Source organism: Armigeres subalbatus, chromosome 2 (genome assembly GCF_024139115.2).
Source record: "Armigeres subalbatus isolate Guangzhou_Male chromosome 2, GZ_Asu_2, whole genome shotgun sequence".
Lineage (NCBI taxonomy): Eukaryota > Metazoa > Arthropoda > Insecta > Diptera > Culicidae > Armigeres > Armigeres subalbatus.
The window spans coordinates 253,303,158-253,864,711 of record NC_085140.1 but is presented as its reverse complement, the minus strand read 5'-3'; the positions used below and the strand labels follow the sequence as shown (position 1 = coordinate 253,864,711).

At 39.5% G+C, this 561,554-nt stretch overlaps 4 protein-coding genes across 4 annotated transcripts; 1 reads left to right on the top strand and 3 right to left on the bottom strand.

The window, feature by feature from the left end:
• Positions 1-22,676: 22,676 nt before the first annotated feature.
• Positions 22,677-39,360, top strand: LOC134212086 (serine/threonine-protein kinase ATM). Its single transcript, XM_062689603.1, has 8 exons — positions 22,677-24,227; positions 24,403-24,492; positions 24,549-24,670; positions 24,730-26,059; positions 35,945-36,489; positions 36,559-36,833; positions 38,064-38,793; positions 38,852-39,360. The coding sequence occupies exons 1-8, from the start codon at positions 22,743-22,745 to the stop codon at positions 39,198-39,200; spliced, it is 4,926 nt and encodes a 1,641-aa protein (XP_062545587.1). The 5' UTR covers positions 22,677-22,742; the 3' UTR covers positions 39,201-39,360.
• Positions 39,361-47,011: 7,651 nt separating this feature from the next.
• On the bottom strand, positions 47,012-48,352 carry LOC134216187 (estradiol 17-beta-dehydrogenase 8). Its single transcript, XM_062695142.1, has 4 exons — positions 48,255-48,352; positions 48,086-48,140; positions 47,296-47,913; positions 47,012-47,236 (listed from the first exon to the last, which is right to left on the bottom strand). Exons 2-4 carry the CDS (start codon positions 48,123-48,125, stop codon positions 47,154-47,156), a joined length of 741 nt encoding a protein of 246 aa, XP_062551126.1. The 5' UTR covers positions 48,126-48,140; positions 48,255-48,352; the 3' UTR covers positions 47,012-47,153.
• Positions 48,353-74,658: 26,306 nt separating this feature from the next.
• On the bottom strand, positions 74,659-446,543 carry LOC134212083 (rho GTPase-activating protein conundrum). The gene is made up of 12 exons (XM_062689596.1): positions 446,122-446,543; positions 445,125-446,037; positions 211,903-211,926; positions 143,462-144,083; positions 92,722-92,789; positions 77,808-78,267; positions 77,652-77,742; positions 77,018-77,594; positions 76,787-76,964; positions 76,544-76,727; positions 75,577-75,736; positions 74,659-75,497 (listed from the first exon to the last, which is right to left on the bottom strand). Exons 4-12 carry the CDS (start codon positions 143,616-143,618, stop codon positions 75,402-75,404), a joined length of 1,971 nt encoding a protein of 656 aa, XP_062545580.1. The 5' UTR covers positions 143,619-144,083; positions 211,903-211,926; positions 445,125-446,037; positions 446,122-446,543; the 3' UTR covers positions 74,659-75,401.
• On the bottom strand, positions 248,523-298,517 carry LOC134209695 (sericin-2-like; the record flags this gene model as incomplete). The annotated part of the gene is made up of 2 exons (XM_062685706.1): positions 298,251-298,517; positions 248,523-249,101 (listed from the first exon to the last, which is right to left on the bottom strand). Coding segments are annotated over exons 1-2 (846 nt in total), but the record flags the coding sequence as incomplete, so codon positions are not given.
• Positions 446,544-561,554: the final 115,011 nt, after the last annotated feature.

Sequence of the window (561,554 nt, the reverse complement as noted above, 5' to 3'; positions counted from 1 at the left end):
CTAGAAGTTACGCATTGCTCAAGTAACTAAGTTACATTACATGAGCTCTTAACCGATAAGCTTTATAATTCAGACAGAGCTGTTTTATGACATATGAAAGCTGCATAAACGATAAAAGATGAAATATATTCGGACAAACTGACTAGCTGATAGATATTTGTGTAATAGTCGAGTTGAGTTTAGGGAATTATTTGCAGAGGCTTTTCTTTTATTCAACTACGCTTTATTATATTATACAGTCAAAGGCTGAAGTTAACTTTAGAACCATTGTTAGTTAGGTGTGCATTACATTGGCTTGGTTAAAACTGCCAATACCAAGCCGGGCTAAACCGCGAGTCAATAAATTTACAGAGAAATCGTGTTCTGTACACCTATCGCAGTCAAAACATATATTCTATCCACAAATTTGCAAACAAAGTAAACAAATCGTTTACCTCCGCATTGACGTGAACTGTCGGATGAATTTTGACAGGTAAATGAACTTAATTTCAACCTTTATAATACAAGATTATTATTAGTGCTGTCAATGAGCAGTTGAAGTAATAGCTTCCCTCCTGCTCATGCCCATTTGTTGACAAAAAGAACGAGCAGGACGGAATAACTTCGAGCTACTTGAGCTGCTTATTGACAGACTATTATTAGTTGCAAAACATTATTATGCGACGCAAATTACAAGTACTTAATTTGTTGATTTAACTGTAACTTCACTATATTATTAGTCTGATTACAGGGCCCGTCTGTGATGACTATTAGAGAACGAGGCAGCTCAAATAGTATGGATTCTTCTTCTTCTTATTGCTTTTATGGCTGACGCTCAAACAATGTATTCAAAAGCACTTCTACAAGTTAAGTGAGCTGATGCCAAGCAAATGCATAAATTGGTTATTGATATTGTGTGGTAAAATCGGATGATACTGCCGGAGAAGAAAACTTTTAGCTGGAGAGATACCTCGCCGTTTAATTATGCTGTAGCTAGCCAATAACGCTATCTTAAGTCTCTGAATAGTGACTCTAGAAGTAAACTGAAATGGGATAATTTAAGATGTCGCGAGTTCTGGTATACTGAGGTATGTGATAATGACTTTAACCGCATTATAAGAATATTTGTTGCGCTGTGAATCGGATATTCTGCGTTTTATGTAGGTTGCTAGTTGAAAGTTAAGATTTATGCAAAATTCATAATAAGTTTGTGCTTCTTTTCCACCATTTTGCACCGACTAACATTATTGGGGAGAAAGCGATGGCGCAATGATGGTGGCCACATCTGTTGGCACATCTTATTCGACTCCTGCTGCGTCACTACCAATCGGAAGAAGTTCAACAGCTCCCGAACGTGTTGCGATTTCATCGCAACAGCTGACAGAGAAAGCCAACGCTTTGTACTGGTCATGGGAGGTAAAACTGGAAGCAAGTTGAGTCTGGTTAAGATAATTTTTTATAATATTTTTTATGAAGTTACCGTTCGTCTGGTAGAAGCAAATGCACCAGATCGCGCTAGGATTGAGGTAGTTCTCGCAACCATCACTTCAGCAGTGCACTGAGATCGTGTTACACCAGCCTTCTTGAACAAGGGTTACTCTCTGGTTTGTAGTAAAGTTATGTTCAATTTCGTTGTAGAGGTTTCGGTCTGGAGGAAAGAAATAATTAGCGGATAATCGACATATAGAGGTGGTGTTCTTTGTTTATGTCCACTCGCAGGATACCTTCCTCTTTAGCACCAACTTAGCTCGGATAAGATCGCTTGCAATATCAGAGGTACGAGGGTTTATCTTCTCCGGTTATCTGTTGGTCGCGTCTCACCGAGCATTTAGTGACACTCAAAGAGTTGCCTTCCTCCTTTCGTTTTCGTTTGAACGTTTCCGCTTGTCCAGGGCGACGGATTTTGTCGAACAGGGAGGCCAGCCCAGCCACATAATGGTTGCAAACGTTTGATGTCTCCTTCAGACACTTTGTCTATGTCAGCAAGACTCACGATTATCCTCTGCAGCTGCCAGGAGCTTCTGCGATGACTCATGGGGCGACGAGTCTGTTTGATTGCTGCTCGAAACGACGGGTTCGGTAGGACGAGCGCAGGAGAGTTCTCGACCGAACAAAGCAGACTGTTGCGAGGTGGGAACTCGGGGACTCTGCCCGATGAGACGTTACCCGAGCTCATTACTTCTGATTGTCATTGTAAGGTTCGTATGGCTGCGGGTTCCGGAAATATGTTGACCGCCATGCGTTCTACACGAAAAAGATTTATTAGTCCTGATCTATCGAAAAGATATCTAACTCTTACCCAATGGTACAGGAAGGATCCGAACCCGATCGAATACGTGGTATGTGTATAGTTCCCAATCTTGAGTTCAGTAACTCTATGCCCTCGGCTTGAAAAAAGAAATGAAATGATGTTAAACATTAGATCTAATCGACAGTCAGTAGCTCACCATTATGAAAGGAATATCATAGCGAACATGTGAACCGGAAACACGCTCTGAGCCACGGAGCGGTGCACTGGGTGTCTCCGCAAATTTGTTTGCTGCGATCGGATCGGTCGCACCACCGGCCCATTGCTTCCATCGAAGACGGGAGACAAAGCTCGGGATGTGAGGTGATGATGGTGGTGGTGATTATTGTTGAGCTGCTACTGTTCCAACCGTCATCGCTCGTAATGAATCCAGAGAGTCTGGTGTGGCATCTAGAACGTGTTCCTGTGCTGGATGAATCCCATCACTGGAATACATCGCGGATGTCCGGTTTTTCTGCCCCTGTTCCGTGTCCTACCGTGACCGCATGGTTGAGTGCTTTACGCGATGCTTGACGGCATCCGCGGGCTGCGGAAAGCCCCTCGATAACTGGACAAGTTCGATGTGGAAGTTCACGGCCTGAAACAAAATTCGGACAAACTTAAGAAGGTTCAAGCAAAAGTGGGTTTTATTATATATTGCTTCCGACTAGTCTCCAAGTAGTACATTAAAGTGTTCGTCTTGAAGACATACAAGGTAAGACCAGATCAGGGCAAAAAGTGCGATCATGTCAAGCGCGTCAAAAATGTTCATAATTTTTTTATTCTACCTTTTTGCTCATAAGCTTGACTGATGACGAGGCAGCAATGGATCTCAATAGCACAACAATGTACATCGTGGTGTTTTAGGGTGAGATGAACATTGGTTGCCTTTGCTAGCAGTCAAGCTCGTTTTCACGGGTTATGGCTAGATCGTAAAATGATGTATAATTTGGAAATCGGAAAGAATAAATTTTGGCTGTTATGCCCTTTTTAAATTGTAGGCTGTTTCGAAAGCATTTGAAGAAATTTTTAATTTTTCCTTATGGAAAATATCCGAACTCTTCAACCTACTACAAAATGACGCGAAGGCTTCGTTCTTTCGTAGAGAGGTGAGAGACCTGTGGCTTCCGTGAATAACGAATCATGGTATCCCAACAGGATACATGTAGAGTAGGATCTGCTCGCTTGACTGTGGATATACAACAGTGAAGCACATGTGAAGATTGGACAAATCATGCATTCGAAAGATATTCAATTTGCAAAAAAAGAGCTAACCGCGGTGAGGTTGGTACTCCACTTTTAAGTGTCTTGTTGTGTAGGGGTTATCACGGTTGAGGGTTCGAGTCCCTCCAAGACACGTGGATTCTTTTCGCAAATTTCATATCATTGTCAATTCTTGAAACATGTGCTGTGCATATCACAGCCAAGATATTTAACAAAAAAGCATATAATGTTTTGTTCAAGGCGACCGTCATACGTTCTAATGTTCATGGAACAGGTAACCTTTTAAGTCAGAAGTAGGAAATTAATGTCTTGGCAATTAATTATTAGTGCAAATAATTCACTCAGTAAATTTTTAAACAAAGTTTCGTAATATTTCCAATGATTTCAAATCTAAACATCTAAAGAAACAAAATATTTATGTGGCAGATCAAGTTAACGCCATATTATGTACAGTCAAATGAGCTAAATGTGTGTTCCGACACCACATTCCATCACATGAAAGCTTTTGCCAGTCGTACGATCCATAATGAAGAACCAACAGCAGCTGCTGAGTCAAATTTAAAGTTTGCGCCATGACAAATGATTTGAAATAATTTCCTTCTTGGTATGCTCACTCGTTCTCCGCGCGCAGAGAACCAGCTGAGTTGCCAGCTTTCGTTCCTCATATCATCCTCTTTCGCAAGCAACGCACGTTAGATGCAAGTTCTCATGCGCGCAGCAGGAGTCAACCGTTCGACGCGCTGCGAGAACAATCAACGAGCGATGCTACTGGCGATTCGATCGTAGTGTCGGCTGTCTTGCCGAAAGGCGCACCGCACGCTTTCGTTCATACTTCGATGATTGGAAACAGTTTGCAATGAATATGCAATGCATCAGATCAATATTAAACTAATGTTTGCGTTTTTCAAAAGAGAGACATTAAATAATGCTTTTTACGAATACTCAAAATCAATCAACATAGAGAAAAGGTATAGTTTTCACTAAATTTGAAGAATTAAATAACTGGAACACATTTCAACTTCTAAATGTGACTCATTGTCACAATCTGGGGTCGCATCAAATAATAATTGTATAATTTATAAATGTTGCGAATACTCATGCATGAATATGACGTTCAGTACGCCAGACTATTCATATGATTTTTCAACATTTAAATATCCAAGTCGGTGGTTAATCCCGAAATAGGCAATTAGTTTGATTGAACTGAATATATTGAATAATTATATACTACTAGATTGACCCGGCAGTTGTCCTGCAGTAGGCGAGAATGTGCGTTCCTGAACCCATGCAAAGTTCGCAAGAATCCAATTTAGTTTTTCACGATTTGCTCAACTTTCTTGTAATTTTGCATTAGGAAATATCATATAAACCCGTCGGAAACTATTACGAATGTTTCTGCTGAAGAAATGAAAAATATCCATCCAGCCGTTTTTGAGTTATGCGGATACGAACACAGACCATTTCATTTTTATATATAAGATTAAATAATGGTTAATAACATTTCTTCCATAGCAACAAAATATGTGAGAGTTTAAATATTAGTGGCGATGGCGTGTACCCCGAATGGTGGAATGAGTCCGATTTGAAAGATCTCTATTCTGAGCAATATGAGTTATTGCCAACTGTTATCAAGTTAGATTTCAGAAGATTTGCGAGAGTTTAGAATTTCGCATCTAAATTTAAAACATTTTTTGTATAAAAGAGATTAATAAGCATTTATTGTTTTTAAATCCTTTCTATTTAAATTGTTTTTTTCTAATGTTGTACTATAGTTGTCAAGAAAGGTTGTAATATTAGATTAAATGCACAACTTTCATTGAAACCACTCACTGATGAATATTTTATCAGCATGGTAGAACAGGTGTAGCAAAGTCACGAGACGCCCTGGTTTTATTTGGTTCAACCAATAAATCAAACCTTCAGGCTAATGACAGTTGAATGCTTTCCCTGCTTATAACCTAAGGAGTTTTGATTAAAACTGTTTTCATTTTTGTATACATTATATTCTATAATAAACTCAACCCTGTTTTTACGGCCCTTCTTTATACGTCACTTCGTTTTACGTCCTTCTTTTTACAGCACGTGACGTAAAATCTATTATATACAAAAGATCTATTTGACCCTGGAGTATAGGCCTCGCATGGTTACGCATGTAGACCAAATTTGATACGCTTTCAATAACTGTTTCGTCCTAAACAAAAAAGAAGACAATTTTGTAGCTAACTTTTCATTCCGTTATTTTACATTCTGTCTAGAGCAAATTTCGGTTTATGCTATGTAGTTTCTACTTTCGGAAATATTCGAGAATCTAGCGCTGATTACAAAAATAGCCACGTATTCTCGGAAATATATGTCCATACAAGCCAAATAATTCTTGTCATATTGTCTCAGGTTCTGACAAAGGCTTGTTGCAAGAATGCAAGTTGGGTTTGTCAGTAACAAACTCTGTTGATGACAAAGTGCGAGAAGTGGTAGGCACTGCACTGAGGCGACCCAGGACGGGTTGGTTCGATGTGGAGTGCCAGGTATCAGAACGTCGGCTCCAGGGGCACGTTCACCTCAATTTGGAGATTTTGCCATCGTTCACAGCCTTTTATCACACACCTGACGGAAAAGGAAGTGAACAAAAGGAAAGGAATGGATGGAGAACAAGGGAAGTTTGAAAGGGCCCTTGAAGATAGTGTTACCAGATTCGAACTTGACTAAAAAGAGTACATTTACAAAATGAAAATAGAGTACAAAAGAGTACAACCCGATTTTCTTCAATTCACAATTCAAATTTAATATTGACTGTTTTAACTCAAATCCGAACATGACATGAAATCATTTCATATAATGTCCACATTTCTTGGAGATATCATTAGTTATGCTGATAATGGAAATAATACGATTTTTAATCAATTGAATCTGCTAAGCGAATGCTTTGGCAGAAAATGGGCATTTTGCCGACGCCAGAACCACGCCATTTGTGTGGATGAAATTTATCGCTGAAAGTGTGACTTCAATATAATTATTCTCAACAGGAAGTCGAGTCAAGTGACGAGACACTGAAGACTATTATTGAGGTCGAAAGGTATCTGTTAAGATACAATTAAGGGTGAATTAAGTGGATTGTACAAACTCGTTTTATGACAAGCATTCTCAACATTTTATTTGTTATGAAAATTACAATAATAACACATAATATTTGACAATTTTCTCCTAAATATGAGTAAAGTAAAAGCATACATAGAATAATAATAGATTAAACCTAATGCACCTATCTAATATTTTAAAATTTATTAGCAAATTAGAAAAAGGATTTTGAAACCGGCTGATATCTGAGGATTAGTTGAAAACCTGAATGGATGCAGTCTGGGATATACGAACGAACGATTTAAATAATATTCAATTCCATGCATAATGCATGATGCGTAGTTAGACAATTTTCGGTCCATCTTGAATTTGTAATTAGGTTTTGTAGTTTGTGACATATTTGGTGCGTGACAAGTTGGTTTTCAAATTTTGAAAACTTAAAAACGTAAGAAAAAACTTGGCGATCTATCATGAATTCTGAGCGTGTAGGAATAGAACAAATTAAATATCATGAATAATAAATTCGTTCAATTCAAAGAGTGACAGACACATACTTTAGCGTACTTTATTTGTACAAACTACAAAATGAGTTCACTTTTGTCGTATCACATTGAAAATCAAGGTACTACAATATTTAAAAAGAGTACATATACCTTTTCTCCGAAAAGAAGAGTACGTCATTTTTCTGCCTCAAAGAGTACATGTACTCTTAAAAAGAGTACGTCTGGTAACACTACTTTGAAGAGGGCATACAACGCATAAGCGTACAAGAGCTTATAGCTCCTACAACGGGTTATGAACAACAAAATACTCTGAAGGTTCAGGTTTCAAGTCAATTTCACTAAGTAAATGTTATACAAATATTTGGAAGCGCAACACAGGCTGGGCGTTACATATTAGATGATAAGAAGATAATCGGATTCACAACTATCAAAACAGATGATTCAACGCGTTGAATATTTGCCATGTGATAGTTCATGGCAAAGACCTGTCAAGGCTTGACTAAGACCTGCAATTGCTTAGACAGATTAGCTAAATATTGCTGCTACCGAGATCATTCGGATGTAATAATTTGTTTGATGACATGAATCCAGACTCCAATGCCATTTGTAGCTGAGTGATAGCACAAGAGTTGATCAAAGCTTCACCCAACACTGGATATTGGAATAGCTGGCCTGACCAATAAAGTCATGCGATGCTCATTACGAGCTAACCCATCAGCCAATTCGTTTCAGCTATGAAAGAATGGCCAGGTACCCATATAAGGTGTAGATTAACTGTATTCAGTTCCTCAATTTGAATTGACATGCGATTACTAACTTCGACCTGAGTTGGCGAGGCGAGAGCTTTAATAGCTGCGGCTATCTGAACAGAAGTATATTACTTTGCCCATAATGCGTTGCTGCAGTGCAGATTGCTCTCCCACATGATGGCAAATATTTCCGCTTGAAAGACAGTGCGATTCCAGTGAGTGGATCGTTCCAATCTCAGTTCACGCGAATAGACGCTCACCTGATCTACCTTCGAAAAGGAGCCGTCATTGTAACAAACAATGCTGTCCGACATACTTCTCTTCAAATAGAGATGTCCACTATCCCATGAGGGAATTGAAAATGTCTTATAAGGAAAACTACTAACGTGTGAGATCACTTGGAGCAAGGGAAATTTTGTTCCAATTAACCATAAGCGGTAACAACGAAGGTGTGTAGAACTGCGTTTACAGGATTCTTCCATAAAACCGAGTACCATAGTCACAAGAAAAGCTTTTTTGAGATGTATGTGTGAGGCCACGTCGAAAGAGAACTTCGAGAGCAGCCGGATTTGAAGAGAACACCAGTTTCTTGCCATTAGGCACATCTCAAGATGGCCTAATTTAGACTGAATTGTCCTCACTTCACTCTTTTGCCACCACACAAGACATCCATAAGCCAAAATTGGTCGTCAACTGTATGTAAATCCATTTGATATATTTGGGTTTAATGCCCGTTTACTCATAAGGTTCGTCGTTTTACGTTTTGATTCTGAACTCAATGTAGGAGTCCAGGAAAGCTGAATCCAAAATTGGACCCACATACTTTACCTGATCAGTTACATTGATTTCAGAACAAAAGATGTAATGGACGAATACATTACGATTACGTTTTTCCGTGAAAAGAACAATAGATGTTTTATTCGGATTGACTTGAGGCATATTGGCGACACCAACTTCAACTACCTGAAGAGCATTTTCATCAGGTCGATAAGGTGAATGCACAAACCCTATCAATGTTAGATAGTCGCGGCAAATCCATAGGTAGGAAACCGCCATATTGAGAACCTCAATAGCGCATCTGCAACGAGATTCTCAAAAGTGGAGATAATATTCCTCTGAGGGCATCCGCAGACACTTAGTTCCTAATCGTTGCTTGACGAATGTCGAGTAGAGATGTTGGTTTTAAGCATCTGGTGAATCGAGGTAATAATATTTGTAGCCCATGACAACTCGGTTCCAATATTGCATCGAGACACGTTGTCAAGCACCTTCATTATCTAAGAAAGCACCCAAGCACGATTGCTTTTGAGCGAATGCTTTCGATATCGTCACAAACCTGTGTAGAAGAGTCACGGTAGACTTTCCAGATTGGTAGATGTTGATTAACATGAAGAGGCATGTTTGTTAAACAGTCATCACGAATGTGATGATCGATAATAGTTCTAGCATTTCAGAAGAAAATTAGACTGATGGGTCTAAAACTTTGCTTCTTCATACGAAGCCATCCTCCTTTGGGATAAACTTACAGTGACTTCCCGCCAGGATATGGGAATATACCCAGTAGCAAATGCGATACAAAAGCTTTGCTCAAAACTCTCTGAGTAGAACGGATAAATCCCATCCTCCTCTGAGATTTGTAGAGCAAAACTGTTATGCCCATTGAATGATTCAGAGTTATGATTCTACGTTGTTCCCAAGACCCATAGCTACATGAAAAGACACTGGATCATCCGAGGATGTTATATCGACATCCAGGGAAGGCGTATCAAATAAGTGCTCTAACGATTCTTCATCAGAAGAAGTTAGTCCCCATTTGGCTTATGAATTTCGCAACTGGAAATCCTGGACTCGCAAGAATTTTATTCAATCGACTGGTTTCACTCAAATTGGAAACATTGTACAAAGGTTTTTCCAGCCGGATCGTTCAGCAGATCGTAGAGCTTCTTGTAAGCTTTATGAGCCAACTTGAAAACTGAAGCGTTCTCAGAATGCTTTCTTCGAAGTTTTCCACGATGTGCGCAACGTTGTAGTATCAACTGCATCATTCAAGTCGGTAGGAGTTTCATAGAAGGAGATATCCATGAAATTTGAGAGAGCATCCGTAAAGATCCCAGTTTTTGAACGAGATTTCTAAAACGGAAGGTCTCGAAGTAACATTCAAATGATCAAAGTAGATGTAGTGATGGTCAGATATCGATTCCTCATCTGACACATCAATTCGTCAACTCGGACTGATTCTATTGGAGCAAAGGTTGGTCTAACACTTCTGCTCTATTAGATACCACAAAGGTTGGGCGATTGCCTATGTTAAGTAAACTGCGTACTACTTAGTATTCCATCAAGCTGGTCTCAGACTGATATCCGAGCTACCCCAGATGATGTGATGAGCATGCATCACTGCCGACAATTAGGGAAGGCCTTTTAAGAATATGACAACTCGTTTGGAAAGCATCCGTAGGGATGGTTCATCATGGTAAATAAACGAACAATAGACGTATTTCCTAACGGGGTTCCAAGTTGCATCAATTGTGAACACATACATCTCTGGTTGTTAGTTCAGAGATAAGTGTAGCAACAATAGCATTGTTAACAAGCACACATGCACGCGGCATTGATCGGAGTTTGCCATTTCTGAAAGCAGCAAAACCGGTTTCACTAGGTTACCTAGGTAGAAGCTACCCTTCGGAAATAGGGTTCCTGCACCAAAGCCACTTGGGATTTGCCATTTTGCATAAGTTCAAGATTAATCGTTGCTGTTCTTTTATGCTGAAGATTATTTGATTTTTAACTGAACCATTGCAAATTAAGATAATGCATCCACAACTTCAGCATTAATATGAACAGCAACGATGAAAGAAATCAAAGACGAAACACTAAGTCCAATGTATAACGCAAAAGCGAATCCATATAGGTGACAATTTGTTGAAAAACAAATAAAAACATGCCTCATAATCCCACCTTATTTAACCTCAAGATTGAATAAGAGTAGCGATTATTTCGGAGAAGCAAAAGTCAACTACGCCATAGCTGAGGTTAGCGCAGCAAGGGCTAGATACGTGAAAGGTCCTGTGTCACAGGCCTGTTTGGGTTAGGTTCTTTAGACCCCTTAACCATTCATTTCGTAAGCATAAAGCCGCATCACACCAAGAATTTGTCACCTATAGGTATACTTCTACACGACAGAATCGTAGCGTTATTCGCCAGATAACTGGCTACCGACATACCCCGACACCATTATAGCCATCTTGGCTGTTCGGGAGAGAAGTTGACATTGACTTTCGTCAACTCTCATGTGGTCGAACAGCCCAAAACAGAAAGTGAGAGACGAAGAACGCTCTGAAGCCGGATGAGGGTCGGTACCGATCGAATAGAATCGGTAAAAGGAAGCAAGAGCAGCCGAAAACGAACCCAACGCAGGAAGAAAAAGAGTACGAAGAAAAAGTTATTAGTGAGGCGCAGGAAAAATGGGCAGAACGATTTGCGGAGGTTTTATGAGTCTGTCAATGGCGTGGAGAAAGAAACGCCATCCCCGTCATGTGCAACGACCAACAAGGAATTTGCTGACAGATAAAACGAAGGGTGCCAGGTGGACCTCCGTCGTCCACGCAGCTTAGCGGTACTGAAGTGTAGGGACGTTCCGATACAAAATATCGATATTTGATTCGATACGATAATTGAATCAAGATCGATATCACCGATATATTGAAGAAAAATATCGATATATCGGAAAATCATGATATTTCGGAAATGGTATTTTTGAATATATGGTTATTCAACTACAATCGTATTACCGTAGTACTTCTTAACAATTATTGGAAATGACCTCTCTTTTCATTACTTAATCCTGCTTAATCTCTCTAGAGTGCGTTTGTCCAATAATCATCGCAGCGGCGTAGGTTTAACCGGTGGCGGCGTCGTTTTTGAAATGATACTGGCCTCACTAGTTTCCGTTTACTGAAAAAATCAACTGATTGATCAGAAATTGCTGAAATTCCACTGACAATTTTTTGTATATCTCCTCGGTTATTATGATTCTTGACAACCAAAAATTCTCTTTTCCGAATCTCCACGTAAATTTTGGTTGATTTAATTTTTCAAAAGAAATTTCAAATTTTCAGAAAATCCATTAAAATATGCTTAACTAAAAGGAAATTCTCTTAAACTTTCACAGAAATTATCGTTTTGTTTCATGAAACTCCCTTTGAATTACGCAGGAAATTGTCTTCGATTTTTACAGGCACTCTTTAAAATTAACGCAAAAGTTCCATCAGAAAAAAAATCAAAACTTTCGGAACCCCGTAGAAATATTTTAAAATTCTCTTTAACTCCTAGGGCATTATTTTGAAGGAAATTTCGTATGTTTTCCAATTCTTCTAAATTTCCATTTCCACAAATACCTTCCTTAATGCCTTGTTAATTTATCTAATTTATCATATGATTAGTCCCATAGAACACGTCAAATATATAATTGAATAATTGGCATTAGGATTCAAGGTCATGGCATGACAGATGTGCACAACACGCCAAGTGTCGAGTTGCCAAAACTATTTGTGACGGCAGCGCACACCTCACACCATCTATCGAGAAAAATCCTCTAAACCATTAAAATGCTGATTTCGGATTTTTCTAAGCATTTTCTTTCACAAAATATGTTATTTTTGTTACTTTGTTCTGATTCAATATATCGATATCGAAAGCAAAAATATCGTATATGACTGATATTGAAGAAAATATCGATACAAAAATATCGGATATCGAAAAAAATATCGATATTGTATATCGGAAGTATCGAACGTCCCTACTGAAGTGTGTGTAGAGCGAACAATATTAAAATACTCATCCTACTTGGTTGACATGTACAAAAATACATTTGAGAGAGTTAGTTCTGAAAATGTATTGCGAGAGATCGGCTGGTACCTGGTGCTGGGAATTTGGTTTCATCAGTACCCGCTAAGCTGCGGTGGACGACGGAGGTCCTTCGTAGCAGTAGGAAAGCACCTGTCAACGAACTGGGTCGGGATCAAACCACCGAAGAGGCGGTTACCCTCAATACCTTTTCCGAACTAAATCTATCATAGTTGTACATATGCATAATCAAGTTTCAGACATAGTTATTAAAAAAGCTGTTAAGAGCTGAAAACAATAAGGTCGGGAAGGATCAGCCCAAGCTGAAATTCTCAAACATGGCATGAGCAGCTTTATGAAGTTCTGCACCATATTGGAAAATATGGGAGACGAGGAAATGCCTGCTAGCTGTTGAGACGCCTATTTGCCCTCTCTTTAGAGAAAGGAGTGCGCCAATTACGAGGAATAACCTCCTTAATTCGCGCACAATTTTGTTCCTATTCTTCAACAGATTGAGACCGCATGAAGAGTCCTTCTCGGCGAATACCAATCAGGTTTTCGTGAGGGCCGATCAGACGACATCAAATGTTTCCCTGAGACAAATCCTTGATAAATTCCGGAGTACAATTGTAGACACATCATCTGTTTAATGATTTCAGGCGACGTACGATTCAGTGAAAGGAATGAATTATGGCAAATTATGCTGAACATGATTTTCGCGAAACTGACTGATTCGTATAACGTTTAGATCGACATCAAGGTAAGGGTTGCGGATGAAATATAGTCATTTGTTACCTTAGATGGATTAAACCCTGCAAAATGCACTCTCGAATCTCTGTTCAATATAGCGCTCGAGGGAGCATTAGAGAGCTGGTGTGCAAAGAAGCGGTACCATTATAACAAGATCGCATATGTCCTGGATTTGCGGACGATATCGACGTGACGTGCGATGATGTTACGCGAGGTGAAAAGGCGATTGCAGCTCGCAAATAGGGCTTATTACGGACTTCGTAACCAGCTAAGTCCCGTAGTCTGCAAACGAAAACAAAACTCGCGCTGTATACTACTCTGATTCTCTGGTGGTTTATACGGCCATGAAACATGGACATTAAAGGAGGCTGATCGACAGGTGTATAAAGGTTGGATATTAAGCTTATACAACACGGCAGACTACGTGGGCTGTTCATGCTTGTTCGCATGCCGGAAGCATCAGAAGATAATATTTAGTAGAGAACCCGGAAGGCTGCGTACACGATGGCTTTTTGCAGTTGAAGAGGACTTGAGGCGCTCAATGTTCAGGCTACTTGAAGCGATTGGCCTGGATCGAGTCCAGTGGAGAAGGATACCAGCTTAGCCCATCTAGTATCAAGTAAGTATTCTTCCGAGGATTCTTTTAATACTTGTGAAATTCCTTCAATATTGGTTATTTTTTTTAATCCTGGCATGGCACTGATTTCAAAATGTAAGTAGAATCCAAGTGGTTTATGTGCTAATGTGTTTAAATATTTGATGGTTTAAAAATAAACACAAGGCAAGGTGGTTTAAAAATAAACACAAAGCGCGTCTGAAAGACCGCTGCAAAAGGACTTGTGGTTTGAAAAATCATAAATCGTGTCTAGAAGACCGCTGAAAAGTGGATTGTAGTTTGGACTACTAAAATTCATTTATTTGCAGATTTTTGTTATTTACATTATTTTTAAAATCCCTTCATCTTTGTTTGGTTTTTATTTTAATGAATATAGTATAAAAAGGAAATTTGAAAAGTTTGTCTAGTCTATCATCAGACATTGGTTGAATTTTGCAAATTTGATAACCTAACTACTACGTACAGTAATATTTACAATGACAATATAAATTTGGTAACCTAAATTGGAACCAACGCCCCCCTAATCGCTTGTTGTTCTGAAGCTAAGCAACGTGCCCTGAACCGATCTTTACACTCACCAGTTTGACCTTAGCAGTTCGTGTCCTGGGATCATCCGCAGGAGCTTGTTTTGTACTCGTTGGTGCTTCAGATGATGCGTTTTAGCGCAGTTTTTCCAGACCGGTTGACCTCTTCGCCGCGTTGATACAGATCTTGCAGCTGGTGAGGTACTCTGTCAGGGCATCCAGGCCTCGTTGGAGTTTTGCCACTAGCGCTCTGATCACTCTGCAGTTGTAGACGATGGAGGTACACGTGTCATCTGCGAACAGAGACAGAATGCCGCCTTCTGGAGGTTCTGGCATGTCGGAGGTGAAGAGATTGAAAAGCAGAATACTACCCTGAGGAACGCCTGCGACGATGTTGTGCGCATTGGAACTCGCTTCGCTGATTGAGACCCGGAATGTCCTTACCGACAGATAATTGTTGATGATTTTCCCCAGGTAGCTGGGAAGATAGTAGCGTTGTAGTTTGTACACCAGGCCATCATCCCATACATTGTCGAATGCCTTCTCGAGTAAGGCCATTGCGGATTTTTTGAGACAAACTTGTTCCATCTGAGGACGTTGGTAACTCGAGTCAGTTGGTGTACGGTTGATGTTGTGGTGTTCGGCTGACTCAAGTAACCGGCTGTAAATTGCCTTTTCAAATGGATAACCCTATTAGAAGGCTGATGGGACGATAACTTGTCGGAAAGGAAGGATCCTTCCCAGGCTTTCGGATGGGGATTACTTTGGTTGACTTCCAGGATGATGGGAAGTAGCTGAGAACTGATTAAAGATCAGCGAAAGGTGCACTCATATGTTTGAGTTCGAAGCATGGGGCCTTCATGTTTTTAGATGATTTGATATGATGGGCCGCCGATTTGCCACCTGAGATCTCCAACTCCCCCGAGAAGTCGTTAGGAATAAGATGGATGTTGTTAGCATGCTCGTTAACAGCTGCTTCGTGTGAACTGATAATGTTCTGCCCAAGATTGTGCGAGCTGACAAAGTGACGAACTATTTCGGCGACCTTCTCCGCAGAAGTTATCAAGCGATCATTAGAGCCATTGCTGTCTAATGGGATAAAAGGTGGAATGGGTCGAGGCTTGGATTTTAGAATTTTGGTCAACTTCCAGAACGGTTTAGCACAATCTGGGAGAGTGCGGATCTTAAAGTGACCTTCCTCCATGTCTTTGCTCCAGATGCAGGCCTTGGAAAATTCGTTCAAAAACTAATGAATGCTTCGTTTTTAGCCCACAGCGAGGTTTTAATATCGGTGCACCGATTGATGTTCGCTTGATGACGTGCTGCTTGCTGCACGAACAAGGGAAGAGGCAAATACAAAGCATTCGTTTTATACATTGAAAGTGGGGAGTTTTGAACATATGGCATCTTCACAAACCGGGTAGTGCCGAGGAGGCATCGTTCAGTAGGGCAGCGTGAAATGAGGATGCTGCCTTCGTTCATCGGCAGTGTTTCAGATGTAATGTGACCAAACGTCCCGCGTTTCGCGAGACAGTCCCGCCTTTTCACTATCTGTCCCGCGATGAAAAGCGTCCCGCAGAAACGTCCGCATTCAAATTATTTCTAGATAATGCCCCGCGAAATACAGAAAAATAGAAGACATTCTTAGCTAATACTTAGTTTTTTAAACGACATTATTAGATTTCGAAAAAAAAAAATTGACTTAGACTAACGTTTTGGATCATAGAAATCAAGATTAAAATGTTCTCCTACGACTCAGACTAAATTATCTCTATACAGTGAACGTTCGCTAATTGGGTTTTTTTAGTTGGGGGTTCGCTAATTGGGGCGAAACCCAATTAAAAAGCAGCTAAACGTCAGAATGTGATGTCAAAAACGCGTTGACATTTTGTTTCCGTGTTTGGCGGGATCGATATAGACCTGTGCAGGAGTTCATCAAATTCACTCACCTGATGGATTTTGACATTTGAGCGGGTCGTCTTCTCGAACAAAAGTTCATTTTGCGTTCATTATGCGACCCGCTCAAACGTCATAATTTCTTGGGGGAGTTCATTTTGCGTTAGTCTATTTTCTGGCGCGTAAAATTTTCCTTTGTTCAATGTAAAAAGTAAACAATATTGACGCTTGTCAAAACGCCCCAATTAGCGAACGGCATTCGCTAGTTGGGGGGAGGTCGTGCCTCAATTAACGAACGATCCCTGTAGTCTGTTTTATCCAAGCCTTATTATCCTGGGAATCTTGTAAGCAGATTTTGTTTCCATGTATTTCCTGCTGCGTAATTGCTTGGATTTCGACACGGAACGTCAAAAATTCCACTCCATTTAATCTTGCGGAAAATCTACCCCAGTTAGAAGACGACCTTTACTGTGCTGATATTGGATATCGATAGCATTGTTGGGAAAAACTCAAAATCTTAAATCTTTTCCAAAATTTAAATCAAGCGTGAGTCAAACACTACCTGAATCATGGCACAGAGAATCGTTCATGATTCGACTCGCGGTTTGCATCATTGCTTGATTTCTGCGTGTTATTCTCCGTCGAATTAATCGAATTTACTTTCTTTGCTTAAAACAATGGAAAATAAATCTATAGGTAACATAAAATACGCTTTACTGGGATTTAGTGCTTTTGAAGCGAAATCTGTTTTGGCTAATAAGCGGAACGATGCGATTCTGCATGCAAAACTAAAGCACGATGCTCTCCCTGCAGAATCGCAAGCGATCTGAAATAGGACGGAGGTTTTGAATTTCTGAGCAGATATCTATCCAGTATCAGCTGTTTGGAAATAAATTGGACCGTGGACCATATTCCTGAAGGTGAAAGCTTCAACCAGAAAAGACTTTTAGAAAAATATGATCTAATTAATTCATAATCACAGTATCTACTTTTGATAGGTATTTTAAAAAGAGTTATTTAGGTTATTCGGAAGACAATTTTCCAGGTTCAATACCTATCATTGCTTCTATCGTTACATACAAACATATTTTCTAACAAAATTCTATACACAAGACGATCAACAGCTGAAAGTCATTCAACTGCAATTCGATAGTTGCAACAGTCTTGCAGATATTGGTCAGAGAACCGCTGAATTTCAAAACTATACGAAACTCCATGGCAGCTACATTCAGCAGCACATTCAACGTTTGAAAAAAGCTTTGACTTCTAAAATGAGTTGTCGTTAATCGAAAAGTTAGCAAACTAAGCATTGTTAACAAATTAAAAGTTGAAAGATTTTATTTAAGCGTTATTACTAAAACATATTAAACTATGAAGTTTTTTGTCCCGCGCTCACGCAAAATTTATCTGGTCACATTATTCAGATGTGAGTGAGTGTTGTGTAAATACAAAACCATATTAGCGAGAAAGAGAAAGCCTGCATTATATACTTCTCTTTCACATATTCATTCCAATAGAATTGCGCAACTCAGTATAAGTGAGGCAGGAGAGTTAAATATTCTCTGCACTAGCGGGTGCTTGGTTTGACTCTCCAACTGTTTCGTACAATAGTGCCATATGGAGCAAGGAAGTATTTTTCACTAAGCACTTTGAAACTGTTCTCTCATGAAGCTACCTTCCTCAGGAGTATATCTGGTGCTGAAGCATCGGTCATCATCTTGCTTCATTCATCCAAGCCCTGTCCAGATGGCATAATCTCGAGTGCCGCGACTGTTGCCCCAGGCTTGATGCTTTGCGTTCATGTCACCGGCAATGATGTACTGACTTTCCCGCCCCGTAATCTTGACAATGTCCATCCGAAGGGCGGTCGATGTACCATCAATCTCCTGGGCTCGAGTTGGGGAGTAGGCCACGATAAGGGTTATTACTCCGACGGAAGTGGTGACTTCTACCCCAACGGCCTCGATGATCTTAAGCTTTAGACTTGGCAGCAAGCGATAATTGACGTTGTTTCTCAGTGCTCAGTGCGATAGCTACACCTACCCTGGAGTTGGACCGATCGAGTCTCACCACACGGAAGTCCGGAATATGTACACTCACCTCGGTCTTCAGGTGCGTTTCTGTGATGAAGGCCACGTCGATCTCTCTCTCTCTTGGAGGAAACCAGCCAGCTCAATGATTTTGCTCTTAAGTGAGCAAGCGTTTCAGTTGACCAGATCCATCCTAGCAGCCCTTTTCAATGACGAACATGCCCAGGTGGTGGATGGAGCATATGGTCAATAATGTTTGGTGTGGTGTTGGAGCTTGAATCGATGCTGCAGCACCGCCAGCCGTTGCAAAGGTGGTTACAAAGGTGGAAGTATTTGTATCGCTCGTCGGGGAGCCGGGATGGCCAGAAAGTTCGCCTCGTTGAGAGCAGCAACACGGTTCTTCTTCGGCAGGGTTCTGGTGGAGGCCTTCTTCCGGATTTCCAAAAACGCCGCCCGCTTTGGACAGTCCTTGGTTGTAGCCTCCATCTTGTCGCACTCTTCGTTTGGATGGGATTCACCACACTTGTTGCAGCGTGCCTTCATGCGGCAGTTCCTGGTGCCGTGCCCGAAGTTAAAGCAGCGTGACGGCGCGGTGCACTGGCCGACATCGCTCCCAGTCAACGACGGTGTAATTTATAACGCTGTACAGCTTCATGTACTTCCACGTGGTGGAGCCGTGCTTCAGGTGGACCAGGAAAAGCTGGTCGTGATATCTTCTCGTCCTATGTTGACGAGGGATTTTGTGCACGGCCACTAGCTTCAGGCCACACATCTCGAGTTCCGCAATGAGATCTTCTTCCTTCATGTCGTGGATCCCTCGCACCAAAGCCTTGAGCGGCTTCGTATCGCGGTGGTCATGAGTGTAGTACTCATACTTGTGGACCTCGAGGAACTCCACGACGGACTGAAGATGGTCTTTGTTTGCAGGCATCAATTTCACCCCCTCGCTGCAGAGCTGAAAAATACATTTCATCCCCTTAGCGATCAGCTGGCGAATTTTCGGGCGTAAATCCGGCGGATCCTTGGGCGGATCGCACTTTACAAGTACGGGCGGGAACTTCTCCTTCCGCTCCAATTGCACCTGCGATAGCTGCAATTGCTGCTTCTTTCGTTTCTTCGGCGGATTGCCGGTATCGTCGATTTGCAATAACGAATATAAGTTGCTCTGCAAAAGCTGCTTGAAGAAGTTACCCGCACCTCCAAGAGCAGTGCGCTTCGGCACCTTTCCTGCTTCCGAATTGGCCACCGAGTCTCCCATGACGGGTTCGGGAAAAAATAACGCTAACGCGACGAAGTAAAAACGTAAACACAGCGAACGAACAAAAAAAAACACTTCGTAAAAAGCGCGAGCAAAAAGAACATTCGTGGAAAATCACTAGAGATCTTCGGGCAATGCATAATGGTCTCAGAACCGAATCTAGAAAGAAACATATTTGCGCCCAAACTAGTAGTTTTCGATATATCGTGTCTTTGAGAGAAAAACCCGTATTTCCTGACAATTTTTTTTCGTGTAGTGAGATTAGAAATATTTTTTTAAACATTCATTTGTCGCAAAAACTTTGTTCCGAGCACTTCAAAAAAGCGCCATTGTCAATTCCGACGTTCTATCCAGCGGTAATGGCCGCTAGCTTGCCTGTGGGTTAGTCTCTGATTTGACGTCTGTGAAGGTCAACTGCACCCAATATGATCTTAGAACATATTGAACTGCACCCACCGTTCCTGACCTATGTGGTACATAAGAAAGTCGAAAAACCATGCGCTCTCGATCAGCTTACTTTGATCGACCTAACTGGATACGATATTTACGCGTCACAAGATAGCAGATATTGTGTTCTTCACTAACATCATGAACCAGAACGAGACTAATGTACGACAACGGAGAGTATCTAACCCCCACTATGCAATCGTAACCACCTGATGCACGAGCCAGCGATTAGATTTATGAGGGAGTTTGTAAACGGTCAAACGTCATTTCTTTAGATATAGCGTCCTAGATGATAAAGAGTATTCATTTCATTTATTTAGTTAACATCTAAACAGATAACACTGAATCAACAATTTGACGCCACAATGCACGGTTCGAGGCCGCATCTCTCCATCCTCGGATACGCTCCACGCTCGCCAAGTCGTTCTGCACCTGGTCTGCCCATCTCGCTCGCTGCGCTCCACGCCGTCTCGTACCTGCCGGATCGGAAGCGAACACCATCTTTGCAGGGTTGCTGTCCGGCATTCTTGCAACATGTCCTGCCCATCGTACCCTTCCGGCTTTAGCTACCTTCTGGATACTGGGTTCGCCGTAGAGTTGGGCGAGCTCATGGTTCATTCTTCGCCGCCACACACCGTCTTCTTGCACACCGCCAAAGATGGTCCTAAGCACCCGTCTCTCGAATACTCCGAGTGCTTGCAAGTCCTCCTCGAGCATTGTCCATGTTTCATGTCCGTAGAGGACAACCGGTCTTATAAGCGTCTTGTACGTGGCACATTTGGTGCGGTGGCGAATCTTTTTCGACCGCAGTTTCTTCTGGAGCCCGTAGTAGGCCCGACTTCCACAGATGATGCGCCTTCGTATTTCACGACTAACGTTGTTGTCAGCCGTTAGCAAGGATCCGAGGTAGACGAATTCCTCGACCACCTCGAAGGTATCCCCGTCTATCGTAACACTGCTTCCCAGGCGGGCCCTGTCGCGCTCGGTTCCGCCCACAAGCATGTACTTTGTCTTTGACGCATTCACCACCAGTCCAACTTTTGTTGCTTCACGTTTCAGGCGGGTGTACAGTTCTGCCACCTTTGCAAATGTTCGGCCGACAATGTCCGCGAAGCAAATAAATTGACTGGATCTGTTGAAAATCGTACCCCGGCTGTTACACCCGGCTCTCCGCATGACACCTTCTAGCGCAATGTTGAACAACAGGCACGAAAGTCCATCACCTTGTCTTAGTCCCCGGCGCGATTCGAACGAACTGGAGTGTTCGCCCGAAATCTTCACACAGTTTTGCACACCATCCACCGTTGCTTTGATCAGTCTGGTAAGCTTCCCAGGGAAGCTGTTCTCGTCCATAATTTTCCATAGCTCTACGCGGTCTATACTGTCGTATGCCGCCTTGAAATCAACGAACAGATGGTGCGTTGGGACCTGGTATTCACGGCATTTTTGAAGGATTTGCCGTACAGTAAAGATCTGGTCCGTTGTCGAGCGGCCGTCAACGAAGCCGGCTTGATAACTTCCCACGAACTCGTTCACTAATGGTGGAAGATGATCTGGGATATCACTTTGTAGGCGGCATTAAGGATGGTGATCGCTCGAAAGTTCTCACACTCCAGTTTGTCGCCTTTCTTGTAGATGGGGCATATAACCCCTTCCTTCCACTCCTCCGGTAGCTGTTCGTTTTCCCAGATTCTGACTATCAGTTTGTGCAGGCAAGTGGCCAGCTTTTCCGGGCCCATCTTGATGAGCTCAGCTCCGATAAAGAGTATAGGTTAGACTATATTACCGTGGTCAGTTGCAATGATTCATGTTATATCGATATTATAGATTTTGAGATAGACTTGGTTAAGCGTGGACAAACATACATTCCAATAAATAAATAAAATAAAATAAGGTTTTTTGATCAGGGAAATTGATTTTATTATCATTATATATTTTTTTATTATTATATATTTTTTTATTATAAATTTTTATATATTAATTTTTGGGGAATACTTTGTTTGGGTATTTTATAGAACATTCAATGGCACACCTGTAAACCCATGGACCTATCTCGTTTATTTAAAAGTTATAGCCGTTTTTCGATGAAAACTATCTATCAATCAATCAAATAAAACGCTTTAAACAAAAAACACTAGTTCACATTTAATTGCATTTTGCATTAGTGTCGAGTCGATTCCAAATCCGAACCTCGTTGACAAGTTTAAAGTTTTCAACCCATCCTTATCCTACCCCATGGCATTCAAGTGGTGTACAAAGATTTTTTTGCCATTACCCTCTCTATTATCGGGCTTGGATTGACTGCGCTCTCATTGTCCCATCAAATGTTGCAATATGAAAATGAAATGAAAATATGTCAGTAATCTAAAATCCGCTGCCCATAAGTCTCATTGTATTGCACAGATTTTACGATTCTTCAAACTTATGGTATCATTAGTTTCCTCGATTGCCTTTTCCTCCTTTCAAAACTATTCAAAATCTGTAATCCTTCTTTCATTCCAGGCAATATCTGTCAGATGCTTTGCCTTCCTTATACCGAAGCTGGCCGGGTGCGATAACATGCCCGCCTCGTACCATCAAGTTGCGACCCGAATGCATCCGATCATCAACAATGAAATGGATTTGAAGCAATTAAATTTTCAGAATCCCTCCGGATTATATCTGATGCTAAAGACTGTCGAGCACTTACAGGACGAAGCTTTAATGGGAGAACTTTTCGGTCGTCAGATTCTCATTACAGAAGCCAAGTGCATTTTGGATAGCACAAACTATGAAAAATGTTTGGCCCATCTTAAATCGTTGATCAGTACAACTTCCAAACAACCGTTGTTCACATTTTTGTGCAGCAAACACCCGGCAATCATCGAGCAACTTCTAATGAATCTCAAATCAAAGATCTATCAATCCGATGTTGTAGAGCAGAACATGATCGTGTTCTTCCAGTATTCAATGGTGATCGATCATTTGGTAGATTACTTTTGTCAGCATCGAACAACAGAGTTGAAAGAATTCTTAGCAAGAGATATATGCTGCTTCCTAAGCAACACAATGGTGTGGTCGAAATCGTTACAATTACCGGTGTTGAACTGTCTGTTGAATTTTCTGATAAAAGTAGTGCCGACATGTGCCGAATACATAAGACCGCACCTGAACATCCTGACGTCTTCCTTGATTGCTGTGTATGATCAACATCCCTGTGCACGAGTGATTACTAAACTGCTCAAGGTATTGGAGCTTATTGTACTGGAACATCAATTATTGTTCGGTGATGCCATCAAAAAACTTAACTACTTTCCTGAACATGATGACTTTAAGGAGCTACGTGAATCATTGGAAAAGTTGAAGGAATCGCAGTTTCAGCTGAGTCTAGCTGAGGATATCAATCGTATAATCCAGCTTCCACAACTTAAATACGGAGAATTGGTCACATTGCAGAATTTGTTATCTTCCAAGAAGACCGAACTGCATGACATATGCGAAGAGCTTGAATCGTCGAATGGATTCTCAGAGAGCTGTGCAAATAACGCCATTCTACTACTGATCAACTCATTGTTAAATGAGATTCGAAATAGTTCTAACGAAAAGCACACAATAGCCGCCTTGCGATGTCTTGGCGAAATAGGGCCGGTTGATTTGTCGACCATGTTGCTCAAATCGGATGCTCAGACAGAAATGTACACCAATTTTAAGGATACGGAACATGCAGTTGAACAGTTTATTCGGGTGATTCTGTTGCAGTTGAATGATTTAGTCGTAGCGAAGGATCAGAATGTTGTACAGAAGGCAACTCAGGTGTGTTATCATCTGTTGCAAAATCGTGAATACCGTAGCATGGCTTCCAATTTAAGAACGCTGTTTCCGTACATGACGCTTGCCGAAAACAATAGTCCAATTTTTGTACGCCCCGCGGAAAATTTCAAATTGGGATCATTGGCAGGAATATGCGACGGATCATTGAACTATGCTTCATTCGTACTGGCTTTATCAACCACTTTGCTGGAAACTCTACAGGACACTGTGATCAAGGAGTTGACTAAAGTTGAGGTAATTTTTTTATGTTGGGTATAATGCAAAGTCCGAAAAACTTGTTGGAATTTTCAGTTAAATTAACTTAAACTTTTTAAGATCGAATACTCAATTGAAGATTACTGACATGAAGGATATTAATACTACTAATCGATTAGTTTTGGTGTATTTTATCGTAGATTTTATTTTCCAGATCACCTTCGCGGCAAAGATGATACCTGGGTTGATGCAAATTATTTTAAGCTTCAAAGATAATGGTTTGAATGGTGGCATTGAAAATTTCGTAAGAAATTAAGAGTGCTACACAATATTCAATGCTAATACTACGTATTATTTCAGGTGAATAATTTCTTTTCAAAGTTTTCCGACAAGTCGACACCTTCTAATTGTATAAGTAAAACTTTGGAGGCAATCCATCTTATGTTGGCAATTGTGGAATGTATTCGAATGAATAATCAAAAGTACTGATCAGGTTTTCTATATTTTGTGCCACTGAACTAACGAATGCTTAATTTTCCAGTAATTCCAACCACAGCATTAACCTGAATTGGCTGCAGATAGCATCAGCCAGTCTCCATTGTCAATCTTATTTCAAAGCTATCCTGTACGGTGAACTATGGTGCATGAGTAAACGAGATGAAGGTGCGGAAAGCGAAGCTATTAGTCGAAATAAGCAGTTGATGGACATTATGAAATTGGCTCATTTGTCGGTTGGAATTGAGGATGCAGCAAAAGCTTTCCTTGATCCGATATCGTCTCGAAGTGAGTATTACCAGTTGGAACGAAGATTCAATCAAAGCTTGCTGTACTACGATGTGATCAGCTCCAGCAAGGACCAGTCCGAGCGGTCAGCTTACGTACAGGCGCTGAAGACGTCGTGCTTCCATGGTCTGGCAAAAACTGTTGCGAATATTGACAATACGATAGATTACGAATGTGCATGGAGACTGGCGGATTGGAATGTAGCCATCGATGACAAAGCAAATCAGCTTGAGCAAAATATGGACTGGCAACACATATTCCAGAAACAACATTATAAAGCACTCAAATGTTTGGAACTGAAGGATGAGATTGCAACGGATAGTGCTGTGCTTGAAGCACGAAAAGCTGTCGCAGAAATGTTAAAAGTGGTCAGCATGGAGTCAACACAGAACATTTATCCATATTTGAGCAAACTGCGACAGTTACAGCAAATCGAAGATTTCATGAACATCCAATTTTATCGCGTTATTGATGGAGAGACCGAGTTGTTACAAAAGTGGAATTTGCAGGACAATTTGTCTTACAGTGGCTTCTCCTTCATGGAGGCAATCCTAGCCCAACGGGTTATAGTCCTCAAAACGGCACGTGTTCGCGCCATGCGTAAATGGGTACCCGATGCACTCAATCAGGCGCTGTTTCATTTGATACACGAGGCTCGCATTAGTGGACATTTTGACGTGGCTGCAGCAAACATTTGTGCCATGTCGCAGCAGACTTTGTCAGAGAATGTGAAGGCCTTGCTGATGTTGGAAGACGCCCAGCTAAATTGGGCTAATGGCGATAAGTTTCTATCGAAGAAGCTGGTCAACGATATTGTTGCCGCTGGTAAGTGCAAAGACCTGATGGTAAATGCGGCCGCTTATCGAATTTATGGAACATTTTTGGCGGAGACACACGCTGAGGATGTTCACAACCTGTACAAAAAGTTTTTCAAACATTCGCAAACTCTAGTGGAGGAGGGATTGAAGCACGCCAGTCAACACGACAAAAGCAGTACAATTGACTATCAGAGCAAGTGCCTGAACAATGATAGAAATTTTGTTATTTTGAATACGGTTGCAAAGTATGCTGACAGAGAATTTGTACGGGTGAGTATATTCATGAGGCTATTTTGTATCAGGATTTTCTTTCTTACGTCAAGGAACAGGGATAGGTACTGTTTGACTCAAATTTCGAACACTCGCTTTTAAATGGCCATTTTGGATTTATTCGTATAAATTTTTCCATGAGATCTCGAATTCATTTCTCGCGCTTAGTTTCATATGTGCGTAACTCGCGTAACTGTATAGATCGATTTCTCTTCGTCGATGTTTTCTTTTTATTATTGTACCCAATTGCGCTAGTTTGTCGATGATTTAACTTTTTGGTGTGGTAAAGGATGATTGTGTCTAGCACCAGAATCAATAATCACGGTTGTATATTGTGTGTATATTGTTGTAAAAATCGTGAGCGTTGGATAGTTCGGTCCATAACAGTGTTCTGAATCACCAGAATGCCTCCAAGGCATCTATGATTCAGATAAGATGTGACTATAACAGTTCCCAGGGTGGCCACTCACCCGGGAATCCGGGAAAACCGAAAAAAAACGGGAATTTGAAATCACCGGGAAAAAGCCCGGAAAACCCTGCGAATTTGATGAAGTCACCGGGATTTTTTTTTTTAATTTATATAAAGTTTATAATCCAAAAGTATATGTATGTTAATTTCATAATATAGCAGATCTGATTATAACTTTTAAACACTTGAATTCGAGGCTGTATATTTGAAATGAATTATGAGAATTACTCGAAAAAAGCATCTACAAACCAGGACTGATTTGCGATTTGGGCGTAACTTATTTTATAAAAAAAAGGAAGGCAAACAGTGTTGTCCTACATTTGTGCAAAAAGTTCTGCTCTCTGCACACTGGGACACAGCCGCAGCTTAGTGTTCATTAAGCACTTCCACAGTTATTAACTGCGGGGTTTCTAAGCCAGGTTACCATTTTTTCATTCGTATATCATGAGGCTAGCACGATGATAATTTTATGCCCAGGGAAGTCGAGACAATTTCCTACCGCTTCTGCCTTATAAGCAGGAGGTCGTGGGTTCGTCCCTTTCCTACTTTGTATTTCTATCTTAGTTCTTTCTGTGTGTCACGTTGTACCAAAACGATTCCTACTGTTATAACCTTCCACGCAATCCCAAAAACCTCCCGTGGCACCTATGAGAGGTCGTAGAGTTCTCTGCATCTTTCTCAAGTAGGTGTCCAACAAACCATCCTTCCCCCTCCTCAGCATTCGCAAGGACGTGGCCAGGACAGATCTCGACTATTGGAGAGTGCATTGCTTGCATCTAAGAGGTAGTGACTAGTCCCAAATCAATATCTGTGGTAACGGATGAAAGTAATGCTACTCTCATACAATAGTCTTGGCTTGTACCACCTACGAATTTGTGCGAATTGCTCAATGCTAATGCTAAAGGGAAGTAGAGATAATTTCCAATCCGAAAATTGCCTAGACCGGTACCGGGAATCGAACCCAGCCACCCTCAGCATGGTCTTGCTTTGCATCCGCGCGTCTTACCTCACGGCTAAGGAGGGCCCCATCTAAACGATTATATATTCTTAATTGATCGTTAGTTTCAATGCGAGAAATTAGAGAGAAAATTAGACATTATGAACATTCTCTAGGTAAATTTTTTTTAATGGCTCATCAATAAACCATTTTGTAATTTTTTAAATATTTATTCCCTATATCAACGGTTTCGTGCAATACAGGCCAGGGATTGAATCCTAAAGAGAATGAACAAGTCTCTCGCTTATCATCTCTGTATACCAGAGGCGCATCCACGTTCCGAGTCGTGGGTAGGACAAATAGGAAATGCCGATTTGGGCAACAGTTTCACTGATCACTGGAAGCAAAGCACTCTTCAACAGTCGAGATCTGTCCTGGCCCCGTTCTTGTGAATGCTGAAGGGAAAAGAATGGTTAGTTGGGACACCTATATTTTATAAAGGAGCAGAGAACTCTACGTCCTCCCATCAGTGCCACGGGAGGTTTTGGAACTGTTAGTGTGAAAGCTATATCGGTAGGAATCGTTTTGGTAGAACGTGAAACACAGAAAGAACTAAGGCATACAGAATAGGAAGAGGCGAGCCTGTGATCGAACCCATGATGTCCTGCTCATAGGCAGAAATGATAGCCGCTAGATCACCGATCATGTCTCCGATTTGAGCAACAGTTCTGGTATTGAGAAATCGGTGAAAATTTTACGTATACTGCCGCTGAAAGCATAACTGTACCATGTTGATATGAAATTCATTTCAAAATGGAAAAGTTATTCTTGCAATATAATCAATTCTAAAAATAATCAGAACTTGAAAGTTCTTGGGGCCTGAATATTGATATAATTTGATAAAATTTCTACGATTTTTAGGACAAATATTGCTTTTCCATTATCGATTATCGAATATATTTACAAGCTTCTAGAAAAAGTCACCAGTCACAGAAATAAAAAAAATCAATTATTTCTAACTGCTAGGATTTCATATTACCTCCAGGACTTAGCGATCCAAACAAACTACCAAACACATCGCATGATTGTAAAAGAATCTGTTTTCGGAGCTCAGAACCCTTTAAGAGCGGTCTTCGGTATTTTTCTGGTTCCTCAGATTTCAATAGATCTTTTGAGGTTTGAAGAAGACTTTTTCCGTAGGCTTTTAATAATGCATTCAATCGTGCTTTATCATAACATCTAAAATATTTAATTAATCGCATTTGCAGATTTCAACAACTTCTATTTCACCTCTGTAAAACCTAGACATCTTTGAGCGCTTTAGGGATTTTAAAGTGCCTGAAGTCCTAAACAACAATCAGTAGTCTATTGCTTTAGGATCCCAAAACATCTATGATTATTGTTTGGACTCTGATTAACTTTAAAATCATCTTCTGCTAACACACAAATTCTTGCCATCCAATGACTTCATATGTCATTGCCCCACCCAGGAAAATTCATGCGTAGGACATGTCCTACCTGTCCCACCCACTCCAGGCGCCACTGCTGTATACATAAACGATATGTAGCATACCGCAAGCTGTCATGATAGAGAACTGATTCGGGAGGCTATACCCCATGATAAATTTCTTTTAGAAAGCTCCAAATGCGATGAGCACTGGCTCTGATGATGCATTTCAACTTGTTCTACACAGATGTGCAGTATCCAACACGAAATGAGCGAAAACAAAGCGAGAATCACCATTTTTCTGCGGGGGCTGCCTATCCGATTCTGTTTTTTCGCACTTGTATACAAGTTTGATAAATTTGTTATCATGGCTTGTTATGATTCGGAACAGTTTTTGCCTCAAAAACCCTGATACAGGCACAACTCGAAATCTAAGAATGTTCAGAAACAACGTTAAAAAATTGCAATAAAAAAACCTTTAATGTTTTTGTAAATATTTCGAATTCCATGGATAATTTTGCATGTATTGATACATCAGAATTACTTTTATGTGTTTCGATATAAAAAACTTGAAAAAATCTATAAATTCGAGGTATACAAATTTTTCGAAAAATCGTCAAATTTATAAATAAGCATAACTTTTAATGCATTGTGAATTTCGACCTGAGTCTTTGTCAAGTGTTACTTTATACTGTTTTCTGTGCTTTGCAATCAATATGTCAAAAACGAAGTATTTTGAGTTGTGCCAGTATTGCACGAAACCGTCGATATGTGCGCTTTTCTGACTAAACAGCAGTTAGAACTTGAAGTCTTTTACAGCGAGTCATGAATCTGTTAGAATGTTAGAATTCAATGCTTATTATCAAATAACTGAAAAATTGAATATAATGTTGTACATTTTATATATGTATCAAGAAACTATTCTCTCTATTCTCTTTAATTGTTGTTTTACATAATCAAAACCCTCTCAGGAACTTTTAAAAATTTCCGGGAAAATTTTGAAATCCTACCGGGAAAACCGGGAAAAACCCAGGAATTTATTTTGTCGACTGGAGTGGTCACCCTGAGTTCCAGAAATACCCAAGCCACTGGTCACTCCGTCGAGGATGCGAATCCACACTCTAAAAAATCATCACGTCATATTCACGTGAAAAATCACGTAACTGATTTGTCTTGAACAAACGAAGATTGTTACGTGACGTTAGTAATGCTCACCAGAAATTCACGTAACTTTTACTAAAAATCTTGGTGAATATGACTGTATATCCACGTAAACAATTCAAGTGAGATTGTGTTAGTGTGATTGCAGCTTCGGCATTTATTGCGGAAGACCTGCATTGTAAACAAGAATTAATAATACATTAATAATACATAACCTAAACATGATGATACTTCGCGGGCGGAGGTAAGTGATATTTCAGGTGCATCTAGACGGATATTTTCCGTGCCTGCATTTCTCCTCTTTGAAAAAAAAAGCAACGGAGGTTGGATAAAATTTATTAGATTCGTTGAAAAATTATGTGAAAAAGAAAAGGAAGCTGCATGGAAGTCTAGAGCTACAGTTTTCCGGTCGCGTAAATATAAAGTTTATAGCCTAGGTTCCACTACTTTTTGGTTAATTAACAGCGGCAATATTAGCAATTTTCGAGCAAGCAACTAGTTTCAAATTTTCAGCGATTCTCATTGACATAATTTCTCAACAAATCTGATAAATTTAATTCAACATCCGCCGATTACATTGTTTTTCTTCAACAGTATTTCTGTGAAACTCCAAAGCGCAATGACAAAATGACGGCATTCCCTGTCAATAACGCGAAAAAGCTTCCCTTTTATGGGCAGTCCCTGTTTAGTTCATTTTTGCATTCATTCCAAAATCACTATATTGCAATACATTTTAAAACATGTAGTGGTTACCTGCTGTCTTGTAGATTTCACTAAAATTTCACGTAACCAGTACGCACAAATCACGTCAGGTTCACCTGATAAAACACGTAACTACTTTCATGCTTCACGTCATAAGTACTGGAAGATCCAGTCAGAGTCACCGGATAAATCACGTAACTCAAGGAAACTAAATTTTGTTCAGGTTACTTGTCATTCAGGTCACTCTTACGTGAAAAGTAGGGTGGATGAGAACCACATTTGTTTTCAGGTAAATATGACGTGAAGATTTTTTAGAGTGCAGTGAGTGCAAAACGTCAAGAGAAAAGTCACTCAGATCTCTCGCAGATAAAGAACAGTTCCAAAGGTCAGTCGACGTTTTGAAACAAGGTGAAGTTCAGTTTTTCACATATATGCTTCCCGAAGACACTCCGGTAAAGATAATTCTGTCGGGTTTATCATTGTATGAATTGGATGAATTGAGAAGCGAACTAAACTTCTATGATGTACAACCCGTTGAAATTAAAGTGTTCTCCGTGAAGAAAAACGCTGTGGAAGATGACGTTTTGTATCTGCTACACTTCAAAAAAGTGAGTAAGTTGCCTGTGAAAGCAAACCTCCAGGACACTGATCGAGTAGACCGATCTCGGATCAAATGAGCTAACTGTAGCGGCAACCATACGGCGAATTTCCGTGGCTGCCCCATGAGGAAGTACTATTTGAAGCAGATTGAAGAACGTGCGGTGAGGAGTAGAACCTATAATACGGGCAAGCTACGTCGGTGCGATACAAACCTGACCGGTGGACATAATCAGCAGTTTCCAGGGCATCTCGAGTGGGTAACAGGTCCGGTCACTTACCAAATCGTCCACTCTACGCAGACGTCGTTTGCACTCAAAGTCAATCAACCCCAGATTACAACAATCCAGAGTCTACGTTATTCTCTCTATCAGAATTCCTTAGCCTAGCACGTGATTTGTTCCAACGACTTCGAGAGTGCAGGAACAAGGAGGGCCAATTTCAAGCTCTAACGGAGATAATGATCAAGTACATTTACAATGTCTGATCACGCCACCATAAAAAATACTAAATTGGAATGGTAGATCTGTCCCTCCAAAACAACTTGAGTACTTCGAATTTCTGAACCGACATAATATCGATATTGCTGCTGCGACAGAAACATGGCTGAGACCTACAAATTTCTTTCACCATCCGGATTATCATTGTCTTCGAATGGATAGAAACCGTGAAGGTGCGGAAAGAGGTGGAGGAGTCTTGCTGTCAGTGAGAAAGGGTTTAGCATTTCAACAAATAAACGTCTGCACGAAACTTATCGAGTCGGTTGGAACTAATGTGATCAGCAATGGTTTTCTCATCAAGATTGTTGCGGCTTATTTCCGTGGCTCAAAACGAAGAAGAGATTGGCAATGTTATCGCAACGATCTACGACTTCTCATGCAGGACGATATCCCAACGTTCCTGGTGGGTGATTTTAATGCACGCAGCCAGCAGTGGAATTGCTACAAAAGCAACAAGGCCGGAACTCAACTCATCCAAGCTATCACTGCCAATAACTTTTTCGTTCACGCACCGGCCGCTCCAACATTCCATCCAACTGGCAGAGGACGAGCTTCAACCCTAGATCTCGTTTTATCCAACAACCTCATCGACATGTCTATGCCAGTGGTGGCCAACGAATTGTCCTCCGATCACCTACCTGTCACTTTTGAAATTACTGCCAGACCAAATCCTATTCCTCTTGTCAATACGGTATACAAATATCATCGAGCAGACTGGCTCAAATTCCAACGAGTTATGAACGATTGTGTAGACCTCTCTGCTCCGATTATCACGCAACTGGACGACTAAGCTGCGATTGATGCTGCCATACAATTCTTCTCCGACTCACTTCTTAGAGCGGAAGACCTTGCAGTTCCTAAAACGCCTATTCCAGCATATGATGTACCAGAAATCTCTCATAATACCAAAAATCTGATTACTCTTCGGAACCAACGTAGACGGCAGTGGATGCGAACAAGAGATCCCCTCTTCAAAAATATTGTGGTGTCCCTGAATGCTCGTATCCGTCAAGAATGTGCTCAGACTAGATTTCAAAAAATCGGCGGTGTTATCAACAGAATGGCGACCGGAGAGAACAACATGTGGAGAATAACAAGAGCACTTCGCAAAAACTGTAAATATAGCCCACCTCTACATAACGATGGGCTTATTGTGTCATCCCCTCAAATGAAGGCAAACCTACTAGCAGAAAGTTTTGCGAACGCTCATGACAACACCCTTGAATCCGATGCTGAGACGACAGCGGCGGTTGCAAACTCGATAGCTTTGATCAACGAAGCGCCTAACATGTCTGACTCGTTCCTGGTCAGACCAAAAGAAGTTCATCGTCTGATAAAGAAACTTAAAACAAAAAATCTCCGGGATTCGACAAAATCGGCAACCGGTCGGTAATAGTGTTAGCCCGGATATATTCTGCATGCCTACGTATCTATTATTTCCCTGAATATTGGAAACATGCGCTCATCACTGCCATTCCAAAGCCTGGGAAAGACACATCGAATCCAGTAAACTATAGGCCTATTAGTTTGCTGCCGACAATGAGCAAACTTTTCGAGCGCATTATCCTCATCCGGCTGGAACGGCACCTCCAGTCAACTCAGATAATTCCAATTCAACAATTCGGATTTAAACAAGGACATTCGACAAATCACCAGCTTGTTCGTCTTGTTAAAGTGATTAAGAATGGGTTTGAAATGAAGAAATCATCCGGAATGGTATCGCTGGATGTTGAGAAGTCATATGATTCCATTTGGCAAGATGCGATTCTCCATAAAATGGCTCAGACAGGTTTCCCAATTCATCTAATTAAAATAGTGCAATCCTTCCTGAAACATCGTAGCTTCCAGGTTTACATTAATCAGACCCTTTCTGAGAAGAAAAGCATCCCATATGAAGTTCCACAGGGATCTGTATTGTGCCCAACACTCTATAACATCTTCATAGCTGACATTGTGATGATCGACGGAGTGCACTATTCCTTGTTTGCAGATGACACAGTTTTTATAGCTACCGACGCGGACCCAGAAGTAGTCGTAACGCACTTGCAAGCTGCTCAGAATGCGCTGGAAAGGTATCACCAGGAATGGAAAATAAAAATAAACCCGAACAAAACCCAAGCAATTTTCTTCACTAACCGGAGGAGTGCCAGACACCTACCAAGGCGTAAAGTTCTTGCTCGTGAGCACGAAGTAGAGTGGTCTGAAGACGTGAAATATTTAGGACTAACTATGGACCGTAAACTCAAATTCAGCGCACACATACAAAATTCGCTTCAGAGATGCGATAAGCTCGTGAGGTCCTTGTATTCAATGATCTGTCGGCGATCCCGTCTTAGCATTACGAACAAACTACTGCTATATAAAGCCATCATACGACCTACTATCACTTATGGCTTTCCAGCGTGGTGCAATTGTGCCAGAACACATCGCAAGAAGCTGCAAACTAAGCAGAACCGTATACTGAAAATGATGATGGACCTCGACACCTTCTATCCTACAGATGATCTTCACAGAATTGCTGGAGTTGACCTCATTGATGACTGGTTTCAACGGCTAATGCCCAAATTTCGGAATAGTTGTTCCTTGAATCCCATATTGCAAAATATGTTTTAGTTTGTTCTGTGATATTAAATTAAGTGTATCTTTTCTATTTATCTAATGGTAAAGGTTTTTTTTGTGATTTTTCCTTTAATGTTTATAAAATTGTTTAAAATTCCAAAATATTTCTAACCATAGAATATTGTTAAACTACTGCTGAAAGGATCACCAAACCTCAGTCAAAGAAATCAAATCAAACTAAGTGTATAAAAACTAAATAAAACTAAAATATATATTAGACTGGCCCAGATTACTATGGGGATAAAAAAATGTTGTCGAAACCCACGGGGCACCCCCCAGGATTGTGTCTTTGGGTGAGAAAATCAATCTCTGAAAATTTCAGCTCAATCGCTTGTTGCATAAGCTGGCGCATTTGATTTGAAGTTTGTATGGGGATTTCAGCCAAAATGTATAGGAAAATACACCTCCGTCACTCATTCGATCTGGAAATTGGTTCTGATTGCTCGATTGTCCTCAGAATTGCAAAAACGGCAGTTGGTATGCTACAGAACAATTTCACAGTACATTGCATGATGATTAAATGAACTTTTATATAATTTTCGGCTGATTTATTAGGAGCTGATTTGTGTATTTTTGGGTTTTTTGATCGAATCGCATCAGCCGAAACCTGTATAAAAGCTCATTTAATCATCATACAATGTTCTGTGAAATTGTTCTGTAGCATACCAACTGCCGTTTTTGCAATTCTGAGGTCAATCGAGCAATCAGAACCAATTTTCAGATCGAATGAGTGACGGAGGTGTATTTTCCTATACATTTTGGCTGAAATCCCCATACAAACTTCAAATCAAATGCGCCAGCTTATGCAACAAGCGATTGAGCTGAAATTTTCAGAGATTGATTTTCTCACCCAAAGACACAATCCTGGGGGGTGCCCCATGGAATTAGACAACTTTTTGTTTCCTGGGCCAGTCTAATATATATATATATATATATATATATATATATATATATATATATATATATATATATATATATATATATATATATATGTATAGAATCGATTAAGAGAAATCGATCAATACAGTTACGCCCTTATAAAACTAAGCGCGAGATTTGTATTATTGATCCTCAGAACTAAAAACCTATAGAATTTTTAGTTTTAGGTCGCTAAAACGCCAGTGTTCGGAATATAAGTCATAATCGGGATTTGGGTCAAAACGTTACTCAAGATGAAATTCAGGATGTTCACGCGTGAATTGAATATCGTATTAGAGAGGTTGAACTGTAGAAAATTGGTAGCAGCCAATCAGCTTCCTTATGACAATCGTCGACATAACTGAGCAATGAGATATGCGTATGTGTACTTTGCGCGCTAAAATATTGTATAGTGTTATCATCCAATTGTTACAAATTATCGAAGTTATTGTTTTCAAATGATTCAATGGAATCCCTTCATATATATTTGAATAGAACGCCCTAAGAAAGAGCTCCTATTTTTTATGCATTACAGCTGAAAAAACACTTCACATCAACGGAATTCAAGCTGAAGAAACAAAACCTAGAACATCTGAAAGCGGAGCTGATTATGCTGGAAGCAGAGGTGGCGAAGCTCAAAGATTCGGACAAAGAAAAAATCATGAATCTACGCCGGGCCAAGGTTTCAACGAAGCAAAACGCGTTGCGCGACGAGGAATCCATCAACACAATGATGTCCAACATGGAAGACTACCTGAAGCTGGCGCTGTTCTACTATTCTGCGTACACTCGCAAGACGAGCATTGAAAGCGATCTAGCGGTTTTCCGTATCGTGGCACTTTGGTTGGGAAATTACAGCGAGAAAATTGCCGATACGATTAAAGAAACTTTGAAGGTTATTCCAACATACAAATTCGTGCCTGTACTACCGCAACTTGCTCCTCGATTGGACAACCAGAAGGAGGGCATAGGTCGACTGGTTTGGGAAACGTTGGAACGATGTGCGATCGACCATCCGCATCATACGCTGCCGCACATTTTGGCTCAGGTGCACGCCTTCGCTGATGTTGAACGGAAAGAGTATGTTGGGAAATATGACGGGTTTCCCACTAGATGTAGGTTATAATAACCCTTCTATTTTATTCGCAGTGTTCCGAAGAATGACGAACGACTTCTGGGAGCGCAATCGTTGTACAATAGACTGCAAAAGAATCAAAAAATCTCTGGAATTATCGATCAAACCACCGACATGAGCTTGGCCTTCATAGAAATGGCGAATAAAATGCTTGGATCCGCAAAGGGATTCAGTGACTACAAGATGACGACAAAAGATGCACTACGAAGATGTCAGGAACTGGACAAAGTCCACTGTTCAACAGTAGAATTGAAAGTTCAAGAGAGTGGTGTTTATAATGAAATCATTGGTGAGTACCTATCCGAATACTTCAATTCATTAAAGCCGAGAATTATTTAGAAATGCATCTATTGACGGATCTAAGTCTAGATCTTGGCAATCCTTTCTTTTCACTCCCTACATACCCACTAGAGTGGGGCGTCATGGTCATTTTTTCAAATCAATGGTTTTTCGAAGCCATTCTGGGTCCTGAACAACTGTGCAGAATTTGGGAGCGATTGGTTGCTTCCTCGCTTTCCGCATCGTGTTTGAAGTTTGTATGGAAATTAGTAAAGGAGAACGTATATTTTTGCATTTCTACTACTAGAGGTTTCAGTTCATCGTAAACCAAGTGGCACATTGCGTTAAAGTATAACCCAAAGGACGCCGAAAAACTTTGCTGAAGAAGGCACGTTGCTGGAACGTCCACGAAAAAAAGTTATAACGCTTCGAACATTGAGTGTTCAAACCATATGCAAAAAATCGTTTATTCTGCCAGCACTGCCGTACTACGTAGACCAATAATTTAACTGAGTGTTATTTCAAAATAATTGATCTTATAGGGAAGGAAGGAAGATGGGTTTTGCTTTTCGATAACCATAGGTTGTCCGGTAGTGCTGGCAGAAACATTGATTTCTTGCATATGGTTTAAACAATCAATTTTCGAAACGTAATAACATTTTTTGTAGGCCTTCCAGCTACGTACCTTCTTCAGCAAAGTCTTTCAGCATCTTCCAGACTATATGCTAACGTATTGAGTCACGTGATTGATGATAAATTGAAGCCGCTTCTAGCAAAAATGTGAAAAAGTACGTTTTCCCATACTAATCTCCATGTAAATTTAAAACGCGATGCGGCATGCGAGGTTGCAACCAATCGAGCCCATATTTTGCACAGTTGATTGGGGTGCCAAAACGATTCAGAAAAACCTTGATCTCACTTGATCGGACGAAGTTTGCGTTTTTCCATACAACTGCGCCCCACTCTAATACCCACGGACTTAGAATTAAAGCTCTGAAAATCTAAATTTCCTTGATTCCTTCCTCTATTTCTCCCACTACTGGCACATTACGCCTTGCAGATTAGTTTTTATTTCATTAAGCATTTCTAGTTACTAAGCTTTCAAAGCCATGTAACCATTATTGCATTCTGATTCTTATATCATGAAGCTAATTTCCAAGCCGACAATTTTCTAGATCGTGCGTATTAGGGCTAGGGCTTTGACTCTCTCTTTAACAATAGTTTTCGTTTTTGTTTCCAGGCATACACAGATGGGACGATCAGATTCACGGAGTCGGTGGAATCAACGCACCGAAGAAATTGGTTTGTCATTGCATGGATGGACAGAAACGTATACAGCTATTGAAGGGTCGAGATGACATGCGACAGGACGCCGTTATGCAGCAAGTATTCGGTATCCTGAACGTGCTGCTTCGGAATGATAAAGAGGCCGGAAAGCGAAAACTTACGACCCGGATTTACAAAGTTGTCCCATTGTCGAGACAGAGCGGGGTCCTTGAATGGTGCTCGAATACTATCCCTATTGGGTCGTGGCTAATTCCTGCACATTCACGCTACCGACCCAAGGACATGAGCGCGTTTGATGCACGAAAGGCGTTCGCAGATCTTGCCAAGTCGTCAGTTAGGACGAAGCAGGAGAAATTCCTCAAAATTTGTCGACAGCTAAGTCCGGTATTCCACCATTTCTTTCTCGAGAGATTTGTGACGTCGGGAATGTGGTTCGAGCGTCGACTTGCATATATAAAAAGTGTGGCGGTTTCGTCGATGATTGGCTACATTTTGGGCATTGGTGACCGCCACGTGCAGAACGTGCTGGTTGACGAGAACACTGCCGAGGTAATCCATATAGACTTCGGCATCGCATTTGAGCTGGGTAAAAACTTACCTACCCCGGAAACGATTCCCTTTCGACTTACTAGAGATATTGTGGCAGGCATGGGAATCAGCGGCATTGAGGGTGTTTTCAGAAAGTAAGTGATAAGTAGATGTGAATCAATTAGTTAAAATTTAATCAATATGTCTTTATAGATCATGCGAGAAAACTTTGGAAATTCTACGTAATAATCATGCACCGATCATGACAATCTTGGAAGTGCTCTTATACGATCCTCTCTACACGTGGAACGTGCTGGCCAACAAAAAGGCTGCTCGGAAACAGATGTCGGAGCTGTACGGTGGGGAAGGAGGCCATGATGCACGCAGTGAGACGGTAAATATAAGTGCCGAACGTGCCTTGCTACGAGTCAGTGATAAACTCAATGGTAAGGAAGATGAAAAGTTTACCTCAGTAGAGGGTCAAGTGGAAAGGCTGATTTTTTCTGCTTCGAGCAATCTTAACCTGTGCCAACTTTTCCACGGGTGGCAACCGTACCTGTAGATTAATTGTTCTGTGAGCGTTGAGTTAGCTCTAGTTGAATTTATGTTTTGCGTCTTAAGTATTTTACGAAACTATTTATTTGATGAACTTAAAAGAAATTCATTGTCAACGTTAAGGTGTTCTTTTAGACATAATTGATTAAAATAATGATTCTCATAAATTTCTCTTTGTTATTTAACATAGCTAGCCATTGTAGATACATTATTTGCTCGATTTTCTCGAAAAAAAACAAAGATAATCATAATTATTTTAGGGCCATTTGGCTTAACGACCGTTTGGCATTAAAAGAATTACATATAAAATCTCTAGGAATATGCCCTCCCCTGGATATGTTACCTTGCCGCGGTGGGTGGGCTTACGCCATTAGCACTGATATAGCAACCAAAGATATATCCTGTCGTGGTGGTATCACATGTTGACTATTTTTTGTTTAATGCCGCGTCATAATCTGGCATTGACGCACTGATCTTACGGATGTGATGGAGCCTTGAATGGTAGTGCAGGCAGGCAGATCTTTTCAATACTTTTCTGAAGCATTCCCTGATTATGATGAGTCGTAGTCGCGCTTAATTCTAGCTATAGATAGGTACTTATTTTTATTGAGTGTGATCAATTTTATCGACGGTAATAGGAAATTGACTGTTGGATTCACTGAGTTTTATCAAAACTAGGAACGTGGCGCCTTTTTTTTGTTATGGCTCACTTTGAAGAACCATAATTAAAAATACCACAAATTATAACGATGGTATGCAAACAATCTTATAATGGCTTCATTCTCGATAATTGTTACTAATAGATAGGGAATAGACGTGATGAAGCCTTACTTTGCCACCGAAAAGTGAATCTATAGCTCTGACCACGACCCACACAATTATAGTTACGCTTGCTTTTAAGGCTTTAGAACAATTATACAACTTAGGGACCATTTCTTCATCTTCGCATAACGCTTAAACTAGGTTTTTCGTCTAAGCAAAGCTGACCTTTTGTGATAAACAAATGGAGACAATTTACTGACAGCTAATACGCAACATAATCTAAAACTAGCATAGATTTAAACTGAATAACGTAAAAATAACGGAAACATGTAATAACTAAGACAGACAAAATGATAGTAGAATTAAACAATGTAAGACGATATGACATCATTCCACGTCGAGCAACCGTGCGAGACGGTCGTTTTCTCCACGGACAGTCGATTTTTCCTCGGGTTTTCCTGGACAGTCAGGTTTTTGCTGTAGGTTTTTTCAACCGAATAATCGAAGTGGTATTTCAGTTGAAATGCAGTAAGGTATTTCCGTCAATTACGCAAAAAAGTTATTGCGTTATAGTGCATATTTCATTGCCCCACGCCGTCAGTACCACGTAGTGAGCGGCGATCATCCAGTGCAAAGCGAACGTTTGTTTGTTTGAACCATCATCTCCGATCGAGCGTCCCAACCAACACAGTCGTCGGCGTCTCGCCTCCCCGCGGCGTCCAACAGTCCAGCTGCAGTGCTGGGCGAGTGACCGTCCGTCCAGTCCAGTGTGAGCCGCAACAACCGGTGTTGGTGTGGTGGTGAGATAAGTATAAAAAGTTTCTTTTGTTGTTTTCCCCTCCCCTCAATCTTTTCGATTAGTTAAACCAGTTATTTTATTCTCTTGTCTTTCCCATGTGTTTCAAATCATTATTTTTGTGTTAGTTTTTTTTTTCTAATTTTGTAATAGTAATAAGTGTCAATTTTAAATAGTGTGTGCCTCGCTCTCGCGGGTCACTTCGTGTCCGCAATGAGCGATGGCGAGGATGGCGGGGGTAAATTGTACTCCCAGTTTGATACTATGTTGCATTCTGGTCTCCCGGAAAAAAGAGAGTAGACACTAGCAACGCTGTTTCCCCTACGATTCCCCGCCACAAGGCCTACCCACCCAACTCTAGTGGGCCATACGTTGTTTTTTTCCGATCCAAAGGTAAACGATTGAATATCAGTCAGATCAGTAAAGATCTGGAAAAGCGATTCTCGTCAGTCAGTTGGGCCTAGTAAGCTGCGCGTCACTTGTTCTGATCGCAAACAGGCCAACGAGATTACCACCTTTGAGCTCTTCACTCTAGAATACAAGGTTTATCTTCCATCAGCAGTGTGTGAGATCGGAGGAGTGATCACAGAGGGGAGCATGACTTGCGATGATTTGAAACAAGGTTGCGGCCGTTTCAAAAATGCTTCTCTGCCGCCTGTTAAGATACTGGACTGCAAACAAATGTATTCAGTGTCGCAGGAGGCGGAGAATCGAGTTTATTCGCCTTCAGACTCCTTCTGTGTGACCTTCTCTGGGTCCGCACTGCCTGATTATGTGGTGATTGAAAACTTCGTGTTCCTGTATGGTTGTATGTACCGAAGGTGATGAATTGTGTTAATTGCAAGCAGCTGGGCCACACCGCTCAGTACTGCTGCAATAAACCTCGCTGTGCATCGTGCGGAGAAAAGAATGTGGATGGTGCGTGCAAGACGGCGCCGAAATGTGTCTATTGCAACGAAGGCCCTCCGCATGCTCTCGAAGCTTGAACGACGTACATACAGCGGCGAATTCACCAGAAACGGTCTCTTCAGCAGCGGTCTCGACGAAGCTACGCCGAGATGCTGAGGAAGGCCGCTTCTCCACTCGTTTCTGACACCATCTACTCGTCCCTTCCTCTGGACGATCAAGGCAGCTCTGACTCTGAAGTTGGAAATGGGGTTCCCTTTGTTTTCAAAGGCTCAACGAGGAAAAGAGTAAAACAGAGCCAGTGACCCTCGAAAAAGCCTAGGAAACAGCCTCAAAGTGAGTCCCATTCCAACATGGTCAAATCGCAAGCGGCAGGAAATGCTCAGAAACGTTTAACTTTTGTGGGTTCACATGAACGAGAGTTTCCTCCGCTTCAGGGAACATCAAAAATCCCTGATGTCCCAAGTTTTCCACATTTTCCGCCAGCAATAGAGCATAGAGAGCGAACGGGACAACAGCCGAGCGCTCCAATGTTCACGCTTTCTGGCATCGTGGAGCTCATCTTCAACTTCTTTAATGCTTCCGACCCCGTGAAGAACATGGTCAAAGCCGTTCTTCCTATTCTGACTCCTCTCCTGAAGCAGCTGGCTTCAAAAATGCCCCTCTTCGAGTCAGTCGTATTCTTCGATGGCTAATTTAGTCAATAAGGGTAACATGATTTCGATTCTACAGTGGAACTGTCGAAGTATTCTTCCAAAATTAGATATTTTCAATTTTTTAGTTAACAAATTACAATGCGACGTTTTCGCTTTGTGTGAAACTTGGCTAACACCCGATGTGAACCTTCATTTTCCTGATTTCAACATAGAGGGGTGTTGTTAGGGATCAAAAAACAACACTCGTTCTATAGAGTCGATCTTGCTCCGATGTCAGGCACCGAAGCTGTCGCATGTCAGGTGATTATTCGAGGAAAAGACATCAGTATCGCCTCGATATATCTTCCTCCAAACACCGCGATATCTCGTAGAGATCTTTCGCACATCTGCTCGGTTATGCCCGAGCCACGGTTGCGCTTGGGAGATTTTAACTCCAACGGAACAGGCTGGGGGGAAATGTACGACGACAACCGTTCAACGATGATATACGACCTCTGCGGCGACTTTAATATGTCAATTTTGAATACAGGAGAAGTTACACGAGTGGCTCCTCCAGCAAGAGATACCCGTCTAGATCTTTCCATTTGTTCGAGCTCATTATCGTTGGACTGTACTTGGAAGGTGGTCCAAGATCCCCATGGTAGTGATCATTTGCCGATCGAAGTCTCGATTTCCAATGGATGTAATCAATCTGTTTCTACCGACCTCTCATATGACCCAACGAAGCACATCGATTGGGGAAAATCATTGATGGCGTACAGTCGATAGATTCACTTCCCCGCGACAAGAGTACGAGTTTCTATCCCAGTTGATCCTTGACAGCGCTCTTCAGGCACAACGCTGACCAGTGTTAGGAGCTTCGGTTCGTAGGAAACCACACAGTCCGTGGTGGGGAGTGTACACAACTTTACCGCAAAAAATCCGCCGCGTTCAAATAATTTCGGAAACATGGTTCGATCGTACTTCACAAACGATACATCGCGCTTAAGATCCAGTTCAAGAAACCGGTCAAAGTGAAGAAACGCGGATATTGGCGCACTTTTGTTGAAGGTTTATCGCGCGAGACCTCAATTAAAACTCTGTGGACGGTCGTGACGACGAAGATCGTGAAAGCTCGTAGCAGGTGGATACTCGACTTCGCAAAGAAAGTTTGTCCGGATTCGGTGCCGGTGAAGCAAGGGTCATGTGATACTTCTTGTGCAGAGATGATATGGATCGCCCCTTTTCGATGATTGGGTTCTCACTCGCTCTCCTTTCATGTAACAATTTCGCTCCTGGAATGGATAGAATCAAGTTCAATTTACTCAAAAACCTCCCAGACGTCGCGAAGAGGCGCTTATTGAGCTTGTTCAATCAGTTACTGGAGTGTAACATTGTTCCGGATGATTGGAGGGAAGTGAGGGTGATAGCCATCCAAAAACCCGGAAAACCCGCGTCGGATTGTAACTCGTATCGCTCCATCGCGATGCTGTCCTGTCTTCGGAAGCTGTTGGAGAAGATGATTCTCGGCTAGACAAATGGGTTGAACCGAATAGTTTGTTCTCAGATACACAATTTGGTTTCCGCAGGGGCAAGGGAACGAACGACTGTCTTGCGTTGCTTTCTTCAGAAATTCAGATTACTTTCGCTAAAAAAAGCAAATGGGCTCAGTGTTTTTGGACATTAAGGGGGCTTTTGATTCAGTTTGCGTTGATGTCTTATCCAACAAACTCCACTCGTGTGGACTTTCACCAATTTTGAACAACTATTTGTACAATTTGTTGTCAGAGAAGCGTATTAGTTTTTCTCATGGAGACTCGGCAACTTCACGAATAAGCTACATGGGTCTCCTCCATGGTTCATGTTTGAGCCCCCTTCTTTACAATTTTTACGTCAGAGACATTGATGAATGTCTCATGCCGAATTGTTCGTTAAGACAGCTTGCGGATGACTGCGTTGTTTCCGATTCGGGGCCAACCGCAGTTGATCTGCATGGACCACTGCAAGATACTTTGCACAACTTGTCTACTTGGGCTACGAAGCTGGGTATCGAATTCTCTCCGGAGAAAACTGAGATGGTTGTATTTTCAAAAAAACATAAGCCGGCATAATTTCCGCTCCAACTGATGGGTAAGGCAATCACTCATAGCATCCATTGTACTTGCACAATATACATACTATATACATACTCATGCAATGGCGGGCATAGAAAAGCTTTCAATTAATAACTGAGGAAATGCTAATAGAATACTAAGTTGAAAAGCAGGCCAAGTTCCAGTTGGAATGTGGAGCCATTAAAGAAGCGCGCGCTCGCTCCGGTCCACTTTGTTGCTCTGCCGTGTTCATTCGGCCTTTTGTGATTCAAATAGGTACTTAAGGTGATTATACAATAAAGCCAGAAATCGGCCATTTTGTAAACCACGTGCTTTTCCAATATTTTTTTCAAGAGCACGAGATGAAAGAACCATAACGCGTATGTTGCTGAAATATTTGTAGATCGTTTGCTTAGTTATGCTGAACAATCATAATTTGAGTTTCGGCACTGTACGAAAACTATTACGCCAGATTTGGGCTTTTGGAAATGTATGTAGATAAACGTGTGGTGAATTTGGAATTCACCACGGGCTTCATTCTATAATCTTCTTCTTCTTATTGGCATTACATCTCAACACTGGGACAGAGCCACCTCGCAGCTTAGTGTTCATTAAGCACTTCCACAGTTATTAACTGCGAGGTTTCTAAGCCAAGTGACAATTTTTGCATTCGTATATCATGAGGCTAACACGATGATACTTTTATGCCCAGGGAAGTCGAGACAATTTCCAATCCGAAAATAGTCTAGACCGGCATCGGGAATCGAATCCAGCCACCCTCAGCATGGTCTTGCTTTGTAGCCGCGCGTCTTCCCGCACGGCTAAGGAGGGCCCCTATAATCACCGTAATATAATTTAGAATATTCGGATTATTTTGTGATTTCTTGCCGAGAGTCAGTTTCTCTTATTTAAATTAGGATTCAAGAGAAAATGAAATACAAATGGGAACACCGACTTATCATGAATTATTAAGCTTCTACCTAAGAACATAATAATTGGAAAAGTTGGATTTTGTATATCTTTTGATGTCGCAATTAGATCGTGAGTATTGCGCATCATTGACACAGCCATGCGTCATGAAGCGCACCACTCATACATTGATGCAAATCGGCAAATCGGTTCTATGAGCCATGAATCCGGTGAAATTCAACTCGGGTTCTTGCATCAGATTTCAGAATTTGACTTTTCCTAATACTAATGATGATGATTATTAGTTTACTACATCAGCAAAGGAAGAAACAACCCAAGAAACAATTGTTGTTTGAAGAAATGTCTCTTACAGCTACGATATTCAGCTGTATGTTTAATTATGATTGATTTATTGTATTTGATACTACTATACCAACCTTGTTCGCCCAAAAATGGAGAATTTATTCAACAACAGTAGTTCTATAAGCATGTTGAAATAAATGTTCAAGCAATCACCTTGCCTCGATTGTTCAACTGCTAAAACAATAAAAGAGCTACAACAACATTAATTCAACGCGTGTTGCTATAAAGCCTATTACCCGCTTTATTAGCGTTTGTTCAATGTTTTATAAATAAGGCTGCTTGACATACTGTTGTTTGTGTGACATATAAGATTGCAGGAAACTATTATTCAACAATAATTTGAGAAATAACGTTTTTTTGGTGGCTATACTACATCTCAATTGTTGTAAGGAATATCTCAAATAAAGCTTATTACAAGTTTCCACAATATTTCAGCAACATACGCGTTATGGTTCTTTCATCTCGTGCTCTTGAAAAAAATATTGGAAAAGCACGTGGTTTACAAATTGCCGATTTCTGGCGTTATTGTATAATCACCTTAAGTACCTATTTGAATCACAAAAGGCCGAATGAACACGGCATAGTAACAAAGTCGATCGGAGCGAACGCGCGCTCGCTCCGGTCCACTTTGTTGCTCTGCCGCGTTCATTCGGCCTTTTGTGGTTTCGGCCTTTTGTGATTCGGCCTTTCGTGATTCGGCCTTTTGTAATTTCGGCCTTTTGTGGTTTTGACCTTTTGTGCATTCAGCCTTTTTTGCTTTCGGCCTTTTGTAATTCGGCCTTTCGTGATTCGGCCTTTCGTAGTAGACCCGATAATTCTAATAGGGAATCCATCGGAGAGTTCGGACATGTATTTAAGTTCTTCAGTAAGAAACTTATTCCGTAATTTAAGCCCGTTACTGCTTCCATCCTCAGCATCACCAATTGCCCAAGGCTTCCATAACGATCTCCCCATGCCGGGAAGCCCCATGTCGGAGAGCCAGCAATGCACTAGGGTAAGTCGCCAAATGTTGAACGGCTAATTTCTTCGCCTATACCTTGATGTAATCGAAAAAATCCCTATTCATAAGTAGTGAATATTGATTTTGATGTTGGTTTTTGAAAACGAAGTAAATAATCAGTTTTGTATCAGTTTATATTATTTAGAAATCCAGCAAACTGAAATAAGCCCTCCTTATGATGTCAGACTTGGCTCGAGTCAGCATCACCCATCATTTGAAAGTTGCGACAACCTTTGTGCTAACTTGATTGAGGGAAAAGCGCCCAGACAAAAGCTCAATTTTCTAATTCAGCAGTCTTGGTTAATGAGTGCAAAGGAAATGGATTTGTAAATTTAAAGAGTATAAGTCAACTCGTAATTTGATACAAAACAACAAAAAAACCTGTATTTCCACTGTATAGTAAATGCTCAAGGATCATTTGATAACTAGATTTATCAAATGCTTTGATTTGTTTAAATTCAACCTGAATAGTGCAACACCGATGTCTATTGCAATGTTATCCTCCAGTAACTTCAACCGACGTGCCATTCATATAACTGCTCTTGTCTGATGCTAAGAAAGCAATCACTTCAGCGATTTCTGTGAAAATACGCGTTAATAAGCATACTCAATATCATACATGATTAATGACATCTTACCATCAGGCTTTCCAAAACGCCGTAATGCACACTGCATGACGACCATATCCTTAATCTTCTGGGGCAAAGAATCGGTCATGGGCGTTTCGATGAACCCGGGTACCACAGCGTTCACTCTGATGTTGTATCGTCCGAACTCCTTGGCCACAACTTTAGTCATCGCTTCGACGCCGGCCTTGCTTGGGGAATAGTTGGACTGTCCAATGTTTCCGCTACGAGCCACAATTGAAGATACATTCACCATCGACCCGCTGACTTGAGCATCCACCATCGCTTTGCCGAACTGTTTCAACATCAGCCAAGTTCCCTTCAGGTTGACGTCGATGACGGCTTCAAAGTCCGACTCGGACATTTTCAGCATGAAGTTATCCCTGGTGATGCCCGCGGAGTTGACCACAATCGTCGGTGGACGTTTGTACTTCTCGAGGGTAGCATCTAGCACCTTGGACACACTGTCGCTGGAAGACACATCTATTTCAAAGGCACTGTTTTCGCTCTGATTATTCAAAGCTTGGATAGTCTCTTCTGCGGCTTTACCATTGCGGTCGACGGCAATGACGATGGCACCATCCCGGGATAAGAGTTTGCTCGTTACTCGTCCTATGCCAGACCCGGCACCTGAAGCAGAGATAAGAAAGAACTGTTTATTTGTAGCACTATGTAGTGCAATCAGCATTCATTCATTGTACTCATTCAATTTAGGCTAATTCGATAGCGCTGTGGGATGTTATCTACATAGCGCAGTATTTTACATAACTTCATACTTTGATTTGAACGACCTTGAACTTACCTGTGACTAATGCCAGTCGTCCTGCCAAAGGCCCGCTCATTCTGATTATGATTTCCTGTAAAATTATTATTCATTCAATTACAGTTTAATTTAGTCTTGCCTGAATATCATTTCGATTAATTATCGATAAATGATTTCAAATGAACTACATAGTTAGATGCACACCAACCTGATACTCAAACCAGCTAAACGAGACTACTTCTCTTTTACGTTCATCATAAAGTTTCACGGTAGTCGCCTCATTCGATGTGGGATAGAATACATATAGAAATCACAGCTGGTGTGCTGAAACAGATGGTCATACTATTACAATATAAGATAAGCATGTGCTTCTTTCAGACTCAAACTTAAGGCGTTCATGAATGAATACTCGCATACAATGCATACATGATTCCAATTTCTTCTAAGCAGATTGTATGCAACATTTGCAAAACGGTGTAGGGTAACGGGAGGTAATGTTAATCTTGGATGAAACGTTGGTCCATCACGCAAATTAATCAATAATTCAGCGATAATACATCGTTTTGTGGAGAGATATTTATCACTGTTTCTTTAAAAAAATATATCAAGCATACCTATTTCAGTTACATTACGCTAGAGTCATGCTCTTCTTCAACTGATAAACGCAATAAAATTACGTGAATAATGCACCAACCTTTCATGGGCTGAAGAAGCATTCATACCATAACTAAGATTAAGAAATTTCCAGCTCGTTTCGCTCGAAACTTTTGATAACTTTGTTCACGCTCTTTTACGCTAATAGTAGGGCTAGTTTTGCAATTTTTTGCTACATTTTCACTTCACTTATTTAATAAGAGATTTGTGCACAATTATTGTTGTTTTCCACGTAATAACCAAAAGTAAGCAAGCCGGTCGGTTGCATAATTTGAGCTTCGATGTATGAAGATTTACAACGATATATGTGCTCAACCACAGTATAAAGGGTAAGGTTTGAGTCATATTTGCCATGGTCGTAGAGTTATATTAAACAAAATTGCATACACGTTTTCTCCCAACATTAAATAAAAGTAGGAAAAGAATCTGTCATGAAAATGACTAAAATAACGTATAGGTATATATTGAAACACTTAATATATTTTAACCAAATTTGAAACATCTTGTTTTTGAACCGTTGTCAGGCAATCAAGTGAGAGTTCACGGTCATTTAAAATTACGAAAAAATATAATAATAGGAGTGCATCGTAGATGTTGACCATATTTGGCAGAACGAATCTTCAGTTAAAGATTCATAACCAATAACATTTGGCTGAACATAGGGAAACTGTTTCGTTTTCCATCTCACTAAACATATATTCATCTCATCGCAAAACAAAGAAATACAGCGCCAATTTCGTCGCTTCTTTATGCTAAAAAATCACAAAACTGAGAAACAAATCAAATTCCTTTTTATTGCTTGGCTTTTCATGGAAGGGACATATTTAGCAGCTATGAGATAAAATTCAGGAGCGGTAATCATTTGTTGATCTATTAATATAAGCGCCGTAGTGTGGGGTTGGTAAGTCGGGTTGACCCCCGCCTAGGATAAAAAAGTCAAGAATCACGCTATGAGAAATAGAACATTTTTATTGGAGTCTATAAATATAAAATCCAAGTTCTATTGTATGTAGTAGAGACATGTTGAGTAATCTAGAGCTAGGAAAACATAGGGAGCGGGACCATTTCGGCAGCACCCCCTATTCCCATCCACAACGTTAATAACTCGACCGCGTTTCAACCAAACGGCTTGATTGTTTGTACATCACTAGATATGGACAGAAACTAACCATGTACTAAAAAAACATGTAATTCGGTTGTAATACGCTCGAGTAATGAACGTTGCTGACAAGAATTGGGGGTGCTGCCCAAATGGTTCTCTACCCTATGTCTTTATTTTCACATCAGCATATTATGGATTGGCATGGCAAATGCTGGATAACGCGTAGGAATAAAATAAACCTCATTTCGCGATCCTTAGCCTCTTACCTCACCTATTCTCCCCGTGGTGCTGGCCGGGGTACAAGTGAAGGTCGGGTAACCAACCCCGGTAGGAACTTTGGTCGTACACTGACAAGGAAGGGAGGGAGGTTTGCTCTTCTCCATGTTAGCGGCGGCTGATCATCGTTCGAATGCCAGCGAGGGTATTGTTGAAGTCGAACTGAAGGCTTCGTATGTGATTGGCAAAATCGAGGTCGTTGTAGTGCATAACCGCCATGGGTTGCATCAAGCGAGGATAAGAGTAGGGACAGACCGCATCGTGCTTTTGTGCTGTGCGGTTCTTTTCTCTCTTTGCTGAAGGAAGTTTTCAATTTCTACCCGAAGCTATTTTATTTTCAACAGTGCTTCTCAGCGCTATTTGTACCTACTGATCCCGTTACGATTTTTGCTTGGACCCGAGCCTTCGTTTTACGTTGGACCCGTTTGAGGAAGTACAATTCCGACAAGCGGTGGTAATCCTGCAGGGACACCGTTCTGGAAAAAAAACCTCTTAGAAGGTCACGTCTCCATGCTAAGCAATGAGCATTAATAAAAACAAGAGGAAGGGCGAGTCTCTGAATTCTCCACTTCCTTCTAAGAAACAAGGTTTCAATACCGTCCTGCCAAAGCGGGGAAAAAATAGAAGGAAGCTGGAGTCTTTAGTTATTCATTCTAACTCTATCATTCAAAATAATTCTTCTCCTATCGAACTGAGCAATCAGTTCGATTTGATTCATGATGAAGTTGAGCAAATCGAATCTATCAGCCCAGGTGATTCGATCCATGCGAAAAAGCAAAGGATTCCGCCAATTGTGGTATCTGTTGCCGAGTTTTCTAGCTTTAGGAATGAGATTTTAAGTAACCTTCAGGGGATCAAGGTTTCATTTCAGATAGCCAGGAAGGGTGACTGCCGCGTTTTGCCGAGATCCTTTGACGATCGCAAGCGCCTTCTTCAGTATTTAACTAAGAAGCGGCATAAATTCTTCACGTACGACGACAAAACTGAGCGATTGTTCAAAGTCGTCGTGAAAGTTCTACCCAGTGATGATAAATCACTGGATGAGATTAAAATTGAAATTTCTCAATTACTTGGAAGTAATTAAGATGAAAAAGAAATCTCGCACTGGTACTTCCTAGATAGGTATTTCTTAAGAATTTTATTTAGTTCACTTTACCAAAAATTTGGAAAAGGCCTGCTTTATTTTGTCCCATGTCCGTGTTACATGGGAACATTTCCGCAGGTCTGGGGGAAATTTCCAAACCCAACTCAGTGCCGTAAGTGCCAAAAGTGGGGTCACGGAACTAAACATTGCCACATGGATACTAAAAGCATGATTTGTGGTGGAACCTCGCACGCCAAGATTCCAATAAATTTAAATGTGCTAATTGTAGATGCAATCATAAATCCAATTTCTGGGAATGCCCTTCACGCAAAAAAGTTTTGACATGGGTAAACATATTTCAAACGCTCAAACCCGCAATCATTTGCCTGTCGAGCAATTCATACCCACCACAATTTCCCATACCACAAATTCCTTCATTGACATTTAGATCCCCTATCATCGCCAGCAAAACATGTTCCGTACAGCGACGACAGCGACAATCTTTATCTGGTAACTAAAATATCTTTTGAGCTGATCTTCAAATTCTAACTCGCAACAAATCCAAATTTTTCATAATTGGTGACTTCAATGCCAAACACCGTTCATGGAATAATACTCAAAGCAATTCCAATGATAAAATTTTATTCGAAGATTGTTCTGCGGGATATTATACTATGCAATATCCCAATGGACCAACTTGTTTTTCTTCCAGTCGAAATTCTTCTACAATTGATTTAGTTTTAACGGATTCAAGTCAGCTGTGTGGCCAATTGGTAACTCATGCTGACTTTGACTCTGATCACCTTCCTGTGACGTTTGAAATCTCATAAGAAGCCATTAACAATCCAATCAGTTCTACTTTTAATTATCATAGAGCTGATTGAGATTTTTATGAAACGTATATCGATAGGAATTTCGGTGTAGATATTTCTCTCGATACTAAAAGTGATATTGATAATGCTCTCGTATCTTTGACAAATTTAATTGTTAAAGCCAGAGGCATTGCAATTCCTAAATGTGAAATTAAATTCAACTCCATTATTATTGACGACGATCTTCAGCTACTGATACGTCTTAAAAATGTGAGGCGAAGGCAATACCAAAGAACTCGCGATCCCGCGTTGAAAGTTATTTGGCGAGATTTGCAAAATGAAATTAAAAACGTTTTGCTATTCTGAGATATACCAACTTTGAGAATAATGTCTCGAAGTTGGAGCCCAGTTCGAAACCCTTTTGGAAATTACCGAAAAATCTTTAAAAAAAACCTCAAAAGCCAATTCAAGCGCTTAAAGAGGGAAATAAAATGTTATTAACAAATGGCGAAAAGGCTCAAAAACTTACTCAGCAGTTCGAGAGTGCCCATAATTTTAGTCTAAGTCTCACTAGTCCAATTGAGGATCAGGTTACACGGAGCTTCGAAGACATGCTCAACCAAGGGAATGTTTTTGACCCTTCGTTGGGGACTAATTTGGATGAAGTGAGATCTATTACTAGAAAATTAAAAAATATGCAAGCCCCAGGTGATGCTGATATTTTCTACATACTTATCAAAAAACTTCCTGAGAGCTCTTTATCCTTTTTGGTTAATTTATTTAACAAATATTTTCAATTGGCATACTTCCCAGATAAATGGAAAAACGCCAAAGTTGTTCCAATTTTGAAGCCGGATAAAAATCTAGCTGAGGCTTCTAGTTATCGCCCAGTCAGTTTGTTTTCTTCAATAAGCAAACTGTTTGAAAAGTAAATAGAATGATGGTTCATATTAATGACAATTCTATTTTTGCTGATGAGCAATTTGGTTTACGCCATGAGTTATTAAGAGTTACGAATTTAATTTGACTCAACAATTCTGAAGGATATTCGACTGGAGTTGCTCTTCTTGATATAGAGAAAGCATTTGACAGTGTTTGGCATGAAGGCCCCGGGCCCCCACAATTCTTATGTACCAAAACCAACCTTTTTGCCTTTCTCGTACAACAAAGTTGTACCGAAAGGCTATCATTTCACTCCAAAATCGAACTTTTTATAGAAGTCTCGGAGACCCATGATGTTATATACCAATCGACTCAGCTCGTCGAGCTGAACAAATGTCTGTCTGTCCGTGTGTATGTGTGTGTGTGTGCACACGAAAACCGAAAAACATTAGCCACTTTTTCATATAGTAATTCTTAACCGATTTTCTCGCAACAAGTTGCATTCGACAGGGGACAAAGCCTTGTTGATCACTATTGAATTTGATAACGATCGACCATTGCGTTTGAAAGTTATTAGGAAAATAGAATCGAACTATATAAGCGCCATATAAGGTTTGTGTCTTGGCTAAATGCGAGAAAGGCAGTATCACCACTCGGTGAATTTTTTTTGTACATTCTGGGCCCCCACAAGCTGTCGGCCCCGGGCCCCCTTCATGTTAAATCCGGCCCTGGGCGTACCAGCATGGGCCGTAGCACTAAATGCCAAGTACAACGTGATGAAACTAATCAGAGAACATCGGCAGATGTGTCTACAAGTCGCAAGCGCATATCGTACCATATCATATAAGGCAGTGTGCGTTATAGCTGACAGGGTGGCCACCGAACCGGGAAAAACGGGAAAAGCGGGAAAAATACGGGAAATTGAAGTCACCGGGAAAAAAAGCGGGAAAAACCGGGAATTCAGAACATTAACCGGGAAAAAAATAATTCTTGACAACTTACATTCAAAATTCTTCAAAGTTTTTAATGAGCTTGATATAAAAGGGAAATATTTTCACTTTTTATATTCATTATTCAATTGCATTCTAACTGAGTTATTTGATTTTAGTACAGAATGTTTGACTTATAAAACATAAGTACCCCTTCATACGGGAGCTTGGCAGAGAAAGGTCGTGCGATCCCAAGTAACATTTTAAGATTTATCATGCTCTATAAGAGGTTTTCATGACCAGTTGCTAATAAAATTTATAACTCCATCAGAACCTCTTCATGACATCATTAAGATAGCCTTCCGACCTAATGGACCAACCTAGAAGAAGTTATTAAAACCGTATTAAGAGTAGCAATAAAACTGCAATAAAACATTGTATTGAATTTGTTGATACTCAATAAGAGGTTGTATTGACCATCATAAGAGTAGCAATAAAACTGTTTCAATTTCATATTATGGATTTTATTTATTGTCATTCGATTGCCTTTGTTTTTATTTTCAATAGATAACAATGTCCCCTATGTAAATCTGATGTGTGGAAAATAATGTTTCTGATTTGATGTTGAAAATGTAGCATTATTTAAGTAGTTCATACAACAGAATGACATGCGCAACCAAATTTATCGTAAATATTGAGTTTGTAGAAGCTTAAAATCAACGCGCTTCGAAATTATCGAATAATCACATCAAAACAGGAAATAAAATAATTTTCCAAACTACTCAAAATATTTCAATTTCAAATAGTTGGTAATAAAGTAATCATGCTTCTATCAAAAAACCTCAGAAATAATTTAATTCCACTATAAAATAGTCTATTTGATCGAAATTGATGATTTTTTTTCAATCACCGATATGACGTTGATCATTATTTCAACATGGCGACATTCCTTTTTATGAAAACAAAAATCTGGCGATAAATAGCTCAATGGCTTTTGTGATAACCTCAATAATTCTCATTGGTTACTTCATGACCATTTTAAACATGCTATAAAACTTTGTCACGATTACACTTCCCTACAACAGATGGCCTTTGGTTCGATAACATGCAGCCTAGTGGCTGAGGCGGGAAGCACTTTTTCATCCTACGGGCAACGATGCCAAATTTGTGGAAATTAAAGCTCTCGGTGGATTTGCGGATCCGTATAAGAAATCCACGAATGCTAGTAATTTCCTGAAATTAGTGAATCTACGAATATATGGAATATTACTCATTCGTATTTTCTTTCTTTTTTAGAAACCGGAAAATCTAAATCATCGGAATTAAAATGATTCTTCATCGTATCGGCTTTTCATGAAAAGCCGCAATCCAATTAAGTGCATATATTTAACAGCATTTCATATGTATGTGTCTCATTTCTCAATCAATATCAAAACATAAGAGTTACAGTTGAATAATTTTCAAATAACCCTGCATATAGAACATAAATAATATTGGCAGAAATCGAATTGTTTTTGACAAACCTTTATTGGTATTATTGGATAACACCGGAGATTAGGACCAGGTGATTTTTTACCTGTCGCTTTTTAGTTATTTGTTTTTTAAATTTGGGAAATTAGAAGCATCTTAAGTTTATCAGAAACACATGTCACTCACATTTTGTAGGTAAAAATATGCTTATCTCATTATGCGTGTTATTGCATGATTCAGGTATAAGTTATACAGCAACACTGCTTTCCAAATTCAACATGGCGAATAGATCGAGTTACGTTGAGTTGTTTTAAAGCAGTGACCTAAACTGGTTTTATGACGCACTTGAAAGCAATAATAAAACTATTATCAAAACTTCAAAGCTAGCAAAAAGTTTAGTTTTAAAACATGGTTTATAAGAGTTTTATGGATATCTCAAGAGTGATATAAAACCTTTGTTCGATAGCATTGTTTATGACCACCATAAAACAATGGGCTTTAATTATTCCCACAATAAAACCTTATTAAAATTCATATAAAACCCAACGGTCACAGAATTGTTACTTGGGATATGTGCCATCACAAATATTGCCCTCCGCTCGCTTTCAAATCGACTTCTATAAAAACATTCTTCATGCCTGCCGTATCCTAACGGAACTATCAATTCTATACTTTCGCCTCTAATGCTATCATGAACATGTACGTCCAAGTTTGGAAGATGATATTAGCATTTCCATATCATTGTAAAACATAGTAGTTTTTTTCTAGATCAAATTTTCTCTTCATCATTATGATTCTAATTTATTGTAATTTCGAGTAAGCGGTTTTTTGACTGACGTGTGATATTGTACCGCTCATAAAAAAAATCTACTCCTCCGCTTATTTATAATCGCAACGAAATATGAGCGCCAGATAGTCGCCTAAGAGAAACAAACATCCAGAAAAAAAGCTACTTTGATATTTTTGAAAATTCTGCCGTCACGTGGTGGATTGAGGCGATGAATGCTTTGATAGCACGTGATGTTTGTACTGCGGATACATTTTCCACATCTATGAGAGCCTTGAAAAATGATGACGAGAGTTGACATTTTGTTGCAAGGAACAATATTTTGTACGTAAAAAAAACGGAAATTATTTCAAATCAATTCATGCGTACATATGTTGTAGGATATCCTCAGTTATGGGGTTGAGGGATATCCTACAGTATAGGACCTATACTATTTGTGATCAATTAAATCTGTTAAACAAAAACTAGGGCAAAAATATGAGTTTTTTTTTTGGCGCTTGGTGTGATTTGGTAGAACCCCGGCCATATATAATAAATATTATATTATAAGGCATAAAAGCATAGAATCGAATATCGAAATAATCATTCTTTCGAATCTAATGTCCAAGTATGTCTTTGTACTTCTGTTATTTGTATGTAATTTCCAATTACACACAATTCGCAAAAAAACTGAATATAGTAAAAATATATATTTTAACACATGTTCAAGAGTTGTTTGGAATTATATTTGAAAATTCTTCAAATAATTGAAAATGGTTACTTCGTGAATATATCTGTCATATTCTGAAGAATAAAATATCTTTAGTTTAGTATTTTTCCACAACTAACCTAATACTATAGAAGGTTATGATGGTGAAAAAGATACTTTAAGATAGTTTTCTAATTTGTTACACGGAGAATAATGAATAGGTTCCAAAGCTTAGAACATTTCAATATACAAATATTGAATGGGGCCTTCAATAAAAATCCAAGATTTACTTTCAAGACATTACTTCTAGAAATTAAAAAAAGTTAAGTTGAATAAATTACGAATCGAATGTTTTGATTGCCTAAAATATGTTTGAGAAAACTGAATAACTGAATAATAACAAAGATTATCTTCGGGTTAAATTTGTGTTCAAATAAGTAGTTTTGTAGATTTTTAGAAAAGTGATGCCAATCACTATAATGAGGTTATACAGTGCTTTACTTATTTCATTGCTAAGTTCCTAAGTTTAACACTGTAATTGAATTTAATTTACTTTATAAGAAAGAATTGTGTCTTTCCTCACATAATTTTGCGATAATTTAAAAAGCTCCATCAGTTACTCAGGAAGGTATTCTTTGAAATAGTCTGATTAAGATCAAACCGAGCCCTCCTTAGCTGTGCGGTAAGATGCGTGGCTACAAATCAAGACCATGTTGAGGGTGGCTGGGTTCGATTCAGTGCCACTCTAGACAATTTCGGATTGGAAATTGTCTCGACTTCCTGGGCATAAAAGTATCATCGTGTTAGCCTCATGATATGCAGAAATGGTAACTTGGCTTAGAAACCTTGCAGTTAATAACTGTGGAAGTGCTTAATGAACACTAAGCTGCGAGGCGGCTCTGTCCCAGTGAGGGATGTAAGGCCAACAAAGAAGAAGAAGAAGAAGAAAATGAAACCGAAAGCTAAACATTAAAAAGATGTCGGCTACACACTTAAATAAATCGCCGAATTCGGTAAAATTTTACCGAAATCTCAACAGCAGAACTGTTCGGTAAATAATTTTACTGATTTTCGGTGATTTTGACAGTTGAACAGTGGAAAAAATTACAAAAAATCTGTAAAATAATTACCGAACTGTTCTGCTGTTGAGATTTCGGTGAAATTTACCGAATACTGTGAAATGAGTTAAGTGTGTATACTATAACTATAACTTTATTGCTTTCTGTGAACATTATGCTCTATGAAGGAAGAACCCTACTAGACTGGCATGCAATTTCCATTGGCACTGTCAGAAACTAACAAAAGTTGTGCATCCCAGAAAAAAATACGAATGTTTTGCAAAGTTACAAGTTCTAAGAAAAGAATCAAATCATTGTAATTAGGTGCCAATGTAGAATTACAATTCGATATTGATTAAATGCCGGTTAACATTCACTACATGGTAACGAAGCGCCCAATTTCAGTATGCCTTTTTTTAAACATTTTTCGTAAACACGTAGCTGGGTATTCCCTGTATCTATCTTAAAGGTTCGTTACAAATTATCAGTTCCTTCGATATAAAACTAACCTCCAGTTTGGTCAGAAAATAAAATATCTAGTTAAAGTATAAAAACTCTTACCATAATTTGTTTCAAGTCAAATTAAAACCGGGAAAATTTGACAAAAATTACCGGGAAAAGCGGGAAAAAACCGGGAATTTGAAAATCGAATTTCAGTGGCCACCCTGAGCTGAGATGATGCCGATTGACATACTCCTAGAGTAAGATGTGGAGTGCTTTAACGAAAAGGACTCGGTGCAAGTGCCACGTGTCAAGAGAGCAACCTCGTTGCTCAAGTGGCAGAGAGGGACACCACAGTCAAAGGTCGTTGGACCCACAGGCTAATTCCGGGTGTGTCAAATTGGGTTAGTAGGAAGCAGGTCACCTCCACCTATCACAGGTGTTGTCTGAACATGGCTGCTTTAAAAAAATCCTGCATAGGTTCGGGTTCGCTGATTCTGCGGAGTGCCCGGAATGCGTAGGTGAGGTAGAATCGGCAGAGCATGTGATGTTTGCATGCCCGCGATTCGATGTTGAACGCAATGCCCTGCTGCTTGTAAGCGGCCATGCTGTAAGCGGCATGGATACAATTCCGGAAAACCTCGTTAAGAGGATGTGTCGGGAAGAGGTTATATTGGATGCGGTGAACACAGCGTCTCAACAGATTATGTTGAAACTACAGCGCTGATGGCGTCTTGAACAAAACCAGCACCTGCAGTAGAAACTACTGTGAACACCATCCTCACCCCAACTACAAAAACGTCGCGGGTGGGCTGCGGAGCCCTCCGTATGTAGTTATAGAGGTCATTGCGGTTCATGCGCGTTGGTTATTGTCGGAGTGCCTGTCTCCTACCCCTACGTGAGTTTATGATACAAACCGATAGGTTACTATCATAGCTTGCGATCGACGGGTGTTGAGGTTAGCACCCATGAAGTCTATGTTGTGTGTATTTAATAACGTGGAGTGCGTTAGCATAGGCTTGAGTGTTCTCCCTGATGTATTGTTAATTGCGGGTCGGGGTTAGCCCATCCTACCATTAACCTCCTCAGAAGTCTGTTTGCAGATTTCCGTTTACCCTTGTTCAAGGAAAAACACACATGGAGATCACCACTGCAGACAGGATCACAAATCGATAACGTTCTGATTGATGGACAGCGATTTTCAGACATTATCATTGGCCATCAGTGTTGTCTCCCAAGTAACACAATTTGTTGAATGAGAGTAAAAATTTCATCTTTCAAACATATAGGTTGTTTATGTTTTGGTATATAAGCTTGTTTCATTACCTTCACACGACCGAAACAGCGCAAAAAATGCATTCTCTCAACATGATATGATATGTCAAATTGAATACAAAAGAAGTTGTTGACAAATGTTTCATGCCAAAATAATATTTACAAGATTGGATGAAAAAATGCATGCATAAATTTAGCTATGAATTCCATTTTGATAAAATAATATATAATAAACATAGGTACATAGCATTTGAAATTCGTGGCGATGCTTCATATGCCACTCACGACTCATCGTGAAACTTTTTATTTTACTTCTCCTAAATTCATGCGCCATTGATTTTAGAAAAATACGCACTATATCAAAAACATAAAATTTAGAAATTCATCTGTAAACACATGCTCCAATCTGCAGAACAGCAATATGGCGAGTTCTCGACAGACGATAGAGTCGATAAAAAATATCCATTGCATAGACCTGAAGAGATGTTGAAATAAAGTTCAAAACACCGATTTCAGCTGAGCCCGCATCATAACTATACATCTTCTAACTAAACAAATGTCAAAAAATAAACATGTTAATTTTAAGTTCTTGAAATCATCCTGGCGACCGAGCTGGCGACATGTTTTATGTCTTGAGAGTGTAAAATAAAACATCTTGAAAACCAGAACAAATGTCAAAAAATGACATGTTATCAGCAAGTCGTGAGTGTAATACAAAACATCTTCTATGATCAAAAAGCAGTATGTTTAACAAAAACCTTTTCACAACTTACATCGAACATGTTATGTTTAGTATTTCATTTTTTTAACCGTTATACAACAAGTATCCTAAACCTTCACAAAAAAGGATGTTTTCGGTGTAACTTAGGCTTACTTCTTCTTCTTCTTCTTATTGGCATTACATCCCCACACTGGGACAGAGCCGCCTCGCAGCTTAGTGTTCATTAAGCACTTCCACAGTTATTAACTGCGAGGTTTCTAAGCCAAATTACCATTTTTGCATTTGTATATCACGAAGCTAACACGATGATACTTTTATGCCCGGGGAAGTCGAGACAATTTCCAATCCGAAAATTGCCTAGACCAGCACCGGGAATCGAACCCAGCCACCCTCAGCATGGTATTGCTTTGTAGCCGCGCGTCTTAGCGCACGGCTAAGGAGGGCCCCTAAGGGTGTTGTGTTACACTCAGTGCAAAAAAATCTGCTCTTTGATTTTACTCCATCTTAACGATTTTATAATTCTAATTCTACTTCCAGTCGCTGGAAAAAAATCCAACTTCGGTATAAAAAGCGTTCTAACTTTTTTTGTGTCTTTATTGCGGAGACTTTCAGCCCTAGGCTGGCTCGTCTCCGATTCTAACTTTGTTCCGGATAGACAATACCATAAAGCAAACTATGACAACATAAGACAAGCTAAGTAGATTCAACTGGAAGCAAATTTAAGAGAATGATGATGACTTCTATAACATCATTTTTGATATTATTATTGACGAAGTTCCAAAAAGAAGAAAACGAAGGAGCGGAAATTCAAAATATCCAATTCGGTACAATAGGCAGATAAAAAATTTAAAGAATTGCAACCAAATATTTAATTAAATTTACAAGCTAGACAATACGAATGAAAATTTAGAAAAATATTTAGACATCTGTGATCAATTAAAACTAGCAATTGATGTAGCATTTGAAGAGCACAACACGAAAACAGAAAACGAAATAAAGTCATGCCCAAAGAACTTCTTCAATTACGTAAAATCAAAATTAAAATAAGACAATTTTCCGTCATCCATGTATTTAGATGAACGCGTCGGTATATTTATGAAGAGTCTGGCTAAAGAGCTCACGGCACCTTTGTTCGGAAATTTTCCCAGGATATGGGAAATCAGGCAAATTCAAATCAGGCAAAAAATCTGACATTCGTAATTACAGTGGAATAGCCATTATCTCTTGCATTCCCAAACTTTTTGAATCTATTATTTATGAAAAATTATTTACACAACTTAAAAACAGAAATTACGAATAAGCAGCATGGATTTTTCAAAGGGCGCTATACCGCTACAAATTTAATAGAATTTAATTATGTATTCTCTTTTTGCGATAGATAATGGTAACTACGTGGAAACGGCGTGAAACGCCGCCAACAAATAATAAAATTTAACGGAAAGAAATCCAATCCCATTCAAGTCACTTCAGGAGCTCCACAATGATTTCATCTTGGCCCTCTTTAATTTATATTACTACCAGACCCGACGAACTTCGTTTCGTATAAAATTGGTTTATTCTCTGACTAGTTCTCGGGTTATGCAGTAATTTCTGGTTCATTTGTATGGAAGCCCCCCTTTCCAGAAGGGGAGGGGTTTTTAAACCACCACAGAAACATGTCTTCCCTTCCAAAACCTCCACATGCCAGATTTGGTCCCATTTGGTTGATTAATTCTCGAGTTATGAGGAAATTGGTGTTTCATTTGTATAGGAGCCCCTCTTTCCAAAGAGGGGAGGTGTCTCGAATCATCTTAAGAACCTTTCCCGGCCCCAAAAACCTCTGCATACAAATTTTCACGCCGATGGGTTAAGAAATTTCCGAGTCTATAAGGGACAGACAGACAGAAATTCATTTTTATGTATATAGAAGAAGAAGATATGTAAATGACATTATCTTTATTCTCAAAAATATTTATTTTATTTTATTGAAAACGAATTTCCAATTTTCTACCATACACGGAATACATGCAACCAATCAAGGATGTTATCGATCATTTAAGATGAATTTCAAAATGCGTTGTATGGTGGACTTCTAGAGTGATGGTTTTTCTACAACTCTGCCTAATGGTTCGTTGTTTGAATTCCACTAGTGACGGAGTTATATCTATAGTTTCAGTAATTTAGACTAAATGATAACAAAATTCCAATGCGGGCAGCAGGGACTATGTCCAAGGGCTTGACGATCCTTCCCCAGGCCATCTGCGAGTTGTGGGGCTTGCCTAGGATGTGGTGGGGTTTGACAGTGGGCCCTGTTAAATTCCTATAAAAAGCTACATGTATCCGCAAGTAGGCTCCACCAAAGCAACCGTGTGCTGCTCAAAGCGCACAAGCCCAAGTCCTGGTGTTAGGTGGGACGCTAAACAGCCCTGACACGACGGCCCTCCGACGAGACAGGAGGTTTGCGCAGGCCCAATAAGCCGCCTGGAAAACCAATCATTACGAACAATATAAGAGATAATGCGACTCGATATAATCGGCAAAGACTTAGGCGACGAATAAAGGATCACGATTGGAAGCTTGGAACATGGAACTACAAGTTGCTAGGTTTCGCAGGTTGCGACAGGATGATCTATGATAAATTACATCCCCGCAACTTAGACGTCGTGGCGCTGCAGAAGATTTGCTGGACAGGACAGAAAGTGTGGAAAAGCGGGCATTAAGCGGCTACCTTCTGCCAAAGCTGTGGCACCACCAACGAGCTGGGAATAGGCTTCATAGTGCTGGGTAAGATGCGCCGTCGCGTGATTGGGTGGCAGCCAATCAACGCAAGGATGTGCATGCTGAGGATTAAAGGCCGTTTCTTCAACTATAGCATCATCAACGTGCACTGCCCACACGAAGGGAGACCCGACGACGAGAAAGAAGCGTTCTAAAGCTATGTCCATTTAGAATCCGAAATCATTTATTGTATTGCAGCGGCACGGAAAGTGACCGTTGAAAGAATTCTTTTACAGCGGTTTGTCTACCTAGGTGCCCACTTGCTGTGGTATAAATTTCACGAAGTTTTGAGCAGCGTGTCAAAAATTATTCCAGATGGAAGCCGAAAGGAGTGAAAAAAGTCTGCACACCCACGTTGATAATCCTGCTCATCGAAGATGGAACCTACGTCAAAATATATTTCGGACAGCTTCCTAGCCAAAAAATCTACATGGTGACGGCACGAGGAGTAGTTCCTGCGAAGTTTAAGTTTGATTTTTGGACAAACTTGCAAAAAAAACGGATGATTTTGGCAAGGGATATGCAACTCTGGGGCAAAGATCTAAGGGTTTGTGACGAATAAGACGGTGGACTCGAAGCTGTACAACGAGGAATGTCTCAAAAACCGCGGTCTACCTTCCATAAAGCCCATAAAGGTCCCGTGAAGTTTTGGCCAGATTTGGCGAGTTGCCACTACAGCCGGGAAGTCATCCAGTGGTGCCGCGATAATAACGAAGTTTTCATCGATAAAAACATAAATCCACGCAACTGCCCAGAGCTCCGGCCCATCGAGACATTTTGGGCAGTAGAGTAGAGTGGGGCAAGAGTACGCACTTAGTTTTCAATCGATCATGTGGTTCTTATGAAGCAAGCTTCTGCATATCAAATCAGTGTCGATGATTCATATACTCTTCTTTTATGTTACCCAGTGGAAAAAATATTGAAATTATTGAGATTCGTTTTAGTAGAACCCTTATTGCAAAACAAGTGAAAAACGCACTCTTACCCCACCGGTGGGGTAAAAGTGCGCATCGGGTGGGGTAAGAGTACGCATTTATCCAATCATGTTCTTTAAGTATATATTAACACAAATAAGAGTTAATAACATTTAATTGGTGTTTAATGAGTATATATTAGAGAATGTTTAAAGATTTCGTAACTCTTAAGGTGGCACGGGAAGCACTAACAATCATCAAATCGTCATCATTTTCATCATTGAATGCTTAACTTTTTTTCTATAACAAATATGACTTTGAAAAAGTATCATCGGCGCGTGCTTACTCGCAATCTACATGCTGATACTTTTACGGTTACATCAAACAACTGAAAACCGAAATACGCCGCTCCAAAGTTGCGAGGTGATCATGCTAGAAAGAGACGAAAGATAGGAGAAATAACACGGTGTTTAGTGCCTCCCCGAGTCACCTTAAAGGGGAAGGGGTCCTAAAAATGTGCACTTTCATACGAAAAACCATTGTTTTTTAAATATACAAAAAACTACAGAGGTAAAAATATATATCAGGTTTCGCGTGGCGTATACAAAGGCATTTTCCTTAAAGAAAGTCCACCAATCACGTAACGTAAAATTTGGCTTTTTCATCACCCCTTACCGATCACCCCCTATCTTACACTATTTGTATGAATCCTCTAAAAATTATATGGATCGTCACACATCTCACAACCCCTCCCAGCTAAACGTTGCGTAATTTATGAATGTTTCTTTTGATTAAATGAAATTATCATTTAGATGAAATTGTGTTTTCGTACTATGTTTAAATGTACAACAAGTCCTAATACAATTTCATTATTTCGCTTCAGTGCTTTGTTCGCTAAGTCCTTTCCAACACCGAATTACTTCAACTTATCCTAAAAACTTGTGAAAATTTCAAATTCTGTCCCTTTTTTCTTAGTTATGGATCTTTACGCTTTGGAAGCAGTCTTATTTCGGCCGGAGATGCGGGTTTGACATCAGAATTTGAAGATTCACATGCGTACTTTTGCCCCACCCGTTCCTGCGTACTTTTTCCCCATAGTTCCAAAATTTATTCGAGTAAAGGTTTTGACCTCTTGGAAAACCAATCGGATTGGTGTTCTGCACCATAAAGTACTCTATACAATAGGTTATCGAAATGGTATAATGTTCACCTGATTGAACGTATATATGGTAATGAAATGCTAGTTGCGGAAATCCAATTATTTTAAGCAAAATGACCAAAAAGTTATCTAACTCCATATCTCCCTTGTTGTTTATTCAAATCGTTTACAATTACACATGATAATAGTTGGCCAGTATACCTGTCAAACTGATGCAGTGCTGCTAGTTTATCTTTTTTTATTACTTCAAAAAATCGAAAACGTACTCTTACCCCACGCGCACTCTTGCCCCACTCTACTCTAATGAAGCGGAAGCTGAAGAAAAGTGGAAAAAGTGGAAAAACAGCTCGGGTCGCGACTCAGATGACCAAAATGTGGAACAAATGTGCCAAGGAAGTTGACTCCGGAGGTGTGCAACTTTTGATGAGAGGAATAAAGAATAAGGTGCAAATTTTCACTAGAAACAAGAAGAAATAATTTGTATCAATAATTTTCCCTTAAAGTACAGTGAATTACCCTTGCTTTGATGTATTAACTTTCCTTGTACGTCAATCTGTTACCGAGATACAGATGATTTTATTATTCCAGATTCTAAATGGACATAGCTTTTCGCACAGCTGGAGCAGACTAGGTATCCTATATTAAGAGATTATAATAGATTTTTTTAGTTCAGTTTAGTGGTTATTTACTTTATGGAATTAATACAATAAGAAAGAGTTTGATAATTTTTGGTGAGACTTCGCTTCGATCGTACCAACGCATGTTTTTTAATTACCCTTAAAAAATTATAATATTTTACCGCATAGGGTAAAGCACTAAACCACTACATGACTACTAAATAAGCTGCAGTGCACCAGAACTCCTATCAAATACGTCTGTCTGTCTTACTGCTTCTTCTTATATCTCCATTGACTTTCGTATAAATTAAACAGATGAAATAATATGAAGGACATATTTATCAAGCAATAATCGTTGACGGAAGGTTATTCCAACAAAATTCATTCTTGTTATTTGCTGTCATAAATCACAACAATTCAGTTGAATTCAATTGACTTGCCAAAAGCTGGACTTGTCCAACTTTCTTTTCGTTCAAGTGAGTTGAATGAAGGCGCTTAGACGTACAATTCAAGCGACTTGTTCTTCACTTCACTTGCCTCGTCTAAATATAGCATTAGTCTTATATATTCGCACAGCACACACTTGCTACATTCGACGACTTGGAATTACGCGCATTTCGCTGTTTCCCAGCTCGTTTATTTGTTTCCGTTTCCATCGTTGTCGCTCTCGAATTGTTTGCCGATACGAAACAGAAACGCGCATACATTCACATACACGCTCAAGCTACCGCTAAGCACCCAACGCGCCGTGGACCACGCCGATATTCTGTAACACATCGACTGCATGCTCGCATTCCACTCTCTTTTTTCGTGTGAACCTATTTCTGTTGGTTCGTTCGTTCAAAGAACCATTTCTTCAGCACAGTCAGATCTGCACTGTGTAAAAAGCGCGCTCCCGCTCCACGCTCTTTTGTTTGGTTCGTTCGTTCTAAAAACCCTTCCCTCGGCTCAGTCAGACTACGCTGGGTAAGTAGCTCTTTTTGCGCTCCCGCTCCACGCTCATTCATTCGTTCGTTAGTTTGGCGCAATCAATAAACTACCAGCAGTAAGCAGTTTAAAGCGTTTGTGTGGAAAGAGCGAAAGAACTACCGTTCGTTCAAAAGGAGCGACCGCTTTCTCAGTCGCGTAGAAGAACTAGTTCTTTTGAACCGTTCACAAGCGGGCTGTCCACCTCTAGTATAGACCGGTCATCGGACCGGATAGTCTGCACACCGTATCGAATGACAACGGTCAACGATGCATAAACTTCGCAGCCTCCCGCGGAATGATAGTCCGAAGCAACTTTTTTCCCCGCAAAAATATCCACAAGGCCACATGGAGATCACCTAACCAAGAAACGGAAAACCAAATCGACCACGTTCTAATCGACGGTAAATTCTTCTGCGACGGCACGAACGTCCGCACTTACCGCAGTACGAATATTGAATTCGACCACTACCTTGTTGCTCAAAACTCTCGACGGTGTACAATACGCGTCGAAGTCGGACGCCGCGGCTTAACATTGGGCGGCTCCAAGACGGTAGACTAGCCCAAGAATACGCGCAGCAGCTGGAAGTGGCACTCCCAACGGAAGAGCAGCTAGGCGCAGCGTCTCTTGAAGATGGCTGGAGAGATATTCGATCCGCCATTGGTAGCACCGCAACCGCTGCATTTGGCACGGTGCCCCCGGATCAGAGAAACGACTGGTATGACGGCGAATGTTAGCAGTTAGTAGAAGAGAAGAATGCAGCATGGGCGAGATTGCTGCAACACCGCACTAGGGTGAACGAGGCACGATATAAACAGGAGCGGAACAGACAAAACTCGATTTTCCGGAAGAAAAAGCTCCAGCAGGAAGATCGAGACCGTGAAGAGACGGTGCAACTGTACCGCGCTAATAACACACGAAAGTTCTATGGGAAGTTGAACCGTTCACATAAGGGCCACGTGCCACAGCCTGATATGTGTAAGGACATAAACGGGAACCTTCTTACGAACGAGCGTGAGGTGATCCAAAGGTGGCGGCAGAACTACGAAGAGCACCTGAATGGCGATATGGCAGACAACGGTGGCGGTATGGTAATGAACCTAGGAGCACGCGCGCAGGACATGCGACTTCCGACTCCGAATCTCCAGGAAATCCAGGAGGAGATTGGCCGGCTGAAGAACAATGAAGCCCCTGGGGTTGACCAACTACCAGGAGAGCTATTTAAGGACATAGTTGGAAGAGTACCACGATGGCCGCCAATATGGCACCGGACCTTCCACGGGCCAACCCCACACCTCCCGCACTCCTCTCCCACCAACATTCGAATGCATCGAACAGCAGCGAACAAAAGTTTAATATTCAAATTACTAACCTGCTCACATCATATTTATCCACTTCCCGTGACAATGAACATGTTTATCCAAAGAGTCTTATGCATTTCGGCTCGAATAATATCATAAATCAGCAGTTTCGTGCCAATTTATTAGCCGTTCGCGATTTGATGGGCTTATCACTGCACTTCACTTCTTCTCAAAGGGCACTGAAAAAATCAAGTTTTCACTCACTTCTCCGCACATGAGGAACCCGAAATGTTGATGGAATGCAAATTAAACATCACTTTTCGAAATCAGTCACTTGTTTAAACCGAAAACTTAATATAAACTGCTAATTTTGCCCGAAAAAAACGATTAAAAACTGATCGCGGAGCGAATGTAAACAACGGCACCGGCAGCAGCAGACTAATAATTAGGGTGGCTCAAAAAATAATTTTGCTCAGCCACGCTCAGTCGATTGTGATTTATAATTTGGGTGTCATCCGATGGCTTGGGCTGGTTTGAATAGAGGCTTACCGTGCACAAGTCGTTTCAGGTTTGTATGACAGTTTATATGGCGAGGTTGAATTTAACATTATTCTGATTGTGGTGTTTCGTCATTGGACCCTGGCGAGGGGGGAGACCATATGACTGGATGAAATATTCAAGAGCTTCAACTCCATAGACAATCCATATTGAATGGTCGTTCCATTAGTTGCGAATCGATTTTAATCGAGGTTGCGAATCTTTAGCATGATAATTAGGCTTCTCAGAAGGCATCAGTGAAACGTGCAATTCAACAAAATACCCAGAATTTGTCTTTGATATATATCGCACCAGGAGCAGATACTGCTAGTCTAGTCTGTCTACACTATCGCACCAGGGGCAGATGCTTCATACAAAAAGTGTGGCATGGGGGTGAGTGGGGTATAAAATGCTATTTTTGCGTTACGTAATCAATGGATGGGGCCCTCCTTAGCCGTGCGGTAAGACGCGCGGCTACAAAGCAAGACCATGCTGAGGGTGGCTGGGTTCGATTCCCGGTGCCGGTCTAGGCAATTTTCGGATTGGAAATTGTCTCGACTTCCCTGGGCATAAAAGTATCATCGTGCTAGCCTCATGATATACGAATGCAAAAATGGTAACCTGGCTTAGAAACCTCGCAGTTAATAACTGTGGAAGTGCTTAATGAACACTAAGCTGCGAGGCGGCTCTGTCCCAGTGTGGGGATGTAATGCCAATAAGAAGAATCAATGGATCTTTCCTGCGGTGTGGTTTTCTTTCAGTGAAGTCCCTGGAATGTTGCTTTCAGCTATGTGGGTTCTCTTTTCGCCAGCGTATGGAGGGGAGGCACTGTAGCCAGTGTAATAAAAGGTTTAGTTTCCATACAAACTTGAACCGGCATGCGCTCAACCACTTTTTGTTCAAATCGGTTTTTGGAGAACACTCGGAGCATGGGACGGAATTGAGTGAGTGTGGTGGTGCTGGGTCGCTTTTTGAACCACCCTACTAATATTCTTTGTTTGTTTTTTAATACGACACCAATACTACTACAGTATATGACAGTTTTTATTGTACAAATACTTTCAAAGCTTTGTTTTGGTACTCAACCCACCTTCACCTTAAACACGGTGGTGAGGCACTGGCTAGAGCGCTGCACTGGGTCATTACCAAGGTTTGGAAGGAGGAAGTTTTGCCGCAGGAGTGGATGGAAGGTGTCGTGTGTCCCATCTATAAAAGGGCGATAAGCTGGATTGTAGGAACTATCGCGCAATCACATTGCTGAACGCCGCCTACAAGGTACTCTCCCAAATTTTATGCCGTCGATTAGCACCAATTGCAAAGGAGTTCGTGGGGCAGTATCAGGCGGGTTTTATGGGCGAACGCTCCACCACGGACCAGGTGTTCGAAATTCGCCAAGTACTGCAGACATGCCGCGAATACAACGTGTCCACACATCATCTATTCATCGACTTCAAAGCCGCATATGATACAATCGATCGGGACCAGCTATGGCAGTTAATGCACGAACACGGATTTCCGGATAAACTGAAACGGTTGATCAAAGCGACGATGGATCGGGTGATGTGCGTAGTTCGGGTTTCAGGGGCATTCTCGAGTCCCTTTGAAACCCGCAGAGGGTTACGGCAAGGTGATGGTCTTTCGTGCCTGCTATTCAACATCGCTTTGGAAGAGGTAATACGATGAGCAGGGATCAACACGAGTGGTACAATTTTCAATAAGTCCGTCCAGCTATTTGGCTTCGCCGACGACATAGATATTATGGCACGTAACTTTGAGAAGATGGAGGAAGCCTACATCAGACTGAAGAAGGAAGCCAAGCGGATCGGACTAGTCATCAACACGTCGAAGACGAAGTACATGATAGGAAGAGGTTCAAGAGAAGACAATGTGAGCCACCCACCGCGAGTTTGCATCGGTGGTGACGAAATCGAGGTGGTAGAAGAATTTGTGTACTTGGGCTTACTGGTGACTGCCGAAAATGATACCAGCAGAGAAATTCGGAGACGCATAGTGGCTGGAAATCGTACATACTTTGGACTCCGCAAGACGCTCCGATCGAATAGAGTTCGCCGCCGTACCAAACTGACAATCTACAAAACGCTCATTAGACCGGTAGTCCTCTACGGACACGAGATCTGGACGATGCTCGTGGAGGACCAACGCGCACTTGGAATTTTCGAAAGGAAAGTGCTGCGTACCATCTATGGTGGGGTGCAGATGGCGGACGGTACGTGGAGGAGGCGAATGAACCACGAGTTGCATCAGCTGTTGGGAGAACCATCCATCGTTCACACCGCGAAAATCGGACGACTGCGGTGGGCCGGGCACGTAGCCAGAATGTCGGACAGTAACCCGGTGAAAATGGTTCTCGACAACGATCCGACGGGCAGAAGAAGGCGAGGTGCGCAGCGAGCAAGGTGGATCGATCAGGTGAAAGATGACTTGCGGACCCTCCGTAGACTGCGTGGTTGGCGACGTGTAGCCATGGACCGAGCCGAATGGAGAAGACTCTTATATACCGCACAGACCACTTCGGCCTTAGTCTGAATAAATAATAATAATAATTCCAATCATTTAGTTTAAGTTACTGCAACTAGCGCTATAACTCCGTTACTAGTAGAATTCAAACAACGAACCATTAGGCAGAGTTGTAGAAAAACCTTCGTACTAGAAGTCCACCATACAACACATTCTGAAATTCAGCTTCTGGAATGAGTTATTGACAAACTACTAAATGATCAAACGCAAATTACTAAATGATCGATAACATCCTTGCAACCAATTAGAATCCACGGTCAATAAGATGTTTTGATTTTCACCATTTGTTTTCATGCTGCTGGCCTTGTAGCGGGTCACTTTTTAGTGACTCACTTTTTAGTGACTAACACTTTTTTAGGTCAGTCACTGAAAAAGTCTCTTTTTTCGAGCTCAAGTCACTAAAGTTACTTTTTCTCTGACAATGATATGGAAATGCTAATATCATCTTCCAAACTTGGACGTACATGTTCATGATAGCATTAGAGGCGAAAGTATAGAATTGATAGTTCCGTTAGGATACGGCAGGCATGAAGAATGTTTTTATAGAAGTCGATTTGAAAGCGAGCGGAGGGCAATATTTGTGATGGCACATATCACACGACCTTCCTTCTGCCAAGCTCCCGTATGAAGGGGGAGGGAAGAATATCAGTGTGGAAGCTGATATATCTCCACTGGCAAAAGGAAGGTGGTTTGACTTGCTCATATGCCATCGCGTGCGGAAGGATTTGCTATCGACGAGTACTGTCTCCAAATTTCTAATATGACATCAGCATTTAGTCGAATAGGATTTTTATTGCACAGTTCTGTTTTCTCATTGCGTCCGTCTCGTCGCAACCAACTTGGCTGCCTCGGAGAGAACAAAGCAGAGAAAGGCACTGCTGCTGTACCGTCGACCAATAACAGCTGAATTGATGGATGCCCCCACCAAGGGTAGTACACTAAATTAATGATTTCGTGTGTGTTACTTCTACGTGAAGTTAAACGATTTACTCTAATGCTATCATGAACATATACGTCCAAGTTTGGAAGATGATATTAGCATTTCCATATCATTGTAAATCGTTTAACTTCACGTAGAAGTAACACACACGAAATCATTAATTTAGTGTACTTTTTCTCGTAAAAAGATACTATTTCCAACTATTTTGATCCTAAATCCAGGAAATTGTTATGGACATCATCGTAGAAAGGAAAATACATATTAAATAAAATAAAACTTTTAGTATCAGTCGAATAATATTTTGCCCAAAGCAAACAGCAAATCTGGGAAAACGAAAGCTTGGATAGCCTAAAAGTTGCTCTTAACGTCTTCGTGGCTCCAAAGTTCAACGACAACGGTGTTCATACGGTGGCAAGTTTGATGAGTCACGCCAACTGAGGAAACGAAGAGCGTATCTAACGAACTTTCTTTGAACGGCTTCAATTCTGGCAATCCAAGTTGGTTGAAAAGGGCACCATATGATCGCGTCCGATTCCAGTATAGGACGCACAAGGGAGCAGTAAATTTTTTTTGAATACCGTATATTTATTTGGTAGGCACTCTGTGTTCTTAACCGCTACTGTGCCGTGATCTACTGTGGTACTCTGCTCTACAGAATTCACACAGAATCTATTTTAAGATGTCCATAATTCGTCATCGTTGTCGTTGCCAGTCCGTATCATCGTGTGTCCATTGTTTTTCATTTGTCCATGTGGTGAATCCAGTGATCGTTGCTTTGTTCGGTTGCCATAAATCGAAGTACGTTGGAGGAGTGCCTCCGAGAAGAACAGTTTTGTCAGTCGTCATTAAGCAATCGTATCGGTGATGCGCGTTCCCCAAAACGCCACCGTACGGACTGCGCTTCTGACGACTGACTAAGGTTTGGTGGAGGGGCTGGGAATCGAACCCATGACCATTAGGGCAGTTCATATTTCAAAAATGTTCGAAAATTCCAACTCGCATATGTTTATTAGCATCATTTTGATAATATAGGAGTCCTGGCAAAATTTCAGGCAATTCGGTGGCCATTTAGGGGTGGCGCGAAGTCAATTTATGTTTATATGGAAATTTGTATGGGAAAAACTTAAAATTTATTCAAGTCTCCCTACAACTGTCAAATCGTGATGAATTCAAATAAACATCCCCAACCTCCCTTCTTGGAATCTATATAAATGAGACCTCCGGATAATACATCAGTTATGAGTGGATTGAACGGTTCTATTGACAGTGTGAATATGAGATAAATGGCTAAAATGGTGTAATTAGCCTTAACGTAGCAGTGGAAATAAAAATCAAAATTAATGAGTTACCCACTGGTTGAGCTCAAATAGAATCCAAAAATGGAGGTTGGTGATGTTTATTTGAATTCATCACGATTTGAGAGTTGTAGGATGATTTGAATATATTTTAAGTTTTTCCCATACAAATTTCCATACAAACATAAATTGACTTCGCGCCACCCCTAATTGGCAACCGAATTGCCTGAAATTTTGCCAGGACTCCTATATTATCAAAATGATGCTAATAGACATTTGGGAGTTGGAATTTTCGAACGAAATTATATGGCATTTTTTTATGCTTAGACTCCTCAAGTTCTTAATACACCAGTCAGCAAAAATGTTCAGCAATTTCTGCAAATCCCAACAGTCCGACAGAGTTTTCACAATTTTGAAGATTTTTGTATCATCGGCTTAGAAGAGACGGCAACCGCAGGGAAACATCATTCAAAAATAGTAGCGGACCCAGATTGCTGCCTTGTGGAACACCAGAGTTATTCGAAAATACATCCGATTCAGTCGTTCCTATTTCAACCAGAACAGAATGGTTCGGCAGATACGATCTGAACCAAGCGACACTAGTTGTAGAGACGCCGAGTTTCATCAGTTTAGCAAGCAATATTTCGGGGTCCACAGTGTCGAAAGCGGCCTTATTATCCTTGTATAGTACATTGTATAAAGCGTCAACCCGGAATCCATAGCATGAACCCTGAAGTTGCAGAGATAAACATATCCATGGTCATTGTAGATTCCACTACAATTAGGCGGACCTCAACACACCTGGCCACGTCCTTACAAGTGTTTTTATTTTATAATAGTCCTATCTCTGCTTAAGAAAGCGCTCGGAACCAAAACAGCTTTCACAGACGTAGGAGGTGATAAAATGGCGGGCATAAATAATGAATATGTGTAATAGATATAAATATATATTAGGAAAAATGAAAATATGGTTTGATTTCACCCGAACTGCAACACGGATTAAAACTAGCGCGGTTGATGACAACGGTATGCGTCCGCTGATTACTCGTCCACGCGTACGGTTAACTTGATAGGCACGAACAGTTGGATCCCTGGACTGTGTAGACCGAATGGTATGTTGAAATATTTGATGCATGACACTGTCCACTCCGATCTTAGTTTGAATACATGTAGAGGACAGCGAACTGGACTGGTCGAATTGGACATCCAAACGCCAACCGTGCAATCAATCCTATGAATGCGTCAACATGGAATCCATGCATCGAAAACAGCTATATTAAAGTTTCATTGTAGCTAGTTTTGTTTGGGTAGTTAGCATTCGTTTTTTGAATGTGACTATTGCAGCCGTCAGAAAAAGCCAAGGATAATACATGGATGTGAGATTACTATTCAAACTGTTTTAAGAACATCATGGTACATATTAATTTTATTGTTTCTTGCACACTTCTATATATACAAAAATTGCCATTCGAATATATACAATCTTTGACTATAACACCGTAATAAATACAGATTACAATGACTATCATCATCAATTGACGTGAGTTACGTATGATCCAGTTTCTCTTGTTAATTTGAGAGTAAGTACATAATACTATATTACGAGTCTATCCTATAGTAGAGCAGCGTGCCACACAAACAGCACTTCACATTCCTGACTATATGGCTGCCGGAATAGCGCCCAATCTAAATGTACTAATGCAGTTGAGGTTAAATTCGTCGGGTGATATCCATTTTATTCTAATTTTAGTATCTGCTCCAACAGCAATCGGTAAATATAGAACATACGCGTATTTCCTCTTCTGTTTATGGGATATAATTATCGTTTTAAAGCAATAATCGGTAAGCGCTTGTAAAGCAAAACACACCAGAAACACTCACACTTGGTAAAACACACCATTCGATATATTTAGATAATCAGCGAAAGTAGGCCTACACGATTAATTCTAATCCGTAACCTGTCAGAATGCATTACGATGTTCGAAGATGTTGATAATGTGATTCAGCCACAGGTATTTAGATAGATTGGATGTGGCCCGTTGATTATGAAGCTACATCGACCGACAACACGGTTGTCGGAAAGAAGCTCAGCTTAAGATTAGATCCTGATTGCTTAATAGCACCTTAGTCTAAACGCAAAAGTAGCCGCCCTCAGATAACCAGTCTGTGGATGTGGTTGGTATCGATGACAAACTCGCCGCTGTTTGAAGTGGGATTTTTGGCTTTGCGGGTGAGTTGGCGTTTGGGCTGGAAAGGGTGAAATGAGAAATTGTTTGGGACGTTCTAACCGAGCGTTTTGACGATCGGTGGATGCAGTGAATGTTACCTGTCCATTTTTGTTGATCATTTTACTTTGGTCAATGAGCCGGGTTGGCACTCGCCACAGTTCGTCGGCGATTTTAATGAGAACGTTCGTTAGATGGCAACACTGCGCTGCCATGCGGACTTGGGCTCCGATATTATTCTTGTCTGGAGGATGGATGAATCTGTGGGTGGACGAACATATAGTTAGGCTTTAATGCAAAATAGGTACAATACATAGATGAACTGTGAACTGTGGAGAATGCTTAAACATGGCCATCCATTCGAACTGATTAGACTGATTAGTGCAATACTGAATGGATCACACATAGATCAAAATCAGACATCATATTAGACATATTGCAGCATCTTGAAGCTCTCTAATCTTATGTTAAGCATAGCTTTCGAAGATTCGGGTTTTTGAACACAAGTGCTATCATTAATGTCTTTTGAACGATTGAGGCCCGGTCTGTGATGACTATTAGAGAACGAGGCAACTCAAATAGTATTGATTCTTCTTCTTATTATTATTGCTTTTAGCAATTACTTATGGCTGTAATGTAATAAACGCACTTTTACAGTTATTAAATGTGAGCTTCCGATGCCAACCAAATGCATAAATTGGTTATTGGTATATTGTGTGGCAGAAACTGTGATGATACTCTCTGCCAAGAGAAGAAAACTTTCAGCTTGAGAGATCACCTCGCCTGTTTAATAATGCTGTAGCTTAGTCGATAACGCTATCTGAAGTCTCTGAATAGTGATCATTTAGAAGTAAACTGAAATGGGATACAATTTAAGATGCTTCGCGAGTTCTTGGTATACTCGAGGTATGTGATAATGACTTTAGCCGCATTATAAGAATATTTGTTGCTGCTGCGAATCGGATATTCTGCGTTTTATGTAGGTTGCTAGTTAAAAGTTAAGATTTATGCAAAATTCATAATAAGTTTGTGCTTTCTTTCCACTCATTTTGCACCGACTAACATTACCTTGGGGGGAACAGCGATGGTGCAATGATGGTGGCCACATTCTGTTGGCACATCTTATTCGACTCCTGCTGCGTCACCACCAACCGGAAGAAGTTCAACAGCTCCCGCAACGTGTTGCGATTCTCATGCGGCAACAGCTGACAGAGAACGGCCAACGCTTTGTACTGGTCATGGGGAGGTAAAACTGGAAGCAAGTTGAGTCTGGTTAAGATAATTTTTATAATTATTTTTTTATGAAGTTACCGTTCGTCTGGTAGAATAAATGCACCAGATCGTTTGCTAGCAGAGGTTGAGGTAGTTCTCGCAACCATCGCTTCAGCAGTGCACTGAGATCGTGTACACCAGCCTTCTTGAACAAGGGTTGCACTTTCTCTGGTTTGTAGTAAAAGTTATGTTCAATTTCGTTGTAGAGTGTTTCGGTCTGGAGGAAAGAAATAATTAGCGGATAATCGACATATAGAGGTGGGTAAGTACCTTTTGTTTATGTCCTGGCACTCGCAGGATGCCTTCCTCTTTAGCACCGCGTAACCTTAGCTCGGATAAGATCGCTTGCAATATCAGAGGTACGAGGGTTGTATCTTCTCCGGTTATCTGTTGGTCGCGTCTCACCAGAGCATTTAGTGACACTCCAAAGACGTTGCCTTCCTCCTTTCGTTTTCGTTTGAACGGTTTCCGCTTGTCCAGGGCGACGTGATTTTTGTCGAACAGGGAGGCCAGCTCCAGCCACAATAATGGTTGCAAACGTTTGATGTCTCCTTCAGACACTTTGTCTATGTCGCAGCAAGACTCACGATTATCCTGCTGCAGCTGCCAGAGCTTCTGCGATGACTCATGGGGCGACGAGGTCTGTTTGATCATGCTCTCGAAACTGACGGGTTCGTAGGACGAGCGCAGGGGAGAGTTCTCGACCGAACAAAGCAGACTGTTGCGAGGTGGTGAACTCGGGGGACTCTGCTCCGATGACGAGTTACCCGAGTCTTCATTACTTTGATTGTCATTGTATAGGTTCGTATGGCTGCGGGTTCCGGAAATATGTTGACCGCCATGCGTTCTACGCGAAAAGATTTATATTAGTCCTGATCTATCGAAAAAGATATCTAACTCTTACCCAATGGTACAGGAAGGATCCGAACCCGATCGAATACGTGGTATGTGTATAGTTCCCAATCTTTGGAAGTTCAGTAACTCTATGCCCTCGGCTTGAAAAAAGAAATGAAATGATGTTAAACATTAGATCTAATCTCGACAGTCAGTCGTAGCTCACCATTATGAAAGGGAATATCACAGCGAACATGTGAACCGCGAAACAGCTCTGCTGAGCCACGGAGCGGTGCACTGGGTGTCCGTCGCAAATGTTGTTTGCTGCGGATCGGTGTCGGTCGCACCACCGGCCCATTGCTTCCATCGAAGACGGAGACAAAGCTCGGGATGTGAGGGTGATGATGGTGGTGGTGGTTATTGTTGGAGCTACTACTGTTCCAACCGTCATCGCCCGGTAATGAATCCAGAGAGTCTGGCGTGGCACTTCTAGAACGTGTTCCTGTGCTGGATGAATCTACATCACGGAATACATCGCGGATGTCCGGTTTTTTGCTGCCCCTGTTCCGTGTCCTACCGCGGACCGTACGGTTGAGTGCTTTTACGCGATGCTTGACGGCATCCGCGTGGGCTGCGGAAAGCCCCTCGATAACTGGCACAAGTTCGGATGTGGAAAGTTCACGGCCCTGAAACAAAATTCGGACAAAACGTGAGTAAGGTTCAACAAAAGTGGGTTTTATTATATATTGCTTCCGACTAGTCTCTAAGTAGCTACTTTAAAGTGCGTCGTCTTGAAGACATACAAGGTAAGACCAAGATCATGGGCAAAAAGTTTGCGATCATGTCAAGCGCGTCAAAAATGTTCATAATTTTTATTTTACCCTTGTGCTCATAAGCTTGACTGATTTTAAAGTGAATTAGAGAGTGATGACGAGGCAGCAATGGACCTAAATGGCACAACAATGTACATCGTGGTGTTTTAGGGTGAGATGAACGTCGGTTACCTTTACTAGCAGTCAAGCTCGTTTTTACGGATTATGGCTAGATCGTAAAATTATGTATAATTGGGTTCTATACCTAGAATAAAGTTATAACTGAAGAGAAGGCAATATGTCTGTTAGAGGATTTGAACAATTCTAGATCAAAATTTATTCTTTCTGATTCCTAGTCTACAATCTACATACATAGCTATGTATGTAGACGAGAAATCGGAAAGAACAAATTTTGGCTGGTACGCCCTTTTTAAATGTTGGTCTAGAATTGTAAGCTGTTTCGAAAGCATTTGAAGACTTTTATTTTTGCTTATGGAAAATAACAAAAGTCGAGTCAAGTACGAGACACTGAAGACGACCACACAGTTGCGGTCGAAATACGTATCTGCAAAGATAACGAAAATTAACTGGTGGAATTAAATGGGCAGTACTTAATTCGTCTTAGACGGTTGAATACATTCCACTAAAAGAGCTTTATATATTTTTCTGAAAATTCTTAAACCGACTTCAAAACAACGCGAACAGGCTTGTTAATCGATAAATTATCGTCGTTAATTTAACGCCAACTTCGATAACGATACCACGCCGTCCAGAAACCACGTGGTCATATGTGGGGGGGGGGGGGGTTGGAAAATGACCGCGATAAGCCACATGGGGGGAGGGGGTGTTGCTCTCGAACCACGTGTTTTTTTTTTACACGAAAAACTTTTGGTGAATAACAATAACGGTTTAAAAAATACAAAGCATTAAAATTTAATGATTTAATCATGAAACGCAAAACCAGGGTTTCGACTTTTCGTTTCAATGAGACCAAAGCAAGCGTTTTTCGGGCCAAGAGAAGATCTTATTTCGTTGTTTATGTTGAGGATCATCTTTTACCCATCAATCTTTTCTCTAGAATTAGCATTGGAAGATGAACGAAAATCTTGCCTATTAGATAAAATCCTTTTCGTTTCATTACTTTCACCTCTCACTCACTTTTCGCGAGAATTATCGCAGAACAATTACAAAATTGTATGGCTGCGCCGGGATTCGAACCCAGAGTAGTAACAACAATAGCTGTGGGGATGCGCTTACTTCAGCCACACCACCACGCTATCTGTATGAAAGCGTTAAGTTATTTGTTCCACATAAGCTACTACAATTTGCATTTATGATGCCACGAAAAGACTCGAATATGAAAGAAAAGAGCAAACCAACGTTTAGCAGTAATCAAAGTGAGCGAAAAATTGTTATCACTCTTCAAGCTGTTTTTATTTCCCGAAAAGCGATTTCTCCCGAAAGCTTTTGTGAGGGAAAATCATGTCCTCCTGAGATTGAGTGACCATTATGAACCCTGCATCTTAGAGGTGATGCCCACGTAGCGTCTTTTCAACTCAGCGTTAAAAAGACGTACATAGGTGTGCATCGGGAAAAACCGGTAACGCAGCGTCGGTCGCAACGCCGATGCATATTTGCGTTATTTGACCATCTTAGCCTTTGATCCAATTCCCATAAAAAAATTAACAAAAAAACAGGTTGCGATTCAGTCTTAATTTCCATAAAAAAAATAGAAAGGAAAAATGGAAAAATATTTTAAAAAAATTTCGCCGCGCCACGCCACAGCCGCAGATCGTTTCTGGCATCACGCCGCCGACCCTTTTGCATCAGCTGACTGCAACTACAATTTTGAAAATTGTTCATGTTTTTACAAAATGTACAATGAGAGTCCATGTTTTTACGAAACGTAGGCAATGAACTGTGTATAACAAGTTTTCAACAGTTCCTGACGATATTCAATTTTTCAATAGTTTAGCGCCTTTATTTAATTGTTTCTAATGATTGTGCAAAATCTTGCAAAAACAAACAGTGTGCAAAAACAGTTTGTCGATCGATTGATAAAAAAATCATCAAAATCGGCTGAGTTATTAGTTCATACTTCCTGACCACTTTTCGTGACGGTCTTAAATTTGATTCTGCAGAATGACCAACCCCCCCCCCCTATATTTTCCCGTAAGACGTATTCTACGTCAAAAAAATTCATTGGAAATTTAGAAGAATTTCCTTTGTAGAATCATTAATGTTGCCCAGGATTTTGAAAATAAATTTCTGTATTTCTGAGATTCTGTAAAAAAGATAGCTGGATATTTTTTCTAATTTATACTGGGAATTTTTCGGAATTTGATGTTTATTGGAAATTATATCGTAAATATGCATTTCGGATCCTTCTACGGATTCTTCTGCCGAACATTTTTCAGAACTCTTCTACAGAATTTCGGAAAAAATGTCGTTGAAATTCTAAAGATTTTTCCGTGGAGACTCCGAAGAATTTCTTGTCAATATTCCGAAGGGTTTCCCTTGCAACTCCAGAATAATTATTCTTGAAAATTCAGAAGATCTTGGAATTTAAAATTAATCTAACAACAAATGTAGGCAATAATTTAGGCTTAAGAAGCCCAGTTTTTATGATATTGAACAATTAGGATAATTGATCCAAAAATTCAATAATGCGCCTAAATGTTCTAAATGCACAAAATTCTAGTAGCGCGTATGAAAAAGGTTATGACATAGAGAAGCTTGCATTTAAAAAATCAACATGAAATTCTAATTAATACTAATGCTTTCTACATTCATAAAAGGGTTTTAGAACTAAGGATATTCCTGCGATATAAAAAAAAAAATGTGTTCCAGAAAAAACACTCCAATCCCTAAAACAATCTAGGTTAAATAATAGTCAAATAATAACGATTAAAATTGAATTCCAAAACAAATCTCAACCCTTTCAAGACGGATGGGTCAATATGCCCAGCGTTTTAGATTGTCTATAAAATCACAAAGAGACTTGTCATAAGACGAGTTTGTACAATCCCATTGAATTCCACCTCTTAATTGTATCTTGACAGATACGTATTTCGACCTCAACAGTAAGGCCGTCTTCAGTGTCTCGTACTTGACTCGACTAGTACGTCGTAACTCTCGTCGAGTCAAGTATGAGACACTGAAGACGGCCTTACTGTTGAGGTCGAAATACGTATCTGTCAATATACAATTAAGTGGTGGAATTCAATGGGATTGTACAAACTCGTCTTATGACATTACACTAAAAAGCTCAAAATAATTTTCTTCACAAAATAGAGCTAGGCCACCATTTTCTTCAGCAAAATTGTTCATCTAGACATTAGGCTTTACACAAAAAATATGGGAGCTCAAATTTGACTGACCCTGAAAACTCAGATATCCGAGACCTTGGGAAGATTTCGATTCTAAGAGCATGCAAAAGAAGTTGAAATGTTTGAATCGTAAACCACATTGTTTCATCATTCTGAATACTCAGATAAGATGGGTCATCCTGAACGTTAAGCCAGTGATTAATATTCAGGAATACGAGATGCTCAAGGTACTCCAAAACGTTCTCAAGTTTAGCCCACGATATCTACCAGATCAATCAAGACATTTGCAATGTCTTCATCATCGGTATATACCCAATCCGATGCAATAAGCATATGATCCTAATTTCCATTAACATGAGATCCAAGAGACAAGGTACCCAAAATTATCTTGAGCCAACATCAAGTTGCACAATGACAATGAGGTTTGTTCGCAAACTTTTTTTTATAGGGCCTTAGAAGCACTGGGTTCACGGACTTGAATGATTAAGTAGTTCAAATTACGACTTCCAGGACGTTTTGTATAACCTAAAAAGTCTGTAGTAGCTTGTATAAATAATAATTGAAGTCATATCAACCCAATGGACCTACTGGGATATTATATCATACATCATTCATATGTTGGTTAATTGGATAAATCGAATGATCCGAACTCCAAAATAATAATTGGTCTATAATACAATCATTACTCTATGAGTCGCTTATGAAAGGACCATTGACTGAAGCATATTCGATATGTGGAATAGAAGTTCCTTGGAAAATTATTCGAAAGAACCATCAGAGTAACTGAGAAAATATGTTTATTATGACATCATTGGCTTCCACGAGTCGATATTAAAATAAAATTTCAATGGAGAATTAGAAATTTTGAGAGATGAGCCAGCTCTGGACTGAAAATCTATTTAATAAAGAAAAAATAGAAATTTTACATAATAAAATAAATTTACAATAAAGAAATCAGGGCATGAGTATTAAATAAATATAGAATTTCTATGCAAAACAGTAAACATTTGGTGGGCTTTCGGTCACCGTAAAACTTTATATTTTCTGATTTGTTGATTTTTATCGGTAATAAAAATCAACAAATCAGAAAATATAAAACAATAAACAGTTGAAAATTTTCCACAAAACAATAATAAATTAACACTTGTAAAAGCAAAAATTGCAATTATGAAAAAAAGAATTTTTCATATAGAAATCAAAATGTTCCACGAAAAAAATAGCAAAATTTTCATGAATAAATCAATATGTATTAGCAATAAACAATTACAAATGTTTCCAAAAGAAAAAATCCTTTCCAAAAAAATATTTTTTTCCACAAGATATCTATATAATAAAAATGAGTTGAGATTTTCTTCCTTACGATTTAACTCGCGATCAGGTTGACCGATATGCGATTCGTTTTGGGATCCGCAAGGTTTGTACATACAAAAAGTTAGTGAATTTAACGGGGAAATGTAAAAAGTCAATAAAATACAATTTTGGCTTTTCGGAGACGAGCCAGCCTCGGGCTGAAAGTCTCTTTAATAAAGACACAAAAAAAAAAAAATTTTGGGTCAGCTGTTGAGGAAAACAAAACAAACGCAAACAAACGGAAATTGATCTAGAGTGCGGTGCTGCAAATAGTTCATTGTGACATTTGCAACACCTGGCTGGGTTTCTTTCACATCAATAAAGAGCAATGAAAAAATAAGAAAATTTACATTGAGAAAATACTATGGAAAAATGCTCAATTTATATATAATATTCTATATATTATATTCTTTAATGGAAAATTTCCTTTTTTTTTAATGCTCTTCATTGATTTTCTCGTGGAAAGGTTTTAATTTTTGGTAAAAAATATTTATTTTGTGGAAAATTTTGTAATTATTTATTGCTAATACTGATTTATTTATGGAACGTTTGTATTTTTTTCCGTGAAACATTTCGATTTCTTTATGGAAAATTCTTCTTTGATAATTGCAATTTTTGGTTAAAAAATGTTAATTTATTTTTGTTTTGTGGAAAATTCTTAATTGTTTAAGAAAATTTTGCATTATTTGTATAAAATTTAATATTTTTTTATTGTTCATACCATGTTTCTTTATTGGAAATTTCCTAATCGTTATGGAAAATTTTAATAAATTTTTAAGCAGGGTTTCTACTTCAGACGATATCGTATCTAGAACATCGACTCATGGAAGGTCTATTGTAGCTTGTGAAATTAATAAATGAAATCGCATCGGCTCAATGGACCTGCTTGGATGCTTAGCGATGTACGGATACATCGTTCAGAACTTAGTTGATCGGGACGTTTCAAAACTCCGTAATATCATGTCTCATGATTACATATATATTTGTGGATATATTCTCAGCTCAGGACATTTTGTTTCTTGGTATGATTTTGGATACTTTCGAGGATATGTACTTCAGAGCAGTTTGGCCTATGGCACCCGAAAAAAAATACGACTTTTCAGTTCTTTCTATACTAGTTTTGGCAAGATCGAGTGGAAAACCCTAAATATGAACGTTAAATCCATGTAAAAAAACATCCTGAAAGGGTTAAATAATCAAATATAACAATAAATTCTAGAATACCAAAAGGAACCCAAAGATATTAAAGACTGTAGATTTAAAATGAAAACTAGCATTTTATGCCAAAAAATTAAAAATATAGGGATAATTTGGAAAGTTTCTAAGCCATTACAATTTTTTCTAGAAATTTTTATAACATATTCGCGAGTCCACATTTTTCTGTATCCTGATGCATCGAAGGTGTGCGAGTTCTAGTTCTAGTCCTAATACCTGATACAGATTACAACATGATAACATCATCAAAATGTTAGAATTCATGAAAATTTTGATTTTGATTTTGAACCAGTTGAAATTTCTGTTTTTGTCCATCCTCAAAATTGATCGGGTTAACCATATGTTTTAGTTATATAAGCTATTTTTTTTTGTTTTTGAAAAAACCACGTGGTCATAGGGGGGGAGGGGGGTTGAAAATCTTCAAAAATATGACCACGTGGTTTCTGGACGGCCCCTCAAGGAGGTCACCGAATTGACCAAAACAAATTTCTTACAGAGTCGCAATTTCTTACAGAGAATCTGAGAGCATTTTTAATGTCTATACTTAATGTTTAATCTAGCATGATTACCAAAACTTCTATTTGAAGATCCAAAGCACCCAATTATATGATTATTTTATGACTCACAGTGTAAACCAATCTCCTTAGCCTTACCGAATCATATTGAATAGGTGACAAGGATAATCCATCAATATATTGCGAGTATATTTACTCGGTACTGTTCCTTAAAGCCTGGAATGCATCACTACAGATCGGTGAATCAAATAAATTTATAGTACTTGGATCGCAATATATTGCCGAGGGATTCCGATTCCAGCTGAATATTCTTGACAAAGGAAAGTCATTAGGTGCTCTCAGTAAATCCGCCTGGGTCGTGCAAATTTCCGCTATCTTTTTATCGGAACACCTATGCCGCATAGTGGAAAAAAATCACTTAACCACCAACAGAACACCTCCTTTCTCTTCGTTTCATAAAGTAGCAAACATTAAGTTCCTAGAGTGCCCCGCTTCAATTAACTCTGGTCAACTAGCTGGTCACAATTTTATACCAACTTTATTCGCGTAATCTAGTAACCCCATTATCGCAAAATTATCGAGTTAACTTACGTTAACTTATCGAACTCCGAGAAGAACTGAATAATTATTCAGTTGATTCGTCGTTATCGTAGCAATCGATAACGTTGACCACAATCAACTTTGTCGGCGATAACGATAAATCAACGATTAACAATCCTGGACGCGAAGGCTTCGTTCCTTCGTGGAGAGACGAGAGACCTGTGGCTTCTGTGAATAACGAATCAATGTACCCCAACATTTAATCATGTAAAAGTATAGTGTAGGATCTGATAAATAATGTTTAACTTGTTAAGAACTTGTTAGACTTCGAAATCTACAGGAAGCCCACCAACACCATGAGAGTCATCCCATACACATCAAATCATTCGTATCAGCATAAAATGGCAGCTTTTCATCACATGATTCACAGGATGCAGACGATCCCCCTGAGCGAAGAAGGAAAAACGAAGGAGCTACAACACATCATGGAAACAGCGAAGATCAACGGCTCCAAACGCTGGCGAAAAGAAAACCCATATATGGGCCGTACAATAATAACGTAAGCACTTGTGGGGAGGGGTCGGGCAATATTTTATGCTCCATATAAATAAAAAACGTACAATAGGTAAAGTTTTTAACATAACCGCGAGTAGACGTAGGACTTGTATAAATGTAACGTATTTACATTTAACTTCTAACTTTTGAATCTATGGAGTTTGATCATAGGTATTGATATTGGAAACGCCAACTTCCATGCTGTGTAGAAATATTAGCAATTTGTTTATTCAAAACATCTGGAAATAAAACTAATAATTAAGTACATAATTAGAAGTGCTTTGTTTCTAACTATCAAGCCCTTATTTACTAAAGAAATGTAGGGCATTTATAGATTTCTTATTGATGATAGTATTTGAAGTTTAAGAATTCTATTTATAAAATTTTCAGACTTGGGCAAAATGTGCTATTTTAAAAAAAACTGTTCCGTTTTCCAAACAAAGAAATACAGCACCAATTTCGTTGCTTCTTTTTGCTAACATGCGTGCTTACCGCTGAAAAAAATCACAACAATAAGAAACAAGTCAAGGAGCAATAACCCTACTAAAATGAAGGAGGTACTGCTAATACGTCAACGTAAAATTATTTACAGTTTTGATTCCAAATTCTGAGTCTACGTCAAGTTTAACAATACAATTTCTCAGAAAATGAAAAACAAAGAATATAATAAAGTTTAGTGAAATATTCTTCTGGAAATTATTTTTGCGGACTTTTTTTTAACATTTACATGTAATACAGTGACATTTTCTAATATAAAATGGATATTATCACTATTGCTGATTATGCATCTTTAATTGTTAATGCGTTTTGCAAATAAACGAAAGTAATTATTTTAATCAAATTTTTATTTCCATCAGCGTAGTTGATTTTTTTTTACTGGGAATCAGAACTGTTATAGTATAACCATGTTTTAATGTACGTGTCGTTTGGTACCAAGCACAACTTAACATATAGTCAGTCATATACCATGACTCGTACTCATCCCGGTATCATGTGGATTATGAAACCAATCACTTTCCGTGGATGAGCAGACCAAATCTCTTTGGGCTAATTTTATTCTTTTTCACCCACAACCGCTGCCATCATCGACCTCTAGCCGTGAACTCCGAGCAATGCGATGAGCAATTGCATTCATCGCAATCGATACTACTGCATCCGACCATCATCAAGCACAGAATGACAAAAATGCGCCCACTTCTTTCATGCATATTCGCAGACCCACCGGCAGTTCTACCACTGGTGACTGCATGCTGTCGCTGAGTAGGTACCTAAACACAGCGAACGAACGAACGAAACGAAAAATGCGCGAGCAAAAAGCACGTCAGTACGCACTGCTGTCACAAATTGTAATGACTCGCACACGGCAGGCACTGCTTCTTTTATACACAAAGAAAATCTTTCGGTAGACCCGAAAGCCCGTGAAATACCGCATTCTGATGTCCGTGTTAGGCCTTGGGCTGAAAGTCTCCTTAATAAAGACAAAAAAAAAAAAAAAAAAAAATGTCCGTGTTAGGAATGCACGGGATTGGTTACATATGAAATTTTTACTAGCTTTGACAAGAATTGAAATTTTCGATAGCTTATCGTTAATAATCTTAAGTTTCAATAAAATAGGCAAAATGGTGGTCGATTGATATATAAATCTGAAAAATCCATCGAAAGATAAAGGCACTAGTAACGTTCAAAATCTTCCCTTCCAGCGTAACGCTCTCGATTTCCAAAAATCTAAATGACACCCAGTATAGTAAAGAAAGACGTAAGTCCTACGTCAAAATCATTTGTATGAAAAAAAAATCTTACATTGGGGGAGGGGGGGTTGAAAACCCAGAAAAATTGCTTACCTAATAAGTGTACGCCCCCATAGCTGAATGTAAACCGCACCTTGGGAAAGATCATTTGATTACGTAACGCGAAAATAGCATTTTATACCCCGCCCACTCCCGTGTCACACTTTTTGTATGAAGTATCTGCTCCTGGTGCGATAGATATCACAGACAAATTCTGGCTATTTTGTTGAATTACACGTTTCACTGATGCTTTCTGAGAAACATAATTATCATGCTAAGGATTCGCAACCTCGATTAGAATCGACTCCCATTTATCCCCTCGGTCTCCCCCCTCGCCAGGACTCAATGACGTAGCGCCACAATCAGAATAATGTAAAATTCAACCTCGCCATGTCAACTCTCATACAAACCTGAAACGACATGTGCACGGTAAGCCCCTATTCAAACCAGCCCAAACCATCGGACGACACCCAGAATATGAAACATATTCGACTGAGCGTGGCGGAGCAAAATCATTTTTGAGCCACCCTAAATATTAGTTTGCTGCTGCCGGTGTTTACATTCGCTCCGCGATCCGTTTTTAGTGGTTTTTTTTCGGTCAAAAATAGCAGTTTTTATTAAGTTTTCGCTTCAAACAAGTGACTGATTTCAAAAAGTGATGTTTAATTGGCATTCCATCAACATTTCGGGCTGCTCATGTGCGGAGAAGTGTGTGAAAACTTGATTTTTTCAATGCCCTTTGAGAAGAAGTGAAGTGCAGTGATAAACCCACCAAATCGCGAACGACTATTAAATTGGCACGAAACTGCTGATTTATGCTATAATTCGTGCCGAAATGCATAGGACTTTTTGAAGAAACATGTTCATTATCACGGGAAGTTAATAAATATGCTGTGAGCAGGTTAGTAATTTGAATATCAAACTTTTGTTCGGTGCTGTTCGATGCATTTGAATGTTGGTGGGAGAGGAATGCGGGAGGTGTGGTATTGACCCGTGGAAGGTCCGGTGCCATATTGACTGCCATCTTGTTACTCTTCCAACTATGTCCTTAATAACCCATCCAAACTCCAACTCCAGATACCTGAAGGTCGCGTGAGTTCTCTCTCTCTTCTTAAGTAGGTGTCTAATCAACACTTCCCACCTAAATCCCCACTGATCTCAAGGACCTGGCCAGGTGTTGAACAAAGGGATCGTTGAATGAAAAACATGCCAAGCCCCAGGCTGTTTTTCTGGCGCATCTAACGTCCCTATCGACAGCCAACCCAGGATAGTGTGCGGTCAGATATGCTATGCTATATTAAAAGGAGATCTTTAAAAGATATTCCTCTAAAAATGCGGAAATTTCATGAGTATTTTTGCAATATTTTCGGATAACTCCAATGATTCACAGGAATACACACAGAAAAATGACGAAAACTCCTAAGAACTTTTGACAAGGATTCTATGAAGAATTTAATAAATAAATCTCTGATTTCTGCAGCATTTAGAATCCGTTAAATTATAAAAAAAATTGGGGGAATTTCTGCGTAAATTCTTGAAGCGCTGACCGCAGCAATTACTGTAAAAAAGGTTGCAGTAATGTTGCCTTGAATTTACGAAAGAATTCTTGGAATGTTGTTCACCGGCATTCACCAAAGGAAGTCTTCAGAAATTTCCAAACTGATTTCCACAGGAATTCATGAAGGAGAAACTCCGAATGTACTTCCGGAAGATTTTTTTCCCAGATTCCCAGAGAAATTTCCGCAAGAATTCACGTTGCGATTTTCTCAAACATTTTGTTAGCGGTAATCACAGGAATATCTGTAAAAAAAAACCTTACAAATTGCGCCTCGAATTTGACGAAAGGTTTCTCGGAAGTTTTTACGCATCAAGTCACCCGCAGTCTATTTCTGCATGAATTTCTAAACCATTTTCCACAGGAATTAATGAAGGGATGTCCGCATGTAGTATCTAAAGATTTTCCGCAGATTGTTGAATAATTTACTTGAAGTTTCATCAAATTATTATATTCAATTTATAACAAAATTCCAGAATGAATTTCCGCATAAGTTCCCTGGGGTACTTTTGCAGGAATACCAGGATGAATTTCGACAGATATTCTAGGGAATATTCGAAGCTCTACGCAATTTTATAATTATACAACAAAGTTGCATAATTTATTACTTCAGAAGAAATTGCCGTTTTCGGCAGATTTTTTATTATTTGCCAAGTTCATCTATTCATCAATTATGATTTGCATCTTTGTGCCGAATTCCACTGACAATAACGGAACAAAAAATGTCAAAATCATCATCTCATTTAAAAAGCGGTACGTATTGAAATAGTTTTGGCTTCAGTATTTCTAGTGGTGAAAACTTAGATGGTCGGTGGGGGTTAACATTAACTGCGATTTTCTTAGTCCTATTTTCAATTTGGTACAAATAAGTGCGAAATTGAAGCTTTTAATCATATTTAAAATCAGGAATATTAAAAAATGACCTCGAAGACAAGACGTTTAGTAAATTGTGGAAACCAAAATTGATATGTCACGTGTAGTTGCTTAAAATTTAGTTCTGGGTCGCGCGGATTTGACGCGAAATGGATTTCATGTCGCGCGGAAATGGCGCGGATTTGATTTGAGTCAGCGCGAATTTGGCGCGGTAAATATATCAGGATATCCGTAACAACCCTGTAATTCTTGTTTTAAAATGTATTTTTTTCAGGAAATCCTTGACAAGTCCAAATTATTTTCGGAAATACCTTGCAAAATTTGTCCGAAAATTGAAAATTTCCTCGGAAATGCTTTTAGAGATTCCTTCAAGAATTTCTTGCAAATTCTTTTAAAATTTTTATCCGAAATTCTTTTAGAACTATTTTCTACGGAAATTTATTCAGAAATTTTTGTAAGAACACAAACGAAAAATATTTCCAAAGAATTCCTGGAATGTTGAAGACATTTTCCGGAGATGTTTCAAGAAAAATATTTCAATAACTTCCAGAAGTATTTCCTAGTAAATAAATTTACCGTTTCCAGACGATAAAATACAATTAAAAGTTCTTAATGTTTGAAACTGACTAAAATGAGCCAATAATGAATTTAAGCTTTTAACCCTTTATAAGGCAGTGGCAACTATATTGCGACCAACAACTTATATGTTTTTCTATTTATTAACAAGAGCTCTACTTATTATTTCCCATGTAGTGGCTTTATTTGCTTCCTAGTAACACCCCAGATGAATTTGAGCCATAAAAAATTTGAAATGCCAATTTGAGAACAGTTTTTTTTACCAAAAGATCGTAAGTTTCGAGTGGAAGAAGGATTTTCAGTTATAATTCGTTAAAAAATCGACAAAGATATATCTTTTCCCGTTGGTATTATTTATTTTGAATCTCCTGTGTTAGATTATTACGTGATTAGCGTTAAAATAGCTTTGCCTTTCAGTATATTTGGTTTTTGGATTTTTGGCGAAATTTTTTATAATCCTGTAAATTTAACGAAACTCCTGGAAAAAATCAGGGAATTGTTATTTTAAAAATGAGTCGCCACCCTGTTTCAGGAAAAAATCTTCCTACAAAATTTCTGCAGCAATTTCAAAATGAATTTTGTTTGATTTTACTAAAAGCAAGGAATATCCGGATGAATTTTGTAGTTAACTAAGTAGTTTTCTAAATTATTGCTGGAGGGACTTCCTGGAGGGGAAAGCATTTCTGAAGGATTTTCGAAAGAAATTACTGGAGAAATGAAACAAATTCTCAAAGCAAAACCTTAAGGATTTTGCAGAAAAAAATCTAAAGGAATGGATAAAATTATTTCCGAAGGAATTCTTACAGGAATTGACGAATGAATTCCAATAGAATTTTCGAAGAAATACCTATCAGAATTTCCAAAGAAATTCCAAGATTTATCCAAAAATTCTTTCTTAAATAACCATCAGAAATTCTAGGAAAATCAGTTTTTTTTTTCATAGCATTTTTGGCATATAAACATAATAACAGCTTAGCTCTGCCAGTGTATGCAGCACAAAGTCTGCTAGGTTAACTAGTGTTCAAAAAATTTCTAAAAGGATCCAATAGGTCTTTCGTTACGCGTATCGACCTTAAGGCCTGTATTCCAGCTCTTGGAATTCTTGGATTACCTGTAATGAAACATATGTTGGAGGCATGTCCAATTTGATTAAATAATCGCTAAGAATTTTGATGTGTGAACCGCTGTGTTTCATATCAAAAAGGCCTTAACTCCAGGAAATTTTTCAAGAAGATATTCAATTTGGGTTTTATTATGTGTCGTATGTAAAAGTGTCCAAAGATCGATGAATCAATAAAAAACTAGTAATTTATGCAAACATTATTTTTACGTCCCCCTAATAAGTGACGTATAAAGAGTCAATACAAAAGGCGTCGTCTCGGCTAAGTGGTCCAATCTAGTTTTTCATGATTAAAAAATAAACAAAACCTGTAATTCAAGCAATTGCGTTGTGCCGAGCGCGTTTCTACAATTGGTGTTTAAAATTAGCAATCCCCTTCAAGGCGAGATTGATTTGAATCCCCACTTCAACCTCGTTATCTTTTACACCACATGGTTTTATTATTCCATTCTATCTATGGAGTGTGTTTTATCTCCCCTTCGGACATCCGTCTAATTGCCGTTTCCATCTTTGATTAAATGAGAAAATCAACACTTCAGTTGTAATCATCGCCGCTGGTAAAGGCATCCAGATTACATACGAAGGCAGGATTGGAATGGGGTGACGATGTGCCAATTGGTACTCAATCGCAACACGTGAGCCAATTTGCATTTGACAGCTAGCGATGTTCAATTCAGCGTAGAGTAATCAATCAGTTTGCGAGATGCGGAGAAAAATGACATCTTATTGAGACAAAACAATGACAAGCTCTGATAGTTGATTTAACTGATTTAACATCAACACATTAGAACCTTCCTTTCTGGGCATTCATCGACGAACAACGGTTCCTAGTTGGCAGTTTTGCATAAATGATGCCGATGGTCTTTTAATTGAGATGCCATTTTTTTTATCGAGATGTGTGTATGTTGCTTACCTCTTCGAAGGCTCTGGTCAGCTGAGGAAATCCGGCTGCGTTCAACCATTCTGCTTCGAGTTCTCCATCTGGAAGAGACAAGAAAAAAATATGCATGTCTGCAATTAGTGTACTGTTTGGCGGATGATGCCTTATCGTGAAGCATTATACGACGACAATGTGGTTTGATGTTGGGGTTTCTGATGGGACCATATATGTAGATAATTATATATATTTATTTTCTTAGTTTGGTTGATATCGATGGGTGATGCACACATTGTCCAACAAGCTGCCAAGACATGCACTCCGCAGTAATTTGTAGAGCACGTCAAGATCTACACTTGAACCCCAAAATCACACGCTCAAAAGAGATATCAGATCGTTCGTAATGATCCAATCTTTTGAATACAGTAATAGAACTTAAGGTTGGAGCGATAACCAACCTTTAGAACGCTGTCTACATAAAACGGTCTGAACGTGTAGTATGTGCTGAAAACGACTTTCCTTGAGTACCTATGTATAGGAAAATTGGTCGGTAGATAGAAGACGGAATAATACATGCGAAGCGTGGTGTAGTTGGAGGAGGACCACCGCCTCCCATCCCCAAAGCTGACCTAGTTTAGATTATAGTTGGAGACTGGAGGACTTGGGGGGAGGGACTTACAAACCTGAATAAACCAGGGAGGCCCACGCACCTTTTGTTGGGGGTCTTACAGACCATGTTTTTAAAGTTAGGACACCCATGATAGTAGCATCGATTAATTGAGGCGTTATAAGCCTCCATGCTTAAAGAAAAAGATAAGGGTTGCGAGGATGCCCGGATCGTCCCAGGATGCCCAGTACGCTATCAGGGAGATAATCTGTTAGTCCTTAAAGTTAGGTTTTATGTTGTGGAAGCCCTCCACTCTCCATGTTTTCACAGCTGACGTAACAACCCTCGCACTGTCGCATGGATTTGGGATGATTCAAGGACAAACAACTCAAATTTAAAACATTTGTACCCATAAACACTCGAATTACGTTTGAATCATGCAAAATATCGATTTTACATCGGTTGAATTACTCCAGTAGACATGTAGTAAGTCAAAATCGGCACCTATAAAATCATGGACAGTTGAGCTGCGAACCTAATGTTCACAGACAACCTTCTCAATCCATGGATTTGTGTCTACCAGGGGGGCAGTTGTCTCGAAACGTCGGCTTTTGTATCCGACAGCCAGATGTCACTGTCTGAATAGGTGAGGACCATAAGCGGCTTCCGTGGCTGCGATAAAATCCGCGGCAGCTCCGGCAGAGCAGATATTGCAAATGCTGGGAAGTCTGTTGCAAGTACCTCCTCTTTTTTTGTTGGGGCGTAGAACAACTACGTCCATTGAGTTGAACTTTTGTGGTATATGTGGTAGTGCCTCCTCTTAGAAGCGTTATTATGGGGCAACTACCCAGCAAACACAAGATCGTATATCATAGCGAATAACTGTACAAATTGGAGGCCATATAGATACATTTAGCATGCAGTCAAATGGAGGCATGCGCCTATATCGCCTCCACCATGTATACTTATTCGCTAGCATATGCGACTTTGTGTTGGCTGGGTATGGTGGCTGCAGTGTCCAGCTCCTCGCTCGATGTCAGAGGACTTGAGTCACTAAGGCACCGAAAGTCTAAGCTTTCTTTGCCGTTAGATCATGGCGTTCTATCATAAATTACAAACGGTGCAGAAATTTCCAAAATCGTTGCGGAGGAGCACTAACTATGATAGCCTGTCCTATCCGCAGGCCGAGCTCCCTATTGTTGGTTTTGTGGGACTTGGGCATGGCTCGAACCAAATAAACCCTTGTTTTCCACGGAAGTTGAGAAGGAAGTTTAGCATCCAGTTGATAGAGACACCAACCAAACATGTTAACGATTTTGTCTTTGGGGATAGGGAGGTCCCCCAAGTTGATACTCGGTCCAGACAATTAGTGTCTTCTACGGACGCACTTGCTGGCAGGCATGGAGAACCTTGGCCCAACAGGAGACGGCGCTAATTGCGGACTGTGCATTAATTAGAGTCGATGTATGATGTGACAGATGTGACAATCAAAATGATCGTCGGCGTATATAAAAATGTAGGTTTTGGGTGGTAGGAATTGAAACACGCCGTTCGTGTCGACCAGGAAAAGTGTGACCACCATGACCTACGCTTGGGGCACACCTGTTTCCTTCTGGTCATCGAAGACATATTGCAGCGAGATAGACTGGTATATGGAAGCATCCCGGGGGAGATGCTGTTCTTATGAATAGGAATGACGCGACGTGACTGAGCTGCTACTCATCGGGAAAGGTTTGGTGGCAGCAGACTTAATTGGACAAATTAAAGGAATAAGATATTCAACATCGGGTAACCTAATCCGTCTGGACAAGAAGACTTCCTGCTACTTCTGTAAAGTGCGAAAGACAGCTCAGCAAATAAAAAGGATGGTTGATTAGGGAACTCAACGAGCCCGACAGGACCCGAAAGTGTAGTATCGCTAAGGGTCTAGTGCCTTTCGCTATCGGCGGGATAGCCGCTTACCGACACGAGCGATGCAAAATATTACCTAAGGGCGTTTGCAACGTCCGGTGGATTGGAAATCTTATGGTCTTTTTGGTCGAGATGTTTGGGGGAAAATCTACGCGTTTCACTAACCGCATTGACTTTCCCCCACAGTTCGGTGGCGGATTGCACCAGACCGACCGAGTTTAGGAAGTCCTCCCACTGCTTCCTCTTGGCATGTTAAATGACATTTGTTGTGTTTTTGTTTATAACGTTCCCATGATGACCAGGATGTAGCCACTACCAGTACTGTAAAAGGTCGTGATCGTCATAAGACAGAGAGCAAAGCGCCCTTTTCTATTTCAGGCGACCAAATGAAAGAATCGTGGGTTCTTTGATCATTTTCGCATTAAAGGCAGTCATGAAAGGATGTTGTGCTTTATTTTATAATTAAAATTTCTTAATTATGTTTATGCGAAATATATTGCGAAGAATGGTGACTAGTCGATAAATTAATCATATTTCTTTAATTCATCGAGTCGAAAGTGATAATAAACACAAAAATAAAGCAGATATTGCACACTTTCAGTCTTGTCACGGAACAAATATTTTTTGAGATTTTTGTAGCATGCCATTTATGCTTCGCGTGTCTATAGATATTCAACGGGGCAGATATGTAAACATCAGGTGACATCTCTCATTGAAAATGGCTAACGGCTAACGAAGGTACTCCCAGGGGTACACACGGAAGAAAAAAAGTACCCAAAATTGAGTATTTTTAAACTTACTTTTGAGTTATTTTTTATCTTCTCTTTCATCCACTCTTTCTTTTGTTGTCAAAAACAAAAGAGCCAAACAATCCAACGACGCCAGTTCAATACGGGAAGCCAATTTTGAGTTTTATTACCTGAGGTCGAAATTGAGTGAATTAAACTTACATTTGGGTAAATAAATTTTCCGTTGGGTACTTTTTTAACATGGGAGTAAAGGCAAACTACTTCGACCCCACTTACTCAATTTTGGCTTCCCGTACGGATGTTCGAGGTTGGGTGAATTAAACTCACTATTGGGTAGTTTATTTCTTCCGTGCATGTATCCCAGGTTGAGAACCTCTGTTCTAGAAGAACACAATAACTAAAGAAACCTTCTAATGGTTCCTGGAAGACCTCTTACTATTGGAGAAACTTGATTTTGTTATTTTAACCGTTAAAATGAACAACATGATATCAAACTGAGTAATCAAAACAAATTTTCGATTTGATCTTAACCCGTTTCGGCCCGGGCTACGATTTCAAATTGTAAAATCCACCGTTCTCTTGTTTTTTGACCGATTTGCATGAAATTTGGAGGAAAGATGCATTAAACCCTATATTTTTGTGTAGATGTATTGATTTGGTGATTGGGTCCTTGGGTACGGTTTTATCGAGGGGGTCCCCTGGGTCAAATGGGGTCCAAAATAGGTCAACTTCCTTTTAATTGTAGATAACTAGTAGTAAATGCTCTCAATGATGCAATCGTTATTATTCATCATTTTGCAATAGTGGGAATGGAAACTGCACGTTTGGACCTCCAAAATCCGGTTACAGATGTTCCGGGAACCTGGTTCCCCCAGGGAAGTGGTCACTTTTGGAGTGGTTCTGAAACCCAGCTTGCGACACATCAAACTTCATGATTTTGTAACACAAATATAATATAAGCAGAGCATCTGTGCACATTAGCCACTTCCGGAGGTTCCTTGGGAACCTGATGCCCCAAGGGAAGTGGTCACATTTTGAGTGGTTCTGAACCCCAGTTTGCGACACATCAAACTTCATGATTTTGCAACACAAATTCAATAGGAGACATTGGCAGAGCATCGGGCACATTGGCCACTTCTGGAGGTTCCCTGAGAACCTGATGCCCGAAGGGAAGTGGACACTTTTTGAGTTGTTCTGAAAACCAGCTTGCGACACACCAAACTTCATGATTTCGCAACACAAATACAATAGGAGGCAATTGCAGAACATCTGAGCACATTGGCCACTTTCGGGGGTTCCCTGGGAACCTGATGCCCCAAGGAAAGTGATCACTTTTTGAATGGTTCTGAAACCCAGCTTACGACACATCAAACTTCATGATTTTGCAACACAAATAAAATAAAAAACATTTGCAGAACTTCTGAGCGCATTGGCCACTTCCGGAGGTTCCTTGGGAACCTGGTGCCCTCAGGGAAGTGGTCACTTTGTAAGTGGTTCTGAAACCCAGCTTGCGACACATCAAACTTCATGATTTTGCAACAAAAATACAATGGAGGACATTTGCAGAACTTCTGAGCGCATTGGCCACTTTCGGGGGTTCCCTGGGAACCTGATGCCCCAAGGAAAGTGGTCACTTTTTGAGTGGTTCTGAAACCCAGCTTGCGACACATCAAACTTCATGATTTTGCAACACAAATAAAATAAAAAACATTTGCAGAACTTCTGAGCGCATTGGCATTTCCGGAGGTTCCATGGGATCCTGGTGCCCTCAGGGAAGCGCTCACTTTGTAAGTGGATCTGAAAAACAGCTTGCGACACATCGAACTTCATGATTTCGCAACACAAATACAATAGGAGGCAATTGCAGAACATCTGGGCACATTGGCCACTTTCGGGGGTTCCCTGGGAACCTGATGCCCCAAGGAAAGTGATCACTTTTTGAGTGGTTCTGAAACCCAGCTTACGACACATCGAACTTCATGATTTTGCAACACAAATACAATAAGAGATATTTGCAGAACATCTAGGCACATTAGCCACTTCCAAAGGTTTCCTGGGAACCTGGGGCTCCCAGGAAAGTGGTCTCTTTGTAAATGGTTTTTGAAACCCACCCTACGACACATCAAATTTCATGATTTTGCAACACAAATACAATGGAGGACATTTGCAGAACTTCTAACCGCATTGGCCACTTCCGGAGGTTCCCTGGGAACCTGATGCCCCAAGGGAAGTGGTCACTCTTTGAGTGGTTCTGGAAATCAGCTTGCGACACATCAAACTTTATGATTTTGCAACGCAAATACAATAGAAGACATTTGCAGAATATCTGGGCACATTGGCCAATTTCGGGGGTTTCCTGGGAACCTGATGCCCCGAGGGAAGTGGTCACTTTTTGATTGATTCTGAAACCCAGCTTGCGACACATCGAACTTCATGATTTTGCAACGCAAATACAATAGGAGACATTTGCAGAACATATAAGCGCATTGGCCACTTCCGGAGGTTCCCTGGGAAGCTGGAGCTTTCAGGGAGGTGGTCGCTTTTTGAATGTTTCTGAAACCCAGCTCACAACACATCAAATTTTCTGATTTTGTAATACAAATACAATAGAAGACATTGGCAGAGTATCTGGGCACAAAGACCTATTGCGGAGGTTTCCTGTAAACATACTCCATTTCACAACCTTGAGTGGTTATGAAACCCAGCTTGCGACACATCGAACTTGATGATTTTTTAACATAAATAAGTTGAAGGCATTTGCAGAGCATCTGGGGACATTGAGGTCATTCGCTGGAAACCTCGCCAAACACCCCCCCTCCCCAAGGGAAGCGGTCACTGTTTGACAGGTCCTGAAACCCAGCTTGCTATATATCATGGCATCACTACATGATTTTGCAACATGAATACAATAGACAACATAAGCAGAACAGCAAGACCAATTGAATAAAAAAAATTTGGTAGGGTTCGAAAATAAATTTTCTTCTAAAAATTTTATCTCTAGGGGAAGGGCGGTATGTCCAAACTCCCCTACGTGGCTACGGTAAGTGGACATTGTTAGGTGGTTTTGAAAGCTATATAGCAATACATCAAATATCATGGTTTTGTAACACAGATTCAATGAAAGACACTTACGCAGCATCTAGCTACATTGGTCATTAATTTTTCCCGGTAAATATGCTATATGATATTTTGGGGCCTTCTTAGCCGTGCGATAAAATGCGCGGCTAAAAAGCAAGATCATGCTGAACAAGGCTGGATAAGATTCCCAGTTCGGTGCAGGAAAGAATGCTCTGGAACACACAGTAGATTATTAGGACAAAACAAAATCTTTCAGTTCAGTGTCGCAAGCTGTTTTTCAGAACCAATTAAAAAGGCCGCTTCCTTGGGGCACAAGGTTCCCAGGGAACCCCCAGAAGTGGCCGATGTGCTCAGATGCTGAGCAAATGCCTACGATTGTATTTGTGTTGCAAAATCATGAAGTTTGATGTGTCGCAAGTTGGGTTTCAGAACCACTCAAAAAGTGATCACTTCCCTTGGGTCATCAGGTTCCCAGGGAACCTCCGGAAGTGGCCAATGCGCTCAGAAGTTTTGCAAATGTTTCCTATTGTATTTGCGTTGCAAAATCATGAAGTTCGATGTGTCGCAAGCTGGGTTTCAGAATCAATCGAAAAGTGACCACTTCCCTGAGGGCTCCAGGTTCTCAGGGACCCTCTGGCTAATATGCACAGGTGCTCTGCGAATGTTTTCTGCCTTGCAAAATCATGAAGTTTGATGTGTCGCAAGCTGGGTTTCAGAACCACTCAAAAAGTGACCACTTTCCTTGGGGCATCAGGTTCCCAGGGAACCTTCGGAAGTGGCTAATGAGCACAGATGCTCTGCAAATGTCTTCTATTATATTTGCGTTGCAAAATCATGAAGTTCGATGTGCCGCAAGCTGGGTTTCAGAACCACTTACAAAGTGACCGCTTCCCTGAGGGAACCAGGTTCCCAGGGAACCTCCGGAAGTGGCTAATGTGCACAGATGCTCTGCAAATGTCTCCTATTGCATTTGTGTTGCGAAATCATGAAGTTTGATGTGTCGAAAGCTGGGTTTTAGAACCACTCAAAAAGTGACCACTTCCCTTGGGGCATCAGGTTTCCAGGGAACCTCCGGAAGTTGCCAACGTGGTCTGATGTTCTGCAAATATCTTCTATTGTACTTGCTTTGCAAAATCATGAAGTTTGATGTGTCGCAAGCTGGGTTTCAGAATCAATCAAAAAGTGACCACTTCCCTTGAGGCATCAGGTTCCCAGGGAACCTCCGGAATTGGCCAATGTGTCCAGATGCTCTGCAAATGTCCTATATTGGATTTGTGTTGCAAAATAATTAAGTTTGATGTGTCGCAAGCTGGGTTTCAGAACCACTCAAAATGTGACCACTTCCCTGGGGGAACCAGGTTCCCGGTATATCTGTAACCGGATTTTTTCCATTCCCTGTATTGCAAAATGATCGATTGCATCATTACTGAGAGCATTTACGACTAGTTATCTACTATTTAAAGGAAGTTGACCTATTTTGGACCCCATTTGACCCAGGGGACCCCCTCGATAAAACCGTACCCAAGGGCCCAATCACCAAATCAATACATCTACACAAAAATGTAGGGTTTAATGCATCTTTTCTCCAAATTTCATGCAAATCGGTCGAAAAACAAGAGAACGGTGGATTTTACAATTTGAAATCGTAGCCCGGGCCGAAACGGGTTCAGCTTTGCTCGGGGTGCCTCTTGAAATAATGCTCCCGAGCCTGTTGAAAGGAGGCTTTGGAATCTTTTGAAAGGAGCCTAACAAGCTGCGAGGCTTCCTAGATGCTTATAAGGAGGCTTTCAAGCCTCTTGCAACGAAGCTACTGAGCTTTTCAGAAAAAGCTTTCATGCCTCTAAAATGGAGCCTTCCCAAACTTAAGATTCTAGATTTTAGTCACTCGATGTTTTTCCTTTTGATCTTTTGTCCCACAGCCCCTCATACACTGTGCTGGTTATGGCGGGCAGGATTCAATAGGATTTGATTTACCCATCGCCATGCATATTATGTACAATACATTTAAAAACAAAAAACTACAACCATCAAAACTTTATCAATAAGTTTATATTTGAATTGTAATACATCCGCCATTACGCATTTTTGTCCGAGGGTAAACGCTTTATATGGCTCAAAATAAGGATGTAGAACCAGATAGGGACTCAAAAAGTAGCGCGCGTTCTACGTTAAAAGGGGTGTCTATGAAAAACTCCGAGAAGAGCGCTGGACCATGGCTCTGCGTAAAGGGTTATGGTGTGGGTGAGATGCACCATTAAAAAATCCAATCTCTCAATTATATTATTTTTTGGAGGTTACTATCAATCTCATGCATGTAGACATATAAAAGCATGTCTTCAGCATGTAAACACTTTTGCTTAGAGGAGTGATAGAGTACGAAAAAGAATCGGTCTTCTTTTTAGGCTATGTGAGATTTCAAATAGCTATTTTACTGCAATCATCATTGCAAATTTATTTAGGATGAATCATACTTAAAATTGGAATTATTTCAAGAATCTGAACAGATATTTCGCTTCGACAACTGACAGTAACAAATAACTTCCGGCTACGAAGACGACTATTCTCTAACAACCAACTATCTATCTATGCAGAAAAGCCTTGTAAATGTCACAATTGCACTTTCCACTGGGGGCATTCATATCAGCAAAATTATGACATTTATCACCGTGACACACGCCATCACGCCCCTCGAGGGACCGTTTGACCACCCGGCATGAGTCCCACTTTCGCGCTTGGTTTGACCATGGACACAATGCGATGATGGGCTATAAAATGAAGTATTTACATCTACCCACTATAGGTAGGGGAGAACATTGCATAACGCACCCACGGGGCCAAATGGCCTCACTCATACAATTTGTTGTAGGAAATTTATGAAAGAACATTATCATAACAATTCAATATTATTCGTTAATGAGCTACAATGGAAAAATGAGCAAAATCCCATCATATCCGCTCAAATTTAACGATTTTCAATTCTTCCACCTTACCCGTAAGATTGTCGTTCAATCCATAAAGAAAAAACAAACAACCATGCGTTTACCATTATTTAACATGCAATTGAGCCATTTTACACCACTATTCAGAAGTTTTTCCCGAGGTCCATTTTTAAAACATTTTTAAATGCCTTAGAAAGCCATGAAAACCCTGTTGCTTTGAATAGGAGATCAATGCCAATTGGCGAAAACATCGAAAAAGCTTAAGGGGTGCATTTTGGACTGTTATCCCCTATTGCATACACTCCTCCCAGCTCAAACCATTATTGTGGATTGCAAGCCATGTGATTTCAGACCGAAAGAAATCGAGTGGCGACCTGGATGCCACACTTTTGCATGCACTTCACTTGGTGCACATAGGAACAGAAGGGACACTGACTGACTGACTGGCATTATTCATCAAAAGGGAATAGAGTATGCAGAAACAAAAGCATTCCTCAAAGCTTATCTGGTAGGATACAAGCATTTCTCATCAAGCTTCCGGAGGGTGTCGACGTTGCTGGTGTTTATCTGAGATCTGAGCCGTGTTTCATTTCAGCAAAGTTATTTGTTAATGACAGCGCTAAAAAGTAAGCGCATTCCTAAGCGTTTGCGCATAACCATAAAGACTGCAGCATAGTGTATATTTTTGGATACAACTTAAGTTTCATCAATGGTCTGATGTTCTGCTGAAAAATGTTGAACCAAATACACGCGTATAGGTGGAAGTGCCTTACCGCACCTATCTTAATCACCGACTCGCAAATAAGAACATGTCTGCGAGAAGTTGTTCTAAAAATAATGACTGACTATTTATCTTTATAGCAGATCTCCTACAAGCAGACATGCATGGGCGAGATGCGATACACGGCTATTTTCCAGACGACTCGTAGTCCTGTTGAAACACCGCAATTGCTATGTAAATAAGTGGGTCCATGGCATAAGTCACGTCTGCCTCTGCAAGTGAATGCTCCATTGAGAAGTGCTTTTGTTTGGATTAGCTGTTTCGGGTGAGAATGTAGAATGTAAATATGGGTTCAGAATGGGCACATATCTGTTTGTACCAATTGATGTACTCCTGTAGGGCCACTGTGGAAGATTTGTGTTGATCTATATTGAACAAACAAAGTTGTACCGAAAAGCTATCATTTAACTCCCAATAATTAAAAAAATTAAGGCAATTTAACTTACGAAGGGGCCTTCCTTAGCCGTGCGGTAAGATGCGCGGCCACAAAGCAAGACCATGCTTAAGGTAGTCAGGTTCGATTCCCGGTCAGGTATAGGAAATTTTCGAATTGGAAATTTTATCAACTTCCCTGGACATAAAAGTATCATCGTGTTAACCTCATGATATACGAATGCAAAAATAGTAACTTGGCTTAGAAACCTCACAGTTAATAACTGTGGAAGAACTAAGCTGCGAAGCGGCATTGTCCCAGTGGGGGATGTAATGCCAATGAGAAGAAAAAGAACTCACGAACGGATGAACCGATTTGCAAAACTTTCTCACTAATCGATTTATCTTGGGGTCGGCTGTGTTTATCTGTATGAAAAAAAAATGGAAAAAATTTCGCTGGGAAAGTTGAACAAATGAACGAATTGAAATCGATCCAGAGTGCGACGCCGCAATCAACTAAACGATTGACAGGTCGAAAAAAAGCAACCCGAGCAAGATCGGTCAGGTTCGACTAGTCAATACTAGAATTTCGATCATAATAGTAAACTGTTTTAATTTTTTTGAGTGGTATGTATGTCTTAAATTTTAAATGGAATGATTTTATTTATATTTTCCTCAAAGTGTTTTTTGATACTAATGAATATTCTTTAGAATCACTTATTTTTTCAACATTCCAATAGTTAGAGTTGAAGGAAGAAACATTCAAAATCAAAACTTAAACAAAAAAGTTTTTAAAATTCATTGAAATTCCATGTTTTACCTTTCTCGTACAACAAAGTTGACCGAAGGGCTATCATTTCACTCTGAAAGCGATCTTTTTTATAGAAGGCTCGTAGGCCCATAGTGTTGTATACCAATCGACTCAGCTCGACGAACTGAGCAAATGTCGGTGCATTCGAAAATATTGTTGATCGCTATTGAATTTAAAAACGAACAGTCATTGCTTTCAAAAGTCATAAAGAAAATGGTAAACCAGACTGTAATATGATAAATATGGACCAAAATGGGTCATTTTGTTGTTGCAGAAAACAATCAGATTCCAGGTTATCGTGCCACATTGCGTAGTTCGACAAACCATGAATTTACTATATAATAAAAAATCAGAAAATTAATACTTAAACAAAAGTATGAAACGCTAAAGACGGCCTCACAGTTGAGCTTGAGCTTGATTGACTGCTCGTAGTTGCTACTCCATTATGACCAGATCAGCTGTTCTTGCACAGGGAACCAACAAATGTTTGCTTGGGACTAGCACACATCTTCAATGTTCAAGTACTGGTGATCTCATTTGTTAGGTCGTACTGGCGCCTGCCACGTCAGAACGCAAGTCAATGTAGGGAAGGGGGAGGAAATGATGATGCAATCACTCGCCCACTGCAAGCCGAATATACCTCTGCACTTGCCACGAGTTCATGTGGAATTTGTTGGAAGTTTTGGGTTAGGTTCGAGAGGCAGAGGTCCGTCTTGGTTTAACGAGCTGCCAATGTGATAGATAGGAGAAAGCAATTGATGGAATTTCTAATTGGATGTAGGAAACGAGCTGTTCATTTCTAATTCTAGCAGATTACTGTTAGAATACCCAAGTTGAAGGTATAGGAATAGTAATGGAAACGGTATGGAAGCCCATTTCCAGTTCTAGCGATTGCTAGAACATGAGAAATATAGGAGAAAGATACAAAGTAGGAGAATGGAACGGACCTGGGATTGAACCCACGACCTCCTGCGTATGAGGCAGAAGCAGTAGCCATATGACTACCAAGCCCGCTGAGACGACCTCACAGTTGAGGTCGAAATATGTATCTGTAAAGATTACTAAACATGGTAGAATTAAATGGAATTAAACTAAGCTCGTCTTATGACAGGTGAAGGAAGACATTCCACTGAAAGAGATTAAATAATTTTCTCATGAAGTGATAGATGAACATGCCTTTGCCTATTTCATTACACGATGAAGAGAATACACTATTTTATCACTCGCCCTAGCTAATTGAGTGATATGAAGTCATGTAGCTACTGTTCTAATGTTGGTTTTTCATTATGGCACACAAATTAGTGTTGTAATAGAATTTATGTAACTCTTTTGGGTTACATAATTGTCAATAAAACACCTATTTTGAATTTGTTGGAATTTTTGGGTTAGGTTCGAGGGGCAGAGGTCCGTCTTGGTTTAACGAGCTGCCAATGTGATAGATAGGAGAAAGCAATTGATGGAATTTCTAATTGGATGTAGGAAACGAGCTGTTCATTTCTAATTCTAGCAGATTACTGTTAGAATACCCAAGTTGAAGGTATAGGAATAGTAATGGAAACGGTATGGAAGTCCATTTCCAGTTCTAGCGATTGCTACAACATGAGAAATATAGAGAAAGATACAAAGTAGGAGAATGGAACGGACCTGGGATTGAACCCACGACCTCCTGCGTATGAGGCAGAAGCAGTAGCCATATGACTTCCAAGCCCGCTGAGACGGCCTCACAGTTGAGGTCGAAATATGTATCTGTAAAGATTACTAAACATGGTAGAATTAAATGGAATTAAACTAAGCTCGTCTTATGACAGGTGAAGGAAGACATTCCACTGAAAGAGATTAAATAATTTTCTCATGAAGTGATAGATGAACATGCCTTTGCCTATTTCATTACACGATGAAGAGAATACACTATTTTATCACTCGCCCTAGCTAATTGAGTGATATGAAGTCATGTAGCTACTGTTCTAATGTTGGTTTTTCATTATGGCACACAAATTAGTGTTGTAATAGAATTTATGTAACTCTTTTGGGTTACATAATTGTCAATAAAACACCTATTTTGAATTATTTAGAAAATGACCATCCCGTAGGTCCCCGGATTGTGGCCGGAATGGATCCGAGTGAGCCAGGAACCCTAAAATATCATTCTCATCATTGCTTTGTAAAATCATGAAGTTTGAGGTGTCGCACGACCTATTTTGAATCAATTTAGAAAATGGCCATTCCGTTGGTCCCCGGATTGTGAACGATGTGGACGGATTGAATCTGAGTGGGTCAGGAACCCCAAAAACACCATTCCCATCATTGCTTTGTGAAATCATGAAGTTTGAGGTGTCGCACGACCTATTTTGAATCAATTTAGGAAATAGCCATTCCGTTGGTTTCCGGATTGTGACCGATGTAACCAGATTGAATCCGAGTGGGTCAGGAGCCCCAAAAACACCATTCCCATCATTGCTTTGTGAAATCATGAAGTTTGAGGTGTCGCAGGACCTATTTTGAATCAATTTTGAAAATGGCCATTCCGTTGGTCCCCAGATTGTGACCGATGTGGCCAGATTGAGTCCGAGTGGGCCAGGAACCCTAAAAATATCATTCGCATCATTGCTTTGTGAAATCATGAAATTTGAGGTGTCGCACGACCTGTTTTGACTTAAAATTGTAAAAGGCCACTTATTCCGGGGACAACTGACCCCAACGGAATCTGGAATAATTCTGGAACCGTATTGTGAATAGCCTGAATAGTATAAATCGAAAATTGGGATCCATCCGGATGGAATGCAACTTGTTGCGACAGAATCGGTCAAGAAATGCGATTTTTACAGCAGTTTAGATTTTTGAAAGCCCTTAAAAACAGACGTTGGGGACGGAAAGGTTAAGGAAGGACCAAAATCTCACCGTAGATGGATTAATCTGTTTTTTTTTTAATTAAATAGTTCCTGAAATGTATAGTCTTCCGATGCAAAAGCATGGTGATGGTGGCTAGATCGCTTTCCGGTCTCAACCTCCCTAGATAAGCATAAAAGTTTCATCGTGTTGGCCTCATGAAATATGAATTCTAAAGTACTACTTTGTAACTTCGCAGTTAGAAACCGTAGAAGTGCTTAGGAACCTTGGGATTTTATTTGAGAAATTGAAATTTTAATTCAAATCAATTGCATATTATTCAGCACATCGGCCGCATGAACAATCATTTTTGTTCAACATTCTGACTGTGCATATGCACAGCTCATGTTTCTGAAAGGGACAAATTTATATTATTTCGAGTAAAAAATGCACGTGTCATGGTGGGACCCTAATCCACTACATCCTCCTTCTCGATAATACACAATGTAAACTGTTGCTGATTGCTGTTGATATTCAACAGTAAAGAAGCCTATATATTTAATAAAAATGAAGCTATAATACTGCGTTGTTAATTCTGGGCTTTCCATTGCTCGGCGGGAAAATGTATTGCTACAAAGTAGATCAGGTTGAAGCCTGAAGGTGACTCGGTTTAGTTCGGGATAGTCATTTTTTATGTCTATTGTCTGTATATTGATCAGCGTTCTAGTGGTTTGTGGACAATCGCGCTTACTTCGACAGAAATGACGCGCACTACAACTACATGATCCATCAAGCAGTACTTAATTATTCAACTTCACTATCTCGCAACTAGAGAAAAACACCTGACATTTTGTGCTAATGGTTTGTTCTGAAATATTGTTTCAAACCAAAAAATATATTTTTTACTGACTTAGACTATTATCAGTATCTATACCCGGGCAGAAGCCATGAACAGAATAACAAAACATGATTTTGATTTGATTGATATAAGAGAAAAAAGAACAGGCAACAATATCAAAATTTTGAACCAAAATATCATTTAAATATCAATTTATGCTATGGATAAGAACAAACTAATGGCACATGATATTGATCACTTCTTACAAATAGCATAACTTGATCTCCGTATGATATTTTAGTGCAAAATATTGATATTGTCGTCTGATCTTTTATCTCTTATATCAATCATGTCAATATCTTATTTTGCTATCTTATCAACATTTGATATTATCGAGCTATTTTCGTCTACTCGGGTATACCATTGGTTCATGTATTCTTGGCCGATGCACTGTCGTTGGCAACCATAAACGAGGTAGGGCTTTAGGATCCAATTACTTGCTGAAGTCTTAAATAACACTCAGAAGGCTATTAGTTTAGGATCCCAGAAACCTCTATGATTATTATTCAAGCTCTAACTAACTGCGATATCCCATTTAGCTAACATACAGATCTTGCCAGACAACGACTTCAAACAAAACTACATATGTTAAACTGCCTAATATTTGATAATATTTTTGTACACTTAGTAATCAGACCCATCAGACAATAAGGTAAAATAATTACCTAGATGATATATGGACATATGTACAACAGATCACGGGTAGGACAATTCCTTGGCTGTCCCATCGAGGAACATTCATGCGTAGGACATGTCCTATCCACTACCGGCGCCACTGATATCGATTACTTATTGTTATTTACTAATCGATTTGGCTTCAGTTTTTTTTTAACTTTATTTATGTGTTTTTGCCTTTCTCGTACAATAAAGTGGTACCGAATGGCTATAGGCTGTATGTGGACAAATTTTGTAGATACATTTTTTGGAACTTAGCATTACCCGATTTACTCGCTATTATTGTTTGCTATTGAAAATTGGCCCGATCGGGCATTGCATGTCGGAATTATTGAAAAATCATTGTAAAAAAAATTCAAAACCGATTTTTTCAGTAATGGTGGCAAATGATAGAAAACATGCAATCTATTCCCCTAAAGTGCTTTGTTTGATTATAAGGTGCAATATTTTGAAAACTATAATTTTCACTTCTAAAATTCTTTGTTCTTAGTCCAAATTCGGCGTTTATGATTTTGACCCTAGGCTTTATATTCTAATCTAACTATTTAAAAACCACAAGTGTGCTCAACAAAATATATAGATTCCATTCTATCCGGTAGTAACGTCTGAACGGAGTGAACGGAATAAGCTGAATAAAGAAATTATTAGGAATTTCAAAGTCAAATACAATTACGGCTATTTGTAGGAAGAACCTAAAAATAGTAGGTATTTTTTTGCAATTATAGTACAACATCCGCCATTACGCATTTTTGTCTCAGGGATCGTCAAAGGTACCCCCAGGCCCAGGGATATATGTACCATAGGTTGAGAACCGCTATACTATAGGATAACACGGTGGTATCCGCTTCGACAACTAAATATTATTTCCAGATCGAGAAAGGAATCAGGCGTTGTATGAATAATAGAACAACTATGCTGTGATTCTGTCATGACATTCTAAACTAATTAACAGTAATACTTATACATGCCTCTGTCGATTATAGGATTAATGAAAACAGTTATTTAGCTAGTCAATGTTTTCAATATCATCTTCACAGTCTTGTTAAACCTCAATTTATTCACGATAAAAAAATCAAAGCTGCCTGTCGTCTGTCATTTCAGATTCAATAATAGCAGCTTTCTGCCCAACTGACCCAACGACCATGACTCATAAGTTGCTCGACTCTCTTTTGGTCCTTCAAGCCTCACGACTTCAGAGCGACCATCTCTTAACCATCAATTTGTGTAAAGCCGATGACACCGAACAAATCATATTGCACCATCAAAAAGATGGTACGTTGATTGCGGATCGAACATTTTTGCAACCTCCTCAAGTCCAAGTCGATAATTTGGCAGTCAATCAACCGGGCACGGGGACATGTCATTCGTCAACAGAATACGGCGTATATTTTCCGTTATATCAAACCTTCAAAACTGATTGAATGTCTGTTGGTCTGCTATAAAATTACTATTTATTTTCCCACACGTAACTTGCTAACAACCAGTGTGCATGCATCGGGCATGTTGAACTGCTTTGGCCTTGATTCTCCGCATAATGAAGACCCATCCCTCCGAGACGACAACAGACCACCGAAAAAGCACAAACAATGTGCTACGCTCGCCGTCCATAACAAGTCCACTCGTGGAAGACTCGGAGGCGTATCGCATTATGATATTTATTTAATTGTTATGTCATACCTATATCTGCTGTGGACGTTCGATGGGCATAGCCAAAGAGAACCTCGCGAAGAAAAAATGCAGCAGCATCAATGCGTCCAACCAAAGATAGCCTCGCCGCCGGGCATGCCATGTTGATGATACTTCAGCTCGATCTTGGTTGTGCTGTTCGGTTAGGCAGTTACGTTATCGCGTTGGAGTGATTTACGGTGATCGTCACCGTCCGAGGCCAAAGGAGGTCACCGCGATATTTTTGGGGTTCCAAGATGTTCCAAATTTGGGACACGAGATGTCAACGAGAGTTGTGATCAGGTGCTACCTACCGTATTGTTTGATTTGAGGATGAATGGCGATGTAATGTATCAAAGTATTTTTTTCAGAATTCTAAATTGAATCCCCCGCTATTTAAAAGATTAATGGAGATGAACTATTTGACTTTTTTACAGCTCATAATATGCATATTGTCATGAAACATATCTTATGCCTGCACTCCACATCGCTAAAGATCCTTATTATTTGATATATTTATCGACGGCTCTTGTAGTGAGCCTAATAAAACACCAAACTTTTTCTTCGTTAAAACCAAAATTAGGAGAATCGAAAAGAACGCCTACATAGATAAAAGGTACATATATTCATGTCGGCTCCAAGAAACCCAAAACTCTACTTCACATTTCATTTCATTTCATAAGCGCACAATAAATGTTTTCCGAAGAGCTAAAATTAAATTCTTCCATTATAGGGGAACTGTTCCGATCTCCATCTCACTGTACATATATCCATCTCATCGCTAAACAAAGAAATACGGGACCAAATTCGTCGCTTCTTTTTGTCAACATGCGTGCTCACTGCTGAAAAAAATCATAAAAATAATAAACAAACCAAATTCATTTCCATTGCTTTGTTTTTTATGGGGTGGATATTGGAGCTATGAGATGAAGTGGCAAACCGTTCCCCTATGTAATAATGGGAAGAGAAAATTGAAAATCTGTACAATACGGACATTTTGGAATTTCCATTTTATTTTATCTTATTTTACCGTCAATCAAATGTATATTTGCCAGCTACTATAACACTTAACCCTTTATAAGGCAGTGGCAACTATAACAAGAGCACTACTTATTATTTCCCATGTAATGGCTATATTTGCTACCTAGTAACACCCCAGTTGAATATGAGATATAAAAAAATGTGAACTGTCAATTTGAGAACAGTTTTTTTACGAACAGTAAGTAGGAGTAAAAGAAGGATTATTAGTTGTAATTCATTAAAAAAAATATATATATATATATTTTCCCCATTGGCATTAATTATATTGAATCTCTTGTGTTAGATTATGGCGTGATTAGCGTGAATAATGCCTTTCTTGTATAGAGTAGAGTGGGGCAAGAGTGTGAACATTATACCATTTCGAAAACCTATTGTATAGAGTACTTTATGGTGCAGAACATCAATCCGATTGGTTTTCCAAGAAGTCAAAACTATTACTCGAATAAATTTTGGAACTATGGAGTAAAAGTACGCAGGAACGGGTGGGGCAAAAGTACGCATGTGAATCTTCAAATTCTGATGTCAAACCCGTATCTCCGGCCGAAATAAGACTACTTCCAAAGCTTAAAGATCCACAACTAAGGAAAAAGAGACAGAAATCGAAAATTATCACAAGTTTTAAGGATAAGTTGAAGTAATTTGGTGTTATAAAGGACTTAGCGAACAAAGCACTGAAGCGAAATAATGAAATTGTATTGGGACTTGTTGCTAAACATAGTACGAAAACACAATTTCATTTAAATGATAATTTCATTTAATCAAAGAAACATTAATACATTACGCAACACTTAGCAGGGAGGGGTTTCGAGATGTATGACGATCCATAAATGTTTTAAAGGATCCATACAAAAAGTGTAGAATAGGGGGAGGGGTGATGAAATAAAAATTCGCGTTTTCCGACTAGGACTCTTCACTAAAAAATGTAACATGTCTTGTTTTGATTTGTAAAACAAAAGATAATTTAAAAAAATCTTTTATTATTTTTTGTTGCCGAAATTACGCCTGCAAGGCAGTTTAATGTATAACAAACATACATTTGAGTTTACTTCCATGTAAACAATGTGTCTTATTGTTGTTTTTGTTAATTTATTGTTTAGTTATATAGGGTAACCGGCGGTAATGTTGGCCCTGGATGTAACATTGGCTCATCACGAAAATAAATCAATATTTCAGCGATAATACGTCGATTTGTACGGAGATGTTAACCACTGCTTCTTTAGAAAAGTATATCAAACATATATCTGCTTCATAACTCTAGATTTATACACCTCTTAAACTATTAAAAGCAATTATCTTGCGTGAAAAATCAATTTGACCTTTTTTTTAGCAGCCATGTTTCGTTGACTTATGCAGGCTGGCTGTGCTAGAGTTTTTCATTTGCCAAATAAAAGAGTTTTTTGAAGGAACATACCTGCTTTCGCACATCAGATGAATGGATAACAACCACACTATGCCAGCTATCATTTTTATTTCACATTTTCCATTAGTATAGCGACATAATTAACCAAAACTTTTTTGGACAATACTGGGGGCAGCCGTAGATAAATGGTGGCATGCGCTTTCGATTTATAGCACTACGTTGGGAGAAAATAACCGAAAGCTGCAGATAGAATATCCGATACTTACACGATACACGATACACGATATAGGTTGCTGAGAATTTTTGTAAAAACAGGTTAATCCACTCAACCGTTAAGTTTCTTTCGCAAATTACATAACGCTAAACTATTGTCAACCCACACCCAGCCCCTAGTAACGCTTCATGTATGGTAGAGTTCTAAAATTTATAAAGTCCTTAACGCTCAGACAAGTACCGTCCTTCTTCTTCTTCTTACTGGCATTACATCCCCACACTGGGACAGAGCCGCCTCGCAGCTTAGTGTTCATTGAGCACTTCCACAGTTATTAACTGCGAGGTTTCTAAGCCAAGTTACCATTTTTGCATTCGTATATCATGAGGCTAACACGATGACACTTTTATGCCCAGGGAAGTCGAGACAATTTCCAACCCGAAAATTGCCTAGACCGGCACCGGGAATCGAACCCAGCCACCCTCAGCATGGTCTTGCTTTGTAGCCGCGCGTCTTACCGCACGGCTAAGGAGGGCCCGTCCTACAACCTAAAACATCATGTAGTTTGTGAATGGGCCCTCATGATGCTTTTCTAGAATCACGATATAATCGCTTTAATTCGAAGAACATACCAAAAATAATTGACTACCTTACGGCTTCCAAACACGATTCAAGCAAAAGCGATTCAAGCTTCAACCTTTCGAGGTTCGATACACCATTTTCTTCATAATTATCGCAAATAAATGACTCAATTAGTGTTTGAATATTTAGTTCTATCATTTTTCGCACGTATCCTACAAACATTTTCTCACTTAATAATGGAAAGATACAATGGATCGTATGTTTCATTAGATAAACTTTCAACGTCATTTCATGTGAATAATTTCAAGTCATATTACTTGACAAATACCTTCATCATAATTTAGATGTATTATTGCTTGCAAAAAGTATTTTGATCTGTTAAATGATATCGAAAAAGTATTCTTTCAACTCGGGAAGTTGAAACACGTGAGAAATTTGAGAGGATTCACAACAGCTGATCGATATAGATCGATCAAACGCACGTACCAATCATGAAACTTCAATGCAGGCAGAGTTAAAATATCCATCCAATAATTGTATTTATGAATAATTGTGTAATAATATCAGGTAGTTGGCACAGTTATAACTGTTTATGCACAGTACAAAGGAAGGAATTGCCTAGAATAAGTTTTACAATTGGCTTTCTTCAGTAGTGCGTTATGCATCATCCCCACCTAAAGCATTGTTTACGTTTTGGAAAAAAGTTTCTTTGAGAGTATCGCGAGAGTGAGAGCAACAGTTGTTGGCACCCTCAAACATATTTGCATTTTCCAACAAACATACACTATTTTTGAACATAATTTTGATGCAATCACACAATTTCAAGTCTAAGCTTTCATTTCAATAAGTTGTTTGTGTAAAAGTAGCAAGATTTGATGTGTTAATCACCGAAACAAATTTGCACCTACGAAATCCTTGCCATTATTGCATTGCCAAAGAAAGCAGCGCACGAAAAGCAAACTGTTACTTACTTTTTTGGATCGCCTGTTTCTCCTCTTAATTGCGTATGACACGACAAATTAAGTACGTAAACTACTTTTTACACTTTATCACCACAAAGAGCACTGCAAATTTAAGCATTATTTGCTCTATGTTTCACTAAATAAAATCGGGACTGTTCGTTTTCTTTGACAGCAGCACACTTCGGAATCCAGCTTTCCACGCTCGGTAATGGCGGCTTGTCGGTGTGTAAAAATCAATCAGTTGCTGTACTGTTTGACACTAGTTGGAGGAAAACTCACTGTCAAAAAGGCCTTTTGTCCCTACCCTCACCCAGAAACGCCAGTGGGCTTTCCTCCAGCTAGTGTCAAACAGTACAGTGACCAATTGATTTTTGCACACCGATAAGCCGCCATTACCGAGCGTGGAAAGCTGGATAGAGCAAGAGAATGTGTTTGTGAGCATATCAAACACACGCTAAGGAGATACCACGCACAATTCTATGTGAGTTGATTTTAGCAAAAATACGAACAAAATATCCAGCGATGGCATTTATTTAAAAAAAAGTGTTAAAATACAAATGCTTCATATTTTTTACGCAGACCATGCATTATATCAAAAGTGATAGTAACACCGTAGTATTTTAACCCTTATGTGGCTGACAGGACCGTTTTCCTTTTGCAACTTCAATACTTTCCAAGCTCATCAAAAAATCATAACCATTCCCGTTCCTACATAGCGCATTTCAACCATAAATAATTGCCTACTTTTAGGGTATTATCTATTATTCAACTGTGAAACGTAGTGTAAGAATGGGGTGGCTCCAGCGGCTGGATAGGACAGTGCTGCCCATTATTCAACATATGAAGACTTACGAGGTGGAATATATTGTTAATATACTATACTACCAGAACCAACGAGCTTCGTTTCACCTAAAATTGATTATTTATATATTTTTTACATTATTTAAAAGAAGTATTCGAAATTTGCAAATTTAGTTTCTATTTTTTAGATTAATTTTCGATTAAAGCAGAAATTTGTACTTTATTTGTATGGGAGTCCCCCTTCCAGAAGAGGAGGGGTCTAATACTATCATAATAATCTTTATCGTTCCCAAAAACCTCTACATAAAAATGTTCATGCCGTTTCCTAATCTATAAGGGCAGACAGACAAAAATTAATTCTTATGTGTATAGATTTGGTTTTAAGTAGTTTACGTCGAGCGGTCGTGTCTTGTACACAACCACCATGATTTTTTTTTTGATGAAACAAACATATCACGTAAGGACCGCAAAGAGCAAGTTGTATATTTGAAACAGGTTGATAGACTTTTGCTTACGCGTGTAGACTCTAAGGCATTACAAAAGACAAAAGATGTAAATTTTGGCAGCGGACAAAAAGCATATAAGTTCCCTTCTCCAAAATGGTCAACATTATTCAAATAGGTTGAAAATGGTAAAAGTTATGAAAATGTCAATATCTGAATACACTAGTACCCTATCTGCCATTCACGTCTGTTTTTTGTTGGCCGCATAAGGGTTAAATTTGTTTTACAATGTGTTTAAATGCTTTTGCCTATCTGTCTACATGAGATAAAATTGATGCCAAGGCTGAAAATTCAAGTTTTGTTTTAAGCCAGTTTTGATAAATAATAAAGTTTGTTCCAAAATTGAGTGAAGCGAGATGAGCGTGCGGCCGATAAATATGAATGAATTTTACTACTGGAGGATATAAACAACCAGCATTTGGCACCAATACATTACCAGTTTTCTACTTCCATGTCTAGTTGCTAAAGGGAGTAAACTCATTGCTGATAATAGAAATTGCTATGCCAATAGAATAAACGTTGACCTGTTACTTTATATTAAACTAGCAGACCCGACGAACTTCGTTTCGCCTAAAATTGATTTATTTACTGATTAGATCTCGAGTTATGAAGAAATTGATGTTTCATTTGTATGGGAGCCCCCCTTTCAAAAGCGGGGAGGGGTCTCGAACCATCTTAAGAACCTTCCCCGGCCCCAAAAACCTCTACATACAAATTTTCACGTCGATCGGTTCAGTAGTTTCCGAGTCTATAAGGCACAGACAGACAGAAATTCATTTTTATGTATATAGATTTACTGAGTTTGTGGTAAAAGCTGCTATATTTAGTGAATACCAATCATAAAAGAAAGAGCATACAAATGTATACCAGTTAAACTGTACCTGTGTTTTAGTGTAATTATTCATTATTTTTATCATTCAATTTGGCGAATGTCTTAGACTGCCAAGAATAGGTATTTTCCCCTAAATATTTGGGAAATAAATGATACATATAATAGTATTTTCGTTAGCATGTCGTTGGTAATCGTGCTATTGGGGGAATCTAAAACGCACTCTCACAATCAGTGTGGTAGTATTTTACATGCAACCAATTAGAATTTACGCTCAATAAGATGATTTGATTTTCTCTATTCGTTTGCATGCTACCTTTATTTAACGCAAGCAAAATGACTGGTACTATAAACAGCAACCCATCTTTATCTTTCGTATGTTCGAAATCAACAATCACTCGTCCCAAGTGGGCTGAAAAATTATCCACATGATAGGGACAAGGATGCCGACCTTTTGTCCATTTCTCTCGAGACTTTCGCTGGTTTAAATGAGATATTGCGGACATTCATCGTCGTTTTTTGCTATTTGGCATCAAAACCAAATGTAAGCAAGCCGGCTGGTGGAATAATTCTGGTTGGAAATGCAACATATGAAGATTTATAGCGATAAATGTGCTCAGCCGTAGCATAATGGGCCAAGGTTTGAGCCGTTACCCCTATAAGTTATTGTTTAGATTCGTCTGCCTTAAAAAGGGTTTAAAAAACAGTGCGTAAGTGGTCCATTAAAAATTACCAAGATCACGTAGATCACTTCATTTACTTATTAAATTACAAATTCACAAACTAAATTAAAATCAAGTGTTCAACATACACTAGTCCTTCTGAGTATTGATCCTACAGTCTGTCTCACATTGATAGGTATATCCTATTTTTCAGGATATTTTTTGTTGCATCGATCATCACCAAATTTATGTTGTGGATTCAAGGGTTAAATTAACAGTGTTTAGCACATTCCTCATTAGTCGGGATCTCGCTAATTTGGAATTTTCCGGATTAAAAAGTATCAACTTCCATTTAAACACATGATGCTGTCCGTTTTTATATTTATGCTTTTCAGGCAGAACGCAGAACATCTGAGAAATCCGAGTTTGTGCTTGTGCTTTGTGCGGTCAAGTAGTAAAGGCTAGTTTGTGCGTGTTTTTTAGAAGTAGGGGAAGAGGCCCCAAAACGCCCCCCCGATGCAAAACGCCTTTTGTGGTTTCCCTCATATTTACCGTCATTAATATGTCCCTAACAAAACTAGATCTAAAATTATGTAGGATAGGCAAAGAAAGTTTCAAAATAGTGCATGGGAAGGTCGGAAAAACCGATAATTTCCACATTTTGAAGAAACATCTAACATTTTGGCGAGGCAAAACGCCCTAGTGGCAATAACCTACAAAGTACTTGCGTCTCCACGGACTATCCATACTAGAATGCTGATTCGCCGACGCGTGGTACTTTGTTCCCTAGGAGCCGCCAGCTGAAAGGCGTTTTGCCTCATGAGTTTTCCGGCAACAAAATATCACCACTTTTTATAAATGTGAATATTATCAATATGATTGAGATTTTGAAAATTTTGAATGGCATCAACTAGCTATCTTGTTTAACTGATGCATAATGTAAAAATACCCATGAATAGCGTTACAAATAAGACAATAGAGCAGTGTTTGCTTAGCTAGGGCATATTGCCCCCCTTCCCCTACATATACAGAACGGACGCGCTATAATCTAAAATTGTTTTGCGTTGTGCGGTCGGTAAATTAATAAATCAGTGCTTGTTTGTGCGTGTTTTCTAAAAGTACGCAGAACGATCGCGCGATCATCCGTTACAATTTGTTCTGCTTTGTGCGGCCGCTAAATAAATTAAATTGTGCGCGTTTGGATGTATTTGAGGTTAGCACGCTGGTTCGATAGAAAGGAAAGTGAGTAGAATATTTCAAATGTGCTTAATTATATCCCATCCTTTAGATTGCATAGCTTACCGAAGTGAATCCAGATAAATTATCCTTTGTAACTAACACAATATCCTATCCCAAGACAATCATGGAGATGCAGAGCTACACGTGGTCTCTAGTAGCAACGAGAGTCGGACTAACCATTTTTTTCCTTCCTATATGATCGTAAGGACGTGGCCTGCGCCGTTATTGACTGAAAATGCTTGAGCGAAACGTGTACATTGAGAATGGATAGCTAGCCCCAAGCTCCATTCATTTGGTTCTCTGTACAATTTCGCAAGTTCTAGGCAATCACGAAGTAGCAACTACGAATTATATGGTCATAATGCTTATGCTCATTATGCTGTGTTTTTGTGTTGGTGCATTTATATGGATTTAACAGTCGGATTGGCCATGTGTACCGAATTTAACGGGATAGTACCGTTTTTCAGACCTCGTTGTACTGTCCCGTTGTAATCTAAAAAAATCCTCAATTTGTCCCATTTTTTCATTGATTCTCAACATTTCAGACAGAGAACCAAAAAAATACAACGAAAGTGGATAAAACCACCAAAAAGGAAGAGATATTCCAAACTGGATTATGTTATTTATAACATCCTAAAAATAATGCTCTTTGTGCTGTATATTTTCCATTGGTCGTTTTTTCTCCAGGTTTCTAACAGTTAATGACAACAAGTGGTTATAAACTCCTCAGGCAGATTTTTTCACTCTCAGCTTTATTTCAAGTGATTTTTTCTGCTTATTCAGGAGGCAATAAATTTTGACTCATCAGTGGACTGAACGGAATCGCTAGCTTGGTAGACAAACGGTTCCTGAAAATGAAGACGTGACTGCCTCAACGTAAATAAAATGAAGCGGAGGGACAGACATTTTTGTTTTCAAATTTGACTTATTTTCGATTATTCTAATGGTTCTAATTCTATTTTTTAAACTCGCTTTATCACTTTTTTTTAATTATTTGATTCTAGGTATTCAAAATCTTACGAATCTTTCAAAGTCTTTCTGAACAATTATAAATAAACCCAAGTCTTTTCTTACACGTTTTTTTTTGCGAGGTTTTTTTAACACGGATTTTCAAATCAACACGGTTTTTTTTACACGGATTTTCGAATTAACGCGGTACCCAGCTGAAAATTTTCTAAGGGCCAATTTCTTCACCTTCGCTTAACTCTTAAGCGGTGCTTACCCATACGTTTAAACCTGGTTTAAGGCCTAAGCGGAGGTGAAGAAATCGGCCCTAAGTCTTTTTGAATGGAAAACAGGATAATTTTATGGATGTGGGAACGAATGTTTTACAGAGTATAAAACTGCATGCAATATGGGTATTCCTGGAATGAGCTCGACGAGTAGAAGCCGGAAATCGATGTTTGGCGCCATTTTGGAATTCAAGATGGCCGACTTCCGGTTTGATAAAAGGACCGGAAACCCATGCAATATGGGTATTGCGGGAATGAGCTCGACGAGTAGAAGCCAGAAATCAATGTTTGGCGTCATTTTGGAATTCAAGATGGCCGACGATTAACGACTGGAGGAATTCCTCCGGATGTTCCTTCAGGAATTCCTCCGGATGTTCCTTCAGGAATTCCTCCGGAAGTTCCTTCAGGAATTTCTTCGGAATTTCCTTCAGGAATTCCTCCGGAAGTTCCTCCAGGAATTCCTCCGGAAGTTTCTCCAGGAATTCATCCGGAAGTTCCTCCAGGAATTTCTCCGGAAGTTCCTCCAGGAATTTCTCCGGAAGTTCCTCCAGGAATTTCTCCGGAAGTTCCTCCAGGAATTTCTCCGGAAGTTCCTCCAGGAATTTCTCCGGAAGTTCCTCCAGGAATTCCTCCGGAAGTTCCTCCAGGAATTCCTCCGGAAGTTCCTCCAGGAATTCCTCCGGAAGTTCCTCCAGGAATTCCTCCGGAAGTTCCTCCAGGAATTCCTCCGGAAGTTCCTCCAGGAATTCCTCCGAAGTTCCTCCAGGAATTCCTCCGGAAGTTCCTCCAGGAATTCCTCCGGAAATTCCTCCAAGCACTCCTCCAAAAGTTCCTCCAGGAATTCTTCCGGAAGTACCTCCAGGAATTCCTCCGGAAGTTCTTCCGGAATTCTTCCGGAAGTTCTTTCGGGAATTCCTCCGGAAGTTTCTTCGGGAATTCCTCATGAAGTTCCTTGAGGAATTCCTCCGGAAGTTCTTCCAGGAATTCCTCAGGAAGTTCTTCCGGGAATTCTTCGGAAGTTCTTTCGAATTCCTCCGGAAGTTCCTTCGGGAATTCCTCATGAAGTTCCTCCAGGAATCCCTCCGGCAGTTCCACCAGGAATTCCTCCGAAAGTTTCACCAGAAATTCCTCCAAAAGTTCTTCCAGGAAATCATCCAGAAATTCTTCTTGAAATTTCTTCATAAGTTCCTCCAGGAATTCCTCCATAAGTTCCTCCAAGAACTCCTTCGGAAATTCATCTAGAAATTTCTCCGAGAATTCCTCCTGAAATTTCACCGGGAGTTCCTCCAGAATTTCCTCCAAGAGTTGCTCCGAGTGTTCACCAAAGAAAATTACTCCAGACGTTTCTCGAAGAAATTTCTTCGGAAGTTCCTCAGAGAACTTCCTCCGGAAATTGCTAGAAGGAATTCCTCCGGAAGCTCCTCAAAGGAATTCCTCCTGAAGGTCTACAAAGGAATTCCTCCGGAAGTTCCTTCAGGAATTCCTCCAGAAGTTCCTTAAAGGAATTCCCCTGAAAGATCCTCAGAGGAATTCCTCCCGAAGTTCCTCAAAGCAATTCTGCCAGAAGTTCCTCAAAGGAATTCCGCCGGAAGTTCCTCAAAGGAATTCCTCCGAAAGATCTTCAAAAGAATTCTTCCGGCAAGGGTTCCCGTAGTGTAGTTGGCTACACGTTCGCCTTATAAGCGAATGAACATGGGCTCGATTCCCATCCCCTCCACCAAATCCTCATCAGTCACCGGCAGCGCAGTCCTTACGGTGTCGTTTGGGGTCACGCCTCACGGACACGTCTGCCTTACAACAACTGATAAAACTGATCTCGAAGGCATTCCTCCAACGTACTTCGATAAATGGCAACCGAACAAAGCAACGATCATTGGATTCACCGTATGGACAAATGGACACAAGTACTCACGATGATATCGGCAACGACAACAATATCGAACTACGGGTATCCATAGATTCTGTACAGCAGAATACTACAGTAGATCACGGTTCAGTAGCGCTTAAGAACACGGAGTGCCTATTAAATAAACATATAAATGAAAAAATCCTCCAGCGTCAGACGGCGGTGCCAAGATCAACATAGGCGCACGGATCAAGAAAGCAAGGGCTGCCTTTTCGAGTTTAAGTAATATCTGGAAGGACAGGCAGATATAACGCATCAAAATCCGAATTTTCAACTCTTACGTGAAATCTGTACTGTGATACGGTTGTTTATCAACAGATGCCTTACATAATTTGTGCCTGGTGGCCTCACAACTGGATCTCAAACAATGAGCTCCATCGTCCAATAGTAAGGCCGAGGCCGATAGTAACGGAAACTCGGGATCGAAAGTGGGGCTAGGTCAGCCACACTTCACGAAGGGGCGGAAATATGCAAACAAGCATTAGACTGGAACCCAGCGGGACATCGCAGCAGAGGCTCATGACGGCTCATAGAAGAAGTCGATCGAAATCTAACCTGGCAACAGGTTAAGGCGACAGCTGGACGTCGCTCAGGATGGTGATCTTTCAAGTCAATACCCTTCAATCTATTTCTTTAATAGTTCTTCAATATCCATCGACATGGTAGAAAATATTCGGTGGCGGGGTAAATTTTCATACAGCGACGCGGCGACGGCATAAGAAAATCACAGGTCTAACAGGAACTCGGGTGTCTTGAATTCTAAAATGGCGCCGAACACTGATTGCCGGCTTCTACTCATCGAGCCCGGCAATACCTATATTGCATGAGTTTCTAGTCATTTTAGCAAACCGGAATTCGGCCATCCTTAATTTCATAATAACGCCAAACACCAATTTCCGGCTTCCGCTCATCGAGCCCGGTCCGGCAATACCCAGTTTCTAAGTTTTTGTTAATCAAATAGACTGATAAACTTTGCACTTATCAATTATTTCAATAAAAGACTTTTTCAATGAAAAGGACTTAGAAAATTTTTCGATGCTATTTTTTTACACGGATTTTCGAATTAACGCGGTTTTTTTTTGCGAGGTACGTATCCCCCTCGTAAAAAAAACCTGGGTGTATTTTGAAATCATTAACTATAAAGAGCGACAACATGAAAAAATATCTATAAAAATTGATAAATAAACTGAACAAAATCGAGTTTAAATGCTTCAAACCTCGGGCATTTTTTATCGGATTTTTTTAAATTACAAATTAGGTTTGAATCCCTGTTTTTTATAGTTTAGATGAATTTCTTGATGATGCAATTTTAAAGGAATTCTTCAAAAAAATCTGGTAAAATTTTATGAGAAATTCTAGAAGTAGAAACAAATTTATAAAAATTTCAGAAAAAAAAACCTGGTAGGAATTTATTAAGGTGTTCTATAAGTAATTCCTTAAATTCCTGAAAAACAATTTCCACATTTTTTGGAAACTGGCCGTTGTACAGCGAAAGAATAAGTAAGTGGTCAGACTGGTCGTACAAAGACATTTTCAAACGTCGTTTTTCAGTCATACAATTTGTGCAGTACCAACGTATTTGGAAGTTTAATGCTACAAGCACGCTCGTTAGATTGCATATCTGTTTGATTTTTATTCTCAACAATAATGTAGCTTGTGAAGCAGTACCTTTTTCAATTGAAATCAATTTGATGTTGGATATGTTTTACAGCATTGCTGTTCAATATATTGGGTGAAATGACGCGACACTTGAGAGACTCCGATGCACGTAAAGCAAGAAACTGTTAATTCAGTGTTCATAGATTACCAGTTTCGAAGTGTCGTGTAACCAGCTCGATTACTATATCATATTTCATAAGTTTGACCTAAGTCATATAATATGTAGTTCAGATGGTTACAAGGTATCTTTTATTCATTTCGTACAACATTTTACGCTAAACGAACATTTTTAAATTATGACGACATGCATTCAAAAGAAAGCTCATCTCTGCCTTGAGAAGACACTCCTTCAAAACGTGTTCGTACCGCTTATATGTAGGCGTTACGCAACTGCTGCACTCGCGGATTGGCGAGCTACTACGACATTGCTGATGAATAATTTCGCAGAGATTAACAAAACAATGAAGAAAGAAAATCACCGCAAGTGTTCGATATTTATCATGTACCATCATCGCATCGGTCGGCAATATACAACATGAATGAGGGCGACAATCATCGAAGGTTTACAAACAAACTCGTACAAGCGAGTGGTTCGAATTCCTGTCTCATGTTTTGAGCTTGTTTTTCTTCTACTTGCATTGACTTGGTACGATTCGTACTCATTTCTTGCATAAATAATTGTGCGCACGAGTGCAGTTGTTCAACATGTGTTTTAATCGAGTATGACTTTTCCTCGCTATTTAGCGGAGATTATTTAGCTTCAAGCGATGGAAGACAATCGACCTACACCGCAGCTGCGCCACCCCACACTCTGTGCCGTTCAAGCCTCCAACGACCGAAGACAGACAGACAGACAGCTATGGCAAGCAGACCGGTTGGCCCTGTTTAACTTTTAACGATTGAAACGAAACGAAATCAACGGTCAAGTGCAGGGGAAGAAGGGTCGCTGGTTGCCCCAGACGGGTAAAATCGAAGAAGACGTATATGTTAAACAATGCGCTTTTTCATTATACATTTAGGTGTACGAGAACGAACCGTTGCTATTCGGTGCAAAATTTATGCTTAAAAATTATGACACCATTCATGTCGGGACAAATAGCTGCGTGAGCAATGAATAATAAGAGGTTTATTGCAAACAGAAATGAACGAATCAAACAATAATTGTTATTGCTTACAACATGTTGTATAGAATCAAATATTAACAGTTTCTTTTTTAATTGATTCATTTGCAAGTAACGTGCATTCGGAGTGTTTGCAGAGCATCATCAGAGCGTGTTAAGGGTGTTAAGTACTTAAGTCCGCCACGCGAATGACTTGATATAGTTAAAAACATGCTTAAAGTGATGCTTCGAGAAGATTGACTATTATAACTAATCTAACCAAGCCCAAGTAACATTTTGATTTTATGCCGGTTTTAAAAAAGTCATGTAATGGTTTTCAAGACCGTAATAAAACTAAAAATGTTACTTGGAAAGTTGAATCTAATATTATTGAATCCTAGTTGCAAGTCATAAGTTTTACTCGCATGCTTCAAATCGTCTTGCAAAATAATGTTAAAGACTTTCACTTTCTGGCTTCAACAGCTTTGCCCTAATTTATCCTGTTTATCTAGAGTTCAATCATATGTATGTAACTATTCCAAAGAGCATAGTTTGTTTTCGGAAACCAAATTAGCGTAAACAACACTGGGGTATTCAACTGATTCAATTACCTTCGTCTTCGCATTTCTTCCGATAATTTATCCATTTGGCTTATTACCAGCCCATTATCTCCGAAAACTCCGCGGGTTCCGAGCAAACGAGAGTGAAACCGAACCATAAAAAGATTGCTGCAATTATTACCCCGTTCAACCGAAAATCTAGGAAAGTAAACAAAGGTAGCGAAACGGGGCGTGCAAAATGAAAATGTCACTTTTTATTTCCTCTCCCGCGATTATTTCATCGCGGTCAATTACTCATAATAATGTAGCTTTTTATGCGTTTTTCCTTTGCTGTGCTTTCGCACACGATGGCGGTGGAGTTGTAGTCTATATATTTTGTTCCACTGCCAGTCGGACGGGACGGGGGCTCCAGCAGCCTACCAGATCTAGTGGTGGGAGATTTCGCCGATTTGTTATGACCAATTTAAGCCATCCATCTCCAGCCGGCAATTGAGTCGAAGCTAACCATCCCCGGCGTGCTGCCATCATCGTACAGGAATGGGCACTAGTTTGGTTTTCTACGCTTGTTTCACCTTAAGTACGCAGTACAAACCCACTTCTACGGCCCTCGCAAGCACATTGAAAGTGAATTGAATTGAGTACATTTGTGCAATTTGCTACCGTAGCGAGACAATGAGATCATAAATAATAATGGCAATTGACACAATCTTTTATTGGATTGGCTTTGGAAGGAAGGAAGGAAGGAAGTGTGGCGCAACGAAAGGAGTATTGTTATGAAGTATTGTAGGAATGGCCAGCGAAACCGGAATAGCTTAGAAATGAGTTGTGTTTGTGGTTATGTGGTATTGTAGAATAGCGTACCGTCAGTCGGGGTTTCTTTTGGATAAGAAGAAGCCTTCTTCTCTTTACATGTTAATAAAGTGAACCAATCTCATGAAAAATCAAAATACCAAATGAATTGAATTCGCTTTTGGAGATTACATTAACAATATAGAAGAATTTATAAATCTTGATGTACATAATTTGAATATATTATAGTTGATATAAACCCTTTGTCTGTGCTCTGGGGTCAATATGACCCCAGGCTATTTTGAAAGGCTGCCATTTTTTAGTTTTCAACCGATTCTCCTAATTCTTGGTAGTTTGGTTAAATTCGGCGAGATCTGTTCCCTAGCTTGAACAATCTTGAAAATAAGCGCAACAAAAAACGAGCTATGGGTAATGTTTTCAACATAACCGCGAGTAGACGTAGGACTTTTATAAACGTAACGTATTTACATTTAACTTCTAACTTCTGGATCTATGGAGTTTGATTATAATATTTATTTATGAAACGACAACTTCCATGCTGTGTACAATTATTAGCAATTTGTTTATTCAAAACTTCTGGAAATAAAACTAGTAGGGGAACAGACGGCTTTGGCAGGTTTTGTTCTATTATTGGCAGGGGGGTTTTTGTCGACCGAATTTTATGAAATTTGGCCACAATATTCTTTGATATGCAAAGAATGTTTGGGCCAAATTTGAGCATAATCAGTCATAAAAAAACCTCCTGCCAATAATAGAACAAAACCTGCCAAAGCCGTCATTACCCCTAATTGCTCTAGAATTGCTTTGTTTCTAACTATTAAGCCCTTATTTACTCAAGCAAATGTAGGGTATTTATATTATTGATGATATTGTTTGAAGTTTAAAAATTTTATTTATAAAATTTTCAAAATTGGGCAAAATGTGCTATTTTAGGGGAACTGTCCAGTTTTCCAAACAAATAAATGCAGCACCAATTTCGTTGCTTACTGATGAAAAAAATCACAACAATAGGAAACAAGTCAAGGAGCAGTAACCCTACTAAAATAGAGAAGGTACTGCTAATACCCTAACAAACAATTTAAGCCGAATAAGCTAGTTTTTAGCTGAAGAATACAATTTTTGGCTGTATAAGCGCTTTACCTGTCTCCAATGTTTGTTGGGACATCGACGAAAAATTATTTAATGTTTTGATTCCAAATTCCGAGTCTACGTCAAGTTTAATAATACAATTTCTCAGAAAATTAGAACTATTATAGTTTAACCATGTTTTAATGTACGTGTCGTTTAGTACCAAGCACAACTTAACATATGGTCAGTCATATGACATGACTCGTACCCATCCCGGGATCATGTAGATCATGAAACCAATCACCTGGATGAGCAGACCAAATCTCTCTAATTTTATTCTTCTCTATTCCACCACCGCTGTCCTCGCTGCCTCAGTCATCATCGGCCTCTAGTCGTTAACTCCGAGCGATGCGATCCATCGCAACCGACACCACTGCATCCGACCATTATCAAGCACAGAATGACAAAAAAATCCGCCCACTTCTTTCACGCATATTCGCAGACACACCGGCAGTTCTACCGCTGGTGAATGCATGCTGTCGCTGTGTAGGTAAACAGCAAACAAACGATCGAAACGAAAAATGCGCGAGCAAAAAGCACGTCAGTACGCGCTGCTGTCACAAATCGAAATGACTCGAACACGGCAGGCACTGCTTCTTTTATACACAAAGAAAATCTTCCGGTAGACCCGAAGACCCGTGACATACCGCATTCTGATGTCCGTGTTAGGAATGCACGGGATTGATTACATATGAAATTTTTACTGGCTTTGACAAGAATTGAAATTTTCAATAGCTTATCGTTAATAATCTTAAGTTTCAATGAAATAGGCAAAATGGTGGAGAGTGTCCGAGTCGATTGATATATAAATCTTAAAAATCCATCGAAAGATAAAGGCGCTAGTAACGTTCAAAATCTTCCCTTCCAGCGTAACGCTCTCGATTTCCAAAAATCTAAATGACACCCAGTATAGTAAAGAAAGATGTAAGTCCTACGTCAAAAACGTACGTTGTCTGTGCTCTGGGGTCATTTTGGCCCCAAATTGAAATTGTTATAACTTCTTTAATGTTTGGCTAATTTCGGATTTTTTTAGCTGTTTTGTTCGCAGAATATGATCTTGATCATCCAGTAAATCCCTGGAGATAAGGCCTGTGGGTCTACACGCTTAATAATAAATCAACCTGTTTCTGTTATCTGTTTCTGTTATCTGTTTCAAATGTGGTACATGCTCTAAGTGATACGAAGTTCACAATAAATGTTCTTGGTTATTTAAAAAAAAACTGGAGTTAAAGCCTTTGAGTCTACGCTGTAACCAAATATCAGCCAGTATGTTTCGTATATGGTGCATGCTCGCATTTCAATCTTGGAATCATTAAGAGCATGTATCATATCTGAACAATGTTGACTGCTCTTTGGTGACCCGTGACGACCAAACAAGGATGTTATCGATCATTTAGTAATTTGCGTTCGATCATTTAGTAGTTTGTCAATAACTCATTCCAGAAGCTGAATTTCAAAATGTGTTGTATGGTGGAATCCTAGTGCGAAGGTTTTTCTATAAATCTGCACATACGCAGTTAATGCCATCTGAACTTTGTATCGCTAGAACCATGTGAAAATTTCAAAGAATTTCTCCAAGCATTCCACCGGAATTTTATACAGAAATTATACCGAAGGAATTCCTAGATTAATTCGCAATGAAATCCTGAAAGAATTCCGGTAGAAACTTCAAGATTTGCACTGGTAGATCCTCCAGGAGTTTCTCTGAAAATTCCTCCTGGAATGCCACCGGCATTTCGACCAAGAATTTATCTAGGATTTCCTTCGAGAATAATTCCGGTAGTTCTATCGGCAGGTACTCTGAAAATTCTTCCGGGAATTTCGGCAAAATTGAAATTTATTAATTTCAATTTTTTATAAATTTTCCACCAGAAGCTCCTTCGAGAATTTCTCTGCGAGCTCCTCAGGGAATTTTTCCGGGATGTCCTCTGATGATGATGATGGTCCAGCTACAAACCCCAACAAAGGTTTCAGCTAGACGAGATTTGTCTATCAGATGAATTCTCTTGTTTCCGAGAATGCTTCTGGTAGTTTCCCCGGGGTTCCTTTGAAAATTCTCCCGGGAGTTTCTTCAGAAATTCTTCCAGAAAATTCCTTCGAGAGTTCCTTCAGAATTCCACCAGCAATTCATCCGGAGTTTCTCCGGAAATTCCTCCGGAGTTCCACCAGAAGGAATAGCTTAGGAATAGGAAATTATTCAGGCTTTTTTTCAGGAAATCATTTAGGATTTCTTTAGAAATTAAGCTGGAAATTCCTCCCGAAGTTCTTCCGATAGTTTCTCTGGGAGCTCATCCGGGAGGTCCTCTAGGAATTCTTCCAGGAGTTCCTCCTGAGATTCCTCCGGGAGTTCTTACGGGAGATCTTACGGGAGCTCCTCCAGCAGTTCCTTCGGGAATTCCTCCGGGAGATCCACCAGCAGTTTCTACGAGAATCCCTCCGGGAGTTTCACCGGCAGTTTCTCCGGGTGTTTCTCTGAAAAGGAACTCCCGGAGGAACTCCCAGAGTAATTTCCGGAGGAACTCCCGGGGGATTTTCTATAGGAATTTCCAGAAAATTATCAGAGGAATTCTCGGAGGAACTGCCGGTGGAATTTCTGGAGGAATTTATTGAAGAACTACAGGAAGAATTTCCGGAGGAAATCCTGGAGGAACTCTCATAAGAATTCTAGGATGAACTCCCAAAGGAACTTCCGTAAGAATTCCAGAAGGAACTCCTTGAAGAATTCTTAAAAGAACCTCCCTGAGGAATTCCCGTAAGAACTCCCAGAGAAATTCTCCGAGGAACTTCTGGAGGAATTTGATAAAGATAAAGGCCTAAAGAAATGCTAAATGAATTCCTGGAAGAAATCCTGATTGAATTCTCGAAGGAACTACTGGTGGAACTTCAGAGGAACAGCCGGTGGAATACCCTAGAGGAAGAGAAACAGAAGTTCTGAACGAACTTCCGAAATCCCATTTCCCGTGAAATTCCTGCCAAACATCGTCCAGAAATTCCCTGTAAAGTTCCTGGAGGTGTTACCGGAGAATTTCTTTGAAAAACTCCTGGAAGAACTCCCGAAGGAACTCCCACAAGCGCTTCCGGAGGAATTCCCACATGGAAGTACTGAAATAATCCTTAGAGAAGTTCCTAGAGGAATTTCCGAAAAAAAAAAATCTGAAGGAATTCCCAGAAAAATACCAGGAGGAATTAATGCAGAAATTCCAGATGAAATCCTGAAAGTATTTTCAGATGAATGGCCGAAGAAAATCCCTGCGGATTGTTCCGAAGAAATTTCTGGAAGAACTCTTGGCAGATATCCGAGTAAATTCCGAGTGAAATCCGGAAGGAACTCTAGTACACTTCCGCGGAAAATCTCCCGGAGAAATTCCTGAAAGAATTCCTGGAGAAGTACCTGAAGAAACTCCCGAAAAAATACCTGTGAGAATTTCTGGGGAAATACTTGGACGAATTCCAGGAGAAATTCATGAAGATATTTCTAGAGGATTTCTTGAAGGATATTCTGAAGTAATTGCGAAAAGAATTCCAGATTGGAATGCTAGATGATTTCGCTATTGAATGTTTGGAGGTATTCGGAAAATTTTCTGGAAGTAATCCCGGAGGAATTAAAAGAAGAGTTCCGAGAGGAAAGCCCGGAGAAGTTCCTAGAAGAATTTCTGAAGGAATTTCTTATAGATTTACAAGTGAAATTATGGAGCTATATCGGAGGATTTCCGTCATAAATTTTTGAAGAAACTTCTGGTAGATTTTTGGGAAGAAATTCCGTATGTATTCTTGACGGAACTCTCGAATGCATGCCTGAAGGAAATGCCGGATTCTTCCTGAAGAAAGAATAGCCGAAGAAATATCTAGAAGGAAATCTCAAAGAGAAGAAAAGAAATCTTCAAGGAATTTCCTCGTGAATTTCCTAAAAAAAAATTAGTGGGGGGTTTCTAGATAAGGAGGAATTACAATTACATTAGAAGGATTTTCGAACGATTTTCAGAGGAATTTGTGGATAACTTCCGGAGGAATTTAGAAGTTCCCAGGGGAGCTTCTAGAAGGGTTTCAAGGAAGGAGCGTGAAATGTTTCGAGTTGTTTTGAACTTTCATATATTATGGATCCTGGATGCCCTAATAAGTTTTGGAAATCTTTTAAATTTCAACCACCTATTTCTGTATATGATTGGATTGTAAAGTGCACGTGTTTGAGGGAATTCATTTCAGTACCCGTTCAATCTTTCCACAATTTCCTTTCGTCCTTTCGTGTTAGTTTCTGCAAAGCTGTGTAGAACAAGTTGAAATGCATCATCAGAGCCAGTACTCCCCGCATTTGGAGCTTTTTAAAAGAAATTTATCATGGGGTATAGCATCCCGAATCAGTTCTCTATCATGACAGCTTGCGAAAAAAGTCTTTTGCGGTATGCTACATATCGTATATGTATACAGGGATGATAAGCGAGAGACTTGTTCTTTCTCTTTAGGATTCAATCCCTGATCGATCATGATGAATAGTTTGACCAAGCATATCGAATGCGAAATCTATGGTCTAATGCAGCGGTTCTCAACCTTTTTCTTGGGAGGTACCCCTTCAAACTTTCGCATTAATTGAGGTACCCCCTCATGAAGTAGGCTTCCAAGCCATTTGAAAGTACAATTCAAAGCCTCTTGCATGGAGCTTCTGAATCTATTGAAAGAAGGCCTCTGTACCTCTTGATAATAGGCTTCTGAGCATCTTGTAGAGAGACTTTCGATCCTCCCGAAAGGAGGCTTTCGAACCACTTAAAATGTTAAAATAAGGCCTCTTTAGCATCTTGAAAGGACGCTTCTGAACCGCTTGAACGTAGAATTCCGAGCTTTTTGAAGGAAGGCTTCCGAGCCTCTTGAAAGGAGGCTTCCGAGCCTCTTGAAAGGAGGCTCCCAACCTTCTTGAAAAGTGGCTCCCAACCTTCTTGTAAGGAGGCTTTCAACCTTCTTTAAGATGGCTTCCAACCTTCTTGTAAGGAGGCTTCCGAGCCTCTTGTAAGGAGGCTTCCGAGCCTCTTGTAAGGAGGCTTCCAACCTTCTTGTAAGGAGGATTCCAACCTTCTTTAAAGGAAGCTTCCAACCTTCTTGAAAGGAGGCTTCCAACCTTCTTGAAAGGAGGCTTCCGAACCTCTCGAAAGGAGGCTTCCAAGCCTCTCGAAAGGAGGCTTCCAAGCCTCTCGAAAGGAGGCTTCCAAGCCTCTCGAAAGGAGGCTTCCAAGCCTCTCGAAAGGAGGCTTCCAAGCCTCTCAAAAGGAGGCTTCCGAGCCTCTCGAAAGAAGGCTTCCGAGCCTCTCAAAGGAGCCTTCCGAGCCTCTCGAAAGGAGGCTTCCGAGCCTCTCGAAAGGAGGATTCCAAGCCTCTTGAAAGGAGGCTTCTGAGCCTCTTGAAAGGAGGCTTCCAAGCTTCTTGAAAGAAGGCTTCCAAGCCTCTTGATAGGAGACTTCCAAGCCTCTTGAAAGGAGGCTTCCAAGCCTCTTGAAAGGAGGCTTCCAAGCCTCTTGAAAGGAGCTTTCCGAGCCTTTTGAAAAGAACCTTCCGAGCCTTTTGAAAAGAACTTTTCCGAACCTTTTGAAAGAAGGCTTCTTGAAAGGAGGCCTTCGAGCTTCTTGGAAGACGGCTTCCGAGAAGCGTAGAAGGATGCTTCTAATCCTCTTACAACGAAGCAACCGTGCTTTTCTTAAACGCCTTCATGTATCTCAAACGGAGACTTCCGAACTTTTAGATTTCAGTTCAAAAGCATATTCCTAACATATTATTCAATAAAATTTTGTTTAGATCAGGTAGATTGCATTGAAGATTTTCCAAACTTGCTCATTTGACGTTTTGTCCGTTTGATTTTTATTCTGCAGCCCTTCATACGCTGTGCTGGTTGAGGAGGGCAGGATTCAATTGGCTTTGATTTACCGTTCGCCATGTATATTATGTACAAGACAAAGTTTTGAAATAAAAATACAGAATTATCAAAACTTAAACAATAAGTTTCAATTGGAAATTAATACGTCCGTCATTACGCATTTTTGTCCGAGGTACCCCCTAGGGCCAGCGAAGGTACCCCCAGGGGTACATGTACCCCAGGTTGAGAACCGCTGGTCTAATATCTATTATTTTTGCACTCATATGGGTGCCTCTGCAAAACATCTTGTTTACAAAAACATGATATCGATTATGGAGATAAAATGTTTCTTTCTATGGGTTAGAGCTTTAATTAATTCGAGAAAACTTTTAATTAATAACGGTGGAAATGCTAATAATAAGTTGAACAGCAGGTCAAGTTCCAGTTGGAATGCAATGCCATAGAAGAAAAAGAAGAAGAAGAAGAAGAATTTATTCAAGCTATATCGAGTATTATAAAAAATAAATAATATATCGAGATTTATAAATATATCTGTTTTTAATGCAATCGCCAAAAGAGAATTCAATTCCATTGATGTATTGTTTTTTCAAGAGATTAGATAGGGAGTAGGATGCAAGAGAAAATAGATCTTGAGCAATGCTACGTAGAGATTTAAGGGTGTTTAAGTAGCTGGTGCCTCTTTCGGAATTTCATCTACGAGTTTCCCCAGAAAATCCTCCGAAAATAACTTCGGAGATATATCTAGAAATTCCTTTGGAAATTCAAAGAAAGAATTCCAAGACAATTTCGAAAATTTCTTCGGAAAATCCTTTACAAAAACTCTTAGGAATTTATTCAGAAATTCTTTAGGACTCTTTTTTTTTGGTAATTCCTTTGAAAATTTCTTCGGAAATACCTAAGGAAGATCCCTCGAATATTCCTTAAGAAATATCTACAGAAATTGTTTTAAAGATACCTTCGGAAATTTCTTCAAGAGAAATCCGTCGGAAATTTCTTTGGAAATTCTTTTAGGAATTTGTTCGAAAATTTATTTAGGTTTTGATTTTAGTAAATCTTTTAGAAATTATTTTAAGAACTTCTCCAGGAATAATAAAGAAAATTATGCCAGAAATTCCTTTTGACATTCGTTCAAGAATTCCTCCTGAAAATTCTCTAGAAAGGCCTTTGAAAATTTCTTCCAGGAAATCCTTTTACTAAAGCCACACGGAATTTCTTTCGAAATTTCTGCAGTAATTCCGGGAATTTTGTTGGAAGAATTTTATTTCCGTAGAATTTCTAGATCCATTTTCTAAAGAAATTTCTGAAGGAGTTCTCCAAAAGGAATTTTGGAAGGTTTCCTTGATGTAATTTCCGTAGATATTGCCGAAGAATTTCCCGAAGGAATTCCGACCAAGGAATTCTTTAAATAATTCGTTAAGGATATTTCGAAGAAGTTGTCAAGACGGAAGTATTTCTTAAGGATTTTATTTAAGGTTTTCCTAAAGGATTTTTTGAAGGAATGTCCTAATGCAGTTTCAAAAGAATTTCTGGATCTATCTCCTAAGTAATTCCCTGAGAATTTGACGGACGAATCCCTGGAGGAAACTCCGAAGACATTCTTGGAGAAATGTACAGAGAACTTCAAGAATTTCTAAAATTTCTCAACAAATTCGTTCGGAAATTCCTGAAAGAAATTCCGGCAGGAGTCGAGAGAATGGACCAACTGAATGAATTTCTGAATTTCTGAAGGAAATATTTCTAGATTTTTTTGAGATAGATTTTTGAAGAAATTTCTTGATAAGTTTAGGAACGAATCACTGGAAGAAATTTCGATACATTACTTAGAGAAATTTACGATGGAACTCCTGGAGGAATTTTTGAAGGTATGCCTGAAAGAACTTCTGGATGACTGACCGAATTGATTAAAAATATAATATTTTTACGAAAAAATGCGTGGAGGACTTTCCGAACGAACTTTTGGATAAATTCATGAAATATCATCTTTCCGAAGCAACTCCTGAAGGAATTATTGAGAATATCAGAAGAAGTATGATGATAGATCGGTACCCTAGGGTATATGGCTCAAAACTTAGCCTATTTTGCTGTGGTTGAGCACATTTATCGATTTTAATATTCATATATTGAAGATCCAGCCGAAATTATGCTGCTAAAATAGAGTGATTGTTATCCGTTCATCTAATGTGCGAAAATAGGTAAGTCCATTCCAAAAACTACTTTATTGGGCAAAAGAAAAATCTCTGGCACTGCCTGCCTACTTAAGTAGTTGTTAACAAACCGACTCAAAGCAATTTTTCACGCAGATTTATTGCTATTATCAGTTGAAGAATTGCATGAATCTTGCGTAATATAAATAAAGTCGGCTTGACACACTTTTGACGTAAACTACGTCTAAGGGGAAGACTCGGAAGACAGGGTGCAAAATGAAAATTTCAAAATTGGGGACCGTCACGAAATCATGTAAGATTTGTAACATTAATAGGTCCTTTATCTTTCAAAGGATTTTAAGGATTTATATATCAATCGACTCGCAAACTCTCCACCAATTTGCCAGTGCTATTGAAACTTTTGAGTATCGTCACTAAACTATTGAACATTTCAGTTCTTTCATACATCATGCATCTCCTATGCAGCGCGTTCCAATTCTTGGTAATTGCCTACTTTTAGGGTATTATCAATTGTTGAACTGGGCTGTATGAATGAATACACATTATATAAAGAGTTGGCCTTAGTCTTTAAACTTAGATTAATGAATAATAGTATATGGTCCGTAGTCCGCCGTGCGGAATAGCTTAATCTTACAGGTATCACATAACCGTTGGACGGCGGCCATTTCCGGATGCTGCTTCTGACCCTATTGATGAGTTGCTTCGTGTCTATGACCTTCCAATCACCTTTGAATTCCATGGAGCGCGGATTTCTGAAAATTCCTAACAGTTTTCGAAACATTTTCACGTTCAAAATTGTGTACAATGCGGCGCATTCCTTCCTATTTTGACGGCATGTTTGAAACAACTGAACATGTTGGAGTAAAAGTGTGTGGGGACAATTTTCTGAATATTCCAAGGATGTAAATATAAGGAAATATTTCTCTGAAAGCACTAATGTTCTCATAGAAAAGTATTGAAGTATTGAATATTCTATTTTTCAGGACCACCCGTTATATTTGGTTTTGCGTAGTTTACGTCGAGCGGTCGTGTTTTGTATACAACCCTATTTTTTTTTTTTCAAAAAAGCATTAATAAATATCTCTCTACAAAACGATGTATTATTGATGAATCCAGGCCTAACATTACCTCCCGAAAAAAAAGTCCTAAAAGAATTTGTAAAGGAATTTCGGAATGACTTTTGAAAATTTCTTATGATTTAATGGAATCCTACAATTTATTTTCGGAATTCCATTTTTTTTTCAATTTTTCTTCGAAAATACCCTTCGAAATACACTCATAAATTCTTTTGGAAATTCTTCTAGGGATTCCTTCGAGAATTCATTTACAAATTCTTTTAGGAATTACTTCGGCAATTCTTTTGTAAATTCCATTGGAAATTTGTTTGGAATTCCAACGGGAAACCTTTCAGGAGAATTCCTTTTCCTGTGGAAATCCTGCCTCAGCAATTATTTAAGGTTTTTGTCAAACAAATTCTTCCAGTAATTCCTCAAGAAATCCCTTCCGAAACTCTAGGAAGACATTTTTGGGATTCCTTTGAAATTTCACTTAGGAATTCGTAGATTGGACACTAGTGATACTCATGTTTTTCTTTTGAAATCCTTATTCAGATTGCTATCAGAAATCAAGGTGGGTGTGGTCCTTGATTTCAAACTAGGACAAAAATTACCAAAGCATGATCATTACTACTCCTGGCTACGCCCATATTCATTGTAACTTGGGAGAAGAAAGAAGTGTTGATGTAGTACTTACTTAATGAGAGGCCCCCGACTCAGCGACACCCTCATAAGTACCACGGAGTTGGATGTTGGGGAAGGTATTCATTGGGTCAGGATTTGCCTGCAGCTGACAATGTGACCGTGGTAGATCTTACACCGTAACACACCACGCAAAGGTGTCTGCCCAGCGTTATGGGGGGCAGCATACCATAATAACTTAGGCCACATTCTTCAAATCTATTTTTTTATTTATAATAACATGAACTATCTGTGCAATTCAACATCGCACTTATGAATCACCCATCATGTTTACATTGCTTGCACTCGCGACTCACCTCGTGATGAAAGAGGAATTGACTGACTGCGAATGTGTCTCTTGCATGCTACGATCTGTCATGTGACTGAAGTACAGTATATCAGACTTGTTCATGTTTATAGACCTGTTCAACGCCACGCATTTCCCCTCTTCTCTAAAAAAAATAACGGCTGGCATCTATTTAAAAAAAAAACTAACTTTACCGACATATTATTAATGATGGGGTTACTCTCTCACAATGATAAAAGGCATCTTGAACCAAACGATCACTTCCGACGCAGCGTAATCGAAAAACACTATGAATAAACCATCATTATGGTTGCCCAACCTATATGGAAAATCATTCTCAAGACATTCCCGTGCAGGGGTAACTCGCAACGGAAACACCATTTTTAATAACCCTTTTTTGCTTCTAGTAAATATCATCAGTACTATTACTACCTTTACTTTCTTTGAGCACACGTGTGTAATTATAAATATCAAACAACCAGCAACAAAAAATCGAAACCGAATCGGAATAGTATCGATAAACTGTTCTTGACTTATTAACTGAATGCGGGCGTCCCACCACGCTGAATTGTGATCATTCCGATCCGCAATAACACTATTATTCTAGCTTCGCCGTTCCAACCTCTTTTCGGCTTCCCGTGAAGTTCGTTCAAAACTGCTAAGCACACATCTATACACAACATGATGGGTGATTCCACAAGCAACGCCAGCACACACTCCTGGCAGGATCGCCAAATGTGCAATTCAACATCGCACATATGAATCACCCATCATGTTTACATTGCTTGCACTCGCGACTCACCTCGTGAGGAAGGAGGAATTGACTGACAGCGAATGTGTCTCTTGCATGCGATGGCTGCTACGATCTGTCATGTGACTGAAGAACAGTATATTAGACTTGTTCATGATTATAGGCCTGTCCAACGCCACACACTATCGTAAAACATTACACGTATACCAATTGGCGTTTATTAGAAATTTTTTAAAGTTTCTGAGCCAAAATAGAAAAAAATCGAGCTGTGAAAAATTTTGACATCCGTCGCGCGCGGCACACTACGATTCGTCTTCACGTAATTACCATTTTGAATAATCATGCGATATTTGTCAAAATTCGGACCGAAGTTGCTTTATGAAGATGAATATTTTAAGCTCTGCTTAGAATATCTTGACGAATTCCTGGAAGAATATCTAATTTCAAGTACTTGTTCAGATATACCACCAGGAAATCCTTCGTATATTCCTCCAGGAGCTTCTCCGGACATTTCTATAGGAAGTTCACTGGACATTTCTCCAGGTATTCCTCTAGATATGAATAAATGAATTCCTTCTGATGCTCTCCCTGGAATTCCTCTGTATATTACTCCAGAAATTTCTCTTGATATTCCTCCAAGAATTTCTCCGAATATTCCTCCAGGAGTTCCTCCGGATATTCCTCCAGGAATTCGTCAAGATATTCTTCTGAATATTCCTTCAGGAATTCTTCCAGATATTCTTCCAAGAACTCCTTCGAATATTCCTCCGGATATTCCTTCGAATATTTCACCAGGAACTTCTCCGGATTTTCCACCAGGAATTCCTCGGTATATTCCTTCAGGAGCTCCTCCGGATATTTCTCTATGAAGTTCACTGGATATTTCTAAACGATGTCTTCTAGATATTCCTTCAGGAATTCCTTCTAATATCCTCCCTGGAATCTCTCCCAATATTCCTCCAGAAATTCCTCTTGATATTCCTAAGGATATTCCTCCGGATATTCTTCCGCGTATCCAGGAGTTCCTTCGGATATTTCTCCAGGAATTCGTCCGGTTATTCCCCCAGGAATTCGTCAAGATATTTTTTTGAATATTGCTTCAGGAATTCCTTCAGATATTCTTCCAAGAACTCCTTCGAATATTTCTCCGGATATTCCTTCGAATATTTCTCCGAATATTCCTTCGAATATTTCTCCAGGAACTTCTTCGGAATTCCTACGGAAATTCATTCTGAAAGTCTTCCGGATATTCCTCACGATATTCCTACGGGTATTCCTCCAGGAATTCGTCCGGATATTTCGCCAGGAGTGCCTCAAGATATTCCTCTAGATATCCGGAAAGTCCTCCAGGATTTCGTTCGAGTATTCGTCCTAGAATTCCTTCGGATAATAGTACAGGAATGTCTCGGGACATTCCTCCAGGAATTCTTCGGATATTCTTCGAGGAATTTCAATGGATTTTTTTTCAGGAATTCATCCGAATATTCCTACAGGAATTCCTCTGAATATTCCTCCGGATATTCGTCCAAGAATTCTGTATTTCCGTTAGAAATCCTTCCGAAAATTCCTCTAGAATTGCCTTTTTCATTTTTAAATAAATTTCAGTAAAAAAATCTATTAACAAAATTTCCTGAATAATTCCTACATGATTTTTGTATGGTTTTACTAAAAACAAAATTCCAGATGAATTTCTAGATGAAATAACAAAGGTCTTTCCAGAGAAGAGAGTCGCTGGAGGAAACTCAAAAGGAATTATTGGAGAAATTTTCTAAATTATTTCTGGAGGGCAGTCCTGGAGTGGAAAACAATTCTGAAGGAAATTTAGAAGAAATTTTTTAATAAATTCCTGGGGAAATTTCAGAATGAATTCTCGAAGAAATTTCCAGAGGGAAGCCTGATGAATTTACGGATAGATTTGGCAAAGGAATTCTTACAGGAGTTCACGATGGGATTCCCAATAGAATTTCCGGAGAAATACCGATTGAATTTCGCAAGAAGTTCCTAGAATTTCTTTTAAAATTCTCTCGAAAACAACTTCAAGAATTAGTTCGGAAATTTATGGAAATTATATGGAATTATATGGAAATTTGTATGGGAAAAACGTAAAATTTATTCAAGTCTCCCTACAGCTGTCAAATCGTGATGAATTCAAATAAACATCCACAACCTCCCTTTTTGAAATCTATATAAATGAGACCTCCGGATAACACATTAGTTATGAGTGGATTGAACGGTTCTATTGACAGTGTGAATATGGGATAAATGGCTAAAATGGTGCTAAAATGGTCAACGTAGCAGTGGAAATATAAATCAAAATTAATGAGTTACCCACTGGTTGAGCTCAAATAGATTCCAAAAATGGAGGTTTGGGGTATTTATTTGAATTCATCACGATTTAAGAGTTGCAGGGGGGTTTGAATAAATTTTAAGTTTTTCCCATACAAATTTCCATATAAACATAAATTGACTTCGCGCCACCCCTAAATGACCACCGAATTGCCTGAAATTTCGCCAGGACTCCTATATTATCAAAATGATGCTAATAAACATATGGGAGTTGGAATTTTCGAACATTTTTGAAATGTGAACTGCCATACTGTGGCATACAATACGTACCACAAATTATTTCTACAGATGGATTGAAATGTGTCGGTTACTAATACCTATGTCTTTATAGTAAATAGTGTTTACTTTCTCTCAGCTCGTAATTATATAAAAAATATTCTAGAAACATTTATTATCCTAAAATCTCAATAACATAAGCTATGATTGTATGCCACTATCATATATCAACGAAATCAGTATATCGAACGCCATTCCCACAGATAAGCTCTACATTTAGCCAATTAACCAAAACTCGTATAACTTTTACCATGTAACCTGAAACACGCGATGCGAAATGCACGGTATCCAAAAGTGGGTGCCATATACCGCCGGCTTTGCATGCCGACTAATCTACAGCTTTCCCAAGCAATATATTAGCAGCAGTACTTTGTGTGCACTTCCATAGAGGATATAAGTAATTGGTGATCTACTCAATGTTGGCAGTGCAGTGCAGTTAGTTATGGAATTATGAAGTTCAAAAATTTCTTCTTCGGTTTTCTTAAGATGCACGCTCTGCTGGCGGCTTCAAAGAAAAACAGCATTTTCTCACATCAGTCTGACGTTTATAATCGGGCATTATGCCACAAACGGTTTGGTGCAACCACGAGGAAGAAAGCCTTGTCGCGCTAGGCTAATTGTTGCTGGAGCGTGTGTGTTGCTTATGGTTTGTCATTCACATCTTCATTGGGCTTTGCAATTTTGACACTAATTAGCAAATAATAATGAACTATGGTTGAAAATGCTCATTTCATTTTGGGATTTCAGCTTTTGGCATTGCTTTCGCTTATCTTAAAGTTAGTGCTATCCCATTTAATTCCACCGCTTGATTATTTTTTATTGTCCATGTAAATTTGTAGGAATGTTACGAACACATTACCAGTAGACAATAAAGAAAAGAAGTTTTGATTATGTATTCAGAGTTGTGAAGGGTTAATTAGAGAACGATAAAAAATGTCTATTAAAACGCGTTGAAACGGAAATCCACTTAGATACTTATTAAAGGTACAAAATACCATGCAGCGCTACGCACGTTAAAGTGAGTATCATTCGGCAATAAACATAAGTAAATTTGTTTTGACGCCAACTGATTTAAAGAATCGAAGAGCAAATAAAAATATATCCTACACACGCATAAATACTTGACCGGGGTGCTTTATATCACTTAGCGGCAGTATAGAAGATAGTCAACCCACGGAAAAAACACATTTGCCTCGAACTGGTTCTATTGAGAGGTTGTTTTATTATATGATCTGCCTTCTACCTACTCTGTCATGCAGTCGTCGCCATCGAGCTCACTTCCGTTTACACAACTGATTATTGGATGGAGGCCACAAGTGCGATCCCATTCATTCAAAGGACTGATCCATCACTCAATTGATAAAGGTAACAATCCCCAATGTAGTTACATCGGGGTTTAATTGAAATCTGTTTATTTATCGCGCACGAGTACACGTAGATTTTTTTTTGTAGATTTAGCTTTCTAATCAACTCTACTTTAAAGTGGCTCTCGAAATGATTGGGGAATCAATCGATCGGTTTGAATTTTTAGTACACAGATGAGTCATAGTGTGGTACAAATTACGCATTGTGAAGGCATTTATCTCCATGTTCAAAAAAATGTTATTCAAATGTTCAATATTGAAAAGATAACAACTTTACCCTCGCGTTAAGCTTTGCTGTTTTAAAACTGTCAACCCGTACCAATCTTTAGAGCCACTGGTGGCTATTCGATTTTTCAATAAAATGCTTGTCATAAGAAAAGCTTGGATTTGATTTTTTAACCCTTTGTGAAGTATTAGGAAATGTCTTCGCATTCGAAGAGATACATCCATAACTCCAAATTTGACATGAAAAGTTAGTTAACCCTTAAAGGCGCAAGGCAATGTTTTTAGAAATCGTCGGAAATATTTTTAACGTTTTCGGTTTGTTGTTTTAAAAAAACATTGCATATTTAGGGGTTAATTCAAACGATGTTCTGGAACATGGAACTGACACATGACTCTTTTTAATATAGATACTGACTAACTATGTTTTCAAATGACGAAATTGTAGCCCATGTTTATCTTGTCAGTTTATACTGCAGCTACTTCATACTACGACAGTGGAAATCAATCAATGAATTTCGTAGAAGTACATTTTGGGTATAAATACCTTGAAATTCCATTCGTGTTTAATCTTATCTGGTCACTACCAGCGGGCCAAATACAATCGGCTGCCCACGCTAAACCCCGTAATCTGAAACCGTAACCGCGGGCACGCACGCGACCGAACATGGCTCGTTTCGCAAGTACCACCCATCCGATAATATGATTACCTCGACAATTTTATTGCTCAGTTGACCATCGTTTTCGTGATGGAAGAGCCCCTGCGGCCAATAATTACATCTGCTACCTAAGTGCGTACCTATGCATTTGGTTAGGGTAACGTCGTTCGTATTGGATTGATCTGTGAAGGTTACATGACGAATGGAAACTTCAGGGATGCAAGTTGAAAATAAAAAAAATGTTGCCCACTGATATTAGTTATGAAACATTTAAAGACTGTCATTCTTTCAATCATTTTTCTCTAAGCTTCTTGTATCATTATTTTTAACGAAACGATATTTGCAAGCACTGGCACTACTACCCTTCGGTAATATGGACACTGATGAATAGTGGGCAGTCCACATGGGAGCAGTAATAATCTGCTCTGCTGCTGCTATTTGTTTGTCACTGATTGTGCAGCATTTCATTATTACTGTCAAGTATAAGTCAGGTTCGGTTTTGGAAGACCGCTTTGACGTAAGTAAGTACCAGTTTCCTATTGATTAATGCTGCATATGATGTCGTCCACCGAGACATACCTAAAGGAAAAAAAACTGCATGCCAAGCGAGACGAGCTGCTAATGATACACAGTTATAGGAAGCGAAGGGCTTCTCTTTGGTTAGTGACCATGGCGAACTGAACAGTGTTTGTTCACTGACGTTCGTTGATATGTTGGTTTAAAAATACGCGCAGGGTAATAACTTAATAGGCGTAATATGTTATCATGAAATATTTAGAAGTATCTCATATTTAAGTGTTTATTTTAGAAATGTTTTTGAACTACTTTTGTCTCGCACTACTTGACTTTCATTTATTTAAAACCAATTTTCAATTTAATAGGATTATGCTGAATCGATCGGTATAAAACATTGGATCTACGAGCCTCATATAAAAAAATGCAATTTTAGAGTAAAATGATAGCCTTTCGGTACAACTTTGTTGTACAAGAAAGGCAAAAAGATAAGGCAAAGTGATGTTTGTGTACAAAATGTTCCAAGTAATTCCACAACTAAATATTTGTCCGATTGGTCATCCATGTTTTGCGCGGCAAGTAATGGTTTCATCTTATCGCCCCGCATGACTAAGTGTACCTTCATTCAAATTAAGTGACCAATAAGTGTATTATACGGCACTACTGGGGTTCGCAAAACTCACCTGCGTAGTGACTGATCGGCTCGAGGGGTCCCTGCAGTTTGTACTCCGACAGATACTCGTCCAGTTCCGCCTCCAGGTCTTTGTGATTCATCGGTGAGCCAACCGAGGAGGAGGAGGAAAGCTGCGAGGACGATGCGTGATGACGCTGGTGCAACATTGACCGACAATTTGCTTTTTTGTTTTCGGCAAGCGTCCGGTAACCGGGTGAGGGAACAAAAGGTTGAAAGAAATGCGCGCTGCCGTTGCTGTCGTGAATTGGTCAGATGCAGTTGGTTTTCTGTCTCTAAAGGTGCTGTCCGGGGGAGGTTAATGGGTCGGAGCGCTCGCACGGTTAGTCACTGCTCCCGAGGTGATGATGCATCGTGGATGGTTTCGAAATGTGGTTTTGAATAGAGACGATTCCAGCGTGCGACTTGTTTTTAAGGTGCTTTATATTGCTGTGCTCTTTTGTTATTTTATCATATTTCAATATAGCAATTTCATTTTCTTCTGTCTTTGGTTTCTTTTTAATTTGCTCTTATTGAAATTTGTATTGGCAGAGAAGTGTTATCATATTAAGCTGGATCTCGGGAAACGATGATTCTTCGATCGTATAAGACGGGTACTATTCAACCGAATCAATCTGGAATGATAGACAAAAAAACTCGATTAATTTATCAGTAAAATGATAATATTTTTTATTAATAATTTTATACCTCAAGATCACAATGTTACTATTTCTAGAATAAAATATTACTTAGATACACCTAACCAGCGGATGGCAGATTTTAATACAGTTCTGCATATGAACCTTACAGAAACTGTATGAAATTTCGGCATATACAAATTCGGTAGATTCTAATACAACCATTGTATTGAAATCTAACAATTTAGTATTATTTCAATGCAGTATCTGTATAAAAAGCTTACATTCATTGTATCAAAATCTTGCAGAATTATATATGCCCATCAGAGCTTATACAATTATTGTGAGATTTGTTTTTCAGTGTACAGAAAGTTCAAGTAAACTAAACGCTAGTTTATCAAGTGTTATTGATAGAAACCTTACACCCAACCTGTGGATGGCAGATTTCAATACAGTTCTGCATAAGAACCTTACAGAAACTGTATAATAATTTTGAATATACAATTTTTGGCATATTTTAATACAAATGTTGTATTGAAGTCTTACAGATTTGTGTTATTTCAATACAATATCTGTATAAAAAGCTTACAGAATTGTATATGCCAAGATTTTATACAATAATTGTCAGATTAGTTTTTTGGGTGTATCAGTGCACCCAAACCAAAAATTGCTTGCTAGCTCTGCAAGGGTCTATATTATACAACCTCTGCCGATTCAAATAATTCGAAACTTGCGAAGGTAGCCCCTGTGTTTCTGACTGTGCTTCCATGTCGATCCCAATTTTGCAATCTGATGATATCAGACTGTCGAGATATTGAAATACTCCGCTCGCCCGGTTAGTGCAAAGATTGAAGGACTGTTCCCGTTGACACTCAACAACCTGGTCCTGCTTTGATGGTGAAACCCGCTGTAAAGAAGCATACGGTCAGCTCTTTGAACCTGCTCCGCATAAAAGAGCGCCACGCAGTACTAACAGAAATCTCCTCCATAGTAAATGAATAGCAAATAATGGGGAACTGTCAACTTGTTGACCTGCTCTAGAATGATGCGGAGCGGAGCTAAATATTGCATAATAATTGCTACAACATTCGCACAGACAGCATAGGGTCTGTCCTGAACACCTCCGCCTACAGCCGATTGACCTTGGGGACCTCTTCGAAAGGCTGCTTTTTGAAGAACACTGGCTAAAACTTGAAGAAGCTGTTCAAAGTGATCGAACCAACATTTCAGCTGCCCAAATAATAACCAGTAAGCACTCCAATTCACTATATGTCCTATCTGCAGCAGTGTTCGAGTCCTACTTACGTAAATGCAAATCGTGGACGGGAATCGTACTTTACTCCTCTGATTCTTCCGGCTCCGCTGCCGAATCTTTCATCGGGTTAATCCATTCTTTTCGCCAAGTGCGCAGCTTACCCAAGTTGTTTTTGAAGGTTTCGATAAAATCATTCTTCTGCGACCACTTCTCTTCTACGCTTCCACATTCCGGAATATCCACTACCCGAGTTTTGGATCTTCTAGTCAATCTATGTTGAATCGTCACCCGAGCGTCTCCCCCACCGCTGAATCTGAGAAATGCGTAGTTGGATCTCACCAATTGGAAGATCATAGTCAAACGCGATATCAGCGCTGCGTTTATTACGGACTTAAGAAGGCTCCATCTCCATTTCAGCTGATCCATTTCAGAGCAGCTAAATACTAGTCCTGCCAACTGAAAGCGGCTCTAGAGAAGTAAGTCAAACGCTGCTGGTTGCAGCCGGGAGAGACGGGTGCGAGTTGACTCCCCGAACGACGATGGGAGGAAGGCCACAACAACCGGCGATATTCGCTCCTCTACGATATTTAATTTTCACGATGCCTGACTTGGGCCCAAGTCAAGGATGGAGATCTTTTACTTTGGCCCTATGTGCCCCTAAGGTTACTCAGAGCACAAGAGTGAGTGTACGAGAATTGGCTACCATCTTAATGAATGCCACATGTGCATTGTACATGGGTGCTGAGAAGAAAGCCAATCCAGGAGCCTTATAGTCTATGTATTGTGTAACTTTGATTATCTACTTTTACAAGGTTCTTCTTCTTCATCTTATTGGCATTACATCCTTCACTCAGACATTGCCGCCTCGCTGCTTAGTGTTCATTCAGCACTTCCACAGTTATTAGCCGCGAGGTTTCTAAGCCAAGTGAGATACCATTATTGATAACACGATGATACTTTTATGTCCAGGGAAGTCAATACAACTTCTATACCGAAAATTGCCTGGACCGACACCGGGAATCGAACCCAACCACCCTTAGCATGGTCTTGCATTATAGCCGCGCATCTTACCGCTAGGCTAAGGAGAGAGTGAGTTATAGAGATTTATTTATTTATATATATATATATATATCAGATCGTGTGGGGGTTGGGATGCGCCCAGGCAGCAACCACCGTACATGAGCCGAAATGACCTCCGTACGACTATACAGAAACCCCCGTACCTCATCTGCGCATGTTTCCTGCATAGGTGAGTTTAGCGTTCTACGGCTTTGTCCGAGGTCGTGACTTTGCCGCTAAAAGGTAGCATGGCATTCAAATAATTTTTAGGAACTTCATGAAACAGCCATGTTCAGAAAACACATCTGGGATTTCAAAAGCACATCTGACCATTGCCTCTATCGATTCAACCAGTTTGAGTTCCATACTTGACTTTAAAGCCTAGAGAAAGTGAAAAATTTGTATCGCGTCCAGTCGTATTTTTTCTAGTAAGGTGAACGATCGGCCGGTCATCAGAATTTTGTTCTGCTTTGTGTGGATGAGTTAATTAATCAGAAAGTAAAAATTTGTGTCGAGCCCGGTCAAGTTTTTTTTTAGAAAGGTGAACGATCAGGTCATCAGAATTTTATTCTACTGTGCGGGTGAGTAAATTATTCAAAAAGTGAAAATTTGTATCGCGTCCAGTCGTGTTTTCTTCAGTAAGCAGAACGATCGGCCGGTCATCGAAATGTTTTCTCCTTTGTGCGGGTGAGTAAATTAATCAGAAAGTAAAAATTTGTATCGAGAGTAGCCATCGGGAAAGTAAAAACAGTGCCTGTGTTATTCGTCGAGAGCGACTGAAAATTTTGTTTATTTGAAAATCGGTTGATCATGCGCTTGTATTTGCGCATTGCTACGCTTGAGATACGTGCGATCTTCTGTATTCTATAGCTTGCAGTAGCCATCGGGAAAGTAAGAATAGAATGCTGCGCGTCGGTTCGATCGTCCGAAACGCGATTCTCCACATTTTGTATATGCCATCGGGCATGTATGGTGACTGGTGAGTAGTGTCCATGCTCGGTCAATAGACACGTTGAACGATCTGGAATCGTTGTACTTTGTGCGGTCGAGAAGTAAATCAATTGATATGCGTTTGATCGTGTTCTTGCTTGGTGTGCAGGTAGTTAGTTTGATCTGGTTTGTGCGGCGGAATCATGGTTAGTTAAAATCGTTGTGTAACAAGAATGGCACGGTCGTATCGCTTATCAGAGTGAATCCAGATCCAACGATACTCATTGACTAACTGATAATCGTTCCTGTGGTTTTTGTGGAGACGCAGAGGTAAACACAGTCTACAAATAGCAAAAATCACCAACTATGTTTTATTCAATTCAACCAGAGGAAACATCCTAACTGCCAAAGGCAATTGAAATGTATTAATAATAACTAAAAATGTACCATAGCAAATAAGGATGATAGTGTTAAGAAAACACGTAACACCTAGTCTAAGAGATGAATGCATGTATTAGGTAATTAGCAAAAAAAAATACTTAAAAAAAACCGTATTCCATCCCTCTTCCTAATTGACTACAAGGACGTGGCTGGCGCCGTTATTGAATATTTGATTTGATTTGTCACTGAAGTCACTGAAACTTGCACACTGAGAATGCTTGAACAATCCCAGTCAATCATTCAGTTGATTCTTTGGGCAATTTCACTGATTCTGGTCAATCGCGGAGCAGCAGTCATAGATATGTGTAGTCAGTCAAAGCTAAGCTAAGCTAAGCATATTCGTTTAGAGTCCATCGGCAAAAACAGCACTTTTCCAAAACCAAAAACAAAAATTTCTACGGAAATAAATTTCAGAATTTTGTTAATTATATAAAGTTTGTGCTAATTTAACTACTAGATTAATATGTTATAAATATTCATATTCTTTGCTTTCGCTAAACATGCTTTGCTATCATTTTCCATTAAAATTTTAAGTTTTCCATTTGCATTTGGGACTCTTTTTGGTTTTCATGTTATTTTTTAACCTCCCCCCTTAACATGCTCAACCGCGAATGGAGCCTGGGGTGCACCAGGGCGAACACCCCAGTAAGCAGCCCTTACTGCACTACGGCGGGGCACTGGTGCAGCGGACATTTATTCCCCTAGCTACTCGTGGGACCAAAAATGAGTACAAATTTTACAAACAACCCTCAAGGTGACGACTGTCTCTCTCAGTCGTGTGAGAGCGAAGTGGAGAATACTCTGAGTCAGCTTGGCCTTACCGAAGACCAGCTACTCAGTAGTTCGCAGGAGAAGATGGAAATATCCTGCCCCTCAACGCCTATCTCCCGGAGCAGCACATGTTTCGACAAAGCTGATCCAGATCTACAACCCCCCTCATCGACCGACTCCAACCTGCTGGACATGGAAGATAACGAAGATGATGGTATAAGGATCGTCATCAACCCCCAAAAATCTTTAGCAAGTAGCAAAGGATCCGAAGATAACAAGGGTTCTACGGAAGCCAAGGGTGCTCCGAGCAAGCAAGCAAGCTTAGAACTCTCCGGGAGAAGGGAAAAGACCGGAATGAGGCCTTGTCCATAATCCTGAATAAGGAGAGCGAGCCCACTTCCTCAAAACGCTCGAGAAACGACCTAGACAAATCCGCCACAGAGGACCCCAAACAAAAAAGGGTGAAGCACCATCTGGATCCGAGAGAGCGCGCCCAACAGTCCTCAAACCGCGCGCCTCAGAAAAACGTGTCTGGACAACAAAACCCACCCATGAGGAAAACAGCTGGTATCAGCTACAGTGATATGGCCAAAAGCGTGAAGGTCGGGATAATACCCAAAGACTTTCCCACCGTCCAACTCACTACAGCCCAGCTAGACCTTCTACAAGAAGCACTCCTGCTCAGAGTAGTTCAACAGCGAAACGAGCCAATAAAACCCAAATTCAACAACCTCATTTACAAGTCCGGTTACATGGTTCTAATCTGTAAGGATCAAGAGACTGCTGAGTGGTTAAAGAGAATATCCTCATCCATGAAATCCTGGGAAGGTGCAGAGCTGATGGCAATGGACGAAATGGCGATTCCACGTCCAGAGATGATCCGAGCATTCTTCCCACAAAGCTCCAGCTATGATGACGACCGAATAAAGGCTCTCATAGAAAGCCAAAATGACATCACAACAACTAATTGGCGTATTGTGAAACGATCCATTCTGAAAGATATTCATGTTGAATGGATCTTCACAGTAGAGGGTGCGTCGATGGAAAAGTTGAAGAAGTCCAAATACATCCTCAACTACCGATTTGGTGAAATCCAACTAAGGAAGATTACAGATCAACCGACTGCCGCTACCGCCAATCCGACTGGAAGGCCGACCCAAGAGCAATCTGAGGAGGCCTCCTGTTCGGGCGAGGTTCGGCTAACTGGAAGGCCGACCCAAGAGAAATCTGAGGAAGCCTCCGGTTCGGGCGAGGTTAGTAAATCTCACCCCAAAAGCACCATAAAGGCTAGTCTGTCCGCCTCTAAAGGAAAAGCTCGAAGCTTACATGCGACCCCCTGCTCTAGTGGTACCAAACCAAAGGTATCTAAACAGGGCAAAGGGGTGCAAAAAGCGACAGTTTGACCACAGAGGCGAAACTGGCGGGCCAGGTTGCTACAGGGAAGAGAGAAAACCCAAACTGTAACATCAAACGACATCCTGATGATCCGCAACATCCAAAGCCGGACAGTCGTCGTCCGGAAAAAAAGCGGGAACCCCGGAAATGGCGACTAAAGTTCTGCAAGTGAACCTCCACCATGCTGAGAGCGCCACGGGTGTGCTCTGTCGGAGGTTCACCAAAGAGAATTTAACCGTGGCCCTCATTCAAGAGCCATGGGTCAATAAATCCAGAATACAAGGTATTCCACAACACTCATGTAAGTTGGTATATGATGACAGCCAGCTTTAACCTAGAGCGGCTATTTTATTACATAACAACTGTAAATACTTTCCAATTTCAGAATTCATAAAAAGGGACATCGTAGCGGTCAGGACGTACCTTCCGCCAGAGGGAGTAGAGAGATCTTGGTGGTCTCGGCATACTTCCCAGGTGACGTGGACGAAATCCCTCCTCCAGAAATAGCTGCGCTCGTAGCCTACAGCCACCGACCCAACATCCCCTTCGTCATAGGGTGCGACGCAAATGCACATCACACCGTATGGGGAAGTACCAATATAAACACCAGAGGTGAGTACCTGTTACAGTTTCTCTCTTCCAAGAACATTGACATTTGTAATGTTGGTGACAAGCCCACGTTTGAAAACTCCATTCGTCAGGAAGTTTTGGACTTGACTCTATGTAGTCGGTCTATCTCTGATAAAATAAAAAACTGGCATGTTTCTGAAGAAATATCAATGTCAGACCATAAACACATCATCTTCGAATGGGAAGGGGTCTAACGATGGAAAAAACGTTTAAAGATCCTAAGAAAACTGATTGGGAATCCTACTCAGCTATCCTATGATCCGAAGAGTACATCATAGAAAGTCACATCAAGTCCATAACACAATTGGAAGATGCGTCCAAATCCATTAAAAACAAAATCCTTAACGCCTACCAAGAGAGCTGTCCAACTAAATCAACTAGTTCGAGTAGAGACGTTCCATGGTGGAATAAAACTCTTGAGAAGCTTAGGAAAACTGCGCGTAGGGAGTTCAACCGTGCTAAGCGAACCGGCGATTGGAGCCTATACAGAAAGGCCCTGACGAACTACAACAAAGAAATAAGGTCAGCCAAACGGAAATCGTGGATTCTAATGTGTGAAAGCATAGAGAATACACCCGTAGTGGCCAGACTCCAAAAAAACTCTTTCAAAAGACCACTCCAATGGTGTGGGTAGCCTCCGAAAGACGGATGGTTCGCTCACTGTAGAGCCTAGCGATACACTGAGCGAATTGTTAAAGATCCACTTCCCTGATTCAATCCCTGAGTCAAGCATCGGCGACCAAGGCACTGGAATTGCTGTCTCAGATCCACAAGAGATCCAATCATGGGTTTCTGGATCTAAAAAAGACGCAATAAAGGTTGCAAAGGAAGCTTTCACTCGGGCCAGGGTTGAGAGGGCTGTGAGATCTTTCGAGCCATTTAAGTCTCCTGGCATGGATGGAATATTCCCAGCGTTGATCCAAAAAGAGGAGAAAACACTGGTTCCACCCTTGGTTGAGATTTTTAAGGCGAGTCCGATTTTAAGGCACATACCTAACGATTGGCGTCAAATCCGGGCTGTCTTCATTCCGAAGGCAGGCAAGAGAGATAAAACCAGCTCCAAAGCATTCAGGCCGATAAGTTTATCCTCTGTAATGCTCAAAATTATGGAAAAGGTACTATGCGAGTACATAAATCACAAATTTATGAAAGCAATGCCTTTGTCAAAAAACCAATTCGCTTATCAAAGTGGAAAATCTACGATCTCGGCACTACATACGGTAGTTCAAAAATCGAAAAAACACTTAATTTCTTTTGCAATTGCTCTTGTAGCATTTCTTGATATTGAGGGCGCATTCGATAACGCTTCTTATTCGTCTATAGGGTCAGCAATGTTGAGGAGAAAATTCGACCCATGCATTGTTACCTGGGTACATGCTATGCTAGCTAATCGGAAAATCTCCTCTGAGCTTAGCGGTTCATACATCACTGTTAAAGCAACAAGGGGTGTCCGCAAGGCGGAGTGCTTTCTCCTTTGTTGTGGTCACTGGTGGTGGATGAGCTTCTAGACAACTTAGAGAGAAGAGGCTTCGAAGTGGTTGGATATGCTGATGACGTTGTCATTATTGTACGAGGCAAATTCGAAAGTGTTATCGTGGAAAGAATGCAATCTGCCCTAAATCACACTTTTTCCTGGTGTCAAAAGGATCAACTAGGCATAAATCCTACAAAAACTTCCATTATCCCTTTCACCAAACGGAGAAAGGTACAACTGAAACCCCTTTTCTTGAATCAAACACAATTAGTTTATTCAAGTGAAGTAAAATATCTAGGTGTCATACTCGACGCAAAGCTTAATTGGAACTCTCATCTCCAATCAGTTGTGCAGAAAGGTCTCAATACACTTTGGGTTTGTTCAAAAACATTTGGTAAAAGATGGGCCTAAAACTAATGAGGCTGCTGCAAGGGCTAAGCTCAACAAAATCTAACGCACCGCTTGCATAGCCATCACTGGTGCAGTTCGTAGTACACCCACTTTGGCCCTAGACGCAATGCTTCACCTGCCCCGGTTAGATCAATTCATAAAGCTGGAAGCGGAAAAAAGTGCTCTAAGGTTAAAGAGAACAAAAACACTGCTGTCGGGAGACCTTACGGGTCACCTCAGCATATTAAATGAATTTGCCATAAATCCCGCAATAGGAATTTGTAGTGATTGGATGGAAAAGGTAGTCAATTATGACTTACCTTACGATGTGTTCATTCCTTCCCGCCAGGAGTGGGACGGAGGTGGACCCAGCGTTCCAACAGGCTCTATAAATTTCTTCACAGATGGTTCGAAAATGAATAATCTGACAGGATCCGGAATCTATGGCCCTACAACAAAAAAATCTGTCCACTTAGGACAGTGGCCCACAGTATTTCAGGCGGAAATATATGCAATATTAGAATGCGTGTTATTATGCCTGAGGAGAAAGTATAGATTTGCAAAATATGTATTTTCTCTGACAGCCAAGCAACATAAGTCGCTTAATAACTACATTTGTAACTCAAAGCTAGTGTGGGAATGCATTCTGGCTTTGAAAAACTTATCCATACGCAATCGAGTCTACCTATATTTAATCCCAGGACATACGGGTCTAGAGGGAAACGAGATTGCTGTAAAAATGGAACTGAACATATTGCAGTGCACTCACCCAACGTAGGTTCAAAGTTCTCAGCAAGCCCTTTTTAGGGCCTGCTGACATATGGATCTTATCCCCCAAGGACGTGGTTGGCTTCATAAAGCTAGTCTCGCCAGAATGGGGGAGTCACATACTGTAACTCAGGATCTCTATTCATCAATAATAGATGGTCTTGAGTTCAGTCGATACCAAGGTATCTCAGTGACAAACATGTTACTGAGATAACTTGCGTATTTCACAGCAAAAGGGTATATCACAATAGTCCTAAAATCTGGACGCAGTGGTCTTCACTCGACAAACGAAAAAAAAAAAACCTCCCCCCCCCCCTCGTGGCATGACAATTACAAGAAACTTTGTCGAAGACACAAAATTCTCTGGTACCCTCTTTAAGTTAATATTTTCGCAATAACTTTTTCATATTAATTTTTACATTTTTCCCATGTTCTACAAAATGGTGTTTCAAAAAAAATATTTTGTTGTAAAAGAGTGCAAATCGCTATCTCTTCATTTGAAGAAGCTATATCAGCTTCAGTGTTGTCCTACACTCAGGGCAAAAAAATCTAGTCTTTGATTTTACTCCATTTAAACGATTTTTTGATCTTAACTAAGTAAGTGCAACTAACAGATGGATAGGCTAGATGTACCAGTCGTGGCAATAGGACCAGTTGTCGCACTAGTGCTTTATATGCGAAATGGCCCATCAAATCACCACAAAATAAGATCAATAAAGCATATTCATATGATACGATAACACCTTTGATCTTCTCCAAAACAAGCAAAGCATAATTGAACCGTTTGTTTGAGAAACTGCACATGTAACATTTTTGGCCAAAATGAGATTTTTATATATTCTGAATCCTTGGCCAAAAATACGTATTCTGGCAAAAAATACGAAAAAAAAAATTGTTCAGGAATGTATGAATTTTTTTTCGTTTGTTAGAGAAACCACAAATGTCCTCGCACGTTGAAGAGCAAATGTGAAAAAAATGGGATTTGCTAAATAAGGAACCAAAATTAAGAATAGTGCCACAACTGGTGCATGCGTTCCTATTATGGATTTATCAATTTTGAGGATTATAACAAATTTTATTGTGGTTTTCACAGCTGTTCTAAGGAGCAGGAAGTAAAACCTTTCGCTTGATATATAAAGTCGACCCGCATGCCTTTTACTTATTAAAAAAAACAGTTGTTCTTATGTATGGCGACGATTGGTACACCCACCCTATTTAAATTTTCTAAATGTCATGTCAAAGTGTACAAAAATGCACGCTAGAACAACAGGAGCGCGCGCACGCGCGCTGAAAACACACTCCAGCGTATTTTTAGTGCGCGCGCTCCTGTGCAAACTTGAATTGTGAAACTTCATATGTGAATGAATAGGTTAAACTAGTGTCACAAAATAATTCAAAACGATTGATCATGTTAAAAACTAATTTACCATAAGGCCTTCCTTAGCCGTACAGTAAGCTATGCGGCCACAATGCAACACTGAGCTAAGTGGTCATAAAATGGCATGCTACGTATAAAAAATATAAACACATTTGATTTTGTCGTAGAGATTATATCACTGTGATGCGTAGTGATGAGGTGATGAGAATGAGTGATTCAACCAAACAAGCAAATTAATTTTTCTATAAATATTGTGGCTCTTTCAAACAGCAGCTTAGTCTTCATCCCATTTCTTATAACAAATACTAAGAGCATTTCCACGGGAGTCCTCCACAATATTTCTATTGAAATTTTATTTTCTAATATCACACTTAAAACACACGATTATCCTCACCCGAAATTCACCAGCAAAATCGTGCTAAAGGAATGAATCCAGTGAAAACAAAATGGTCTAACAAAAAGGTATTTTAGTTACCAGATAAAGATTGTCGCTTCGGTTCCCTTTGTTCTGCTGTTCGAAACATGTGTGGTACCTAACTGTCAAATCGTTTTGTCTAACAGTTCAGAATAGTTAACCAATAAACGAAAATCAAACTCCTGTCATATGCTTCAAATTCATTAACAAAACTTATTTTCATGACTCTTGTATTGGTACAACCCTCAGACTTTTAAGTGACCGATGAGCTTCACTTCATCTATCCATGAGAAATAGTCTAGATAAACAATGATCCGCTAATATTTGTCTAAACTGCATATAAAGACTGTAACGTTAATTATTAGTACATCTTTGAGGCTCTGACTTGTTTTGACAGTTGTTGAGTTTCAATGTGTTACTAGACTTGTGAACAAACAAGTAGTATAAAATCAAGTGCAACAATGCGTGGGCTGACGGAAGAAAAGCGTTTGTGACCAAGTACTGTACCGAACAAGGGTTATCGCTAAGAAAATTGGCGAAATAAGAAGGAGTTAGTGTTTGTGCGGTCCAAAATGCCATCAAACGGTTTGGGTAGGTTTGGTATGCATAACACATTGAAGGACTTACCCGGCCGTGGACGCAAAGAAGGTGCATCTATCCCAAAGTTGGACAAGAAAATTTGCAAAGTGTTCGAAGGAAAGAAGGAGGTGTCAATAAGAGATTGTGCAAAAAAAAAGTGTGGAACATAGATCGGAATGGTTCAACGTGCTAAGAAACGTTTTCCTAAAAAACCTACCGAAAGCAAAAGTGCCCGAAACGCAGCCAAATTCAGGCAGATTCTTTGAGAACTCGAGCTCGGAAGCTATACGCCGACGCTTTGAGCATAAATGACATGTGCATCATCACGAAACGTACTTCGCTTCTGCTGGGCTACAAGGTACTTCCGGGGGCACACGTTTACACTGTTAAGCTTGGAACGGATGTCCCGAATTCAGAGAAGTCAATTTTTTGTGAGAAATTTGGTAAAAAGGTAATGGTTTGGCAAGCGATTTGCCAATGTGGTATGAAATCGTCGCCTTTTTTCACGACCGCGAATATGAACGCCGAAATGTACCAGAAGAAATGTCTTAATAAACGAATTCTGCGACTTATCGGAAGCATAAAGGTCCGACACTGTGTTGGCCTGATTTGGCATTATGCCATTATGCGCGTACTACCATAGAATGGTATAAAAAACAACGTGTGATTTGTGTGATATGAATACTCCGAATTGCCCACAAATAAGGCCTATTGAACAATGTTGGGCTTTGATGAGGGGAAAATTGCGGAAGAAGGACAGAGGACGGATGAGATCAACAAATTAATTGGGTCAACGTAAGCAAAATCAACGATATTACGGTTGTGCAAAACCTTATGAAGAATATCAAGAAGAAGATGCGAGAACTGACCAGATCAAAAAAAAAAACTTTTTTTGTTAGTTTTAGGCTTTTTGCTTTTCTCGTACAACTAAGTTGTACCGAAAGGCTATCATTTCACTCCGAAAACGAACTTTTTATAGAAGCCTCTGAGATCCATAGTATCATATACCAATCGACTCAGCTCGACGAGCTGAGCACATGTCTGTCTGTCCGTGTGTATGTATGTGTGAATGTGTGTGCGTATGTGTATGCACAAAAGCTATAAAAAACATTAGACAACTTTTCGTATAGTAATCCTTAACCGATTTTCTCGCAACAAGTTTCATTCGACGGGGGACAGCGCCTTGTAGATCACTATTAAATTTTATAACGATCGGTCATTGCGTTTAAAAGTTATCAAGAAAATGGTACATTTGACCATATAAACCCCATATAAGGTTGGTGTCTTAACTAAATGCGAGAAAGGCACCACCAACGCTAGGGGGATTAATCTGTGTTTTTGATCGTCTATATAATATAATTGAATTTCTAATGTTGAACAAATAAAACATATTCCAAAAACAAGGTTTTTAAGTGTACCGTAGTCCGTGGGAAAATTAATCAAATTTTTAATTGTTTTGTAAATATTTCCTCCGTAAAATCACGGCTTTTTTCATATATTTAAAACGAGTACTGCCACATGTAGAACGCATAAGACTGTTATTCTTGATTATTTGGCTTGTAATAAAAGTATTTTTTGTTGAATTTTTTTATTTTTAAATTTGGGGTAACTTTGATCAATCATTTATCTATAGAGAAAGCGTTTGCAAATGTCTTAAGGTAGACAATTATAGTTCGAATCTCTTACGCTGAGGCGATGTGCATCGATTGTTCCGAGTAAGGCATCATCACCGCTAGTGGAATTATATGGTTTTTCGACAATTTTCAAAATTTTGAAACAAAAAATATGGACCACCAAGAAAATAAGATTACTTACCACATAACTATAGGTACGACCTTATTTTTTGTTATTATACTTGTTTTGAGTGCTTTTTGGCAGCTTACTGTGACTTCAAAAATTATTGTTGATCTTATTGTTCAAATTTTGGCGAAACATAAATGCAAAATCATTCAAAGGTTATATCATTCAAAAGCAAATTTAGTCAATATTAAGACACCTAACTCACAATAAGTACTCATAATAACGGAAAATAATAATTTATATATTTCTTGAAAATGGTTAAACGCGGCTACGCCTATCTGCTATTTCGTCGAAAGTGCCACCTTCAGCTGCTACGCATAGTCTTTGGTTAGTCTATCGTCTTGTTGCCGGCCAATGTTAAGCCGCGGCGTCTGACGTGTTGGTAAAATCTAAAATTCTCAAATCTCATGGGCGATTCAAATCAAGCGCGAGTCAAATCCCATCAGACTCATGACCCAGAGAATTGCGAATTGCATCATTGCATGCTTTTTACGTGTTTTTTATTATTGAATACATTGAATTAACTTTTTTTTCGCAAAGCATACGCCTCGATTGCGTTTTGAAGGTATTTTGAGCGAAATCATTTTTCGGCGAATGAGGAAGCGATGCAATTCTGTCCGAGAAACTCATGCACGATGCTCTCCCTACAGAATTGCAATGAGCTTTAGCTCGTGCATGAAGATTCGATGATTGAGATTTGAGTATGATTCTACCAATACTGGTTGTATGTTAAAACTATGTCCATGGCTATGAGTCTCAAAGCTTTTTTTAACAAAAAAAAATGAGAAAAACAATCTGGCTTCTTTCACAAGTCATAAACCTAGAAAAATAATTGAAACATAAATATTGAAATAGCGAATGAAAACAATTTTTTTTCCGTGCTAAACTTAATTTCTTAACACCCTATGCATTGTTATTTACAATTCTACGAATCCTTGATACCCAACAGCAATCTATAAGTTTGATGTAAGTCTATGAGAAATTCATGGTAATCCTGAATTGAAATTGTGTAGATATTGTATTGATACTATGTTACCGCCATCATAAATCAATGGAGACGCATGATAGTTTAGTTTCATATGGGCATAGCTCAAAAACTCAAAATCTGATAATTTCAAAAATATACATATACACCCCGAAAACGAAAAAAATATGCTTCTCTAATGTTTTGATATGTTGTTTTAAAAAGTTTAATTTTTCAGGAAAAAATATAAAATCGTATAGCGCCCTCTAGTCAGACACAATGAAAATCGCAAAATACAAATACAATCAATGTTTTTCAATACATAACTCCAATTTATCAATGAATGAGAAAAATATGATAGTTTTTCTACTGAAGTAGGTTTAATTACCTTTCATTTGAAATAACAATTTCTAAAATCGGTCTAGTAGTGCAAAAGATATGAGTTTAAAAAAAGTATATTTCGGAAAAATCGAAAAAAAGATCAATTTTAGGAATCGCATTGTCATAGAAAAGGCCACTTTATATCGGTATTCCATGGACTGGCTGTAGGGGAGAACGGTCCAAAATGCACCCCTTAAGCTTTTTCGATGTTTTCGCCCATATAAACAAAAATACCCAACGATTTCAACATATAGGTGCAAAATTTACAAACCCAGCTACATTTCACAATGATCTCCTATTCAAAACAATAAGGTTTTCATGACTTTCTAACGCATTTAAAAATTGTTTTAAAAATAGGCCTGGGGCAAAATGCCCGAATGGTGGCTCAAAATGACTCAATTGCATGTAAAATAATGGTGAACGCATGGTTGTTTGTTTTTTCTTAATGCATTGAACGAAAATCTTACGGATGTGGTGGAAGAATAGCAAATCGTTAAATTTGAGTGAATATGAAGGGATTTTGCTTAATTTTTCCAATGGAGCTCAATGATGGATAACTAATTATGAATTGTAATGATAATATTTGTTCATAAATGTACTACAACATATTATATGAGTGATTTTATGAGTGAGGCCATTTTGCCCCAGGGGTGCATTTTGGACCATTCTCCCCTATATAAAGATTCTTAAGGATAATTTGCTTAAAAACTGAAAAAAGTTTTGCTTTTTTATTTTAACTATTTACTTCTTCATCATAACACTCATGTGAAACATTTGATCATTCCGCTTAAATAACTTGAGCTCAGGCTCAGGGTGCCTAGATTTTGTATTTGCTAGTTAGCATCTGCTTATAGTTTTCTACTTTGGTATAAGAGAACGACTTATATCCACTTCGCGTTGAAAACGATTTATATCCACTTGGATTAAATTTAGACTTGTGAGAATGTGTCATGTCATGCAAGAACCGAAGAGTGATGTCAAGAGTAAAATACACAATCCAATTCATACAAATATTTTTTCGTTGAGTGGGATTGACCGGCACCGCGAGTCACTTCCAGAATGAATACAATAATACGTCCAGAAAAATATTTCTGATGATACATTCGGACTATTCGTTTAAATCTCAAGCGCAACTGACCTACAGTGTGCGCTGTTATGAGAAAGAGATGTTTAGAATGCTCGATGTAGCACTTGAAATAGTTTTACGATACAGTAACACACAGTCAATGATGTTGACATAAAAGTTTGCGGCGTATGCTGCAAAAGACGTAAAAACAGGCTCGTGTTTTATCTGTACCTACTTTTAAATCGTATCACGAATCCAGGATCAATAAAACGAAGCCCTAACAACCTTGAACAAAAACCTTCATCAAATAAATTGTATACGTAGCGAGTAAATACGCTATCAGTCTTGTACACATGGGAAAACACTCATTCTGAGAAAACAAACTTCAAGTGGCATCGTGGGCTTCAAGCTGTAGCGCAGAATCATTCTCCGAGTCACGATCTCGTGGACTGTACATTAATAATGATGCCCACCATTATTATATCGATCGGCAACCCTCAAAAGCATAATTATCATCCTGTCGAGTGCCAACGGATAGGAGTAGTACAGGAATTATTGCCAGAAGGGAGCGAAAATCCTCTCAACTGTTTACTTCCCGGTCAGGAGATGATTGATTAAGTATGTTCACTTGGTGGAGTGCTTTAGCACCACACAACATATTAAATACTTACGTGGACCCTAGAGGAGAAGCATGCGGACTGTGGAGAGTATAAAGCTTACTCACAAAGCGGCGTCCACAGAAACAAGTCAATCTTGATAAATGGGAACTATCTCAAGTATTCCGTTAATGAATTGGGGGCTGTCCGTATTGATGTGGAACAGTTCTTGCGATTCATTAGCAATTTATTTGCTAGATAATAATTTCAACATTTCTAACTACATTCGTTTCTTTTTTTTTGCATTTCTCAGTAGGACAGCTGCAGGAAAATGGGTCAATGAAAAACTTTGTATCCATGTTTCCGTTGTACATAGTGCTTTTGTGGTAAAACATACATTAAATGATGTTGGGGGTGGTCCGTACTGGATTCTTATATGAGTCCCCACTTATTTTTTTGAAATATAAGATTGAGAGAGTTCTTTGTAGGATTAGTCACCGTAGTCTATTTTTAATGGAGCACACCATAACGCTACGCGTATCAATCGTAATCTTTTCTTCATCGCGTAGGTCGTTGCCGATTGCATTGAAACGTATTATTGCTTATGTTGTTCGTAATTATTCGTTTTATGGGCGGCTTATTGGGTCTACGCAAAACCACTAGTCTCATCAGAAGGCCGTTGTTGTATCAGGTCTGTCTGGCGAACGAAAGTAAAAAAACTAAACAGATACCACACAAAATATTACAACAAACTAGTTACGATTGGTCATCCAAACTGTCATTGAGCTCAGAACTTGCGAACTTGCTAAACTAGCATTCTTTTGTCATTCAAAATCTCAAAATATATTCAATCCTGTTTATCACATCTCTTGGAAGGTAAAAGCACGCTAGATAGTTCTGGGATGTTCTAGGTCATCCAAACTGCTGAAGAATCGGAACCAGATATCTTGAGTTCGGGACTTGCAATCAACAGTTGTGATAGTAGCTGTTTTTCTAAAGAATTTTGACACGTTTTCAACTATTACCATTACATCTCCTGAAAGATTAACAGACATCGCAAGATATGTTAGGAATATTTTGAGACATTTAAAATGTCTTTGAGACTTGAGAGCTGTTTACATTTCTAAAAATTCAGAAGATAATTTGACATTGGAAATTTGGATGTCCCAGAATATCTTAATACTATCTAACGATGTCAGGACAGAAAGTGTAGAAAAGCGGACATCGAGTGGCTACTTTCTACCAAAGCTATGGCACCACCAATCGCCCTCATAGTGCTGGGCAAGATGCGCCAACGTTTGATTGGGTGCCAGCTAATAAGCGCAAGGATGTGCAAGCCGAGGATAAAAGGCCGTCCCTTCAACAATATAATCATGAACGTAAACTGCTCACACGAATGATGACCCGACGACGAGAAAGTAGCGTTCTATGCGCTGCTGGAACGTACATACGAATAATATCGGCCAACGATGCAAACTTTGCAACCTCTCGTGGAAAGTTAGTCCGAACCATTTTTGTTCAATGCAATATATACCACAGTGCGAATATGTAATCCGACCACTAACTCATTGCTGTATGCCTGCGCTCAAAACTCTCGACGGTATACAACACGCGTCGAAGTCGAACGCCGCAGCTTAACATTGGGCGGCTATAAGACGGTAGACTAACACAAGACTACGCGCTGCAGCTGAAAGTGCCATTTTCAACGGAAAAACAGCTATGCGCAGCTTCTCTTGGTAGTCTTTTATGCCTGGTATTAAACATCGCTTTGGAAGGAGTAATACGAAGGGCAGGGACGGAGAGGACAATGCAAGCCACCCACCACGAGTTTGTATCGATATCGATACTTCTACTTCGTCACAGTGGTTGAAGAGTTCGTGTACTTGGGCGCAGTTGTGACCTCTGATAATAATACCAGCAGAGAAATTCGGAGACTCATCATGGCAGGAAGTCAAACATACTTTGAACTCCACAAAACGCTCCGATCGCATAGAGTTCACCACCGTAGTAAACTGACTATCTACAAAACGCTCAATAAACCGGAAGTCATCTACGGACGAGTGCTGGATACCATATGTGGTCAGATGCAGATGTCGGTCGGTACGTTGGGAATGAATTACGAGTTGCATCAGCTGTTGGACTATTTCCAAGGGCTTGACGATACCACCCCAGACCAACTGCGAGTTGTGGTTCCAGCCTAGGATGTTGTGGGACAGTGGGCTCCACTTAACTTCTATAGTGTAAGTGTGTGTTACGAATTGCGTGTGCGCTTTGTTTTACGCTGTTGAGATTTCGATCAAAATCACGATTAAAAATTCACGTTATTACCTACAACAGAACACTCGAAACTAAATTCAGTGCTGATTCTAAAGATACTGAATACGATTGCCTTACATCGCTGGTAAAAGCTAAAAACTCGAAACAATATCCTATTGCTGCTACACAATGAATCTTGGTTGCAGTGAGTGTGCTCTTCACATTGGCAATTTAGAAGAGCGAGTTGTTTGTGATGGATGCTATAAAAAGTATCATTTGAGTTGCGTGAAGATGAATCCCTGCCTGTTACGAGTTTGTTTAGAATTCGACAACGTACTCTGGCTATGCAATACATGCCTGTCTTCGTCCCGCAAGCAACAATCTGCATCATCAAAAACTGATCTAATTGTGCAAGGAAAAGTAAATGACAACAAAACGAATGATAGCGAAATCGATCTCGTTGTGCAAGAACTTCAGGCGGAAATTTCAAGCATTAAAGAGAGCTTCGATAAACTGCAGCGGACGTTTAACAGTGGTTGCCAATGGATAAGTGATAACACCGTTCTGCCATCTACATCCACACCACAAGGAAACATTAATCGAAATAATTCGTTCAACGTTCAACATCTCAGATGGTGGGATCAAACGCAGTTTCCACTGGTCCCCAAACGTTTTGGATTTTTTTACGAGAGTGGCAAAACACGTTTCCAGTGATACTATGCGACAAATGGTATCTAATTCGTTGCAATTAGAAGATCAACCTCAAATTGTTAGACTAGTACCGCATTGGATTAACAACGAAAGTCTACGATACGTTTCCTACAAGATTGGAGTGAATTGGAAATACAGGGAATACAGAAATGCCGGGCACGTAGCTAGAATGTCCAACAGTAACCGGGTGAAATTTATTCTCGATAACATCCGACAGATACAAGAAGGCGAGGTGCGCAGCGATTGGATTGAATAGGTGCAAAATGATTTGCGGACCATGGCCGACGACGTGCAGCCATGTGTATGTATGTACTGCAAAGGCCACTCCGGCCTTAGTCTGAGTAAATGAATATGAATATATTTTGAAGCTTTGAGTAATGGAAAAGACTACTTTCGCAGCTGTAGAAAATCAATTTTGAACTCAAGAATAGTTTGGATGACCCAAAACATCCCATAATTGTTTTTCTTTATTGGTTGGCCTTCCAGAATATTTTGTTTATTCACTATATATGTACATTGTACAATGTACATATACATGGGGTCTCCAGTTAGCCTTGCGAGCTAATTCATACAATTACAGGCATAGAAAAGCTTTCAATTAACAACTGTGGACATGAAAGCAGTCCAAGTTCCAATTGGAATGTAGAGCCAGAAGAAGGCATTCATATATATCGAAAATTTAATAATGATGATGCTATAGGAGCTTTAGATTGCCAGTTATAAGCTTGAATACAGTTCGAATAATGGACAAAGACCCTGGGGTTGACCAGGAGAGCTATTTAAACACGGTGGTGAGGCACTGGCTAGAGCGCTGCACTGGGTCATTACCAAGATTTTGGAGGAGGTAGTTTTGCCACAGGAGTGGATGGAAGGTGTCGTGTGTCCCATCTACAAAAAGGGCGATAAGCTGGATTGTAGTAACTACCGCACAATCACATTGCTGAACGCCGCCTACAAGGTACTCTCCCAAATTTTATGCCGTCGATTAGCACCAATTGCAAAGGAGTTCGTGGGGCAGTATCAGGCGGGTTTTATGGGCGAACGCTCCACCACGGACCAGGTGTTCGCCATTCGCCAAGTACTGCAGACATGCCGCGAATACAACGTGTCCACACATCATCTATTCATCGACTTCAAAGCCGCATATGATACAATCGATCGGGACCAGCTATGACAGCTAATGCACGAACACGGATTTCCGGATAAACTGACACGGTTGATCAAAGCGACGATGGATCGGGTGTTGTGCGTAGTTCGAGTTTCAGGGGAATTCTCGAGTCCCTTCGAAACGCGGAGAGGGTTACGGCAAGGTGATGGTCTTTCGTGTCTGCTATTCAACATCGCTTTGGAAGAGGTAATACGAAGAGCAGGGATTAACACGAGTGGTACAATTTTCAATGAGTCCGTCCAGCTGTTTGGCTTCACCGGCGACATAGATATTATGGCGCGTAACTTCGATAAGATGGAGGAAGCCTACATCAGACTGAAGAACCTAGAGTTTGCATCGGTGCTGACGAAATCAAGGTGGTAGAAGAATTTGTGTACTTGGGCTCACTGGTGACTGCCGAAAATGATACCAGCAGAGAAATTCGGAGACGCATAGTGGCTGGAAATCGTACGTACTTTGGACTCCGCAAGATCGCTTCGATCGAATAGAGTTAGCCGCCGTACCAAATTGACAATCTACAAAACAAATCTTTTTTTTTCGAAGAAAGGCTATATAAAACAATGTTTATTAGCGAAAAAAATGTTGAACTAAGTGGTAAAACTAGCAAATTATCCTCGTTTCATGATTTAGTCCAACGCAAGTCCTTAACCCTTTCAGGACGACTTTTTTTTACATTGTTTTAACGTACAGATTTTGGTTTTTCCGCTCGATCCTGCCAAAACTAGTATAGAAAGAACTAAAAAACAAACTGTTCTGGAGTACATATCCTCGAAAATATGAGAAAATATCTCTAGAAACAAAATATCCAAAGCTGAGAATATGTCCAAAAATATCAATGTAACCATAAGACATGAAACTTTCGAGTTCTGAACTAACGTAACCTATTTCATGGTCTCTAAAACGGCCTGGAGCCCTGAACGATGTATTTATGCTTCGTTAAACATCCCTGCATATCCATTGAGCCGATAATATTTCACTCATTATGTTTACTAGCTACTACAGACCTTTTTGGTTCTCTAAAACGCCCGGGAGTTCTAAAGATACGATCTACTCGATCAACCAAGTCCTGAATGATGTATTCGTGCATCGTTAAACATCCCAGCAGGTCCATTGAGCGGATAGGATTTCACCCATTACTTAAAAAAAAAATAGTTCAGGCCTTTCTGGATCTCAAAACCGTCCTGGAGTTCAAAAGATGCGATCTACCCGATCAATCAAGTCCTGAAAGATGTATCCGTGCATTCATAAACATCCTAGCAGGTTCATTGAGCCGAAAGAATTTCACTCATTATGTTTACTAGCTACTACAGACCTTTTAGGTTCTCCAAAACGCCAGGGAGATCAAAAGATGCGATCTAACCAAGTCCTGAACGATGTATACGTGCATCGCTAAACATCCCAGCAGGTCCATTGAGCCGATAGAATTTCACTCATTATGGTTATTAGGTACTAAAGACCTTTTCGGTTTTCCAAAATGCCCGGGAGTTCAAAAGATGCGATCTACCCGATCAACCAAGTCCAGAAAGATGCATCGCTAAAAATCCCAGCAAGTCCATTGATCCGAAAGGACTTCACTCAACACTTTTACAAGCTAATACAGGGCTTTATGGTTCTTCAAACCGGCCTGGGGCTCAAAACATGCGATCTACCCGATCAACCAAGTCCTGAACTATGTATCCGTTTAAAGCTGAACATCACATTGAGCCAATACGATTTCATTCATTATTTTTACAAGCTACAATAGGCCCTCCGTGATTTTATTTTCTTCAACTCGATATGGACTCGTGGAAGCAATTGTGATTGAGCACCTTGACTCAAGATTGGGGATATACCGACGATGAGGACATTGCAAAAGCCTTCATTGATTTGTTAGATACCGTGGGCTGAACTCCAGAACATTTTGGAGTATCTTGAGCATATTGTATTTAAGAAAATTGGGTTTGCATGATGCGTATATGCTTATTGGGTGAATACCGACGATGAGATCATTGCAAAAGCCTTGATTGATTTTACACAGCCAATCTAAAATGCTGGGCACCTATCCGTCCTGAAAGGGTTAACGTGTTCATTTTACCACCTATTCTCCTAGATAGCAGCACGGAAAAAAATCCGCTTATGAGAACATAGTACACTTATTACGTATAGCCTTTTTCTGGGGTTTTCAACCTCCTCTTTCTCTCTCTTCAACCTCTTTTCAACCCCCCAGTTTTTTACATACACCCAGGTTTTTTTTTACACGGTTTGGTTTTAGTCGTTTAAGACCTTCAGCATCAATGAAACAATGAGTTAACCCCACGAAAAAATTCACAAAAAATCAAAGAAAATTCAGAGGGTATTTGAAAAGCTGTGAAAATTCAAGTTACCCGAGAAATTAATGAATTCCAACCGTGTAAAAAAAAACCTGGGTGTATTTTTTTTTCCAAATTATGTGGATGGTAATAAAATTGAAAACCTCCAGGCGTGCAAGTTTATTCGTGTTATGTCGCGCGATTATCGAATCCAGCTCTGCGGTGCGGGCAAGTAAAATGAGAAAGTGCAGGTTTGTTCGTGGTTTGTATTGGACGTAGAACGATCGGAGATCGCGTTCAGACATTTTTTTCCAATGAGCAGAACGATCGGCCGGTCACCGACATTTTGTTCTGCTTTGTGCGGCCTTCAATTAAAGTTATTAGTTCTGTTTTCTTCGATCAAACTACGCGCTCTACACGGCTTCGGCTTCTATCAAAGTGAGTATTATGCCAACATTCCTACCCATTCCTTAATCGACCTGAATTCGGATACGGCCGGCGCTGGTATTGCTTATTTTTAGGTCACCAGTTCTTATACATTGAAGATGATGCTAGTTTCAAACTTCTATTGTTGGTTCTCTGTGTAATTACAGTTGGGCTTGGTAGTCATATGGCTACTGCTTCTGCCTCATACGCAGGAGGTCGTGGATTCAATACCAGGTCCCTTCCATTCTCCTACTTTGTATCTTTCTCTATATTTTTCATGTACTAGCAGTCGCTAGAACTGGAAATGGACTTCCATACCGTTTCCATTACTATTCCTATATCTTCAACTTGAGTATTCTAACGGTATCCGCCAAAAATTGGAAATGAACTTTAAAGCTGGTTTCCTACACCCAATTAGAAATTCCATCAGTTGCCTTTTTCCTATCTAATCTAATATCCTATTCCTATCTATTATCACGCAAAACAAAAAGTTGTGACATTCTTTGCATTAATCATTTTGTATCAAATCTCGCATGCAAACCACTCACAGAATGTTATACTTGTTACGTCAACTCATTGCATTAAATCGGTTTATTTGGTTTCGACCAACACATCTAAATGACTCTCTTTAGCTCCTCCAGCAACAAATATATGCATCGTGTACAGCAGCATAGCTTCGACTCACACAATCTTCCCGACTCCGTTCAACTTGATGGTGGACAAGGACGCAGAGCCAATTCCATTTTCATCGCCCTTTGCTATCTCTATTACCCTTCTACTTCATTCACATAGTATAGAACGAGGATTATAATAGTCTTCTATCACTGCTTCTCTCAGCTAGTGTATAGCCCAGATGGCAAGCGCGTCAGCCGAATAGCGCTAGGCTTGGTGGACGGCACAGGTTCAATTCTCGTTTTCGGTCAAATTTTTTTGTAAGCAAATAAGGTTGGCGAAGTATGTGTAAAGAATTCGTTCCTCGACGGAAGTTTAAAAATAGATTCTATGTAGACACAAACACAAACCTAGTTCCTTTTCTCGTGACCAGATACCTAATGCAATTGCTTGCTATATTGACTTAATGCAATCTGTGCATGGGCCTCAGCCTTATGCAATCTGTGCATGGAATTCATGCACGATTGTCATAAAATCATGCATTCTCTGGTTGGGTGTATAACATTGGCAGCTCGTTAACCAAGACGGACCTCTGCCTCTCGAACCTAACCCAAAAAATTCCAACAAATTCCGCATGAACTCGTGGCAAGTGCAGAGGTATATTCGGCTTGCAGTGGGCGAGTGATTGCATCATCATTCCCTACCCCTTCCCTACATTGATTTGAACTCTGACGTGGCAGGCGCCAGGATGACCTAACAAATGAGATCGCCAGTACTTGTACATTGAAGATGTGTGCTAGTCCCAAGCAAACATCTGTTGGTTCCGTGTGCAAGAACAGTTGATCTGGTCATAATGGAGTAGCAACTACGAGCAGTCAATCATGCTCAATGCTCAATGCTCATGCTCTCTGTGTAATTACAGTTGACAATAGCGGAGTAACAACTGTCGGCGGTCAATCATGCTCATGCTCATGCATGCTCATGAATGATAAGAAAATTATAAATCTGCTTCCCCTCATAAGTGCTTACGTAATTAGTGTACAACCTACCTGGTTGGCTACAGCGTCGATACGCCTGTGCCTGGCGTATTGTTGTTTGTTTGTTAGAGACACTTAACACCACCAGGGATGCATTCGTGTCAGACTTGGCATATTATTGAGCTTCATAATCGCGATGTTTCCCCTAGCAGCGCACATGTTCCACTTAGGTTACTGCAACTCGTATGTGACCAGATTTAGTCACAAACAAGTTGCAGCAACAGATTTTGCCTGACTTGTGCTGCTCGGGCCTGTAGTTTCCCCGAACATTCGTGGCCATCGAGGAAAGTCGGCGGCATCTAACAGATTCTCTGTTGAGTTTTGTTTTTGCTATTCTTTCCTCTAACATTTGCACTAAGTGCCCAGCCAGTGACCAGTAAACACCTTACACAAATCCCAGAACATTCCAACCGGAACTTGGCCTGCTTTTCAACTTAGTATTCTATTAGCAATTCTTTAGTTATTGATTGAAAGCTTTTCTATGCCCGCCGTTGCATGAGTATGTATCTTGTGTGGCAAGGAAAATTGATACACATACAGGGAGTCTAGAATGTTTCCATCCTATAAACATCCTAGACCAGACCGAGAATTGAACTTGCCATCTCCGGATTGGAAATACTACGCCTTTGCTTACGAGACTAACTGGAGACCCAGTCGTCTTCTTTACACCATATTCTTTGTAATATTGAACCCGGACGGGTATAAATATGTTCAGATCTACGAGCAATAAAGGGTCCTGATTTTGAAGCTTGACCTTGCTAGTTGACTCTAGTTAAGCATTCGACATCTTTGTGGCCTTGCTGGAAACTTTAGTCAAGCATTCGCACAAATATATTGTATGTACCGTAATCCGGGGGAACATTGATCAGCGGGGTAACATTGATCAGTTGAACCATTTTCAAAAGATGAATAAAGTATTACTTTCTGTTATTACGATTACTTATTATGAGTTAGGTATTTTAATCTTGACTAAATTTGCTACCGAATAATATAATCTCCACTAGAATTTGCATTTAATTTTTGCCATAGTTTGAAAAATAAAATCAACATCATTTTGTTAACTCACAGTAAGCTGCCAAAAAAGCACTCAAAACAAGCATAATAACAAAAAAAATTGAGATCGTACCTACAATTGGGTGATAAGTAATCTTATTTTCTTTGTTTATCCATATTTTTTGTTTCAAAATTTTGATTTTTATTGTTGAAAAACCAGATAATTCACCTAGCGGTCATGATGCCTTACTCGAAACAATCAATACGCTTCGCCTCAGTATAAGGATTTCAAAAGTAATTGCCTACCTTAAGGCGTTTACAAACGCTTGCTTTATAGACGTAACAAAGTGAAATGATTGATGATCAAAGTTACCCCAAATTGGAAATTCGAAAACTAGACAAAACAGATTTTAAAACAATTTTATAATTATCAAATAATCAAGAACAATAGCCTCAAACGTTCTACACGTAGCAGTACTCGTTTTAAAAATATGAAAAAAGCAATCATTTAATTTACGGAGGAAATATTTACAAAACATTGAAAAAATTGATCAATGATACCCCGGATTACGGTATCAATAATGTCTCGCGATCGTAATAAGTGTTGTCGATTCGGAAATTGACTGGGTGAATTGGTAAAATAGTGAAACCTCTAGACCAGAAATAGTAAATCATGTGTGCAATTGATATTGGTACATGTTATGAACTTAAGGAGCAGTAATCTCATATGTTTGCATGGAAAGATTTAATTATTTCAATTTGCAAATATGGGGGCGGAGGCTAGAGTAATGGGATGCCAGAGAAAAAACTTTGTTTCTAGAAAACGCAAAGCTTTCCAATACTTTTTGTTAAAATAAAATTTCATGGAATTAGAAAAATTATTGAATACGAATTATTATAATGATTCTGATTTATTTATATAAATTAAACTTACACCTCATTGTTTTAAATCAAAACATGGTTTACAATGTTTTATGTTTTGATTAAAATAATTATAGTCATGCAAATTACAGAGTACAGAAAAAAAATGTTTTTTTTGTTTTTGATGCAAATATTCATGCGAAATTGACATAATTAGGCCCATAGACAATGCTAAAACCATCCTAAAGTAGATGCAAATAATGTAGGTATTAAGCCACAATATGTACATGTGGTTCCTGGAAATAATGTAAAATAATTTGAATTCATTGTTCTCTTACGTGGGCAGTGATCTCAAATGTTTGCACTCTGAATTTTCTCTGCCTCAGCCAACCATAGCCGTAACTAAAATGATTCCGCGTTTGCAAAAATTCTAGAACCAACAATCAACATCAATTTCACACTAGTTTGCTACAAAAACATGGTCTCAGTTCTTCCGTCTCGCGAATTGTTCAACCGCTTCACTCTGAAATTAAACGCGAGCGAGAGCACCGCGACAATTGCGCATTCTTCAGCTCCTTGCTGCCTTCGTCTATACGGGCACATTGCATTGTCAGGGTAAATGCGTTAAAGTATCACTGCCCAAGCATGCCGTCATGTCAGACGATCTACCGAGAAACGTTAAGAACACGATACCTTCGGGTATTGAAGTGAGGAACGCGTAATGGTTCCATTGTTTGCTCGCCGTCACCGTAGCGCATCGTCTAGCCGCAACTACCAAGGTGTCAGGTTTAATGTTCTGTGTAAGGAGAGTGGGAACAAAACGACACCATTCCTCTGTTTTTAGAAACTTCTTCCTTATTACCATAAATACGTCGATTTTTTTGCTTTATTGTTTGTATCATTTATGCATCGAGAAATCTCTCCGTATTGCTTCAATTTCTCATTAATGTAAAAGAAAAATCTATACAGAGCAGTTTCCATAATTTGTGAAATATTTAGCATGTACAACCACCCGGCGATTGTTAGATTTGTTTACCATTCTGAATAAAAATGTAGCACTTTCGCATAAGTCCAGTTCTTACACAGAATTGTAAGAAAATTTAACAAACGCTGTTCGGGTATACATTATGAAAATAGTTTTCACTATCTGACATGCTGATTTTCATTCTTCATTAGATGTTATGATTCTTAAGTAAACTTGAATTCCGATTAGGATAATCAAATCAAATCATTTTCGAAAGGATCTCTTTTTCGCCCCGTTTTTCCCTATCGAACAACATATGTACGAGCTGTGCAGTGACTCCCTATGTGACCGGGGGAGAACATTACTTATGTTCGGTAATTGTTTCCTTTTCGCGGTAGGACGTTCTTCGGGTGAACATGTGTATGGTTAAACATTACTCCGTGTCCGGGGCACAATTCGTAGTAATGTTCTTTTCAATTTAATGCCTTAACACGCGTTCTGCCATAGGATTATTGTGTCCTCTTCTTGACGCATCTCATGCTTGGCGGAGTGTGTTCAAACGTAGTTAGGTACTTACATCATGAACTGACAACCAACGACGAATGTACACTTCATTATGCACGACGCGCTTCGGTACGGTCAAAAGGTGAGACCGCGTGAGTTTGCGAAAATTGTTTGCGGTGATAAAAAGTAATGAGTGACGAGACGTGTACATTGTAGGGATTACGAAATAAATGATTTTCAGCAAGTGCGAGATAATATCACCAAAATGGTTTCTTAGTAGAAACGTTGGAATTGCAGCATTGCGCATAAAACAATTGTACACATATTGTTGAAAAATATGAAGCAGGAAAGATGCCTTTCTCGGGATTCTCCATCCGTACAAAGTGTAAGAAATTACGTCTAATACTTAGTAAGTGTAAGGCTCCAAGGGTAATCAAAACCCAAAAGTTATATAAAGTAAATCACTTTCAATGAAGTTGAAGGTTTCTGAGCCCCGAGAAGCTATGGATACAGTCATAACGACTAACTTCCACATCGAGATATCTCACATTGACAGTTGCATAGTACCGTTTTGACTCAAATCCCGAACATGAACTAAAACTAAAACTTTCATCGGTTTTCCGTACTGAAAATCAAGATTACAAATGAATTCGAGTTCCTAGCATAGCATAGCATAGCATATCTGACCGCACACTATCCTGGGTTGGCTGTCGATAGGGACGTTAGATGCGCCAGAAAAACAGCCTGGGGCATGGCATGTTTTTCGTTCAACGATTCCTTTGTTCAACACCTGGCCAGGTCCTTACGATCAGTGGGGATTTGGGTGGAAAGTGTTGATTAGATACCTACTTAAGAAGATGCGGAGAACTCGCGCGACCTTCATAGGTATCTGGAGTTGGAATTTGGATGGGTTATTAAGGGGTGCTTTTCTTGGCGAAAAAGCTTGAATATTATATTTTTATTGGTATTGATATTGTAAAATGTGATGTTTTGTTCTTGAGTGTAATATGAATGAATGGATTTTGGCAAAACAATTCCATTGATTTTGCATTCTGCAACATATTTCTGGAATAATAAATTGTAGTAATATTAGAGTGTGATGTAGTGTGATGCGTCTTCAGAATCTACGTCAGCACCCAATGTTTCTGAAAGTGAAGATTATTGTCATTTGGTTAGGTAAATAGTTTATGACAAAATGATTGTTTATAAATGTTTATGCGAAATTATTTAAAATATATAGAGCTCCATGGTAATTTGAGAAAATGTATGGGAATATTAAGAATAAGTGTATTAAAAAACGTTAAAATTTATGAAAATCAAAGGAGAGCAAATTGATCCTTGGTGTGAAACAAACTTCACCAGCAACACTTGTTTCAGCTTAAAAGGAAATACAAATACTTAGATCGGGATTATTTGAAAAATAGTTTACAGTGTCCCTGACCGAAGGACCTCAGCTACAAGAAATCAGCGTCACTAGATCACCGTGTGTCAAAAATTATAAAAATACAAATGGTAAAAATTATCAAAAATTATAAAAATACAAATGGTAAAAATTATTAAAATAAATATGTTTCTTCTATTGTATTGTATCTATAGATATTCCTTTGTATCTTGTCAGCTCCTCCCGTTTTTCTAAAGTATCCCGTATTTTTTTAGTTAATTTTTAATAAATATTTTAATGAAAATGTGGAAAAATAGATATTAGAAAAAAATGACAATATGAAGGGATTAAAAAATGTATATATGAAAATATGAGAATATGAAAATATTGAAAAAATAATAATAAAAAGAACATTTGAAAATATAAATAATAATGAATATGATAGTAAATAAAAATATCAAAATATAACAATATGGATATATGAAAATATAAATCATGAATATATGGAAATATGTTACATAACTGAAATATGAAATATAAGGAGTAAACATTGAAACAAGCAAAATTATGAGAATATAACACATGAAAGCATAAGAATAAGAAAGTGTGAAATATGAAAATAACTTCACACTTTCGCACTTGGGGCCGTCCAGAAACCACGTGGTCATATAGGGGGGGAGGGGGGGGTTTGGAAAATGACCACGATAAGCCACATGGGGGGAGGGGGGGTGTTGCTCTCGAACCACGTGGTTTTTTTTAACACGAAAATTTTTGGTAAATAGCAATAGCTGTGTAAAAAATACAAATCATCAAATTTAATGATTTAATCATTAAACGCAAAGCGCATCTTAGAACCGATGCCCACGTAGCGTCTTTTCAACTCAGTGTTAAAAAGAATTTAGCATTAAAAGCATCGAGAAAACCCGGTAACGCAGCGTCGGTCGCAACGCCGATGCATATCTGAGTTATTTGGCCAACTTAGCTTTAGATCCTATTTCCATAAAAAATAAATAAACGAAAAAGCAGGTTGCGTTTCAGTCTCAATTTTTACCAAAAAAATTGGGAAAGAAAAATGAAAAAAATTTGTTTTTAAGTTCCGCCGCAGATGGTTTTTGGCATCATGCCGCCGACACTTTTGCATCAGCGGACTACAGCTACAATTTTGAAAACCGTTCATGTTTTTACAATAATTCAAGAAAATCTTCGAAAGAATGTCTTGTGGATATTCAGAAAAATCCAGTAAAAAATTTCCTGTAAAAACTTTGACCTTACTTCATACAATCCTGATAAAGTGCTAGCATTCAGAATGTTTTTGAACAATTCTCTCTGGAAAATTTTGCTACAAATTGGTCATGAAAAAAAACAAAACATCGCCAGTGTAAATGCCGAAAAAAATTCCATGTGAATTCTGTCTGAAAATTCAAAACAGTCTCGTGGGAAATACATATAATTTTCGGTGGAAAAAAATGTTCATATTTTCATATTTTTTTTACATTCTAATGAATTTCTTCGACAAGTTCTTCCGAATCTTCACCAGAAATTCTATTTCATTTCCAAAATAAGTTTTTTGAACATTTTAGGGAGTGCACTTCAAAATGTTCAGTCTCCAGTTAGCCTTACGAGCAAAGGCATAGGATTGCCAATCCGGAGATGACGAGTTCGATTCTCGTTCCTGTCTAGGATGTTTTCGGGTGTCAAAGATTGTCGACCCCCTAGGTATAATGTATCCTTCGTACTTGCTACACAAGATATATAATCGTACAATTGCTGGCATTTGAAACTTTCTATTTATAACTGAGGAAATGCTAATAGAATAAACTAAGTTGAAAAGCAGACCAACTTCCAGTTGGAATATGGAGCCATAGAAGAAAAAGAAAACTTCTAAATTTTTCAAGAAAAAATCTTCTGAATTTTCATGAGAAATTAAATAGCCAATGGCACATGAAACACTTTGATATTACCGTTGATTTTTTGTTTTCAAATTTGGAATTTTGAAATGAAATTTTTTACGCTCTTTGTGAATTCTATCACATTTTTTAAATTTTCCAAATATTTTTTTTATTCGAGGCATTATTTAGAATTTCCACGGAAGAGTCTATGGATTATCTTCAAAAAATACTTTGGATTTTCAAAGAATAAATCTTTAGAATTCTCAAGGTTCGTGTTTTTTTTTTTAATTTGCACCATAAATTCTTCCAAAATTTCATGGGAAATTCATTCTTCTTCGGAAAGTCCTTTTGATTTCTTTGTAGGTTCAGCTAAACATTGCTTTAAATCTTTACCATGCAAAGAAGCACAAGAAATGATTTAAAAATTTTAAGGAATTTTCACATCAGAAAATCTTTAAAATTTTGATTTAATTTTCTAAGGAATTCCTTTTGGAATTGCTTTAAAGTACAACCTTCACAAGTACTACAAAAGTGCAATTTTTTTTTCGTTATTTCCACTTGTAAAAATATCGAAATATCCTCAGAAATTCATTATTGGTGTTTTAGATGAACTTTTTCGATTTTCTACTGGAAAATCTTAGGAATGTCTATCGTAAAGATTTTGGTATACTCCAAATAATTTCTTTTGGAAATTAAAAAAAGTGCTGAAAATTTCTAAGATTTTTTTGAAAAACGAAAAAAATTTCCATTGGAAATTTAGAATAATTCATTAAATTTGCCCAGGATTTTGAAAAAAATCTTTAGAGATTCTGTAAAAAAAGTAAGCTGGATTTTTTTTTCTAATTTATACCGGAAGTTCTTCGGAATTTGATGTTTATTGGAATTTTCATCGTAAATATGCATTTAGGATTCTTTACGGATTCTTCTAGTTCTTCAAAATTTCTACCGAACCTTTTTTAGGAACTCTTCCACAGAATTTCGAAAAAAAAATCGTTGAAATACTGAAGATTTTTCCGTGGAGACTCCGAAGAATTTCTTCTAACTATTCTGAAGGGTTTCCCTTGCAACTCCAGAATAATTATTCTTGAAAATTAGGAAGATCTTGGAATTTAAAATCCATCCAAGCAATAAATGTAGGCAATTATTTAGGATTAAGAAGCCTAGTTCTTATGATATTGAATAATTAGGCTAATTGATCGAAAAATTTTATAATGCACCTAATTATAACATTTAGGTGCATTTTTAAATTTTTCGATCAATAATGCACAAAATTCTAGTAGTGCGTATGAAAAAGGCATAGAGAAGTTTGCATTTAAAAAATCAACATGAAATTCTAAATAAAATGCTTTTTAAATTCATAAAAGGGTCTTAGAACTATGAAGAGTCCGGCGATATGAAAAAAAGTGGCAGTGTTCCAGAAAAAAACACTCCAATTCCTAAAACAATCTAGGGTAATAAATAGTGTTATAATAACGATTGAAATTGAATTCCAAAACAAATCTCAACCCTTTCAAGACGGATGGGTCATATATGCCCATGCCCAGCGTTTTAGATTGTCTATTAAATCACAAAAGAGAGCTAGACCACCATTTTCTTCAGTAAAATTGTTCATCTAGATATTGGTTTTACAGAAAAAATATGGGAGCTCAAATTTGACTGACCCTGAAAACTCAGTTATCCGAAACTTTGGGAAGATTTCGATTCTAAGAGCATGCAAATGAAGTTGAAATGTTTGAATCATTCTGAACACTCAGATAAGATGGGTCATCCTGAACGTTAAGCCAGTGATTGCTCTCAAGTTCAGCCCACGACTTCTCGGGTGATCAATCATGACATTTGTAATGTCCTCATCATCGGTATGTACCCAATCCGATGAAATAAGCATATGATCCTAATTTCCATTAACATGAGATCTAAGAGACAAGGTACCCAAAATTATCTTGAGTCAACATCAAGCTGCACAATGAGGTTTGTTTGCCAACTGTTTTTGTAGGGCCTTAGAAGCACTGGGTTCACGGACTTGAATGATTAAGTAGTTCAAACATTACGACTTCCAGGACGTTTTTTAAAACCTAAAAGTTTTGTATAACCTAAGTCGAGTCAAGTACGAAACACTGAAGACGACCTTACTGTTGAGGTCGAAATACGTATCTCTCAAGGTACAATCAAGTGGTGGAATTAAATGGGAAGGTACAAATTCGTCTTATGACAAGTAAAGACATTCCATTGAAAAGCTCAACATAATTTTTTTAACTAAAAAGTCTGTAGTAGCTTGTACAAATAACAATTGTCATATCAACCCAATGGACCTAATGGGATATTATATCATACACCATTCATAATTTGGTTAATTGGATAAATCCAATGATCCGAACTCCAAAATGATAATTGATCTATAATATATTCATTCTTCTATGAGTCGCTTATGAAAAGACCATTGACTGAAGCATATTCGAGATATGGAATAGAAGTTCCTTGGGAAATTATTCGAAAGACATCAGAGTGACCGAGAAAATATGTTTAGTATGGCATCATTGGATTCCACGAGTCAATATCAAAATAAAATTTCAATGAAGAATTAGAAATTTTGAGAGATGAGCCAGCTCTAGATTATTTATTAGAGAAAAAATAGAAATTTTCCATAATAGAATTGAAAATTGCCAATAAAGAAATCAGGGTATGAGTATTAAATAAATATAGAATTACTGCAAATAATGCAAAATTTCCATAAACAGTTGAAAATTTTCCACAAAACAATAATAAATTAGCACTTGTAAAAGCAAAAATTGCAATTATGTATTTAAAAAAATCACCAATAAAGAAATTAAAAAATATAGGGATATTTTGGAAAATTTCTAAACCATTACAAATTTTTCTCGAAATTTTTATAACATATTCGCGAGTCCGCATTTTTTGGTATCCTCCTGATGCATCGAAGGTATGCGAGTTCTAGATAACCCAATACCTGATACACATTACAACATGATAACATCATAAAAATCTTCGAAATAATGAAAATTTATAATTTCCATGCTGGGTTTTAGTTTGATTTTGAATCAGTTGAAATTGTTCATCTTCAAAATTGATCGGATTAACCATATGTTTTAGTTACATAGGGTTTTTTTCTTAATTTTTGTACTTGAAAAAAAAAACCACGTGGTCAAAGGGGGGGGGGGAGGGGGGTCTGCCAAATGACCACGATAGACCACATGGGGGGAGGGGGGGGGGTGAAAATCTTCAAAAATATGACCACGTGGTTTCTGGATGGCCCCACTATTACATTCACATGCTATAAAAATGAAAATATGAGAAAACGAAAGTATGAAAATATAAATGTATATGAAAAAAATAATACATGAAAATAAAAATATGTATATGAAAATAAAGATATATGAAAATATAAATAAATGAAAACATAAACATATAAAGAAAAAAAAAACATAAACACGAAGAAACGAAAATATTAAAACAAGATAAAATGGAAATATAAAAATTTGAACATAGGAAAATATGAATAAATGATAAAAATGAGAACGTGATAGTATGAATACATTAGGGTGGCTCAAATTAGTATGGGAAAAACTTTTTTCAATTTTTTTGATGGGCCGCCCCCACACTCAGCTCCATTTGACGCCCCGACGCTCCGGACAAAATTTCAGCCAAATCGGTCAACGTCTGGGCGGTGCCAAAATCGCTGGAAGTCTACATGCAAAAATGTATACAGAAACATCCAAAAACAGTGAATTGCAATTGGACGGCACAACCTACGATGAAGAACCATGATACTCATTCAGATCCTGAAGAATTCAATACAGAATGTTATGCAGAAAACCGCGAGAAGATTGGAGTTTGCCCGGCTAAGTCATTAGCATTTCTCTGAAGTGGGGTTTGAGCAAATTTCCTTTCTTTTACCCTTGAAAAGAAATAAATTCGCCCCTACAACACTCCAGTAAAATGCCAATATCTCTGCCTAACAAACTCCAATCTTCTCGCGGTCTTCAGCATAACATCCCGTATCCAACTCCACAAGATCCGAATGAGTATAATGGTTCTTGCTCGCAAATTGTGCCGTCCAACCGCAAATCACTGTTTCCGGATGCCTCTGCATACATTTTCCCATACAAACCCCCAACGAGTCTAGCACCGCCCAAACGTTGACCAATTTGGCCGAAATCCCGTCCAGAGCATCAGGGCACCAAACAGAACCGAACAAAAGGGCGGCCCATCCAAAATTTTGAAAAAGTGTTTTTTGAGCCACCCTAGAATACATATTTGAAAAATATATAAATAGAAATGGACTTGCAAGCACTCGGAGTATTCGAGAGACGGGTGCTTAGGACCATCTTTGGCGGTGTGCAAGAAGACGGTGTGTGGCGGCGAAGAATGAACCATGAGCTCGCCCAACTCTACGGCGAACCTAGTATCCAGAAGGTAGCTAAAGCCGGAAGGGTACGATGGGCAGGACATGTTGCAAGAATGCCGGACAGCAATCCTGCAAAGATGGTGTTCGCTTCTGATCCGGCAGGTACGAGACGGCGTGGAGCGCAGCGAGCGAGATGGGCAGACCAGGTGCAAAACGACTTGGCGAGCGTGGGGCGTATCCGAGAATGGAGAGATGCGGCCTCGAACCGTGTATTGTGGCGTCAAATTGTTGATTCAGTGTTATCTGTTTAGATGTAAACTAAATAAATGAATGAAAAATGAAAATAAATAGAAATATGAAAATATATAAGTCGAAAATATAGTTCCTTATCAGCAGTGTATGGCAGCATAAAAATACAACATAATGAAATTATGAAAGCATAAAAAAATAAATAAAAATATGGAGATAAAAAATAACAAAATTTGAAAATATGGGAGTATAAATTAATTAAATATAGAAAATATAAATATGGAAAATTGAGGAAATAAATATACGAAAATAAGAAATTATTCAAATTCTAAATTAATGAAAAAATGAAAGTGGAGTAAAACTCAAGTTTCTTTTGAAATTACTGTCTAGATTGCTATCAGAAATCAAGGTAGGTGTAGTCCTTGATGTCAATTTAAGACAAAAATTACGAAAGCATGAGGATTACTACTCCGTACTACGCCCATCTGTACCGCAACTAGGGGAGGGAAAGGAAATGTTGATGTGATACTTAAAGAGAGGCTCTTCCCTCAGCGACACCCTCATAAGTACCACGGAGTTGGATATTGGGAAGGTATTCGTTAGGTCAGGATTTGCCTGTAGCTGGCAATGTGACCGTGGTAGATCTTACCCCGTAACACACCACTTTAAGGTGTCTACCCAGCGTTACGGGTTATTACAAATGAATTCGAGTTCCTGTGGAGAAAATTAAAAGAATTATGCCAAAATGGCCGTTTAAAAGCGAATGTTCGGAATATGAGTCATGTTCGGAATTCGAGAAAAAAACGGCACTGTTCCTAACTAAACTGGCACCTTTGGACCTCTGTGAGCAGTATTTCTTTCGGTAGAACAAATTTCAAAAACCTGGTCGAGGTCTAGTTGATCATGTATGTTCGTGTACTCATTGAGATAGGGGTAATGATGGCTTTGGCAGGTTTTGTTCTATTATTGGCAGGGGTTTATTTATGACTGATTATGCTCAAATTTTGGCCAAACATTCTTTGCATATCAATGAATATTGTGGCCAAATTTCATGAAATTCGGTCGACAAAAACCCCCCTGCCAATAATAGAACAAAACCTGCCAAATCCGTCTGTTCTCCTATTAGAATAGATCGTTTTAAGTTTTTTATTTTTTTTGTTTATTAAAGAGGCTTGCAGCCCAAAGCTGGCTCACCTCTAATCGTTTTAAGTGATTTTTCCTTAAATATAAGTTCATCATTAAATAGACCTGACCTGACAGTTTATTTATTAATTTGTTGTATTGTACGTTGATTTCCCTATTGGACCCGACCGTTCGAAATAGTCGCTCCTTGAACGGTCGTTGAAATCGCCGTTTTCACCTTCACACCCGTCTTCATAGTAAAATCTGTCAAAACTGACAAGTCTGCCACGTGCTTTTTGCTGTTTCCCTCGGACTTCTATTTCTTTTTCCGATGTTTTGACATCTGTTTTGATAGACAAGGAGCAAAAAACAAGGAAATCTACCAAACATTTATTGAGTTTGGCAAACCTTGCTGGAAAAGGGAACGTTTGAAACAGCCAAGTGAACCGACCTTCGAATCCATTGGTCAAGTAAATCCACAATATTTTTTTTTTAAATAGAAATCGAAGTAGGGTAACGGTACCAATAGTGGAGGTATTAATAGATCCACAAAAGAAAATATTTTTTTAAAATTGATAAATATGGGAAATGCACTGCTTTAATATCTTAGTCAATAGATAAAATTATAAATTTGCTAACAAAAATGAGATAGATGTCATTTAACATCCACAATTACCAAATATTGCTTGCACCACTATGGGTACACTGTTCCTTTAGTGGCGGTAAAAATTAATTTTGGTTCCTATAGTGGTGCTATATATTGGTTTCTTATGAGACTCGTCACTATTGGTACAGTTGCACCACTATAGCTGCAAGGGAGTCAATTTTGTTGTGGAAAATAATTGTTTTCAATAGTTTTTCAAGCGAAATCTTAAGATAAGTTGCATTTAAATATCATTAAAGCACGACTCATCAACTGAAACCATCGTAAACTATATAATTATGATAAATCTCATTAAAGCCCCACTACCTTCACTATTGATGCTACCTGCACTAAGGGTACGGCTACCCTAGTCGTTTACGATTTTATTGCTTCTGCATGTAATGCAGAGGCATTCGATAACAAATTTCACTGTAATCGGAGTCTGAGAGGCGAAAACGCATTTCATCGAGCTTTGAAACAATACCCTGAACCTGTCATGAGACGAGTTTACTACTATTCCATTTCATTCCACTAAGTAACCCTCAAGTAGCGTCAAGTTTGAGACACTGAAGTCGGCCGTAGTGGAATTAAATGTTTAGTACCTACTAACTCGTTTCATGACAGGTGAAGATATTCGTAAAATAGTCAATATAGCTGGTTGTACTAAGGGCAAATATCAAACAACATCAATTTTTGTATTTATTTAAAAAGTATAATATAGGCTGACCAGATCATTTTGTTGAAAAAACCTTGTGACAAAATTTAAGAGCTGTGAAATTTTTTAAATTTGCAGGCTTAATTTTTATTTTCCGTGTAAGAAGTTAGAGAAAACATTCAGAGTGAATCATTCTTCTATTCTCTATTGTATTAAGTTAGTTGTGAAAAAATACTAAACTACACATATTTCACGCGGACCAAAACTCAAAAGAAACAAAAAATTGCGCTTTTTTTCAAAATATTTAAATATTCTTATTTTGATCCACTCTTACACATGCATTGAGGATTTTATTACTGATTAATAAAAAGAACTTTTCCAAATCTGAACAAATAACAAAAAAAATAGTCAAAGTACCCTGCCTAAAGGCTGGTTTGCAGTTCGGGATACATGGCACGAGATTTGGTCCCCCATGTATTTTCAAAAGGCCGAGAATCTCGTTTTCCGTGCCCAAATCCTGTAAATCCCGCCCTTTAATAATGGGCCAAATCCCGTGACACGTTTTCCGCACTGTAAATCAGCCTTAAAGCCGGTCTAGGCATTAGGGAGTTATGAAGAAATAATTTTAAGAAAACATAAAAAGACAAATGCAAAAAGAGCAATAGTGAGGGAAAATCTGCGGGTAAGAAAAACAAGAATCTTAAATGTCTTTTTGATCGAAATTCATTTCAATGGCGCTAAAAGTAGCATCACACCTCGGGAATCCTTTCCATCGTATTTATTCCCATGTGCTTCCAAAAAGGTGGGACTCATGCAATTTCGTCGCGAAAATTAAAACAAATCCTGACTAATTTATAGGCTAGTTTACAGCTCTGATTTGCACAGGATTGTATTTTAAATCGGGCCGAAATTCTATTTTTTTTACAACAGAATCCCATAAATTCCGCCCCCACATATGGAAGCGAAATTTGCAGACAAGCTCCTGATCTGTAAACTAGCCTTAAAGTACGTGAGGACCGAATCCGAACAATTTTTTCCTCGGTTTGAAACTGCCATAAACTCGATTTTGTTCAACTGACTTAGTTACTTTTTAACGTGATTTCGAAATATTCAGAATTATACAGAAAGGTTTTGAATGATTCTTAATGTTTCGAAAATAATAAAACAGTTGAAAAATATGTGGTAAAGCAGATTTGAAAAAAAATAGAATTCTCTACTTTGCAAGAAAACTAAATCGAACTTAATATGGAAATTACAATGTCTGTCCCTGCACTTCATTTTATTGACGTTGAGACGTGACCTGACTTTCAGGATATACTTGCCTACCAAGTTACCGGTTCCGTTCAATCCACTGATGAAATTGGTCAAATTTTAATGCCTTCGGAATAAGCAGAAAAAAGTAACTTGTTGTCATCACCTGTTGAAAACCCTAAGAAAAGTCGATCCATTCTTTTAAAAGCAACACCAATAACATAACATCTCACACTTTTTTATGGGTTTTGTCCACTTTCTTTGTATGTGGTTTTGGATTCCTGCTCAAAATATTGAATTTGTTTGAATATTATTTAGGATCACTTTGGAAGAATTACTGAAAAAACGGAACAAATTTTCTAGATTACGACGGGACAACACAATAAGGTCTAAAAAACGGGACTGTCCCGTTAAATACGGTACGTATGGTCAGCTTATGTAAAAATGAGTATTGTGTTGTCCTGTTTGTACCTGGTTTATTTTACAGATAATAATTCAACAGATTTTTTACTTGTCGTGCATATACTGACGGAAATAGGTGATATCGCCTAAGTACTTCTTCTTCTTCTTCTTATTGGGATTACATCCCCCACTTAGTGTTAATTCAGCACTTCCACAGTTGTTAACCGCGAGGTTTCTAAGCCAAGTTACCATTTTTGCATTCGTACATCATGCGGCTGTAACACGATGATACTGTTATGCCCAGGGAAGTCGATACAATTTCCAAACCAAAAATTGTCTAGACCGGCACCGGGAATCGAACCCAGCCACCCTCGGCATGGTCTTGCTTTATAGGCACGCATCTAACCGCTAGGCTAAGGAGGGCCCCCTCGCCTAAGTACTACTTCACTCTATACCACATCAATTGAAAATTTGGGTTTTCATTTATATTAAGAAATATTTTTCCGTGATGTTACAACGCAAACTTTCCCGACTAGGAAGGCAAAACAAGATTATAACATGATTGTAACAGCATCAGTTATTTGTAACAAACGTTGATATAATCGAGTTATGATAAATTATCATCACATTTTTCTTAACAAAATTATAACATAATTAGTTATGTTTCATTGTTTTGTTAGAAAATTTATTTATTTTAACAACATCCTGAGCCAAGTTTATAACAGCCTGTGTTAGAAAAACTGTTGAACTCAGTAACACAATAGAATAGGATATAAATTTGTTATTCTCTCCTGATTGGGTACCTAGGTGAAACTCAGGGTATTTACCTTCGATTTTCTGTCTATTTCCACCAAAATAAAGCCTTTTTGATTACAAAAAGCATACGAAATTTTTTGTGACAGATTTTACCTTTTCCAGATTCAGATTTTTTACAATTTTAAATCAAATTTAGGGCACTGATTCTAATCTTTTTCATCTTTGAATAGCTGAGAACAGAGTACAAATTAATGCATCAGAACCTAAATTACAGTTAATTTGATAACTGAACTTGTTACTGAGCTTTTTACGCAAATTTCATCTCATCCGTTTTATTAAATAAATGAACAAATGTGCAAGCATTTGTATGGAGCTTGTATGTATTATGGTAAACTTGATCCTAATTGCATGTTGAGACCTACATGTCGAATCATGATTTCAAACAGCAGGTTCCCGGGCATATTCTAAGCGATTTTCACATTTTTACACGGTTATAATATAAAATAAGACCACCTCATTTAGATTCCTGTAGTTTACTAGTTTGTTATGTTTCTAGGGACCCTTTTTTTGCTAGATCAGATGGAGTCGAATATCGATCTACCAAATTCAATATGAGTAAAATTTACCGATTAAGACAAACTTCACAACGAAATACAACCGAGCATGTCCCTGCAAGACCCTAAAGTCGTTACGTTTTTTGTGCGGTCCAAATTAGTTTGATGCAGATGTTCTAGCTGCTCCAAATTGTTGTGGAGTTCCTACAAGGTCAACTACGCCTGATATTAAACCAAAATCAACCCAACATGTCCATTAGGGTGGCTCAAATTAGTATGGAAAAAACTTTTTTCAATTTTTTTGATGGGCCGCCATCCTAATCGGTTCTATTTAATGCCCTGATGCTCTGGACAAAATTTTAGCCAAATTGGTCAACGTTTGGGCGGTGCTAAACTCGTTTGAAGTTTATATAGAAAATGTATGCAGAAACATCCAAAATCAGTGATTTGCAGTTGGACGGCACCACTTACGATGAATAACTATAATACTCATTCAGCTCTAGAAGAATAAAATACAGAATGCTATGCTGAAAATCGCAAAAAGATGAGCGTTTTCCCGGTAAAGTTATTAGCATTTCTCTGAAGTGGGGTTTGAGCAAATTTCGTTTCTTTTACCTTTTTTTGGAAAAGATGTTTAATTTTGATACACATAGTTAAGTTTGCCATCTTAGGGTGTTTTTAAGAGATATTGCGAAAAAAGATTCGGCTGCCGGTGGGACTTGAACCCACACTATTCCATTTAGTACACGGACGTATTGCCAATTATACAACAGCTGCCCTTGCGAGAAGTTGGCAAACTTAACTACCGTGGATAATCAAAATTCGGACACACTTAAACTTCGGACGCTACAATTCGTATGGGAAATTTTCTGAAATATTTCATCGAAATGTTTCGTCAAGCTAGATCGGAAAGACTAATAGTTTTCACTTGTTTTAGTATAGTTACATTTTAATAAGACATGTTAAAACAATGCGACGAAATGATTAAAAGACAGTCTGAACTGTGCAGTGAAAATTGTTTTCAATTATTCTTCCCGGCACTGTGTAATCGGGTGTCCGAAGTTTGAATCTTTGTGTCCGAAATATGAATCCAACCTGGCCGGTGTCCGAGGTTTGAATCAAACCGAAGTCGGACATTTTCATAAATTGCAAACATTCTTCGCAAAATCTTGCAGATATTAAATACGTAGCTCAACAATGAATACTGTACTTAGTGATTGCAATGGTGATTTAAACGGTGTGATTTAAAAAGTGAATTAACAGGATGATTGTATTTCAGAAAGTGCTTAAGCGTCCGAAGTTTGAGTTTGCACGGTATGTGTATCAAAATTAAACATCTTTTCCAAAAATAATAGCAAAAATCTGACTTCCCTCAATCAAGAAAAAGAGAAACGATGCTACCCTGCAGTATCACACACCGCAGCTGGTTGGACACTCGGTGGCAAGCGAGCCTCTATTGTCGTTGCAGAAGCAAACCCGCCTCAATACGACAAATAGAAGCACATGTTTGTGATTCAAACACAACCGACTGTTGTTCAATTCTGATACACATAGTTGGGTAGAGAGAACAGGGTGTGAAATGTTGCCAAAGCAGATTCGATAGATACGGGGAATTGACTGACGTACCATCGTTATTAACTGGTTATGGGACAACTTCTCGCAAGGGCAGCTTTTGTATAATTGGTAATACGTCCGTGCACTCAATGGAATAGTGTGGGTACAAGTCCCACCGGCAGCCGAATCTATTTTCGCAATATCTCTTAAAAACACCCTAAGATGGCAAACTTAACTATGTGTATCAAAATTAAACATCTTTTCCAAAAAAAAGAAAAAATCTGACTTCCCTCACAAGTCATCAATCAAGAAAAAGTTTCTTTCACCTTTGAAAAGAAATACATTCACCCATACAACACTCCAGTAAAATGCTGATATCTTTGCGTTAGGAGCTCTAATCTTCTCGCGGTTTTCAGCATAACATTTTGTATTTGATTCTACAATAACTGAATGAGTATCATAGTTCTTCATCGCAAATTGTGGCGTCCAAGTTCAAAACACCGTTTATCGATTTTTCTGCATACATTTCTCTATATAAACTTCCAACGAGTTTAGCACCGCCCAAACGTCGACCGATTTAGTTGAAATTTTGTCCAGAGCATCAGGGCATCAAATAGAATCGAATAAGAGGGCGGCTCATAAAAAAATTGAAAAAGTGTTTTTTGAGCCACCCTAATGTCCATACATGCCTTTTATGCCTTTGCATATCATATGCAGTTCAAATTAGTTTGATGCAAATGTTTTAGGCTCTTCAAATTGTTCTGGAGTTCAAATCAATTGGTCCAGCAGGTAAACTACGCACGGTATCTATCCGGAATCAACCCAGCATATCCATACATGTCCCTAGAGCCCTTGCGTATCGTGTGCAGTTCAAATTAGTTTGATGCAGATGTTCTAGGTCTATATTCTTAAAATTGTTCTGGAACTCAGATCATTTTAAGTAACTAGAAACATTTTAAATTTTATAACGCGCTTAAAGTCTATAATGTTACTAGGATGTTTGTTAGGCATGCTGGGTTGCTTTCGGTTGGATACCAGAAGGTGTTGACTTTGTAGACTAATTGATATGAATTCCAGAACAATATGGAAAACCTCGAACGTCTGGATTAAAGTAACTAAAGGTAGTTAAACAGGCGAATCAATTGATCAGAACTCCAGAACAATTGTTGGAACCTAGAACATCTGCATGAATCTAATTTGGTTTGGGAAGTAATAGGGAAGAGTTGTAGGGACTTATATAGACATTCAGGGTTGATTTCGATTGTATACCAGGCGTAGTTTTCGTTGCAGACCATTTGATCTGAAGTCCAGAACAATTTGAAGAGTCTAGAACATCTGCAATAAACTAATTTGGACTGCACATAACACGCAAGGGCTCTAGGAACTTGTTTGAATATGCTAGGTTGATTTTGGTTTGATATGAGGCGTAGTTGACCTTGTAGACAAGTTGATCTAAATTCCAGAACATTTTGGAGAGCCTAGAACATCTGCATCAAACATAATTCGCCAGGACTCCAGGGACTTGTATGGACATGCTGAGTTGATTCCGATTGGATACCAGGCGTAGTTGACATGCTACCCGACTAGGAAGGCAAAACAAGATTATAACATGATTGTAACAACATCAGTTATTTATTACAACCGTTGATATAATCGAGTTATGATAGATTATCATCACATTTTTTCTTAACAAAATTACAACAGAATTAGTTATGTTTCATTGTTTTGTAGAAAATTTATTTATTTTAACAACATCCTGAGCCAAGTTTATAACAGCCTATGTTAGAAAGACTGTTGAACTCAGTAACACAATATGATATAAATTTGTTATTCTCTCCTGATTGGGTAGCCAAATTATCTGAAGTCCAGAATAATTTGGAGAACCTAGAACATCTGCATCAAACTAATTTGGACTGCACAAAAAACGCAACGGCTTTAGGGTCTAGCAGGGAAAAGCTGGGTCCTATTTCGTTGTAAAGTTCGGTAAATCGATATTTTATACATTTTAAATGACAGCATCCGTACTCCAGCTTACCTAGAAAAAATATTAGGGTCCCTAGAAACATAACAAACTAGTAAACTACAGAGAAATAGATGCGGTGGATAAGACAACCGTGGAAAAAAAATGTTAAAATCGCTTAAAAAACTTCCGGGAGCTTGCTGTTTGAAATCATGATTCGACATGTTAACCAAGAACATGTAAGTCCCACACTTGTTCATTTATTTAATAAAACGAATGAGATGAAATTTGCGTAAAAGTTTAGTCACAAGATGAGTCATGGTACCATGCGTCTCCATATGCTTGCTGAACACTGCTGAAAAACACTCATGGGGTCATTAAAATATCGTAACAACTTAGATTATCGTAATAACTTAGTATTTTTACTTATCTGAACATGCAATATCGCAAATACAATTTTTTTTTCTGATTCTGCCGTCCAGTGTTATCATTCATTAAACTTATTGTTATTTTTTGCCAAATTATTATCATATCAAAGTTTCATAATTTTCTTGAGAATTATAAACGATAATTTACTCAATTTTAAAAATTAACATTCTCGTAATTTTTGCAATGAATGCTACCTCATATGAGCCCTTTCAGAGGCCACCTTAAAAAAAATATCGAATCAACTTTTTGAGGTATCAGCATTTTAAAGCTGCATAGTTTTTTGATCAAAATTGCAAAACTTTGAAATGACAAGATTTATAAATATGTTCTGTTCAACAAAAACATGCATCATTGCGTGACCAAAATTCTTTTGAAGTCCACAATACCGTCAAGTTGAAAACGAAAAAGTAAGAATAGTTTCCGCTCAACTTCTGAGACGAGCAAACATGTTTTCGATTACGCTCTCCAAAAATCAAGCGATTTATTCCGGTGATTTATCTTTCATCTGTCCGTGCCGCGTCGCGCGCTTTAGTGTTTCGCGATGATGCGAGAAAACACTTTCCGAATAGACTATTCGCGCTTTCCAGTGAAGCCGTCTTTCGAGAAGGTGCATGGCTTTTGCCGCACAGTTCTAGGACGGCAGAAAGACGATGTAGTGAGATTTCAGTGCCACCGCGGTGAACAATGTGCGTTCGTCAAGGTGAAAGACCTGACGCTCGCACAAAAAATCGTGGACGAACACGACGAAAAGCATGAGGTGGATATTGCGGGAAGAAGCACAAGCTCCGTAATTTAGACTGGCCCAGCTTAGTATGGGGAGAAAAAAATGTTGTCGAATTCCACGGGGCACCCCCCAGAATTGTGTCTTTGGGTGAGAAAATCAATCTCTGAAAATTTCAGCTCAATCGCTTGATGCATAAGCTGGCGCATTTGATTTGAAGTTTGTATGGGGATTTCAGCCAAAATGTATAGGAAAATACACCTCCGTCACTCATTCGATCTGGAAATTGGTTCTGATTGCTCGATTGACCTCAGAATTGCAAAAACGGCAGTTGGTATGCTACAGAACAATTTCACAGAACATTGCATGATGATTAAATGAACTTAATTTTCGGCTGATTTATTAGGAGCTGATTTGTGTATTTTTGGGTTTTTTGATCGAATCGCATCAGCCGAAACCTATATAAAAGTTCGGAATTTTATTGGAATCTTGGGGCAGAGGTTCGTCTTGGTTAACGGGTTGCCAATGTGATAGTTATGAAAGGGTGGTGTAGTATTCTAATTGGATGCCGAAATGAACTTTTTTCGCTCATTCCGAATTCTAACAGTAACCTGCTAGAACTAATCAAGTTGTAGGTATAGGGATAGGAGATGGAAACGGTATGAAAGCTCATTTCCAGTTCTAGCGATTGCTAGAACATGAGAAATATATGCAAAGATACAAAGTGGAGAAATGGAACGGGCCTGGGATTGAACCCACGACCTCCTGCGTATGAGGCAGAAGCGGTAGCCATATGACCACCAAGCCCGTTAATTTAATGAGCTAAAATGATGTGCTGGATAAATGGTGCCTTTGGCAAAGTTCCCGAAGTAAAGTTTTCTACAAGTTTGCTACAGAGTTTATCAACATAAAATTTTCAATAAAAACGTATTATTCCAGATTTTTACTTAAATGGGTACCACACTGATCAACATTTTACCAAAAAAAAACATCATTTCATTACAAACAACTTATCTGAAGACACCGAGTCTCTAAAACGTTTGAGAACAGAGTTTTTCCTGCTAGAATGCAGAGTTGGACCATTGTGCATTGTGATGACTATTTATCATTTTTTCATTCTTCATCAAACGATTTTTGCTTACTCCCGGTAATTTCGGATCACTGGAGTTTTCCAGATGTTTTAGACTGGACGGACACTCTGGTCTCAAGCCCCAGGGTGTTATAATTTTTGGGGTACCGAATATTATCTAGCATCGTACATTTTATGAAAAGACAGAATCACCGTCTTCGACCAGAGGTCGCACAGACCGAACACTTAACATCTAGCATGAGACAACGGACAGGACATTTACACAACACCCAGTGGACCAGTGGAGAACTTTTCGCTTTAAAGTTTTCTCCTTACCGGGGCGGGAATCGAACCCATACTCCACAGCACATTCGTCTAGACGATTGACATCGCCAACCGGCCAGAATTATGAAATATTTTGTCATTAAAACATTTAAACCACACATTACATGTTAAATTATTCATAATCACTTCGAATAAATATAAACATCTTCTATGAAATGATCATTTAATTTTAAAGATTACTTAGGCACTTATGGGTGCAGATTGGTCATATTTCCCCTATATATAAATGTACTATTTTACAAGCTCACAAAAACGCCTCTGTTTGTTGGATAACAGAGACCACGATTAACGCTCCCTAGATGACCCGTGAAAGTATGCCGTCATCGAACTGTCGAATTATTTGGCAATCACATCGCCATCCATTCTCCCTTGTCCCACGCACGCAAACCTCGCCTCTCTGACAATGATAAAGCTCTTTAAGCAAAATGACGTCATCCCCCAAGCAATTGGATGTATTAAGAGTACGATCGTTGCGCGTTTCGTCAACTCACTTTCTTTTCGTGTAGCATAATAATCGATACATCGTCATTGCGCTACAGTCGGTGCTTGTGAAACGTTTCCAAGCCAACCCTTCGCTTCGGTCAGAAGTGTGGTGTACGATCATTAACAGCATTCCTTGAGTGACCTCCAGAGCCTGCGCTTGATCCAATCCTGCTGTGTGGCAGTCGGCTGGCTTCGGCAATGGAGAGGACATATTTACCCATGCCTTCAGTTCTGCACCGCACCAGACAAGGTGCTTTCCGATGGTCTGCCCGGAGGGCAACGAGTGATCACATCATACTGACTGGAGTCGACACGTAAGAGAAGCAGGATAGAGGACATAGTTGCCAAAAAGTATGGTAAAATTATTTAATCTACAGTAATGTGGGACAACGAAAATTTTACAAGTGACGAACATTTTTCAATTGGTAGATTTTATACCAAAAGCCTTTTTATCACATTGTTTATATTATAGACCTAATATGATTCTTTTCAACATGAACTCAAAATTTTCCAACATGAATTTGAAATTTTTCCTCGACCAACTAAACTGAACGAAACTTCAATAGGATGTTTACAATTCGAAGTGGTAGGTATGTAGTGCAACATCGCAGAGTAATTATGCTCGTACTGCCTTAATGATTGCAAATTACAAAGTGTAAGCACTGCAGTAAACGTATTTATTAAAAACGAATAAACTTGTTCCGTCCGTTGCAGGTTGATGCATGAGCATCATAAACGCACTGGCAGATCATTGATGTTGGCATTTATATTTATTATTTATAAAGTTGGCTTGAGATTTATCTTTGGGCTTTCCATGAATTTCATTCGTACATGTCCATTCATCGACAAATTTACCCTATAGTACTCTGCTTATTTTCTCGCATAGTGGGGTCTATTCGAAATGAATGCGATTAATTGGTTTCGAAAGATAAATGAATCACCGAAGTGACCTCATGGTCCCTTCAGGTATCGGTATAGCAAGTCCTCGCAGCGGGTGCATTTGCTAGTTGACTCTGCTGTATTATCTTACAATGTTTACAGAAAAAGTATTCGTTCACACCATATTTTTTTAAAGATATTTTTAGGTATTGAGGTACTTGTTGTCCAGAGGTTTAAACGAATCACTATAATGCCAATTAATGGAATATTCTGCAAAGCAAGTAAAGCATCATCAGCTCTAGATGGATTAATTGGGATTTTATCTTTTACAAGGAGTGCCTCAACACCGGAAGAACAATCCTCTAGGTCGTAGAAAAAAAGGGGTTTGCTTTTTCATATCACGTAGCATAAAGATCAGAGGTTGCCATTTCTTTTGTTCTGTCCGATGGCATTGATGGCCACAGCCACAGGTAAATTCCTCCACAACTGACACGGAATTTGCGCTGTGGTCAACACGGAAGCATCTCGGGCCTCGTATGGTTGATTGCTTATGAAAGCGCTAACTCATCAGCCACCGTGCACCGACCGCCGCCACCTCAGTTATGTTTATCGTCTTAATTAGGGTGGAAGTCTGCCAATCGGTAATGAGGGATTTTCCTTATCCCTCGGTTGCAGTGGTATGGCGCTTGGAATTTAAAAGCGGATCGGCATGAAGGCAGCAATAATTCGCTGGAACTGAGTTTGTTAGCGCGACGATCAAGATCAATGTAAAATGTTTCCTTTATGGGCGGTCAACATTGGTCGGCACCTGGAACGCTGCACATTTGTATAATCTACGGTTTGTCGCACGGATTGGTGATTTGCACTGGCATGCAAGTAGAAGAATAACCAAATGAGTCATTCAAGATAGGGAAAATTAACCAATAGTGAGACGGAATAGTTTTTCTTTAATACATTTTTCTACTTCGTACACCTTTATTCGCCACGTTTTCAATAAAACCGGTCCTTTTTCATAAGTTTGTTTCGATTAATTACAAATTCCATATTAAGCTTTTTGGCATATATTTGTATATATGACCAGGATGGTTAAACGGACTCCAGATTGACGCTTCTAACCCGCTATAATAACTCGGTAGATACTCCTTACTAACTGTTTCTTCCAACTCTGTATCAACTAGTCTCCCCTATACGGCATTTGAAGGCGTCGTGGGACCACCGAAGAAGAATGGTCAACAGTTTACTGTACCAAAAATAAAGCTGCCTATCGTTAGACAGTGTGGAAGTCAGTCGAAGTTTTTTATGCTTCCGCTTCAGCACGAATTCGCCAGTCAGTGGCTTCAATGGAGGGAATACCAACTGATGATTTCTCGCTTAACTTTTCAAAAGGACCTAAGTAACATTTTTTTCATGAATTAATTTGAATAGCGCAATCAACAGAAAAACATGAAAGATTTTGATTGCAGTACTCAAATTATTTCATAAAAAAAATGTTACTTAGGTCCTTTTGGAAAGTTAAGCGAGATTTGTTGTTGGCGGATTGAGATGCTCTTTTGGGTTAATTCATGCTACTGCACTGCAGAAACTGGCGTGATGAAGATTACGATGTGGCGGTGATTCAACTGGTTGATGATAGGTAATTTGTTCGATTCAAGTGCTTTTTTTTTGTATGGGCAATTTTGCCTCAAGTAATATGGCCCATTTGATGGACAGCTAGTGAGAATTCAATTTTTATTACATATTTAAAAGTGTAAATAATTCCATGAAAAACGACCGCCTCAGCGTACCGGGTTTTTGAAAATCGGATGAATATTGATTCTTGTTACATTCATGACTTTACTATAACATAAATTTACTCACTAGCGCCAAAATAGCCAAAAACGTGGTCCTGTGCAAATAGAAACACAAACATACCTAAAATTACATCCGTACATGGGCGACCTAATATCCAACCAAAATCATTATAATGGGCCTTAAATTCGCCTTATAGCTTTTGCGCAAAAGCCACTCGACGAATATACCGATATAGTCCATTCTGACTGATTTGAAGAGATAACCCAGTAGCGGCGCGGTGTCATAAAAGGCAAGCAATGTAGTGAAGAGAAATTCCCAAGGACGTTTAAACGTATAATTCAATACGCAGTATAGCATGTCGAAATAATGTGTATGATAGAAATCATCCCATGACCCCATGATATCTGAGTTTGGAAAAATTTGAAAAATGTTATTCAAATTGTCAAAAAATGTAAAATGTGTAATATTCGCAATTATCACACCCCTTTGCTATCGTTTTCAGGCGCTAGTCACTTTTTGTGACTCAAGATGGTTTGAATGTGCTGTCACGAAGTGGACTATATTTTCTAAATACTATATTTGGGAGTCAAAGGGGATCTTGTTTCTGACCCAGAGGCAAAAAGATGGTAAGTGGAAAAACCAGACATAAAAATCAGTGACAATAGTTTTAAAGAATTGAATATATTTAGCATTAGTTTCGAAATTGTTGTTTACACAACTATTATGCCAAACGACAATTATGCCAAACGACCATTATGTCAAACGAAATTATGCCAAATGATCATTATGCCAAACGACCATTATGCCAAAAAACTTTATGCCAATCGGCATTATGCCAAACGACTTTATGCCAAACGGGGTACAATCAATATTTGCACTCGGCTAACCAGTGCCGGTCTCCCCTAGTTTAACAAATACGTTTTTCGACCTCAAGAATAAGGCCACTTTCAGCATATCATACTTTACTCTTCAAATTTTTCCAATCAAGCCCGTTGTGTACAAGGTTGTAGAACCCAAATAACATTTTTAGTTTTATAACGCTCTTGAAGACCATAATTTACTTTACAAGTTCACGTGTTTAGGTCCCTTTTTCAGGTTCAACCAGTTTGACAAAGGGGTGGCTTAAAAAAGTTGGGTATAAAAAAGGGACCATACCTGCACGAAGGATTATGTCGGCTATGGCTATGTCGCGTTTAACAACACAAAAAAATGATTTAGGGGGAAATATTCAAGATATCTATGAAATTTTTCATACTTATGTCAAGTAAATTCTTGGATAGGGATTAAAACTCGTTTCTTACACTTCAAACAAACCGATAATGTAACAAATAGTCTGTAATCGCGCTTCACTAATCTTAAATTGTATGTTTCTCCGAAAGCTTATTTTTGTAAATCGCGCCGAATTATTAATTTTTGATTGTGATATATGTACTCGAAATGTGAAATGGCGATCTAGTCTCATCAGTTTCCTAAATGTTCGAACACATATACTATTCTGTTCAATAGCTTTCAATTTCCAATTCGATATTGGATACAAGCACCAAGCCCTCTTTATTATGAAGACTATTGAGTTCTCCAAAGCCAGAATCACCAAACCCTAATGTTACTGTGTGAGATATCTCTCTATATATAAAATTAAGTTTACATTCCCTTTGAGGCAATATAACTCACGAACGGATTGACCGATTTGTACGGATTTGTCAATCGATTCGTCTTGGATTCTGTTGTATTAATATATTCAAAAAGTTGGTGCATTTGACGGGGAAAGTTGGAAAATTGTCAAAATACAACGTTTTCATGAGTTCTGCAGAAAGTCATCAGCTCGAATTTAAATCGACCAACATTTTTTTTATTTATTTTTTCTTTATTTTGAAGCAGGGAAAAAAAGGAACCATGGAATCTTTCTCAAATGGGCGCAAAACCTCCTAATCTTTTCATATCATCAGAAATACAATTATTCACAATGATGCCTAGTTTGACTTAAATTACTTAATATTATAGAATATATCCTGATGGCCTATGCTAATGTGTGATACTGTTGGAAGCGACGAATGTTGTAAACCGTTTCCGAAGAACACCCAGTGAAAGATGAAAATGAAATGCGAAAAAAAGATTACAGCGGATTCATGCACACTTTTATTCATTTGGAGAACTCTATTATTGGTTTAAGTGGGTCAAATTTTGAAAAATCCTTCAGATTTTTTTTTCATTGTAGTTTCAAGTTTCTTCAACTGGTGAAGAGAATCCTATAAAACATTCAAATACGATGCGATTATTGTTTTCATTGTCATTGCTTCATAACTTTCGCACAGTTGATCAAAGTGGTGATATTTGCATACCAATGGAAGCCTATTTGTATAAGTTTATAACTGGTAAAGAAATTTGATTTATTTTATTTTTCTAAAAATTGAAAAAAATTGTTGGGTGTTGATTTTATGCCGTTTCAGTGAGTCACTTTTTGTGACTCAAGATGGTTTGAATGTGCTGTCACGAAGTGGACTATATTTTCTAAATACTATATTTGGGAGTCGAATGAGATCTTGTTTCTGACCCAGAGGTAGAAAGATGGTAAGTGGAAAACCCAGACATAAAAATCAGTGACATTATTTATAAAGATTTGAACTTATTTTGCATAAGTTTCGTAATTGTTGATAACACAATTATTTTGCCAAACGACCATTATGTCAAACGAAATTATGCCAAATGATCATTATGCCAAAAGACCATTATGCCAAAAAACTTTATGCCAATCGGCATTATGCCAAACGACTTTATGCCAAACGGGGTACAATCAATATTTGCACTCGGCTAACCAGTGCCGGTCTCCCCTAGTTTAACAAATACGTTTTTAGACCTCAAGAATAAGGCCACTTTCAGCATTTTACTTTACTTTTCAATTTTTTTCAATCAAGCTCGTTGTGTACAAGGTTGCAGAACCCAAATAACATTTTTAGTTTTATAACGCTCTTGAAGACCATAATTTGCTCTACAAGTTCACGTGTTTAGGTCCCTTTTTCAGGTTCAACCAGTTTGACAAAGGGGTGGCTTAAAAAAGTTATGTGTTGGGTAGATATTTTAAAAAAGCGACCATACCTGCACGAAGGATTATGTCGGCTATGGCTATGTCGAGTTTAACAACACAAAAAAATGATTTAGGGGGAAATATTCAAGATATCTATGAAATTTTCCATACTTATGTCAAGCAAATTCTTGGATAGGGATCAAAACTCGTTTTTTACACTTCAAACAAATCGATCGTATAACAAATAGTCTGTAATCGCGCTTCACTAATCTTAAATTGTATGTTTCTCTGAAAGCTTGTTTTTGTAAATCGCGCCGAATTATTAATTTTTGATTGTGATATATGTACTCGAAATGTGAAATGGCGATCCAGTCTCATCAGTTTCCTAAATGTTCGAACACATATACTATTCTGTTCAATAGCCTTTATTTTCACATTCGATATTGGATACAAGCACCAAGCCCTCTTTATTATGAAGACTATTGAATTCTCCAAAGCTAGAATCACCAAATCCTAATTTCACTGTTTAGGATATCTCTCTATATAAAAATGAGTTTACATTCCCTTTGAGGCAATATAACTCACAAACGGATTGACCAATTCGCATGATTTTCTCATTAATCGATTCGTCTTGGGCTCTGCTGTGTTTATATACACAAAAATTTGGTGCATTTGACGGGGAAAGTTGGGAAATTGTCAGATTTTCAGATTTTTATTTTTCATTGTAGTTGCAAGACTCTTCAACTGGTGAAGAGAATCGTATAAAACATTCAAATACGATGCGATTATTGTTTTCATTGTTTTAATAGGGAAAGGTGATCGGTTATCGTCACCCTTTTGTCATTGCTTTAATTTCATGAATTCTGGAGAAAGTCATCAGCTCGAATTGAAATCGATCTAGAGTGCGACGATGCAATCAAACAAACTGTATTTTCAGTTCAATCAAAGGTAATTGCCTATTTCCGGGGATTAAACCACCCGACTTGGACGTTAATTCACAATGTTATGAAAACTCATATGTGAATATGTACGTTATGTGGAAGATATTGATTTGGAAAATGTATTGGAGGTAACCACTTTCCCTTCGATGGGACTCGAACCCATGATCCTACAGTATTTTACTACAAACTGTATTTTATTTATTTATTTATTTGTTCTTTATTTTGGAGCAGGGAAAAGCCCATTTGAGTAGAACCATGGAATCTTTCTCAAATGGGCGCAAACCCTCCTCATCTTTTCATATCAACAGAAATACAATAATTCCAAATGATACCTTGTTAGACTTAAATTACTTAATATTATAGAATATATCCTGATGGCCTATGCTCATGTGTGGTACTGTTGGAAGCTGAGACGAGTGTTGCAAACCGTTTCCGAAGAACACTCCGTGAAAGGTGAAAATCAAATGGGAATCAAAAGATTACAGCGGCTTCAGGCTTCATGACATGTCATTCAGAATGGCTGCCTTGCGGCTTACCAACACAGTCAAACAATCACTCACCCCACCCACCCCGATATGCACAGATAAATTTAATTGATATATTGCCTACATACCTGACCATCTTCTCACTAAAAAGTAAATCTGGACTTAGTTCTAAGTTCAATCTATGCGGCGATATGATGATCTTATCACATAACGCTAATTTAGGGAAGATATATAACAAGTGAACAAAGTGAAAAAATTCCCCCCAGTAGCGCACTATGCCAACGACGTCGCCGGTTTCAACACTTTGCACGTCGTCGGTAGCGTCGTATGCAAGCAATCATTGATCAGCAGCAAACAGTGATGTCGATATGAACTATTGTGAAATCATAGCGGAAACATGTAAAATATCGATTTAATTAGTCATTCTTTTCCTAACGCATTATGTATTGATGCAATAATAATACCTTATTGATTTTGTTTTAGGGTGCATTGTTAAAAATTGAAAAATCGGGGCGAAAAAATGATTTTGTTATCGATGCGTTTGAGCAGCTGGCAACAACAGTTGAGGATGTAAACATAAACAGCCAGCATCGTGAAAACATAATTCATAAATATTCACCTAAACCAAAGAAAACTGATGCTTTTCTGACAAATTCCATCAGTTAATCCCATGCTTAGACTGTATTGATTAATACTGCTTCTAAGTTGGGCTGAATTCTTCCGAATGCGTGCAATGTTTACTGTTGTTGGATGTTAACAAAAAATGAATCCCACGTGTATGCTTGCTGAATTGGTATTGGAAGTGTCCACCACTACAAATCCGTGGTTGATGATTTTTATGACACAATCACATTGCAATTTGAGTGTCACAACGCTTCACCTTCACGTACACTTTTATTCATTTGGAGAACTCTATTATTGGTTTATGTGGGTCATATTTAGATACAGGGTGTTCAATAAGTTCGAATACAAATGCTTGATCCTTGTGTTTGTAAGCCCATTGTACATATTCTGTATTAGTATTGGTGTCAGTGTTAGCGGTATTTATACGCTATAGGATGTGTGTGGTGTTGACATTCTGTCACTTGTTGTTTGTTTATTACGTGCGTTGAAAACGGATTGGGCATCATAAATAGTCATTTTTGAATTTCAAAATCATTGCGGCGTACTACAAAACTGAGATTTTGGGGACGATTGATGCCCCCTGTGGCCCGGTGCTTAGACGGAGATGAGCCCTACGTGTTCCAATAGGACGATAACCCTTTATACGCGGAAATTGATATTTTAGCCTAATATGAGGACAATTTCATCGACTTTTTGGACAAAACTTTGCGACCTCACAGTTTCCCGGATTTGAACCCTCTTAACTTTTTTGTGTGGTCCTTTATTATGTTAAAGCTGTACGAATACAAGGTCAGTAACTTGGACCAGTTCAAGACGTAATTCTCAAAATCTGGAACGAAGTGCCCATGCAGACCGTGCGTGCCGCTTGCGATGGGTTTTAGAAACGTTTGAAGCTCGTGAAGAAGTACAAAATAGAGGTCATTCCAAAAGAAATGTTACAAACGTTGCTTATAAACAATATTTCCAATGAAATGCAACCGGGAAAAGAAATAATTTAATCTAAATTTTTAAACATTTTTTGAAAGTGTATTCGAACTTATTGAACACCCTGTACAAGAAAGATTCCTTCAGAATTTTTTCATTGTAGTTGCAAGACTCTTCAACTGGTGAAGAGAATCGTATAAAACATTCAAATACGATGCGATTATTGTTTTCATTGTTTTAATAACTTTCGCCTAGTTGATCAAAGTGGTGATATTTGCATACCAATGGAAGCCTATTTGTATAAGTTTATAACTGGTAAAGAAATTTGATTTATTTTATCATTCTTAGGGTCTGTCTCATTTGGAGAATTAAACTTAAGTAACAGTTCGAAAATTGGCAAATAACCCGGTCATAAGAATGGCTGGTGCTACCCAGCAATTCCAATAAGTTATCGATGCAAAAGTAATGTTGCTCTGCCAGCAGGGTTATTCGATAATTATTGTCACTTTAAAGTTTAATTTCAGTTTAACTCTCCAAATGAAACAGACCCTAAAAATTGAAAAAAATTGTTGGGTGTTGATTTTATGCCGTTTATAAAAAGGTGGTCGGTTGTCGGCACCCCAAAAAAACGATTGTAAACGAAAAAATATGAACTGTTGGCGAGTCGAAAACCAAAATTAGCAATCAATTAGAAAAGTGAAAATAAAGTATTAGTTGCGAACGCTACTAATTTTGAAAATTCGTAATAAAATTAACTTTTCGATCCTTTTACTTCGTTTTGTAACACTAAGCAAACGGCCGAAAAAAAACTTCTGGCTAGGTTTTATTTATTTTTTGATATACGCATGATATACGCTAAAATGTCCATTTCTGTTATCTGCCAAAAGTTACGTCACGGGGCCGACACCCAATCAGTTCATTTTCATTGGTATACTTGAAGCATGATGATACTTTTATGCCCTGGGAAGAAAATTACCTATGCAAAAAATCCTAGTTTGAATTGAATGTTTAAGCTTTTAACCATTATGATTTTTAAATTTTTGAATAATTTTTTTTTAAATCTTTATTTTAAACTAGCAGACCCGACGAACCTCGTTTCGCCTAAAATGGATTTATTCTCTGATTAATTCTCGAGTTATGAAGAAATTGATGTTTCATTTGTATGAATGCCCCCCTGTGCAAAGCGGAGAGGGGTCGTGAACCATCTTAAGAATTTTCCCCGGCCCTAAAAACCTCTGCATACAAATTTTCACGCCAATCGGTTTAATAGTTTCGGAGTCTATAAGGTTCAGACAGACAGAAATTAATTTTTATGTATAAAGATTAGGTTGTTAAAATTTTGAAAGGTCTAATTTAAGAATTTTTAAATCTCTGTGTGTTATTTTTTTTAAATCTCAAATTACTGAGCGCCTAAATTTTTAATGTTAAGAATTTTAAAATATTTGAATTTTTCTAGAAACATTCTAGTTTATAAAAAATATGAATTTTGAAACTAATGGATTTATAAACCGCAACTTCTTGAATTGTAATTTTTTTAATATACTTATATCAAATTTAAAAAGAAATGTTAATTTGTTGATTTTTTCAATTCTTTTAAATATTAGAATTTTGAAATTTTCGAAGTTTCACACTGTTTTTTTTTAAATATTTATATCTTTGAGTTTTTAAATTAAAAATGATTGAATTTCTAGATTTTCAATTTTTTGAATAACTGAATTTTTGAATTTTGATTTTGAATCTAAGAATTTTTAAAATACTTAAATTTATGAAATGTAAATTTTTCAAATTTTAAAATTTTATAATTTTTTAATATTTGAGTTTTTTATATTGAATTGCTATATTATTTAATATTATTATTTAATTAATTTATATATCTTTTTTACCGAAGTGAATCCAGATAAAATACCCTATGCAACTAACACAATTCCACATCCCTTGACAATCGTGGAGATGCAGAGGTGATCTCGGTCTCTAGTAGCAACGAGAGTCGATTTAACAATCCTTCCTTTCCTATAAGATCGTAAGGACGTGGCCTGCGCCGATATTGACTTTCAATACGTGAGCTTCTGAAACGTGTACATTGATAAAGGATAGCATATCCCATGCTCCATTCACATGGTTCTCTGTGCAATTTCACAAGTTCCAGTCAATCACGGAGTAGCAACTACGAATTGTACGGTCATAATGCTCATGCCCTAAGATTTTTAAAGACCTTTTCTTTAATTTTGAAAACAATGTATTTTAATCTAAAAAAAATCTGAATTTTTGTAATAGTTGGTATTGTAAATATTGTAAATAGTACGTATTTATAAATTTTAGAATATTTTAAACTTTTATTTTTTGAATTTTGAAATTTTCAAATTTTTGAATATGTAAGTTTTAAAAAAAATCAAATTTCAATGATATGGAAATGCTTAAATCATCTTCCAAACTTAGACGTACATGTTCATGATAGAATTAGAGGCGAAAGTATAGAATTGATAGTTCCGTTAGGATACGGCAGGCATGAAGAATGTTCTTATAGAAGTCGATTTGAAAGCGAGCGGAGGGCAATATTTGTGATGGCACATATCGCACGACCTTCTTTCTGCCAAACTCCCGTATGAAGGGGGAGGGAAGAATATCAGTGTGGAAGCTGATATATCTCCACTAGTAACTGGTCTAAGTTTGGATATTGATATTAGCATATCATTGTAAATCGTTCAACTTCACGTAGAAGTAATACACTCAAATCATGAATTAGTTCCAAATTTCAATTTTTTTTTTGTGTCAGTCAAAAAATTAGGATTTTTTAAAAATGTTTTTGAAGTTTAAAATTTGGAATTGTTAATTTCTTGAGTTTTGAAATGTTTTTTATTTATTTTAAAAGCTTTGAATTTTGTTAATTTAAAAAACTTTCGAAACCCTTGAAAATTCATTTTTTTGAATTTTAGAATTCTCAAATTTAAATTTTTAATTGTTGATATCCTACTTTCGAAACTTCAAATGTATTTGTGAATTTCGAAATCTTAGTGTTAAAGTGGTAAAATCGTAATATTTTTGAATTCTTTTATTTTTAATTATTGTTGAGAATTTTAAAATCTTTGAATTTTTCAAAATTCATTTTCTTATTTTTAAGTTATTAAATTTTGATTTTAAATTTTTTAATTAAAAAAAACTTTTTTTTTTATTTACTAACTTTGAATTTTTTTTTTATTTTCAAAATTATAAAATTTAAATTTTTAATTTCTAAAATAGGGGTAATGACGGCTTTGGCAGGTTTTGTTCTATTATTGGCAGGGGGGTTTTTTATGTCTGATTATGCTCAAATTTGGCCCAAACATTCTTTGCATATCAAAGAATATTGTGGCCAAATTTCATAAAATTCGGTCGACAAAAACCCCCTGCCAATAATAGAACAAAACCTGCCAAAGCCGTCTGTTCCCCTATTTAAATTTTTAAAAATTTTTATTCCGAATATTTTTATTTGTTTAATAGTTTTAATCATCAAATTTATAATTTATATTTTTTGAATTTTTAGTTTTATTATTTCCAAAATTTTGAAAATTTTGAATTTATGATTTATTGTTCTTTTCAATTTAAATTCTCGAGTTTAAAAAATATGAATTTTAGGACTTTTTAAACTTTAAATTAATTATTTGTTAATTTCAATCAATAAATTTGTTAATTTTTATATTATTCATTTTTACAACATTGAACTTTTTTAAATAGTTTTTGAAATTTTAAATTCACATATTTTAGATTATTTCTTTTTTGTACACCATTTATTTATTTATCATCAGACTAAGGCCGGAGTGGCCTGTGCTGCACATAAAAGACTTCTCCATTCAGCTCGGTTCAAGGCTGCACTTCGCCAACCACGCAGTCTGCGGAGGGTCCGCAAGTCGTCCTCCACCTGATCGATCCACCTTGCCCGCTGTGCACCTCGCCTTCTTGATCCCGTCGGATCGTTGTCGAGAACCATTTTCACCGGATTACTGTCCGACATTCTGGCTACGTGCCCGGCCCACCGCAGTCTTCCGATTTTCGCGGTGTGAACGATGGATGGTTCTCCCAACAGCTGATGCAATTCGTGGTTCATTCGCCTCCTCCACGTACCGTCCGCCATCTGCACCCCACCATAGATGGTACGCAACACTTTCCTTTCGAAAACTCCCAGTGCGCGTTGGTCCTCCACGAGCATCGTCCAGGTCTCGTGTTCGTAGAGAACTACCGGTCTTATAAGCGTTTTGTAGATAGTCAGTTTGGTACGGCGGCGAACTCTATTCGATCGGAGCGTCTTGCGGAGTCCAAAGTACGTACGATTTCCAGCCACTATGCGTCTCCGAATTTCTCTGCTGGTATCGTTATCGGCGGTCACCAGTGAGCCCAAGTACACGAATTCTTCAACCTCCTCGATTTCGTCACCACCGATAGAAACTCGTGGTGGGTGGCTCACATTGACCTCTCTTGAGCCTCTTCCTATCATGTACTTCGTCTTCGACGTGTTGATGACTAGTCCAATCCGTTTAGCTTCGCTTTTCAGTCTGATGTAGGCTTCCTCCATCCTCTCAAAGTTACGTGCCATGATATCAATGTCGTCGGTGAAACCAAATAACTGGACGGACTTCGTGAAAATCCCCCCCTCCAAAGCGATGTTGAATAGCAGACACGAGAGACCATCACCTTGCCGTAACCCTCTACGCGTTTCGAAGGGACTCGAGAATGCCCCTGAAACTCGAACTACGCACATCACCCGATCCATCGTCGCCTTGATCAACCGTATCAGTTTATCCGGAAATCCGTTTTCGTGCATTAGCTGCCATAGCTGGTCCCGATCGATTGTATCATATGCGGCTTTGAAGTCGATAAATAGATGATGTGTGGGCACGTTGTATTCGCGGCATTTCTGCAATACCTGACGTATGGCGAACACCTGGTCTGTGGTAGAGCGTTCACCCATAAATCCCGCCTGGTACTGGTATCCCACGAACTCTATTGCAATTGGTGTTAGTCGACGGCATAAAATTTGGGAGAGTACCTTGTAGGCGGCGTTCAGCAATGTGATTGAGCGGTAGTTGCTACAATCCAGCTTATCGCCACTTCCATCCACTCCTGCGGCAGAACCTCATCCTCCCAAACCTTGGTAATCACCCAGTGCAGCGCTCTAGCCAGTGCTTCACCACCGTGTTTAAACAGCTCTCCTGGTAGTTTGTCAGCTCCAGGGGCTTTGTTGTTTTTCAGCCGACCGATCTCCTCCTGGATTTCCTGGAGATTCGGAGCCGGAAGTCGCATGTCCTGCGCGCGTGCTCCTAGGTTCATTACCATACCGCCACCGTTGTCTGCCTTATCGCCATTCAGGTGCTCTTCGTAGTGCTGCCGCCACCTTTGGATCACCTCACGCTCGTTCGTAAGAAGGTTCCCGTTTATGTCCTTACACATATCGGGCTGTGGCACGTGGCCCTTACGTGAACGGTTCAACTTCTCATAGAACTTTCGTGCGTTATTAGCGTGGTACAGTTCCTCCGTCTCTTCACGGTCTCGATCTTCTTGCTGGCGCTTTTTCCTCCGGAAAATCGAGTTTTGTCTGTTCCGCGCCCGTTTGTATCGTGCCTCGTTCGCCCTCGTGCGGTGTTGCAGCAATCTCGCCCATGCTGCATTCTTCTCCTCAACTAACTGCTCACATTCGCCGTCATACCAGTCGTTTCTCTGATCCGGAGCCACCGTGCCTAGTGCAGCGGTTGCGGTGCTTCCAATGGCGGATCGAATATCTCCCCAGCCATCTTCAAGAGATGCTGCGCCTAGCTGCTCTTCCGTTGGGAGTGCCACTTCCAGCTGCTGTGCGTAGTCTTGGGCTAGTCTACCGTCTTGTAGCCGCCCAATGTTTAGCCGCGGCGGACGACTCCGACGCGTGTTGATCACCGTCGAAAGTTTTGAGCGCAGACATACTGCGACGAGGTAGTGGTCGGATTCAATATTCGCACTGCGGTAAGTGCGTACGTTCGTGATGTCGGAGAAGAATTTCCGTTACTTGATTAGGTGATTTCCATGTGGCCTTTTTGTACACCAAGGTGTAATGAAAAGGCTTAAATGCTCACTCCAAAAACGATTCTTTTATAGAAGGCCCGGAGACTCATAGTGTTATATTTCAATCTACTCAGATCGACAAATTTAAATTATATCTGTGTGTATGTATGTGCGCAAAAAAATCACTGATCTTCATGACACTCATCTTCAACCGATTTACTCGCAACAAGTTGCAATCGACGAAGAGTCCTGTCTCATCGTTTCCTATTAAAAATTAGCGAGATCGGAATATGGGCTCGAAAGTTATAGCCAAAATATTTCTTTTTATAACGCACGATAAAGGCACTTTTACCGCAAGGTGGATTTGCTAGGGGTTTTAATTCGGTGAAATTTTGAGTTTTGTTACCCTTAACATTTTTAGCTTTGTATTTTTGCATTAGACCCGTAACGCTGGGGAGACACACCTTTGCGTGGTGTGTGATGGTGTAAGATCTACCACGGTCACATTGTCAGATACAGGCAAATCCTGACCCAACGAATACCTTCCCCAATATCCAACTCTGTGGTTCTTATGAGGCTGTCGCTGGATTCGGGGGCCTCTCGTTAAGTAAGTACAACATCAACACTTCCTTCCCCTCCCAAGTTACGGTGAAGATGGGCGTGACCAGGAGTAGTAATCCTCATGCTTTTTTAATTTTTATCATAGATTGAAATCAAGGAGCACACCCACTTCTATTTTTGATAGCAATCTGAATAAGGATTTCAAAAGAAAAAACATAAGTATTACTATTGTCCAATCTACGAAGTACACCGTAACTATGCTATACTATTCTTAAATTTTTTAACTTTGTATTTTTTCATTAATTTAAATATTTTATTTTTCAATATTATGACATCGAGTATCGCCCTGAAAATACAAATGATTGGAAGAAGTGTGCATTATATATATTTCTTTTTAAATTATTTTTGTAACGTGTTAGTACGCGTTAAATTCGTAACAAACGATAACAAGCAGAGCTGGTAAAAATTCAAAATCTCAAAACTCATGGATGATTCAAATCAAGCGTGAGTTGAAACGCACCCAACTCAGCATCTAAAAACTCACGGATCAGTTGAATCATCCAATTGAATCATCGTAAGTTTTCATTTGTTCTACTTCGTTAAAATCAGTGAATTGACGTTCGTCTCATTAAATAATAAATAAAATAATAATAAAAGCATAAATGGCTGCGACGGATTCAAATTTTTGTTAAAGCGACGAGCGCCCAGTTAGATTACTAATTCTACAAGCAGCCAGTGGCGTCTGGTCGGCCTGTTCAACCTGTTCATTGCACAGGTAGGCAAACTAATAAAGATTATATTTTGATCTTGTGTTAAAAAACATAGTTGCACTGGTTGAAAGAAAACAGAGCTGTTGCAAAAGCTTCGTTCGATTTTGTTTATGAACCAGTCCACACATTTAAAACATAGGCAAATAGGTAGCTTTCCTTTTTGTATTCAGGCGTTTGGTTGTTTCAAAAATACACTCCTGCTCAGAACACGTGCTTTTTGTCTCTGCCCGCCTACATGTAGAACACGAAGCGATGCAACAAACCTTGCAACGAAACAGCGTCGCAGTTCGTTCAAGTTAACGACGTGAATGAAGAAGAAAATATGAGAGAGAATTTTGAGGGAAATTTTCTCTCTGTTCGTTTGTTTGGGAACGAAGCGCTGCAACACGCTGCAAGCATAATATCGACGCCTTCTCACATTTCGTTGCAACTCGTTCAACTTCAAATTTGAACGAGCAAAAGACATACCTATTCTTCTGTCGTTTCAACTAATATGGAATGCGCGGAATACAAAACTACACAAGATACGGATGTCAGTAGTAACAACAGTACATATTTGACTTAGTTCGTGGGGAGCAGCTTGGTTCAGCATAGTTATTTGAACGTAGTTCATTGTCACTAGTACTGCTCTTCTATTTCAATATTGTTTGTTCAAGTTCATACATTTTGAGGATGTCTCTGCATGTGGATGTCACATATGTGGCTCAAATATAGCTGTAATGATCAGCATAACCTCACTTTTTCAATGAAAACTTATTCGTTATCAATGATGGATGATGGATGGATGATGCTTTTTCCTTTCCTTGCTAAGAGCCGACAACGATAAGTGAGATTTATAAAGATATTTTTCCGATGGTCACTGGTGGCGCCAATCATAGTTATTTGGTGGGGCACCACTTATTGCAAGAATGTTGCCTCCCAAGTAACATTTCAAGTTTTATTCCGCTCTAGGAAAGGTTTTCAAGATCAATTTATAAGATCTAACAATAAAACCGAATAATACACGCCAACCTTCTGATGACCACTATAAGACTAATATATTGCAAAGGGGCCCACTCCAGATAACACTATAAACCTATTATAAGAGCATTTAGACACCATTTTGAAACCACCCGCAAAAAAGGAAATTGTCAAAATGTTGCTTTGAAAAAAGAGAAACAAAACTTTGCAGAAAAATAATAACAAAATGGATTTTGATGATGACGACAACAAAAGAATATTTGCTTTCAGGTTTGTTTTTCGATTTACTGCCATTGAAAATGAGGTGCGCGTCCGATTTCACGGTCAAAGCTAGTGAAAAAATAAGGTTGAACATCACGCGCCGGCAATATAACGTACCTCAGGGAAATATATTGAAAATATTTATTACCACATTATCTAAGATGTCTGCTAAATTGATTAGTACTTTTACCGAAATTATTAATAAGTAAAATTTGTTGTCAGAAAAGGCATGATACGCGGTGAAAATTACGTTTAATCGTAAATTTCAGTGATATTTTTCACTGACTTAACAAGCATTGAAGCTTTTTTCAGCAGATTTATGAGTGGTTTATTGATAGCGATAAGAGCGCCAATAAAACTGAGCAATTAGCTTGGTGGTTGCTGTCATAAGTCTGCAATAAGAATTAGATAAATCCAAGAAGCATGGAAATTGTTACTTGGGCTTTGAACTTAGCGTGCTAGCGACGAGTGGCGCCCCACCTCTTAAACCACTAGTGTACAACACTAACGAAAAATCCTCATACGAGCGAGCCTGCACGGGCGTTTCAGGACCGCGCACGTGCTGAAGGGTTAAAAAGAATGTTATTTGATTATTGAACATTTTTGAACAGGTTCTCAATTATTCCACGCGACGCCCCTGCAAGCAGCGATTTGGTACCAATTGATTTTTTGTGTTCTTGAACTACCATAAAGATCTTCATGCCACATGTATGAAATGCGTCATTCACTTCGTAGAATCCGTTTCGTGACTTGTGACCTCCAAATTGAGAAACTTTTGCTCAACGTGATTGCAAATCGGTAAGAATTGGTAGCTATTGGATAAATAAACTTCAGTCCAAGTGATCACTTCAGCAGATACTCAGGTTTGCATAGTAAACAGCACAAAAGCTACAAGTGGTGGCAGATCTAGTTCAAACTGTGAACTAGGCATTCAGCACGCGCTGTTGATTATTTCGGCGATCTTGATCGTGCCATGAACCGCTATAGAAGTGTTTAAAAATCAGACTCTGATCATTGGGGGCTAATTGGTTACAATCGACCCTACAAACTATAGAAATGACAACAACGAGGCTGTGTAAAAACTAGTTGAATCAATCTTTTTTCCAGATTCCAATTAGCAAATGGAATTCCGCGCGATCGACTATCATAAATTAACAAATCGCGCATAAACGACTTCGACCGAATAAAACTGATCTAATCAGCGGGGGACCTGTTTAGATTGCAATTCGATGCTTCTGTAACCTCGCCATCATCGGCGTCGTTTATGCTAACGAGCACAGATCTGGCGCGAATTTGACCGACTGAAAGCGATACGGAATGGACGGCCGCCGCACAGCGCTCGGGGGCAGCAAAGATAGATGAAATTGAATCTGAAACCTGAATACTTCTTCACATCATACGCACCGGTACACACCAGTGGTCCACAGGTTGTCTGACTATAGGGGCCGTTTTTAGCAGTTTATAGAACACTTTTTATCGTTTCTATTTGATTTTTATATTTTCCGTAAGAGGAGAAATTAATCCATGGAAGCACTTCAGCTTGAACTGTTTCTTCTTCTTTGATCTGGAATTACATCTCCCTCTATGCCAGCTTACTGCACAAACTTTTAATTGTAAGCCATCCAAAGCTTTTATTGTAAGGCTTTGAAGTTTGTGAAATTTTGCATTCGTACACGCACTATTCTGTACTGCAGAAAACAGCTCAGAACTCCGTGGAATATTCGTGAACCTCACAATAGCCTATCGAAGCTGTATGCGGACCGCGTGTTGAAGTTTGGCGATCACGGCTATAAACGAATATTTGGTGCCCCCAGGGTATGATACAAGCTGAACGATGTCTGACTTCTTTGCAGGTAGATTACATTTTTTCAGCAATATAGGAGCATGCCGGCCGCTTGGCTGTCGAACTGGAATTTTTCGCGGATCAACACGCGTATCGGCTTTCGATTGATTTAACCTTGCCTATTTTAATACCCAAATAAAAGTTGCCAAATCGGTGCTGGTCTGCAGTGGAAGCATACGTCGTTCGTTGTTGCTGCGGCAAAAAACAATCAGAAGTCTGTATCGATCGGGTGCTCGGAGCCCATTTTTTCACCCTTGGTGTGGTTGCCGAATGGTTAGCCATTAACATTAATCGGGCGGTGGACTGGACACCTGTTGGCTGACCCCAGTTGGAGTGCGAGGATTTGGTCTAGTTCTGCGGCCGTGTTAGGCCACATTGTTCCGTAACAAATTGGCCTGTTTTTACACAACGTTGCCAGATAGGATTGAAAAAAGCTTGACCCAAATAATTAGGGTATAACGTTTCAGGTTAGGTTAGCGTAACAAGTTCATTAGCGGAGCTGCAGACTAGCGCAGCAGTTGAGCTAAAATCCTGTCCCACTAATGTTATGGTAGGGAAAATTGCATAGGAATGATATTAAATCACATTTTCCTTCAAATATTTGAAGGAATTCTCTTGAATCTTCGGGCCACATAAAAATACAAATACATATGTAGGTAGTAAACGGTAATTTGGGCATAGTAACAAAATAGCTATGTTATGAAATACAATCCCAATCATAAGAAAAAAAGCAATAATGCAAAGCTCAGGGAGCAACATTTTAGGTTTTTTGTTTTTTAAATTATTATTTAAATATACGGTAGATACATACCCATCATTGCTTGGTATCCTTCATCTGTAAATAACCAAAAATAAAGAAGCATTATTCATGAGTGTATTTGGACAACACATTTTATTATGTTTCAACAGTATGACAAAATTAATATTCAATATTATAAAAAGGTAAGAACTAAATATAGAGGCAGTTTCAGAGAAAAAGAGTTTCAGCAAAAAAGTTCTGATTTTTTTTCATCTAGTTGTTGAAGCGTGGAAGGCTGTGCAGGCATGTAACTGGCTTACAGGATTTTGTAGAAACTCTATCGTCTACTGAAAAATTTGGATAATATGGAAAAGTAGTTTCTTTCTAACAAGCTTTACATCGTTTAATAAAAATGTTATATGAGTTGGCGATGTTATTTTACAGTAGTATCAATTTTAATATAATTTTTATTTTGGTTTATCTAATAAGCCTCAAAATGAATAAAATATTATGACAATGTCCCTATTTAGACTCTTCCCTTCGACCTCTTCATGGAAAAAAATATTTGAAAAATAAACAGTGCGTTGAATTTGATATGCATAAAGTAACGCCTTAAGGTGGTTATACAACCTTAAGGTGGTTATACAACAAAGCCACAAATCGGCCATCTTGGAAACCACGTGCTTTTTCTAGTGATTTTTCAAGAGCACGAATTGAGAGAACCACAACGCCCATGGGGATGAAACATCCGTAGATCGTTTGTTTACTCATGCTAAACAATGAACTTTTGATAATAGGAGTAGAAAACCGTGTGGTGAATTTGAAATTCACCACATGGCTTGATTGTATAATCACCTTAAACTGAAAAGGCCATCTTTCTAACTAGTGTGCTTCAAACTTGCATGCAATATTTACAATTCACCTCAAATATTGCGTATTTTTAGGATTCATTTAGTGACAAGTTGCGCTGATTATAGCGTTCCATTCATGTTTATGGGGGTGGTTGGTTCAAAAAATCTCAAAAAGATGATGTCATATTTTACTTGTCATAAGACGAGTTTGAACAATCCTATTTAATTCCACAACTTAATTGTACCTTGATAGGTACGTATTTCGACTTCAACAGTAAGGTCGTCTTCAGTGTCTCGTACTTGACTCGAAAATGCTTTCTAACGAAAAAGCGGTGAAAGATTTTAGCTTTTATCAATTCAGGTTTTTTATTTTTCTTTTTCTTTTGGGATTTTGCTGATAAATTTTGGTAGTTCTTACCTGCCCTGCCCTAAGAGGACTAGCAGGGTACGGTAACTTGCCACGACCTTTCACATTGCAGGTTTGCTGTACTGGCGCTTAAGCGGAAGGTTATTCAAAAGGGTAGTTCGTCGATGATTTTGCCGGTTTTGCGGACATAGTATTGAATATTCGGCCGTAAAAACATCTATGGTTTAGTTGATTTACCCTCCGTCAAGGGCGTAGCCAGAGGGGGGAAGGGGGGCCGTCGCCCCCCCCCTCCTAAATGGTGGTAAGATTGAACGGGGACTGGAATGAATTCCCTTAACATGTGCACTTTACAATCCAATCATATTCAGAAATAGGTGGTTGAAATTCAAAAGATTCCCAAAAACTTATTAGGGTATCCAGGATCCATAATACATATGAAAGTTCAAAATAACTCGAAACATTTCGGGGTCATAAATTCTCCTTAAAATCCTTCTAGAAGCTCCCCTGGGAACTTCTTAATTCCTCCGGGAAGTTATCCACAAATTCCTTTTGAAAATCGTTCGAAAATCCTTCTCATGTAATTGTAACTCCTCACTAAACTTTTTTAAGAAATTCATGAGGGAATTCTTTGAAGATTTTTACTTCTTTCTAAGTTTTACTTCTAGACATTTCTTCGGCTATTCTTCCAGCAAAATCTCCGGCATTTCTTCTAGAATGTATTCGAGAGTTCCTTCAAGAATACATACGGAATTTCCTCCCGAAATTCCACCAGAAGTTTCTTCAAAAATTTATGACAGAAATTCTCCGATTCATCTGGGAATACTTTCAGGATTTCATCTGGGAATTTCGGTATTGATTCCTCCTGGTATTTTATCCGGGAATTACTGCTGATATTTCTCCGGAAATTACTTCAGGAACTGGAAATTCCTCCGGAAGTGCTTGTGGGAGTACCTCCGGGAGCTCCTCCAGGAGTTGTACCAAGAGTTCCTCCGGGAATCCCTCCAGGAACTTCACAGGGAATTCCTGGATTCGAGGTGAGCCAGCCTTGGACTGAAAACTTCCCAAATAAAGATAATAATAATATTTGTGGTTATGGCTTTCAGTCTTCTTATGTTTTACGTTTTTATCCGACGTTTCGGTTACATATATTGTACCTTTATCAAGGAGTTAACTAAGTCCGGTTTTATTGTTACATTGTCTTAGCATTTCCTAATAAAACGGGACTTAATTAACTTAGAGATTTGAAATCCCTCTGATAATACTACGGGAATTCCTCCGGATGTTCCTCCGGAAATTACTCTGGGAATTCCTCTTCTGAGGTGTATCTCCCGGAGGAGTTCCCGAAGGAACTGCCGGAGGAGCTCCCGTAAGAACTCTCGAGAGAATTTCTGGAGGAACTCTTCGAAGAATTCTTAGAGGACCTCCCAGAGGAACTCCCACAGAAACTATCGGAAGAGCTTCAGGAGGAATTTCCATTTAACTTTCTGAAGAAAGCCTAAATGATTTCCTGAAAAAAGCCTGAATAAGTTCCTGGATGAGCTACTGGTGGAATTCTGAAGGAGCTCTCGGGGAATTCTCGTAGGAACTTCCGGAGGAATTTCTGAAGAAACTCCGGGAGAATTTTCAAAGGAACCCCGGAGGAAATGCCAGTGAAACTATCAGGAGAATCCTCGAAAAAAATCGTAGACAAATCTCGTCTCTTATAGACAAATCTCGTCTAGCTGAAACCTTTGTAGGGGTATATAGCTGGACCATCGTCATCGTCAGAGGACATCCCGGAGAATTCCCGGAGGAGCTCCCATAGAAATTCTCGGAGGAGCTTCTGGGTGAATTTCTATATAAATTCCTGAAGAAAACTAAATTAATTCCAGAAAGAGAGCCTAAATGAATTCCCAGAGGAAATTCTGGAGAATTTCTCGGAAGAGTTTTCAGAGGAACCTCCGTAGGAATTGCCGATAGAACTACTGGAATAATTCTTGGATAAAATCCTGGAGGAACTCTTGGAGGAACTGCCGGTGGAACTCCTGGAAGAATTCCTGGAGCAGTATTTGGAGAAACTCCTGGAGGATCTCCCAGTGGAAATCTGTTTTCACCGGAATTCTTGTTTGGTGGAATGTGTTTGGTGGAATTCCAGGAGAAATTCTTTGAAATTTTCATAAGAAATTATTTGAAACTTGCAGGGAAAATTTTATGGAATTTACACAAGAAATTCGAAGATTTTTTGCGAAATTCTCAGGAATGTTTACTAGCAGTTCTGCGGAATTTCCACGGAATATTCTTAGGAACTTCACGATTTTTTTATGAGAAACAGCACGAAGAATTATCGGAAGAATTCCCTGCAGAACTTATAAAGGAGCTCGTGGAAGATTTCTTGGAGTAAATAATGGTGAAATTTTTGAATTAATTCCCGGCGAAATTAATGGTGAAATTCCTGAAGACATTGCCGAAGAAGTTGCTGGAGGCATTCTTAAAGAATTCCTGATAGAACTTAAAGAATTCCTGATAGAAGTTTTAGTACAAAACGCTGACTTCAACGCCCAGCGCAACGTGCTATTGTGATCCAGCCTTTACTGTTGGTTGTGGATTTCGTTTCAAAGTTTTTGGAACTTGGAAGGAAATAGTGCCAAGCACTAATATTCATGTGTTTTCATAAAACCACTATAAAACTACGAATTAGAAGACCCAAAAAGTTGCCCCACCTGCTCGAAATCCTGGCTACGCCCATGCCCTCCGTTTGTACTATTTCCGCCCCTGCAAACTACCAACTGTTACAAGTTTCCTTCATCCAGGCAACGTTGGAGGCAGCTCCTGAACATATCTGGAGTGGAAAGAATCGCGTGCTTAAGGACCAGGTTAGGAATACAATCCGGCCCTGTTTCCTTATTTAGCTTAAGTTTTCTTGCAAGGGCGGGCCAATTCGATGAGTCATGCTTCGGGAACAAACCTTCAACGATCCTGGCTAACATCTCCGGAGATTTCTCAGGAGGTATGCTGTTGATCCTAGCCATCACTATCCTGTATGCATCCCCCAAAGGGTATTATTGGCCATCCTACAAAGTTCTCTTAGTATATTTGATTTCGTAGTTCAGAGCTCTGTTCGCTGTTTTGAACACCCAGCGTCTTTCAAACCTGTCCGCTTCGGTTCTAGCACGTCGCAACCTTCTTTCAGTTCTAAGACAGGTTCTGCGAAGATCAGTTATTGTGCTCGTCCACCAGTGCACCGGTTTGCGGTTGCCGGTTGGCATAGTCCTCCTGGGCATTGTCACGTCACATACTCGTGTTAGTACTCGTCTAGGACTAATGCCTAGAGCCTGATTTTCCCACCGTAGTGATTCTTCCAGCAGTTCTGGGTCGAACTGTGGTACGCCATCCTAGATCAGCGCCTTGTGGTTCTGTTGGGGGTATAGCTGACCATAAAACGTATTTTCTGATGGTCACTAGCAGTATACCCTTCGTGAACCCTCAATTCAGGCTCCACCGTCCATCCCGCGCTGCAGAAGGCCACATCGATGCATGACTCGCCATTCGGTCCTCTGAACGTTGACGCTTGTCCCTCGTTCAGCAGGACTACGTTCAGTACCACTAGAGACTCTAGCGTAAACTCCGTTTACCTTAACAAAACAAATATATATACAGGTATGTTCCGTTTTTATCAACACGGTCTGTTAGTTTCAGTTGATAAAATTGGAACAGTGACAAAATCGGAATAATTTTCTTAGACGATTTTTTTAAGCTAAAATTTTAGTATAAATGATTTATTGCTGGTAAAATGTGAGATTTTCAGGTTCCAACATTTTTAAATGCTGAAGGAATGTCCATAAACCACGTGAACATGCTAGTGGGTGGCAAGGGTTAGTGAAAAGACATGGGAAATATATATTTATCATTTATGGTGACTGGTTGAGGTTTCTGAAAAATTAACCATTGTCAATCCCTCCTCAATTCATTGTCCCACTTTTTGTATGAAATTTCATATAGGGTAAAGTGCCCAATAGTGGACCCCCAACCAATAGTGGACCCTCCAGCCATTTTTGCATGATTACAGCACAATGTAAACATTTTGCTATGAAATTCAATCGGAAGTACCTACCTTACAATCCTATGATTTGGTTACATGCATTGGAAATGTTATGGAAAGTAAAATTAGATGATTTTTTACAATTCTCTAGACTATAACTCTAGACTATAACTATAACAAAACCCTCATCATCGGGAGATGACACTATCTCCTGGATGGGGTACCTCCCGCAAGTCCAGATGGTCACTATTCCGGACTTATCCGCAACCCAACTGCTATGTTTAGTAGGGATGCGGATCGGACAGCAAGGCAACATCAGTCTTATTTTCGTGTACCTGACTGTTGTAGCTGCGCTTGCACCTCTTCTGCCAACTTTTTATACGCGGAACTCTCCCGCGCAGCGTCCCGCTTCAGAACGAGGATCATCTCGCCCTTCTACGTTCTGCGGATGCAGTTGACATCATCCCAAGTAGCACACGCAACATCTTCCAAAATGTTAGCAACAGCTTGAGACAATAGCGAGTTCCAGTGCCGGACTTTAAGGAGAATCCGCAAGGGTGTTCCTAGACCACTCTGTATCCAGCTATGTACAACTAGAATTTCAAACAACACCTAAGCCTTTGATATAGTCGTATTTCCTAATAAAAACAAATACAAAGCTTAAACTTAGAACCCAACCCATTCGATAATAATTATAAATTATTGTTAAATCAGAGCTTCTCTTTTGCTATAAAAAAAACTGTCAATTTAAATGTATATGAAGTCTTCTAAAATCAGATTGAGATTCTAGACCAACATTTGAAAAGGGCGTAACAGCCAAAATTCATTCCTTCTGATTCTTCGTCCACTTATAAAGCTATATATGTAGACGAAGAATCAGAAGGAATAAATTTTGGTTGTTACGCCCTTTTCAAATGTTGGTCTAGAATTATTGATCGTCAATGTTGGTAGCTTGGACTGTAAACGAAAAGAGGATAAGAGAGAGAGAGGATCAAATAGAGAGTGAGAGAGAGAAAAGGAAGAGAGTGTGGAGAGGACGGTTTGGAAGGATGGGAAGAGGGAGATTTCGAGGAGAATGATTTGGAAAGCCAACTTGGATGGATGGTAAAATCGGTGGTGAAGGAAAAAGAAAAAACCCAGATCAATCCACCTAGCGGTGATGATGCATTTCTCGCTCTTTATAAAATGTGTCGAGAAAAATTCTTTAGAGAGGTCAAATAGAACAAATATAAAGCAATTAATGGTTTTGACTCGTGGAGAAACCATATCAAAACCGTCATAAAATCGGTTGTAGATGAAATCAGGGGCAGAAAAATTTTAACATGTTAAAATCGAGTCATCGCTGTATCTTGTACATATTCATTCATGGGATGATGCTATGGCAGTTTCATTGCAAAGAAGAAAATAGTAGTTTGGGCAACTAGTTGCAAAACATATTTTTTTCAGCACGAGTATGATATATCTGTACCAAAATGGTACAATTTTATTTACTTCACATGATCAATCTCGCCAAAAATCGTGTTGCTGCAGAAAACAAATAGATTCCATGTTATCGTGCCACATTAGGTGCTCGACAGACCATAGAGCGATAAATAAACCTGCCTTTGGAGAATTTGATGTCATGCTCACCAAATTATTTTATTTATTACGTGACACAGAGAATACACTGTTTGAACACCCACCCAAGCCAATTGAGCCAAATGTGGCCATGTAACTATTGTTCTAATGCTGGTTTTCCATTATAGCACCCAAATGAGTGCTATTTGGAAAACCAGCCTTTGCTATATGTAATGGAAAATAATGGATTTTATGCAACCCATTTGAGTTGCATAATGTTCATTAAAGCACCCATACATGTCATTGGTATGGAAAAGTAGTCCGTTTCATCACTCAAATGCTAACTGTAAACCAGGTATTATGATCAGAAATTGCAAAATATTTTTTACTAGCTTTATGTACCCGGCCTTGCTCGGAGTTGCCAGTTTAATTCGCAGTTTTTTTCACCATCGGAATTGGAATAGGTCAAAAGGATAATTGTGTTTTCTTATTGATATTTCATCATTTGATTAAAAGAAGGTAGATTACATTTGAAAACATTGACTGATTTTGAAAATGGGATCAAACCCAAAATCGCTTTATTCCGGGCAAACGTCTATTTCTAAAGAAGGAAAAACATACACCGATGCCTTATTCCGGAAAAACGTCTATTTTTAAAGAAATGATCACATTTACCGTCCAGAAGGAAACACTTTAATCATTGCTTTTCTCTGGGCAAACCATGATTTCGATGAAGTGTTGAGTTGATCGATCCCTGTCATCTTCGCCTTCTTAAGAAAAAGAATGTTTGTTCCAAATTTGGTTGAAATCGGGCAAGGGTACAGAAGTTATGCTGGAACATTGGATCATTGCATACCTTGCTTTTATTTATTAATCTTGAATCATTATCATATAATTATCATACCTTTTAAAATTTGGAATAAAGGTTACTCGATTATGGATCACTATGCAATTTGATCATTCATAATCATCAATCATTAATCATATCGATCGTTAATCATTAACCATACACATAGTGTGTCAACATTTAATCACGATCGGTAATCGTTAATCATAATCCAACGGTTTTTTTCATCTATTATTCATAATCGTTAATTATTGTCAAAAATGAATTTAATCATTAATCATTATCAGTCATCATTTTCAAAAAATTATAATTCATTAATCATAATCTTTAATCATAGAGTTGAATGATTTAATCATTTAATCTGCTTAGAATTGGTCCTGGGGGTCAGGAGTTACACTGAATTGCCCGTTTTCTAAAGACAACCGCTTTCCCTTTACCCTTCCTCTTTTCTCAACGGCCATTTCACCCCCTTTGTTATCTTCTCCTAGGGATAGAAAATGTGTACCAAATTTGGTTGAAATCGGTACAGGGGTTCAGAAGTTACACTAAATTGCCCGTTTTCTGAACAATACCCTCCCTTCAGACCCCTACCCCTTATCCAAATTTCCCTCCCGTACGATCGGCTCCTCATAGTGAATATGGGTACAAAATTTGATTGACATCGGTCCTGGGGGTGGGGCGGTACACTGCGTTGCTCGTTTTCCATAGACAACACCTCCCCTATACCCTCCCCTTTTTCCAATGACCATCCCATCCCTTTGTTATCTTTTCCTTATGATGTAGAATGTGTACCAAATTTGGTTGAAATCGGTACAGGGGTTCATGATTTACTTTGAATTGCCCGTTTTCTAAACAAAACCCTCCCTCCAGACCCTCCCCTTTCCCAAATCCCTCCCATATGATTACCTCCTCGTAGTGAATATGTGTACAAAATTTGGTTGAAATCGGTCCTGGGAGTTGAAAGTTACACAGAATTGTTCGTTTTCTGAACAAAACCCTCCCACCACCCTCCCCTTTTCTACATGACCATCCCACCCTTTGTTAACTTCCTCTGAGGATAGAGAATGTCTGTACCAAATTTGGTTGAAATCGGTCCTGGGAGTTGAAAGTTACACAGAATTGTTCGTTTTCTGAACAAAACCCTCCCACCACCCTCCCCTTTTCTACATGACCATCCCACCCCTTTGTTAACTTCCTCTGAGGATAGAGAATGTCTGTACCAAATTTGGTTGAAATCGGTCCTGGGAGTTGAAAGTTACACAGAATTGTTCGTTTTCTGAACAAAACCCTCCCACCACCCTCCCCCTTTTCTACATGACCATCCCACCCCTTTGTTAACTTCCTCTGAGGATAGAGAATGTCTGTACCAAATTTGGTTGAAATCGGCCAAGTGGTTCAGAAGTAGTTAGCGAACATACATACATAGATTGGTTTTTATATATTTTTTATGAAGTTAAATTGTAAACAAATAATCAATCAAAAGGCTGAATGCGTCCATTTTTGAAAGAATTAAAAACAAAAATAGAGAACTATTCAAATTACACATGTTCCAAGATCTGAAAAAAAATCGTATCTTCGAAATATTGAGAATGTAGCTAAAACCATTTTGAGAGCCTATTCCGACTACAAGCTTTATCAGGATAAAGCTATTATAAGGAGGCTCTTGATGTCAAAGTTGTCGTGTAACATCTCGTAATCTACCCAAACTATAAGCGTCACCTTTAGAAAACCAAGAATGTTCAAACTTATGTAGCAAGGATTTTTGACAAACTACATCCTATTTACATTATTATTAGGACGTACCTTATCATTATCGGATAATAGTAAAAGAGTAAAAAATTGATTACCTGATAACTTTCCTCAAAACCACAAACGCCCGTTAATAATGAAATTTATTTGTTTAACGATAATTCAAACTACGGACAAAATTAGCTCAAATCCTATTCTCGGTTGCGCATGAAATGCTTGTGGTAGATAGAAGTGAGTTACGCCGGAAACTAACTGGAAGACTTGATACTTTGAATTTCCCTGATTAAAGCAGAATTCGCCATCTCCTAACTCACAAACCTATTGAGCAGCTTACTCCGATATATGTGTAATTAGTCGTACAAAGGGTTTCAAGATTCCATCAACCGAGCTAGCGATTTTGGATTTCAAGTTCTTAATTATATTCACGGTAATCAAATAGAACATGAGTTATGAGTATTAATCGAATAATTTAAGATAAACGCAATTGAAAAACGCTCATTTCTATGAACATTGAAGTTACTCCCCCTCTCTTTATGGAATATTTCTGTTCCAAAAAAGCGTGACTTGAGACAATTTTTAATCTGTATTTGTCGATGCCAATTCAATAGCTACGAAGTCACATACATTTTTTAATGTTCATATAAAACAAACCTGACAGCAGAATAGAACTGCTATCGACTACGCGGCTTTTTCTACTCAGATCTCTCTTTGAACGTGCTCGAAAAGTAAGTTAGTTTTTAATACCTAATATTCTGGCTAAATTTTTTATGGTCAATTTAATACAAAACAATGGGCAGAAACTTGATGAAAACATGAAACAGGATTCGCCGTCCTATACAACTTGTTGTGAGTAAACAAATTAAGACCAAGTGTCCCAAAACTAAGTGAATTTTTTAAATGCATTTTACGAATAAAAAATTAGTTCTTGGGCTTCTTTAAAAAAAGTTTATTTTTTATTTTTTTACTTTGTATAGGAGAAAGGCAAAAAATATATTGGCTAAAACTTTCGAGCCCAGAGTCCCAATTTTCATTGGAAAACAATCGGACAGGATTCCCCGTCGAACACAATTTGTTGCGCGCAAATCGGTTGATGAAAACTGATTGAAAAGTTGGCCTGACTTTCCAAGCCTTTTTTGCTTAAAAATGTATTTTGACCATAGTTTCTGATCCCGTCTGCCCAGTTCTCAATAGAAAGCAATGGGACGGGATCCCCTGTCGAACGATACTTTTGCGAAATAATCGGTAAAGGATAAGTGCCTGAAAAATGGGCTAGACTTTTCCACTCGTTGTTGTCTAAAAAAAAGTATTTTGACCATAACTTCTGAGCCCATAGTCCGATCCTGCCAATTTTCAATAGGAAACAATGGGACAGCATTCTGCGTCGAATGCAACTTGCGAGTAAATCGGTTAAGGGTAAGTGCCTGAAAAATGGGCTAGACTTTTCCACTCGTTGTTGTCTAAAAAAAAGTATTTTGACCATAACTCCTGAGTAGCACACTTGTTACATATCAGTCACTGTGACTCATATGTGACCAAATCCAGTCACATTGGAGTTGCTACAACCAAATCGATCTGAACTGTGCTACTTGGGCTTCTGAGCCCATAGTCCGATATGGCCAATTTTCAATAGGAAACAACGGGTCAGGATTCTGCGTCGAATGCAACTTGTTGCGAGCAAATCGGTTGAGGATAAGTGCCCGAAAAATGAGTGACATTTTTTACGCGATTTTTCCGTAGGATTTTGTATTTTGGCCATAACTTTCGATCCCATAGTTCGATCTGGCCAATTTCAAATAGGAAACAATGGGACAGGATTCTGCGTCGAATGCAATTTGTTGCGAGCAAATCGGTTAAGGATAAGTGCCCGAAAAATGAGTGACATTTTTCACGCGATTTTTTCGTATGATTTTGTGTTTTGGCCATAACTTTTGATCCCATAGTCCGATCTGGCCAATTTCAAATAGGAAACAATGGGACAGGATTCTGCGTTGAATGCAACTTGTTGCGAGCAAATCGGTTGAGAATAAGTGCCCGAAAAATGAGTGACATTTTTTACGCGATTTTTTCGTAGGATTTTGTATTTTGGCCATAACTTTCGATCCCATAGTTCGATCTGGCCAATTTCAAATAGGAAACAATGGGACAGGATTCTGCGTCGAATGCAATTTGTTGCGAGCAAATCGGTTAAGGATAAGTGCCTGAAAAATGATTTGTTTTTGTTCAATTTGTATTTTGGCCATAACTTTTGATCCCATAGTCCGATCTGGCCAATTTCAAATAGGAAACAATGGGACAGGATTCTGCGTCGAATGCAACTTGTTGCAAGCAAATCGGTTGAGAATAAGTGCCCGAAAAATGAGTGACATTTTTTACGCGATTTTTTCGTAGGATTTTGTATTTTGGCCATAACTTTTGATCCCATAGTCCGATCTGGCCAATTTCAAATAGGAAACAATGGGACAGGATTCTGCGTCGAATGCAACTTGTTGCGAGCAAATCGGTTGAGGATAAGTGCCCGAAAAATGAGTGACATTTTTTGAGTAGTTTTGCGCACACACACACATACACACACATACACACACACACACACACACACACACACAGACATCACCTCAATTCGTCGAACTGAGTCGATTGGTATATAACACTATGGGTCTCCGGGCCTTCTATAAAAAGTTTGTTTTTGGAGCGATCATATAGCCTTTACCGTATACTTAGTATACGAGAAAGGCAAAAAGTGGATCTGCTGGAAAAAAGAAAGGAACGGTTTTGGAGGCAAGTTTCGAATCGTCGAAAAGTGTGGCCGAGGAGTATTCCGGCCAATCTGGTGGTTATTTGGACGGGCCAAAAGTGATCGGAGAGACGACGCCTGATTGTTCCCCGTGCAGCGAGATTGGACCACGTGACATCCCCGACAAAACCTTGCTACTCTGAGCGGACACGTTGTTAGACGAGCCTGTTGGAACTGAGGTGTCCCTAACGAGTGTGATACGTCGTTTGACAAGTTTCGGCGAGTCCCGTGCTGGTGGTCGTTGAGCCGGACGCAATTGCCACGCCACACGCCACGGAAAGCGGTGACCGAAGTCTTGGAGGTGAGGGTCTAGTGAGGTCCGGCGGGCTTGCCCCCGCTTGCTAGCACCCAAAATCCGATGAGTCACCGCGCCGTGAGCGAGCACGTGGAACGTCGAACAAAGCCAAGTTTCGGAGAAAGTCAACCTGTGAACGCTTCAGCGATAATCGACGTGGCATCCAGCCAAGGTAAACCACCACTACTCCAACCTCTATCTCTCTTATTGCATGCATGCCAGGCCATGGGCCTCAACGGATCCGGATCGGCCGCAACGAAACCCCTGCCCCTTTCAATCTATGTATAAGAAAAGATAAATAAATAGATGTTTAAGCTTATTCTTTGTGTCTGTAAAAAAAATCTTTCTGGAAGAGGGTCCTTTTCTTCTCGTATTGGTTCGCTTGCGTTTTTCAGTTGTTTGGTCTGTAGTGTGTCCTCTCTAAGCAAGTGAGTGCCGACCCTGAGGTTAGATTCGCCCGAGCTAGCCAATAGATTTATTTACAAAAAATTTTCTATTCAGTTTCATCAAAGGCATTGGAAAAACATCAAAGCACGAAAAGTTGCATCAAGATGTCAAAAACGTTCGAGTTGTGATTAGGGTAACGGTACCAATAGTGGAGGTATTAGTAGATTCACAAAACAAAATATTTTTTAAAAATTGATAATTATGGGAAATTTAAAGCTTTAATATCTTATTCAATAGAAAAACTAATAAATTTGCTAACAAAAATGAGATAGATGTCATTTAACATCAACAATTACCAAATATTGCTTGCACTACTATGGGTACACTGTTCCTTTAGTGGCGGTAAAAAATAATTTTGGTTCCCATAGTGGTGCTGTCCATTGGTTTCTTATGAGACTCGCCACTATTGGTACAGTTGCACCACTATAGGTGCAAGGGAGTCAATTTTGTTAAGGAAAATCATTGTTTTCAATAGTTTTTAAAGCGAAATCTTAAGATAAGTTGCATTTAACAGGATATTTAAAGCACGACGCATCAACTGAAACCATCGTAACGTGTATAAATATGATAAATCTCATTAAAATCCCACTACCTCCACTATTGGTGCTACCTCCACTAAGGGTACGGTTATCCTAGTAGTGCTGTCCAATGAGCAGCTCGAAGTAGCTCGAAGTTGTTTCCGTTCTGCTCGTTCCTTTTTGTCAACAAATAGGCATGAGCAGGACAGGGAGAAACTTCGAGCTACTTCAAGCTCTCATTGGACTGCACTAATGTTTCATTAACATTGCAATGCAGTACGTGTTTGACATTTGGGAAAAAAACAACCAAAGAATATTGCACTTTATGTGGCAAACACGAAACAAAATCATCAAGTTGCATATTTTGTTCCATGTAACTTCAATGCATCTTTCAAAATTTATTTGTTTGTTTAAATTAAGTTGCAGATAAGTTGAGTGTGTCTTCATGTTTAATTTAGCATCAACGTTTTGACAACTCACATTTTTCCGGTGATGGTGCAATCATCACCGGAAACCCCAGTACAAAACTTCATAATTGTATGCACTGGCGGAGACACCTATTGTTATTTGGTGGGGCACCACTTGGCGCAAGAACAATAGCCTATGAAAATAATAGTGTGATTGCATTGTGTGGTGCCCCACCTCTGTCTCTGCCAGTGATTGTATGGTTTTTATGGTGAGTCAACATGCACCCTTCGAAGTGTTTTATGGTGCTGTGGTAGAGTAAAGGACTATCAATCACAAAACTCATAAATCGAATCCAGTTTTATATTTTTATTTTTCCGCTGTAGTATTTTGCCACATTATTCCAATTTTACTGCAATCGAATGATGTTTCCGTAGGCTCCACCTCTTGCGCTTTTTAGATTACAAGAGAGTTATATTTGATGGCACATACGCAAAGATTGTTTCTTTCCGAATAGTTGCAACGCAGTGAAATGTTCAGTAGTGAAACAAATTGTGCTGCTTGGGATCCCCTAGGCCAGTGAGCTGTTTATCGCCCCGCAAAGCCTTTAGGACGTCAGCATAGCTCTTACCATCAGCCTTGACGATAATTTCTTCGCCTCTGTCCTTCCTGCTATGACCATAGGAAGTTGTGCCCTTTCCTCTACGGGCACTCCCCTTCTTAGCCAATGGCGCCTTCGCCTCCTCTACCGCTTTTCGCTCCTTCTTCGGCTTTTTGGAATTCACAACTTCCCTCCAGGGCAGGCCTTCCTCCCGGCGAACTTCGGTAGTCCTCGTAGAAGGAGGAACTGGTTTCCGTCGTTCCTTAGGGCCGGCAGAAGTGGTAACTTCGATACCCATAGCTTCGATTACCCTCAGCTAGAAGCTTGGCAACAGGCGACAGTTGATGTTTTAGTGAAGAGCGATGACTACACCACCTCCCTGGTTGGCCGGTCGAGTCTCACGATGTGAAAGTTCGGAATGTGTGTAATACTTCTTCTTTCGTTCTGGTTGTACCAGCGACAGCTCAGTTGCTACCTACGACGAGAACACGTTGCTTGTCAGAAGATGCTTAGAGGGGTTTCCCTCGCCCCCATTTGTGGTGTGCTGGGGCACCTTGCAAGTGACCGGGTCGCCCACCGAATTTCTCATATTTCTTATACCGGGTTTTTCTCAAGGTTTTCTTATACCGGGTTTTTCTCAAGGTTTCATTCTGGAAAATATCTCTCCAAAACTGATCTTTGTTTGAGAAAAATTAAGACTTATATAGCTACAACTGGATAGTTTAATTCATATTAATGCTGGTGACGTATTGCTTATGACCTAATTTCACAATAATTGCAGCCCAAACCCAAAACGATGAGGGTGATAGTTGCGTTCATAATCACTCATAAGCTTCGGGATAAATAGAATAGCTATTCCGTTTTTCATCCCACGCTCTATTTTATTTTCTAATAAGGCCGATTATTATTATTTATTCAGACTAAGGCCGAAGTGGCCTGTGCGGTATATAAGAGTCTTCTCCATTCGGCTCGGTCCATGGCTACACGTCGCCAACCACGCAGTCTACGGAGGGTCCGCAAGTCATCTTCCACCTGATCGATCCACCTTGCCCGCTGCGCACCTCGCCTTCTTGTGCCCGTCGGATCGTTGTCGAGAACCATTTTCACCGGGTTACTGTCCGACATTCTGGCTACGTGCCCGGCCCATCGCAGTCGTCCGATTTTCGCGGTGTGAACGATGGATGGTTCTCCCAACAGCTGATGCAATTCGTGGTTCATTCGCCTCCTCCACGTACCGTCCGCCATCTGCACCCCACCATAGATGGTACGCAGCACTTTCCTTTCGAAAACTCCAAGTGCGCGTTGGTCCTCCACGAGCATCGTCCAGGTCTCGTATCCGTAGAGGACTACCGGTCTAATTAGCGTTTTGTAGATAGTCAGTTTGCTACGGCGGCGAACTCTATTCGATCGGAGCGTCTTGCGGAGTCCAAAGTACGTACGATTTCCAGCCACTATGCGTCTCCGAATTTCTCTGCTGGTGTCATTTTCGGCAGTCACCAGTGAGCCCAAGTACACAAATTCTTCTACCACCTCGATGCAAACCACCGATGCAAACTCGCGGTGGGTGGCTCACATTGTCTTCTCTTGAACCTCTGCCTATCATGTACTTCGTCTTCGACGTGTTGATGACTAGTCCGATCCGCTTAGCTTCCCTCTTCAGTCTGATGTAGGCTTCCTCCATCTTCTCAAAGTTACGTGCCATAATATCTATGTCGTCGGCGAAACCAAATAGCTGGACGGACTTATTGAAAATTGTACCACTCGTGTTAATCCCTGCTCTTCGTATTACCCTTCCAAAGCGATGTTGAATAGCAAACACGAAAGACCATCACCTTGCCGTAACCCTCTGCGGGTTTCGAAGGGACTCGAGAATGCCCCTGAAACTCGAACTACGCACATCACCCGATCCATCGTCGCTTTGATCAATCGTGTCAGTTTATCCGGAAAACCGTGTTCGTGCATTAGCTGCCATAGCTGGTCCCGATCGATTGTATCATATGCGGCTTTGAAGTCGATGAATAGATGATGTGTGGGCACGTTGTATTTGCGGCATTGCTGCAGTACTTGACGAATGGCGAACACCTGGTCCGTGGTGGAGCGTTCGTCCATAAAACCCGCCTGGTACTGCCCCACGAACTCCCTTGCAGTTGGTGCTAGTCGACGGCATAAAATTTGGGAGAGTACCTTGTAGGCGGCGTTCAGCAATGTGATTGCGCGGTAGTTGCTACAATCCAGCTTATCGCCCTTTTTGTAGATGGGACACACGACACCTTCCATCCACTCCTGCGGCAAAACTTCCTCGTCCCAAATCTTGGTAATGACCCAGTGCAGCGCTCTAACCGTGTTTAAATAGCTCTCCTGGTAGTTGGTCAACCCCAGGGGCTTTGTTGTTCTTCAGCCGGCCAATCTCCTCCTGGATTTCCTGGAGATCCGGAGCCGGTAGAATTATGTCCTGCGCGCGTTCTCCCAGGTCCATCACCATACCGCCATCTTCGTCTGCCACATCGCCATTCAGGTGCTCTTCGTAGTGCTGCCGCCACCTTTGGATCACCTCACGCTCGTTCGTAAGAAGATTCCCGTTTATGTCCTTACACATATCAGGCTGTGGCACGTGGCCCTTACGTGAACGGTTTAACTTCTCATAGAACTTTCGTGTGTTATTAGCGCGGTACAGTTGCTCCGTTTCTTCACGGTCTCGATCTTCCTGCTGGCGCTTTTTCCTCCGGAAAATCGAGTTTTCTCTGTTCCGCGCCTGTTTATATCGTGCCTCGTTCGCCCTCGTGCGGTGTTGCAGCAATCTCGCCCATGCTGCATTCTTCTCTTCCACTAACTGCTCACATTCGCCGTCATACCAGTCGTTTCTCTGATCCGGGGGCACCGTGCCTAGTGCAGCGGTTGCGGTGCTACCAATGGCGGATCGAATATCTCTCCAGCCATCTTCAAGAGACGCTGCGCCTAGCTGCTCTTCCGTTGGAAGTGCCACTTCCAGCTGCTGCGCGTATTCTTGGGCTAGTCTACCGTCTTGTAGCCGCCCAATGTTAAGCCGCGGCGTCCGACTTCGACGCGTGTTGTACACCGTCGAGAGTTTTGAGCGCAGGCATACTGCAACGAGGTAGTGGTCGGATTCAATATTCGCACTGCGGTAAGTGCGGACATTCGTGATGTCGGAGAAGAATTTACCGTCGATTAGAACGTGATCGATTTGGTTTTCCGTTTCTTGGTTAGGTGATCTCCATGTGGCCTTGTGGATATTTTTGCGGGGAAAGAAGGTGCTTCGGACTACCATTCCGCGGGAGGCTGCGAAGTTTATGCATCGTTGGCCGTTGTCATTCGATACGGTGTGCAGACTATCCAGTCCGATGACCGGTCTATACATTTCCTCCCTTCCTACCTGTGCGTTCATGTCACCGATGACGATTTTAACGTCCCGCAGTGGGCATCCATCGTATGTCTGCTCCAGCTGTGCATAGAACGCTTCTTTCTCGTCGTCGGGTCTCCCTTCGTGTGGGCAGTGCACGTTGATGATGCTATAGTTGAAGAAACGGCCTTTAATCCTCAGCTTGCACATCCTTGCGTTGATTGGCTGCCACCCAATCACGCGTTGGCGCATCTTACCCAGCACTATGAAGCCGGTTCCCAGCTCGTTGGTGGTGCCACAGCTTTGGTAGAAGGTAGCCGCTCGATGCCCGCTTTTCCACACTTTCTGTCCTGTCCAGCAAATCTCCTGCAGCGCCACGACGTCGAAGTTGCGGGGATGTAATTCATCGTAGATCATCCTGTCGCAACCTGCGAAACCTAGCGACTTGCAATTCCATGTTCCAAGCTTCCAATCGTGATCCTGTATTCGTCGCCTAGGTCTTTGCCGATTATATCGAGTCGCATTATCTCTTATATTGTTCGTAATGATTGGTTTTCTAGGCGGCTTATTGGGCCTGCGCAAACCTCCTGTCTCGTCGGAGGGCCGTCGTGTCAGGGCTGTTTAGCGTCCCACCTAACACCAGGACTTGGGCTTGTGCGCTTTGAGCGGCACACAGTCGCTTTGGTGGGGCCTACTTGCGGATACATGCAGCTTTTTATAGAGGTTTAACAGGGCCCACTGTCAAACCCCACCACATCCTAGGCAAGCCCCACAACTCGCAGATGGCCTGGGGAGGGATCGTCAAGCCCTTGGACATAGTCCCTGCTGCCCAAATAAGGCCGATACAAATATTTAAAAACAATTATATCTTCCCCCTACCTCTGATATTTTTGCCCAAAAATAATATTTTGAGGCGGCAACAAAATAAAATTCGAATAATTTTGAGAATTTTCAAAACATTCTTTAACAAATCTGAAGATTTTTTTTTTGATTTTTTGTCATTTTAATATTTATTTTTTATTATCCCCCCTTGACTTTCCGGAGACCAATAGGACAAAATGTTAATTAAATATTTGTAACGGCCTAATAGAGATAATTGATCCTTCTTGAAATAAAATAGTAAATGTATGGTTCTTTTGACGGTCTCAAAAAGTACCATTGCATTGTGCATAGAGGATTCATGGCGTTATATTTATGGGCTTTACCGAATCGACTGGTTCAGTGAAGTCTGACAAGCTGATTCCGGTTTCGTCATAAACGCGCAACATATAGGATTGCTTCCTGAGCAGCATGTGTTCAATTTGGTTTGCTTACTAATAGGGCATTGATGAACGGAATTACAAATGTGTGGTCTGGCCACTAACCAGTTAGTCGAGCGATACAAAATGCCGCACCGCGCTGCGTTAGAGCATCGTACAACGATGAATAATGATCGGGAAAGAGCACTCTGGCGGCAGACTCTTTGGGTCTGTAGGTCTTATGGCCCCAGTGAGTGAAGCATGCCAAGTTAAGTAGAGTGCAATGTAAAACAACTAACCAAATTTAGGTGAAAGCGCCTGCGGCTTCATGCTGACAGGAAGGGGAGTTCAATCTTTGGATACGAGTTACCTGTGAGGCGCGAGTGTTTCGTTGTATGCGGATGTTCGGTGGGAGATGAGAGGTGCTATTTAAATAAAAGGTTGTTATATGTGAAGCAAATTGCTATGTTATGTAATTGTGCTTCCTAATTTAGTATTGAACGATTCAATGGCTGCAGTGCAACATTATTTAGGGAAACTGGATCTCTTAGCAAAAGCCTAATTTTAGAATAATAAACTGTTGCGCATGATTCACCAAAAAACTAATGTAGGTCATTCGTATAGCAGAATTTATGAAATCATAAAAATTTCTCATTATCGAACAACTTTTTAGGAAAATCTGTGCAGATACAATCAAGCGTGTATGAATGACAGAGAATATAAGTATGAACTTTATTTTTCAAATGGTGTAACTTATATTGACCTTGAGTGACAGAATTACGATTGTGCTCTATAATCAAATGATTTTGGTTATCCGATTGAACAAATAGAAAGAATAGATGTTAATCGCCAGTCACGTCAGTTGAACGAAGTAGATTCGGCATTGAGTTCAGTGTTGTAAAATGTCCTATACTTACCCGACTAGAAGGTCATATCAAAATTATATCATACTATGTTATTATGTTATACTAAATTTTTATAACAAAATTTGTTAGAAACATGGTGCAGGATGTTGTTAAAATAACTAAATTTCTATCAAAAACTGCACTACTGGAAACTAAAAACTATCAAATTTTGTTACAATTTTATCATAAAAATAACATATTCTGTTAGAAATTTATAACAGAATCAGATACAAAATATATTGTTTCTGTGCAGTTGGAATTTATACAGGTCGTGATTGGTCTCCAGATTGTGATCAACAATCATATTTTTTGTTTGTTTTTGTCTGAATAAGAATATTTTTCGAGAACATGAAATTAAATACACATAACAAATAAGGCAACCTTCTCAAATTATATCAGCGTTGTGATACCTATGGCTGGGAGACTTTGCTTCATCTATTTTAATTGCCTACTGTTGGGCAATTCGGTGTTAAGCATTTTTCAAATCATATTATGATATAATCCTGTTACAACATTTGAAAGATAATGGCTACTGAGAACAAAATTGTATCAAAATAAGTTATAAATATCGCAATATGTTAAAATTGTGTTCAATTTTTGTTATGCTCTTCTAGTCGGGTAGTTTTTATATATAGGGGAACGGTTCGGCACTTCATCCCATAGCTTATATTGCCTTCCCATCAAAAACAAAGCAATGAAAAGGAATTTGGTTTGTTTCTTATTTTGTGATTTTTTTCACCAGTGAGCACGCGTGATAGCAAGAAGAAGCGACGAGATTGGTGCTGCATTTCATTGTTTTGCGATTAGATGAATCGAGAGATGAATATATGTTTAGTGAGATGGAAAACGGAACAGTTTCCCTACAATTTTTTTTTATACGCTAGATATCAATTCATGTATAACGAACTTGTGGACTTTAAATGTGCCCATAGTTTTGTCTAACAGTAAACTTTGTAAATCTCAAATATGAGGTATGAGAGTTGACATGTCGTACTAATGACTATTAAGGTATTATACGTTTATTTCGAAATAAATAAAGGGAAGTTAAAAGTGATTAAAAATATTACAAATTTCACAACAAATTCTTTCGAAAATTCAACGTTAGTTAGTCAAACGTTTGTGGATATTATCATTCTACTGGCTTGTATTTTTTAATAAACATCATAAACATTCAATGGAACCCAATTATTTGTCATGACACCTAATGTATATTCCGAAAAAGTTAACAATCAAATGCCAATTAGTGTATTTAAAGTGAAATTGAGACATCCTATTGGACAGATGCATCTTCCAAACAACTCATGAATCAATTCAGATTTTCTCTCAGATTAATTTTCACATCATCATCAACGCCACCCATATCGTGCCCACAAAGACACACAATATCTCAGACATCATGCCAGCAGTGTACACCACCATCCGTCACGAAGTTCCCGGCTGCCGGCGAAATTACTAAACAGAAGACGAAAAAACAAATCACGCAATGATGCATGAAGATGATGACTAAATCACGTGAAAATCTGTTAGCCCACACCCGATGGCGTTGGAATGGTGCCGCTGCTTTCAGTAGAAGATTTGCACAAAATTTCTTGCCCTCAGCAACCACGCCGTTATGTTGCTGCTGATGGGGTGAGGCGGTGGGCACGATATGCATACCGCGCACGGAGGGAAAAAGAAGAAAGGGTTAATGAACGAGCATTCAGAGCATGCAACAGCTCGCGCGGTGTCTCCGTGCCATCGCAACACTTCTATCACACTACTGTCTAGCTTTAAATGCTGGCAATCTCGATGGATAAAGGCACATAAATTGCACACGAAGAACGCACCAGAATTAATAACTAACCCAACTATAGCTAAACAGCAGGTACTAAGTGCCGTTGTCTCTTCAGTTTTCCGCTTAAAAGTGTTTGCATGTTTTGAATACTCTAACAAACATCAAATCTCGAGATGCGGATATAGCTTTTGACTTGCGAATGAGGAGCGGGACATCATTGGGCGGAGATCGCACTAACGTTAAAGAGGCAAGAGTTCTAACTAACCCTTGGTTTCGAACGAATGGAGTTTGGGATGGTCAAGTTGATTAATTTGAGAAGTATCCATAAACTGCGCATCGATTTTTGAATGATATTGTGTACTGACTGGGTATAGACTTGATCTTCTTTCCTCATTTCAGATGTATTGTTTGTTTTTGATACACAATCGATTTTTTGGAGTGCTGTCAAAAATCTAATTTCAAAATGTTCGGCGGGAATTGAAGAAAACTTGGATTGATAACAGTAGAATGGTGCAATCTGACTTTTAAAATATTTTTCATTCAATTTATCATCATCTCATCTCATCTTATTGGCATTACATCCCCCACTCGTTGAAATTTTGAAAAGCTCTCCCTTAAAACAAACCTGATGTGATAATTCCGGAGGATTTCCCGTGAAAATCTGAGGAAAAATCTATTTGAAATAGAAATTTTGAACGGAGAAGGGTCGTTTGGCAGAAATTCGTTTGGCCGAATATGTCGTTTCTTCGAATAAGCTATTGGCCGAAGCCCACCTGGCCTCAAGTTATTTGCCCGTAAATGTCATTTGGTCGAACAGTTCGGTGAAAAACAAAAAAAAAAACGGTTGGCGAACAGCCCAATTTGCCAAAAATGCCCTTTGGCAAAAATGTCGGTTGCCAGAAAGGGACATTTGGCTGAAAGTGTCGTTCAGCTGAATGGATAATTTAACCAAACAAGTCGATAAGCCGAATAGGTCATTTGGCAGAAAATGTCGTTTGGCCGAAATGGTTGTTTTATAGAAAGGACAATCTGAAGCCAAATGGCTCTTTCTGCTAAACGACCATTTCGGCCAAAGACCATTTTCGGAAAATTGAGCTATTCGCCAACCAAATAAAAATATCATAGGCTCTTTGATCAATTTTGCATGTAAAGCACTCATAAAATGATGTTGTACTTTGTTTTAAAATTGAAATGTTTACATTAATTTAATAGGTATATATACATATATGCAAAGAACAATAACTAGTCGACAAATTTATCATATTGCATCAATCCACCGAGCTATTAACGGTAATAAATAGAATATAATAATAAAGCAGATATTTTACACTTTCATGCACTGTCACGATAAAAAAATTGGTGAGATTTGACCGGTTAGGGCAAATAACTTTTTCGGCCGAATGTTTTTTTCGGCTGTTTGTCGTTTTTGGCCAAATGACTTTTTCGATCAAACCATTGAGAAAGTGAAAGTTTGTCTCGTGACCAGTAGTGTTTCTCCAGTAAGCGGATCGGCCGGTCGTCGGATCGGCCGGATCGGCCGTCGTCTTTGGGCAGAAAGCACAACGATCGGCTGGTCGCCGTAACTTTGTTCTGCTTTGTGCGACCGAATCATGGTTAGTTAAAATCACTGTGTTAAAGGAATGGCACGGGTATCGCTTATCAGAGTGAATCCAACGATTCCTACCGACGAACTAACAATCCTTCCTGTGATTTTTGTGGAGACGCAGAGGTAAACACAGTCTTCGAATAGCAAAAATCACCTACTAATATTCCTTCCAACTTCCTAACTGACTACAAGGACGTGGCCAGCGCCGTTATTGATCTTTGAATATTCGAGTCACTGAAACTTGCACACTGAGAATGCTTGAACAATCCCAGTCTATCATTCAGTTGATTATTTGTGCAATTTCACTGATTCTGGTCAGTCACGGAGTAGCAACCATAGATATGTGTAGTCAGTCAAAGCTAAGCTAAGCAAACCATTTTCGGCCTAGAAACCGTTTCGGGCAAAATTGCAATTCGGCCAAATGGAATTAATGGCTTTCGGCTGAATGTGTTATTTGTCCAAGTGGCATCGAACAAATTGGTTTTCGCTGAATTACTTGTGGCCAAATGACGGGTAGGACCATTTGGCCGAACAAACCAGGTCAAAACTCATTTGGCAGTAAATATCATTTAGCCGAAATGGACATACGAGTGAAAATGTCGTTCGGTCGAACTGGTTATTTGCCTGAAACAGTCATTTGACCAATAATTAGGCAACCTTTTAAATTATATGAGGGATGTGATGTATCAGATACTTGTATACAAAACAGACCTGACAAGACGGCCCTCCGACGAGACAGGAGGTTTGCGCAGGCTCAGTAAGTCGCCTGGAAAACCAATAATTACGAACAATATAAGAGATAATGCGACTCGATATAATCGGCAAAGACCTAGGCGACAAATAAAGGAACACGATTGGAAGCTTGGAACATGGAACTGCAAGTCGCTAGGTTTCGCAGGTTGCGACAGGATGATCTACGATGAATTACATCCCCGCAACTTCGACGTCGAGGCGCTGCAGGAGATTTGCTGGACAGGACAGAAAGTGTGGAAAAGCGGGCATCGAGCGACTACCTTCTACCAAAGCTGTGGCTCCACCATCGAGCTGGGAACCGGCTTCGTAGTGCTGGGTAGGATACGCCAACGTGTGATTGGGTGGCTGCCAATCAACGCAAGGATGTGCAAGCTGAGGATAAATGGCCGTTTCTTCAACCATAGCATCATCAACGTGCACTGCCCACATGAAGGGAGACCCAACGATGAGAAAGAAGCGTTCTACGCACAGCTGGAGAAGACATACGATGGATGCCCACTGCGGGACGTCAAAATCGTCATCGGCGATATGAACGCACAGGTTGGCAGAGAGGAAATGTATAGACCGGTCATCGAACCGTATAGTCTGCACACCGTATCGAATGACAACGACCAACGAAGCATACACTTTGCATTCTCCCGCGGAAGCACCTTCTTTCCCCGCAAAAATATCCACAAGGCCACATGGAGATCACCTAATCAAGAAACGAAAAACCAAATCTACCACGTTCTAATCGACGGTAAATTCTTCTCCGACATCTCAAACGTCCGCACTTACCGCAGTGCGAATATTGAATCCGACCGCTACCTCGTTGCAGTATGCCTGCGCTCAAAACTCTCTACGGTGTACAACACGCGTCGAAGTCGGACGCCGCAGCTAAACATTGGGCGGCTACAATACGGTAGACTAGCCTAAGGATACGCGCAGCAGCTGGAAGTGGCACTCCCAACGGAAGAGCAGCTAGGCGCAGCGTCTCTTGATGATGGCTGGAGAGATATTCGATCCGCCATTGGTAGCACCGCAACCGCTGCTCTTGGCATGGTGCCCCCGGATCAGCGAAACGACTGGTATGACGGCGAATGTGAGCAGTTAGTGACAGCAGTTAGCAGTTAGTGCAGCATGAGCGAGATTGCTGCAACACCACACGAGGCACAATAAAAACGGGCGCGGAACAGACAAAACTCGATTTTCTGGAGGAAAAAACGTCAGCAGGAAGTTCGAGACCGTGACAAGACGGAGCAACTGTACCGCGCTAATGACACACAAAAGTTCTATGACAAGTTGAAACGTTCACGTAAGGGCCACGTGCCACAGCCGGATATGTGTAAAGACATAAACGGGAACCTTCTTACGAACGAGCGTGAGGTGATCCAAAGGTGGTGGCAGCACTACGAAGAACACCTGAATGGCGATGTGGCAGACGAAGATGGCGGTATGGTGATGGACCTGAGAGTACGCGCGCAGGACATATTTTTTGTCAAACGACCGTTGAACGAAATTTCGTAACCTCTCTTTTTTAATCAATACTGGTCTTTAAGCCAAAAGTCATCTAACCAAATCCCATTAAGCCGAATTGAATGTTTTTCCGGAACTGTTGAAAATGGTTTGACCAAAAATGTAGTTTGACCGAAAGCGACATCAGCCGGAATGGACATTCAGCCAAACTAGTAGTTTGGTCGAAAAAAATCGTTAACCGAATGCCGTTTGGTAGGAATGCTCATTTGACCCGAAATAAAGGTCCTTTCTGCAAAACAACCCTTTCGGCCAAACGGCATTTTCTGTCAAATGACCTATTCGGCTAAAGGTATTTCGGCAAAATGATCAATTCAGCCGAACGACACTTTTCAAAGAAGGTTGCAGAAAGGACATTTTTGGGTCAATTGGCTCTTTCTGCCAAATGACAATTTTTACCAAACGGCATTTTTTGTCAAATGATGGTCAAACGACTTTTTCAGTAGAACGTCATTTTCAGCAAAACGACCTATTAAGGCATACAACTTTTTACAAGTTAGGCCATCGCTTTCGGCTGTACATCGCTCTCGGCCAAAGTACATTTTCGGTCAAACCAGTTTTGACCTGATAACAGTTTCCATTAAACTTTTAGTTTTTTCAAATGGTATTTGGCAAGATGTCTTCTGGCTAATAGAGAGGCTACGGAGTTTTGTTCAATGGTCAATTGACAAAAAGGCCATTTCGCTAAACGAGTGGCCATTTTTGGCCATATTATCCGTTCAGTCCGAGGTTCAGTCATTGACATTTGGCCGTAGACCCGTTGGACCAAATCACATTTTCGGCCAAATGGCCCATTTTGTCAAAAAATCATTTCGGCTAAACGGCATTTTTGGCCGAACGACCTGTTAGGGCAAACGGCTTTTTCGGCCAAATTATCAGTTCGGCCGGCTGTCGCTTTCGGTCAATGGAATTTCCGAGGGAATTACCCAAAAATTTCTTATCGAAAAAAGAAAGATTTGTTTTTGTCTTTCTTGAAGAAAATTTCAGCCCTAGGCTGGCTCATCTCTAAATAGAATGAATTTTCTGAAGAAATCCAAAAAAATCCTCAAAAAATCCAAGCATTTTTTCCGTTGTTTTAAAGTTGACTATGCCAGTCCAGTGATGAACTTCTCCCTGCGAAGAAATCACTCTAATAAAGGGTAAAAAACGTCCTAAATAATCTAGATTGAGGAAGTCAACGTTAAAGCATCCTTTCACAATTTTCTATGTAAATTTCAAAGAATACTCAACAGAAACTCAATAGGAACTTTCCGTGGATATTCCGAATATTTTCCTGCGAAATTTGGAACACCTTCCCGTGAAAGCTCTGAAGAGATTCTTATGTAAATTCCATTCTTTGGTAAATCCAAAGAGCTCCTCTTGGTAATTTCAATGGGTTCTCGAAACTTGAAAGTAGTTATAAAATAATTTCCAAATTATTATTTTGGAAAAACTTGAAGAATTTTCTGGGGAAGTTTATCAATTTTTTGAAGCTATCGTCTTGAAAATATCCAAAATGACCAGTTTAGCCGAACGACACTTTCGAACGAATGCCCATTTTGGTCAAATAGCCTTTCGACCAAACAAATATTTCCACCTCAGGGCATATTCGGCTATTAAGCTATTCGGCCAACCGATTTTTTCAGCCAAAGGAACTGTTCGACCAAATGACATTCTCGGCCAAATAACTTTAGGCTAGATACCCTAGCAAAGTCTGAAAACATAATGAGAGCATATAGAAAACATATTTTGATTTTGACATCAAATTGATCCATAATTTGTTTTCAAATATGAATCATCATGATTGAATACAATACCAAATTTTCAAAACGACTTATCTGCTTTTGTAAACAAAGATTCAAACGTCGATTTGTCGAAACTGAATGAACTCCCACGCAAACAAACACCACCAACAGGTAGCCGAAGCCTTCACTGATGTATTATACATATTTTAATCTCATTTTGCTGTAGATTACTAAATTGAATGATATCACATCAAACTGTGCACTTATTTTGTTATCGGAAACCAATATCAAATTAGTTTTCGATCGACAACAGGAATAGTTTTTGATTTGATGTCACAGTAAGATTTTTCTGTTATACGCTTTGTTATTTTAACCGTTGAAACGACCAAAAAGAAATCTAATTAAGTAAACATATCACTCTCAAGCTTTGCTCGGGAAGGCGTCTACCAAATAGTCTTTCCGTTTAAACGACATATTCGGCCTTGTGGTTTTCAGCCAAATGGCTTTCTTCCAAACAGTTCAAAAATCAAATTTTGATTACATCTTTTTTATTTCGACGGGAAATCCTTCGCAATTTTCACACGTAGTTAACAAGAGATAGTATGGAATTTTCATGGAAATCATTGGTGTTTTCAAGAAAACTTCTCTGGAGTTTCAACGTGATGTTGTAGAGATCTATCAGGAAATTCCACTGAATCTTCGGAATTTCCACTGAAAATTTTGCGGACTTCTTCAAACTTGAGTAGGCGTGGAAAATTATAGATCAGCGGCGTGACAAAATCAAAACGGTGGCGCACCGATGCAAAAATGTCGGCGGCGGCGGCGCCTCTAAAACTGTCGGCGGTGGCGGCGCACACCTCTAGCTGCACGTGGGAACCGACCTGAAAAACTCACCCGATGTTCGTTTAACATCGAGCAAATGTTAGGCCAATCTTGAAAAACAGCACTTTTTTATTTGATGTTTTTAATTTGAAAAACACGCATTTACAAAAAAAAAATGATGGGTAAGGTCAATTGCTGGACCCTGTCTTCGTTTAGTAATTGACATTTGGCTATATGAACCGTAGGCCCAAATGATATTTTCGGCCAAATGACCCTTTCTGTCAAACGACAGACGGAAAGTTCATCAGGTTTTCCGGCGAAATACAAAAAAAAATCCCCGTAATGCCTAAATTCCGAAAAATGTAGAAAAAAATCTTCAAGAAACAAACGTAAAAGAATATTGCCACGCCGATTCACGCTGGTTAAAATTGCTTTCGGCGTGACACCGAAAACGCCGCCGCCGATTTTTGGATCGACGCACACCTCTATCAACAACCAAAAAATAAAATATCCTAAAATTGTGAAGGAATGTTGACATTTTTGTCAGTACAATCATTTTGTATATGAAATATGTATGGCTTTGTACTGTGATAAAATTATAGCAGTTATTAAATTGCATGTTTTGTTATTTATTTCTGCTGCATAAAAAATATTTATATTAGCGTAACGGTACCAATAGTGGTGGTATTAGTTGATCGACAAAAGATTTTTTTTAATTGATTGTAATGGGAAATATACTGCTTTAATATCTTAGCATTTCAGCATTAGCATTGTTACGGTGTAATTCGTAGATTGGACACTAGTGATACTCATGTTTTACTTTTGATATTCTTATCTAGAATGCTATCAGAAATCAAGAGAGGGAGTGGTCCTTGATCCCAGTCTTAAACAAAAATAACCAAAGCATGAGGATTACTACTCCTGGCCACGTCCATCTTCACCGTAACTAGGGAGAGGAAGGAAGTGTTGATGTAGTACTTACTTAACGAGAGGCTACCAACTTGGCAACACCCTCATAAGTACCACGGAGTTGGATAATGAGGAAGGTAATCGTTGGGTCAGGATTTGCCTGTAGCTGGCAATGTAACCGTGGTAGATCTTACCCCGTAACACACCACGTAAAGGTGTCTACCCAGCATTACGGGTCGACTGCTTTAATATCTTAGCCAATAGATAAACTAATAAATTTGCTAACAAAAATGAGATTGATGTTGTTTAACAGCAACAACTACCAAATATTCCTTTACCACTAATTGGTACACTGTTCCTATTGGTACAGTTGCACCACTATAGGTTTATTAAGGATAATAATTGTTTTCAATAATTTTTCAAGCGAAATCTTAGAATAAGTTGCATTAAACAAGATACAATTTGAAGCACGACGTATCAACCGAAACCATCGTAAAACTATCTTCATACCAAGATTCAAAGTAGGAAACTAAATACAAAGGCAAACCAAACACACAATATTGAGCATCCCAACGTAGCGCACTAGTATTGCCTAGTCAGGCAGCGCTTTTAGCTTGATTGATGTACGATACCACGATAGTTCTATGCGTGCGTGAGACTATGCCATGTCAACCGCGAACTAAAGAAGTGCCGCGAGTGTTGCCACACGGACCAAGAACGCCGAGAAGAATGCCAACCAACTAACTAATAGTTTTTAACATGCGATTGATGGGTTCGCTTCTTTTGAAGGATCATTATTTCTTCTCGAACAGTTGGTGGATTCCCTCCTGAACTGAAATGTAGAATTTAAATTAGTTGTATGTACTTCAATAAACGCAATGGTCGGATACACTAAACCTCATGAGCCGTAAAATGGTATGAAACAACGTGGGATTATCTTCGTGTTCGGACGAGGTAATATTATTATTTTATATAAAAATTCTTTTTGGATTAGTAAACTTACAAAGGCCTCCGCTTTTTTTAGGAAACGCCAGGCGTACAGCAACCACTGGAAAACTTGTGCCGAAGGTGATTCTGGATGACTGGCAAATTAGATTGCTAGTGCTACCGCATTGACGCTCATCGTACGGATACCTTATCACCAGATTGAAATCGAAGAACGTTAATGTTATTGGCGTTGATCCCATAAAGAACGCTTTTACGGGGGGCCTCCATTAAATTGATGATCGCCAATTGAGTCTAGAAAATTGCCCGATCGCTATCCTCAGATAATGCGACGTACATAGGTATAAAGAAGCGCGATGTTGGCAATTATGCGGCTCATTGCATTGCGCAATACATCAAAGGGATAGCTTCCAATCTGGTTGGTGCGGCTACTAATGGTGACCTGAGGGAATGTATAATACCAAATACACAGTTTAAATGCAATCGAGTACCTACAAGGTACGAAACGCGAAGCGATACGACAATGATGCTACTGTTCGATTTGTAAAAAAATGAATATGTACTCCTCCTGGGTTTAGCTTCATATATACATGTTAACCAACTGAAAGCAAAGAAAAGAAGCGCGAAACATGTTTCGTTTGCTACTTTTGGGATGTTTTATTCAGTAGAGAACTAGCATAATGCAAATAGTCAGAATAGTAAGAATGAAAATTCCCCTAGTACATGAGCATGTAATTAATTACAGAGCATATGCCTCATACGTGTTATCAAATATTGGTAGATATCAATTACCAACAGTTAAATCATTGACTTCAAAATAAAATATAAAAATTGTGAATATTATCAAGATGAAGACAAAATAATATGAGATTTTTTGGAAAAAGACAATAATGCCAATTTTTAATCTAAAATTGCAACGGAAACAGCATGAATTTCATAATAAAAGCAACATTTTCCATTATTTTTGCTCAGACAAACCAAAAGTAGCAAATTGTAAAATGAATGTTTTTCCACAAGCAAAAACTCCCACAATATCTGCGGCAATAGCAGCAAACGGTGCCCTGAGCGTATTTAGTTTTTGAACATATTAGTTCTGAAGTATAAATCAAGTAGAAGAAAATAACTGGAACTTGCTCACCGATGATTGTACTGTCACAGTACATTATGTCACAGTGGGCATTATGTTATGTCACTTCCACGGTGTGCCTGTGACGGTTATTAACGAAAAAAAATGTCCATCCATTCTGAACTCGCCTTTCGAAAGATATAATATCCAGGCGTCTGCTATGAAAATTTCAAAATATTTCATCTAGGGAATCAAAAGTTATAGCAGTTACAAATTTAATGATTTTTGCGTTCGATATTTCACTAATATGCAACCATATATACCGTGAATTTCCTCCTGATTACATCCAAATAAATTATCATCAAATATGCAATTTGCAACCTCAATCAACTATAACCTAAAACCTATTCTTTGAATAATAGAAAAAAAATAAATAACAAAGGATGTTAGAGATAATATTGTTCTAATATTAATGACAAAATAGACAATACAACCACAATACAGTCATCAAATTATAGAATTATTGCACTTCAATCGCCTAATCATACCAAAGTGTGAATATTGTCTATGACAAACAAGTAACTACACTCTGTATGATGATTCTGCTTTTATTAAATATGATAATAATAGTTGGTAACATAGAATACCGCTCTGGAACAATTTTGTCTTTCATGGGTACTAGGTAGTTAGTAAGACTAGTAACCAACATTTAAACAACAATGTGCATCATTTGTTTTCAGTTATACAACCATCACCCAGTTCGATTCAAGCAGTGGTACGAAAACTAGCTTGATGTGGAAAATAAATGGGAAAGGCTAGATCACACGAGGAAAACCGCCTTTTGGTTATAGAACGATGAACAAATTGCATTTATGATAATTTATTTGATGTAATCAACAATTTAACTGACTTGTTGAACTACGAGTGAAATATCGAACGCAAAAATGCATTTACTACATAAAATAACTAACATTCAGATGAAATATTTTGAAATTTATCATAGTTCAGACAAGCCTGGATATTATATCTTTCGAAAGGCGAGTTCAGAATGGATGGACATTTTTTCGTTAATAACCGTCACAGGCACACCGTGACTTCGTTTGGCGTGTGTAGTTTGCTAGATCTACTTTTGTACATAATGATGTGGTACTTGATCTCATGTAGAAGAACTTCTCACTTGGCGATCTTTTCAGTAGTCGCTAAGTTGCGAAGGCCGACGGAGGTTCTTCGTAGCTTAGTTGGTTAAAAGCACAAGTCTAGCGTACCGAGGGTCATCGGTTCGGGTCCCATCGAGGGAAAGGGTTTACATATAATACATTTTTCAAATCAAATTCTAACACTTAATGTAAATATGTATCCATATCGAAGTTTTCCAGAACATTGTAAATTAATGTTCATTGTAGTTTATAATTTTATTGTGATTTGGCATCGAGTCAAATCTTAAAATTTTTGCCTTTCTCGTATACCAAGTATACGTACAGGGGATGTTCAAAATAATTGGGATAGGCAAATTTTGGGGATAATTGAATGTGTTGTGACTATGTCAATTGTCATGCGGTTTTGACCATTCAGGGGATGCCTGAACCAGAAATTCAATGTTATTTCAATTCAAGGTATGCTCATGGAACCGACTATGGCCATCGGATTCTGGAGATATTCCGGGGTTTTCGAAGGTATGTTCATATTAAAAACCACGATTAAAGTATGTCTCTTTCTGATTTGAACCTCATATTAGGAATTGAAATCGGACTAGGACCGAGTAAGATATGGCCATTTCTTTATTCGATTCCGATAGTTTTAAAAGGGGTCAGGCTGCAAATTCTCTTGAATCAAGCTTTTTCACAGATATGACTTGATTTCAGAAATATATCAAGAAGGAAAAATCAATCGAGAAGACGGATTTTGGAGTTCGTGTGGTGCCCCCGGAAACCTCTAGAGGTCATTCGATGGTTCGTTTTTTCATGATTTTCGATCAGGAAGCGAAATATGAATATAAAATGGACCATTGACTCCTCTGTCCGTTTCCAGAACCTTCGTATTGTCCCAGAGATACCTGTGGAAGGGAAAAGGATCATTTCAATTGTGTGATCAAACAATGCACATATCCAATTAATCCCAAAACTGCCTATTCCAGTTCTTTTGGGCATACCCTGTGAAGGCTATATGTTTGCATAGCATTAGCATTAACATTAGCATTGTTACAGTGTAATTCGTAGATTGGAAACTAGTGATACTCAACTCATGTTTTACTTTTGAGATCCTTGTCTAGAATGCTATCAGAAATCAAGAAGGGGAGTGGTCCTTGATTCCAGTATTAGAGAAAAATAACAAAAGCATGAGGATTACTACTCCTGGCCACGCCCATATTCACCGTAACTAGAGAGAGGAAGGAAATGTTGATGTGGTATTTACTTAACGAGAGGCCACCAACTTAGCGACAACCTCATAAGTACCACGGAGTTGAATAATGAGGAAGGTATTCGTTGGGTCAGGATTTGCCTGTAGCTGGCAATGTAACCGTGGTAGATCTTACCCCGTAACACACCACGTAAAGGTGTCTACCCAGCGTTACGGGTTCCTGTAAAGGCTATATGTTCGCACCCAAAAAACAAACTTTTTATAGGAGGCCCGGAGACCGATAGTGTTATATACCAATCAACCCAGCTCGACGAATTGAGGTAATGTCAAAAAATGTCACACATTTTTAAAGCAGTTATCCTCAGCCGAATAACTCGCAACAAGTTGCATTCGACGAAGAATCTTGTCCATTATTTCCTATTCAAAATTGGACAGATCGAACTATGGGCTCGGAAGTTCATCCTATCTGAAATACGGTATTACAGACGACTGGAAATAATTTTTGTTTAGAGATTTCGGCTATTTCAGTCTTATAAAACCATTAAAAGATTAGCGTTTTACTCTGCCCGAAGTTTCGACCATTGGATGTGGTCTTTTTCAAGGGAAAAAATTGGTCAAGCGAAAGGGACGAAAACGATTGACCATTTTTTCCCTTGAAAAAGACCACATCCAATGGTTGAAACTTCGGGCAGAGTAAAACGCTAATCGTTTAATGGTTTACAAGACTTAGATGTCGAAATCTCTACATATCGGAAATACATATTTTTAGTCAAGTACATATTACATGCATCTGCTTCAAAGTAAGCAGATTTTTTTAGATGGCGACCTACCCATAATTGTAACTTGCATTGAGCTAATTTGGCTGGGAAACATACAAATATTTTTTCTAAAGCTGCGTCTCATTTCCCGAGTTAAACGAAAAATAAATTTCAAAGTGGCACTTGAACAGCTCCCGAATAACGTGGCACACTGTAGCGGTATTCTGAATTATGTTTCTCTCTCCTCTTTTACCTGCAGGAAAGTGCGCCACCAGAGTTATCGTTCACTTACTTGGCACGATAAGTTACGATCCCACGAAATATATGCTTGACATCGTTGGGAAACTTCTAGGGAAATGGAAGTTTCTTGGAGAAGCGTCCGGAAGAATTCCTGGAGAGGAATTCCTGAAGAAATTTCCGAAAAACATATTTACAAACTTCCTGAAGGATTACTGAAGGAATGTCAATAGAACTTTCGTAGGAACCCCAGGAATAATTCTTGGAGGAACTTCTGGAGGAATTCCTGGAAGATCTCCAAGAGGAATTCCTGGAGGAACTTCCGGAGGAATTCCTGGAGGAACTTCCGGAGGAATTCCTGGAGGAACTTCCGGAGGAATTCCGGGAGGAATTTCCGGAGGAATTCAGGAGGAACTTCGGAGGAATTCCTGGAGAAACTTCGGAGGAATTCCTGGAGGAACTTCCGGAGGAATTCCTGGAGGAACTTCCGGAGGAATTCCTGGAGGAACTTCCGGAGGAATTCCTGGAGGAACTTCCGGAGGAATTCCTGGAGGAACTTCCGGAGGAATTCCTGGAGGAACTTCCGGAGGAATTCCTGGAGGAACTTCGGAGGAATTCCTGGAGGAACTTCCGGAGGAATTCCTGGAGGAACTTCCGGAGGAATTCCTGGAGGAACTTCCGGAGGAATTCCTGGAGGAACTTCCGGAGGAATTCCTGGAGGAACTTCCGGAGGAATTCCTGGAGGAACTTCCGGAGGAATTCCTGGAGGAACTTCGGAGGAATTCCTGGAGGAACTTCCGGAGGAATTCCTGGAGGAACTTCCGGAGGAATTCCTGGAGGAACTTCCGGAGGAATTCCTGGAGGAACTTCCGGAGGAATTCCTGGAGGAACTTCGGAGGAATTCCTGGAGGAACTTCCGGAGGAATTCCTGGAGGAACTTCGGAGGAATTCCTGGAGGAACTTCCGGAGGAATTCCTGGAGGAACTTCCGGAGGAATTCCTGGAGGAACTTCCGGAGGAATTCCTGGAGGAACTTCCGGAGGAATTCTGGAGGAACTTCCGGAGGAATTCCTGGAGGAACTTTGGAGGAATTCGTGGAGGAACTTTGGAGAAATTCCTGGAGGAATTTCCGGAGTAATTCGTGGAGGAACTTCCGGAGGAATACCTGGAAGAACTTCCGGAGGAATTCCTGGAAGAACTTCCGGAGGAAATCCTGGAGGAACTTCCGGAGGAATTCCTGGAGGAACTTCCGGAGGGATTCCTGGAGGAACTTCGTTAGGAATTCCTGGAGGAACTTCCGGAAGGATTCCTGGAGAAACTTTCGGAGGAATTCCTGGAGGAACGTGCGGAGGAATTCCTGGAAGAACTTTCGGAGGAATTCCTGGAGGAACTTCCGGAGGAATTCCTGGAGGAACTTCCGGAGGAATTCCTGGAGGAACTTCCGGAGGAATTCCTGGAGGAACTTCCGGAGGAATTCCTGGAGGAACTTCCGGAGGAATTCCTGGAGGAACTTCCGGAGGAATTTCTGGAGGAATTTTCGGAGGAATTCCTGGAGGAACTTTCGGAGGAATTCCTGAAGGAACTTTCGGATGAATTCCTGAAGGAATTTCCGGAGGAATTTCTGAAGGAACGTGCGGAGGAATTCCTGAAGGAACTTCTGGAGGAATTCCTGGAGGAACTTCCGGAGGAATTCCTGGAGGAACTTCCGGAGGAATTCCTGGAGGAACTTCCGGAGGAATTCCTGAAAGAACTTTCGGAGGAATTCCTGAAGGAACTTCCGGAGGAATTCCTGGAGGAACTTCCGGAGGAATTCCTGGAGGAACTTCCGGAGGAATTCCTGGAGGAACTTCCGGAGGAATTCCTGGAGGAACTTCCGGAGGAATTCCTGGAGGAACTTCCGGAGGAATTCCTGGAGGAACTCTCGGTGGACGCCCTGGAGGAACTTCCGGAGGAATTCCTGGAGGAACTTCAGGAGGAATTCCTGGAGGAACTTCCGGAGGAATTCCTGGAGGAACTTCCGGAGGAATTCCTGGAGGAACTTCCGGAGGAATTCCTGGAGGAACTTCCGGAGGAATTCCTGGAGGAACTTCCGGAGGAATTCCTGGAGGAACTTCCGGGGGAATTCCTGGGGGAACTTCCGGAGGAAGTCCTGGAGGAACTTCCGGAGGAATTCCTGGAGGAACTTCCGGAGGAATTCCTGGGGGAACTTCCGGAGGAATTCCTGGAGGAACTCCGGAGGAATTCCTGGAGGAACTTCCGGAGGAATTCCTGGAGGAACTTCCGGAGGAATTCCTGGAGGAACTTCCGGAGGAATTCCTGGAGGAACTTCCGGAGGAATTCCTGGAAGAACTGCCGGAGGTATTCCTGGAGGAACTTCCGGAGGAATTCCTGGAGGAACTTTCGGAGGAATTCCTGAAGGAACTTCCGGAGGAATTCCTGGAGGAACTTCCGGAGGAATTCCTGGAGGAACTTCCGGAGGAATTCCTGGAGGAACTTCCGGAGGAATTCCTGGAGGAACTTCCGGAGGAATTCCTGGAGGAACTTCCGGAGGAATTCCTGGAGGAACTTCCGAAGGAATTCCTGGAGGAACTTCCGGAGGAATTCCTGGAGGAACTTCCGGAGGAATTCCTGGAGGAACTTCCGGAGGAACTTCCGGAGGAATTCCTGGAGGAGCTTCCGGAGGAATTCCTGGAGGAACTTCCGGAGGAATTCCTGGAGGAACTTCCGGAGGAATTCCTGGAGGAACTTCCGGAGGAATTCCTGGAGGAACTTCCGGAGGAATTCCTGGAGGAACTTCCGGAGGAATTCCTGGAGGAACTTCCGGAGGAATTCCTGGAGGAACTTCCGGAGGAATTCCTGGAGGAACTTCCGGAGGAATACCTGGAGGAACTTCCGGAGGAATTCTTGGAGGAACTTCCGGAGGAATTCCTGGAGGAACTTCCGAAGGAATTCCTGGAGGAAGTTCGGAGCAATTCCTCGAGGAGCCGCCGGAGGAATTCCTGGAGGAACTTCCGGAGGAATTCCTGGAGGAACTTCCGGAGGAATTCCTGGAGGAACTTCCGGAGGAATTCCTGGAGGAACTTCCGGAGGAATTCCTGGAGGAACTTCGGAGGAATTCCTGGAGGAACTTCCGGAGGAATTCCTGGAGGAACTTCCGGAGGAATTCCTGGAGGAACTTCCGGAGGAATTCCTGGAGGAACTTCCGGAGGAATTCCTGGAGGAACTTCCGGAGGAATTCCTGGAGGAACTTCCGGAGGAATTCCTGGAGGAACTTCCGGAGGAATTCCTGGAGGAACTTCGGAGGAATTCCTGGAGGAACTTCCGGAGGAATTCCTGGAGGAACTTCCGGAGGAATTCCTGGAGGAACTTCGGAGGAATTCCTGGAGGAACTTCCGGAGGAATTCCTGGAGGAACTTCCGGAGGAATTCCTGGAGGAACTTCCGGAGGAATTCCTGGAGGAACTTCCGGAGGAATTCCTGGAGGAACTTCCGGAGGAATTCCTGGAGGAACTTCCGGAGGAATTCCTGGAGGAACTTCCGGAGGAATTCCTGGAAGAACTGCCGGAGGTATTCCTGGAGGAACTTCCGGAGGAATTCCTGGAGGAACTTCCGGAGGAATTCCTGGAGGAACTTCCGGAGGAATTCCTGGAGGAACTTCCGGAGGAATTCCTGGAAGAACTGCCGGAGGAATTCCTGGAGGAACTTCCGGAGGAATTCCTGGAGGAACTTCCGGAGGAATTCCTGGAGGAACTTCCGGAGGAATTCCTGGAGGAACTTCCGGAGGAATTCCTGGAGGAACTTCCGGAGGAATTCCTGGAGGAACTTCCGGAGGAATTCCTGGAGGAACTTCGGAGGAATTCCTGGAGGAACTTCGGAGGAATTCCTGGAGGAACTTCCGGAGGAATTCCTGGAGGAACTTCCGGAGGAATTCCTAGAGGAACTTCCGGAGGAATTCCTGGAGGAACTTCCGGAGGAATTCCTGGAGGAACTTCCAGAGGAATTCCTGGAGGAACTTCCGGAGGAATTCCTGGAGGAACTTCCGGAGGAATTCCTGGAGGAACTTCCGGAGAAATTCCTGGAGGAACTTCCGGAGGAATTCCTGGAGGAACTTCCGGAGGAATTCCTGGAGGAACTTCCGGAGGAATTCCTGGAGGAACTTCCGGAGGAATTCCTGGAGGAACTTCCGGAGGAATTCCTGGAGGAACTTCTGGATGAATTCCTGGAGGAACTTCCGGAGGAATTCCTGGAGGAACTTCCGGAGGAATTCCTGGAGGATCTACCGGAGGAATTCCTGGAGGAACTTCCGGAGGAATTCATGGAGGAACTTCCGGAGGAATTCCTGGAGGAACTTCCGGAGGAATTCGTGGAGGAACTTCCGGAGGAATTCCTGGAGGAACTTCCGGAGGAATTCCTGGAGGGAGTTCCGGAGGAATTCCTGGAGGAACTTCAGGAAGAATTCCTGGAAGAACTTCCGGAGGAATTCCTGAAGGAACTTCCGGAGGAACTCCCGAAGGAACTTCCGGAGGAATTCCTGGAAGAACTTCCGGAGGAATTCCTGAAGGAACTTCTGTATGAATTCCTGGAAGAACTTCGGAGGAATTCCTGGAGGAACTTTCAGAGGAATTCCGTCAGGCTGCAAATTCTCTTGAATCAAGCTTTTTCACAGATATGACTTGATTTCAGAAATATGTCAAGAAGCAAAAATCAATCGAAAAAACGGATTTTGAAGTTGGTGCGGTGTTTCCGGGGAACATCTTGAGGTCATTCGACAGTTCTTTTTCATGATTTTCGATCAGAAAGCGATGTATGAATATATAATGAACCATTAACGCCTCTGTCCGCTTCCAGAACCTTCGTATTGCCCCAGGGAAACCTGTAGAAGACGTCATTTCAATTGTGTGACCAAACAATCAATGTAAACATCCAATTAATCCCAAAATTGACTGGTCCAGTTATTTTGGCCATCCCCTTTAAAGGCTATATGTTTGCATAGCATTAGCATTAACATTAGCATTGTTTCGGTGTAATTCGTATATTGGAAACTAGTGATACTCATGTTTTACTTTTGAGATCCCTTCTAGAATGCTATCAGAAATCAATAAAGGGAGTGGTCCTTGATTCCAGTATTAGAAAAAAATAACAAAAGCATGAGGATTACTACTCCTGGATACGCCCATCTTCACTGTAACTAGGGAGATGAAGAAAATGTTGATGTGGTATTTACTTAACGAGAGGCCACCAACTTAGCGACAACCTCATAAGTACCACGGAGTTGAATAATGAGGAAGGTATTCGTTGGGTCAGGATTTGCCTGTAGCTGGCAATGTAACCGTGGTAGATCTTACCCCGTAACACACCACGTAAAGGTGTCTACCCAGCGTTACGGGTTCCTGTAAAGGCTATATGTTCGCACCCTAAAAACAAACTTTTTATACGAGGCCCGGAGACCGATAGTGTTATATACCAATCAACCCAGCTCGACAAATTGAGGTAATGTCAAAAAATGTCACACATTTTTAAAGCAGTTATCCTCAACCGAATAACTTGCAACAAGTTGCATTCGGCGCAGAATCTTGTCTATTATTTCCTATTCAAAATTAGCCAGATCGAACTATGGACTCGGAAGTTCATCCTATCGGAAATACGGTATTGCAGACGACTGGAAAAAGTTTTTATTTCAGTCTTATAAATAAAACCATTAAACGATTAGAGTTTTACTCTGCCCGACGTTTCGACCATTGGATGTGGCCTTTTTCAAGGGAAAAAATTGGTCAAGCGAAAGGGACGAAAACGATTGACAATTTTTTCCCTTGAAAAAGACCACATCCAATGGTTGAAACGTCAGGTAGAGTAAAACGCTAATCGTTTAATGGATTTACAAGACTTAGATGTCGAAATCTCGATCGGAAATACATATTTTCGGAAATACATATTTTCAGTCAAGTACATATTACATGCATCTGCTTCAAAGTAAGCAGATTTTTTTAGATGGCGACCTACCCATAATTGTAACTTGCATTGAGCTAATTTGGCTGGGAAACATACAAATATTTTTTCTAAAGCTGCGTCTCATTTCCCGAGTTAAACGAAAAATAAATTTCAAAGTGGCACTTGAACAGCTCCCGAATAACGTGGCACACTGTAGCGGTATTCTGAATTATGTTTCTCTCCTCTCCTCTTTTACCTGCTGGAAAGTGCGCCACCAGAGTTATCGTTCACTTACTTGGCACGATAAGTTACGATCCTACGGAATATGCGCTTGGCATCGTTGGGAAACTTCTTCAAGGTACTTCAAGAGGAATTCTTGGCGGTTTCTTGGAGAAGCGTCCAGTAGAATTCCTGGAGAGGGATTCCTGAAGAAATTTCCGAAGAACATCTTTTACAAACTTCCTGAAAGATTACTGAAGGAATGTCAATAGAATTTTCGTAGGAACCCCAAGAATAACTCTTGGAGGAACTTCTGGATGAATTCCTGGAAGAACTCCCGGAGGAATTCTTGGAAGAACTTCCGGAGGAATTCCTGGAGGAACTTCCGGAGGAATTCCTGGAAGAACTTCCGGAGGAATTCCTGGAAGAACTTCCGGAGGAATTCCTGAAAGAACTTCCGGAGGAATTCCTGAAGGAACTTCCGGAGGAACTCCAGAAGAAACTTCCGGAGGAATTCCTGGAGGAACTTCCGGAGGTATGCCTGGAAGAACTTCCGGAGGAATTCTTGGAGGACATTTCAGACGAATTCTTGGAGGAACTTTCGGAGGAATTCCTGGAGGAACTTCGGGAGGAATTCCTGGAGGAACTTCCGGAGGAATTCCTGGAGAAACTTCCGGAGGAATTCCTGGAGAAACTTCCGGAGGAATTCCTGAAGGAACTTCCGGAGGAATTCCTGGAGGAACTTCCGGAGGAACTTCCGGAGGAATTCCTGGAGGAACTTCCGGAGGAATTCCTGGAGGAACTTCCGGAGAAATTCCTGAAGGAACTTCCGGAGAAATTCCTGAAGGAACTTCCGGAGGAATTCCTGGAGGAACTTCCGGAGGAATTCCTGGAGGAACTTCCGGAGGAACTTCCGGAGGAATTCCTGGAGGAACTTCCGGAGGAATTCCTGGAGGAACTTCCGGAGGAATTCCTGGAGGAACTTCCGGAGGAATTCCTGGAGGAACTTCCGGAGGAATTCCTGGAGGAACTTCCGGAGGAATTCCTGGAGGAACTTCTGGAGGAATTCCTGGAGGAACTTCCGGAGAAATTCCTGGAGGAACTTCCGGAGGAATTCCTGGAGGAACTTCGAAGGAATTCCTGAAGGAACTTCCGCAGGAATCCCTGGAGGAACTTCCGGAGGAATTCCTGGAGGAACTTCCGGAGGAATTCCTGGAGGAACTTCCGCAGGAATCCCTGGAGGATCTTTCGGAGGAATTCCTGGAGGAACTTCCGGAGGAATTCCTGGAGGAACTTCCGGAGGAATTCCTGGAGGAACTTCCGGAGGAATTCCTGGAGGAACTTCCGGAGGAATTCCTGGAGGAACTTCCGGAGGAACTTCCGGAGGAATTCCTGGAGGAGCTTCCGGAGGAATTCCTGGAGGAGCTTCCGGAGGAATTCCTGGAGGAACTTCCGGAGGAATTCCTGGAGGAACTTCCGGAGGAATTCCTGGAGGAACTTCCGGAGGAATTCCTGGAGGAACTTCCGGAGGAATTCCTGGAGGAACTTCCGGAGGAATTCCTGGAGGAACTTCCGGAGGAATTCTTGGAGGAACTTCCGGAGGAATTCCTGGAGGAACTTCCGGAGGAATTCCTGGAGGAACTTCCGGAGGAATTCCTGGAGGAACTTCCGGAGGAATTCCTGGAGGAACTTCCGGAGGAATTCCTGGAGGAACTTCCGGAGGAATTCCTGGAGGAACTTCGGAGGAATTCCTGGAGGAACTTCCGGAGGAATTCCTGGAGGAACTTCGGAGGAATTCCTGGAGGAACTTCGGAGGAATTCCTGGAGGAACTTCCGGAGGAATTCCTGGAGGAACTTCCGGAGGAATTCCTGGAGGAACTTCCGGAGGAATTCCTGGAGGAACTTCCGGAGGAATTCCTGGAGGAACTTCCGGAGGAATTCCTGGAGGAACTTCCGGAGGAATTCCTGGAGGAACTTCCGGAGGAATTCCTGGAGGAACTTCCGGAGGAATTCCTGGAGGAACTTCCGGAGGAATTCCTGGAGGAACTTCGGAGGAATTCCTGGAGGAACTTCGGAGGAATTCCTGGAGGAACTTCCGGAGGAATTCCTGGAGGAACTTCCGGAGGAATTCCTGGAGGAACTTCCGGAGGAATTCCTGGAGGAACTTCCGGAGGAATTCCTGGAGGAACTTCGGAGGAATTCCTGGAGGAACTTCCGGAGGAATTCCTGGAGGAACTTCCGGAGGAATTCCTGGAGGAACTTCCGGAGGAATTCCTGGAGGAACTTCCGGAGGAATTCCTGGAGGAACTTCCGGAGGAATTCCTGGAGGAACTTCGGAGGAATTCCTGGAAGAACTGCCGGAGGTATTCCTGGAGGAACTTCCGGAGGAATTCTTGGAGGAACTTCCGGAGGAATTCCTGGAGGAACTTCGGAGGAATTCCTGGAGGAACTTCGGAGGAATTCCTGGAGGAACTTCCGGAGGAATTCCTGGAGGAACTTCCGGAGGAATTCCTGGAGGAACTTCGGAGGAATTCCTGGAGGAACTTCCGGAGGAATTCCTGGAGGAACTTCGGAGGAATTCCTGGAGGAACTTCCGGAGGAATTCCTGGAGGAACTTCCGGAGGAATTCCTGGAGGAACTTCCGGAGGAATTCCTGGAGGAACTTCGGAGGAATTCCTGGAGGAACTTCCGGAGGAATTCCTGGAGGAACTTCCGGAGGAATTCCTGGAGGAACTTCGGAGGAATTCCTGGAGGAACTTCGGAAGAATTCCTGGAGAAACTTCCGGAGGGAAAATTCCTGGAGGAAGAATTCCTGGAGGAAGAATTCCTGGAGGAACTTCCGGAGGAATTCCTGGAGGAACTTCCGGAGGAATTCCTGGAGGAACTTCCGGAGGAATTCCTGGAGGAACTTCCGGAGGAATTCCTGGAGGAACTTCCGGAGGAATTCCTGGAGGAACTTCCGGAGGAATTCCTGGAGGAACTTCCGGAGGAATTCCTGGAGGATCTACCGGAGGAATTCCTGGAGGAACTTCCGGAGGAATTCCTGGAGGAACTTCCGGAGGAATTCCTGGAGGAATTCCTGGAGGAACTTCCGGAGGAATTCCTGGAGGAACTTCCGGAGGAATTCCTGGAGGAACTTCCGGAGGAATTCCTGGAGGAACTTCAGGAAGAATTCCTGGAAGAACTTCCGGAGGAATTCCTGAAGGAACTTCCGGAGGAACTCCCGAAGGAACTTCCGGAGGAATTCCTGGAAGAACTTCCGGAGGAATTCCTGGAGGAACTTCTGGAGGAATTCCTGGAAGAACTTCCGGAGGAATTCCTGGAGGAACTTTCAGAGGAATTCCTGGAGGAACTTTCGGAAGAATTCCTGGAGGAACTTCCGGAGGAATTCCTGGAGAAACTTCCGGAGGAATTCCTGGAAGAACCTCCGGAGGAATTACTGGAGGAACCTCCGGAGGAATTACTGGAGGAACTTCCGGAGGAATTCCTGGAGGAACTTTCGGAAGAATTCCTGGAGGAGCTTCCGGAGGAATGCCTGGAGGAACTTTCGGAGGAATTCCTGGAGGAACTTTCGGAGGAATTGCTGGAGAAACTTCTAGATGAATTCCTGGAGGAGCTTCTGGATGAATTCCTGAAGGAACTTCCGGAGAAATGCCTGGAGGCACTTCCCGAGAAATTTCTGGATGAACTTCCAGAGGAATTCCTGAAGGAACTTACGGAGAAATTCCTGAAGGAACTTTTAGAGGAATTCCTGTAGAAAATTCCGGAGGAATTCCTGAAGGAACTTGCGGAGGAATTTCTTGAAGAACTTCCCAACGAACTCGTGGTTGAAATTCCTGAGGAATTCGTTGAGGAACTTACGAAGAAATTTCGGAAAAATGTTGACGCTTTCTGTCACGCCGACGCTGGTAAAGTTTCAATCGGGTCGCACAGGTCTATCGAGGGTCGATTTTTTTAAATCGCTGGAAATTGACCAGTCTGCTGTGCTAAACCGCACAGCCACGAAGCCCACAGCCCACAATAAGTGCAAAATTTCACCTCAATCAAAGTCGACCATGTTGAAAATTTGTTATTTACGTATCATTCTGCGTGAAATCCTTCTATACGTTCTTTCCTAGGAGATTTTTCAAAAATAGCGGTAATACAAAGGTCAATTTGTGCAAACCAATTTATAAACCAAAATTTAAAGCTAAATTGTTTCTAAATTTAACGCTAAGTATTAGAAAAAATGCAGCAAGTTCATTAAATGGATGTTATTTGTAGGATGCATCGAAAATTTACATACATACATTACATACAGTTTAATTTTCCGACTACTTGTTAGTGTGCTTATAATTTCTGAAACAGTCTATATCAACACTTATATAAATATTGTACAATTCGTTATCTGAACCAGTGCCAGCAAAAGTGGTACATAAAACATTTTTGTCAATTTTGAGTTTTTTCCACCAACGGCTTCTATTTGCAAAAATCTAGTAAGGGAATAACGAAAAAGTGATTTTTGACAACTAAATCTTAATCTGCTAATAGACGTTATAATTGGATATTTATTTGCCATTTTTTTAAATACTGATTTCAATTGATTCATGAAAATTTTACATCATGTAATCGTTTTAATTATTGGCAGCAATTCATTTTTTATACAAAATTTACTTAGCAAGAGGCATTCGACATGAAGGTGTTGCTTTTCATAAGTACCACGGAGTTTCATAGCCTATTCAGATTGGGCTATTTATGACTTTGTTAAGTGAGAGGGTATCCAATTATTACGAGGTGTTCAGACTGCAGCAAGATAATATATCTTGACGTTTCCATGTTTCTTCATTTGCACGCTAATACAGGGTTGAATTCAAGGAGAGTTTTAAAATTTAATTTGCGAAATCAAGCATTTGTGTGGCGACAATCGAACATTTTTTTCTGAACAAAGTTTCTACGAAAAAAAAAATATAAAAAAAATATGAAAAGGGATTTTCGAAGAATATTTGAAGCTCCCATTAAGGATAATGAGCGAAGCTACATTCATTAGTTGGGTGCGCCGTTCTTCGGGGAATCAGACTATTCCTCAATTTATGTTTAAGTTTAAAAAGTATTTTGATTCTGTACTATGATCGAACGGAGATTTGATAGAAAAATTTAGATACTTTTGGGAATTCTCACAAATAAATAAAAAAGGACGATTGGACCAATTTTCAAGAAATATTATCGAACTAAAATGTATTTCCACCAGTATCTCCATGTATGAAGGGCAACTCAGCAATTTAATTTTTTTTCAAAAATGGAAACTGAACCATTGCGTTCTACTCGACAATCAATGATACAGCTTCTAACAAAATCGAATCGTGTGAATGTGATATAATTTAAACTGGATGTTGGATGAATTAATGCATTACCAATCCATGTTTTATTTAATGTTATTCTACTATTATATGTATATACCCATTCAAATCGTACAGTTGTCCCACGTGAAAAATGTTGAAATCCAAAGTATATTAAGCCATTCAAGGAGCAGAATTGAAACAATTTATGAAATCATGTTTATTCATCAAATATATTCGTTTTACAACCATTCCTACGTTTTAAATTGTCTTCCGCATTGGCCCTTGAACTTTGAAAATTTATTCGATTTGTTCTATTAAATCTAGGTTTAAGTTAAATACTTCATGTTAATTCTAGAGAGCATCTGTTTTTTAAACAATTCATGTTGAATAAGTGGAGAATAAATAATTATCATCATTATTTTTCATCATATAAAATGCTTTCCACAAAACCATCACAATCCGAGTTATTCTTCAGCGCTCAGAGAATTTCCATCTACCATGGATTCGACCCTGGTGCGACAGAAAGAGCATGACTGTCAACTACGAAAATGAAAATGAAAACAGAGAGAATTTTCTCTCTGGCAAAGAGAGCGTGACGCTTGTCAGTTTTGTTTTGTTGAATTTCTCCCTGCATCCCAGTTAGAACGAAAGCTCTCTCGTAATAATTGTTCGTAATAAATTCTTTTTAGAGGGTATCTTTTGACAGCGCAAAATGTATGGAATATTACGTAAATAATGACATCATAAAGCGTATTTACCCTGAAACGCCAATTATTATGTCATTAATGGCGTAATCTGAATAAACTATCACAGGCTTTTTAGCTGACGATGTGACCTTGGATCATATCTCGTAAGTGAAAAAAGACATAGATTTTACAAATTTACATATAGATAGAAGGTAGATTGTTTTTGTCATGTTTCGTCCAAAACCACATGCCAATCAACACATTATTGTTCGTTCTGTGTTGAATAATCCCGTTCTGAAGAATTTTGCAACGCATATCCCGATGGTATTTTGTAGTCAGTAACATTCCATAGCTAAACAACAATCCGCATATTAATTGACAGCCCACTGCGCACATTCCTCATATAGGAGTCGAAGCGGAGTGATTTGAATTAAAACTCTGCGACGCGACAGCCCCATTCTATAGCGCACCATCCATCAAGAGTGTCCTTGTGCCGATCTTGGTTGGGCGGTCAACCGTGAGTATGACGCCTCAACCTTCAGCAGACCTGCCGAAAGAACAACCGGGATGATAATAGAATGGCCACGGCAGGTCATAACTCATATTCAGTATGTATGTATGAATGATTGTAGAGATTGATTACATTCAGGGGTGTCCTAATCCAGTAGTCAATTAGTTACACTCGAGTTGCTTCGAATTAGATTTAATGAAGTCATACGCTCAACTTCAGGAAGTGACGGTTGGATTTTTGAACAACTGACATATTAATGCTTTAACAAGCAAAAAACATCCCTAAATCAACATTAAATCTGGACAAAGGAACAACTTTGGCTCTGAATGAAATGAAAATGCCAACGGGTAATCGACAAGCAGCAGCCCGCTAAATTACGCGATATAAACTCGTAAAGTAGAACAGGTTTTCTAAAATTGTCCGCTGCTAATGCTAGACGGCATCAGTGGACTTATATAAATTTATTATCATTATCGAAACTTTTTGGGTACCTGCAATTCTAGGCATATGAACAATTGTCGATTATTCACACTTATCGCACTAACGACAATTATTTTAAATAACCAGAGCTAGGTATGACAACGTGCGAATTGTTTATTTTGTTTCTTTTTAATCTTGTTTATTTTTCAACCCTTGCGAGTACGCATGTCAGTTATACGAACTTATAGAATTGGTCGTTCCTTCTTCCACTTCGAAATAAGTTAAAATCGAAACGTTAGAAGGAAAATTCACATGTTTCCTTGTATGTCGTTCTTATTCAAGGTCAATCCAACGACTCTCAATGCAAGTTCAGTCTTTCTCAGTCAATATCAATAGCACTGTGCAGCAAATCATCAATTAATTACTTTGCAAAAAAGATACTTGCAGTAATTAGCACCATTCGCCCCCCAGAACGTGCGCAATTGACACAAGTTGCGTTACAATCGAACCCAGCTTTAAAGAACAGAGCAAAGTTGTATAAATTACTGTAATTATTCTTAAAGTGTTTCTATTCGGGTTGAATGTCGCTTCGAACAAGCCGCCAAACTCTGACTGTGGAACACACGTGTCTGTGCAAAAAGGCAATACAGGTAGGTATGTGGAGACGATGGAGTAAGACCACCGTCGCATGCAAAACGGTACTAATTGATTTTTCAACTAGCTGGTAGCTGAGTACAATATTTTAAATGTATTTTATAATATCCTTAATACGTTTTGCTATATACACATTTATTGGTCTTGCGTCACATTAAAAAATCACCAGAAAAGCGGATGATAAACAATAAAATACAAAAACTTGAATCAAATATCCCATAGAAAATTTTAAAAATTCATGAGCAGTCTTTGACATTCGATTGCATTAGACCTTAAAGTTTGGCACCATCTCCCCTCATCTGAGAATCGCGAAATGTCCATCTCTCGATCCATCAAACCGATCGAATGGCTCGAATTGCCACGGATTGGTGATTTTTTTTTCTTCAATTAGAATTCGTGACTCGTATAGTTTGCCGATTCCATCGCGGCTGGTACGGTCAGGCAGCTACTCACCTCCATCACATTGCCGGTGGAATTGAATGAATGGACAGCGTATTGATGTACATTCGAAAAAAAAAACCGCAGCAATACAAACAATGCCGAGAAGGAAAAAAACACAACGTGCAATTGTGACGAACTTAACCTAGAAAAATGTGTAATCAATTTACACATCATCGATCGTGTGGAATCGGCGGACGGTGGCAGTTGCATTTGACACAGATTGGTGGGATTACTTCGACTCACGCGCAAATCATCGCGCTGAAGGTGATCGGACTGGGATGATGGTGTTTGGCAGGTTGTCAAAGGTTGACACTGATGACGGCGTTCAAAAGGATTATTTTGCTATAAAATGGCTGTCAAGAGAGAGGTGTGTTCATGATTACGCGTTAAATTGAAAACAAGTTGATTGAAAAGTTATTACCTGCATGATGTGTGAGGTCAAAGCGCTGCAGAATTAGTATTAAGTAAATATATTTACTTGTAGTACTTACTCAAGGGACTTGCAAGGACATGTGGGGATGCTATTGGTCCTTGCAAGTCACTTGAGTAAGTACTAAGGCTGGCAGGAAATGTAAGTACTAAGACTTGCAGCCACATGATAGTTTCCCATCGGTTTTCATTAGTTCCCAATGTTTCTATAATTTCCTTATAGTTTCCCTCACCAAGATGTACCTACATAACGTCTATCATTAGTAGGGAGAAGTCGCTAGGGCCGTCACCTACACAAAGTAGTATCGTTAATAACAATATTATTAAATACTTTAGATAAGCATAACAACCATAAATAATTCAAAATTTCTATATTCCATATTGCAGCGTCCTTACTCACACCTCTAGCAAAATAAAGGCATCCCGTGAGAGAACTATGACAATCGGCCAAAAGAAGCTCCCATGAAACACATTTCCATACTTCCCAGCATGAAACCCGGTTCAGGTTTTTCGTAGTAAAAATGTTAATATAAATGTTAAATTTTTACTTCTTCTAATAATGAATTGCACAAAAATAAATATTAAAAAAATATTCTATACAAGTTGATGCATCAATGCACCAAGCGTCTCCATATGATGATGCAATAAGTGATACACATTAGAGTGATTCAAATTTTGACTTTTTTGCTCTCAGATGCTTAAACGATTGCATTTGCCATTCTAATAATCCTCCTTAAATTTTTAGCTAATTTGGATGTAATTTGAATGAGCACGCGCAGTTTGAAATTTGTATAAAAATTACCATGAAAACAGAAACTTTTGTGGAAAACCGCCCTCAACGCTCCCATCAAGCTCAAAAAATACATGAGTACTACTGAGTCGTATTTTTTTGCGAAACGATTTGATGCTTGCAAGAAAAGTTATTGAGGAAATACTGAATCGTGGGAAATCTATAAAAAGTTCTGTAGCTTCGTTGCGAAAGCCTTTTTCCAAGCCAAGAGGCAGCTCGTAAGCCTACTTGCAAGTGGCTGGGAAGGCTCCCATCAATAGGCTCGGAAGCCTCCATTCAATGAGCTCGAAAGCTTCCTGTCTAGAGGCTTGAAAGATTCTTGTCAAGAGGCTGAGAAGGCTCTTATCATGAGGCTCTGAAGCCTTTTTTCAAACGATTTGGAAGCCTCCTTTCAAGAGGCTCGGAAGCCTCCTTTCAAGAGGCTCGGAAGCCTCCTTTCAAGAGGCTCGGAAGCCTCCTTTCAAGAGGTTCGGAAGCCTCCTTTCAAGAGGCTCGGAAGCCTCCTTTCAAGAGGCTCAGAAGCCTCCTTTCAAGAGGCTCAAGAGCCTCCTTTCAAAAGGCTCGGAAGCCTCCTTCCAAGAGCTCAGAAGCCTCCTTTCAAGAGCTGGAAGCCTCCTTTCAAGAGGCTCAGGAAGCCTTCTTCCTTTCAAGAGGCTCAGAAGCCTCCTTTCAAGAGGCTCAGAAGCCTCCTTCCTTTCAAGAGGCTCAGAGCCTCCTTTCAAGAGCTCAGAGCCTCCTTTCAAAGGCTCAAAGCCTCCTTTCAAGAGGCTCAGGCCTCCTTTCAAGAGGCTCAGAGCCTCCTTTCAAGAGGCTCAGGAAGCCTCCTTTCAAGAGGCTCAGAGCCTCCTTTCAAGAGGCTCAGAAGCCTCCTTTCAAGAGGCTCAGAAGCCTCCTTTCAAGAGGCTCAGAAGCCTCCTTTCAAGAGGCTCAGAAGCCTCCTTTCAAGAGGCTCAGAAGCCTCCTTTCAAGAGGCTCAGAAGCCTCCTTTCAAGAGGCTCAGAAGCCTCCTTTCAAGAGGCTCAGAAGCCTCCTTTCAAGAGGCTCAGAAGCCTCCTTTCAAGAGGCTCAGAAGCCTCCTTTCAAGAGGCTCAGGAAGCCTCCTTCCTTTCAAGAGGCTGGAAGCCTCCTTTCAAGAGGCTCAGAAGCCTCCTTTCAAGAGGCTCAGAAGCCTCCTTTCAAGAGCTCAAAGCCTCCTTTCAAGAGGCTCAGAAGCCTCCTTTCAAGAGGATCAGAGCCTCGTTTTAAGAGGCTCAGAAGCCTCCTTTCAAGAGGCTCAAGCCTCCTTTCAAGATGCTCGGAAGCCTCCTTTCAAGATGCTCAGAGCCTCCTTTCAAGAGGCTCAGGAAGCCTCCTTTCAAGAGGCTCAGGAAGCCTCCTTTCAAGAGGCTCAGAAGCCTCCTTTCAAGAGGCTCAGAAGCCTCCTTTCAAGAGGCTCAGAAGCCTCCTTTCAAGAGGCTCAGAAGCCTCCTTTCAAGAGGCTCAGAAGCCTCCTTTCAAGAGGCTCAGAAGCCTCCTTTCAAGAGGCTCAGAAGCCTCCTTTCAAGAGGCTCAGAAGCCTCCTTTCAAGAGGCTCAGAAGCCTCCTTTCAAGAGGCTCAGGCCTCCTTTCAAGAGGCTCAGAGCCTCCTTTCAAGAGGCTCAGAAGCCTCCTTTCAAGAGGCTCAAGCCTCCTTTCAAGAGGCTCAGGAAGCCTCCTTTCAAGAGGCTCAGAAGCCTCCTTTCAAGAGGCTCAGAGCCTCCTTTCAAGAGGCTCAGGCCTCCTTTCAAGAGGCTCAGAAGCCTCCTTTCAAGAGGCTCAGAAGCCTCCTTTCAAGAGGCTTGGAAGCCTCCTTTCAAGAGGCTTGGAAGCCTCCTTTCAAGAGGCTCAGAAGCCTCCTTTCAAGAGCTCAGAGCCTCCTTTCAAGAGGCTCAGAAGCCTCCTTTCAAGAGGCTCAGGAAGCCTCCTTTCAAGAGCTCAGAAGCCTCCTTTCAAGAGGCTCAGGCCTCCTTTCAAGAGGCTCAGAAGCCTCCTTTCAAGAGGCTCAGAAGCCACCTTTCAAAAGGCTCGGAAGCTTCCTTTCAAGAGGCTCGGAAGCCTCCTTTCAAGAGGCTCGGAAGCCTCCTTTCATTAAGAGGCTCAGAAACCCCTTTTCAAGAGGCTCGGAAGCATCCTTCCATAAAGAGGCTCAAAAACCCCTTTTCAAGTGGCTCAGAAACCCCTTTTCAAGAGGCTCGGAAGCTTCCTTCCAAGAGGCTCGGAAGCCTCCTTTTAAGAGGCTCGGAAGCCTCCTTTCAAGAGGCTCGGAAGCCTCCTTTCAAGAGGCTCGGAAGCCTCCTTTCAAGAGGCTCGGAAGCCTCCTTTCAAGAGGCTCGGAAGCCTCCTTTCAAGAGGCTCGGAAGCTTCCTTTCAAAAGGCTCGGAAGCCTCCTTTCAAGAGGTTTGAAAATAGGCACTTTGAAAAGCAAAAATTGCAAATGTAAAACAAAATTTTTCATGAAGAAATCAAAATGTTCCAGGGAAAAGAATACAAAATTTCCATAAATAAATTAATATTAGCAATAAACAATTACAAATATTTCTACTGAGTTACTTTTTTTCCATAAAAAAAACTTTCTACAATATAATCAATAAAGAGCAATAAAAAAATAAGAAAATTTCCAGTCTTCTATAAAATTGTTCAAGTGGTCAAAACCATCGTAATGGATGCCAGTTTAGTTTGGAATTCGAGTTTCCAAACATGTTCGGTGGTCTTCCGGAGCCCAATTTATGTCTATTTGGCTATTGTTGTCAATTATCACCGTTGAGCATTAGTTACTTCAACTAAAACACCTGTTATGACGCTAAAAATTTCAAAATGTTGAACATTTGCTCGAAAAATAACTCATGCCACACTTCAAAAATCCCCCTCTAAAAGAGGGAGTGTCATCCTTACCATTTTACCTGTCTACTTACTGGAACCTCTATTCCCCTTGGTCACAGTTGAATAGGCTTGTAATTTAGTAATAAATTGACCGAGAACAAGCTGTTTTAAGTTGTCAAGATTCGTCCCGGCAGTTTGATGGTTAAATAACGCATTATTCAATAATCATGATTACTATTATTAATCTTTAATGCTTTTTAATGCATTGTTCTATGCGACGAAAGTCAATTAACTGTTTTTAACGAAGGAGAGCGAAGACAAAACCTACGATTATTCAAATGGATGATTCAACTCAGCAATAAGTTTTAGGGTGCTGAGATGGGTGCGGTTCAACTCTCGATTGATTTGAATTCTTCAGTTTTCGCCTTTCGACAAATCAAAAACAGACAATAATGGACTGAATCGGTAGCTGTATGTGCATAACAACTCAGCAGGCTGTAACATTTCATCTATAAAAAAAAATAATTCTTTGTGAAAGCTTTTTTCAGTTTTCCGAACGAAAAGGAATTGCCTTCCTACTCACCCGATTTGGATTGAATTTATCATTCGGTATGGTCTATCTTGGAATCAACAGCCATCAAAACAGCGAACATATTATTGAGACATTTGAAATCATGTCTCAATCGTCAAAAATGTGTGAAAAGTATCTGTACAGAAACGTGCGGCCATCGTGATTTTTTTTCAACACGATCGAAGGCGTACAACTCAGGATACAGGGGTCATTTTAGTGAGAACAAATTCAGCTTGGTTTATGTGGTCCTATTATAATAACATGCAATGCATGGCATGGTTCTTTAATTTATTCCAAAAAATATTTAAAAACCTGTCTTTTGGTACAGATAATTTGCAGACACCCTGTACTCAGTATACGTAAAAGCTATAGGATCACTCCAAAACTGAACTTTTGATAGAAGGCTCGGAGACCCATAGTGTTATATACCAATCGACTCAGCTCGACGAATTGAGGTGATGTCTGTATGTGTGTATGTATGTATGTCCGGGATCCTTCCTAATTTTTCGCTATTGAAAATTGGCGCAATCGGCCATTGCGATCCGGAGTTATTCAAAAAAATTCAAAATCGAAAAAAAAAAAACATTTTTCTTAACCTTCCTAATGCATTAGAAAAAAGTTACACATTGTGCATTGGGGTCCATTCCAAGATTTCATCACGATCACAACAATTCAAATTTCAACCGATTTTCGAACTTTAGGCAACAAACGAAAGCTGTAGGTTCCTAGAACAAGCACATGGGGTGATTCATACAAATTGACTTTACTAGTCCCCGGGGAACCTTGTACTGTTGAGCTTCTCAATTTGGCACCTAATTTTCGAGTTTCGTGTTATGAAATATAAAATTGCTCGCGAAAATGTTCTCTGATGATCCCAACTGTATTTGCGATCTTGTATATGCCATTTCTGGGCAAATTTATCCCTCGAGCGGTCATCGAAAAGCTCTCTGGAAGATCCGGAACATTCGTAAAAGTGGCCAATTCTAAAAGTTCATTCCAGAGCTTCGCGATTTTTTCGTAACCATTCATTCTGGCAAATTGTGGGAGCAATCAATAGTAAATGTATTCTGTGACCCCCAAATGTCCCAGAAACGGTCCTCCGGAAGATCCGGAACATCCGTAAAATTGCCAGTTCAAAAGTTCATCCCAGAGCTTCGCGATTTTTTGGTAATCTATTATGGCATATTGGGGGCGTAAATCTTCAGTGGCCTCTAAATACCACAGGAACGGTCATCCGGATATTCCGGAAATAAAATTGCCAGTTCCAAAAAATCATCCCAGAGCTCCGCGCTTTTTCGAAAGTATTCATACCGGTGATCAATAGTGAAAGTGCTCTGAGACCAAATGCTCCCAAAACGGTGCTTCGGAAGATTCGGAATATCCGTAAAAATGGTCAATTCCAAAAGTTCATCCCAGAGATTTGCATTATTTCGTAATCATCCATCCTGACGAATAATGGATGCAATCAGTAGTGACAGTCTTCCGTGATCCCAAAAAGTGCCCGAAACGGTCCTCCGAAAGATCCAGAGCATACGTAAAAATGGCCAATTTAAAACATACATCCCAGAGCTTCGCAATTTCTTCATAACCAATCATATGGGCGAAATGTATGTGCAATCAATTGTGCAAGTCTTCTGCCACCCGCAAATGCACCCGATACGGTCCTCCAGTCTTCCCGTTTTTTCCTGAAAAAAAGACATTAAATTCAATATCTCAGGAATCCACTGGACTACAATCCATGTTTACATATCAAAATAAAGATTTTTCAATAAGCAATCTGATAAACTCTTTATTGTTCATGTCACGGACCTATTTTTGGCAGTTTTGGTCAAAAAACTGTGATTTTATCCTATTTTCTCTAAATAGACATTATTTACTTGTGTTTTGACAAAGTAAATCTCCATAGATTTTTGATCAACAGGTTCCAAACGAAAGCTGTAATGCTCCATTATTTTCCAGATGTGTTAGTTTTTATTTGAATCTTCTCTTCTTAAGGTACAATGGGGTTATATATGTGGTATTTGTGCACTGGAAGCTTAGAAATCATCTATCTCAGAATTCTGATAAGCTACATCCGATGTTCTTATATCAAAAGAAAGAGTTTTTCATAAAGAACTTGATAAAATCTTGCAAGATACTGAGATGCACCTATTTGTGGCAGTTTTTATTAAAACAACAGCGTTTTACCCTATTTTTGCTGCTATAGTCATGAATAGTTAGTTTTATCAATTTGGAATCTTTTTTTTTTTGTTCACGGCATGCAGCAGCATTTCTAGCAGCTTTGGCCTATAAACGGCATTTCTACCCTATTTTTTCTCATTTGATATTTTTATTTGGTATTTTGGAAAAGTATTTTTTTTTTATTAATTTTTTCAACAGGTTCCGAACGACAGATGTAAAATTCTTTTATTTTCCACTAGCTGAGCAGTTTTGTTAGCATTCACGTAGTAACGGTGAATTATATGAGGAGTCAATAATGAAAGTCCTCTGTGACACACATTCGATTTTTTAGAAAACATTATTACCGGCATGTTACGTCTGTAATCGACAGCAAAAGTCCTCTTTCAACGCCAATCGGTTCTCCGGGAAATTTGGGACATCCGCTAAAATGATTAATTCCAGAAGTTTATCCCAGAGCTCCACATTTTATTTTGAAACCATCCATAGCCAATTACAATTCCTTCCCCAATTGTGCAATCAATAGTGGGAAAATTTTTTCGTCTGAATGTTCACAAAAACGTCCTCCGAGAGATCAGGAATATCAGAGAAAATGGTTAATTCCAAAAGTTCATCCCACAGCTTTGCTAATTTTCGCTTATGGGTGGATTATGTCGCTGAAATACATAATTATGAGGTCGAAATAAATATCTGTCAAAGGTACAATCAAGTGGTGGAATTAAATGGAACTGTACAAACTCGTCTGATGACAAGTAAAGACATTCCACTGATAGCTCAAAACAATTTTCTTATCAATAATAAAAAGTCCTTCGTTAAATCCGAAACATCCGTAAAAATGGCCAATTCCAAAAGTTAGTGTAAGAGATCAACATTAGCCAGCGACGGATGCGTGGCGGCGGTCCTTCTTGAATTCCTCCGAAGCTTCTCCAGAAGCTCCTCTGGAAGTTCTTCTCCGGAAGTTCATCTGGAAATTCCTCTGATAATCATTTTGGAAGTTCATCAAGTAATGCTTCGGAATGTTCCTAAAGGCATTCCTATTGAAGTTTTTTTTTCTGAGAATTCATCCGGAAGTTCCTTCGCAAATTACTCCAGAAGTTTATCAATTAATTCCTCGGGTAGCTGCTCCGGGAACTTCTCCGAAAGTTCTTCCGGAAGTTCCTCCGCGAATTCCTCCAGAAATTCTCAAGTAAGTTTCTCCGGGAATTCCTCCAGAAGTTCCTCCGGGATTTTATTCGGAAGTTCTTCAGGTAATTCAAGAAGACTTTCACTATTAATTTTTCCACTTTTACGGATGTTCCAGATCTTCCGAAGGATTGTTTCTGCGACATTTGTAGACCACAGGAGACTTTCACTATTGATTGAACTCACAATTCGCCAGAATGGATGGTTACGAAAAAATCATACCTGAGATAAGCTTTTGGAATTGGCCACTTTAACGGATGTTCCGGATCTTTCAGATGACCTTTTTGTGGTATTTCGAGATCACAGAAGATTTTCATTATTGATTGCATCAATAATTCGCCAGGATAGATTATTACGAAATATTCGCAAAGCTCTGTGATGAAGTTTAAAATTGGCCACATTCACGGATATTCCGGATCTTCCGGAGGACCGGTTCTGGGAGATTTGTAGCTCACAGCAGACTTTCACTGTTGATTGCATCCACAATTTGCCAGAATGAATGGGTACGAAAAAATCGCGAAGCTCTGGAATGAACTTTTGAAATTGGCCTCTTTAACGGATGTTCCGGATTCTTCCGGAGAGCCATTTTGTGAGCATTTTGTGGTCACAGAAGACTTTCACTATTAATTACACCCTCAGTTCGCCAGGCTGGATTGCTACGAAATAATCGAGAAGCTCTGGGATTAATTTTTGGAATTGGCCATTTTACGGATGTTCCATATCTTCCGAAGAATTGTTTCTTGGGGGTCACAGTCATTTGGGGGTCACAGAAGACTTTAACTATTTATTGCACCCACAGTTTGCCAGAATGAATGGTTACCAGAAAATCGCGAAGCTCTGGGATGAACTTTTGGAATTGGCCATTTTATGAATGTTCCAGAAGACCGTTTCTGGGACATTTGAGGGTCACAAAAGACATTTACTATTGATTGCACCCACAATTTGCCAGAATACACGGTTACCAAAAAATCGCGAAGCTCTGGGATGAAATTGGCCATTTCGGCACCAACATTTCAAAAGGGCGAAACTGCTTCTGTAAACAAGAGCTTCTCATGTCGCTGGTGGGCTAATTTGTGCCCACCCACGCAATCCAGCGCCATGCAATGAAAGAAGAGGATCTACTGCTTCCATCAGTGGTGTTGGATTGCGTGGGTGGGCTCAAATTAGGCCACCAGCGACGTGAGAAGCTCTTGTTTACAAAAGCAGTTTCGCCCTTTTGAAATGTTGGTGCCGATTTTACGGATGTTCCGGATCTTCCGGAGAACCATTTCTGAGGCATTTGGAGGTCACAGAAGACATTTACTATTGATTGCACCCACAATTTTCCAGAATGAATGGTTACGAAAAAATCTCGAAGCTCTGGGATGATTTTTTGGAATTGGCCAGTGTTCCGGATCTTCCGGGGAACCATTTCTGGGGAATTTGGAGGTCACAAAAGACATTTACTATTGATGGCTACCACAATTTGCCACAACGAATGGTTACGAAAAAATCGCGAAGCTCAGGGATGAACTTTTAGAATTCTTTTAGAACGAAACTCGAAAATTAGGTTGAGAAGCTCAAACAGTACCTTCTTAGTACAGGTTCCTCGGGGACTAGAAGGGTAAATTTGGATGAATCACCCAAGGGCTTGTTCTAGGAACCTACAGCTTTCGTTTGGTGTTTAAAGATCGAAAATCGGTTGAAATTTTAGTTTTTGTGATCGTGATTAAATCTTGGGTCCAAATGGACCCCAATGCACTATGTGTCACTTTTTTTGTGGCGCCTCTCCTAGATGTCGCTGGAAGCTGATTTTCTCAGGGAATCTTAGTTTCCGAAAGTTAAGAAAAGTCAGAATTTTTCAGATTTTTATCTCGTTGCGTTACAAAGTTAAAGCGTTGTTTTGGGTGTGCTTGGGTCGAAATGGACCCCAATGCACTAGGAAGGTTAATCTGCTGAATGCATTCAAATGAACGCAAAAAATTGGAATTGGTGGAAATAACTGAATCTATCTCCCTAAAGTGCAATTTTGTCCTCCCTTATGTGCTTTTCTTGTTACTATTAGGGTTCTTTCACAAATTACGTAACGGTAAATTTGATAATTTTGGATCCTCACCCTCCCCCTCGTAACACTCCTTGTATGGAAGTTGTTTTTATGGATCGTAACGCTCTTCCTCCCCCTTTAGCGTTACGTAATTTGTGGAAAGCCCCTTTTGTGTTTTCTTGTTTTATAATACACGAGAAAGGCACCACCACCGCTAGGTGGATTATTCTGTTTTTTTCAACACTGCTACTTAGAACGAATCATATTGATAAAAGTTGACAAAAAAGGAATGGCTAGAAAAGAATAGTACCGCGTGGGTCAATTTTGACGTAGTTTCAATTAATTTTAATAAATACCTGTTCAATCCAGTTTTTAAGCACATCAAATAACTCACCTAAAATGAAAAGAAAAAAAAATGTTTTAGGATGAATTTGTTTAATTTATATAAAAAACATTGATTGTCAGAAACAATAAAGTCTGAAGTTTTTGTGATTATGTTGCACGAATTAGACAAGCTATATGGGTGGGTTAACAAAGGTGGGTTAAAATGAAAACTTTGTTTTAAAGACTTTATTACCGTTTTGACTCAAATCCCAAACAGACTCATATTCCGAACACTCGTCACATGGAGATTTATCTGAAACATTTTGTAATTATTGCATAAATAAGCGAATTTTCTCGGCAGGCGTACAGATTAAGGACATTATAGTTGCCCAACATTGAAATTTTGCATTTTGGTGCTTTTAAAATAATGTTCATACGCTTCATCTGAAGCACAGCTTACCTAAAATGTAATTTGCTAATTAATTTACAACAGTTTGGGTTGTTGTTTTTTGTGTATTCCTGTACTCTATTTGCTTTCCCCTCTGCTGTAAAACGAATCTGTTTGATATCCAGAATTAGTGAGAAAAGTTAAACCACTTTTAGTGTGTTGCAATTGGGGCGAATAACCTGTACTACTAAATATCCGTAAGACCATCATAGTTTGTTACTAGGCTCCTTTACTAATTGAAGGGCCATACTATAGACTACTCAGTTGTGATAATATGTAATAGGATCATTTCTCAGTAAAGTACACTAATTGTCAATTATCTCACTTATTTCAGAGCTAATAACCAACCAACCACACACACGTGCCGGCAAACGTTTCAGCAAAAGTGAAACCAAACCCAATATTGCTGGCCACAACCGTTCCCTTCCAGCAATCAGTGCTGCTGCGGTGGTCGAGCTCTTATAAAATACGAGGAAGCTGAAATCACTTTTTCCTTCACTGCATCTCGGGCTCAACCGACACGGCTGATTGGATCCGTACCAACTCATGTGGGGCCGTGTGTGACGGCTAAAGGCGGAAACTCACATCAATTCACGTGCCCGCAACGCTAGATCTAGTTTTTTTTTCAAGCAAGAAATCCTCCGGTGCTAGCTCCGGGGTTAGAAACTGCTCTACTGAGACCTCCGCCCGGATCCCCGCTAGACTAAGCGACTATTTGTGTAAGGAAGTCATGATCGAGTGTCAGAGGGCTTCCACCGGCAGGCGACGCAAGCGGAAGACAATTCCAATTTGGCCGCAAGTGTCAAACAAAGCGTTCCGTGTTACCGCAAGTGACGCAGAATGTGTCAGTCTATTCAATTACCCTGACGAGTGTCTTGTACTTGTAGGCATAAGGCTTGAGATCGCCCAGATAAGCTGCAACATGGTCGACACGCTGCTAACCGCAAGCTGCGTTAGAAAAATGATTTGTCACATAAGATAATAGTTAGCAAGTGCGAAAGGGCGCAAAAGGACACTTCCGACTAATTAAGGCTCTCCTGTGGTATAGCTCTGGATAATGCTGTTCTTTAGAGGTTACGAGTCTAAAATTGTTGTGCAATTTTAATATTGATAACGTAGTTTGAAAAATCTGTTAGATTTCAGTTGCGTAATGCGGATATACTCTGTAGTCAGAGTCATATACATATTAATTAAGTCATCTAAAGGGCTCTTGTAGATATATCACATATCATCGGCCTTTTCGACATTTCTCTCAATCCCTTGCACTTAGAATCTCCAAACCGTTTTCTAGAAAGTAAATGTAATTCCTTTCAATAAACAGGACTCATCAAACTACGTTTCCTTTGCTAAAAGCAAAGAAATGCGAACAGACCGCTTTTCTACTTTAACCTTTTGTCTGTTCTCTGGGGTCAATATGACCCCAGGCCACTTTGAGTGGCTGCCATTTTTTTAGTTTTCAACCGATTCTCCTAATTTTTGTGGTTTGGTAAAACTCGCCGAGATCTATCTCCTAGGTGCAAATTCACTTGAAAATCTTGAAAATATGCGCTACAGTGTCCTTTTTTCAAAAACTTACGTTGTCTGTGCTCTGGGGTCAAATTGATTTAAATTGAAATTGCTATAACTATTTTAATGTTTGGCCAATTTTGGATTTTGGGGCTGTTTCGAAAGATAATTTAATCATCTTTCAGGTCGTTACCAAAGATTGACTATAGGTGGGCGGGTACATCGCGGGGAGGGGTTTTCGTAAAAAAGGCTACAAAAACAGTGATTTTCATGCTTATTTTATTATATCCGAAAATCCTACCCATTTTGAGCTGCACCTTTTCAAAAAGGTTATGCAGGAAGGCGTCTGCTTTGACATGAGGCATTGATTAGTTTAGCGCTTGGTCGCTAGGTGGCGGTATATTTGAATTCATTATTTTACACTACTCAAGTAACTCCGATATATGGAATTTTCCTCATTGTAAATATTCTTATCGCACAATTTTGAAATTTGTAAAGATGACGTCTGTAACAAAGTTCGTCTGGTGGGAATAGACTGTCATGTGACGGAATAAATAATAAGGAAATTTACAAATAGGCGGCGCTAGTGCACTTGCAATATTCTTGCATATATGAAATATTGCTTTAGCTTGAGATCCCTCATACCTACACCCAAGTTGTATTCGGCAACATTGTTCAGGATGTCTAGCACTACAAAGCGGTGCTCAATATAATGAGCACTTCTTCCCATTTTTTAATTTGTGCGATAAGAATATTTACACTGAGGAGAATTCTATATATCGGAATATCTTGAGTAGTCTAAAATAATGAATTGAAATATACCACCACCTGGCGGCCGAGTTCTAAACTTATCAACGCCACATGCCAAAGCACATGCCTTCCTGCATAGCCTTTAAAAAGTTGCAGTTCAAAATGGGTAGGATTTTCGGATATAAGTAAAATAATCATGAAAAATCACTGTTTTTGTACCCTTGTTCACTAAAACCCCTCCCCGTGATGTACCCGCCCATCTATAGTCAATCTTTGGTAACGACCTGAAAGATGATTAAATTATCTTTCGAAACAGCCCAAAAAATCCAAAATTGGCCAAACATTAAACAAGTTATAGCAATTTCAATTTGGGGTCAATTTGACCCCAGAGCACAGACAACGTAAGTTTTTTTGAGCACAGACAGAAGGTTAAGAAAGGTGAGTTATTATACGTGTAACATAAAAGGTTGCTTCAATTTTCCAAAGTCCGCCAAACATTTGAAAGTAGTACCACACCGTCTTAAAGTGTAACTCCTGACTGCAGACGTGCTGCATTTCTTGTTCCGATTTTTCGGCTGACTGCTTCTCTTTGCGCTTAGTCTTCGGAAACCACTAAATGGACAACCGGCGACGACGAACGGTGTGTTCCCTTTTAGTGTTTACTAAGTTGTGAATATGCAATAAAACAATTCACCCAACCGCACCAGATACAGCCCAGCGGGTTTGGGTTTAACTTTTACTGTCAATTAACGGTTAATAATCAGTATGTGTGATTGCAATTCATCGCGTGTAGTTTTCATACATGTTGCGATTACTAATTTCTGTTGGTGCTGTCACGTGGAAAGCAAAGCTTTCAGTGACTGCTAAGCGAAGTGAACCGTTAAAATATATGATTGTTCATTATGTGGCCGATTACGAGTGCCGGAAATCTTGACACTGCCGTTTGTGTTATGAAAGCATCGTCCAGGCGTAGCATAATCGGTTGATAATATTAGTTGATGATAGAAGTAAAGGAATTGGAAATGGTTTCTCCCGAATTCTTGTCATTGTCCGTTTAAAATGAGTTGAAAAAAATATTGTTTCCACTAGAATGAGATGGATACGTGGAGTCTCCAGGAAAGTTGTAGTAAATACTATTACGAACAACTTTACTGAAAATACGATTTATGTGAAAAACCATTAAAATTGTTTTTTTTTCTTTTTGACCTTCTCCAGTGATTTTAAACATTTTCCGTCTCTTCTGCAAGTTTTTACTGAACATTGTAACTTTCCATTTCGCATGCAACAAAAGTTAAATATCTCTAAATTAACTATATTTTAGAGGCGTTTCCACTTGTAATTACTCTCCTAATTATAAAAACTCGCAAATTTCGTCACGATATCCTGATAGTCGCTTATTACTTCTTTGTACTAACAATAAAAAGATTTGTCAACAAAAGTCTCTTGAATGCTATGTTAAAAATGTGTATGTCCATAAGAAAGAGAGACGGAAAATGTGAAAAAAACATTAACATTGATAAAAATAAAAATAAAAATGATTTTAAGAGGGTTTCCCCATAAAACGTGGTAAATTTGTTATATAAAAAATAAAGATATTCGACTTCTTTGTCAAAGTTGTTTGTAATAGAGTTTGTTATCAAAAGATGCGCTAAATATCTTGAAACTTCTGTAAACAAACCCTATATCCAAGCCCAATATGAATACACCCGATTCTGTTTTACACGGATTTTTTTTTACAAGGCCGTGATTTGAAGAGAAATCATAAAACTTTTTTAGATGGATTTTCAAATTTTGAACTGAAAACTTTTTTACACGCAACGCATCCCCCGTGTAAAAAAAGAATCTGGTGTACTGTTTAAGTTTTTGTATTTCGATCGTAAAAATGACTAAATAGAACACTGTACACAACACCGCCCTCCTGAGCCGTGCGATAAGACGCACGGCTACAAAGCAAGACCATGCTGAGGGTGGCTGGGTTCGATTCCCGGTGCCGGTCTAGGCAATTTTCGGATTGGAAATTATCTCGACTTCCCTGGGCATAAAAGTATCATCGTGTTAGCCTCATGATATACGAATGCAAAAATGGTACCTTGGCTTAGAAACCTCGCAGTTAATAACTGTGGAAGTGCTTAATGAACACTAAGCTGCGAGGCGGCTCTGTCCCAGTGTGGGGATGTAATGCCAATAAGAAGAAGAAGAAGAAGAAGAAGAACACAACACCGCAACAATAATAAAGGTGTCCGACGCTTCTCCTTGGTAATTCTGGACGTTAAAAATGCATGTCAGCTAGGATGGGAATTCGCTCCCTCGACTGAAAGTCCCAGAGTACCTTCACAGGATTCTTAAGATCTATTTCCTAAATAGGTATTCACGGGTGTTCCGCAGGAGTCAAATCTTGATAAGCGCTGTTTTTGTTTTGTTTTATAAGCCCGAATGCTTTTATTCGACCTAACGGGAGTTCAATAAAAAAAGAATGATTTCAATACCTTTCTGTAATTAAAATAAAGAGCGAAATTTTGTTTCTCTCTACAAGAGAATTGCTCTCTAGACTCCCTAGAAATGGGTAGGATGTTTCTTTTCACTCGGAGTCAGTTTAATCGAAACAGCAAGCACTCCGCGAGTGTGTAGTACGGTTTTACGAAACGCATGGCCATCGTGGACAATAGTTTACGGTAGATCATTTTCGAGATAGGGGGCTCCCGTAGCGTAGTTGGCTACACGTTCGCCTTATAAGCGGATGGCCATGGGTTCGATTCTCAGCCCCTCCACCAAGCCCTCGTCAGTCGCCGATCCGCAGCCCATACGGTGGCGTTTTGGGGTACGCGCCTTACCGGCTCGGCTGCCTGATGACGACTAACAACTTGTTCTTCTCGGAGTCATTCCTCCAACGTTACCCGGATAACATGGCAACCGAACAACACGCAACGATGATTGGATACACGACATGGACATACGGATGGACATACAATGGACTCACGATGAGATGGACTGGCAACGACAACAATAACGAAAAATGGATATCCAAATATAGATTCTGTGTGGATTCTGTACAGCAGAATACCATAGTAGATCACGGCACAGTAGCGGCTAAGAACACAGAGTACCTACCAAATAAATACATATATGAATAAAAAAATCATTTTCGAGACGAAAACGTGCCCGTGAGGGTTTACCGGATCTTGGCATCCTAAGCGTGAAGCCGAAGGACGGTTGCGGCCGTCCGGCGATGATAATGACGAAGAAGCGGTCTGGCCATCAATCAACAAGTGTACCAGGAGGAGTGTCTTGAGAAAATTCTTCTGCCGTTTTTGAAGAAGCATCATGCGGATGGGTAGTACGTCTTTTGGCCGGATAAGGTAGCTTCCCATTACGCAAAAAAGACGCTGGAGTCGTTGATCACATCTTGATCCCCCTTGGTGCTCTTTCCACTCCCTTTAGGTTCCGCTCCCCTCTATTCTGTTGAACCATTTAGCTCCCGCCTTGATCAGGACTACTTGGATTGTCTTCGGCAACATCGGAAGCTATGATTTGCCTCAACGGGTGATCGGTTGATCCACGACAAAAATAAAACTCCTCCGTAACAATAGAAATTTCCTATGGGTCATTCCGCGCCAAGTGCCCGAGAAAAAGTGAAAACTTGCAGGTGAATACTATGAATTCCAACCAAAATAGGTGTATCTACTTACTTTGGGCCTACATTTCGAAAAAGCATTTGATCCGACCGTTTGAGCCGCCCCTCAAGCCAAACACTCCTCCCTGCTTTTGAAGATTTTTAAAAACATGCCATTTTCAATAATCGATATCTCCGCCCCTGATAAAGCTACAAAAAACGTTAGTACCAGTTTTCCGTTTGAAATTTTGTGCAGATTTTACAAAAAATATTTCAGATGCAAAGCAGTGTTGCCAACTACATTATTTTTATAAAAATAAATAAAAAATAGCATTTTTCTCAAAATACGTATATTTTTTTTTGATTTCTCAGCGGATTTGAGTTTATCAGGCAATTTCCTGTCAGGAACACTTATCGTTACAAAGTAAAATGAGCAGTTGCTGAGTTATGACGGTTTTAGTTAGGCATAATCGAAGGTTTTCATTCAGCATATCGTTCAATTCGTTCTGTAAAGGTAAACAACTATGATAATGTAGTTTTTTTAGTTTTTTTCGAATAATTTACAAAAAAAAAACATATTTTTGGAGCACATAATGCTTTTGAGGCCAGATTTCCACTGAATATGTTTTAATGGTTTAAAGTTATTTTTGCAATTCCTGTTCATAATACTTGGTTTACAGTTCGTCTTTGATTGATAAAACGGCCTACTTTTCCATACCAACGAAATGGGTGATTTAATGACCATTATGCAATTCAACTGGGTTGCATAAATTTCATTAAAACACTCATTTGGGTGCTGTAATGACAAACCAACATTAGGACAGTAATGATATGGAAATGCTAATATCATCTTCCAAACTTGGACGTACATGTTCATGATAGCATTAGAGGCGAAAGTACAGAATTGATAGTTCCGTTAGGATACGGCAGGCATGAAGAATGTTTTTATAGAAGTCGATTTGAAAGCGAGCGGAGGGCAATATTTGTGATGGTACATATCTAGACCAACATTTGAAAAAGGCGTAACAGCCAAAATTTATTCTTTCTGATTCTTTGTCTACATATATAGCTATTTATGTGGCCAAAGAATCAGAAGGAATAAATTTTGGCTGTTACGCCCTTTTCAAATGTTGGTCTAGATATCACACGACCTTCCTTCTGCCAAGCTCCCGTATTAGGACAGTAGTTACATGACTACATTTTGCTCAATTAGCTCTGCTGGTGGGCTACAAAGGTTCAGTTTCAATAGATCTTTAAACGAGGGAAATGTTTTGATTCCATTAACTTCAAGTTTCAAGAGAGGTCAAGTTTTGCTCCCGTAAACATCAGTTTGAAGTACTCGTGGATTACACATACACATGTATGAGTGCCGAGAAACCTTGCAGTTAATAACTGTGGAAGTGCTTAAATGAACACTAAGCTGCGAGGCGGCAATGTCCCAGTGGGGGATGTAATGCCAACGAAGAAGAAGAAGAAGAAGAAGATGTATGAGTGCCTGCTGCTCCTGCTAAAACGCATTCTGGCGGCCGATGTTCGGCGAATTTGATAAATCCAATCTCGTAAAAAAAAAGATTTTCCTTAAAGAGGGCAATATTTCAGTTAGACTCGCTAGAACCAAACGCTTCTGCTTCTGCACCCGATATCCTTCTTCACGCACGCTTTTGTACTCTTTTTTCCCTGAACTTTTTGTACGATTTCTTGTTGGAGGGGATTACCCCTCTTAAGATTGGGGCAGCACAAAATACCTTTTGTGTCAACGCATTTTTTCATGTTCCTTACTAAGCGTTCTGAACACTGAAATTCGTCTGAAGATTGATTGGATTTAGATTTGGATTGAATTTCAAACGATTTGGATTAGTTTTGTATTGGATTGAATTTGGATAGGGGTTGGATCAGCTTTGGATTGGATTAGATTTGGATCTGAATTGGATCAGATTTTGATTGGATTTAGATTGGATTAGATTTAGATTGAATTTGGATCTGATTTGAATTGAATTTGTATATGATTTGACTGGATTTTGATTTGCTTTGGTTTGAATTTGGTTTAGATACGGATTGGATTTCGAATAGATTTTTCAATTTTTATTGTTTTTGGATTGGACATGGATTTTGACAACCAGCTCGGTTCAGCATTCACATTTTCACTTGTTTTGGATACCTAAAGAAGGCTATTTACTTCTAAAAATTTGTTGTTCTTCAGTCATTCGTTTATTAGTATTCCAAATCTAATCATTACTTATAAGATTCAAATCTAAAAGCTGGTATACATTTTTAGGGCAAAAAAGGGACTCGAATATGAATCAAGACTTGTATTTCGCGGCATATCAATGATTATCCCGCGACTGCCCTGGGGGTCGATAAGGAACACAGGAAATTGCCTGATAAACTCAAATTCGCTGAGAAATTAAAAAAAAATATACGTATTTTGATAATTTTTGATTTTTAATGATTTGTTTAATTGATTTTTTAGAAAAATAATGTAGTTGGCAACACTGCTTTGCATCTGAAATATTTTAATATAAATCTTCACAAAATTTCAAGCGGAAAACTGGTACTGACGTTTTTTGTAGCTTTATTAGGGGCGGAGATATCGATTATTGAAAATGGCATGATTTTAAAAATCTTCAAAAACAGGGAGGAGTGTTTGGCCGGAGGGGCGGCTCAAACGGTCGGATCAAATGCTTTTTCGAAATGTGGGCCCAAAGTAAGTAGATACACCTGATTTGGTTGGAATTCATAGTATTCACCTGCAAGTTCACTTTTTCTCGGTCACTTGGCGCGGAATGACCCAAATAAGATTTACTAAAGCTGCCATATCTCAGCAACGGCGCATTTTACTTTGTTCGTTTGTCGAATCCGTTGAGAAATCGAAGAAAAAATATACGTATTTTAAGAAAAATGCTTTTTTATTATTTTGTGAGAAAAATAATATTGTTGGCAACACTGCTCAGCATTTGAAGTATTTTTTCTAGAAACTTTATCAAATTTCAAGCGGAAAACTGGTATTAAAGTTTCTTGTAGCTTTATCGGGGGCTAAGATATCGATATTTGAAAATAGCATGTTTTTTTAAATCTCCAAAAACAGGAAGGGGTTTTTGGTCGAAGGGGCGGTTCAATCACCATGGTCATATGGTTATTCAAAATAATGGACCAAAATAAATATGTTCTGGGCATTTTTCATTATTTTTAAATAGGTTAATTGCGCGTGGTCGGTCACTTGGCGCGGAATATAAAAATAGAAAGATTGCCAATAAAGAAATCAGGGTATAAGCCATAAAAAATATAAAATTTACATAAATAATGGAAATTTCCATAAACAATAAGGCCGTTACAAATAGTCAATTAACTTTTTGTCCTACTGGTCTCCGAAACGAGGGGGTGGGGCGGGGTTGGTGTATAATGAAAATACCCCAAAATTTTGCGAATTTTATTTTATTGCCCCCTCAAAATCTTATTTTTATAAATCTTATCTTATTAAGAATTCGGGTGGAATGTCCGGTTTAATGGAGCACCGATGTCCCATGACCGGTACGGTCCCGCGCGACAAATTACTTGGGCTAGTCGCCTTGAGTCAATCAATCGCGAACGGCTCGGATCACTCTACTCCGACGAGAAGTTTTCCGACAGTGGGAGCTCCCCCATATTATCCGACTTCCTGTATGGTGAGACTCTGCTGCTCCCTGATCTAATCTCGTTGCGTGATATCGGCAATTATGGTCCTTACTTTTGCGACAGCACTCAACTATTCTGCGTTCTTATGTATTCTTCCGACGATGTTATCGGTGGTAGTTTCCATTTCGCATAGTTTCAACGTCGTCGTCGAATCGGGGACACATGAACAGAATGCACTCAACCGTTTCTACCATGTATAGACCTCCCTAAGAGGCGGAGGAAGCTACATATCCGAGTTTGGTCAGGTACCTCCTTAAGCAGCCGTGGTCTGTTAATCCAAGCTCACCAGCTGGAGCGTCACACAACCATTCATGTCGTGGGCGATTCCCACTAGCATGACGCCTGGCGGAAGTTTTAACCTAAGCACACCATCGTACATCACTTTCAACAGTAGTTGTATCAGGATAGGTCCTTGCGTGACATCCGCCGTGATGGAGGTGATTCCTCTTTCTCATAGATCAGCACTAGAAGTAGCTTTCCATAATCGTGTACAACCCTACCAGTTCTCCCAGCTGAAGTAGCATGTTCAAGATATCCACCCGGAAAGCAATGTTGAAGGTATTGCACATGTCAAATGTAATTAGAGTTTCCATTTCCCGGCCATTTTCGTTGTCCCGGGATTCGGGATGAACTTGTTCATATATCCCGGGAAATCCCGGGATCCCGGGATTTTTCGATGTTTCCTTAGAAAACTTAGTTTTTGATTTAAAAACGATTTTATTCAATGTTCAGGGGTAAAGTTCATATTTTAGAAAGGCCAGATAATACAGAGTTCAAATTGGAACTCAATTCAATTCTAATTTGAATCGATTCTTTCGAAAAAAAACCCAGATTAATCCACCTAGCGGCGATAATGCCTTTCTCGTGCATAATAAAATGTATTGAAAAAATCATATAAGGTCAGAAAAGCACTTTAGGGGAATACATCGCATTTTTTTTTTATCTTTTGCATGCATGTTAATTACTATGCTTTGCCACAACTATAAGACAACTTTTTTTTTTAATTTTGAAAAAAAAACCAAGGGGGAACCCTTGGCAAAAAACAATGATTTTTCAATAGTTACGAAATGCAATGTCCGATCGGGCCATTAAGCAAACAATGGGACCGGTCGAATGCAACTTGTTGCGAGTAAATCGGGTAATGCCAAGTTTCAAAAAGTGTGTCTACAAAATTTGTAGGTAAATGGGTAAATAGAAAACATATATTTTTCTAGAAAACATGGTTAGGTAATTTCCACCTAACACAGGTATTATTTGAACATGGTTGCTTTATAAAGTTCTTGCTTAAATTCGGGTTTCAAATTCAGCGGATTGCCAGGAATGCATGGACGTAGAAGAGTCAGTAGAGCAAGTGATGTTCACATGCCCGCGATTCGATGTTAAACGACGTGACATGCTGCTTGTTAGCGGCATGGACACAACCCCGGACAGCTTCATTGAGAGAATGTGCCGGGCGAGGTCGCGAACAACGTCTCCAGGAGAGACTTCTGTGATGCTGTGAACACCTCTCTCACCCCGGCCACAAACATGTCGCGGGTGAGCTTCGGATACCCCCGTATGTAAAAACGGAGGTCGTAGCGGGTCATGCGCGGTTGTTGTTGCCGGGGTGATCGTCTCCATACGTGAGTTAGTGACAACGACCGCCAGACCTCTAACACAGCTTGCGATCGACGGGTTGTGAGGCTACCACCCAGCAGTCAATATTGGGATTTTGGTAATGCCTTATAGATGTGTGCGTTCTCAATAGTTCCCCGTGATGTATTACTTGATTGTGGGCCGGAGGATACGTACCATCTATGGTGGGATGCAAATGGTACGTGTAGGAGGCGAATGAACCACGAGTTGCATCAGCTGTTGGGCGAACCATCCATCGTTTACACTTCGAACCTCGGATGACTGCGGTGGGCCAAACACTTCCTCAGAATGTCCGACAGTTATCCGGTGAAAACGGTTTACGATGGTTCAAGAGGGCAAACTGCGCAGCGAGCAAGGTGGATCGATCAGGTGGTAGATGATTGCGGACCCACCGTTAACTGCGTTCTTCCTTCATCCTTTCTTTCTTTTTTCTTCCGTCTCCCTTTTTCCTCCTTTCCAACAGTTATTCGTTGCTTCTTTAGCGAGATTGTTGCCTCTGAAAGCGCGAGATATAATTTACTTGGATTCTAAACAATTTCACTTGAATAAAATAAAAATTTCATTATATTCACCTATGAAGATCGCAACTGAAGAGAAAAAGTCTTTTTTCACAAGAAAAATAAAAACACCAACTGACAGCAGTTTTGCACGGCAACAGAATTATGCGGAAAAACTGATAACTGACAGCATCTGGTTAGTGTCTAGGAGTCCTACACGCTAACCTGAACCTACCCAGAATTATGTCAAAGTGAACAAATTCAGCAAAACCGTGCACGCAAAAAAAATGTTGCGGTCGAAACTACCATTCCGAGGGTGAGTTTAAGAATACGCACCGACGATTTTCAGCAGAAAACAAACCCGTTTGATTTTACCATGCGCGCAGTAAAAATCAACTATGGTCCTGGTGGAATGTTGTTGCATGAACTGAATCAGTCCGAATGCGTGGTTAGTTTAACTGAAAATTTGTGGTTGTTTTAAAAACATGGCGTAGTCTACAAAATAGTAACCGTTACCATGGAATTTTTTTCAGTGTGGTTACTTTAATTTGGGTTCGGGTACCTTAACTCAAATCTGTGTAACAGTACAAGCGAAAACATCGGGGTAACCGCGTACCCAGCTCTTATCAGAATATTGTTATCGATAAAAAATGTTAAAAAATACAGTTTTCCCCAACGTATATCATTTGCCGGCTGTGCCGACAATGCTCCGCCATGATATATTTAACCATTCCTACCTTATTTCTGCTGCATTCAATGAAAAATTCCAACATTTTCTCCGGCACGCAACGTCGGCGCCATGTTGCTATATCCGAAAATGGTTAAGTCCCCAGTTACCCAGATTTCGGGTCCGTCTGACTCAGATCCTTTTTGTTGACATACCCAGATTTTGACAACTGCTTATATCAGAAAAATCCGGGTACAAACGACCCAGCGACTGGGTTGTTTCAGGTTAGCGTGTACACACCGATTGGGACTTGAGCGCGAGGGATCGTTAAAAAATTACGTCCATAGTTTTTCAGCAATTTCAACCCCCCCTTCCCCCCTCATGTCACAAACTGTCATAAATTATCGCCCCCAACCCCCCCCCCCCCCCTGTACGTTCATGTGTAATTTTTATTTGAGCGATTATTTTGGTTTTTCTTTTTCTATTTTTACAACACGCAGCAGAATTTCTTACTATTAACACGGTTAGATGACTTTACCCATTAATGGGTACTATGTTATTGTTGATATTATTCCCACCGTGAAAAATTCATTAAAATGGGTGAATTTTTCACGGTGGGAATAATATCAACAATAACATAGTACCCATTAATGGGTAAAGTCATCTAACCGTGAGTGTATAGGTTGGTATCGTGTTCAAAAGAAATTTCTTTTTCTATCTCAATCACATGTTAAATTCCGTTCACTGAATCGGAAAAGTAAAGAATCGAAACAAAATTCTTACAGCAGTATCCACATGAAAAGAACCAAAAACAAAATTGGCATTTGTAAGGTTCCCACGCAAAGTAATGGGAGCTGTCACTTTACTTTCGGAAAAATATTCTGCTCGATTATTCCGTAAGTAAAAGTGACAATTTGCTCCATGCAGATCAGTTGTCAAAATTCCTCTTGGTAATATTGAACAAAATTCCGCAACCTCTCTACTTTTTAAGTCGATACTGGCCTTAAGCTAAAAAACTATATTATTGATTTCAATAATCGATCTATTAATGAATTAAAAAGGGGTGATTGTTGATTCTACAATATATTATTATTCCAACAACAATAATAATCGAATTTCAACAATATTTATTGTTGTTTCTAACTTACTTGAATAAAGATAATCGTGTATTTTTTAATGCGTATTTTTCTTGTATGTTGCATTGCCATTTTAGTTATCTCTAAAATAAAAATAAAAATCTTCGCAAGGGGTTGATTTCGATTTTGGAAGGCATGATATTAGGTCCTAAAAGCTTTCTGGATGTACTCTTGGATGTACTGGCAACTCATGTAAGTTCAAATATTTAAAATAATTTAAATCCAAAATGATTATTTCTTAAACTCTTCCAGAATAAAAGAGTTCCAGTGTCCGGAATAAATGTTGGAAGAAGCTATAAATTGTCAAACATAAGCGTAACAAATGAACAAATGGCAAAAATGTCTGGTAAATAGAGATGAAGTTTTAACCTTGAAGCTAAAGGATAAGTTCATAGCCATATCTCTTTTTTCTCATTGTCACATCCTGGTCACATCCTAACAATCGAAGTAGTGCATCCAGTGCATCAGAATATTTGTTAATAAAAAAATATTAATACAGTCGGGATTCGCTGGTTGAGATTTTAATACTTGGGTCACTTTTTAGTTGGGCCTTCGCTGGTTGGGTCATGGCCCAACTAAAAAGCAACCGTACGTCAGAATTCAATGTAAACACAGAAAACGGGATTGGGCGTCACAAGACATCATTTGTGATGTTCAAGTCGAAATACATGTGCTCAAATGGCTGTCAGTTGGCCCAACTAAAAAACCGAATTCGTTAGTTGGACCGAGGTCGTGGCCCAACCAGCGAATCGCGACTGTATGTGTCTAATTTATTCCAAAATATAAATAACAAAATCTCAACATTCATCTGTTTCTTACTTTTACCTAAAAAAGGGAAAAAATATAAGCTACATATAAATCATTATTGAATCAACAATATTATATTGTTGAATCTACTGTGTTCATATATTGAAACAATAATAAAGCTACAATTATTTCAACAATAATATTGTTGTTTCAACAATAACGTGAGTTGGATCATTTAATGTTGTGATTGTAGAAACAACAATATTATGGATTATTTCAAACAGTAAATATTATTAGCCCTGAGCTAACAATATTTATTGTTGAATTCAACCCGAAATATTGTTGTTTCTACAATACATTTCTGTGCGTGAAAGCGTAACAAAAATCGAACAACCCCCCCACCCCCTATTGCGTTACGTAATATTTGAACAGACCCCAATATTATTTAAATTCATTTAAAAGTACTCCGAAAATTAGTATTCCAATTTTACCGTGCATAAAACCTTAAAATGGGTATTTTTTTATCTCATTATGGGTTTATGTTTTTCTGTGTAGCTACATTTTCTTCCGGTGTACGATGGAAAAGGCCTTTTCATGTGACATCATTGACCAGTGCATGATGACGTAGGTTGACAGTTCACAGAGCTTTTTCTTCGGGACTTAGCCTCTGGCGCAGCTTCCGATAAAAATGTTTCGTCATTTTATTCGCATGTAGATGTTCTTTGCGATTGATTTCTTGCTGAATGCAAAGAATAACACTAAAATATTCGGATCACAGCAATTTTAAACCAAAAATATGAATTTTAATTTTCCCTTCATCGATTTTTCTTCTAACACCTTGTAAACAAGCTCTGTGAACTGTCAAAATAAGTGAGGTTAAGTTAGAGTTTGCATTGGTCTATGATGCTGAGACTGAACTTGTTATAAAACTGAATGCTGTCAGTTTCGAATTGTGTCTTGGGAGAACATAACCTTGTCATCCGAGAGCATTTCATACCGAAATAATCATATGTGATAACTATTTGAATATTTACTATTTTTTGCGAAGTTCAACCGTTTTGAAATTCAATAGTGAACAAAAAGAAAACATTCTCCATCGAATGCAACTTGCTGCGGTAAAATCGATTAAGGTTTAGTACTAGAAAAGTTGGCTAATGTTTTAGTGTGCACACACATACGCACACACACACACACGGACAGACAGACATTTGCTCAGTTCGTCGAGCTGAGTCGATTGGTATATAACACTAGGGTCTACGAGTCCTCGATAAAAAGGTCGTTTTCGGAGTGAAATGATAGCCTTTTCGGTACAACTTTGTTGTACGAGAAAGGCAAAAAACGACTTCAAGAAGCAAATAATATTCACGTTTTTCTCGGAAGGTAGAGTACCCTTTTGGAATATATGATCGCCGAGTCCGAGAAGAAGGGTTCGCTGGCGGTTGAAGTTGGCTTGACTGTAGTTTGTTAATAGAAGTTTTGTTAATCATACTAAATTAAACAGTTAAGACATTAAAAATATTCTCAGATTATTTACTATGGAAAACTAAGGCTCTGTAAGAAATTTAATGATTGGTAAATTCAGTGACCTTCTCGAATTTCAATTAAGTCCACGATTTAAACGCGATTCTGAATATTTGAAGGAGATGCAATGCTTGAAATAGGTTTTGTAAAACTAACTTGAGAATATTTGTACTTTTAACTGTAGTACACGTTACATTATCGATAAATCAACGAGTACTCGATAACGATAACGTTAAGTCAACGCTCACTTTATCGTCAACGAAACATCATCGTACAACCGTTATCGTTATCGAAGTTGGTGTTAAATTAACGACGATAATTTATCGATTAACAACCCTGGAACAGATTATGGTCCAGGAAGATTTCGGATCTTAAACATAGTGTCGATAGATTATCTACAGAAACGTAATCGCAGTCCAGGATCCATGGATCGGGCGCATAAGTCTCGTGGCATCGTGGGATCATGCATTGGCTACGAAAGTCATGGGTAGTGCCGTATACAGAATTTAGTGGGAGGTTCGAACTTTCGGTAGCTTGCTAGTTGGTCAGTAGGAGTCCAAGCGAAGCTTTGGTCAGGAGCTGATCAGCAGCAAGAAACAAAAAAAAATTAGGCCTAGCATCGGGGTCGGACCATTTGTACTTGCGCATGTGCTGGAAAATTTGTTGTATGAACGTCGATTGGAAGGACATGAATTGGATCAAGAATTGTTTTGGAGAAAAGAAGCTCAGGAAGACTGACTCAATGTTGGGCGGCGCGAGGAGATTAGCAAGGCGAATATCAGCTAGTGTACACTACATAACCTCGCTGTAGACGGGAGATGGGTAGAAAGCAGGCGCCAAAAGATTTAGCTGATCTTGTACTGTAGATACTTGTCGTTAAATTTATAGAGAGCTGTAGCTGCTGGAAAAAGTGTTAGTCAGTAGCCCTCCATTAAGTGGTATAGAGGAATCTAATATTTGTTGTGAAGGTGTTCTATTAACTATCTCCGATATTTTCATGACTGTTCCTCTCTTACTAAGTTTATAATAAGATGATATCGAATGTGCATCACAAAGAACCTTGGCTCCGTATACATGTCTGAGCCTACCAAATAAACGAACTTTGAAAAAATCATGTCTGATGGGAGGTATAAAAATATGATATGAGTTTATCACCCAAGTTGGGTTTGGTGTTCAAAACAAATAACTTTTGTGAGAAGGAAAATTATACTGTTTGCGGACCGGAAATGAAACAGTATCTTTTGTCCCGGGTATCCCGGGATTATCGGGATTTCAAAAATAATATCCCGGGAATCGGGAAATCCCGAATTTTCCTAAATCCCGGGAATTTTTGTCCCGGGATGGAAACTCTAAATGTAATTATTGCTGCACAGAAGCTGATATCGCGCTGCTTGCATTGAATGGCGGCCTCGACAGTGCCAACCACGCCTAGTATTGTCATTCTTCTTCGAAAACCAAATTGCTCGTTCGACAATTCTTCCGCCTTTTTAACATACGGGGACTGCCTATTCATGATTAACTTCTCTATCAGACAGATTGGTCTGTACGCCGATGGGTCTTCTGGTGGTGCACCAGGTTTCGAGGGCTTATCGTTGTCCTTTCCACCAATCCTGGAATATCCGCTCGTTCAAACACCTTTTCATGGCTGACCTGAACATATCCGAATCCGGTTTTGCCATTATGGCTGTTTTTCAATTCCATATTCGGGATCCTGTCCAGATCAGACTTTGCCATCGTCGGTAGCTACTCTACCGTCACCCTCAGCATCTCTTAGCTATGATAAAAGGTCGAAGGACCAAAGGTTAACAGACCTGTCCAGTCGACCTTTTGTCCTTTTGACTTTTGTCCCTTCGATCTTTTGTCCTTCGATCTTTACTCTTTCGACCTTCTGTCCCACAGCCCCTTCTAGTTTACCACTTCAATTATCTTCTCCAGCCTTACGCATAAAGTGCCTGAAAATACATGTGGCGCCATACTCCTTTTACAACATCGTACTCGATTGGAACAACCGGTTTGACAGCAAACGCGATGTTCCAATTTTGACGTGGCGTCTCTTCGTTATTAATCCAGTCGCGTTAGTTAGGCGAATCGCTGAAACTTACTCGCTCCACCAGTATACCGGTGACTTACCATTCCGCCTTTCTCGGCGGTGAGAACTGTGCATTCTGAGGCAGGAGTGTCGTAGCATTGCATTGTGTCGTTGATTGGTCCCTACCCAGTCAACACAAAATCGTATATGACGCAACATAAGATGCTATAGTGGAGGCGATATACGTATATATTGTATGGGGAAGTACATACCTATATGGCCTCCACTTTAGCCATTTTTTACCACCATTCACTTAATTCGGGCTAGGGCCTACTTATTAAAGAGAGGTATGCATCCGCCATCACATCCATCATTGCCTTAATCCGAGCAAACGCCTACTTTTAAAGAAAGAATCACATCCATCATTGCCTTATTTCGAGCAAACGCTACTTTCAAAGAGGAATCACATCTTTTATTGCCATAATTCGGGAAAACGTACTTTTAAAGAAGTGATCACATTCACATTCACATATACATTTCCATATTCCGAGAAAACGTCTACCTTTAAAAAAGGAATTACATTGACCATTGCAATAACCCGAGCAAACGAATCCCGATAGATGCGTTATTTTTAAGGAAGAAAACACAATCAATGTGGCTTTCTACTAGGCAAACCATGAATCCAATGGAGGAATAACAATTATCATTGCTTTTGCTTTATTCTCGACGAATGCTTGCTTTTTACGAAATGTATATGTATTTTTAATATTAGTATCCAACGGTGTTATATAATAAACACAAAAAAAGTTATACCAAATATCCGTTATGTCAAATGACCCTCACTTTTGTCGCTGCTCATAATTATACCAAAATAACATTATGTCAAATGACTTTATACCAAATGACCAGGTCTCGCATACGAACACATGTAGCTTCTTGTGGATTTTTAACACAGCCCACGGTCAAACCCCAGCAAACTCTAGACAGATTCTCTAACTCGCAGTGGCCATGGGAGAGGTAGGCCCTGCTGCCCCAGGCTCGGTACTGCGGAATGCCGTGTGCGATAGAGTATTGCGTCGAACTCCCACCCGAAATTCAAATAGTAGGATTATTCAATAGTTGAATTACGTTAAGTGTAAAAAACACATTTTGAATTTGAATATATGTTTACCAACGCTGATCTACGGCTCTTTTTCCGTTGTGATTGAACAGCAGTCATCAGGCGTACCATGCGGCTTTGAGTTGTTATTGAAGAATGAAAATGTGTGTTTTTACCCAGATGCCATGAATTCTCTCCGTGTGTGTGTTGTTGCTTAAAGTAAATTCCTTCAACTTTCTCTTGTATACAATGGTAGATCGAATAAGGATCGATCATTTTCCAATAATGCACATTTCGAAATATTATTGGTTGGAAAGCCAAAGTTTGAATATTGGGAGAAAATTTCGCTTGAGTGCTATTGACGTCAACTTCAGCCACTCGATGATGTGCGGCTGGAAAGCTACAAACTTCATCCATGCGAATAAATGTTTGCAGCGTCTCCTTTAGACGAGTGCTTGTGATTCTGCTACCGACGGTAACTTTCTGCCATCGCCAAGCGATTATGATTTGCACTTTGAATAAAAATTCGCCTCGGTTCAACCTTCTATTGCATAAAATGGTGATCCTGAAACGAAACGATTTGTTCTCAATAATGCGCTTTTCCAATTACAAGCAGCACCAAAACCGAAATCAGAACCAAAAGAAAACTTCATTTCATTGCTGCTGGTTCCAACGTCAGTTATTCGTTGATTTGCCGTAGAAAAACAATAGACGATAGACGCCAAGCGTTTATGATTTGCGCTTTGAAGAAAATGCCTTGACCCTGACTTTGCACGAGAGCACTGGCATTGAACGAACAAAAGGCGGAGCCAACGAGTCTATGCCAATGGTAGCGGCCGCCGAAGGGTTGAGACCTCAGTCTCCAATGCAATCGGATGCTGGAAAGCCAAGGTCCGGTTTCGCGACAAACTCGGCAGAACGACCGAATCGAAATACCGAGCAACCAAACATCATGGCACCGAAAGGCAGGGAACCAAAGTAGTCACCAAATAAAGCAGCTCCACGTGAACGTTAACGAGGACGTAACCCACCCAAAATGGCCCGAGGCTACTCTATCGTCGGGGTTGAAACAATTCCAACAGATAAAGTGGATCTGTACAGGTGGTATTTTTATAACTCCTATAATGAAAAAGTTGAGAGATTGGGTGGTTCTAGTAGTTACGAACAGTCACGAAAAAATGCAAATATTTCATACATACGCCGCTAATAAGCCTTCCATCATATGACTTGTCTTTGTCTGTCATCACAGTAGTTCAGCACAATTTCAACAGTCATCAAGAGTTGTTTAGCTATTCAATGTTGTACTCTCTTTATCGGTGGTGGGGATTCTCATCGATTTGTTTTCGGCGAAAAATGACAAAACAAAACTTTGCCAGACTGTCCGGACGTTTCGGTCGATTTACTGGCCTTCGACCATCTTCTGCGGACAAATCTTCCAGTCACTTATTTTCTAACAGACAGCCATTACTACTGTCTGTTAGAAAATAAGTGACTGGAAGATTTGTCCGCAGAAGATGGTCGAAGGCCAGTAAATCGACCGAAACGTCCGGACAGTCTGGCAAAGTTTTGTTTTGTCATTTTTCGCCGAAAACAAATCGATGAGAATCCCCACCAGCAATTTCGCGGCGATTGATCCATTGTAAACATCAATACTCTCTTTACCATAACGCATTACACCCGCTACATGCCTCTCACCTCTGCAATTCAAATGTGAGGTGAAGGCAATAATGTTGCCTCCAACAATGATGCTATTCAAGCAATGTAATTCGCACTGTCTGCTAATAATGCAAAGCTCTGGTAACTGATGATGGAGCGTGAAGTGACGTACATTTTTTTCCACGGGTCTAAAAGGTGCACTGCTTTACACTCTGAACCGATTTTCAAGATGATGACTGTAGTTTGACGAAATTCAGACGTCTTCTAGCGGTTAATTGAAACGGTTGTGAAACGTTATAATTACTAATGATGAGAATATGCACGCAGAAGCTGAAAATTGCTACACTTGCGGGTATTTCCGACGTTTGTTTAACAGTGATGGTTATTTTACTAATACAAATCCGGAGATCGATGAAGTAAACATTTTCGGATCAAATTACTGACTGCATAAAAAACATTTCATTGAACGCCACTTAGCAGCATTGCGTAGGAACTTTCCGTCTTTAATACATCCTTTCCAATGCACTACAATTACGTGTCAATATTGATTTCATCCTTTTGAGCTCAGACTGAGCTAAAACTATTTTTTGGGCTTGAGAGATCGCAGTTTATAGTTATAGCCTTGAAAAAGTATTAGTCCTATCTTTCAGCTTAGATTTCTAGTACTGACTGTTGGATTTTTTCTAATTGCTCATTCAAATTGAGAATGTCTGATTCAAAGCACTTTTTTTGTGTCCACCCGTAAGTGAATAAGTGCTGAGGCATTCCACGGGGGCATGTCAGTCGATCCTGAGCGACCATTTCGAAAATATTTGAAACTCTGCACAGTTTTTCAATTTTATCTAAATCGTCATTTTTCGATATCAAATCTTCATATTGAGTCACGACTAACTTTTCAAAAGGGTGTATGTGAAAATGGTTCAAAAATATTTAAAAAGCTGCACAGCAAAAACGGAATGTTAGATTGTTATGATTTTTCAGCAAAGTTAGACAACTAAATGGTGATTCTTAAGAAAATGTGCACAGTAAAAAAAAAAAATTTTTTTGCATTTAAAATATCATTTTGTCACAAAAACTCAAATATCTCAAAACCCTATCTTTTTACGAACGTAATTTTTATAGGGAAAACGGTCCATTATATTAGCTATCTACCATAAAAATTTGGTGATGGTAAACTAATAAACAAAAAAGTTATGACATTTCAAACATTTCACAATTTTCACATTTAGTAAAAAAAATTTTTTTCTGTGTAAGTTATTTCGAGAATTGCAGTTTGATGCAGATTTTATTGTTAAGGGACGTGATTTAAACAAGTTGTTTTCATGATATTTTGATTTAATTATTCATAGCATCTATAAGAAACTTAGACACGATCCAGTGTTGTGATCAAAAGTATTGATAGTGTCATAATTTTCATTGCACGTGACTGGCGAAAATTCTTTTAATAGTGTTGAAACCTGTTGATAATAACGTTGATAGAAACATATCAGAAATGTTATTTTTAAGACAAAACCTGCAAAATCAAAGATTTATATACACGTGTACGTCTATAGTTTACCTGCAAAAATATACCTCTTAGAGAATAGACTTTATGATCGGGAGGAAACGGGTATCTTCAACAACAACAAATGCATGATAGGTACATACCATGACAATGCTTCACGAAAAAGCAAAAAAATTACTACTACTAAGGTTGTTAAAGATCTTATAGTAATTTTTTTCTTCAGTCAAGCAAATGACACCAAACTAGTCAGTAAAAACTTAAAAGTGATTTTGTTTATTGAAATATTACGAACAACATGAGTAGCCGCTTTCTCAACTGTTGTAGGCCGTTTGATGGAAAAAAGTGTTCAAAAAAGTTACGAAATCTCACCGAAAGCACCATAGATAAACTGAAAGCGACTGGTTATGCTCCAATGTCCACATTGAATACAAATTTACGCATTTGCACGTCCTGCCGTCTAAACGTTGACAAAAGAGCAATCTGTATATCATCGGTTGAGCAGAGCGCAGGAAGTTCGAAAACGACAGCAACTGAGGAATTGCCAGATGTATCGACAACAACTGAGGAATTACCAGAAGTATTATGCTGAGAGCCTTGCCACCGTACCATCAGCGAAATCTGTTTCAACAAATAAATCGGAAGATGAGTGTATCCAAAAGGTCAACATCGAACGCTTTAACGAGGGCATAGCTGGGATAAAAGTGACTCTGATTAAATGGAGTAAGATGGACTACGTTTATTACCCGGAGAAAAATACCGTGAAATAAACGAAGCTGTACGAAGAAACCTCTTCAAATTAGGGACCTGATGATGTGGAAAATACAGACTACGATGAGGTAATTATAAATATGAAGGAAAGGTTCTCGAATGCAGCCACGACAAGGAAAGAAAAATTATTGATTTTGTCGATGCTGCCAAGTTCGTGGTCTATTCAGGATGCCATTGATGAGTTCAAAACCAATAGAAATACAGTAAAAGAGGCAAAACAATTGAAGAATAACTGTCTTTCAACCAAAAATACTAGGTATAGTACTGCATTAACAGATGAGACAAAAGAAATAGTAGTTCAATATTTTGAAGATGATGAAGTAAGTCGAGCTATGCCTGGTCAAAAAGATTATGTATCAGTAAAAAAAGATGGAAAGCGTCAAGCAATCCTAAAACGATTAATGATGACGACTTTGAAAGAAGCGTACACACGCTTCAAGGAAATTCACGATAATATTAAAATAGGTTTTTCCTCATTTGCAAGCCTTCGGCCAAGGCAATGTAAGCTTCTTTCCAATTCAGGAACACATAATGTGTGTGTGTGCACAACCCATGAGAATATTAATCTTATTTTACATAGTTTGAAAAGAATCAATTTACGCGTTGATAAGCATAAAGAAGTCAAAAAGATATATTTCATGTCTGATGGAGCAGCGTCGCAGTACAAAAATCGTAAGAATTTTTCGAGCCTATGTCAATTTAAATCAATGTACGGAATTGATGCAGAATGGCATTTTTTTGCTACATCACATGGCAAAGGTCCTTGTGATGCTATAAAGCGCATGGCCACAAGAGCAAGTTTAGCCAAAGAACGTGAGCATCCAATTAAAACTGCGAAAGAACTTTTTGATTGGGCAAATCGTAGAAAAGAAAAAGATTTAACCAAATTATCATTTTGTTTTACTACTACTGAAGAGTACGAAATAAAGGCTTCAGAGCTCAGCGAGCAATTTAATAACGCGAAAACGATCCAAGGAACCCAAAAATTTCACTGTTTCATTCCATTGTTGGAAAATAAAATTAAAGCAAAACTATACTCAAACTGTGCTGATAATAATTCAAAAGTGTTCGATATTTTAAAAAATTTGAATAAAAATAAATAAAAAATAAGTATTAATAAACTGTTTTCATGATATCATAACCCATACCAAAATTCAAACCCAAAACTCTTAGAGTTTCTATAACAACATTGTGTAACTGCCACATTTAATTTAATACTTAGGATAATATTAATTCATTTTTATTTATTTATACATATAATATTTATACATATAATATACATAATATCGATGAATACATAAATATGGAATATCATACAAACAACTTGTTTAACTCACGCAAGGCCCTCAAACAATAAAATCAGCATCAAACTGCGATTCTTGAAAAAAAAATACACGGAAATTTTTTTTTGTTTACTATATGTGAAAATTGTGAAATGTTTGAAATGTCATAACTTTTTTGTTTATTAGTTTACCATCACCAAATTTTTATGGTAGATAGCTAATATAATGGACCGTTTTCCCTAAAACAATTACGTACGAAAAAAGATAGGGTTTTGAGATATTTGAGTTTTTGTGACAAAAATGATATTTTTAAAGGTAAAAAAAAATTTTTTTTTACTGTGCACATTTTCTTAAGAATCACCATTTAGTTGTCTAACTTTGCTGAAAAAATCATAACAATCGAACATTCCGTTTTTGCTGTGCAGCTTTTTAAATATTTTTGAACCATTTTCACATACACCCTTTTGAAAAGTTAGTCGTGACTCAATATGAAGATTTGATATCGAAAAATGACGATTTAGATGAAATTGAAAAACTGTGCAAAGTTTCAACTCAATAGAAAATCATGAATTAAAAATTTTCTTAAATTTTGATGCTGTTGCTTGGAATTGCTCTGCTCCTCATCTTCTGGCGTAATTGGGCCGCCCACGTGCAGCACCGAACGCAATCGCAATTGCAAGCTTCGAAAATCGAGTGGCCAATTTGCCGCGCCGCGCACCATGAACAACTCTCTCGCACTCGATCACTGCACCGCACCGGTACGGCGCCTTGAAGTAAGGTTCTGAAATGGAGACTTTCGAGTGTGTCATTGCCGTGCGTCGATCGTGGGCAGGTAGATCGTTACCTTAGAAGCTAATTAAGCGTATAGTCACACTCATTTTGCTCGATGTGGTGTGGTAGAGGTCACTCGAAATCTTTCCTCGAAGTCGATCGCAGATTGACGAGATTGACCTCACTAGGCTGAGAGGTTTGTAATTGCTAATGACCAAAATTATTAATTGGGCAGGCCTCGTTTGGACACGGAGAACAAAAACAAATCGATCGCGTCTGGTCATTTTGATGCAACTTTATCCACTTCGAAATTACAATCAAGATGAGCAAATTACCATCTCGGTGTGGACGTTGATTGGTTCTGCTGCACATAGCGGCGAAGGTAATTAGCTGTGTGGGAACTCGTCTTTGTTCGGACGCCAGGCTAGGATTTGAGTGTTGGAGGTGATCAATTGAATTGGACAATCACTGATCGACTATTGTGGATCGATTCGAAAGAGGTTCTTCTACTAATAGTCGCACAAATGAGAGTTAACGAGGTAATTTGGCGTACAATTATCGGCTAAAAAAAATTTGTGCCGTTTGGCTGATTTATACGATGGATATGTACTATGAGAATGTACGAAAAATACGAGAGGGAAGACAAGTAATTGATGATACTTAAAAATAGAGTTTTCATACAAAAATCTTTGAAAATTGATAAAATATACTTACTCAATACTTCCGTATTGATCATTGTCAACAGTTTAGGGAATTACCCCTACGAAAATTTGTTTGGAATCTCTTCTAGTTTCAAAAGAATTCCAAACAAATTTTCGTACCTTTAGTAAGGTATGATGCAGCATGATGGCTACTGTAAACATGTAAATAAAACTTAATGTAATAAGGCCGTTACCAATAGTTTATTTAAATTATGTTCTACTGGTCTCCGAAAGATCAAGGGAAGACAATAAAAAATAAATATTATAATTGAAAAAAAAAACAATAAAACTCCTCGGATTTGTTAAAGAATGTTTTGAAAATCCTCAAAACTGCCCGAAATTTTTAGTTGCCCCTCAAAATATTGTTTTTGGGCAAAAAAAAATCCGAGGGGGGGGGGCATAATTGTTTTTAAATATTTGTGTCGGCCTAATTACTGTTGATAAATGTAAATAAATATTAATAGCGGCGTAAATAATAAATAAACGCTAGTTCTTGTTGTGTAAATCTTGTATTCAAGTTATGGTTCTATGTTCATTAGATCTTTTTGTATGAATTATAATTTATAGATACCAATTCGACCCCTGGCAAGTTCATTCAACGCATGTATGTTAAATGTCTCACGTAAACGTTCATTCAAAGAATGAACATTCAAGTTCATATAAGATGAACACCGCCAAAGCTTCAAAGATCGCTTCACGAACTTCCACGACCGTTCAATCCAAGGTTGGCGTTCACTTAAGGGTATGGAAGGATGAGAACCCTTTTCAGATCCGACAGGTTATAAGAAAATGAGATGGCAGTTTTCATTCGTAGGTTTATGATGGCAAAAAATCTAGATCGGGATAAGGTTGATGGCCTTCGGGAAGGTTCAACAACCCCGGACACGATTCGACCAACCTCACGACCTATCTGAAGCAATTTGGGACCCCACTGGATCATTACAACCGAGACCGTGGAAAACTGGAAAGATCCGGGAGTGCGAGTTTTAAGTCTCTTAGTATCGTGAATCTGTTGTGGTATGCTTAAACGACGTTAGTAGTCTTTAGTGTTTTAGATTTTACGTTTAATCCTTCCCGTTAGGCTAAGGTCTAGTTAGAGAGTGTTGTGCGGTTCCATTGTAATTGTTGTGCGAGTATCCTAGAAAAAGAAGGTAATTTATGGAATATGTGTGTTCAAAATGTGTGTGCTTATACGCGTCAAACAGCGGTTTAACGGCTTCTTATTGTCAGTTTGTGTGAACGGGATTCGAACCGACCTCTGACTTAAAATAAATCGCAGATTTCTGTGAAATTTCGCCGAAATCTAAACAGCAGAACTGTTCGGTAAAAATTTTACAGATTTTTTGGTGGTTTTGAAAGTTGAACAAAGGAAAATACCGCAGAAAATCGGTGAAATAATTACCGAACAAATCTGCTGTTGAGATTTCGGTGAATTGAAGCAAAATTCACCGAAATCTGTGAAATGATTTAAGTGTGGGATATCGACCCCATCGCCCAACCATCTCGGCCAGCGTTTTCGTCGATCCACGCGCTCTTGGTGGAAATCCTCCGAGTTGCGGCTTTTGATCCGTGAACCGGGAAGGGACCGCACCGACACTATTGCGTCCGTCTTGGACACGCCGGCTACCGTTAGATCGAGTTCTTTCATCCGCAGCCGAGCAGACATCGTTGGCGTCACCTTCCCATGAGACGCCGTATTGTTGGACCACCGCTATTGTCCGGACACCGCCAGCCGTCGTTATTGTGTAGCATCCATCGATTGCCATTGTAATATCGCGTTGGCAACCGTTCGTCAGCAGTACCAGCTATCTCCATCTGCCAGTCATCGAACCCTCAAGTCCGTTTCCCGGATTGCGAACATCGCGGCCACTTGGTGGAGTTGCCGCAATACCGCTACTAGAGACGAGCCGCATCATAAAAGGTTGGTAAAGCAGAGCATCAGAATCCATCAACGGTACCGTGAGTAAAAATGCACATGCGTAAATAATAGAAACACACACATAGGAAAGCTAGATTAAATTAAAAATACCGCACACATAGTTAGAGAAGACAAAGTGGATAAAGAGGAAAGGAAAGAAGAAGTGAAATGATCCTAGGATAAAAATGTAAATTTGAATAAAGCATGCTTCCCAAGTAACATTCCAAGTTTTATTCCGCTCTAGGGATGGTTTTCTAGATCAATTTATAAGATCTAACAATAAAACCCACTACTAAACGACAACCTTCTGATGACCACTATAAGTGTAAGATATGTCCAAGTGGCCCTCTCTAGATAACCACCATAAACCTGTTATAAGAGTATTTAGAAATCCTTTTTAAACCACCCGCAAAAAAAGGGAATTTGGCTGCGGCAGCTGTCAAAAATGTTGCTTTGAAAAAAGAGAAACAAAACTTTGCAGAAAAATAATAACAACATAAAATGTTGATGAAAATCATGATGACGATGACCACATAATAATATTATTTTTAGATTAATATTGTTTTACAATGTGCTTCCATCGAAATAACGTGCGCGTTCAATTTCATGATGAAAGTTAGAAAAAAAAAATTGAACACTACGCGCTCTCAAAACAATGAAGTTTTGAGCATAAAATTTAAAACAATTATAAGAGCAATATCCCTAATCTCACTTGAATATATAGATATTTTCCCCAACATATTTATAATGCAAAACAATGACCAATAAAGTGTTTTACGCGATGAAAACATTGTATAACAGCGATAAACTTTACCGTCTTGAAAATGTTTCTTCATTTTCAATATGGCCATCATAAATTTCGATTAGAAAAATGTTGCTCTTGTTAAACACCTTTATAAACTCTTTGCAATGCAAATATTCTTATTGGGGTTACTCATTTGACCACATTACGACATTAGGATTTATCACGCTCTCCATCACGACTGTAGAGCTGCTCATAAGGTCAACAGGTGGTTGACGTTTGAAGCTCTTTCAGCATATTTCTGAGAGGTTTATTTTTAGCAATAAGATCGACAATAAAGCTAGCTATGGTGATTGCTATCATAAATCCGCTATAAGAATTAAATAAATCCAAGTAGCATGGAAATTGTTACTTGGGTTGTTAATCGTTGCTGTTTTGCGTACAAAAATAATGGTTTCTTCAATCAAATGCAACGAGTTTTCTAATGTCTAAAACGTAAAATGGTTTTTGATGTCGTTCGGTTAGTGTTTTTGCTGTATTTTGTGATTTTTTACTCCTAGTTGGACTGCTAGGGAAACTCAATCCCTCCTCTTTCGTTCTTAAAGCGAGAAGGGAGATTTGTGAAGGTTGGTTCTGCCAATGATGATAATTTATGCTACAGTGACTAACCGAATTTTTCGTGTAAAATTTCAGATTTTCCCGCGCTTAACAAATTCATAAAGATTTAATTTTTACATGACACGTTTAGGCCTAATGACCGAAATTTAGTTTTGGTCTGAAACGGAAAAATGGAAATATTTTAGTCTAAATACGCAGAGTCAGCTTGTGCACTCCATAACATCAAAGCCAAGGAACTGTTTGGCTTCTCCCAGACAGGTTAACTCAAAATCGCCTGCGCATCTGCGAGGTTTCTTGTGGAAGAACAATCTTAAACTTGTTCATTTTGCATCCATAACGGCTGGCATTCAGAAGTTTTCCGAGTTTGAATAATTTCTATTACAGAGTTGATTTTGAGTAAAGTTTGTCGAGTTTTTTTGCTGTCTGTGCGGTGGAGCGAAGCGAAAAGAGTTTCCGTCGATCGCCAATAAATCGACGGTGGTCAAATACATTCGAAATCCTCGAAGAGCTCAGCGCGTGCAATACGTCGCCAAGAGCGTACCACAGTGCCGGAACCGTAGGCAAAGGTTCGTTTCATCACGGGCGGTCATAGCCGTGAAAAGCGAAGCCTTGCGGAGGTACTTTGGACCTTGTCCGGAGGGGAAGATAAACCCGGAAAGCACGACAACCGTCGACGCAGCTCTCACGAGGAATTCGGAGGCCTTACGTCCAACCATATTTAGTTAGGCCATATTTGCACGGGCTCATTAGCTGTGCGTCATCCTGCAGCTAGGTGATACTTCATTTGCCGTTATTGTCAAGGACAGCTTTGCCGCCATCGCCACGAACAGGTTCGACGTCACCGTCCCGAACCGGTTCGCCGCCTTCGCGCCGGCAAAAACCAGCAAGTCGAGTAGTTCCGTTTTAGTTAGTTTAGTTGGAGCAATCGCTGGAAGATCATTCCGTTTGCTTTTCCGTTCCGTTCCGTTGCCTAAGTCGATCATTCGCTTCGCAGAATTTCTGCCGTGATTTGTTAGCGGGTTGGAAGTGTTTGAGAGTTCTAAAGGGGAGTAAAGTAACTTGGGAGGTGGCCAAGTTGGGGAAAGCATTTGACGCATGTTATAATGCGTTATATATCAAGCGTTATTTTAGGTTTCAGCCAGCGACCATTCGAGTGACCCCTGAGGAAATAAGTCGATAATTAGTCGGGCAAAACAATTCGATCGATGGTCTTCCGGATTCTGGAAGTGACGCTTAAGCCACCGGTTACATTTAATACAGCTTTGAGCTAAAGCTACGAACGGTTACAAATTTTCACTATACCAAATCTGGCGGCATTTTTCCATGCTCAGCTAAATATTGATAACCGTGGAAAACTTTTGAAAATCATTTACATAATTTTTACAGCAAATGTTTCCAAAAATGAACAGCGAAACTGCCTAAGTAGGGCAGTGTCGAATAAAAATAGTGCAGTAGTTTACCTTCTGTGGGTATTTCCATGATTTTTTGTGGAAATTATAATTAGCTGTCTACAATAGCTGAGTTCTGTGTTTGACCAAAGATGACAAGAAGCAACAAGATACCCGACTTCTATGATTTAATGGAGACACGATAAGCGCTGCAAGTGAACAAAAACCGAACTAATACACTGTTAATTTGAATCGATCATCTTCTGAAGAAATGTCAATAAAATAAAACAATAACAGCTGAGCCATTGCACCATGTAAACAACTTACACAAGGCGATGGTCAAAAATAGTTTCTTTAGAACTGAACTGGAAAGCTGTTTACCCATCTTATTTTTATTTGATGAAGGCCCTAGATTAAATTATATTTAGGGATGTGAGACCCTGGATTGAGTATCAAAATCAAGTATCAATAAAAACAGTAAAATCTGCTCAAACATTTCGCCAACTCTGCTTCTATACTAATCACACAAATAAATCCCAAGGGTATGCTTATAAGAACAAACAAAGTCCAGCTATTATTAAATCCATTTTGGCTTAAGGCATTTTGCAGCTCCATCGCTCTTCCCGGCTAAATCAGCAGCAATAATATCAACTCCGATGAAAATACAAGATGTTTAATCGATCGAAGAAGCAACTCCATTGGATTTAGACCACGACTATGAGGATAACGAAATTGATTGAAATTGAATTGGGAAATGTCGACATCGATCGGCCCATGATCATGATTACGCATTGGATGTGGAGCAAGTTATAAATTCTATGGAGCGACTTGTTGTCGTGGAGGAGTTGAACAGAGTTTTAAAAGCTATAAGCTATAAGAAAAATATGTCTAAACAGACGTCATGAATCAATCTCGTTTCATAAAAAAACAACAAATACAAATGTCGTTGCCGAGTAACTGTTACTGACGTTTGTGTTCTTTTTTTATTTACATTCTCGATACACGATAAACAAAAACCTTCAAAAATAATATTAATGGTTGAGTTTTTGTGCAACAGATGGAAGCACTTTCATTGATTTCAGTGTCTCCGGTGAGATGTATGAAAAGTTTTGAACTCGGTTATCTTGTTGCTTCTTGTCATCTTTGGTTTGATTTACAGAATCTACAAACAAAAAAAAAATCATTACATTTTTTGCATTAGGCGTTTTGTATCAAATTTTGCATGCAAACTAATCAAATAATGTAATATTTGTTATGTCATCCCATAGCATTAAGTCGGTTTATTTGGTTTTATTCAATACATCCAAACGACTTAGGTTGTTCCACCATGAACAAGTATTTATATGAAACATGTGCAGCAGTGATCCTCAAAAATAGGCCCTCTAAGCCTTTTCCTGTGGTCCGCGAAGGATCGAATTCTTCAGAGTTTCAAGTGGAATCTGTTCAGAATACCATTCGAATTCTGTTTTCACAATAGCAAATAGATTCTGTACAGAACCTTCAAACGGAGTCTGCGCAGAATCCCTTATGGATTGGGTAACGAACGGATTATGTTCAGAATCTCAATAAAATTCTGTTCAGAATTCTAAGCGGACTCTATTCAGAATTCAAAACGAATTTCGGAAGGATTCTGCTCCGAATTCTAACCGAGATTCTATTCAGAATCACAAACGGATTTTCTTTAGAATTCCAAAAGAATTCTGTTTAAAGTCCAATCAGATCTGTTTAGAATCCCAAATGGATTATGTTTAGAATTCCAGGCGGATTCTGAATAGAATCCAAACGAATTCTACTCAGCATCCTGAGTGGATACTTCTTTTGATATTTGCTACAACAAGTTATAGTTATAACCTTGAGCATAAAAAACATAAGATCGAAATTACAGAATCGATCGACATATGATCAATTGGTAAAACAGTTTAGAACATAGTTTCCCAAAGTGGTGGGTCGTGACCCCCCAGCCTGTGTAAATATTATGGAAGGGGGTCGCGACCCCCAACTTTGGGAAGCTGTACTTCCCAAACTATGGTTTAGAATATTTTCTACCAAGGAAAGATCCATTAATTACGTAACGCAAAAATTGGGCATTTTAAACGGGGGGATAAACCAAATAAACCCCCTCTCCCTATGTCACACTTTTTGTATGAAGCATCTGAAAATTTTGTATGGATCATCACACTTCGTTCAGCCTCCCTCCCCCTCTAAGCGTTATGTAATTTGTCGACGCTCCCCAACTGATATTAGGTTCTGCAGCATGACGTCACGAATGATTTCGGTCCTCGTCAAATGATTTTTTTTGACAGTTCAGTAGTACTTTCCATCGACTCCGACGAGGACTCCGACAAGGTTAGCTACTCCCGAGTCCAACAAGAAGAACTACTAATCTGTCACCAGATTGAGGTTACATACAGACGCTGCAGAACCTAATAGCGAAAAATTAATTTCTCATGTCAAGTCCGCTACTGCAAAAACGTTTCTATAGCAGCGGTTCTCAACCTGGGGTACATGTACCCCTGGGGGTACATTCGCTGGCCTCAGGGGGTACCTCGAACAAAAATGAGTAATGGCGGATGTTTTACAAAATGAAAAAAATCTTTAATGTTATATACCTGATCTAGACAAAATGTTAAATAATATGCTTCTAATCTAAAATCTAGAATATGAAGGTTCGGAAGCCTCCAGTTGAGAGACATGAAGGCCTTTTTCCGAAAAGCTAAGTAGCTTCATTACAAGAAGCTTCCTTTCAAGAGGCTCCTTCCGAAGCAGCTCGTAAACCACCTGCAAATAGGCTCAGAAGCTTCCTGCAAATAGGCTCGGAAACCTCCTGATACAGCCGATGCAGCAGCCACGACCAAACAGACGACAGTCAGCACATGCTTTTACTATTTTCTCTCCCACAATTTTAATGTTTTCGTACAATAATTTCAGAACGTATGACCGTTTTTGGTGGGAAATAATCATTTCATTACTTCTTGTTCATTTTAGAGATTAGAACTAATAAATCTGTACCTACCGCTAGCACTCTATCTAGGCTTTGCGTCGCAGTTAATTGAATTCGATTCTGTGGTGTTTGTACTGCGCACGAGCCGAAACTAAAATCTCATGCAAATGCTGATCACACCGACAGCACGACTCTCACACAGCAGCAAATAAACAGTTTGCTTCATCGGCAAAAAAAAATGTCACGATGTCGCGTACATTTTTTGGCAAACTGTTTCGGCTTGACCAGTGCATGAAATTTGACTGGATAAAATGTAAATATTCGCATAATCACAGTGTTTTAATGTACATTTCCCAACACTGCTCAGAAGCTTCCGCTTAAGATGCTCGGAAGCCTCCTTTAAGGCTCGGAAACCTCCTTTCAAGAGACTCGGGGGCCTCATTTCAATAGGCTCGGAAGCCTTTCTTCAAGAGGCTCGGAAGCCTCCTATCAAGAGGCTTAGAAGCAGTCTTCCCACGAACCTGAACTGAGTTCAACTTGAGTATAATTTTCTTCAGTTGCGTGCAGTTCCAAACCCGCATCGCTACTGTACTCAGGTTCGGGTGTATACCGTGTACCGAGCGGTACATGTATAAACTGAAGTACAAAACTTCGGTTCGAACTGTGGTACACCAAACACAGACGAGCTATATCCGAACAAAAGACGAAGTATGTCACTGTAAACTTCGACGAAAAGAAGCGAAAGGAGAATGGGAGAGGCTGTAAAGATAAGAGTTGAATGCTAGTGTTCTGATCCAACGTTCTTTTTATATGTCGAAAGAAAAGTTAGAATAATTTTGGTTTTATTTGTTTTATTTTCAGCAGAGAATCAAAAAGAATAATGTCGTGTTGTTGAAGTACAATCAAAAGCTGCAAAGATTCTTTATCCATGAACTTTATATAAATGTACAATTTGTTATAATATTAATGGATTATTACAATTATCAGTGGTTAAAATAAACAATTAAATATATCAAAATCAATAAAAGTAGGTAGACATTAAAAAAGGGAGATCAAATTTCAATACATGTTAAATTTTCATAGAAAAATCTTTCTATATTCAATATTACCTTGCAGTCAGTCATATTACCTAACAATTAGTCAGTCTATTTTAACTTTTTCCAACAAATATTGACAATCTAACAGTTTTTCACTGTGAAATTCTGAAATAGATCTCAAATTAATAGTCGATTTACATAATTATGTTGAAATCGAAAAATAATTTAAATTCGCACATATGCGATCAAGAACAGTGTTCTTGGTTTTAACTTTAATCAGTTTTACGCATCATATCATTTTTAAAAGCAAAGATATAAGGTGGACTTCAATTCAAAACTTGGATCATTCACATATCTGAATTTTTCTACTATTAATATAAATGTATTGTGTAATTATGTTCTATACTATTTATATGAAATATTTGGAGTAAAAGAAAAAATGTCAAGTTTCCAGAGACCGACTTTGAAGTAAATCCTGCAACGCGCTATTTTTTTTTATTTAACCATTTATAAATGTAATAATAAATCAATAAATTATTTATGTTGAAGTCTACAAACTCATTATTTTAGGATAAAACTCAAATTCTACGATCATTTTGATACAGTTATCGAGGGGTGAGAATAGGGTTGAGATTAGGTCACTTTTTCAACAGCTTAGAATGTGTTTAGTGCAAGAAAATTAATTAATTATGAAAGTCCTTTTCGAACGATTTTGTAAATTTCTAGCATTCACAATTTATCAAATCCTACAAGAACCATTTGTTTTTTTTTTGTAGATTTTTCTACACTTACATATATTATTAACAATAAACAAAACCTTATGCCTAACCATGTTTTACGTTTTCAATTTGCAAAATTAAATTACAAAATTGGTGTAATAATTTGTGCAATATAAAGTAGATATTGAAAAACATTAAAAACAAGACGATCAATAATATTTACTTGCTATTCGATTGACGACATCACCAACTCCATCGAAAACATGTGTTGGCAGTCAAAAAATTGCACCTAAACTGTTCGTATTTGCGGTGACAAATGTTGCACCTCCCGTGTATACCGTTCGGAATAAACGAACATAAGTGTGAAACACAACACGTCAGCTGTACTGTACCCTTACCGTACCGAAGTTTGAACTTGGGTTTGAAAATGAACTCGAACGCAAGTTCGGGTTTGAGTACATCATCGTGCGTTGCGGTTCGAACGGAAGAAGAGAGTTCAAAAAGAGTACGCGTACTCTCGTACCGACCGGGTTTGATGTTCGTTGGGAAGACTGCTTAGAAGCCTCCTTTCAAGAGGTTTAGAAGCCTCCTTTCAAGAGGCTTGGAAGTTTCCTTTAAAGTGGCTCGGAAGCCTCCTTTCAAGAGGCTCGGCTTTCAAGAGGTTCGGAAGCCTCCTATCAAGAGGCTCGGCTTTCAAGAGGCTCGGAAGACTCCTTTCAAGAGGCTTGGCTTTCAAGAGGCTCGGAAGCCTCCTTTCAAGAGGCCCGGAAGCCTCCTTTCAAGAGGCCCGGAAGCCTCCTTTCAAGAGGCCCGGAAGCCTCCTTTCAAGAGGCCCGGAAGCCTCCTTTCAAGAGGCCCGGAAGCCTCCTTTCAAGAGGCCCGGAAGCCTCCTTTCAAGAGGCCCGGAAGCCTCCTTTCAAGAGGCCCGGAAGCCTCCTTTCAAGAGGCCCGGAAGCCTCCTTTCAAGAGGCCCGGAAGCCTCCTTTCAAGAGGCCCGGAAGCCTCCTTTCAAGAGGCCCGGAAGCCTCCTTTCAAGAGGCCCGGAAGCCTCCTTTCAAGAGGCCCGGAAGCCTCCTTTCAAGAGGCCCGGAAGCCTCCTTTCAAGAGGCCCGGAAGCCTCCTTTAAAGAGGCCCGGAAGCCTCCATTCAAGAGGCCCGGAAGCCTCCTTTCAAGAGGCCCGGAAGCCTCCTTTCAAGAGGCCCGGAAGCCTCCTTTCAAGAGGCCCGGAAGCCTCCTTTCAAGAGGCCCGGAAGCCTCCTTTCAAGAGGCCCGGAAGCCTCCTTTCAAGAGGCCCGGAAGCCTCCTTTCAAGAGGCCCGGAAGCCTCCTTTCAAGAGGCCCGGAAGCCTCCTTTCAAGAGGCCCGGAAGCCTCCTTTCAAGAGGCCCGGAAGCCTCCTTTCAAGAGGCTCGGAAGCCTCCTTTCAAGAAGCCCGGAAGCCTCCTTTCAAGAGGCTCGGAAGCCTCCTTTCAAGAGGCTCGGAAGCCTCCTTTCATGAGGCTCGGAAGCCTTTTTTAAAGATGCCTTTTTCAAAATTCTCGGAATTCTCCTTTCAAGATGAGCATCGGAAGCCTCCTTTCAAGATGCTTGGAAGCCCCCTTTCAAGAGGCCCGGAAGCTTCCTTTCAAGAGGCTCGGAAGCATCTCTTCAAGAGGTTCGGAAGCCTCCTTTAAAAAGGCGCGGAAGCCTTTTTTTCAAGAGGCTCGGAAGCCTCTTTTTAAGTTGCTTGGAAGCCTCCAAAAGTTCTCGAAGTCTTGTGGGAAGCTAGATGATAAAATTATTTATAATCTGAAAGTTTCACGGAATTTCGAAAATTTCAGAATTTTTTTTAGAGAGCCACCTGTTAGTTTTGGTCGGTTTTTATTATACTATCTTATGAAAAACCACCGTCGGGGTGACAATGGGTCAAATGGGGATGAGAATGGGTCACTGTTTGAACTATTTATAATGCTTGTAGAATAGATTAAATGTATCTGAAGTCAAGAAAACTAAATTATAAGAGACCTTTTTGAACGGTTTTGTCATCTGACCTTCAGACTGTCGGTAAGAGCGATGACCCATTCTCACCTTCCAGACAAATTGTAACCCCCGATGACGGTACGCTTATTTTCATTTACAGCGAAAAAATAAGGGGTACCTCAATTAAAGCATAAGTTTGAATGAGTACCTCTCAAGAAAAAGGTTGAGAACCGCTGTTCTATAGAATAAAAGTCCTGCCCTGATAAACCTATAGCATAAAACGACCTTACAAGTACATATTTTATTTGTAAAAGACGACGAAAGACATCTAACGCGAGTTTTCTCAATAGTAAGAACTTTTCACGAAAAACTATTTGGTACCAGTTATATAGGAAGGTGTTCGCTACTACGCCTACCAAATATTTTTCCGATTAGGGTGCTTATTTTCAAGATATTAAACCTTAGATGCCTTTCGCCATACTGATTTCCGAAAGTTAACTCCTATATAGTGTGTCGCTGTAAGCACGATCAAAGTAGGCGATTCATTGTTTCAATGTAGACACAAACACATACCCAGATCTTATTTTCTCGTGACCGGAAACCTAGGATTACGTAGAGAATATTAAATTTTGAATATTTAATTTGGTAATTCTGAATTCTCGTGAGCAAAAACGCACTGCTTCTGATGCCAACTTCAGCCACTCAATGATTTACCGAAAATTAATGCTAGGTACGCCATCCATGCGAATACATTTTTTGCAGCGTCCTTCTTAGACGAGCGCTTGTTATTATGCTTTCAACGGCATTTTTCTGCCGTAGCTATGCGAATTTGTTTTGCACTTTAAAAAATATTTGTATCGGCTAAATCTTTTCTTTTGTAAAATAATGGTTCTGAAAAGAACCGATTTGTTTTCAATAATGCGCATTTACAAACATGAACAACAACTCCGAAATACTACTTCGAAATCCAATTCGGACGTCATCCATACGAATAATTTATTTGTAGACGAGCGCTTGCGCTGCCACCAACGCCAAGCGATCTAGCGGAGCCAGCGAGCTGATGCCAACGGCACCAGCCGCCAAAGGGGGTGGGGCCTCTATCTCCATTACAAACGCATACTGTCAATCCGAGGTCTAGTTTTCGCGAGACCAATCAGCAGAACGACTGGAACGAAGTACCGAACTACGAAACATCATAACCCCGAAAGCCGGTGGTGAGATGGTAGCGAAAAAGGCGGCAGCGGCAATGGCTGCCACGGGAAGCGACAGCAAGGCTCAGAAAAACATCATCAAGGGCGAGAAGCAACCGAAGTGGAAACCACGGAGGAAGGAAAGCTATGTCATCTACATTTACAAGGTGTTGAAGCTTGTCCACCTGGACAATGGCGTCTTGTCAAAAATGATGAGCACCATGAACAGATTCGTACGTAGAAAATCAAAATTTTGAAAGAAAATTCCACATTAACCGCTGAAACACGATAGACACCATCCATGCGAATATATTATGGAAGCGTCTTCCTCCGACGAGTGCTGCTGTTGTTTGCGACGACCACTCGATGATCCGCTTTCTGCTGGAACTGCTCCACCCGGCGTCATAGTTGGGACAGTACTGTGTGGCCCTCGTGTCCGCTCTCCGTGAAATCTTGAATGAATAGAGGATTAGAGCTCAGCCCGTAAGGTACTCGATTTCAATGTCTGTGCTTGCGATGCTGGTACGGGATAGGTTGGTTTACCGATTTTCAACAGTGCTTGGCAAATTTCAATTCTTCAAAACATTGGCGATTTCAATTTGATTGTTTTTAATAGTTGGCCAAAATGTTGAAGAGTTCGTTAATCGATTGGAAAACAGGTGAGATATTAGCCCTTTCTGAACACTTTTCGTGACGGTTTTAAATTTGAATCTGTATAATGACCCTTCTATCTTCCCGAAAGATGTAATCCTACGACAAAAAAATATTTTTATTTGTGCTACCAAAATCGAATGGGGTATGAACTATCATAGCTTAGTAAAACAACTTTGCGGAAAAGTTCAAGTTCAAATTGTGATGCAGAATTTCTAGATCGATTTAAAAAGTAGCTCAATTTCATTTTTATCGCTGACCCTCAAACACTAGTGTCGGCCTACCGAGAGCTAGACTCTTCCAACCACTCTGTATTCAAAAAGACCTTTGGACCGGAGAAGTTTTGTCAAGTTCTGAGACTAGTGAATTGGAACAGCATTCACTCCAGCCATAAGGTAACTACCGAAACGCATCAGCATCGAAAACGTTCTCCAGCCGGAACCACTGTCTGCATGCGCCGACAATTTCACCCTCTATTAAATCGCCACTGCTTCAATTACGGTAGGCTCATGGCGTCATATGGACCAATGCCAACTTCCAGAAGGAGTGCTATAACAGAACTGAGAATTCCAAGGCTCACATCCGAGATTTGATGTCTGTAAAACTATAATAGAACAGAACTTTAGTACAGTATGGTAGGTTTAACCTCGTTACACACCACGTGAAGCTGATCTGCCTTAAGCACCAAGCACGCAATTAATTATCATGACCTTTCTAATGCTCCGTTCTTATTTTCGTTTATTTTGCACGGAAAAGGCATCACCATCACAAGATTGATTAACCTGGCTTTTGTATAACATTATTAGTGCAGAACTAATCACTTGAATCTATATGGTACAGACATTTATCTCTATATATTCTGTTTATTTAATCCGTTAAACGGACCTAAATACACAGTCATGCATTTCCATATCATAACAAAATCCCATATACGGCAGTAGCATTACGCGACTCCATAAACCGGAAACACCGCAAACGTATTCAGAAAAATCGCTACCACTTCATTACCTCCCGGTAGATACAACCAGAACCGTTTCTCGGCTTCTTGGGTGTGCAATACCGGCATGCACGAACGAGATCCAGGGAAGACGTTTACCGCATAAAGGTTGGTATCGTGTTCAAAAGAAATTTCTTTTTCTATCTCAATCACATGTTAAATTCCGTTCACTGAATCGGAAAAGTAAAGAATCGAAACAAAATTCTTACAACAGTATCCACATGAAAAAACAAAAACCAAAATTGGCATTTGTAAGGTTCCCACGCAAAGTAATGGGAGCTGTCACTTTACTTTCGGAAAAATATTCTGCTCGATTATTCCGTAAGTAAAAGTGACAATTTGCTCCATGCAGATCAGTTGTCAAAATTCCTCTTGGTAATATTGAACAAAATTCCGTAACCTCTCTACTTTTTAAGTCGATACTGGCCTTTAAGAAAGTGTAAATCATTGAGTAAACAACCGACATGGGAAATGTGTGCGCTACCGTACCGCCGCGCACCGTCCACCAGCCACACAGCCTGCGAGCCAGCGCACTGCCGGCAGACATCGTGTGATCGAGCGAGGGGGAAAGTGTAGGGAAACCGGAGAAAAACCGACTCAGAAAAATCAGTTATCAATGAAACGGGAAACAGAGATCGAGAGTTTGTTGCGAACGCACGTAAGGGATCTGCAGTTGGAGGCGCGCTGGGTGGAAATTAAAAGAGAAACCACCCAACCGACAACTCGCCAACGAGCGCGCGGCAGCCTCTGTGGCGGCATCAGCGGTTTAGAGGGTGTGTAGATTAGGCACGTGTGAGTATTACGGTGCAGCACGCGGTGATGATCGAGGAAACTTGATCTTATTGCATCAATTATCTAAATGATTGATTTATGAAACTACAAATCTTTTCTTTGCTCGGATATAAATGGCGCGAGCCACCACAAGATGAACACGTTCGCGTTGTCGTTAGGAGGAACTATCGGATTTCCTTACCAATTGAAGACCGAGCTTTTTGGAAATACAATACAGTTGAGGTAACGCGATTTTCTAGGAAGATGATTAATCAATTAGGACACTAAGGCTTCGGATTTGTGAATATAACAATGACTAAAATAAATAGTGGTTGTTCGTTCTGAGTTTTATAGCACTCAGTTTTGCCACACACAGTCAAGGGAGATACACTTTATGCTCTTGGTTTCCTTCGCCGATCTTCGCTAGGCGAATCTCAGTTTTAACATTTTATCTGAGCTTTAGCTAACAACATTGTAAATTGCTTAGCTACAACAAATGTTCAGCTGATATTTGGTATTCGATTTCTACACATTCAGCATATATTTGAATATCTGAATTATTTATAAAAAAAATCTGCCTGCTGCTGGGTATCGAACCTACACTTCCTTGGATACCATACGGGCTCTCAAATACTGCTACGGTAGCAGTCATCAGATAAAAACCATGTTTGTGGATGCTTGTGGTAGTGATGAAAGTAGGGTAAATCACTACTTGGACACATGGACCACTGTATAGAAAATTCATGTTTTGTGTTATTTACGTTATTTGACCCAAAACAATGAAAATCAAAAGCCACTTGGGCATATCCATTGCTAGCTATATCGAGCTGCCAAATTTGCTTTTTCAACATAATATGAAAGCCTTCAAAATACACCTAATATGTTGACGTAATGTTGTTATTCCTAATTGCTTTAAATTCAAAAGGACTAACTTGTATTGACGTTGGACGTCTTTTTTTACTATACTGGGTGTCATTTAGATTTTTGGAAATCGAGAGCGTTACGCTGGAAGTGAAGATTTTGAACGATACTAGCGCCTTTATCTTTCGATGGATTTTGAATATCTATATATCAATCGACTCGAACACTCTTCAGCAATTTGCCTGTTTCACTGAAACTTAAGATTATTAACGATAAGCTATTGAAAATTTCAATTCTTGTCAAAGCCAGCAAAAATTTCATATGTAACCAATCCCGTGCATTCCACATCAGAATGCGCTATGTCACAGGCCTTCGGGTCCGTCGGAAGATTTTCTTTGTGTATAAAAGAAGCAGTGCCTGCCGCGTGCGAGTCATTACAATTTGTGACATCAGCGCTTACTGACGTGCTTTTAGCTCGCGCATTTACTCATTTAGCTCGCGTGTTTACCTACACAGCGACAGTATGCAGTCACCAGCGGTAGAACTGCCGGTGGGTCTGCGAATATGCATGAAAGAAGTGGGCGAATTTTTTGTCATTCTGTGCTTGATGATGGTCGCGTGCAATGGTGTCGGTTGCGATGGATGCAATCGCCCATCGCATCGCTCGGAGTTCGGTGGTGGATGAAGAAGAATAAAATCAAATATACTATATTAACAATATGATTCACTCTCACGAAATTTTGGCGACACCACATGTGGCGCCAACTTGCGTCCGAAAGGATCGATACACACGTAAATCGAACTACCCAAACTATGACGATCGTTTTACACACACTTCAAAATGTCATCATGAAAAAAAATAGGGATGCTTGATGCTTTTTTTGCAAACTTAATCGATTATGTTTAATCGAATGCAAATGGAAAATCAAATGTTGTAGCAGAAGTGTGGTAGGCATATTTTTGTGGAAATGTATAATAAATTCGATATAGCTCGTTGAACTGTATCCGGCGGGACCATGCCGGTGCACCTACTCGCTCTCTGTTTCGCACACCATGTTGCTGTTTGCTCATTTGACTGCAACACTTTTATCAAATGTACTATTGTCGCGCTAATCTTTTTCTAGAATGCTGCGGCGGTCTTACATTCACAGACTCGACTGTGAAGGTAAACGTCAAGATAGCCGCCGTGTTAAAAGATAGGCAGAATTTTCCCGCTCAAAACAAAACCACGTGCTTTTCGCGAAATGACAACAGTGTTCGATTGTATTAGTGAGAGGCAACCGGAGTCACTGAGTACATGGAGAGTGTTTATCATGGCAAGTGCATACAGTGGGTGAGATTTTCATTGACACTGTTGTGTTTAGTGACCGTTTACCTGACAAGCAACCAGCAGGAAGCCGCAGTATTCTATTTTATCTCGAGATGCATATTGCAAGTTTTGCGCCGTGTTCGACTCCCATGCAAAAAATATTGTCCCACCAAAATATGTTCCCACCAGTTTCTCCATATATGGATGACGTCTCCACTGCAAGAAAGAGCTGTTTGGGGTGTGAGATAAGGTGCAAGAATTTTTTTTTTTTTTTTAACTTATTTTATTTGCTAATTATCTAATACATGCATTCATCTCTTAGACTAGGTGTTCCATGTTTTTTTTTTAACACTATCATCCTTATTTGCTATGTTACAGTTTTAGTTATTATTAATACATTTCAATTGCCTCTGGCAGTTAGAATTTTTCCTCTGGTTGAATTGAACCATGTAGGAATTACAATGTTTTCAACTTAAACTAAACTTAACCTATTTAAAACTAAGGGTACAAGGAGTTAATCGTTGCAATAGAAGATTGCAACGATTTTTGTCTAAAATTGAAATTATTTTGTTGGACATTTGTTGCAATGTCTCAATATTAGAAATTCTATGAAGTTCATTGGTACTATACCACGGAGGCAACTTCAGAATCATTTTCAAAATTTTATTTTGAATCCTCTGGAGTGCCTTCTTTCTGGTATTGCAGCAACTAGCCCATATTGGCACAGCATACAACATGGCTGGTCTAAAAATTTGTTTGTAAATCAAAAGTTTGTTCTTAAGACAAAGTTTTGATTTTCTGTTTATAAGTGGATATAGGCACTTAATATATTTGTTACATTTGTCTTGAAGGCCTTCAATGTGATTTTTAAAAGTTAATTTTTGATCTAGCAGAAGTCCTAAATATTTAGCTTCGCTAGACCAATTAATTGGAACCCCATTCATAGTGACAATATGTCAATAGTTTACCTGCAGCGAGCGATCTGATAAATAATTTTGGATCAGTTTAATGATGTACAGAGGAAAATTAAAATTCATCAATTTTACAATCAAACCTTCATGCCAAACACTGTCAAATGCTTTCTCTATATCAAGAAGAGCAACTCCAGTCGAATATCCTTCAGATTTGTTGAGCCGAATTAAGTTCGTAACTCTTAATAACTGATGAGTGGTTGAATGCCCATGGCGAAAACCAAATTGCTCATCAGCAAAAATAGAATTGTCATTAATATGAACCATCATTCTATTTAAAATAATCTTTTCAAACAGTTTGCTTATTGAAGAAAGCAAACTGATTGGGCGATAACTAGAAGCCTCAGCTGGATTTTTGTCCGGCTTCAAAATTGGAACAACTTTGGCGTTTTTCCATTTATCTGGGAAGTATGCCAATTGAAAACATTTGTTAAATAATGAATTAACAAAACAAAAAGGATGAAGAGCTCTCAGGAAGTTTTTTTTATAAGTATGTAGAAAATACCATCATTTCATAGTTTTAAATTTTCATATGTTTAAATTTTCTAGTAATAGATCTTACTTTATCCAAATTAGTTCCCAACAAAGGGTCAAAATCCTTTTTTTTGGGTTGAGAATGTCTTCGAACCTTCGTGTAACCTGATCCTCAATTGGACTAGTGAGACCTAGACTAAAATTATGGGCACTCTCGAACTGCTGAGCAAGTTTTTGAGCCTTTTCGCCATTTGTTAATAAAATTTTATTTCCCTCTTTAAGCGCTGGAATTGGCTTTTGAGATTTTTTAAGAATTTTCGTTAATTTCCAAAAGGGTTTCGAACTGGGATCCAACTTGGAGACATTATTCTCAAAGTTGGTATTTCTCAGAATAGCGAAACGTTTTTTAATTTCATTTTGCAAATCTCGCCAAATAACTTTCAACGCGGGATCGCGAGTTCTTTGGTATTGCCTTCTTCTCACATTTTTAAGACGGATCAGTAGCTGAAGATCGTCGTCAATAATAATGGAGTTGAATTTAACTTCACATTTCGGAATTGCAATGCCTCTGGTTTCGACAATTAAATTTGTCAAAGATACGAGAGCATTATCAATATCACTTTTGGTATCGAGAGGAATATCAACATCAAAATTCCTGTCGATATACGTTTTATATAAGTTCCAATCAGCTTTGTGTTAATTAAAAGTAGAGCTGATTGGATTATTATTGTACGTGACGTCTTCTTGTGAGATTTCAAACGTAACAGGAAGGTGATTACAGTCAAAGTCAGTATTAGTTACCAATTGGCCACACAGCTGACTTGAATCCGTTGTAGAAGGATTTCGACTGGAAGAAAAACAAGTTGGTTTATTGAAATATTGAATAGCATAATATCCCACAGAACAATCTTCAAATAAAATTTTACCATTGGAATTGCTTTGAGCATTATTCCATGAACGGTGTTTGGCATTGAAATCATCAATTATGAAAAATTTGGATTTGTTGCGAGTCAGAATTTGAAGATCAGCTTTCAACAAATTCTTGTGCTGCCCATTACATCGAAAAGGCAAGTAGGCTGCAATGAAGGAAAATTGTCCAAAATTTGTTTCAACAGAAACTCCCAAGGTTTCAAAACTTTGGTTTCAAACGAAGAAAATAATTTATGTTTGATACGTCTATTAATGACAATGGCGACCCCACCACAGGCGCTGTCAAGACGATCATTTCTGTAGATAAAATAGTTTGGATCTCTTTTAATGGAGAGTCCTGGTTTTAAATACGTTTCAGTTATAATGGCAATATGCACATTATGAACTGAAAGGAAGTTGAATAATTCATCTTCCTTACCCTTTAGAGAGCGAGCATTCCAATTTAGAACTTTCACACAATTATTTGGATCCATTGAAACGGAGTCCGATAACAATTTTTTGTGTGTACTTTATACCAACCTGAACAGCTTCAGGAATGGTATTTGCTTTGAACATTGCATCAATCATGTGATGCAATTGTTCAGTTAAAAAATTAAAATCGGAAGCAGTCATGCTACCTGAATCGGCAACATGACCGTTATTTTCCGTTGGGACATGGGTATAAACCTCATTTTGAGAAGAGAAATTTGGTCTACCAGCAGCGATGTTTGCATACGTAGGTACATTGGAAAAATTGGAATTTACTGAAGTGCTTGCTACCCGTTGACGAGCGGCAAAATTTGTTTGTGAATTGTGGTGGGTATGAATTGCTCGACCGGTAACCGGTTTCGAAATTTGAGCGTCGAAATTTCTACCCGTCGAATCTGGGATCCGATTGAATTTCCTGTCATCAATTTTGCACGGGAATTCAAAACATTTTTGCGTGAAGGACATTCCCAGAAATTGGATTTATGATTGCCCCCACAGTTTGCGCACTTAAATTTATTGGAATCTTCTCTCACAGGACATGCGTCCTTGGCGTGAGAGGTTCCACCACAAATCATGCATTTAGCATCCATGTGACAATGTTTGGTTCCATGACCCTACTTTTGGCACTTACGGCACTGGGTAGGGTTTTGGAAATTTCCCCCAGGCCTGCGGAAATGTTCCCATGTAACACGGACATGAGACATAATACAGGCCTTTTCCAAACTTTTCATATTATTTAGCTCACTTTTGTTAAAATAAACTAAATAAAATTCTTGAGAAATGCCCCTCTGGGAAGTACCAGAGTGGGATTTCTTTTTCATCTTAATTACTTGGACTGGTGAAAATCCAAGTAATTGAGAAATTTCAATTTTAATCTCATCCAGTGATTTGTCATCACTGGGGAGACCTTTCAAGACGACTTTGAACAATCGCTCAGTTTTGTCGTCGTATGTGAAGAATTTATGGCGCTTCTCAGTTAAATACTGAAGAAGACGTTTGCGATCGTCAAAGGATCCCGGCAAAACGCGGCAGTCACCCTTCCTAGCAATCTGAAATGAAACCTTGATCCCCTGAAGGTTACTCAAAATCTCATTCCGGAAGCCAGAAAACTCGGCAACAGATACCACAATTGGCGGAATCCTTTGCTTTTTTCGCATGAATCGAATCACCTGGGCTAGAGGTATATTCGATTTGCTCAATTTCATCATTAATCAAATCGAACTGATTGCTCAGTTCGATTGGAGAAGAATTATTTCCGATATTAGAGTTAGAAGGAATATCTGAATTCTCCAGCTTCCTTCTATTTTTCCGCGCTTGGGCAGGACGGTCTTGAAACCTTGTTTCTTTGAAGGAAGTGGAGAATTCAGAGACTCTTCCTCTTGTTTTTGTTAATACTCATTGCTGAGCGTGGAGACGTGACCTTCTAAGAGGTTTTTTCCCAGAACGGTGTCCCTGCAGGATTACCACCGCTTGTCGGAATTTTACTTCCGCAAACGGGTCCAACGTAAAACGAAGGCACGGGTCCTTGCAAAGATCGTAACGGGATCAGTGGGTACAAATAGCGCTAAGAAGCACCGTTGAAATTAAAATAGCTACGGGTAGTATTAAAAACTTCCTTCCGCAAAGAGAGAAAGAACCGCACAGCACGAAAGCACGATGCAGTCTGTGAAGGTGCAAGAATGATGTTTTGGATTGTGCTATTGCTAATTCCTATACAATTGGACGTGTGAGCATTTGTTTTGGTACTTCGATAAATTTGCACGGTAGTCTATTCTTCGGTGAGAAAAGCAATAATATATTAACAATATGATTCACGATTCACAATTCTGGCGACCCCACATGTGGCGCCATGATACACGATACACGTTATAATTAAATTACCCAACATATGACGATCGTTATACACACACACTTACGGAGCCGAATTTATTGAATTCAACATTTGGCAAGCAAACATTACCGCTAGGCAATGGTTAAACTCACTGGTATTTTTAACAGCAAGGAAGTGACCCTGATCAATTTACTTATGTTTTGTTACACTTTTTGAATTTAAATGTAAATTAACAAAATTGATTTATGATTTATAGATATATAGATGCATAAAAGTTTACAAAATGATTGTTTGAACTCAAAAAACGATGGAATTCCGACATTCAAGACTTAAGGATTTTTGAAAACGTAACAATTTTTATCACATTTTCAAGGATGATATGATCAAAATATTTTACCTACTTGTGAGATGAGCATTAGGGTGGTTCAAAAAATTGATTTTGATCTACAGTGCTCATCTGATTCTTTACCATGTTCTGAGTTTCCTCTGAAAATTTGAGCTCATTTGGATTAAAACTGATTTAGCAAAAGCCGTTTCAAGTTTGCATGCAAATTAATATGGGGAAAATTATTTTTTCGTTGTACTGTTAATGACGTTTTCCCATCAAGCGCAGGTTAAAAGAAAACCTACATAGCTAAAAGAAATACTCAACAGCTTTCACTCAGGGTAAACCGCATCTCAATTAATCGTTCCAATAATTCATGATTAGACAATGTTTTCACCACGTAAAACACTTTTTTGGTAGTTGATTTGCATTATAAATATATTAGGGAGAAATATCAATATATTCAAGGGAGATCAGGGATATTGCTGTTACAATTATTTTAAATTGATATTTGAAAACCATCCCTAGAACGGAATAAAATGTTGCTTGGGATATCACCGCATGGCTAAGGAAAGCTTTTATATTACTATGGTAGATTATTGTTTAGCATGATCAATCGTTTTGAATAATTTTATGACACCAGTTAAACTTATTCATTCGCATAACAAGTTTCAATTTTGGCAGGTGTTGAGAAAGAATTGGGTATATATGTAAAAAATATATCGAACCAGTGCATAATCTCCATCCAAGCGTTTCTCAGCTATTTTCAGAGGATTACATACATTTATCGAGTTTGGCTTCGTTATGCTCTTTGACGCTTGAGCTTCAATAAACAAGTTATTTAGATAAGAAAATTATTTTGAGCTTTTGAGTCGAGTCAAGTACGAGACACTGAAGACGGCCTTACTGTTGAGGTCGAAATACGTATCTGTCAAGATACAATTAAGTGGTGGAATTCAATGGGATTGTATAAACTCGTCTTATGACAAGTTATTTAGACTATAACTTGGTAATAATCGATTCCTCCTTAATTTTTTATATGATAATTGGAAGAAAAAAATCGAGGAAACTCATTTAGTAGTGACGTGGTAAATAATTGACTGTTTTACAACTAAAAGGTTCCGTTTAAGGGAGAAAAAAAGTTGTTTGGGACCCCTCGGTAGATTTTTTTCAAATAGTCACGAAATGAAAGCTTAAAGGGTCAAACATAATGGACACGTTTGCGTCCGTTTTGACAGTTTTCCCATGTGTTTGGTCCATAAGAGCTATATTTTCACGTAGTGAAAGTATTAGCGATGCTCATTTTTTTTGTCACACACCTCGTTGAGTTATCTTGATTTTATAAAATCAATGATGATTTCTTTTCAAATTAACTCGCATGCATAATCCCATTTTTGAGAATTCCCAAATTGTTATCAATTTGTGAATATGATTTGACAGAGAAAAACGTACTTTTGTGAACAAACTACCCGATATGAGAGTCTGATATAAATACAATTCAAACATAATTACGTTTGTGGTACAATCTCTCTATATAAAAATGAGTTTGCATTTCCTTTGAGGCAATATAACTCACGAACGGGTTGACCGATTTGTACGGGTTTCTCATTAATCGATTCGTCTTGAGGACTGCTGTGTTATAAAATATCACTAAATTTTGAGGAGAAAGTTGAGAAATTGTGAAAATACAATTTTGATGCGAGTTGTAAGGAAACCCAATACGATCGCGCTAAAAATTATCTAGAGTGCGGCGCTGAATGAACTCAACAATTGACAGTAAGAATGCAAAATATAGTTGACTCTGTAAATCTCGATGTTCTATATCTCGATATATCTCCCTATATCGATGGTTTCCTCGGTCCCTTCAATCTACATACATTTTGACTTTCTACATCTCGATAACTTCCCTATCTTGAAATCTTTCTATCCCGATGTGTTGTAATCGTATTTTGTTCTGGATTCACTCTCCTTATGTCGATATGTTCAAATTTTTAGGCTACTAGACCATAGGGGTCGTACACTTATTACGTAAGCAATTTTTCTGGATTTTTCGATCCCGCCTCCCCCCATGTAAGATTTTTTTCATACAAATGATTTTTTATTTATATGGAGCGTAAGATATTGACCCCCCCTTCCCCATAAGTGCTTACGTAATATGTGTACGGCCCCATATTTGGACGATAACAATACAGATCAACAATAAGCAATGATATTTGTTTTGTTGTCGTTTTTCATAGCAACAAGCTGTTTTGGATCTAGTATCCATTTAAATTTTCCTTCCATTCCTCGATCTCTCCCTATCTCGATGGTCCCTTCAATATCGAAATGTAGAGAGCGACTGTAGTATAATCCCGAGCAAGGTCGGGTACGTTCAACTAGTTTTTCTTGCGAAAGTATCGAAAAATAATCTATTAAATCCCAAAAAATATCTTATAGTGGATACGAAATCGAGAAAGCACAATAAAATAGGCGTAACTTAGTTTAGCCGAAATATCTCACCGTAATGCTACGTTTTGAAAGGGCAAGTGAATTGAACAGCTTAGTTTAATGCAATTTACTTGCCAAGAGTTGAACATGTTCAACTTACTGTCCGTTCAAGTGAGTTGAGCGAAGGTGTTTGGACGCGTTTAATCCAAGCGACTTGTTCAATTCACTTTCCATGTCTAAATGTAACAAAATAATCATACCCATTATGATAAGCGCAACATACCAAAACGCAATGGGATGAGTGTCATCTTCATGGCTTTCCACTCAAGATACATATTCATTCAATAAATGGTGGGCAGCAAAAAGTTTTCAATTCATAATAAGTTGAAACGCAGGTGTTAAGTTCCAGTAGGAATTTAGGACACCGAAGAGGAAGAAGAATGATGCATTGGAATAATATCGATAATATTCAGAAAGAATTAATCAAATTTCTTGCTGAAGAAAATGATAGAAATGTTTACAGTGGAACAATCATTTTAATGTTTGCGGAACGGCTTTCACAGTTTGAACGATTGAAGCAAAGGTGTAGTTTGTCTGCTTTGCACTGCTTCATCGAAATATTTACAGTAGTGTTTGCATTTAACAAAGTCGATATTCCGGTAATCGATTTATTGAAAAATGTATGGACATCCCCACACTGTAACATGTCATCGAACAACTGTATGACTACCAGGGGGAGAAGGCGGAGCACTGAATCCCTACCCTAACATGTGCGACATCTGGATTTGGTTCTAAACTGTAAACAACAGTGTTAATTCTCTACCACCTTTCTGTTATGGCGAGGCAATTTTTATGCACACTTTTGTTTTCGATATTTTATCGAAATTAAACACTCAATCATGCAGCAATATAACGATGTGATATGCTTGAGATACCTGCTTGATTATAGGGACTCGAAAAAGAATTTATTTGCAGTAACTAACCGAATATAAAAATGTTCACATTAACGATTGCGCCCTAACACCGGTTCTAAGCTTCGATGCTGAGTACACGAGCTTTGTTCGCCAGTGACAGGCGTATGAGGCCCTTGATGACTACTCACCGGAAGATGGCAGGAGAGTTTTCCAGCACAAGCTAGAAAAAAACATGTTTAGATTCCTCTTTGCTCGCTAGATGATGTTGTTATCACCGGCAAACTGTTCGCCATTTCGTTGTATGGAAAAACTCGAAGTGAACCATATTGTTAATATAATATATTTGATAAAATTAAAGAGATTTGGTCTGCTCATTCAGGTGATTGGTTTCATAATTCAAATGATCCTGGATGAGTACGAGTCATATCATATGACTGACCATATGTTAAGTTGTTGTGCTTGGTACTGAACGACATGTACATTAAAACATGGTTATACTATAACAGTTCTGATTTCATATTAAAAAAAATCAACTACACTGATGAAAATAAAAATTTGATTAAAATAATTACTTTCATTTATTTGCAGAAGGTATTAGCAATTAAAGATGCACAATCAGCAATAGTGTTAATATCCATTTTAGATTAGAAAATTTTGCTGAATTACATGTAAATGTTTTAAAAAAAGTCCGCAAAAAATAATTTCCAGAAGAATATTTAAATAAACTTTATCTTATACTTTGTTTTTTTATTTTCTGAGAAATTGTATCATTAAACTTGACGTAGACATGGAGTTTGGAATGAAAACATTATATAATTTTTTTTGATGTATTAACAGTATCTCCTCTTTTATAGTAGGGTCACTGCTCCTTGACTTGTTTCTTATAGTTGTGATTTTTTTTTCATCAGTAAGCACGCATGGTAGCAAAAAGAAGCAACGAAATTGGTGCTGCATTTCTTTGTTTGGAAAACGGGAATAGCACATTTTGCCCAAGTCTGAATAGCACATTTTGCCCAAGTCTGAAAATGTTATAAATAGAATTGTTTAACTTCAAATACTATCATCAATAAGAGATCTATAAATGCCCTACACTTGCTTGAGTAAATAAGGGCTTAATAGTAAGAAACAAAGCAATTCTTATTATGTATTTAATTATTAGTTTTGTTTCCAGAAGTTTTGAATACACAAATTGCTAATAATTCTACACAGCATGGAAGTTGTCTTTCCAATATCAATACCTATAATCAAACTCTATAGATGCAAATGTTAAAAGTTAAATGTAAATACGTTACGTTTATACAAGTCCTACGTCTACTCGCGGTTATGTTGAAAACATTACCCATTGCTCGTTTTGTTAATCAGAAATATCAACGATTAAACTGCTTTTTCATAAAACAAACATGATCAGGATTAAGTTTAGTATATGTTGTCTTAATATAATCATATCACGGTATGTTTAGTTGAAAAATATTATCATGAAAATGAGCATCGATAAAAGTTCCATTTCGTCAGTGATGCTTGAAATTTTAGTCGTTTTTTTTCTTTAATTTGCTTCTTACAAAATAATCTGGATCTCTGAAAATTTGAAAATTTAAAACATCAAAGATCTAAGAAACTAAAAATCTTAAAACCCAAAAATCTAAAAATCTAAAAATCTAAAAATCTAAAAATTTAAAAATTTAAAAATTTAAAAATTTAAAAATCTAAGAATCTAAGAATCTAAAAATCTAAAAATCTGAAAATTTAAAAATCTAAAAATCCAAAAATCTAAAAATCTAACACTCTAATAATCTAAAAATTTAAAAATCTAAAAATCTAAAAGTCTAATAATCTAAAAATCTAAAAATATAAAAATTTAGAAATCTAAAAATCTAACACTCTAATAATCTGAAAACTCAAACATCCAAAAATCTAAAAATCGAATAATGTAAAAATCTAAAAATCTAAAAATCTAAAAATCTAAAACCTCAAAATTTATAAATCTAAAATTTTAAAATTCTAAAAAGCTAAAAATCTAAAAATCTAAAAATCCAAAAATCCAAAATTAAATATCTAGAAATCTAAAAATTTGAAAATCTAAAGATCTAAAAATTTAAAAACCTTAAAATCTAAAAATCTAAAAATCTAGAAATCTAGGAATCTAAAAATCTAAAATTTTAAACATCTGAAAATCTAAAAATCTAAGAATCTGAAAATTTAAAAAAAAATCTAAAACTTTAAAATACTAAAAATTTAAAAATTTAAAAATCTAAAAATCTGAAAATCGAGATATTTAAAAATCTAAAAATCTAGAGATCTAAAAATCCAAAAATTTAAAAATCTGAAAATCTAAAAATCTAAAGATCTGAAAATCTAAAAATCTAAAAATCTAAAAATCTAAAAATCTAAAAATCTAAAAATCTAAAAATCTAAAAATCTAAAAAATCTGAAAATCTAAAAATCTGAAGATCTAAAAATCTAAAAATATAAAAATTCAAGAAGTTAAAAATCTAAAAATCTAAGAAGCTAGAAATCTAAAAATCAAAAAATCTAAAATTTTAAAAATCTAAAAATCTAAAAATGTAAAGATTCAAAAATCTAAAAATCTAAAAATCTAAAAACCTAAAAATCTGAAAATCAAAAAATTCAAAAATCTAAAAATATAAAAATCAAAAAAATCTAAAAATCTAACATTCTATTAATCTAAAAAATCAAAAATCTAAAAATCTAATAATCAAAAAATCTAAAAATCTGAAAATCTTAAATCTCAAAATCTAAAAATCTAAAAATCTAAAAATCTAAAAATCTAAAAATCTAAAAATCTAAAAATCTAAAAATCTAAAAATCTAAAAATCTAAAAATCTAAAAATCTAAAAATCTAAAAATCTAAAAATCTAAAAATCTAAAAATCTAAAAATCTAAAAATCTAAAAATCTAAAAATCTAAAAATCTGAAAATTTAAAAATCTGAAAATTTAAAAATCTTAAAATCTTAAAATCTAGAAATCTAAAAATCTAAAGATCTGAAAATCTAAAGATCTAAAAATTTAAAAATCTAAAAATCTAAAAATCTTAAAATCCAAAAAATCCAAAAATCTAACTATTCAAAAATCTAAAAATCTAAAAATCCAAAAATCCAAAACTCTAAAAATCTAAAGATCTAAAAACTTAAAATCTAAAAATCTAAAAATCTAAGATTCTAAAAATCTAAAAAACTAAAAATCTAAGAATCTTTAAATCTGAAAATCTAAAAATTAAAAATTTAAAAATTTATAAATCTTAAAATCTAACAATCTAAAAAATCCGAAAATCTAAAAATCTAAAAATCTAAAAATCTAAAAATCTAAAAATCTTAAAATCTAAAAATTTAAAAATCTAAAAATCTAAAAATTAAAAAATCTAAAAATCTAAAAATCTAAAAATCTAAAAATCTAAAAATCTAAAAATCTAAAAATCTAAAAATCTAAAAATCTTAAAATCTAAAAATCTTAAAATCTAAAAATCCAAAAATCCAAAAATCTAAAAATCTAAAAATCTAAAAACTTTAAATCTTAACATCTAAAAATCTAAGATTCTAAAAATCTAAAAAACTAAAAATCTAAGAATCTTTAAATCTGAAAATCTAAAAATTAAAAATTTTAAAATTTAAAAATCTAAAAATCTAAAAATCTAAAAATCTGAAAATCTAAAAATCTAAAAATCTAAAAATCTGAAAATCTAAAAATCTAAAAATCTAAAAATTTAAAGATCTAAAAATCTTAAAATCTAAAAATCTAAAAATCTAAAAATCTAAAAATTTAAAAATCTAAAAATTTAAAAATTCAAAGATCTAAAAATCTGAAAATTGAAACATCCAAAGATCTAAAAATTTAAAAATCGAAAAATTCAAAAATTTAAAAATCTAAAAATCAAAAAATCAAAAAATCTGAAAATCTAAAAATCTAAAAATCCAAAAATCTAAAAATCTAGAAAATCTAAAAATCTAAAAATCCAAAAATCTGAAAATCTAAAAATCTAAAAATCTATGAAGCAAAAAATCTAAGATCTAAAAATCTAAAAATCTAAGAAGCTAAAAATCTAAAATCTAAAAATTTAAGGATCTAAAAATCTAAAAATCCTAAAATCTGGAGATTAAAAGTCTAACAATTTTAAAATCTAAAAATCTAAAAATCTTTAAATATGAAAATCTAAAAATCTCAAATCTAAAAATCTTAAAATATAAAAACCTAAAAATCTAGAAATCTAGAAATCTAGAAATCCAAAAATCAAAAAAAGATCTAAAAATATACCTTTTTAAAAAATTGAGTCCCAATGCGTATTTTTTCTTATCTATTTTGAGGTTTACGATTGCCATCAAAATTTTATCGAGAATTTCTTTTCATCACATTTTAAAAAAGATCGAAATTCGGTTATGGGTAGCCTCATTTTATTGACAAATCAATCAATATCGCTGTCCCATAACTTATTATTAATGACGTTTCTATCTAGTTACTGTACATACACTTTTTGGAACTAAGCATTAATAAGTTTCTCACGACGTTTTTTCTGTTAAAAGTTGGTCAGATCGGACTATGGGATCAAAATTTATGGTTAAAATAATATTTTTTATAACGAATCAGAAAGGCACCCTTACCGCTAAAGTAATTAATCAGATTTTTTTTTAAATGTGATGCATAGGTATAAATTAATACACGTAAATCAATGGAAAAAATAAAGTCCATTCACCTAAAATGCAATTTTAGACTTGCTTTGAAGCCGTTCATATATGTAACACGTGGAAAACTTTGGGAGATGGAGGTAGCGGAGTGGTATGAAAAATGTTCACGTGAACTTTTGCTCTTAGAAGTCACTCCGAATCAATTTTCAATCAAATTAATTTGGATACAAAATCTAAAATAATGGGAAATTATCTTTTTTTTTGTTGGGTTTGAAGTTTTTTTTTGACTAGTTTTTCGGTCCTTTGGCCGAACGTCGTTTGGTCAAACGCCATTTATCCGAAAGCCGTTTGGCCGTTAGACCGAAAAGTTGAAAAAAAACTCAATGGTGCAGCCTAATCGGGTTGTACGCAAAGGTGACGTAGAACTAAGTCGCTGTATAATATACATATTTTCGTTTCGTTTTTCTGTTCGATGAGAGCAGAAAGCAACTAACCCAGAATGAATCTGTTTTCGTTGTTTATCCTGTGCTCCTGAGATTGAGTTAGCATTACGAACCTTAGTGTATGTAATGTCATATTATTTGAAAATGATGATGAAAATATTTGTTTCAAATAATCGAGGATGAAAAACATTCTCAAGCGATGATATATCCAAATTATCAATTGATAAAAACTCGCTAGAGAGTAAGAATCGTTCGATAACTGTATCTCGATTCGAAGCATTCACAATGGGGAAATCCGATTTCAAAGGTGGAAAAAATTAATAACTTTCTTCACGAACAACTTACAGAAGAGATAAAGAGCTTATTCGAAAGAGAATTTTGCAAAGAATTCAGTGAGTGCTGTTTCATGGACGTGGAACGCTTCGGTATGTAGTTATCGGGCTCATTTTGCCCTAATGCCCCATGTATCGCGAGTTTCCAAACTATTTGTCATTTTATCTTTAAGACATTGTTCTAAAATTGTGTTTATCTCTTCACTGTGGATCCACAGAAGGGCACTAAATATATTTTGTTGGTAAAAGTTCGAAATTTAAGGGATTTTGGGGTCAAATAAGCATCAAAGTGCATTTTATGTGCAATTTTCATGTATTCTGTAAAAAATAGTATTATTTACAGATAAGTGTTGATATTATTGTCTCAAAGTATTGAACAGATATTGATAAATGTTTGCCGAACAAAAATTAATGAAATAAATCGTTTCACAAATGTTTTATTTGGTTATTTATTGAGTAAAAACGATTTTTAAAAACTTTTGAATAGCACCGATGCCAAACATTTCCAAACCATACCCGATAGCACAACTAGACAAAAATAGTCATATGTTATGAGTCTTGATGTGATCATAGATAGGAGGTGATGGGAGATACTCTTTTTCTTACCTTTTGCCCAAATTCCCTATGAAATAATATAGCTCAATGATTCTGAGCAAGGAAATGATGTAGTAATGTTAATTTAATTGATATTTTCCAATGATATAATGAAAATAACAATAATCATATAATTCAATAAAATATTGAATTATAGGGATTTAGGGTCATACAGCTCATTAAATGTAATTTTTATATACAAAATAGGATAACTTTTCTCACGAGCTACTCACAGATAAGGTTAAGGGCTTATTCGAAAGGGAATTTTCCAAGAAATTCAGTGAGTGATGTTTTATAGACATGAGACACTTCTGTATGTAGTTATTGAGCTTGTTTTACCCAATGTCTCATACATAAATTTTTTTCATATTTTGGTACTTTTATCTTTCAAAAATTACACTGAAATTCTGTTTTCCTCTTCATCGTAGATCCATACATAGCACTATACATATTTTGTTGGAAAAAGTTTGAAATTTAAGGGATTTAGGGATCAAATAAGTATTAAATTGCACTTTACGTGATTTTTTCATATATTCTGTAAAAAATAATAATACCCAAGAAATCATTTGCACTATATTACGTCGAATGATCATTTAGGGTTAATATACGGTGATTTAAAAAACTTGCAAGCATTGATGTAGCTCTACATATGGTCAATTTTAGCGAAATCTACAGCCTATTGATTATTCAGGTATTTACAGATAATAGTTGATATTATTGCCAACAATTTTTTTAACAGAAATTGATACCATAAAAAAAACAAATATCCATATATTACATTAAAAATGGATCTTTAAGGCAATGAATGAATAATGAAAAAATTCATTATTTATGTATTTTAAAAAAAGTTTCTGGGCCTAGAGGTGTGCGCCGGTCCAATATTCATCGGCGGCGGCGTTTGTCAGAATTTTGGTCGGCGGCGGCGGCGTTTTCGGCGTCACACCGATAGCCATTTTAGCCGGCGGCGGAGGCGGCGGGAATCGGCGTAGCGTTTTTTTTATATCACGCCCTTTAATTTTTTTTGTTTGCCTTTTTCCTAAATATTCATTTGGAAATTATTTAGGACAAATCAAGCATCCGAAAGATATTCAATTTGCAAAAAAGAGCTAACCGTGATGAAGATTGGTACTCTGATGGCTTTTCCGCAAACGTGACCTTTAAGTGGTCTTGTTGTGTAGGGGTTATCACGCCTATCTAGAGGGTAGGAGGTTGAGAGTTCCAGTCCCTCCAAGACAGGTGGATTCTTTTTCGCAAATTTCATATCAATTTGTCCATTTTGAAACATGTGCTGTGCATATGCAGAGCCATAATATTCAACAAAAAAAAAGGTTTTCGAGTTGCCGAATAATATGCAGTTAATTGTAATTTTCCTCGGGAACTACTCTGAAGTTTAGACAAATCTATGGAATTACCAAGAGAAGCTTTCAGCAAAAAATTCGTCATGAGAAACTCGTCAGAATTTTCACGAGAAATTGTTCTAAATTTCTACAGGAAAATCCTCGGAATATACACGGAAAGTTCTTGTCGAGTTTCTGTTGAGTATTCTTCGAAATTTACTTCATAATTGTAGGAAAGTGCGACTGATCGCACGGGTGATTTAACGTTGGCTTGCTCAGACTAAAATAATTAGTCTCCGGAATTTGACGGGAACTTTAATAGAATTTCCGCGAATGATTGTTCAAAATGTAGATTTTAATATGAAAAATCTTTGCATTTAAACGGAAAATTGTTCGGAATTTTTAAGGAATTTTAGGAAATTCTTTGTACCGTCAACTGGGGGGAAGATGATCATTGAGGTGAAGATGATCATTTGATGTGTCAGTCAAAAGTGCCAAATTTTTTACCGCTAGGTAGAAATCCGAGTTTTTCAATTATAATCATGAAAATGTATTTTGTGGAAGAAAGAGAGAGATAGTCATAAATGACGCTATTTTCGTTTCAAATATTGACTTCGTAGACTTCTTTACGTAGTAAATTCAACATTCATACAAATAACCTAGTGTATTTTGACTACTAGGTAATAATGATTTTAGTAGAGCTGTCTTGATCAACTTCACCCCAAACCAGATTACTCAAAAAATGTGTGATAATTTAATTTATTTTAATAAATGCGAACGCATTTCAGAAAACTAAAGTTGTTGATTATTGCAACGTATAGCAGTACATGTTTTGAAAATACTTTTTTCGATTTAAAATGTAAACACACATTGTTATTGCATGTTTTGTCTTAAAAAGGATCATCTTCCCCCCAGTTGACGGTACAATAGATGTTTGACAACTGAAACTTATTCAACTGCAATGCTTTCTAACTGCAATTTAATAGTTACATCAGTTTTGTAGTTATCGGATCGCTAAACTTCGAAAAGATTTTAAATTCGATGATAGCTGCATTGCGCTGAACAATCAAATGCACTTATATTGCATCTGAAGTTGTCGGACGTGACAATAGTTGGACGTTTAGAACTGCATTCGCTAACTAAAACGAAAACATGTTGCAGTTATCGAACGACTAGTGTATTGTCCATAAGACATTCTTGGGAAATTCAGTTGGCCGAAAGCGTCAAGCGGCCGAACTGATAATTTGGCCGAAAAAATCGTTTACCCTAACAGGTCGTTTGGCTGAATAGGTCATCTAATCAAATCCTATTAAGCTGAACTTAACGTTTATCCGCAACTATTATCAGGTCGAAAATGGTTTGACAAAAAATGTAGTTTGGTCGAAAGCGACATACAGCCAAAAGGAACATTCGGCCGAACTGGTAATTAGGCCGAAAAATCATTTATCCAAATAAATCATTAGACCAAAAATGCCGTGTGGTCATTTGGGTCAATGGTCATTTGACACGAAAATATCCTTTCTGCAAAATACCCTTCCGGCCATATGGCATTTTCTGTCAAAAGACCTATTCGGCCGAACGTTTTTTTTCAATTCCGTCAAACGACACTTTTTGAAGAATGTTGTTTTGCAGACAGGACATTTTTGGCCAAATGGCTCTTTTTCCCAAATGACAATCAACCGGCATTTTTTGTAATAAACATTGTGAGCTGATAGAGCACTTATTCAACCAAAAATAGTCTCCAATAATAAAAAAAAACTAGCTTATTCAGCCCTAATTGTTTGTTGGGTATTCAGTTAAACGACTTTTCCAGCCTGTTAGGACAAACTGTTACGGTCAAAATCCGGCCAAATGTTCCTGTACGTCGCTTACGACTCAACTACATTTTCTGTCAAACCTGTTTCGACCAGATAACAGTTACCGTTAAACGCTTAGTTCTGCTAATGGTACTCGGCTAGATTACTTTTGGCCTAAAAGCCAGTATCGACTTAAAAGTAGAGAGGCTACGAAATTTTGTTCAATGGTCAAATGACATTTTCCGCTGAATGGCCCATTCTGTCAAAAACCTTTTCGGCCAAACAGCATTTTCGGCCAACGATGCTTTCGGCCAGACGACCTGTTAGGACAAACGGCTTTCTGTGCCAAATTACCCGTATGTCGCCTTCCGTCAATGGAATTTCCCAAGAATTTCTTATCGAAAATAGAAAGAATGTTTTGAAGTAATCCAAAAACATTTCTTGAAAATTCCGAGCAATTTTCCAAAGAATTTTTCGTTGAAATCTACATTTTGAACCATCTTCTGCAGAAACTTTGAAGAATTGGAAATGCCGGAGTTTTTCTCGTGAAAATTCTACAGTCTCCCGCGGATATTGCAAAAAAAAATCTGTTTTAAAGTTGGCTTTGCCAATCTAGCCGTCTAGTGATTCTCCCTGCGAAAAAAAGCAATCTAATAAAGAATTAAAAAAACTAACCATCTTAAATGATCTAGATTGAGGAAGTGTAAATTTCAAAGAATTCTCAACAGAACTTTCCGTGCATATTCTGAATATTTTCCTAAGGAAATTTTGAACAACTTCCCGTGAAAACTCTGAAAATAATTTCCAAATGAATATTTTTGAAAAACTTGTAGAATTTTCTGACGAAATTCAAAAGATTCTCCCGTTAATGTGTTGAAAATATCCAAAATGACCGATTCAGCCGAACTTTCGATCGAATGTTCATTTCGGTCAAATGGCCCTTTCGACCAAATGACTATTTCGGCCTTTTAAGCTATTCATCTAACCATTTCTTTCAGCCAAAGAAACTATCCGACCAAATGACATTCTATGCTAGATACCCTAGCAAAGTCTGAAAATGTAATGAGTGCATATATAAAACATATTTTGATTTTGACTTAAAATTGATTCATAATTTGTTTTCAAATATGAATAATCATGATTGATTACATATTTTGATCTAATTTTGCTGTAGATTACTAAACTGCATGATATGACATCAAACTGTGTACTTGTTTTGTTATCGGTAACCAATATAAAAATTAGTTTTCTATTTGCTTTGCTATTAGCTTTCGATTTGATGTCACAGTAAGACTTTTCTGCTATACGTTTTGTTACTCAACCGTTAAAACGACCAAAAAGATATCAAGTTAAGTAATAATAATCCATTATTTCACAACATTGAAACAAGTTATCGATTTGCTCTCAATCTTTGCTCGGATAGGCTTCTACCAAATAGTCTTTTCGGTTAAACGACATATTCGGCGAAACAACTTTCAGCCTTGTGATCTCCTGCCATATGGCTTTCTGCTGAACGCCTCTTTTCCATTCAAAAATTAATTTCAATGGTGAATTCCTTGGATTTAAAAGAGAAATCCCTCACCGCCAAAAATCTCTCTATAAGACATATGTGTCGCCGTTATAGATTTTTGCAATAGCCCCACCCTAATATAATCGATATAGAACCACACATAAATTAAATAATTGCTAATTCGATACCACACATAAAGTTTATTTGGATATATATTTTTTAAGTAGTTCGCGTGGAGAATGGTTATGTGTGCGCTGATATACATCATAAGTAAAATCTATGGATTTTTGCCAATAAATATGTGTGGATTTTTAGTAGTGTTCGCAATTTACATGCAAAGTTTTTCTTAGTTTTTACGGAGTGATTTTCAAAAATTCAAGTAGAAATTGTATGGGATTTACATGGAAATCATTGGTATCTTCACGGAAAAATCTCTGGTGTTTCAACGTGATGGATCAGGAAATTATACAGGAAATCCATTGAATGTTCAGAATTTCCACTTCCACTTCCAAAATTCTGCGGACATCTTCAAATTTGTATCGGCGTGGAAAATTATAGATAAGCGGCGTGACAATTTTTAAACGGCGGTACGCCGATGCAAAAATGTCGGCGGCGGCGGCGTGCCAAAAACTGCCGGCGGCGGCGGCGTGGCGCGGCGGCGCACACCTCTATCTGGGCCCGGTTTTTTTTTCAATGCGATCTACGAATATTTGTTATTTATATATATTTGAATATTTGTTATTTTTATAGTATAATTGACAAATTATAATTGAATCGATGTTACTCCATCATTTCTTAACCCAGAATCATTGAGCTATATTATTTCATAAGGGGAATTTGGGTGAAACGTCATGAGAAAAGAACATTTCCTATCTATTATCACATATACTAATATATTTAATTATTTAGTTGTGCAAACGGGTATGGTTTAGGAATGATTGGCATCGGCACTTTTCAGAAGCAAAACCAGGTTTTACCCAATAAATCACAAAACAAAAGAAATGATTTACTTCATTAGTAATTGTTTCGCAAACATTTATCAATGTCTGTAGAACATTTTGGGAGAATAATAATATTTGTATTAATTTTTACAGAATACATGAAAAATTCACGTAAAGTACAATTCAATACTTATATAACCCCAAAGTCCCTCAAATTTCCAACTTTTACCAACAAGGCAACCAACCAACAGGTTTATCATATGTTTCGTGCTTTTATCTTACAAGTCTTGTACTAAAGATGTGTTCTCCTCTCCATTATAGAGCCATAGAAAAGCACTATACACTATACATGCCTTGTTGGTCTTCTTCTTCTTCTTCTTATTGGCATTACATCCCCACACTGCGAGAGAGCCGCCTCGCAGCTTAGTGTTCATTTAGCACTTCCACAGTTATTAACTGCGAGGTTTCTAAGCCAGGTTACCATTTTTGCATTCGTATATCATGAGGCTAGCACGATGATACTTCTATGCCCAGGGAAGTCGAGACAATTTCCAATCCGAAAATTGCCTAGACCGGCACCGGGAATCGAACCCAGCCACCCTCAGCATAGTCTTGCTTTGTAGCCGCGCGTCTTACCGCACGGCTAAGGAGGGCCCTTCCGAATTCCTTTACTGGCATCGACGCAATATACGTAAGCGAGAAGCTGCCGTCAAACGCCCTCAAGCTTTCGTTAGTTAGCAGAAACGAACTGAACCTTAGCTAAAAGCCATGTAAGTTGCATTAATTTGACTTCTATGCTGGCTTGAGGTCTCGAGTTAGCCTTGTGAACAAAGGCTCAGAAACCGGAAATGACGAGATCGATTCTTGATCCGGTCTAGGATGTTTTTGGGTGGGTGGCTTTTTATAGTGTATCCATTGCATTTGCCACACAAGATACATACTAATGCAATGGCGGGCATAGAAAGCTTTCAATTAATAATTAAAGAGCTGCTAATAGATTAGAAAAGCAGGCAAAGTTCCAGTTGGAATGAAGTGCTATGGAAGAAGAAGCTGCACGATGCACTTATGAGATTGACTGATTTACCGAAAACCGATTGCTGAACTGTTAACAAGTTTTCAATAGTAAACAATTATCATACATAAATATTGTAACACACTGGAGTAGGTTTTTACGCGGAAGATATGGGCCGCGTGAATTAAAACAACGTAAAAAACCGCGTAAGTCCCAAAATATGAACTGAATAAACCGCGGAAATTTCGAAATTCGAGTGAAAAAAATAGCATAAAAAGCGAATCGTGTAAAAAGAACCGCGTAAAAAACGACTTCAGTGTACATCGGGAATAAAGCGTTGACTCATCCTTGATCGAATGGTCCAAGAAAATTGAAAATCCATCGAAAAACGGCTGAGATATTAACGATCAAAGTCTATCATATTTTCGTGACGTTTTTTGATTTTTTGCAATCGTAAAGTGTACCCCAATATAGAAAAGATAGACGTAGTTCTACGTCAAAAAATCATTAGATTACAAGTAGTGGAAAGAAAGTAATGAGAAGTGAGTAGTGAGAAATGTATAAAGTGTATAGCGAAAAGTAAGGAACGAGACATTTTTCACCTCTCTAAAGATATAAGTTGGGGTGGTGGAAATTCGCGCTAAAATTTTTATAATTTCGCGGACAGCCAATTCAGAAAATCGGAAAATTCGCGGCAATTTCGCGGAAAATTATATTTCGGTACAAAAAATAAAAAAGACAATGTAGATTCCATATTTATTCAAATTGTTGCGTTTATTAATTTCATTTTTTTTTTATTATTTCTTTGCATTACCGGTCAAAAGCACTTGGTTGGCCAATTTTTTTCCGTCAACTTTTGGCGTTGGAAAGTGTTGATTAAATTTTACTGGCTGACATTACGTTCAGCATCTACCGAGTTTGCAGGAATAGACAGATATTTCACCGCTATTTTGAAGAGCTGAGGAAAGCGGTCTCGGCTTGCAAACCAAAACGTGAGTGGATCGGCATTTTCCTGTATTTCCATAACGGCATGTTTGTAGGCCAATAGTTCATCCTGTATCATAGACTTGTTGGTTGCACATTCTGAAATTCCATCGAACAGGTCATCAACAGACAAAAACTTCGCTTGCTGCGAATCTAGTAATCGGACCGATCGTAAAAACTTCAAACCCGGTTGGCAGAATCGCGAGGTAGGTGTCGAGTAGAATTGCTTCATTTTATTCGACGCTTCGGCGAAGGTAGTATCTCGTTGTCATCACGTGACGACTTTCGAACCAAGTCAAGACCTCAACCAGTTTAGAAATTCTTTGAGTGATGAAACCAATCTTTTCCTTTATTTCTCGGTCCTGGAGCAGTTCTTGGAGCTCAGTCAAAGTATTTGTGGCAGCTGATACTTCGAGTTCATGTTCGATGAATTTTCGGTATTATGTCACATATTGAGCATGGTAGGTTACAGCATTTAGCCAACTATTCCATCTCGTAATGACCGGTGTAGGGGGCAACGGTACACTTTATCTATCAACGCCGGCTAGTTCGGCTATGATCTCCTTAAAACGACATTTTATCGAAGCCGAATGAGAAAAAATAGATTTGATCGTCTCGTGGATCAACGTTGGGAAACTTTTTTCTCCAAACTTCGCCGATCAATCCCATAATGTGAGTATTGCAGGTCATGTGAATGCAATTCGGTAGTAGCCCTTTGAGAATCTCTAACTTTCCTAAAGAATCCATATTTTTTACGTCTCTAACTATTTTTAAAATTTGAAAGAAAAACAAAATTGTTCTTCAATTTAATTTTGGCTCAACATTCGACCAATTTCGGACTTTGCACTTAAAAAAAAATTCGAAGCGTCAAAAAATGCGTTGTTTGTCGAGTTTGTATTGATTATAGGTCAACTATAGGTCAAGAAATCGACTGATTATTGACAGGAAAGGTTAATTTCGCGGTTTTTCGCGAAAATGTTTAAATTTCGCGGCTAATATCAAATTTCGCGGATTTCGCGGCTTCCGCGAAATCGCGAATTTCCACCACCCCTAGATATAAGACGTGAGAAGTGAAAAGATAAAAGTGAAAAATAAATAATGAAAAATTAAATAAAAAATGAATAGTAAAAAGTGAAGAGTGAGAAGTGAGGCGTGAGAAATGCGAAGTGAGGAGAGAGAAAAAAGAAGTGAGAAGTGAGAAGTGAGACGTGAAAAGTGAGAAATGAGTAGAGAATAGTGAGCAGTGGTCGGTAAAAGCAAAATATGAGAAAATCTGGCAATGCTATTTTTTTGTCTCAAAAACGTTATCAAACACGCCATGATAATTTTGTCTTCGTCACATTTTACCTTTCTGAAAGAATTAGAGAACAAAAGAAAAAATGGTCTACCGAAGAGACTTGATGTATGCCGGAAAATCAATCACAGTGACTGAAATAAGGGAAGATCCATTAATTACGTAACGCAAAAATTGGCCATTTTCAACCCCCCAGCCCCAGCTGCTGCCGAGAATGGGATAAGAAACCCTATGTCATAATGCCTAATTGGCTGTTTCCATTTTAGTTGGACCGTTGCTATCACGTTACTGTTAACAATACTATGAAACCATTGGATAGAGTGCTCGCCCAACGATGAAATGAGAGTGCGGTTCTCAACGATTGATTTTGTGAAAAAATCGGTTTTTTCTCTAAGGGTGTGCTTGAAATCAACAAGCAACTCATCGACACATTTAGGGATGCTGAGGGACTAAATATTTCAGTAACTGATTATTTACTCAACGATGATGACATTGAACTTGCTCACAATAACCGCCGTTAGAAACCAGTTCAGTATCCATTCGGTTTTCTTTCAATCCCTTACCGATGCCCAAGTGTCATTCACCTTCATCAAAACGGCAGCAGCCAATCAAAGGGAACCACTTTTTCCCATCAAATAATCGAAATCGAAAAAGGGAGGCAGACACAGAATAATCAACGCCGAACGATGGTCCAATCACATGCGTGCGCGTATAACAACAAATGTGGAAATCTTTCAAACCACTTTCTTTCGACTGTGCTTACAGACCGAAACATCATCACCACGAGCGTCACTATCTGGGTATACGCTGCGCTGCGGCTGCAGTGATGGATCAGAAGTCAATGGCCAGTTGCAGCCTCACACACATCTCACCAAACATGGATGATCTTTGTGAACTGGTCACCGACTGCCATTGAACCAGCTTCCCATTCGATACGTAAAATACTACTTGCGATGAACCTGAGCACTTATCAGCTGATGATTACCGGTGCAATGTTTGTTTTCGTTTCAGTCTGAGAAATTGTCCGGTTGATGATGCGGCGTGGTATCGCGGCTGGGAAGCGCGTTAATTTGATGAATGAAACAAGCATCAGTCAGTCAGTGGCATCGTCACCCGGAATGGTTTGTCCGCCGCCACAACCACTATCTACTATCATTTGCTGGTTGATTCCGTGATGTTTCTCACCCGGCGGCGGCGGCGGCTGCGTGGATGGATAGTAAAACGATTTCGAATGTTCGGTTTCATTCATACTTTCTCTCAATTAGTGTGACTTTTATGGAGTGAGACACGAAACATGATCATATCATATATTGGGTAACAGCAATGCTTCTTTTGAGATGATTAATGAAATATTTTGCACTCTCTTCTAAATGAATGCCTGGCGGCTGTGAATCATTCAACTACAGAACTTGTTGTTTTAAGCCTTTGCAGTCTTGTGATGCAGCAAAAAACAAGTTTACTTCAGAATTCAACGGTTTCGGAAGTTCATGTTACATAAGAAGAGTTACAAAAGTGTAACAACCGCAAAGCGCACGTTCACCTAAAAATTCGCTCGAATCTCACGAATTTGGACAAATGTTCAATTCTTCTAAACACTTTTTGGTTCAATCGAAAAGTTTCGATTTAGACTGATTGTAAAATTTTAGGTTTCTGGGAATTATTCCAGATGAAGTGTTTTCGAGAACTAATCTAAGTCGAGGCACAGCATCATTCCAAGTTAATTCTAAATAGGGGAACTTCATCTCATAGCTCCTATTTCCATCCCATCAAAAACAGAGCAATGAAAAGGAATTTGTTCTGTTTCTTATTTTTATGATTTTTTAAGCAATGAGCACGCGTGTTAGCCAAAAGAAGTGACGAGATTGGTGCTGTATTTCTTTGTTTTCCGATAAGATGAATTCAGTTCAGTCTTAGTTAGATGGAAAACGGAGCAGTTTCCCTATTACCAAATTGTAAAAAGATTTTCGTATACTTACTTAAAAACCCCTTTAGATAACAATTGACAGCACCATAACCTGAAGTTAGCCGGCTCCGCTCCTGTTTTATCCACTGTGGCATTGCCGCCCCGCGGTATCACGGTAATCTCAATAGGGTTGATTGATCGAGCCTCTTGAAAGATGAGATACGAATCAAGTATGTGATTGACTATTAGTGGGCAATTACAGGTCTCGCGGTTACGACGGTGTTTCCCACCTTTAAGCTGGTTGGTGTGCCCCACCCTAAGTGGCGACAATGCAATCTGCTCGTTCTTGATCATCCTGTGGAAACACTATGTTGCGAAGCTAATACGAAGCTGCATACTCACTTGCCCGGATATCATTGCGGATTAGAACCCACATCAGGATGAGACCGCTGTCCGAGGCTGTTTCGATTGCTTGCATGAAAGGATATTTGGAGGTAGGAAATTCCTGGAGTACACTGACCGAATCGACGATAATCGTATGGGTTGCTTTTGGCAGGGAAAGGGCCTGAAATATGCTAACGGCCTCCGCGGAGAAGACAAAGCAGAAGTCTAGCAGGCCTTACGATTGGCCGGCGTAGTTTTCCTTTTCCGACGCGACACTAATTCCCATTCCGCCTTGGACCCATCAGTGAAGCGATTTTTTGTTGATGTGTACTCATTTGCTATTCTCTCCCTGAAAAACAACTTGAGCCTTCGTCTGGCATGGATTTTTACAGACGGGCTTTCTAAATGTGAAGTTTATTTTGAGCCGTTCCTCCACCAGATTCTCAGTCTTAAATGGTAGAGGCTGGCTATCCTGGGTAGGCGCTTTTTGCTGATTGGTTAGTTTTATCTTGATGTTGTTTGCCTTGGAATTTCCTATCCGATCCGATGGTCCTTTGGCAAAGGGCTACGGTGGCTTTATACCGAAATGGGGCAGGAAGCATTTGCCGGCGTTGAATGCAGGTGTCCGGAATGTTGCTACACATCCTGATCTTATTTATTATCATACTTTATTATTTATGCTAGTTTTTCTTTATCCTTATGTTGGTTCTCGACCAAACAATGTTCATTTATCTAAAGCACTTCTCCTGTACAACGTTACCATGTGATAAAATCAAGATGTTAACAACCAGAGATTGTTAAGATGCCTGGAATTGAACATAATTGGATACACTCGACTACGATCATCAAGTCTCCAGACAAAACTCTAGTCGTTTTCAAGAGAATATCAATCAAGCATTTTCTTCAGGAATCCACAACGCAACGAAATGCTTATTAGCTAAATTCTCGGACTCTCGGAGATTTCTTTGGTCTTAGAAACCTTCCAAAGCGTACGTAGGTGGTATATTGCATTCCATCATCACTTCCCAGAAGAGCTTTATTAAAGATTAGATATTAAGGTGATTATTGGCACGGCAAATGCTGGGTAAAGCTTACCATTGGTACTTCGCGCACCTGAAGGAATAAAATAGACCCCATCTCGCGGTCCTTAGCCTCTTACCCAGCAACTCCTATCCCTACCTCCCCGTGGTGCTGGCCAGGATACGAGCAACCTTAGGGAAGATCGGGTAACCAACCCTGGTGGGAACTATGGTCGTATGCTGACAGGGAAGGGAGGGTTTGCCCCTCTCCGGAGGTACAAATCTTATTCAGCGTCTGTTCTCCATGTCAGGATCGGCTCACAACAGCGTCTGTTCTCCATGTTAGGGGCGGCTGATCATCGTCCGAGTGCCAGCGAGGGACTCTAAGTGAAACTGTGCACCATGTGCACCGGAAATAAGGAGGAATGGTCCTCCGGAAATTTAGGGAGTTTGGTGTAAGGCCATGCAAGCCAGCCAAAAAAAAAACTCACGCAACGAACAATCAACAAGAGAGTACGGACCGGAACTATCGGCGAAGACCACTGATGATGATAAGGACGCATTCTACGCGCAGCTGGAACGTGAGTACGACAGCTGCTCAATCCACGACGTTAAAATCATCGTAAGAGATTTGAACGCTCAGGTTGGCCAAGAGGAGGAGTTTAGACCGACTATTGGGAAGTTCAGCGCTCACCGGCTGACGAACGAAAACGGCCTACGACTAATTGATTTCGCTGCCTCCAAGAATATGGCCATTCGCAGCACCTACTTCCAACGCAGCCTTCCGTATAGGTACACCTGGAGATCACCGCTGCAGACAGAATCACAAATCGACCACGTTCTGATTGATGGACGGCACTTCTCCGCCATTATGCCGCAAACTAACCTGACACTGGGATGCACCGAAATTGGCCTTATGGAAGCCCTGGAGCCCCCCACCGCAGTCGAGCCATTCCAGCCAGCGCTCAGCAGTCGTCCTAGGCCTGCTTGTGGGAGTGTTCCAATGTTCATCAGTTTCACATCAGCCTCCACCTCTTATCAATTCAACACTGGGACGCACCGATGTTGGTATTATGGAAGCCCTGGAGCCCCCCACCGCAGTCGAGCTATTCCAGCCAGCGTTCTGCAGTCGTCCCGGCCCTGCGAGTGGGAGCGGTAGAAGGGGCTTCCAACTCGAAGATCAAGGCAAGTTAAATTCTGTAATTCAATCAACAACTCCTGATGCGCGCATCGCTTCCAGACAACTTTCGGTGCATTTCAACGAAGACGTCGTCAACCGTGTGCTTACTACCCAACCAACCCGAGAAACGATCAGCAATCCGGACGATCAGAGCTCTGGAATTTCGGTTTATTACCAGAATGTTAGAGGACTGCGGAAAAAGATTCAAGAGTTTTATACTTCCGTTACTGCTTCGCTCTATGATGTGATCGTGTTGACAGAAACATGGTTGGATGAAATGATACCGTCATGTATGCTGTTCAATAACAACTTTTCGAATAATATGTGTCAATTGAACTACATTAAAAATCCCTTTGGCAATACGCTGGATTTGTTGTTCGTCAGTGAAGATTTTGTCAACGAATTTACAATTGAAGAAGTTGTAGATCCTCTCATGCCAATTGACACCTGTTATCAGCCTTATTCATGCACCATAGAAAATAGTAGACCGCTGCTGAAAGACTATGAAGAAAAGTTCAATACCTTTGCACTGAACTTCAAAAAAACTGATTTCGAAGGACTTAGCCAGCACTTATCGCTAATTGATTGGTCAATTGTGACTGAATGCATGAATCTAGATGATGCCGTTGAGAACTTTACGATTATTCTTCAACGTGCTTTTTCTATGTTTGTTCCATCCCGACGCTCCCCAAAAAAGCCGCCTTGGTCTAATGCTGAACTACGCCGCATGAAAAGACACTGCAATACAACTAAAAGAGCTTATCGCAAGAATCGCACAGCATCGAATAAGTTGTCATTCCAACTCGCTAGCCGCCAATACCGCAGCCTAAATAGTCAATTGTATAATCAACATGCGGTTTCCAAAGAACGAAAGCTAAAGCAAAATCCTAAAAGCTTCTGGAACTTTGTAAAATCGAAACGCAGAGTGTGGACTGCCGGCATCAGTACATCTGGATCAACAACGGGCCAACACCTCGTCGGATAAGTGAACTTTTCGCCTCTTTCTTCTTTCAAACATCGAGCGATGTTTGTCTCGAACTCAGGCGGTACGAATAGCACTGAAGCATTGGAAATGACTCCTGCCGGATGTGTGGACGTGAATACATTCGTGGTGACATCCGAAGTTATTCGGAAAGCAGTGAAAAAACTAAAACTCTCGTTTCCGCCTGGTCCGGACGGAATTGCTGCGTGCATTCTGAAAAAATGCTGCCAACAACTATTGCAACCTCTAGCCTATCTCTTCAATTTTTCTATGAGAACATCCACTTTTCCTACATGCTGGAAATCCTCGTTCATGTTTCCGGTTTATAAAAAGAACAGCAAAAACGATGTAAGGAGCTACCGTGGAATTACGTCTCTTTGTGCCTGTTCTAAGCTATTCGAGGTCATTGTATCGGAACACTTGTTGCATGAGACAAAGCATTACATTTCAACCAGCCAGCATGGATTTTTCCCCGGAAGAAGCATATCAACAAATCTGTGTCAATTTGTATCTTTTCGTCTACGCAACATCGAAAAGAGTGGTCAAATAGATGCCATCTACACTGATCTGAAGGCAGCATTTGACAAAGTAGATCACACCATACTACTGGCAAAGCTGAATAAATTAGGATGTTCGTCTAGCTTTGTTACATGGCTCCAATCATACCTTTGTGGCAGAAAATTGGCCGTGAAAATCGGATCGTCTATCTCACGATGGTTCGAAAGTAGTTCTGGTGTGCCGCAAGGCAGCAATTTGTGCCCGCTACTATTTGCGCTGTACATAAACGATGCTATCATACATCTCGGAGAAAGCTATTGTTTTGTATACGCTGACGACCTTAAGCTGTACATTGTAATCAACAATTTGGGAGACTGTCGAAAGCTTCAAACTTTGTTTGAGAAGTTTGCAGGTTGGTGTCGAGCAAACAATATGGAACTTAGCATTCCTAAATGCTTCGTCGTAAGTTACCACCGCAAAACGAACTATCTGTCATTTGAGTATTCTGTTGACGGAGAACTTTTAAATAGGACTGAAAAAATTAGGGACCTAGATGTCACATTGGATTCAGCTCTCTCGTTCAGAAATCACTACGAAGAGATCATCGACAAAGCTCGTCGTCAATTAGGGTTTGTGAGTAAACTGAGTATGGAGTTTAGAGACCCGTATACACTGAAATCCCTCTACGTTAGTCTCGTTCGGCCTCTTCTAGAAACTGCCTCGATAGTATGGGGTCCCTGTCATAGCACTGTGACCTCTAGAATAGAATTTGTTCAGAAGAGATTCGTTAGATTTGCGTTACGCAACCTACCGTGGAACGACTCGTTAATTCTGCCATCGTATGAGAGTCGCTGTCAACTGATTGGACTGGAGACGTTGATGTAAAGGCGGAAACGAGCTAAAGCTATTTTCATAGCCAAATTACTTGCTGCAGAAATAGACGCTCCAAATTTGCTAGAGCTAGTTAATGTTAATGTTCCTGGTTATGTCACTCGTAGACCTGAAATTTCTAAGATTGCCTTTAAGACGGCGGGATTATACATTCCATGAAACAGTACGCGCAATGATGGAATGTTTCAACAATGTTGTGCACTTATTTGATTTTAATATGACGACAAATGAATTTAAGAGTAGACTCTTACGTTTTATGTTCAATTAGTTCCAATATTATTCATTAAGACAAATTTGTCGGATGAAATAAACATAAATAATAATAATAATAATAATAAATAATTACCGTCGTCAGGACATATCGTGGCGCTAACATCGACTCTGACCACTATCTGGTGATGGTTAAACTGCGCCCAAAACTATCCGTCATCAACAATGTTCGGTACCGACGACCGCCGCGGTACGACCTAGAGCGACTGAAGCAACCTGATTGCATACGCGCAGCATCTCGAGCCAGCGTTGCCGGAAGAGGGTGAGCTCGATGGGGCCCCTCTTGAGGACTGCTGGAATACAGTCAAAGCAGCCATTAACGACGCAGCGGAGAACAACGCCGGGTATATGGGACGAAGTCGACGGAACGATTGGTTCGACGAAGAGTGCAGACCGATTCTGGAGGAGAAGAACGCAGAGCGGGCGGTCGCGCTGCAGCAAGGTACCCGGCAGAACGTTGAACGTTATAGACGGAAGCGGAGTCAGCAGACCTGCCTTTTTCAGGAGAAGAAACGCCGCCTGGAAGAAACGGAGTGCGAGGAGATGGAACAGCTGTGCTGTTCTTAAGAAACACGCAAGTTCTACCAGAAGCTCAACGCATCCCGCAAAGGCTTCGTGCCGCGAGCTGAGATGTGCAGGGATAAGGATGGGAGCATCCTGACGGACAACCGTGTGGTGATTGAAAGGTGGAGGCAGCACTACGAGGAACATTTGAATGGCGCTGAGAGTACAGACAGTGAAAGTCAAGGCAGCGGAGGAGATGACTACGTCAGTTCAGCGGACGATGAGGGAAGTTAAGGATGCTATCCAACAGCTAAAGACCAATAAAGCAGCTGGTAAGGATGGTATCGGAGCTGAGCTGATCAAGATGGGCCCGGAAAAGCTAGCCACTTGCCTGCACAAACTGATAGTCAGAATCTGGGAAACTGAACAGCTACCGGAGGAGTGGAAGGAAGGGGTTATATGACCCTTCCTCAACAAAGGCGACAAGCTGGAGTGTGAGAACTTTCGAGCGATCACCATCCTTAATGCCGCCTACAAAGTGATATCCCAGATCATCTTCCGTCGTCTCTCCCCATTAGCGAATTAGTTCGTGGGAAGTTATCAAGCCGGCTTCGTTGACAGCCGCTCAACAACGGACCAGATCTTTACTGTACGGCAAATCCTTCAAAAATGCCGTGAATACCAGGTCCCAACGCACCATCTGTTCGTTGATTTCAAGGCGGCATACGAAAGTATAGACTGCGTAGAGCTATGGAAAATTATGGACGAGAACAGCTTCCCTGGGAAGCTTACCAGACAGATCAGAGCAACGGTGGATGGTGTGCAAAACTGTGTGAAGATTTCGGGCGAACACTCCAGTTCGTTCGAATCGCGCCGGGGATCAAGACAAGGTGATGGACTTTCGTGCCTGTTATTCAACATTGCGCTAGAAGGTGTCATGCGGAGAGTCGGGTGTAACAGCCGAGGTATGATTTTCAACAGATCCAGTCAATTAATTTGTTTCGCGGATGACATTGACATTTTCGGCCGAACATTTGCAAAGGTGGCAGAACTGTACACCATAAACTATTAATTTCGACTGTAGTTTAGTGATTCGGAGATGGCTTTTCAGTCTTGACAAAATCAAAACACTGTTATTTAATCTTGCCCAACGTTTCGGTCCGTTTTGGACCTTTCTCAGGGACTCAATTCTTACAGGTTAGATAAAAACGGACCGAAACGTTGGACAAGATTAAATAACAGTGTTTTGATTTTGTCAAGACTGAAAAGCCATCTCCGAAGAACTGTACACCCGCCTGAAACGTGAAGCAACAAAAGTTGGACTGGTGGTGAATGCGTCAAAGACAAAGTACATGCTTGTGGGCGGAACCTGGAGAATGCAAGAATGCTGGACAGCAACCCTACTAAGATGGAGTTCGCTTCCGATCCGACGAGACGGCGTGGAGCGCAGCGAGCGAGAAGGGCAGACCAGGTGCAAAACGACTTGGCGAGCGTGGGGCGTATTCGAGGATGGAGAGATGCGGCCTCGAACCGTGTATTGTGGCGACAAATTGTTAATTCAGTGTTATCTGTTTAGATGTAGACTAAATAAATGAAAAATGAAAATATGTCATTTGGAAAAAAAAAACTTTTGATTCTCTTTTTAGGGGTGCGTTCGTACAAAAAAATCCGGCCAAATTACCCTTTTTTGCCATACGATCATTTCGGTCAAATGGCATTTTCGAACGAATAACCTTTTCCAGTTCGGCCGAAATACACTTTCGGCTATATGTTCCTTTCAGCCAAATCAAATTCGGCCAGATGGGTTTCGGCTTAATGGATTGTTCGGCCAAATAATATTCTAGCTTGTTACCAAATGGCTTTTGGCCGAATAACACTCGGTCAAACAGCTCTTCTCCATTTTCGCCAAATGGGATCTGAACACCAACTGGCACAAACTCAAACCACCCTACTTCATCTGAGAATTTGGTTTCATCAGTACCCAGTACCAGTAAGCTGCGAAGAACGACGGAGGTCCTTCGTAGCTTAGTAGGGAAAGCACCTGTCTAGCGTACTGGTTTTGTGGGATCAAACCCCACCGAAGGAAGTGGATAACCTCCAAAACATTTTTTGCACTAAATCTGTCACATGTTGTGCATATGCACACATGCATATAGTAATCAATGGTAAATAGTTAAAAATAATTTGATTAATTCATGAAGTATTTTGATAATGAAGATTGAAGAATGAAGATAATTTGAATAGATAAAGAAAATTTCTAGATGAGATGTTATATTGAAATTACTGTCATAAATAAATTACCTATTCTTGTATCAACTTAAAAAAAACTATTCAGCCATTCATTCACTTATCATTGAATTCTGCAATCAGCAACTGTGATGTGGAAAACAAATTTAATTAATCTTGCTTCCATACATCTATAAAAGTCAAATATCTCCAGCTTCATTCCATTCTCATGACACTTCATATGAAAAGATGATATAATGCTCTCCACAGCAAAAACAACATTCACCTCAAACACGTAACCGACGGAGCACCACCACCGCCGCTGACCGGTCCACCTTGAACGAACATTTCCAGGAGAAACCATAAAGTACACAAAATTCATAATAATGCAAAAGCCACTGCCGCCGGCGCCCCACTCACTCACACCTCCGAAGGTTTCACCGAGTGTCAGCTCTTGAAATTTTCCCCCGAAACGGAAGCAACAAAATACTCCAACGCTGAGCTGGTCGCGTTATCGCGGTGTCGGAATTCGGTTAAATTATTGCCTCATTTGCGGAATATTTGATGAGATGCTTTTTAGGAAATTTCACCTCAAAAGCGAACTCTTACTTTCGATGGCGCACGTGCTCTGTCCGGGCAGCCACAACGTAAAGAGTAACGATTTTGCATAATTATTATTTGATAATATCGTCCGGCTCAAGCACAGTGCGGTTGGTCGATTCAACCCCGAGAAGACCGGTACATATCGAGCCGGTGCCCAACCTCGCTGCTCTCATATACGCGAGAGGTATGTTTGGCTTCAGCGTCCATTTGTAAGAGTTGAAATTGCTTAATTTTTAAATACGCCTCAACCCGTTATGGGTTATGCTCTTGCCGAATGTGTGCTCGCCCGTAAAATCGTATGAGCTGGTACAACACATTGAATATGCGCAGCCAAAGTGTGAGCACTCTCACTTTTCTTTTGGAAGTCACTTTCGCTGATATTCGTTTGGCCCCTGGCTTAGCCTGCTGGTCAGGCAGAAGTTGTGCCTACGGTTGACGAGGAACTTCCCCAACAGCGTCTAGCTATGCGCGCGAAAACTTGCTAACCATCATGTGGAGGAGACCAGTCCGGCAGTAACCAACAGCCAACATCGGCTTAGAGCATTGCTTGTTCGATATGAGATGGAACTTTGGCACTCCAATGACGACTGCCATAACGAGTCTCGCGCGCTCGGGCTCGGCTGGCTCGGACCGGTTCGACCTGACACTTGCCGTTGATGGACGATCGAGCCAGCTATTGCGTGGCGGCAGCAGCTTGGCGACTGCAGCCCTGCCCCACGACTGTGCAAATTCAAACGGTTTTCCATGTTTTGGATAGCAATGCATTGGTTGGCGGTGCGCGGCCGGATGGCGGCTGGTTACTGGCTCGTGTCATCGCTCGGAAGGATGCTGTAAGCGAGTCAGCGTGTCACTCGGTTCATGAACCTTGCGGGCAGGAAGCGCGAACTACGCTGGCATGGAGCCATTGAATTCGGTTGGAAATAGTGGAAAGTGTATGAATAAATAAAATTTAAGGTTTCAACTTTGACATTTTTTATTTATCTGTCAATATTATTTAGTTTAGTCCTGAAATCTATACGATTTGTTGATTGTTGATTATTTTTTAAATCAAATTAATCAAAATTCATTAAGGGCATAGGGCCTTAACAACGGGCAAAAATAAGTATCAGTAAATTTGATATCTGCTCTCGTTCAAATGTAAAATCTGCTGTGTCCAGAAGAGCTCCGCTAAGTGCTACATTTCCATAATATTCGCATTCATACTTGATAAGGAGGAAAAGACGGCTTTGAGAGGATTTGTTCTATTATTGCCATAGAGCTTATAGCATCAACCATTCTGAAATCGACCATATATCTAATTTTTAGTAAAACAATCTTCTGGTAACGTTTGATTGAAATATCATTTTGATTAATCTTACGAAACTGGAGCACATTTCTCTCTTCAAATTAAAGGCATTTAAAGCAATATTTGAAATTATAAAACAAAATAGATTGTCCTAGAAAAAACAAATGAGCGCTTGATGATCGTACCGTAAAATTACATCAGTTTGGTGAGTTTTTGTTGTTAGACGTTTATAACGACCTTACATGTCCAGATAGGTAATTTTAATTGGCTCTTCATAATTTTGAAAATGCCCATGAAATATTCAAATGAAATATTTAAGCCACATCTCAAAACAAAAACAAGTGTTCGAGACATAAGTTTTTTCTGAATTTGAATCAAATAAGAAGAGGCCCTTCTTTGTCTAGCGGTAAGATGCGCGGCTACAAAGCAAGACCATGCTGAGGGTGGCTAAGTTCGATTCCCGGTGCCGGCCTAGGCAATTTTCGGTTTGGAAATTAAATTTCCCGGGAAATTGTTTCCCGAAATGGAAGCCCGAATTTGTACCGCTCATAAAAAAATCTACTTTTCCGCTTATTTTTAGTCGCAACGAAAAATAAGCGCCAGGTAGTCGCCTAAGAAAAACATGCCTCCAGGAAAAAGCTACTTTGATATTTGTTTTTAAAATATGACCACCACGTACTGCGGATAAATTTGACACATTTATGAGAACCTTGGAGAATGATCACGAAAGTTGTTATTTTGTTGCAAGGCACAATACTATTTACAACGGCATTATAAAATCGTACTCACTTCATCCTAGCGTCCAAAATGAATGGAGGTCTCGTATATTGATCCTTACCCTGAAAACAGAAAAAAAAATTCAATAAGTGTGAACTATTTGAAGAAATATTGAATACGTAGTTTAAAAACAAATCCCATAAATGGCGAATGTCATGCAATCAAAAGAGGAAACTTGAACAAAAATGCAACGTAAAACAATCTTTCCTGAGCAAAGTAGGTATCTAGTAATTTGTTTTCCATAACACTTAGACATAAATGTTTTTAACGGTTTTTGCTATAAATATCAAGGACAAATACAATTACGCTTTTTTGAAAAATTTAAAGATTCAGATTATTGTTTCGGTCTACAAAAAAAAAGCCAAAAACAAGCTACAAGGGGATGTCCAAAACATCTGGGATAGGCAAATTATGGGCATAATTAGATGTGATGTACCTATGTCAACTATTATCCGATTTTGACAATTCAGGGATGCCTGAACTAGAAATTTAATGTAGTTTGATCATATGTCCATGTCCACCGACCATGGCCATCGGATACCGGAGATATTCCGGGTTTTTCGAAGGTATATTCAGAACTGTGAATTTATGGTGGGTATTATGATAAGTTGTGGTTGAAAACAAAATAATATTAGTAACCACAAATAAAGTAGGGCTCTTTCTTATTGGAACCATACGTTAATTGAAATTCGAAATCGGACCAGAATTAAGTGAGATATGGCCGTTTGTTTAGAATCGGTGCCGATCGGGAGTTTTAAAAGGGACCAAACCACAAATTCATTTGAATCAAGCTTTTTGACCGATCTTCCATTATGATTACATTCCAAAAGTCTTCTGATACTTCAATAATGAAAATAATTGGATCGGATCGGATCCTAAAGTTGCTGGGGTGCCCCCGGGGAACCTGTAGAAGAGGACATTTCAGTTTTAGCGCCAAGACTGGTCATTCGACGGTTTGTTATCCATGGTTTTCTATCAGGAAACGAGGTATGAATATAAAATCGACCATTGACGGCTTTGACCACTTCCGAGACCTACGGATTGTCCCCGGGGAACCTGTAGAAGAGGACATTTCACTTTTAGCGGCAAAACTGGTCATTCGACGGTTCGTTTTTCATGGTTTTCTATCAGGAAACGAGGTATGAATATAACATGGACCAATGACGGCTTTAACCGTTTCCGGGACCTACAAATTGTCCCCGGGGATTTTGTAGAAGAGGACATTTTATTTTAAGTATCAAAGTTAATCATTCAACGGCTCGTTCCTTATGGTTATTGATCGGGAAGCGAGGTATGAATATGAAATGGACCATTGACGACTCTGGCCGCTTCCGGAACCTACGGATTGTCCGCCAAATTTAGTTATTGGACGGCTCGTAGCTCATGGTTTTCGAATAGGAAGCAAGGTATAAATATAAAATAGATCATTGACTACTTTGATTGCTTCCGGAACCAACAGATTATCCAAGGGATACCTGCAGAAGGATAAATATTTGTTTCTGTGTCAGAGCTAGTCATTCGATGTTTCTTTATTAATAGTTTTATATCAGGAAGCGAAGTATGAATATGCTTCTTCCGGGACAGACTGGTTGCTCCTGGGGAACCCGTAGAGGACCTTTATGTTTTAGCGCCAAATAAAGTATGACTTGTTTTCTTCTTGAAATTCTCCGGAAGTTTCTACAGGAATTCCTTCGGAAGTTTCTCCAGGAATTCCTTCGGAAGTTTCACCGGAAGTTCCTCCAGGAATTCCACCGGAAGTCCCTCCAGGAATTCTTCCGAAAGTTCCTTCAGGAATTCCTCCAGAAGTTCCTCTACGAATTCCTCCGGAAGTCCCTCCTGGAATTCTTTTGAAAGTACCTACAGTAGTTTTTCCAGAAATTCCCCCCCTAGCAGCACACATGTCCCACGTGAGTCGTTGCAACTTATCTTCTTCTTCTTATTGGCATTACATCCCCACACTGGGACAGAGCCGCCTCGCAGCTTAGTGTTCATTAAGCACTTCCACAGTTATTAACTGCGAGGTTTCTAAGCCAGGTTACCATTTTTGCATTCATATATCATGAGGCTAACATGATGATACTTTTATGCCCAGGGAAGTCGAGACAATTTCCAATCCGAAAATTGCCTAGACCGGCACCGGGAATCGAACCCAGCCACCCTCAGCATGGTATTGCTTTGTAGCCACGCGTCTTACCGCACGGCTCAGGAGGGCCCAACTTATATGTGCAACTTATATGTGACCAGATTCAATCACAATCAAATTGCTGCAATATTTTTTGTCTGATTTATGCTGCTCGGATCCAGGAGTTCCTCCCCTAGCATCACAATTCAGACCGATTCGATTGCATTAGAAACAGAAACCTCTATACAACATATGTGCTGCTCGGGTCTGGAAGTTCCTCCAGGAGATCTTCCGGAAGTTCTTCCGGCAGTTCCTGCACGAGTTCTTCAGAAAGTTTTGGTGGAAGTTTCTTCAGGAGTTGTTCCGGAAGTTCCACCAGGAACTCCTACGGAAATTCCTCCAGTAATCGCTCCAGCAATGCCTCCGAGAATTTCTCCAGTAATTACTTTCTCCGTAAGTACCTCCAAGAATTTCTGAGTACGTCCTCAAGCATTTCTCTGGAAAATCTCCTTAGAAATCTTCTGAAATTCCACTAGAAGTTACTCTACAAAATAATCTCAGAAATTCTTAGAAAAATTCGTCTGGAAATGCACCTGACTTTTCCCCCAGAAATATATGCAAGAATTTCCCTGGAAATTTCGTCCAGAGCTTTTTCAGAAATTCCTCCAGGAATCCCCCTTGGGTTTTTCTGTAATTTTTTTAACAAATTCATCCGGAAAATTCTGCCGAAAATCTTCTAAAAAAATCTACGAGTCCCCAAATGTTCTCCGGTAATTTATTCAAAATCCCTCCAGAATTTTCCTTAAGGTTTGTTTGTTTGTTTGTTTATTACTGACACGTTACACCAGAAGGGTGCATTTGTGTCAAAAAATAAGTTCTGTTACAATTCTAAAGTTTTTCGTACAATTGTGTTTGGTGCAAATAATTCAATAGGCTTTCAGTTGAAGTTTCTGCATTACCCAGGGCCTCGCGTAAATTATCGCCGATGTTATTTTCACGTCTTTCCTTTTCGTGCTTCTTGCATTCTAAAATAAGGTGCCAAACATCCAGCACGGTTCCGCAGCATTCGCAAATTGGCGGGGGTTCCTTTTTCAGAAGAAACGAGTGAGTGTACCGGGTATGGCCGATTACCAACCGCGTTAAAACGCGCTGATCCATCGTCATATTATGGTCTGTCCATCTATAGGTGTCGTTTTTCACTTCTCTTAATTTTGCATCTCTGGATTCGTACCATTCGTTGTCCCAGTGACGACGTATGGCATGCTTCACAACTTTCAGTGAGTCCTCGCTTGGAATGGGTATCCAGCTTTCCACGCTCGGTAATGGCGGCTTGTCGGTGTGCAAAAATCAATCGGTCGCTGTACTGTTTGACACTTGACGTTTTCAATATCTTTGATCCACGGGTGTCGGGATCTACCTGCTTCTAAAGCCAGCAAGCAACTAGCCAAATCCGTAAGGATCACTACATCTTCAATATTTGGGATCGGAACGGCCATCTTAATGGCGTATGCTTCCGCAGAGAAAACGCTGCACTCTTTCGGGAGGCTATATGTCCTTGTGAACCCAATGTTGGATAATGCGGCTCCTACGGCATCTTCACCCTTGGAATCATCGGTGTATATAATTGTCGAGTGGTGGAACCCGGAAGCTAGTAACTGTTGAACAACTGGTCGTACTTTCTCCGTGGGGTCACCTACCCGAACAGTTTTCTTCACATCCCACACAATCGTCGGTTTTCGTGAATTCCACTCACGATCACCATGCCTAGTAGGACGACCGATTACGGGGAGCGCTGTATCCGTCAATTCAGTCAAACGATCGAATATTCGTCGAACTATAAGAAGGGTATCGTTATTACGGTTTTTAGCTTGTATTCGGATAGCAGGACGCGCTATAAACTGCGCCGCAAGTAATTCGAAGGGGAGAGTTCCCGCTTCAGCCATGATCGAGTTTACCGGGCTAGTCACGAAGGCTCCGGAAGCAAACCGAACCACTTTGTTGTAAGTGGGAGCAAGTGTTTGTAATGTTCCTGGACCTCCTAAGCTCACCAGGCCGATCCCGTAGGTAAGTTTGGAGGTCACTAAGGCGAAGCCGACCTGCAGCAAAGTCGTTCGATTGCCTCGCGGAAGCTTGGCGCCGATTATTTGCAGAATCCGTAGTCGAGACTCGCATGATTTCTTCATCATCTGGCAGTGTGGCTTGAAGGTCAGCGTTCGATCCAAGGTTACGCCCAGGATCCTCAGTCTGTTTGTCCTTGGTATGGCTTTCCGGTCAATGGTGATATTCTGCACTGGTTCACGACGCGCATTCGGTTTACGTTGCAGTCCTTCGGTTTTTTTGTCTACGTACAACGAGAAGAATGTCGTCCGCATACAGGAGAATCCCAAGTAACAATTTCCATGCTTCTTGGATTTATCTAATTCTTATTGCGGACTTATGACAGCAATCACGAAGCTGATTGCTCAGTTTTATTGGCGCTCTTATTGCTATCAATAAACCTCCCATAAATCTGCTGAAAATGCTTCAAACGTCAAATGCCTATTGACCATATGAACAGATCTGTGGTAGTGATGAAGAGCGTAATAAATCCAATTTTCAACGCTCGAATAAAGCTACAATTTTTCGTCATAATGTGGTCAAATGAATTACCCCCATAAGAATGTTTGTATTGCGGAGAGTTTATGACGGTGTTTTATAAAAGCAAAATTTTTCTGATAAAATTCCATGATGGCCATATTGAAAACGGAAAAGCATTTCGCAGTCAGTGAAACATATCACTGAAATGCATGATTTAACGAAATTTTCACCGCTTATCATACTTTTTCCGATAAATAACTTTATTAATAAATAGTTTGGGCAAAAATACTAATCGATTTAGTGGACATCCTAGATGTTGTGGTAATCAATATTTTCGATTTATTTCCCTGAACTACGTTATATGGCCGGCGCGTGGTGTTCAACCTTATTTTTTTCACAACATTTGACCATAAAATCGGAAGCGCACTTCTTTTCAATGGTACTAAATCGAAAAACAACCTGAAATAAAATATTATTTTGTTGTCATCATCATAATTTTTATCAACAATCCATTTTGTTATTATTTTTCTGCAAAGATTTGTTTCTCTTTTTTTAATGCAACATTTCGATAGCTGCCGCAGCCAAATTCCCTTTTTTGCGGGTGGTTTAAAAAGGGTTTCTAAATGCTCTTATAATGGGTTTATAGTGGTTATCTGGAGAGGGCCACTTGGCAATATCTTACTCTTATAGTGGTCATCAGAAGGTTGCCGTGTATTACTCGGTTTTATTGTTAGATCTTATAAATTGATCTTGAAAACCATTCTTAGAGCGGAATAAAACTTAAAATGTTACTTGGGAATGTCAACTCCGCTCGGCAGTATTGGGTAGATGGGTTGCATCGCAACGAGAAATAGCGTTACGGAAAGAACTGATCCCTGCGGCACTCCGTTTTCCAGTTGGTGCTCACGAGACAGATGTCCTTCCACGGACACTTGGAACGTTCGCTCCGAAAGAAAGCTTCGCAGCATGTTTATCATCCAACCACGTATCCGCCATGACTTGAGAGTACGCAGTATGCATTTCCTTAAGGTATTCTGTTGGAAATTCCACCAGGAACTGCTTCCTTTTCAGGTAAAAAATGTGTGAGAGTATCCGAATAAGTTCCTGGAGAAAATCACAAAAGAATTTCTGGGTAGAATCCCAGGAGGATTGTTTAGATAAGTTCTTGAAGGAATTTCCGATGGAAAATCGGGTGGATTTTTCAATGGACTTCCTGGAGAAATTGTCGAAGGGACCCCTAGAAGAGTATCTAAACAAATCTAGAAGAAATTCTAAGTTTTACGTATTTTCAAAGGTTCATAGGAAATTTCCAGAAAAAATGTTTTAAAATTTCAAAAAAAAATCATGCGAGATTCTGAAAAAAATCAGACTGAAACACCAAAAAAAATATAGTATGAATTTCGTTCTAGGCGTTCTAGGAACAATTCCTTTATTTCCTAAAAAACAATTCTCAATTTTTCTGAAAGATTACTCGAAAAAAAAGTTTATGTTTGAAAGTTATAACACGAGCTTATTCTTCTTCTTCTTTTTATTGGCATTACATCCTTACACTGGGACAGAGCCGCCTCGCAGTGTTTATTAAGCATTTCCACAGTTATTAACTACAAGGTTTCTAAGCCAAGTTACCATTTTTGCATTCGTATATCATGTCACTAACACGATGATACAATTTCCAATCCGAAAATTGCCTAGACCGGCACCGGGAATCGAACCCAGCCACTCTCAGCATGGTCTTGCTTTGTAGCTGCGCGTCTTACCGCACGGCTAAGGAGGGCCCCACGAGCTTATTACTATTCCATTTAATTCCACTACGTTGTAATCTTCACAGATACGAATTTCTACCTCAACAATCAATATTCCACTGAAAGAGCTCAAGCGTTTTTTCGTGTCTTCCCTTCGATAGGACTCGAACCCACTACCCTCATAATGTACATATTCACATATGAGTTTTCAGAACATTGTAAATGAAAATATGTATTCATGAGTTCAGTGCGTGATCTCTCATGTTTCGGACAGCAGAACGATCGCGCGGTCGGCCGAATTATTGTGTTCTGCATTGCGCGGCCGGTAATAAAGAAGCGGGCTTGGTAGTCATATGGCTACTGCTTCTGCCTCATACGCAGGAGGTCGTGGGTTCAATCCCAGGTCCGTCCCATTCTCCTACTTTGTATCTTTCTCTTTATTTCGCATGTTCCAGCAATCGCTAGAACTGGAAATGGACTTCCATACCGTTTCCATTACTATTCCTATACCTTCAACTTGAGTATTCTATCAGTAATCTGCTAGAATTGGAAATGAACTATAGAGCTCGTTTCCTACATCCAATTAGAAATTCCATCAGTTACCTTATCCTATCTATCACATTGGCAGCTCGTTAACCAAGACGGACCTCTGCCTCTCCAACCTAACCCAGAAATTCCAACAAATTCCGCATGAACTCGTGGCAAGTGCAGAGGTATATTCGGCTTGCAGTGGGCGAGTGATTGCATCATCATTTCCTCCCCTTCCCTACATTGACTTGCATTCTGACGTGGCAGGCGCCAGTATGACCTAACAAATGAGATCACCAGTACTTGTACATTGAAGATGTGTGCTAGTCCCAAGCAAACATCTGTTGGTTCCCTGTGCAAGAACAGCTGATCTGGTCATAATGGAGTAGCAACTACGAGCAGTCAATCAAGCTCAAGCTCAAGCTCAAGCTCATTGTAAATGAAAATATGTATTCACGACTGGAAATGCAATTCAGGATAATGAAGTTCAATTTTAATGGATGGACTAAACTTAACTTAAAATGCTCTTTAAAAAATACGAAGCTTATTAGCCTACTGCACTTTAATAGCCATCATTGAAAAGAATGAAGTGTGCCGCTCTAGAAAGCAGACGTGAAGTTTTTTGCTCCCGTCATTTTTTCTTGTTAGGCTAAATTGTTTTTCTACGTACTTTAACTAAAAAGGGTTGGAAAAAGTACCTACCAAACAAACTTCTCACGATATCCGGAACGAGATTGACCAGTGATTGGAGTCCAGAGTGAAAAAAATACCACATTTAGAGGCGCTGTCAAACTTATGAAAACTACATCCTAATAACCTGCGGGATGGAGGTTCCCATGTTAAATGCAACCAACGCCCCAAGCCAGTGTGTTCTCTGGCTCAGTTGTATTACAGAAAAATATTAATTTGGTGAGATTATTTCAATAAACTTATTTATACTATGATTTCAATTGAAAAAAAAATATATACGTGCTGGATTTCAAATCCGGTCGTGAAATACCAGGCAACCTGAAATGGGTCACTGGAGCTGCAGTAGAGTGGTCAATATTCATATTCATTCTTGATTACCTGTATAATGCGAGAATTTTTTTAAATAATATAATACATCATTTAAAAAAACGACCTTTTGACCTTCTTTTCAAGGATTCGTCCCTCTGTGCGGCGGTGGCGCACAGGTCTACTTCAAATACACAAAAGTCAGAACCGGACGGGTTGTAGCAGTTGATTCAAAAGTATAAGATTGCTAATGTCGTTCCTGTTCGCATGACTAACATCTAGGTTACTTCGACCTGGCAGCCAAAGTACTGGTATTACAAGTGTCAAACCGATATTGGTGATGAAACCAAACATGCACTGCAACATGATGCACAAATTATGGCCAATTCAAGCTTGTTAAAGCATAATTTGGAAAAATAATTTAAATGACTACAGCGCCACTAGCGTTCTAGTACGTATGCTTCCACTATTGTAGCGTTGGAGAGGAAACCACCCTTAGCATTAGATTCATTGATGATTACTGAAAACATTTCCAAAAAACTGCTATTTCATCAGATGCAAGCAGCGCTTTAAATATTCGATTATTTTTTATGAAGCCCATCGGCCTTCTTTGTCACTTCACTTTTGAACATATTCATATTCGGCTCTGCACCGTCAATTTTCAGAATGAATATGGGTCAGTGAGTATTTATTTGAATATCACAAATTATCAAATAATCGTAAAACTGAACACATGTATGATAATTTAAATAAATACACGCATAGATCTAATCCCGACGTTCAATTGAGGGGCATTTTAGCGCCAAATGTTAATATAATCAAGGCTAATTTTGTTTTTTTCGCGCGCAGTTACCATACTCAGTGGTAATCAATTGAATGAATAAAAAAAAAAAAAAAAATTATTTATGAAGAAGTAAACTGAGTAAGTCATTCTATGTTTTGAATAATCAAAACACGAATGTCAAAAGTCGGAGTGAATGTGCTTCATGAAAGTGAATATTTCATGCTCTGGATGCAAGGTTTACGGTCCTTGCTGTATAAACTAGTTAATATGATTCATCAAAAGAATGAGAATTTACTTGCTCAATTAATTTTGACATTTTAGTTGACTCTACCGGGACATCATTGTAAATCATATATTTGATGATCATGTTGTACATTTTTTTCTAGTGGCATTGGGAACTCTGGAATATTTAATTGATTTGATTGTTTGCTAAAACGTAACAAAATGCCAATAATGTCAAAAGAATGTGTATATCGTCATTAACTTTTACATCTTCTTCTTCTTATTGGCATTACATCCCCACACTGGGACAGAGCCGCCTCGCAGCTTAGTGTTCATTAAGCACTTCCACAGTTATTAACTGCGAGGTTTCTAAGCCAAATTACCATTTTTGCATTCGTATATCATGAGGCTCTCACACGATGATACTTTTATGTCCAGGGAAGTCGAGACAATTTCCAATCCGAAAATTGCGTAGACCGGCACCGGGAATCGAACCCAGCCACCCTCAGCATGGTCTTGCTTTGTAGCCGCTCGTCTTACCGCACGGCTAAGGAGGGCCCCAATAACTTTTACATGTTGAATCGATATAACATATCATCAATAGTATCTATCCTTTAGTTTTTCCCATTATTTAGGCAACCCAATTTGAACGACTCACTTAACGTGGCGAATCACATTTGTCTTAACCCTGACCCTTCGAGTTACCGCTACCTCATCAGGTTTTTACCCTATAATCGATCCAAATAGAACAAAATTAAAAATAAATTTCCGGAAATCAATTCCCGATAGCTTATGCTAAAAAGTTCCCACCATTCCAATGGCGATGTCCGGTGAAGTGGCCGAGCCAAAATGATCAAAAACGAAAGACTTGAACAGCCTCTCAAGATGGTAACCTTGATTCTAGTGAGTGGATCAATCAACACCATCGCTCGTTCTCACGTTCTGATGCTTCTCCGGTCATCATGCTGACGACGACGCGACCGACGGGTGAATCAACCGGAACGTGTCTTCTGTTGGGATATACCTACCCAACAACAATTTATTTAATTTATTTTTTTCCAGACAGCTTCCGTTTAGCTGCTCGGCTGGGGGTTTTGCCAAATCTATGCCGTAGAATGACGTGAAATTGCTTCTGCCAGACATCAAAATGCTAAACTGGAATTAATTGTCAGTGGAATAATCGGAAACCGCTTACTGCTTTCCCCGTTTCGTGACCCAGTTCCGTTGGCTTCCAATGACTTTCCGCTTGATAAGACATAGATAACAATAGTTTACGCGCGATTAGTTGCTGAGCTGTGGAAGTTTGTTCGAACGAGCTGCGACTGCGTTAATCGTAGTGCGAAGCAAAGAGGTAGATAAAAAAAACTCGAGAGCTTAAGCTCCGATGTTTTGATAATTGTTAATTAGTGTAAAACATTGCCCAGCTTTAGATAACCTAGTTTCGAATTTGTGTTAGGCACACACGCAAAGGGCCGAGCCGAGGTAAATAGTAAGGATTGGTGTTTTGCTAGGAGTGAAGAATTCTGTGGAAATTAGAAAAAATGTCTCGAAATGTTGCACACTAAAACGTGTCATTTTATGGCAAATAATATATTGCAGGAAAAATATCATATGGCAATCTCTAACACAGTAGGGGAACTGCTCAGTTTTCAATCACACTGTACATATATTCATCTTATCGCGAAACAAAGAAATACGGCACCATTATTGTCGCTTGTTTTTGCTAACATGCGTGCTCACTGCTGAAAAAAATCGCAAAAATAAGAAACAAATCAAATACCTTTTCATTGCTTTGTTTTTCGTGGGATGAATATCGGAGCTATGAGATGAAGTCCAGGAGCATTCTATTAAGGGTTCTACTTGTCAACTTGAATTACTTGAAGATACGAATTGAAATTGTATCCTGCGTATCCTTGTGACTAGAAATAGTTTTTCACTACAATGTTTGTCCTATCCGAAGAAATCTACTAATATTTGCTTTGCCAATCTTCTGACGAACAATGTGTTACCAATATACAAAATCAAATTGAATCGCCCGTCATTACCTCAATAAAAGCTATTATATTTTCGTAACACCAAATCGGCCTACCAGAAGCAATTGGATAATAAAAGTGAATAAAACTTGTTTTCTAGCATACAAGTGAACCACTACCACTAGTCAACTACAATTACCACTCAGTGCTAGGGAGGAATTGCCTTTACGGTAATTGTAGAACCCAAGCAGAACCTCAACTCTGCGACTGCGAACAACTAAAAGGGGAACGATCCCAGTTGTTCAATCTCTACACGATCGATTATGCCAGACCAAGCCACTACACGCCGATCGAGCGAATCCAGTTTGCCATTTGGCAGATATACCTCCGATACCAGTACATGCCTCTATCTACGATCTGGACACAAGGCAAATCGCTCACTTGCACTACCGCTTTGGCTGCTGCAGTTTGTAGTCATTTGCAGGTTTGTTTGCTGCCGCAATGACGAGCGTAATCCGTGGAACAGAAACCGGTTCCTTTAGACGACCATCGATGGCGTAGGAACAAGCATACCGGGCGAACTGGTCAACGACGACGACTACCAGCAATCGCAACAGAAGTGCACTTGATCTCCCGCCCTGGCTCTCTGGCTGGTGCACTGCTCCAACAACGTCGTTGTCGTCGTCGTCGGCCACTCGGTGGTACCTACTTGTATGAACGGTCGACCGTTTTATGAATGGAAATTACCGTCATTTGTAACCGTGGGCACGAGACAACGCGAACCGAGATGCTGAAAAAGCAAAACCTCGCGCTCCTTCAAGCGACGATGATTCCGTTCTGAGATCAGAACGCTCGCTGCTGCTAAATTGTTTGCATAAGCAACGCCTCTGCTTGTCGGGAGGTGAAATTATCAAGCACAGCACTCCATAATAGACCACACCGGGGTCTCCCGTTAGCCCAGTGAGCAAAGGCGTAGGATTGGGGGCGAGTTCGATTCTCATCCAGTGGGAAGGCATTTCTAGGGTGGGAGATTTTTCTTGACTTCACAACATATTGGTTTTACAGAGGCGGTGGTGAAGTGTCATTAAATTTGTCTATACCTTTCTTGCGACGAAAGGTATCGATAGATTTAACAATTCCCAAAACATTAAAATGAGCGATATTTTTGTAAGCAGCAAAGTTTCAGAGTACTTAACTTGTAAAGCCACGGAAAAAAAGATTATGTGCATAAATGAAGGATAGGCATCATCTACTCCTCTCTCAAGTGGCGTACTAGCATCATCATTTAAAAGGAAGGGGGGCTGGGGTATAATAGGAACCCCAAGGAAACACGCCACTTTTACATTTACGGCGTTTCGAAAAAAAGGGGGTTGTGTAAAAGACACGACCGTCCGACGTAAAATACAAAAAACCTTTTGGTGCAATGATAATTGTAGGGTCATGTAAATATTAGGTTGTTAAACGCATCATCCACACGAATAAGTGTATTGCAGCATCTCCTTTAGACGCAATTCCGCTACTGACGCAATTATCTACCGTCGCCAAGCGATTATGTTTTGTACACAGGATTCTGTTTTTACACGATTTTATTCGCTCGTGTTTTTGATCGTGTGACCTCAAATTGCAACCAAAATCTTTGCAACATGTTTTAGTTCAATCAAAGTTAATTGCCTATTTCCGGGGATTATACCACCCGACTTGGACCTTCATTTACAATGTTGTTAAAACTCATATGTGAATATGTACAATATGTGGAAGATATTGATTTGGAAAATGTATTGGAGGTAATAACTTTCCATTCGATGGGACTCGAACCCATGACCCTACAGTACGCTAGACTGGTGTTTTAACCAACTAAGCTACGAAGGACCTCCGTCGGCCTTCGAAACCTAGCTTTGTTGGTTAAAGCACCAGTCTAGCGTACTGTAGGGTCATGGGTTCGAGTCCCATTGAAGGGAAAGTGGTTACCTCCAATACATTTTCCAAATTAACATCTTCCACATAATGTACATATTCACATATGAGTTTTCACAACATTGTAAATTAACACGTTTCATAAAATCCTAAATATATCAAAGAAAAATCACATGGTAATTAAAGTGTGGTTAACATTAAAGATGGGTGCAAAACAGAATTCAGTGTAGGTACTTTAAAGAAAATTCGTCTTGGATCAACTCTCTCGTGTAAAATCCTGTTACCAATTAAATTTACTTTCAATAATACGCATTTCCAATCAACAAAACAAGGACAGAAGCTTGCTAACAAAATTCACTTTTCGTGAATGACGCAAATATTCAGTTCTTGTCAACAACTTGCCGACGGTCGCCGCTCGGACCGATACTGACGCCATCAAATTTTCAGTCTTCAGTCACACTACAGCCTTTGACTTTCTTCCAAATATAATAGTGGAACTGACAAAACCCGATTTATCTTTAATCATTATCAGCAACCTCATCATCCTGCTGATAGAACCGCTAACGTACGCCGTCGACCTATCTCCTTGAAATCTCGAACGAAAATGTCGTGCAGTAGTAGTAGTAAAATTCGTGCCATTGAGGTTGATTTTACAGTCCCCAGGCGGAACGAGTTTAGGGGATTTAGAGTGGGGGAAAATGATGACCTGGGTCTTCGCCGCGTTGATACAGATCTTCCAGCTGGTGAGGTACTCTGTCAGGGCATCGAGGCCTCGTTGGAGTTTTGCCACTAGCGCTCTGATCACTTTACCGTTGTAGACGATGGAGCCCAGTCAACAAAAAATCGTATACGATACAACATAAGATGCTAAAGTGGAGGCGATATACGTGCATATTGTATGGGGAAGTACCTCCACTTTAGCATCTTATGTGACATCGTATACGATCTTGTGTTGACTGGGAGGTGTCATCTGCGAACAGAGACAGAATGCCGCCTTCTTTTTTTGGTTTTTCTACAACTCTTCTCAACAGGTCGATGTTCGAATTTCACTATTAAAGGAGTTACGGTGCTAGTTGCTATACTCATACTAAATGATAACAAAATATGCAATCATTTAGTCTAAGTTACTGCTACTAGCGATATAGCTCCATTATTAGTGAAATTCAAACAACGAAGTATTAGGCAGAGTTGTAAGATAAGCCTTTGCACTAGAAGTCCACCATACAACACATTTTGAAATTTAGCCTCTGGATTGAGTTATTGATAAACTACTAAATGATCGAAGGCAGATTACTAAATGATCGATAACATCCTTGCCGCCACCACCGGATAGTGGTCCGAGCTAAGTTCTTGGAAGACGACCGGCTGGGAGACGTGATCGTACATGTTCGTGATGTAGATGTCGAGCGTAGCATGGGCCCCGGACCGTGTCAGCCGGGTAGGGCTGTCAGGGCTCAGGATGGTGTAGTGGCCCTCTAGTTCGTCGTTGGACCAGACGACTCCGTTCCGGTTGGAGACGGTGTTTCCCCACGATTGGTGCTTTGCTTCAGGTCTCCGGAGATGATGAACTGCCCCTGCCACCGATTGAGCTCGACTATATCCCTTCGTAGCTCGGCCGACGTGCCATCGTCGACTTTGGCTTGTGTGGGACAGTAAGCCACGATGAGAGTGACGACTCCGACGGAAGTGGTGACTTCCACTCCAACGGCTTCGATGAGTTTGAGCTTGAAGTCCGGCAGCATGCGGCAGGCGATGTTGCTTCGCAAGGCGATTGCCACTCCTCCCCCTCTGGAGCTTGTTCGATCGAACCTCACTAGCCTAAAACCCGGAATTGTTGCACTTACCTCGGGCTTCAGGTGGGTTTCGGTGAAGAAAGCCGCGTCAATCTCCTTCTCCTGAAGGAAATCGCTGAACTCGATGATTTTGCTCTTTAGTGAGCAAGCGTGCCAATTGACCAGACCCACCCTAGCAGCCATTTTCAATGACGAACATGCCCAGGGTGAAGATCTGGTCGAAGCGAGTTTTGCAACCGAGTAGTCGCGTTGCCATTTGGGTGAAAATCGGAACTAGCTGCTCCGATGTGGTGGGTCGCCCTCGACCGGAAGGGGCTCATTATCCTGACGATGGAATCCAGGGGAGGAAGCGGGGGCCATTAGCTCGTGGATGGTGTTGGAGCTTGAGCTGATGCAGCAGCAGCCACCAGCCGTTTGTGTGCCTGCAAAGATGGAAGAATTGATATCGCTCGCCGGGGAGCCGGGATGTTCGGAAAGTTCACCTCGTTGAGAGCAGGAACTCGGTTCTTTTTCGGCAGGGACCTGGTGGAGGCCTTCTTCCTGATTTCCGAAAACGCCGCCCGCCTGTGACAGTCCTTGGTTGTAGCCCGATGCTTGTCGCCACAGTTGGCGCATTTGGGATCAGCAACCTCCATCTTGTCGCACTCATCGGTCGGATGAAGCTCGCCACATTTGTTGCAGCCCGGCTTCATGCGGCAGTTTCTGGTGCCGTGCCCGAAATAGAAGCAGTTGGTGCACTGCGTGACGTCGCGGTGCACTGGCCGATATCGCTCCCAGTCAACGACGGTGTAATTTATAACGCCGACCAGCTTCAGGTCCTTCCACGTGGTGGAGCCGTGCTCCAGGTGGACCGGGTAAAGTTGTTCGCGATATCTCCTCGTCTTGTCGTGACGAGCGATCTTGTGCACGGCCACCGGTTTCAATCCCGAACTTTCGAGCTCAGCTTTTAGCTCCTCTTCCTTCATGTCGTGGAGTCCTCGCAGCAAAGCCTTTAGCGGCTTCGTGCCGGGGTTGTCATGAGTGTAGTACTCATACTTGTGGACCTCGAGGAACTCCACGACGGATTGATGATGGTCCTTGTTTGCCGGCATTATTTTCACGCCCTCGCTGCAAAGCCGAAAAGTACATTTCAGTCCTTTAGCGATCAGCTGGCGAATTTTTGGGCGCAAATCCGGTGGATTACCCTTGACAAACACGGGCGGACACTTCTCCTTCCGCTCCGGTTGCACCTGCGGCAGCTGCGATTGCTGCTTCTTCCTCTTTTTCGGCGGATTGCCGGCGTCATCAAGTGGCAACGGAGAGAACACGTTGCTCTGCAAAAGCTGCTTGGAGGGGTTACCCGCGCCTCCAAGAGCAGTGCGCTTAGGCACTTTTCCAGCGACCGAATCGGCCATCGAGTCTCCCATGACGGGTCCGGGAGAAAATAACGCCAACGCGACGAATCGAAAACGTAAACAGCGAACGAACGAGAAAAAAACACTTGGAAAAAATGCGCGAGCAAAAAACACATCCGTACGTGCTGCTATCTCGAACTGGAATGCTGAGCAGATGAGAAAATGTCGTGCGCGTGGAACACGGTTTTTATGTGCACAAAGAAAATGAAACGATGGGTTATTAAAGCCCTGCCCTAACTGTGAACGTGGAAACGCATAGTCAAAGTGTGCACCCATCTCGTTTATCAAAGGGGCGGGGCTTATGGTGATACTTCATTAGATACAAGAAAGCTGCTATATCGCGCGCACGCGTCATTTTGTACGAGATTTCGCGGAAAGCGCTTCCATTGGTGTGGCAATGGCAGATAGCGTTCCGGCAGTCTTGCCGTTTAGCTGCAAATCATCGAAAGGTCGGCCAGCAGCAGCATCAAGTGAAATTTATTGGACCGAGATTGTCGGCGTGGTTGATAGAGAAAATTCGACGTGGCGATGGCGTGGGTCGCGTCATCAGTGGCGGTCACCCATGGCGGAGCGGCTGGTAGCAGCACCAACCAAAATCAGAATCTTGCGTCTCCTTCCGATACATACTTGGGACACTACTAAAGATGTTTTGCTTTTTAAATAAAGTTCATCTTAGAACTGATTTAATTTTCAATCACTCAATCAATCAATCATTGCAGACAGCACATTAGTGAAAAACCAAAAGTCGATGCTCGGCCCGACACTGACGCCATGATTCCGCTACCGATGTTTTTTTATGAAGAAAATTCGTCCAAAATCAACTTTCCTTTCTTACTCAAAAATAGGCATTTTGAATCACTAACAGAACATAACCAAGCTCAGATTCACGCTTAAAAATTTTACTGGAGAATTTTCCAGTTCCTAGCAGGAAACTTCTCCAGTTTCTGCAAACGGTTCTGAACGCCCTGGACTCTCTGTGGAATCCTGAACGAAAATGACGAACGCACGCGAAATTCAGGTCTTTTTATATACAGGGAAAACGAAGCAGTAGTGGGCCAAAAGGCCTGTACCTTACATCAAGTGTTTGATTTGGTTAAGTGTTTAAAAATAAATAACAATTTCAATAGTATAATGTTGATAATAGTATCGATGGATTTGGCAAATTGCTGGAGATTTTCCAAATCGATTGATAAAAAAGTCTTAAAAATCCACTGAAACATTAAGACGCTATTAGCGTTTGAAATCTCTTCTAATTTCGTGACGGTCTCGAATTTGGAAATTTCCGTTTTACACCCTGTATCCGAACTTTCCATATACGTAGTTTACGTCAAAACATTCAAATGAGCGGTATTTTTGTAAGCAGCACAGTTTCAGAGAGTACTTAGACTGTAGAGTCACGGAAAAAAGATTATGTGCATAAATGTAGGGTAGGCATTATCTGCGAGGAGCTCGGTGGTCTAGTGGCTACCGTCCCGAGCAAAGCTTGAGAGCAAATCGATAACTTGTTTTGATGTTGTGAAATCGCCGAATATGATTACTTAATTTGTTATCTTTTTGGTCGTTTTAACGGTTAAAATAACAAAATGTATAGCAGAAAAATCTTACTGTGACATCAAAACGAAAACTATTCCTGCTATCGATGAGAGCAAATCGAAAACTAAATTTGATATTGTTTCCGATATCAAAATACGTACACAGTTTGATGTCAGATCATATAATTTAGAAATCTACAGCAAAATGAGATCAAAATATGTAATCAATCATAATGATTCATATTTGAAAACAAATTATGATTTCATTTTGATGTCGAAATGAAAATATGTTTTCTATATGCTCTCATTATGTTTTCAGACTTTACTCCAAGCTTGTCCCTTCTTTGTATATCTTTGTTCTTTCTGTGCTTCACGTTCTACTAAAACGATTCCTACTGTTAGGAGCATCTTGACGGCCAAACGTTTGGTGATCGAAAGGTGGAGCAGCAGGGCAGCGAAGGAGATAACTATGTCAGTTCAGCTGACGATGGAAGCTAACCAGCCCCATCCTAGGGAAGTTAAGGATGCCTTAGATTTAAAAAATCTTAACTCTTTTTAGTCTTTTTAAGACATTTTAGTGAACTTTTTACAACTCTCGCTACTTCCATTTCCTCTGAAACTGCTAGAATTGGAAATGTGAGAAAAAGCTCGTTGAAATATGAAAATTCTATCGGTTGCTTTCTCCTATCTATCACATTGGCAGCTCGTTAACTAAGACGAACCTCTTCGTTACGATCCTAACCCAAAAATTCCAACAAATTCCGCATGAACTCGTGGCAAGTGCAGAGGTATATTCGACTTGCAGTGGGCGAGTGATTGCATCATCATTTCCTCCCCCTTCCCTGCATTAACTTGTATTCTGACGTGGCAGGCACCCCAGTGTGACACCACAGTGTGAGATCACCAGTACTTGTACATTGAAGATGAGTGCTAGTCCCTAGCAAACATTTGTTGGTTTTCTGTGCAAGAACAGCTGATCTGGTCATAATGGAGTAGCAACTACGGGCAGTTAATCAAGCTCAAGTTCAAGCTATACCGGCTTGAAGCTTCCGTAGCACAAGTACAAGTGAACAATTTTAATTTTTTTTAAATATTTTTAGTGCAACCTCCATTCGTTGCAGGGACCGTGAAATAAGGTCTATTTTACTCCTTCAGGTACGCGAAGTACCAATGGTACGCTTTACCCAGCATTTGCCGTGAAAATTTTATATTATTCTCCTTTAAAGTGGATGGAAGGTCTCTTAGTTAGGCCTTGGGTTGCCCTCTACTTCTTTTTTGTATTGTTCAGAAACCCGTCTGGTTCCCGAGCTATTTCATTTTGCTAGTAAAGTACCAACTTCCTGCCAAAATTAACTTTAATAGAGATAACAAAAACTGAATCTGTTTGAGTTTTAGATCATTGTTGCAAAACTTCGTCAGGAGTATTGGAAAATGTTGTTTGGAAGTCAAAACCAAATTTTCAAAACGACCTGTCTGCTTCTTTTTCTTATTCTCATTGGCATTACATTCCCACACTGGAACAAAGCCGTCTCGCAGCTTAGTGTTCATTAAGCACTTTCACAGTTATTAATTGCGAGGTTTCTAAGCCAGGTTACCATTTTTGCATTCGTATATCATGAAGCAAGCACGATGATACTTTTATGCCCATGGAAGTCAAGACAATTTCCAAGTCAAGACAATTTCCTAGACCGGCACCGGGAATCGAACCCAGCCACCCTCAGCATGGTCTTGCTTTGTAGCTGCGCGTCTTATCGCACGGCTAAGGAGGGCCCTCTGCCACCAACACGTAAATGGAGGCTTCTGTTATCTGTTGATGGTGTTGGTTTGCATGGGTCTGCTCTCGGATTCATCAAATCGACGTTTGCATCTTTGTTTGCAAAAGCAGATAAATCGTTTTCAAAATTTGGTATTGAAGTTTAAGATGAAATTGTTGTACGTTGTGTGTGTTGTTGTTTGATAATATATGATGTGATAATACGTAATGTGCGCGTTTGAATAGTGTAGTTCACTTGAATCATGTTGTTATTAGAACACAGTACGATACTTCATACAAGCTTCTTGTTACTTCATCCAATCTGAAAACTTCAATGAAAGGCGATCATGTTTTTATTACGACCAGCGCTGCAGTGATTACAAAATTTATTCAACGCGTCGTCGGGTGCGTGGCGGGCAACCAGGAGAAAGAGTAACAACATAACATCATCAACGCCGCCACCGTCGAGAATGGCGCACAAATGGGCTCGTGGCGTTTGAAAATTATACCATCTTGGTCCCTATCGCCTTCGAAGCGATCATCAAGAAAGCGCCGACCATGCTCGCTCCTCCAATCCAATCCAAAGAAAAAGCTCTTATCTGTTTATTCTTATTTTCGCGTTCATTTTCGATGCATATGAAGATGCTCCAAGACTGGTTGTGTTTGGCGTTTCTTCTTTGCCCGTAGCTTTATTACGTTTTTTGGTATTTCAATCGCAAAACTGCACTGGTCATGGCATGGGTGTTGATTCAGTGGGTAGTCTTCTATGAACGAGAGCCCAGCCGCCGACACAACTCTCTCGAAAGAAAAAAAACACACAAAATGCCGCTTTTTAGTGGATTACGTCGAAAATGAAATTCCCTAATTTATGAAAGCGAAAACAAAAAGCACTTCTCTTTTTTGGCGAAATGAAGCAAAAAGGAGAAACATAGCGCAATGAATTATTCAATATTATGATAATCATCATTATCGTAGTCTCTGGCATCTTTCGTCATGACGACCACCACCCTTACTGTAATGATATCGTTCCGGAGCTTATATTCGCTATACCGAATGATGTGCTGCGTTGATGGATTATTACGGGAGCGCGTGATCGTTGACCCCTTGACTGGAAATGACGTTGTTTTACCGTGGAATCATCTTCTTCGGATCATGAATAAATTTGACTGTTCCTGGGAATTTGTGGAATGATACTGCTGATGAACTTTCCCAGGCGGAATGAATTACAACCTGTCAACGCAGAGTCACTTTTGGGGCGTCTGTCTTTTAGATTTTGTTTTCGAATACAGTGAATAAAAACTATGGGACCTGGGGGTCGGGAAGAAACATGAATGTCAGTGTCGTTCGAAAGTTAAGGTCAATGTTCTGAGAAGTTGTATTATAATTTTTATGTAATTCTATTTTAATTTATCAGGTGGCAAGCTATAATGCGTTTATTTCAACTTTTTTTTTCAACAACTCATTCAACGCGATTTTTTTCCCAGGATCGACTCTTCCTTTTCTTCTTCTATGGCTCTACATTCCACTGGAACTTGGCCTGCTTTTCAACTTAGTGTTCTGTAATAGCATTCCCACAGTTATTAATTGAAGGCTATCTATGCCCGCCAATGCATGAGTATGTATCTTGTGTGGCATGTACAATGGATACACTATGCCCAGGGAGTCAATAATGTTTCCCACCCGAAAACATCCTGGACCGAACCGAGACTCGAACTCGCCATCTCCGGATTGGCAATCCTACGCCTTTGCACGCAAGGCTCTTACGACTGATCATTTCATATGTTATGTAACGGGAATGTACCCTTCAATATGTTTTCTTGTAGCCAAGACCGCAATCGTGTACCGGCTTAAAATATCTCATTTGATTCTGTATCAAGATGTAGCTTTGGCTTTGTCAAACTATACAGTTGTACATATACCGTGGACCCCCGGTAATATGACCGCTTTTAATCTGAACACTTTTTAATTTGAACCCCGTTGGTTTGAACATCGTTCAAATTAAAAATGGTTCAAACGTCATTTAGCACGTGGAATCGAGAGAAGAAAAATGAAACATCGTGAAACGGAACGCAGAATCAAAACAAACCAGCAAAGAGAGCGGCCAGAAACCAGTTTTTCTGATGCAAATAGAGTAACCAGAAGTTCAAATTAAAATGAACCCCGTTAATTTGAATGAGGTACCGTTCAAATTATCGGGGTCCACGGTATGCTGTTAAGCGACCTTTCCCGTTGAAAACTTATATTATCTAATTAAACTAATTTTAAATTGATATGTTAAATTTTACCAAGATATCACGTAATTTTTATACCCACAACTATTTTAAAAGTTAAGGTGATTATACAATGAAGCCAGAAAACGGCCTTTTGTAAACCACGTGCTTTTCCAATATTTTTTTCAAGAGCACGAGATGAAAGAACCATAACGCGTATGGGGCTGAAATAATGGTAAATCGTTTGCTTAGTTATGCTGAACAATCATAATTTGAGTTTCGGCACTGTACGAAAACTATTACGCCAGATTTTGGCTTTTGGAAATGTATGTAGATAAACGTGTGGTGAATTTGATAATCACGCTTCATTCTATAATCACCTCAAGGAACTGACGTAATTTTCACAAGCTGAGCTTTTACTCATCATTGTTTGTTTTTTTTTTATGGATTTCATCTAAAGTTCTTAATCGATGAAAAAACGGAAAGTTAGGACAATACGAACGTTAAAACTAAACAACAAGGGAAAAGGGATATGGGCTAGCTTCCCGGAGCTGAAATTGGATTTAAATTTTAACCAAACCTTTTACATGAATCTGAATAACTGGCCTTGAATAACTGTTGGAGGGATCGCGAATCAAGATTGTGTACTTGGAGCAGCACCATAGATATAATTATCAAGATGTTGGGGTCAGTGCAAATTAGTACTCATTTTATGGTTCCATTAGTACAAACTGCTGGTACCCAAAAGTTTTACGAAATCGACTTACCCCTTGCATTCCAAACGTTTTCTCTCAATTTTTCGCCCCTTGGTTTTTCGTTACTTAGTAACGAGGTCATCACCAATCAACAGAAAAAAGAATGTTTGTTTTCCTAGTTTTACTTTCGCAACTGAACCCGTTTGAAGAAAAAGGAGACTGCTGCTGAATATAAATATTTAATCTGACATATATTTTATTCAACATACATATTAATAATGCTTTTGTTCTGTTTTAGACCGATGTACTCCATTTTGATGCTTTTAGAATAAATGATAGTTTCAATAGATCAAGCTGGGACCATTGATTATACGATTATTAGGATAAATTTACATATTCGTCAATAATCGTCGACTGCTGGTAATGATGGCTTGTGCTGCAAAAAAGTTGGATTAAATGCAAGAATCAGTCTTTTTAACAGTTCAGTCCACATCGCACATTGTTACTAATGTGAATATCCCCGTATTTCCATCTGTTTTTCTTATCTTTGGTGTCAAAGCTGAATGTGAAGAACGAAGTTTATTCCATGTAGAAACGCCGGGAACACAATGGCTTTTTGGATTTCAATTGGATTTCTTTTGACTATCGGAATTCTATTCTCTCAGATAATGCGTTTTAATTACCCTAAAATTGCTCTATGAATTCATCCAAAAGCTCCGTCATAATTGAGTCCATAATAAATGACTATTGAGACTAAAATTTTACGGCAGTTTATATGTAAGTTAAACCTAGCTTATGAAATGGTCTGCTGGATCTATTTGGAAAAGCGCCGAATAGTGCATTCATTCCGCAAAATTGTAATAATATTGCCATGAGGATCCAACATGTGTGGGGATACAAATTTAAAAAATCGAGGTGGATGGATCGAGAATACCACCCAAAACCCATTGCTTTTGGCATATTTTACAACTGATTTCCCGCTACTAAAATATCACAAGAACATCTTGACAAAGCCAGGATTTTTTAAACATTATATTTTACGGTAACCGAGAAATTTTGAATAGCGTGCAGGGTACAGGAAACATTCATTAGGATTGCTATATTCCCTAAACAAGATGAAATAAGACCAAAGGTATGGTATCTCGTGTTTTTATCGCAAAATAGTGCCGTTATTCTTGTTCAAATAATTAAACACATGGTGATAGATGATGAAACTTTGTGAAACTCTGGCCTACCAGGCACGATATATTGAAGACCGAGACAGTGAAGAGCGATAATTCTTTCGCGTTAAAAGTACCGATTATTTGTGACCCTGTTATCGCTATCGTAGGAAACTCGATTATGTGCTGGAGTGAAGACGATTTTCTAGACGGGATTCATAACCGTTGATCCCAGCCAATTCATATTAGACGACAAAAAAGTGCTAGAAGATAGCTGCTCTAGTGCGAATGATTAAGACGATTTTCGATGCGGGATCCAAAACCGTAGACTCCAAACCGTACAGTATGAGGTGGCAAGTGAGTGCTAAGGGAAAGTGGCCCCAATATTTCGAAAAATTGGGACCGAGATTGTTGTAAAGTTGAAAGCTCGTCGTCGCTCTAGAATCTATAGTCCAAGCATTTCTCGTCGAATAGCAACTGCAACCATATCATCCAGTTACGCATTTATTACGTATATTCACCTGAAAGTTTATGCAATTGGATTAATTTTAAAAATATATAAAAAGTTAATAAAATTTAAAACGAATTTCAAATATTCCTTGCTTTGATTAGGCTTTGATCGGTGAAAGTTGTTTTTGTTTGTTGAAAAAAACAATTCGAAAATGTTGCTATGGAAGCAATGAAAAACTGTGTTCTAAAATGTGACAAAAATAAATTACGTACTGGGTACCGATGACATTTCTGGGTACCGAGGATCGTTCATAGCCTATGAAACTGGAACCATGAAAAAATATCCAGTTTCATATTGATTGTTGGTAGCACATGGAATAACGTGGACTGGCTCTTTATGGATAAGTACTCAAAAATCCGATGAGAGCTATCTTGTCTATATGTACCAGTCGTTGATCTCCTCCAAAACAAGCAAAGCATTATTGTAGAAATTGATTTTGCTTAATTTTTGATGTCCTTTGCACCAGTTGTCGCACTAGTGGTCCCTATTTGGCCAATCCGATAAAAAAAACAATGGGATTTGCCAAATAAGAAACCAAAATTTCTTAATAGTGCCACAACTGGTGCATGCGTTCCTATTATGGATTAATCAATTTTGATGATTATAACAATTTTTTGTGGTTTTCACAGCTGTTCTAAGGAGCAGGAAGTAAAACCTTTCGCTTGATATATAAAGTCCACCCACATACTTTTCACTTATTTAAAAAAAAAAGTTATTCTTATGTATGGTACGCCCACCATATATTTTCAAATCATTTGATCAAATTTTCTATTTGTACTGTTTCTTTAATTTTGTGTCAACGCTAGTGACGTTTTGATTGTTCATTACTCTCGTGAAACGAAAGTTGAAACAACATGAGGTAGTATAATAATTCTTATACACATAGTTGGGTAGAGAGAACAGGGTGTGAAATGTTGCCAAAGCAGATTCGGTAGATACGGGGAATTGACTAATATCCCATCGTTATTAGCTGGTTAGGGAACAACTTCTCGCAAAGGCAGGTTGTATAATTGGTAATACGTCCGTGTACTTAATGGAATAGTATGGGTTCAAGTCCCACCGGCAACCGAATCTTTTTTCGCAATATCTCATAAAAACACCTCAAAATGGCAAACCTAACTATGTGTATCAAAATTAAACATCTTTTCCAAAAAAAAAAATCTGACTTCCCTCATAAGTCATCAATCAAGAAAAATAATCTCATACGTTTTCAAATAGAAGGCAACCCTAGGATTTTGTAATTGGGCGGTGTATGTGCTACAATTCACCTATAATAACAGACGCTGCGCCGCCGTTTCTACCAGTTCTTTTCAGCACAGTAGACAACGTAAAGACTGATATGTTTTTGTAAAATGTTTTACTTTTAGTTTTGTTTTATATTCGCCCAAACATTTTTTTTTATCACACCATCATTAGGACAAATTAGTCTGTTGATGTAGCAACAATAAATACATAAATACAATAGTATAATTCAATGTATTTGAATTTTATTATAGATAAATCAGTCCAGCATTGGGCTGAAATTCTCTTTAGTAAAAAATAAAAACAATGGGAAATCGGTTCAGGTTGGCCGAGCTTTGCTTTCGGAATGTTTGTAATAATTCTGGTTTGACTTTTCAAAAACAGTTTTTACTGTCACAAATATACAAGTCTTGAGCACATTTGGGACATATTTTCGTCGATGAACACAAATTAAGGAAAAAGTTATAACAAAACAAATGTGGCGGAAAAATTCGACCAATTAACCCCAGAACTGGGGTAGGTTGGCTGAGTTTGTTAAAATAAGTGAAACACATCAAATCAATCAGTGGGAAAAGTTTAGATGTGGGAAAAATGTAGAGTTTATAGTTTTGTAATTTTTAAGCACGTAAAAAAATCTTAACTCTTTACTTCTTAGGCTTTTTAAAACATTTTTAGTGAACTTTTTACAACTCTCGCTACTTTCATTTCCTCTGCCAAAGTATACTTACTTTTGATATAATTTTCTCGAGCATTTTCTCTTTTTTCAATGCTGTTTTTATTGAGGAATCGGTAAAAAATTGTGTCGATTGGTATTTACTAAGTTTTCAACTCGGCCAAACAGACCCCACAAAAGTCAGCCAAGCTACCCCACGAGATGTTTTCGAGAACAATCACAATTTACAAACACTAAAGTGAGGTTACCGCAGTGCGAATATTGAATCCGACCACTACCTCGTTGCAGTATGTCTGCGCTCAAAACTCTCGACGGTGATCAACACGCGTCGGAGGCGTCCGCCGCGGCTAAACATTGGGCGGCTACAAGACGGTAGACTAGCCCAAGGCTACGCGCAGCAGCTAGAAGTGGCACTCCCAACGGAAGAGCAGCTAGGCGCAGCATCTCTTGAAGATGGCTGGAGAGATATTCGATCCTCCATTAGACTAGGCACGGTGGCTCCGAATCAGAGAAACGACTGGTATAACGGTGAATGTGAGCAGTTAGTTGAGGAGAAGAATGCAGCATGGGCGAGATTGCTGCAACACCGCACGAGGGCGAACCAGGCACGATAGAAACGGGCGCGGAACAGACAAAACTCGATGTTCCGGAGGAAAAAGCGCCAGCAGGAAGATCGAGACCGACGGACCGAGAGACGGGGGAACTGTACCGCGCTAATAACGCACGAAAGTTCTATGAGAAGTGCGTGCTACGGCCCAATATGTGTAAGGACATAAACGGGAACCTTAATGGTCATGGGTTCGATTCCCAGCCCCTCCACCAAACCCTTGTCAGTTGCCAGAAGCGCAGTCCGTACGGTGGCGTTTTGGGGAACGCGCCTCACCGAAACGGCTGCCTGATGACGACTGACAAAACTGTTCTTCTCGGAGGCATTCCTCCAACGTTCTTCGATTAATGGCAACCGAACAAAGCAACGATCACTGGATTCACCACATGGACAAATGAACACAATGGACTCACGATGATATGGACTGGCAACGACAACAATAACGAATTATGGACATCTAAAAATAGATTCTGTGTGGACTCTGTACAGCAGAGTACCACAGTAGATCACGGCACAGTAGCGGTTAAGAACACAGAGTGCCTACCAAATAAATATATGAATAAAAAAAACGGGAACCTTCTTACAAACAAGTGTGAGGTGATCCAAAGGAGGCGGCACTACGAAGAGCACCTGAATGGCGATATGGCAGACAACGGTGGCGGTATGGTAATGAACCTAGGAGCACGCGCGCAGGACATGCGACTTCCGGCTCCGAATCTCCAGGAAATCCAGGAGGAGATCGGCCGGCTGAAAAACAACAAAGCCCCTGGAGTTGACCAACTACCAGGAGAGCTGTTTAAACACGGTGGTGAGGCACTGGCTAGAGCACTGCACTGGGTGATTACCAAGGTTTGGGAGGATGAGGTTCTGCCGCAGGAGTGGATGGAAGGTGTCGTGTGTCCCATCTACAAAAAGGGCGATAAGCTGGATTGTAGCAACTACCGCGCAATCACATTGCTGAACGCCGCCTACAAAGGTACTCTCCCAAATTTTCTGCCGCCGACTAACACCAATTGCAAGAGAGTTCGTGGGGCAGTACCAGGCGGGATTTATGGGTGAACGCTCTACCACAGACCAGGTGTTCGCCATACGTCAGGTATTGCAGAAATGCCGCGAATACAACGTGCCCACACATCATCTATTTATCGACTTCAAAGCCGCATATGATACAATCGATCGAGACCAGCTATGGCAGCTAATGCACGAAAACGGATTTCCGGATAAACTGATACGGTTGATCAAAGCGACGATGGATCGGGTGATGTGCGTAGTTCGAGTTTCAGGGGCATTCTCGAGTCCCTTCGAAACGCGTGGAGGGTTACGGCAAGGTGATGGTCTTTCGTGTCTGCTATTCAACATCGCTTTGGAGGGAGTAATACGAAGGGCAGGGATGGACACGAGTGGTACGATTTTCACTAGGCGGCAAACTTCCTAAGTAGTTAAGGCGATTTCACCATTCAAATTCATTGTCGATGGAAGCCCGGATTCCTTGCGCTGTTCGTTAACGTAGTTCCAGAAGAATTTTTGTTTAGATTTGAATTTGAGCTCAAGATCTCGTTGGTACCGTACAAAGCTTTGCCGACATGCTCGTTGGCATTCATGATTAAGCCTCACATAATGGTTTCTAACAATAGGGGCCCTCCTTAGCCGTGCGGTAAGACGCGCGGCTACAAAGCAAGACCATGCTGAGGGTGGCTGGGTTCGATTCCCGGTGCCGGTCTAGGCAATTTTCGGATTGGAAACTGTCTCGACTTCCCTGGGCATAAAAGTATCATCGTGTTAGCCTCATGATATACGAATGCAAAAATGGTAACTTGGCTTAGAAACCTCGCAGTTAATAACTGTGGAAGTGCTTAGTGAACACTAAGCTGCGAGGCGGCAATGTCCCAGTGGGGGATGTAATGCCAATGAAGAAGAAAGAAGAATTGTTTCTTAGAGGTAGCGTTCGATGTTTTGAGAAAATTATAAAAGCTGCTCTCTTAGTGGACTTCATTTTTCGTAGTTCAGTCGAGAACCATATGGAGGGTGCGATCCTTTCTGTGATCTCTTTGGCACGTGTCGGTCAATTACATACGCCAAGATGTGCGAGAAAGTTAGAGCGGAGCTTTCAACGTTGTTGGGTCCAGAACGGTTAACCAGTCAATGCTAGTAAGCACGTTCGCGATACTGCAGTGGTCGGCTTTCGAAAAGTTATAGGAAACAAAAGGGGGATGAGCATTGCTAACAGATATTTGAAGGTTTTCGAAAGTGGCTATCAGCGGGGGGTGATGAGGAACATGTTTTACAAGAGGACAAGGTGCCACCGAAATGAAGGGTGCTTTATCTTGGATGGAAACAAAGTACAGGTCCAACGTGCAAAGGTTCTCGTTCCCTACGTTATTAATCTGGGTTATAGCCTTGCTACGCTGTAGCTATCAAGGAGTCCAGCGACACCAGTATGATATTGCGAGCATTAAGGGTCTGGCTGGATACAGAAAGCCACTATGCGAAGGGTTGAAGTCGCCCAAGATGCAAATCTCGTCAATCGGAGAAGCTGTTTCTAATATAGTGAAGACGGACTGACAGTGAGCGTCAATAAGGTGATTATCTACAACTACATCCGGGGCAATGTACAGCGCGCACAAAAACAATTTACGGTCGCCCAATTTTAAGGATATCCCGATTTGTTCTAGACAGGCCCAAGAAGCGTTTTCAATAGTCGTCGCTTTCAGGCCGGAGTGAACTACTACCATAACTCCACCCTCGGTGGACTTCCAGCTGTTTAACGGATTTCTATCGCAAAACCTCATAATCAGATCCGAACACCTGACAGGAAAGCGTTCGTGAGTTCAACCACGTCTCTGTCAGGACGATAACATCGTAGCAAGAATCTGAGACAGCCAAGCGATAATCTTTCATGCTAGAGTTCATTCCTCCGACGTTTTGGTAGTAATAGCTGATGTGTTCTGTCGCATTAACGGGGGCCTCGCCAACGTTTTTGGAAGTCGAGGGAACAGCGAGTTTCAAGGTGGTACTAGAACACGGAAGTTGATCAGGCAGAGAACTGATGCTAGCAGAGTCATACTTGCCTGAGAGTGGTGTTTGGCGGACCCCTACACCAGACTCAAACCCAGGGCCAGAACGACTCTGAAGACAAGAAGCATTGCGGTGAGATTCGGGACTTCGGGATCAGGCACCGTTGATCATGCTTTTCATTTATTATTTCAATGTGATAATATTTTCAATATGTTAAAAATATGAAAAATATTTACATAACTATTATTTTTTGTTAATAGTTCTTTGTTCCATTGTAACTTTTACTTCTATTTTCAGACGATACATAATTGTACTCATTCATTGTATTCATTCGGTTAAAAATATATTCCATTCACATATTATTTTATATTCATCATATTAATTTTTACATTATATCATCAATATAGCAATCTACAAATTTCAGATTGAAAGAGGTACTCCGAACAATCATGAAAAAAATCATGTTCATAATATTTAATACAGTCGGGTCCTCATTAGTCGCTGGTTCTATCCTAGGATAGGATGTGACAATTGAATTGCGACTGCCTTGTTGTTTCCTTAGTCGGTTGCTTCGACGAGGTGGTAGCCAGTGCATCCGAATATTTTTTATGAAAAATCCGCCAAACAATATATGTAACAACTTCATGTTTTCTCGTACATTTGTTGCATTATTCGTAATAAAACATGCTATGTACTATCAGAAAAATGTTTTAACATGGAATTAAATGAGTTTTATAGTGAAATGGGTAAAAAGTTGGTAAATAATGATTCAAATCAAGTGTTTTAAATTAGCATAATACTTGAGAATCATGCATGAATCATTTGTAGTCTAGCATAAATTAATTTTAACCAAAAAACGAACAGTGGGTAATGTCTGTGACATAACCGCTAAGTGGACGTAGGACTCGACTTGACCATGCCTTTGAGATACATAATATGTCCAAATCTCTCACATCAACTATTTTGGATAAATAATCGGCGTTGGAATGTTATATTCCTTGGCAAAATCTTCTCATCAAACCGACACAGAAATCAAATCTACCTTGAACAAGAATCATCAAAAAAAATTCAGGAAGTATCTGTCCGGTCACGAAATATTAGCCTCGACAATGGCAACCTTCCCACTGAAGGACTGCCTGAAATAAGCCACAAGTTGGCTCAGCAAAGGATGTAGACTGTATCTCAGCCCTTCCACTGAAGGGCCTTCTAATCTGTGCGATAGCGACTCTAGGAGAACATTATTTTTAACTCTTAGAGCCTTGAAAAAGGCTGTTTGCTTCGGCTAAGTGCAAAAAGTAAGAAAACGATCTTTTCAAATAACCGCGAATTTCTAGTGATGGTATAAAAAGACTGAATGCTCTGCGAGCGAATGCACTTTTCTTTATACCTTATTTTGAATCTTCTCTGCTTCCCAATTGGCCAATCAGCTAGTGTCTTGTATCCTATTATGCAAACATCAGTAAAAAATGATAAAGAGAGAACAAAGAAACTTTTTTGTTCCCATACGACACAAACACAAACAGTATCGTCGCATTATGCATAGAATGCATACTGTTGAATAAATGTTTTGTTGCACGTCAGATTTTTTTGTTTCGCAGCATTCATGTACCTGAAAAACTGTGTAGTACTAGATGACAATCAAGTGGAAGCTTTTTATGAACTTTTTCTCAACTTGAATGTTGTCAAAAAATGTCAACCATTCCCGACACTGATCCTGCTTCTTTGTCAGCCAAAGCGTCATCATCATCAACGCGTTCGAGAGGGCTTCTTCTTTTCTACGCTTGTTGCTCGCTGCTGGCGTCTATTTCCTAACGGGACTTTTCGCTTGATACAGGCTAATAAGCCGGGCAAGCGAGCTTAGAATTGCAGTTCAGGTGGGAAGTACGTGTTCTATTCTGAGACAACGTTGTTAGTAGTAGAAGAAAGGAAACACCCGGACATGGGATTTCGGGTGATAAGATTTAGAATTGGTAACATGGGTCGATCATTCAGTCACGTTCGCTTTGTGTGCGGTCAGTATCAAACAATGTTTATCTACATATTTTTTTATCAATGCCAAAAAATCCAACATTTGATGAAAAATCGATTGATAGTTTATTAACGTTTGAGCTGTTATCGGTGTTTTTTTTTATCCAAATAAGATTATGTGAGAGATTTGGACATCTTATTAATCTTTAAAGGCATGGTCAAGCGAAGTCCTTCGTCCAATTCGAGGTTAAATCAGAAAAATTAACCACTGTTAGTTTTGACGCTATTTATGAAAATCACGCATAAAATTTTATCTCTAGAATATTGGATTTGGCACCCAAGTACAATTTCTATCCCGAAGGGTATTGAAAGCATTGATATTGATCTCTATTATTGGCTCTCTGAAGAACCGTTTGTTTTTTGGACATACATGCTGCATCATGTGGCTTTTCTAGAGCCTGTCTCGGCTCAGCACCGATGCCGGCCGGTCTCGGCTCGACTCTGCTGCTGCTGCCGGTATCTGCTCAGCATTGCTGCTTTGTCGGGTCAGTAGGGTGGACTGCTGATGTGCTGGCTAGGTTTCGGCTGATGAATGCTGTTCAATCGATGATGCGGTTGCTTCGCTTGTCCCGGTCAAAATGAAAGGAAAAAATCGCGTTGCGCTATTTTATGGCTTCTCGGCAGACCCAGCGGCTGCTCATTCGCTGGTGTCTGCACCAATCAGAACGTGGTAGAGGAATGATGCAAGAATTATGCGGTATCCATATTTATAGGTTCCCTTGATCTCAATGTTTTTCATTGAAAACAGTTTCATGCCTATTGAAACAAGTTTTTCGGGTCTTATCAAGCATGGACATGGAAGGCATACTTGAAATCTGTCGATTGAAGGGCTTACCGCAGAAATTCGTCCACTGAGACGAACGCTATTAACGTTTAAAATTTTTCAACACAGCGTAACGCGGTCGATTTGAATATTTTGAAATGACACCCGTTATATTAAAGAGAGACGTAAGTCCTACGTAAAAATCAAAAATCAAACTTTCGAATTTTTTCATAAATTTCAATTTATTTACCCAGCAACACGGCCAGGGTGACAACAAGCTGCCCTTTTGAAAATGTGATACCGCCGATCGAAGTAATCGATTGTCAGTTTCGCCAATCAACAACCGGCTTAATTTTTTCTCCTGATGAAGACACCATCCCCGTGTCGAAACGTCGGATAAATAAACATCTTGTTTCAATCTTCAAGACTGCGTAGCCGTACTTAAAATCGAATGAAAAATATACAGTCGATTTCTCAATAGTTCATCTTAATTTACTATATCGAGACATGTGGTCACCATAGTTATTGTATCTCACACATTCACTATATCCATTACATAATTCAAAATAACATCTGTGAAAGATGTTTCTTGCCATATAGTAACATCATATTTATTATTTGTTTTCAATCAAAACTTTCATGTTATTATATATGCTCTCCGTCTATTTATTTCATCCTTTCAGAAATAAAAAAAGTCTATTTTTCGAACCTTGAGCCAATAGACAAGTAGACAAAGAATCAAAAGGAATATTTTTTGGCTGTTACGCTCTTTTCAAATGTTGGTCTAGTATTGTCTTGAAAAACATCATCACCACCTGAGAATCACCACCATGTACCCTAGGGTGCCAATGAAAATCTACTTTTCGAATTTCAAAAACAGGTACCGTGCGGGGCTTCTTTTGACTCCGGGGGCTACTTTGAATTTTTGATTTTCTAAAAAAACTAAAAGAAAAAAATACCAAATTTGAAACAAAAAGTTGCCATCCAACTATCAACAAGACACCCGAATGGTGATAATGACAATTTGAGAGTAGTTAACGTTGTAATTCTTGTTTCAAAATGTCCAAAGTAGCCCCCGATTTGTCAAAAGAAGCCCCGCACGACGGTACCTAGTACTCAAAAGTTTTATCTCCTCGAAAAAAGTCCCTATGCAGAATTTCAGCTCTATTGGACTTCGTTAAGTGTTTGACCAATGCGGTCAAAGTTTGACTTTTTTGAAACACGAAAGTTTCCCAGGGAGGGGGAGGGGGTGGAGATGGTGGTTTTGTACAGGAAAATTTCGAAATCGAATTTTTATTTTTGATGCCAAATGTCTTAGAAATGCATGAAACGTCGAGATCTCGTGTTATCTCGAAAAAAAAAATTGTTTTGAAAAAAATGAATTTTTGGGACTTTGAGATCAATTTTGTTTATGCCAAATGCTTCAAATTGTAATTAAATTGATTTTCAATTTGGTTTTTCGACGATTGTGATTAATATACGGGCTGTTTTTAATGTGGGAGCATTTACCCTGTTTATCCTTCTCATTGCCGTCACCGAACGTAAGTGCTTCACACCACACAAGTGCCGACTAATTAGTCCGACATTCAATACCTTCGATACCCAACAGATTGTGTGCATCCATCACTATAGCGCAGGCTGATATCTTTGGTTCGATTAGAGAACTCCAGATGGATGAAGCCAATTCAGAGCATTGCAGTGTAAGAACACATGTCTCAAACAAAATAATCAGTCCCCTGGATGCTTCCACTTTCCGCCCTTCAACAAATAATAATCAACACGCGTTGCTAACGGCTGGCCAACAGACGATGATGTAAAAGATAAATTGAATACCTCGATCGATAGTAATAACAGAAGTAGGCACAATGGGCTATAGAGCGGTTGGATACTATTTCACCGAAAAACATTTCGCGAAATGTTTTTTGCAGTACGTCGTTCCGCGGAATATGCCAATTCTAAGAAAGTCCTTTATACAGCTGGGAAAAAATAAGCCATTGATACCATACAGCACCGAAATACTTCTACCTCATGATATATTAATCAATTATCGTATCATGTTCATATACCTAATAGTAAGCTTTTAAGCCAATGAGGTGAAAAGTAGGCTTTGAAAGTAAAACATCATGAGGGCCACCCACCAAAAGAGGGTTTCCATTTCTTTTCGTGTAGAACATAATTGCCCCAAAAGTAACTGTGTTTTAATTGCGACTCGCGAATCATAGAGTAAGATAAGCGGAATACAAATAGAAAAGATCGATTCTGAAGGTGCATATTGAACTATTTACAGTGGTAGTTTAGTCAATCAGTCTTTTTAATTTATTTAAAAAAATAGCTGTACGGATTTTGATCTTTTAATTCGATATCCTCACAAGGTGGACGGATTTCAATTCAGGAAGTGTTGATTCAATTCATCATTTTACCATGTTTTTCGGAGTTTTTAATGTGTGAATGTTGTGAATGTTTTTCTTTTAAATTAATCAAAAAAATGTATGGATCCAAAACCCCTTGAATAACTCCTCTCGGCCTATTTCTTTGTTTAACGACTGCAAGGAGCAGAGACCGTATATGACAATGACATTATTTAAAACATGAATGAATATACATATCTACAGGAAAAGTGAGTAAATTTGCTTCACTTCTAATCAATTACATAACCTCGATGAATTTTATCCTTCCTCCTTCCCATAGTGCTCCGATGCACGAATCGAACTACCACGCTTATGTTGTCGCACTGGTTCGGAATCGTGTGACTTCCCCTTTGTTATTAGCAACTTGACCTTGTCAAGCGATCGAGTTTAGCTCCGTCCGTGCCGTGAATCGCGCCTGTGCTCGTGCTGGCTGATCGTATGTCGCCTGCCTTAGGCTTGGGTGTCACTTCGTGGGTTGCGATCAAATGGCAGCGCAACAGCACACCAATCCGATCGACACAGGCGGAGGTAATTTGAATAACTTAGAGTTCAAAGTCATTCTGATCCGAAACATGCAAACCGCACTTCGGATCGAGAAGTGATTGATGTGCACAGGTTGGTCGGAAAAGAACATAAAACGGTCAAGTGTCTATTCTGGGTTAGTTGACACAGGTAGCCACTAATTCGGAATGGGGGCAATGAATTACGAGGTGGTGACGACTTGAAGTATCGATTATGGTGTCCGATCATTGTTTTGTAGTGTGAACGTACAAGTAAAGGAATACTGTTCTAGGTCGTAGAATTCAACAACGCCATGATTGTGGGCTGCGAGACGTCTAGTCTTTGAACGTCACCTTCAACATTTGGGTGAGCAATGGCAAACCCATAATAAAACTAAATAAACAGAGGCAATAGTTATTGTTGCGAAATGCACCTTCGCAGTACAACTTTCACAAATTTAATTTTGCGTTTTTTACCCCATGAGAAATCCTCTCAAATGTGGATCATCTGTTGACGAATATGCAAAACTAGTTCGGAAAAAGTCGAACTGTGGATGTAGCCCACATATTCTGTGTTTGGAATTTAGTCCAAAACACAAAAGCTTACAACTCGTGTGACCTGGTAGACATTCAACGACAATCCATTATTCGAGTGCTTTGTACACACTCGTATTTACTCTCTCCCACTGCTGATTGACTGTGACTGGTGACTGTTTCCATATAGCTCGTTGCGAAAAAGATTTACAACGCGCGCCGGCCGTTCACAGTGCGCCGAAACTTCACCGATTTGAAGTTTATAAACTCGCTGCACGACGAAAGCGGGCGTGCGCTGAATTAATTTACCACCAAAGAGAGTCAAGTCCGGGGGAAATTTCGACTCTACCGGCGCACGCAAGTCAATAGGGTTTGGGTGTGGGTTAAAGCGTGCCACATTGGGCATTGGAGTACTTTCAACTTTAACTATACAGGAGGACACCACCGCGGTCGACGACGGTTGACGTTGTTTGATGGTGAAGTTTGGGTGCCAGCGAAATTTGCAGTTCCCACTGCCCACTTGAAGCTAGCGTTCGGCATACCTTGCTCAAATTTGAAGCACGCCGCGGTGCCCTAGCCTAAACTGAGAGTCCGTTTAAGTGGAGAAACTTCAACGAGGTTTGCTGATGCAATTCGATATTAGAAGTAGAGAACGATAATATAGGTGATCGTAAAAATCCAAAAATGAAGGAAAAAAATATCAAGTACATATAGGTATTTTATGTTCTTCCGCTTTCGGGACACTTACCAGTTATTATGTTTTAAAAGTATTTTTAATCAATAAAAACTTTGCCTTTCTCGTACAATAAGCTTACACGAAGTTTTCGTTTTCAAATGTGGCATAAGTCTTTTTTAAATAGTACTTAAGTACTACTTGTAGCATGATTTTTGAATCATGAAAATGACCATTGACTTTTTCTGTAATTGTTTTTCAAAGTTTACATTACACATTATTCGTCAGATAGAATTTCGGGTGATTTTTATTCCTTTCGATATGATTTTATTATAAATTCTGTCAAGGTTTTATAGAGTTCCATAAGATTTTTTTTCTCATAATGTTGTTCTGAAGATTCTTTTGTGTTCCTTTGAATACATATTTCCTCAGCAGGATTGTCTATATTCCTTTATTTTTTTAAAGTAGGATAGAAATTCTCTATCAAGATTTTTTTCCAGAGCTCTTCCTACAAAGCTATTTTTATTCCTGGAGTTTTTCAAGAGAAGAAGTAAAAATACTAAAAAAGCCACAGAAATGTGTTTAACATAGACCTGTGCGCCACCGCGCCACGCCGCACAGTGGGACCAATTTCAAAAAAGACGGTCAAAAATGTTAGAAGTGAATAAAATGGTCTAGCAGGCCACAAATTATGATATTTCATTGAATGGATGGTTCATCTTCTCGGCATCACCGACCCGTAAGCTAAAGATCCACTACCGGAACGAGAGGTGGGTCACCAGTCGTCGCAAGCACGCTAACGTTCTCAAAGACAATGTGCTTGCACCAAGTGGTGCCTCACCAACATCAATGGCTGGCGCCGCCAGTGTAGAGTTCTATTTCTATGGGCACTTTCACAGATATTAACTGCTACCTTTAATTGCCAATTTCTGCCACCTCACTGCAGTGCTAACGTAAAATTGTATTCCATTATTAGAAATTGTAAACATATAGAATGGATTTTGTTTCGTCACACAAAGTAAAGCTGTAGAGGCGCAAATCGTTTCTTGATATTACGGTTCATGTGAAAAACTCATGATCTTTTTACAGAGTAAGTATGGAAAATTAGATGTAGGGATCAAACAAGACACTCTCTCTGCATTGCGACTAAACAAGACATGACTTGATAGTTTGTCCTACTTTCTTTAACAATATTTTCAAGTGCCTGTAATGAGTGCGCAAGTGCCTGTAAAAACTCATGATCACGTGGAATTTTCTTAATTAAAGTATGCATGAGACAAGAACAAATGGTACTAGGGGGCCGTACACATATTACGCATGCCCTTATGGGGGAGGGGGATCTGTCGTTTTACCCATAAATAAAAAATCATTTGTATGTAAGAAATCTTACATGTAGGGAAGGATGTTGAAAAACCCAGAAATAACGCTTACGTAATAAGTGTACAACCCCTAGACAAGCTAGACAGCTGATGTCGCATCATTGTATTGGGGCAAATGAGAAGTAGAAGGAGAAGAGAAAACATATTGTGCGTTGCTTTTTATCAAAATTGATTGGCAAGACCGAAACGACCACTGTCAGTAAAACCAAAATAACTTTGCGGGCGGAGGGTGGCGGAACCTAATTTCTGCAGGATTGGATTCCTGACAAAAAAATGAAACTACAGTGTGAATTTCATTGATGGGTACCGATGGGTACCTTTTTGAATTTCACAATGAATACAGCAAGAAGATAATACAATAATAATTTTATACATAATAAAGACCGAGTACTTTCTGCGCGATCAAAAATAATTTACGAACGTATATGCGTGGCTTTATTAGTTTTTGGACTACACTTTGTAATGGTGCCAAATATAATAGGTTTGGATGATGTATACGTTGTGGCCAACATAATGAAGCAGTAAGATAAATGTTACAAGATTTAACAGAATTAAAAATCGACAACATGCTCAACTTATATTGACTGTAAAGGTATGATCCACCCGAATAAAATGACTCAAAACTATGTTTACTTCATCGTCAAGTATTCTACTAACAACCCATGACTCAAGTTTTCAATTTGGATCATTTTGAAAAAATGGTTTTTGACCGTCTTTTTGAAGATTGGTCCTTCTGTGCGCCGCCGCCGCCAGTGGTTTTACTCGCGCCGCCGCCGCCGACGATTTTGGGTCGGAGCGCCGCCGATCATAATTTGGCCACGCCGGTGACTAATCGCAATCAATTAACTTAAGTCGAGTCGAGCCAAGCACGAGATTCAGTGTCGCTGTCTAATAATTGAGGTCGAAATACGTATCTGTGAAGGAATACAGCGTGGTAGAGTTAATTGGAATAGTACTAAACTAGTCTTACGGAAGTTCATAAATGTTGTTAAGGTGGATCTCGTCAAAATTCAATTTCAAATCTATCTCAAGCGATGGTGTCCCTAAGTCGGTGTAGTGACATACCTTGTCTTGGTTATTTAATAGGTTGGTTGATTAGTTTGAAAGTTTGAATGAGGATTTATCTAGTATAATAATACATAAATTGTTAAACTGATCTTTGGAATGCGTTAAGCCAAGGCCTCATTTAGTCGGGCACCCAAACTTGTAGGTGACTCGCAAAATGGGTTTGTTGTGGGGCTTGCATACATGCCCAAAGCGTTCCCAATTCTTAAAGGATCTGCCATTGGTGCAGGAAATTTTTTGCAGTTTAGAAATTTCAAGTCAAGTTGCACATTAGTTATTTTGACAATTTTTTTTCGATATATTTAAATCAACTTATTTAATCAGTTTTCTTTGTTTTAAGATTTGTTTGGCTTATAAGGCAAACTGATTTAGCAAAATAATTAAATCCCAACAGTGAATGCTTTACCGAATTTTTGTTCCGACTCCCGAGTGAGTAATTCATATTTTGAAATCAATTTCTGAATATAATTGACATAACCACTTGCTGAGCATCAGCAAAGCAAATATTGCTGAGTAAATATTACGAGCATCAGTTAAAAACGCTTCTTATTTTCTTATTCACAGCTATTGTAACCCAGAATTGGGGTGTTGTCGCTTCGCTGAATAGTATTTAGTCAAATTATTTAGTATTTTCAAACATAACGAAAATTTAATCTTATTTTATTGTATTGAAATTATTTAATACTGTATTCCAAAAGCCTTATTGTGAAATTCCTGGAATTTCTGAGAATAATCGAAGAAGTGTCATTCAAACATTCATTTTTGAATTCCTTCGAAAAATACTCCAGACAGGGCTGACAATAGTCATTCTCGTCATATGAAGAAACCGAAAAAAAATAGTTTTCGTCATAACATTGCACGACGCAACACCTATTCGTTTTCTTCGCGCCGCATGCGTTCCACGAAGATAGTCGTGCAACCAAAAGTTATGACGATTTTCGTCGTCACTTCTTCACACAATTGATTGCACGTCATTACATTCATAACGATAACATTCATAACGCTTTCATACGTTACTTCAAACTCATTATTACAAAGGATTAATAAAAATCTTCGCATGGCAGCTGCCGTTTGAAGAATAACGGTATGAAGTCTTCGTTCTTCGATGTCGTCATGACGATTTAGTTACGAGACGAAAGCCAACGTCGTGCGCGTCGTTGACGATATGTAGAGTAGCAATGAAGACACAGCAACTCGTCGCTATTGTGGCATTTCGTGCTATGACGATGACTATTGTCAGCCCTGCTCCAGAAATTAGTTCGGAAATAAATCAAGAAATTTATTTTATAATTCCTCCAGATATTCCTCCGAAAAGTTCCTTTTAAAAAGCCTTAGAAGATTATTTTATTAATTCTTCCTAAATTTTTTTCGGGTATTCCTTCGGAGATTCCTTACAACATTTCTTCAGAAAATCCTTTACGAATTTCTTTCGGAAATTGCTTAAGGAATGCTTTCGGATTTTGTTCCACAAATTCCTACAATCTCCTTCGGAGACTACTTGAGGAATTCCTTTGGATGTTTTTTTTAGCAATTCCTGTGAAAATTCCTTGAGGAATTCCTTTAAAAATTCCATTCGTTCTTTTGAGAATTTCTTTGGAATTTTGCTGAGAATTTCTTCGAAAATTTTTCCTTTTGAAATTGATTCGGCATTTATTTCATGAATCGCTGGAAAAAGTTCTTCTGGATATCCATAAGGAATTCATTCAATTTTTGCCTATGGAATTTCTTCAGAACTTCTTCCAGCAACTCCTTTAAAACATTCTTCGGGAATTCTTCCGGAGCTTCCTGCTGGAATTTCTCCAAAAATGCCTTCATCTTTCCTAAAGTCCTCGTTTGTTGTTGTTTATTTTCGGATTTTTTTCTCGAAAATTCAATAAGTAACTACGTCGCAAACAACTTCATTTTCAATAAATTTCAAAGGATTTCCTGGAAGATTTTTCGATCAAAAAATCTGGAGAAATCTCCGTAGGAAATCTTGAAGGTTTTACGAATAATCTTTTAAAGAAGTCCATGGAGGAATATCGGAATGAATTGCGGGCGGTATTTTTTTTTTGTTAGACCGATACAAATATTTAAAAACTATTTCGTCTCCCCCCCACCGGGGATGTTTTTTTGCCAAAAAATAATATTTTGAAGGGGCAACAGAATGAAATTCTGATAATTTTGAGAATTTTCAAAATATTGTTTAAGAAATCGGAAGAGTATTTTTTTTTTCTTTTTTTCTTTTTAATAATTATTTTTTATTATCCCTCCCCCTCCTTGACCTTTCGGAGCCAGTAGTAAATTAAATAGTTGTAACGGCCTTTTTCAGAAATAAAATTCTGGAGGAATTCACAAAAAAATTTTTGGAGGCGTTTTTAAAGAAATTTGTGTTGGGTTTAGTGCAGGAATTTCCAAATAAACTTTTGAAGGGATTCCCAAAAAAGAACCTGAAAGGATTTTCGAAAATAATTCCTAATGGAATTTCTGAAATATTTATTGAAGGTAAGTATTTTACCCTAAAGAATTCCTAAAGGAATTTCCAGAGGAATCGACAAAGGTATTTTTGAAAAATTTTATGATGGAATTTCCGAAGGAATTCTCAAAGGAAATTACGGAGAAAATCCTAATAGAATTTCAGAGAAAATGCCTACTGGTTTTTCTGATGTAATTCCTAGGTTTCTTCAAGAATTCCTTTGGAATTTTCTCAGTAATTTATTCGCAATTTCCTCCAGAGATTTCTTTGAAGATTCGTCCAGGAATTCCTTGGGAAATTGCCTCAAAAAGTTCTACAAAACTCCTCCGTTAACAATTCCAGAAAGTTCTTCGGAAATTCTTCCGGATATTTTTTAAAATTTACTTCGGGATTACGTCAGAATTTCCTCCACGTATTCCTTTGTTTAAGAAAACCTTAGGAAATTCGTTAAGGTTCGTTCTTTTGGAAATTTCTTAGGAAATTGCTTTAGGAATTGCTTCATAAAATCCTTTAGGAATTCTTTCGTAATACCCTTAGACATTCTTTCGAATATACCTTCCGAAAATCATTCGCAAATTCCTTTTGAAGTATCGACGGAAAATATTTTAGAATTCCTTCTAAAATTCCTTCAGAAATTAATTTTTCAGGAGGATTATTTTAGGAATTCCTCCAGTTTTTTTAGAAAAAAAAAACGTTGGAAATTTTATAGAAATTCCTCTAGGAGTTCCTTAGCAAGTTCTTTGACAACTTTTCCTGAAATTTACATAGGAATACTTTCAGAACTACCTTAAACAATTCCTTGGGAATTTTTACGGATAATCATTTGAAAATTCTTTGGTAACTTTAGGAAGAAGTTCTTGGAAATGCCCAATAATGCTCAATAATTCCGTAACAACATTCTCCATTTTTTTTTCGGGAATCACTTCAGAAATTTATTCAAAGAAATTTCTTCGGAAATTACTTTTGAGAACCATTCGGAAATTCTTCTGAAAATTACCTAGAACATTTTTTCGGAATTTGCTGAAAAGATTCTTTTTAATTTTTCTGCGGGAATTCCTTCGGCTCCCTAATGTAAACTATTTTTGAAGTCGATGCTTCAGGGCAAAATTATAAAATACCTATACATATAATAAGCAAGGCCTGCGTGCCCAAACCTTTATTCCTTATGACGAATAAACGAGTCTACATTAAGCAAGGTTTTGTATTTCCTTTGTGTGATTTGTGGGAAGTGAGTCGTGGGATCAATAGTGGATCTTACACTAAGTTCTTTCGAAAATTCCTTCAAAAATTGTCTTTATAAACTCTTTTCGCTATTCTCTCGGAGAGTCCTTTCTGAACTATTGAGATTTATGCATACAAGAACGCGAGGTGGGGAGTAAACTGTCCATTGTGGTTGTCATTAGTGGACTCCATCGTGAATGCCTTTCCAGGATCACAGCAGGTGAACGAAGTAGCACTGCAAATTCTCTAAATATACTAGATATGCAGCCGCTCAAACATTGCCCAATTGTATATGTAACTCAAAGAATAGTAGTTAGAATTTTTCTGAAATTTAGATATATAGTAAATCGAAGAAGTAAATCGACTGGAATTTATCAAAATCCTGAATTGGGAAAACTTTTGGAAAAAAATATTATGACACCGAAGTCTAATTCTCAATACTGTTCAAGGGATACGAAAAGTGAAGCAGGATTCGTTGTTTAATTTTGATTAATCAAAATCAGAGAATAGTTTTAATTTGAATAACATTTTGACATCAGGTACTTATTATTGTCGCTGAATTGCCATTGATTTCTTAATCCACGCCGGTTCATGCCGCCGCCGCCGCCGATAAAAGCCAACGGCGCGCCGCCGTGACGCCGCCGCCGATTATAAGACCGGCGCACAGGTCTTAACAGTGTATCCACTGGTTTTTCTATTTTCACTTGGAATATAATCGTCGAGGAATTTCTCCAACGATTCCGTTAAAGGATCCCCAAGCATGTCCAATGTTCGAAAAGAAGACGACGACGATGATGGCTGTAGCAACAGCAACGGCAGCGGGGGGGGGGGGGTCCAGCAAGGCCAGCAGAACATCGCCAAGCCCGACAACAGCCGAAGCGGAAATCACAGGAGGAGTTTAAGACATCCTCGAGTGCATTGTTGCCGTAGCCTCCCGTCTGATGCACTACAACAGCGGTTCTCAACCTTTTTCTTGAGAGGTACCCCTTCGAACTTTTGCATGATTTGAGGTACCCCCTCTCGAAAGTAGGCTTCCAATCGTCTTGAAAACATAATTCCGAGCCCGTTTGAAAGGAAGCACCTTTAAGCTTTTGAGTCCCTTAAGAGTAGGCTTCCGCGCCTCTTTATTAGAGGCTTCTGAGCTTCTTGTAGAAAGGCTTCCGAGCCTCTTGAAAGGAGGCTTCGGGCCACCTAGAAGGAAGCTTCCGGTGCATTTTGAAAGGACGCGTCTGAGCCTCTTGGTAGTATGCTTCCAAGCCTATTGGAAGAAGAATTCTGAGCTTCTTGAAGCGAGGCTTCCGAGCCTCTTGAAAGGAGGAAGCCGAACCTCTTGAAAGAAGGCTTTCGAACCACTTGAGAGTAGTCGTAGCAGGCTTCCGAGCCTTTTGAAAAGACGCTTCCGAACCTCTTGAAAAAAAGCTTCCAAGCCTCTTGAAAGAAGGCTTACGTGTTTCTTGAAAGAAGGTTTTTGAGTCTCTAGAAAAGGAGGATTTTGAGCTTCTAGAAAAGAAGGCTTTTGAACGTCTTGAAAGGAGGCTTCTGAGCCTCTTTAAAGAAGGCTTCCTAACCACTTGAAAGGAGGCTTCCGAACCTTGAAAGGAGACTTTTGAGCCTCTTGAAAGAAGGCTTCCGAGCGTCTTGAAAGGAGGTGTTGAGTCTCTAGAAAAGAAGGCTTTTAAGCCTCTAGAAAAGGAGGCTTCCGAGCCTCTTGAGAGGAGGCTTCCGAGCCTCTTGAGAGGAGGCTTCCGAGCCTCTTGAGAGGAAGCTTCCGAGCATCTCGAGAGGAGGAGGCTTCCGAACCTCTTGAAAAGAGGCTTCCGTACCTCTTGAAAGGAGGCTTCCAAACCTTTTGGAAGGAGGCTTCCGAACCTCTTGAAAGGAGGCTTCCGAGCCTCTTGAAAGGAGGCATCCGAACCTCTTGAAAAGAGGCTTCCGAACCTCTTGAAAATAGGCTTCCGAACCTCTTGGAAGGAGGCTTCCGAACCTCTTGAAAGGAGGCTTCCGAACCTCTTGAAAGGAGGCTTCCGAACGTCTTAAAAAAGGCTTCCAAGCCTCTTGAAAAAAAGCAACCAAACCACTTGAAAGGAGGTCTTTGAGCTGCTTGGAGGAAGGCTTCCGAGATACGTAAAAGGATGCTTTAAATCCTCTTGCAATGAAGCAACCGAGTTTTAGTGAAAAAAAAAATCATTTTGTTCATTCGACGTTTTGGTCGTTTGATCTTTTGTTTCGCAGCCCTTCATACATTGTGCTGGTTGTGGAAGGCAGAATTCAATTGGGATTTATTGATTGCATTACATATTTTGTACAATATAAATTTTTTAAATATAAAATACACAATTATCAAAACTTTATCAATGAATTTTGATTGAAATTGTAATATGTCCGCCATTACGCATTTTTGTCCGAGGTACCCCCTAGGACCAGCGAAGGTACCCCCAGGGGTACATGTACCCCAGGTTGAGAACCGCTGCACTACAACACAAACTCAACGATGATCACGACAAAATTCACAGCTGCGTCCACTTCCTGCTGCCGAACAAGCTGGAGCACACCGTCTGCTGTAATCGAAGCCATCACCAAGTACACCAGCTCCATCTGAACACGAACAATGACGAAAGCTACACCAAAATGGCTCTTTTCATGGTCACAGCCACACTATGCGTACATTTCAGTAATTTGTTTGATGATGATTTGTGACACCACGTTCGGCCGGCGGAGGACTTTTAGTGATGAGTCGTTCTTAAATTAAATTCCGATATTGCATCCTCTATTGATTCTGTTGTTGATTTTATTGCTGTTATTTGAAAGGCACATTATTAAAAAATAATCTTTTCAGGACCACTGTTACAACCTTAGCGGTAACCTTGTGGGCTTCGTGGCCGTGCGTATGCGGCTTCAATCGTCTAGACGTATGTGCTGCGGAGTGTGGGTTCGATTCCCGCCCCGGTAAAGAGAAAACTTTTTGTAAAGCGAAAAGCTCTCCACTGGTCCACTGGGTGTTGTGTAAATGTCCTGTCCTGTGCTAGATGTTAAGTGTTCAGTCTGTGCGACCTCTGGTCGAAGACGGTGATTCTGTCTTTAAAAAAAAAAGATGCGCGGCTACAAAGCAAGACCATGCTGAGGGTGGCTGAATTCGATTCCCAGTGCCGGTCTAGGCAATTTTCGGATTGGAAATTGTCTCGACTTCCCTGGGCATAAAAGTATCATCGTGTTAGTCTCATGATATACAAATGCAAAAATGGTAACATGGCTTAGAAACCTCGCAGTTAATAACTGTGGAAGTGCTTAATGAACACTAAGCTGCGAGGCGGCTCTGTCCCAGTGTGGGGATGTAATGCCAATAAGAAGAAGAAGAAGTTACAACAAAAATCTTGTTACTGTGTAAAAACACCTGAATTGTTTCAGAAAATATTCCTGGATCACTTTTTTCAGTGGAAGATGTAAAGTGCCATAAAAAGATTTATTTATATTTTTAAATGTGTTCTCTAGAGCTAATGAGAAACTCTTTAAAATCTCAAAACTCCCAGATTTCCAGAAAAAAAAATCAATCCCCGAGAAATTTTATAAAACAAAAGGTTTTCCAAATTATGTCCAAATCTAAGAATATTTATCGAAAACTGAGATCCAGATATCAAATAATGAATCAAACAACAAACTTTTTCAGTCTCAGAATATAAATACCAGAGGGTAGCTCAAGCAACACCAAGCCCTAAAGGGGTACCACTCAAAAAAGATTGGAAGTTTACTGTTTTTGTTGCTGCAAAACTCCTTTCCTCTTTGCAATTCAAAATTCCGAACGTTATTCATTATCGTCGAAATGTTAAAGCGCTCTCGAATGTTTCTTTTGTTGTATTTTGCGTTTTTTAAGGTTCAATTTTGCTCCTACTACTAAGACAAAGTAATTATTCACCTTAAGTAATTGTTGTCGAAATCTACAATGATGGAACGTACCTGCAATGAAAAGAAGAAAAAATGTGGTTATTGGAAAATAAGATGACATTTTTATTTTACTATTTATTGAGCGTGAGCATGAGATGACCGTACAATTCGTAGTTGCTATTCCGCGATTGACCAGAACTAGCGGAATTGTACAGGGAATCAACAGATGGGGCTTGGGATTAGAACTCCAGCCTCAATGTACACGTACCGAAAGTTTAACTTTAAGTTGTCAAAGAAAACTGTCAAAGCACACATCATGTTTGTTAATAAAAACAGATTTTTTGCTTTTAAAACAATTTTATTCAATGCTCAGGGATAAATGTTCAAGTTTTAAAAAGGACAGATAATACACTGAAGTTATATAAATTTTCAGATTTCGACTAAACTTCCCGTGGTTTGAAAAGTGATAACTCTTTTATTATCTCTTTCACGATGTCAATCATGGCTGACTCAGAATGAACTGGACAAACAAACTCCATGGTCGCCGATTCCAACTCATCAAGCAAGCAAGCTGGATGACCCAGCGATAGACCCCGCATAGTCTACAAGTTCTCTGATCTGTTTCATGCAACCCCGAATCAGCCTCATTTCATGTTCTTTGAAGAATTTCATCATTTGTGATTTTGATGAGTTCTAGTTCTTATGACAAAGACAGACATTGAAGATATTTAATGCTCATCTGCCCAAACCTTCAGATGCAAATCAGATTTACTGAAGTACTTCATAAAGACCTTTGGCCTCTCAACGCATTTGCCCAACATTACATGCGGTGCTTCCCATAGGAAACGACACATAGCGCTTTTTGCTGCCAAAATACTTATTTCTTATGAGAAGATGCTGGATTCCTACAGAAGTTCCTCCTGAAATTCTTCCGGAAGTTCCTCCGGAAGCTAATCCTCGAGTTCCTCTGGAAGTTCCTCCCGAAATTCCTCCTGAAATTCCTCCGGAAACTCCTCCTTCAATTCCTCCTGAAATTCCTCCGGAAGTTCCTCCTGAAATTCTTCCGGAAGTTTCTCCTGGATTTCCTCCGGAAGTTCCTCCTGGAATTCCTCCGGAAGTTCCTCCAGGAAATTCCTCCGGAAGTTCCTCCAGGAAATTCCTCCAGAAGTTCCTCCAGGAAATTCCTCCAGAAGTTCCTCCAGGAAATTCCTTCGGAAGTTCCTCCAGGAAATTCCTTCGGAAGTTCCTCCTGGAATTCCTCCGGAAGTTCTTCCTGGAATTCCTCCGGAAGTTCCTCCAGGAAATTCCTCCGGAAGTTCCTCCAGGAAATTCCTCCGGAAGTTCCTCCAGGAAATTCCTCCGGAAGTTCCTCCAGGAAATTCCTCCGGAAGTTCCTCTAGAAAATTCTTCCGGAAGTTCCTCCAGGAAATTCTTCCAGAAGTTCCTCCAGGAAATTCCTCTGGAAGTTCCTCCAGGAAATTCCTCTGGAAGTTCCTCCAGGAAATTCCTCTGGAAGTTCCTCCAGAAAATTCCTCTGGAAGTTCCTCCAGGAAATTCCTCCGGAAGTTCCTCCAGGAAATTCCTCCGGAAGTTCCTCCAGGAAATTCCTCCGGAAGTTCCTCCAGGAAATTCCTCCGGAAGTTCCTCCAGGAAATTCCTCCGGAAGTTCCTCCAGGAAATTCCTCCGGAAGTTCCTCCAGGAAAATCCTCCGGAAGTTCCTCCAGGAAAATCCTCCGGAAGTTCCTCCAGGAAAATCCTCCGGAAGTTCCTCCAGGAAATTCCTCCGGAAGTTCCTCCAGGAAATTCCTTCGGAAGTTCCTCCAGGAAATTCCTTCGGAAGTTCCTCCAGGAAATTCCTCCGGAAGTTCCTCCAGGAAATTCCTCCGGAAGTTCCTCCAGGAAATTCCTTAGGAAGTTACTCCAGGAAATTCCTCCGGAAGTTTCTCCAGGAAATTCCTCCGAAGTTCCTCCAGGAAATTCCTCCGGAAGTTCCTCCAGGAAATTCCTCCGGAAGTTCCTCCAGGAAATTCCTCCGGAAGTTCCTCCAGGAAATTCCTCCGAAAGTTCCTCCAGGAAATTCCTCCGGAAGTTCCTCCAGGAAATTCCTCCGAAGTTCCTCCAGGAAATTCCTCCGGAAGTTCCTCCAGGAAATTCCTCCGGAAGGTCCTCCAGAAAATTACCCCGGGAGTTCCACCGGGAAATTCCTCCGAAGTACCTCCAGGAAATTCTTCCGAAGTACCTCCAGGAAATTCCTCCGGAAGTTCCTCCAGAAATATCTCCGGAAGTTCCTCCAGGAATTTCTCCGGAAGTTCCTCCAGGAATTCCTCCCGAAGTTCCTCCAGGAGTTCCTCCGTAAGTTCCTCCAGGAATTTCTCAGGAAGTTCCTCCAGGAATTTCTCAGGAAGTTCCTCCAGGAATTCCTCCGGAAGTTCCTCCAGGAATTCCTCCGGAAGTTCCTCCAGGAATTCCTCCGGAAGTTCCTCCAGGAATTCCTCCGGAAGTTCCTCCAGGAATTCCTCCGGAAGTTCCTCCAGGAATTCCTCCGGAAGTTCCTCCAGGAATTCCTCCGGAAGTTCCTCCAGGAATTCCTCCGGAAGTTCCTCCAGGAATTCCTCCGGAAGTTCCTCCAGGAATTCCTCCGGAAGTTCCTCCGGAAGTTCCTCCGGAAGTTCCTCGGAAAGTTCCTCCGGAAGTTCCTCCAGGAATTCCTCCGGAAGTTCCTCCAGGAATTCCTCCGGAAGTTCCTCCAGGAATTCCTCCGGAAGTTCCTCCAGGAATTCCTCCGGAAGTTCCTCCAGGAATTCCTCCGGAAGTTCCTCCAGGAATTCTTCCGGAAGTTCCTCTAGGAATTCCTCCGAAAGTTCCTCCAGGAATTCCTCCGGAAGTTCCTCCAGGAATTCCTCCGGAAGTTCCTCCAGGAATTCCTCCGGAAGTTCCTCCAGGAATTCCTCCAGAAGTTCCTCCAAGAATTCCTCCGGAAGTTCCTCCAGGAATTCCTCCGGAAGTTCCTCCAAGAATTCCTCCGGAAGTTCCTCCAGGAATTCCTCCGGAAGTTCCTCCAGGAATTCCTCCGGAAGTTCCTCCAGGAATTCCTCCGGAAGTTCCTCCAGGAATTCCTCCGGAAGTTCCTCCAGGAATTCCTCCGGAAGTTCCTCCAGGAATTCCTCCGGAAGTTCCTCCGGAAGTTCCTCCAGGAATTCCTCCGGAAGTTCCTCCAGGAATTCCTCCGGAAGTTCCTCCGGAAGTTCCTCCAGGAATTCCTCCGGAGGTTCCCAAGGAATTCCTCCGGAAGTTCTCCAGGAATTCCTCCGAAAGTTCTCTAGGAATTCCTCCGAAAATTCTCTAAAAATTTCTTCGGAAGTTCTCCAGGAATTCCTCAGGAAGTTCCCCAGTAATTCCTTCCAAAGTTCCCTAGCGATTCCTCCGGAAGTTCCCCCAGGAATTCCACTTGAAGTGCCTCCAGAAGTTCTTCCCGAAGTTTTTTCAAGAATTCCTCCGGAAGTTCCTCAATGAATTCCTTCGGAAGTTGCTCAAAGAATTCCTCCGGAGGTTTCTCCAGAACTTCGGAAGTATATATAAGAAAGAAACTAGATATTCAATTGGGAATTCTTTTAGAATACTTCACGGGCAGTCCCCCAGAAATTGCATAAGAAATTCTACCTTAATTTCCTCCAGAAATTCGTCCAGAATTCCGAATAAATTACTTTTAAAACTTTGCAGAAATTACATTGACAATTTTCCAGGATTGTTTTTTTCTAAATTCGCATGGAATAACCATTAACCCTTTGGAAAATTCTTCCAGCAATTCAACTGCGTGTTTCTCCAATATTACGCGCATTCATTTGAAAATTCTTCTAGAAGTCCTTCAGAAATTAGCCCGGAAATATCTCCAATTTATTTTTAATGTCTCTTCAGGATCTACTAAATCGCCATACCCCTTTCCCTCCTCATCCAACCGTATTCTTCCAGAAATATAATATAAGGATATAATTTTTAAACATTTTTTTAATATCCGTTTAAACATTTTGTATAAATCCTCTTAAAATTCCGCGAAAATGCATGGCGCAAGTCTCCTAAAAATTTCTCCAGATACTCCGAAGTATCCAAAGTTCTTCTGGGTAAATTCGTGGAGAAGAATTTACCCAGAAGAACTTTTTTTTTGAATATCCTAAAAAAAATGTCCCAGAAACTCTTCCCGAAAAGCTCCTTCTTCGAAATCTTTTAAGAATTTCTCCAAAAAAAAATCTCAACGAGTTTCTACGGAAATTTCTTCAAGAATTCTTCCACAAATCTCTCTATAAATTCCATCAGATATTTTTCCCAAAATTGGTTTGTAAAATCGTTTTGAAATACCTCTGAAAATTCCTCAAGGATATTCTTCCTTCAGAAAAAAAAATTACGTCGAACTTTTTTTTGATAATATCAGGAGGAATTCCTGAAAGATTTCATGAAGCAATTCATGGAGGTTTCTTAGAAGAAATTCGCGATGGAATTCCTGAAGAAATGTTTGGGGAGAAATCATGGAACTAGAAGTGTTTCAAAGGAAGTTTATAAGGTATTAAAAAAAAGTTTTGAATTTTCAAAAAAAAACCTGAAATGCTTCCTGATCTAAATATCAAAAGAATTTTTGTTGGAATTTCGTCGACGTTCCAGGAGCAATTTCTAAAATTCATAATGATAGATTCCCACATTTATTAAAGGTTTGTTAAAGCAAAGATTTTTATTTTTGGCCTAGTACAAATTGTATAGAAAGTGATTTAAATACATTTTTCCGTGACATTTTTCGCACATTTTTAGCTAGAAATTAGTTCCATGCTAGTTACAGTTGTAGGTCGTCATCCAATGATTTCGAATTAAAATTTTTTTTCTAGAAATGAGAATATGTTAATATTACATGATTGTAAGTAGATATCTGTCATATGAACTTAAGTCTGAAAATATTTTTTCCGACAGCAGCTAGATTAAACTGAAATTAAAATAAATAATGCTTTTAATATGCATAACTTCTTTCATATGCATTGGCGTGGTAAAAAAAATGGCGATGTGATAAACTTTCATACGACGGCGCGCCGATTCATTTTAAACATTTTTGATAACAATCATGAGCGGTGGCATCGCACAGGTCTACTTAGGATTTACGATAGCTCCATATGAAAGTGGCGTACGTTATAATTATTTGACGTTGCAAAGGTCATAAGCAGCAAAACTGTATACGAATAATATTCATTGGTTTGATTTTCAAGTAATTTTGGGCTGGCAGACAAAAAAATTAAATCAATTTCTAGGAATTGATCCTCAAACATGACCATACAAAAAAAACCAGTGGAAATGTTATACTTATTTACTCCACTGTATTACAATAAAGTGAGCTCATGTTACAATTTTTACAACAATTTTGTGAACAATTATAGTTGAATTTGTGTAATACAAAATGCAACTGCTAGTTTTAACCTTCAACACGCGGCAATCGCTACGACGTCGAAACATCGATTCCAAGAGAATATGTACTCCCATTTCGTACACCAAAGAAACCGACCGACCAACGAGTCCGTTGTCTACGTAGCCAAATTAACTGCACACCTACGATAAATTACTCCATTTAGGTAATTAATTAATCGTGAGCCGGCATGCAACTTGGGGCTGCAACCAAAACTGCCAGTCGCTGAAGATCTGTTTTAGTAAACGAAACACGAGTCGCGCGTAGTTGATTTCGAGAGCGGCAACACATACACCCACCCTCACAAGATAGGCTTTCCGTTCCGCAATAGGACACGGAAGCAGCGGACATCCGCAATCCGCGTGCATCTTCGCCATCGCATCGCATCGGCTCCGTGCGCTTTCGCGTTTCTTTATTTAAAAACCTACCTACTTTGGCCCCCCATGAAAGGACTGGATGGACGAGACGCGCGTGTGCACACAAATTTGCGAATTCAGTTCGAGTACTGCCCGCGCAAATGCGGTTTTACTGCTGTCTGGTTTACCATTCGTATATTTATTATTGTTGTGTGATTGATACGAATTAAAAGTTTCGCACGTTTCATTGTGCGAAAGCGGATCAACCCTCATGATCGCCCAGTTTGGTTAGCTGCTGGCGGTTCATGCGGTGAAATAGAAAGTGACTGACCGTAATAATTTGGGGAGGGTTGCGTTTTGTGTTATCTTACAGGTAGGTAATTGTATACTGCTACCGAGTGTGAACATGATCATGAAATTAGCATCATAATTACCAGATAATTATTTTTTAAATTAAATATTAATGGGATTTAGACATGCAATAGTTTATAATTTAAGAAAACTTGAATCAACAAAAAAAAACAATTTTCGCTTGAATAACCTTGACCAAAGAAATTTAGAATTAAGATTACCTTTGATAAATATCTACGTTTGTCCTCACCATCAAACAGCCGAATAGTCCGTATTCGCAAATAAAATCCGAAAGTTTCGAAAACGTATTCGTACAAAAATAAATGACTTCCATGCAGGAGTTCGAAAGCACAAATACTTCGGAGCAGAAGATTTAGAGGAGACCGACAATATATGCAAATGACAGTTATCCAGCGAAATCTTCTTCTGATTGGAATGTCATTTGCATACCAGTTTCCAGCAGTAAAATATTGTGCGGAGAAAGAGCAAAAGGCTAAACAGGGTGCAACACAACAGCAGTGAACAATTCGTGAGGTTCCTTCTGTGATCTCCCCTTACCGGCACGTTACTTGCCTCAGCTGGGACGATGCCACATACCAGTGTAGTATTATTTTAGCTTTCCTGCAGATTTTTACTGCAAGGTATTTATAAAATAATTTTCCATTTACGCACTTAAACATCATATTGCTTTAATTCAGAGCAGTCTAGAAATGAACCGATATTCGAACCCACCCGTCTTCATGATGATTTGCTTTGTAGTATGTCATCCTACCGGAGCTATGGGAAAGCCCCTACGATCGATCCTACCGAAAACCATGCGGATCGGAGTCATATATTGTATCGGTGGAGTCCCTCAGCCCGCCAGACAGCCAGCCTTCCATCGATTGCAAATGATCTTACGAAGAGAGCGCGCGACGATCCGCGATGCGGATTGAATAATTAATTACGAGCTTTTCGAAGACGCTGCTGGCTGGTTGGCTGGTCGATGTGGACAATCATCGAAGGCGATGATGTTCACCGCCGCTGACGGGCTCTTGCTGTGCCGAGCTGACGACGGTATATTCGCGAGAAGGTCAAACAGTTCGGCATGGCCAAGCAAAACCTATACGGCGACGCGGCTACGTGATGCGGCAGGTTGTTTTCCTTCAGAAACGGTTCGATTTCTATTCCACAGGCTCATTTCTTATTCACTAGGTGCCCCTTTCGGAAGATGAACAGTGAGCGATAACAAAATTTGTTTTTCGAGGTTGATTTCTACTTGGTTGGAAGTTGGATCGGAGTGGAAGTGCGAGTGGATTCAATGGCGTTCTTTAAAGGCTGTCGGACAGTTCTCAGTTGGATCCAATTCGAAGATTCCAATCATTCTATATAACGGCTCTCCAAGGACAAAAGTGACTGGTTGATGAGCACCGTCCGTCCGCCAATTAATGTATGTATCTTATTGGTTTCATAAATAACCCATTCGGATTGGTGTTTTGTTTTCGATCGGAGACTTCGTTATTCTACACGTAGAACCATTTCGTTTCAGAAGTGTGATTCTATCCATCCAACCGTGAGTCTATTTGAAGCATCTTCGTCGCTGCGTGACTTGGTTTCAGAATGTGTAAAGATTCCGTCAGCCAAATCTATGAATATTTATTACCACATTTTTGTAACATCTACAACTGAGGGGAGTGCCTGTTTATGAGTCTCAATCATCATAAATTTTTCCAACAAATACCTAATGTCCACGCGTTATTTCTCATTTCAATTCTTAGAATGTTACCGATGACAGCTTGTTTTTCTGGGCAGAAGTTACGATATTATATTTAATAGCGATATTAAAGGCATGAAGGGCGTACAGAATTTTATTTAAAAAATTCAAGATTTCACGCGATAAGTCCGACGTCCACCAACAACAAAGCAAATTTTTTTCACAACGATGGCGACAGAGTATCATCGGGATTATGAGTGTCATTCCATCTTCAAATTTGTATACAATGGATTTTTACTTGGGGGTCATCCAAAAAGTACGTCACGCTCCTAGGGGGAGGGGGGGGTTCCGAGCAGCGTGACGACTCATACAAAAATTTTACCTTAAAATCGCAAATTTTTGCGTGACGTACTTTATGGATCTTCCCTTGGGTGTTTGATATAGGAAATCTATTTTCAGGTTGAATTTAGTTAATTTCTTAGCTTTCTAAACATTTCATATACAACCTAACACAACCGAAAAACGGAGATGCTAACTCAATGTTTTATTGAAAACGACGGCCATGAAACTGACACAAATCAATGTTGTATTAAATATATGTCAACTGCTTCCCAATATAACAGGAAAAGATATTAATTTGCGTTACTAATTTTAAACATCAAGAATTGTACTTTTTTATTATGACATTAAATATATAATTTCTAGATCAGAACATTTAAGGTTTATAATTTCCGGAGTTGAACTGGCACGTGACCCACCTAATTCAATATTTTCCGTGAAATTTAAAAATATTTACCAAAATAATTTTAGGAAAAAATGACTTATTGCTAGTTTTAATTTTTTATCCAAGGAGGAAATTAGTATCCGTAACGCTGGGTAGACAGCTTTACGTGGTGTGTTACGGTAAGATCTACCACGGTCACAATGGCAGCTACAAGCAAATCCTGACCCAACGAATATCTTCCCAATATCCAACTCCGTAGTACTTATGAGGGCGTCGCTAAGTCGAGAACTTCTCTTTAAGTCTCACACCAACATTTTCTTCCTCTCCCCTGGTTGTGGTACAGATGGGTGTAGCCAGGATGAGTAATCCTCACGCTTTTGTAATGTTTGTCTTTGATTGAAATCAAGGACTACACCTACCCTGATTTCTGATAGCAATCTGGACAGAGATTTCAAAAGAAACATGAGTATTACCAGTCCAATCTACGATGTACAACTTACAATGCTACATAATTTATTTCCATATATTTGTATTGGAATATTTTCATATTTTTGTATATTTGTTTCCTCACATGTCAATATTTATATGTTTTATATTTACTTAATTTCATATTTTTAAGTTCTCATATTGTCGAAATTTCATATTTCATGGAGATATATTTTCGCCTTTCTCGTACAACAATGTTATACCCGGTTATACCGAAAGACTATCATTTCACTCCAAAAACAAACTTTTATAGAAGCCTCAGAGACCCATAGTGTTATGTACCAATCGACTCTGCTCGTCGAACTGAGCACATGTCTGTCTGTCCGTGTGTATGTATTTTTTTTTCTTCCTAATCAATGGAGGGGGAGTCTGCTCAACATACATCCTGGGTTGTCCAGGAAGTGCGGGGTTAGGGACCACCTCCAACAGCAAACGAGAGAGACAGGACTACATCCCCGACCTGCTAAGCCGTTTCCATTGCCGCCAAGCCCATCGTCCCTTCGGTACAACCAGAAAGTAATGCTTCAAAGGGGGGCCAGTGCACAACGCACCCTCGAGGTTAGCTGCGTGTCCTTGCAGCATCGAACATCGTGACTCGCTTTTTAGAAGAACACCATGGTATCGTGCCAGCGCATTGCCGGCTTTCCAGGTGGCCTTACCACGCCCTATGTCCTCGGAAGGTGGGAAGGGTCGACTTCGCGACTGCTTCCCTCTGCACGACTGGTATCAAGAATGATGATGCCTTGTGCTGTTCACAGCTTTGCTGGAACAAATCAAACAATTGGGAGGGTTCGTGCAGCATTGTGCCTTATGTCCCTCCAATCCGCAGCGTCGGCAGAGATTGCTTCTGTCAGGGCCTTTGCAGTCCCATTGCTTGTGCCCCGGTTCCAGGCACTTGAAGCAAACTTCGAGTTGCTCGTATATGCCCACAGGGCACACCGACCATCCCACCTTGACGCTCCCTAACTTGACTACCTTGGAGACGTCCGCTGCAGATAGCCGAACCAATGCTTCCTGCGTCTCTGCAGGACCTTTCCGTAGCCTAACGGCTGCGGTGGGCGTCTCCACTTAACACTGTCGCCGCAGTGCCGTGACGAGCTCTTCGAATTCGGTGATCTCGTCCAGGTCTCGCCTTAGATTCACTTCCTCCGCCAATTTCTTGTAGGCGGCGCCCTTTTGCGAGACGCCCCGCTTCAGCTCGAGGATCATCTCGCCCATCCGGGTACGTCTTATTCGACGTACGTCGGCGCCGAGTTAACCGAGCTTGACGTCACTCCTCATCGCCTTCAAGACGTCCGAGTACTTGGCCTCGTCCACCGTGATGACTAGACGCCCTAGACTTCTTGCTACCCTCATTCGCCTGGGCCTTCGTTTCGGCCCTTGACGTCTTCGGTTTCCTCTTATTCTTGACCAGGGTCTAGGAGGCGTCATCCCCCTCTATTTCCCTGGTCTGGTGCGGTTGAGAGCTCTCAGCCTGCCGTAACCCTTTACTACCGTCTTTCCTGGGTGGACGGACCTTTCCAGGTCCTTCCTCCCCCGGTTTTGGAGGTACCTGGTCGGGTTTCAGCTTCCCAGCCCCACTACCCTTGTTCGGGGTAGTAGCCCTCCACGTTTTGGAGCGGCCCCCAGGGAGCTCGTCCCCTGGAGACTGTCTCCCCCGTTTTTGTGTCTGCTCCGTTGAAGCAGTCACCCCCGACGAGCCCGCGAATACTTGAGCTTCAGTCTGGGTAGACTTTGGCACCACCGTCTTCGCTGGAACGCCCTCGATCGATTCGACCTTGCCCGAGTCCGCGAATCCTTGGGCCTCAGTCTGGGTAGACCTCGACTCCACGGATTTCACGGGTTTGCACTTGGCCGTCCCGACCGCCCTCTCCAGCTTGGCGTCCAACATCGACTTTCGAAGTTTCAGCAAGCTCCCCTTGAGGTCCTTACTGATATTATGCTTCGATGGCGCAAAGTCGATGACGGCGTTCCGTCGCTACCTCGAAGGCCGAAAGCCCATCGCGTTTGCGGTTCATCGCCCTCACAAGCCATGGGCCGTCCATAACCACTACCGGCGTAGCCGGGGAGAAGGTTAAGTGACCCATGCTGGCGCTGCGCACCGAGCTGCCGAGTATTGCCTCTGACCCCCTAGGCGGAGACCTGAACAACCCACCTCTTGCGAAGGGGTTGTCGCCTACACTACTACCACTAATTGAAGAATTGACTTGGTTTTCCATTTTGGTCTCACGAGTTGCTCGGGAGAAGAGGTCCACCACGCCATAGCCCAGCATGACGCGGTAAGGGACAATTACTGTGGAGAGTGCCCAGTGCCCAAAAGAGGTGATTACACAGATGAACTTCGAAGATCCGTACTGCAACACGCTTCCGAAATAGTAAGATTCGGTATACCGACGGATCCCTCTACAGCCGAGGTGTTGACCTAATCTGTTCTAATCGGAGAGCCTACCTCGCCAGTGCCATATTTTTTCCCGCCAAAGCCACCATCGTTTTTGTCGCGGCCACCCTCCCGGCGAACAAGCCAATCGTGGTCTTCACGGACTCCACAAGTGTAATTTCCGCCCTTCAAAGTAAGACTCCGAAACACCCCTGGATCCAGGGAATCCTTACAGGTATGCTCCCCGGTACCACCTCGCCTAGAACCCCTGCTGCTGTGGCATACCATATCAAAACCGATGCCCGGATCAGTGTCAGACACGAGGGTCTACTTTACACCCGCTCCGTCCCGCTGGGCGATGTTAAGAAATGGACGAAGAGCATCGTCTTCCAGGACTATGCTTTTACTTGGAGCAATAGCAGAGGACTCTTTTTGAGGAAATTTAAAGGATCTATCGGCTCCTGGAATAATCCAGCTACTCAAAAAGAACAATATGTGATAACGAGATTCCGGATCGGCCACACAAGGGTCTCCCACAACTTCGGCGGAGGACCCCTCCGGTCTTGTTGTGATCTCTGCGAAACCGAAAACAGCGTGGAGCACTTTACCTGCAGGTGTCCCCTGCAGGAGCTTCTACCTACAACATCCCTACACTATCCCTCGCCAAGCAAAATGCAAGACATGCCATTACGAATACTTTTTTTTTATTTTTTTATAAGAAGGATATCGAGTAAAAACCAATCAAGCATTTTCAGGCTCCTTCAGATTTCTTCGGATTCCTAACATCGCCTAAATTTGAAGTGGCGATCTGATCCTTTCCATAGAAGAAAGGTCGAAAATCAAAAGGATCTTATGTTTTTTGATAATAAATTTTGGCGGGGATTTTTAGAGTAGGGCCTTTACCTCAACTTCAATCTTTCAGAGGCAAACTATGTATCTACGGAGAACAGCGCACAAACAGGATTATTGCAGGACACCAAGGTCACAGAAGGATCATAACTTTCCCGTACCAGGACACAGTAAAACTATATGACCGCAGAAAACATCAACTGGTCATTTGGGTGAATTAGGTAATTCGGCTGAAAACGTCGTAAGGCCGACATGGTCGTTTGGCAGAAATAGACATATGAACATGCGCATGACTCACCGCCCGTGAGACTCGCTTTGATGGAAGCCGACGAATCTTCTCCGCTTCCACAAGAATTCAGTGGAACGTTGGATACATGGGTTAAGTAGTGTAGCAGGGTTCGTTTTGATGAACGGTATGCCGAGTGAAGCGTGTAGTTTAATCAAAGGTAAACAAAAACACAATTGAACGCGCACTAATTTTGGCGGAAAAAGTTACATTAAAGTGTGTTACTTCTCCGTGAATGACATTATCATTGAAAATGACAATTTCAGTCGTATGACTCGATCGGTCGAATGACATTTTATGCCAAATGTCCGTTTCTGGCGAACGACCATTTTCGGCCACATGACATATTAGGCAAAACGAGCTGTTAGGACAAACGGATTTTTCGCCCAAATTACTGGGCCGTATGTCTCTTTCGTCTGTATGTTACTTTCGGCCAAATGACATTTTCGCCAAACCGTTGTCGACCCAATAACCATTTCTATCAAACGTTCAATTCCCCGTAGAAATTCCGAAAAATTTCACCTAGGAATAAAAAAAAATCTGCAAATTCCAAAGAATTTCCTCTAAAACATCAGAAGATTTAGAAAATTCCTGTTGAGATCCACAGTTTGGGCAATCTGAACAGTGCCGCGATAGCACTAGCTGAGTCTGACAGGATAAGAATGGGTTTGTCGAGCAGGATCTCGGATGAGAACACTTAATTGGGTAGCTTGTCCGATATCGCCAGGCCGTTTCCCGATACTCCTATTTCGACACCGTGATTCGATAGAGACCCGTCGGTGCATTGATGCTTTCACCCAACGAAGAATGTGTTTAACAGTTCTGCTACTGAAATGCGTGGGACCTCAGTATTTAACCACTTTTAAGTCGTTGCGACACGGAACTGTTAAAATTGGCAAGGGAGGAGGGCAAGTTTCTCGCTCCCTGTCAGTGGACTCTTGTCACTGGGGGGAATCTACATCGGTCATCGTACGCAGAAACGAGTCCCCTTGTATAAAGAGTGGGATCATATCATCTCCGGACGTTGCAGAAGTGAATGCAGTGGCTTTTTGGCGACTGCACACGGTTTGGTGACAGCCTTGAAGATGAGAAGCAAAGTCAGCCTCTGATCGATAGAGCTCGAGGACAATGATAAGCGGTTAGGGATTCGGCAGTGGCGTCCGTTGCATACATGCCCCAGAGCACTTTTCCGTTCCCGGTCGACGTAGTAAAACCCACAGACGTTACCCATCGGTAAATGGCGCTAACAGGATTTTGGTTCATGCTTGCGTATTCCCGCAGCCACCTGCAAGTTGTGATCGGCACAGACGAAGCTGGAGATTTCTACTCGGGATGTGATCATAGCAGAAAATAAGCATGCTTAAAGCTGCTATCAGGGTGGCCACTCAATTTCCATTTTGGAATTCCCGGTTTTTCCCGGTTCAAATTTTTGAACTTTCCCGGCAAGTGTATCGAGAAAAGATATGATCGAGGAATGAGGTGTTGTATTCCTTTGAAAAATCAATCTGTGGAACAACCATCCTTGTTTTACGCGACATTTTTTCGATCGTTTTACGTGACTTAAATTCACCATCAAAATCTGTGGAATTGTATTACAATACATCCTAAATAAATCAAAGAAAACAATATGGTAATATATTTATAAACTGCCCGTTAAGCAAATTCCGCTGTGACTCTTTTTGCAGTAACAGGCTTGGAAGGCAACCGCTCGTTCATGCTCTATACGCCATGGGTTTAATTCCATATAGTTCCCATCTCCATCCTACACTATTAGAAGTGAATCAATGCTAGTTCTTCATTCTTTTTTTTTCTTTTCTATACCATTGGCAACACGTTAATTAAAACGAATCTCTGGTAAGTGATAGAAGCATTGCTATCAATTTTTTTCATTGTAAATTCTTATTTGAAAAATAAACGAGCTCATTATATAATTTTAATCCAAATTGTGATTAATATATCAAAGATCTCTCAAGCAAAATATTTTTCTTGAAAAAACATTAAAGCGTTCTTTGGAAAAATAATAACAACTACCGAAAAAAGGAAGTTAACGATGAGAGATGTTTTCATATCATAAAGCACTTCTATTCAATATGAGCTCAAGGCATACGTATTCCGTTGTTATGAACTTGCTCAAAATAACGCCTTATCAAGTTAAAAAAAATAACATGCTTCAGGAACTTGAGATAGGATTGATTCAAGAAAAATTAAATGATTTCAAAACGTTCATACTTAAAATCGGAATCATTATTCAAAAACGAGACAGCTCAAGAAATATGTTTGTCAGATTTTTCTGAGAATTTCAAAGCGGATTTTAAGATGCTTGATGTTTTTAGGGAAAGCATTTTATAAGAAATGGAGTATCGCTAATGGTTTTACAGACCACCATGTATTCGAAAACACAATCTTGAATTAAGATATACTTCTATGATTCCATCTTAGCTTTAGAATGATTTTTGATATTTCGGAAATTCTGTAATGCTGATATAATTTTCTAAAATTATCAATCAGATTTATAGACGGTAAGTGTGTTTTCTTGAATAGAAACAATTGAGAAGTTTTAACTAAGAAACATATAACACTAAGCAGATTTAAGAGCTAATGTATTTGTATTTCGAGAAGAAAGCTGGGATACGTGAAAGGATTTTAGAAGCAAAAGGGTTATCGATTATGATTTCTTCAATATTTGAACTAAAAAAATTATTCCTGAAATCTCTGGCACTTGAGATTAGTTTTTATTTATTTACACTTCTCTGAAAATCTCCGATGTAAATATATACATTATGTGAAAGATTTTGATATGAAAAGTGTATTGGAGGTAACCACTTTCCTTCGATGGGACTAAGACTCATAACCCTCAATACTGAGGGCAAAATCTTCCAGAAAATCCGAAAAAAAAAATCTTTTTGAAAGATTGAAAAATTTCTGTAAACAAAAATCTTTAGTTAAGACGTGATTTCTAAAACCTATGATTGTCAAGGAATTTCTGTGTTGCTATGCTGGAAACAAAGAAATTATTCAACTGTTGAGAAACCATGAAAAAATTCTGAGTTCATGAAAATTCCTTATAAAAATGTACATCCTAATGAAAAAAAACTATAACAATTTGTACATTCAAAGTTAATTGCCTATATGCCGGGTATTAAGCCACCGGAAATTAATTACTATGTCTGAAACTTGATTATGCATCTGTACAAGGAAAGGTTTTGGAGGGTAACCGCCCCTTCGGTGGGCTTTGATCCCACGACCCCAGTTCGCATGACAGGTGCTTTCCCTACTAAGCTACGAAGGACCTCCGTACCCGCTAAGCTGCAGTGGACGGCGGAGGTCCTTCGTAGCTTAGTAGGGAAAGCACCTGTCATGCGAACTGGGGTCGTGGGATCAAAGCCCACCGAAGGGGCGGTTACTCTCCAATACCTTTTCCGAACTAAATCTATCACATGTTGTGCATATGCATAATCAAGTTTCTGACATATAACAATTTGATAACAAAACTCATTCAAACAGCATTTCATTAATCCTAGAATAATAAAATAAAATGTGAATAATTATTAGAAAAATTGTTTCAAAAAACAGACAAGAAGTTAATTAGTTAATTATGTATAGCTTTTATTTAGTCTATCGAAACAAAACTAAAAATCAAATTCCCGGTTATCTGATTCCCGATTTTCCCGGTTCAGTGGCCACCCTGTGCTATTGACTCAGCGGTGCTTAGTAAAAATTATTTGTTTGAGTACTTATATGTGCACGCAGCAGGCAAAATATTTGCATTACTAATTGTTAAAGTCAATTTTTCCAACACATAAATGAAGAACCAGCGTGCAAACTAACATTTAGGGTTACTGCTGTAGGAATTCTTCTCATAGCTCAAATGTTCATCCCGTCAAAAACAAAGCATTTAAAAGGATTATGACGCATGTTTGCAAAAAGAGACGACGAATTTGGTGCTGAATTTCTTTGTTTTGCGATGAGACGAATGTACGTCCAGTGAGATGGAAATGGGAACAGTTCCCTTATATAAATGAAATTCAAATAAAATTTCGCACATCAGTATCAAATTTATAAATTTATAGATTTAAAATTGATCATTACAACTTTTTAAATGTCAACTTCTTTTTTCATTGTTTCGAATCGGCTGAAATCCAATCTACACGATTCTATTGCAAACAATTCTATTTGACAAAGAATATTTTCTAAATCATAACTTTTTGAATTGAAAGGTATTTTCAGTCACAAAAAAATGTGTCTAGATTCCAAGATCACCGCCAGCAATCAGGTTCTTGATAAAAACATCACTAATCAATCATTTAACATTTTAATAGATATCATAAATTAGGATGTCCAAAACAACATTTTAATATCACCGTAAAACGGCTGAACAAATCGTACCTTCCGCAAATCCCACGCAAACGAGTCGTTTGTTATCGCATAAAAATATCTCATTCAACAAGCGGCAACAATTTGCACAAGATTGATCCATCCCGTCGGCAGCGTGATCGACCTTCGAAAGTTCTTGGCGAGTAGCGTGGTTATGCGCACGAGCGGGCGCGAACTGCCATCTGTCTTCCCGTATTATCATCATCATAAATGCGTATACCAACAGTAAATCTTCCGACACCCACCAAGTCCGATCAATCTTCTTCGGAACAGGTTCGTGATTTTCGCGATTGGCTCAGAGTGCTTGCTGCCCCTTTTTAATCATTCTTATATTTTTTTTCTGCGGTTCCCTTGTTCTTCGGCCCAAAACAGGAAAGATCTCTAATAACGACGCTTCTTGTGCGATGGATGACTGTGTAAAAAGTTTTTTGTTTTCGGGGATCTTCCTTTCGTCTGTTCCGATAGATTGCTGTAGGATCCTGGCGGAGGTTAAATAGTCAGTGTTTGTTTCTTCATTGTGGGCTTGTTATCTGAAGCTAATTATGATGGATTGTGACGGCGCGTTTTTTATTCATCTCTGGGATAGTTAATTTTGACCATTCACTCGTTAATACAAACAAAAGATGATTCTTTTGCTGGTGGATGGATTTGAAATTCATCTTCTGTGTTTGCGTATTTCAACGATTCTATGAAATTACCGGACGTAAGTTTCTCCTCTCTGAGTGGAATCCTTTCATCTATTTTAGCATCTCATGTAGAAAATAAAAAAAAAACTCTTTTTTTCTAGTGGTATTAGAAGTACATATAAAAATATATTGATTGAAGTCGGTAGAGTACATGGTAGTATTATTGGAACATAACTAAACACTGCATAGTGCAGAGTATATAGCTAATATAGATTATTACAGTATTTCCCTAAAAATTATCTCTATTAGGTGCAATATAATCCTTCGATAGTGGTAATCAAACCCTAGAAATTAAGATGAACGCCAGTTTAGGAAATTTATTCAGTTTCTATATCTTTTTAAAATAATCGATGAATTACATCTTCATAAGCAAGCTGATACACTTTTCTAAAGGTGAATTAAAATAATATATTGACACAACTAATGGCAGCTTTGTATGAAATATTGTGAACTAATCAACATTTATATAACTAATTTGGAAAAAAAAAATTTCACTTCATTCATTAATCATTATTTTTTTATTCAACTGCTTCCATAAAAATTCAACTTCTACTTGAATATAAAAAACAGCTTTACAACAGCTGGAACGAATTAGAAACAAACGGCCCAAAGGAATTAGAACGCTTCATCTTAGAACGTGAAGCAAAATGAGCTAAAGATGATGGCAGCGATAACGAAATAATCCGGTTTCGTAAAAGATGGGATATGTTCTCCCGACTGTCCGCCATATGAATGAGACGACGACAAAACAGTGGCCTTCGAAAGATGTTCAAAACTGTATTAGCATATCGCGAAACATGATATCTAAAAAAAATCGTGACTGAAACTGCCTTATGTCAAACAATCGTTTCTTGGTGGACAACAATAAAAATTCATTCGAGCTCAATTTCCATCAATTTGCGAAAATAGTAAAATTTCATACGTTTTACAAAAACCAAAGCCATAGTTAATGACATCAGATGTTTAGCATTCATATGCAAAATTCCAATCGATAAGCCTAGGAACCGCGTTGAAAATTAGCAAATAATTTGCAAACGTTGAGATGGCGCCTCTGAAACGATAAACGAATTCAGAGCACAAACCTGTGTTTATGAGCCCTAAAATTAGTGGGTTGACTACCCTCTAAACCATTTCGAGAGCACTTCAAAATGGAAACAATGTGCCATAATTTGAAAAGATATTCATGCCAGCTTGATGTTGAGTTGTTGCTTGAGTGTAGAGCATTGTCATACTAAAAATGGCACTAATTAGCAGCATAACCCGAACGAAGATTGAGTGCAAACTGACTACTTTTTTGCTCCTTTAAAACGATGAGAACAGAGACGTATTATTGGTTCTGTTGTCAACTTTTTTTCCCTAATTTACATTTGGCCATTTCTATCAAGTTTTCAAAACCTAACAATTCAGTTTTCAAGAATGGATCGGAGACAGGTCTGGAAAAAAGTCATGCCCATACGGAGGTTTTGATGAAGTGAGTTCAAAGTGCTGTTAAAACCAAGAGTGATGTATGGCGACAGAGTTTGATCGAGCCCTTTCTGGACATCGTGCGGACCGTGCCCGGAAAGCCTTCGAAATCACATTGGTGTGCGGACTTTTCCCAAAACATCTGCAACATGGTCCAATTCTCAGGCCCTAGCTGCTCATCCTTGGAGATCATTAAGTATAATTTCATTTCCTTTACTTTTTATATATATTCTTATTATCGATGTATTTCTTTGTTGTCGTCTATGTATCTATAATCATATTACTGATTTCTATCTAGCCTTTTTTGTATAGTTCCGGGGAAGAAGTTACATAATTTTTTGCCTGTGATTGTGTAAAAAACATTTCACAAAATGACATATCTCTCATCACTATATGTTATTGACACTATCTCGCTTTTATAATTGTTTGATTTGTGTTCCAATCGATTTCATGTTCATGTTCATAATTCGTGTGAAGTTGATGAGATTGAGTATACTTGAATATACTTGATAGTGACTATGCGGATGCGTGTTCCGACCTCAACAGTGGAACCGTCTTCATTGTGCCGTACTTGATTCGTTTAAATTCAAGTCAGATATAAGGCACTAAGAACAGCAGTGTTAAGGTCGAGATACGTCATCGGAGAATAGAATTTTGTGGAATAGTGTTATAACTCTTCTAACGATAGGAGAAAAATACAGCGTATTGTCGGAGTTAGTTTCGATTTATGCTGCCTACCAGAGATATATTTCCTGAAAAAAAACGAACAGTGGGTAATGTCTGTGACATAACCGCTAAGTGGACGTAGGACTTGACTTGACCATTTGCCGAAATTTTATGTTTTGCATTGCGCGGCCGGTAATAAAGTTAATTAGTTCAGTGCGTGTTGGCTCTTGTTTCGGACGGCAGAACGATCGCGCGATTTGCCGAAATTTTGTGTTTTGTTTTGTTTTTCCTTAGGACGGTTCGTAAGTAAATTGATGAATATATTTTATTATTTTTACAGCATATACTGTTATCGACAAACGCTCTATATTGTCGAATAGAGCTCCCTATTATTCACCTTACCCACTAACACAAATTTTCCTTCCCGAGACATCTATGAAGGTAGTATGGGTTCCCTGCATCTTCACTAGTAGATGTTGAACTAACATTCCTTCCCTTCCTTCCGTGATTGTAAGGACGTGGCCAGGTATACAACTGCTACTGTATAGGAAAAGGTACTAATCCCAAGTACCAATTTGTGACAATATACAGTAGATGGCTCAATACAAGCTCTGTCTGGTGGGGGGGCGGGTGTCGCGGGAGAGGGTTCTGTTCGTCGACTTACCCTCATTTGAATGAAGGTGACAGGCAGGGAGTTGCTTTGCAGTTTATCACCTCAGAATGCAAGTTCGCATTGTTTTCTTTCGTTCTGAAGTGATAAACCACAGAGAGATCTGCTGCTTGTCACTTTTGTTTAAGGGAGGGGGGGTCGGCGGAGAGAGTCTTCTCTTGCGACATTCGCCCTTATTCCAGATGGAGCTTGAATTGAGCATTGTATAGCCACCCACGATTTGTACAATCACATATGCTATGCTATGCTATAAGATGTAAAATTCATAACATGGGACGACCATTCAGTCACGTTCGCTTTATGTGCGGTCAGTATCAAACAATGTTTTTCTACATATTTTTTTATCAATGCCAAAAAATCCAACATTTGATGAAATATCGATTGATAGTTTTTTAATGTTTGAGCTGTTATCGGTGGTTTTTTATCCAAATAAGATTATGTGAAAGATTTGAACATCTTACGAATCTTTAAAGGCATGGTCAAGTGAAGTCCTTCGTCCACTTCGCGGTTAAGTCAGACAAATTATCCTCTGTTAGTTTTAACGCTATTTATGAAAATCACGCATAAAATTTTATCTCTAGAATATTGGATTTGGCACCCATATACAATTTCAGGGTTGTTACGACTAAGCGGATTTCGCAATTTTCGCCGATTTTGCGGTTTTCGCGGATTCGGCGCGGATTTACATAACGATTTTAGGACTTTGTGCGGATTTAGTTTTAGGAGTATTTAAACAAATGAAATTCTATATCTAAGGACGTTTATTTAAAAATTAGTTTTATGTCTATCTAGATGGGCTTTATTCTCGTTAGCAAATGTTTTCGAGAACAAAATTAACGTTTGTAGTTATTTACTAACATCAATTTTCGGATAATAACAAACCCTGTTTGAATTCCATGGTTACACTCTTGAGCATTGATTAAACAAATGTTATGAGGAGAGGGGCGCCACTTGTTGTCATTTTTAAACCATTCAGAAGCATGGCGCATTCAAAACATGTCTGTTGAAGGACATGAACACCCGTCTTTTAAGTGCTTCCGCAGAAATTGTTTTTAATGTTGATTTTGAAAAAAAATTGTTGGAAATTTTTGAAAATGTTTTCCCGGAAGAGTTTCAGAGATTCCTGAGAAATTCCCGCAAGAATTCACGTTGCGATTTCCTTCGAAGTTTATTTAGCTATGATCACAAGAATTTCTGTGAAAAATCCTGAAAATTTAACAACAGATTTTTCGGAAGTTTTCCAGCAGGAAGTCACCAACCAATTTCTGTTAGAATTTCCCAAGCGATTTCTGTTGGAATTAATTAGGGGTGTCCACATACAGTTTCCGAAAATTTCCTGCATGTTGTTTTTGAGGAATTCACAAAAATTTATGAAAAAATGAAATTCCGCATAAATTTCCGGGGAACCTTTTGCAAGAATGGAGAAATTTCCACAGATGTTGTCGGAGAAACACCCGCAGCCAATTTTGGGGCGACTTCTTCGGAAATTCCAAGAAGGACCATCTAGATGAGTTGTTATATCAACTGCTTTTTCCTTAATCCTATTTTCAATTTTGTACAAACATGTGTAACGTTGAAGTTAAAACATATACTTAAAATCAGTAATATTATAAAAACGAACTCGAAAAAAGACGTTCACTAAATTGTTATAATGTTCAGCGTGATATTTAACATTGATATTTAACGTGTATTTGCTTAGAATTTAGTTTTGGGTCGCGCGGATTTGGCGCAGATTGGATTTTCAGTGGTAATAGTGGTAATAGAGTATACTTGCTGAAACACAAAATCACGTTATCCAAGAATATTTAAAAGCTTTATACCAACGTTTGAAAGTTACACAAAATTCAGTAGCTATTAACCTATTCACATCAACAAATAAATCAAATTTTAAATTGAAATATTTAGACTCAAAACAGTGACAATTTTTGGAATTCTAATGGAGAAATTTCAAAAATTTTCGTTGAAATCTTAGAATAAGAAACGCATTTTCTTTTGTCGTGAGCGAGGAAGACAGAATTTTGTAACAATTCATCGCCATGAACGCGAATTAATAAAATTGTCACGCAAACGCTCTCTAATTAGTTGATTGTACTACATTTTCAAAATGATTCTATTGCGAAAAACTCTTTAGTAAGTATATTAGTGGTTCTGAAAAGATCCATTCCCAATGTTAGATGTAAATTTCCTCTTGAGCGTTTCAACTGGGAGTTTATGATTGTTTAAAACATTATGAATCGATGTCTGCAGGAATACCAAACGCTTAGCCGCTGCTGCCATCGGCCGAGAAAACTTGATCAGTAGTGTTGTCGTCGACACTCTCTCGTCACACACCGCCATGCCGCGCTTACTGTTGGCTTCTCGACAATGCCGGGCTGAAAATGCCGATGATGCTGACCTGAGAATGCTGACGATTCTGCCTTGCTCTTAAAAAGGTTTTAGGTTTGCGAATGCGTGGCTGAGACGATGATGCAACCGTTCAAAACTTCCGACGATGCGATGCTGTTATTGCCTTGCCTGTTTCTGTCAGATTGAGAGGAAAAATTCGCGCTGCGCTATTTTATGCCTTCTTAGCAGACCTAGCGTGAGCTCATTCGTTGACGTCTGCACCAATCAGAACGTGGCAATGGAATGATGCAAGAATGATGCGGTACCCATATTTATAGGTTTTCGTGAATTCAATGTTTTGCTTTGAAAACAGTTTTAGGCCTATTGAAACAAGTTTTCGGATATTATCAAGCATTAATATGAAAGGCATACTTGAAAGCTGTCGATTGAGGTGTTAACTGCAGAAGTCTGGGCACTAGGGTAAGAGCTATTAACATTTGAAATCTTTCAACACAGCGTAACGCGGCCGATTTAGAAATTTTGAAATGACACCCGGTATAGTAAAGAGAGACGTAAGTCCTACGTCAAAAGTATCTGGAGCAATCGTCGGGCTCTGTAAATACATTTTCAAACATTTTTCAAACGAGAATCAAATGAGGTCAATTCAAAAGCAGGTGGCCAGAAATTACAACAAAGATTTGACTACTGTCTTTTGATGCTACATATTTTACGTTACAGGAAAGCGTCACTTATCATAATATGCAATGAAACGCTTTGAAATGCTAAAACGCTCAATTAATGACTAATTAAAATACTCTTCACAGCGCCTGAACACAAAAATTCCTGTGTTTTATACAAACACTTTCAAACCAATATATCAAATTGTTTTTTCAAAAACAGAGTAGAACATGAAATGACAAATAAACGGTAGGATAATAGTTCTGAACATACTGGCGTTTTACTACTTTTCTATGATGCATAAAAATTGAGTGTACGTTTTCATACCGTGAATTATATGATGAAAATATTGCAGGCCAGTCTTTCTTTTCAGTGATTATATTTAAACATATTGAACTATCAATGTAATAGTAGGAATTTCTGGTGCGCAGAAATCCCAAAATCCCAAAATCACCTAAATGTTTTGTTCTACGTTGTGCGAATGAGTAATTTAATTAACAAATACAGAACGATCATGAGATCTTCGAATAATTTTGTTGTGTTTTGTGTGGGTGAATAAATTAATTAGCAAATGAAACATTAGTGCGCGTCCGTTCGGGTTTCCTCTAATAAGCAGAACGATTGCGCGATCATTGATATATTTGGCTCTGTGTTGTGCGGGTTATAAAATTATTTAACAAATAAAAAATAGTGCGTGTTCTATCGTGTTACTAATAGAAGGCAGAGTGATCGCGCGATCATCGAAATATTTTGTTCTGCTAAGTGCGGTCGATAAATCAATTAACTAGTGCGCGTTCGATTGTGTTCATCAAACTACACGTTACACACGGCAAACCGTTTACCAAAACGAACCCTGCTACACTTCCTACCCCATATATCCAACATCCCAGTGATTTCTCGTGGAAGTGCAGATGACTCGTCGGCTTCCATCAAAACGAGTATCACGTCATCAATTTCCTACCTATTCTCCAATTGACATACATTCGGACACGACCGGCGCTGGTATTGCTTGATTTTGGGTCACCAGATTTTACACATTGAGGAAGATGTTAGTCCCAAACATCATCTATTGGTTCTCTGTGTAATTTCAGCTGACCTGGCAATAACGGAGTAGCAACCGTGGGCGGTCAATCATGCTCATGCTCATGCTCATGCTCTTTAAAACGATGAGAACACTCAAAAGTTAAGTTCGGGATATTTTTTAATGTGAATCGCAGATCAGTTTTCGGAAAATGGGTAAGTAATCTAGGAAAATGTACGCATAACATAACGAATTAATAGAATATTATATATTTATTTGTTTGCAAGTAGTCGATTTTGGTCTTTTCTTTTACTATGTGAAGACTTACTATACTAAATTAGCATTAGCATTGTTACGGTGTATTTCGTAGATTGGACAATAGTGATACTCATGTTTTACTTTTGAGATCCTTATCTAGAATGCTATCAGAAATCAAGAAGTAGAGTGGTCCTTGATTCTAGTCTTAAACAAAAATAACAAAAGCATGAGGATTACTACTCCTGGCCATGCCCATCTTCACCGTAACTAGGGAGAGGGAGAAAGTGTTGATGTGGTACTTACTTAACGAGAGGCCACCGACAAAGCGACACCCTCGTAAATACCACGGAGTTGGATAATGAGGAAGGTATTCGTTGGGTCAGGATTTGCCTGTAGCTGGCAATGTAACCGTGGTAGATCTTACCCTGTAACACACCACGTAAAGGTGTCTACCCAGTGTTATGGGTGAAGACTTACTATACTAAAGACCGAAAACATATGTTTTGTGGGGAAGAATATTCATGAAATATGCAAAAATATTCATTGCCAACCTCTCAGTAATACTACCCTCATTAAGTTACTCTAGAGCTTGAGCTTGATTGACTGCTCGTAGTTGCTACTCCATTATGACCAGGTCAGCTGTTCTTGCACAGGGAACCAACAGATGTTTGCTTGGGACTAGCACACATCTTCAATGTACAAGTACTGGTGATCTCATTTGTTAGGTCATACTGGCGCTTGCCACGTCAGAATGCAAGTCAATGTAGGGAAGGGGGAGGAAACGATGATGCAATCACTCGCCCACTGCAAACCGAATATACCTCTGCACTTGCCACGAGTTCATGCGGAATTGGTTGGAATTTTTGGGTTAGGTTCGAGAGGCAGAGGTCCGTCTTGGTTAACGAGCTGCCAATGTGATAGATAGGAGAAGGCAACTGATGGAATTTCTAATGGGATGTAGGAAACGAGCTCTATAGTTCATTTCCAATTCTAGCAGATTACTGTTAGAATACTCAAGTTGAAGATATAGGAATAGTAATGGAAACGGTATGGAAGTCCATTTCCAGTTCTAGCGATTGCTAGAACATGAGAAATATAGAGAAAGATACAAAGTAGGAGAATGGAACGGACCTGGGATTGAACCCACGACCTCCTGCATATGAGGCAGAAGCAGTAGCCATATGACTACCAAGCCTGCTGTAATACTACCCTCATTAAGTTACCCTAGAGGTGAAAAAGTTAAAAAGACATATTTTCCCAAAGATTCAGTCGATATTTTCCGTAGAAACTTCAAACTCGTTGAGCAGCCACTTGGAGTTGACGGATTTTTCTGATATTTTTCAGTAGATTGTGGGTGTCAAAATGTCTTTGATTTTGGGATTTGGTGTAAAAAAATCTCACAAAAACTTTTAAAACTGATTTTTTCAGTGTTTTATATCTGAAATGCGGATTTGATCAACATTTCTAGTGTTTTACGTTTTACAGGTAATCAATTCTATATATCAAAAATCGAACTGTGCAAGAAAGGCTCGGTAAGTACCATCCAATAAAACGGAGTGGAATCGATAATAGACGTAACATTCGGCAGTCCAAGTTTGGCGGGTGATCTGCAGTGGTAGGTCAACGACGATTACAGCCACAGTGACCATTTGACTATCCGGTAAGCAGCGAGGCAATGAGAGAAAGCCGGGGAGCTACTTCTATAACACGGGCGTGGAAGGTTGCCCCTTTTCGAAGGTGGGACCTTCAGTGAAGCTATGGGTCTGGAAGAAAACACGGAAAGTTTGAGCGGCGACGAACTGGATGCGGTTCTGTCTCGAGCGTGTGACGCTACCATGCCGAGCAAATTGCAGCCCTTCGAGTAACCTGCCTCAGGGCTAGTAGAAGACTACAAAGGTCACGATCGGCGGAAGTGAGGGAAGAACGCATCGAGGTTTTCAAAGCGGCGTAGCTGTTCCTAAACAAAGCCATGAAAGAGAGCTAGAAAGACTGCTTCGACAGAGCAGCAACTCGAGCCTATCGGGTGGTGATGGCCAAAACAAGATGGGGATTGGCTCCTCCCGAGCGATGTCCAACGAGGCTGAAGACGATAATCGAAATACTATTTCCGGACCACGGCCCAACCCATTGGCTGTCAGCAGCGAGCGTAGGAGTAAACGACGAAGAGGTGGCGAGGTTGACGGTAGAGGAGTCAATGGCAAAGTCCCTCGACCCGGGCAAAGCACATAGTTCGGGCGGGATCCCGAACATAGCGTTGAAGGCAGCCATAATGACTAATCTGGACAAGTTCATGCAGAGATGCCTGGACGAGCGGACATTTCCGAATATATGGAAGAGACAGCGTTTGGTCATGTTACCGAATCTGGGTACCATTGAATCGGTGGTTAACACTGCAGAGGTCGCCATCGAATCGCGGTATACGTTACTGCGCAGTAATAACACTCGACGTGCGGAATGCATTGAACAGTGCGTGCTGGATGGAGATCGCGAACTCGTTGCTTCTACTGGAAGTACCGGTAGGGCTGTACAATATTCTGGGAAGCTACTCTCAGAATCGAGTATTTATCTACGAGACAGAGGAGGGCTTGGCTAGCGCCCCCATCACGGTAGGTGTCCCGCAGGGATCAATTCTGGGTCCATTGCTGTGGAACGTAATGTACGATGTTCCCACAAAGTTAGTGGGACTCACTAATGACGTTACCATGACCGTGTACAGAGAGGAGGTCGAATTGACTGCAATTTGTTCCATCAATCTAGTAGATGAATAGTTGCGCAATCGTTGCAGGAGGCGACAATTACTGTCGGTAGCTGCGATATCATCTCCAAGAGATCTCTGAAACAATAAGTTAAGCTTCAAAAGTCTAAGTCAGCCACCGCGGCGACGACGATAGCAGTACTATCGAGGATGATGGCGAACGGCTCTAGGGTGTGCTCCAGCAAGCGCAGGCTGCTGGCAAGCGTGGCGGTTTCAATACTGCGATACGGAGTTCTGTCCGCAATGCCCAGACGTGACAGAAACGGCTGAGCACATCCTGCTCACATGACCCCGGTTCGAAACGGAGAGGAGTGCGTTGTTGGAGGCATGCGGAATGGTCACTACCACCGATAACATCGTCAGAAAAATGTTCCAGAACCCAGAATAGTGGAGAATGGTCGCAAGAGTGACGTCCAGTATAGCCGACATCCTACAACGAAATTGGCGCACGGAGGAGCAGCCAGTGCCAACTACCAACGTCGTCAGCTTGCGACGAGCGCATAGCCGCGGAACCTGACGAAACGGCCGGTTTTGGGGGAGCTACCGCTTTCGGGGAACTTCTCGTCGAAGTAGGTTAGATCCGCGGTCGTAACCGAGGTGGGAGCTAAATGACTCAAAGAATAAGGTGGGAGCTGAACGGTTCAAGAGCACCAACACTCGGTTATCGGAGTAGGCTAAACCCACCGCCGGGGACCAGCTGAGTAGACCGTGGCGTACGAATGCACCGGTTTCGGATCGTCGGCGCACCAGTGAACCGGAAGCTATCCCCACTCGGAGTCTTTGGATTGACCTCGGCACTCGTCCGATCGCCCGTTGAGATGGGTCGTCGATTACGGTGGAGCTTCCAACGTCGAGAAACTCCCCGTCGGAGTAGGATTGATCCACCGCCGGAGACCATCCGAATAGTTCACGACAAAGGCGGGAACTGAATGGCTCAACGGCTAAGCAAGAAGCTGAATGGCTCAGTGCATGGGAAATCGGTTAATCCGGTCACCCGTTGAAGTGAGAAAGTGCGTAGGACTTGGGATCTATGAATATGCTGACCAGGTGAAAGCGTAGTGTTGGTAATATAATAGTATCGGGGGCACTTGCGCCGCCCGGGGACTCCCCGTCGGAGTAGGATAGATTCGCTGCCGGGGACTATCTGAGTAGTTTGCGAGTACGTAGAAAGTTAAAAGGCTAAAAAAGAAGATGTGGTGCTCAATGGCACAAGGAAAAGATAAATGGGCTTAAGGGTTCAAAGCTTTTGTGTGCTAACTGGCACAAAAAAGGGAGCCAAAGTGCTCAGAAGTGTCGTTTTGGGAGGAGTACGTTTAGTACTGCCTATCATCCAGAAGTAATACTGGAAGGTAGTCCCGGGGAATCAGGACATTAGAAGAGAGCGTAACTCAATTAACATATGGGTGACTATCAGCAGATTTGCCGTCATCCCTCCGCAAGAAAAATCTAAAATCTGGACTTCCGAGCTTTCTGGACAGAATGTTCTCATAATTTGTGACATTTTCTTCGATATTCAGGACAAATATTATATTCCAGTTAACATGATCGTACATTTCGTAGTTGCTTTTTATTTATGTATTCTTTTAATTATAACTATGGTAATCACAGTCAACGTAGGATAAAAAACCCAAATTAAACCACCTAGTAGTGGTACTGCCTTCGTCGCATTTAGCCAAAACACATTTTTGGTTTGATTCACCATTTTCTTTAAATCTTTTGAACGCAATGACCGATCATTATCAAATTCAATAGCGATCGACAAGGCTTTACCACATTTTGAATGCAACTTGTTGCGAGAAAATCGGTTAAAGATTACTATATGAAAAGCTGGGTAAATTTTTTTTAACCATGTTTTGTGCACACACATACAGACATACACACACGGACGGACGGACAGACACGTGCTCAATTCGTTGAGCTGAGTCGATTGGTATATAACACTATGGGTCTACGAGCCTTCTAAAAAAGTTCGTTCTGGTAGTGAAATGAAATCCTTTCGGTACAACTTTGTTGTACGAGAAAGACAAAAATCAACAATCATTGCTACAAGAGACCGAGCAATCCTCTTCACTTCCATGATTGCAGTTGGAAAAGAATAGTGGAAATAGCATTGGAAAGCGACAAAATGTTTCATTTTATGACGCTACTTCAAGGCATAAAACCGTGTTTCACTGTCAAAGTATCTGATGGGTTGGGATCAGTACTGCAATCTCTCATTTTCAATGAGAGATGTCTAGCGATGTCCTTTTCAATATCTATAGAAACGCGAAGAATGAATGGCATGCTACAAAAATCTCAAAAAATATTTGTCCCGTGACAGGGCATGAAAGTGTGCAATATCTGCTTTATTTTTGTGTTTATTATCACTTTCAACTCGGTAAATTAAAGGAATATGATTAATTTATCGACTAGTCACTATTCTTCGCATATATTTATTAAAATAATTTAGAAATTTTAATTTTAATATAAAGCACAACATCCTTTCCTGACTGCCTTTCATGCGAAATTGATCAAAGAACTCACGATTCTTTCATGCGACATTCATTGAAATATAAGAAGGCGCTTTGCTCTCTGTCTTATGACGATCACGACCTTTTCCAGTACTTGTTGGGATGAACTGCGCTAGCTTCATCTGCTCCAGCACCATGGTAATATGGTTCAGCTGTTGCCAGTTGTTGAAATGTAATAATAAGTAAGCAGTACTTCTGTGTAGTAAATCTCTTATTCTTCACCACCCAGTCCAGCGTATGATCAACACTCCATTAGAGTTTCAATATGAGTGAATGTTTCGACTGAAAACTATACACAAAAATGAAAATGGCACAAATACATTACCAGTTTCCTACTTCTGCCTAGCAAATGAAACAATTTCATTACCGACAATAGAAATTTCTTTGGACACTTTTCTTCGGAAATACCGCTATAAAATCCTTAAGAAATACTTTTGAGATATTTTTTAAGAAATTTATTAAATACTTAATTTCTTCAGGAATTCCTTTGAAAATTTCTTTACGAAGTTTTTTAGATTTTCTCCTAAAATTCGTTGATTAAGTCACCGGAAGTTTCTGTTGGAATTCATTTATAATACGATATTTCTTCGAAAATTATTTCAGGAATTCGGTTTCGCTTGAGAAAAAAAATTGAAAACAATAATTTCCCTTGCACCTATAGTGGTGCAACTGTACCAATAGTGGTGAGTCTCATAAGCAATCAATGGATAACACCACTATTGGAAGCAAAATTAATTTTTACGGCCACATGTTTTTAAGGTGCTTTTCGGAATTTGAATCAATATGTTCGGAATTTGTGATAACTTGAGTAAAAAAAATGTAGGACATCCATCCCCACACTACTTAATCCCCTTCTCAGGTATCTGATATTAGATATCCGTTTATCCTTGCTCAAACACTTATTAATTAAACCAATTTCAACTATTCAGCTAAATGGCATTCGGCCAGCTGAGCCTAAACCTTTCGAATTATCCCCGGGGTCGAGTGGGATCTGTTTTTTCTCCAACCCGAATGAACAGAAATTCTTGCGGAAGCTCCTCCAGGAAGCAGGAAGTTTTTCGAAGAAATTCCTGAATGAATTAATGAAGAAATTCCTAATGAACTTTCGGATGAATTCCTGAAGGAACTTCCGGAGGAGTTCCTGGTGGAGCTTCCGGAGGAACGTATAAGGATTTCCTGGAGCAACTTCCGGAGGAGACTTCTGGAGACAATCCTGAACGAACTTTCGGAGTAGGGCTTCCATTTTTCCCGGGAATCAACTTCCCGGGAAACGGGAAGGGATCCCGGGAAATAAAAAAAACTCTCGAAACTGATTCAAAATCGACTAAATTAATGTTTTCGTGTGTGTTACTTCTAGGGGAAGAGGCCCCAAAACGCCACCCCCCCCCCTGCAAAACGCCTTTTGTGGTTTCCCTCATATTTACCGTCATTAATATGTCCGTAACAAAACTAGATCAAAAATTATGTAGGATAGGCGAAGAAAGTTTCAAAATAGTGCATGGGAAGGTCGGAAAAACCGAAAATTTCCACATTTTGAAGAAACATCTAACATTTTGGCGAGGCAAAACGCCCTAGTGGTAATAACCTACAAAGTACTTGCGTCTCCACGGACTATCCATACTAGAATGCTGATTCGCCGACGCGTGGTACTTTGTTCCCTAGGAGCCGCCAGCTGAAAGGCGTTTTGCCTCATGAGTTTTCCGGCAACAAAATATCACCACTTTTTTGAAATGTGAATATTATCAATATGATTGAGATTTTTGACAATTTTTGAATGGCATCAACTAGCTATCTTGTTTAACTGATGCATAATGTAAAAATACCCATGAATAGCGTTACAAATAAGACAATAGAGCAGTGTTTGCTTAGCTAGGGCATATTGCCCCCCCTTCCCCTACGTGAAGTTAAACGATTTACAATGATATGGAAATGCTAATATCATCTTCCAAACTTGGACGTACATGTTCATGATAGAATTAGAGGTGAAAGTATAGAATTGATAGTTCCGTTAGGATACGGCAGGCATGAAGAATGTTTTTTATAGAAGTCGATTTGAAAGCGAGCGGAGGGCAATATTTGTGATGGCACATATCACACGACCTTCCTTCTGCCAAGCTCCCGTATGAAGGGGGAGGGAAGAATATCAGTGTGGAAGCTGATATATCTCCACTGGCAAAAGGAAGGTGGTTTGACTTGCTCATATGCCATCGCGTGCGGAAGGATTTTTCTATCGACGAGTACTGTCTCCAAATTTCTAATATGACATCAGCATTTAGTCGAATAGGATTTTTATTGCACAGTTCTGTTTTCTCATTGCGTCCGTCTCGTCGCAACCAACTTGGCTGCCTCGGAGAGATGATATTAGCATTTCCATATCTTTTCTCATTGCGTTTAACTTCACGTAGAAGTAACACACACGAAATCATTAATTTAGTGTACTACCCTTGGTGGGGGCATCCATCAATTCAGCTGTTATTGGTCGACGGTACAGCAGCAGTGCCTTTTTCTGCTTTGTTCTCTCCGAGGCAGCCAAGTTGGTTGCGACGAACAGCACCTAAAAATGAAATTAAATATTTCAGAAATATCTCAAAATACAAACGAGTCTTCGGAATATGAGTCTGTTCGGGAATTGTCTTGTCTTGTCTTAGCACATGCACAGCCAGTATTGATAAGCATCCTGGAAATGTCGGTTGTATATCCGAGCATTTTCTTGTCAGCATTAATATTTGCAGCATATCATAAATATGGCACAAGTATTAAAACGGCCAGGCCCACCGTGCAGGCTTGAATTTGGGAGAAAATCCAGAATATGAATATGAGTCTGTTCGGGAATTGAATCAAAAAGGACTGAAGGTCTTAAAAAAACCTTTGACAATAATAGGATTAACCTGCCAAAGCAGTCACTGCTATTGCCCGAATATCTGCGAACATTGGAAGCTCTGCTGTTTCACCACAGACACTGAATTTTTAATTCGACTTCACAACGCTTACCGACGTTTGAACCTACTGAATAAACGAACGATAGATACAAACTGGTTCTTTGTCTCGCCTCTCTTCAACACGTGTTGGAATGCACCGTATGATTCTGTAGCTTAAATTCTTAAACTTCAAAAGTGAAATAAATAGTAAGATTATGCTTGTAAAAAAATGAAATTGATACCCCAAAATCCGTTACCATCAAATTTAAAAAATAATAGCCTATTCAGATTACGCCATTAATGACATAATAATTGGCGTTTCAGGGTAAATACGCTTTATGATGTCATTATTTACGTAATATTCCATACATTTTGCGCTGTCAAAAGATACCCGCTAAAAAGAGGCATAAAGAATTTATTACGAACAATTATTACGAGAGAGCTTTCGTTCTAACTGGAATGCAGGGAGAAATTCAACAAAACAAAACTGACAAGCGTCACGCTCTCTTTGCCAGAGAGAAAATTCTCTCTGTTTTCATTTCGTTTTGTAGTTGACAGTCATGCTCTTTCTGTCGCAGCAGGGTCGAATGCATGTTAGATGGAAATCTTCTGAGCGCTGAAGAATAACTCGGATTGTGATGGTTTTGTGGAAAGCATTTTATATGATGAAAAATAATGATGATAATTATTTATTCTCCACTTATTCAACATGAATTGTTTAAAAAACAGATGCTCTCTAGAATTAACATAAAGTATTTAACTTAAACCTAGATTTAATAGAACAAATCGAATAAATTTTCAAAGTTCAAGGGCCAATGCGGAAGACAATTTAAAACGTAGGAATGGTTGTAAAACGAATATATTCGATGAATAAACATGATTTCATAAATTGTTTCAATTCTGCTCCTTGAATGGCTTAATATACTTTGGATTTCAACATTTTTCACGTGGGACAACTGTACGATTTGAATGGGATATATATATAAAGTAGAATAACCTTAAATAAAACATGGATTGGTAATGCATTAATTCATCCAAAATCCAGTTTAAATTATATCACATTCACACGATTCGATTTTGTTCGAAGCTGTATCATTGATTGTCGAGTAGAACGCAATAGTTCAGTTTCCATTTTGAAAAAAATTAAATTGCTGAGTTGCCCTTCATACATGGAGATACTGGTGGAAATACATTTTAGTTCGATAATATTTCTTGAAAATTGGTCCAATCGTCCTTTTTATTTATTTGTGAGAACTCCCAAAAGTATTTAAATTTTTCTTTCAAATCTCCGTTCGATCAAAATACAGAATAAAAATACTTTTTAAACTTAAAAATAAATTGAGGAATAGTCTGATTCCCCGAAGAACGGCGCACCCAACTAATGAATGTAGCTTTGCTCATTATCCTTAATGAGAGCTTCAAATATTCTTCGAAAATCCATTTTCATATTTTTTTTTATATTTTTTTTTTCGTAGAAACTTTGTTCAGAAAAAAATGTTCGATTGTCGCCACATAAATGCTTGATTTCGCAAATTAAATTTTAAAACTCTCCTTGAATTCAACCCTGTATTAGCGTGCAAATGAGGAAACATGGAAACGTCAAGATATATTATCTTGCTGCAGTCTGAACACCTCGTAATAATTGGATACCCTCTCATTTAACAAAGTCATAAATAGTCCAATCTGAATAGGCTATAAAAGACAATTATTACATAATATTTTAGTATGTTCATTTCCCGGGAAATTCGGGAAACTGATACATAAATCCCGGGAATCGGGAATCCCGGGAAATATGATTTCCCGGGAAATCGTTTCCGGGAATGGAAGCCCTATTTCGGAGGAAATCCTTCAACCCTCGAAAGAATCCTTCAAGGAACTTTCTGGAACTTCCGGAAAAAATCTACAAGGAACTTTCGTAGGATTTCCTCAAGGAACATGTAGAGATGAAACCTGCGGAGGGGGGGTGTTGTGCTGGGAATTCCTGAAGGAACTTCCGGAGCAAAACGTTGTTATGTTTTCTATGTTGGACTATTGAAAGATAAGGAATTTCAGAAGGAAATCCTAGCATTAGGGTAGCTTCACAACTCGGGAATTTGATCCGCGGATTTTTCCCCCAGTATTTTTACATATGTTTTCAGGATTTGGGCACGGAAAATCAAAATCCCGGCCCCATTGAAAATCCGGCGGAAAATATTCCCGAGGTGTGAGGCTACCTTTATCAGGAGGAATTTTTATTACATGCTTTTGAGTGTAAATAATTAGTGCACTAGATGTCCAGGATCGTATGTTTCAAGTCAAAACAAACACGATGCTACGCACACCAACATGTCCAATGACAGATGGACCTGAAAATGTTTTTTTATTCAGGGTTCGGGTTGGCACTGACCCAGGTTTAAAAACGAATTCGACATAAATATTTACAATATTTACGTAAATCATCAATATCGCATGTAAGTTTCAAGCAAACTTGTTAAGAAGAGGACCACCTCAGTACATATTACGAGAAAATATAAATAAAAAAGAACCGGGTTCCGCCGGTTGACTATCGGAAAGTTGTTCCGCAAACCTCAAACCACTTGATGCACGGGAAAAAAATTGTAACTTTAAACGAATGTTATATGCCACTATATTTTGTAAACAAGTTTTATGGTTCTTTCACGTCATTTAATCATATATTTATGTGATTTTGAACATTTTAGATTTCTCAAATATTTTTGATATCAAGAAATATCAACATTTTTCACACAGTACATGTCATTTGAAGTTTCCGACAATGTGTCTTTGTCCCGCAAAATTAGAAGTTTTCTCTTTTCTCGAAATAAATTTCCGCATTTCAAGTTTTACGCGCTGTTTACATTTCTAGACCAACATTTGAAAAGGGAGTAACAGCCAAACATTATTCCTTCTGATTCTTCGTCTACATATATAGCTTTATATGTGGACAAAGAATCAGAAGGAATACATTTTGGTTGTTACCCCCTTTTCAAATGTTGGTCTAGATTTTTTTTATAATAACATACGTACTACGAGCTTGAAAATAAACAAAACATAAAATCAAAAATTGCAGTTATTTCAAATGGAAATAAATTGAAATTACAGTAGCTTGTAGAACTACATTTCAATCAATTGAATGTCAAATGCATTCAAAACACAATTCTCACTAGTTGGATCAATAAATGCTTTTCGAAAACAAACCGTTCGCTGGGCAGCGACCGGCAAGGCTGTATATTAATTTCCGATGAAACAGTAAAGTTCCGGTAAAACCGGATTTGTGTGAAATTTTTTAAACGTACGCATCCAAAGAATGACCAAACCGTCTTCGCGCGCGCGGTCAAACAACACGCAAGGATTTACGTGGAATTTTATTTACCCAAATTCCACCAGCAGCCAAACGCAAACGGCTGTCCGCCAAATTTCTCGCAATGCCCACCACGCCACTAATGAATGAGAAAGGCAAACAGTCTACAGCTTGCCTTCACTGCCATATCGGGTATGGATAACGACGCTAATGTTAAATTATGCTTTCGTTGTTTACGGTTCCGATTCGGCAGCCAAATTAACGCTTCGTAATAAAGTTTAAACTTTTCATTAGAAAACTTCACAATTGGCATCAGATGAGTAGAGGAGATAACGGCTTTACCTTTGTTTTTAAATTTCCAAGGTGTTTTATGACTAATTATGCATAAATTTGTCTTGACCATACTTAGCATGCATCTTGTGACCGAATATCAGAAAGTTTTGTTTAGTAAACTAGGTACTGATATAAATTCCCTATTAACAAAACCTGCCAATAACGCCACTATATTTATGAGAAGAGCGCAGTCTACGATGTTTTGCGAAAACCTCATCTAATTTAAAATGAACTAAAAACTCAATTATATGTACTTTTCCCTTCGATGGGACTCGAACTCACGACCCTCAGTGGGTTCGAGTCCCATCGAAGGGAAAAGTGGTTACCTCCAATACATTTTTCAAATCAAAAATCTTCCACATAAAGTACATATTCACATCTGAGTTTTCAGAACATTGTAAATTAATGTCCAAGTCGGATGGTTTAATACCAGAAACATTAACTTTGATTGAGCTCATCTAATTATTAATAATTTTTTTAGAAGTCTTTTCTTTGAAAAGCATAATTAATTTAAGGATATAAAAAAGGCTTAATTTTAATATGTATGATTATTTGCCTATCACATCTTTTCATTTAATTCATGATTATTATATATTTTTTAAAAAATTGGCTACTATTACGAAAATTATACTTTTCAATATCCCGATTCGCAACCCATTGATATATGATGGAATCCAAGAGGTGTGTATTTTGAAGATGATGTGTTAACGACATCGGTGTCGTATCGCATCGCGCCCAATGAAAAAAGAAAGAGCCTCGCCTTTTGGGAAACGTAAACATCTGGGAAGACTCAATGATATCACCAGCGCTTCGCTGATGCAAGTCCAGTGGCAGAGCGAAGCGACGTAGGTATGTACGTGCGAAGCAAGTTCAAAAAACTTCTTACCGCCGCCCCATGTATAATGTAATACGATAAACAGTTGCCGATTCCACTGGGCTAGCACACAGTCAGCGGTAGTTGCTATGAACCTGTCTAAGACGGTCTGTTTGCCACTATACGAGGCTATCACGCCGAAGACGACGACAACGATGATATAGGCCTTCGCTGATGTTTATACTTAGCGCTGCTGTTATTAAACTGTGTTCTATCTAGCGACATTGGTGCTACGCTAGAATCACATTGCTGGGCTAGGCTAGGTGCAACGACTTAGGATAAACACTGATAAGACGGTTAATTATTTTTTCCCTGGAGGGGGCATTTGCTCGAGAAGTTCAATGTGAAGTTCTAGGTTTTTCCTACGACAGCCCGATGGGTTTGCAAAGGTTATACCAGTTCAAGGAGCTTTGATTCACTTTCTGAGGGTTGAACATTTCGAAATGTGATTAAAAGTCGAAAAGTCGTAAATATGTACCAACTTGAAACACAGGAACCATTATCTATTTTGTTTTGTTCCGGAAATCATTATTCTACTTCCTATTCCGGGACTCGCGTTTTCTTGTGTGCGAAAAGTGCGCTTTTTTATTTAGCGTAATACTTTTTACAACAAGGAAAATCTTGGATTTCGATCAAAATAGTTGAAAACAACAATTCAGAAAAAAAAGAAAAATAAACACTAGAAAAAGCACTGTGGATTTCCGGACATTCTACCACAAAATCGTCTTTGAAGTGAATAAGGTGATTCGGGAAGCACTCCACATCGTTTTATTTTTCTTATCCTTTTCAGCTTGTCACAGATCTGTCATATCAGCTGTAGGAACAAGGACACATGTGTCGCGATAATAGTGATAATAAACCATAGAGGAAGATTGTGGTTGTCGTCCCTGGTGAGATAAACTGGGAACTAAACATCAACAAAAAGTCCTTACGGGAGTTTGGGGAGACTTGATCCCCTTTTCTGATTTCCGATGTATCACAGCCAAAAATAAATAAACATACGCGATTGCCACACAGACTCTCTAAGAAATATAGTATTTAACTTTACTGATGTATGACAGTCCTTAAATTATTGTTGTTATTGACACACAATCGATTTTTTTGGAGTGCTGTCAAAAATCGACTTTTGAAATATTCGGGGGAAATTGTCCCCACTCCAAGAACTTGCTTTGATGAAATTAGAAAGGAGCCCTCAGATTTTTTAAATATTTTTCCTTCAAAATAGGGTAAGGGAGGTATTTTGGACCACCAGTTCGACGGCTCATATTTTGGACCACTGAGTGCAAATTTCTCTTGGTGGTCCAAAATAAGAGCCTCCGTAAGGGTGGTCCAAAATACATCCTTTACCCTACGCGGAATTTTCTAATTACTGTGCGTATACATGAACGATTTTTGTTATTGAATTCGACAGAACATGCAATTTTAAAATTTATATTGAGGCAATAGCCTCAAATCTAAATATCCTAAAACTTTATTGGAATGTTGACATTTTCATCAGTACAGATCATAAAGCATATTTATGGATTGTGCTGTGAAAAAACGAAAGCATTTAGTCATTGTTATACAAAGTTGTTCAAATTTTGCGTGGCAAATAAAAAAATCTTCAGGAAGGTCAAAACATACAAACCGACCTGCAGAATAATCAAGGTTGTCAATCCAAAGAACAACTCACCACATAAAGGACATTTGTCTAGAGGATCTATACTAAAAAATACGCTAGAACAAAACTACTTTAGTTCTCGATAAAACAGGGGGTGATCAAGTCTCCCCACCTTCCCCTACGTTTTTTTGCCAATTTTGCCGGAATATCAGTACTTTATTTTGCTGAGCAGCAAAACATAAAAAAAACTGGGTTTGTACAAGTTTAAGATGCTACTTTTTTCTGGTGTTCTCGTTGTTGTTTTATTTTTAACATTGCACTATGATCCATGATAAAGATTCACGCGGAAAGATGCATTTTAAGCAAAACTACATTTTTGAGAAAAAAAAATTGTTCGGCCATCATTATGGCGCTCTTATTTCACGGAATACTGACATGTAATAATCTACACGGATTCAAGTAGCTTATTTCAATAAATTTTGCTAAAAAACTGTTTCTGTAACTCCTCAGTTGGCTGATTTAGGGCAATTTTACCTACTTGGATTAGGGTGTCCCTAAATAAAACAGTATTTTTGATCTACTTTTTTTTGTTTTAGACTTCGGGTGACTCTTAGAAATGCAACTTTTGATGGATAAATATGCTCAATATCTTTTGCCGATCAAAAATTATATGTAATGGTGTTTCTGTCAAATTTACGTTTTTTTTTTCAAAAGTTGTTATCTCCGATTGGGGCAAACCAAAAAATATGTTTACGCGGGATTTGAAAGAGCAATATAGCAATAATAACACACATATATATATATATATATATATATACACATTTTTTTTTTTTATTATATAACTCAACAACAGAAAAGGATACAATAGTCAAATAGTCAAACATACGCTTTGATAAGCTCCAAAAGTTTTCAGAAGGTGACATTCGTGGAAAATGTAAAATAAAAAATCGACAGTTTTAACACTTTTCAAATTTTTATTATTGTCACCCGCTTGCAAGATTAACCAGAAAAAAGCATTTTCGGTCAAAACTATACTTTTAAGGAAAAAAAGTTCTAAAAAATGTTGCTGGATACTTGGCCCTTGTTATAGAGTTATCGAAAAATAGGGTGGACCAAATGTGAAAAAAAAAACGATCGTAACTTTTGATCGGAAAAAGATATTGGGCATATTTACCAATAAAAAGTTGGAATTTTTTTAGCTCACCCGAAGACGACTTTTCAAAAAAAAAAACAAAAACACAAAAGGGAGATAAAAAATACTGTGTTTTTTAGGGACAACCTAATCTAAGTGGTTGAAATTGCTCTAAATCAGCTAACTTAAGAGCAAAAGTTTTTTTTAGAAAAGTTTATTAAAATAAGCTACGCTAAAACTATGTAGAATATTACATGACAGTATTCCAAAAAAAAAAAATTAAATTGGCCACCCTATTTTTTGATAGTACCATAATGATGGTCTTACTATTCCGAACAATTTTGTAGAACAGCTTTTTTATTCTATTAGTTTTCTATTCTAGTTTTCCGCGTAAATCTGTATCCCGGACCATAGTGCATTGGGACAAAAAAATCTGCATGAAATCTTAAAAACTCCTCAGGGATCATAACCTTTCCCTTCCTACGACTTTTTTCAAAGATTTCAAACAAATGTACAATGATAGAGGAAGTAAGTGCTAGTAATGGACCCCTGAACAAATTCTCGAATTAAACGCTGGAATCGACTATTTTCTGCAAACTTCCTTCGTGTGAAGTTGCTTCATGTAACAGGACAGCAGTTCCATACATTTGTTATGGACGGGGAAGCAGACATTTAGTTATATTAACTAATTTGTAAATGTAAATATGCTGAAGGGTCCATTACTAGCACACAAAAGGAGGTCCATTATAGGCACAAGGAACATGTGGAAATGGAACATGTAAATCGAATGGGGAACCATAATACGTATATAAACAAACTCGACGCTGCATATTATGGACCCGGGGGTGGTCATAATAGGCATGCTAGCTACATAATTTTAAAATGCTTTCTTTATTGGTAAAAATCCATGTTTTGGCTAGTTTTTGTTGTACGAAACACGATTCTGGTACCTGTTGCTTGTCATCTGGTGCAGCAGAATTACAATTTGTCAAGAGGCTCGCTCTAGCGGAGCGACTGAAGTAAATTTTAGTCGTTAAAGGGTCCATTACTAGCACTCACTCTCTAGCCGAAAATTGCCTGAATACAAGCAGTTTTGTGTTGAAGGAGAGTTTAGAAGTTATGAGCGAATAATGTATCTCAAATCTTAAATTTAGTTTCACCCATATTATATTCTAAAACTGAAGGGTCAATGTTTAGTCCACAGAACGCATTTTTGATTTACTTTAGTTAATAATATTAGTTGGCATGGCAAATGCTGAGTAAAGCGTACCATTGGTACTTCGCGTACCTGAAGGAAGCCTCTTACCCAGCAACTCCTATCCCTACCTCCCCGTGGTGCTGGCCGAGATACGAGCACCCTTAGGGAAAATCGGGTAACCTACCCCGGTGGGAACTATGGTCGTATGCTGACATGGAAGGGGGGGTTTGCCCCTCTCCGGAGGTGCAAATCTTACTGAGCGTCTGTTCTCCATGTCAGGATCGGCTCACGACAGCGTCTGTTCTCCATCTTAGGGACGGCTGATCATCGTCCGAGTGCCAACGAGGGACTCTAAGTGAAACTGTGCACCATGGTTCACCGGGAATAAGAAGGAATGGTGCTCCGGAAATTTAGGAGGTTTGGTGTCAGGCCCTGCAAGCCAGCCTTTAAAAAAACATAAGCAACGAACGATCCACAAGAGAGTACGGACCGGAACCATCGGCGAAGACACTGCGACGAAAAGGGACTATCGATTGGATGCTCGGTTCATGGAGCTGCAAATCTCTCAACGTCATCGGGAGCACCCATGCAATCCCCGATGTGCTGAAGGACCGTGCATTCGGCATCGTAGCGCTGCAGGAGGTTTGTTGGAAGGGATCAATGGTACGAACGTTTAGAGGTAATCATACCATCTACCATAGCTGTGGCAACACACACGAGCTGGGAACAGCTTTCATAGTTAAGGGCGATATGCAAAGGCGCGTGATCGGGTGATGGCCGATCAATGAAAGAATGTGCAGGTTGAGGATCAAATGCCGGTTCTTCAACTTCAGCATAATCAACGTCCATAGCTCACACTCCGGAAGCACTGATGATGATAAGGACGCATTTCCGCAGCTGGAACGTGAGTACGACAGCTGCCCAAGCCACGACGTTAAAATCATCATAGGAGATTTGAACGCTCAGGTTGGCCAAGAGGAGGGGTTGAGGCCGACTATTCGAAAGTTCAGCGCTCACCGGCTGACAAACGAAAACGGCCTACGACTAATTGATTTCGCCGCCTCCAAGAATATGGCCATTCGCAGCACCTACTTCCAACACAGTCTCCCGTATCGGTAAACCTGGAGATCACCACTGTAGACAGAATCACAAATCGACCACGTTCTGATGGACGGCACTTCTCCGACATTATTGACGTCAGGACATATCGCGGCGCTAACATCGACACTGACCACTATCTGGTGATGGTTAAACTGCGCCCAAAACTATCCGTCGTCAACAATGTTCGGTACCGACGACCGCCACGGTACGATCAGAAGCGACCGAAGCAACCTGATGTCGCCACTGCATACGCGCAGCATCTCGAGGCAGCGTTGCCGGAAGAGGGTGAGCTCGATGGGGCCCCTCTGGAGGACTGCTGGAATACAGTCAAAGCAGCCATTAACAACGCAGCGGAGAACAACGTCGGGTATATGGGACGAAGTCGACGGAACGATTGGTTCGACGAAGAGTGCAGACAGATTCTGGAGGAAAAGGACGCAGCAAGATACCCGGCAGAACGTGGAACGTTATAGAACGTTATATAAGTTCGTGGGAAGTAATCAAGCCTGCTTCATTGACGGCCGCTCGTCAACGGACCAGATCTTTACTGTACGGCCAATCCTTCAAAAATGCCGTGAATACCAGGTCCCAACGCACCATCTGTTCGTTGATTTCAAGGCAGTATAGACCGCGTAGAGCTATGGAAAATTATGGACGAGAACAGCTTCCCTGGGAAGCTTACCAGACTGATCAAAGCAACGGTGGATGGTGTGCAAAACTGTGTGAAGATTTCGGGCGAACACTCCAGTTTGTTCGAATCGCGCCGGGGACTAAGACAAGGTGATGGACTTTCGTGCCTGTTGTTCAACATTGCGCTAGAAGGTGTCTTGCGGAGAGCCGGGTGTAACAGCCGGTGTACGATTTTCAACAGATCCAGTCAATTTATTTGTTTCGCGGATGACATGGACATTGTCGGCCAAACATTTGCAAAGGTGGCAGAACTGTACACCCGCCTGAAACGTGAAGCAACAAAAGTTGGACTGGTGGTGAATGCTTTAAAGACAAAGTACATGCTTGTGGGCGGAACCTAGCGCGACAGGGCCCGCCTGGGAAGCGGTGTTACGATAGACGGGGATACCTTCGAGGTGGTCGGAAATTCCTCGGATCCTTGCTAACGGCTGATAACAATGTTAGTCGTGAAATACGAAGGCGCATCATCTGTGGAAGTTGGGTCTACTACGGGCTCCAAAAGAAACTGCGGAAAAAAAGATTCGCCACCGCATCAAATGTGTCATGTACAAGACGCTAATAAGACCGGTTGTCCTCTACGGACATGAAACATGGACAATGCTCGAGGAGGACTTGCAAGCACTCGGAGTATTCGAGAGACGGGTGCTTAGGACCATCTTTGGCGGTGTGCAAGAAGACGGTGTGTGGCGGCGAAGAATGAACCACGAGCTAGCCCAGCTCTACGGCGAACCCAGTATCCAGAAGGTAGCTAAAGCCGGAAGGGTACGGTGGCCAGGACATATTGCAAGAATGCCGGACAGCAACCCTGCAAAGATGGTGTTCGCTTCCGAACCGGCAGGTACGAGACGGCGTGGAGCGCAGCGAGCGAGATAGGCAGACCAGGTACAAAACGACTTGGCGAGCGTGGGGCGTATCCGAGGATGGAGAGATGCAGCCTAGGGCAGTTCAAGTTTAAAAAATGTTCGAAAATCCCAACTCCCATATGTCCATTAGCATCATTTTGATAATATAGGAGCCCTGGCAAAATTTCAGCCAATTCGGTGGCCATTCAGGGGTGGCGCGAAGTCATTTTATGTTTATATGGAAATTTGTATGGGAAAAACTTAAAATTTATTCAAGTCTCCCTACAACTGTCTAATTGTGATAAATTCAAATAAACATCCCCAACCTACCTTTTTGGAATCTATATAAATGAGACCTCCGGATAACACATTATTTATGAGTGGATTGAACGGTTCTATTGACAGTGTGAATATGGGATAAATGACTAAAATGGTGTAATTGTCCTCAATGTAGCAGTGGAAATATAAATAAAAATTAATGAGTTATCCACTGGTTGAGCTCAAATAGATTCCAAAAATAAAGGTTGGGGATGTTTATTTGAATTCATTACGATTTAAGAGTTGTAGGGGGATTTGATTTTTTTTTAAAGATTTTCCCATACAAATTTCCATATAAACATAAAATGACTTCGCGCCACCCCTAAATGGCCACCGAATTGCCTGAAATTTTGCCAGGACTCCTATATTATAAAAATGATGCTAATAGACATATGGGAGTTGGAATTTGCGAACATTTTTAAAATGTGAACTGCCCTAATGCAGCCTCGAACTGTGTATTGTGGCGTCAAATTGTTGATTCAGTGTTATCCGTTTAGATGTAGACTAAATAAATGAAATGAATGATTTTGAAAAAGTATCAGTTGCGCGTGCTTACTCGCAATCTACATGCTGATACATTTACAGTTACATCAAACAACTGAAAACCGAAATATGCCGCCCCAAAGATACGAGGTGATAATGCTAGAAAGAGACAAAAGATAGTAAGAATAACACGGTGTGTAGTGCTTCCCCGAGTCACCTTAATATAATAGTAATATATTCATTTGAATTCATTAATTTGATATAGGGGAACTGCTCCTGGAATTCATCTCATGGCTCCGATATTCATCCCACCAAAAACAAAGCAATGGAAAGCAATTTTTGTGATGTTTACGCATGCGTTGCGTTGCGTTGCGTTGCGTTGCGTTGTAACGGAGTATTTCGTAGATTGCATACTGATAGCTGTCATGTATATTCTTTAACTTTCTTACCCCAACTGCTTATGGATTACTATTTGGGAATTAATAGCAACCCAATTGGAGGTCCAAAATGATAAAGCATGAAAACTACCATTGCCGGCCACGCCCATCTTCTCCGTTACTAGGGAAGGAAAGGAAATGATGATATGACATCTACTTAGTGAGAGGCCAGCGACTCACCGACGCCCTCATAGATGTCAAGGAGTTGGATGGTTGGTAGGGAATTTAGTTTTGGAATATCATCATAAGCAAATGATATGATAAGTTTATTCAAACGTTGGGAGTGACCATGCTAAGAAATTTATGTCACTCCGTTTTCCTAGATGTTTAACTTCCTGGGATGGGACAAGGTATTAGACTTGCCCTGGCTAATAAGCCTAGGTTTAAGCGCCATTGCTCGCTCTCTGAAACGAGAAGAGAAGAATCATATATGGAAAACCCCTCCCCGCATTGCTAATGTCAAATTCAAACTAAAAGTATTTATGTCAAGGATTGAGTGTACTTATTGCCCCTCTTTGAAAACATGATTCGCTCTTGTCTAGGTATATATAAATGATATTATGTACATCCACAGACATTAATACGTGCTACGTTCTTGAATTTCCTAACGCTTGAAAAACTACAATTGTATCTTTTCATTATAATGCATTTGTAATTAGTTGTCCAAAACCATGGACAACATTTATTGCCGTTAACATAACATAATCTTGTCACGTAAACCGCATCTTGTCACGTGTTCACAAAATGGTATAAAAAATCAATGAATGAAATAATCTAGTTTAAGGTGCAACTTTTATATCCTGTTCATAATATTTTTTCTCATGGGGAATCTATTTTAAAGCTGAAGTTAATATGAGATTTCTCAATCAATAATTTACAGTTCAATCAACAATTCATTTATGCTAAATATTATGCTATTGAAAAAAATAATTACTTCAATTTCGATCGCTTTAAACGCGTTCTATTGCCGCTACCGGTGTTCAGCTTAAGAGAATCTTTAATTCTAATAAACTTTAACCTGCGATTAATGTAATCTCTCCTTGAATTGCCTACTCCAAGACGAGTTAGATTCTCAATCCGATCGGGGATGTTTCCAGGTTGGAAAAAATCAATCTCTATGGGCTCTGTCTGTCATTATGTCCACCAGCTAAAATATTAGTAATTAAAATAACAGGTACACTGTCGCCAATCGTAAAATGGCTTTATTTGAATAGAAAAGGGGTACATCCCGACTTGGGATCATCCAGTTTAATGTAAAAAAAATTAGAAAATAATGAGAATGATTTTATAATCGGGTATAATCCATTCAAAAAGTACAATGAATATACAATGGATGAACATTATTTCCAACTGGTAATAAGAGCAACCGCTTATGTAGGAGTGATACGAGGAACAATAATTCATGCGAGTATTCTGATTTTTGCATGTATACTCAACTTCGGAGATGGCTTCTCAGTCCCGACAAAATCAAAACACTGCTATCCAATCCCGTCCAACGCCTCGGCTCGTCTGGGACCCTCCCTAGGGACCCAACTCCTACAGGTCCATCGTCAACTGTGGCTCTGCTGAACCATTGATTGTCAAACAACAGTGCCTTGACCCCGCCAAGACTGCAAAGCCATCTCCGAAGCATTAAACTACAGTCGAAATTAATTGTATACGCAACTACTTGGTTTTGTCGATGGCTTTAACTTTAAGGCACGAACTATATAGAATATGAGTTAGAACTGGGCGTACTTAATAATCACTGGAAACGTCACTATAGCAACGATCCGTTAAAATACAATGTCAAACTTGCTTTGAGAAAAAAAAATACACCCTTTGATTACAATCCATTTAGTGCAACATTTCAGAAACTTATATGTTGCATGTTGATTACGCAAGGTCTTGGAAGATAATAGAGGATTCACAACTTTTAACACCCAACAAACACACAAAAAATAAAATTAAATCCTCAGAAAAAGCATTTAAATCACCCTACCCTAATGTATATTGGAATGAACTCACCGAATTGGTCAAACCATTTACCATCAGTACATTTCTTCCTGCTGCAACTGTACTTTAGATATCCTAACGGCAAGCGACTGCGACTTCTCCATGGTTTCCTCGTTCGGCCTTCACATCGTTGCTTTCCAGTCCGTGGTTAGTTTGAGCTTTGGGAACCAGAATGCAGAAGTGCTTCACGATTGATCGACGATGTCATCGTCTCCTCGTACTAGGCAGCTTACATACCGTTGGAGATGCTGAAGGATTCCATATAATTTTCAATTTTTCCTTTTCAATTCAAAAATTTCACCAGCCGAACGTCAAATTTTGATGAAAAAATCACACACTCTTGATTCCTGTGAAATCAATTGCCAATTTTTGTGATGTTTACGCATGTTTACAAAAAGAAGCAACAAAATTGGTGCTGTAATTTCTTTTTTTCCGATGAGATGAATATATGTTCAGTGAGATGGAGATCGGGGCAGTTCCCCTACAAGCCTGAAATAGTCAAATTTTACTATACAAAACAAATTCTTTTTCAACACCCTCCCACACCCTAGATACGTCCCATATTGTTAAAATAATCATATTGAGTATTATAATATTGAAATTGAAAAATTAAAATAAAAAAAAAATCGAGGAAAAAAATATTCCGGATAATTGAATCCCGGATAATCGAGTCTCCGGATAATTGAGTCCGACCTGTACCACATTGTGTGATATTTCCATGATTCTACTTTTTCTCTAGATGACAGCTAGCGGTCTTCTCCTCAGCGGGCTTGGTAGTCATATGGCTACTGCTTCTGCCTCATACGCAGGAGGTCGTGGGTTCAATCCCAGGTCCGTTCCATTCTCCTACTTTGTATCTTTCTCTTTATTTCTCATGTTCTAGCAATCGCTAGAACTGGAAATGGACTTCCATACCGTTTTCATTATTATTCCTATACCTTCAACTTGAGTATTCTATCAGTAATCTGATAGAATTGGAAATGCTCGTTTCCTACATCCAATTAGAAATTCCATCAGTTACCTTCTCCTATCTATCACATTGGCAGCTCGTTAACCAAGACGGACCTCTGCCCCTCCAACCTAACCCAGAAATTCCAACAAATTCCGCATAAACTCGTGGCAAGTGCAGAGGTATATTCGGCTTGCAGTGGGCGAGTGACTGCATCATCATTTCCTCCCCCTTCCCTATATTGACTTGCATTCTGACGTGGCAGGCGCCAGTATGACCTAACAAATGAGATCACCAGTACTTGTACATTGAAGATGTGTGCTAGTCCCAAGCAAACATCTGTTGGTTCCCTGTGCAAGAACGGCTGATCTGGTCATAATGGAGTAGCAACTACGAGCAGTCAATCAAGCTCAAGCTCAAGCTCAAGATGACAGCTAGCGGTCTTCTCCTCCTTTAATACAAGCAAATTGGTAAGGTTATACTTTTGTTCTCAGTAAAACAAGGAAGGGGGTCAACTCTCCCAAGGTACCGAATCTAGCAATCTTCCTAATTTTATTTGGACTGAAGCCGATATTGCTTAATGTCCATTATGTCTAACGTATATTATGCCTTACGTCCGTTATGCCAGAAATATATTAGTTTACGAAGTCTAAGTGAGTATTACTCACTGTCTAAAATTCTTTCGAAAATTGACAGTGCACAGTATAGCCGTATATGAATATGTTACGAAGTTAGGTGACAAAGAAGGCCGATGAGCTTATCAATAAACAATCGATTATTAAAACCTCTGACGACAAAGGCCTCTATATTTCCTGATAATCAAAGTCAACACAATACGTTTATGCCTCTACAGCATTCTAAAAAGCCCCAGGGATCTTGCATCAATTACGTCGGAAATTTTTACGTATTTATAAACCTTATAAACAAATTCTACACTCTTTATATGTAGCCTAGGAAAACACCAGCCCTTCATAATTCTTACGTGAATAGTTCATGACCCCCTATGACAGTTTCGGTAGCCATCCCCGAACACGCAAAACAAATACTTACATGTGTTATCTTCTTATCAGCCTTCGACGTCGCGGGTTCTTGAGTTTCTTCGTTTGCACCTCCAATTATTCGTTTTTTTGCCTTCTTTCATCCACTGTCACTTTTTGATTGCATCCAATGAAGCAAATCAACGCAACACCAAAACCAAATCAAATTCACGTTTCAATATATTGGTCTCAAGCGTCGATGATACAAAGAGCTCCACAATTTTTAAACACAGCTGATTGCTCCCCTATACTTCCTCACAATGATTCCCCACTGATGCAAATAACCATCACTTCGCAGCCACTAGACTTGGCTAACGGACACAACACATGCAGTAATAAGCGAATTGAAGCAAATTTTATAATGTTGAATGCAGGAGGAAGATTTAAGAGTAGGTTTCCAAACTCAACAAGACTTTTTTAGCTGAACACGTGACTTTTGCACCATGCTAAATCGTTTGTTTACAAACGTTACCGTTCTTGTTTTCCGTTTTATTTCCCTTTGAATGAATTTGCTGATGGGTGATCACCAGAGTAAGCGACAGAATCACACGTATGTTTCACTTTTGGCACCTTCAAAACCTTCTCTCGGATATTTGTTTACATCCATTCACTAAACCCGTTCTTTTGAGACGCCGGAAGTTTCTTCTTCGAATTGTAAACAAGCTCCACCAGACTTTATTGAGATACCCGCAAAATCATAAGCAATCACTTGGCATCTGGTGTTCACACGATTGTTTTGAAGTTTCACTCGAATGAAGCAGGGGATGCGGAGACGTGTGGCTTGACAGACTTGTATCCCAAACCGGTCGCACAATGTTTAATACCAGCGAAATGCCGCAAACTTTCACAAAAACATTTCCGAAAAAGTGTGTAGAAATGTTCGAAAAGACTCGACTCCTTCTCTTACATGCTGTATTCCACGGTCGCTGTTGATTGTTAAAAGATGTCGATTACTTTACATCAATCTGCTCCAATTTCGTATGCTTGACACTGTTGTTTGAGTTACTCACTAATCTTAGCAGTAATGAAGATATTCCATAACCGAGGATCGACACTATCCCCAAACGTGCGTCTACGACGTTAGTCGTTGTCACTTAGGTGCAGCGGTACACTAAGCAGTAGACTAAACAGACGATTACTAACACTAACAACTTCCACGGTTAACGTTATAAACGGCTTTACGCTACACTAAAATAATTCTGAATCATAACCCACAACGATCACGTCCCTTCACCGTCGCATAACCGACCGATCGATCATATCCACACGAATCGCGGTTCACGTACTCAACAAAACAAACCGAAAAAACTATATCGATATGATGATAAAGAAATAAAAACTCGAAAAAAAACGTTATTGCACAAACGTCCAACCTGCACGGATGCCTTAACTCAACTAATCGACTCAACTATAGATTCCACAGCGCGGATTCATCGTCATCGTATAGTCGCCGCCGTCGTGTATTTTGGTTTCCAGTTTTTCTCTTTATTTACACTTGATCACTGACGACTGGCTGGTTGCGCTGAGGACTATAGCAGCCAGCGTCGCTGTTTGCGTTTTACGCTACCGTCGTCGTAGTCGTTCGCGAGCGCCACAAACACAGAAAAGCACGTGCTTGGAATAGGTGTGGAATTGTGCACTGCTGACTGCTCACTTGTTGCGCTGGGGAGCTGGGGCAAGCAGCACGTCTGTCCGGCGGAGATCTGTGTGCTGGAACCAGTATGTTCATAGGCGTTTGGAGGGTTTCCAATAGGAGGGTATATAAATGTGTGAAGGTTTCTCATCAGCCCGATTCATTATATTATAGTTCTAGTTAAAAATCAAAGTAAGCGCTCGCGGCAATCGAATTTGGTGCGCGTCTGTGCCACTGCTGTGCGCCATCACACGCATTACTTGTGATGTAGCCGCGACATCAAAAAATAGGAAAAAAATCCTATTTTCGCGAAAGCTCAACTGGAATAACTATAGTTCAAAACTATTATTTACTAATTATTTGGCTAACCTCAATTCAAGCAACAAATAGAACGTCACCTTTCCAACCGAGTACCTACTTTCAAATCAACTGCATAAGGCAGCGCACGCCACTGAACACTACGCAACACACATACGCTGAAGCAAACTGCCATCAAAATACCGCGCTGCACTGAGTCAAGTGCCCATGTGAAGGAAAACAAGAAATAGGCACGCTGCTTTTCGATTATAAAATCGCCTTTGCGCTCTCTCTTTCACTTCGGACTTCTTGTTTTGGGCGCTGGCTGCCGCTGTTGATTGCTCGTCCCTTCTCCAGCCAGACCTTTACCTTGCATGGATATGCAGCATGTGGAGGCACTGCGGTCAAGGCGAGGGTGTAGTTATAATTTAAAATTCTTACATCTCCAATAAAAATCAATGACGAAGAAACCAGATAAATAATGCGGATTCTTTGTGCGTTGACATCCCATGTTAAAGAGATATTCTCCAGTTTGTACTGACCATGTCCAAACATTCTGAAGAATCCAATTTTGGTGCTTAATCTAACCGAAATATAATTGGCCTCAGTTTGCCAGCGTCAGTCACAGTACGTTGGGACTAGTTCAACAATAATAAAGCGCGTATTCGATTTACCGATTCGCATCGAGGCTATGTAGGCATGTCCAAACACTACACTCCAAGGTATTCCACTACCGAGCGGCTTCTCAAACGGCCGGGAGACAGACAATTTGTGAATCAATCAAAACACTTGACGCGGTCTGGTTCTACTAGCGTGCAGAGTAGTGGAAAGTAAACAACACAAGGTTCGTTACACAGTCGATTGAGACGGTGGACCGCCCGCACCGGTCTGTGGAATATAGACTTCGGAGCGTATAGTACGATTGGCATGCAGTTTAGCTATCAAGATGAAGGCTGAACTTGACCTGATTATAATGAGTTGACTCCTATAGAAAGTTGCCATTCTTAATTATAATGACGTTTGCGCGTTATTTATAGTTAAGATTTATAATAACTATGAATGTTTAAAAGGGATCGATTCGTTAAGGGATATTAAGTGTATCAGTGGCCTGGTGTCCTTTTTCTCGTTTATTGCTTGTCGGAGCCATGTTCGCTGATACGCTAATTAAGTGTTGATTCACTAAAAAGAAAACATTTCTAACAGTAACTGTTTGTTGTGTTTAAAGTTCTGTATGGAGGCATGTACAGAAGGCGTCTTCTTATATGGCTCCACATTCCAATAGGATTTTTTGACGTAGGACTTACGTCTTTCTTTACTATACTGGGTGTCATTTAGATTTTTGGAAATCCAGAGCGTTACGCTGAGAGGGAAGATTTTGAATGTTACTAGCGCCTTTATCTTTCGATGGATTTTAAGGTTTTATATATTAATCGACTCGGACACTTAAGATTATTAACGATAAGCTATTGAAAATTTTAATTCTTGTCAAAGCCAGCAAAAATTTCATATGTAACCAATCCCGTGCATTCCTAACACGGACATCAATATGCGGTATGTCATGCATGCATGCCTTCGGGTCCACCGCAAGATTTTCTTTGTGTATAAAAGAAGCAGTGCCTGCCGTGTGCGAGTCATTACAATTTGTGACAGCAGCGCGTACTGACGTACTTTTTGCTCGCGCATTTTTCGTTTCGTTCGTTCGTTCGCTGTGTCGTCGCTGTGCAGTCACCAGCGGTAGGCAGTGTGTCTGCGAATATACATGAAAGAAGTGGGCACAGTTTTTTGTCATTCGGTGCTTGATCATGGTCGGATGCAGTTGTGTCGGTTGCGATGGATGCAATCACCCATCGCATCGCTCGGAGTTCACGGCTAGAGGTCGATGATGGCTGAGGCAGAGAGGGCAGCGGTGGTAGATGAAGACGAATAAAATTAGAGAATTGGTCTGCTCATCCACGAACAGTGATTGGTTTCAAAATCCACATAATCTCGGGATGGGTACAAGTCATGGCATATGACTGACCATATGTTAAGTTGTGCTTGGAACTAAACGACACGCACTTGGAAAACGCAAAACTTGGTTATACTATAACAGTTCTGATTCCCCAGCAAAAAAATCAACTACACTGATGAAAATAAGAATTTGATTAAAATAATTACTTTCATTTATTCGCAGAAGACATTAGAAATTAAAGATGCACAATCAGAAACAGAGTTAATATCCATTTTAGATTAGAAAATTTCGCTGTATTACATGTTAAGTCCGCAAAAAGTAATTTCAAGAAAAATATTTAAATAAACATTATCTTATTAATAAACTTGCCGTAGACTCGGAGTATGGAATCAAAACATTAAATATTTTTTCGTTGACGTATTAGCAGTACCTCCTCTATTTTAGTAGGGTTACTGATCCTTGACTTGCTTCTTATTGTTGTGATTTTTTTAGCGGTAAGCACGCATGTTAGCAAAAAGAAGCAATGAAATTGGTGCTGTATTTCTTTGCTTGGAAAACGGGACAGTTCCCCAAAATAGCTAATTTTGACCAAGTCTAAAAATGTTATTAATAGAATTTTTAAACTTCAAATACTATCATCAATAATAAATCTATAAATGCCCTACATTTGCTTGAGTAAATAAGGGCTTAATAGTTAGAAACAAAGCAATTCTAATTTCCAGACGTTTTGAATAAACAAATTGCTAATAATTCTACACAGCATGGAAGTTGTCGTTTTCAATATCAATACCTATAATCAAACTCCATAGATCCAAAAGTTAGAAAATAAATGTAAATACGTTACGTTTATACAAGTCCTACGTCTACTCGCGGTTACGTTAAAAACATTACCCATTGCTCGTTTTTATCTATTCCCGAGTCAGGTTGCAGCAACTTGATTGTAACTTAATCTGATCACATATGAGTTCCAATAACTTATGTGAAACATGTGTGCTGTTAGGGTTGCATTTATTTGACAGGCTCAGGCATGTATAACACCTAACGGAGCCGATACTCTTTATGATATTTACAATCTATATCATTATTATTGACAGTAAGTAAGGGGAAAGGGACATATACCAAGGTACTCGTAGCGACTCAAAGTTAGATTGCGTAATTTTAGGATGGACAGGGCTGGGATTTAGGTTTGGGGTATTTCAGCTGCTCATCCGGGTTTTTGACGTCAATAACGGTGTAGCGTAGCATCGTCCTCGAGTTGTGGTTCGGCAGGGAGCATCTTCCGGATGGCCAGAGCTTCATAATACACGGAATAATAAAACAGAGACACGGAAAAAACTGATCAACAAGAACTTAACATATTTTTTTATTTAATATCCTACATGAACTTGCACAGTTATTAATTGAAAGATTTTCTACGCCTGCTATTGCATGATTGAGTCTTGTGCGGCAAGTATAACGGATACTCTATGTCAAGAGAATCGAGAATGTTTCCAACCCAAAAACATCCTTTTTCTTGATGGGGTGTGGCACTGTAGATCTATTGTAGCGTTACTCGTATCCTTAGTGTATAAGTACATGTCGAATTATTCCACTACTATTAAGAAGCAATGCAGTATCGGTTTTGATACAGTTCTTATTTTCTTGTTTTTTCAAGGGCAATATGATAAGGTCCCGCCATTTAGACTCCGCCATTTAGATTAATTCAGCCTAGGACGGTGGGCACCGAGGGAATTTTTTATTACTTATATTTTATGGCTTAAAAAGATGCTTCCACTGCTTACAGTTTAACTTTAAATGGTAAGAATTCGAGTCTTTCAACTATCTGCAGGGCAAAATTATTGATGTTATAGTTTGTAGCGTGGACTAAATACGATAAAACGCAACGTATGTATGTATGTATGTAGTTAGCCACCATCCTGGCTGGAGTCTTGCTCTGCATGCGGTTCCACTTTACAGTAAGGTCAAATTTCAATATCATTTTGAATTCAACATATTGCTGTATGAAGGGCCAAAAATGGGGGCGGTGGACCTGTAAGCAGAGACACTTACACGAAACCCACGGGAAAATGAGAATCTCCTTCCAGCAGAATGATCCAACAAAAAGAATAATGAAATTTGCAATACTTTTTAAGCTTTCCACGGGATGGTTTGTTTGAAGAAGGGCGCGTCAACTGGTTAACAACTGTTGGAGATAAAAGTAATAGACGCGAACGACTAATACTTTCCTTCCTTGACTCCGATTGGCTACCACTTCATTGTCCAGTTGTAACTTCATTGATGCCCTGATGCACCCTCCCAACCCCATTTCATATATTTACAGTCAAATCAGTAATATTGTATGGGAAATTTAGGCATGTGTAGAGAATATATGAAAAAGTGATCTAGCCGATAATCCTGGAAGGCTACTGTGCTTCCGTACATTATTCTGAAACATTAAATTAAATTATTGTAAATTTACGGTGATGTTTCGGTGTACAACTACTTCCTGTAAGCACAACATAATACGATGGCGTTTCGGTTGAAGAATACTGCTATCACTGGACCTCGGGCCTGTATCAGAACAATTATCTCTGACGGCATAACCAGCCATAAATCCACTGAAAAATGATCATAGAAATTTACAATATACACGAAAGAAAAAAAAACTACCCAAAATATAGTGAAACCCACCCAGCTTTGACCTTTCGTACGGGAAGCTAAAATTTGTTTAATCTTGGTCATATCCAGGTTGTTTAGCCTTAAAAACTAATATCCTAAAATAATATAATAAATATAAAGCATTTTTTTAGTATAGGTATAATTTATTTGATGAATATAATGAATAAATGAAACTAATAAACATTATAAATATAAACAACATAGGTACTAAAAATATTGAATGTAACCAATGTATTGAGAGATTATCAGAAATAAATTGGTATGAACAATACAATGTACCTATAAAATTATAAAAACAACTGGACACCAATTTATCGAGAATTCAAATAACGTTAGTGCAATGCAATTGGCTTTTCACATCAATCACAGGACACAGGTCTTTGCATATGAACATTTGAAATATAAAGTATATAGCATGAATATAATGAATATTATAAAAATAATGACTTCTTATCTTTCTTCTTTTTTCCTTCAATGACAAAATAATTTAAAAACCAATAATGACATGACATTAATTTCCCAAGAATGACTTGTATTCACATAATATTAAACCATGAATTAAAATATGGTTTTGTTGAAATATTGCTAACCATTGAAGTGGTGCTATTCTTATCTTTTGTCATGAATTTTCAGCCTTAATGTAAATGTTCTGCATTAATATCAATGTAATGCAATGAAAAGTTGCGAAACCGAATTTGTTTATACTCTGAACCAAATTTACATTCATTCATTCATTACATTCATCATTCATAATTAATTAACCGAAATTACCATGTTCATAATTTTAGAAAATAATAATAAAAATCATTGTTGTGCTATTTTTAATTCGCTCAGCGTATCACTAATAAATGATATAAAAAAATACAGTGGATTTTGAGATCAAACAGTCTATATTATGAATGCATTGAAAACAATTATTGATTATTCGATTACATTGGATAGTATTTTATGATTTTTTTTTCTTCATTTGTGTTAAACTAGGAAGCTGAAAAGTAACATTTCAGTTATTATGGGATTTCCTCGTAGTCATGCGAATATTACTGGAAAGATAAATTATGTGATGAAGTTATCATATGTACTGAAAATATATTTGAATAATATAAGTAAAACTAGCATTGAACTGCAACATCTGAATGAAACGCATTTCCTTCGACCGGAGTTGGAATATACCTCCTTGTTGGCGCGGGGTATTATTTTTTAGATATAATGATAGTCATTCAGGATCCGGTAATTGGGACGAATCACTTACAATGATATATATATATATATATACATATATATATATATATATATATAGTACAAAGACATGGAAGATTCAGTTTAAGTAGAAGAGACAATCAGACATAACATGTCTAAAAGTCAGCATATTTTTTTTTTTTTTTGAAGATAAAAATGAACTATTATGTTAAAATCTATCATTTAATACACCTTTTGTTTTAAATTTCTATATTTGGAAGCAGTACATTAAAATTTTGGTTATCATACAATTTTTCCAATTCGTGCATTCCCAATATGACAGTCCTTGTAATAATTAATTAAAAAGAATGAAAATTTAGATCAACACATTCAAGAGCAAATATATACATACATAGGTATGATGATAATGATATGATATAATATAGAATATATAATATAATTTAAAAAAAGTATAGTTGTATAATACCGATAATGATTATAAACAGTAAAAGATACTAACAATAGTGATGTTATATGCCAAAACCCAAGGATTCATGGAGGATTGTAGAAACAAATTGTTACGGTGAACATAAAAGCCTGCTGGAAATATCTGCCGTTTACCTATATGAAAACGTATGGCATAATATGAAAATAATTATAAAATTGTATACCTATACTTTTCAAAAGATTTGGAATTATTAATAACCGTATAAAAATAGATTTGAAAATATAAAAAAAGGAAACTATATTTGTTTGTGTATGCTACGAGAGATCAAACGGTTTGCCACCGATTTGTCTACGCTCCCCAATTTCATTGATCTCCCCTCTTAATTGACAATGATTGTTTAATGAGCAAAAGAGAGGGTAAAATTGCGTAAAACACACCCGGGAGCAATACGATCATTAAGCTCCTTTGGCGGTGTTTCAGAAAAACTTTGAAGAATGTTTACTGCTATATTCGTAGTTCGAGATCCGAACTACATGCGTTGTTGTAACTCAAAGTAGCACAAATATTCATGTGAACAAATCAAGAGAATATAAACTTTGTGATATAGCTCTAAATTGTTAGAGATCAGTAAATAAAATGGAATAATCGTATTTTAATTTAATGCAACTGAAACAATAAGTGCTCAGTGCAATCTAGTGTTCTATATCATACGCCACTTTCGAATCTTGGTTCCAGAACTTAAGACATGAAGTTGTCAGTCACTGCTTTCCACTGTCTAACAATATTACAATACTCACAAATATATGTTAATATTCGGAAATATATAGATATGAGAGAACGTGTAAAAATATATGGTCATATTTTTATGAAGCACGTACTCCCAGTCACATCAATCGTATGAGCCATGTACTGCTTTTCGTCAACAGAAACAATGTTGTTACGGTAAATAAGATTATTGCATATAAATACAAAGGTATCCTCACCGGATTTATTCTTTCAAATTGGCATACGCTGCGCTACATAAAATAATAGAATAGAAGTTGTACTAACCTTTTTGTGTGCTCTAAAGTCACTTACCTCCCATGAATTGACTTACTGTCTACATGCCCTTAGCTTCTTATCTCCCAGGACACTCCACTTCATGCCATTCGAAAGCTATTCTTGGATGCGCCCGAACTTCGGTTTCCTATGCAATATCGCCATCAGATTCTTTTACAGGCTTGAAGGTTGTAGTGCACACGAAACGGTTTGAGACTTCGTGTAATACATCACTAGATATGCACATAAAAGCTTCATTCGTTTCTTCCGGTAGCCACTTTTTTGCCTTTCTCGTATATTAAGTATACGGAAAGGCTAAAGAGCTGCTCCAAACCCGAACTTTTGATAGAAGGCTCGGAAATCCATTGCGTTGTATACCAATCGACTAAGCTCGACGAATCGAGGTGATGTCTGTATGTGTGTATGTATGTATGTGTGTGTGTATGTGTACAAAATGAGACACGTTTTTGGGCATTTATCATTATCCGATTTGCTCGCAACAAGTTGCATTCGACGCGGAATGCAGTCCCATTGGTTCCTATTTAAAATTAGATCGATTGAACTTTGCGTTTCGGAGTTATGGCCAAAAAACTGTTTTTACGTGCAAAAAAAAAGCAAAATGCTCCAATCTGGATTCGAACTCGTGATCTCTTGATCGGGAAGCGGCTACTACACCACAGCACCATCGATACACATAGCATGTGATAAGATACATACAAATATAAATCATCGAATTGGGCATATATTCATTACCTCTATAAGCATCAGAGTTTATCCTGCTAGGGTACCGATTCCTATTCTGGATGTATTAATGGATCGAGAAAAGAAAATATTAGCTTTTACCGTTGGTTATTAAAATATACAGTTTCAATAGATTAACTTAGAGCAAGATTGCGAGTATAAGCCGTTTGGCAGCGCAGTATCATTACTTGACACTTTTCCGATCGCTACAGCGGACAGGTGATCAAATTTGGTAGCGCGATAACAGCGCTGCTATTTGATGAACTATTAAATGTCACCTGTACGGAATGCAGCCACCAAACCACCAACCGAAAATAGTGACCAGTGCGAAAAAGAGTGACTAAACTAAAATGACAGCGCTGCGAGGATGATCAAAACACTCGCGCCCAGTAATGATGCTCTAATAGATATAACTTTTCTCATGTCTTATTGCTATCAAGCGCTAAGAAAAGCACAAATACCCTATATAACAGCCTGTAAATACTCCTCAGTCCTCGTATAGCAATTTCAAAAAGCATCGTGCTTTGTTTAACACGTTCAACGCTCTCCCGTTCGAATGCGCCTAAAAGAAGGAATGGCAATGTGCCGTCGCGCAGTGGTGGTCCCCCATACAAATGCTCGACTAAACCTACGATTGCGCTTAAAATTTAGCAACAGTAATTTTGTAACGCTGAATTCATTTTGAAATTTAAATAGTTATCCGACATATGCTGCACACTTAAAATAAATCGCAGATTTCTGTGAAATTTCACCGAAATCTCAACAGCAGAACTGTTCGGTAAAATTTTTACAGATTTTTTGGTAGTTTTGACAGTTGAACAAAAGAAAATATCGCAGAAATCGGTGAAATAATTACCGAACAAATCTGCTGTTGAGATTTCGGTGAATTGAAGCAAAATTCACCGAAATCTGTGAAATGATTTAAGTGTGTATGCTATCCAAAGACTTCCGGAAACCCATGACTTAGGATCACAGCAGCGTCTTAATTCTAACCTTGAAACAGTAAATTTCCCGCTTTGGTGCAGCAAGGCGCAATTCGCCAAACTTACCACTGTTAAATGACAAAATATATATTTCAATGCATCATATCAGCTCTTTCCGAATCTTTCCCGATACAAAATTCAGTCAAATTTAATTTTCCCATACATATATGTTTAGGAGATACTTTACACCATCAACTTGAACCAAGTCACCAACAATTAAATTTACTAACTACAATTAACAAATTGAGGAATTATCATTGACTAAATGTGCAAATTTGAAATAATATCAGCTTCACGAAAGAACGATTTGTTTTGGGCTTGTCTGGGTTTCCGCCACTGTGGATAGGTCGGCTTAACCATCGTAGCATCAGCGGCAAGCCGTGCTTCTGTTCTATTTTTACGCATATGCATGCATCATTCTTTGTGGCGTTCAATCACCATATGGGAGCGCAGCTGGTGTGCGGGAAGACGCGGGACGCATGCGGGATGAATATTGCCGTATGAAGCATCACCAACACACATCGCATTGCGTGCGGCAATGTTCTATTTTTAGCTCAGCTGGGTTGAATGTTGATCCGAGCAAATGAGATTTGGGGAAACTGGTTCATGAGTATTACGGAAAAAAAGAAAAATTTGGATGTCTGCGCGGAAATAACGCGCAGAGGGAAATCCCCGGTCTTAATTCCTTGGATATAGCGTCTGCTGCCCCATAAACTCGCAAGCTTCTAATTTGATTGAAAATTTTGTCTTTTCTATTCAGTAAGGCATCTTTTCTTTGTGCATTGAAGCAATCGAATATAATTTTCCACTTATGTTTACTCTCTATTGAAACTCGGTGGGCAAGTTTGATTACTACCAAGGTAAATCAAAAGCTATTTTGTTTCTGCTAACAATCATTAAAGAAAACTGTTGAGTACATATCGATTCTCAATTTATGCATTTATGTTTCATTTCCTACCTCCTTCATCATCTAAAGTTCAGACCTGAATTCTTTCAAATATCCCAAATAATCAGATGGATTCAATTATAGAAATGTCTCGAATATAAATATAAACAATACACAGCATTAGGTTCCATTGATTATTTGTTAAAGACAAAAATTTTGTTTGAATTTTCTAGTATTCAAAACTTTTCTTGCAATGCGTAATATTATACCACACTCCTAGAAAATATGAGTTTTGAAAAAAATAAGATGGCTAACACGAGGACCGAACATAAATCCTCTGATTGAGAGCCTATCATGTTACCCCTGAGCTATCTTTGTTTCTTGAGAGGGCAGTGTTCGAAGAACAAGAGGCTACGCGATTTGCAATAAATAACTATTTCACTGCATCAAGACATTGGCTGCTTGTGCATACGTGCGGTAACGCACCAGGTGCTGTGTTTTGGTTCGGTGGGATTTAATCGGGTGTTGAAAAATATAAAGCGTTTTGACTCAAGTCGCGAAAATGACTCATATTCCGAACACTCGCATTTAAATGGCTATATCAACCTTATTCGCGTGGTTCTTTCCATAGGATATTAATTTCGTTTGTAAAGCACTCGGATTATGTAGGAGAAACTGAGTTTTGGAAGGATTCGGAGAAAACATTCTATTTTAGGAAGTCAGTAGAAAAAGTATCCAAACTTTTCTATAATCCAAGTATGTTTTAGATCATTTAATAGTCTTAGTTCGATCATTGACAAACTACAATGACTCATTCCAGAGGTTAAATGTCAAAACGTGTTACAGCGGAGTTCTAGTGCGAATATTTTTCTACAGCTCTGCCTAATAGTTTGTTGTTTTGATTCAACTAATAATAGAGTTAAAGCACTAGTTACTAATACTAAATGATAACAAAATTTCGATCAGTCTGTATAATAAGTTACTGCAACTAGCGCTATAACTCTGTTATTAGTGCAATAGAAACAACAATTAGGCAGAGTTGTAAAAACCTTCGCTTCAGAAGTCCTCCACATATCACGTTTGAAATTTAACCTCTGGAATGAGTTATTGACAAACTACTAAATTATCGAACCTATATAAAACCGCTCATAAAAAAATCTACTCCTCCGCTCATTTTTGGTCGCAACGAAAAATACGCGCCAGATAGTCGCCTAAGAACAACATACCTCCAGAAAATTTTTTTTAATTTGGCCGCCACGTGGTGCTTTCCGGCGGTGAATGCTTGGATAGCACGTGCTATTTGTACTGCGGAGAAATTTTTCACATCTTTGAGAGCCTTGGAAAATGATCACGAAAGTTGTCATTTTGTTGCAAGGCACAATACTAATGATCGAAAACATCCTTGCCACAATCCATAACAAATTACACGAAGACAAGCAACGATTTTCGATTTTCTGATAGTATATCAGGTATGTAATCATTACGATGTAAATTATTGCACAATATGAGCTCAAAAACTCTGATTTTGGTAACACTAGCTCTGTCACGCGTAATCTATCAGATTTTGTACTTGGATAGTTTACCTGTAGAGTGATCTGATAAATAGTTTTGGTTCAGTTTAGAAATCAAAATAATCAATTTTAACCATACATTCATAATTACTGCGAAATGCTTTCCATATAAAGAAAAGCATCCCCAGTAGAATTCTAATCAGATTTTTTTTAAATCAGATCAAATTCATAAATCTTGTTGAAAAGTGCTTGAATGATAATGACAAAAACGGAACTACTCATTAGCAAAAAATGACCTTTCCCGTCAAAAAATTTTATTCGCTTAAGTATTTTTTAAATTTAAAACAAAAATCGAAAAAGTGCTGTTTTTTAAGATTGGCCCGATTTTGAACGAACATCGAGTGATTTTTTTCAGGTCGGTTAACACGTGCACACGTTTTCGGTTTTTGTTTTCGATTTAATAGTTAGAGGCTTCAAAGAACCCATATTTTCTTTGGGAAAGTTGACCTTAAATAAGCCAAAGAATCGACTGAAACAATGAAACGAAATACAATTTTTGACGGGGATGGTCAACTGAATTTTTATCTATATGAAGAATCATATTATTCAAAACAACAATTTCAGCTGGATTCTGGCTTGAAAACGGAATTTTCAGAAAAAGCGTGTGTATGTGCATGTGTGTGCGTGTGTGTGCAAAAAAATCTAACTCATTTTTCGAAATCTTATCCTGAACCGATTATTTAAACGGGGAATCCTGTCCCATTGTTTCACATTAAAAATCAGGCCGAACTGGGGAATGGGCTCAAAAGTTATGGCCAAAATACAAATTTTTATACTATGTCTGAAACTCGATTTGTGCAATTGCACAACCTCATCACATTTTCCGGGCACTTAACCTCATCCGATTTGCTTGCAACAAATTGCATTCGGCAGCAATTATTACAATGTGTATAAACAAATGTGAATTTTCAATTCAATCTATCTTTATTTACGAGATTTTCGACCCTAGGCCGGTTCATCTCGTATAAACAAATGTGAAAAATAAGTCTTATTCACCAATTGTTATTTTAGACTTTTCATATATGTTTATTAACCATTTTGAACGAGCGAGAAAGGCATCATCACCGCTAGGTGGATTAATCTTGGTTTTTAATTTAATGTTTATATAAAAAATACGATAAAACGCAACGCAGTACAAAAGATAGTAATGAGAACATGCATTCTGTGGTGATAAGCCGCAAAAAATCCTCTGCTTGTCAGAGGGATAAACGACGAAAATACAAGTTGTTGTTGAACATGCCATTAGTCTGCAAGCTATAGAATTCTAGATATTTAAAAAAAATGAGCTCTGGTCAAATTTTTAGCAAAATCGGTTCACGGACAGCCGAGATCTACAGCTCCAAAGTTGACCATTATGTGTGAAAAACTGAGAAGTGCAGCCCCATCAGGTTGTACGCAAAAGTGACGTATGACAACGGCAGGTAATGCTTTCCATTGGCCCGTTAAGGCTCAAGACTCCATCAAAATGTTTTGAAAATTAATGACTGTATCACTTGTTTGTAATAGTGATGCAATTGGTACAGAAAAGTTCAGCAGCGATGAATAAATGTTGTTTACAACTGGGGTGGTATAAATATGCCAGCTGATGCATAATGTTGCCAGACTTGACGAATTGTTTATTTCATATCATAAGACATGTTCATGGTGTATCAAATATATGGGTATTTATCGATTTAAAAAAATTATACAACGGAATGTAATAGAAGCTTACATAACATGTTTAAATATTTAACATATTTAACAAATAACATCAATAATTTGAACGACTTGGATTCTCTGGTTCCATTCTCTGTTGGCTCAGTTCTTATTTAGGAAACCGTAAAATGGCGATAAAAATTGGCGACTATGTTTCTTCGTTTTTCCCTGTGACTTCAGGAGTTCCCCAAGGCAGCCATCTTGGTCCTTTAATTTTTATAGTTTACCTGAACGACATTAACTTGCTACTCAAGTGCTTTAAACTATCATTTGCCGACGACTTCAAATTATTTTGGATCGTAAACGGTGTACAAGATACACTATTTTTGCAATCGCAGTTGGATCTCTTCACTGACTGGTGTCAGCTGAATTGTATGGTTCTCAATCCAGATAAATGCTCCTTCATTTCGTTTTCTCGTAAACATTCAGCAATTGCCTTTGACTATACTATTGGATCAACCACACTACGTAGAGAGACTGTTGTCAAGGATCTAGGTGTATTATTAGACACTAAGCTGACGTTTAATGAACATGTTGCTTTCATAGTCTCTAAGGCCTCCCGTACTCTGGGTTTCATTTTTCGAATAGCAAGGAATTTTAATGATGTCAACTGTTTAAAGGCTCTATATTGTTCTTTAGTAAGATCCACAGAACATACGAATATCAGCCTAGGAAACACGCAGTTTTTACCGTTTTTCCAGCAATTCCTCAGTAATTGCTAGTTTTGATAAGTGAAAAATTAATATGGAAATGCCATGAATATATTATGATAAGGGTAAGTTCGTCGTCATTATCGGATTGATTACGGTTTATAGAGCCTTAAGCTCCAGAGCGCTGATTAATTAGGAAAGAAGCGGATACGAATTTGGCGGATCTGCTCTCTGACTGATTAGAGCTCTGTGTAAAGGTGAGATTCAGATATGCCAAACGCAATGAAATCAGATCTCTGTACAAAAACGAATTCGTAACTCATAAGAAGAAACAAAAATATGTTTGAACTACAGTACAGATGCATGGTCAAAATCAGTATTATCCCACTCATTGTTGAGCTGAAACTGATTGAGGGGCGCGCCTTTGAGAGTTGGTATAAGCCATTTCTCGAAGGGTATAAATAGCGGTACATTAATCTAGAGAAGCCTTACATTAAGTTTGAAAAATATCTTGATAAAAACGACTACTTCATTTCTTCTCAATTGAAATGGAGCAGAAAGACATGCACTAAACAAATGACGCGGGTATATCTACTACAAAAGTTCAATGAAATGGACGTTTGGTTCATCCTGAACAAAAAATGGTTTTGCTTAGTAGTAGCAGAACAAATCTTGTATTGCTTAGGGATTGGCAGTAAACGATCGCTTACTGCATGTCAATTGTTTGTATTGCGGCACTCTAGACCACTTTTGTATGACAGAATAGAAATCTCAATCTCCATTCAAACGGTTGAAACATCAAGTGATATTTCAGACCGCATTATGCTTTCGTGCTGTGTGGTTCTTTTTTCTCTTTGCTGAAGGATTTTTTTTACATCCCGAAGCTATTTTAATTTCAACAGTGCTTCTCAGTGCTATTTGTACCTACTGATCCCGTTACGATCTTTGCTTGGACCCGTGCCTTCGTTTTACGTTGGACCCGTTTGCGGAAGTAAAATTCCGACAAGCGGTGGTAATCCTGCAGGGACACCGTTCTGGGAAAAACCCTCTTAGAAGGTCACGTCTCCACGCTCAGCAATTAGCATAAATAAAAACAAAAGGAAGGGCGAGTCTCTGAATATTCTCCACTTCCTTCTAAGAAACAAGGTTTCAAGACCGTCCTACTAAAGCGCGGAATAAATAGAAGGAAGACTTCAGACATTACTTCTAACTCTAACATTCAAAATATATTTTTTCCTATCTAACTGAGCAATCAGTTCGATTTGATTCATGACGAAATTGAGCAAATCGAATTTACCTCTAGCCCAGGTAATTCGATCCATGCGAAGAAGCAAAGCATTCCGCCAATGGACCAATCAATAAGCAAAAACTGCCGCTATGAAATGAGCAGATTGCGCCACCGTAGACATGTTCTGTCAAACACACACGAATAGGCCTTTTCATGTGACGTTTAAAAACAGCTGTTTTTATCGTTAATTGACAGTTCTTCTATGAAAGTGACAGCTTCGGACTTGCAGGCCTGTTCAGCGGTTGTAAACAAGCGCAGTCTCGGCAGTGTCACATGAAAAGGCCTATAGAAATATGCGTATACAGTGTCGCCGTTGTTTTGATGCGGTGAGAGCAAAATGAGTTACCTTGATTGATCCATTGTGGTATCGGTTGCCAAATTTTCTGGCTTTAGGAATGAGATTTTGAGTAACCTTCGGGGGATCAAGGTTTCATTTCAGATTGCCAGGAAGGGTGACTGCCGCGTTTTGCCAGGATCCTTTGACGATCGCAAACGTCTTCTTCAGTATTTAACTGAGAAGCAGCATAAGTTTTTCACGTACGACGACAAAACTGAGCGATTGTCCAAAGTCGTCTTGAAAGGTCTCCCCAGTGATGATAAATCACTGGATGAGATTAAAAATGAAATTTCTCAATTACTTGGATTTGCGCCAGTCCAAGTAATTAAGATGAAAAAGAAATCCCACTCTGGTACTTTTTAGAGGGGCATTTCTCAAGAGTGAACAAAACAAAAGTGAACTAAATAATATGAAAAGTTTGGAAAAGGCCTGTATTATGTCCCATGTCCGTGTTACATGGGAACATTTCCGCAGGCCTGGGGGAAATTTCCAAAACCTCACTCAGTGCCGTAAGTGCCAAAAGTGGGGTCACGGTTCGAAGACATTCTGAATCAAGAGAATGTTTTTGACCCTTCCTTGGGAACTAATTTGGATGAAGTGAGATCTATTACTAGTAAATTTAAAAATATGAAACCCCCGGGTGATGATGGTATTTTCTACATATGTACTTATCAAAAAACTTCCTGAGAGCTCTTTATCTTTTTTTGGTTAATTTATTTAACAAATGTTTTCAATTGGCATACTTTCCAGAGAAATGGAAAGACGCCAAAGTTGTTCCAATTTTAAAGCCGGAAAAAAATCCAGCTGAAGCTTCCAGTTATCACTTGTTTCAATAAGCAAACTGTTTGAAAAGATTATTTTAAATAGAATGATGGTTCATATTAATGACAATTCTATTTTTGCTGATGAGCAATTTAGTTTTCGCCATGGGCATTCATCCACCCATCATTTTTTCGGCTCAACAAATCTGATGGATATTCTACTGGAGTTGCTCTTCTTGATATAGAGAAAGCTTTTGACAGTGTTTGGCATGAAGGTTTGCTTGTAAAATTGATGATCGCTCACTGCAGGTTAACTATCAGAATTCGAAATCTGATAGATTAACCGTAAGAGCTAGTGTTCCCTAAGGCAGTATACTGGGGTCCATATTGTATAACATTTTTTCTTCTGACTTACCTGAATCTTACTTGAAATCCAATATCGTATTGTTGTACTGTATAAATACAATTCAATCTAATGTAATTTGAACGGGTTTCTTCGGATATTTCAACAATATGTTTACGATACACTCTATTGTTCTGCAAAAAAGTATATGACAAAATTTCAGATTTTGTATAGTTACGATACTTAACAACCCGTGCATTCTAATGCGAAAACTAGATTTCCTGACTAGAAGGTCATATCAAAATTATATCAGCATATGTTATTATGTTATACAAAATTTTTATAACAAAATTTGTTAGAAATATGGTGCAGGATGTTGTTAAAATATCTAAATTTCTATCAAAAATTACACTACTCGAAACAAAAAACTATCAAATTTTGTTACAATTTTATCATAAAAATAACATATTTTGTTAGAAATTTATAACAGAATCAGATACAAAATATATTGTTCACTGTGCAGTTACAGGTCGTGATAGGTCTCCAGATTGTGATCCACATTCAGAAATATTAGTTTTTTTTCTGAACAAGAATATTTTTCAAGAACATGAAACTAAGAACATTACAAATTAGACAACGTTTTCAAATTATATCAGCGTTTGTGATATCTATGGCAGGAGTTTTTGCTACATCTATTTTAATTGCCTACTGTTGGGCAATTCGGTATTGAGCCTTTTTTAAATCTCATTATGTTAAAATCCTATTACAACATTTGAAAGATAACGGCTACTAAGAACAAAATTGTATCAAAATAAGTTATAAAGATCACAATATGTTAAAATTGTGTTAAGTTTTAGTTATGCTCTTCTAGTCGGGTTACTATTTAGTCAATAGTTTATAACAATACATTCTAATGTATTTCTATAATTTCAGCTACAACATAATCTATGTTCAATTTATTGTTTTGCCTTTCTCATATACTAAGTATACGTAAAGGCTATATGTTCGCTCCAAAAATGAACTTTTTATGGGAGGCTCGGAGACCCATAGTGTTATATACCAATCAACTCAGTTCGAAGAATCGAGGTGATGTCTGTGTGTATGTATGTGTGTGTGTGTGTGTGTGTCTGTGCGCACCCACGTACCAAAAGGTAGCAAAAGTGTCACTCATTTTTCGGGCACTTATCCTCAACCGATTTGCTCGCAACAAGTTGCATTCGACGCAGACTTCTATCCCATTGTTTCCTATTGAAAATTGGCAACATTGGATCATGGGCACGGAAATAATGGACAAAATATATTTTTGTGCAAATTTTCATTTCTCGTGCAAATAGAAAGGCACCATCACCGCTAGGTGGATTAATTAGGGTTTTTGATAGTAATGTTACAATAAATTGTATTGTTTTTCTATAATATTTTTTATCCGGGTAACCCTTCCCTGAAAATGTTATGTAAATTGTGTTCGACGCAAAATTCATTAAAAGTAACATTATTGACTGCCGTTATCTGAGAAAGTGAGGCAAGCGCCAAATTACAACATGCATGATTCTTTTTTCTGTTAAAGAGCTTGATGAGTACTACTCGTTAACACAATTTTTGTAAAATGACGTATACGTCACTTTTTCAGATTACGGCAGTTGAGTAACTCAGATGAAAATTGAAAAACAAAGAAGTTTACCAAAAAACCTGATTAATCCTCCTAACTGTAATGTTGTCTTTCGCGTGCATTATGAGATAATGTATTTTGGTCATAACTTTTGAGCCCATAGTCCGATCCAGGGAATAATGGAGAACGTAGCATGCTGTGGCCATGAGCAGACGTGAAAATGTTTACTCATCGTGCTCTGTCATTAAAAAGAAGAAAAACCCAGATTAATCCACCTAGCGGTGATGGTGCCTTTCTCGTTATTTTTTTCGAGTGAGTAATTTCTACGCATTTTTGGCATGAAAATATATTTTGGGCATATCTACCGAGCCCATAGTCCGATCTGGCCAATTTTCAATAGGAAACAATGGGACAGGATTCTGCGTCGAATGCAACTTGTTGCAAGCAAATCGGTTGGGGGTAAGTGCCTGAAAAGTGGGCTAGACTTTTCCACTCGTTGTTGCCTAAAAAAAAGTATTTTGACCATAAATTCTGAGCCCATAGTCCGATCCGGCCAATTTTCAATAGGAAACAATGGGACAGGATTCTGCGTCGAATGCAACTTGTTGCACGCAAATCGGTTAAGGCTAAATGCCTGAAAAGTGGGCTAGACTTTTCCACTCGTTGTTGCCTAAAAAAAGTATTTTGGCCATAAATTCTGAGCCCATAGTCCGATCCGGCCAATTTTCAATAGAAAACAATGGGACAGGATTCTGCGTCGAATGCAACTTGTTGCGAGCAAATCGGTTTGGGATAAGTGCCTAAAAAGTGGGCTAGACTTTTTGCGCACACTCACACATACACACACACATACACACACACAGACATCACCTCGATTCGTCGAGCTGAGTCGATCAGTATATAACACTATGGGTCTCCGAGCCTCCTATAAAAAGTTTGTTTTTGGAGCGAACATATAGCCTTTACGTATACTTTATATACGAGAAAGGCAAAAAAGTAATTTTGACGAAAATTTAAATTTTCCAATAAACTAAAATTACGAGGTTTTATGTGTAAAAAGTGGAGTAGTGTAGTGGGTTGCCAAACAAATCCTATACAATTTATGCCACCGGAAAAGGCCCAATTCCACTAATAAAGGCGTCGTTGGCTCCTGTTATGTACAATTTCCGGAATATAAAGTACTTCAAAACGCTCATTAGACCGGTAGTCCTCTACGGGCACAAGACCTGGACGATGCTCGTGGAGGACCAACGCGCACTCGGAGTGCTGCGTACTGTCTATGGTGGGGTACAGATGGCGGACGGTACGTGGAGGAGGTAAATGAACCACGAGTTGCATCAGCTGTTGGGAGAACCATCCATCGTTCACACCGCGAAAATCGGACGACTGCGGTGGGCCGGGCACGTAGCCAGAATGTCGGATAATAACCCAGTGAAAATGGTTCTCGACAACGATTCGACGGGCACAAGAAGGCGAGGTGCGCAGCGGGCAAGGGGGATCGATCAGGTGGAAGATGACTTGCGTACCCTCCGTAGACTGCGTGGTTGGCGACGCGTAGCCATGGACCGAGCCGAATGGACGTTGTTTTTGATATAAGAAAGCAAACCTCATCGCCTAAAGGTAGTCTCACACCTCGGGAATTTGGTCAGCGGAATTTTACCCCATGTATTTTTACATATGCGATGTTTTCGGGATTTGGGCACGGAAAATCAAAATCCCGGCCCCATATGAAATGCACGGGCACCAAAATCCGGCGAAAATTTTTGTTGGTGCTCAAACTGCGGATCATATAATTTACATTACACTGTGGTTTTTTTTTCACAAGAATGATTATATTTTACTAATATGGCTTATTAATTTAACTGGAAATGCGACGGAAGGGACATTTGATATAAATTACTTTTTTCTCGTTTCAGAGAGCGAACAATGGCGTTTAAACCTAGGCTAATTAGCCAGGGCAAGTTTAATAGCTTCGCCCCATCCCAAGGAAATCAACAATGGAGTGACATAAACTTTTTAGCACGGTCATTTCCATCGTTTGTGCAAACTCATAATATCATTGCTTATAATGATATTTCTAAACTTTATCCCCTACCAACAATCCAACTCCTTGACATCTATGAGGGCGTCGGTGAGTCGCTGGCCTCTCGTTAAGTAGATGTCGTATCATCATTTCCTTCCCTTCCCTAGTAACGGAGAAGATAGGCGTGGCCGGCAACCCGAGCAAAGGCAGATAACTGAAATGATATCAAACTGATAACAGGATTAGTTACCCTTATTATCATCTTGATATTTAGTTATCAATCATGTGATTACCTGATAACTGAATAATAACAAAATGTATTATCAATACAAATTTGGTATTTTCTTCTAAATTTCGCGTCGTTCAGATATTGGGCTAAGCATTCTATTCTTTCAAACATATTGTACAGCGCATAAAAAAATCTACTCATCCGCTTATTTTTCGACGCAACCAAAAATAAGCGCCAGATAGGCGCCTAAGAAAAACATACCTGTAGCAAAAAAGCTTTGATAATTTTGAAAATTTGACCGCCACGCGGTGGTTTGTAGCAATGAATGCCAGATCTGTAGAAGCTTTGAAAAAATGATCATGAAAGATGTCAACAAGGAACAATACTTCTGCTAAATGTACCCGGCCAATGCTATGAATAGTGTGACAAGAGCTGTTTCCAAACACTGAACTGAAATTTTCGTCTAAGCAGACTGTGATTTTCCTCGTTACTAACGATATCTACTGATTTGTTTATTTCTCTGTCAACATAGGAATTTCCACAAAAGTTGAAATTTTCCTATCTGTTTTATACTATGCTTATTAACTTTACTTTCATTTCAGGTGTTGTTGAATAATGAAATATGTATCTGAGAACCAAGCGTTGTAGTTTGATAAGTACTTAAAATGGCCTTGCAGCTCCCGGAACATATGATCCAAGGGCATGTGCTCATTCAGGAACGGTGAATAGTCTTGACTAACCGCAATATAATTCGTCTTGGGATCCACAGTGCTTATGTATATGGCGAAGCGGAAAATTAAACTGGAAGTGTCGGATAATCAAGAAATTTCAAGGTTCTGGTGTGTGGTGGAGAAAACAATTATGCTGCGCACTTTTTATTAATGTGCTCAACCAAAGAGTAATTGCTCAACTACTGACAGTTTAAACCTAATGAGCAAGATCATCTGCAGTCAAACCTCCAATAGTCGATGTTGAAAGGACGGTCGACTCATGGGAATATCGAGATGTGAAATAGAAAATTCTTTGGAAGGTGTTTGAATGGACCATCACAGTAGCCCAAAAAATATGTTTAATTAGTCGACCCGGCAGACATTGTAAGCGAAAATGCGCGTTGTGGACTAAGTAGCCATACGAAATGGCCATGGTCCCGGGCTCCCACATAACCTTATGTACCAAAATCAACCTTTTTCGTTCATTTCGGGCCCCCCGAAAACTGTTCGATCCTGGATCCACCGAATAGCAACATTTTTTCACGGAATAATTCTTCCTGGGATCAGCAGTGTTTATGTTTATATATGCATATGAAAACATGAAACATTTCACTGTGAAATGCAAGGCTGTGGTTTAGTTTGAATAAAACCTATAATCGAAATCGATTTACAGCATGGTGCTGCTAGCAAGCTAATGATTGATAATATAAGAGAGAAAAACTAACCTAAGCCTGTTATTTAATTGGTCACAACTGAAAACAAAATGTATTCAATAAAAGGACGATGAATCGTATTTATCCTAATTGATTGCCGATTCGCTATTTTGAATGAAATTCATTTCGGTTATCATTTTTGCTATGTTGACTTGTAATTCAACCAGAATGATAACAATTCTAGTTATCAATATAACTGGATAATTAAGTTTGTTATTAATAAGTTATTCTGCTGTGCACTCTGTCCAGCCAACTGTTATTTACGTAAGTGGTTATGGTATCATGATTTGATTATAAATAGTCTTCAGTAAATGCAAGATCGTAGAAAGCGTAGTGCTCTTCTCTCCTGCTCCTCAAGAAAGCGTAATTAGGTGAGTGCCTAGAGACGACGCCGTACAATCATACGATTCGAGTTCGAATCCCAGTGAATGCCAACATTTTTTTCAATGCGTAACGAAGTCGGCAAAGAAGATTTAACTATTTTGGTCGATAAAACAGTGATGGCTGATAACTAAATAATAACTAAATTAGTTATTTGAGTGGATAACATGTAGAACAAAATGTGTTATCAATTTGGTATCAGTGATAACCTAATTTGTTTTCAGGCAGTTATTTCAGGAACAAAATTCTGGTATCATTTTTGTTATGTTGGCTGTTAATTCAGCCAAAATGATAACAAGTTCAGTTATCAATATGTCCGATAACCGGATAATAGAATTTGTTATCAATTAGTTATTCATTTTTGCTCGGGAATGGTAGCTTTCATGCTTTATCATTTAAGACCTCCAATTGGGTTAATATTAAATCCCAAATAGTAACTTATAAGCAATTGGGGTAAGAAGGTTACAGAATATACATGACAGCTATCAGTATGCAATCTACGAAATACTGCGTTATCAACGCAACGAAACGCATAGTCCGACCCAGGGAATAATGGAACAACATTTTCTGACGAACGACACTTAGGCCGTTACAAATATTTTATTAACATTATATCTTACTGGTCTCCGAAAGGTCAAGGGAGGAATAATAAAATAAAAAAAATTTAAAAAATCCTCGGATTTGTTGAAGAATGTTTTTAAAATCTTCAAAATTATCCGAATTTTATTTTAATATTATTTTTTGGCAAAAACAATCCGAGGGGGAGAGACAAAATAGTTTTTAAATATTTGTATCGGCCTTATTGCGAGTAAATCGGTTCAAGGTAAGTGCCTAAAAAAGAGTTAAGATCATTTTTGCTCACACACAGTCGATCGGTATACAACGCTATGGGTGTCCGGACTTTCTTTTAAATGCTTTTGGAGCGATATCTTCTATGTATGCTTAGTACACGAGAAAGGTAAAAATGAGCAATTTTTCAATTTCATGTATCTTACAATATGGCGAATTTGGGCTGAATTTTGGCCACTCTTTTATACGGGACTGTCCTATTGTGCAGGGTGTCACAAATCTTTGTTTGCAGATGACATGGGCCTTTCCGTCAGAAGGCGAAGCTTTCGTATCATTTGTAGTAGATTGCAAAAAAATGGACATTTTTTCCATTTTCCCGAATGCTTCCAAAACTTCCAAAATTTTCCCACATAAGCCGAGAGCTTCTTATTTGAAATCTTCTAGCAGACATAATTGGTCCAGCAAAACTAAATATTTAGGACTTCTGCTAGATCAAAAATAAACCTTTAAAAATCACATTGTAGGCGTTCATGCCAAATGTAACAAATATATTAATATTTATATCCACTTATAAACAGAAAATCAAAACTTTGTCTTAAAAATATTTTTTTTGATTATCAAACACATTTTAAGACTAGCCATGTTGTATGCTGTGCCAATATGGACTAAATGCTACAATACCAGAAAGAAGACACTTCAGAGGATTCAAAATAAAATTTTGAAAATGATTCTGAAGTTGCCTCCGTGATATAGTAACAATGAACTTCATATAATTTCTAATATTGAGGCATTGCAACAAATGTCCATTAAAATAATTTCCAATTTTAGACAAAAATCGTTGCAATCTTGCATTGCAACGATAAACTCCTTGTACCCTTTGTACAAATTAGGTTAAGTTTAGTTTAAGTTTAAAGAACTGTAACTCCTACATGGTTCAATTAAACCAGTGGTAAAATCTTAACTGCCAGAGGCAATTAAAATGTATTAATAATAATTGAAAATAATAATGTAACATAGAAAATAAGCATGATAGTGTTAAGAAAACACGGAACACCTAGTCTAAGAGATGAATGCATGTTTTAGATAATTAGCAAATAAAATTGGTTTAAAAAAAAACTCGATTCTGTGCTGTTTGCGCTGCGCACAAGCCGAAGCTAAAAATCTCATGCAAATGCTGACCGCACGCCGACACGACTCTAACGTAGCGGCAAACAAACAGTTTGCTTCATCGGCAAAAAAAATGTCGCGGTGTCGGGTGTTATTTTCAAATGTTTAGAATTGTAAAAGTTTTGGTCAATAACAATACCTTAATGCATGTATAAGAGTAGATTAAAACAAAATTTCAAAATTTCCCAATTTTTTTTATATTTAAAGATGCTTATTTTTCTATTCTTTCGTGTTTTTGTCTGCTTCCCATTGAAGAGTAAAACATTTGAACCGTTTGTTTAGGAAACTGCATGTGTAACATTTTTGGCCAAAATGAGATTTTTATATATTCTGAATCCTCGTCCAAAAATACGTATTCTGACAAAAAAGGCGAAAAAAATATTTTGTTCAGGAATGTATGATTTTTTTTAGTTTGTTTGAGAAACTACATATGTCCACGTACTTTGAAGAGCAATTGTGGAGTACTGCTTACATTTTTTGCACTGAAAGTGCCCCAGGGTGTTAAGTTTTGCCAAAAACTATTGATCTGTATCGAAGAAATCGAAAGATTCGGTGCAAATTTGTTCAAAAACAGTTTTTTGTTGTTTTCTCGAAATAGTGTAAAATGGACTTATGCAGTTTTTCCACAACTAACTTATTACAATAGAAAGTTATGGTGGTGAATGATTCACTTTGAAATATTTCTAATTTCTTACAAGGAAAATGAAAATTAAGCCCATACATTTTGAAATTTCCACAGCTCTTGAATTTTATCACAAGGTTTTTGGCATGCCCCGTATTGCAAGCGCGTTTGTCCCGTTTTTTCACATAAGCATGGTTTCACATGGTCAGCCTAACTATACTTCATTATTTCATTCAATTATATCTGAAATCTGAATAATTCTCAAAACCAGCATAACAGCGAACGTCCTCAGCTTAAAATAAGGGTGCCAATAACCGAACCAATAAGGGTGCCACAACCGAAATGGTTTTTTTTATTTTGAAAAACACGTTGATTTTTTTTCATCCGATAGAAAAAAAAATCTGAGTCACATCTTTTTTTCACACTTATAGACCCTAAACTTGATGTTTAAAATCCTTTTTAGACGAATTTGGAAATTCAACTGCTTGGCAGTCAGCTCGCATTTTGACAGCTCGGCCCATAGAAAAATCAAATTAGGGGTATTCTCAACGCGAAATTATTAGGTTTTTCGATATTGCTTTAAAATAGTTCTCGTGTACCAGAATTCATGAAATTATAGTTTTTATAGTAAATTTAGTGTATGTAATAATCTCAATACCCCTGAAGAACCCAATTCGCAGGCGTTTTGAAATAAAATTTTAAAAAACCTTGCTCAAATTGTGATGGCCTCAAAATAGACTAAATTTACTGTTTAAAAAACGCATTGAAACTCACTTATAGCACTACTATAGTAAACAAATAATAGTTGTCAGAAAGAATGACAGTATCTGTTTTCTATCAAAAAATACTTTGGGGTGCCCACAGTAGAACCCCCTTCCCCTACGATTACACGATTGACCAATTACAATTACAATTACACCTGGTACCAAGCATAAATCAACTCAGCATGTCCACGCCAGTCCCTTAGTACCTTGCGTACGATTTGCACTTCAAATTGATTCATTACAGATGTTCATGGTTCTGCAAATTACGTTGGAGAAACCTATGCAAATCTACTCGATATGTTGATTACTTTATGATTGTCTACTTTTTTCCATGAAAATAGGGAGAAAGGGTGAAATGAACCACTTAGCGAAGTCTGAGCAACACGAAACCATCACTATTCAATTCTACGATTTTTTTTCCGTTCGGAAATGCTATTTTGCCGAGCATTTATGTAGCGGCCTTTAATTAAGTACCAATTGGGGTCCCTTTTTCCCACTGTGCACTGTCAGAACCAAAGAAATCGGTTGAAATTTCACAGAGATACGGTCATTTGATCATTTCCCGATAGTTCTGTCCAACCCCCGTATAGTTGAAACATGCAAACTATTTGCATTATTAGACGTCTTTTCTGATTAGTTCTCCATTAGAACTTCGATCTTTGATTGTGTAGCAGTGTTCCATTTTTTTCATTAACTTCTTCACTACGGGTTTTCAGGGGCCCCAAACCGTTGGTTATTTTCGGTTTCACCTTCAGACGTAATTCAGTGCTGACTATTATTAGTATATGTCTTTATGAGTTGCGAATCACCAGCAATCAATAGTATCATAACAAGAAACACGTAAACATATTCCCACAAGACATCCAGCGGCAGCTTTAATTGCGATATCAATTTCTCTTGCGTGCAACCCGGAATACTAACCTTCATACTTGCGCCATTCCGTAGGGTCCCAGCTCAATTTCTCAAAGAAATATTATCGGCATTCACCCGCCAGCTATGTATAGACAAGTGAATGGGTGCCATAAAAGAGGCAAAGTAAAATAAACACGCCGCGGCAGCAGTTCCGTCCGAGGTGTAAACGCGGAAACGCGACATAATTCCTATTTGCTGTTTGTTTTGCTCTTGACAACTGTTTGTACTTCTTCGCCTTCAATCGTCCATTGACGTTTTTTGAGCTCAAGCTTTATGAGAGCGCATTAATTCGACAAATAAAGTTTTGTAACTTAAAGCGTCGCATTTGTGAGAAAGAACTGAAGGCATGATTCTAAGGAGAAAGCCGTCCCCGACAAAGAAAAGGGTTGACCCCAACTGAAGTTAATCCCATGGTCCAACACTTCCACATCAAAGTCCATCTTGCCGTTATAGGCTGAAGGCTACCTGTAGCGTTGAGTCGGTAGGTACTTTAATCCATCAACCGGCGATAGGGATTCTGGTTCTTATGCCGTCGATCCGTCCAGTCGGCCCCCAACCAGCCCATGGCCAAACTGGAAACTGGTTTTATCTCAATATAAAAGCTCAGTCATCCAGGTTCGTTAAAAATGGGTGCATTTTTTCATTTCTGGCTGTCCTACAGTTGACGGACCAAAATAACAATTATGTGTCTGGTGGAGCTGGTGAATGAATGCGACAGTCAAAGCTCAGAGTTATCTGCTGAATCTTGAAGTGTACCAATTACTAATGAAACAACTCGATTTGTTAACAATCTACCTCTTTAGGGATCATATACTCTATGATGGTTAGAGCACGTTAGAGCTAACCGATTATGACTAATGTTAGTGAGCAGTAGATTCAATGGTTATATGTATTGCAATGCTTGCTGAAGTGTTGTGAACCTCATTGCGTGCTTTGTGCTACGTTTCGATTATGCGAGTGATCTGATTGAATCAGTTCAAATGAAGATGAAAAGCAATTTGATTTATTTTTCTAATATTTATGATGGTAGCCTGATTTATTAATTGGAATTGGTGCTTTATTTCTTATTTCACGAAAAGATCATTTGTTACAGTGAGATGAAAAATGGAATTCTTTCACTAATTCAATTAATTAGCCAAAAGTTGAACGTATTGCACTTTCTTTGTCTAGTTTGGCGATCAGCTCAAATGGTCCTTCTCTTCATTTCATTAGATGGTTTTTGTTCAAATAACGAATTCTACGCGCAGAAGTTAACATTTCTATAACGTAGGTTAATTTAAAATTATTTGTCAACGACTTTCAAATGATATCTATTATGCTTTATTTTACTATTCTCAAATCCCGCATGGTGAATTTTATAGAAACCCTAATAATTTGTATTAGAATTCCATGGTAGTATTAAAAACTTATCATAGTTCCTTGTTATGTATTACCATATTGAACAAGGTACACTCTCTTAAAGCAGATGCTGTAGGCCAGCCAGTCCAAGTGAGCGAAGGTTCGAGTAAAGCATTCAAATGGGACCCAAAGTTAATCCAATGGGTCATTTGTATGGGCCAGTGTGTCTCACGAAATTCTATGTCAATTGGCCGACTAACACCCCATCGTTAAAAGGGTTGGTCGGGAATGGACTCTTGGTTGTAATTCGTCGCAGCATCTCGTCCCAAAGAAAATGTCTTGTTGCTTTGCATTCCTGTAGGCTTGTACTCTGCTCAGTCACGCACCGTGTAGGAACGATCGCGCGAAGGAGGACAGACAAGTCACCCAAATTTATTATACCTACACTGCAGATCACGACAACCAACGACGCCCTTTCTTCTAGAAGTTAAGCTTATCTTGGACATTCCCATAACGGGACCGGTAATTTTGTATGAATTTAAATACGCGCTGCCCAATTTGGAGATGGACTTTTTATACGACACCGTACCATAAATTCTTGACCAACATCGGGCAACCAACAACGGTTTACCTTTGTTCTGTTCGAATTTCTCAGATGGAGACTGTGTCAATCCACATTTCACATTCGAGGGAGAACATTCACACAGCTATGCATGATAGCGGCGAGTATTCAATGAATAACGGATGGCTTTGCATTCATGCAACACATTTTCCATGGAACATTTTCTGCCATTAGTCAAATCTAACAGCATTTAAACATGTTCATTAGTCCATGATGACACTAGAGGTCCCTCTTTTAGAAATTTAAAACGAATTTCACCAAATTACCTTTCAACTAATAGAAAACATCATATTAATTGCCATGAAAACAGTAGACCATTTCCACCTTCACTTTCCTTCACGTAAACCCACATAAATTTACAGCAATTTCAATTAATGAGTACAAATTGGAAATATCACTTGTCGAAGCATCACGGTTAGCTGTAGGAAAAGCAACCGCCCGAGTCCAATGGTTGGCGCGTTTCACCTTTACATCCATTCATTGGAGGTGGAAGCATTTAAGTGCATGAAAACCAGAAAGACTTGGGTGGAGAAAATATTTTCCAGCCGTGATTGATTTTCCGTGGCTCGAAATTTGCTCGACCATTACTAAGGTGGTTAAGTGCACCCCATCTTCGAATGCGCAAGTTAAATCACCAGCCATCGAGGCGACGACTAAGTTTATATTTTAATATTGATAACTGAAATCGAAGAGGAGCTCATCCGAAGTTATCGCTTGTAAAAGCGTGCACAGATTAATGGAAAGTTGCTTGGCGGAAGAAAAAATAAATTTATGGCGTCCAAAAGTGATTAATCCTTGGCAAACACCAACCAGTAATTTATTTCCAGTCTACCAATTTTGACAAACTTGAGATCCAAACGTTTTATGATTTATCATTGAATGACCCTTGACATTGACTGTGCCTGTTCCGTTATTTCAAGACCAATAATTTAACACATTATATCCTAAAGTGTCTCACAATCGGATTTTGGTCTTTTAAAAGTTTTGAATAGTGATATTCTACGAAAATAGTACGAATTCCATTGAAAATTGAGATTCTATGGTGCCGTTCCGAAAAAAAAGTTTAACCTTCTTCGGATATTAGAAAAAACTTACGAATAAGATGTTGGAGTCATATTGACCCAGAAATGTAAATGCTTATAAAACAGTCAAATTGAAACCGAATTACAAAGTTTATATACCGTTCGAAAGATAAACTCATCAATTTTGTGGCTATCTGGTGATATGCTGGTTCTGGAGACAATGGCCACCAGGAAACGACTTCCACGGGGACCTTGGCGGTCATATAAGGGGAGCATAAAAATCGCTCCATATACGCCATTCGATCGCTAATTTTTCATATATTCTCTTAAAACGGTAATGCACGGTCCATGAAAGGGCTTCCGACGAAAGTGACCACTCCTGGTACATGCAAGGTGCCCCCGGGGATTCCGCAGGAGGGGACATTTCCGTTTTAGCACCAAAATATGCCGTGCGGCGGCTTTTTCGTCATGATTTTCTACCAAACAGATGGTTATGCGCTTGAAATCAATAAGTGACCTCATTGGCCACTCCTGGTACATGCAAGGTGCCCCCGGGGAATCCGCAGGAGGGGACATTTCCGTTTTAGCACCAAAATATACCGTGCGGCGGCTCTGTCGTCATGATTTTCCACAAAATAGATGATAATGCACTTGAAATCGATAAAAGACCACATTGGCCACTCCTGGTACATGCAAGGTGCCCCCGGGGAACCCGCAGGAGGGGACATTGCCGTTTTAGCACCAAAATATACCGTGCGGCGGCTCTGTCGTCATGATTTTCCACAAAATAGATGATAATGTGCTTAAATTCGATAAGTGACCACATTGGCCACTCCTGGTACATGCAAGGTGCCCCCGGGGAACCCGCAGGAGGGGACATTTCCGTTTTAGCACCAAAATATGCCGTGCGGCGGCTCTGTCGTCATGATTTTCCACCAAACAGATGGTTATGCGCTTGAAATCGATAAGTGACCACATTGGCCACTCCTGATACATGCAAGGTGCCCCCGGGGAACCCGCAGGAGGGGACATTTCCGTTTTAGCACCAAAATATACCGTGCGGCGGTTCTGTCGTCATGATTTTCCACAAAATAGATGATAATGCGCTCGAAATCGATAATTGACCACATTGGCCACTGTTGGAACCTCTGAGGTGCCCTAGGGGAACCCGTAAAAGGGGACATTTCCGTTTTAACACCAAAATATGCCGTGTGGCGGCTCTTTTATCATGATTTTCCACCAAACAGATGGTCATGCGCTTGAAATCGATAAATGATCACATTGGCCACTACTTGTATATGCAAGGTACCCCGGGGAACCCGTAGGAGAGGACATTTCAGTTCTGGCACCAAAATGTGCGGTGCTGCGGCTCTTTCGTCATGATTTTCCACAAAATAGATGATTATGCGCTCGAAATCGATAAAAGACCACATTGGCAACTCTTGGAGCCAATGAGGTGCCCCGGGGAATCCGTAAAAATAAACATTTCCGTTTTAACACCAAAATATGCCGTGCGGCAGCTTTTTTTTTAAACTTTATTATCGTGATTTTTTATTCTACAGATAAGTACCGTGCGGCAGCTCTTTCGTCATGATTTTCCACAAAATAAATGATTATGCGCTTGAAATCGATAATTGACCACATTGGCCGTTCTTGGAGTCTACCAGGGGCCCCCAGGGAACCCATAGTATGGGATATTTCCGTTTTAACACCGAAATATGCCGAGCGGCGACTCTTTCGGTGTGTTTTCCCACCAAAGAGATCTTTATTCTCTCGAAATCAATAAGTGACCACATTGGCCACTCTTGAACCTATGAGGTGCCCTTGGGGAATTCGTAGAAATAGATGATTATGCACTTGAAATCGATGAGTGACCACATTGGCCAGTCTTGGAACCAATGAGATGCCCACGGGGAACCCGTAGATGGTGACATTTCCGACTATGAAGTACCGCCGTGGAGCTCATAGGAGAGGACATTTCCGTGATTACTCTTACTCTTACTTAGGGCCGATGCCCACGTAGCGTGTTTTAAGCTGCGTGCACGCCGCGTCCACGCAAGGTACCCGGCATCAAATGTAGTCGTGCACACGTTTACGTGTGCATTATTCCATTTGATGCTGGGTACCTTGCGTAAACGCGGCGTGCAAGCAGCGTGAAAAAACTTTACGTGGACATCGGCCCTTAAAGGCATGCCGTGCAGCGGCTCTTTCACTATAATTTTCCATGAAATAGTTGGTTATGCTCTTGAAATCTAATATCAACCCAGGGGAACCCCAGGCCCAGTTTCGGTTATTATGAAGTGCCGTGAAGAATTCATTGAAAGTGTCTGTGCACACAAAATCTCACTCACTTTTTAGGAACTTGTCCTCATCCGAATTGCTCGCAGTAAATAGCATTCGACGAAAATCCTGCCCTATTGTTTCCTATTGAAAATTGGCCAGATCGGACTATGGGCTCCGAAGTTATGGCCAATATACAAATTTGAGCAGCTGCATGGAAAAATCACTTTTCTGGCACTTATGCTCATCCGATTGGCTTGCAATAAGTTGCGTTCTGCAAAAAATTTTAGAATGCAAATAAACAAATATGAAAAATAAGAGCTATCTACCTATTAGTGTTATATTAGACTTTTCTTATATATTTCTCAACCCTCTTGAACGAACGATAAAGGCACCATCACCACTAGGTAGATTAATCTTGTTTTTTTTTTCTATAAAATAGGTCATTCATTCTGAACTTAATATCTACAACCTACAAGGTACCCGCAGGAGTCTCACAGAAGGAGAGATTTTTTTTATATCGAAATGTTGCGTTTTCATATCATTGTCCACGGTGATCGGTGAAAACCTCAAACTTCTATGAGTCGATATTGAAGGGACCATCAACTAATGGTAATATCGAGATGTGGAATAGAAAATCCTTGGAGAGCTGTTCGAAGGAATCATCACAGTAGCCCAGAAACTATTTTTTAATTTGACTCAGTACTCAATTTCAAATGAAGAGCAATTTCAAGCGCATAACCAACTTTTTGAAGACTTGGGGGCAGGGTAGACAATGATAGACGAAGATAGAGCTGCCGCAAGCGGCACAGTACATTTGATATAACCATGAAAATGTCCTCTCCTACGGGTTCGCAGGGCATCTCAAAGGTTCCAAGAGTAGACAATATCACTAATCAACTCCAAGCACATGACCATCTGTTTGGTAGAAAATAACAAAGAAAGAGCCACCGCACGGCATATTTTGGTGTTAAAATGGAAATGTACTCTTCTACGGGCTCCCGGGGGCACCTCATAGGTTCTAAGGGTGGACAATATGTCAATAATCGATTTCGAGGGCACCTATTTGGAGGAAAATCACGACGAAAGAGCCGCCGCATGACATATGTTGGTGTAAAAATGGAAATGTCATCTCCTGCGTGTAGAGCCGTAGCGTGGACGCCCAGCGCCCTTGGCGAAACCGTTATTGGGCGCCTTACTTTCATGCATGTTCAAACAAAAATGGCATGATAGGAGCTTTCTTTCATTATCAACATTTTTTGCGTGGTAGATTTAATAAATGTTTGCTTTATGAATTACTTAAGTCTCTATAACTTGCATGTGTCCCAATAGGTGTAAGGATTATAAAAATGACCTAGAAATTTCAACGATTTTCTGAAAGTTTAAATAAATCTACGCAAATAAAAAACTAGATCCAGTAGTGAGTATGTTACTGCCAAAAAATCCAGACTTCCTTGTTGTGAATTCACGTACTACTGGATCTACTTAGGTCAATAAAATCCATCTCTCAAGTGTGCCGGTCAGTGGTTGGATCACTTTCGGACGTAGTCGCAACAACAAGAACCCTACTTTGGAGTGGATTGAAATTGAATTCGGAATCGCCATTAGACCTTGGTCGGTGGTTTGAAAGAACTACTCTACTGGACTTACAGTGTTAGGGTAGGATATATTTCGACTGGATAAGATGTAATACTCGGAAGTTGGCTTTCTCAGTCTAAAGAATCAGGACGATATTCTTCTTACGTGCCCGACGTTTCTGCCGATGAGTTGTATCCTTTTTGAAGGTTAGTATAGTCTGTCGTCTATCGTAAATAGTTGTAAACCACATTCGATCAGTGGTGGAGAGGGTGCTTCCATGCTCGCTTTCTGTGAAATTTTGAAAAATAATTTAAAGATTTGGTTTCTTTTCTAACGTACAACAGCTGCAACGTCGGACAAGAAAAAAACATCGTCCTGATTCTTCAGACTGAGATAGCTAATTCAACTTGGAGAAAATTAATTTAAGGTAAGAATAGCGATTTGACCAAGTCGTATCCGGATCAAAATATATCAATTCGTAGTGTATTTTGGTAGCATTGGTTGAATTGGTTAGGCCAATAAATTTTCACCCTTATACAATTGTCTGTTTAAATGAATCGAAAATTTCACAGGATCAAATGCGATCGTTATGGTCCGAATTTTTCTCAAATTAAAACAAACTCCCTATCACTACATCCGAGTATCTATTACTTGGAAACGGCTTAGATTTCTTAATCACGAACAAAAATTATACGCGTTTTTTAAAGTCTCTATGTTTTGCCTTTGCCGTGTTGAAGTCCTCATCTAGGGCTTCTTCCCCATAAACTTGTTCCAATCTTCTTTTAATTTATATTTCCTGTTCCTTTCTATTTTCACTTCCTTTTTCATCAAGTAAATTATAAAAAGTAGTCAGTGAAGATGCTCCCTGAGCCTACGTTCTGTTACCTGTATCAATTATTGATGGAAAAAGTCCTTTCGAAAATAAGTCAAACGGTTGATTGCGGATGTAGGGAAATGTCTGTTCAAAGCATGAATCTGAAACCCTTTGAAGCGATAAATTAGAGAATTCATCAAGGCTTTTACACGGTTTGATTTAAGCTGATTGAGACCCTCATCATCAATAAAACAATGAATTACCCTATCAGGTACCAGAACGTCGGCTCAGGAGGCACGTTCCCCTCAATTTGGGAGATTTGTGCCATCGCCTTCACTGGCGTTTCTCATCATTTACCTGACGGAAAAGGAAGTGAAAAGGGGAAAGGAAGAGGAAGTGAAGTGGGAAAGGAGAATGGAACAGGTTTCTGGAGAAGGAGGATACATTCAATAATACATACATACGATGCATTTTGTAAAACGCAATGAAACGCGAAGCATAAAATATACTGGATAAGTCACACAATGCAATTGCATATGATATACCATTTATAGGAAAGCCAATTATGTAGATTCACACGCATTAAGCTAGGGACAATGGACAAACGTCAAAGACGAAACACAGAGTACACTGTGAAAAACGCATAATGCGAATCCTAATAGGTGACAAACACAAAGTACATTGTAAAAAAAACGCATAATGCAAATCCATATAGGTGGCAATTTGTTGAAAACTAACTAAAATACATATTCATAGCCCCAAACTCACGTTGAGATTGAACAAGAGTAGCCAAAGCCGAGACACAGAGTACACTGTGAAAAACGCATAATGCGAATCCATATAGGTGACAATTTGTTGAAAACTAAGTAAAACACATATTCATAAACCCACCCTTATTTAACCTCACGTTGAGATTGAACAAGAGTAACTGAAGCCGAACGTCAAGAACGAAACACAGAATACACTGTGAAAAACGCATAATGCGAATTCATATAGGTAACAAACACAAAGTACATTGTAAAAAACGCATAATTCGAACCCATATAGGTGACAATTTGTTGAAAAACTAAGTAAAACACATATTCATAACCCCACTCTTATTTAACCTCACGTTGAGATTGAATAAGAGTAGCCGATTATCTCGGAGAAGCAAAAAGTCAACTACGCCATAGCTCCGGTTAGCGCAGCGAGGGCTAAATACTGTGAAGGGGACCCTGGTGCTTCACAGGCCCCGTTTGTGGTTAGGTTCTTATTAGACCCCCCCTAACCATGCATTCGTAGGCACAGTAAGCATAAAGCCGCCGAGAATTATGGGTCACCTGTATGGTGGACTTTTACCACTGGAACAGGCAATCCGTAATGTTATTCTTAGCCAGATAACCAGCTGTCGACACCACACGGCTTTCTAGGCTGTTCGTGGAGAATCTGAAACACTTTGAACCGATAAATTTGAAAATTTACGAAGGTTTTTACACGGTTTGATTAAAGCCGATTGAGACCCTCATCATCAATAAAACAATGAATTACCCTAACCAAACAAATTACAAACAAATCGAAGAAAATTCAAGTGGTATCCATCTAACCGCGTAAAAACCTTGATGAGATTTGTCATCATTTCCTATAGTTCAATTCTGGATTTCAGCGCCCCCTAAAGGCCTGGCGCCCTTGGCGGGGGCCAACCTGGCCAACCACACGCTACGGCGCTGCCTGCGTGTTCTCCGAGGGAACCTCATAGGTTCCAAATGTAGCCAATGTGGTCACTTATCGATTTCGAGCGCATGACCATCTGTTTGATGGGAAAACACCAAAAGAGCCGCCGCACGGATTATATTGGTGTAAAAATGGAAATGTCTCCTTCTACGGGTTCCCTGGGGGCCCCTCATAGGTTCCAGGCATTGCCAATGTGGTCACTTATCGATTTCAAGCGCATTATCATCTATTTTGTGGAAAATCATGACGACAGAGCCGACGCACGGTATATTTTGGTGTTAAAACGGAAATGTCCCCTCCTGCGGATTCCCCGGGGGCACCTTGCATGTACCAGGAGTGGCCAATGTGGTCTTTTATCGATTTCTAGCGCATTATCATCTATTTTGTGGAAAATCATGACGACAGAGCCGCCACACGGCATATTTTGGTGCTAAAACGGAAATGCCCTGTCCTGCGGGTTCCCCGGGGGCACCTTGCATGTACCAGGAGTGGCCAATGTGGTCTTTTATCGATTTCAAGCGCATTATCATCTATTTTGTGGAAAATCATGACGACAGAGCCGCCGCACGGTATATTTTGGTGTTAAAACGGAAATGTCCCCTCCTGCGGATTCCCCGGGGGCACCTTGCATGTACCAGGAGTGGCCAATGTGGTCACTTATCGATTTCAAGCGCATAACCATCTGTTTGGTGGAAAATCATGACAAAAGAGCCGCCGCACGGCATATTTTGGTGCTAAAACGGAAATGGCACCTCCTGCAGGTTCCCCGGGGGCACCTTGCATGTACCAGGAGGGGCCAATGTCGGCCTTTATCGATTTCAAGCGCATTATAAGCGGTTTCGTGGAAAATCATGACGACGGAGCCGCCGCACGGTATAAAAAACTAAAACTAAATAACTAAAACGGAAATGTCCCCTTCTGCGGATTCCCCGGGGGCACCTTGCATGCACCAGGAGTGGCCACTTTCGTCGCAAGCCCTTTCATGGACCGTACATTACCGCTTTAAGAGAATATATGAAGAATTAGCGATCGAATGGCATATATGGAGCGATTTTATGCTCTTATATGACCGACAAGGTCCCCGTGGAAGTCGTTTCCCGGTGGCCATTGTCTCCGGAATCATCATATCACCACATAGCCACAAAATTGATGAGTTTATCTTTCGAGCGGTATTTAAACTTTGTAATTCGGTTAAAATTTGACTGTTTTATAAACATTTACATTTCTGGGTCAATATGACCCTAACATCTTATTCGTAAGTTTTTTGTGGGGTCGTTCCTGCTGCACCTTAAAATACTTTTTCATGTCAGAAGCTTCATATCCACAAAAGATTAAAAGTCAAGAAACTTCAGAACGTTCGGTCTATTAGGTAGCAAGTTATTTTACTTTGAGGTTTCGTTTTGGGTCATATTGACCCCAACATCTTACTAAGGTTAATGTGTGTCGTCAATATCTGAATGACATAGCTAATAAACAGTTTTTTGTGTCAAAACATCAAAAATATTATGTTATTAAATCTACAAGGATATAAAAATTGCGAAATGCATGTTAATATGTAGTCAGAATAAAAGATTTATTATTATTTTTATTTGATAGAGCTACAGTGTTTTTTTTCTTTTTTTTTCAAATCTGCATACAGATACCTGAAATTATCATTCAGGGAGTGGGGTTGGTGCGGAAGGCAGAAGGCAGAAGGCCAGACCGCCGGATCACTAAACCCACCCAAGTAATAGAGGGTTACTTGATTTACCCTCTCTTCTAATGTCATGCCTCGCATCTGTGGAAGGCTGTTACATTACCAACACTACACTTTCACCTGGTTAGCATGTTCATAGATCCGCTCAAGTCCTACGCACATTCTCACTTCAACGGGTGACCGGACGAGTGCCGAGGTCAGACCAAAGATTCCGGGTGGAGATAGCTTCCGGTTCAGTGGTGCCCCGACGACCCGAAGCCGGTGCATTCGCGCGCCACGATCTACTCAACTGGTCCCCGGCGGTGGACCTAGCCTACTCCGATTAACCGATTTCCCATGCACTGCGCCTTTTAGCTTCTTGCTTAACCGATGAGCCATATACACTCAGGAAAATCGACACATACTTTATGGCAAAAATCCATGTACATATTTTGAAATATGCATATCATGTGTCGGCACATATTTAATTGCATATATATTCACACATGGATACTATGACCCACATGGAAAGTATGTGTGAACACTCATGCAATGCATGTGGGTGCATGGAATATGTATATGTGTCGAAACTATGGAATCCATTTCGCTACCCCATTACTACCCCAATCCATGTGTGAGCTCATGAATATAATGCGGAGTTTTTTGTGAGTGTAGGGAGTTCCCCGACATCGGAAGTTCCCCCGTAACCGACGACCCGTCTCAACGGGTGACCAGACGAGTGCCGAGGTCACGACAACTACTTCGCTACTCGTGTCCTGCTGCTCCATCTCTCTCGCACCCGATGCGTTGGGTGGAGATCTCTCCAAACCTTTCCTTGCGAAGGGGTTCACTTCCGTTGCTTTGTTGGTTAGTTTAGCTTTATTCATGTTGGTTGGGTCCCCCTTAGGGCTGCCCTCGAACCCAACTGGAATAGTCGCCTTCTTGATCCCATGGTTATCTTTGCTGATGCAGTGAGGCCATGCGGGGGTTTACACCTCGGTGTCCAGAACCGGATCGGCGTCAGGAAGTCAGGAAGTCAGGAAGGAATCAACTGGTCCTACTCCCATCTGGTTGGTTAAGCCAGACGGCTGAATTGGGACGACGTGCCCCAAGGCCTGCCACGGTTTTACGGGACGGAAGGCAGCTGTGACATTAGCCCACCCGCCATTTCAAGACGGTGTCACCCGGCTTTACTCAAGGAGTGGAATGACACAACTGTCAGCCCTAGATTCGTTGTATATCTCGATTTCCGCTCGTGTCCGTTGAAGTTGCCGTTGTCGATGCTCCTGGGCTGGGCTAGTATGCTTTGAGCGGCGCACGGTCGCTTTGATAGGACCTGCATACGGATACATGCAGCTTTTTATAGAGATTTAACAGAGCCCACTGTCAAACCCCACCACATCCTAGGCAGGCCCCCTAACTCGCAGTGGCCATGGGGAGGGGTCGTCAAGCCCTTGGACATAGTCCCTGCTGCCCTGAGCTACGGTGTTGACACGTGTTATACGTCGGATCCTAGGCTGATCATGCCAAAACGGTGGTGGGCTGGCTGGCACTAGAAAAAGATGCTTGAAGTGCTCGAACCAGTGCTTCAAGGGGTCAGTTGAGTCGGTCAATAGCTAACCATTTGCGTCTTTCTCAGGCAACATTGCATTCATCTTCACCCAGCTCAAGCGCCGTGAGATATCGTAGAGGAGTCGAATGTCACCAGTTGCTGCGGCTCTCTTTCCTTCGTCGGCCAGAGAGTCCGCGAGTGGTATCTTCCAGGCGTGTGTTGAACCGTCGCCCAACTTTCTTCTCATGCCGACGTGACCGCACAATGTGCAGGCGTATTTCGCCAATGAGGAGGTCATGATCAGACGCGATATCGGCACTACGTTTACTCCAGTAGCCCTGCGACCAAAGGCGTAGGATTGTTAATCCGGAAATGGTGAGTTCGATTCGCGGTCCGGTCTAGGATGTTTTCGGGATTTCTCGACTCCCTGGGCATAGTTTATCCATTGTACTTACGACACAAGATACATACTCATACAATGGCGGACATAGAAAAGCTTTCAATTAATAACTGAGGAAATGCTAAAATACTAAGTTGAAAAGCCTAGCCGACCAATTTCCAGTTGGAATGAAGAACCATTGAAGAAGAAGAAAAAGGTTCTGTTTCCATTTTCGGATGATGCAGAACTTGTCGATTTGGTCTTCTTTAAAACTGTCACGGAAGACCCACGTGACCTTTGAACCGGTCGATTAGGGAAAAGTGATACCCCGATCACCATGTCGTTATTACCACAGAATTCTACGAACAGCTCTCCGTTTTCGCTTATTTCTCCGAGACCATGATGCGCTCACGGTTCGAGTTGTCGGATCCGATCTTCGCATTAAGTCGTCGTCGGAGTCGTCCGCCGCAGCTAAACATTGGGCGGCTACAAGACGGTAGACTAGCCCTAGACTACGCGCAGCAGCTGGAAGTGGCACTCCCAACTCCCTAGGGTTTTTAGTACCGACCCTTTTTGGCGAGTCCCGGTACTACGGTACTGAACCCCTCAGTACCGGGAGTACCGGGAAAATACCGGTACTGGAAGATTTTCTCAACAAAAAGTTAAACCTTGTTCGCGAGAAAATTGACACCAAATCATTTTCGTTCCGAATAACTATCAATCTGTCAAAACTCAGATGGGTCGGCCTCCGAACAACCATGAGGGGAAAATAACCATCGAAGTGTCAAATTTCAACTAAAAGTCAAACGAATCGATGGATTGATTTATTACCTCTTTAGTCAGGTGTTGGAAAATTTAGTAGAAAAAATAATATCTTTCTTACTAGCTGCTGCATTCAAATAATGTGGTTTTAACCATCGGAAGTTTTAACCAAAACTTTTTCCTTAGTACCGAAAATACCGGTACTTTCATTAAGCCAGTACCGGTATTGCGGTACCGAAAATTGGTCGGTACTCCCAGGAATTCCGGTACCGGTACTCCCGGTACTAAAACCCTACTACTCCCGCTGCACTAGGTACGGTGCTCCCGGATCAGAGAAACGATTGGTATGACGGCGAATGAGCGAATGAGGAGAAGAATGCAGCATGGGCGCGAAACAGACAAAACTCAATTTTTCGGAGGAAAAGGCGCCAGCAGTAAGATCGAGACCGGAGCAACTGTACCGCGCCAATAACGCACGAAAGTTCTACGAGAAATTGAACCATTCACGCAAGGGCCACGTACCACAGCCTGATTAAACGGGAACCTTCTTACAAACGAGCGTGAGGTGATCCAAAAGTGGCGACAGCACTACGAAAAACACCTAAATGGCGATGTGGCAGACAACGGTGGCGGTATGGTAATGAATCTAGGAGCACGCGCAGGACATGCGACTTCAGGAGGAGATCAGCCGGCTGAAAAACAACAAAGCCCCTGGAGTAGACCAACTACAAGGAGAGCTCTTTAAATACGGTGGTGAGGCACTGGCTAGACCGCTGGACTGGGTAATTACCAAAGTTTGGGAGGATGAGGCTCTGCCGCAGGAGTAGATGGAAGGTGTCGTGTGTCCCATCTACAAAAAGGACGATAGCTGGATTGGAGCAACTACCGCGCAATCACATTGCTGAACGCCACCTACAAGGTACTCTCCCAAATTTAATGCCGACGACTAACACCAATTGCAAGAGAGTTCGTGGGGCAGTACCAGGCGGGATTTATGGATACCACAGATCAGGTGTTCGCCGTTCGTCAGGTATTGCAGAAATGCCGCGATAACAACGTGCTCACACATCATCTTTTTATCTTCGAAGTCGATATACAATCGCATATGATACAATCGATTGGGACCAGCTATGGCAATTAATGCATGACAACGGATTACCAGATAAACTGATACGGTTGATCAAGACGTCCCTTCGTCCGCGCGGAGGGTTCCGGCAAGGTGATGGTCTTCCGTGTCTGCTATTCAACATTGCTCACGAGAGAGTAATACGAAGAGCAGGGATTGACACGAACGGATGATTTTCGCGAAGTCCGTCCAGTTATTTGCTTTCGCCGACAACATTGATATTATGGCACGTAACTTTGAGAGGATGGAGGAAGCCTACATCAGACTGATAAGCGAAGCTAAACGGATTGGACTAGCCATCAACACGTCGAAGACGAAATACATGACAAGAGAGGACAATGTAAGCCACCCACCACGAGTTTGTAATGGTGGTGACGAAATCGAGGTGGTTGAAGAATTCGTGTACTTGGGCGCACTGGTGACCTCCAATAACGATAAGAGTTGAGAAATTCTGAGACGCATCATGGCAGGAAATCGTACGTACCGTCAACTGGGGGGAAGATGATCATTGAGGTGAAGATGATCATTTGATGTGTCAGTCAAAAGTGCCAAAGTTTTTTATGAAACGGTAGTCAACAATATTCTCCGTTCAAGTAATTTTACCGCTAGGTAGAAATCCGAGTTTTTCGATTATAATCATGAAAATGTATTTTGTGGAAGAAAGAGAGAGATAGTCATAAATGACGCTATTTTCGTTTCAAATATTGACTTCGTAGACTTCTTTACGTATTAAATTCAACATTCATCATACAAATAACCTAGTGTATTTTGACTACTAGGTCTTAATGATTTTAGTACAGCTGTCTTGATCAATTTCACCCCAAACCAGATTACTCAAAAAATGTGTGATAATTTAATTTATTTTAATAAATGCGAACGCATTTCAGAAAACTAAAGTTGTTGATTATTGCAACGTATAGCAGTACATGTTTTGAAAATATTTGTTTCGATTTAAAATGTAAACACACATTGTTATTGCATGTTTTGTCTTAAAAATTATCATCTTCCTCCCAGTTGACGATACTTTGGAATCCGCAAAACTCTTCGATCGAATAGAGTTCGCCGCCGTACCAAACTGACAATCTACAAAATCCTTATTAGACCGGTAGTCCTCTATGGACACGAGACCTGGACGATGGTCGTGGAGGACCAACGCGCACTGGGAGTTTCCGAAAGGAAAGTGCTGCGTACTATCTATGGTGTGGAGCAGATGGCGGACGGTATGTGGAGGAGGCGAATGAACCACGAGTTGCATCAGCTGTTTGGAGAACCATCCATCGTTCACACCGCGAAAATTGGAATACGGCCGGGCACGAAGCCATAATGTCGAACAGTAATCCGGTGAAAATGGTTCTCGACAATGATCCGACGGGAACAAGAAAGCAAGGAGCGCAGCGGGCAAGGTGGATCGATTAGGTGAAGGACGATTTGCGGACCCTCTGCAGGCTGCGTGGAAGACTTTTATGTATTGCACATGCCACACCGGCCTTAGTCTGTTAACAAATAAATTCTTCCAAGATGTCAACTCATCAATTCGTAGCTCCCGGCAAGGAGTCTATTCACGATATTCCTCAATTCTGGCCGACCCAGCCCACTTCCGATCCCGAATTTCTGTTGCTATCGGCCTCTGATGACAACGACGATGGAGCTCATTGTTTGAGATCCAGTTGTGAGGCCCGAATTATATACCGCATGCATCTGTTGATGAAAACCTGCAGCCGTTGAGTGTTCTCCACCGATATACACCATGTTTCGCTAGCGTATAACAGCATAGATTTCACGTTAGAGTTAAAAAATCGTATTTTCGTGCGTTCACTTATCTGTTTTTCCAGATATTTCTTATACTCGCAAAAGCAGCCCTTGCTTTCTTGGTCGGTGCGCCTATGTCGATCTTGGTACCGCCGTTTGACGCCATTTGGCTACCAAGATATTGGAAGCTTTCAACATTCTCCACTGGTTGCCCGGCTACTGCGAAACTGGAAGGGGTCACCGTGTTTACATCCAACGACTTGTTTATGTTGACGTTGATGACTAAACCTGCCGAGGAGGAGCGCTCGGCAAGGTCGTTGAGCTCACTCTGCATTTCAGAGCGCGAGTCCAGAGCGAGAAGTGCAACGTCATCAGCCAATTCGAATTTGTTTAGGTACTCCATGCACGCAAAAAAGCGTTCTTGAATTCGTGAACTAACGAGTTCACGGTGTATTTTTTCGGGAACAACAGTCACGGATTTGGGAATACAGTCACGTTTTCTGGAACGTTCTGGAAAACGTGACTGGTGTTCCCAAATTCATGAAATAAATCACGGTGTATTTTTGCTGGATCACGAATTCGGAAACGCTTTTTTTTGCGTGTGGTTATAGGCTGCCATAACAGCCCGCGGATTGGTTCACGGTCAATCGCACCTACCAGAATCTCGTCGATTACGATGAGGAACAGTAACCTCACAACAGCTACGACCCGGATAGGGTCGGACAAGACCCTATTGTGCAGCACTCTACACGAGAAGGCCTCGTACTGTGCCTCGATGAGGCCGATGATTTTCTCAGGAACCCCCTTGCGTTTCAGGGCGCACCACATATTCTCGTGATTGAGACTGTCGAAATCTGTTTCGTAGTCAATAAATACCAAGTAAAAGGAATTCGTTGACCTGCTCCAGAATGATACGGAGCGTGACAATATGGTCCACACGATCTTCCGGCACAGAATCCGGCCTGCTGCCGCCGGAGAGTCCCATCGATCTTCTCCAAGGCTAGGATAACATTGCAAAGAACTTTGAGAACGGTACACAGCAACATAATGCCTCACCAGTTATCACATACAGTCAGGTCACCCTTTTTGGGCACCTTCACTAAGACACTGTGCATCCAGTCGACCGATGCAGTAGTTGAGCGGATGTCATGGGGTCAGCTTTGAGCATCTCGGCTGATATGGGGCTTTATTCGATTTCATGCTTTAGATGGCTGATTGAATCTCTAGCAGTGATGGAGCTTCGGTATTGACGCGTGTTATATGTCGGATCCTAGGCAGATCATGCCGAGGTTGTGATGGCCTGGCTGGTACTTGAAAACGTGCTCGAAATAACGTTTCAGCTGGTGAGTTGGGTCGGTCGGTAACTGATCATTTTACAGGCATTGTTGCTTTCATCTTCGCTTCGCTTAAGCATCGTGAGATATCGTAGAGGAGGCGAAACTCATAAGCGCTTTACTTCCTTCTCAAGAGCCGAGTATCGTTGAAGGGCTAAGACTTTGGCTTCTCTGATTTTTGATCGCTCTATCGCGACTTTGGCTTCTCTTCGCTCCTCCATTGTTTTCTGTTTTTTGTTCGCCCAGATTGTCCTTGCTGGTGGCGATGAAGGCATTCTTGATGGCGGTCCATTCCCAAGTAGCACCTGCAACTTACTCCAAATAAGAAAAAAATATAGAGACGTTATATATGAATTATAAACTGGTTTCAACTGTTACGTTAAGTTCAGATTCAGTTATACATAAGTTCTTTATGTTATGAGTTTCGGAAAGTCATATTTCTTAAACATTTCCATTTGTAACTTATGTATAACTTGAATAAAACAGCAAAAGATTGTTTGTTCTAATTGCGTTTGATTGACACCTCTATATAACATTCTGTATGGCACTCAAAAATTGGCCATCAGAACACTGTTTACTATCTAGATAGGTATGAGCACACAAATATTGATCTAAATTAATTTCTCTTACCTTTAATTTTTTGGATATTATTGTCTGTTTCCTTGGTAACAAAACGCGCCAACCATTTTTTAGGCACTTTCAAAATCGTCGCCAACATCTTTATTCTAAAATTATGTTAGTGTTATTAGAAAATAATGTCAATCTGCATTAAAAACAGGGCTCAATTTTGGGAAATAATGTGATTATTGAGTTTATAAAATTTTGTTCACAGTTGATTTGACAGATCTTATGGCCATTTCTGCTGGCGGCGATTTTGGCGTCAATTTGTTTTGCGACGATTTCAAATCGTCGCGGCCGATAAGGTGGGAAATTGATAATATTAGTTTCGGCTACATATATTGCGAATGTCCGCACGAAAATGGCACACAAATCACAAAAAACACACAAACTGGTTTTGAATGTACCTATTATTGTTTTGATTTGCAACTTGGATGATTAGTTAATAACTTTAGGTTAATATGAAAACCGATTTATGACTATGTTACAACATACAACAATTTATAGATGTATAATCATGGTTTCATGTGGCTACATTTGTGTTGTATGTGAGTTTTTGAAACAATATCACCGTTTCTTACTGGATGCAATATTTTTGACAGATCTTAATACAGTGCCGGACGAAAAATATGATATGCTTCAAAATTACTAAAAAACTATTTTAATTGGTTTTTCTCCGTGGAATATAAAATCACTTTTGTTTTTTTTTTAACCCTTATCCTCTGAACGTACGATTCACCATTTTATATAATCACTGAAAAAATTATAACTTCCGCATTTCTCAACCGATTATGACAATCAACCCCTCAAAACAATCGCTCAGATCTCTAGTTTCTGGAAATGAGATAATATTTTGGGTTGGCCACTTGGTTCCTGAAATATTCCGGGGTGTACTGGGGTAGGTTTTCTGGCACCCGTGGGAACACTTATTTAGCACTTCTATAAGTCAACGTGCGACATGTAAAACTCCATGATTTTGCACAACAAGATCGGTGGAACACATTTTGGGAGTTTTTTGACAAGCTGGACATGTTCCGGAATCTTCCGGAGTCCTGGCCCACCGGGGAAAATGGCCAATTTCTATCAGTTATAAAACCTGGCTTGCGACATATCAAACTTCATGATTTTGCAAAACAAGATCGGTGGAACTCATTTTGGGAGTTTTTTGACAAGCTGGACATGTTCCGGAATCTTCCGGAGTCCTGATACACCAGGGAAAATGGCCAAATTCTATCAGTTATAAAACCTGGCTTGCGACATATCAAACTTCATGATTTTGCAAAACAAGATCGGTGGAGCTCATTTTGGGGATTTTTGGACAAGCTGGACATGTTCCGGAATCTTCCGGAGTCCTGGTCCACTGGGGAAAATGGCCAATTTCTATCAGTTATAAAACCTGGCTTGCGACATATCAAACTTCATGATTTTGCAAAACAAGATCGGTGGAGCTCATTTTGGGGATTTTTGGACAAGCTGGACATGTTCCGGAATCTTCCGGAGTCCTGGCCCACCGGGGAAAATGGTAAATTTCTATCAGTTATAAAACCTGGCTTGCGACATATCAAACTTCATGATTTTGCAAAACAAGATCGGTGGAACTCATTTTGGGAGTTTTTTGACAAGCTGGACATGTTCCGGAATCTTCCGGAGTCCTGGTACACCGGGGAAAATGGCCAAATTCTAGGCGCGTGCAAAGGCGCGTGAACGAGTGGTGACCGATCAATGAAAGAATGTGCAGGTTGAGGATCAAAGGCCGGTTCTTCAACTTCAGCATAATCAACGTCCATAGCCCTCACTCCGGAAGCACTGATGATGATAAGGACGTATTCTACGCGCAGCTGGAGCGTGAGTACGACAGCTGCCCAAGCCGCGACGTCAAAATCATCATAGGAGATTTTAACGCTCAGGTTGGGCAAGAGGAGGAGTTTAGACCGACTATTGGGAAGCGCTCACCGGCTGACGAACGGAAACGGCCTACGACTAATTGATTTCGCCGCTTCCAAGAATATGGCCATTCGCAGCACCTACTTCCAACACAGCCTCCCGTATCGGTACACCTGGGGATCACCACTGCAGACAGAATAACAAATCAACCACGTTCTGATTGATGGATGGCACTTCTCCGATATTATCGACGTCAGGACATATCGTGGCGCTAACATCGACTCTGACTACTGTGTCTGGTGATGGTGAAACTGCGCCCAAAACTATCCGTCATCAACAATGTTCGGTACCGACTACCGCCGCGGTACGACCTAGAGCGACTGAAGCAACCTGATGTCGCCACTGCATACGCGCAGCATCTCGAGGCAGCGTTGCCGGAAGAGGGTGAGGTCGATGAGGCCCCTCTTGAAGACTGCTGGAATACAGTCAAAGCAGCCATTAACGACGCAGCGGAGAACAACGTCGGGCATATGGGACGAAGTCGACGGAACGATTGGTTCGACGAAGAGTGCAGACAGATTCTGGAGGAGAAGGACGCAGCGCGGGCGGTCCTTTTTCAGGAGAAGAAACGCCGCCTGGAAGAAGCGGAGTGTGAGGAGATGGAACAGCTGTGCCGTTCTCAAGAAACACGCAAGTTCTATCGGAAGCTCAACGCATCCCGCAAAGGCTTTGTGCCGCGAGCCGAAATGTGTCAGGATAAGGATGGGAGTATCTTGACGCATCTTTACTATACGGCAAATCCTTTAAAAATGCCGTGAATACCAGGACCCAACGAATCATCTGTTCGTTGATTTCAAGGCGGCATACGACAGTATAGACCGCGTAGAGCTATGGGAGATTATGGACGAGAACAGCTTACCAGACTGATCAAAGCAACGATGGATGGTGTGCAAAACTGTGTGAACACTTCGGGCGAACACTCCACTTTTGTGCCTGTTATTCAACATTGTGCTAGAAGGTGTCATGCGAAGAGCCGGGTGTAACCGGGGTACGATTTTCAACAGATCCAGTCAATTTTTTTGTTTCGCGGATGCCATGGACATTGTCGGCCGAACATTTGCAAAGGTGGCAGAACTGTACGCCCGCCTGAAACGTGAAGCAACAAAAGTTGGACTGGTGGTGAATGCGTCAAAGACAAAGTACATGCTTGTGGGCGAAACCGAAAGCGACAGGGCCCTCGTGGGTAGCAGTGTAACGATAGACGGGGATACTATCGAGGTGGTCGAGGAATTCGTCTACCTCGGATCCTTGCTAACCGCTGATAAGAATGTTAGTCGTGAAATACGAAGGCGCATCATCTGTGGAAGTCGGGCCTATTACGGGCTCCAGAAGAAACTGTGGTCGAAAAAGATTCGCCAACGCACCAAATGTGTCATGTACAAGACGCTAATAAGACCGGTTGTCCTCTACGGACATAAAACATGGACAATGCTCGAGGAGGACTTGCAAGCACTCGGAGTATTCGAGAGACGGGTGCTTAGGACCATCTTTGGCGGTGTGCAAGAAGACAATGTGTGGCGGCGAAGAATTAACCACGAGCTCGCCCAACTCTACGGCGAACCCAGTATCCAGAAGGTAACTAAAGCCGGAAGGGTACGATGAGCAGGACATGTTGCAAGAATTCCGGACAGCAACCCTGCAAAGATGGTGTTCGCCAAGATGAATACACAGCTAGGTGTTTCAATCTGCTCAATTTATGGACGAGAAGAAGGCGGGGGTGAAAAATTAATTTTCGGTGCAAAACATAAACAAACCGGCTGGCTCTCCCATACTAAACTCCAAGATGGCTGAATCGTGAATTTGGTAGATTGGAACACCTAATGGTGTATTCATCTTGGTGTTCGCTTCCGATCCGGCAGGTACGAGACGGCGTGGAGCGCAGCGAGCGAGATGGGCAGACCAGGTGCAAAACGACTTGGCGAGCGTGGGGCGTATTCGAGGATGTAGAGATGCGGCCTCGAACCGTGTATTGTGGCGTCAAATTGTTGATTCAGTGTTATCTGTTTAGATGTAGACTAAATAAATGAATGAATGAAATTCTGATGATTTATTTTAAGTTTTTGACGAGTCGCAGGATGTTCCGATGGTATCAGCCACTTTTATACCCATCCTCAAATATTTTCTATGGGTGAGATGTTTGTGACATGTCCTGCTTATTAGATTCACGAAAATTACTTTTATCATATTCGGTTTTGGAACTTATCAAGCACGAGTCGCAAACTTCATGGTTCAACAAAGCTAGATCAAATGAAGCATTTTCTGGAGACTGGTCATCTAGCGCTGAAACATGGACACTTTTAAATCCGTACTGAAACCTGGTATGCGACATGTCGAACTCCATGATTTGGCAAAACAAAGCCAAACTGAAAACATTCTGGGGAATCTGAAATGTTTTGGACATACTACGGGATATTCTGGCCACCTAAATACGTGGATCAAAATATGCGATATTTCAAACTTCATTGTTTTCATTGACATGTCGCAAGCCAGGTTTTATTTATTTATTTATTTATTTTATTTCGTCAACCAACGTAGACTAGTACATATACATATACATGTTTGTTTTTGTAATGCTATAGAATAATTAAATAATAGGTTTTTTTTAGTAAAGTGATGTATAATTTTGATTTTGAATTTATATTGCTGAATTTGTAATGTTTGTTCTTTGGAAATACTGTCTAATGTTATGCCGAGACATTGTTAAGTCAATAGTTTCGCAGTGTTGATTGTAAACGGCCATCATTCGGTTGAGAGGCCCAAATTTGGCGTAATTTGTTCGGCAGTGGTTGGTTAAAAATAATGTTCTATGTCGAAGTAGCCGAGAAGGTATGTAAAAGTTAAATTTCGATAAAATTTCAGTTAAATCAACACGTTGAGAAACTATATCGTTAACAAATGAAACCGTTGCACATTCTCGACGCTCTTTCAAAGTTTGTATATTTATAAGCATGCAACGTGCTTCATAAGATGGAAGAGGAAATGACGTCCAACCTAATTTACGAAGAGCGTATAATAGAAATTGTTTTGTACTGACTCTATTCTTTCTTCATGTGTGGTTGTATAAAGGCGACCATACAATGCTACAATATTCCAGTATAGATCGTACATATGGAAATATATAGTGTTTTTGATTGTGTAGGGATCCTGAAAGTTGAAGCAAAAACGCTTGATAAAGCCTAGCATATTATTAGCTTTGTGGATGATTGTGTTATAGTGATCAACAAGAGTTAGTTTCGAATCTAAAATCACTCCTAAATCCCTAACTCTTTCGTGTCTTTCTACAGTATTGTTCCCTAATACAATTTGTGTATTTGGTGTTATTCTTTTTCTGCTGAATGATATTATGTTGCATTTCTTAACATTCAGTTGCAATAGGCTTTTTCTGCACCATGTATAGAACATGTGTATTTCATTCAGGAATATGATTATGTCGTCTTCATTTTTTATTTCCATAAATAGCTTTATGTCATCGGCATAAATTAAAATCTTTATATTTTTGAGAATGAAGGTAATGTCATTTACATATAATATAAATAAAGAGGGCCAAGATGAGAGCCTTGTGGAACTCCTGAAGTGACATGAATGGGATTGGATTTCTTTCCGTTAAATTTTATTATTTGTTGCCGGTCTGTGAGATAAGATTCAAGCCATCTAAGGAGTCCTGGCTCAATTCCAATTTTGCAATTTGAAGAGTAACATTGGAATGTCAATACGATCAAACGCCTTGCTAAAGTCAGTGTATAGAGCTTCCACGTAGTTACCATTATCCATTGCATTAAGAGAATAGTCAATGAATTCTATTAAATTTGTAGCGGTAGAGCGACCTTTGAAAAATCCATGCTGCTTATTCGTAATTCTGTTTTTAAGTTGTGAAAATAATTTTTCATTGATAATGGATTCAAAAAGTTTGGGAATGCAAGAGATAATGGCTATTCCACGGTAATTACGAATGTCAGATTTTTTGCCTGATAGGCACAAGATAGGAGCTTTTCCATACCCTGGGAAAATTTCCGGATTCCAATGACAATCTGAAGAGCCAAAACAAAGGTGCAGTCAGCTCTTTAGCCAGACTCTTCATAAATATCGGTGGAATACCATCAGGACCAGGGCCTTTAGATGCATCTAAGTTTTTTAAAGCGTTTAGAATATCGTTCACCATGATCTGATTAACACCGATATCCCTAGCGAATTCTGGGATAGGCGCAAAAAATCTAGGTCGCGATCTTGTTCCGAAAAGGTGGTGTATATTTCTTGGAAGAAATCTCCAAAAGATTACAGATATCTTCCGAGCAATTACCGACGCGTTCGTCTAAATACATGGTTGACGGAAAATTGTCTGATTTTAATTTTGATTTTACGTAATTGAAGAAGTTCTTTGGACATGACTTTATTTCGTTTTCTGTTTTCGTGTTGTGTTCTTCAAATGCTACATCAATTGCTAATTTTAATTGATCGCAGATGTTCAAATATTTTTCCAAATTTTCATTCATCTTGTCTAGCTTGTAAGTTTTATGTAATTTTTGTTTGCGATTCTTTAAATTTTTTATTTGCCTATTGTACCAAATTGGATATTTTGAATTTCCGCTCCGTCGTTTTCTTCTTTTTGGGACCTCGTCAATAATAATATCAAAAATAATGTTATAAAAGACATCAACGGAAGATTCAATATTACCTTCATTCTCTAAAATTTGCTTCCAGTTAAATCTACTTAGCTTATGTCTTATGTTGTCATAGTTTGCTTTGTTGTATTCAAGGACTTCTTCAAAGTCACAGTCGCTGGGTTTTGTTATTTTCATGAACGAACACAGAGTATTCGATTGCCGTGTGGAATGTTTCGTTTTTCCATAAGGGATTCAATGATTTAGTCACACAGAAATCTTCTTGAATATTGGTTAGTAGGAGATCAAGGTAACAGTTCTGTTGATTTTTAATGTGATTGATTTGGTTAAGTCCTAGGCTAGCAGTTCTGTCAAATATAAACATAAGTGTTTCATTTTCCCCAGCGACTGGAAGTAGAATTTGTTCGTTCTCTGAATCCGGAATAAAGTCAACGGTGCGTTGGTTAAAGTCTCCGTAAATATGTACTTTGACTTCAGGTGGAAGTCCCGATAAAATTTCTTCTGCAGTTTTAAAAAAAAACTTTGATAAGATGTTGTTTGCGCATGTTCCGGTGGGAAATACACAGAGGAGAAAACATGGGTTTCTCCTGCAATGTTAGATTTCACCCAAACATGCTCAAAGTTCTTATATTTTTTGGTAGTTATTATTTCTGAATCAAAATTGCTACAGATTGCGATTAGAACTCCACCGCAAGACTTTTTTTTATTCTGAGAAATCGCGATCGTCCTTGAATACATTAAAGCTGCTTCCAAAAAGTTCTTCACTATTCACGCTTTCATCCCAGCTGGTTTCAGTTGCCAAAATAACCGAGAAGGACGAGCTTAAGATGTTATTATGAATTTCCTTCATTTTAGCTGGGCTTTTCATGCGATTGAAATTTTGACAGTAAATCAAAACTTCAGTGGCATTCTGTTTTGATGAAGAACTTGTTGGAAGCACGTTGGTTGTTAAAATATTTACCCCGTTGGTCGATAAGATAGTGCTATTTTCTTCAGCCGAAGAAGGCGTCCTTACTTGCGAAAATTTCCGGGGGAAGGGAGTGGTACCTCGTTGTGCTCTCCGTAGTTGCTGCAGGCGATGTGTCCGCTCGCTGGACAGGTATTGTCGGTATGACTGTAGATCAGCTGCAGCTTCTGCTGGCCCAATTCCGTATTCCTGATGTACTTGGATGAATATTTGATGTAGATGTTCTGGTGCAGTCGGCAGTCCTTCAGATGCAAGGAGCATCCTGATGCTCGTTGGAGTCATTCCCTCGACGCATACATTAGCAGACTGGTCCTTCATGTATGCCAAAAACAACCGGACAACCTTCATAATCCTCGGGTCACGTAGTCTTTTTTTTTTTTTTTTACAAGGGAGAATGCATTTACACACTAACCCAGTACACGTGCATTGTAGTTGCCAAACCACCACACGGAAGTGTACTGGAGTGTCGGACTCGACCATACCGGTAATACCGACTAAACTCCCTTGGGCTCCACCATCGTTTCCCCCAGGAACTACCTCGCAGTACTACTTCTGGGGGGACGGCAGTACTAAGCGTACTCACTCATTATCGCTCACACAGGCACTCGTCCCACGCGAGACTGACTCGCACCCCATTCACTCCATTTGAGTCTTACTTGGATGCTCTCCCGGACGCTCCGCTGCCATGCCTCGAGGTGTCAATAGCGGTAACTGCCTGGGCCTACAGATATTGCGCTACGACACTCTGCCTCAGCACGAGCAGATCAATCACACCACTGCCGAAGCAGACCATACGCTACCCTGCCGAAGCAGGGACACTCCCCATGCACCACATGTGCACAACTGTAGGTGTGTGGTACAACCCACTGCTACCCTGCCGCCGAAGCAGCTTCTCCAAAGACCATTCGCTCCATGTGACCCTTTTCAGGTGCTCACTCTAACACTCCACTGCAATGCCTCGAGGTGTCGATGGGATACCTCGACTCCTGCCTCAGCATGTGCAGTCCATACTCAGACTTCTGCTGCGCTTTGAGGTGACAATAGCGGCGGAGACACGCTATGACACTCCTGCCTCAGCACAACCAGATCACTCACTCCCTGCCGAAGCAGCTCACGCGCTACCCTACCGAAGTAGGTACACTCCACAACTTATTCTAACACTCCACTGCCATGCCTCGAGGTGTCGATAGCGGTAGCAACGCTACGACACTCTTACCTTAGCATGTGCAGTCCATACTCAGACTTCTGCTGCGCTCCGAGGCGGCCATAGCGGCGGCGACTCGCTATGACCCTCCTGCCTCAGCACAAACAGATCACTCACTCCCTGCCGAAGCAGCTCACGCACTACCCTACCGAAGTAGGGACACTCCACATGCCAGTTGGCACTCCCTCCCTGGGCTTGTGCTTTTGAAGCGGCACACAGTCGCTTTGATAGAGTCCGCTTACGGGCACTTGTGGTTTTTTTGGGAGGGATTTTAGCAGAGCCCACTGCTAAATCCCACCACGCCCTAGGCAGTTCTCCCTGACTCGCAGACAGCTGGGGAGGGATCGTCAAGCCCTTGGACATCATGCTGTCCCTGCTGTCCCTGCTGCCCCAAAGGGGTCACGTAGTCTGGCTTTAAGGAAACGGCCGTCTCCTTCGGTGGATTGCTGAGTCAGACGGACGATGGGTGGTCTCATCGGATCTAACTCAAATTGGCTGTCAGGATTCGGTAGTTGTGTTTCCTGTTGTTGTTGTTGTTGCTGATATATTTGGTGTTGTTGATGATTTTGTTCTTGTTGTTGTCGTAGATGCTGTTGTTGTTGTTGCTGGTGCTGTTGCTGTAGGCTTTGCAGATTTCCGATATTTGGTTCACTCTGTTGGTTGAGGATTGGTGGAGGTGTGGGTTTTGTTTTTTTGGCCGGGTTTATCATTTCACCTTTTTGAAATTGATGAACGATTTTGCAGCAGGAATCATGAAGTTTGATATGTCGCAAGCCAGGTTGTATAACTGATCCAAAATGGCCATTTTCCCGGTGGACCTGGACTCCGGAAGATTCTGGAACACGTCCAGCTTGTCAAAAAAAACCAAAATGAGTTCCACTGATCTTGTTTTGCAAAATCACGAAGTTTGACATGTCGCAAGCGAACTTTTATAACTGATCGAAAATGGCCATTTTCCCCGGTGGACCAGGACTCCGGAAGATTCCGAAACATGTCCAGCTTGTCCAAAAATCCCCAAAATGAGCTCCACCGATCTTGTTTTGCAAAATCATGAAGTTTGATATGTCGCAAGCCAAGTTTTATAACTGATCGAAAATGGCCATTTTCCCCGGTGGACCAGAACGCCGGAAGATTCCGGAACATGTCCAGCTTGTTCAAAAATCCCCAAAATGAGCTCCACCGATCTTGTTTTGCAAAATCGAGAAGTTTGATATGTCGCCAGGCAGGTTTTATAACTGATCGAAATTGGCCATTTTCCCCGGTTGACCAGGACTCCGGAAGATTCCGGAACATGTTTTGCAAAATCATGAAGTTTGATATGTCGCACGTTGACTTATAGAAGTGCTAAATAAGTGTTCCCACGGGTGCCAGAAAACCTACCCCAGTACACCCCGGAATATTTCCGGAACCAAGTGACCAACCCAAAATATTATCCCATTTCCAAAAACTAGAGATCTGAGCGATTGTTTTGAAGGGTTGATTGTCATAATCGGTTGAGAAATGCGGAAGTTATGATTTTTTTAGTGATTATATGAAATGGTGAATCGTACGTTCAGAGGATAAGGGTTTAATTTCAATCTATTTTGTTTCATGGGTCATCCTCAGAAATTTGCGATTTGCTTTATTTCGCTTATTTATTTAGATAATAGGCAAACCACTCATGAGAACGAACGCAAGGTGGAATATTTCTGTAGATCGAAAAAAAACAAAGGTTGGTTGAAACGTAAGAAAAAATTAAAGTGGGTTTTTATTTCGCCGAGAATAAACAGCTAAAGTTGAAAAGATTAAATAAGCGGTGACCGAAACCCGTTCAAAAAGAATTACTAAAAATGTAATGTTTTGAACAAAAGTAATATTCAATTAATTAAATATGTTGTGTATGCGACGTGTACGGTGTGTTCTAAAAGATTAATTGGATTTGAATAAAGAAACGTTTTCGTACTACATCTCCATCTCTACAAACCAAATTTCTTTCGAACGATTCAACATGGATCAGTTGCCGTGGAGATCGCAATCCATACAGCCAGCCGTGGCATCTTCCAGTCGGCTTGTGTTGAACCGTCGTCCAACTCTCTCCTGATGCCGCAAATCCACGCAATGCGCAGGCGTATTTCGCCGATGAGGAGGTGATGATCAGTTTATTCCGTACATCATTTTCCATTTTCAGCTGATGCAGATGTTGTTCGATTTGATTTTCTGTAAAGCCGTCACGGGAGACCCACGTGACCTTGTGAACCGGTCGATGAGGGAAGAGCGATCCCCCGATCACCATGTCGTTATTACCACAGAATTCTGCGAACAGCTATCCGTTTTCGCTTATTTCTCCGATACCATGGCGTCCCAAAATGCGCTCATGGTTCGAGTTGTCGGGTCCGATCTTCGCATTGAAATCACCCAAACAGATCTTGACATCACCCTTCGGAATTCTATCTACGACGGCATTGAGTTGACTGTAGAAGTTCTCTTTGACTTGCAGATCAGCAGCATCGGTTGGTGCATAACATTGGATTATAGCAAGGTTTCGGACCCGTGTTCTAAATCTTTCAACGATTATCCTTTCACTTAAAGGTTCCCACTTCATAAGCGCAGAATGTGCCTGAGCGCTTAGTAGGAAGCTAACTCCGCGATGCCGGGGAGCGTGTTCACCTCGTAAACCAGAGTATAGCAGAACTTGTCCCGACGGCGTTCTGTGTTCTCCAAAGTTTGGCCAACGGACTTCACTCAGTCCCAGGATCTCAAGCTTAATGCGGCGTGCCTCATTAGCAAGTTGTGCCAATTTACCCTGCTGGACTAGGGTTAAAACGTTCCATGTTCCTATTCGTGTCCGTTGTTTCGCGCTAAGAGTCGTCGCCGTAAAATCAGTCCGTATTCTTTCATTATCGGATTCTCGAGCAAATTGATGTTTCAGGAACAGTAGATTGTTGGCCCAAGGTTCCCTATCCACCGAGATGGGGCTGCCATCTTAGGTATAGCTTCCGGGGAATAGCATTTCATATTTCAGCCGCTGGATGCCAGAGCAGACGCTGTTGGAGCCGCACCTCCTTGGTGAACAGACGCTCGATCAGTCGGGTCAAATTCGTTTAAAGTCCCACTCAACACCAGGACTATGCTACTGCGGACATACCCTCTCACTCTAGCTGATGTCAGAAGGACAACACTGCCCAGGCTACACTATCAGCTAAGTACGCAACCCTTAGCTGGCGATCAATTGTCGTCAGAAGCAAGAGTATTGGAACTTGTGAGGACCAGAGCTATGTTATGCGCTTCTTCCCGGATGTCAACTCACCATTTCGTAGCCCTATAACAGCAACTATACTGTTTTACAAAAATGGACAAAAAAAATGCAGCTGCTTGTATTAAGTGTTGATTTTTGGAAATTTTTTTTACTGATTTGTGGGCCACAATTTCCCTTTCAGGCCCAAATTTTTCTAAGCAGTATTACCCAGTAAATTGGATATATTCCATTTGTTTCCATAATAAATAATGAAGAAATGACATAACAAGTTGAAAAATATTTTTTTTGAGATGTACTAGATCATCCAAGCTGTCCTTAAGTGTGGAACTTGTGGTTTACAGCCACAACACTAACTTTTTTCGTCTCTCCCAGCTGAGATATGTATTCAACCATATCCATAACATATTCCATAACATAACAGAATATCTTACGGTGTCTGTTGACCTCCCAGGAGATGTAATAGATACGATTGAATGCATATTGAAGCTTTGAGTGCTGAAGAAAGATTTTCTTGCGGCTGTAGATCTCAAGTCTCGACCTCAAGGACGTTTTGGATTACCCAGAATATTTCAAAACTATCTTACGATATCTGTTGACCTCTCAGGAGATATAATGGATATAATTGAATGCATATCAAAGGGTTGAGGAAGAACTCAAGAACAGTTTGGATGACCAAGCATATCTTAAAACTATCTTGCGATATCCATTGGCCTCCCATGAGATGTAATGGATATAAATGAATGCATATTGAAGCTTTGAGTACTAAAAAATGATTTTCTTGCAGCTGTAGATATTAAATCTAAAACTCAAGGGCAGTTTTGATAACGCAGAATATCCTTATCACATTCCACTTTTCATTTCTCACTTCTCACTTTTCGATTCACACCTCTCGCTACTTACTTGTTAGTTCTCACTTCTTACTTCTCACTATTCTTTTCTTGTTTCTCACTTGTCACTTTTCTTACTCAGTTTGTACAAACAAAATTTTGAAAATTTTTGGAAAAATTTGAAAAAAAAATCAAGTTTAGTTTCGTTTCATGAATTACCGAACACTATTCTTTTAATGCAATCCCTCATTTCTCATCAATCGACATAAAGATACCATATCATTCCTTCAAGTTGAAGGTTTGAGCAAACGTAGTTCTTTCTTCCTCACAAATGGTTTCTATATTTTTTTTTGCTTCTATAGTATCCCATCAGGATATATCTCCACACTTGAACAATTAATCAAGATCAATTCCAAGATCCCTTTCCTTTCGCGATTTTCACTACAATCCAATCTGTTTCAATGACGGCAGCGGAGCAAAATATTTTGCTTTGACCTAGATCCACTGCAGATCTGCTTGCAACGAGGCGTATCAAACCACCTAATTTATGTTCTACACAGCCGCAACGGTTCCGCCGATTTGTTGCTTTCAATTTCTTTTTCCCTTCATTTCACGCCCTATAACTTTAAATCTCAGTCCAATTCAGGGTCCATACACACAGCATGCAGCCAGAGCTAGCAAGTTGATGTCTATAGCTACGATGGCAATGGAGAGGAATGATGCATTCGGTACCGGCATTCTGCGCAGAGGTGGAAATTCCGATTCATCATTTGAAGTAACTTCAAACAGATAAATATACCGCCCTATGATATGCAGACTGTGTAGTCTATGCACTGGAGGACGCAATCACCGTGCATTATTCTATCTCGAGAAAAGGATGTGTCGCTTGGCTGATTTGATGAGGTATGATGTGCTGCAACGTAAACTGCGAAGAACAATAATTGTGTTTCCTAACTATTTGCGAAAAAAAGTCAGATTAGCTTTTAGATGTTTACTAGTTTGTAATGGCGTTCAATCATAATTTATCTTTTTATGTATAAATGGAACTGCTCCAAAATCTAAAAAAATTGATTCAAACTTTCTTGAAAAATGGTAAATTCAGCGTGTGCAGCTTAAACTAAATTGAACATTTCCGAAACTATGAAACAATTCTGGGTAAGCTTGAGGCAACCACCGTTGAACATGAGAATGGCATATTGGTGGTAATGAGTTTGCCTCCGTACTACTGACTGACATGTGTATGGATCCAAATACAGGCCCATGATGTAATCGCATTTGAAACAATCGATCGAATGTAACACCCTCATTCATCGCGCGCTATTGATTTCGATTTCGGTAGCTTCCTCCACATGATCACGAGTTCTTTGTTTTCTCGATTCGTGTCCCATTATGGCAAATGAGAGATCTTCATTAATATCTGCTGCGCGAGTGAGCTCTATTCCTACATCTGCGAACTCAACAAACTCACTTACGTCGTCGTCGTCGCCGTCGCCACCACTTGTACAACTTCTTGATTCAAGCCCATTGTGGATGCAAACGCGTTTCAGCCGAAGACGGGCGGCCGGTTGCTCAGCCAGCTGCGCGAGTTACATTATTGGAAGGGGATGCGCACGAAGAAAAGAACACCATCGTCACATTCAGTAGACGCAAATTTATAAGTCGATGATGGGAGGAAATGCATTGCGTCACAATTATACATACTACGAGATGTAATGCTGCGGCACTTGTGTGCAAAAACAGCACTTCAAACACGATCGCGGCCGCGAATTCACTTGAAATTTTGCGGCAGAAATTGGTCCCCGCTCCGTGTGGTGTATGCTGATCACAATAGATTACGATGATGCGATGGTAGATGATGCTTCTCAATGGAAAGACCCAGATGTGGTTTCATGCTTGGTTGCATCAATCTCCATTGTGAGAATTATTAGGTAAAATTTACTGTTACCACTTGCTGTTACATACGAGTCACTGGGCTAATAGTTTGGCCAAATAATAAGTTCAGTAGGTTAGTTGTTCAACGAAAAAAGTGATATACAAAAGCGTACATTGCAAAAATATGGATTCCACTTGGAGAGAATTGGAGAATTAAACTCAAATTAAACTTAAAAGTGACAGTTACTATCGAATAACCAGAGCTTCCAATGAATGATTTTTTTCTACGGGAGCATCCATAAATTATGTAACGCTTCGAGGGGGAAGGTAGTTGCCTGAAGTGTGACGACGCAGACGCTTCATACAAAAAGTTTGACAAAGGAGGGAAGTGATTAAATCATTCAACTCTATGATTCAATATTATGACTACTGATTAATTTATCTAAATATAAAAAACTAAATGTTTGTATGTATATTTGTTTACCGAAAGAAAACAAGAGAATTTGTAATGCTTATTTGGAATACGGGAGGTTATTGGGGTAGGATATTGTTTAATACGAACAATTCGGTATAACTTCTGAACCCCTCAACCGATTTCCACAAATATTGGGACACATATTCTCTAACTTTAGCAGACGATTAGAGATGGATGGAATGGGCATTGGAAAAAAGGTGAAAGTTTGGGGGTAGTGTGGGGTGCGAGTTCATGCATGAATATGTTATACATAATGTATGTTAGCCATAATGGACGTTAGGCATGATTTAAATTCCCCATTTTTTAGTTCAGAGGTTCTTTGAGATTGTACTACTCTCCGAACTCTAATTGTCTGAATTCCTGAACAGTAGCAAATCCTCAACAATAATATATCCCGAAAATAAAATTCCCCCTAAATGATTTTTCAAAAAAACCGACATGAATGATATATCCCTGAAGTTGGCCATTGGCATAAAGCCAGTATCAAAGATATTGTCCGGAAAAAGGCGATGGGATTCATCCCTTCTTTGAGGATAGGAGTTTTTCCGGAATAAGATAGATAGATCGAAATGACATTAAGAAAACTTAAACATCCATCTTTTAATTGTACTCACTGAATGAATTTTATTTAATGGTTAAACATTGTGAAAAATAAAAGAGCAAAGTTTTTGCTAACTGTGTAGGACAACTCCAGCGCGAGATTGATTCTCTCCGTTTCAGTTTCTTTCGACCTTTTGTTCCTTTAGATCTTTTTTATTTTCGATTTTTTGTTTCTTTCGTTTTTTTGTCCCGTTCAACGTTTTGTCCTTTCGACCTTTTGTCCCTTTCGACCTTTTGTCCTTTTCGACCATTTGTCCCTTCGACCTTTTGTCTTTCGACGTTTTGTTATTTCGACCTTTTTCCGGTATAAGACAATGATGGGTTTGATCACTTAATTTAAAATGGGCGTTTTCCCAGAATAAGGCAACGGTGGGCGTGATCCCTTCTTTAAAAATTAGTCAATGTTTTCAAAAGTAAAGTCTGTCTGTCAAATCAAACGATGAAGTATCAATAACAAAATACAATTATCCGGTTGACCAATTGGTTTTATCATTTTCGATTTGAAAAACTGCAGATCAAACTGGCAACTCCGAGCAAGGCCGGGTACATACAGCTAGTTTTCGATAATGATTAATGATTATGATTAACGAAAAAATAATTGTTGGCAATGATTAACGATTATGAGAGGAAATAAAACGATTCGAGTATGATTAACGATTACCGATCGTAATTAAATATGGACACAATATGAGTATGATTAATAATTAACGATCGATTTGATTAATGATTATGAATAATCTAATTGAATGATTTGCCTAGTGATTATTATTATAAATAATAATATGAAAATGTATAAAAGTAGTGTATGCAATGATTAAGATTGATGATTGAAGAATAAATTCAAAACAATTATGAATATGATTAGTGATAAATGATTAAATGTAAAATTCTATGATTACCGATTAGTAAATAATGATTAAATCATATTTTGTGTATGATTATGATTAAATATCCCATTTTTCATTAATCATGGTTAAATCTATGATGCTAATCACTAATGCTCTGCGAATAACCCGGCTCGCAGAACAAGATTACTTTTGACAAATTTCGAATCAGTTTTGATCCATGCCTTATCGCGGTGTGCCTGTGACCGTTATTAACCATCCATTCTGAACTCGCCTTTCCAAAGATATAATATCCAGGCGTCTGTTCTGAACATTTCAAAATATTTCATCTAGGGAATCAAAAGGAATTCCAATTTCAAAATTTGCAATTTTTATGATTGAAATATATGAAATATAACGATATGAAAATATCCGTTGTACAATACTGAGTTCTCATTAAATTGACTTGTTCACCACAATAAATTGCCGTTATCTAGAACGATATGTCGAAGACCAATGAAAACCAAATATACTGCCAACAATAAAAACTATTGTTTTTAGTTTGGTTGTAAGATATTATATACTGGTATCAAACACCGGCATTTCTGCAAGACAAGTGGAATCATGACATCCGGATATGATTTTCGAGACATTGGCCACACTGGGGTTAGTTTCGAGGCCTATGAGGAAACCTACGGAGGCATCGAAATCTGCCATTTTCAAAATATCACCAACTATGGCAATATAATACCAATATCAAACTTCAGCATGTTGCAGGACCAGTGGAATTACGACTTTCGGATATGTTTCTGGGGAATACCCATGGCCATCCTGTGGTCACTACCGAGAACCTAAAGGAAGCCTCCCGAAGCATCAAAATCACATTGTCGTGTAACATCTCAAACTTCATGATTCCACAATGCAATCACGGGAATGATATTTTGAGGGTTCCTGGGAAACTCGGACCAACTCCGGTCACATCGGCCACAATACGTGGGGCCTCCGGAACACGGCCATTTCCTATATGGAGTCAAAATAGGTCGTGTGGCCCTCCTTAGCCGTGCGGTAAGATGCGCCATGCTGAGGGTGGCTAGCAAGACCATGCTGAGGGTGGCTAGGCTCGAATCCCGGTGAAGGTCTAGGCAATTTTCGGATTGGAATTTGTCTCGACTACCTTGGGCATAACAGTATCATCGTGTTAGCCTCATGATATACGAATGCAGCAATGGTAACTTGGCTTAGAAACCTCGCAGTTAATAACTGTGGAAGTGCTAATTGAACACTAAGCTGCGAGGTGGCAATGTCCAAGTGGGGGATGTAATGCCAATGAAGAAGAAGAAGAAGAAGGTCGTGTGGCAATACAAACTAAATGATTCTACAAATCAATGCTGGAAATGATATTTTTAGGTCTCCAACTTGTATTCAATCCGTTGGATCTGTGGAGTGGCCATTTTCTAAATTGAGTCAAAGCACGTCGTGCAACACCGCAAGCCACATGAATTTTCAAAGCAATGATGGGATTAATATTTAAGGGTTCCTTGGCGGGTTCAATCCGACTAGAGTACGCTAGATTTTGATAACCTGTTTTGATCCAATTGTTTCAAGTTTCCAACAAGTTTCCTTTAAGGTCTGAGGGAAGCTCTCTCACGGTAGAGCGCTATTTTCATACCAAAATGTCTATAACTCGGAATTGGGAACGAATTTCGCTTATCCCAACTGACAATCTCTTTGGAATTTATCAAGGAATGTTCTTAGAAAATTTTGTGGAATTCCCGGTGGAACTTCCGGAGGAACTCCTGGGAGAACTTCCGGAGGAACTTCCGGAGGAATTCCCGGAATAACTTCCGGAGGAATTCCCGGAGGAACTTCCAAAGGAACTTCCGGAGGAACTTCCAGAGGAACTTCCAGAGGAACTTCCGGAGGAACTTCCAGAGGAACTTCCGGAGGAACTTCCAGAGGAACTTCCGGAGAAACTTCCGGAGGAACTTCCGGAGGGACTTCCGGAGGAACTTCCGCAGGAACTTCCGGAGGAGCTTCCGAAGGAGTTTCCGGAGGAACTTCCGGAGAAACTTCCGGAGGAGCTTCCATAAGGACTTCCGGAGGGACTTCCGGAGGGACTTCCGGAGGGACTTCCGGAGGAACTTCTGGAGGAACTTCCGGAGGGACTTACGGTGGGACTTCCGGAGGAACTTCCGGAAGAACTTCCGGAGGAACTTCCGGAGGAACTTTCGGAGGAACTTCCGGAGGAACTTTCGGAGGAACTTCCGGAGGAACTTCCGTAGGAACTTTCGGAGGAACTTCCGGAGGAACTTTCGGAGGAACTTCCGGAGGAACTTCCGGAGGAACTTCCGGAGGAACTTCCGGAGGAATATCCGGAGAAACTTCCGGAGGAACTTCCGGAGGAATTCCCGGAGGTACTTCCCGAAGAACTTCCGGAGGAATTCCCCGAGGAACTTCCGGAGGAACTTCCGGAGGAATTCCCAGAGGAACTTCCGGAGGAATTCCCAGAGGAACTTCCGGAGGAATTCCCAGAGGAACTTCCGGAGGAATTCCCAGAGGAACTTCGGAGGAATTCCCAGAGGAACTTCGGAGGAATTCCCAGAGGAACTTCCGGAGGAATTCCCAGAGGAACTTCCGGAGGAATTCCCAGAGGAACTTCCGGAGGAATTCCCAGAGGAACTTCGGAGGAATTCCCAGAGGAACTTCGGAGGAATTCCCAGAGGAACTTCGGAGGAATTCCCAGAGGAACTTCGGAGGAATTCGGAGGAACTTTCGGAGGAATTCGGAGGAACTTCCGGAGGAGTTCACGGAGGAACTTCGGAGGAATTCCCAGAGGAACTTCGGAGGAATTCCCAGAGGAACAGAGGAGGAATTCCCAGAGGAACATAGGAGGAATGCGCAGAGGAACAGAGGAGGAATTCGCAGAGTAACTTCTGGAGGAATTCCCAGAGGAACTTCCGGAGGAATTCTCAGAGGAACTTCCGGAGGAATTCCCAGAGGAACTTCCGGAGGAATTCCCAGAGGAACTTCCGGAGGAATTCCCAGAGGAACTTCCGGAGGAATTCCCAGAGGAACTTCCGGAGGAATTCCCAGAGGAACTTCCGGAGGAATTCCCAGAGGAACTTTCGGAGGAATTCCCAGAGGAACTTCCGGAGGAATTCCCAGAGGAACTTCCGGAGGAATTCCCAGAGGAACTTCCGGAGGAATTCCCAGAGGAACTTCCGGAGGAATTCCCCGAGGAACTTCCGGAGGAATTCCCGGAGGATTTTACTTTATATTTCTTCTTTGTCTCATTTGTCTTATTTGTCTTATTTGTTCTATTTGTCTTATTTGTCTTATTTGTCTTATTTGTCTTATTTGTCTTATTTGTCTTATTTGTCTTATTTGTCTTATTTGTCTTATTTGTCTTATTTGTCTTATTTGTCTTATTTGTCTTATTTGTCTTATTTGTCTTATTTGTCTTATTTGGCTTATTTGGCTTATTTGGCTTATTTGTCTTATTTGTCTTATTTGTCTTATTTGTCTTATTTGTCTTATTTGTCTTATTTGTCTTATTTGTCTTATTTGTCTTATTTGTCTTATTTGTCTTATTTGTCTTATTTGTCTTATTTGTCTTATTTGTCTTATTTGTCTTATTTGTCTTATTTGTCTTATTTGTCTTATTTACACCAGCACCACTGTTATCACCCAAATACTTTTCAAAGCTTGTGTGGAATCCTTGACAGAAATCCTCTCACGATATTTTCTAATGTTGTTCTAGAAACGGCTCATGTTTTCATTTTCCAAAACCAGCTGGAGTTTGTTTATTTTGTTTTTCTCATTGCGTGATTGGTCGGCGCTGTTGCTGCTCTCTCTCCGAACCACTGCATGGGTGATAAATTTCTTCCCCATTGATGCCAATTCCTTTTGTTCTCCGTTTAAGGCAAATTCTCAAGCAATTTTGAACTGCATAATGATCAAGGGCCTCATACGCCTGTCACTGGCGAACAAAGCTCGTACACTCTGCATCGAAGCTTAGAACCGGTGTTAGGGCGCAATTGTTAAAAGCCTAGCATAGCATAGCATATGTGATTGTACAAATCGTGGGTGGCTATACAATGCTCAATTGAACAATCTACTGTATATTGTCGCAAATTGGTAAGGTCCTTACAATCACGGTGGGAAGGGAAGGAATGTTAGTTCAACGTCTACTAGTGAAGATGCAGGGAACCCATACTACCTTCATAGATGTCTCGGGAAGGAAAATTATTGTTTGTGGGTAAGGTGAATAATAGGGATCTCTATTCGACAATATAGAGCGTTTGTCAATAACAGTATATGCAGAAAAAATATTAAAATATATTCATCAATTTACTTACGAACCGTCCAAAGGAGGACAAAGTAACCTGGATTTTACAAATGTTTCGCATTATATACTTATTCACCGAACATTAAAATCTAAACCAAAAACTCGGATTTTACGAATGCTCTAAATCCTACCTGAAACACGTCCGATCACGCACCAATTGTTCACTCACTCGGTCGCGCGAGCTATCTGCTTACTGAGCAGAAAAATTACAAAACAAACACTGACGGCCGCGCAATGCACAACACAATATTGTCGGCGTAGCACCAAGTTAGAATCCAGCGCACTACTTCCGAAGTTGGGAAAGTTGCCTGTATCTGGAGAAAAATCTAACTTCGGTATAAAAAGCGGTATAAATTTATTCCGGATACACAATATTTCGGCAAATCGCGCGATCGTTCTGCTGTCCGAAACAAGAGCCAACACGCACTCCGGTGTTAGGGCGCAATCGTTAATGCGCACATATTTATATTCGGTTAGTTACTGCAAATAAATTCTTTTTTCGAGTCCCTATATTCAAGTCCCTATATCACAAGCATACCACATCGTTATATTGCTGCATGATTGAGTGTTTAATTTTGATAAAATATCGAAAACAAAAGTGTGCATAAAAATTACCTCGCCATAACAAAAAGGTGGTAGAGAATTAACATTGTTGTTTACATTTTAGAACCAAATCCAGATGTCGCACATGTCGGGGTATGGCTTTAGTGCTCATGGCCAATTTTCTCTCTCAGAGAGTGCTACCACGTGCTTTTTTAACGGAAAACCCTTCCCTCAGACCTTAATAGGTTCCACGAATCTAAGAGCCACACAAACAGAAACTATTTCATTATTTAATGAAATCATGAAGTCTGAGTTGTCACGACCTATTTTGACTCAATTTCAAAAAAGTACATTCTGCAGGTCGCCCAGCGGATTGAACCTGAATGGCCCAGAAACCCTGAAAACATCATTTCCATTATATTGCTTTGTGAAACCATGAAGTGTGACGTGTTACACAACCTATTCTGACTCAACAAGGAAATGGCCACTCCGGAGGTCCCTTGGATTGTGGTCGATACGGCCGGACAAAGCCCGAGTAGCACAGGAATCCTAAAAACATCCCCCGTCATTGATTTGTAACAAAAAACATAAAGTTTGCGGTATCACACGACATGTTTTGTTTAAATTAAGAAAATGGTTATTCCGTAGTACCTTCAGATTGCGGCCGATTTTATTGAACCCGAGTGACCTAGGAGCCTTGAAAATATCATTCCCATCAGTGCATTGTGAAATCATGCAGTTTGATTCACGACGTGCTTTGACTCAATTTAGAAAATGGCCATTCTGCATTCTGTCATCATTTTTTGCAATTCCTGATCATAATACCTGGTTTACAGTTGGCATTTGAGTGATAGAATGGCCTACTTTTCCAACTCAAATGGGTTGCATAATGTCCATTATAGCACTCATTTGGGTGCTATAATGAAAAACCAGCATTAGAACAATAGTTCTATGTCCAGATTTAGCTCAATTAACTTGGGTGAGTGTTCAAACAGTGCATTCTCTGTGTCACGTAATTAATGAAATAATTTAATGGACATGACATCAAATTCTCTAAAAGCAGGTTTATCTATCGCTTTATGGTCTGTCGAGCATACAATGTGGCACGATAACATTGGATTTGTTTGTTTTCTGCAGCAGCATGACATTTTGGCAACATTGATCATGTGAAATAAATACAATTGTACCATTTATTACATATAGATACAGATTTATCACATTAAAGCCCATTGTTCGTAATTGCAAAAAATAGCGTGTGCAACTTGTTGGAAAACTCAATTTTTTCAGCACTCGTAGTATTTATCCAACTCGACCAGCCTCGTTTGATAAACGTACAACTCGTGCTGAAGAAATCATCTTTTTGCAACTAGTTGCACAAACTACTATTTCAGCATTGATTTGTGGAATCATGAAGTTTGAGGCTTATCTTGACTCATTTTCCAAAATGGCAATTTTTTCAGGCCCTCCTTGAATTGGATCCAAAAGGTTCATGAACTCTAAAAACACCGATTAAGCTGAAAATTTCAGAGATTTATTATCTCACCCAAAAGCACAATCCTGTGGGGTGCCCCGTAGAATCCAACAACCTTTTGATTCCTGGGCCATTCTAATCCGCATTTCTTCTATCAAGGCCTCTAGTATTTAGTACAAACATGGTCAATCTGAATCTGGTCTAGTCCAACATTACTTATTATATAATCTTAAGAGAAGTCTATCCACAGCTTGACTGAGCCTCTTCCGCTATATATTTCCGCTGTATATTTTCCCACGTCATTCCTCCCCTGAATTACAATAAAGTGACGATAATTTAATTCCACATATCTTCGCGCATTGGACAGTTGAATGATGCGCCCAGTTGACCCGAATCGTTGGACTAACTTACATCGCTCAACCATATCAATAAAAACCTGTTGCAGGGGTCTGTCCAACCGAGTGAGAACAAGAAAGAAAGGATACCTCTTGCACAATGGGATGAATGAACGCAAACGAAAATCGAAAAGTGAACGAAAATTGTTAGGAATTCCTCAAGGTGTTGCCCACAAAAGGGGAAAGAACCTTCACACCGAAACCGAACGCCAGCAAACTCAAAAGCGAGAAATTCGACGACAAAGCAACATAAGAAAGATCCGAAATTTGAATTACACATTAATCGATATGTTTTCGTAGAAGGAGAGCATAACTTTTGAGGGCAAAGTAAGCTCCCTCATTTTATTCTTTATTTTGCTCTTTGTGTTTTGTTTGATATCCTCTACTTGATGACCTGGCCCGGATGGCTCAACACAAAAGCATTTAACCATCTTATTTATTTCTTCATTTTTACGCTCCAATAGGTTATGCTGCATGTCTTGAATTTTAAGAAATTTAATTTCCATCACTGGTTCGAAAATCAATGTGTAATATAATTCTTATTAAAATACCACCGAATACTGAAATATACATTTTGATAGAAATTGCTTCTGAACTTCTTTGCTGATGAGTCACAATTGAACCCACAAATCATTAGGTCGTGAAGAGTGGAGACGCGGCGATTAGCTTGCGTATGAACCGGAAGCGATCGCTGTATACCGCAGACAGCGCCGAAAGATAAGTGATGTTTTGATATGATGATGATAGCATGTCCACCGTATGGAATTCGCACATCAGGTGTGGGTTCGCCGAAAAAAGGAAGCCGACTGACAGGTTTGCCCTGTAATTATTGTTTGACCCTGGTGGGTGCGGGAAGAATGATGAGTGTTTTTTTTTCAGGCGCTCCGAAAAGGATGTAGAAGAGCGAAACATCTCCAGGAAGCTCTGAATTGTGGGCAATTATATGCTGTTAAACAGTATTAAAACAGGTAGCCATAAAAGTATTGAATTAAAGTGTAGATGTTCATGAGATATTCGAATTTTTATGTGAGATATTTGCTAACCACCACACATCAGAACAAATATTTTCAATAGACTAACTTCAAAGTGTCTCTAAAATTGATAAAAGAGCTGTACGAATTGAATAGATTTTAATCACTAGTAATTGCTTAAGCCCAGAGACGAGACAGCAGGGCTAAAAGTCTCCTCAATAAAGATTGAAAGAAAAGTTGCTTAAGATTTGCTTATTTTCTACTACTTCGTCAATGGCGCCAAATAAAAACAGAGTCCTAATTTATTTGGGTATTACATGCAGATCTGTCTGATCTGACAAATGAGTCTAGTTCCAAAACCTAATTTATTCAATGATATGGAAATGGACGTACATGGACAAACTTGGACGTACATGTTCATGATAGAATTAGAGGCGAAAGTATACAATTGATAGTTCCGTTAGGATACGGCAGGCATGAAGAATGTTTTTATAGAAGTTGATTTGAAAGCGAGCGGAGGGCAATATTTGTGATGGCACATATCACACGACCTTCCTTCTGCCAAGCTCCCGTATGAGTGTACTAATTTATTCACTATTAGAGTAGTGAAGGTCATGACTATCCAAACTATGCTATTTTACGCCTCATAGTATCATGGACTTTGGTTATCTTGTGGTTTCTATTTTTTAAGCCGAAATGCTTAAATCAACATAGACAAGGATTTGCCCCCGTGTGCGCACATCGAAAAACTTTCGCAAACAATCCACTGCGTGCACTTTTTTTCAAATCAATTTTCCTAATTACCAATATTCACATTAATTGACAGTAATTGCATTTGCCGATTGCCAATTGTAAATTATGAAACCATTCACTCGGAATGCACTCCGTTTGTGTTGTTCCATACGTTAGTCACGATCGAAGTAGACCATGAGATGGCATCCGGCCAAGGTTCGGCCCTGTAGACCGCCCTTCTGAAGACTGACCAAGGTACGGGTGTGGTACCGTACGAAAGTATCTACCTGTGCTTCTCAGAAATGTTCGATTGGAATTAGATTCAATTGTTCCGAGCTTGAAGTGCGTCCACGTTTCTCGCTCATACGGATGGGCGTTTTTATTTGCGATCATGTGTGAGCGGAATTTCACGAGAGTTATTAAATATGACCGAGTGGTCTGTACAGTGACCCACGCATTGATGATTTCGGTATGTTTAGCGCGATGATCGCAGGATGAAAAGCACATACATAGGTAGGCATTGAAAAGTTTGAGGGCTTGGTGCCCGCTGCGTCATTTATTTTTATTTAGCATTCAATTAGCCTCCATATGTGCAAGGTACTTGTACAAGTAATCAAAAATTACTCGAGCTCTAACTCATGATTTTAACAGGAAGCGAATATTACTAATCATTCGCGCAGCTTAATGGATTGTAGTTTTACCATTAATATCGTTGGTTTAATACTTTAATAATGTTTCGAAAGTAAAAATTTTACCGAATCTTCTTTTTCTATCTTCTTCTCTTCTTCTTCTTCTTCTTCCATATAATAAAAATGAAATGGTACCCCCATAACTCGAAAATGGCTGGTTGGATTTTCTTTATTCCTTTAGCAGGTATATTGGTTATCTTTTTCGACGGGTTTATATGATATATTCTTTTGCGAAAATCACAAGTAAGGTTGAGTAAATCGTGATAACTAAAATTATGATTTGTATAGAAATTTCGCATGGGCAGTTCACAACGCGCATTTTCGCCTACTATGCAGGATATAACGTCTGACGGATCTGATGTAATATTATTATAACTTATTCAGACTAAGGCCGAAGTGGCCTGTGCGGTATATAAGAGTCTTCTCCATTCGGCTCGGCCCATGGCTACACGTCGCCTACCACGCAGTCTACGGTCCGCAAGTCATCTTGCCCGCTGCGGACTTTGCCTACTTGTGCCCGTCGCACAGTGGGATGGTTTTGAAAAAAGTGGGACATTGGTATTATCGGCGAAACTATTGATTGGAGACTTTTGATGCCTTCTGGAACGTGACTTCATTTTTAGAGCACTTTATTTGAGGAGTAAGAGAAATTGACTTAAAGGGTGCACTCCGAGAAAAAAAATATTTTTATTTTATTGATAAAATTGTTTATATTGTATGGAGACATTGTAGAAATGACAATTTCAAGACACTTTGTCGAAGACACCAACTTTTTATCTCTGAAGTGGAAAAAGTTATAGGGGTGCAAAGTTAGTAACTCCTTAAAATTATTTTTTTAGCTCTAACTTTTTTATTTAAATTTTTACATTTTTACAATGTTCTACAAAGTTTTAGGTGCTCCAAAAAAACATTTTGTCGTAGAAGAGTGCAAATCGCTATCTCTTCATTTTAAGGAGCTATATCAGATTTTATAGTTTTTTAACACTATTTTTAATCGGGTATACCTTTCAGGGTAGCAGGTTGTAGCAGCTGTTATTTATGTCATCAGCTTCAGTAGCTCTTACTCTTTTGTTACATATATAAATCATAGGTGGATCTAAGTGGATTCATAAAAATATTCCGCAAAATGCACATCAACTTTTTGATTCTTATTTTGTTTCTCCGTGCATAATTTAGTTATCATTATTTTTTCCTCGTAAATTTTTCCTGTACGCTGTCTGCTGGTCTAGGTGCTGCGCTGTTGTTTGGAAAATTTTAATTGTGATTCGAAATCGAGCCTTTTTAAGTGATTTAGAGCGTATATTTATTCCTAGACCACTTTATTTAAGGGGTGCACCCGAGAAAAAAATTTCCTCAAAATTATTTATCTTGTGCAGATACATTGTAGAGACGGAAATATTAAGATACTTTAATGAAGACAAAAAATGTCAATCCTCATGTGGAGGAAATTATAATGGTCCAAAGTTGACAACCATTTAAAATTATTTTTTTAACTTTTTATTGTGGAAAACATTTTGTCGTAGAAGAGAGTAAATCGCCACCTTTTCATTATGAGGAGCGATATCCGTTTGCTCTTTCAAGACATGTTTTTCCGGTTGGTACTTCTATGACAATATGTTTTTTCGAAGCACCTACTATTTTGTAGAACATTGAAAAATGCGAAAAAAACAAAACAAAAAAGTTACAACAAATAAATTATTTTCAAGGAGGGGGTAACTTTCCATCACTATAACTTCGTCATTTGAGAAATAGAAATTTAGAGTTTTCGAAAAAAAATAAGTTGCCGTTTTTACGTTGTCTCCATAAAAGATAAACAGCTTGAGCGATAAGGCCGATAAAAATATATGTTTACCACTACACCCCACGCCTAACTTCTCCCCACTCAGCTAAGATTTTGAAAACAAAATCTTCAGGGGCAACAACAACATTTCAGAATAAAAATTGTGAGTTTTCAAAACACTCCTTAACAAGTCCCAGAGTTTGCTGATGAGGTTTCTCTTTCTTGTTAAATAAAGCACTCAAGGTATAAATACACGCTCTAGATCACATCAAAAGGCTCGTTTTTGAATCACAATTCAAATTTTCTAAACAGCAGCATAGCACCTGGACCAGCAGACAGCGTACAGTAAAAAATTAACGAGGAAAAAATAATGATAGCTAAATTATGCACGGAGAAACAAAATAATGGATCAAAAAGTTGAGGTGCATTTTGCGGAATATTTTTATGAATCCACTTAGATCCACCTATGATTTATATATGTAACAAAAGAGTAAGAGCTACTGAAGCTGATGACATAAATAACAGCTGCTACAACCTGCTACCCTGAAAGGTATACCCGATTAAAAATAGTGTTAAAAACTATAAAATCTGATATAGCTCCTTAAAATGAAGAGATATCGATTTGCACTCTTCTACGACTAAATGTTTTTTTTTTGAAGCACCATAAACTTTGTAGAACTTTGTAAAAATGTAAAAATTTAAATAAAAATGTTAGAGCTAAAAAATTAATTTCAAGGGATTACTAATTTCGCACCCCTATAACTTTTTCCACTTCATAGATAAAAAGTTGGTGTCTTCGACAAAGTGTCTTGAAATTGTCATTTCTACAATGTCTCCATACAATATAAACAATTTTATCAATAAAATAAAAAAAAATATTTTTTTCTCGGGGTGCACCCTTCTAGGTCAGTTTTTCTTATTCTTAAAATAAAGTGCTCTAAAAATAAAGACACCCTCCAGAACACGTCAAAATTCTCCAATCAATAGTTTCGCCAATAATACCAATGTCCCACTTTTTTCAAAACCATCCCACTGTGCGTCGTGTCAGGTCTGTTTTGTGTCCCACCTGACACCAGGACTTGGGCTTGTGCGCTTTGAGCGGCACACGGTCGCTTTGGTGGGGCCTACTTGCGGATACATGCAGCTTTTTATAGGAATTTACCAGGGCCCACTGTCAAATACCACCACATCCTAGGCAAGCCTCACAACTCACAGATGGCCTAGGGAGGGATCATCAAGCCCTTGGACATAGTCCCTGCTACACGGGTAAAAATCCGTTCCCAGAAATGAGAAAATAATTCATGATTCATGATTCAATTCATGATTGAAAATACACCATGAATATAAATCATGATTTCATGATTTATTTTCGCGTAACGCAACCAATGCGTTACAATTTGGTTGTTAAGATCGACAAAATAAAAAAAAGTTCAACAGGGGATTTGAACTCGAGTACACTGAGCGAGAGTCCGGCGTGCTACCTCTTCGCCGTTCTTACTTCTTAGGAATGGAGTGTTCGAAGTAGAACCGGTTATGCCTACTGTCGAATGATGAGGATTGCCTAGTACCATGAATAATGTTTCTGAAATCATGAATTATAATCATGGTTTCTTGAACTGACCTGATTCATGATTTCATGATTTTTTATTCATGTCTGTGGGTATGCATTTGTTTCCGTGTGCCCCCGTCTGATGTAATATGTCATAACTAAATAAATAATCTTGTTTGATTCTTTTAAATTGTAAGATCTCTTTGTTTAAATGCTGTACATATCAATGGTTGCTACTTCGTGATTGATCAGAACTGGTGCAAATTGCACTACAATCCAACGTGCACGTTTCAGCAGCTCGCAAATAATGATCAATAACGGCGCCGGCCAAGTCCTTACAGTCAGTTGGGAAAGGGAGGGAATGTTTGTGTGTGGTTATTGTTGCTACTAGAGACCGAGAATACCTCTGCATCTCCACAATTACCACGGGAAGAAAGTTGTGTTGGTTGGGTGGGGTTATCAGTAACATAGATCGGGATTAATCATGGAAAGTGATGTGACCTATGCAACTTCTACATAACAGTATTAGCATTTCCTTAATTTGTTCAATTTTTCATCTTTCGCGAGAATAAACAATCAATCGCTCAAAGTATTTTGTAATCAGGATCTCACTGGTATTAATCGTGATGTGCCGGTTGGCACTCGTTTTGGGCTTGTGCGCTTTGAGCGGCACACGGTCGCTTCCCCGTCAACATAAAATCCTACATGGTGCAATACAAGATGTTAAATTGGAGACGATATACATGCACGTTGCAAGGAGAAGTACCTTTAGCGCCTCCACTTCAGCATCCTGTACGATACCATATACGTTCCCTTGTTGACTGGGTTTGATAGGGCCTGCTTATAGACACATGCAGTTTTTTGTAAAGGTTTAACAGAGCCCACTGTCAAACCCAACCACATCCTAGGCAGGGGTCGTCAAGCCCTTGGACATAGTCCCTGCTGCCTCTCAGCAATATTACAATTAATAAAAAAAAGAGAGAGGATTGAACTATGAAATTATAATAATAGTGAAATTTTTATGATTGGTTATTTCCTCAGCTACTTTTCCGAAATCCTATTGAAAATGCTGAACGCTAAAAACACAGTTGGATTGTACGCAAATATCATTTCAAAAATTTGAGGTAAAAGGAACAAAGATAAGAACGATCAGTATAACTACGCCAAGGATTCTCTGAAGAACAAATCTACGTTTATACAATAGTAATGGACAAAAATCACCAAATTTCTGTACGATGGCAACAGCAAAATCACAGTGAAAAAGTTTTCTGTCATTAAATTACCCTCTGGAACCATCCATTCTGTTAGCGTTTATACTGCAGTATACATAACACTAGCACTATCACTTCATGCAAACTTTTTGATTTTCACCTTAGACTAAGTAAAACTGAATAAAACTCCCTGAAAAGATAATTATATTTCACGGATAAAAGGAGGAACTAACAAAATCTAGGCATCTCCATTTATTAAAACTAAACAACCATTGTCGAAGATTAAATAACACCATTCCGTTTTGACATCCATTATTAGGCCATTGACACAATGTTAAATTTGTCTCGACACATTGTACTCCAGTTTCGCTCCAATTACCAGCAATGTAAATTATTTTTCATGCATGTACATCAGTTACAAAAACCCTTTGTGACATCGACACTTTTCACAGTGGAGTGCCTCTGTATTGTCTGGGCCAAATTTAACGAAGTTATAATTTGCTTTGGCTTTATTAGTTAGTTAAAAACTGGTCCTAAAATTTCATCATTTTCAGTTATTAATTCAAAATAAACAAAAAATGTAAATGTAAAAAAATATGTAATCATGTGCAGCTATCGTTTATACCTATTTTTCGCATTTGAGATTGAGTCTTGAATTCATTATTGAAAGCTGATTAACAATATTACACACTTTAAAAAAATGAAATTTCATCAAAATCTTAACAGCATAACTGCTCAAAAACAATTTTACAATATTCGGTGAATTTGACAGAAAAAAAAATCACTGAGAATCTGTAAAATAATTACCGAATAATTCTGCTACATATTCATTTTTGAACCCGAAGGTTGTGCTCATATATTTAATATTGAATATACGCCGAATTTAATGTTCTCTTCTACCACCGACATTGACGAAAGATCTATGCAGTGCATCAAATACAAAGGATTGGATTTAGCTACACACATAGGTGTCTTGGACATTTTTAGGAAACATTTTCAGTTGGTTTAAATCCGACTTCTGTATGAAGGCCCGCCACTTTGGGACGCGACGACGCTTACATTTCACATAAACATCAGCCGGCTTCGATAATAGCACGGCTATGCATGTGAAGAAAGCGAATAAAAGTGTAAGCATAACGACCATCGTTTAGGCTTAGCTCTAGGCTAGGCTTAGCTTGCGTCTGGGACCTTTGGTTTACAATGCTTGAATGTCGCCGCGCACCGCATTCGATTACGGTGGCAGTCAGCAGACAGGCGGGAGTGATTATGCTCTCTTCATTCTATCTAGCTGAAGCTTATGCTTTGTTGCATGCATATACCCAAGCGATTCATTCAACCTGCTGTAGGACAATGCTGTCGGCGCGCCGCCGGCCAGGCACAGCGCGATGATGGTAGTCATACACTTTCACTTCAATTTACTTTATGCGTTTTACATTGATTCACTTTCATGCTCCAGTTTTTGATGCTTACCCTTGGCTTCTAAATTCTAGAAAATTCTAGTATTTTTCTGGTAAATGATTTATATCCTGGGCATTCGTGAAAGTAAAACTTAACTACTTTCAAAGCAACACAATTATTGTTCTTTTCCGTACATGTCAAGTCTAAGGATATGCAGGAGTTCGATTCAGGTGATTCAAAACGTTAGCGACGTCAATCGTCTAGAGGCATGTGCTGTAGAGTGTGGGTTCGATTCCCGCCCCGGTAAGGAGTTCGGCTTCAAAGTGAAATGAAAGTATTTAGGTATAACTTTGTAGGAAAAGAGAAAACTGGATTGCTCAATTTCACTAGTAAAAGCGTGTTATTGTGCCTCTCGACTAGATTTTATTTACAATGACCAAATATTAGTATATAAAAGAAGTGGAAAAGCATGCAAAGTATGTCGAACTCGTAGCTCTCAAGTATACCTACCGTTTTGATTCAAATCATGAAAAGACTCATATATTGAATACACGTTTTAAAATAGATATTCAACATCCATTACAATTGATTGATGTTCAACTTTTGACACGGTATCGTAGAAGTAAGCAGAATTTTGAATAAGACTACCTAACAATGAAAGTTCATCGAATTTGAGCTTCACAGCTTCGATAGTTACACCAGTTGTATTATCAATTCAGTAGAAAACCGAAAAGCGCGACTAGCGAAGTTGGATTTTTCTCACAATCCGTACGTTAAACCTGGGTGCAGCAGGGACTATGTCCAAGGGCTTGTCGATCCCTCCCCAGGCCATCTGCGAGTTGTAGTTCCTGCATAGGATGAGGTGGGGTTTGACAGTGGGCTCTGTGAAACTTCTATAAAAAGCTGCATGTATCCGCAAGTAGGCTCCGCCCAAGCGACCGTGTACCGCTTAAAGCGCACAAGTCCAAGTCCTGGTGTTAGGTGGGACGCTAAACATCCCTGACACGACGGCCCTCCAACAAGAAAGGAGGTTTGTGCAGGCCCAATAAGCCGCTTTTAAAAACAACCATTACGAACGACATAGGAGATAATACGACTCGATACAATCGGCAACGACCTAGGCGACGAATAAAAGATCACGATTGGAAGCTTGGAATATAGAACTGCAAGTCGCTTGGTTTCGCAGGTTGCGACAGGATGATCTACGATGAATTACATCTCCGCAACTTCGACGTCGTAGCGCTGCAGGAGATTTGCTGGACAGGACAGAAAGTGTGGAAAAGCGGGCATCGAGCTTGCCAGCTTCTACCAAAGCTGTGTCACCACCAACGAGCTGGGAACCGGCTTCATAGTGCTGGGAAAGATGCGCGAACGCGTGATTGGGTGGCAGCCAATCAACGCAAGAATGTGCAAGCTGGGGATAAAAGCCGATTCTTCAAGTATAGCATCATCAACAGCCCACACGAAGGGAGACCCGACGATGAGAAAGAAGCGTTATATGTACAGCTGGAGTAGGGACGTTCCGATACTTCCGATATATCGGAATATCGATATTTTGGTTCGATATCCGATATTTTTGTATCGATATTTTGCTTCCAATATATCGGTCATATCGATATTTTTGCTTTCGATATCTATATATTGAATCAGAACAAAGTACACTGGATTTTGTTTTTACGCGATTTACATTTTCTCAATTTTCCACTCATCCTAAATGTTTAACGCATATTAATTATCATGTGATTTTTCTTCGATTTATTCTGGATTTTTTGAAACATGTTGCGAAGAGTTTGGTGGTAAATTGAAGTGACACATGAAGTCACACGATCAAAAATACGAGCGAAAAAAAATCGTGTAAAAACAAAATCAAATGCAAAATGGATCTGAAAGACCGTATTTTTAATGGTTAAGGCTGTGAACCATTCCACCGATTCGTTTAACTTTTAGTTAAAATTTGACAGTTTGATGGTTATTTCGCCGTGGTTAAAAATAACCCTGCTCCGGAGCTTGGTTAGATTTGACAGTTCGATAGTTAAACTTTGTTCGCGAGAAAATTGGCGCCAAATCCATTTCGTTCCAAATAACTATCAATCTGTCAAAATTCAAATGGGTCGGCCTCGGAGTAAAATTTTAACCACGATGGGAAAATAACCATCGGAATGTCAAATTTTAACTAAAAGTTAAACGAATCGGTGGAATGGTTCACAGCCTAAGAGGATTTTGTTCCGGTAGCGTGGATGGTGTGAGGTGTGTGCTTTCATCACAAATAGTTTTGGAAACTCGACACTTTGCATTGACGCGTCGTTGTGCAACATCTGTCACGCCGTTGGTCCTTGAAATCTTATGCGAATTCAATTACACATTTGACGTGTTCCTATGATAAATTAGATAAATAAACTTGAGAAATTAGGAAGAGATTTGCGGAAATGGTAGTTTAGAAGAATTGGGAAACATATGAATTTCCTTAAAATATTTCTACGGGTTTTCTGATGAAAATTTTCAATATTTTCTATGGAACTTTTTGCGTAAACTTTGAAGAATGCCCGAAAATCGAAGAGAATTTTCTGCCGAAGTTCAAGATAATTTCTCGTGAATTTTATAGTTAAAAATACTTTAATAGAATGAATTTTCTGAAAATTCTGAATTTTCTATGACTTCAAAACTTCAAAAAACTTCCTTGGAAATTCTGAAGAGAGAATTTTCTGTTGTCAAGAATCAGAAAAACCCGAGGAGAAATACAGAAAAATTGTCATTAGAATTTCAGCAAATTTCTCGAAACTTCAGTTGATCGCGCGAACGGAAATTAGTGAGGTCAGTATCATGCCGAAAACGCCGCCACTACCGTTTAAAACTACGACGAACGCCGCCGCCGATGATTGTTGGACTGGCACACTCTAGAAGCAAATTGGATTAAGTAATAGAAAACAAAAGTCATTTCCAATAATTATTTTGAAGGGGTGATTCGGTAATACGATAGTAATTGAATAAATACAACAAATATATTCTAAATATGTTCTTTTTAGAAATATCATATGATTTTCCGATATATCGATATTTTCATTCCAATATATCGGTGATATCGATACTTTGATTCGATTATCGTATCAAATCAAATATCGATATTTTGAAGTATCGGAACGCCCCTAAGCTGGAGCAGACATACATACGATGGATGCCCACTGCGAGACGTCAAAATCGTCATTCGACCGGATAGTCTGCATACCGTATCGAACGACAACGGCCAACGATGCATAAACTTTGCAGCCTCCCGCGGAATGGTAGTCCGAAGCACTTTCTTCTACCGCAAAAATATCCACAAGGCCACATGGAAATCACCTAATCAAGTAACGAAAAACTAAATAGACCACGTTCTAATCGACGGTAAATTCTTCTCCGACATCACGAACGTACGCACTTACCGCAGTGCGAATGTTTAATCCGACCACTACCTTGTTGCAGTATGTCTGCGCTCAAGACGCGTCGGAGTCGTCCGCCGCGGCTAAATATTAGGTAGACTAGCCCAAGACTACGCGCAGCAGCTGGAAGTGGCACTACCAACGGAAGAGCATTTAGGCGCAGCGTCTCTTGAAGATGGCTGGAGAGATATTCTATCCGCCATTGGAAGCACCGCAACCGCTACACTAGGCACGATACCCCAGGATCAGAGAAACGACTGGTATGACGGCGAATGTGAGCAGTTAGTTGAGGAGAAGAATGCAGCATGGGCGAGATTGCTGCAACACCGCACGAGGGCGAACGAGGCACGATACAAACGGGCGCGGAACAGACAAAACTCGATTTTTCGGAGGAAAAAGCGCCAACAGGAAGATCGTGACCGTGAAATCCAGAAATCCAGGAGGAGATCGGCCGACTGAAAAACAACAAAGCCCCTGGAGTTTACCAACTACCAGGAGAGCTGTTTAAACACGGTGGTGAGGCACTGGCTAGAGCGCTGCACTGGGTAATCACCAAGGGTTGGGAGGATGAGGTTCTGCCGTAGGAGTGGATGGAAGGTGTCGTGTGTCACACAGTTAGAATTTTTGTGTAAATTTACGTTTATTTTGATGCACATATTTGGAGCATCAAAAAATATCTAAAATTAGGTTCGACGTTAAATTTAGATGAATTGGGAATTCAATCAAAATCGTTGAATTTTACACGTTTGATGATTTCAATGCTTGTAAAATTAAATCTATTTTTTAATCGATTTCTGGGTGTCTTACCCTATTCTCTGCGTCAAGTAATAAATGAAATAGTTTGATGGACATGACATCAAAATTTTCCAAATGCAAGTTCATCTATCGCTTCGTGGCTTGTATGTGGCACGACAACATGGAATCTGATAGTTCTTTGTAGCAACATTTTTTTTATTGTCTTTATTAAGGAGACTTTTAACCCTACACACTTAGCTCATTTTACAGTATTCGGTAAATTTTACCGAAATCTCAACCGCTGAACTGTTCGGTAAATTAATTTACAGATTTTTTGTAATTTTTTCCATTGCTCAACTGTCAAAATCACCGAAAATCAGTAAAATAATTTACCGAACAGTTCAGCGGTTGAGATTTCGGTAAAATTTTACCGAAGTCGGCGATTTATTTTAAGTGTGTAGGCTGGCTCGTCTCCGGAAAGCTGCAGCAACATGATTTATTCGAAAGAATGAACATGTGGAGAAAATTGGACTGTAAAATTTGGTACTGATTTAACATAATAAAGCCCATATTTCGTCATTTAAAAAATAGCGTGTGCAACACGTTGCAAAACACGTTTTTTATCAGCACTCGTAGTATTTATCCAACCGTACAACTCGTGCTAAAAAAACATAATCTTTTAGCAAATAGGGAGTTAGGAAATGAAATTGAAACTGTAAAATCGCCATCTTCAACAGATGTTGCAGTTTTAAAAATTGGAACAGTTTCATTAGAAAATTAATAACTAGAATACTTCATCCGCTTCAATAGGAAGATCATATTTTCGTTTTTCAGTATAAACATGTGCAGTTTGTACCTGCTACAGAAGATGTATTTCCCGTTTTATATTTTTTGTTAGAACGTGAAACACAGAAAGAACTAAGATAGAAATACATAATATGAAAGGGACGAGCCTGGAATTGAACCCACGACCTCCTGCTTATAAGGCAGAAGCGGTAGCCACTAGACCATCGAGCTCGTCACTTCTTATGGACCCCAAGTTCATACCAAAATCTGTTATCAAGATCGTCGTTCATGCTACTTCATAAATGCAACAGAGTTGAGTTTTAGGGAAGGTATTCAGTTGATCAACGTGACCATAGAACTTCATTGAACACCTCGTATTGTGTTTGGTAATTTCCCAGTGTATAGCGGATTAATTGCTCATCATATTAGTAGGCCCGGATGGTATTCTGCCAGCATTGATAAAAACTGCTAACTCCTCTGATGAATGTTCTCAGTCACTCACTTCGTTAATGTTAATTCCCTTCAAGCTGGAAAAGTTCGTTTCTATTCCTATTGTAAGTGGCCATCGTGGTAAGAATTCCCTGAACGCTCGTTTCAAGATTTTTAAAATTATTATCAATGTCTCATTGTTTAATAGTTGTAAACAGTACATATTTAGTGACCAGCATGAGTTTTCAAAAAAAAAAATACTGTTGCTACCAATCTTGTGGAGTTTTGACGCCGGCAAGCAAGTGGACGCAGTTTACCTAGTCATGAAAGCAGCATTTGATCGCGGTGATCAACGAACCCTTGTTCGCAAACTTGAGAAAACCGCGTTTCCTTAGCCTCTGTTGAGTGGTTCCAGTCTAACCTGACAAACCGTGTTGAAGTTGCCTCTCACGGCTCCATTTTCTAACATGTTTCGCATTCCCCATGGTAGCAGCCTTGAAGCCTTACTGATAACAGACACAGCTCGGATTCGTGCTGAAGGTTAGCGAAGGATTCAAACACTCACTATGCTTGAAGCCTGGCCAAGTAATCAATAAGTTTTATATTTCGCCAAATCCTCCATATAGTACTACTTTAATGCTTATAAGTTTTTAAATAGCCATATAGTGGCCCTAAATGGCGGTTTGGCGTAATATAGTGCCAATGGTTACTTGGGTGTGTATTGTGCTTTTGTGCACCCTATTTTACTGTAGTATGGGTCACTTTTCATTAAAAAATTTTGAAATTGTAGAAGAATTTGTGTATCTTGGAACATTAGTGACGTGCGGTAATGATGTTAACCGCAAGGTGAAAAGGCGTATTGCAGCTGCAAATAGGGCTTATTACGGACTTCGTAACTAGCTTAAGTCCCGTAGTCTGCAAACGAAAATAAAACTCGCCCTGTATACTACTCTGATTCATCCGGTGGCTTTATACGGCCATGAGACATGGACGTTAAAGGAGGCTGGTGAGCGTAAGGTGCTGTGGACAATACTCGACGGTAAACAGGAGAACGGTATCTGGCGGCGTCACATGAATCACTAGTTGTACCAGGTGTATAAAGGGCTGGATATTATTAGGCTTATACAACACAGCAGACTACGGTGGGCTGGTTACGTTGTTCGTATGCCGGAAGAACGTCAAGCGAAGATAATATTTAGTAAAGAACCCGGAAGAGGCCGCAGCCTTCGTGGAAGGTCGCGTACACGATGGCTTTTTGCAGTTAAAGAGGACCTGAGGGGGCTCAATGTTCAGGGCGACTGGAAGTGATTGGCCCAGGATCGAGTCCAATGGAGAAAGATACTCCATTCGGCGTAGGTCCATCGAAGAGCTGTAGCCCATCAAGTATCAAGTAAGTATGGTGCCCTTTTCATGCCAGTTTGATAACACGTTTAGAATATGTCCAGAAGAATGTTCGTTCTCCATGCTCTCAAAAATCTCCCATGGATGGATCCAAGAAACCTATCGTCATATCAAGAACGTTGCCACTTTCTTGGACTCGAAACCTTAGAGATCAGGCGAAATGTATCACAACTCACAAGCGCTCTATTGTATCACTAAATTATTGAGGGGAGGGGAGATATTGACTAGTTATGCTGGGGAGAGCACATTGCGAAGAAAGAATTCCATCACCCTCGACGGTTAAAACACACTGTACGAACAACATTATCCTATTTGATTCGTGGCAACCAAATTCAATGAGATTTTTCACCTCTAGATGAAATAATTAGAAATCGACTTATTTTAGAAACAATGTCTTTGTTTTTATAGTTATTTGTAAGAAAAGTTTATCCCAGATTTGGTTTTTTTTTTACAACAAACAAATAATATTATAAAACATTGAATTCAATATTGTTTTCCCCGCTAAGGGTAAAATTACTTATTTTTGGCATCTATCACTGCTTATTTCACTGTAAAATGAACAAAAGATTTTATGCTGAAGAAGCGCAATTTAAGGATTGGTTCTCAAACTGGTTAGGGGAAGAAGGGGCAATATGCCCTAGCTAAGCATAGACTGATTTCATGCCTTAGCTATAACGTTTTTCATGGGTGTTTCTACCTCATGCAACAGTTGAACAATATAGCTAGCTGATGCCATATTGAAATTAGAAAAGAACTCAATCATATTGATAATATTTACATTTAAAAAAAGTGGTGATATTTCGTTGCCGGAAAACTCATGAGGCAAAACGCCTTTTAGCCGGCAGCTCTTAGGGAACAACGCACCATGCGTCGGCGAATCAGCATTCTGGTATGGGCAGTGCGTGGAGACGCGTAGTACATTGTAGGTTAGTTCCACTAGGGCGTTTTGCCTCGCCGAAATGTTAGATGTTTCATCAAAATGTGGAAAATTTCGGTTTTTCCTACATTCCTTTCTATTATTTTGACACTTTTTTCGCCTAACCTACATAATTTTGCGTCTAGTTTTGTTAAAGCTATCTCAAACATGGTAAATATAAGTGAATACCCAGAAGTCGTTTTACTTCGGGGGGCGTTTTGGGGCCTCTTCCCCTACAATGTAGAAAATTCGAAGGCTTATATTTCTATTATTTTCTAGTTCTTTGTAACAGTTTCCTTTTTTCGAATTATCCTTTCCTGCTTTATCTTATCCTAGCTCTGCGGAGCACACAATTTTATCATTTGTTGTCATTAAATTATCAGCTTTTTTATCTGTATAAGGTATCTGGTATCTATAATAGTCTTCCCTTGATACAAGTGCACCCTAGCCGACCGACCCTAACATAGACAAGCAAAGATATAAAAAAAACGAGATCAACCACATTCCAGATAAGATTTTCTTTTGATTCGTTTTTTTTTCTATTTTGTTTTGACGGCACCTCCCAATGACTGATTGCTATCACCTTTGGCTTGCGGCTGTATTCTGTGGTTCTATTTTTCCCCTTTCCTCAGGTTGATCGCTTTTCAAATCTAATTAAATTGTTTGTAGAGCCCTAATTTTAGAAAGTTAAGTTTCTTGTCTACCCAGTAATAATAGGATGACAGACTGGAGATCAAATTTAAGCTTCAGTGCTTCGCTGCATTTTGATCGACCTTGAACCTGACAAATAGACAATCGATTGAATAAGAAAAGAGTTGAATAATCTTCTTAGAATGTTCAGTCGCTTGCTTTGAACGTGAACGGCTTTAGATGAGAAAGCTACCGTACAAGCAAAGCATTGCTGCTGATTTAATACCAGCCTTATTCAGAATATAGCTGGGAGACCCTACAGACATATAGGAATAAAATTTAATGCGCTTTGCCTCGCTAGACTAAATTATGTGAAGAACTAGTTTATTATAATTTAAAATTAATATTAATAAAGCTTTAAATAGTAGGCTAAAATTTCTAATTGCTAAACAACAGATTTCAAGTTAAAGAATATTCGAATTTGTATGCGTTTACTTATCTGATGCTAAACTCGCAAAGACAGCTCTAGCCTTTGGGACCCGTGCTTCAATGTCGATCATAGATCTGCCGTTCGACGGTGTAATCATTATGGGGTATCAAAAACAGTCAATTTTGCACCAACTGTGCGGTAATTTAAACCATTCTGGTCGCTTGAAATTTATGGAAAGAGATTTGAAAATTTGGAGTTGTTTTTCCACAAACCCCAGTGGAATGGGGAAAAGTGGAAAACCCAAGTTACATTGATCTTCAATTGTAATTAATAGTTACATATAATTAAAATCAGAACGATAATTGCTCTGAGTAATTTCATTGGCTTAACGGAATAAGTCTCCAAGGAATTCTTGTAATAGCTAGTGAAGGGCTAGTTTTGCCTTCTCTAAAACTTAGTGTACGTAAAGTCTACATTACCCACTTCCCCCGTAGTGTTCAATATCAGGGGTAAGTGTAAAATCTTAAAATTATTTGCTTTCATGGTACAAACCACTACAAATTGAATTTGATTAGTTTAATTGTATTATAATGGTCACCTGTGAATCAAATTCCTTGGAAAAGGGACAATGTGTGCAAATATTGATTTTATAAAGGCAAAAATTAACTTCTCGCGAAACCTAAAATGACAGCTCAAGCGTTAGCCGGGCTAGTGTATGTACTATACAGATTTTAACATAGTATTAGTGTGAGCATTAATAGTAGTTTGTGCAACAAGTTGCAAAAAGATGATTTTTTCACCACGAGTTGTACGTTTATCCAACGAGGCTTGCCGAGTTGGATAAATACTACGAGTGCTGAAAAAATCGAGTTTTACAACGAGTTGCATACGATATTTTTTGCAATGACGAAAAATGGGCTTCAATATGGTAGATTTGTAGCAAAACGATACAAACTGATTAACTCCATATCATCATTTTTACCAAATAAATCATGTTGCTGCATAGAACAATAATATTCCATGTTATCGTGCCACATTGCATAGGTCGACAAGCCTTGCAGCTATAAATGAACTTGCCTTTGGAAAATTATGATGTCATAGCCATCAAACTATTTAATTTATTACGCGAAGCAGAGAATACGCTGTTTGATCACTTACCCAAGCTTGAATTGAAACAGGTCGACAGACGATTGGTTACGCGTGTAGATCTAAAAGCCTTACTCAAGGATTTTTTTTGGATAGCCAAGAAGTTATGTTGTGTACACATTCTATTTTATCTACAATAAGGAGCATGCACCACATTTTGAAATAGGGCAACAGACCTTTGGTTACGCGTGTAGATCTAAAGGCCTTACTCAAAGTTTGTTTTGGATAGCCAAGAAGTTACTGTATGTACACATTTTTTCTATGTGCTACAAGGTGCATGCACTATATATGAAATAGGTTGACAGACCTTTGGCCTTACTCAAGGATTTTTTTTCTTCGATAGCCATGAAGTTATGCTGTGTATATATTCTAATCTATGTTCTACAAGGAGCATATTTGAAAGAGATCCATAAACCTTTGGTTACGCGTGTAGATCAAAAGTCTCTACTCCTGTAATTTCTTGGATGGCCAAAAAGATATATTTCGTACCAATTCTATTCTATGTAGCACAAAGAGCATGCATCATATTTGAAACAGGTCGACAGACCTTTGGTTACGCATGTAGATCAAAAGGCCTTACTCCATGAATTTATTGGATGGACAAGAAGTTATTCTGCATACACATTCTATTCCATGTACCACAAAGAGCATGCACCATATTTGAAACAGGTCGACCTTTGGTTACGCGAAAAAACGATTTTTATTGAAAGTCGTTTTTTACGCGATTTTCGGGATTCACGCGTTTTTTTACGCAATTTTTTTCAAAAGTTTTTTTTACGCGGTTTTTCAAAAAGGTAGGAAACACGTGAAAATCAGGAAAAATCGATTTAGTGAAGTCGTGAAGTCAATTTTTCGAGTCGATTCCCCCAGTATGCCTTATATGGCTTCCAATATATTGATTTCAGTATTTTCCTCCTCAGTATTTGAGGAGTTCAACATTGTTGTTTCACAAGGTTTCACTTCATTGACAATTTCCGCTAATTTGCGAAAAATTAGGGCTTTCTAACGGCATTTTCCGCACCCGCATGTACTTACAGAATTATTCAGAATATTCTCCACCAGTCCAGCTAGGGGAACTGTTCCGTTTTATGCATTTTAAGCATTGCCGTGAAATATTAAGTAACGCATTTAAATCTTGCAATTTAATTGGGGTTCAAGAGTGTCACCAAATAGATCAAACACATTCTTATGATCAATCATCCAATTTCACAGAGAGTCGCAGTTTTTCATAATAAATAATCGTATTTCTAATGTTTGAATCACAAAACATCTATTTTGAAGATCCATAGAGCCTACATGCTTACTTGATACTTGATGGGCTACAGCTCTTCGATGAACCTACGCCGAATGGAGTATCCTTCTCCACTGGACTCGATCCTGGGCCCATCGCTTCCAGTCGCCCTGAATACTGAGCGCCTAAAAGTCCTCTTCAACTGCAAAAAGCCATCGTGTACGTGGCCTTCCACGAAGCCTGCGGCATCTTCCGGGTTTCTTCTAAATATTATCTTCGCTTAACGTTCTTCCGGCATACGAACAACGTGTCCAGCCCACCGTAGTCTGCCGTGTGGTATAAGCTTAATAATAACCAACCCTTTATACACCTGATACAACATCGTTATTCATGCGACGCCGCCAGATACCATTCTCCTGTTTACCGCCAAGTATTATCCGCAGCACAATACGCTCAAACACTCCGAAAGCTCTCCGATCAGCCTCCTTTAACGTCCATGTTTTATGGCCGTATCAAGCCACCGGAAGAATCAGAGTAGTATACAGCGCGAGTTTTGTTTTCGTTTGCAGACTACGGGATTTAAGCTGGTTACGAAGTCCGTAATAAGCCCTATTTGCAGCTGCAATACGCCTTTTTACCTCGCGGGTAACATCATTATCGCACATCACTAACGTTATCGACCATGTACATCGTTTTGCTGGTATTGATCGTGAGTCCAATCCTCGCTGTCTCCCTCTTAAAAGGCACAAAAGCCTCTTCCACGGCACGGCGATCAATTCCGATATCGTCCGCAAATCCCAGGAGCATATGCGATTTTGTGATAATGGTACCGCTTCTTTGCACACCAGCTCTCCTAGTCGCTCCCTCGAGCGCTATATTAAACAGTAGATTCGAGAGTGCATCACCCTGCTTTAATCCATCTAAGGCAGGACTGCCCAACGTACGGCCCGCGGGCCGGATGCGGCCCTAGGCTCCATTTTTTATGGCCCGCGGCATGTAAGGAAAATAATCTTATAATCGGCCTGCCAGCTTTTCTATCTGGCTCCAGAAGTTTGTTTTTTATTATTAATTATTCAATATGCATGTTTTAAATCAAAGCTCGCGCTGTAAAACCATTAATTTGAATTCGAAACGAAAAATAATATTTTACATCATTTGAAATGATTGAATAAGCGACTCCATGATTCAAAACTCAAATAATTGATGGTGGAATATCGCGTTTCCAATAAAGATTGGTCAAAGTAGTTTATCTCCACGTTGAAAAAAGAAAGGCCGGTTCTATTAACTTATTCGGAAATTTTTGTTATATTGATGGAATAAAATCTGAATCCAAGCATTCTCTGAAATATAATATTTGAAAGAGCCCAGGTAGAAACTAAAGTTGATAGAATTTCAAAGGTTTCAATTTAAATTTACATTTATTGATTCAAATTATTGGAACAATCCTTAGTAACATTTTGGTTTTATACCACTCTTGTAGAGAAAATTATGGTCTTCAAGAGCATTATAAAACGTTACTGGCTATAGCCAGTTTGTATACAAACTCTTTTCACTCAAGCTAATACGAAGTCAGAAAATGCAGTACGGGCCTGTTTTGCTGTTAGAAAGATTTTGACAAAACGGATGAAACCTTTCCAGGACGGAAAACTTGTTAAGGAATGCATTTCGGCTATTGTTGACATCGTGTCCTAAGGAAACAGTCTCCTTCAGTAACATTAGTTGCACGAAACACGGTGAAGAGTAAAAGTTATCACAGAAGAGTTGAAAGCTACTTTACGCTGCCAGCTTCATATTCTTGCAAACGATGAAAATACTGACATGAAAACGTGGCAAAGGTAGCTTTCTTCATGGTCATTTCCGAATGACAGAGAAATTGGCAGCTTTATTCCCAATGCAGGAACAACTAACAAGGAAAACCAGAGGGTTTTTAAAACCTGTGTAAAAGAATTGTATTATTGCAAATTTAATGCTTGAGAGATTTTATTTTTTTCGAAAAGAAAATGGCACTTTTTCTACATTCTTAATAGACTAGTTTATTTGTGGACGCAATAGCGCCCGTGGCAAGTGTTTTTTTTTTTTCAATTTTTAAGAATAAACTTATGCAGGGGTTCATCGAATTCACTCACCCGATGGATTTTGACATTTGAGCGGGTCGTCTTCTCGAACAAAAGTTCATTTTGCGTTCATTATGCGACCCGCTCAAACGTCATAATTTCTTGGGGGAGTTCATTTTGCGTTAGTCTATGATAGATTCTTTTCTGCATTTAAAAAAAATCAAAATTTTCAACGTCTGTTGTCTGTGATTTTTTCATCAAATGCTGTGTCTGGTTGTCTAAGGTTGTCACTGGTTTTGTTTTCTGCATCTGATAGTAAAAAGAATTGAAGTGTCAAATATTTTATTTTTTGTGAGAATTTCCCCGCGTGCTGCGTCTGGTTGGCTAGTCACCGGACAGACAAACAGGGCTATTATATATATGATGATTTTTTAGCAGATATCGCCAAATATCTCTATAACTTGAACATAGAGCACCTTGGCACCTTGCTGAAATCTGGTATATTTCTTTCATTCTGTTGAAAACAGCTCATGCAAATCTATTTACGAATGCTGGTAAAGTAACGAAAATTTCATTTTTTTTAACATCCGGTAAACGGTGTGAATAAATTAATTCAATGTTTCAAATGGATCTCTAATGCATTGACGAAATAAGAATAAACAAAAAAGATTGCGTTTTTCTAGAAAACGCAAAAAACAAAAATTATTTTGAAAATATATAAAAAGTTATGTGCAAAATCTTTTCTGGCCCGCTAGCAAGTGTGAATTCCAAAAATTGGCCCGTGGCTTGGAAAGGTTGGGCAGGCCTGATCTAAGGTAACAAATGACGTCGATATTTTATCCGCAATCCTTACACTTGATTTCGATCCATCCAACGTTATACGAATCAGCCGTATCAGTTTCGCCGGAAAACCATGTTCAAGCATAATTTGCCATAAATCATTCCGTTTCACTGAATCGTACACCGCCTTGAAATCAATAAACAGATGATGTGTCTGCAAGTTGTACTCCCGAAATTTATCAAGAATTTGTCTCAGGGTAAACATTTGATCCGTCGTTGATTGGCCCTCACGAAAACCTGCTTGGTATTTGCCGAAGATGGACTCTTCAAGCGGTCTCAATCTGTTGAACAGAATACGGGACATAATTTTGTACGCCAAATTAATGAGGGTTATTCCTCGGTAATTGGCGCACTCCAGTCTGTGCCCTTTCTTAAAGAGAGAGCAAATGAGGCCGTCCAACCAGCTAGCAGGCATTTCCTCGTCTTCCCATATTTTCGACATAATATGGTGCAGAACTTCATAAAGCTGCTCACTGCCATGTTTGAGAAGTTCAGCCGGGAGCTGGTCCTTCCCCGCAGCCTAATTGTTTTTCAGCTCTTTAACAGCTTTTTTAACCTCATCTAGTGTAGGTGACTCCACAGCTTGTCCATCGTCGCTAATATTTATTCTGTTCACCGATGCACCGTCACTTCCTCCATTCAACAAAGTCTCGAAGTGTTGCTTCCACCTGGCAGCCACTTCAGTTTTATCTGTCAGCAAATTCCCTTGTTGGTCGTTGCACATGACGGGAGATGGCGCTGTCTTTCCATTTTTTCCTGCGCCTCACTAATAACTTGTTCTTCGTACTCTTTTTTCTTCCTGCGGTGGGTTCGTTTTTCGACAACTCTTGCTTCCTTGTACCGATCTCTATTCGATCGGGTACCCGACACCAACGTCCGGCTTCTGGCAACGTTCTTCGCGTCTGTCACTCTCTGGCACTCCAAATTGAATCAACCCGTCCTGGGTCGCCTCTGTGCAGTGCCTACTACTTCTCGTGCTGTTGTGCTCACCGATCCATGGATCGACTCCCATAGATCGTTGATGTTGTCGCTAACGTTCATTGCACTTATCCGTTCGTCGAGCTTCTGGCGGTACTCAGCCGATACTCCTTCCGCCGACAATCGCTGGATATTGTAACGCATCGTTCACTGTGATCTTTCGTTCGATACAGTTGACAACCGTGATCGAATTTTACTGATAACGACGTAGTGATCAGAGTCAATGTTCGGACCTCTGAATGTCCGCACATCGATAACATACGAGAAATGGCGCCCATCCACCAGAACATGGTCTATCTGGTTGCAAGTTTCGCCATTTGGGTGTCTCCAAGTGTGCTTTCGGATGTTCTTTCGTGCAAAGTAGGTGCTACTGATGGCCATCCCTCTGGCAGCAGCAAAATTTACTAGCCGTAGGCCGTTGTCATTAGTAGCGGAGTGAAGGCTCTCCCTACCGATTATGGGACGGAAAAAGTCCTCTCTACCGACCTGAGCGTTAGCGTCGCCGATAACAATTTTCACGTCATGCTTTGGGCACTCTCCATAGGCTTTATCAAGACATTCATATAACGTGTCCTTCACGTCGTCGGATTTATCGTTTGTCGGTGCGTAAACGTTGATTATGCTGTAATTGAAGAATTTGCCCCGTATCCTCAACACACAGATTCGTTCGCTAATGGGTTTCCACCGCATCACTCGCTTCATCTGCTTGCCCATCACTACGAAACCAACTCCATGCTCTGCTTTTTCACCGCCGCTGTGATAGATGTTATACCTACTTGAATGTAGTGTTAGTCGTGGGGTCCGCGGTTCGGAATTCACGTTCTCCGGATCTGGGCCATCGGACTTCTTGAATAGCGGCCACGTTCACTCCAACCTTCTGCAGTTCGCGATCCAGAAAGCTCACTCGTTCAGGTGCATTTAGGGTCCTGCGTCATTCCAGGTACCGAGTTCTCAATCATAGTCCTTATTTCGTTGCCGGGTCGGTTGCCAAAATTAACGTTCTCTTTTTCTTCTATCTCCATTTTTCGTGGTATATGAGAGGCTTCAGTAAGCTACCTTACCGGGGTCGCGTTACCTACATATATAACATAATTATGCTTATTTTATGATTCAGAGAGTGGATTAACTGAGTCGTGCTGAATGGGTGATCGATTCATCACGGAGGGTATTTTCACTTGGTACCTATGCCTGACATAAAATACTACAAGTCGTTAAAATAATCTTTAGCACTTGAAACCCAATCCTAAATCCCGAAGCGATCCGATTCCAGCTACATCTTCTTGATTATCCGATGAAGATTGTCTAAGAAAAAGTCATCATACTACATCTCAATAGAAGGGTATATTGATATGTCTCCATCTCAGAGCAAGTCTGTTTGGATAGCACAAATATCCGCGTTGTATTTGTAGCCAGTGCCAAATATTCCGAACACTTATGAATTGCTTAATAGACCATCAAACCAGTAACAGAACACCTATTTTTTTTCGTTCCGTAGAGTGTTTAAGGCATTGAGCAATATTTCTAGAAAGTCCGATTTAAAAAAAAATCATCTGCTACAAACAGGTTCATCATTGAGAGAATTTGGAAAAGATCAGTTTACATAATTCTCGGCTTCTGTCAAAATTATACTTTTTTTTTCTTATAATCTAGTAACCACATTACCGCAAAATTATCGAGTTAACTTACGTTAAATTAACGTTAAATTATCGAACTCCGATAATTACTGAGTTGATGCATCTTTATCGTAGCAACCGATAACGTTGAACACAATTTACTTTATCGGCGATAACGATAAATTAACGATTAACAACCCTGGTATGAAGTATCGAACCGTTCCCCTATTTGTTGCCTTACGTTTCAGGCAGGTGTACAGATCCGCCACCTTTTCATAATAGTATATACCATAATTGTCGTAACTCAGCTGTTACCCCCGCTCTCCGAATGATACTTTCTAGACAATATTGAACAACAGGCACGTAAGTCCATTACCTTGTCGTATTTCTCGGAGAAATTCGAACAAACTGGAGGGTACACCCAAAATCTCCACCCATTAATGCTGTTCTCATCCATTATTGTACATAGCTCTATGCGGTCTATACTACCATATGTTCCTGTGAAATCGATAAAAAGAGGGTGTTTTGGGGCCTGATATTCACTTGCATTCTTGAAAGATTTGCCTTACAGTAAAGATCAAGTCCGTTGACTTTCGCACCGTATTTTGCCGTTCGTCACGATTGGTAGAGTTGAACCATAGACTAATTGGTCGATGCTTGAACGCTTGGACAGTGGAGTAGGGCAGCCGCTACTTGAACTTGAACCGCTTGCGAAGCTCTACGCAGTGCTAATCAATGATGGTTCCACTAGCAGATTCCGTAGAAATGGGATCGAGTCGTGTATTGACGTAACGTTTTTCAGTCCTGGTATGGCAATAGACATGGACAGGAGGGTAAATGAGGGTACACCCATTTAGGGCCATTTAGCATTTCGCTTTAGACGAATCCAAATAAAAATAAGAAGACACACGACGGTGTTAACTTTGACAGATCCTACAGCACAGCATAGGAAGATCATTTTAAAATGCTTAGAGTAGAGTGGGGCAAGAGTGCGCGTGGGGTAAGAGTACGTTTTCGATTTTTTGAAGTAATAAAACAAGATAAACTAGCAGCACTGCATCAGTTTGACAGGTATTTTGGCCAACTATTATCATGTGTAATTGTAAACAATTTGAATAAACAACAAGGGAGCTATGGAGTTAGATAACTTTTTGTCATTTTGCTAAAAATAATTGGGTTTCCAACTAGTATTTCATTCCCATATATACGTTCAATCAGGTGAACATTATACCATTTCGATAACCTATTGTATAGAGTACTTTATGGTACAGAACACCAATCCGGTTGGTTTTCCAAGAAGTCAAAACCATTACTTGAATAATTTTTGGGACTGTGGGGTAAAAGTACGCAGGAACCGGTGGGGCAAGAGTACGCATATGAATCTTCAAGTTATGATGTCAAACCCGTATAATAAGACCGAAATAAGACTTCTTCCAAAGCGTAAAGATCCACAACCAAGAAAAAATGTACATAATTCGAAATTATCACAAGTTTTTAGGATAAGTTGAAGTAATTCGGTGTTAGAAAGGACGTAGCGAACAAAGCACTGAAACGAAATAATGAAATTGTATTAGGACTTGTTGTACACCTAAACATAGTACGAAAACACAATTTCATCTAAATGATAATTTCATTTAATCAAAAGAAACATTCATAAATTACGGAACGTATAGCTGGGAGGGTTGCGAGATGTGTGACAATCAGTGTTGTAAAATGTCATTTGCATTCGTTTGTATAATTTTCCCAGAACTTTTTTCAGAAGTTAGCTATTGATTCTTGATGTATGACGAACTTATAGCGCATAAATGTGCCTACAACTTTGTCTAACAAGACATTGCTGTAAATATGTAATCTTGGGCGTGGGAGGCAAAATGTCATTCAAATGACATTATGTCAAATGACACGTGACATTTTGGAGAGTTTTCACTCTCCAGCCTAAGATGTTATATTTAGAGCAATGTACTCTTGAACAAAAATATAGCACTACTCAAGCGTTATGAGTACATCTAAAATTATGATGTGAATTTTATTTCTAAAGAAAGTTATTAACAAATTAGTCAAATGACATGCAGATGACATTTTACAAGCCTGGTGACGATCCATATAATTTTTAGAGGATTCATATAAATAGTGTTAGATAGGGAGGAGGGTTGATGAAATTGCCAAATTTTACGTTACGTGATTGGTGGACTTTCAGGACTCCCTCCCCCTTTAAGAGTTACGTAATCTTCAAACATTCCCTAATATATGCTCATTAAACATCAATTAAATGTTATTAACTCTTATTTGTGTTAATATATACTTAAAGCACATGATTGGATAAATGCGTACTCTTACCCCACCTGATGCGCACTCTTACCCCACCGGTGGGGTAAGAGTGCGTTTTTCACGTGTCTTGCAATAAGGGTTCTACTAAAACGAATCTCAATAATTTCAATATTTTTTCCACTGGGTAACATAAAGGAAGAGTATATGAATCATCGACACTGATTTGATATGCAGAAGCTTGCTTCATAAGGGCCACATGATCGATTGAAAACTAAGTGCGTACTCTTGCCCCACTCTACTCTATAATAAATTCTAGATTTTATTTCCGGTTACCGGTACAATTTATTTCCTCCTTGACGGCCTACTTCCGTTCCTACTACTTCCTTACTTCTCCCAACACTTTCTTCTTCGTTTTTTGGAGGTCATGCACACTGCTACCTGTCGACTCTGCGATTCGCTATCCGGCTTGAACAAGGGGTATACGCCAGCTTCCTCTTCGGCGGTCTGCAGCCACTAGTGGACCCTCTGCCTGTGCCGTGTGCCCCTCGAGTATGATGACGGACTCGAGGCTTCAGCAGTTCATAGAATTGCTGGAGAAACAGACTGGGTTTCGGCACACACGTAGGCAGGCTTGCTCTCAGGTAAGCGGTTTTCCCAGAATGGCGTTGATAGGGCTGACACTTGTTACAACTGACCTGCTGTGCCATTGAACGACAACCTCGGATTCACCCTTGCTCTAATCAGGGGTCATAGAGAGGCGAATATTGCAGGTTATTGCAGCATTCTTCACTTCGACGACCAGAGAGTTCAGTACTCCATTGTTTTCACTGAGTGCGCTGCTCACTCATAGGTTGTTCTCGCGGATTTCTATAAAGACCATCTCAATGGTCATACTCAGCTCTTCTAAGCTGCCTCCTTCCGAGGACAGCCACTGTTTTAGCCTTCTTTACTGATTTCGAGCAACGCGAAGTCAGATCTCTCCAGTCGAAAGTACACCCAGGTTTTTTTTACACGGTTTGATTTTGGTCGTTTAAGACCTTCAGGGTCAATGAAGCAATGAGTTAACCCCACCAAAAAATTCACAAAAAATCAAAGAAAATTCAGGGGGTATTTGAAAAGCTGTAAAAGTTCAGGTTAACCGAGAAATTAATGAATTCCAACCGCGTAAAAAAAACCTGGGGGTATATGATTAGATGCGATCCTAGCACTATCTCATTTCTTGGAGACCTTGACGTCCCATAATTCGTTCGTATTCCAATTACCGTATTACCGTAGCCAATCATCGCATTATAATCACACATTTAGATGCTGATGGTACCTTTCGGAACATTATCTATTCTTTGTAAGAAAATGAATAATTTCAGTAAGCCTGTTCATTAAAATTTTATATTATGAAAATAAACTTTTAACCTCAATGAAATTTTCTAGGAATGAAGTTTAGAACCCCTAGTCCACTTATCAACGCCAATGACTAAATTTTCAATATAGAGGGGCTCTGTTTTAAATGCTCCCATTTCGAACCAAAATTATTATTCAATTTGATAAATGATCATTATTGTGGTAAAACAACTTCTTTTTTATCTACCCTAATATATATTTACTAAATTTCTTTTCTCGATAGCTTTTATGATATCAACATTCCGGTTGGCCTTTCTTTTCTAATCCTACAAAGTGTCTCTAATTAACAAATTCAATCCGAAGCTTACCACAACACAATAAACTAAATTCACCCTAAATTAATTGCTCAGATAGATTAACCACGCCGACCTTCACTAAAGCAACTCGAAGCTTCCCGCAGTCGTCTCAAGCAGCCGAACAGAGTGTGAAAGTTGTTAATATTTCCGCCTAGACCAGTAGATTGCAACCAACCTTCAACAAATCCCACCTGCAGTTTATACTAATCGAAGAAAGAGGGCGATGAACGATTTGAATTTCCTTCCAACGATGGCACCCGCGATTCGACTGTGGCCCTCGGTTCAGGTGCATAAAAGCTATGGCCTATCGGCTTAGTAACCCAGTTAGATATTCAAATCTTCATCGGCACTAATTTGGTACATGATAACCCCCTCAGCTGTAGATGCAGTCCCTGCAGGTATAGGGCTGCATCGATTTGCTCGGCTGACTGCTGGACATTATGAAACATGGCTGGAGACGCACGAGATATCTGAGGAAACCGGTATTTATTGATTACAAACAAAATGGTAAAAGATGATCACAAGATAAAAAAAATATTAGCATAACATTATTTCGGTTCGCTTTTTTCTTGGGTATTGGAACCAATTTCGGAAGAAGATATATTTTGATTGTAGACCACCTTACCTACAGACTTGTTTGCATGCAGTCATAACATTGATGGATTTTATGAGAGCATGGCCATTCTTACTTCGAATGATCGCAAAACATAATTTAATGTACACTGAGATTTTTAATTAATCAATAAGCGAAATTATACCATTTTTTTATTTAATAGTATTTAAAATGAGGATTTCATCTTCTAATCCAATCTTCGAAGTTCAAAACAGTTTCTCATATATGTACAATAAACCTATTCGGTTGATAAAGCAGAATTAATAAAGTAGCCCGAAAAAATAACTTTTCACATACGTTACCGAAGCTTTAACAATATATTAGCATAAGTTAACGTAATATACTTGCAGTGAAGCATACAGGCACGTAAACAAACAGCATGCGTATCAAGCATAGTCTGATCTCCGGCATAGTAAAGCTAGATAGGTGTGAACTAGACCGGCTTGTAAATAGAGAAAAATCCGCCCTTTCGAATGAAGCATAAGCTTACGCATTTGATTTGAATTTTTATTGCATTGTACTATAGGTATATTATATACTATAGTAAAATGCAGGAAAATCTCGAAATCTAGCTCAATCTAATCCTATCGATCTTCTGAAGTGCTCAAAAGATAAGATAAAATCTGTATCAGAAAGCCATATTAACTTAACGAAATTATTCTAATTGTAGTGAGGATTCGCCGTTTTGACACTCAAATTCAAAATTAATATTACCATTTGAAAGTAAAGCTTTATCTATGATTTTTGGTCTTGACATATGTAAAGTTGATGGGTCAGTCTAGTTTGAGTGTGAACGAATATAACCTATGTTGAACATTTTTCATGTTGCCGTCGATCGTTTGTTAGCAGAAAAGGCGCGTGGTTGATGAATGGATGATTCAACCAAATATCGACGACGATGAAAAATATCGTCCCATTCTGTAAAAATAAAGGGTTGCTGTTGTGTCACGAATGTATGTGTAGAGTTAAATTTAAATGCTTCATAGCAAAGCGAAAATTGTCCAAAAGAAATCAAATATATGTACTCGATGAAGAAAATCGGAAACAGATAAAGAAAATCTTGCAAATTTATGTTTTTTAGTTTTCATCTTTCTTATCTCTCACACAAACAATATTAGAAAAAAAAATTCGAAATTCGCCAAAATAAAAAAAAGTGTTTGATATTGTGAAGCGTCTGGGATCTGTTCTTCTAGCAGTAGTGATATTTTTACCTTGGTCGTACATATGAACATTCTACTGCAAATGTACGTTTAAATTGATATGAAACTATTTCCGTTGTCCTTTTACGAAAAAAAATATCACAAGTCGGTCGAAAAGCCGCTTGGTGCGGATTGGCTGAACCCCGACCAGATGAAGTATGAAGTCAACAAAACCAACATTTTTACTTTATTATGGAGTACACTTGTTGTTATCTGCGAGATACGCCCTTTCGGTCCAATTTGACCACTGCCGCTCATCTGCATATTAGTTTTTTCGTTGAATGGGCAGATATTGTTGTGCCGCTTCTGTACAATACGTTTCGTTGAATCAGCCAGTAGGTCACCAATGCGTGTGAAAACTGATATACAATTTCCATTGATTTTTTTAGCACTTTCTCAGTCATCGGAAGCCCAGAAATGTTGCATCCTTCGTTACTTTAGGGGAATGGGGGGCAATATGCCCTAGCTAAGCAAACACTGCTTTATTGTCTTATTTGTAACGCTATTCATGGGTATTTTTACATTATGCATCAGTTAAAAAGCTAGCTAGTTGATGACAAAAATTGTCAAAAATCTCAATCATATTGATAATATTCACATTGCATAAAAGTGGTGATATTCTGTTGCCGGAAAACTCATGAGGCAAAACGCCTTTTAGCTGGCAGCACCTTGGGAACAAAGCACCACGCGTCGGCGAATCATCTGGTATGGATAGTGCGTGGAGACGCAAGTACATTGTAGATTAGCGCCACTAGGGCGTTTTGCCTCGCCAAATTTTTTTTTGGGGCCTTTTCCCCTACTTGCATGTTTTTGTTAGGGGCTGTCGGATTCTCACGGAATCCAATTTTAAACACACAACTGTCATTTTTATTATTTCACACATGCTCAAATATTGCAAAATGACAATTGTGCATTACTTCCGTATTGAGTGGTGTGAAAACGTGAGTACTTTTGAATTTGGATTCCGTGAGGATTGTCCTTAACAATTTTGACCGCCATGTGAGATCATGATAAAATGACTGAAAATGAATAGGAAGATCACTTCATATTCCATACCCGATCTTTATTATTCAGTCGAATTCCAACCAAATGACTAAAATTATCAACCCTGTACTAAAATAAAAAAAAAACTTGAATGGCATGTGGCCGGGTAATAAACGTTGGAGGCGGGAATATGAATGATATCCAAATAGATCAGGCGAGCAGGCGAGAGTGGCTGCTCGGCGTACCCACAAAAACTGAATGATCTTCGTCTGTGACTGTTGAATCGATTTAATTGCGGCTAACAGTTGACTAAGCTCCTTCAATTTCTTTACGGGCTTTTCAGTTAATTGCATTGCTTTATACCACATCATTGTATTTGTCAAAAACTGGTCAATTTTATTCTATTTGAATTGGATTAGGATGGGATTTGGGTTGGATTTGAATTGGATTTGGATTTAATTTAGATTGGAATTGGATATGAAATAGATTTGGATTTACATTGAATTTGGATTGGATTTAAATTAGATTTGGATTTGAATTTGATTTGGATTGGATTTGAATTGGATTTGGATTCGATTAAGATTGGATTTGAATTAAATTTGAATTGGATTTGAATTAGATTAAATTTGTATTGAATTTATTGGATTAGATTTGAATTAAATTTGGATTGAATATAGATTGGATTTGGATTGTATTTGGATTTGAATTTGATTTGAATTAGATCTGGATTGGATTTGAATTTGATTTAGACTGGCTTTGGGTTGGATTCAAATTGAATTTAGATTGGATTTGCTTTGGATTAGTTTTGAGTTGGATCAAACGTCATAATTTCTTAGGGGAGTTCATTTTGCGTTAGTCTATAATTGCTATTATAAGTGCGTTGATATACGTAGTTTCTCAAACAATATTTTTGCCGTAATACATATTTTTGAACGAGGATTCAGAATATATAAAAATTTCATTTTGGTCAAAAATATTATTATATCGACATTGTTGTTTCAAAAGGGCGAAAGTCGCAAACATAAACATTGACTTCTTCTGCTGATTTCAGGAAGATTATAGACTTTTGGCGGATTTTTCCACTTCCGTTCGATAGAAGGCGCGGAGCGCCACCAGTTCCAAGTGGTTGTTAGCTGGGAGCGATCCTAGTTGTTGAGGAATTTGCAGGAAAAGGCATTGTTTACGTTTGCAGGGTTGTTACGGAGATCCTGGAATATTTTCCACGCCATTTCCGCGCGGCATGAAATCCATTTCGCGCCAAACCCGCTCGAAACAGAATTAGTTCAATACTAAGCAATTAGTTCAATCAATAAGCAAATACATGTAGAATGTTAATTTTTGTTACCACAATTTACTGAACGTTTTCTCTTCAAGTTCGTTTTTATAAGGATTAAAAAAACCTTAGTTATTAGTACAACCCTGGCACCATTAGTACAACTATCCACCACTAGAAGTACTGAGGTGAATATTGATGCATTGATATACAACAAATTTTAAGGCCAGATTTGGTCTTAATTGATAATAATATTGGAAAATAATTAAAAAAATCTGCGAAACCGCAATTCTTCTGAACAGTTATGCAACTTTATTATTGATTACAAGAAAAACTTGCTTTGAGCTTACGGAATTACACAATGCAACTTGATTTTTAAACAAAAATCCAGTAAAACAATTATTTGTAACCGTATCAAGAAACATAATATTAGGCCGTTACAAATATTTAATTAACATCACGGACTGTGATTAACATTATGTCCTATTGGTCAACGGAAGATCAAGGGAGGGGGGAGGTATAATAAAAAATAAATATTAAAATGAAAAAAATCATTTTCAAAACTATTTTGGGCACATGAGTACGGAGTGCAAAAATAGCATTGCGTGCTCAAAGTGCAGCGATCGTCACAAGACATCCGAATGCACGTCAACTGTATTGAGATGTGTAAATTGTGTAAAAATGAATAAAGACCGTAAAATGGACTTGGACGTTAACCATGGAGCGTTTAGCACTGAATGTAAAGTTTATAAAAGATTGTTTGATCGAAAAAAAGCAGCTTACATTTCAATGAATAGCAACCAAGTTCCAGAAGTAATGTGAACAATTTTGATATTCTATATTTTAATATTGCTGATTTATCTACAAATTACATTGCACTACGTGAGATTGTAGAAAATAAACGTCCATTTTAGTATTTTTATTAGAAACTCACATTGTTGACATAGAAGCATTTGATCAATATAGCATCCCGGGATATAGTGTAGCTGCTTGTTTATCACATTCGAGACACACTGGCGGTGTTGCTATTTATGTCAAAGAGTCGGTTCAATACAAGCTTCAAATGAACGAAGTTTGTGATGGGAATTGGTTCTTGGGCATTACAGTTGTATGTGGCATGACGATGGGCAATTATGGTGTTTTGTATCATTCTCCCAGTTCAAGTGACCAGCGATTTATTGAAATTTTCGAAAACTGGATGGAGATATTTATAGATAATAGTAAATTAAATATACATGCTGGAGATTTTAATATAAATTGGTGTGACGATCATAATTCGTATCATTTGAAAAGACTTGCTGATTTCTTAAATTTAAAACAAAAAGTGCTTGATTATACACGTATTTCCCGACACAGTAGAACGTTAATTGATCATGTCTATTCCAACTTTGATACAGTTAGTACTAGAACTCATATTGACTTGAAAATAACCGATCATAAAACAATAGTAATCAATGTTGATGATAATAGTAGTAGCGATTGCGATTTAGTAAAATTGAAGTGCTGGAGGAAATACTCAAAACAAGCAATTACAAATCTTGTTGAAAGAAACGTGGATTTTCAAACTACAGTCGCCTCTCCACATCTCGATATTGAAGGGACCATCGAGATAGGGAGAGATCGAGGAATGGAAGGAAATTTGAAATGGGTACTAGATTCAAAAAAGCACGTTGCTATGAAAAACGACAACAAAACAAATGTCGTTTCCTGTTGTTGATGTTTTTGTTATTGTCCAAAGATGGTCTAGTAGCCTAAAAATCTGACCATATCGACATAAGGAGAGTGAATCCCGAACAAAATTTGATCAGAACCCATCGACATAGAGAGATATCGAGATAGGGAGGTTATCGAGATGTAGGAAGTCCAAATGTATGTAGGTTGAAGGGACTGAGGAAACCATCGACATAGGGAGAGATATCGAGATATAGAACATCGAGATGTGGAGAGTCGACTGTAGTTCCGGGACATTAGAACATAAATCAGCTGTTTTAACCGACGTTTTGAAAACCTGTACCAATCAATTAGTAGAACAAAAATTTGTGCATGTAAATAATTCAAACAGCTGGTACAATTTAGATCTTCTGCGTCTCAAACGTAAAAGAGATAAATTGTATAAGAAATTTTGTAGAAGCAATAATCAAAATCATTGGAATAAGTATCAGGTCGAGCGGAACAAATATTCGCAATCTTTAAAGCGTACGCGTTGCGAATATATACAGAGGAGAATTGATCAGCACCAAAACAACAGCAAAAAGTTATGGAAAATTTTGAAATCACTTTTGAAACCCAGTACAAGTAAACCGCGGTCCATAACTTTTGATGGCACATTAGAACAATCAGAACAAATAGTTGCAGATTAATCAATCAATTGAATTGGTTGATGAACCTGACGAAATAAAACAGCCGATTAATGTTAATTGCTTTTTTGATGGCTTTCGCCCTATATCGTTGTAAGAACTTAGAATTATTTGCTTTTCTATGGGAAAAACGGCTGGCGTAGATAACGTAAATGCAAAAGTGATACAAGATTGCTTCGATGTCATCGGAAACAACCTGCTGGACCTAATTAATGAATCATTGCAAACGGGGCACGTGCCACGCGTTTGGAAGGAATCATTAGTGATTCCTATTCAAAAAGTTGCTGGGACGATTAAAGCCGAAGAGTTTCGTCCCATCAATATGTTGCACACATTAGAGAAAATTTTAGAACTTGTTGTTAAAGGCCAGCTGATAACTTACTTGAATAATAACAGCTTGCTGATACCAGAACAATCAGGATATCGAGAAGGCCATTCTTGTGAAACTGCATTGAATTTGGTATTGGCGAAGTGGAAAGAAAGCATGGAGCGTAAAGATACGATTGTTGCTGTGTTTTTGGATCTGAAACGCGCTTTCGAAACAATTTCTAGGCCCTTGTTGTTGAGAACAATCAAGCGCTTTGGAATTTCGGGTTCTGCATATAAATGGTTTGAAAGCTATTTGTCTGATAGAACCCAAAGGACTGTTTTTAATGATTTTGTGTCGAGCCCCGTGGAGAACACACTCGGAGTGCCACAGGGGAGTGTATTAGGGCCCATTCTATTTATTATGTACATAAATGATATGCGACGAGTTTTACGATTGTGTGATGTTAACCTTTTTGCTGATGATACCGTAATATTCATTGCAGCTAAGAACCTAGATGAAGCCGTCTCGCGCTTAAATGAAGATTTGCGTTCTTTAAGTAGATGGTTGACGTACAAACAATTAAAATTGAATGTAAGTACATAAAACTAAATTTATGTTGATTTCGCGAAACCGTTTAGATGTAGATGTCTCTGTAAAAATCAATGATGAGACAATTGATCGCGTACGCGAGATTAAATATCTTGACGTGATTATTGATGACAAGCTCAGATTTGACACACATATTGACAATGTTATCAAGAAAATTGCCAAGAAGTATGGAATTCTCTGCCGATTGAAAAACGACTTAACTATTGCTAGCAAAATACAATTGTATAAATCGATCGTCTCTCCTCATTTGGACTTTTGCTCTTCTATCTTGTTCCTAGCTAATGAAACGCAAATATCGAGATTACAGCGTTTACAAAATAAAGTAATGCGTTTGATTTTAAGATGTAATAGATTCACTTCTTCTACTTTTTTATTAAGTGCCCTGCAGTGGCTGTCTGTGAAGCAATGGTGGTGACAATGGTGTTCATTTTTAAAGTAGTTAACGGTTTGCTGCCTCGATATTTGTGTGATCGAATTGAAAGAGGAAGTGATATTCATAGCTATAACACTAGAAACGCGGAAGAATTAAGAACACCCTATTTTTTGAACGGAGCTTCACAAAACTCTTTGTTTTTCAAAGGAATAAATGTTTTCAATTCGATGCCTACACATATAAAACGTGCAACAACACTTACGCAATTTAAGAGACAATGTATTTCAAAGCTGCTTTTTGAACAGCTACCTGATCATTTTTTTTTAGTTTATATACACGTATATTTTGACGAAGTTTTTACGACGGATGATTTAGTATGACCAAATGTTTATTTTCTATTTATTGGGGCACATATAAACTTCTGATATCGACGGAGCGGTAACACAAGATTTGGCTTCTGTGTTGTCGTACATTAAATTTAACCCTCTCCCGCCCATGGTGTCTGTGGTGCACCATCAAATTTTGCACCTTCTAACCTTCATCGAACTGTTTCAACAACAAAAAGGAATATTGGACACATCTTTATGGTTCCATTAGACTGGAAATATAATCAATTTTGAGTACAAATAGTGAAACTATTGAAAACAATCAATTAACTATTGATTTACAATCAAAAACTTTTTTTTTTCGTTTTCCACTAATTTTGGCTATGCCAAATAACTTTTGTTCTAGCATTTTTCTCAAAGATGATTCCTTCCTATTGAAATCTTTGAAAAAAGTCGTGGGCGGGAAAGGGTTAACTCTGAAAGATACTTATGAGTTATTATCTGCGGCTTGTGTTATGACTTTATGAAGCGCGTGTCATGGTGAAACTTTTGAAATCTGTGCGAGAGGTATCACAAATTTTACATTCTTGTTAAACTGTAAGTATCTCTACTGATGTTTACGAAAGTTCGAAGTTGAAATCAACGGCTCATTTTTCAATTATGTTTTTGCTGTATAGTAATGGAAATTTTTAGGAATTTATATCTGTAAAATAATCGGATCGTTTTTTATAAATCTGATTAAATTGATCTTAATTAAATATCTTAACGATAACTCGTCCAGCTCAAACCTTTGTAGGGGAATGTGGCGGGACCATCATCATCATCATCAGTCGAATTTTATTATGTTGCCTCCTCAAAGTATCATTTTTGGGCAAAAAAAAGTCCGAGGGGAGGAGACATAATTGGTTTCAAATATTTGTATCGGCCTTACAATACAAAATCTATCATATTTACACAAGCTCCTATGATTTTCAAGTCGGATTCTGAGTTTGAGCGTAAAATTCTTCAGAGAATTCCTGCAGTAATTCATCATCGTTACTGGAATTTCTGAGAAAATCGCAATGTGAATTCTTATGGAATTTTCTCTGGGAATTGATGCAAAAATTCTTCCGAGAACACTTTCAAGGAATTTCTCCATGAATTTCTGTGTAAATCGCTTTGGAAATTTTTGCAGACATTCTTTGGTGAATTCCTTCGGGCATCATTCCGCGAATTCTTTCTTTCAAGGCGGCAATCTTGCGACTTTTTACTCCACCGCTTGTCTAAAGCGGGAGTTGTTGATGGGTATCTTTGAGAAGGGCTGGGAGAAGCCGTCGCCAATCCAGGAGGCAGCCATTTCGATCGCACTAGTTGGTAAGGACATCTTGGCGAGGGACAAAAACGGTACCGGCAAAACGGGCGCGTACAGCATTCCTGTACTAGAGCAAATCGATCCGACCAAGGATTATATCCGCTCCAAGAATTTCTACGGAAATACCTCCAAAAGTTTCTTTATATTTTTTCGAATTTTAAATGGTTTAGAAATCCTCTTTGGGCTGTTGAAATTCATTTATTGAAATTCTCATAAAATCCTTGTGTCATCAAATCAAGGAACATTTTTTTTTTGTTTTCAATTGGCCGGGGTTCAGCCGAATCGAACCAAGCGCCAACCATTTTTCTGCTCAAGTTTTCGTTTAGCAGATTTTGTTGGTCACAAATCTTGTCGGCTACCACAGGGGACAAAATTTCGCAAACCACCGAAATCAGTCCACCTCATGTGATATCCATATATTAAAGGTGTTTAAGGGCATTAATTTATAAATAATTATGCGATAAATTTGATATACCTGTTCATATACTTGACCAGAAGCTTTTTGGCCATTGAAATGGGAAGTGGGCTTTGAAATTAAATCCACAAAAATAAAATCACAAGCCAGCAAACGCGAAGTTTCGAGTGCCATTAATGCCATTTGCCACGATTAAGGCAATACTTAAAGTGATTGTGTTTAAATTGCAAATAGCAACATATAAAGTACGGACTTTGATTATTTGATTCGAAATCCGTCTACGGTGGACGGATTTCGATTCAGCAGGTGTTTTAAAATCATTATTTTTTAGTGTGTTACGTAATTTTTAGTTCGTAAAACTAAAACATACAAAATAAAGGCCCACAAACAACTGTATCAACGACAAACTTGGTGCGGGCGGTTCTGGTACAACCCCGACCAAATATTATATAAACCCTTATTCGTTATAGATGAATGCTATGGAAGCAATATAAAATGTTCCAACAATATAAAAAACTTCTGAAAAATATTATGATATATCGTGCTATGTGGTTCATCGTAAAAGGAATAATCATTCAGGAACTGACAAATATCTCGGAACTACGAAGAAATTGACAAGATGGAAATGGATGTTCATGCCCTTCAATAGACATGTGTTCTATTTGACAATTTGACAATTGGATATATCCGAAAACAATATAGGTAATAGACTTCAATAAGTAATAGTTCTCAAAAACATTTGCTATTGAAAATGAAGTTCATCTAAATAGACATTAAACTAATTTTCAAATAAACGTCCTTAGATCTAGCTGTTTATTTATTAAATTTTCGCCTAAAACTAAAGTGAGTTTTAAAGAATATTACTGATTTTTTAACATGATTTTAAACTACAACTCCACTTCATTTCGTACCGAACTGAAAAAATAACTAAAATAAATCGCAGTTAAGGTTCCCCCAAACACACGCGATGCGTCAGTCGCGACGCGATGTCGCTTGGCGACAGCGATTCTGTCGTCGATAATATGGAAGCGTAAATACCAAATTGCTTGCAGCGACCTAACGATAGAATCGCGGCGACTAGTTGTCGCCGTCGCGGCGATGAAATCGCTTAGGTCTGGGGGAGCGTTTAAGGTGATTATATTATAATTTTCCGGAATTTTGAAGGAATTTCTTTGGATTTCTACGCGAATATCTTAGTACCATCATTAGGAAAATCTTGACGATCAATTGTTTAATAAAGGGAAGGGCCGTTTAGTCATCAATTGAACGGTTGGCCGAGGATGTCGACTCAAATTAGAGAATAAAATTCCTTGACTTTTCAGATTATGTCTCGAAAAATTACAGGTATGAAAAATGTTTTTTTATTCCTAGAAGCGTATGACAAAAGAATATGAAGTTCAAATGTCCAAAACCGTATATAATGCGACAAAAGATGCTAAAGTGGAGGCGATATATATACATATTGTATGGGGAAGTACCTATATCGCCTTCACTTTTGCATCTTATATGACATCATATGCGATCTTGTGTTGACTGGGTAATCACTTCTAGAAGCAGAACATCACGGATTTGTAGAATATCGTAGATAATTATGGTCGTTCGCAAAGATTAAAATGCACAGAACTCCTAAAAGGTTATCATAATTCACATCTTTTCAAAATTGGCTTCAATTAATGTTATAAATTTTCTGGTGCCTTAATCCACAATTGCATTGGGAATTTTCACGAACTCCCTGGAGTCGCAAAAGAGCTCCAAGGCTACTGACGGACTTCTTCAAATCGTTGAAGTTTTCTAGTAGCTTGAGTTTGAAGTCTTGGTTTTCCAGCATTGTTTTATTTATACAAAGTTCAACTACTATCAACTTGATGCCAGACAACTCCAACAAGCAATGAAACTTTATAAGGAGCATCTCATGATGTTTTTTGAAGAACTCGTGGAAACATGTTTGGCATATTTTTTGTATGAATACCATTCATGAAGAAATTTTAATTCCAATTTAGATAAATATCTTACAATCTACCAAGTTTTTGGAAAATTCTACTGAACATCCATCGAGGAGCTCCATGATAAGACGACTAATACGACGTTTCGGTACCTTTATTGGTCCTTTTTTAATGGATTAAAGGTTCATAGTGTGTATCCTTACCCTTAGTTTAGTTTATAGCTTGAATTGGGGTCCCCAATAGCCTTGCGAGCAAAGGCGTAGGATTGCCAATCCGAAGATGGCTGTGGTATTCTAGAATAACAGTGTAGATTGGGAATCGAGTAGTTTGAGGTAGGCGTGCATTAGAGTGTCAATGTGGAGTGAAAGGAAGAGCAGTGTTTTGCTGAATAGAAATAGAACCTGTAATTTGGAATGACAATGTGTTGTGTTCTAATATAAAATATCACAGTTAGGATGACAAAAATCACTTTACTTCTTTACTCTGTGGAAGTACAATCGAGAATGTTTTCCGGAAGTCAATGGCGGATGTTAGGGAACGTACACTGAACACAAAATACATAAACTAGAACTGTCAAAATTTTGCCAGGGTCGAATCTACGGAATTGCTACAGCCTTTCCATCCTGGCACTCTTTGTTGACCTCAACAAGTCGTTCGAAATGATTCTCTATAATATAACATTGTTGTAATTTACATGAATATGACAGTGGTTTCATAATTTGACAAAATTTAGTTTCTATTGGAATTCTTCCTCAAGGTACTCAACATGTTCATACTCATTCCCTGAATCGGAAAACTCTCCTATCTCATCATTGTTTCCTTTTTGATATGTTCATCGGGTCGAAAATTCCTTCAAATCGTCTGTTTGAAACTTGATAGCCATCTAAATCAGAAATTACGTAACGGTTGCGATCAAGAACTTTTCTGACGATATAGGGACCTTTGAACTTGGGCTTAAGTTTGCCCCTCTCGCCTACCTGTTTAACGTTACGAATCGAAACCGTCGTAAAACTTATCCAGTCGTGAAGCATGGAAGAAGAAGAAGAAAGATTATCAAATCCCCGAAGTGTTTGAGCGAGAAAAAAAAGCGGCACTCAATACTTGAAGGCGTGGTGCAAAATGGAGAATGTCACAGACGCATGAATCATAAGCTGTACTAAGTGAACAAGAATATAGACATCGACAGGCCTATAAAATATAGCAAATTTCAGGGATCTGAACATGTAGTTTGTTTACCAGGGGAGAGATCTGAAAATTTACGTTCAGCAAAGTCCCTGCGCTCATTGGCTGATGATTGGCAACCAAAGAACAAGCAACCTGGGAAATGGATTGTTTGACCATCAAAGAAATAAGAGGAAAGCTGCTAAGAATGCAAATGAAAACCAAATGCTGAAGGGCGGAAACCAAGCAGGACAGATTGTGTTAATTTATTTCCATAATTTCAACAAATATAACATAATTATTTACTTTCTTTTCAGTTACTTTTTTGTTATTGTCAACGGAGGAAGATGAGGTTACCAATAACCGATAATCGTACTGAATGAATCGACCGGTCACAGCACCTACAATGCGTCAACCGTACGGACTTAAGAACGAACTTCGTCTGCTGATTACACTTTTCTGTTATATTAATAATTTGGTACATTCCTATTTCTGTCAGGGGAGGATGTGGTGTTCTAGAATAACAGTGTAGATTGGGAATCGAGTAGTTTGAGGTAGGTGTACATTAGAGTGTCAATGTGGAGTGAAAGGAAGAGCAGTGTTTTGCTGAATAGAAATAGAACCTGTAATTTAGAATGACAATGTGTTGTGTTCTAATATACAGTAACTCTCAAAATTGAGCGTACAGCATGGATTAGATGAATATATTCGAAAATTCCAAAGGAAGTTTAATTGTTGGCTCGGTTGTTTTTAATGCATTTCAATATTCATCCCCTCCTTCAATGTATGCGGACATAAAATGGTTGAAATTTTTTCTCTAAAGTTCATTTATTTGAAAATAATCTCAAAATACGCCTATTAGATGTGACAAAATTGAGCGTACAGCTAATGTTTTTCTATAAAATTTCTTATTATAAACACGATTAATGTATTTTAATATTGTTTTTTCATGATTATATTTATAATAATAAACATCCGCTACTTAAACATTCAATGTTTTGACATTAAACCATGTTTTAATCAAAATGGCGAACAAGTAAGATGTATAAACAATGCTATTTAACAATTCAATGCTGCTGGGCAAAATAGATGCTTTAAGATATGGATTTCACCGGGATCGTGTCTTATAAATGATAGATAATCGAAATCGAGCGAGACACACGATAAATTTTTGAAAATTCAGTCGGTAAATGATGAAATCAGATGTAAACATACAAAGAAAACGACAAATGTTGGGAACGGCATATTTCAAATTTAGTATAACTTTATTTAAAAGTCGATTTATAGGTAGCTTATAAGCTCAGGACACTCATTAATAATAATATTAATAAAAGAGCAGCACACAGATACATTATAAGATGTCATTTTATATTTGAAGACTCAGTCACCGTAGGAACAAATTTGGTTGAATCATTTAAATTCACCAAGATATCATTAAATAAGCTGCCGAACTCTTAAAAACGTTTATTTTTACTCGCCACATGGAAATCATCCAATTGTATCCCTTATGGTAACAGACCGTGGAGTTAAATCCAAATTTAATTATGAAATTACGATTTTAAGCTATCTTTTCAATATTCAATCAGAAGTGCTCTACGGGATTAAAAAGCTGTTTTTATGTTCGGTACCTTAACATGCACCTTGTACTTTTAAAATTTGACTGTGAATGATTGGATTCAATAATATTACTCTTAATGATAGACCTGAGACAATAATCGAGCTTTAAAACAAATTTTAGTTAAAGATATACTAAATTTGAACTATGTCATTCCTAACATTTGTCGTTTTCTCTGTATGTTTACACCTGTTTTCATCATTTACCGACTGAATTTTGACAAATTAATCGTATGTCTCGCTCGATTTCGATTATCTATCATATATAAGATACGATGCGTGTGAAACATACAAATTCAAGCATTTATTTTGCCCACAGGCATTGAATTGTTCAATAGCAATGTTCTTACCTCTCACTTGTTTGCCATTTTGACCAAAACATGGTTTAATTCGAAAACATTGAATGTTTAAGTAGCGGATATTTATTATTATAAATATAATCATGAAAAAATAACATTAAATGACATTAATCGCTTTTATAATAAGAAATTTTATAGAAAAACATTCGCTGTACGCTCAATTTTGTCACATCCGATAGGCGTATTTTGAGATTATTTTCAAATAAATGAACTTTAGAGAAAAAAAATCAACCATTTTATGTACGCATACATTGAAGGAGGGGAAGAATATTGAAATGCATTAAAAACAACCGAGCTAACCATTTAATTTCCTTTGAAATTTTCGAATGTAGTCAACTAATCCATACTGTACGCTCAATTTTGAGAGTGACTGTAAAATATCACAATGGCGAGTTCGATTCTCGGTCCGGTCTAGGATGTTTTCAGATTGGAAACTTTCCCGAAACCCTGGGCATAGTGTATCCATTGTACTTGCCACACAAGATCATTGCAATGGAGGGCATAGAAAAGCTTTCAATTAATAACTGAGGAAATGCTACTAGAATACCAAGTTGACAAGCAGGCCAAGTTCCAGTTGGAATGTAGAGTGGTAGAACCATTGAAGAAGAAGAATAATAATAAGAAGAAAAAGAAGAAGTTTTAATTTACAAAGGGGCAGCAGGGACTATGTCCAAGGGCTTGACGATCCCTCCCCAGGCCATCTGCGAGTTGTGGTGCCTGCCTAGGATGTGGTGGGGTTTGACAGTGGGCTCTGTTAAACTTCTATAAAAAGCTGCATGTATCCGCAAGTAGGCCCCACCAAAGCGACCGTGTGCCGCTCAAAGCGCACAAGCCTAAGTCCTGGTGTTAGGTGGGACGCTAAACAGCCCTGACACGACGGCCCTCCGACGAGACAGGAGGTTTGCGCAAGCCCAATAAGCCGCCTTTAAAAACAACCATTACGAACGACATAGAAGATAACACGACTCGAATTAATCGGCAAAGACCTAGGCGACGAATAAAGGATCACGATTGAAAGCTTGGAACATGGAACTGCAAGTCGCTAGGCTTCGCAGGTTGCGACAGGATAATCTACGATGAATTACATCCCCGCAACTTCGACGTCGTAGCGCTGCAGGAAATCTGCTGGAGATGGCAGAAAGTGTGGAAAAGCGGACATCGAGCGGCTACCTTCTACCAGAGCTGTGGCACATCCAACGAGCTGGGAACCGGCTTCATAGTGCTGGGTAAGATGCGCCATCGTGTGATTGGGTGGCAGCCAATCAACGTAAGGATGTGCAAGCTGAGGATTAAAGGCCGTTTCTTCAACTATAGCATCCAACTATAGGGAGACCCGACGACGAGAAAGAAGCGTTCTATGCACAGCTGGAGCAGACATACGATGGATGCCCACTGCGGGACGTCAAAATCGTCATCGGTGACATGAACGCTCAGGTAGGGAGGGAGGAAATGTATAGACCGGTTATCGGACCGGATAGTCTGCATACCGTATCGAACGACAACGGCCAACGATGCATAACCTTGCAGTCTCCCGCGGAATGATAGTCCGAAGCTTTTTTATCCCCGCAAGAATATCCACAAGGCCACATGGAAATCACCTAATCAAGAAACGGAAAACCAAATCGACCACGTTCTAATCGACGGTAAATTATTCTCCGACATCACGATCGTACGCACTTACCGCAGTGCGAATATTGAATCCAACAACTACCTCGTTGCAGTATGTCTGCGCTCAAAACTCTCGACGGTGTACACCACGCGGCCGAGTCGTTCGCCGCGCCTAAACATTGGGCGGCTACAAGACGTTAGACTAGCCCAACGGAAGAGCAGCTAGGCCATTGAAAGCACCGCAACCGCTGCCCTAGGGACGGTGGCCCACGGAACAGACAAAACTCGATTATTCGGAGGAAAAAGCGCCAGCAGGAAGATCGAGACCGTGAAGAGACGGAGCAACTGTATCGCGCTAATAACGCACGAAAGTTCTTTGAGAAGTTAAACCGTTCACGTACGGGCCACGTGCCACAGCCCGATATGTGTAAGGACATAAACGGGAACCTTCTTACAAACGAGCGTGAGGTGATCCAAAGGTGGCAGCAGCACTATGAAGAGCACCGGAATGGCGATGTGGCAGACAACGGTGGCGGTATGGTAATGAACCTAGGACCACGTGCGCAGGACAGGCGACTTCCGGCTCCGAATCTCCAGGAAATCCAAGAGGAGATCGGCCGGCTGAAAAACAACAAAGCCCCTGGAGATGACCGACTACCAGGAGAGCTGTTTAAACACGGTGGTGAGGAACTGTCTAGAGCACTGCACTGGGTAATTATCAAGATTTGGGAGGATAAGGTTCTACCGCAGGAGTGGATGGAAGGTGTCGTGTGTTCCATCTACAAAAAGGGCGTTA

Excerpts from the sequence above, each read along its gene's own strand:
- LOC134212086 (XM_062689603.1), top strand. The coding sequence starts at position 22,743 with ATGCCCGCCTCGTACCATCAAGTTGCGACCCGAATGCATCCGATCATC. Across the intron at positions 26,060-35,944 it reads CTGACAGAGAATTTGTACGG|CTGAAAAAACACTTCACATC; the intron begins GTGAGTATATTC and ends TATGCATTACAG. Across the intron at positions 36,490-36,558 it reads GCTGATGTTGAACGGAAAGA|TGTTCCGAAGAATGACGAAC; the intron begins GTATGTTGGGAA and ends TTTTATTCGCAG.
- LOC134216187 (XM_062695142.1), bottom strand. The coding sequence starts at position 48,125 with ATGAGCGGGCCTTTGGCAGGACGACTGGCATTAGTCACAG. Across the intron at positions 47,914-48,085 it reads ACGACTGGCATTAGTCACAG|GTGCCGGGTCTGGCATAGGA; the intron begins GTAAGTTCAAGG and ends TCTCTGCTTCAG. Across the intron at positions 47,237-47,295 it reads GCGTTTTGGAAAGCCTGATG|AAATCGCTGAAGTGATTGCT; the intron begins GTAAGATGTCAT and ends GTATTTTCACAG.
- LOC134212083 (XM_062689596.1), bottom strand. The coding sequence starts at position 143,618 with ATGTTGCACCAGCGTCATCACGCATCGTCCTCGCAGCTTTCCTCCTCC. Across the intron at positions 78,268-92,721 it reads TGACCAGAGCCTTCGAAGAG|GGCCGTGAACTTTCCACATC; the intron begins GTAAGCAACATA and ends ATTTTGTTTCAG. Across the intron at positions 75,498-75,576 it reads TGATCAACAAAAATGGACAG|CCCAAACGCCAACTCACCCG; the intron begins GTAACATTCACT and ends CACCCTTTCCAG.